The 576,716-nt window shown below is 39.0% G+C and overlaps 5 protein-coding genes, 1 long non-coding RNA gene, 1 other non-coding gene and 2 pseudogenes across 21 annotated transcripts; 5 read left to right on the top strand and 4 right to left on the bottom strand.

Annotated features, from left to right (window-relative positions):
* Positions 1–3,725: 3,725 nt before the first annotated feature.
* SPTLC3 (serine palmitoyltransferase long chain base subunit 3) lies at positions 3,726–132,741 on the top strand. Its single transcript, XM_045528394.1, is given in 13 exon segments — positions 3,726–4,249; positions 37,338–37,523; positions 53,483–53,637; positions 54,701–54,849; positions 63,056–63,180; positions 65,180–65,273; positions 80,931–81,036; positions 88,375–88,594; positions 96,080–96,206; positions 119,566–119,591; positions 119,593–119,702; positions 124,628–124,757; positions 129,173–132,741. Coding segments are annotated over 13 exon segments (1,659 nt in total). The 5' UTR covers positions 3,726–4,132; the 3' UTR covers positions 129,287–132,741.
* Positions 132,742–168,194: 35,453 nt separating this feature from the next.
* Positions 168,195–230,532, top strand: ISM1 (isthmin 1). The gene is made up of 6 exons (XM_045529287.1): positions 168,195–168,832; positions 205,706–205,942; positions 214,686–214,950; positions 222,741–222,884; positions 225,944–226,033; positions 228,826–230,532. Exons 1-6 carry the CDS (start codon positions 168,695–168,697, stop codon positions 229,341–229,343), a joined length of 1,392 nt encoding a protein of 463 aa, XP_045385243.1. The 5' UTR covers positions 168,195–168,694; the 3' UTR covers positions 229,344–230,532.
* Positions 172,263–179,929, bottom strand: LOC123622739. Its single transcript, XR_006729627.1, has 3 exons — positions 179,856–179,929; positions 177,875–177,998; positions 172,263–173,243 (listed from the first exon to the last, which is right to left on the bottom strand). It is a non-coding gene; the product is annotated as an uncharacterized LOC123622739 (long non-coding RNA).
* Positions 179,922–458,813, bottom strand: TASP1 (taspase 1). Of its 8 annotated transcripts, XM_045529289.1 has the most exons (15): positions 458,767–458,804; positions 449,638–449,856; positions 447,301–447,368; positions 445,549–445,617; positions 424,598–424,718; positions 421,488–421,572; positions 415,039–415,118; positions 401,464–401,570; positions 383,129–383,248; positions 377,616–377,694; positions 345,073–345,183; positions 319,862–319,972; positions 304,339–304,412; positions 209,035–209,164; positions 179,922–179,964 (listed from the first exon to the last, which is right to left on the bottom strand). In XM_045529289.1, the coding sequence occupies exons 2-14, from the start codon at positions 449,780–449,782 to the stop codon at positions 209,075–209,077; spliced, it is 1,260 nt and encodes a 419-aa protein (XP_045385245.1). In that variant the 5' UTR covers positions 449,783–449,856; positions 458,767–458,804; the 3' UTR covers positions 179,922–179,964; positions 209,035–209,074. The 8 variants fall into 8 exon arrangements, 7 of the variants coding, with proteins under 7 accessions (XP_045385245.1, XP_045385246.1, XP_045385244.1 ...); XM_045529290.1 differs by lacking the exons at positions 179,922–179,964; positions 209,035–209,164 and adding an exon at positions 211,798–211,907; XM_045529288.1 differs by lacking the exons at positions 179,922–179,964; positions 209,035–209,164 and adding an exon at positions 285,166–286,208 and having other exon boundaries at positions 458,767–458,813.
* Positions 425,581–425,687, top strand: LOC123622995. The gene has a single exon (XR_006729724.1). It is a non-coding gene; the product is annotated as a U6 spliceosomal RNA (small nuclear RNA).
* On the top strand, positions 435,457–436,925 carry LOC123622736 (annotated as a pseudogene).
* Positions 458,814–461,586: 2,773 nt separating the features above from the next.
* LOC123622260 lies at positions 461,587–462,195 on the bottom strand (annotated as a pseudogene).
* Positions 462,196–489,809: 27,614 nt separating this feature from the next.
* On the bottom strand, positions 489,810–534,706 carry ESF1 (ESF1 nucleolar pre-rRNA processing protein homolog). 3 transcript variants are annotated; one of them, XM_045529441.1, is made up of 14 exons: positions 534,219–534,706; positions 532,324–533,005; positions 529,331–529,713; positions 528,748–528,861; positions 525,950–526,050; positions 524,845–524,997; positions 522,633–522,747; positions 521,426–521,573; positions 515,719–515,880; positions 499,254–499,375; positions 496,138–496,225; positions 493,942–494,018; positions 492,280–492,426; positions 489,810–490,663 (listed from the first exon to the last, which is right to left on the bottom strand). In XM_045529441.1, the coding sequence occupies exons 2-14, from the start codon at positions 532,961–532,963 to the stop codon at positions 490,370–490,372; spliced, it is 2,544 nt and encodes an 847-aa protein (XP_045385397.1). In that variant the 5' UTR covers positions 532,964–533,005; positions 534,219–534,706; the 3' UTR covers positions 489,810–490,369. The 3 variants fall into 3 exon arrangements, with proteins under 3 accessions (XP_045385397.1, XP_045385398.1, XP_045385399.1); XM_045529442.1 differs by lacking the exon at positions 534,219–534,706 and adding an exon at positions 534,153–534,218; XM_045529443.1 differs by lacking the exon at positions 534,219–534,706 and adding an exon at positions 534,124–534,209.
* Positions 534,375–557,210, top strand: NDUFAF5 (NADH:ubiquinone oxidoreductase complex assembly factor 5). 6 transcript variants are annotated; one of them, XM_045529445.1, is made up of 11 exons: positions 534,376–534,642; positions 536,942–536,982; positions 539,430–539,493; positions 541,480–541,527; positions 543,073–543,176; positions 545,987–546,026; positions 546,983–547,180; positions 549,392–549,452; positions 556,104–556,187; positions 556,543–556,625; positions 557,099–557,210. In XM_045529445.1, the coding sequence occupies exons 1-11, from the start codon at positions 534,421–534,423 to the stop codon at positions 557,189–557,191; spliced, it is 1,038 nt and encodes a 345-aa protein (XP_045385401.1). In that variant the 5' UTR covers positions 534,376–534,420; the 3' UTR covers positions 557,192–557,210. The 6 variants fall into 6 exon arrangements, 5 of the variants coding, with proteins under 5 accessions (XP_045385401.1, XP_045385402.1, XP_045385404.1 ...); XR_006729639.1 differs by lacking the exons at positions 556,543–556,625; positions 557,099–557,210 and adding an exon at positions 553,959–554,056 and having other exon boundaries at positions 534,375–534,642; positions 556,104–556,188; XM_045529446.1 differs by lacking the exons at positions 539,430–539,493; positions 543,073–543,176.
* The last annotated feature ends 19,506 nt before the right edge of the window (positions 557,211–576,716 follow it).

The raw sequence follows: 576,716 nt of genomic DNA on the forward strand, positions 1-576,716 counted from the left end.
AGACTGATCATTCAAAAGACCCAATTAGATCTCTGACTAACAGTCTGATGGACTAACGGGGACTTAGTTGTCCTAGTTTAGGTTGCTGCAAACAGACTCTAAGACAAGGATTTGGGTGCAAGTAGTTTATTATGAAGTGTTTTTAGGAAGAGTGGATACGTAAAATGAGAAAGAGAGAAAAGCTAATAATAGGTGTCTTCATAAGAGGTTACTGCTGAGGGCAACAGAGCCACGATTCCATTGGGAACTCTTGAGAGATTAGACCTCAGAAATGTACCATAAATAAGAAAAGACAAGGGGAGTGTTTATCCAACAGCTTCTGTTGAGGGATGCTCTCAGGGACGTAAACTCCCCAGCACACCTGGCCCACACTGCACACAGGACACCTCATGGTCAGAAGCAGCTAACACATCAGGGAACTCGGAGACCTCCCAGCTAAGCCAAGAACGTATGGATGTACTTAGTCTGCTACAGTGGGTACCATCTATTTCAGGGTAAAGGTATGTGATGTCAAATACGTACTATATATGACTTTTCCAATCACAGTAGTGCACAAAACCCAAAGGTATGAAAACTAAAATTAATTTGATCTTGATTAAAGTGATAATTTCCACATGATATCAGACAATTGACATGGTCACTTTCTGGGTTTTCTCAGACAATTTCAATGGCTTCTTGGTCAACTCAGATTTAATAGTTGGTCGCATGTAGCTAGCCTTCTTGTGTCATTGTGTTTATAACCTACCGGTGAGAAAAATCTTTGGAGCTGAATTGTCTCTACTAGGAGAATTTTTCCAGACTGAATTCTTCAGGAAATTTAAGTACTTCCATGTAGACCTGTCAGTAGATATTGAGATGTCTTGAGGTTCTTTTTAATTGTACCCATTTAATAGATTGCACAATTTTAATAGATCAGAAAGGCAAAATAAAATATTTGTATTGATTACTTGGCCAATTCAATGGAATCTCACAAAGCATAGCAGTTCCTATTATTTCTTGTCTTAGTGGTTGATGGTTCTCAGGTCAACAGCTGAAGGAGAGGCATTATGGTGTTAGGGAAAGGGGACTCATGCTAGACCCAGAGATTCTTGAGTTCCTGACCTACTTCTGCCACATATTATTCTTGTGGCTTTGGAAAAGTCACTTAACCTGTTGTAACTTTAGTTTTGACATTGGCATCACCCTCTATTACATAGGTAAAAATTGGGACACTGAAAATGAATTTCTATACACTGTACAATTCTGACCATTCATTTTGCTCATATTTTCCCTTTCCTGCCAACTTTCTATCTCCAAGTGTTCCAAGAGCTTTTTCAGAATACATCATCAAGCCCCTGAGCATCCCTGTCTTGCCTGCTCCTACCCTGCTATCTCCCTTTGTGTCTGCTCCATCAAAAAAGGAGCTGGGAATTGGAGCTGGAATCTGGGGAAAAACATCAGTTCAGAGAACACCCAGGGCCACTGCTAAGTCATTTTATCTTTTCTTTTAATGTATTAATGGACAGATGTATTTTTACCTTCAAAAATGAGATATCTTGAGCAGAAGATATGCAGGTCCTGCTCTTAGTTCTAGGAGGGTGGAGACTATATTTTCTTCATTCTTATGATCAAAGCTTTAGAAACTAAATTAACACACAGTAGTTATTCAAACATTTGTTGAGTTTACCAGTTAATCTGAAATGTATTTAGTTATTCAGAGACACCAAATCTTGCTCAATATTTAGTCTGTGTTCTAGTATTGATCCAATCCTTAAACTTAAAGCTACCACTCGCTCAAACAGAACTCCACACTTATTTTTACTGGAGATGATATAAAGCAATGAGACATTGCTGACTATACACACCAGCAGTGCCTATGCTGAATGGTTGGTGCATTATGATGATTTTGAGCACAAAACAGCAATGCACATATCCCAATATGCCAAATAAGGTAGAAAAGCTTCAAGAGTGAGAGCATGCAGTAGATATTTCCTGAAGGTCTATGAGTGATTATCTAACCTCAGCAATGGGGATTAGGGAGAAAAAAAAGAAGTGAAGCAGAGTTCAACTGTGTTTTGAGATGTTTTCTCTATACACGGCTTTTGCTCCCTTTTAAAAAGAAAATACACAAGAAGAAAAAGAGGAGAAGGAGTAAGGGTAAGAGGAAATAGAAAAGGAGAAATGTGAAAAGAGTAAATGGAAGAAGAAGGAAGAAGAAAAGAAAAGGAGACATAGATGAAATATCTAATGTTCAGAATTTACTTAGTTTTATCTCAAAATCCTTATTCCAAAAATGGCTTTGTATGGGGCAATAGAGCTCAAACAAAATAATATGGTGTCTTCAACTTGTTTTTCTAAGCAACGTGAGGCATTCAGGCCAATAGTAATCCTCGCTCTCTCCTGCCTCTTCCTCTCTCCATTCCATAAGTCTTAGAAGGAAATAAATCTACACAGGTTTACCTCCCAACTCCCAGTGTAATAGCCATGGACGAGAAAGACCAGTGAAAAGCTTTTAAATTGTTCCGTTTTGCTGACAACTGACAACGGTTAGGAGAAATGCAATAAAAATTCTGAGCTTGAGACACAAATGGGGCTGGACGCACTTGGTATTAAGGCCATCTCTTTACTTAGTCCAAGGACCGTGTCTTATTCCTCCAGCACTCCCTGGGAGGGAAAAAATGGGGATCCTCATGTATGCAGATCATGGTTATCTGAAGCATCTTGTCCTCCTCTGAAAGCCACATCATTCTGGAGTGCAACCAAACCCTGCCCAAGGGAGCTGGGAACCAGGAAACGAGGCTCTGGAAATAGAGACCATTTCTGACTTTTTGCTCTTGTTTGTTTCTTTGTTTTTGTCTATTGCTCCAATAAATGGGCTTCTTTTCTGTGTGTCTGATGTTAAAGAAGTCTTGATTTAGGAAAAACAGGAGGATAGGCTTGGGAAGACTCAAGAGACTGCAAATGATTGACACTCTCCAATAAACCGTGTCACCACAGTGCCATTTGATGGTAATAGGAAGAAACAGACCTCTGATGATTGGTGCATTGAGAGAGTAAGAGTTAATGAGTAACCCAGCCACGGTGGTTCAGGACTGGGACCCTGCAGTCATCATCTGCATAAAAACACACACGTCAGTAACAAAGCCAAGCCACAGCATGACTTTCCTACCACCCCAGGAAACATTAGTCCACCAAAATGATTTGTCTCACTTTATAGGTGGAAAAACTGAGGCATAAAGAGGGTAAATGGCTCCCCCAAAGTCACTTGATAAAGATAATGCAATCATGATGAGAAACCAAATCCGCTGTCTTACTAGAATTCTGGATGGGTTACTACCCCTCATTACATCACAGGTTATAACGTTAGGTGGGTTTTGAATGTTGTTTGTTTGTTATTTTCTTTAACCATTTTTAAATCATGGAATCATTTTTAAATATCCAGTGCAGTAGCATTAAGTACACTCACATTGTTGTGCAATGATCCATCACAGTAACTTTTTCATCTGCCCCAGTTGAAACTCTGTACCCATTAAACAATAACTTCCCTTTCCCCCCACTCCTCTAGCCCTCGGATGTTATTTTACAGCAAAATGAAATCTGGCCTTCTGAGCTTGGTTTGCAATCAAAAACCGTAATTATGTGCAGGAGAGAGGGAGCAGGGGAAGAGGTCAATCAGAACTGGCTGTACTTAGAGAACTCCGTGTGTGTGTGTGTGTGTGTGTGTGTGTGTGTATGTGTGTGTGTGTATGTGTGTGTGTGTGTGTATGTGTGTGTGTGTGTCTTTAAAAGACTCTCTATCTCCCAGCCCGCCTCCTCAACACTTTGCCACTGGGTGGTTCACTCCCCAGTTTCCTGAGTCCTCCGGAGGAGCCAGCAGGAGCGATCTCCTTCGCAGTTTTAGAAGCAGGTTTGTTGCCATGGAATTCACATGCTGAGTGGCGTTGAGGACTGTAAAGGTTAACAGTTTGTTTTTGGTTTCAAAGATCTGGCAAATAGATAGGCCGCTGCTCTTCTTCTGGAAAAACCTGATTGGTAAGATTCCTTTAAGGGCTCGGCCCCAAAGCGTTTCATCCCATCCCCTCATACTCCTGGAAACTAAAGCCTGCGGAGACCTCTGAAGGAAAACCTGCCGGGTTTCTATCACTGCACGCCAATGGCTAATCCTGGAGGTGGTCCAGTCTACAACGGGAACCTTCACAAAAACCAGAAGCAGAGCAATGGCTCTGGAAGCGGAGACTGCACCGGGAATGGAATAGTGAAAGAAGCCCAGGTAAGAGACACTCCCCCCGTCACCCTGCTCTGCATGGCCAGAATGTTTCAATATTTCTTTGTTAAGCTGTTTCAGGCTGTCCTAACTTAATGTTCCTCTTAGGGGTGTTTTTATGTGTTTTGATTCTTCACTTCAGCATGTATCAAATGCTTGGTTACCAAAAAGTTTAGATGTGGATTAAGGAGAAATTTTTTTTTAAAATTTCTCCTTAATGTACAAGAGAGGATGCACACAGCATTAGACCTCCTAAAAGACAAACATACCTACAAGAGTTTTGTTTACTCTCGAGCATTTTGCGGGGGCAGGATTGTGAAGGCTCCAACTCTTCGGCTACATTTCAGTCCATCGGGAGAACTGCCACCCTCGTAATGCTTCAGAGGGAAAAGAGGAAGTCAAAATGCATTTCGCTGAGATGATGTGGTGGAGTGGTGGAGATGGCATTCTTCCCAGGGACACGAGAAATGCCTCTCTGGTTGAAAGGCGAGTTGTTTTTGGTGTTCAGTGGAGCATTGTCATAGCTCACAATTTGACTTGAGGCCAGAGTCCTTTGGAATTTGACATCACAGACATTCCTTTCCAAAACTCTTCAGAAAACATGGCTTATTGTGACACACTGCACAGAGAAACCAAAACATATTTTAAACAGACTTTTAAGTGTTTTCCCACTTGACACTTTTTTTTTTTTTTGCTCCTGCTGTGTCGGAATGTTTGAGGGATGTGCTGAGGAGGAGGAGGAAGAACTCAAGAAATGTTGTCAGCTTATTCCAAGAGGGAGCCTGGGTCTGAGAGGCCCTCCTATGAAGGCAGTTCCCCACTTCCCACAGGATGCCCTGCTGCTCTGCTTTGAGCAGCAGGGTAAGCTCACCTGCCTCATAAGCAAACTTGAGCAGGCAAACAGGTAGCCTCCCTGTTGGGAAATGGCAAGCCACCCAGGGAAGCCCATGCAATCCTCCATCATTTGATCATCCTGGAGAGCCGGCACCTGCCCAGGGGTAAGGCGAGTTGTTCTCACGTCACAGGACGGGTGGGGCTGGCCAAGGCGAGTCCCACACACAGTCACTTCAATGAATGGGCCCAATAGGGAGAAGCTGGAGGTGCTCTGGAGCCTGGGCTGTGTGTAAAAAGGCGATGGCCCCCAAATTGTATTCCTCTCTTAGCAAAAGGCATTGCTGTAGCCTGGGAAGTGTCAACCAGATATCTTGGTCCTGGCTTCTCCCAGCTAATGAACTGAAACCTGGAACAATGTGAAGAGAAAGTGTTCAACTCCTGTCCTTTGCATGAGGGAAATTGCAATAATGTCCACCACGTATTCGTCATCACTAAATGTCAATTCAGACCACTGCCCAAGATGTTCCTTGCCCCCGAAATGCCTGTAACTCATTGGCTACTCGCCTACTCACCCTTGGGATCATTCTGTCCCTGAGGGCTCTCATTTGGGCAGAGATGCCATCATAACTTTTCTTTCCTTTCTATATTTGATCCTGGTTTTATGATCACATTCTAGTGTTTGAGGTTAGAAACATAGATACAACCACTCCCAAGTAAAGATGGAACCCAAAATCATAAAGGTTCATTACTAAGGGCACCGACAAGCCTGTTAATATCCTTGGACATTGAGACTTCCCTAAAAGCAGCTGAAAATATCAAGACTGCTGTTGCTTTTTCTGACAGCTCTTTCTGAAGGGCCATCCAGAGCCTATTGGCTTGGACATATTTAGGTGTTACTAAGTTGAAATTGGCTTCCACTGAGAGCATCAATTATGGCTTTAAAAATACTTTCCAAAAAGAATAAACCCCGCTGAGATCATAGTGGAATAGGGAAGACAAGGGCTTATTTTCCCCCTCCGTGTTGTGATGAAGTTGTCTTTATTCTCATGCTAAAAACACTCAGCCACTAGTTTTACTCCATTTTATATTGGGCCCTTTAACAAACTAAGTCTTGACCAAAAAACAAAAAACAAAAAAACTTTGCCTGTTGATAAAAGCAATCTGTCAAGGCTTACAGACACCCTAGGCTGGTGGTCTTCCAAACATGTTCTGCGTGGCCTAAGGTCCCACGGTGCAGCCTCTGAAATCCTACCAGCTCCTACAAAGGTCCCCTCACTCTTCCTGCTTACTTGCAACCACACAGCAACACAGTTATTTCTTTTGTATATCGGGGTGCCGCCTAAGATTCTGTTGACAAAGGTTTCCCCTGCATAACAAACAATGTGAAAATCACTGCTAGGCAGTTGCTGGGGAATCCTCCTTCCCTTTCCTTGCAGGGAAGGCTGGTGTCAATACTCTGTCTGGAGCTGACATGCAGGTTTGCTTTTCCCATCTCAATTCTGGCAAGGGGCCAGGACTTTCTAGAAATCATCTAGAGTTCCTTTCTGGAGGTTTTTGGAGCTTGACCATATCGCCTGGTTTTTTTTTTTTTTTTTCTCCTTTAAACCCCATATGCCCTGAAGATGTACTGAAACTGGTTTTCATCACAGATTAAGCCCATTTCTCTGTTTACTTCTAATGTGTCATCCTACCTTTTACTTCTAACAGAATATACTCTTGTACTAGAGGATTCATTCTCCCTCCTCATGAGCATATTCACATTACAGAGCCCTTAATATCTTAATCCATAAGTTTGATAGTTCTTATAATTGTCTATGGAATTGGTAATTTTCCTATTGAATAGGAACTTTCTATTGCTTAATTCCATACAATTAGTTTGTAATGACTATCCACATAATTGCTTTTTAATTCCCAGTGATTATTTTTTACCTGGCCACAAATTTTTATTAGAAAAACCTGAACCTAGAGGGCAGACCTTCTCTCTTCATTGCTTATAATGCTGGGAGTAGTTTTGTTAAGAGAATGGGATCTGCATTTTATTCTATTAAACTGAAACTGCAGGATAAAGAAACATTTGTAAGGTTTTCCCTAATTCTTCTTTTGCTGGAAAACAAAAAATGTTCTGGAGTTAGAGTTACTCTAATTAAAGTTTATTGAGTTCTTGGCCTTAGTTATGTAACATTACCAGGTAGAGGGTAGTGAGCCCTAAGAGGGTTTTTTTTTTTTTCCATCATTCCTTCACTCTTTCACCGACATTTATTAAGAGTTTGTTATTCTTGGAACACGTAAAGATAAATAAAAAGTTGACGATTCAGCTATTAAGAGAAAGCCTGTGTCAAAATTAAAACAACAAAGTTAAATGCTAGTGCAAGAACAAGAGCTGTCAAAAACAGATATGATTTGAGGACAAATGAGTGGTATAGATATTATGTACCAGAAATTAGAGAGGAGGAAAAAATAACATATATCATTGTTCTGCTGTGTACCAGGATGGGCTAAGCACTTTATGTAAATGTCTCCTGTGTCTTCACAACAGCCCCATGAAGTGGTAGCATCATGCCCATTATACAGATGAGGAAAATCAATCATTAAGGAACTTGTGCAGAATGATAATCAGCATGGCCAGGATTTGAATGCAAATCCATGTTGCTCCAAAGCCATTCCTTTTCCACCAATTTCTAGGAAACCACAGGTTGAGGTGGTCATTGACAGCCTCACAGAGCAGGGGAAACTGAAATTGAGTTTTGAGACACTGGCAATGGCAGAGAACATGGGGAGCTTATTTCTGAGGACTGAATGAAGCAACAAAGTGAAGGGAGCACTAGAGAGAAATGTAGGAGTTGCTAGATAAAGAGCATAAGAAATGTCATCAAGCATTGTAGGAAGGAGCAACAAAAAATGCAAAAATAGTGAGGCACAACAGATTATAGGACTTTCAAGAAACTTTTCTCAATTTAGTGAGGCTCCATCATAGGGAGAGGAAGAGAGAGTGCTGTGGCCGAGGTGGTGCTCAGCAGATGCTGGATGAAGAGAAAGAACTAAACCAGATGATTATGGCAATCCTTTCTAGTTCTAGAACCATTTAAGCTGAACTTCTGCTTCCCCACCTTTCCATATCCTCTTGAGGTCAGCAATGTCCTGATACAACTACTCCTCTGTTACGGTATAAACTTCTTCTACAGAGTGAGACCCATGATTGATAGTTTAATTGCACAGAGTGGTAGCTGCCTAACAGGCCATTGTAAATACCAGGGTTTGTGGGGCTCACTTAGGCTGTGCAACTGATTAAAATAGAGATCAATTTTCTTACCAATTATTGGGAGAATTCATAAACTAAAAGAGGTTTGGAGATCCCTTTCAATTGCTCTGAATTTCCTATTGTCTTCCTCAACCATCCTCTGACACCTTTTATTTCTTGGCTCCTGTTTCCCTAAAACAATTCCTAATATGATAAGGCTTCTCTGTGATCTCCGTGAGGAGTCCCTGTTTTTTACAGGCTCATCATTGTAAAGCATTCCTGTGTGTCAGGTGCTGCAGTCATAAAGATGAAATTATTCTCTCTCCATTTGTAAATAGTTCTCAGTCTAAATGGTAAAGACAGACAAGTAAACAAGCAATTTTAGCATTTAGTGGTAAGTACTTTAATAAATGTTGCCCAAAACTCAATGGCTTAAAAGAACTACTGCATTGTTCGTGATTGCTTTGAGCCAGGAATTCAGGCAGGGTGTGGTGGGGATGGCTCTTCTCTGCTCCACATGGTATTTCCCTGAGGATCCAAGATGGCCGTGCTCACCTGTCTTGGATCTTGGTGCTGGCTGTTGCCCAGGCCACTTCATGTCTTCTTTGCAAGGCCATCCTCTGCATGTGGTCTCTCATTTCTCTGCAGAGTAGCCCAAGCTTCTTTACAGGATAGCTGTCTTTTAAGAGACGGAAAATGGAATCTGCAAGGCTTCTTATGTCCTAGGCACACTTCTGCTACCTTCGGCAGTCAAAGCCAGTCACAGTCCAGCCCAGATGCAAGACGAGTGGAAACAGACTCTGCTTCTTAATGAGAGGAGCTGCAAAGTCACATTGCAAAAGGTTGTGAGGGATTGGAGGGACTACTGTTACCATCTTTGGAAATGGTCCATCACAGTAGAGATCTATAGGCCTTGCATGGGAACACAGAGGAATGGGCATTTGACCTACGCTGGGAAGGCAAAGAAGTCACTCCAGAGAGAATGACGTTTGACCTAAGTCTTAAAAGCAGAGTAGCCAGGCATATAATCATGGAAAGGCCTTCTAGCAGAGGGAAAGACTATTAAAAAGATACAAAATATCAGAGCATTACATGTTTGGGCAGTGAAAGATGGGTTAATGGTACTAAGTTTAAGATGTTTAATGGAGAGACGCAGGTGGAAAAAGACTGTAAAATGCCTTTGTCTTAGCTTATATTCCCCAAGAAACAGACCCAGAAATGAGGAGATGAGTGCAAGAAATTTCCAGGATGCACAGTGGAAAAATGACACATTGAGGCACAGAAGGGAAAGAAGTTGACAAACAGGCTTACCACCTGTTAACCATGAATAGGTTACCACCATCAGCAACTGGGGCTCAGACTTGTTAGGGACATCTGGGCGATGGTGCAGAACATGTCTCAAAGTTGTCCCAGTGAAAGCACAAGAAAAAACTTGGGTGTATATAACCAACTCCTGTCCATCCTCGGTTGAGGAACACTCTCAGGGACATTAATCACATAGCACTTGTAGTCTTTCCACAAGTGGGGCTGAGCACACTCTTGAGAGAAAGCCCCCATCTGAGCTACAGGTGCTTGCAGGAAAAATTTTTCAGAATGTGAAAGAGAGTCATGATGCACCACCAAGAGTGTCTGCTATAGCCAAATATATTTGTGAGTGATGGAAGTTTGAGAAGAGAATTGACATGACCAGATGTGGCTTTCTCAGACTACATGAGTTTTATTTCTGGTGACTTTTAGAGCATGGTTTATGGATTAGCCCTGATTTGCTGGGATAATCATCATAGAAGATTATGCTATTAAGCAACATAAACAAAGCTTACCCACTGTGCTTGCCAAAGAAGAAAAGGGATATATCAAGGCTGAATATTATTGCCATAATTTGCTCCCTTTGCATTCAAGCAAGATGAAAAAGCAGAAACCACGAAATATTTAGTGAATTTTAACTATATAAAGAATCTAAAACTTTCTATGGAAAAAGACACCATAGAGGGTAATGAATAAAAATCAATTGCCAAATGTAATTGAAATGAAAAGCCCTTTACAATAGCACCAGAAACATTAAGGACCTGGACATAGATTTAAGCGAAGTAAAAATCAATTTGAAGAGAGCACTACAATGATACTGAGGTACATGAAAGAAAACTGGAATAAGTGAAAGGACATACAATACTCATGGATAGAAAGACTCAAGATGAAAAATATGTTAATTCTGCCTAAGTTAATGTGAGCCCAGTAAGTAAAATAACACATTTTTGAGTCATGCAAATGACTATAAAGTTTCTATGTAAAATTAATATGCAAGAATAAATGAAAGAATTTTGAAAAACAATAATGAGGGGAGATTAGTACTACCAACTAGTAAATCATGTTACACAACAAAAGAATTAGAATGGTTTTATGTTAGCACATGAATGTACAGATAAATGTTATATGTAATTATTAAAATTAATCCATAAAAGTATTAAAAGTATAGATTTTTAAATAATATTTACATGGAAAATTTTTCATAACTATGATATAACACCCTGGAACCACAAAAGGAGAGATCAAGAATTTGAATACATAAAAATCAAACATTTCTTTCTGAATGGCTAAAACAGAACAAAAATAACACGATGAAATAATCAACAGGCAAATTACAGACCAGGAAAATGTTTGCAGTTCATATCATAAGATGCAAATTTCTTACTATATAAAGAACTTTTAGAGACCAATACAGGAAAAATCCAAAAACCAAAGGAAAAATAATGGGCAAAAGAAATGAAGGAAGTACAAATGAAAATACAGAAGGTAAAGAAAGGAAAGAGAAAGAAGGGAAGAGAAGTTAGGAAAGGCATATACTAGGATCAGTTTCCAAAAGAAGGGAAAGAAAAGTCCATTCTTTCAGTTTGTGTCTATAAAGTACAAAATCAAGTTGAAGATTGGTTTGAATAATCTAAATATTCTGGTCCATTCAATAATAGTGGTAATGCTAATAAATACCATTGTCGGTAGCTGCTACATGCCAGGTCTCTTTTATATAATTTGCCTCATTTAATTCTCATAATAATATTGCCAAATGGATATTAGCCATGTTTGTAAAGATGAGGAAACTGAGGCTCTGAGAACACAAGTAACTTCCCCAAGGTCAAACAGCTAGAAGAAAATTATTAATAGGTCACAAACTCTAGACCATCTACTTTAAGCCAACTTCCTTTTACACCAACAACTGTCCAAGATCCCATGGGATTATCTACTTTCCATTAAAATTGGTCTAGAGACTCTTATTTTAACAACTGAACATAATACCAGTTGTTTAAGATATCAATAACATTTAAGGAAAAAAGGGGGTTTATGCTTTCATTGTGACTGCAAATATTCAAGAACTTTGTACTACCTTTCCTAAAACATGTTAGCCTGTAGGAAAAAAAATTGGGAGATAATCAAGAAAATAATAATTATAATAATCCTAACATATATTGAGTTTTTTCAAAGTGCCAGGCATTGTGAGTGCTTTACATTCATCCTTTCACAATATTGCTATGATGTATTATTATCAGACCCATTTTAAAGGTAAAGAAACAGAAAGCTGTAGTAACTTAATCAAGGTCACCAGATTAGAAGTATCAAAACCAGGTTTGGCCAGGCGCGGTGGCTCATGCCTGTAATCCTAGCACTCTGGGAGGCCGAGGGGGGTGGATCGCTCAAGGTCAGGAGTTCGAGACCAGCCTGAACAAGAGCAAGACCCCGTCTCTACTAAAAATAGAAAGAAATTAGCTGGCCAACTAAAATATATATAGAAAAAAAAATTAGCTGGGCATGGTGGCACATGCCTGTAGTCCCAGCTACTCGGGAGGTTGAGGCAGTAGGATTGCTTGAGCCCAGGAGTCTGAGGTTGCTGTGAGCTAGGCTGACACCACGGCACTCACTCTAGCCCGGGCAACAAAGTGACACTCTGTCTCAAAAAAAAAAAAAAAAACCAGGTCAACTAGAACCTAAATTCTTATCCCTTAGGCTACACTACCTCTTTAAATACAAGCTGTTCTTAAGAGTAAGATTTATAACTCTCTCCACAGAGAAGGGGCCAACTGAACTTAGCCTTAAAAGGCATTGTGAGTGAAAAGCATTTTGGATTTGTTTTGCTTGATTGCTTTTTTGTTTTTAATGAAAATTTGAGTTTATCTTCACATGTGACACCAAACTGTGACATGTCAGAGCTTTCACTATGCAACATTGTCCATTCACAAACACACAGCATCAGTGAGCTCACCACACCCATGCTTCCCGTTAAACAATACTGAGTTAAAGAAAATCAACCCCATGTGACCCTGAGTCATGTAGAGTCAACCTTAGCCCTAGCCGGAGCTCTAGGAATAATCTGGCTTTCAGAAGCTTTCTTCAAGGCTACATGGCCTCCCTGAATAGAAATTTCACTTAGTACAATATTTTCTGGTAATACTGGTATCGTAGATATATGGTGTGGCACATGAAAGGTATTTGTAAATTCTTTGGGACATTTCCCATTGAGAGGTAGAATCTAATTCTAATCCCCTCAAATCTGGCCTGGACCTAATGACTTACTTGGCCAATAATGTGACAAAAGGAACCATCTGAAACTTCTGAGACCCCATTATAAGAAGCCTTGCAGTTTGAACCCAGTCCTTTTAGAGCACCTACTCTTGCAACCCAGCTGCCGTTCTTAGAGGAAGCCACACTAGCTCAAGAAGCAGCACAAGTGGAGAGAAACCAGATACCCTTGCTCTGTTCCTAGCTGAAATGCAGCACCTACTTGCAAACTATGTGAGTGAGCTGTCTTGGAAGTGAATCCTCCAGCTCCAGAGTCTATCTGCTCCAACTGATACTGCACAAAGCATAGACAAACTGTCCCTTTTAGGCTCTGCCCAAATTCCAGATCCCTGAGCAAACAAATGATTGCTGTTTTAAGTTTGGCAGTGGTTCATCAAACAGCAATAAAAAAATGATCATGTGGATATTATATTTCCTTAAAATGCCTAGAAAAGTCATTCTGAATCTCTCTTCAAAACCATTTTCAATGCTTGCATTTACATTTTGAAAAAAGAGTTTGGGCCATTTATTTGCCTTCTATCTTTGGCGAAGATGCCTTTCGCTAAGCTATAAACTTCTGTTTTGTTTTGTTTTGTTTTGTTTGGCATAAGGACTGTATGCTTAAAATCTTAATCAGGGATGGGTGTCTGGCAGGAAAAGCCAAAGACAATGAATCCAAATATCACCAAAGCAAAAACACACCCATTTGAACATTGCCAAATCTGGAGTGTAATTATTCATCCTGAAGAGGCCTGGAATTTATTGCATTGTCTATGAAGAATAATGAGCTGGCCCAAGAAAGTGTGTATGTTCAGGTGTTTTATTAATTAAAACAACACGTGTTTTTAAGTATAGTTAATATTTGCCAATTATAAAGTAATTTTATCTATTTGTTAAAGTGTCCTAGAAAAAATTTCTCTTTGGAAACACTCTTAGAAGCAGATTGAGGTTAACCTAATTATGTGCAAGAAATCAGCTACATTGATTTTGAAATATACTTATTTTGATCTTTTTACTAAATGTAGCTACCTTTGTCTCAGTTGGCCTGAACTAATGGAGTTTCACGAGAATTCGAAAGTATACCAATCTATAAATTCATGTAAGAAAGATCTATTGCCACCATATTAGAAATAAAAACATTTGCCACATAATTTGCAATTTAGATTAAATATTTGGAAAGAACATGAAGGAGCTCAGGAAATTTCACCCCAAAATATGACTTATTGGCATTTTGCATTAAGACCTTTAGAGATCAAAAAGCACTGGAAAGGGCTTTCCCTCTATCTGCATAAACCGGACTGACCCAAATCCTCTCCTGACCAAGAATGCAACCAGACCTGGCCCAAGTTATTTTAAACACAGTACCTATCTCTCAGGTTAATTTACAAGTCAATCTGTTCCCCCAACCACTTGTCCTTTCTAATACCATTTGTCAACCCTGAAGAGAATTACTGGTACTCCTCATTCCCCCTCCCCTCCAAAAAGACCGGTCTAAAAATATCTGAACTTCATTGGAATAGTGGGTCATCACCCTGTGATTCTCCCCATGTGCATGGTAAATAAACCTTTATGTTCCTAATCCTCCTTAATTGTGAGGTGATCTTTCAGCAAACTTTGAGGGGAAAGGGCAAGTTTCACCTCAGAGAAGTATTCAAAATTATTGTCTACAATCTACTGTGTCCATCATAGGGCCATCTGAATCCTGCCGTCCTCAAAAGTTTTGTCACATTGAAGATTGTTTGATTACAGCATAGGTTGAGATTTCATAGCTCAGAGGGGCTTGCGGGACCTTAAGTGGGACAATGGGAAGTGTTGAGAAAGGGTTTAACTGAACAAAGCCCAGTGTTGCCATGAGAGAAAACAGGCCCCATCTTCACAGATTTTCTGATTTTTTTTTTTTTTTAAAAAGCTGAAAATCTAAATCAGGGGTGGGGAAGAATGTCCTGACTTTTAAGTGTTGGCATCTAATTATAAAGAAATTCAAATCATGTGGATTAAAAAAAAAACTGCTACTAGCCACCGATTTGCAACCTCTCAACTATAGGCAAACAGAATGAGGGAAGCAGACTAAGAGGTTGTAAATAGAGGGCTTTTCTCATAAATATTTAGGAAAAATGGCTCGGGGAATTTGGCTTTCCTTACTTTAGATTTACTTTGTATTTTTAAAATGCAATAGATGAGTCTTCCATCTCCACTTTCCTGACTTGCTGTATTAAAACTTGATCCTGGAATGTGTACGTTTGAGAAATTCTTGTAACTATAGGGATGAGGGGAAACTTGCGCTTTCCCCAAAAAGTTCACAGAAAGATCAACTCACAATTAAGTCAGATTAATAAGAGAAAGGTTTATTTACCACGTGCATGGGGAGAATCACAGAGTGATTACCAAGTATCCCAATGGGATCCAGATGTTTTTATACACACCTTTTAGAGGGGAGGGGGGGAAAATGAAGAGTATAGATAATTCTATTTAGGGGCAATAAAGGAGGCTAGGGAGGACAAATAGATACTTGGGAGAATGAATAGATGGGGGAAAACAGATTGACCTGTAAATTAATCTGAGAGACAGGTATTATGTTTTAAATGATTTGGGCCAGGTCTGGTTGCATTCTGCAATATATTGAGATAACGGGGGAGGAAGGGAAGTCTGTTGTTCTTTTTGATCTTTTGATCAGTCGGTCCTATTTAAGCAGACAGAGGGAAAGCCCCTTCCAATGCCTTTTTATCTGGAAGGGCCTTTAATTCAAAATATTCTTTATACCAAGGAGTCATATATTGGGGTGAAATTTTATGAGCTCCTTCATGACTAACTACATACTCTAGATTTCCTTGACTAAACTTAATTTCAAATATTAAGTCCCAAAGTGCTCGTGGAAATGTCATAGTTGTGGCAATATTTATTGGCCAAACCCCACGCTCACACCTCATAGGAAGTAGCACACAAATTTTTTGTTAGATGATGTATTTAATGATGATGGTTGGTTACCATCATTGTTCTCTAGATTTGGTCTAACTTGGCCTTCAAAAGTTGCCCAAGAAAAAAGCTACGTGCAAATCTTGCTTGTCTCTTAACTATGAGTTATCCATGGCTGTTCTTCCTCTGCTTTGTGCTTGTTAGTCTTTTGGAGGTCAAATATACCTTTGAGAAGCTGATAGATACTTTGCATTGAAAAATGAATATTTCCATAATCACAGTTTTCCACGTAGAAAGTATGTATTCCCTACTTCCTTATGAAGTTCACCTCTGAAACATCTTTATTAATTAGGCTATGTCTGCACTTACAGCCCAACTAGAAAAAACAGCAAATCAATTGTTCCTGAGAAGAAACGTTGAAAGATTCACAAGCTGATCCACCAAAGAGAGAAAACCACACATAACCCAAAGCAATTCAGGCAACAAGCCCCACGTGAATTGGACATTTATTTAAAAATTGGGTTGGAATTTTGCATTCTACTCTATTATACATTCATATTTATTTTACTATAAAACTAAATATCCTGTCATAAAACTTTGAGTAAAACTCTACTTCACAGAAAGATATTTATGTGGTAGCTTTTCATACCCCTGTACCCCTTAGGAATTCCCAGGGAAATGTAAACCCCTTAAGGAGGAATGATAGTAGGAAGACCACTGGCTTTAACATCAGATAGAAGTAGGTTTGGGGCCCAAAGTTACCAAAAGTTCAGTACTTGCCCCACAGCTGAACAAAGAACGAGGACAAGCAGTTTGAGGAAAAGGAAAAGGAAGTTTATTAATTTGCCGGCAAATGAGAAGAATGGAGACTCTAATCTAAAAATACCGTCATCTTGCCTTTAAGCAAAAATACAGAGCTTGTAAAGGGAGTTTTCAATTTGGGGCTATTGCTGTTTAACTATAGCATCTCTGGTGAAGATAATCTCATGACCTCTGCCTGGAAATTCTATTGAGTCATCTCCTGTGGTACAAAGAACACTCTTCTGCCCCTCTGATTACTAGCCTTGGGCAGGAATGCAGGTTTTAATTCCCAAAAAGAGGAGGGCAGTGGTTAAAGAGACAACTTGTAATATATTTGGCCCTTTTTTTAGGTCCTTACTTCTGTTACATATTCTACTCCCCATTGTCAATTTTACCCTTATATATCTAAGGGAGGAGGGGTGACATGGTCATCGAGTAAGTTTCTGTTGGATTGGGGTGATGGCTTAGATAGAAGGTTTGTAATTATTTGTGTCATTGTAAAGCTTTGGCAGATTTATAAAAAATAAAGAATGTAACAGATTATCAGGTGAAAAGGGGCATAAGCAACAACTATAACCATGAGGACTGACAAGGTGGAATGGGGGAGGATATCTGATAAGAGAGATTTTACCCCGCTTGGTATTTAAGACACTAGTAGGACTGTGGGTCCTCACGGTTGCCCGGCACACAATGCCTTATACAGGGCTGGGTAAGAAAGAAACACGGGGCCTCTGAGTATGGAGCTATTGGTCATGCTCTGTAGGTGATCTGAGAGACTGGCTTTTACGAATTTAGAAATTATATACAGGAATGATTGTACTAGACTAGGTTTAGGATGACAAACCAGCAATGAATCTGATCAGTAGAAGAGGCGATAGCCAGGGAAATCTTTAATAAGGAGTTGTCTCTCTGTCCTGTAGACAGAACAAATAACCAAAGGAAGGTTAGCAAAAATATCAACATTTTTCTTTTTTTTAAACAGATACTTTAGATCACCTAAAGTCCGGTCCATCCACTGGGGACTTGGGTCCTCTTTTATGGGACACCTTTTTACTCTGGTGTGATGGACCTGAGGTTTTACTCTTGACAATTTTAACAAGGTATGAGTTGTTGGGGGCACTTTATAGGATTTCTTCCATTTTTCTGTTTCCAACCGGGGCAGGGACCTGGAAGAGGCAAACTCATGTATAGTGGTTAGTATCTGATATATTGTTTTATTCTGTTTTTTTTTTTTTTTTTTTTTTTTACTTATGATGTATTATCATATTTATCCTGGGGTACGAAGAAAGGTCTCCCATAGACTATTTTGTAGGGTCTTAATTTAAGCCTGATTTTAGGGGCTACCTTGATCTGGAGGAGGGTAAGTGGCAATACCGTATCTCACTTTGGATGGGTTTTTTAGATTAATTTTGTTTACTTGTTGAGTTACTTCCAATATAAAGGAGGGTCTATTATCACTCTATATGGAGGAAGGGAGCCCATACCTCAGGATGAATTCCTTTAGGTGGATTCTGATAACTTTAGACATTCTCTCTGACTACATAGGATAAGTCCCTACCCAGCCTGAAATAGTATCTATTAATACAAGTTTCTACTTTTTTTAGGCATCTGACCAAAATCAACTTGTCAGTCATTGACAGCAGGTCTCTTTTTTGTCTTTGGATTGTTTTTAAGCACATTCTCTTTAGCTGGTAACAGGGTGGCAGTATTGAGAGCAGACATAGTCTCTAATAACAAGTCACAGGTAGTTGCTACTGCCCGGAGGTAAGGACGCCACACTCTCACAGTATCGTCCAGTTGCTTTGACAAGTATGTCACTGGCTGGGGGATGTCTTCCAGCTCTGTACTAAGACTCTAAGGTACATTCCTTGTTTTTCATGAATATATAATTTAAATTTTTCTTGCAAGTCAGGCCACCCCAAAGTGGGGGCAGTCATTAGACTCTGTTTTAGGTTTTCAAAGGCATTTTCACAGTCCAGGGTCCAGATCAGCGGCTGCATATCTGTCTCTTTAAGGGCCTCATACAAGGACTTTGGTGTTAGTCCAAAGTTTGGGATCCAGATGTGACAGAACCCTGTCATTGCTAGGAACCCACACAGTGGTCTTATTTTTGGGAAAAGAATCCATTGGTCCTATTGCAGGTTCCACAAGTCCCTCGCTAGGCTCTCAGTAAACAGGGTAGGAGAATTTTTAACCCCCTGAGGCAACATAGTCCAGTAGTGTTGTCAGGTCATCCTAATCTCAGAACCCTGTAATTCAAATGTGACCGAGTACCATTCATGCTCGCTTGTATAATAGCATTCATTAATGGCACGTAGATCCGACACAAATCTATACTCATTGGTATGGGGAATTTAAATTCTTTTTGCAAGTCCAGGGGTCCTGTCAGCCCATACAGCCTTACTCACTTTTTGGTAGCTTCTTCTTGCAAATGCTGCAAAGAGGAGTAAGTCTGTTGAGGCCCAAACTTCAAACTCAAACTCCTCAGTGGCAGCCTCCTGTATGCTTCACCAAGCCCTGGTATTCAAAGGTGTCCAGCAGGAGCTTGGCGGCACCCTCGGAGGTGAGATTCTGCCATTTCTGGAAAAGCTCCTGGTGCTCCTGCTGCCCAGGTCCAGTGTGGCCACCAAAAATGCCCGAGTTGGTGGAGGCAGAGGTGGCAGCAGAGGCCATGGCGGGTGCAGCACTACTCTGGCACTGGCTCCCTGGGACCCGTGTCCTGAGCCCACAACAACAATATGGCTGCCTCACTGCTGCCTGGTCCCCTCCCAGCTCTGCCATTTGCTGTTTAGACATATTGGACAGGCAACTTGCTGTCTTCAATTCATTGCAAGGCTATGGTAAAGATCAAATGGGATTGCATACAGTAGGTACTCAGTAAATAAATGATTATTATCTATTGAAGTTCACCTGCCGTCATCTTTCTCCTCTACCACTATTAGAAGACTGATCAGTACAGTGCTTGGTATATAACAGAGGCTCTGTAAATGATAGTCATAAACCTGTGAATTCCATCATCAAGTGATGACTTCTTAACTCTCATTTTACTTGGCCTGTCAGCAGCATTAAAGCCCTTTCTTTTCTTGGCTTCCCGGATATGATGCTCCATTTTCCTCCTTTGTCACTAGCTGTTCCTTTGTGGTTTCTATTCCTGGCTCTTCCTCCTCTCATTGACCTTTAAACATTGGAGTGACCCAAGGCTCAGGCTATATACATCTCACCAATTTAATGGTGAACATACGTGGTGTTTGTTTTTCCATTCTTGTGATACTTCACTTAGTAGAATGGGCTCCAGCTCTATCCAGGATAATATAAGAAGAGGTGCTAGTTCACCATTATTTTTTGTATGCCTAGTTCTTTAAAAGACTAAAAAAGTCCTGCTTATATGATCCACAGCCTTCTTTGTAAACTTCCAAGTACACACCTCTTAATAATCAATTTACAGGTTTCCCAGCATTTGTTGGGGAACATGGCTACTATTCTCTACCATCTTTTTAAAAATTACTAAATCACTAGATTATTTTGTGTGAGCAGGTAGCTACATGCTTCTATATTGACATTCAGATATTACATATAATATACTCTAAGCTTGGCAGTAGGGAGCATGCTTTAAGCAAGTGGAACTTTTTGAAGAAAATGAAATTAGAAATTAAATATTGTTAATTCATCCAGATGATTCCTGCTGCCTCTTATCAGGAGATGAAATATGCCCAGATTAGAGGGAAAATGACTAATCCTTCGGGGTTTGTAGGCCTGTCATCGGCTACTAATAAAACTCTGCATTTTCAGATTTGAATGTCTAAGAAAATCCAATAAGATCTGATTTCCCACCAACAACCCTATGTATGAGATGACTTTTTAAAATTTTATTTAACACTTTTACATTGTACTCCATGCTAAGAACTTTACACATACTAACTCAGTTCATCCTCAAAACAACCACATGCAGTTGATACTGTTACTATCCTCATTTTTTATATGAACAAATTCAGTCATACAGAAATTAAGCAGACTTGCATAAGATTGAACATCTAATTAGCAATGCAGGCAGGTCCCAGGACTTACATTTTTATCACTAGGCAAAGTGCCTTTTCCTCCAACAGTTTATTGTGAACATTTGCAAACTTACAGAAAAATTTAAAGAATTCCACAGTAAACACTTATATACCTACCACCTAGATTCTACAAACAACATTTTTGCTATATCTTTATCACAGGTCTACCTATTCTTCCAGGGAAGTTGCATTTTTTTGAAACCTCAACCTGCTAAAGACAAGACCAGGGACTAAAGTAGTTTGATGACCCGTAAAGTGGTATCTGCTATTACAAATTTCTTTAGTCTCCATTTCAAAATTAATATTGCAAAATTATATATGTCTCATGTCAGAAGTCAAGGCACTCCTTTCCTACTATTTGTTTATCCTTTTTGAAATATGGTCAATCATTATAATAGGCTTTCAGATTTCATATATAAGGAACGAAGGTTTGAAGAAATCAGATAATCACCTATACAGCTGGCAGTTAGTGGAACCAGGATCTTCTGACTCCTACTATCATGTAACCTGTTGCTTTATTCCGCAGCCCTGACACCCTGGTAACCTGCATACAACATAGCGGTTGTGAGCAGGGCTTCCCCTTCACACTTCCTGGACTTGAATCCCAGGTTCACACTGATAGCTCTGTGACCATGGGCAAGCAGCTTAACATCTCTGTGCCTCAGTTTTCTCATCTGGAAAATGAGAATACTAGTAGTGTCTACCCCATAGGGGTTTTGTGAGAAATCAGTAAGGTAATGAATGCATGCAAAGCTTTAGAATAGTGCCAGGCACCAGAGGAAATCCTCCAGAAAGGTGCACTATTATTAATATTTATGTTGGCCCTTGCAGGAATCTGCCTTATTTCTCTCCCTACCCTTTCTTTGATGAAATAAATAGTGCCAGAATATGACAGGAGGGTTGGCCTGCAGAAGCCTTTAACACATGGTGACGGAAATATATGTGAATGAAAAACAGCAAGTCTTAAAATGAAAACAAATTGAATATTAGAGAATAATAATATAAAGAGATAAATGTTAGGTCTAAAGAATGTGTAATGATGAAATTAAGATCCTGTTGGTGCCATGTTCTGTTGGTGCCATGTCCACTTCTGCTCTTGGCTTCTTAACAATTTCTATGTGCATGGCCTCATTTCCAAGGAACTCCATGCCCTTTGTCTGAGGACTTTCTCTGGCTCCCTGGAGCCTATTTTACCCTGTGGGCAGTAGGCCAGAAGCTCTGTAAAATCAACAACCAGCCCTCAACCGACCTCCCCGACCCTCACCCAACCAGCCCTCAACCATTGACTGATGGGAGCTGGAGGGCTCCCTTTCCCTCAGGAAAGGTAACTCTTAGGTGTGTTCTACACTGTCTTTTGCAGTCCCCAGTAGAACGGAGCTCCACCTGTCCACACTGGTAACTTCCTTAAGAGCACACCATTCACTGGTTTCCTTTCCTTCCCTGCCTCATTCTCCCCTACCCCTACTAGTGCTTCCTGGGATCACCTTCCAAATAAACAAGTTGCATTTGAATCCTTTACACAGGGTCTGCTTCTGGGGAATCCAAAATGAAGACAATGATTTTTTTTAACACATAACCAGTTTTTAACCCCAAAGCCACAAGGATGTTGGCGACAGGGCTAGGTAACAATCCTAGACATGCTGACTCTGTTCAGGAATGTCTCAAAGGACTGGCTGCAGTAGACATTTATCAAGTCCTTATTCAGTACATGCAACTCCACCAACTGCTCCTTGTAAGAACGGGCAGGAAGTGAAAAAATCAGAGCCTCTGTCCTTCAGTAGTTTAATTCAGCATGCACGCACACACACACATGCACAAAATGTCATTTTTGTTATTATACTTGCTCAAAGAACAGTTTTGGGAGTCAGTCTTAGTAAAATTTTTTTTAAAAAAAATCCATACAATTCTAAAAGTCTTTGAAGAATAATGTTAGTTTCTACCTTAGATTTCTATAGCTAGGCAGCAAAGTAATTTCACGGGGCACATCAGATAGCGAAACTTCCTACAAATCTCTTTTAAAAATCATTTACCTCTGTCTTCACATCTTTATGTCATACAGGATATATATTCCTTGAAATTACCTTCCTCCGAGTCTATGACCAGCCTCAACTCCATTTTCGAAAACCTGGCATAATGAATGCTTGCATCTAAATCCAGCAAGGTTCCTTTGCTGAACTTGCTCAACTCAATGACATTGATGACATGGTTGGAACTTATGGGTTCTTGCAACATGACATGTTTTTCAGCCACCTACTTTGATAATTAATCCTAAAGAAACTTGGCTCTAGATCTTCTCAAACATTAGAATAATAATGGCAGAATGGATCTCAGATCTCAGAGAACTGTATTATCTGATTTTTTTTAGGTCTTAGCAACATATTTCTCAATAGGACCAGAAGTTTCTGTTCACAAAGTGTGAAAGCTCAGAGAGCTGATACCTGGTTATTCAGCTCAGTGGAATCCAGACTAGGATTTCATAGACCTATACGATAGAAAAAAAAGTAAATCCCAGTATACCAAATTTCTTATTCTGCCATGATTCAAAATATCATAATAACCCCTTATCTAATAACACCATCATCCATAAATTCACCCCAAAACATAATGAGGACATAATGTCTGATTAAGGAACAGTCCCTAAGAAAGATGTCTATATATGTGTATATATGTATGTCTGTGTATATGTGTATGTATAATGTATGTATATATACACATACATATATATCATTTTTAAATTATACTATGAATCAGTGAAAATTTCAGCCACTGTCTTCATAGAGCTATACAGCAGCATTTGGGAATGGTTAGACTAATGAAAAAATGAATTCAAAGATAAAAGTGGATTGTTCCCCACTGGTTTTGCATTTTGTCAAAATCAAAATCAAAGTCTTCAACAGTTACTGGCTCTTATTCCTTTAAAACTAAATCCTTTATGCTTTGTTCCCTCACAAAAGTCTGAAATTTAGACCTGGGACACCGCTTGGAGACACTCATATTCTTTTACTGCCGACGAGGCTATGTAGGTATTATTTTTAAAAGTGATGCAACTGAGACTCACACAGGTGCAGCACCTGCCCAAGATCTCAGTGGGGCCAACCCAGGGCAAGACATGTCTCTGCCCATTGCTGGTTTCTAGCACCTCTACACAATACACCCTTAAATGTCACAGAACCAAAAACAAACTTCATAGAAGCCCTGGGCATGAACAGTTTTTGCCAACCCATGCAAATGATTTGGGGCACCTGGGAAAATCCCACAACTGAGGTACAACAGGAGTTTGTTAGCTTATGACAGGAGGGGCTGGCCTTTCCTCTAAGGGCCGTGCTTCCCATGGGTTCATTCCTAGCAAGACAACTGAATCAGGCACCTGCAAACCAAACACAGTACTCAGAATTAAAAGCACTCTGCATGGTGACCTGAGAAAATGATTTAATGGCTGAAACAAATAAATCATGAACATCAGTTTTCTTTTGTTAAGTGCAATATCAATCTTTATACCCCAATCAGATGACACATGCCTTGTACCCATCCATGTCTTTGGGCTCAGAAGCTATGATGGCTAAAAAACGCCTGGATCTACTAAGCTGGTTGATTCAGGAGTACAGGTAAAAACCAGTTAGGATTAGCCTTGCTCTTGAAGAGGTCACTTTTTTTCCTACATTATATGTACATGATAAAAAAAATTAATCAGCTAATTATAGCTATAACCATGGATATCATCAGATTATTTTAGAGGCAAAGAAATAAATTGTTGTGGAATCATATTCTCAGTGAATTAGTTGTTTGGAGATAATATATTTATTTTTCACAGAGGCAAAAGGTTTTCGTGGAAACTAAAATAACACGTGCTGCCTTCAGTACATACAAAAGATTTCTGCCAGGGTGTCTGTGTACATTTAACAAAGCATTATCTTGGTGAGGACACATTCTGTCTTCAAAGGCAAGCACCAGATGAACCAGGTTATATGGGGTGACAGGCAGAGGAGCAAGAGAAATAAGTATGTGCAACCACAAGCCAATTCCTAATAAACACACAGAGAAGGGAACAGCAACTGAATCTTTGGCACGTTTCTCCCTTTCTGGGTTGGAAGGCTTTCTGCTTCTGCATGTGGCTGAATAACAGGCCCTGTGTGGTCTAGCATCAGGGGACAGGAAGTTTTGGGTGGGACCTAGGTACAGCAGCTCAGCAACATCAAGGTGCAAGAAGAAATTGGTTCGTTTTGGTTCAGAGAGAAAAATCGCTGTTTGTGATCTAAGTTCAGTACCCTGAGCTCAGCCAAGTGACTCCCAGAACCACATTGCATGTGACTCCAGGAGCCCCACCCTCATAATGACTCATCTGTAAGTCACTGGCTGCCGGCACCATGAAGAAATGCCACAGTGCACACCACACCATGAAGTCAAAACATGTCTCTGTTGCTGGTTTATTCCTGTGAAGTTTAGGAGACTCTATCCTTTTAAATTTCGGGCAGAGGGCCAAAATTCCAGAATCAACGGAGCAAGTTGGCTTCATTAAATTTTCTTTCACAATGGATATAGAAGAGATTTTAAAATGACCAACCACAAATTGCTGTGCATCGTTGAATGTGGGGACTCCCTGAAGATCCATTCTCCACACCACCTTCCACGGTCACTTGTGAAACCTATATCTGATGAGGCTACCATTTGTTTAAACTCATCAGTGGCTTCCCTTGCACCCCTAAAGATTGCAAGGGTGTAACCTTTAACCCGATTTACCAGCCCCGCATAACCTCCCCAGGCCATTCGTTCATAGATTTGTTCATTCATTCATCAAAATTTATTGGACACCTGCTCCATGTCAGACGTTATTCTAGGCTCTGGGATACCACTAGCAATGGACAAAGTCAGTGGAGCCCCTCCCTCCTCCTGAAACTGACATTCAGCCTTGCCCGTCCCTCACTGTCTGTGCCAGCTCCTTCCACTCCCACCCGCTTCTCGCAGTTCCTCAGAAGAGGAAGAAGGCTCTTTATTCTGCTGGAAATACTTTTTGTTCCTGGTAAGCTGCTGCTGATTCTTCAGAACTCGTTTTAAACACCATCTTCTTGGGGAAGGGCTTTCCCTTTCCCTGACCTAGATCAGATCCAAATCCTTTCCACTCCACAGGACACTTACTTTCTCATCATTTCCCTTTTTGTAAGTATTGTTCTGCATCTGCATTTCCATCTAGATCAGGGGTGGGCAACCTTTTCCTGTAAAGGGCCGGAGAGTATTTTCAGCCAGATGATATTCCAGCATTCAGTCTCTGCCACTGTAGCACAAACGCAGCCATAGACAATACGTGAACAAATGGATGTAGCTATGTTCCGATAAAACTTATTTAAAAAATCAGGCCATGGGCCAAAGCTGGCCTGTGGGCCACCACTGGCCAACCTCTGAACAACAAAACTTCCTATGATGATGGAAACGCTCTATATATGTCCTGTGCAGTATGGTAGCCACCAACCTCAAGTGGTTAGTAAGCACTTACGATGTGACTAGTACAATCAAGGATATACAAATCTCTAAATTGATTTCATTTTAACTCTTTTAATTTAAATGTAACTAGACCCATGTGGCCAGTGACAACTGTATTGGACAGCACAGGTCTAGACCATGAAGTCAGGGGCTGCATCCCTCTTGCTCACACAGTGTCACCTGGACCCAGTACAGCAGCTGTCACAGAGTAGGTGCTCATTATATATTTTTGAATGAATGAATGAATGAACAGGTACATGAATATGAAATTAATTGTCAAATCTCTTATTTCGTTTTTACCACTACTATGGCTCTTGATTAGATGTTGTTACTGGCTACTTCTTGCTCTCCTAGCCTTGAAGCGTTATATTTTTGTGTGCACATTTTATCTTCTCACTCACTCATGAGTTCCCTGGGGGTGTGAGCTATGAGGGAGGCCACCTGAGTGATCTTTCCTATGCCTAACACAGGTGCATGCGTATGACAGTCAACCTCCCTACAGAGTGTTTGCAGGTACTAGTATCCACCTGGGAATGAGCAAGACTTGGTGCTATGGCTACTTATTTGTGAAATATGTTCTAATCTGTCATGTCTCAAAGGTCTACCTTTATGCTTCTTTCTGGTTTTGATCCTGGTGTTGTGGAGTTGAAAGATTCCTGCCTTTTCCTGCTTTATAATCTTGGTCAAGTTGCTTCATACCCTTGTGTCTCTCTTATTCAGTGAAGGTAATTCTAATTCTATTACAGCTATCCACCGTCTGTCTCTTAGGAGGATCATGTAAATAAATGGGATCACATCCATACAATCTTTTGAGCCCCTTAGTGATAAGCATTGTTCTCACATGGCATATTATAATTATAATTAAACATGGTGGTAGTTATTCTCAGATATATCAAACCACTGGTTTTATTGTTTTCTCTGGTTTATCAAGCTAACTTAATAAAAGTTCTGTGTTCCTCAAGTGAGCCAGCCGGTTGTAAACAAGATCAAAAGACTGCGACCATTGCAGTGAGGTAAAGGACAGCCATTTAGTTGCAAAGCTGAATTATGTCCAATTGACTTACAGCCCCCACCCTAGCTGCCATCCCAGGTGGGGTCCAGTTTACAAATCTTTCTGCCCTGCATTTCTTCTGTAGTTCTCATAAGGGGGCATTCCAATGAAGGCACACCTTTCTTTCACCACTACCTGGAAAAGAAAGTCTGGTTTCGCCCACCATATAAAGCTTTCCATTACTCAATTCCAGTGGCCTCTATACATCTCATCACCAAGTATGTACCATGCAAGGTCCAGCCAGAGATCTACTCAAGGCCCTATTACCTTAATCCTCCTATCCTGGAAGGTCCTCACCTCTTCTCCCAACTCCCTCCGCCATCCATTCCTTCAGCAGATATTCACTGGACACTCTGCTAGAAACTCTGCTTAGAGCCCGTTCTGCAATCACGTCTTTTCTGTGAATCCTTCATCCACCACTCCAGTTGTACCCAAGTGAAGCCTGTGGCTCTTCTCATGGGCTGCCCTGGCTTGTGGGCTAACTTCTTAGGTTGGGAAGGGGAACGCCAAATCATGGGAAATCAACATAACCTCTCAAGAACTGAACTGGTTCACCAATAGAAAGAAAGAGTTGGAACAGCTAATACAGAAAGAACTTGGCCTCTCAAAAGTTCCATGTTTGTAACTTATCTCTCTCTCTGACTTCTGGAGTCACTGAAGCCTAACACTTGCAGTATACTTTTTTTTTCCATCAGATAACACCTAACCCAAAGACACACTAGATAAATCAAGAATTAAGAATTAAATCTTTGACAGAGTTAATTTTCTGGCTTAAACTTTCCCACATTTAAATTTGAATGTTGGTCAGTCCAGGTGGGTTCTGATACAGAAGTTTCCTTGAGGAAGTAACTGAGTTCTCAGATTTCTTCCAAACCATTTTAAGCGAGGGTTAGAAATGAAAGAATTTTTATAATATTCTTATAGTATGTATTAAGGTAACACTAGGTGTCATAATACATAAGCCACCAAATCTCAATGGCATAACCCAATGCAAATTTATTTCTAACTCATATTAAGTATAATTGGCAATGATAAAAAGTTGAAGGAGTGGGGGTGGTAAGAACTGTTCAACACAGTTGTTCAAAGAACCAGGCTAACAAAGCCCCTGGAATATTTAATATGTAGCTTCCAAGGTGACTTTGGCTATCAACATTCAGTTGGCAACACAGAAAAGAGGCTTTCTGAGCCAGGCATGGAAGTGATATACTTCACTTCTACCCACTTCACACTGGTCAGAACTCCGTCACATGGCCACATCTGTCTGCAAGGGATGTGCAAAATGTAGCCTAAATGTGAGGAAGAAAAAAGGGAAATGGGTTTGGTGAATAGCAAGTCTTTGCCACACCGGACAATAGTGTTAAAATATTTAAAAGATAAGAAATAATGAAAGCTATTATTTTTGCAAGTGATCTTTTATTTTCTGTTCTTTCACTAATGAACAGAAAATATTTATGAAGTTACTTTCACTTTTAAATATTTGAAAAATATTATTGTAATATAATATGGTGAGTATAATGATGGTGTTATGCAGTGAGAACATCTAGCCTGGATCATTGTAGGAAGTGAAGCCAGAACTGGGTGTTAAGGCACACAAAGGGTATCTGTACGTGGTGGGAGAGTTGGAAGGAGAAGACAGTTAGGAAAAAGAGTAGAAAGTGAAGAAATTATTGAAAGGTGACAGCATGAGAAAAGGTTAGGAAGGAATAAAAAGGAAGGTGTGAAGGGAAAGTAGTTTGATGTTCTATAAACAACAAATGGAAGATGGGAAATCAGAGATCAGACAGGTCATTGTCTTCTATACTAAGCTACTTGGGTTTATGCTTAAAACTAACACTTCCCAAAGAGGGTTTTTGTTATGACATAGGTAGATTTATATGAAAGGTGAAAAATATATTTGATATATGTGCTAGGTTTCCCAAAGTTAAATGGGTTTCTCACTTCAGTATTGTTCATAGCACTTAATAAATTGATTCAATCAGCAAATAATATATGAGGCCATGTGTAGACACTGGGGATACAGTGATGAACAAGAAAGATGTCTCCCCTGGCTCTTACAACCTAGCTTTTGGACGATGAAAATCCCCAGGAGAGGGCAGAGGTACATAGATTTTCCAAAACCCTTCTTGCTGCTGGCCGTCTCTAGGGAGCACTTTGAACATGCTGTTATAAATGATGATTACAATTGTGAATTATGCTGCTATGAACATTGAGTGCAGGTGTCTTTTTTATAGAATGTCTTTTTTTTTCCTTTGGGTAAATACCCAGTAGTAGGATTGCTGGATCAAATGGTAGTCCAACTTGTAGTTCTTTAAGGTATCTCCATACTACTTTCCATAGCAGTTGTGCTAGTTTGCAGTCCCACCAGCAGTACATGAGTGTTCCTGTCTCTCCACATCCACGCCAACATTTGTTGTTTGGGGACTTTGTAATATAAGCCATTCTCACTAGCGTTAAGTGATATCTCATTGTATTTTTGATTTGCATTTCCCTGATGATTAGAGATGTTGAGCATTTTTGCAAAGATGTGGAAACCACCCAAGTGCCCATCAATACATGAGTGGATGCCACACCAATTAGGTGTGAATTTACCTGTCTCCTCCTCTCCCCTCCCACCTGCTTGATTTCCAATGAATGTTATTTCCATACGTGCACATAAGTGTTGATCGATTAATTCCAATTTAATGGTGAGTACATATGGTGTTTGTTTTTCCATTCTCGTGAGGGTCACCTTACTTACCAATCAGGACAGGGAACTCACTAACCAATCAGAATGGATTTGGGGCATAAGCAACTTGGATGAATATATACCTGTGTAGTAGATGGCCATCAGTCCCACCTTCTCCCCTGAGGCCCATGAGTCAGCCTTATATTTAGTCTATAATTTTTATCAAATTTGGGGAGTATTTAGCCAATATTTCTTGAAAATTCTTTCTGTTCCTTTCTCCCTGACATCGCCTTCTAGCACTCCTATTATGTGTAAGTTGTCATACTCAATGGTATCCCACATTTTTCAGAGGCCTTGTTCATTTTTCTTTTCATCTTCCCCCCCTCTGGATTCTTTGTGTTTTGGATTGTATAAACTCCATTTATTTATCTGTGCTAAAGTTTTCTGACTTTTTTTTCTTCTACCTTAAATCTACTGTTGAGCTCTTCTAGTAAGTTTTTTGTTTCTGTTATTATACTTTTCAATTCCAGAATTTTCATTTAGTTCTTTTTAATAATTCCTATCTTTTCATTAGTATTTTCTATATGATGAGACATTGTCATCATACCTTCTTTTACTTCTTTCAACATGGTTTCCTTTAGTTCTTTGAACATACATATAATGGCTGCCTTGATGTCTGTACTAAGTCCATGATCCAGGTCCCTCTCATAGGCAGTCTCTATTGCCTGCTTTTCTCTCCCTTTATAGAGGTCACATTTTCCTGTTTCTTTGTATGTCTCCTATTTTTTATTTAAAACTAAACATTTTCAATAATATTGTAGCAACTCTGGTTACTAATCACCCTCCCCAGAGGATTATTGTCATTGCATTTGCTTATTTTTTAGTGATTTGGATGAGCTATTTTCATAAAGTCTATTTACCTCGAATTGTAAAACTTGTAATGTTGCTCATTAGAGGGTGTATCCTTCAGCATGTGTGTTGAAATGACTGGTTTTAGAGAGGCTCTTCATAACTGTCTCTTTCCCTCATCTCTCTGTAAAGCTATCTGCCTTGATTTGGTATCATTCCCAACTGTTAGTCTTCACTTGATTGTTCTCTTGTTTTTGACAATGCCTGGGGCATAAATTGCTTCACAATCTGATCCAATTAAACTAATGATCCTTAGCATGGATAGTTTTTGAGGCCAGTCTTTGAGATTTGTTCTGACCCCAAAATGGCTCTTTTCAGCTCTTTCTCTGGTTCGCTCTGGCTAAACTAACTGTCTACACTTTACCTTGTTGTTTTCGTGGAGATGCTAGTCTCCTCTAAATGGCTTGCCACCAAAGTCTCCATTGTTTTCAAGAGTACCCTCTAGCCTTGAACTTCCATGCCCTCTGTCCCAAATAAAATCGGTTCTCTTAGGGAATGTCTTAGAGCTCTCTGTTCTTAGGGTCTACTCCCCTGGGCAAAGCCACTGAGCCACTGCTTCACAGTTGGCAGCAGGACAGTGGCCTGCCTCTCTAGATATGACATGCTTACTTTATGATCGGGCCTCTGGATGCAGCAGTAGACTCTAGTCTTCTTGGCTTTCCTCTCCCACCATGGAACGTCTATGCTGCTAGTGAGCTGGGGTAAAGATAATTGGGTCCTCACTATTTCCAGCATGCCATGTCTAGTATAGAGTCTTCACCCTAAGAGTGGGTGTTCATTGGAGGAAGTGAACCCTCAACCTCTCAGCCACACTTGCATGGAATTTAGCCTCTGCAAAACAGAGCTGGGGGGCAATGAGAAATTCTGGCAGTTTGCCCCTCTAAAGAAAATATTATATCCTTGGCCTGGAGCAGGGGAGAGGGAGCCCCATCTTCTTGGTCATACCTGCTCAGAGTAGAACTTTGTACATGCTGAGCTAGTTGGTGGAGGGGTGGAAGGAAAGAGTAGGTTATGGCTCAATGCCACAGACTCTCACTGTTCTTTTTTGATATTTAGTAGATTTTATTTGAATAAATGTTTCTTCATTTGCTAAATCCCCTTAAGACAATATCCAAATACTTTAAGAAGTTCTATTTTTATAGTTTTTCCCAGTTACGATTTTTTTTTACTGTGAAGAGGGCTTATGGAGCTCTTCATGCCACCATTAGGAAAATGATCTCCCCTTCCATAGATTTTTAACCAGCTCCCATATTTGAATACAGTATAATATTTAGAATAAGTCTCTTATTCCATATGATTCACAGTGGTTCTGTGTCCCTGCTCAAAACCTAACTGCTACAATGTAGGCAGAGACTCATTCCCAAAATGCCAGTATCCTTGGAGGTTTGTGTTCTCTCTCAGAGGAGAATCTCTGAGCAGAGTACCTCAGAGGAGGAGCATCTATGCCAGCTCATGATCATAAAGTGGAAAACTCTGCATATGCTCCACTTCAGAAAGGAACACAACTCTCGCTTTAGCTCCATTGCTCTAGGTTTCCTTTGGCATTTCATCATCCCAGATCCAATCTTATCCCCCAACTTCCTGTCGTTGTAGAGAGACCAAAGCCTGAAAGCCTTCTCTTCCCACTCATTCTCATCTTGACTTTCCATTCCAAAGACTGACCCAGCAGCGTAATGAAATGTGCCATGTTACATGGGCCGCCTCCGTCTGAAAACAAAAGTGTGCTTGTGAATGGGTGGTGAATCTGCAGCATTAACTCGGTTTTAAATGTGCTCATCCTTTTTTATCATACCCCAAGGAACTAGAGCAGAAAACTTGGAGCACAAGTTTTTCAAAGTGCTACTGAGATAGTCTGTGTCCTTATGGTCAGGATAGTCACGTGTGCTCTTCATCTCGTCTTTCTCAAGGAGCTTTGCTCCAGGAATTATATCTCTTACCTTTCCCTACAATTATCCTTAATCTGTTGGGTATGTTTCTCAGCTCCTATATAAACTCAATATTTTTTTATTGCAAAATAAGTATCTCCTCTATTAGTAACCAAGGCTGCCACCTTCCTCGTCCCCTTCTCTACCACAATTCTTTAATAAGGCACAGCTGCCTGCCACATTGCCTCCACTGTCCCTCTCTCCTTAAATCCCTGCAGTCTGATAAAACTGCAGGGACAACAGGCTGATAAAATCACTTGCTCAAATTTTCTTATAAGAGTCCCCGTATACAATAGTCTTGTTGAACTTCAGTATCTCAATCTCCCACTGCTCTTCCCCCTTGAGCCGCCCACCTCTTCCTCCCCTTTCCCATTTGCTTTCACCCTGTGCGTAGGTATTGACCAAGGCTACCTATCTATCCATGTTCTCTCTCTCTCTCTCTCTCTGTATACATACAGGGAACATACATATGTGTGTGTGTATATACACATATATGTTCTTTCTTTTCTTTCTCAAATAGTCCTCTAAAAACAGCAGCATCCACTCTAACAGTTTGGTCTATCCTTCTGTTTAGAAGATTTAATTAAAATCCTAACACTTAATGAGGTTCTGTGTTGTGGCAGGTACTTTGCATATGTTATCTCATTTAATTTTCAAAACAGACTTCCCAGCCCCATTTTATGTTGGAGACATTTGAAGCCCAGAGAAGTTAAGTGACTTGTACAAGGTCACACAGTCAGCAAAGGAAAGTGCCTGGATTTGAACCCAGGCAGTCTGATTCCTAAGCAAGCCCTCTCCACTGTTATGCTCTACTTCTCGTCAAGGCCAGGTCCAACTGAACCTCCTTCAGGAAGCTACTCCTGACCACTTAATGGGATATGGTTCCTCCATTTGTGGCATCCTTCTGACATTCACATTTTGCTCTATGTTGTGGTCATTTGTGCCCACAACGCGCGCACACACACGCACACACACACACACACACACACTCACACACATGCAACCTTATTGCACTATCAGTTCTGGGACAAAAAAACTGTACTTATTGATTTCACGTAGCCCAGGACAGTGCATAGCAGGCAGACAGTAAAAGAGCTGCCAAATTCAATAGAAGAGTAATGGTCTGGAAAGGTGGGTCCTCCCAGCACGATCCAGCACCCTGTTTGTTTCCAGATATGACAGGAAGTGAAGTAAACAAACCCAAGAGTGTCACCGTGTACCAAATCACTAGGTACACTGGACAAGGTGGCTCAGGGTCTATTTATTTTCAAGGCTGTGAAAGAAAAGGCAGAACAAGCCAAAGGACATGACAGATCACAATGCTGTGTCTGCAGCAATAAGAAGTGCTTAATACATGCAAAGTTATTAAGCAAGATTTTATGCTTCACTTACTTTGATAAGACAAAACCTCATATTTCAAAATAACTACCCAGCACCAGATTGAGAAATCTTCCCTGACAAGTGCCACTGACTTCAATTTTAAGTAAAGGAATATAGTGAGTGAGTTACTATCCATCTGTTAAGGAAGACCTGTGCATTTCCAGATAAATTTTTTTCTCCATGGAGATATCTCATTTTCCCTCTGCCAAATAAATTTAATTAAATGACATTATATTAAATTAAAAATTTACCAATTTATGTGAAAGAGAGGAAAGTAGACATGGGTTTGGGCTGATGGACATTGTTGAAAATTTCTCCTTGGTGTTATAACTTTCTTCCAGAACAAATCACAGGGGCAAATAAATTGTTACACAGGCCCAGCCTGTGAAACCAACTGAGGATTTTGTTTGCATCTAGGTAGACCATCTGGGGTGTCCACTGCAGGCTTGCCTCAGAGCCAATTCAAGCAGAAACTGCCCAGGGATTTTAAGAGAAATGCTCTCTTGATTTGGCCACATATGGGGCTCAGAAATGGATATGGTGCCAGGAGAGGAGAACAGGAAAACCTGCTGTTTATTATGGGCGGGACTTGAATGTCCTTGAAGTTTCACCCATTACATACACCCATACAACTTAGCCATCCTCTGAGTCAGCAAAGGGATTTTCCTGTGAGCAGGTTAAATCGCAGTTCTGTGGTCACCCACCCTGGATTCCTTTTACTCACTTTTTCTGGGATACCAGAAAAGCCCTGTGTCTCAAAATTCTGTCCCAAGTCTACTGTTCTTCCTTCTTTATCATTTGTCGCTCATCATATTCACCTTCAACCACAACTTAAACCACGGTTCATGGTAGTTGGCTCCCGGATTCTCTACTCTACTCAGGGCCTTCCTCTGTTCTTGCATCCCTAACTGTTGGGAACAATCCCATTTCTGCCAGCGATCACCACTCCAACGTGGCATGTCCCCTACAGACTCGCTGCCTTCCCTCCAATAAGAAACCCTCCTTTGACTTCCCTCCTTCTTCTTATCAACAATACCATAAGGCTCCTTGCAGATATTTTTCATTTTCCTCTTCCTTGGTCTCATATCTAAACAGTCATAAAGTTTCATCATGTCCTTTTTCATGAGGATGTCAGTCCCTTTTGCTAGAGTCTGGACAAATCCAGCAAGGAAGTCAATGTTGTGTCCCCAGGCTGTGGAAGGATGCAGGAGGTGGATCTTAACTGAGTGAGGAAGTCACCTGGAATGCTGGAGACCAATCTAGTCCAAAGGTCAAGTGCAGAGCAGAGCAGAGAAGTAAGCCAAAAGTTGGCACTAGGATAGGAAGATCAGGCATCTGTCAGACTACATGACTTGCGTAAAGGCATTAGAGGGAGGAGGAGAAGGAGCTGGGTCTGTCTTGATCATCTTTGAATTCCCAGAGCCTAGCACGTTGTGTGCTCGTGGCAGGCACGCAGTAAATGCCCTATATACAAGGCAAAATTATAACCTCTCATTTACCTTTTACCTTGTACGCAGCAGTGCTCTCTCATTTTCATTATGTAGCTATCAGATGGTGTTTGGGAAAGACACATTAGATAGGAACAACATCCATCAGTGTTAGTTTTGGGTTATTTCTCCATTGTGTCAGGTTAGTTAGAGGTAACCTGACACAATGGATAAATACGGAGGCAGGGAATTTAAATATTTAATAATATTTTGTGTTGTTTTGACTTAAGAATTCAAATGTTAGATGTCATTATAAAAAGGCTTTTAAAAATTGCTTTAAAAACAAATAATGTAGAGATCGAAAATATCCATCTACCAGGTTGATTTTTTTTTCATCTATTTTGTGGGTTGGGATAAAATTTCTAGTGACTAAATCACACAGAGTTTCTCAAACTGCTGCATCTCAAACAATGCAGAGGAAATTATATACTCTGGAAAACCGTGTTGATTGAGGTGATGGCAAAGGCTATGAGAATAGCAAAAATGGTATTTCTAATTAACATGATATAATAAATCATTCCAAATATATATAATAAACTAAATTAATACATTAAGTATTAGCAGACATTTGACAATTTCTTGCAAATCACTAGCAGTTATATATTCCATGTGGTCAAAACACTTTTTATGGATCGTCTCATTAAGAAATGGGGAATCTGCAAATTGACTTATATTTATTAAATGAAATGATGAATGAATGTATAAATATTTATTGACTAAACTTTAAATATTAGCATTAGATATAATTTATTTAATAACCCATTGAGTAAATATTGATGGAGCTACTATGGGCACATCAATTAAACGGTAACCAAATGGTTTTACGCTAAAAATCTACTTTCCACTGGAATGTAAAAATTTTTAAATTTTTTGTATTAAAAATATTCAACAGTTGTTAGCATTTTCCCAAAGTTGCTTTATATATATGGGCAATTTTGACAATGTTACACATATATGCAATTTGAAAGAATATTTATATGCAATTTGAAAGAAAATTACAGCTGTCATAACACTTCACCACTTCACCATGCATTAACGACGATTGAAACATTCTCTTACATAATTATAATATTAATATCATTTCTAACAAAAATAATAATTCTTTAATAAGGTTATTTATAGTCCACACTTGGATTCCCACAGTTGTTCAAAATATGTCTTTCACCTGGTTTTTGCTGTGCATTTTCTTGTTTCTCTTAAGACCTCTCTACACCTTTTCTTTTATGAGAAATGGGACTTTTTGAAAAGGCCAAGGCAGTTGTCATATAGAAAATCGGACATTTTAGATTATCTAGTTGTTTTCTAATAAATCACTTGCCATGTTCCTCTATCCCAATATTTTTTGTAAAATGGAAGTTATATATAATAGTTTGACTAAGTTCAGGTTAAATGTTTCATAGGTGATGCTGTGTATTGAAAATTTTAGTATGATAAGAGTGGCTGGTTGCTCCAACATTGTTGATGTAATTTGATCACTTGGTTAGGGTAATGGCCCCAAGTTTTTGATTAGGAAGTAAGCTATGAGGTCATACTTTAGCATCTAGCAAACACTCTATTCCTCATTAACTTTTCACCTAATGGTTTGAACATCTGTTGAAAATTTTTGCTTGAATCAATTATTTCATTAGGAACTGTAAAACAAAATTTACATTTCTAATTACCCCCTCCAATGATCAGTATCCAATTTTTCCAAGCACCCATTACAATCTTAAATATGTTACTTAAGATTTCAAAGGCTGAAAGTCCAAAATGTTAAGTATCATAGTATATTTGTAATGGGAGAGTGCTAACCTTGGATTTTCTTTTGTGTTTTCAGCAAAATGGGAAGACACATATTTATGAAAAGCGCATTGTTGAATCCTTCGAGGAAGCACCTCTTCATGTTATGGTATTCACTTACATGGGATATGGAATTGGAACCCTGTTTGGCTATCTCAGAGACTTTATGAGAAACTGGGGAATAGAAAAGTGCAATGCAGCCATAGAACGAGAAGAACAAAAAGTACGTATGTGCACCTTCCTGAATCTTTGCCAATGCCTGTCCCTGTTTAAAGTGTCCTCAGAAGTAGTGATGCAGGTACTGACACTAGAAAGAATGAGGTGCTCAGGAAGAATTGAGGGTAAATTCTATTTACCTCCACTCCCTAAACCCTATTCTCTGTGTGTTCATGGACCGCATTCTACAAATATTTATCGAGCAACCACTATTTGCCAGATACTGAATTAAGGGTTTTCCCACACACATAATACTTAATTTTTATAACAACCCCATCAGATAGATATTAAAACACCATTTTAAAGAGGAAAACATCAAAATATAAGAGCAAAGATACCTAGGCAGGACTGTACTCACCTGGCCTTCTAGTTACAAGTTGAGAAGTATTGACACTCTATCCCGAAATAGAAAAGTGCCTCTGAGTGAAGTGGGACATTTTTATTTCATCTAGGTCAGGGTTTCTCAACTTGGACACTAATGATAATTTGGACTGAGTAATTCTTTGGTGTGGGAGGCTGCCCTGTGCATCATCCCTGGCCTCTACACATTAGGCCAGTCATTAGCACCTACAGACACACGCATACACACATACACACACACACACACACACACACACACCTGCGACAACCAAAAATGTCTCCAGACATTGTCAAATGTCTCCTGGGGTGCAGAATCACCCATGGTTTAGAACCACTCATCTAGGTACTTTTGATAGTTAACCTATAAAAGTCTACATCATGTCTTTTTTTGCACAGAGCTGGAGGGCAACCTGGAAAATATTTAGAGATCTGCAAAGATCTTGCATTGTATTAACAAATTTTCCAAGTTGGTTCAAAGGATTTATGATGTGCTGAATCTCTTTTTTCCAAAAATTACTTTGGAATACTATGAATATGAACATGAGTCATCCCATATGATGGAGCCTTGAACACATGTAAACAAATAACATAGATGAGACATAAACTTCAATGTAATAAGACAACCTCAAATCCTGTAACTTAGTGACCAGTACCCATGACAAGATAAACACTTATTAAAGTGACACACCCATGAAAAAAATTGTGCAGAATACTTATTTTGGAATTGCTTTAGGTCAAGAGTCACCTTCAGAAAAAAAATCATACCCAGCTTTATTATTATAATCCCTCTAAACTTTAGCAAGTATTTGAGCATATGCTCTATCCCAAGTAATGGGTACTAATATTTATAGAAGAAAAGACAGGTCCTGCCATCAGAGATTTTGAAGTCTGGTGTACAAACAGACTCATGAACAAATCATGCCCTAATCATCGATGATGGGAAGGAAGGTGATGTAGGTCACAGGGCTCTGTGTCCTGTGACTCCCTTAGGGAGTCAAGGAGCCATGATGCTGGGGCTCAAATGGTGAGCAGGAGTTTGCCAAGTAAGCAAGGTTACAAAAGAGGACATGCTCAAAAGAGAGCACTGCTTGTACCAAGGCATATGTTAATTCACTAATCAAGTGAAATTTTTTTTAAGCATGTAAGTTGTGCCAAGCACTGTGCTATCATCTGGGAATACAAGATTAGCCAAGGTGGACACAGTTCCTGCCCTCAAAGAGCTAACCATAATAAAGCAACAGAATTTGATAAGGCACAGTAGAGATAAGTAGATGGCACTATGAAAGCAAAGAGAAATGTCTAATGTGGACTTGGTGTTCAATGAAAGCTTCTGGAAGAAAGAGAAGTTAAATTGAAATATGAAAGCTGAAGAGTAAGTAGTAAGGCAACGGTTGAGTCAAGATCTGGGGAAGGAGTCTTTAGGAAGAGGGAACTTGGTACAAGATGGTCTAGAGGTAAGAGAAAGCATTGTGCATTCAAGGAACCAAGGAATTCCAATGACCAGAGTGTCATGAATGAGAGTGGGAGTACGTGGGAAGAAAGACTGCTTGACTGTAATGGGTTTTTATAAGCCATAGACATTTATTATAAGAACAATGGGAAAGCATTGAAGAATTTCATGTGAAGCAATGCAGATTTGCAGATTAGAAAGATTATTCTCTCTGTCCTATGAGAAATGGATTGCAGAAAGACAACATAGAGACCAAAAAACAAATCAAAAGGCTAATGCAGATATGCAGGTTAAAAAAAAATCTAGATGAGATAGCCTGGCTGGGACCAGAGTGGTGACAATAGGGGTGGTGATAAGAGATAAGGCCAAGAGATGTTTAAGAGGTGGAGTTAGAGATGGAATTAGGAAGATGGACAAATCAAAGGCCACACCTGGCTTTGTCACTTGGGTGGCTGGGTAGTAGAAGGTGGTGTCATTCATTGGGGTGGGGAATAGAAGGGAAAGATCCTGTTGGAGGGAGAAAATCGTCAATTCATTGTTTGACAAATTGAGTTTGAAGAACTGCCAGCTAAACTTAAAGGTCTGGACTTTCAGAGTAAAGTCTTAGAGGGATATTGTGGCATCTTCAGTATATCGTTAGCATATCAATATGAATCAAAGCCATAGAATAGACAAGATCTCCCAGGGAAAAAAAGAGATGGGGGGAGAGGGAGAAGAGAATGAAGAACAACAAAGAATTTAATAGATGGCAGAGATGGAATCCCAATTCAAGACTAGAAGCAAAGTGACAAGAAAGAAAGTTTGCAATAGTATAGGAAAGAGATTATGTGTGTTTGAACTAGGGAACATGTGAATGGAATGAAAGGGGAAATAATTATGGAGATATTTAGGAGGTATCAATAAATCTTGGTGGCTGAGTGTATAGAAGATAAGATAGAAGAAGGAAAACAGGGCAGTCTCAAATTTCCAGTTTGGGCAGATGCGTGGATGGCAATGTCACACTCATCACAATGGAATGGTCCTGTATTAGCAAAAAGATGGCCACAGATACAGCTTTGAGGACATAAAGGTTCTTGAATGATAAAGAATATAGAAACAGTAGAATCAAGCAGGGGAAAATCCAGCGTGCTCCCAGAGATGCAGGATTCCCCAGTCCTAGCAGAGCTGGTGGTGAAACTGGAAAGCTGAGATTAGAAAAGGATTCCTCCTGGCTATTTTCACAATGATCTCACCAGCTGGACTGTTCTAGAGGCTGTTATCACCAATCTGCCAGCTCACCAGGTACAAATAACTAGCACACAGTAAATCAGCCCATTTCAGAGTATTGGGACAAAGGGTGAATCAAATGTCAACTTCTCAAGCGTGGAATTTCTTGTCAGGCTTAGGTTTTAGATCTGCAATCCATCTGCTAACCTGAGTTTCAATACGTTTGCTCTTTTAAACTAGCAGTTCTAGTCTTCTTGGTTTTTCTAAAGCAATTTCTATATTTCATCCAGAAAAAAAAAAAGTACACATGACAAGTTGTTTCCCAGGAAGCCTACTCCAAGATGGTGGCTTTGAATGCAAGGCTATTGGGGTGTGCTCCTGGGATCCATGCCTGTGAGGCAGAGAAGGAAGCAACATGGGGTGGGAAAGAAGAGGGGAACAGAAAGGGGATGGAGTGAGTTGAGATGATGCAGACCCAGCAAAGCCCTCAGCTAACCACACAGGGAGCTCTGGAGATGGGAGTGCCTTCAGAATCGCTCTGAACTGAGCGAGGTGGGCTGGACCTTTCAAATTCTGCAGAGGGGATCTTGGTTGAGAAAGATCCCTTCAGGCCCAGGCAATCCTCAGAGAGTTGTTACCCTCCAGTGCTCCCGGCAGTGAGGGGAATGGGAGCTTCAGTCCAAAATGATGGGCTAAGGACAACCTATATTTATATTTTGCCCCTCTTGCTACAAGAACTGCTTGAATCACCCCACGGGAGGAAGGCATTGCATTAAAGAAATCACTAATTTATATCTCTTTACAAAATAAATGCTTTCCACCCTGTCTGATCTCCAGGAGGCAGAGAACATCAGTCACTCACTCACCTTGGAAGGCGTGCCCTTCTATGGCATCCCTTTTACTTGAGCCCCTTTAGAGATTTAGACCTTTTCAGCTTAACAGGTTCTAATTAACTGCAGTCACTTTATTCTTTTTGATGGGACTTGGTCATTCCCCACCCTGTCTATGGACTGACAGTTTATCCTTTTAATACCACTCCCTGCCCCATACTTCTGACAGTATCCTTGCTTTGTGTAAATAAGCTGAGGCACATCTTGAAGTCTCTTGCCCAAAACATAGAACATACTACTTTCCCTGACCCCCTGGTTCTTTTTAGCATAAATGAGCATTATTCAATTCTAAAAGCTGGTCACTGGGAGTGCAGAACACACTGTCCCACAAGACAAACCAGCCACGGGCAAAATGACACCAGAAAAGACAGCACTTTCATGAAGTGGTGGTGGAGAAGAATAATTATGTTTTTCATAAAGATCACAAATGGATGCTCTTATTTCCATTTTTACTCTTTTACTCTACCTTCTTTCTTTTTCTTAATCAAATATAAGAATTTATTAATTCAGTTTCCCCAGTTTTTTCTTTCACCATGATGACTTCTCTCATACCAAACCATCCATTCAAACTAAAGTGTTGCCTCCACTTTATAATTCTCTATTTGATTTTTCCTATCTTTGATTTCTAGTCCCAATACCCTGAAATTGACTCCAAAACATAAAGGCCCTGAGAATCCTTTCTCAATGATGTAATAGTCCAACTTCACAAAATCCAGAAGAATATATCAGCAAATGTAATCGATTAATGTCAAGTATCATCAGAGACTTAAATAACTTTAAACACAGCCCATTCTACAAGTTCATATTTCTCAGGTTCATATGGTCCCAATATCGAACAGATTGTGCAAATCCCAATAGAACATGGCACCAATCTGGTATAAAACATTTCAGTTGCAATTCTGTGTTCACATTAAACCCAGATAGTCCCTAGTATCTCTACAAGTAAATCCCACATATTTGTGGCCCATCCCCAGAGACTTTTACTCCCACCTGAAACAAAGAGGGTTCAGCAAGTTGTAGCTGTAGGAAATTTTAAGACAAATATCTAAATGTTTGCATAAATTCAAACTTGTTCTTTTGCATTCACATTTTGCATCCTGGGGCAACAATAGCAGGATTAGCCCAGAGGAACTTTCTTCTAAGGATGGGGTCCATTAAGGTCGCTGGGTGTGAAGTACGGTCTTGTCCAAGGCAAACAGACAGCCCAGGCATTGGTCTTCCTGTTTGGACCTGCTTGGATCCAAACTCAGAGAGTTTCATTGGGGTATCCCTAGGAACTTAATATATTAGCAGCAGCTTGTGGGATAGAAATATTAAACCATTTTTTCATAACGTTGGCTACCTTCTGGAATCACTGAGAACCTTTAAAATACCTGGGCTTTACCCATAGATATCCTGATTTAATTGCTTTGTGGTACACCCTGGGTGGTGGTTGGAGGCAGAAGGGGGAAGGTCATACAAACTTTCCAGGAGGTTCTAATTTGCATATAAAGTTGCAAACCAATGTTTTAGAGCAATGCTTCTGAAACTTTACTGTGCACACAAATTATCAGGGGGGTCATATTAAAATGCAGATTCTGCTTCAATAGCTTTGGGTGGGGCCAAGATTCCGCAGCTATAAACAAGCTTCCCGGTGAAGCCAATGTTGCTGGTCCAGGGAGTATATGTTGATTCTTCTCACCAGTATCACCTGAGAGTTTGTTAGCACTCTCAGACCTACCCAGTCCGACACTTCTGAAGCGGCATCTTTATTTTATCATGATCCTCAGATGATACGGACACACATTAAAGTTTGAGAGACACTACTATTCTGGAGGTTCTCAATTTGAAGTCCAATTAGCACCTGTGTTCAAGGGGCAGCAGCACCATCCCTTGATGCCTGCGGGGTGTTCATTTCCTTTCCTATGCATGGGTATCCTACCGTCAGTTCCATGAAATGCAGTCCCAGCCCACCTGTACTTTATAATGGTAGCCCTTGGAAGTTAAGTACTATAGAATAGCAGCTGATAACACCAGATCAGTGCTTCTCGACCTTGGCTATACATCAGAATCAGCTGGTCTGCCCCAGGCAGGTGTCATTATGAGCTTTCTCCCTCCAGTACTGCCTAACATCTCCCTTACCCAACCCCATCCCTGGAGCCTGTAATCCCTTGATTTTAAACTCTTTCCATTCTCCTGTGCTCTCCTTTGTTCTCTTTTCCTTCCTTCTATCCAGAGGAAAGTTCATGAGCTTTGATACTTCCTCAATTTGACCCCCCCCCCACCCCGCCCCATGCTGACTGGTCTCCTTTCAAATTCAAGATCAGGAGCCTCAACATGGCCCTCGGAGCTGCCTGCCAATCACACTACATTACCTTAGTACATTGAGTCACAGGCTCCACTAGATGACGACTTCCTGCTTTCTCCTTTACCTTCACACCTCCAACACTTCTTGGCCCTCCTGACTTCCAGTTAATAATATTGCTTCTGTCTGCTAAAGAAAAAAACAAATCAAGCTTTTAAAGAATTAAAGTTAGTTTTATTTAGATGTCATACTGAAAACTGTAAGACCAAGGCCTACAGCCCAGGAGCAGTCCTTTCGGGAGGTTTTATCAGACTGCTCCAATTCAGCATTTCAGTTCACAGCTAATATACAGGCGGTAAAGATTTGGTACTTGCAAAACCACTTCTAAGTTTGGGTAAAAGAGTCCATTGGGTTATAGTTTACAGAAACATAATCACTAAGCCCGTCAGACATCATCTTATATGTAAGGTTAGGATCATTTACTTTTTAAGGAAAACAGCGACTCAGGCAAGAGACATGGGGAGCTGTGTGCTCTATGGCTGCAGCCCCAAACCCTGGGCCTCAGAGCTCTGCTGCCCTCCTGCGGGGAGTGTAGCTAACTCCCCGTGAACTAATTCTTAGGCTCAACACCCTCCTCCCCTTCAGTGTCTTCCATGAAACTTAGGAAAGGAGAGGCACACAGCAGGAGGGTGAGCAGAGGGCGAGCGAGCAAAGCTTCCTCTGTATTTACAGCTGCTCCCCATCTCTTGCACCACTGCCTGAGCTCTCTGCCCCCGCCTCCCATCTGTGGAAAACTTGTCTTCCATGAAACCAGTCCCTGGTGCCAAAAAGGTTGGGGACCACTGCTCTATGGTGTTTTGTCTTCAAAGCATGTTCAGAGTCAGGGGCTTTGTGAAATCATCCTGGCAAGCAGAAATGAGCAAACTTCGCTACTTTGTCTCCCACATGCCAATTTCACTGAGAAAATACAAAAAAGTCAGAACTTCCACCCACTGACTCCACCACCCACTTCCCTGCATCTGACAACACCTACTTGGCCTTCCACCTGTTACCGTGGAGGAAGTGACTGGGCTCCTATCTAGGCCAAGACTTCCACTTGTGCACTAGGTTCCATTCATCAGTAATCACTCAGCCTTGACACGCCCAAAACTGTGTGTTTGAGTTTCCCCTCCAAACCCATGCCTTTCACAATCTCCAGATTATTAAATGGAAATACCACCAGCACAGGTGCTCTAGACAAAACCTCAGAGTTACCCTGACTCGGCTCTTTCTCTTGCACCCAAAGTCAATCTTCCAGAAAATCTTGTATTTTTTATCATACCACTTCTTACCACTCCTGCTGCCTCCAGCTTTGTCCACACCACCGTCTTCTCTGACCTGGACGTACCCTGCTTCCACCCTCACACCCCGCAGCCTCTTCTCAATTAACTAATGTGATTCTTTTAAATCCTAAGTTAAGTCACAGCACATGTCTGGCCAGACTCTTTAATGCCTTCCCATCTCCCTTCAAGTAAGAGCCAGAGCTGGCTGAGGCTCTGCAGAACACAGCTCCCCCTTCTGTCTCTACCTTCATCCATTCTACTCCTGTTCGCTCTCTCACACTGCTTCAAATACTGGGACCTCCCTGCTCTTCCTTGAGCACCACCTGCACATGCCTACTCCAGGAATTCTACACTTGCATATCCCTCTGCCTGGAATGGTCCTCCCTGAGGTATCTGCATGGCTCACTTTTTGACTCAAGTATCACCCAGAAACCAATAACTTTAAATGCAGCAGAAATCACCAGCCAGTGAAATTGCCAATCTCTGCCACCAGGCTTGGACCCAAATATCTTCTGGCTACAAAACTAATCCACTGGCACAGGGGTGAAGATTTTCCACAATTGCTTCTGGCAGAGCATGTGCCACAGTCTGGGAAGACGACTCCAAAATATCATAGTTCTAGATAATCAGTAAAATCAGATCACAACCTCTCGCAGTGAATACTTAGAGGCCAAACTCACAGGCTAATCTATGATAGTAGGAAGGGTTGGTTGATTTTGTTGAGTGGAGCTGTGCTAATGTGTATTAACTAGTACAAAACCAACCTGTGAAATGGATGGGTTATGACAAGCCCTAACGAAGAGCCACTTCTTAAACTCATGTGTATTTTTCTCTTTCTTTTTTATTATGGAAATAATGCACAAAAGCACATCTTTGTGCATCCGTCCTGTCCCTTTCATGTACTTGACCACACTTACTTATGTTCATTTGTACTTACCCTGTCCTTTACAGAATCATATCGTACATCTTGTGACTTACTTTTTTATTTACCTAATTACATATCTGAAGGTCTTTACATGCCAATATGGGAATTTTTTTATTTCAGCATATTACGGGGTACAAATGGTTAGGCTACATATATTGCGTTTCCCCCATCTGAGTCAGAGCTGCAAGCATGTCTGTCCCCCAGTCAGTGTGCACTGCACCCATTAGGTGTGAATATATCCATCCCCTCCTCCCCTCTCCCACCTATCCAACACCCCGATGAATGTTACTACTATGTGTGCACATAATTGTTGATAAATTAATACCAATTTGATGGTGAGTACATGTAGTGCTTGTTTTTCCATTCTTGTGATAATTCACTTAGTAGAATGGGTTCCAGCTCTATCCAGGATAATACAACAGGTAGTTCACCATTTCCTTCATGGCTGTGTGTACCACATTTTATTAATCCATTCATGTACTGATGGGCATTTGGGTTGTTTCCACATCTTTGCAATTGTGTATTATGCTGTTATAAACATTCTAGTACAGATGTCTTTTTTACAGAATTTTTTTTTCCTTTGGATAGATGCCCAGTAATGGGATTGCTGGATCAAATGTTCAACATCTCTAATCATCAGGGAAATGCAAATCAAAACTACAATGAGATATCACTTAACTACAGTGAGAATGGATTTTATCAAAAAGTCCCAAAACAATAAATGTTGGCGTGGATGCGGAGAGATAGAAACACTCCTACACTGCTGGTGGGACTGCAAACTAGTGCAACCCCTGTGGAAAGTAATATGGAGATACCTCAAAGAGCTAGAAGTAGAAGTACCATTTGATCCAGCAATATGGGATTACTTCATTTCTTTTAATAGATACATGATATTCTGTAACATGGGTATATCATAATATATTTACATTCTCTTTTTTATTATTATATTAATAAATAATTTGTCAATGAGCAGTATATGCAGTATTCTAGGATAATTCCTAGAAGTGGCTTTCTAGGTCTAAAGAATATACATTTTAACTTCTGAGAAATACTGCCAAATTGCCTAGAAATGCTTGCCTACACAATCTCCAGTGAAGAGTATCTGAGAGTGCGTGCTCCCTTGCCAACACTTGATGTGTTGATATTATCAACACTGTTAATGCTTTTGCAATCTGATGTGTGAACATTATTTATTCTTATCTGAATTAGCATTTCCTTATTAACAGTGAGACTGAACTTCTTTTCATATAATTTTTAGTCACTTATACCTACTCTTCTCAAATAGCCAATTAACATCCTTTGCCCATAATTTTATTAAACTGTTTTTTTCTTTTTTTTTTTTTGAGACAGAGTCTCTGTCTGTTGCCCGGGCTAGAGTGAGTCCCGTGGCGTCAGCCCAGCTCACAGCAACCTCAAACTCCTGGGCTTAAGCGATCCTACTGCCTCAGCCTCCCGAGTAGCTGGGACTACAGGCATGCACCACCCATGCCCGGCTAAATTTTTCTATATATATTTTTAGTTGGCTAGGTAATTTCTTTCTATTTTTAGTAGAGACAGGGTCTCACTCTTGCTCAGGCTGGTCTCAAACTCCTGAACTCAAATGATCCACTCACCTCGGCCTCCCAGAGTGCTAGGATTACAGGCATGAGCCACCGCGCCTGGCCCTAACTGTTTTTTCTTATTGATTTACAAGAACTCTTTCTATATACCCTTATATCAATAATTTATCCATTAAATGTGTTTTAAATATTTCTTCAGTTCAATTTCTTGCCTCTTAACTTTTTCTACATTAAATTTATCCACACATAAATTTTTAAGTCATATATATCAAACATTTCTTTTATGTTTTCATTGTTGTTATTAATTTTGTTGTTATTTTTTTTCTCTTTGAGGGGGTGTTAGTCATGTTTAGGAGGCATTTTTCATCTTAAAGTTATAATAAATTTTCTTATGGTTTCTTTCAGAACTTTTGTGATTTGGGGTATTTATTTTATATATTTAGCCCACAAATCCATCTCGAATTTATTTCTATGTGCTGTGTGAGGTAGAAGGACTGTTTTTTTAAAAGATATTTTTAATTGCCCTGGTATCATTAATTAGTTCATTGTTTTACCTACTAATATAAAATGTCGATTTGTTTGTCTATTTTTTAGGTAACTCTATAAGTTTTTAGATAATTCTTAAAGATTTTCTCTCCTTATATGCCTTAGAATTAGCTTGGCAGGTATAGAATTTTGAAAAAAAGAAATTTACCATTTTAATTGGGAATAAGTTAAATCTGTAGGTTAGTTTTGAAAAATTTGATGTCTTCATGATATTTAGTCTTCCTATTTAGAAGCATGATATGTCTCTCCATTTCTTAATGTATTTCCTGTGTTCTTTAATAACATTTTATAATTTACTTTATAAAATTCTTACCACTTTGTCTTATTTAGGTACAATTTTTCTATCATGATTTTATTTGAATGCTATCTTTTTTCCTCATACCATCTTCTAATTAGTTATTGATAGCATATAAGAAGCCATTGATATTTTCATATGTTGATCTCAAATCCTTCCACTTTAATAAATTCTCTCCTTCACAGTTTCTCAGATAGTTGTATTGGAAATTCTTAGAATTTTTCATATGTGCAATGAAAAACTGTACATGTATGGTCCGTTAGGTTTGTCATGACAACAGCTTATATGTTCTTTAACTCCTCTAGACTTACTTATTTTTTCTCCACTCAAAATTTTTTTTAAATAAATCTGTGTTAATGTCTTCTATTGTGATTATAGATTTGTTAGGTTTTTTTCCCTTATATATTTCAGTGTAATTGTCAGTGTAAACTGTCAGATGTATTTCAGTATTAAACTTACAGCTCTGATAGTTCTTGGTGGAATTTTCCTTTCGTCATGCAGAAAGCAATATGGTGATACCTCAAAGAGACACAAGTAGAACTACCATTAGATCCAGCAATCCCATTACTGGGCATCAACCCAAAAGAACAAAAGACATTCTATAAAAAAGACATCTGCACTAGAATGTTTATAGCAGCACAATTCACAATTGCAAAGATGTGGAAACAACCCAGTGCCCATCAATACATGAGTGGATTAATAAAATGTGGTATATGTATACCATGGAGTTCTACTCAGCCACAAAAAAACAATGGTGATATAGCACCTCTTGTATTATCCTGGATAGAGCTGGAACCCATTCTACTAAGTATCACAAGAATGGAAAAACAAGCACCACATGTACTTACTATCAAATTGGTATTAACTGATCAACACTTAAGTGCACATATAGTAATAACATTCATCAGGTGTCAGGCAGATGGGAGCGGGGGAAGAGGGGATGGGTATATACACACCTAATGGTTGCAGTGCGCACTGTCTGGGTAATGGACATGCTTGAAGCTCTGACTCGGGTGGGGCAAAGGCAATAAACATAACCTAAACATCTGTATGCCTGTGATATGCTGAAATAAAAAAGTAAACAACAAGCCCTGCAGCACAGTTTATTGGAAAGAGTTCCAATGAGTTCTGGAACTAGATACAGTTCTCAGTTTCTTCAATCAAGCTTTCTGGCTCTCCATCAACTTATCTATAAAAGTTGGATAGAAATATCCATACCACTTGGAAAATTATAAATTACCATATAAATTTATCTTTTGTGAGATGAGGTCTTGTTATGTTGCCCAGGCTGGGCTTGAACTCCTGGGTTCAAGCAAGCCTCCTGCCTCAGCCTCCCGAGTAGCTGGGATTATAGACAAGTGCCACCACACCCAACACCATACAAATTGAAGGGTGGAAAAAGGAAGGTCATCATATTGTAGAGGAAACAAAGCCATGTCTGTGACCCTTACTAGGCTTAACTCCCCCTTTCCCTATCCCCCCAAATTATTGTGTCCTTATGGCCTGAGATTCTCTATCACATCTAGCCATTTGTGACAGAAAGAAAAATAAAGGCAGTAAGCCAAATGACAAAGGTACAAATAAAGGTATGCCCTGTTGCAATGCTTCTGTTTTTGAAATATCAAGTCCAGCTTCATTTTCTGGTGTAGTTAAAATGCTGTGGCAAGCTTGCCTGAGACTAGAGGACATTGACCTTTGGCAGGTGTTGACTGCTCCTGAAGAAAGCTCACTGCTGCCCAGAGGAGTGGAGTGGAGTAGAGATACACCCACGCAGAGGCAGAATGCCTCCTAGGTGGGAAGAGAGGACCATGCCCAAAAGTAAGTCAGTTCATTCTCGGATCAGATCTTGAATTCTAAATAGGTTTCCAAGCTTAGTTGTCCCTCTCAGGAACACGTAGGCTGCTGACCTTGTGTATCATATCTCGGTTAGTGTTTATGTCATACACAAAGAAATAACTCTGAGTAGTTAAAAAAAAATGATTCTTCCTTTTTGCAGGGGAGTTGCAAGTACCTAATTTATAAAATATCTATTGAATGTAAAAATCATTCCCTAGCAAGAAGTCTTCCCTGACCCCAGGAAAGTAAGTTAGAATCCCTGTATCTTGCCCTCAAAGCATTTATCTTAATAAAGAGCTAGCTTCGCATTTCCACATAAGTGCAAATTCTGGATCTCTGAGTGAAAAGGCTGCAAGTTTAGGCAGGAGGAAGTATTTCCCCACCTTTCCTTAGATGTCCATGGCAATACATGTTCATGAGGCAAGAGATGGGGAAGCCTCAGGTTGTTTTCCCCAGCCAAAGCCAAGTTCCTTATGACTAGTGGACACTCCTCCTACCGTCTGGCACTCTGTTGGCCTTAATTTTCCATATTGTGGGCAAGATTTTTTGTCATCACTGATGTTTTAGAGGGAAGATCAGTAAGCCTAATGTCATCTGGAAATCACTACCTAGGAGAGTGGGTGAAACCAGAGGCTGACCAGGGTTCAAGTCACTTACCTATCTGGGTCTGATTTCCATATGGGCCAAATGAGTATTTGATCTCTATAATCTCTGGTACCCCTGGTACCCTGTGCATTTTGTGGTTTTAAGTCCGAAATTAATTCTGTTTGAATTTTATAGACAGAATGTTTTGGTTCTTTTCTCCTCTCTAAAACCAACTGTTACTTTATTTGGGGTAAGATATAAAACCTAAAACTATAATTCCATTAAGAGTCCAGAAATGTGACTTACAGACCTAGTTCTCTCTTTTCTCTTGATAGGATAAGTTTATGTATTATCATTTGAAATAAGGCCTTAAAAATTATAAATGGAGGGACACAAATAACACCTGGGGATACAGAATAATTTGCGAAGCAGTAAACAGTCTGAAAAAAATTATCAAATCAAAGAAGAAATAGTTTGGAAATGAGTTTTGTAGAATTATACAATCCCATTGCCTCAAAAACACATCCTTTTCCCTGTGAGAACATGAAAGAGTGTAATTGATTATAATAAACATGTAGCTTTAAATCATAACAAAACCTACATCACAATTATTTAGATAAAATGCATTTGATATGAGATTTTCAAATGTAACCAGTAGTTTCCCAAGCATCCTCCAAATTCATATACAATAGATAATCTCCAGCACGTGCTTATGAACATTCTTGCCTACAGAAAATTGTAATTTCCCCCAAGAAATGATGCCATTGACACAGAGGACCGAAGACTGAAGTGACAGAAAGATCTATGGCTTGGATGCCATCAAAGCCTGCATATACTTTATATTCTCCTCTGGAATGAACAGGGTCAGGGAATGAGTGGACAAACCAGTAGCATAAGATCGTCCCCAAAGGCTTTCACCATGATCCTTCTTGTTCTGTGAGGAAATCAGCTCCATTTTGTAAGGGAAAGGAGAGGAAAGAGCTCAAAGAGGATGAGAGGGAGAATGAGAGGGCTCACTCCCCATTATTCAGGGATGGAAAAACAAATACCCCATGTACCCTCTCATCATTTGGAACTAATCAATGGGCACACTGGGGCACAGAGAAAAGTAAAAGTCCATGGCTCCCTATTACCTGTAGAATAAATATGAGCTCCTCCTGCAGATGCTTCAGGCTGCCACTGTCTGCGCCCAGCTAATGTTGCAGCCTCATCCACACCGCAGGGAGTCCTTAGGAGATAGGATAAGAGAGGTAACCGAAAGCCAAATGAGTCAGGACCTTGAATCGGGACTGAAGTGGGAGCCATTATAGGTCCTGAGCAGAGTGACAGGATATAACTTACTTTTTGTTTGTTTGTTCGTTCTTGGGATTTTTTTTTTTTTGATAGCTAATTTCTTTAGGTAGGTTTTTACCCCTCCTCTCCACCCCCCTCTACCCTTCCTGTGACTTTTACTTCTCTCTGTGCCCGTGTGCCCATTGATTGATTAGTTCCAAATTATTAGAGAGTACATGTGGTGTTTGTTTTTCCATTCCTGAGACACTTCACTTAGGATAATGGTCTCCAGTTCCATCCAGATTGCTGCAAAGGACGTTAATTGATTTCTTTTTACGGCTGAGTAATACTTCATAGTATGTATACACCGTTCATTTTGTTAAGCCACTCATGAATTGATGGGCACTTAAATTGATTCCACATCTTTGCGACTGTGAATTGTGCTGCAATAAACATTCGAGTGCAGGTGTCTTTTTGATAAAATGACTCCTTTCCTTTGGGTAGATACACAGTAGTGGGATTGCTATTATTCGTTCTTCTCAAATGCACCGCATATATCAGCATACAGACCCACTCACTCCGAGAACCTGCCCCCAAGCATCCCTCCCATAACAATCTCATTTTGCCTTGGTACCCATCTCCAAGGCCCCTCCTACATAAATCTTCCCTGGAGCCTCCAGGAAGATGTGACTCTTCCTCCTGCTCCAATCCTATGAACGTCCAACGTACTTGGCTTAGACTGTAGTTACAGCTTTTGCCTTTTCTGCCTCATATTAACTATTCCAAGCCAGATGACAAAATTAGACATGTCTTGCTTTGAGCCTCAGGTGGATCACAGATCTGTTTAATCATGGATTACATTTCATACAGCAACTCAATGCGGTTACCTCAGCTGTGAGAGAGGCCTGGGGCCTCCACAATTCCTCTGAGTAGCTGCCGGGCCCTCCACCACATGACAGCCAACCAATAGCAGTTTTGCCAACAGATCCAACAGTTCAAGTTCATCCACAATTCCAAAGACAAAATGAGTGGGGATATTCATGTTTGAAAAAAATTAAGAACATATGATTGATCATCTGAGCCATTTTTTTCCCCCAACTAAACTGCTTTGGACATAAACACCTGTCATTACCCTTAGGAAAGTTGCAGGGATCAGTGACTCCACCACTTCTGGAACTTGTATGGCATTGTCATCCTGGCTACCTTTGTTTCTCACATTTATTCCTTCCTCCATTAAAGGCACATTCTTTGGGGATGGGAGTCTCACAGATTTATTTGTGGACCCCATCTCTTTCCTTAATTACTGACACTTGCTCAAAATACATCTGCAGATGGGTTCTTTGCATGGGTCTTCCAAGTTTTCTCCCAGCCTTCAATTGCAAATGAAATCCAAAAAGTGAGGGATCAAAGCTAACCTTCTACCTCTGTTATAACAGGATTTTGTGCCGCTGTATCAAGACTTTGAGAATTTTTATAAGCGAAACCTTTACATGCGAATCAGAGACAACTGGAACCGGCCCATCTGCAGTGCCCCAGGGCCTTGGTTTGACGTGGTGGAAAGGGTGTCGGATGACTACAACTGGACGTTTAGGTGAGCAATCACCCGGAGGTGCTCCTCGGAAAGAAAATCCTTTTAAGGAAATCCTAGTGTGAGCAACAGATTACAGATCTGAAAAAAAACAAGGCATGGAGGCTGCTGGTCTTGCCTCACTCAGCCCTTTGCAAGCCCTCATAATGCCAGTAGAGGAAGTCACAGTCATTAAGTTGCCAAGGTAGTTTGTTTACATTGTAATTAACATGAGACCTGGCTGGCTCTGCATGTTGTACACCTGCTTTATTGAAAAATTGTACCCTCCTACTTCTGGTTGAAGGAGACAGTGGTGCCCATGGCTCTTGTCCCTTTGGCAGGCTCTTGCTGGAATTTCAACCAGAGCGTAGGTGCCATGGAAGTAAGCACTCAAGCTAAATCAGGGCTAAGTAACACTGCATGGCTCAGGATACTTTTCTCCAATGCTCTGCCTAACTTCATTACGAGGTTACTCTCCTCTAAGGGCAAACCATTTCGTTTTGTGGTAACAGCTGTTTTTTGATGCATATTAGATATGTATAGTTTGGGGATACATGTGATAATTTAATACATTCATATAATTTGTAAAGATCAAATCAGTGTACTTGGGATACCCATTACCTTAAATATTTATCTTTTCTTTAAGCTAGAACCATTTGAATTCTTCTCTTCTAGCTATTTTGAAATACATTATAGATTATTATAAACTATAGTCACTCTACTGATCAATCAGGTCTTATTTCTTCTATCAAACTCTATATTTGTACTCATTAATTAACTTCTCTTTATCTCTCCCCCTTACCCTTCTAGGACTCTGGTAACCATCAATCTACTTTCTATCTTCATGAGAACCTGAAGTATTTGCCTTTCTGTGCTCAGTTTATTTCACTTAACATAGTGACCTACAGTTCTATCCATGTTGCTGCAAATGACCGAGTTTCATTTTTTTCTTTTTTTATTATTACAATGGTATAATTTAATAAGAAAGAAGAAAACATATGATTTGGGCCAGACCCAAGGTCTCTCGGGCACTAGGATGGTATTAAATGAGATAGTCCACCATGCTCACTTACATGTCTCCCTGCAGGTTTACTGGAAGAATCATCAAGGATGTCATCAACATGGGCTCCTATAACTACCTGGGCCTTGCAGCCAGGTACGATGAGTCTATGAGGACAGTAAAGGATGTTTTGAAGGCATATGGCCTAGGTGTGGCCAGCACCATGCGTGAAATGGGTACGTATAGTCACTGTTTTGAAATTCTGTCCATCTAGATTTGACAGGAAACCTTAAGGGAAAATATCCAACAAAAGGAAACATTTAAACTTCTGTATATAGAAAACAAGGTTAACATAGGTAAAAGTCAAAGAACAAAATTGGGAAAAGTTATTCCCAATGTACATGATAAAATCTTAATATTCTTAACACTTAAAGATTCTCACAAAATCAATAAGAAATAGGGTAACACCCCAATTCAAGAAGTGGGCCAAGTTTTTCCATAAAGGTCAAAATAGGCAAAACTGCACAGCCAGGATAATGCAACATCTCTCTACCTTTTTCTCCTTGCCACCCCACCACCATGAAATGTTAATGCCATAGTTATGCTATATATCTGTGTATAGAGTCCATGGATAGCTGTACTTGGTACATACATAGAATAAGATAGCCCCTCTCCCCCAAGAACCGGTTGTTGCCCCTTGGGGGAACATCATCTCTGTTGGGAACGTATAGGATAGTGGTCACCTCTGGAGGGAAGTGGGTGGGAATCAGAAGGGACACAAGGAGAATTCCTGGGGCTGTTCAAATTCAGTTTTTCTATCTTAATGCAGTTATCTAAGTGTGTTCACTTTATGAAACTTTATAGAGCTCTATATTTAGGACTTGTTTCCTTTTCTGTATGTATATTATAGTTCAATGAAAATTTTACATTAAAAAGTAGATCCTGTACACAAACGGGCAATTAAGAAAAAATATATATAAGTGGACAATGAACCTATGGAAAACACTCTGTCCCAGTAATAATCAAAGAATAATTAAGACATGGAGATCCATTTTCTACCTAATTCACAAAAGCTAAAAAATAATAATTTCCAGTAGTTTCAAAGGAGTGAAGAAAAGACACCCTTATATACTGTTGATAAAGTTAATTGGAGGGCAATTTGAAAAGGTGTCACTAGCAAGCCACGTAACTCAGAAATTCTGTTTTGAGAATTTTTATCTTAAAAAAAACTTGAATAAGTAGGCCGGGCACAGTGGCTCACGCCTGTAATCCTAGCACTCTGGGAGGCCGAGGCGGGTGGATCCCTCGAGGTCAGGAGTTCGAGACCAGCCTGAGCAAGAGCGAGACCCCATCTCTACTAAAAATAGAAAGAAATTATCTGGCCAACTAAAAATATACATAGAAAAAATTAGCCAGGCATGGTGGCACATACCTGTAGTCTCAGCTACTTGGGAGGCTGAGGCAGGAGGATTGCTTGAGCCCAGGAGTTTGAGGTTGCTGTGAGCTAGGCTGATGCCACGGCACTTACTCTAGCCTGGGCAACAGAGTGAGACTCTGTCTCAAAAAAAAAAAAAAAAACTTGAATAAGTATTTAAAGATGTATGTTCAAGAATAATCATTGCAGTATGATTGAAAATGGTAAAAATTAGGGAAACAAGTGAGTTTCCAACATGAAGAAACTGATTAAATATATTTGGTGGATCTGCTCAACATAACATTATTTAGCTATTTGAAATCATAATGTCATTGCACAGCACCACGGTTAAGCGCAAAGGCTCTAGGATTAGGTTGCTTGGATTCAAATCCTAGTTCCTCTTGTCAAACTAAAGAAAGAAACTGAGGCAAAATTAATATAGGAGGTTTATTTGGGCCAAGATTAAGGCCAGTTGCCTGGGACACACTTCCAGGTTGCCTTGGGCAGAGCTCCTTTTGGCCTTTGTTACAAGAAGGTTTTTAAAGGCAACAGGAGACAAGGAGGGGGCTGATACAACGTTGTTTGACAGGAATTCTCACTGGTTTCCAGAAATAACACTGGTTAGTGATAGGCTATACGCTGTTGAAATAGGGTATGAGTTACGGTGTCCAGCCGATGGCATTTTATGGCTACTGGGCATCAGTTAGTCTAGAGTCCACGTAGCAAATGGCTTCAGGAGGTAATTATTTTGCCCAATAGGGAGTGAGACTTGACTGCTGTTGCATTTCAATGCCTCTCTGAGACTGAAAATTAAAGGGGGTTTGCATTCCTCAGATAAAAAGTTTCTTTTCTTTCTTACTCCTTTCCCTAGCTAGGGCCTGTGCCTTCCCTAGTCCTCAGTGTTCTCCTCTACAGAAGGGAAAATACATTGTTAAGAAAATAAAACAAGTTATAGAACAGTGTGGATACGATGAGTTCCATTTAAAAATGTATTATACATAAGGTGTTCAGGCACAGTCTATTGAAAAGAGTTCTGCCACTTCCAAAATGTTGCCACTAAAGCAGAGAGACCAGATTTCCCAGCCTACTGGAAGGGGCTTGCCACAGGCTATGTGAACTTTTTAGGTTAAACCCGTGGCTCTCAAATTTTAGCTTGCATCAGAATCACCTGCGGGACTTGCAAAAACATGGGTTGCTGGCTCCACTTATAGTTTCTAATTCAGTAGGGTCTGGAATAGGGCCCAAGACTGCATTTCTAGGGAGTTCTCAAAGTGATGTTCACCTGGCTTCTCTGGGGAATCACACTTTGTGAACCAATAGAAACTACGTAGCATGGCTGACTATCTTGACAAAATTAGTCAAAAGTTTCCAAAATGCAGTGGCCTTTCACCTTGTAGGGTTAACACCACACATGCCTGGGACATGGAGTCTGTAAATGAAATGACAACTTTGTAATAGACATCCCAGAAAATCAGTGAAGGAAGTTGGCTTTGATTGCTAAACGTATCCAGATATATATTGCTGGTCCAGATTTCCAAATCCAGGAAAGGTTAAGCTCAAGCAAACCACAGATGAGCTTTTTTTTTCATTTCTTCCCCCTTTTCCACTTTTACTCTACAAGAGTGTATAGTTTCTTGGTCTTTCTTTCCCTGGGAACCCTATGGTTAAGAATAGATATGTAGAGATAGTATAACAATTTGCAATTTGCATACATATCTATAAGCCCTTTGTGCTGCCATAGTTTCACCCAGAAATTCTTAGTAATAAGTTCACTTGTAAGAAAATAAACTCATGGAATACCAGAAGACGAATTCTTGTGCCAGTGAAAGCTCATATCTACTTGGAGAGTTTTCTACCGTTGAAAAGGAACACTTCCTGCTAGTGTGCATATGTAAAGACAGCCTAGCTGAGAACATTTCAAATTATATTGCAATTTTGAGAACTAGCCTCCAATATTTTTATTTTAAAAACATCTAAAGGGATACATTGACTTAAAAATCCATGCAACTAAATGTAATAGGAAATTCTGTTCCATTCTGAAGTTTCAGGTGTGATTTTCATTTTAATAGTAATGTGCAAATTTGCTGAAATTTGTTTGTCAGTTTAAGAACACTGGCCTTAATCACTAGATCGTTTGTAAACACCCCCCCCCATTTATCTTCCTGAAAAAGTCTCTGCTATCATTTAATTCAAATGATCAAAGCTCTTCCTATGTTTCTTGAAAATTTTTAGCAAGGTCTAGGCAGAAAATGTACAGTCTCGCTAACCTGAGCTTTTGAAGGAGAGGCCAGCTTAAATATTCAAAATGTCTAAATTAAAATATATTTTAAATATACTTTATATTTTAAATATACAGCTTATGGCCTTACAAGTTCCTCTGGGAATGTGCAGTTGCTAAGAAATTGCTATCTTGCTTTCTTTAAAAAAGAAATTTTAATTAACATGTTCTTATGTAAATCCATGCTACAAACATGTTTTAAAGCAGTGGACTCAGTTAAATGAGCAATAAACATCCCCACTCCAATTAGTTAATTTACACAGTAAAATCCTTCTTCATAAATGGTGCTGTTGCTGCACAACCAGGTCCGTTTGCCCCCTGCCCAAGAAGCCAATAGGCTGAGTCAGCAGTTTTACGGCAGAGAAAGAGTCTATTCTACATAGTGCTAAGCTGGGAGACCAGAGAAATTTCCGCCTCACCAAGAATCTGGAAGCCAGGGGTTTTAAGAATAGTTTGACTGGCAAAGGATTAGGCAATTCAGTTTGTTAATTTGGGGCAAAATTATAGGGATGTAGAAATCATCTCCTTGTGTTGCTCCAGTCCCTGGGGTCACAATTGCAGTTGAGTCAGTTTCCTGGTATGGGCAGCTGGTCTAGGTGGGCCAGTTGATCCACTGGAATGCAGGCCCTGGAAGATATCTTAAAAACTACCTTTAGGTTTTGAAAAGGTGATGCTATCTACGGAGAAAATGAAGAATTTTTATGGATGCCAGCTATGGCAGGTAAGAATCTTTATGACCACCAGCTGTGGTGGCTCTGGAGTGGCAATTACAGGGGGACAGTAATTAATTGTTATCATTCTTTTTAGTTAGGCCTGTGCATTATTTTTTGCTAGGCCCTTACCACAGTTCTCGCCTTGCACCCCGTTATTGAAGGGCGGTTTCAGTGCCCGTTCCTCTCAGACCAAATTATTATAGATTCTGATTAATGAGATTTTATTTCATTTCCCTCAAGCCTCTTTATTTTCCTTTAAGAGTATTTGTAAGGAGAAGGGAACTCTCAGAGGGGTGGTTTGGGAGTAAGAAAATGAAAATGTGTCCTGGTTTCTGAAAGCCTTTGGACAATTTCCTGAGGCCTAGTAGAGTTCTGAGAAGGTAATTGCCCTTCTCATGACAGTGATAGAAATTACAGGACAAATTTCAACTAGCAGGGATATTTCTGCAAGTGTAGAACGTGGCCCTGTAGGTTCAACAAAGCCAAAACCAAGCATGATTCAATAAGGTGTGGCAGTAATTTTACGTAAGTATAATACCTGCCAGAAAGGTGATACCTGGGATGATCAAAGAATGTTGAAGTTCTTAGAATTTCAGAATTTGTAGATCATCTACCACCTTCCCTCCCCACGACATGCAAGTACCATACGGTGAGAAACATGAAGCCCAGAGATTTTTAATGACTTGCCAATCAATGTTCCTACAGTCTGTAGGTTGGGAAGTCGAGACTAGACATCAGTTCTCTGGAGTCCCACTGAAGAGCTGTTTGTGCTACCCCATACCGCTCATAGCTAAGACCAGAAGCCACCTACATCAGAGGTCACTAAACCACTCCACCTGCTGCCTGTTTTTGTATTGCCTGCATGCTAAAGGGTTGTTTTTACACTTATTTTAAATGATTGGAAAGGTAAAGATAAGAATAATATTTTGTGACACAAGAATATTACATGAAATTCAAATTTCAGTGTCCATAAATGATATTTCATTGGAACACAGCCACACCTGTTCTCTTGTGTATTGTCTGTAACTGCTTTCCTTTTACAATGGCAGAATTGAATAGTTGCAACAGGAACCATATGGCCTGCAAAGCCCAGACTATTTGTACTCTGGACCTCTATAAAAAGTTTGCTGATCTAGACAAGTACTTGCCATCATAGTGATTTGGAGAGAAGAATCCTCTGGATTTAATAGCAATGGACCAGATTTCCAAATCCAGTGCCCATCCGCATACAACAAGCTTTAGTCTCCTTCATTTAGACTAAAAATCCTATTGCATCCAAATATATTAAGAATACAGTTTAATTTTCATTGAGGCTGATACCTGTGTATATCTTTTAAGGCCACTGATATCAAATTGAGGGAGACCAAAGACATCATCAATATCTACCCCTAACTTGTCCCATTCAGATGATTATCTGTGGAAAAGGAGCACTGAGGGTGGCAAAACTAACGACTCAGCAGAAATGTGTGTGGTGCTGTGGTTGCCAAGACAAACATCTATGATACTATCAACATCGTGATACTATTATTAGTATCTGTGGAAATCATGGGATCTCACACTCAATCTCTGTACCTCAAGGGCTCTTTCCATAATAGAGAAGATCGTTCCAGGAACATCCTCAGTTCAACTGAAGTGTTGTAATCACCCTGTGGTAGTTATTTGGTCTCAGAAGACAAAATGACCAGTTTTTCCTGGGGAAGCTGAGAAAGGCATCAGAGAAAAGAGGACACATTAGATGGATTTCAAAGAGTGAGTGGAGCGAGCTCCCACTAGGGCAAAAGATCTATGTAGAGGAAAGAGCACATACGTCAGGGAAGCTTAAAACAGTATTTCTTGCAACCCCTCTGGAAATTTCCAGAAGTAACCAGAGGCCACTGGAGCTAGAACCAAGTTGCCTCATGCCCAAGTCGGTGGCCTTTTCACTACCTGCTATCAGGACCATGCCCTTTGGGATGCAGTCTCTTTAGGTAAAAGCAAATTTGGCAAATGATTATGTGCCCCTGTTTTATCCTTAAATTTCAGTTTTTCTTTCTGCTCCATAATATATCTTTGATAATACAAAGTTTGAAATGACAACGTAAACTTTTAACTTTTCCCTCAAATCTTGAGTAAGATTGACTCTGCTAAAGTACGCGTTTTACTGTGCCTTCTGACAACTTTGGGAAGAAAGACATTCTGGTTTGAGAAGAAAGACCACCTGGAAAATGTGACCTCCGATGAAGGGCAAAGATTGGCCATCAAATGTCTTCTTCAACATTAAATGCAGAAAAAAAATCTTTGAACTGACAATTTAATACCTTCTAAAGTTTAAAACCTCACTGTTTTAGCACAGTAAGGAAGCTACTATATCAACTTAAATAAAATTGTGATATCACACTCTGTATAGTAAAATATGTTGACCCTTATGGTAAAATATGTTGACCCTTAGGTTGAAGGAAGCATGTTTATAATGGCCCTAAATATGCTAAAAATACTCCTCTAACTTAAATCTGAGCAACTGCTCCTACCTTCTTTGGATGCAAATTACATCTCTCCACTTGTATAATTTTCTGTTCTGTCAAATGTACCATCTAGACAGCACTGCCCAATAAAAATACAATGCAAGACACATACAATGTTAAATTTTCCAATAGCCACATTTAAAAAGTGAAAAAAAAAGTAAAATTAATTTAATAATACATTTTATTCAACCTATTATATCTAAATTATTAAACATGTAATCAGTACAAAAAATATCAATGTACTATTTTACATTCTTTTTGTTGTTGTACTAAGCCTTCAAAATATGATACCTATTTTACACTTACAGCACACCTACATTCAGACACTAAATTTTCCATGGTTAATGTAAAATGTAATCCTATCAAAATAATAAATTTGTGTCTAGTGGAAAATATTTTAGAGTGCTATAGTTTTAGAAGTTAAATTAATTAAAATTAAATAGAATTAAAAATTCAGTTCCTCCAGTGTACTAACCATTTGTAGCTAATGGCTACCATATTGGACTATGCTGATCTAGAAGTTCAAGTGATATCAAACAAAACATGGGAAGCATCAACATTTGCTGCCAGCAAAGCATGAGGGGATTATGTTTAAGGAAGGGTCAGAGCTCAAGCATGTAAAAGGTGATAGAGAGGTAAAACATAAACCTTGGATTTAAAGTAGATTATTTCTTTTGTTTTTTATCTGTGACCTCTCTAAGTTTCAATTTTCTCATCTGTAAAGTAATAATCTGCATTGTTGGGCTTCTAAGATTCAATGAGATAACCTAAATAGCAGGCTTAGCACAATATCTAGTACATTCCAAAGATTCAATAAATTATGACTAGTTTTATTTGTATCTGTGGAAGTCATAGGATCTGTTGGCATTTAGGTATGAGGAACCTCTGAGCAGGTTATAATTTAATTAATGACTTGTGGGATGTAGAGTAGGAAGAGAGAAGATTTGTGGTATTTTTTGGAAATTTCATTGCATTATAAATACAGATAGAAAAGTGCACCACTCATAAGTATACAGCTCAATGGATTTTCACAAAGCAAACATACCTGTGTAGCGAGCACCCAGATTCAGAAACAGAACAGTCAAGAGAATCTCAAAACCTTTCTCATGCTCCTAACAAAAGTAACCACTATCTTGGCTTCTAACACTATAGATTCATTTCATCTGTTTGCAGACTTTATATAAATGGACTCACACAGCCTGTGCTCTTTCAAATGTCTGACTTCTTTCACTCACCAACATGTTTGTGAGGTTTATCCACGTTGTTGTGTGGAACGGTGGTTTGTTCTTTCTCCGTGCTGGTATAAATACCACACATTTTATTCATCCATTCTACAGTAGATGAATATTTGGCTTGTCTCTAGATTGAGGGAATGATAAATATTCCTGCTATGCACAGGCTTGTGCGGGTCTTTTGGTAATGTGTATGTACTGGAATTTGAGTTTTCATTTTGGTGATGTGTATGTACTGGAATCTGGGTTTTCAATGTTGAGCTTGTTGAAAAGAGAAGGCTCACTCCTATAATTTCATGTGCAGGTACCTTGGATAAGCACCAGGAGTTGGAGGACCTTGTGGCTAAGTTCCTGAATGTAGAAGCAGCTATGGTCTTTGGGATGGGATTTGCCACTAACTCAATGAATATCCCTGCACTAGTTGGAAAGGTGAGAATTTGTTAACGTAATTGTCTTCTATTGTATCATTCCTAAGAATTATAACTCTGAGTGGGTCCTTGTTAGAAGTATGGCTGAGAAGGTCCTTTTTGTAGGAGAAACAAATTGGATATCTGGATTTTTCAATAAATGTGCCAGCGTAGTCCAGCAAATCTCTTCATCATGATATTACTGATTCTATAAGTGCAGCCCCTAGATCATCTAGATGTGGGTCAAAATTCATCTTTGATGATATTTTAATAAAATAAATCAAATTTTTTGGCTCCTGAATCCCCATAAGCAATGTAGCAAATATTTATTAAACATTTATTTAAAAAAAAAAACACATTTTTCCTATGTTATTCATTATCTAATAAACCAGTTATTGAGAATCTACAATGTCCTAATATGAGGCAAGATACAGGACATACAAAGATGAACAAGACCTGTGCCTTGTAGATTTATGTAGTTTACAGTGTAATAGGGGAAATAATACACTAAACAGGACGAATACCACAACAAAGGCATGCACCGAGATGAGGAAGGACAAAAGAGTTGCCCCAACCTGTTCCTGAGAAGGTCTGCAAAATCTGGGCAAAAAAATAGTGACATGAGAACAGAATTTTAACAGGTAAGAAAGTTACTTCCTTAAGACAAAGAAATGGGAATAGCATGTGTAAAGTACATAGGTTTAGAGGAACTAGAACATAAGATAGTGTTTGAAGGAGAGACCAGAGATGAAGGCAGGTGACAAATTGCAAAGAGCCTTACAATATAAATTATGCCAGAGTTTCTGAAATTGTTTCTGAGAAGAATAGGAATTTTGGTTGGTTCATTGTAAGTGAGCAAGTACAATAATTAAATTTATATTTTTTAAAAAATATGACTCATGACAACTACATGAAATGTATGATATTAGATTGAGTTCTGCATTGAAAACTATAGAAGGAAAGATAACTTTGTTAAAAGACAGTAAGACATTATTAGGACAATTGGGGAAATCTGAGGTTGAACTACACATTAGATGGAAAGTATCGTATAAATATTGAACTTGGATATGATCATTGCCTTGTGATTTTTGTAGGTGAATGTCTTGTTCTTAGGAGATACATGATAAAGAATGTATAGATGAGGTATGAGGTTTACAAATAACCCTCAAATGTTTTGACAGAAAAATTATAAATATGCACACACATTTCTACAGTATGAAGATATGGGAAGTTGTTCTTGCTCTTGCCTCAAAAACTTAAACACATCATGTGTTAAATTACCAAAATATAAGGGAAAAAAAGATTCTGTGTGGCCACAGAAGAAAAATGTCCACAATAATTTGTCTCCACATTTTTGGTAAAATTAAACTGTTTTACAATTTAGAAATTTTTATATTAAAAATGAAAAATAACTTCAAACAGTTATTTTATGCAGTAAGTTAGACTGTCTGTATCCACTTACCTCAGACTGAATTGCCATCCATGTGTTCCCAAATTCAAAGTGCTTAACTGCAAAGCAGTGATGCTTCTGTCTATGTGGGATGTTAATACAGCAGAGAAAGAAACAGAAAGCAAGAGCTTGAAATGTCCTGCACAAAAGACTCTCCCTTTGAGTAGGAATAACCAAATCCATCCCAAATATTAAATAATCCAGCATGGGATTGAAGACTCCCAGCAAGACCGTAACTCACCCTGAAATATATCAGTTTTCGTCTCAAAGATCAATCCTTTAGACTCTACTTCGTACTTAACCAAGATCTTAGATGAACTTCTCTGCTGAAATCCATACATAAATGTTGCAGTAAAGATATAAACTCTTAGTATGATTCCCATCTCCATCAGCTAATTGCTATATAGGATTATATCCATATAGACATCAGATTAAACTCTCGGCCTTTTAAAATTAAAGAGGGTTTCAGGAGCCTGTGTTATAGGTTTTAGAGTGTCTTCCTGTTCCCACAAGTTGTTTTTCCTTCATTTTCTTTATTGGTTTGTGTTTCGTGTGCTTGTTTTCTGCACAGGGATGCCTCATTTTAAGTGATGAGTTAAACCACACATCTCTTGTACTTGGGGCCCGACTCTCAGGTGCAACCATAAGGATCTTCAAACACAACAGTGAGTATCAGTGTTTTTATTCAACGTGTACCAACTTGCTCCTAGAAGCAAGTGAAGATTATTGATGGGACTTTGTTCTTGCTCTTCAAAACTGGCAACGTAGCCTCATGAAACACAATTGTGTTTATGTTCACTATTGGCTTGTTAACCTCTGGTGACCTGGAACAAATGGTTGAAGTGCATTAAACATCCAGATTGTTAAGTGTAACCCAAACACATTAATGTCACCGTTAGTGGTCTTGCAATGTGGCCTCTGAAGACATGATTGATCTCTTAGGGCTGCCATTTAATTATCGGAAGTGTTATAACTCTTTCTTTTCTATAACTCTGTCTTGGAAAGTTTGAAGACGTAAGCTTTGTGTTATATTTAGGTATAAAGTGAGCTTGTCCCTTAGCATAATGCCTCCTTTCACTATGCCCACCCACAGAATGCTCAGATACCCACCCGCCAAAACTGGATTGAAAGGTCCTTTCAGGCTCCGGGTCGTGTGGTTGGGTGGTGAGGAGGAGACAGAAGGGTATTTCTTGTTTAGGGACTTGACAAGGCAGCATGGAAAGTATCAGGAAACATTTTGAAGGAGGTAGGGGGTAGGTGGACACCTGACTTCCCTTGTCCAGCTCGGCCCCTGACCGTTGTGTCACTTTGTGTAAATCCTATAGTCTTTCTGGCACTCAATTCCCTTATCTGTAAAATGCGGGTGTCAAACTATACAATGTGTGAGGAACCCCCCAGTTCAAAAGTTCTGATTCTAATTCATTATTGTGAGGGAGGAGGCAAGATGGCAGACGAGAAGCACCTCCAGCGAGAGCGTCTCTGCGAGGAGAAATTTTAGATGAAAGAGAAAAAAACAAACAGACAAACATAAATCAGATGAGGGTCAGAAGGAAGTGCACCTGAACCTACAGGAGATTCCACAGGAAGAGGTTGTGGAGTAGAACTGGAAGGAGAAAGGCATCGGGCAGGGATTAAGCTCTATGAGAGAGGCTTGGAGGCCAGCGAGAAGGGTAGGTGGAGTGGTTAAAATTCCCCTCCCTTGCCCCTCAGATTGCTGGTGGGCTCCCGAGATGCTGCAGAGACCTGCAGACACCAGCCCAGAGACAGCTGCCGCCAGTGAGCGGAGAGCCTCTTGCTCCCAGCTCCCTCAGGGCACCTCTAGCCCCATAGCCAGACAGCCAGCCGGCAGGCACCATATTGCCTTCGTCCTCCCTGGGGGGCCTCAACTCCTCAGGACTCGTCTTGCGAGACAATGTAACCACTGCTCGGAGACATCCACAGGGAATGGGGCTCGGATCTTTCCTTTTGGGGCCCTGCAGTGGACTGAGGGGTGCTCGGAATGCGAGCTCCCCACCCACCAGCCCTTCCTGGTGCTGCTTGCCCCATGACTCCAGGGGAGCAGGGCAAATCCCGAGGCAGAGGGACATTGATCCAGCGTGGGCACCCTGTGGGTGACTTGGGACCAGCATTCTTCTGCCTGGCATGGTCAGGGATTGATGTCCAGGGCCTGCAGGCCAGATCCCTTACACCCAGGTCTTGATCACATTGCCCGGGGGCACAGAGGGGATATTTGTGAATTAGTCTACTGAGGTGTGTGTGCCTTTGGGGGCAGATCAGAGTGGGGCCTAGCTGTGTTGTGCTCGAGGGGCAACCCTCCCATGGGAAGGCCACACTCCCAGCTCAGGCTGGGACCCTGGGCAGGAAACCTCCACCTGCATCCCAGTCATAGGAGCTCAGCTGACTTGAGGTCCTGCCTACTGGCAAGCAGAGGCCCTAGGAAAAACTGCAGAATAGGGGAGGGTGGAAAGGAGTGAGGCCTGCTCCAGACTGCTAGACTATGGGTCTCAGACAGCCCCGCCTCTCTGGTTGAGTGGGGCCACTTCAGCCCCTCCCTGACAGTTTTGGCCAGAGGCAGGGAACAGACCTTTGACCCCTGCTAAAAGCATCTGTGGAGCTTGAGGGCAGGCTCACCCAACCCAGCCCCACCCAGCCTAACTCCCCCACTGGCCCCTGCTAAGGTGGAGAATAAGGACACACTTGGAAGTTGCACACCACCTGAGGCACCAGAGTGCCTCTCCAAGGGAAGGAGAGCTGGTTACAGGACCCAAAAACAACACTGCAGCTTGTTCCTCCTGGCAAGTGCAGCCTACTGACAGGGAGGTCCTGCCACTGCATTTACTGACTCATCATACAGGGTGTGTTGTCCGCCCACCAGCACCATCTACTGGCTCAGAGATTAAACTGGGTGTGTCATTATCTAAACAAAAGTCCAAAGGAAGAAGTAACAGCTGCTCCAGATGGGAAGGAATCAGTGAAAGAACTCTGGAAGTATGAAGAATCAATCTGAAAGGACACCCCCCCAAAGGGGAACACCAGCTCTCTAGCAATGGATACCAGCCAAAAGCAGAACACTAATTCGTTATTGTTACTGAAATCTCCCTTCTTTCTGTGTGTGGGCACACGTGTTTTCTCTTTTTTCCTTCCTGCCATGTTTCTCTCCTGCCTTGCCTTCCCCTTCGCTTTTCGCTGTTCCCCTTCCTTGCCTCTCCCCTCCATCCTCCAAGAAGATAACAAAGATTGAAGTGAGGAGGAGACAGATGGAGAACTGAGGAAGAATTATTTCTGTTCTGTTCTACCCACCTCCCAGCAATCTCAAACCAAAGAACAATTGTCTTCTGGGGAGGAAACAAAATACGTGGGAGTGTTCTAAAGTGAATCCCCTCATCTAACTTGCAGAGTTGTTCGAATGAAGAATCCACTGCTCTCACCAAGTAGGGTGAGGTCTGGCTATGCCTTACTGAACCTCTTTCAGCATCTGCGTGAAGAGGACAGCTCTGGAGTGAAGTTCAGGGGCAGGCCCTCTGGAAGAACAAGACTATGGGCACCTCAGACTTATAGCTCAACTACGACATCTAGCTCAATGTCAATTCAAAATACATTGGCCTCATTTATTAATTTTGCATCAACACTGAATCTTGGCTTTAGTCTTTGATCAGCCAAGTGAAAGTTCTCCAATTCTATTGGATTTATTATTGATTGTCACATCTAGACTCAGATTATTTTGGCAGTGTTGGGAATTCATGTTTGGAGTCCACATTATTTACAGCTTCGAGAAATAAGTTTATTAAGAGACCACAAAAAATGCCTTTGGTATTAGCACAAGTGTGCTGTGCCATTTTGATTCTTTACCATGACAGATGATTAGTAAACAAAGGCTCTGACTACTTGGGAAAGGACAAAGGGGATAGTTGACAAGTGTTCAACTGTAGTTCTATCCACATATATAGTTAAACGTAATAATCTCACTTCTGGAGGGAGACATAGTCAGATTGTTATCTATTTGGAACAAATGAATGGGATTATTGTCAAGGTTAACCTCTCATTTCTTCACTTCATTCTACTGTGGGCAGTGGACTATGATGCTAGTTGCACAATAGAGGCATCTAGGGAACATCTGTAAAAGATTGATGACTGTGTCCACCTCCAGGCCAACTGGATCCAAATATCTGAGTTGGAGCTAAGGCATCTGCATTTTTTTAGAGCTCCCCAGAATATTATGATGTATAATGAGAGACATAAGCCTAGAATCTTATTTTCTAACCTCCTTTAATCTAAGCTATCCCTGAATCTTGCCAGTGTGCCCTGAGATATATCCCGAGACACAATGCCATATTAACTATCCTCGCTCTTCCCCTCACTGCTCTTTTATACTCTTTATCTAAAGTTTGCAAATGGAGTAAAAAAATGCAAAGAAATTGTTCTAAGCCAAAATTTACTGAGCATTCATTGAACGCCTATTCTGATTCAGGCACTATGTTAGGTCTTTGGAGAACTATAAAAATTATAATGTAATATCTTAGCTATATGAGAGCATACAGTCTAGCAGGAGAGGCAGATATGTATGCCAGTAACTGTATAAAGTAAAAAGGGCCTTGGTGATCAAGCAGTGGTTCTGAATGCAGACTCTGGCCACTGTACCTTTTCACACCCACAAAAATAGCTGAAATCAAAACGATGACAACACCAAATGTTAGCAAGGATAGGCAAGCACTAGAACTCTCGCTCATGGCAGAGGAATATAAAATGGTACAACTTCTTTGGGAACTCTTTGGCAAAGTCTCACAAAACTACACATACCGCTGTACCATGACCCAGAAACTCCACATCTAGATATTTACCCAAGAGAAATGAAAGTATATGTCTGCAAAAAGGCCTGTACCAGGATGTTCATAGCAGCTTTATTCATAGTAGCCAAAAGCTGGAAATAACCCAAATGTCTATCAACAGAAAAGTGGAAAATAATTGTTACTTACTCATGCAATAGGATACTACTTTACAATAGAAAAGGAACAAGCTACTGCTATACATAACATGGTTGACTCTCAAAAAAATATTTTAATTATTTTGAGTGAAATAAACCAGGCACAAAAGAGTATATGTACTGTGTGAGTTCATTTTAGTAAATTTGAAAACAAAACTATTAATAATCTATGGTGATAGAAACCAGAGCAATGCTTGCCTCTGGTTTGGGAAGAGGGGATTGGTGAGAAACATAAAAGAATTTTCTGGGGTGATATCTTGGTTGGAGTGATAGCTACATTCTTATTAAAATTCATTGAATTGCACCCTTAAGATCTGTACGTTTCCCCATAAATAAATTTTATCTAAAAATATAATTGTCATAATACAGGATATGTAAAATTAAAACCGTTGATTCAATATTTAAAAATGAAGTACAGCCTTTGACCCAAGCAGTTGTGTCTCATTCCATGGGTTATTAGCCTGTGGCCCTAGACAAATTGCTTAACCTTCTGGATATCAATTTCCTTGCCCCAAAAATGAGGATAATTATGGTACCTAATTCATACTATTATTGGAGGAGTCATACAAAGTGCTTAGCACAATGCCTGACAACAAAAACCATTGTATTATTTATAGCTGCCATGTTACTATTATCATTGTCCTCATAATTGTCATCAACAATGTCAGTAGGGACAGTAGAAAACATGATATCCCAGAAGAGCGAAGAGGTCATTTCATCCTTGGGATTGCATAAAATGGATAATATTTGCAGTAGAAGGATTAAGAAAATTCTAATTAGGAAAGAGGAACAGGACATTTCAAATAGAATAATCTGGAGTGTGCAGAGAGCAGCAAGACTTCCAGCGTGGCCTGAGTGTGGGGCTGAGCAACTGGAGAAGAGGCTGAAAAATAAGGCCTTGGTCAGTTAATGTAGTGCCAACAGTATGTGTACACAATCTAAGAAGGTATGTACTTCAAGAAGAAACAAAATGTGCCTGGGAGTTCTGCTGCATGCCCTGCTGTTCCCCGGATGACCTGGTTCTTCTCAAAACATTTACTTGCCTTCCCATATGCCCAGTGGAGATGGAAACAGGGATACAAGCTTTGAGTTAGTTTAATCAGCATTTGATAGAAAAACAATACTTAAGGATTGTAAAGGTTGTCTATCCCCAAAGCAGTGTCTCTTACAGTTTCTCTATCCTGCATTTGTTATGTTTGGAATTCAGCCTAAATTCTACCATTCACTAATCTTCCCTTGGAGGTTCTATTGAGATGATTGATAGATGGTTTAGATTAAAGGATACTAAAAAGCTGTGACAGTTAAGTGCAATGCCTGGTCCTAAGACTAGATTCTGAAAGGGATGGGAAGACGCTATAAAGGAAATTACTGGACCAATTCACAAGATTGGAAGATGGGCTGTAGATTAGATAATGTTAGATAAGAGTAGTGTATCGGTGTTAAATATACGGAAGTGGATAACTGTACTCTAGTCCAGGTATAGACAATGTATGGCCTGTATGCTAAGAATACTTTTTACATTTTTAAAGGACCATATAAAGAACAAAGAAGAATATGCAAGTAAGACCATATGTGACGCACAAAGCCTAAAATATTACTTTTTGCCTCTTTATAGGAAAAGTTTGCTGACTCTAGCTGTAGTCAAATCAGAGAATAAATACCCTTATTCTTAGGGAAGACACACTGAATTATTTAGGGGTAAAGGTTATGATATATGCAACTTAGTCTCAATTCAGAAAAAAACTGTTACACACACATACACATAGACAGACACACACAGCTATAGATATATAGGGATAAGATGATAAAGCAAATGGGAGAAAGTGTTAATAGAGGAATCTGGATACAAGTATGTGGGTGTTCTTTACAGTATTCTTATTCTTACAATTTTCTTGTTAAGTTTGAAATTATTTGCAAATAAAATTTTATTTCAACTTCTTAATTCTTTGCTGAAATTATAATTCAAGAGTTAAATTTTATCTTCCAATTTTTACAAAGCTCTTAAAGATTCAGGGATTTATTTCTCATGCCTTCCCTTTGTACTCTTATAAAACGGACAATCGTTATTATCTATACCTTAATAATAAGAGTTAGCTGTACTTGTTTTATACCCGCAGCTAGCACTTACTGAGAATTCACGTGCCAGATGCTGAGCTAATAGCCTTCTCCTATTTACTTATTTAGCCCTGAGGGAAATCCCATGAGGTAGGAAATAGTTTACAAATGAGGAGATTCAGGCTTAAAGGTATTAAGCAACTTGTCCAAGACCATACAACTGCTCAATGGTAAAGCTTGGAATCATCTGTATAAATGCTGCCCTTCCCAACTAATTGAGAATTGTGGGCAGCGAGGGTCAGGGTCTACTGTCTAATTCATGGGATTCTATTACATATGAGCTGCTGTTGCTCTTTAGTTTTCTATGTTAGGCAGAATAATAGCACCCCTTCCACCAAAGATGTTCATGCCTTAATGCCCACAATCTGTGAACGTCATATTATCTTGCAAAAGAAGTTCAGGTTGCAGATGGAATTCAGGTTGCTAAATAGCTAACCTTAAAAAGATTATCTACATGGATCCAGTGCAATCATAAGGCTTCTTAAATGTGGAAAAGAGAAGCAAAATGCAAGAATAATGCAATATGAGAAAGATTTAAATGGCCATTGCTGGCTTTGAAGATGGAAGAAGGCCATGAGCTAAAGAATGCCAGAAGTCCACAGAAGCTGGAAAAAGCATGTAAGAATACAAGGAAATGTATTCTCCCCCTGGAGCTTCCAGAAAGAAACACAGTCCTGCCAACACCTTGATTTTAGCCCACTCAGACCCATTTTAGACTTCTGACCTCCAGAACTGTAAGATAATCAGTTTGTGTTATTTCAAAGTCACTAAGTTTACGCTAATTTCTTATAGCAGCAATAGGAAACTAAAACCTTTCATTCTAGGTACACAAAGCCCTTGTTCCCACTCACCTACCTGTTTAATGCAACTTTGAAACATGAGCACACTCTCCCTGCTATTGTATTTACATCACAATAGCAGCCTCCTTGGGAGGAGGGTTATTTCCAGGGTCCTCTGAGTGACTTCTTTCTTGAGAGGTGAGAGCAGTAAGAATGTGGATGGAGAAGGAAAGAATTAAATGGCGTTATAACATGTAGAGCATCAGTTGCTGCTGGCTCTCCTCCCAGCTCTGCCATTCCCGGATAATAACAATGCTTCAGTACGCAATGATGCCTTAATCCTTGATAGACATCTGCACAGATTGGATTGATAATATGGAGATTGTTTAGGATCTGCAGATGTCAACTTGCCTTCGTGTGTGTGCATGACACGTACAACCAGTCCAGATAGAAGCTGATAACTTGTGATACAGGTTCTTAAGAATGGCCACCTCCACTGGAATGTTCTTAAACATCAGGATTATGGGACTTCTTGTAACTCTAAACTTATTCTTCTCTCCTGGACTGTCCTCTGTCTCATGTTCTCTCCTTAGATCTTAATGATACTCCTCTGTCTGTTGGAGGAGAAGAGATACTATTTTTATGTAGTACCAGTGGATATCCTTTGTTATTTAGGGCAAGTATAAATTAACAGAATTCTCCCTTGAATTTTTGAATTCTGTATAGGAAAAATATACCTAAGGTAGATTTACCTATTCAGAACATCATAATAAACACCAAAAGACTACTTCCTAAAAAAAACTGTAAAGGATTCAGAAGTGCATTGATAGTGATGCTACATTCAAAACTGGGTACCAGAATCTTTTATCACCATAGATGAGTTCTCCCTGGGTAGTAAATGTGAACAATGACCGAGTCATAACTACAAGGTCCCCTATTCAGCATTCACTAGTGTTGAGCCTTTAATATAATTAGTTCCAATAGTTTTACCAACAACCCAGATACATAGTTCTCCTCATTATCTTCACTTTATTACAGAGACAACTAATCTCAAAATGATTAAATGATCTGCTCAAAGTCATGTAGATGGTAAATAGCACATGTCAAAAACCAAAGCCAAGTCTGTCGCTTTTGTCTTGGTTTGTTTCTGCCAGGAGCAGACCCGAGACAAGAATTTAAGTACAAGTCACTTACGTAGGAAGGAATCCCAAGAAGCACCAGCAAGTGAGCAGGGAGCAGGGACAGAGAAGGGGAAGCAGCCTATAGAGGGTACGTTGTCCAGGACGTTACCACAGTGGACAACTGGATCTCAATTCTACTAGGAAACTCTGGTGCCAGTGAAGATACTGCAGTGCTATCCCCACCTGTGGGGTTTGGGAGCTGCAAGTATTTATCTACCAGTTCCCATTTGTGATTGATTCGGAGCTGCTCCCTACTCAGGCCAAATATGCTCCCACAGCCAGAAAAAGAGCTCTTGGACAAAGAGTGGCCTGTGTTTGACATAAGGAGCTGGGCTGAGGGCTACGGGCAGGATATGCACAACATTTGTTAACTCTATTAACCACGAGCTGAGTCCAGCTACCGCTGGGCCATATGGAGGACCCAGAAAGGCGTGGCGCTTTATGTAAAAATCAATTCACTGCGCTGGCTAATGGAGCCCTGTCTTGTTAGTAGCTTGAATTTCAAGTCAGAATGCTGAAGTTTGGCCCCTGCATTCTTGCTGGCTATGTATTAAGAACTCCTTGCAGTTTCTACTGTAGGCAGCTTCAGTGATATAGCCAACCCTGAGTTAGCCTTTGTGGCTCACTGGGTGACAGAAAACAGGTTCTCCAGCCATTTCACAGCCTCAGCTACTGAGTCAGCTCCAACCAGGGACCAACAAGTTTGTTCTCCACTGTGATTCGGGTGCATTTTGAGGAAATGAGCAAGAGCCCCTGTGGGTTGCTTGTATCCTTTGATAAACACAATCTCTGAGCTGAGTGTGTTAACACCTTGAGTATTCCAAGACCTCAAACCCTGGGTAAATTTTAACTCTCTAGAAAGGTCTTCATCTTCTTTCAGATGGGGGAAATAGGGACTAAGCTAACTTTTCCCTGAATCTGCTCTCATTGCTGGTAGTGGCATGTGATCTAGATTTCAGAACAATAGTTCTCAAGCTTTAATGTATACATGAGGTACCTGGGGGTCTTGTTAAAATGAAGATGCTGATTCAGCAGGTCTGGGGAGGGGCCTGAGATTCTGCATCCTGACCAGCTCCAGGGTGCTGCTGCTGCTGCTATGCAAGGCCACACTTGGAGCAGCCGGGCTGTAGGCTGTAGCCGGGCTCAGGCCTCCAGTGAGTCACAAAGAGTTTCTTAGGCCAGTTTGGAGAGAAGCAGTCTCTGCAGCTAGGAGAGTTCCAATGAGGTCAGAGGTCCAGGCAGGCCAAGAATTTGGAGTGGTTTAAAAAAAAAAAGTGGAAAGGAAGAGCCAAAGTTGTACCTAGCAGCAATTAAGCGCCAAAAGGAGGAAGAACAAAGAATCCAGTGTTTTCTGAAAACAGTGTTTGAGGGCTGCCTCATCTGCAGAACAAGGGCTCCTGAGGCCGTTTGGATGGAAGGTCAATGAGCATCACCTAGACCAGCAGCCCCCTACCTTTTTTGCACCATGGACCAGTTGCAGGGAAGACAGTTTTTCCATGGGAGGGGGATGGTTTAGGATGATTCACGCACATTTCATTTATTGTGCAGTCAAACCTCTCTGCTAATGATAATCTGTATTTGCAGCCACTCCCCAGTGCTAGCATCACCTCCTCAGCTCCACCCCAGATCATCAGGCATTAGATTCTCATGAGGGACGTGCAACCTAGATCCCTCACATGCACATGTGCAGTTTACAGTAGGGTTTGAGCTCCTATTGAGAGGCTAATGCTGCTGCTGATCTGGCAGGAGGCGGAGCTTATGCGCTGACGCGAGCAATGAGAGGTGCTGTAAATACAGATGAAGCATGGCTTGCCTACTGCTCACCTCCTGCTGTACAGATTGGGGATTGGGGGCCACAGGCTTAGACTACTTTGTAAGCCACCACCCTTTTGATTTCAAGGTCCAACTTGAGCTCCTAAACCAGGTTGTTTAATAATACAGTGATTGCCTCCCTATCTTTTAACCATAGTTGACAATATTGAGCCCTTACTGTAATGAGCCTTTTGTATACACTAACTCATTTTAGCCTCACAACTATACAAGGAAGCACCTGCTACTATTATCCCCTTTTTACAGATGAAAAACCAGAGGCATGAAGTGAAGTGACTTCCTTAGAGACATAAAGCTAGTAAGAGTCAGAGATGGAATTATTTAAACCTAGGAAGTTTGACTCCAGAGTCCCCGTTTTTAAGCATGATGTACTTTTACCTCCTTTCCTAGCCTTTTCCACACTCTGCTTCCCCCGGGTGGTACAGTGATGCGTGCAATACTTAGCAGCCTGCGTCTCCCATACATCTGCATGGTTTTGGTTAGGTGGATCAGCCAGCACCCACCTTGCTGAAACTCTACCCACTGGGCTCCCACAGGGTTCCCTGACTCATGTGTCACCTTCCTGCACTGACCCCACTCGCTCAGGGATCCCATCTCAGTACTTTGTCTTGTTCCACATGCTCCTCCCTGAGGATCAGAGTCCCACATGCTGCCTCTGGCCCAGAGCCTGAGTGCATGGGACACCCTGTCCCCATGTTCTAGGCTCTGCCTGTCCTGTATCTCATGTCTCCAAGATCAGAAGTTGTTGCTATGACCCCCCCTACACGCCCACAAGGTAGGCAGGCCCTGCCCTAGCACCTACCTTACCCTCAAGCTCCTCTCCTCCCAGCTGTGCTTTGCACTCTTCCAAGAAGATCACCTTGTTGCTTTGACTTGCCAGAGGCCATGTTGACCTGGCAAAGGCCATGCAGCACCTGCCCACGTATTTATAGAGCCATCAAGAAAATCTGAACCCGAGCTTTTGCCAAATCTGCTATATTAAACTTAAAGGCACCAAATTTTCAGTGCACCAAAAATGCCCTCAGTCATCTTGTAGGGGAAGATACCCCTTAAGTGTGACTTTCAGAAAAATAATTGTTTTTCTTGCCAAAGTTGGCCATTATGATTTTGTTTTCCCCTAAATGCTAAACAAAGGGGCAGTCCTCCCCACCACCATCTTAAAAGAATAATTTCTTCATCATCATTCACAGTTATTTAAGTACCTTCTGCTTACTATTTCACATTTGGGCTGAATCTTGAAGGAAGAAACTGGGTATTCGAAGGAACAAGAGATAAAGACGGAGAGGAAGGAATGAGAAACAGTAAACAGCAGCATTCATTCATCATCCTTGCGTCTTTTCATTTATAAAATATCTGCGTCCCTACCGTAGACAGATACAAAAATATTTTTGGTGAGCAGCCCATGGAGTACGGAACCACAGGAGGTCTCTAAATGCAGCTGGAGGTGGGTTTTGTGAAGCCTTGAATGACAACGGAAGCACATGGAAAGTGGAGGTGGCCAGTCCAGCCCCGATCTCCTCCTCCCGTCCCTGGAAGCAGAGGACAGGGAGGGCCCTGAGAAATGAGTGGTGAGGGAAGATCTCACATTAAATCTAGGCATTTAGCAAAAGGATGGTTGCACACGAGAAGAGGAAGGAGGAAAATGTGGCAGAAGAAACACTGCTGTGGCTCTACAGTAAAATGAGAGCAAAGCTACATGTCTGCTACTTATCTTCAGGAAAACGTACTTTGAACTACACTCAGCCCACCTTCTGGGAGGATTCTGGCTCCCTTGTGTCCTTGTGTCTTCTTTTCACAAGACTGTTTCTGTAGCTTTCCTGGATCCAGGAAGTTTGCTGATATTATTAGGACTTGCAAATTAAGGACAGGCACAGATTCAGACTCACCAAGAGTATTTGTCACCTAAGCCTGATTATAGGTTTTCACATATAGTTGGATTATTCCGGGTATTTAGCAATTCAGTAATCTAGTTTACCATGTCTGTGAAAGACTAGGACTACTTTGAACCAGCCAGCAGAACGTGGCATCCATGCTTTCATTTCAGACAGCTTAAATATCCATAACCACGAAACCAGTTTGATTCTCTCAGGCGCCCAGAGAGCAAAAGAAACCTCCTCAGTGAGTCAGACTTTGTGGTGAATAATGTCTAAGCCATCGTCGATGTTCAGATTGTGGTAATTATGAGTCCGTGGTATGTCATTACGATCTTACAACCACTTTGTACAATAGTGCTGTGTATGGGTGCCTAGATGGCATCAAATTTATTCTTTTATTTTAATTTCCATATTTTCAGAATTTTCATACAAAACCAATAAGAACGGGTTTAGCCGGGGGAGGGAGGGCTTTTATTTTGGGGGCTTTTCTTTTTCTACAAAGCCTCTGGCATCTGGAAAAAACAAAAACCTAATAGTTCTCCCTTACTTCTCGGAGTTGTCGTGGGGATTAATATAATGCAAGTGTAAGTGCTTTAATAAGCGTCATTATTAAAAAATCCCTTGCAGATGTTAGCATGCAGCTTGCTGAAACAGTAGACTCCCATAAGGCCTACGGAAACATAAATCACAATCCCTTGACTCCTACAGGTTTGTAACCCACATGCTGTAACCTTGGAGAGCAAGACCCAGAGAACCAGAAAGGAAAGTACCAGAGACTAACATGCATCCAGAATCCACGCTAAGTGAAGTCATCCCTTTCCCTGTCTAGTTTCTAGGTTTCTAAGAAGTCAGTGAATTCTTCCTTTGCAGGGGAAAAAGGGCTAATTGATTTCCCCTCTGCTCAAGGATTGCAGTGTATGGACCTTAGGGTTGTGAACTCCACCCAAAGCCTCTCCCCACGGAACTCTCCATTCAGGTCAAACACGCTGAGGTCCCTGCCTTCGAAGAGACTGGGATTCCTCTTGCTTCCATGTGCAAAATGCATAAAATACACAAAACACATCGTGGCCACCTAAAGGCTTGATTTCATGTCCTGCTTGTTATTAAAAGAATGGAGAGAAACTTTTCTTTAGGACTAGTGGTGTTCATTTGAAAACTAATCCTGGACGAACCCTGTAGCATGCGTGTGATCTTTTCTGAAGCAAAAAGAAGACATAGCCTCTGGATTTACAGATTTTTCCAAATTTTAGAATATTCATTTTATAATAACTGCTAGTTCACTTTGGTTTGTTTTTATTCCTACGGCATTGGAGCCACACTCATCATGTGTCATTTCCATGCAAAAATTTATAAATTCCAATTCCCAGAAGGGAAAGCATTCTTTAAACAAGAATACTTTTGTTCATCATTGCTTTATTCCATTCAGAGGCTAACAGGACTGTGATTAGAGAAAAGAAAGACTGGTTCCCCCAATCACAAGCAAGTCAAATGTTGCTTCAACATTTGGGGAACTCAACCCAAAGCAAAAGTGAAAACAAGATATCCCTAAATATAAGTGAAAGTTTCTTATCCCTGAAAATTTCAAAACGAGAAAGCTGTTTTCTGTTTCCTTGGCTGCCATCTAGTGGTTAATGATGTGGTGTCCTTACTTGCCTTTAAAACAAAAACAAGACAGTTAATTTTAAAAATATGATTTTTTAATTTACTCTCCTGATTGCAGACATGAGGCAGTTATCCTCTCTAATCATTCTTATTTAGATATAAAAGTGGCATTTCCTGTCCTGTCTCTTGGTCTATGACATTCTTTCTCCATGAAAAGAAAGTTGATTCAAACACCCAATATTGATTTAGCGCTAAGGCTGTGCACTAGAACTAGGGCTAGAAGGATGAAGAAGATGAGCTCTCTGCCTTCAGTGGAGGAGACACAGGGAGGCAAATAATGAGTAACATGATGAGTCTTGAGGGACACCAAGGAGGAAGGCTTGAACTCTGGTCTGTATTATTGACCAGAAGGGTTTGAGTTGAGACTGGTGTGATGAGTGGGAGATCTCTAGTCAGACAAGAGGAAAAATTGTGTAGGAGAGTTGGAAGCTGTGTGTTGGAAACTGTGTCAGAAAGATAGGCAGAAGCTAGATCAAGAAGGGCCGTTTGAGGTTGTGTTAGGTAACTATTGTAAGAACAAGCAACCTCAAAACCTCAGTAGCATGCAACAATCAGCACTTATTGCTCACTCAGGACTGCAGGTGGGCTGGGGTAACTGTGCCCTACGTGCCTTTCATCCTCTCCTGGGGCCATCCTGGGACCAGCGGGTAGCCTGGGCATGTTCTTTTCCTGTCACTGGCAGAAGCACAAGAGAAAGAGTAGAGATATGTAAGGCCTCTTCAGACCTAGGTTTGGAGCTGGGAAACCATCTCTTCTCTGCATCCTATTAGCCAAGCTTGTCACTTGGCTGAACTCAAGTCAAGAGCCAGGAAAATGTCCTCCACTTCTTTAGTGGGACAAACTGCAAAGTCACATGGCAAAGGACTCGAATGGGAAGGGAGGAGGTGGAAAATGAGGCTAATAATGTAATCTGCCCCAAGTTCCATCTTGGAAATGTTGTATTTGAGGGACTCGTGGATTTGTCTAAAAAGTGGCTGGAAAAACATTGTGTAGCTCAAAATAGAGATCTGGTTTTGAGTTATGGATTTTGGGGTTCAAAGATCCCAAACATGCAAACTCCTGGGCCCCATCCCACACCAACTGATTCAGAATCTGATTAGAAAGATCAGGAATCTGCCTTTGAACTATTGTCCCAGATGTGATTCCTATTCACACTGAAGGTTGAGGATCACTGGTAAGCAAATGGCAAACCCCTCTGCGCCTTGGTTTCCTGAGCCATAAAACGGAGATAACACTAGTCCCTCCTCCAGAGGGTTCTTGTGAGTATTAAGTGAGCTATGTCAAAGAACAGGCTAAGAAGGGTGCGGGGCACACAGATAGGGCTCAATAATTATGAGCGATTATTCATGTATCCATAGGTTTCCAAATATTTTGCAAAAGAGCACTACTAACTGTCCAGTGCCTAAAAGTTTTGAAATGTCTGAGGTCGGAGGATGTCAAAAACCAAGTCCCAAAGCGTAGGAAGTGAGAGCCGTGCAAACTCAGCTAAATTCTCACACACTCACATCTAAACAATTGGCAAGTGGTAGTTAATTGTATCTCTCAGCGTTCATTTTAACCTGGCAACAAAGCTTAACCCAAGTGATGCATTTACTGTAGAATTTCAATCTAAGGCAGGAAAGGAGAGGTTTGTAACACCCTAGGCAACCGTGCACCTCAGGTGTGGGTTTGCTGTGCCTCGTTGCACAAACCTGACTGACTATTCATCTTGTCATAGTTAAGTTTTACTGAAAAATAGACCTCTGCCTTTCTCCCCGTAGGTGTTCTCTGATTCTGACTTTGCTGTCTGGACGTTTAGGTCTGCAAACCTACAAAATCTGATGTCTCCTTGAGAAAGAAAATGGGGGAGGAAAAGAAAAACCCTCTCATGACTCAATTTCTTTTTTGATATTATTTAAAGATGCACAAAGCCTAGAGAAACTCCTGAGAGATGCTGTCATCTATGGCCAGCCTCGAACCCGCAGAGCTTGGAAAAAAATTCTCATCCTAGTGGAGGGTATCTACAGGTATGTAAGTAACGGAAGGCATTTTAACACTGTGAGGCCCGCAGCAGGCTGACTAGTGGGGGAAGGCTGATCTTTCCTAGTTAAATGGAGAAATGAGTTAGATATGGATATTACAGAGAGACCTGAGACACAGCCACCAGTCGAGGCTGTCAGACCTTGGGTCACCTGTACTTTCAAGGACTCCATGCATTCAGTGGAGCACCTTGGAAGCTGGCATGCTTGTGAAGGCTTCCTCAGAAATGTCCTTACACGGCATTGCTAACTTGCATTGATTCTTCCACTACTCTTGGCTGCCTCACAGTTTCAAAGGCCTTTTGCAGCTGGGTTATTCAACATTAGAATGCCCCTTGCCTTTATGACTGTAATAGATGCTGCTGATGGGCAGCCCGGATGCCCCTCCCCAGACAGTGCACCCAAACCCAGCTATTGCTGAACCCAGCCATTGATTGGCATGAGAATGCAGAAGGCCTGCCTATTTTCTTCAAGTTAGGACTAACCCAGAGTGCAATTCTTGCTCCAGAGCTGGGCCCTGGGGGTGGAATGATCTTAGCATCTGAAGATGTGCTCAGGCCTGAGTTTTCCTCTAAGCTGAGCAGAGGAAACACCCACTAAGCCATTCAGAGCTGCACTTTTATATTGAAGGTTGTAATTGAATATGCTGCATTCTCTGTCTTCATTTATTATGATTGCTGAAATGGAAATTGTGTCCAAGTATTTATTCTGTTGGACGCCTTCATCCATAAGCCGAAGAAACATCTCAGAGCGCCCACTCCTAAATCATTTCTCAGACAAGCCTGATGTTAGGGGAATGGAGGTAGAGATTTGCTGTGAGATCATGCTAGAAAAGTGAAAAACATTAAAAGGAAGTAAGTAAGGGTTGTTTAAATTCCCAAGAAGGAGGAGTGTGGCTGCAAAGAGACTTGAAGAGAGATGTTGAATTTCTTTCGGCCCATTAATTTGATCCATTGCTGAGTACACACCATTTCTGCTACATGAATGAATAAATAACAAGCAGTAGCAGGAGTGTGCTTCTATCACTTTTGGAAAAAAGAAGTGAATTCTCCTAAATTTAAAATAATGAGCTTGGTATCATTTTATATATATTTTTTTTAACTACAATACTTACTGCCCAGCAACCAGTGGTCTGGGTGTTCCCAGTGCTACTGCAGGGTTGCAAAGTTGGCATTTCCAGTTTCTTGTAGCCCACTTACTGCATCACCTGTCAGTACGTCCTATAGTCAGCCCGCAGAGTAGGTCCTGTTTATGACGTCTTTGAGGTCTCTCTAGACCAGTGGTTCTCTTGCTCCTGCCCCTAATCCAGGCACACTTGCCAATTTCCAGTTGCCACAGCTGCAGTAGGGTATGACTGACCTCTAGTGGGCAGAGGCCAGGGATGTTGATGCACAGGACAGCCCTCCCACAACAAAGAATTATCTAGCTTAAAATGTCAACAGTGCCAAGGTTGAGAAACCCTGTATCTAGAATGTCACTAGCTCTAAACTTGCTACTTCTAAGAAACAAGCTCATATTGACTGTGGATTGTGGTAACATCAAGCATGGATCTTTCTCCTTCTGTGATTTGTGCCAGCTGCCAGCCTGGGAGGGAAGCAAACAGTCCTTATCTAAACACCTGTCATTCAGGCCTGGACTAGTGGGAGGACAGATCAGCCGAGGGAGAGCAGACTGGGCATCTCCTTTAACCAGAGTAAACAAAACCCAACTGCAAATAAACAGAACTTGGCTCCGGCAAAGGAAACTTAGGATTTAAACTCTTTGATCATGGCTGAAATGTAAGTGGACCACCAGCGTTTTACTGGCAAATATTCCCATCACCTACACAGAGAAACCACTGCAGCAGCAGGACTTGTTAATGCTATGCCAGGCCCGCATCCCACCATAACAGAAGGACAAGGGAGCCAGGTGTGGTCTCTGGGCTCCAAGCCAGTATGACTCCAAACCACAGGTTAGGTTGCACTAGCATTAGTGACTGCTCTGTTATCTACTGCCATGTAACAAACCACCTCAAAGCATAGTAGTGTACACGGCAACAATTTATTATTTCCTGTGCTACTGTGGGTTGTCTGGACCAACTGGGAAGTTCTGATCCACATGGTGTTGAGTGGAGGTCATTGATGGGACTCATTCAGCCGAGAGTTTGGCTGGGGTGGGAACATCCAAGGTAACCTAAATCACACATCTGGCTCTTAGTACTGGCTCTCGCCTGAGAGGCCTTGCTCTCTTCCACTTGGCCTTCTCTATGTATAGTCTCTTCTCATTTGACAGTCTAGTCAGAACTTCCTTACAACATGGTGTTGGCTTCCAACAGAGCAAAAGTGGAAGCTCCTAGTGTTTTAAGGGCTAGGCCTAGAACTGGTACAGCATCACTTTTGCCCCTCCCTATTGGCCAAAGCACATCACGAGGCCTCCCAGATTCAGAAGAATGTTACACAGACACTGTCTCTTGATGGGAGGATCAGCATGTGTACACGAGGGTGGGAAGGACTTGCAGGGAGCCATCTTTGGAGGCAATCTACTACAGCAGCTTAACCAACCTGGCATCGATACAGAGCCACGTCTCCGCTTTCCATGAATTTGACTTGACAAAGGGTTCTTTTTATCTCACTCACACAGGAATCTTATCTTTAAATGAGACTATGACCTAAAAGGCCTTGTTCACAAATACGAGACGGGGCACCTCTTCAACAGGTGTCAGTAGCTCTTGGGGCCTTAATTTCCTCATCTGTAAAATAAGGCTAGCCTGGAGGGGAGTTCTAGAGCCCTAAAATCTCAAGGTAAAAGCCTTCATATCAGTGTTATAATTTGCAACAATCACTGGAAGATGGGATTATTTCCCACAAGTTTTTCCAAAGGGCCAGGGTTAGGAAAGTGAAATTAGTACTGAATAAATGTACTTCTACTTTTTAGAGGTGTGTGTTAAGGAAACGTACCTTGTTGATACTTTGTTGATAGCCTCCTTTAAATTTTAACTCCCAGACTTCTTTTCCCTTACTTGTGATCTGCCACCATGGGAAAAGTACTTCCACCATAGAGCCCACAGACATCAATTTTCTCATAACTCCAAAAGAGTCAACCAGATCAGAAAGTCAACCAAATCAGCAAGTATCAAGATAGAAAAGGCTAAATACCAAGATTGAGAAGTCAGTAAACTCCACAAAAGTAATAATAATAATGTCACCATCCATAGGGATTATTATTTATATGGAGAATGTAGAGAAGTCAGGATTTGAAGGCAGGCCTGGGACCTGGGTTCAAATCCTGATATCACCACCTACAGCTGTGTGCCCTCCATAGATATCTTTGTAAGTATTAAATGGGATCGTATAAGCTAGTGTTTGGCAGACGCCTGGCCCATAGAAAGCCCACAGCTAAGGGCAACTATCTTCATCATTGCATTTATTTTATTTATTTATATTCTGAGACAGAGTCTTGCTCTGCCAATCTGGCTAGAGTGGAGTGTCATCAGCCTAGATCACTGCAACTCCAAACTCCTGGGTCAAGCAATCCTCCTGCCTCAGCCTTCCAAGTAGCTAGGACTACAGGTGCGCACCACCATGCCTGGCTAATTTTTTTCTATTTTTAGTAGAGATGGGGTCTTGCTCTTGCTCAGGCTAGTCTGAAACTCCTGAGCTCAAGTGATCCTCCCACCTTGGCCTCCAGAGTGCTAGGATTATAGGTGTGAGCCACTACGTCCAGCCTACATTTATTTTCAGTTAAAGAAATTGCAACTTGGAAAATGATAAGCTGTCTATGCAGTAAGGCTGTTTGCTCTTCATCCATTCAGAAGGCAGGTGTTAGAGAAAGAAACTCACATTGACCATGTGTCTACTCCTTGCTAAACATTTCACATGTGCAATCTTGAGTAAGCATGCAAGTACTCCTAAGATTATTGTGAAAGTAAATAAACTGAGGCTCAGAGGGCTAGAAAACTTGCCCTAGAACAGATAACTGAGATGAAGCAGAGCTGGGATTAAAACCAGATGGCCCTAGGGTACAAAGGCTCAGTGTAAATAGAAGAGTCAGCCCATGTGTCCACTATCCAATGAAGTAAACATGGAAAATTCCAGGTCACCCATTTGACCTTCACCATTAATCTAACTAGGCTTCAGTTTCCTCATCTGTAAAATAGGGGGATTGAAACTTGAAATCTAAATTTCCATGAATTCATGATTTTTGGTTTAAAAGTACAATAGTATTATTTTAATATGTTCTGATCTGTATTTTTCTCTAAGTATTGTTTTAAAGTCACATTTTTCTAGTTTCATGTCTCTGAGAAGTATTGATTTCCTGTCAACTCATAGTGGTTGAGAAATCTCAAAATTATTCAAAATATACTAGGGGTGGGGTGTCCCAAATAAGCTGGGACATCAACTAGCCTACCGGAGCCCAAACTTGCAAAATAAAATGAATCAAGAAATAATATTCAGCCCTTCCAAAACAGATACATGTATAAATATATGCTGAAGTCTCAGAATGGCATTTACTATAAGAATGTAATCTGTCCTCTTCCCCCAAAATAATTTAGTTTAAAGATCGAGAACTTCAGTGGTAAACTATATCCTATATCTCTATGGTTTAAACTTATAAGAATAAGAAAACAGTACTTTATTTTTAATTAATCTTAACTCCATTTTTCTCTCTTTCCACCTTCCTTTCTTGTCTTGGGTTGTACTTGGGGCCCACCAAGGAGATTTTTCCACCATGCAAGTTGGCTAGCCAGTGGTTTAATTCTCAGTCCTTCCAATGGATAATATGGTTTATATGTAGAGGGAAAGGTGGTGAGAGGGAGATTTCAAAAAGAGGACTTGTCACTTAGCTAATACATTATGTAATAGAAAAAATATAAAGAAATTATTCACTGGCTTGCTGGTTTAAGAATAATTCAAGTTTCTGCGCAGAGCTTCAAATTAACTGGTAGAATTATCTTTCACAGTTGTATTTTTAGTTGTTTTTCTTCTATTGAAGTCAAAAGAAAAACACAACCTTCCATTCAGGAAAAGAACATAAAATGCTGTTTTTGTTTTCTTTATCATTTTTGGCACTGTCTTTTGACAGCAATTCATGGGAGTAGCATAGATAGCCTTTTTATGTTTGCACCAGACTCAACATCCCACCATAGGAAAAGGTTTAACTCAAATTTGATCACATTGAGAAAATGAAACCTTAGTGTGGGTGAATATAATTCTTTTCTCCCTAGGATTCTATGTGTGCCCTGCATTAACCCCAGAAATCAGCAGTATTGTAGAGTCATTAATCTTAGAGGAAGAAATATAAACCAGGTGGGCAGGCTCCTAACATCAGCTAGACCAGCCCCATCGAAGGATGGTTAATTAGTTGCCCGTAGTGTCTACAAACACTGTTCAACATTAACTTTGGCTCCTGCCAAATTCAGTTCCAGAACAAAGAATGGCTGTTTGTGGCATGTCATATTTTTAGCATATTTGTGTTACCAACTCATAACATTTTAAAGATTAGAAGAAAATTCTAGAATTCTGAGGACCTGAGGCCATTTGTCATATATGACACAGTGACACCCACATGCCTCATTCCTAAAAGAGTCAATGCAGAGCATTGTCAAGGGCTCCCAATTTCTCAGGTTAGGTCTCATTGCAACCATTTCCTCCTAAGCTCCTCCTCCCATGAGCAATAACAATTCACTGAGTGCTCATTAGGGGTCAGGCACTTTACAAGCATGATTTCTAGTTGTCGTTATAAAGACCTTGCAAGGAAGGGCCCAGCATCATGCTTATTTTACATATGAGGAAACTGAGGCAGAGGACATCATATAAATTGCCCAAGTTCACAGTAAGAGGTATGACCAAGATCTAAGCTTAGGCAGACAGGTGGCCAGACTGCCTCCCCATCGATGGAAACAACTTTAACAAGCAATTAATTTAAGAAAATGTTGGAATTAACTCAGAAACTTACATAAGTAAAGACAACTCTATTTGGTCTTTCTTTCATTAAAATCCGAGCTCAGCCACACAAAATGACCTTGCGAAGCACACAAATGCTACAGGCAGTGATCACCACACTCTCTGCAAGCCACAGTCTAGGGAATTGTGCACACAACCAGCTGAACTGTTTTGATGAAATCGGCCTAACATTTCAGTTTATTTTTTTTAATACATTAAATTTAATCTAATAAATAAACTAAGAAAAAGGGAGAAGCTCAACTCTCTGTTTGGTTCAATTGATTATTTCTTGAACTAAACTGAAGGGTTGCTTGAATTGTTTGACAAGTTCCTTTGTGTGGTGAGTGTGTGAGTCTGTGTGTTTTCCTAGAACTTGCCTGTCAGTCCAGTCAAAACTGTGTGCAGGGTAGACACAGCTTACAAAGTGTTCTGAGAACTGATGAGAGTCAGTGTTTTTAAATCCATTGAGTCTCAGAGGTGCTGTGTAAATATAAATTGTAATTTTACTTCTTTATTGACTTTATATTTTTTCCCTTTCCCAGGGGTCTTGAAGTGCTTTTGCAATTTACAATACCATGAAAAATAAAACACTTAGGGCTAAAACAAAAGAGTCCATCTATAGCAGGGGTCCTCAAAGCATGATCCCCAACCATCAGTGTCAGCACCTCCTGGAAGCTTGTTAGAAATGAACATTCCTAGTGAATCAGAAACTGAGTGGATCTGAAGTAGGTTCAACAATCTGTGTTTTAACAAACCCTTCAAAGGATTCTGATGCTCTCTCAACTATCTGTTCCATTCCCCTAAAGAAACAGAAAGAAAGGACATACCAAGTGCCTCAAATAAATCTTAGACTTGCAGTGAGTACTGAAGAGGAGGTCCTAAGGAGTTTCTGTTGTGATTTAATGAATACGATGATGTCGTGAAGTTCTTTTATGTGTTTTTAACTCCCTCTTTTAATCTTTGGCAATTCAAGCACTGAGTTTCCGTCAGACAGATCTGACCAAATAGGCAATGGCGGGTGGATAAAAGTGGCTCACCAAAGAGCAATATAATTAAATCTAGCAGAATACCTAGAATCCAGAGTGGTCATTCTAGTTACGCTAGAATGTAACTTTACAAATAAATGGGATCAACAATGCAGTGAGATAACTGTTTACTTGGGAATTAGCTATAACAACCCAAAGCACTGAAATCCATTGAATGCAAGTTATTTTATTCAAGTAGCACAGAAATGCCCAAGCAGCTTTACAAGACTGAGAGGGTTGTTGCAGCCAAGTAAAACACACCTTCAGAAGAACGGAAAGGCATATCTCTGTCATGCTGTCTAGCATGTAGTGATGGGGAGACTCACAGAGCTTCCCAGGAGCGTATTTGTTAGTTATGAGCATTTCTCCTTCTACCCTAGCATGGAAGGTTCCATCGTGCATCTGCCCCAGATCATAGCTCTAAAGAAGAAATACAAGGCTTACCTCTACATGGATGAAGCTCACAGTGTCGGGGCCTTGGGCGCAACTGGCCGGGGTGTCACAGAATTCTTTGGAATAGACCCTGGAGAAGTTGATGTGCTCATGGGTACATTCACCAAGAGCTTTGGAGCCTCAGGAGGTTACCTAGCTGGAAGGAAGGTAAGAGAGGAACTGCTTTTGTCTGTTTAAAATCTGAACACCCTGAGGACACAGTGTGCAGGGTTTCTCTGAATTCTGCGAAAGCTTCAGTTTAGTTCGCCACACCTTGACTGACCACGGTGGCCTAGCTACGGTGGGTTCACAGCCAGGTAAGGCCCAGAGTGTCAAGGAGCTCACCCTCTAACAGTGAGGAGGAGAGTGTGAAGAATGACCACATCATAAAATGGCAATGCTCGTGGCATAATAAAATGACAATGCTGGTGTATGCAAGGTACAAAGTACAAAGGAGAGGAATAATTAACTCTGCAGGGTAGAATCTGGGACATCTTTTAGAATGGCTGGCAGTCTTGTAGACAAATGATGGGGAGTTATATTTCACAAACAGGGAATAATGTATTCCCAGCCACAGAAGCGACAAGGAGATGTTACAAGAACTATGAGTAGTCTGGTTTTGGTGGTATGAAGAACACAAAGCAGGTAATAGCAACTGTGGGCAAAGGTTAGATATTAAGGAGGCTGACCCTATGCTTCAAGTTGTGGATTTCAAGGGTTTTAATCAAAACGGTGATAGGATGATGAATGTACTTTTAACATATTTTCTCTGCAAAAATAACTTTTTTCCCACAATGTTGGAAAGACCAGAGGTCAAATCTTGTCATCCTCTAATATCTTCTGTATATGTCTTAAAAATTCTGATTTGATGGGATTAGACTGTTAAGTGAGTTTTAGCCCCCAGTATCACCAAGGGGTTTGTGAATATAAAACAATAAATGTATGAGAGAAATTTAAAAAGAAGAGGGAAAGGAAGGAAAAAAAGAAAATCAAATATTTAAGCTTGGGTTTTAGGTATAAAGGAGCCAGTTGCCTGCTCAGTTAGAGGACAGTCTTACTAAATCCTGCAGCTATCTCAGTCAAACCCACGGCTGTCCCAAAGAGCCTGCGTGACGGTGATTTTGGCTCTGCCACGGATGGCACAGCAGGCCCCACACCAGTGCGTGCAGGTGGCATCAACAAAAATCCCCGATTCCTTATCCATTGTGGTAAACGCGAACAAGAGACTTCTGGTAAACCAGTTAGACAATGCAGGGAGTGCAGCGGCAAACAGGGCTGTCATTGAAAGCCTGTGATTTAAAACAACAGATTTAATTTCGGCCACTCGCCCTGCCGTGAGACGTACAGATGCTTAAAATGTTCAGTTTTAAGTGGTCTTTACCCTTCAATAAGCACTTTTCTTCCGGGCTCAAAGCATTGTTTTTCATCCTCCTTCCACGGGCCTGTGGGAATTAGCTGGGTAATGCTAAAAACATAGGGAATGCCCGGGATCTTACAAAATTCAGCTAAATCTGGTGAAAGGTTAAATGTTCCCTTCCTAGACTGTCGAAGCAGTGGGGATCAGAGGGTCTCAAATTTAGGAGCTCCTTTATCCCAACTACATTGCTTTGTGACCTTATGGTTTGGTGATTACTTTAGCAGCAGTTCTGAGCTACAAAATTCCTAACCAAGCGTAACTCTGTTTCCTGAACTAAAGGCACCTGAATAAACTGAAGCAAGCAGGTCCTTGAAATGTTGTCAAATTTGGTGGATGTCACATTTCTCTCCTTAGAGGTCTTTCATTTGATACCCTCTTTAAACAAAGGCTCGTGACCAGCTGAAATAAGGACCAGCTCACTGTGGTTCTCTCTCGGACTCTCTGTCCTGAAGTCAGTTGGAGTATTTTGAAAGTGTAGGTGCTCCTGTCTGCATAACTTCTGTGCATCTGGGCTGGATACTGAGCAATTGTGAAAATTAATACTATTTACATTAATCAGGATGCAGAAAACATATGTACATCTGTTCATTTTCTTACCCTTTAAAATGCTGATTCTGTGCATATTTGGATTCAGAGGGCTCCATCGTTCATTCCTCCTCGTCTTCTTCCCCTCTCCCCTCTCGCTCCACGCTATAGTGCAGTGTTTGAATCTATCACTAGATGGCAGCAAGAATTAGCTAGTATAGTATTTATAGTGTTTGGCAGATGCCCCTTAGCCTATACTGAGATACACCTGTGCTATATACATTAGCCTATACTGACATACGCCTGTGCTATATATACCATTAGCCTATACTGAGATACACCTGTGCTATATATACCATTAGTCTATACTGAGATATGCCTGTGCTGTATATACCATTAGTCTATACTGAGATACACCTGTGCTAAATACCATTAGCCTATACTGACATACGCCTGTGCTATATATACCATTAGTCTATACTGAGATATGCCTGTGCTATATATACCATTAGTCTATACTGAGATATGCCTGTGCTGTATATACCATTAGTCTATACTGAGATATGCCTGTGCTAAATACCATTAGCCTATACTGACATACGCCTGTGCTATATATACCATTAGTCTATACTGAGATATGCCTGTGCTGTATATACCATTAGCCTATACTGAGATATGCCTGTGCTATATATACCATTAGTCTATACTGAGATACGCCTGTGCTATATATACCATTAGCCTATACTGACATACGCCTGTGCTATATATACCATTAGCCTATACTGAGATATGCCTGTGCTGTATATACCATTAGCCTATACTGAGATACGCCTGTGCTATATATACCATTAGCCTATACTGACATACGCCTGTGCTATATATACCATTAGTCTATACTGAGATATGCCTGTGCTGTATATACCATTAGCCTATACTGACATACACCTGTGCTATATATACCATTAGCCTATACTGACATACGCCTGTGCTATATATACCATTAGCCTATACTGAGATACGCCGCCCTAAAACAGCAAGATGCAAAACCTTGAAAACACAGGGCAGTTTCCAAGACCTGGTGGGTGAACAGGAGATAAGAGGGCACTTGAGAAAGTGCACGTATGTGTCATTCCCTAATGGTTTAAAAATCAGCCAGATGCACTTCTATCTGCAATGGCTTGATTGAGACCATGGTAAACCCAGATAAATTGTTTTCCCTCCGGCCTAATGAGCCCATGATTCAATGGGACTGCTCCTCTGTAGCTTTAATTTTAAAAATTATGTTAATTTTAAATTATGTGTAGCTTCCATTTAAATCATGTATTTTATTCCCCTGAACTTTGGATGATTTTGTGAAGAATTTTCACTTTGAGTCTGTTTAAACTATGCTTTTTAACTGAAAGTCATAGGATTGGGCAAGCACTAAAGATTTTTGTTTTAAAAAATCTTTCTACTTATCTGTTTAAATAATTAGGGTACAATTTTCAGAGTTTCAGAGTTTCATTTTATATACACATGTATATACATGTGTGTATATCTATGTATATTAATATATATCCTGGATATTTTGTAGTACATGCATCTCAATTTGGGGGGGCGGTACTGCAAAATAGCCAGGATTCTAAACCAATGGATGCAAAAGCAACAAAATTAACCATAAAAAATGTTAAAGTGCACACACTCAGACTTGATGTTTTTCTGAAACTCTAATTTCAATTTCACTATGCCCGTGGGGTTCTTAATAAATCTTGAGATTTGAAAATAATCACTTGGGTCCAAAAATATAGCAAAAGATTTAAAAAAATCTGGCTCTTAACTCTCTTTTTAAATGATGATGTTAATATTGGTGTAGAGGGACAATAATCCCAATAATAGTATCAAGGAGGTTCTAGAAATTTTTGTGGAGTGGGACAAGGTCAACCAGATGATTCATATAGAAGAAAAATATTTGGAAACAAACAAGAAGGAAAAATGGGTTTGGTGTGAAGGTACTACCATGGAGAAAAGAGGTTTTATTCCGGCCTTATCTTTCCCCTCACGAAAGGTCTTACAAATTCACCTCTGCTAACTGGAGCTTACTGCTGGGCTGTGGCCTCCTCCTCCCACCTCATGGAAACTGCTAACACGATCTCTCAAGAGCCAGCAAGATTTTGCTATTTTGCTTACTTTGAGTTTGGAGCTGCTAGAGATGCACTGGGAACAGCCCGACTCACAGGAATTTTTTTGTTCAAGACCTTCCCAATGAAATGTCAGATAATTACTTCTTGCCACCTATCAGAGCTCCAGGCTATACATGGCTTCTTTGAAGAAAGCCTGAGCTTATGGGGCTAGGTTTCTTATTTTTATATTTAAAAATTTTTATTTATCCAATTGCTGGGAAACTGTGGTCAACACTACAGATCCCTAATTTTTCTCCAGGCATGGATCTTGAGTCCTCTTGCACGCCTGATGCTAACCACTGGTTTCCACAGCCCCCAGAGGCTGAGCAGAGACTTGCAGATGAATAAAGCAAAGGTAGCCCTCTTGATGGATTGCTTGCAGAGCTGGAATTCTGGAAGGGGGAAGAGGGACGGGGCAGCCGAGTTTGGGGTGAGTGTTAGCCCCAGCAGGCTGCATGCCAGGCAAAGGCAGACCCCTCAAAAAAGCCAGCTCTGCCCTGACGCCAGACCCTGGCTATATTTAACAGCTCTTTGAAGTAAATAGGGGTCAGAGAATGAGCACCAAGATGTTTATTCTAAGAGCCTCTTGTCTGATTTCCTCTCAAAAAGCCACCCTTGCCCTTGAACTCCAGGCCTATGAGTAGAGAAAATAATCAGGGTTTTGAACTTACAAATGGACTTGGAAACCTCGGTATGAGGAGACCTCTAACCCACCCTGAAGGAAGACACAACCCAGACTCGCCTTGTGAAAGACCAAAGCCAACTCTGAATTCATGGCTCATGGTGCCCAATCGGGGAACCAAAGCAGGGAACCAGTAGCTGCGAATTAAGGCTTTCCTTGACACTCTCCAGAAGTTGCTCAAAGAGCCCCACTTTTTGAGCCACACTAGCAAATTAACTCCCATTTGCAAACTCAGGCTCTGAGAGAAAGTGGACTCAGTCCAAAAAAAATAAGATCGTGGGCAAGACAGTCTTAACATTCAAAGGGAGTGATGCTGCACTGATGAGGTATTTATGCAAACTAAGAATGCTCATGACCTTGACTTGATAAAATTTCTCAACATGTGAAGAAAAATCAGGGGTTGGGAACATTGGGAAGCGCCCTTTGAGGAATCAAAGGGAGCTTTATTTTGGCTCCTTGTCTGACCTTTGTCAGCACTGCCCCTCAAGCTAAGAGAATATTGCTACGCTTGTTCCTAAGAATGCAGCCTCGCACCTCCTGTGTCTTTCCAGGACCCTCACCATCCTTCCTCGGTTTCTGAAACCCCTTTGCTCTCCACTGGACCGTCAGCATTCACCAGGCACCTGCTAAGTACCCACTGCTGTGGATCTTTAAAGATGTGTATAACTCCATCCCTGCTCTGAAGGAGGTTTCAGTCCCTTCTGGAGAAACGAGAGAGAGACATGAAACATCTTGAGACTGATGCAATTCAATATGTGGTTTCGTACTACTTTACAGACTTGAGTATATTAGTAATTCTCCCTCCAACCCCCGCAAAAAGGGGATGATCTCTGTGGATTAAGGAAAGCACCACAAGGTTGAAAGCACAGGTTGGTCTCTGTGCTCTCCTGGGCCCCCACCCCGTGCATGCCAAGCTTGCTCTTCTGGAGAGAAACCTGGAGAAGTAATAGGGTGTGGGGCTAAGGGCAAGGACTTTAGGGTCAAATTCTTTAGGTCCAAATCCTTGTTCTACCACCTTTGGTGAATAATTTTCTAAACCTCTCTGTGATTTGGTGATTCCATCTCTAAAATGGGGATAAAAATAATACCTACTTCATAGAGTTATTACGAAGCTTAAATGAGTTAATACGTGCAAAGTTCTTAAAATGGAGCCTTAAGTAGCCAATGAATATCAGCTATCGTGTCAGCTTCTATCCCCGTTATCTCTTCAGAGTCATTCGATCTGTCATCAAGTCTCAGCACTCACTTCTTCAAAATGTCTCTCTTTTCCTTTTTGTCACTCCTACTGCCACAGGCCCCCTATAAGAATGGAGGAAGAGCTGGGCTGAAAATCTTTGGTTTGATGTCTGGGTGGATGAATGTGTAGTTCCATAACCTTAGAACATTACCTTCTGTGGAATGAGGGAGCTGGAATAAAGACACTCCAAAGAGTTTTTATATTTTGGTCCCTTCCCCCCACCCCATGCTCCCAGTTCTGAGAACCTTAGAACTGGCCATTCATTAACAATAGTCACCGACAGCATCAGGTGTTCACTCTGTACCAGACACTTTTCTAAGCACATATGTGTATTAACTCATTTCACTCTCCTAATGACTCTGAGGTAGGTATTACTATCTTCTCACTTTTCAGAGAAGCAAACTAGGGCAGAGAGATTTAGTTACTTTCCCATGGTCACATAGCAGTAAGTGGCAAAGCCAGGACTTGAACCCAAGCAACTGGGTTCCAGAGCCTGTAACTCCTGGGTTATACCTCCTTGCAAGGAACAAGCCCTCATCACCATGTTTCAGAAGTACTAGCTTCTTCCTCTACCTCCCAATTGACTCTACCATTCTTTGCCCATAAGATACCATCCCTGTTCCTAATTTTAGCACATGTCCATGCCTTTCTACTCCTCTGCATCTGTCCACATCTACCCAGCCTTGATGGCCAGATCACACCCTTGAAACACTCCCTTCCTGCACAAGTTCACATGAGCCTCCATCATCCAGTTCTTGTAACTCACCTACTCTCCCTCTCTTGGCTCCCCCAGCATCCTGTGGGGTGGTATTTGCTCTCAACAGAGAAAGAAAATCCCTGCTGCTGCCCACTAGGAGTACTGGATAGAGCTGTGAGGGACAGGCTGGCTGTAGCTACTCTGGACAATGACTGCTGCTCTCTTTGAGGTGTCCCACATCCTCCAAAGTGAGCTTCCTGGATGCCTTGTGGCTGAAGCCTTAAGTCAGGCCAGCATCACACCCATACTCTTCAAATATGGGGAAAACACACCCAGATGTTTTTATGAGATTCACCAAATAAAAGAATAGGCAGAAGATTAATTTTAATTACATGAATGGATAATGGATGTCAGGGACTCCCACACACATCTAGGACACAGCCCAGGGAAAGTCCTTGGAATATGCTTGCTGGAAGGGAAGATGGAAGGAGGAAAGGAGAGAGGAAAACAGGAAGGAAGGAGGAGAGGAAGGAAGGAAATACCGTGCTTAGTAAATGAAAGAGAAGAAAAAGATTTAAATGGAGACCTTGAAATGAAAAGAGGGAGAGAGGGAACCAGAGTAGAAGGAAGGAAACTAGAGGAAAGGAAGAAACAAAGAATCAAAAGGAAATAGCAGTTCAAAGTGGAGGAGAAGAGGGAGAAAGGAAGTCAGTGAAGAAAGAAGAGTGGGAGAGGAGATTTAGAATGAAAGACATTGAAGGAGGCAGGAAAAATAAATAGTCTGGTGATGCCCACTGAAAGTCAGACCATATTCGTCTCTTGAGCTGTGAGTGCAAAAGTCTTTTGCTGTGATGGATGGGTGTGGGACTAGATGTGATTCTCACCAACACTGAGATTTATTTGCCTTCTTTTTTGGGTTTCTTCCCTTTATTTAAGGACCTTGTGGATTATTTACGGGTTCACTCGCATAGTGCTGTTTACGGTACATCCATGAGCCCCCCGATAGCAGAGCAAATCATCAGATCCATGAAATTGCTCATGGGACTGGATGGAACCACACAAGGTAAGAGGGTCTGCAAAGAGCACAGCTCCCAGGAACTCCTCTACCCGACCTCTCTGTCTTCCTTCTGCCCAATCTTCCCCCTTCTCAACTACACACCTTTGTCTTATTTGTAAATCAAGCCATGTGATAAATGGTACTAAAACTGCCATTAGCGCACACACATAAATCCTTTATTAAAGCAAAGAAAACTTTCTAATTAACCTCACTGTGTTCAAATTTGGATAATTTTATGTGATCAATTATGTTAAAATGAAACAAACTGTGTGTGTGTGTGTGTGTGTGTGTGTGTGTGTGTGTGTGTGTGTGTGTGTGTTTGCCTGTCCTTGCTTGGGGCTGTCACTTGTGTTTCCCCTGAGACCAAAGTAGTCAATTTAATATTCAATTTTTTAAATCCTTTTATTTTTTATAACCAGGGATTGGGCAGGGGATAGCCACCACTGACCATTTGAAGATACGTGGGAAAACACACACATAATAGCTTTCCAGCCATTTCTCTGCCAGTGCGTCATCACAGCTAAATGGTGCTACTTTGCTCGACCCAAATGAACTTAATCTTCCTTTTGAAAAATTCATTAAAGCCTCTTCAAACTCTCCTAGTGTCTCTCAGAGATAGTTTATAGAGCTTCTACTATGTGTCACATACTGGTGGGGACACAGTGATCAACAAGGCAGTTCTTGCTGCCAGGCAAGCTAGTGAGCACATTTATGGAAGTAGCAATTTGTAGTAGCCCCATAACTGGGGCTATACAATCCCGTGCCCCACCCCACCTCCCAGCTGACGTGAAGCCCTCCATTGTTCAGTGCAACCTTCCAAGTCTGCTATTTCAGTAGAAGGATGGAGAAATCTGTGGGTCTTCAGTATTATTAAAGCAGCAGAATACTTCATTTACATACAAATTTTATAGAAGCCGCCTATATAAAACAGATATGAACAAGGCTGATACGGTTGAAGTAGTATCTTTTTCTTTTTTTTTATTTTGTTTTTTTCTGGTTGAAGTAGTATCTTCACTTACCTCCATGCTGATAGCCCCTGAGGACCTTCTCCTGAGCCCCAGTCCTCCACAGGACACTTGTTTGAAAGATAAAACTTTCTTTTTTGCTAAAGCAAGAAAATGGCCTGCAGGAGGACTTTTTTCCCCTCCATATTAAATGCAGTGATTGGTTGATCTCTAGGGTCTCTTCCAGGCTTGACTTTCGGGTTTATGACTCTGCATCTTGTTGAATGGTCTTTGTGAGAGGAAATGGCCATCCAGCCTAGGGAGGCCTCATGGTACAAGAGGGCTCCAAAGGGAGGGTCACCCTGGAGGTGACACTTACTACCTTGCTTACAGCCCATTGGCCAAAACTAGTCACATGGCCACACCCCAAAAAGTGGGGGATAAATTAAAGGATACAGATATTGGATAAGCAGGTATCTTTCAACCTTTTAAAACTGAAGCTATAGGAGTGGCATTCATGGCTACTTGAGCTTCCAGGTTGTGTGAAAAAAACAGTCTGGAACCACTGGCTTTCTACAAAGTGATATTAATTATCTTCTTGTACTGCAAGTATTTCTTAATGGAAAATCAATTACTTGAGATTTAAGAAAAAATGCAAGTTAAGTAAATTGTCTCATAATGACCAGAATTATCCTTTGGTCTTGTTTTAAAGATGAGTAATTAGGAAAGCATTATTCTGTAAAGTAGCCTATGGCTCAACAAGGATTTTCACTAATTTCTTACACCCTTTAGTGTAGACATTATTAAAATCAGTTGACTTACATGTACGGAACTTTACAATCATTTCCTTCCCTATTCTGCATTGGTTTACTGCTTCATCACAGACAGAACTCACTGTTTATCTGATCACAGTTGAAGATCTGCAGAAAGATCATATTTAAAGCTATGATAATTTGTCCTTCAATAATCATCTGTCATCAATTTTTCTCCCCCTGAGGTGGGCGATATTTCCCTTGCTTCTCTCTTAGCCTTATAATTAAAGAATTATTTGGGTTTTTTTTAACCTCACAGTTAAAGCTTCTTATTTACTTCTCTTGCCATTTTAAGGGAAACAAACAAAACACAGAGAATACTATGTATATGGTCTTTTTTCTTAGAGCCAAGATAGGAGAACAAGAGAGAAAGATAGGACAGTTCCTTTTCAAAGAAATGAACAAAGAAAAGTCGTAGAAAAGAAAATTGACAGAATCATCAGCCAAGTTTCAGGTGGTTCTGCCTGACACATCTTTTGAAGAATTCAAAGGGACTCAGTGGATGATCACATTGGCCTCATTTACTACGACCATGTCTGGTTTAAATAAATTGAGCAGGACAGGTTGGGAATATTGCATTAGCTCACCCCTTTCTGCAGAGATAGACTGACTCTCAGGGCAGAGTTGTCCAAAGCTCAAAGGGATGCACTGCGTCCTGCGGAAGCTGCTTTACAGGATCTGAGAAAGAGGAGCCCGGCTTCAAGCCTTCATCTTCAGCCCACTCCACTGCAACCGCGATTGGAGCCTTTCAAGGCTTTGTTTCGGGTCGAGTTTGGGGAGCGGTTGGCCAGATCTGTTCCTTGATGAATGTCTTCACTTTAATCTGCAATGCAAAGCCATATGCTTCAAAGAAAGGCAAGCTACAGGAATAAGGTCAGTGTTCCTTTGATGCCAAGGTTCAAAGATGAAATAGCAGTCCCAGTGAAATGACAATGTTTATGCACAAACAGCCACCTTCACTCTGCAGCCAGGCTGCTTGTGGAGTTAATGCGCACAGGCTGAGGGGCTGCAGGCCGGGAGTGCGTTCCATATGCACCAAGGCCGTTTTAATCTCCTGGCCTGTCACTCTGTGCAGTGCAATGAGCCCAAAGTGGAAATTTGATTTCTCTATCCTAATGGATGTTGGGTGGTCCTCTAGCCAAGCCAATGCTGTAAGCCCCTTAAGGGCAAGAAATGTGTCTTGAATTAATTTGGTGTTCCTCTGAGTGTCAAACTCAGTGCTCAGCTTAATAAATATGTCATGACTCAACTTCCATTTTGCCAGCCTGCTCGATTTCAGGTCAGTGTTTATGCTAAATAAGATCGTGGGGATGTTTATCTCACGGGACTGGGAGCCGGAATCAGTTCCACACCAGTTGTGGCCGCTGACGGGATGGCTCAGTGATTGAGATTACTTTTGGAGAGGTCCAGAAAGATTGCAGCTCGGTCATTTTCTTTACCTCGACGTGGTGCAAGCAGCCACAGGAGGGTGAGCCACAAGTCACAACTCCCCTAAAGAAAGCATTGTTGATAGTTGTCTTATTAGTGTTTAAATCTTTGATGTACATTTTTTTTTTCAGTTAATCAGCCAACATTCTTTCTGAGCTCCCCATCTCACTCTAGCCCCTTCCCCCAACTCTGGGTAACCTTTCACTTCTCAGAGAAGATAGAGGTTGGATTGTGTGGATGATGGACGGGGTGTGCTCTGCAGCCAGACTGCATGGGGCCCGGCGCCTGGCTGGCCACTTGTTCCATCACAGTCAAGTTGCTCGCCCCCATTCCTTCATCGTATGCTGAGGTCGTCAGAAGGATTAAATGACATACTATGGATAAGGAACGTAGCATGATGCTTGACATGTAGTAATCACTCCATAAAGGCACAATTATTTTTAACTCATCTGCTTTCTTCCCTTCCTTCTCCAAATTTTCTCATAGCTTTACCCATCCTGGAATTCTCCCCTTTCTCTCAGACCTTACAGCTACCTGACACAGTTATCAGCAAATCCTGCAGCCCTTCCTCACTTCTGTCCTGGCCTCTTTATGGCTTGTTTCCAGACAGAAGCCAAAATCGTCTTTTAAAAAAGAAACAAAAAAAAGAAGAAGACATAACTGAGACCATGTCATCCCCCACTCAGAACTCTCCAACAGCTTCCGAGCTTCCTCAGTGTAGAGTCCAGACTGTGGGCTTCGGGCTTCTCAGGATATGGTTCCCCATGTTTCCCACCACCAGTCCCCTGGCTCAGCCGACCACAGGCAGCTGGTATCCTTGCTTTTCCTAGACCGCAGGGAGCAGCTCCTGCAGAAGGGCCGTGGCACTTGCTGCTCCCTCTAGAACTGCGCTGCTAACCAACATCTTCATGGCTCACCCCTCCCTCCCCTCATCTCTCTCCCCTACCTTATTAGGTAAACAGCTCTAGTCGAAACATCATACCCTCCTGTCCAGCTAATTCTCCCCACCTTGCTTTAATCTTTATGCATTTTTGAGGATCTGACAAACTATACTTGTATCTGCTAATTGTCTGTTTTCTTGCACTAGACTATGAACTCCAGGAGAACAAGCATTTTGCCTATTTTATTTATTACCCTGAGAGCAGTGCCTGGCAAGCACAGGTTCTCAACAGATATTTATTAAAACAGTGGCCCCCAACATTTTTGGCACCAGGGACTGGTTTCAGGGAAGACAGTTTTTCCACGGACCAGGGCTGGGGATGGTTTCAGAATGACTCAAGTGCATTATACTTACTGTGCAATCAAACCTCTCTGCTAATGATAGTCTGTGTTTGCAGCCGCTCCCCAGCGATAGCGTTGCCGCCTCAGCTCCACCTCAGATCATCGGGCACTAGATTCTCATAAGGGGCGCACAACCTAGATCCCTCGCATGTGCAGCTTACAGTAGGGCTTGAGTTTCTATGAGAGGCTAATGCTGCTGCTGATCTGACAGGAGGCGGAGCTTATGCAGCAATGCAAGTGATGAGGAGCGGCTGTAAATACAGATGAAGCTTCGCTGGCTCGGCCACTGCTCACCTCCTGCTGTGCAGCTGGTTCTTAATAGGCCATGGACCAGTACTGGTCTACAGCCTGGGAGTTGGAGACTGCAATATTAAAAGGCAGAATTCTTCTCTTTCTTTTGTATCTCAGCAAATAAACAACTCTGATCTCCTTTGCATCTCTGAGCTTGACTCTTTTTCTTTCCACCTTCTAAAGGCACCGGCCCCTTTTCTCAGCCATGAACTTGTTGGTTTCCCTCGTCTTCACCCTTCTTCCTGATCAAATAGCCACAGAGCCTCATCCCTTCCATTGCAGCAAACCATCTCAAAAGAGTGACCTATCGGTGCCTGTTTCCTGGCCTCCCTCCCCACGCACTTTCCAGCTCCTGTGGCCTGTCCCCTGCCCCTTTGCTCTGTGGACAAAGGTCACTGTCCTTTGTATATCTACCCTCCTTCTCCTGTCAGAGGAGACTTGATCTCTCCACATCATTGTCTCTCTTTGAAAACAGTCTTCTCTTAGTTGTAGAGATGCTCTTCTCTTCTGGTTTTTCCTCTTATTTTTCTGTTTTTTCTTCCTCCCCTTGCCTGTTAGGCCTCTTCCCCTGTGCATATTTGTGAGAATCCTATCCTTGGTTCTCTTTATCTTTCCCTCTGCATGAGTACCCTCACCTGTTGCCTTTCTTTTATATAGAACCATGCTTCTTAAGCTTGAGCCTGTATCAGAATCACCTGATACAGGTGAGGAGGGGTTAAAACAGCTTGCTGGCCCCACCCCACCCCCAGAGATTCCTGCATGAAATGCTTGTTGAGGTTCTAACCAGCCCCAGGTGATGCTGAAGCTGCTGGTACAGGGCCAGCCTTTGAGAACCACTGCTGTACAATGACCTTGGAGTCATTCTATCCCTCCCATCAGACACAAATGGGATTGTGGATTTGTTATAACTAGAAACCATTGTATCTCCATATCATCTTTATATCACTGGTGATCAGCACAGTGCCTGACACGTAATAGGCCTTCAATACATATAATTTCTCAAGTTGGATTGATAAGAAATATGTTAAGTCTCAATTGTGCCATAATGTAGATGCTAATAAAATATCTGTCCAGGGCCATCTTTTCATCAAAAGACTTGAGCAGAATCTGAATACTTACTATCATCCGTCTGAATAACTGAACTTGCTCACCAAGGTCAGCCTCTTCCTTGTAATTCTTGCCTGTGTGCATGTCTAGTTATGCTCATTACATTGATATGCCATTGATGTGGGGGAAAGTTGTCCACGTGTCCCCAATCGTCATTTCACATTTCATGAAGATGGGAGGGAGAGGGTGACTATAAGGTCATTATACAAGGTGGTTCTCAAAGGGTGGTCCCTGGAGCAGCAGCTGCAGCATCACCTGGGCTTGTTATCATAGAACTGCAACAAAGTATCTCCGAATCAGAAGCTCTGGGAGATGAGATCAGCAATCTGTTTTAACCATCCCTCCAGTTGATTCTGGAGCAGGCTCAAGTTTGATAACCATGTTTCTGTGTAAAGGAAAGGAAACAGGTGAGAGTATTTGTACAGAGGAAAACTACACAGAACAAAGGATAGAATTCTGGCCAATGCAGACTAAGGTAAAGGACCTAGCAAAAAAAGAAGAGAAAGAATAGACAGAAGAATAAGAGAAACCCCCAAAAAGGAAAGCATGAAACATGTTTTGATTCGCAGCTTTAAACCTCTGCTTAAGTCAAAACTTCAACCCTGTTCACTAAGTTACTACAAGCATCTCACCTGTGCTTCCTAATACCTGTGACCACTTTGGCAATAGGAATAGCAATGTGCTCATGAAGTGCACGTGCTTTTATGTAACTTTTGAAGTATGGAAAGTCACTAAGAGTTATGGTCACAACATTGATTATATTATTTGATTTGATAGTAGGCATCTGACAGAGATACTGCCATTTCTTTAATAACTTGGATAGATAAGGTAGTATTTATTATAATTACTTAAATTCTTTTTCTCTTTAATGCATCTTCAGTTGATAGAATGAATTTGGTGAGAAAGGAAATCCCCAGTGGACAACATTGCTAAGTGTTGATTTATTATAGGAATAACTTATTGCAAAATATTTCATATTCATAACTTGGAAAGAATGGCTTTTCCTATAATTATGTGGGATCTGGGTGGTTTTGCACTATAATTATCACCCTCCTTTTGAGTACTCATCTTCCTGCCATGATTGTTACAATTTTGATGACATGGTATTGAAATGACATTGGCACTTTTTTGAGTAAATATTATCTGCTCAACCTGATATGTCTATTGAATATCAGATACTAAGTTTCTCGTTATACTTTAAATTTCATATCAGGATGAAATAGCAACTACTTATATATCTCATCAAACACTTGCTTTGCCTTCTTGCTAATGTGCAGTTTTTAGATCTGCAGATCCATTTATCTGAAGATCTAAATTCTTGGATATTTTAGAATTTCTGTGTAACATCAGTCTTTTGAAATATAAAACTTAATGAGAGACAGGAATAGTTGGAGTGATTCTAGCTATGACTAACAGGCCAGTACTTAAATTTGGATTACTCTATTTGTTAGCTCATTCCTTATTTCATCAAAATGGCTATAGGAAAAAAATCATAATATCTCTGATTTAATCAAGTCTCTCCTAGCTGTTACTTCAGTGCTGGGCTGGTGGGATAATCATCAACTTTCTGAATCAAAAAACCACTTTTTTCAGTTAGATACATGCAAACGTTTGATTCATTTATAATCAAGTAGCCAGTAATGTCTGTAGAAAGGAAAACAGGAATGGAAAGTGACTTAAAAGAGAAAATAAATACAGAATTCCAATTCCTAATGTGTAATATCTGGTTTTAGTAGAATACACCTGCATCATTGCTAGTAAAATCTCTGATGCTTAAATGATAAATTTAGGAAAAATGCAATTCTCTGTCTTTCTTCAACATCATACTTGTCCCTCTCTGTCCCTAAACTAAAAGTTTCTGGATGGCAGGGCACAGTGGGTGTGGGGGAGAAGTGTGTCTGCATATTTTGTAGGTTGGGAAAAAGTAAAGATAAAAATAAGATAGAATAATGAATTGTGTTCTTCCTGGAAATAAAACAATTATCTATAAAAGATCCTTAAACATATAAGAATTTGACAGGACAGAATGGCAAGAGGATGTTTTCTCTTTTTAATTTCATGCTTTCTTGATGTAATATTCACAGATTATTGCTACAAAAGGAGGACATAAATAGTACCATATTACCATTATCTTCCTTCTATCATCTTAGATATTATCAACTAAACTTAGATATTATGGAATATGTATTTACTTCCTGGGTTATTGTCTGTCTCCCCCAGGAGAATACAGGTGCGATGAGGACAGAGACACTGTCCCCAACCTCAAGTTGTACATGTTGGCTGAATGAATGATCCTTTAGCATAAGCTTTGGCTGCATCTCATCAACTCTTCCCTGGGCATCCTACCTCCCTGTGAGTGCTCATGCTTTTTCTTCTAGCTAGAAGGCTCTCATCTCTCCCCACAATTCATGACCCCCATTTTTATATCCCAAGCCCCCGTTCATCCTTCTAAGCCCTATCTTGATGGCCCCAGTCATAAAATAACCCTTCCCTCCTCCAGTCTCCTGCAGTTTTTTGCTCCTATCATGTTAGTCATACACATCCCTAACCTAGCCCTCCAAATAGGTACAGTCAGTAGTTAAATTGTGCCTTAAGTGTCACATATGTGAATGTATGGGTATGAAATACTGGACTTGGGACTAAGCAGATTTTCTGGACAAGCATTGGAATCTAATCAGCATTTATAAACAATTACAAATTTATTTCTTTAGAGGTTGCTTATAGAATTATTTTGGTTCAAATCCTACATGGGTGAGTGCCTGCATGAGCCAACATCTGGAGTCCCTTCTCTATTCTTCTGATAAATGCATGATTTTATATTATATATACTAAGCATTTATCTGGACACTATCAAATATAGAGGTGAGGTGAGTAAACTAGATAATTCAAGCCAATGCTACCCAAATAGCAGAAACAAAAATGAAATTTTTCTTTACTTCTCCAAGCAGTTAGCTAAATCTTTCACTTAAGGTTTTCTATTGAAACACCACCTAAAACTCAACTGTGCATTTGACTTCTTTATATGTAACAATCAGCAGGGACTGAGCAACAGCTAATCCTCTCTGTCCAAGTTGAAGCACAGTTCTAAAATAGAGGAGGGTTGGTTGATTCTTCAGCATCCAAAAGGGCATTTTTCATCCTCCCTCCTTCTCCTCTCCCATCTTAATGATGATCTACAATTAGGACGTTTTTCAGTCAAGAAACTCCGTGTTTCCATGCCATTACTTGGCGACTAGTAATGAGAGGTTGAGAAACTAAAACTCCCACAGAAAAATTTGGGTTTCCTTTTACACCATAAAGACAATGAAATGTAAAAGGGCATTAGGATGTTAAATCCTTGAAAGTTTTTCATAGCATCTTTCTTTGTAAGGTCAGTATTTGTTAAGATACATTACTTGTTATAACAGACACACAACAATATATCAATGGCTTAACACAATGGAAAACTCCTTTTTCCTTTATTTTTTTCCCTCGTCTGACTATATTTTCAAATAGCCTGTCTTCAAGCCCACTGATCTTTCTTGTGCTTGGTCAATTCTGCTAGTGAGAGACTCTGATACATTTCTCAGTTTGTCAATTGAATTCTTAAGCTCTAAAACTAATGCTTGATTTTTTTTTTTTGTTATTTCAATCTCTTTGTTAAATTTCTCTGAGAGGCTTCTGAATTCCTTCTCTGTGTTGTCTTGAAGTTCATTGAGCTTCTTCAGGACAGCTATTTTGAATTCTTTGTCTGAAAGGTCACCTGTCTCCATCACTCCAGGATTGGCGACTGGTACCTTATTTGGTTCATTTGATGAGGTCATGTTTTCCTAGATATTCTTGATGCTCGTGGGTATTCTTCATTGGGCATTAAAGAGTTCGGTATTTAGTTTAATCTTCACAGTCTGGGCTTGTTTGAACCCATCCTTCTTAGGAAGGCTTTCCAGATACTCAAAGGGAATTGAGTGATGTGGTCTAAGTCTCTGGTCACTGTAGCTATATCAGTGGTGCTCCAAGCCCAATAATGCTGTCACTCTCTCAGACATGAGAGCATGAGCAAAATACTGGAGAATTCCCTGGCTTACCAGGCAGAGCCTCTCACTCACTTCCCTCGCTCTCTGTGCTGGGCTGCTGGAGTTGGGTGAGGAGTGGCGTGGGCACTCCCTTGTGGCCACTAGCACCAGGTCACACCTGAAGCCAGCCCAATCTCACCCAGAGCCTGTGTTGCTTGTTACCTGGCTACCTCTGACATTTATTCAAAGCCCAAGGGCTCTTTAGTCAGCAGGTGGTGAATCATGCCAGAACTGGGTCCTTCCCTTCAAAGTAGCATGTTCCTTCTGTCCCAGGATGAGTCCGGAAATGCCATCCAGAAACTAAGGCCTGGGCTCAGGGGCTTTACGAGTCTGCTTAGTACTTTATTTTACTGTGGCTGAGCTGATACTCAAGTTGCAAAACAAAGTCCTCTTAGCTCTTCTCTTTGTTTTCCTCAAGCAAAAGACTCTCCTTGAGCTGCACTGCATGTAGTTGGAGAAACAGTGACACAGGCACTGGCTTGGCTTCAGCTGCTGGTGTCTCACTGAGTCACGTGCAACCTGAGTGCACTGGCTTCAAGCCAGCGCAGCCACAGGAATTGTCCAAGGACTGCAGCCCTTGCAGCCGGACTGCCTTATGAATTTAGTCCAGGCTCCAGGCTGCTCTTCGTCTCCTGGTGGTGGGGCTAGCTGGAACTCGGGCTTGGGGACAGAGGACTTCCCTCTGGCTGGCTGGTCAAAAAGCTCTCTCCGTGGGCACCAGCAGAATTCTGCCCTGTGCTGTGTTCCCCTGTGCCAGAGCTGCCCTGAGTTTCAATGCAAAGTCCCACAATCACTTCACTCTCCCTCCCCAGCACAGAGATGCTCTCTCCATTTGGCCCACTCGCTGGCCCAGCGCTGCAGGGGATGAGGGAGGGGTGACATAGGCAAAGCAGGACTGTCTTTTCTGCCCCTTCTGTGCCTCTTGTCTTGATATAATGTTAAAACTAGGTAGTATGATCGCTCACCTGATGTTTCATTGTTCCGAAGGTGCTTGCTTGCATGGATAGTTGTTGAATTAGATGTTCACAGAATGATGGCTGAAGGTTTCTACTTGGCTGTCTTACTACTCCACCCCTTCTCTACTTTCTCCTTACACAGTAAAGTCCAAAATTGGTGTTCCTGTTGGGCAGGTAGTCCTCTTCAAGGAACTCAGCCTTCTTCCATTTTGTGGCTCCTCCAGCTTCAATATATGGTTTCCAAGGTTGCTGGCAATGGGGTAAGGAGCATGGAGGACTGTGTGTGTGTGTTTTCATGGACTGTGACTGGAAAGACACATTATATTTCTGCCCACATCCCATTGGCTGTAACTCAGTCACATGACTTTGCCTAACCACAAAGGAGCCTGGGAAATGAAGTTAACCATGTGCCCAGCAGAGGAAATGAGTTTGGCAAATAGATAATCAGTCTTTGCCACAGTACTTAACCTCAGTCCATGATATTCTTTCCTCAGACTTTCTGATGGATGTATACTGTAGGAAGACAGTGTATATTTTAGACAGTTTCCCGATCTTTTCCTATTGACTCAGTAAATAAACTCTTGACCTGAAATAGTATAAAAGTAGCTAAGAATGAAAGAAAAATAAAGTCCAAGGGACTAAAGATGGATACCTTTTTCCTTGTATAGAGATTCTCAGGGCTATAGTCTGGCTTTTTACTACAACAATTTCTGGCTTCTTTTTCACAGAACTCAGTCCCAGCACACAACAGGTATTGATATCATTATCATTATGTTGCTATTAATAAATTCTCCAATGCTGTGTACTTTCTGGAGGCAGAAAATGGACTCTGAGGATAATGCTTCCCCAGAAGAAATTAAAATGACATAAAATTGGAAAAGCTCTGGAAATCAGGCCAGAAGAGGGGAGAATATATATTTTGGGAATAGTAATATACAGGCATTAAGGACTTTTTTTTCTTTTGGAAGAGAGGATATGACAAGACAGAAAATGGCTTCATTATCAGAAAATTGTAAATTGTGATTTAAATTGCAATTGGAAATTGCAAGATTGACTTAATATGAAAATATGATTCTAATCGACATCACTTAAAGCATTTCATCTACTTTTAGAAGCACTAAATCTGTTTGCTTCCATTGTTATGTCTAGCTGGGCAAGTTCACTCCAGATAATTCATTCTGTACCATATCTGGGATTTAAAAAAAAAAAAAAATTTCAAACACTTAAATTCCTAGATTTTATTCAATTATTAGGAGTTGAATAAAATGTCAAGGTCTTTCAAGCAACTTCATTAATTTTTGAACCTCAATGATTTTTCTTTACCTTCTACAGAGAAACAATAAAGGGGGGCAAATGATGTTTAAAATATAATGTATTTGCACTGAAAAATATAGCCATGCCTCCCTTTGAAATCATTTTGTATGGATTATCTCATTCATTCTGATCATTTGTGAAACTTCGTCATGAGATTGGCAGGTGAGATGTCGACCCTGCTCCCACCCCAACCAGACTGGGAGAAAGTGGCACCAGCCCCTTCCAGCTGTGACCTACAACCTTTGCTCTGCTCCCTGCAACAGGGCACACATATTTTTACACTTGAGTTTGATAGGTTTAAAAAAAAAAAAACGGGAGTAACTAAGTGGGAAGATTTAGAGCGTTGAGCAGGGGAAGAAAGGAGAACACTAGGTGACAGCAATTAGCTCTCCAGAGAGAAATCTTCTTACTCTCCTACCGTTTATTTTTGACATGAGATCCACTCACAAACTTCTCACATAAGATGTTGCTTTTCTCCAGTGCAAGCTACTTGAGGCTGCAGGTACATTTATCCATCTACATCAAGCTTATCTTGCAGCTATTATGGCAGAAGTCTACTGTTGGCTGGGAATTCTGTCTCTTCTCCAAGGAAGAGACAGTGAAAAGTAAGAAAGGACTGTGATCGGGGTGATAAAACCGTGATAATTCAACACTCAGTTCTAAAAGGCCTTCTCACGTTTCTCAGTGTCGGTGAATACAAAACTGGCCTCCTACAATTTTTTTTTCCCTCCGCTTCAAACTCAGCCAGGACAGGTTGCTAGCTCTGTCCCTCTGAGGTCCCTCAATGAATGCAAGCGAGCATACAGAGAATTTCACCCAAAATGCACCGTCTGAGTTCCTGGCATCAAAGGCCCTTGGCATTGTTGAAGGAGAAATTAGCTGCTGCTTCCTAAATATATTTGCCACTTGGTTGCCAGCTGGAGACATTGAAAGGCCGAGGGCACGGAGAGCTGCGTTTTCTAAATGGTTTCAGGCCACTGGCATTTCAGCAATAGCTAATACAAAACAGATGCTGGTGCTACGCTCCACTGGCTTTCAACTGGGGGCCTGCCTCTGTCCATGATTAATCACCTGTGCTGGGGGGTAAAAAAGTTCTACCTGGTCTTTTTGTGTGTGTGGACCTAAGGTTGGGGTTAGCAGTCAAGGTGACAAGCATTGCCTCTCTGCCCTATTGCTGCTTACCTATACGTATGGCAACTTAGGTTCGTCCAATAAACGCAAGAGTAGCCAGCAAGCTGAACTCTAGCTGGGAGGGGACGTTTGCCTGATTGTGCAGAAATGGCCAGCAAACTGTTCTGGAACCTTCTGCCCCTCGTTTACTTCACCCGAAGAGTTTGCCAGGGGTAGAATTTTAGGGCAGCTCAGTAAATGCTGCAGTTGATTTGAGTCCTTAAAAATTTCCCTAGCAGGAGTGTAAAGAGAATCTGTTTGTCTTTTAGATGGCACTGGGGCAAAAGGAGTGTGTGGCCACTTCCTTCCAGCTGTCCTACAAACAAGATATCCTTTGACACCAAGAATCCTACCCAAGCATCCTTTCCACATTTGCTTCCTCCGTGTGGATGGACTCTGAGGTGGGGGAACTGTGGTGTAACAGCTGGAATTCCATGATGCTCCCGTGCACCTGGAGAAGGAAAGGACATGAGTCCATCTGTAGCATCTCCCGGGCGGAGGGGCGCTGGTGTGCCACACTGGCTTTGTTTTTCCCAGCACACAGCCCGTCCCACAGCTGGGGAGGATTAAGCAGGTGGATTTGTGCCTGAGGAAGCCCAGCATGCATGTGTTTGGACTAGAGAGAATGTATTAGTGTTCTTTCTGCATAACGAATTACCACAAACTTAGTGGTTTAAAATAATGCCTGTCGATTTTCTCAGTTTCCGAGGGTCAGGAGTCTGGGCACAGCGTGTTCCCTGCTCAAGTTCTCATAGGGCTGAAGTCCAGGTGTCAGCATCTGCTGTCTCATCTGGACCTCAGGCCCTCCCTTCCATGCTCACGTGACAGAATCCAGTTCTTTGGGGTTGTAGGACTGAGGTCCTGTTCCCTCACCTGTCTCAGCTCCTGTAGGTCTCTTCCATCCTCAAGCCAGCAATGGAGAGTCTCCCTCACATCAAATACCTCTCTCTCTTTGAATCTCTTTCTTCAGGGAGCACCCAGTCCCTCCTAAGAGCTCACGTGATTAGGTCTTAAATACTGGCTAACGTTTCTAAAGTTTGGGGCCCTTGGTAAGATAGGAAGACTTTATGTAGTTAGATTCTCTGTGATCAGCTGCTTCAACTTGAGCCCTGAAAGTGAAAGTTATTTTGATCAATACTTAATTCTGGGAAATAGGAATATATCAGAGGACACATCCCAGGCACCAAAAAGACCGAGGAGGGCACAGGGACAGCCAGACAGGCTGTAGGTGCCACAGGCCAGTTACATTGACCCCAGAGGCCCAGCTACGGAGAGCAGATCCAAGTCAGCCCATCCAGTGTCTGCTTCAAATTAATGGTTTTCAATATTTGTGAACCGCAGAATATTTTCAGATGAAATGTACATGAAAGTCCATTATATAAAACATATATATTTTATTCATTTCACAACCCTAAATTTATTGTGAGCCAGACACTCTACAAGTGCTTCATAGTTAATCCTCATAACATTATGAAATGGCCATTATTATTATCATTGTCATTATTCCCATTTGACAGGTGAAAAACCCAAGTGACAGAAAGAGAAAGCACCTTGCCCAAGATGGTAGAGTGGATTTTGAATGCAGGAAATTGGGTTCTCACTCCTTGAGCACTTGGTCATGATGCAGTTGTGGTCATAGGGGCAACACCAAGGGAGGGGGCCTCTCCATCAATTTTCCCCCACACTCCCTTCCCGAGGCTCCTTCAGAGCATCCCTTGCTAGCAGAGGTTTTAATTACATCGGTGGCTGCTTTGCATGGGGCTTTCTAGTGGCCATCCTCATTTACATGGTTTCTCAGAGACCTTTCAAGGGACCTCATTAGCCTGTTTACTCAGCCCGGTGCTTGCCACAAATAGGAACAGATGTTGACACACACATTCTCACCCACTTTGGACATTCACTGCCACTCTGGCCTCCTAACTTGTCCTGCCACCTCCAGATTTTCCCTCCTCCTATTCCATGCGCTTACCAGCTTTGTCTCTTTAACTCCCCTCAACTCATGTCATTTTCTGCTTACAATCCTGCAAGGGCTTCCCACTGCCCACCAAACCTTCTAATTCTAAGGGTGGCATCTGCATCTCCCAACGGTCTGACCCCACTGATCCTTCCCATGACAGTAATCCAAACATTCTAGCCAAGTGAGTTGCCCGCTCCTCCCCTAACCGTCACCAAACTTACGTGCACAAAATGTTAACTTGCCCCCTCTAGGTCTTTGCTTCAAACTCCCAGAGCACTTTCTTCCTGGGGCACTTGATTGTCTACCTTCTGTTATAATTATATTATTTTTTTAGTTTATAAGCCTCTTGAAAATAATGGATACACTCATCTTTTAATCCTCTGGTGAAAACAACAGCCACCTGTACATAATAGGTATGAAGGAAGCAGATGCTGAATTAATCATCCTCCCAGAAGCCCTGGGGAAAAGGTGGAGCAGCCATTACTAGCGTCCGCTTTGAACAGATCAGCAAGTTGAAGCTCAGAAATGATAAGTCACTTACTCCTCTGCATAGAAAAAGGGGCACATGGAAACTGACACAGAGCCATTGACTGAGCACAAAAATTCTTTAAATTGTTCTCTGGCATCTTGAGTTAGGATCATTCATTATTTTTAGAGTAACAACAAACAATGTAATCTATTACTTTTAGTAGTGGTTCTTAACTCGGAATTCACACCACAGTTACCCAGTGAGTGTTTCTGAAAGGTCCAACCCAGTCCTTCTGGAACAGAATCTCTGCAGAGGGAAGCTTGCTATGGGTATTCTAAAAAAAAAAAAAAAAAAAAAAAAAGGAGGAGAGGAGAGGGGAGGGGAGGGGAGGAGAGGAGGAGAAAAAAAAAGATTTCCAGAAGACTCTGGTGCGTTTCCCTGCTTGAATATCACTGATTTGCGAGGGTTCCCAGAAAACCCTGAGCTTCTCAAATGGCCACATTTTATGTGTAAAATCCCACGATTAGTGACTTGCTATGATATTGCTTTCCACATGTATGCAAGTTAACATCAAATCTTGTCATTCATTCATTAAGTATTCGTGAAGCAGTGCTATGTGAATATATATATCTATTTTACGGCACTTACTTATGATTGTATGTCATTTGATATCTGCCGTGTCTCCTGTTAGATCATTTCTTTCCAAACAGTCTCAGAATTTTTTCGTCTTCTAGCCCCACCTTAGCAGCTGGCCTGACGCCTGTGCGTGGTGAGTGCTTTTTATTTGTGAAATGCATGACTCCCTGAATAGTGGAATTCGTGCCTCATCATGAGTGAGTTTATCAGATTCTCCAAAGAGCAGACTTTGATAGTGTCCTAAGTGCATCCTATTTCTGGGTCAGCTGAGTATCTCATTCATAACCTCCAAGCCTCAGCTTCCCCATCTGTGAAGGAGGCTCAAAAAACCAGTTCCTGGCCCATAGCAGGTATGTAAGAGATGTCCGTTATCACCCCTCCTTGGGGATTAAATCCCTAGAGGTGTATCTGAGCAGCTGGTGGGGAGGTGGAGACAGGGTGTCTTCCAGGGCTGTTGCAGATGGCCACCCAGCCCTCATGTCCAGCCTGTCCCTGCACACATTCCTCAGGGGTTCAACTGAGCGGCCCGGAGAGCCCTCGGAACATGTGTATGTGACTATAAAACATGCCGTAACCTTGGAATCCGGACATCAAAAGGGAGAGCTTCAGTGCCTGATAAAAAATGTGCGTTAGTCTTAGCAAACCACTCCAAACGCTGCTCTCTGCACCCCACTGGGAAGCTTGTCAGTGCTAATGTGATTCTTATGACTCTTGCCGCTCTGTAGCCTCTTGATCTTTCCTGAGATCTCTCTGCCCCTGAGTGTGCTGGAAACAAAATGTCCTGTGTGGTGTCCAGTGCTTAAAATAACAGACGCTGGGTTCCTGCTGCCACATTGAAACTTTACTCCAAAGTCTCTCTCTCCAATGCCCTCGCCCCCTCACCAAGCCAGCCGGCGAAGCCCAGGGTAAGTGGGCAGACAGAGAAGTGAGGAGAGGCCAGGGGAATTCAGCATTCTCAGACCACTGCAGGCATTCTTTAATATCAATTTTCCCTGGGTTAATTTTTCAGAAATATCAACTTCTTACATTGTAAGAACTGTTTTATGGAAAGAGACTTCCCATCTCTAAAGACAAGGACAATATTTTCTAAGCAGTGCTGCCTAGGAACATGTTTGTACTCATCTAGTCTGTATTCTGGACAAAGTGGTAGTGTACTAAATAATTTAAGCAGTGAGAAGTGTATATTTCTGTATGTATATTTTCAAGCCTGAGAAGTAAAATAAGTCTTCCCATGGCATCTGGGCACATCTGTGTTTCCTCTGTAAGAAGGCAAGCTTACAAAGTCTGCAGAAAATGGACAATGGTGCTGGTTTTGGCCCACGAGCTCATCAAATTCATCTCTTTTGCTTAGTCTTATAGGGGGAAATACCTTTCTCATTTTTTTGCATGCTGATGGTTCAATAGAGAAAAAATTTTCATCCTTTAAGACAGGTCATTCTGGTAGTTTCCACTGTCCATAATTCCTTCTGGCCCTCTGGGAGACTGAGTTGTCCCAAACGTATTTTTGGAAACACCACAGACCATTGTTTTTATTAGGGGACTGCAAAGCTTTGTAGTAAGAGGCTTTGTGTTTTATTTGTTTTCCTTCCCCTGCCCCAGCTGGTTTTGTTTTAACAGCATCGGAGGGAAGGTTAAAGTATTCGTGGCCTCCGTTAACCTAGCCATCTCTCAAGCCAGCAGAGCTAGAAACCTGAATGGATGAAACGGCAACATACAGGTCCTCTGCTGGGATAGATTCGCCCTGGATCTTATTCACCCTCATGAGGGGGGTGAGGTTGGCGGTGGGGTTCAAGATGAGTAAACACCGTGGAGCAGGTAGATATGAGGGGAGCAGGTCACCCCCACAAAAGATACTCTCCGAGAGCCTGAGCACACAGGAACTGCTGGGAGGTATTCATGCCAAACAAGAGGCTGCCATACATGCCCATCTTTCATCTTCCATATCCAACCAAGGAGCATAGCCCAGCCAGGATACAATCAGGCATCTAACACAGTAGAGTGGACATGGTGGCTGTTTCTGAGACATCCACATCTGTTTGGCTACACCTTATGAAAACCAAAACTCCTGACAGGCCCTGTCCCCAGAGATCCTGGTTTAATTGGTATGGGGTACAGCCTGAACATGAGATTTTACCAAGCCTTCCAGATGATTCTGAAGTGCCACTGAGGCTGAGAACTACTGCCCTGTGGAGAAAGGTAATTAACCTTTCAAGGACCCATTGGATGCCAGATCCAATACAAGCCCTTTTCCTGCATTAACCTTTTTATTTCTCCCAGTTTCTCTATGAGATAAGCTTATCTCCCTTTTACAGATAAAACTGGGGTTTTAAGGTTATAAGCTGTCCAGGTGGAGTTTGATTCCTTGTCCATGTAACTCCAAAGCCTATTCCTCTTCCACTCAATGGCCTTCTCCGAGAACCCAGAATATGATAAAATAAATACTTATGCAAACTCTCCAGAAGCCAACATAAGAGATTGTCTCATTCATTTATTTATCTGAGCAGGAACCTTCCCTGTCTTCTAGGTAGTATGTGGAAGATGGATCAGAAACTATTTAATCAGAGACTTTGAGTGTTTCAAGGGGAATGTGGCTACAGTGCCCAATCTCCAAAGGGCCCCAGTGCCATCCCAGCATGGCTGTTCCTGCACAAAAAGACACGTGCCAAATATTCCTTCTGCTTCAAGCAAGGATCTCCAAGCACAACATAATTAATAAAATCACTCACATCCTGTTTAGATGAGTAGTGTTTTATACGTACAAATTCCCCTCTGCCCCCAGGCCCTCCAAGGGTATAAGAATGTTTCCAATTTTAAAGAGTGAGCAATAGAGTAATTGAAAGGAGCTGTATCTTGGCAAACTCACAAGACCTCAAAGACATTTACAGTGATCTATATGAGAAAACATGGTGACCACAAAGTGTGTCATAATGGCTTGTCAGCCATGCTGCATTAAAGGGTTCAAAGATAGGAAAGACAGGGCAAGAATAAAACATTCAGTTCTTAGGAGTCATGTATCCCTGGAATTGATAGTATAATCTGTTTGGTCAAGCCTCCGAAGGATCTAGAAGCAGTGAAGTGGTGACATTAGCTAATGATCCAGTTTCTTGGGTTAATCAAGGCAGTAGGGACAGACGGAGCCAATTAAGTAGCTGGGAAGCCCAATGATAGATGAGTCATTATTATAGGCAAGTGCAAAGATAATGCCATTGGGAAAAGCAATTTAAGTCCTTCATGCACTTCTGGGCCAGGAAATCCTTCTAGACTTCGAGGGGAAACATGTAGGAATCATGAGGCTCAGCCTGATGAAGTCATCTGTTCATTGTGCAGCTAACGATCAACAAGGGGGCCAAAAGCATAGGGGGACAGGCCATATGGAACACATTTTGGTGGCTGGGATGTATCTCTGTGCTTTCATTTCAATCACCTTTCAAAATAAGCCTTATCACTGCCCTCTTTTCTTTTCCTTCTCTACATAATCTCCCCCTACTCGTTCTGTTGTTATCTCTCTAAACACACAATTTCAGTGTATGGATGAATTTTTTTTTTTTGAACGTATAGCAAATATTCTCCTTCCTAATTTCTAGTTCTGCATTTCCAATAGACTGCTTTCTGTACACATACAAGTTTCCAAGGGACACCTACAAACAAACATGTTAAAAAAAAAAAAGGTCTTTTTTTTAAAGCACCAAGAAAGCTGTGTCTATGCAAAAAAAATTATACAGATGTTTCTATACCTCTCTGGATCTCTTACTTGTATTCATGTTGCAAATCTAGAAGTGAGGGGGCTCTTTTTTTTTTTGGAAAGAGTTAAGTGGGGAAAGGGTATATGAATTAAAGAAAACCATACTTGGAACTACCTGTTTCTTTAGAAACAAATTCCCAGCCAAGGGCCCCAAATAAAGGTTATCAGTGACTTTCATGTTGATAAATCCAAAGAACACTAGTCCATCTCCTGTTTTATCTTCTCCCTGTCTAGTTGGTCCTATTTTGTCTCCTTTTTAGGTTCATCCTCCTCTTCCCAACCCTAAATATTAGATTCTTCAATCTCTGTAGTCGTGCCCTCCCCACCCCTTTTTTGACAATCTACCCATCTTTCCAGCCTCATTTTGTTCCACACTCAACCACATCTTGCCTGGTTCACAACTACTCTGTTCTACAAACCACAGGACCATTGCACCTATTTTCTAAGCCTGGAATATTGTCCTCTAGCTTTGAGCCTGATTAATACTTTCTCATCCTTCAGATCTTTGTTTACTCATCACTTATTGACTTTCTCAGATTTGGGAGATTGGTCCAATCTCCCTATATGTGAGCTTTCATAACACCACATAACATTTCTATGCAGTGCCCATCACAGTTGCAATTTTACACCCATTTCTGTGATGATTTGATTAATGTCTGTATCCCCCACTAGAATATGAGCTCTTCTGTGTGTTAATATCTTATGCTTTCTATTGCTACTAACTAACCTTGCAGTTTCCATCTCTCTTCTTCCTAGGTTGCCATAGTTTCTAAAGACCAATGGCTAACTCTCTTTCATAGATTCTGTTAAATAAGCTTTTCTATGTCTTTCAATTTCTCCTCTAAATTTTTCACAAATTCTCTCTAAATTTTTCACATCCACACTGCTATAGCAAGAATATCTGATTGTTTTAGTTCATATTTATCATCTTTTTGTCAAAGTTCCTATGATAGACCAATTCATGGCTCTTTGGCCAACACCCAGATGGACTGCCCTTGGGTCAAGGGCATCCTCCGTTCATAGGCTGTGGCCAGGAGAGTGGGGTTGAGAGGTCAATTTCCCTGAGAAAGAACGACAAAGCAGATTCTTTCCCCATCACCACCTGCTTGCTGAGAGCTGCCAGAGTTAAAGAGGGGTCTTCCTTGAGAACTTGAGTTGGGTGAAGGACAGTAAGAGAAAACAAGCATGGATAGTTGGGACATTTAATGTCCTGTTCCTTGGTTGGCATTCCACTTGACTAAATCTCCATCCTTCCACATATATGTATTAAGATGTCACAGAGGTTAAGTCCGTTTGGGCCTGATGAGCAAAGGAAAACTCTTGAAGATGTAAAGTATTTTGGGAGTGATAGAGCCTAGTGGGAAAATATCAGATGACTCAGTAAAGAAAGTGCCCTTTGGGGGCCTCTCTAATTCTGGTTCACCCTTACTCCTTGGGTGCAGCCTCCACCCAAAGTGAAGGGGGCCCTGGGCTCCAACCCCTCACAACATGAGACTGTCAAAAGCTTGCCCAGCCTTGAACTTCTCAACTGCCTCTACTAGAAAATAAATTGGTAGAGTTATGATCCAAACAGCTGGCAGAGATGAGAGTTTTATTGATCTCGAGGAGAAGAGATGGCCACCATCCATTACCTGGGCAGAGCACTGTAGTATAGGGGTACATAGTGCAGATTCTACACCCAACTTCCTGGGTCAAATTCTGGCTCAGCTACCTACCAACTATGTGGACTTGAGTAAAGTTAAGTGGTTTCTCCTTGTATGCAACATAGGATTATGGTACCTAAATCAAAGTCTTGAACGCTTATAACAGTGGTGACATTACATATGTGTGAGCTACAATTATTGTTGCTGATATTATTATTGCTCTTTAGAGGCCACCTGATCCGATTAATGGCCACCTGGATTACTCAGGAAACATTGGATTGTAGGTGGCAGAAAAGGAAATATATCATTTCACATGGTAGAAAAGCCCAAAAAATGGCCTAACTTAGGCATGGCTAGACTCAGGGGTTCAAATGATGCCATCAGGACTTTTACCATCTTGTGGCTTAGCTTTTATCTGAGTCAACGTCATTTTCAAGCAGGCGTCCTCCATGTGGTGGCAAAGATGAAGCTTAAGGATTATCTCATCTTCACACTTCATCAGTGGATCTGAAGAAAGCCTAATAGGGCCAGGTTGTGTACCACCATCAAACTGATAACCAGGGATGGAGCATCCCAATTGATCAAGCTTGGGTCTCATGCTACCCTTGCAGTAAAGAGGAAAGGCAGGGCCCACCCTACCCAAATATCATGGTCCCCTGGAGGAAAGATGCTGAGCAGATTCCCACTGCTCAAGCCTTTGTAAAGGCACAGTCTGGGGCCATTTCCCTGAGAAGGTACCAGATGACCATGACTGACATGTTTACTGATAGTTGTACCCTTTTTCCATTTGGAGAATGACAAACATCCATGAGCAATGATTAAAATATTGAGTAACCTCTAGAGCAGGATCTCTGACCAGTTTGAATGAACATTCGACCAGTCAGAATGGAGGTCAGGTAAAGAGGACCAGAAAGACTGCAGCAACACATTCCTGCTGGATAGTGATCCTGCAAACTTTGGGCTGATTTCCAGGGGACTTAAGTGTTCAATCCTATTCATTCTTATTGAGCAAACACTATCTAGTTTTGGCTGGTTTCCTTACCTACCTACTTAGAGGCAGGACTGGAGTAGACAGGCGTCTTCAGGACAGATGAAGGTTGGATGAAGGATCCTTTGATTAAAGACTTAGATGAGAAGCGATTTAATGGGCCAGCTCAACTTGGCTAAAAAGCATCTACCGATGACTGGTGTGTAGTGTGTGTGTGTATTACTTCTTGTCACACTCCCTTCTCCTGAGTTAACATTTTTTAAAGCACAGAGCCCATACACCCTAGGTACCTACCCTGCCTCCCACCAGCCCTGCAGTCTAGCCCAGCTTTAGTTGCTTGCAGCACCTAGTAACACCATCCTCCTCCAACTCCTGCCTTCCAGGCTCAAGGCAGAGTCCTGGGCATCAGTGCCCACACCTGCTCCCCAGGAGATATTTCCCCACCCTACTTTGGCCCCCTCCCAGCAAATGATGCAGGCCTGCAGAAAGGCTTAGAAATGCTTGCCAAGTTGACCTGACCTTTGCTTCCCTCTTCCTAATGGGAATTGATAGATTCCATGCCTGTCTCTTTTCAGGGTTGCAGAGAGTACGGCAACTTGCAAAAAAACACAAGATACTTCAGACAGAGACTGCAGAAAATGGGATTCATTATCTATGGCAACGAGAGTTCTCCCGTCATCCCTGTGCTCCTTTACATGCCTAGCAAAGTAGCGTAAGTATGCAAGGACTCTCAGTATCACACCTAAAGCCCCGAAGGGACCTAAGATGGTGACACTATGAGACTTGTTGGCACAGGCATCAGATTATGCACTTGGAATGGAGTGATCAACTTCAGAATTCACTTGTGTAGCTTCTCAGAAGCCACCTGCCAGCTCATCAGCCTTTCCATGGGTCTTATAGGAAGGGAAACAGGTGCCAAGACCTGCCTCTCTCCCTGAATTGAAGCTCTGTGAATTCAGGGAAATCACTTATCTCCCTCAACCTCAACTGCAAATTAAGGATGATCCTGAGCTTCCTTCTGGCCCAAGATCTTTCTCAGGGAGAACTTCTGAAGACCCTCTCTCTCAATATTACCATAAAAACAACGTTATCAATCCCTGTGCTTTCTCCCCTTGAACTCTGGCCATCCTCAGAAGAGGGCAGCCTCATTTACAGTGTGGGAAAGCTGAGGCTGAGAGCAGCTAAACAACTTGCCAAAAGTTGTACAAAGTCAAATAGCCGTAAAGCTAAGACATAAGAAACCCAAGCCTAGGCCCGCTTGAAAGCTCATGTTCAATTTTTATGCCTCTGCTATGAGTTGCAATCAATGGGTTGTTTTCCATTGATTGCAACTCTGAAATTGAACATTAGCAACCAGTGCATTAAGAGGAAAAAAATCAGTTTTTCTCAGTATGGCATGGACAATTTTATACATGAGCCATTCTCCAACCTGCAAGAGACCAATGACCTCTGTTATTACAAGGAAACTAACTATTATAAAATCCTTCCTAAAGGTAAAATGTTTATTTGTGTCACTGACCAAGCACATGAAGGAAATTAATATTCTACATAAGATTTATCAGATTCTAGAAGTCCCAACTGCCCTCCAACATAACCCAGCACTGGAACTTTCTGTTTGACTCTCTAACAGTCTGCATAGATTGGCAGAGTATTTGAAGTATAGAAAAATAACAATAAAAGAGGTTTGGGGCCTAGTACTTGAAAATCATAGGGGGTAAGACTGAGTTATAAATTCCAAAAAGACAGATGCTCTTGTGTCATTTCATCACAGAAAAATAACAACCAGTTAAAACATACACATGAGGTTTTTGATTGTTTGGTTTTTTTTTAGCATGCCACACCATTACCACCAGTTGGCCCTTTGTTCACAGCTCTGGGTCAGGTAAATAGTGCACGGGGTGTTCAAGGAGATAGTGTGCTACAGAAATGCTACACCCACACCACTCTGTGCTAATGGCAGGAAAGGGAGACAGTGGTGATTCAAAGTAGCAGATAATCCAAAACCTTTTACCATCTGAGTTTGGAAGGCAGACACACATTCACACACAAAACCCCACATTTATTCAAAATGGTTGGGGAAATGATGTGTTCCAGAAGAAAAATTCCAAACTTAGCTCATGTCTGTCTAATATTTCATCATTCACTCAGAAGAAGGCACCAAAAATAAACTTGTCCAGGGTGTCACGTGCACAATGCTGAAATGTCCCAGTCGCAGTAGGGAGTGTGCTGGATACTTCTGATTTTAATGGTGGAAGCTGGAATTAGAATCTCAACAGGTCAGAAAAACGAAACAACCCAATAAGAAGAGTCAATGCATAGTAAAAATAAATGCATTTAAATTCAAGAATTCAATTGTACAATATGCTTCATGTGCAAGTTATGCTGTACGGTGGAGTGAGAAAGTTTGGAATCAAAAAGAATTTTGACTCTGCCTCTTCCTAGCTGGGGTATCTTAGACAAGTTACCCAACCTCCTGAAGTCCCAGTTTTCTCATTTATAAAATGGGATATAACAGCATCTACTTCATAAAGTCATTGTGAAGATTAAACAAGATAAGACCCATACAGCATTTGGCATGTTGCCTCTTATACAGGAGCTATTCAGTGTTAGCTATTATTATTAATCATATTCATAACGTGTAGAAAGCACTTAAAGTAGTGCTTGGAATACCATCAGCATTCAATCAGTGGTAGCTATTAGTATTACTGCCACTCTGCTGCAATGATGATTATTATTAGTTTCAAGTGAGTGCAAGGTTCTGTCACCATGGTTGCATGGCTCCTTAAGATAGTTATAACAATCTTTGGTTACATTAATAAAAATAGGACTTCCAGAAAAATAGTAGGTAAAATCCTACTATACTCTCCATCAATACTGCTATATTGAATACTGGAAAATAAATCAAGCTGTCTTGTTCCTTTAAACTTCAGAGTGTTTTTTAGGAGGAGCCAACATCGCAAAATGCTGATTATATGCTAAGTAAGGCTATTAGACCTCAGTGACTACCCATGGAGAGTGGGATGCCTACCTCTAGTTTATAAATTAGGATGCTGAGAGTCACAAAGATCAAACTGTTTTCTAAGACTCATAGGTTGTAGGCAGCAGAGCCCAGAACTGAAAGCCAGTTCCATCCGCCTCCTGAACCAGAGCTCTTTTGTACACGGCCTCCCAAGCTTTAGTCCATAGGAAGAAAAAAAATACACAACTCATTAAAGCAATACAGAGTATAAATTTAACTTTCTTTAATGTCATCTTTGGTGATTCAAAAAGCATCAATCACTACGATAGAAAAAATCTCATTGTTTGGGTTGTCTAAGGAAACTGAGAACAGGTTAGTTACAAAAGGTAATATCATCTATTGCTGGCAGGAGTTGCTGGCAAGAGCTTGCCCTGCTGCCTGGCTTTGTTTCCTTGTATGATATTTCTTCCATGGAAAGTTCATATGTAGAGAAGCTTTTGAAACAGGGAGTTAATTGTATAAGCCAGTGTGGAAGCACTTCTTTCATTTGTTCCTTTAAAAACTTTGATCTTATTAAAGAACTATGATTTCTCCACGTTTCCAGCTATGCAGAATAAAAATATAATCTCCAGCCAGTTATCCTTTTGAACAAAGTCCTGCTACAACTCTACCACTGGACTTCTCTATAGAGTTCAGTATAATGTGATTTCACCTGCAAAATATGCACTTAAATAATCAAGAATATGTTGTATTTAGTACTTGATACAGGGTTTGCATTTTCCTTCCACTGTCCTCCTCATACACACTTGGAAGATGGTGGGACACAAGATGTAGTGATGCTGCATGTAATACTAATTATTTTATGATTCTTATTAATGATTATTTCACATCATTTAGTTTCTTTCAGCCTATGCCAGCTCGAATTTGCTTTGGAGAGTGCAAACACAGAGGCTCATTATATAAAAATGTTCAGTGCAACCAAATCCATTAACTTAAGGACATTAGCTTTAGTAATGTAAGTTTTAAACTCGAAAGTGCTCCAGGGAGGCCCCAGATTAGCCTAATGAATCAACAGAGTCATATATTTTGCTCTACATTCTTTGGCAAAACTTGCTTCCTTTGGTACAAAGAGAAACATGCAGACAGTGAAAACGGTCTTCTGGGAATCCCGAAAACTGGCCTGAGATCATGGGTCAGGTGGTTTGTACTCTAGCAATAAAAGCACTTGACTTGTTTCTCAGACAATTATGAGCTCTCATTCTGTGCAGTTCCGTGGGCAGCCTTCCATAGGGTGATCAAGAAAGAGAAAGAACAGCCTCTGTTTTCAAGCTTTCTCAGCTAGAAAGCTTCATCTCCTGACAACCTTCGCAGTGGAAATCAAAGGGCAAATCTTGCCTTGCCCAAGCCAGGGGGCCAGACAGGCTGTGTGTTCTGCAGGTCTTGCAGTCTCCGTTGCTTTATTTGATAACCTACATTCTGCCTGAAGCAACCAAAAGGCAGACTGCTAGACTGCAAAACGGATGAATGGACAGGCAGGCTCACTCTCTGCATCTGGTTCAAGAATTCTTCCTGAGTTATGACAGGAAGGTTTCTCTGGTACTGTCAGCTTCCAGCCTAAGACAATACCCCAGCAACCTCTTAATGCTAAGAACAGATATGAGGCTTTTACCTCACTTATAGGTAGAGCCACCCGGTAATTAAGGTTTCCTGCAAAGAGTAACAGAGCCCAAAGGGAAAAGAGTCACTTGGGAATGTGTACTTTTTTATCTGTCCTTGGCTCTCAGCACAAGAAATTTACAGACTTTGAGCTTCATATTCTAGAATCATTACTGAGATTAGCTCTGGAAAAGAAAGAAGCTAGAAGGATGAAGGAAAGGGAACATAGCTTACAAAGGTTTTGCCTGCATCAAAGAGCTTTATGGTTCTCTGAGTTCCATCCTATAGGCTGCATCTACCCACCAGGTTCTTGGTGCTTGCACACTTCTTTCCTATCTCCCCACTGCTCCATTCCCTCTTAACCCAGTCAATGGGTTTATTATCCCTGGCCATACCCGGGTATGTTCATTCACACATTAAAAAAAAAAAATGAGGAGACTCTTGCTATTTCTTATCTATGATTTGATGGAAAATATAATCTTGGGCCCTGGAGTGGGAATATTGGCTTGGAGTTGGATACTGTGAGCACTCTGATGCTGGTCTTCACATTGTGGTCCCTAAAAATAGGCTTATTGAAATTTCCACATATGATTGGTATTAAGTTCTTAAGATATACAGGTTTACTCTTAATATATATTCCTTCTTTCTGTAATTGCATTGTATTAGCTGTTTGGTTTTTAGACCTTGGAACCCTGCAGATGAAAGATTTTACATCAGTGCAGACTTATTAAACCAGAGACACGTACATCAGCATTTTCCGCTCAATATAAGACTCAGTACTCACAATTACCTAATAAGTGTGTCAGGCCCATAATGCCACACACTCAGTTATAAGCAGCGTCAAGTGACTGACTTCCCATTTCTTTGTCAATTGCATTTGATAAAAGTTTAATAACTTCAATTGAATAGCTTCTACTTACTATCATAAAAAATTTTAAAAAGTCAATTAACCATATTCCTTTTGTTGGCAGGATAATTTTGTCTTTTCTCAGTTAACCACCTTTTCTTTGCTTTTCCCTAAGGGCTTTTGCAAGGCATATGTTAGAGAAAAAAATTGGGGTGGTGGTCGTTGGATTTCCAGCCACCCCCCTCGCAGAAGCCCGGGCTCGGTTTTGTATTTCCGCAGCACATACCCGGGAGATGTTAGACACGGTGAGTATACGATAGGCCACCAGGATCCAGTACGGGTACTTTGGATGCTGAGAAAGTTCTTTTACTGAGACAGCTTGGGGTTCTCTGGGTTTCTCTTGGGTGGTTTAGGAAAACAACACTAATGGAACTTACTGCTGAAAAACAAATGTGCATCAGCAATGCCCAACAATGTGATCCACTCAGTAGACAGAAAAGAAAATCAGTTAAGCTAAGACTTCAGGCAGCATTTGGTTTCATAGAAAAGACTGAGTAGCTAAATGTTGTGCTGTGTACTTGTTCTTAAATGCAAAAGCTAATCTAAAATGCTATTTTAGCTTTAACCACCTGTGTCCTGACATTTTTCATAGCCACCAAATCTGCCATAATAAATTAGGACCCAACTAAGCAATGTGTTAGAAAATCAACAACAAAGACAGATCTATATATTATATCAGCCAGGCCTAAGTGACACAGAAATTATTTTAAAATTATATTTTATTGTCCCTTGACTTTAATTTTTATGTGAATGAGTAATGTCAGAGAACTAGGCCATCTCAATCAGTCAGGGGTTAACGGAAGAGTCTAATAATATCAACACGGTTTTGCAAACACAACTGAGTGTCTACTACTAGCAAACTGTGGGGCAAAAATTCTAGGAGAAGCCATTAATAAACAATTAATGATAATACCAGACAGAATAAATTAATCTTGGGGAAAAAAATAGAAAACTATGGGACCATGAAGGTGGGAATGAATTATTATAATGGAGAATATGTACACAGGAGATGAGTTTTGAACTAGGCCTTTTTTGAAGAAGGTTGTGGAGCATCATTCAAGGTTTCTGACGAGTACAGCAACATAATCACATCACTATGAAATAAATGTGATATACGGATTGAAGAAGAAAAGGGCAAGAGGAAGGGACCCCAAAAGGGAGCTATTTAAACAAAACAAGAGATGACAAGGCCACTGGCAGTGGAAACAAAAGAAATAAATCTAGGGACAGACATTACAAATGTGTGGTGGAGTTGCCAAGGCATGGCAAACGACTGAGTGCAGAGCATGTGTGGGAAGAGATAATCTGAGGTGTTTAGCCCTTGTGAATAGGATGGCAAAGCTTTCAAATGAGGTGAGGTATCCAGTAAGGAACAGCAAATCTTCAATTGGAATGGGGGAGTAAAATGAGCCCAGGTCTAGACATGTTGAGGTTACGTGTCCACGGACCATCTATGGAAGAGAACATCAGATTCCAGAGCTTAGGAGAATACGCAAGGCAAGAGCTGCTGTAGTTGAGGGAACTCAGACAGCATTAGAGCCAATGGTAGAGGATGTGATTGTCCAGATACAAGTGAGAGTGAACAGGCCCAAGGCAGACTCCCGGAGAGTGCCTAGGTCCCAGGGTGGATGTTGGAATCACAGATAGGGACCTGGACCCAACTGGGGCTAGAGCTCTCAGAAAAGAGGCAGTTTAGTGTAGTGTTAAACACAGTCAAGACGAGAACGTTTCAAGTAGGAGAAGGAAGAGAACCAAAATGCCCCTCCTCAAACTGCAGAAAATTCAAATGCAGTGAGAGATAAGAAGAAACTATTGGATTAGCAATTAGTAGGGGTTTGATGTTCCTCAGAATGGGCAGTATTAAAGGAATGCAGGGAACAGAAATAAGAATACAAAGAATAAAAGAGTGAAGAGGATAATTTGAGTTCGAATCATACACATGCAGGGAGCGGCTGTGTCCTTCTTCTTTGCCATTTTAGCCTCAGAACTTAAACCAGTGTACAGTACACGGAAGTACACAGTAGAAATGTACTGAGTAACACATTAACAACTGAGCTAACTAGGTTTGGAGATGACGAGTGAAATGAGTGGTTGTTCTTTACACCTTTCTATATTTCCCAGGTTCTCTGAGTATCTATAACATTTCCAGTACAGGAATTTTAACAAATTGTTTCTTTTAAATGAAATGAGTTGATGGTAAGAAAGAGTAGGCAACTCTTTTGAGAAGTTTGGCTGTAAAAAGCAGATGTAGGAAAAGCCCTTGAAAATGGGGAAGACTTGAGCACGTTCACACATGAAGGAAAGAGGACAGTGAGGAGGAAGCGCCGCAGGGCAGTGACAGGAAGGACGTAGCCAGGGAGAGAGCTCCTGGCAGTGGCAGGAGACACAGACGCAGCAGGGAGGAATCTGGATTTTTTGTGGTCTGAGCAGCATTGAAGTACTCACATGTACCCAGTTCTGTAGACGTCAGACCTTGTGATTCTCTTTGTAAGTTCTTAGTTGGTATAGAATACCTGGTTTCATGCCGCTGAAATTTTGAGATCATGCACCCATCTTAACAGAAAATTTTGGGCTCTTCCTTAACATACACACAAGAGAAAGCAAAAAATGGCCCTGTTAAACACCCAGGGAATTAAGGTAACAAGTGAACATAAAGGCTCCCAGAATATTAAAAATAATATTAGACACATGTACTTGTTTGGAGCAAGACAGAGATGAGGCCACTCTGCAAACACAAAATGGGCTGGGCGCAGTGGCTCACACCTGTAATCCTAGCACTCTGGGAGGCCGAGGTGGGTGGATCATTTGAGCTCAGGAGTTCGAGAACAGCCTGAGCAATAGTGAGATCCCATCTCTACTAAAAATAGAAAGAAATTAGCTGGACAACTAAAATATATACAAAAAATTAGCCGGGCATGGTGGCGCATGCCTGTAGTCCCAGCTACTAGGGAGGCTGAGGCAGAAGAATCGCTTGAGCCCAGGAGTTTGAGGTTGCTGTGAGCTAGGCTGACGCCACAGCACTCTAGCCTGGGCAACAGAGTAAGACTCTGTCTCAAAAAAAAAAAAAAAAAAAGAAAAAAAGAAAAAAAAATTAAATACAAACACAAAATGGCTTAACGTCTCCCTCTTATGACTAACGTGTGTGACAGCTGCTCCTTTACCAATGACAACTCTAGCCTTGCTTTCATCTTCGGCCTTCCAGATGAAAAATTATAAATGTATCGTCAGCCAATGAATCATTCCTGCTTCTTGACAGCATCCAACCCAGAACTGGTCCCTGCTTCCTTGGAGTCAGCTCAGGCACAAGCCCTAACTCGATGAGAAGCCCCTCCCGACTTCCTGGCACTGAGATGTCCACGGTTCTTCTGATATGTGCTGTGCCACCCCCTGACCCACGCTGCAGCAAGCTAATGAAGCCCAACACTGAGTACACGTGTATTCTGGGTGGTCTTTGATTATAGGGCTTTAACATAAACTATTTATAAATGATATGTGCATTACCAATATACTATGTACATTATATAACATATGCACAAATAGAAGATAAAAAGGGTGAGATAAAAATGAATAGAAATCCTAATGGTTTCCTCCCACATCCCATATGAACCATCTTATATATGCGCCAAGTGTGCAGGTACTCTACTTTGGAAACTGTTGAGCTATTCCATCCTCCACCTGAAGCAAAGATTGATAGAAACTATCGCAGATAGATGTCATTTCAAAGATAATTTTTGTTACTTTTTCTTAGTACTTAGATTTGATGTAGGAAATTTAGAAAAATAGGGAAGCACATTTTAACAACCATAATCCTACTGCTAAGAAATAAATTACTCTTACCATGTTGGTGGATATATTAACCGATGTCAGTTTGAAAGACTTCCCAAAAAGGAAAGTCCAGAAGCCCCGTTAGTCACTCATTCTAATGTCAAAAGTCCCCACTTTACCTTTTCAAAGAATTAGACCCTAACATTGTCTTCCACCTTATTTGACAGGTGGGAAAAAAACAGGCTCAGAAAGGTTAAAAAGGCATGCCTGATACCATAGGATTAGTGATAGACTAGAAGTGAAAGTGACATTTTTACTCTCTGTATCTCAGTGGTTTCTTTTGTAAAATTAGGGATACATCTGCCTACTTACAGTAAGAGAATTGGAACAGGTGAGTTCTTGGTCCCTTGTGAGTTTTAAGGACATAGAGATGCGTATAGTGTGGGAGGACAGAAGATGATGCTACTCAGCTCCCACAAGCTTCCCCTTTGTTCTTGGCCAGGTTGGTCTGCGGTGTCATGAAGACAACCTCAAATGCATTCTGCAACTTTATCTTTTTCTTCCATGAGGCTATATATAAGTCATTACGTTTTAAAACAAAACCTAAGGGTAAACATAGGTCAGATGTTTTTATCCCTCTCCACACACTCCCAAAATAAAATAAACATTCCTAATGTGAGTTAGACCATTAAATAAAATGAATTAGCATCTAACATTCCTCTAGGACTTATAAACCACAACCTAATGATATGGATCTTGACCCTTTTCTTTAAAATCAAAGAAGCTGGCAAAATAAGACAGTAGGTCTTTGTGAGACTTGCTATTATCCCAGGCTCTACAAAACAGTGCCACTTAGGAATTTCAAGATAGCTGACGGAAGCCAATCTCGTTGCAGGTTTTGGAAGCCATTGATGAGATGGGTGATCTCCTGCATCTGAAATATTCCCGGCACATGCAATCAGCACGCCCTGAGCTCTATGATGAGACGAGCTTTGAACTTGAAGATTAAATTTCCTGGTCCTGAAGGAAACAGAAAGATTTTGCCAGCAAGACCTCCCTCCTTGCCTCAGAAGGAATATAAATGGATTTTTCTCCTTTCCTAAGGACAATTTGGTTTCCAGATCAGTTTAATTGAACTGAGGGAAATTACTGTCCTGTTTTTCATGTCACCAGCTCGGGACTGCAGAGATGAAAATATGATTCCAGATTTAAGTTTCTGCTTTCTCAAATATTCTGCTAGAAAGACACACACACACACACTTCTTAGAATATTTTTAATGGCAATGAGCCTATGTTTTAGCTGCTACTGTGCAGCCCCTTTGGTCCAGACCCTTTCAGGGGTTCCAACCAAATAAGAGAATTTTGATTCAGTAATCAATGTATGTGTTTATTTATTTCATCTGCAGATGTGGGTAAAAGTGGTAGACAATACTTGCCCTCCTTGTTCCACCCGTAAAAGTATCAGCTAGGACTTGTCTGTATTATGGGAAGTTCTAGGCAGGAGCATAAAGAAATTGTTGCTTCTACCATTTGCCACATTTGGACATTTTCTATGGACAAGTGTCAAAAGACATAGTTAATGTTTTGAAGGAGAAAGCAGAACTGTCCAGCAGCAACTAGAGATGTCCTCAAAGGAAACTTTCCTCTTCCTCTTGCTGGTCTCCTACGGTTTTATAGCTGAGCTTTTAAGGTTTGGAAAATTCAAGACTTTTGTTTCATGAGAGGGTAGAACACAAGCACAAGCCAATCTTAGGCCTAGACTAAAACTGTAAAGTTATAACAACTTGAATATTGTTGGTGCTGTGCAGAGTGAATGTTTAGTATTGCATAGCCTTTATTACTTTAAGGAATGAATTGTCCTTTTCATATTGGATTTTGAATAAATGGTGAGACTCTATTTCCTTTAAAACTGACCCCCAAGACCACACTTGAAGAATGTATTGACTCAAGAACATTTAAAAGCAAATTCTACCTAACTTTTTTAAGACTGACACCCCTGTTGAAGCTTAATAAATAGTATTGTCACTTGGCACATGCACTCTGAATTGGGTCAAAGTGGGCTCGCACACTTTTGAGCAACTAACTATAACTTACTTGCATTTTCTGTCTTTCTGTCTGTCTCTCTCTGAATGTGAATACAAACTTCTCTGGAAAAGTAGCCCTTTGCTAATTGGATCTAGTTGGTGTGGAAAAAGCCCATGGAAAACCTTATCTTTAACAAACTCCCAGATGGTGCCCAGATTTGGAAACTCTAAAGAGCAGTGGTGACCTTTTAGCAATGCTTCTGTAACAGTTCGAATGAGTTCCAGAACATTCCACTCCATCAAATGACACTGTAAACAAATCACTTCAAGAGAGGTTTGGCTTTGTGTGACACAGATGGACCCAAGCTTTCATGCTGTGCACTGAGATAGAAACTTGACCCACAGCGCCAGTGTTGGATGGAGCAGTGCGCCCTGGTGCTCAAAGTCTGTTACAGGAAAAAGGTGATCAGTGTGGAAAGCTTTTTATGGGGAAATTATAACGCCAAGTGGGTACATCAGTTTAAAAGTGAGCCGCAATCACAGAGTTCCTTATGACTGTCTAAGAGTTGTAAGGAGCACTGTTAGTGACAGGAGCAATGACGTGGGTTCTGAAAATGCAGTTGCCCCATCCAATGATTGATTTTGAAAACTAAATTCCAACTCTTCTCAATGAAACTGGTGCGGCATCACTTGTGCAAAGAAAATGTATGTCATACATGTGCAAAGAAAGGAAGACATATGGGTCTTATCTCCTGAATATGAATATGTGAATTTAAATGAAATTGTTCCTAGTTAATTGTCCAAAATGCATGAATGCCTTGAGTTTTATAAAGGAAAGAGGAGGTAAAGACAATGAGACATGTCAGCCTTCTGCAAAGTATGGCATGCAATAAACATCCTCCTTCCTTTCTGGGACTGCATCTTCACACACACCTTCACACCTAACTTTTGAGCTTTAAGTCCCTAGACAGATGTCTTCAGGAGCAGGAATGTCCACCATTATTGCTTTCATGGAAGAGCCTGAGTCTAATTCATCATGGGAGAGTAATTACTTACCCACCCAGCACAGGGTGGGCAGGGAGGATGTTACCCTCTTTTCATCAAGATCCAAGAGTCCTGGAGCAATTTATTACATTCCAATGTGCAAGAAAAAGGACTTATTTCTGTCAGAGTCTGTGTTGAACATACACTTACGGGAACAACTATAATCCAAGTGGAATGCTTCCCAAGTGCATCAGGAGGGATCCGGATTCCACGGGGCTGATATGAGTATATGTCATATGGAAAAGGGTAGAAGGATGGTTGCAAATAATGAGATTTTTTTAGTTTTTATAAGAAAAAGCTGTTTATGCTAGGTTAATAAGACCATGATTTTAATTCAATGGGGATCATTGAATCTTAATAACTATTTAAGAGCCAAAAATGTCTCTTTGGTTGGATCTGTTGGGAAAGAGAATTTTCTACGAGAACTATAACGTTACGCACCTTCAACCCTTCTATTTGCATGCACACACACATTTTTTCCTTTACAGAGGAAGCAAGAGTATAAAAGTCTAGAAAAGAGAATCTGGTTGGTCGATAGATAAATGGAAGATGTTGTTCTAGAAAATGGCCTTCAGGGAAGCAGAGGAGAAAGGTTCCACAAGATATTTGTAAGGAGGTTATACTTGCATAACAAGAAAATGGCATAGACTTATTCCTAGTCTTAACATGAAACCATGGTGTCAGGGATATTTAGCCACATTGCCTTTCAACATGTTTTGATTGCCAAAATATGAGAACCACTATTGGACCTTTCGGTTTGATATACTAGTTGGCTCCAATAACATAACATGAACCTTATTTTGATTCTCTGTTGATAGTTAAGTGTGTTTGTACTGGTAAAGTAAATTTATTCCATGGCCAACATTTTCTCCTCAATGGGACATTTTGTTCTCTCTTTCCAAGTAACTTTTCTTTCTACAAAAATGGACCCCATATTGAAGAATAATCTGCCATTCATTTGGGCAAAATTATTCCTTCTCCAGTTCTCTCCTGTATCACTCCCTATAAGATGTCCTTTTGCCTTTTCATCACCTTGTTCCTGAATGTGGTGTGTTTTTTCTCTTTTCTCTTCCTACTCTTTAAAAAACCCTCAAGCTCTAATTATTTATTTATTCCAACAGCTCTTTTTTTCCAGAGATAGCAAATATTATAAATGGCTTACTCTGATTTAAAAATCCAAGTTCTTATGATGAAAACTTGACTCTCTTAAATATATACTTTGATTTATAGCAATAATAACAATTGTAATACTAGCAATAAGAACAGCATCTGGTGAATTCTTGCAATTTGTCCTGGTCTCAACACAGTAAGAACAACATATTTGAAGTCTGCTCTCTCAGAACACCCTACCCAGCTGTGTAATATTTGGACAATTAAAAGGAGTCTGTATTTTAAATGTTTCTAGGCAATTATTGTGGCACGTGTCATAATGTATGTGTGTGTGTGTGTGTGTGTGTGATGTGTATGTTTCACTGAAACATTTGAGATGACCAATTTCACTTCATTATGCCTGTGAATGTTAGTTTCTTTAATAAACACATCTCCAAAATTGACAGTATAAAAAAATAATTGGTGGTTTTGTGTTGATTTAGTTCAGGTTGTCCTGAAAAAGACTGAGATGGAGATTTGCATTTAGGAATTTCACAGGGGAAAAGTGGTAGGGGTGGCTGGAGCTGGCTTGCACTGTGATGAGAGCCAGTGGTTCACATCTCTTCATTCAGTGACATCACATTGGTAGCTTGAAGTTGATGACAGTGGGAGTATTTAAACTATGGAAATTGACAAACACTACAAATCAGGTATCTGGAGAGCTGGCTGTCAAACATTTACCAGCATACTACTGAGACCACATATAATTAAGGGAACAGAATTGGAAAGAGGGAGTTGTTGAACTATGATGTTATAGCAAAGACCTTAGTCAATTCCATGGGGAACTGTGCAACTGAGATGATCCTATAGGGCTCTCTCAAGATGACACAGGAAGGCAGGCCATGTCCTCCCCACACCAACCAGTTATTGGATACAAGATGCTAGGGTAGAAGTGTGGGGCAGGAAATTATCTTGGGCAAGACAACTCTATTTAGCTAAAGACAACTCACAGGGAGGGACCTAGCTGTGATTTATTATTTAAAAATTTATTTCTAATCCACCCACTTAGAAAAAAAGTTTTACATTATAAAATTTTAAACATACAGTTATTTTGAGAGAATAATGTAATGAGCCCACATGTACCTTGTTACCTAGCTTCAAACATTATCAATTCATGGCCAGTGTTTTCATCTGTCCCCCCCTCCCACTACATTCTCCCTCCCACTGGATTACTTTGAAGCAAACCCCAGAAATCATATCATTTCATCAGTAAATATTTCATTGACTGTCTCTAACAGGTAAGGTGTCTTAATCTGCTACTCCTTTCACCTTCATTAAAAGATAAATCTTCAGCATAACAAAGCCACCAAAATGAATCAAATGTTAATCTTTTCTTTCTCTATTTCATAGCCTGCAATGTGAACTCCCTGGATGCAAAACTAGGAATTATTTCTAAAGTTAGTAGGTGGTGTCTTGAAAGATAATAAAATAATCATTTTTTTAGACACTTACTATGAGCAACACTGTACTAAGCACTCCAACACATACTATCTTCTGAGTACTCTTGTAGAGATTAATGATGGATTCATCTTGGAAGGCAACAGTATTTCAAGTTGTAAGGAGATTGATTAGCAGTGCATGAAGAGGACTTCCAAGACTCTGGTGGTACATTGTTTTTTCCTGGAATGCTCATCCTCTTCCTTATCAAATCAATGTTCCTCAAAGGTTATTTTAGCTAAACTGTACGTTAGCAGGGGTAATGCAATCCTGAATAAGAGAACAAGTGAAACTAGCTTAATAATTTGGAAAAGGTTGACATCTATGCCAGCCTGGGCTTAAGGTAGGACTTGTTATTCTAATGCTCATTGCATCCCTTGGTCCAAATGAGAGGCTGAAATCTCACATTGCAAGTCAACTTTTTAAAGAAGTTACCACAGATACGAATCAATCAAATATTCACCAACAGCAGGTCAGAATAGGAGTAAAAGGATATATATATATATATATAGCCATAGCATGAAACAGTGCTCCTTTTATTCAAGCAAGATGCCAATTTTTAGATCAAAAATATTGATTGAAGGGGCTAGTGATTTTGGCTCTCACCCAAGTGTATTCAGGATCTGTCTTAATTAGGTTTGGGTCGGCTACAGTGCCCATGGCCAGGGGTAGGTCTGGCTCCAATCCCCACATCATGTGCTCTTCTTCATCATGGGCCAAGGACTAAGGCAAGGAAATTGCTGCTGCTTTGTTTCTCCAGCCTGTAAGTACATTTTTCCCAGCTTTGAAGCATGCATGGAGTAAATGTGTAAAGAAGACCAAAAGAAATGTAATGGCTTTGCTGTGATGAGATCAATCTACCCTACAACTTGACTGTGATCCCCAGCATGAATAAGGCTCTGTGTCTGAAAAATGAATGCGTAGAAATGTGAAGTCATGGAAAAAGATCTTGGCATCTCTTGAATGAAAACTTTTCAACAGGCTAATGCAACCAATCAGTCTATGAGTATTTTTAAAGCGTAAAATAATCTCCTTGCCAACAATACATGATTTCCCCATAATGTGTCTATTTTGTAAATAATAGCAAATGTCATGCAACTATTCTACAGTGTCCAATATAGTACCGATTTTATATAATTTATACCAGTCTTCCATCACACACATGAATCTTCAATAAATCGTAGTCGTAAAATATAGACACCTATGATATATAAAGGAAAATGGGTTTTCCTTTATATATAAAATAATGTGTTGATATTAAAAAATATAATCAGTTCCCCTAGAACATTTTCAACAAAATAGCTATGAAGAGTTTTTAACTCTTAAAAAATTCTTAAAACTTCAAAGTATAAATTTGTAAGAGATTTTATTGATGAGATAACTCTAAGTGGAATCAATCAAATGTTAAAGATTTCCCACATAGATGGGGCTATAAGTCCTATATACAGTAAATGTTACAGGTACATTACATAGAAAAATTAAAATATTTTATTAAAGTGAGTCCATCTCAAGTAAGATAGAAATAACTCTTTTAATAATTACCTTGGGTAGGTGCAGTGGTGCACACCTGTAGTCTCGCTACTCAGGAGGCTGAATTGAAAGAATCTCTTAGGCCCAGGAGTTCAAGGCCAGCCTGGGCAACATAGCAAAACCTTGTCTCTTAAAAAAAAAAATTAGATAAATAATAGAAGAACTATTTCTCTGAGGCTAAAACAAAGCAGATGATGAAAGTGAGCTAGTAAGTGCTAAGCTGAAAAATATAAAGTAATTTTCATCTAAACAAATCTTCACGAAATTTTTACAAGGATAAAGAGAAGAACTTAAAAGTTTCCAGCTAGACAAAAACAAAACAATCTCATCTAAAAAGTAAAAGTAACTGATTTTGACCACTGAAAATTACAAAACATGTTCTCCAGAAAGCTCATACCAATTTTCAGACCCATTAACAGGAAATACCCCTTAACAGGAAACACTTATTTCCCCAATCTGCACCAATGCTAAGTATCATCATTTTTATAATGTTTGTCAACATGAAAGGGGGAAAAAATGGGTTCTCTTTAATGTCTGATACCCAATTACTAGTGATATATTTTTTATATGTATATTTGCTGCTTGTATTTGTTTTTTACACATTTCTTGTTGGTATGACCTACCACTTTTTCTATTGTAAATGTCTCATTAGCAATACTAGATGGTAGAAGACAATGCAGCAATGCTTTCAGAATTCAGAGAGAAAATAACTTTGAATCTAAAATTCTATATCCAGAAAAATCTATCTAGTCAAGAGCAAAATAGGAAGTTTTTTAACATGAATTATTCTGAAAGTTTACTTCTTCAGTACTCTTTCTTTAAAAAAAATCACTTGATGAATACTCCAACAAACACTTCCAAGCAAAAAAAAGACATGATATCCAGAACAGAGTAGAATTAATCCAAGACTATAATGAAAAGAAATCCTGGAATGATAATTTACAGTTAAAGTATATTAAATTGTTTTCACAAAAGGTCACGGGTTATGTTTTGCTCCTACAGAAGTCCCCTTGAGTGTCTGGTTGGCAAGCATTCTCCTCCACACGGTGTTTCAGGGACCTAGGCTATTTTCTAGCCTGTGGCTCCACCAACCCCAGGACTCTGCCATTATATATGTGCTTGAAGCTTCAGGTTTCAGACCATGAAAAAGAAAAATAGAGCATAGAAGAGGCCTCCTCTTAGCCCTGTCTGATGATTGACATAACTCTGGCTCTTTAGACACATTTTGCAAAGGCTGGCAAGCCCTGATTCCATGATCCAAAGGGAGTATCCAAAGATATTCAAGAAGCAGAATTATTGCAGATAATGCCTAATATCTTGGTTCCTAGAAATCTAGCCCTCCTTTCCCAACACTGCTCCAACACTAACTTTATTACTTGCATCAGACAGATGAAATCTTACAAGCTCCATTTATACTCCAGTCACAGAAGCCAGAGTCATGACCCCACAGCCAGACAGTCAGCAGATTAGACCAGTTACTTCTTGCCCTATCTCTCATTCTCATCACCTGTGGATGCATTCAGTCTCGTTCCTCAGAAATGATATGCTTATTTCTGCTCACAGTGTGCAAGGTGACTGTCAGATGTGAATACTCTCAGCTAAGGCACCTTTGAAATAGCTGGCCTGGGCTGGAGGAGAGGGCATTGCAGTGGTGGATATCCATCTGCTGTCCTGGCCACGAGATCTGAGATCCATGGGCATGCTAGGTCTGGCCCATATGTTTCTCAGGGTATGAAAAGAGAGGTGATAGGTTTCTCACTTCTGTGATCTTCACTCTGCCTCTCAAATTGTCACACCTCACTTCAAGACCCTCCTGGGTTTCAACAGCAATGAGGAAAGTGAGCCAACTGGGGATTGGTGTAGGTTTGTTTGGGATTGGCGCTTTTACAATTTCACTTTCACAGGGTAATAGCCTGGAGTCAGCTCTTCAGGGAAATGCTGGAAAAGAGAAAATATGGTACACTTTATGGCTTGTTTATCTATCTGCATCTTCCCTGGTGCACGTTCCTGGATTCTCTCCCCTCCTGGGTTATGACCTTTCAGGGTTTTGCAGCTTGTTCAAAGCAACTCTTCAGTGACAGTTTAAGGACTAGAAGAGGTAGCCACTAAAAATAACAGCATGCACAGTAATATATTCCTGCCTCATCCCCATGTAGTTCCTTTCTCCATTTTCACTGTCCAGCTGTCAACGTGAATATATTTGAGTGATGTGAAAGGAGAATTTATATACGGTAGGTCCTCACCTTGTAGAAGTGGGAATTTAGGGGTATGTAACATATTAAGCACATTACCAGGCATAGCATAAGTACTTGATAATGTCAGGCATCAGAATTCAGAGACTGCAAACACAAAAGCCTACAGGTAGGTAAGGGTGAAAGAGAAACCAACTGAGTGCTACATTAGGGAGTGGTGGGAACTTTGGGAAGAGGAGAGTTCAAGCTCTCTATCTAAAAGCATTCAAGCTCAATTGTTTCAAGTTCATGTTTCTTCTTCCTGAAATATCCTTTCTTTCCTTCATTACCCCTCAAACTTCTATTTATCGTATAAAGTTCCACTGCCATGTAATCTGATCTATGGGATTCCTTTCCATTTTTCTCTACAAGATTAATTTCTTATTCTCTAGGCTCCCATGTGGTCTACAGTAATTAATTCACTGTATTTCATTATCTGCTCTCATGTGGGTCTCCCAAGGGCTGATACAGTGTTGGATGCACAGATGCACCTGACCTGATATTTCTATTGGGGGTAAATAGCCACTGTTCTGTATCTTCTGTCTTGACCCCTCTGCCACCTCAGGCCCTTTCCTGGAACACCCTCAACCTCTTCATGATCCAGAAGCCTCAGGTCCCTCCTCTTGCTCCAAGGCTGGTGTATATTATGATTGGTCAGATCTAATGTCAATCCATCGTTAAATATTTAAAATTATCCCCAGATCTTCCATAAGCTCGTTAAGGGCAAAGACATTGTCCTATTCACCCTTGTATCCACAGCACCAAGGACGGTGCCTAGCCTATAGGAGAAATTAATAAATGAATGTGTGAATGAATAAAAAATTCAAATGAGGAACCAATTCTCTTAGACATTTAGCACTCAGTGTTTCACATCAGTGATTTGCATGAGAATAAAGTGAACATGGATTAAAGACAGTCCATTTAAGGAATATGATTTTTCTTTTAAAATATTTAATCTGGGAAACATAGCCAGATGACCAAACACCCCCTTATCCCTGTATCCAAGTCCATTTGGATTATAAATTTGCAACTCTCCCTATCAAGATGTGGAGTTTATTTCTCCAGCCTTTGAATCTGAGCATGGACATGTCCCTTGCTTTGGTCGATTGGACAATAGCAAACATGATACAATCTGAGGCTTAAAAAATGTTCACACAGCAGGGCTTACCTTCTTGCTGCTAGAAACCCTGAGAGGACCATGTGAAGCCCTCCAGGCTAGAAGGCTGGATGATGAGAGACCACATGAAGCAGCAATGAACTGCCTTACCAATCAGCCTGCCAACCACCTGCCAGAAACGTGAATGAAGCTCATCCTACACCATTCAGTTTCAACTGAGCCACCCAGACCAGAGGATCTGCCCAGCCAACTCACGGACTTGTAAGAAAGAATAAATGTTTGCTATTTTAATCTATCAATTTTTGAGGTGATTTACTAACTAGCAAAATCTAAATTATACAAATATGGTTTATTAAGTCCCTGATCAAAAATTCCATTTATAAAGCAACACACACACACACAAAATGTCTTGGCAATTAAAGAGAAACATGGATTATCTAAATAAAGAAATAAATTTTAAATGTTAAGAATTGTTTTACAAAACTAATAAATTAAGTGAAATATTCTTAGATAGTACATGAGATTGTTACAATTAAGCCAGTTCTCTCCAAATTATAAACCTAATAGAAACAAAATTATTTTAAAAAATAACAATTCACTATGGCAGATATTTGAATGTGTTCTCAAGCAACAGCACAAGCAACTTTCATTTTTAAGAAAGTAAAATGGTGTGGCACTGTATAACTTTGTATTTGACATTTATTCAACAAGTATTTATGAAGCATCCATTGGGTGCCAAGCATCGTTGTAGCTATTGGGATGTAGTAATAAATAAGGCAGAGCAAGTGAAAGTAGCCTCGTGAAGGTTACAAATCAAACAATAGATTACAGAACAAAATAGAAAGAGTAAAATTAAGCCCAGGTAGCTATACAAACTGTCGTGATAAATAAACTATCTAAAACAAGGAAGATGTGAAAATGATTTAATAATATCATCATATTATATACATATTTTAAGAAATTTAAATTTTAATATTGCTTAACAGGACTGTAATATATTCAGACTTTAATTGTCCATAAGATATAACCAATACAATTCAGATTAAACGACTTAAGATGTTAAACTTCAGGTTTTTACAAGATCTGATTAAAACCTTTAATCTTTTCACAATCGCAGGCACACGTGGTAAACATGATTGTTAGCCTTCATTATTCCTGCCACTGTGGTATTATTATGCACCTACTGTATTGTCACGCACTCATGGTGAGCAGGGTATTCCTGCCCATGCTTTGACTTTACCGTGCAAGGGTATGTAACACACTTAGGCCAATAGCAGGTTACCAGACATAAGGTAAGCAAAGGTTTAAATTGTGCTTGTGTGATTGGCCACGTCCTCCCATACTTCTGCCTTTTGCCATGAGAACATACGTTAAAAGCTATTGGTCTAAGAAGGATGCGAGACATATGGAGCAAACCTGGGCCTAATCCACATCTTGGAACGAAGCCCAGCTCAGCCCAGTCTAGATCAGCTGAATCTCAGCTAAGCCACAGACACATGAGTGAGAAACAAATGCATGACATTATAAGCAACTGAGTTATCACATCAACAGATAGGAAGATCTATACGTTTTAAATAACTGAGTGGTAAAAACTAAAAAGAAAAATAAAAGATGGGAGAAGACTTTTTCCTCAAATATGAAAGATAATATATATGTATAGTGAGTTTATTTAAAAAGCAATACTGTCACAAAGGACCAATAAATAAATAAATGGGCAAAAGACATGAGACAATAGTGCCACATAAATAAATACATAAAGAAATATATTGAATTTTAACAGCAATAAAAAGGAATGCAAAATAAATCCACAATAAGGCACCATTTATGGTTGGGCATGGTGGCTCGTGCCTGTAATCTTAACATTCTGGGAGGCTGAGGCAGTAGGATTGCTTGAGCACAGGAGTTCCAGACCAGCCTGAGCAAGAGCAAGGCCCTGTCTCCTCTAAAAATAGAAAAAATTAGTCTGGCTTTATAGTGTACACCTGTAGTCCCAGCTAATCGGGCGGCTAAGGCAGGAGTTAGAGGTTGCAGTGAGCTAAGATGATGCCACTGCACTCTACCTGGGGCCATAGTGAGACTCTATCTCAAAAAAAAAAAAAAAAAAAAGTACCATTTCCAATTTTTTACCTATTAAAAAATATGAATTACAGTGGAGAGGAGCAAGATGGCAGACCAGAGCCACCACCAGCCAGAGCATCTCTGTAAGAAGGAGAAGTTTTAAATGAAAGAGAAAAAACAGACAGACAAACATAGATTGGACACGGGTTGGAAGGACGGGTGCCTGAATCTACAAGACACTCCACAGGAAGAGGTTGCAGAGCAGAACTGGAAGGAGAAAGGCATTGGCAGGGATTAAACCCTCAGAGGTTTGGAGACCAGCGAGAAGGGTAGATGGGGTGGTTAACATCCCCTCCCTCACATCTCGGACTGTTGGGGGGCTCCTGAGCTGCTAGGGAGACCTACTGACAGGAGCCCAGAGACTGCTGCCGCCAGTGAGCGGAGAGCTTCTTGTGGACAGGGCACCATGCTCCCAGCCCCACCAGGGCACCTCCTGCCCCACAGACCTGAGCTGGACAGCAGGCACCATATTGCTTCTCTACCCACTGGGCACCTTTGTCTTCCCCAGGTGGCCACATCCCCTCAGTTTCCATCTTGCTCATCCCCACACAGACATTTCCCAACTCCGGCCCAGACTGCAGGAGGCACAGGGCTCCAGTGGGTCCCAGGTGATCTGTGTGACTCCAGAGCCCAGTCATCTTGATGCCTCCCAGAGAGAGGGTCGGAGATGACCGGTGCGTGGACTTTCCCCCATCCAGACTCTTTTTCTCCTCTTCCCCTCTCCCCTACACAGTTGCCAAGAGAGACAATTGAGCCACCACGTGGAGGCTTCCATAGAGAACGGGGCTCAGACCTTTCCTTTTGGGGTCATCAGTGAGCTTAGAGATAAGTCAACAGAAACTTCCCAAACTGAAATGCACAGAGAAAAATAAATGAAAAAAAAAATGCAGAGAACATCCAAGAACTGTAGGCAAATTTCAAAAGAGGTAACATGAGTATTGGAATATCAGAAGGAAAAATAGATGATAAAGCAAAAGAAATGTTTTAAGTAATGATGTCTAAGAACATTCCAAAACTAATGACACTAAACCACAGGTCTAGAATACCCAGAGAACACTAAAAGGATAAATGCCAAAAACCAAAACAAACAAACAAACAAAACAAAAACCTACCACCTCCAACAACGAAAAGCCCTAGGCATATCATATTCAAACTGCAGAAAAAGGCAAAGAGAAAATCTTGAAGGAAGGCAGAGGAAAAAAACATCTTACCTTTAGAAGAACAGGAATCAGGACTGTAGTGGACTTCTCATCAGAAACAATGCAAGTGAAAAGAGAGTGAAGTTGCTGTGGTTTGAATGTGTTCCTTCCAAAATTCAGGTGTTGCCAATGTGATTGTATTAAGAGGCGGGGCCTTAAAGAGGCGATGAGGTCATGGGGGCTGCTCCTTCATTAATAGGATTAAGGCCTTTTTAAAGAACCTTCACACAAGTTCAACTAGCTTGTTCTTCTGCCTTCTGCCACGTGTAAAAAGGCAGAAAGCAATCATTTTGAATGAGGAAAAGCTGAAAGTCTCTCCTCTAAGATCACGGCAGGAATGCCCAGTTTCACCACTTTTATTCAATACAGTATTGAAGTCCTAGCCAGAGCAATTAGGCAAAAGAAAGAAATAAAGGGCATCCAAATTGGAAAGGAGGAAGTCCAACTGTCCCTGCTTACAGAAAATATGATCTTCTATATAAAAAAACCTAAAGATTCCACCAAAAAACACTTAGAACAAATAAACTAATTCAATAAAGTTGCAGGATACAAAATCAACATACAAAAGTCAAGAGCATTTCTATATGCCAGTAGTGAACAATCGGAGAAAGAAATCAAAAAAGCAATTCCATTTATAATAGCTACAAAATAATAGAATGCCCAGGAATAAACTTAATCAAGGAGGTGAAAGATCTCTACAATGAAAACTATAAAACATTGATAAAAGAAATTGAAGAGGATAAAAACAAATGGAAAGATATGCCATGTTCATGGATTGGAAGAATTATTGTTAAAATATCCATATTACACAAAGCAATCTACAGATTCAATGCAATCCATATCAAAATACCAATGAAATTCTTCATGGAAATTTTTAAAAATCCTAAAATTAGTATGGAACCACAAAAGACCCCAAATGCCAAAGCAATCCTGATCAAAAAGAACAAAGCTGCAGGAATCATACTACCTGACTTCAAAATATACTACAAAGCTTTAGTAATCAAAACAGCATGGTACTGGCATAAAAACAGACACACCTAGGCCAGTGGAACAGAATAGAGCATCCAGAAATAAATCCATGCATTTACAGCCAACTTATTTTTGACTAGGTGCCAAAAATATACACTGGTGAAAAAACAGTCTTTCAATAAATGGTGCTTTAAGAGGTGATTAGGCCATGGGGCTGTTCCACCATTAATGGGATTAAAGCCCGTTTAAAAGAGGCTTCACAAAAGCTGAATACCTGTATGAAGGAGAAGAAAACTAGAACCCTATCTTTCACCATATACAAAAATCAATTCAAAATGAATTAAAAATTTAAACGTAAGACATGAAAATATGAAATTATTAACAGAAAACTTAGGGAAAATGTTTCAGGACATTGATCTGGACAGAGATTTTTGGTGTTAGACCTCAAAAGTACAGTCAACAAAAGCAAAAATAGACAAATGGGATAACGTCAAACTAAAAAGCTTTTGCACAGCAAAGGAAGCAACTAACAGAGTGCAGAGACAACTTACAGAATGGGAGAAAATATTTGCAAACTATCCATCTGATAAGGAATTGATATGCAGAATATATAAGAAATGCAGACAACTCAACAGTATAAAAACAAATAATCTGATTTTAAAATGGGCAAAGGATCTGAATAGACATTTCTGAAAAGAAGACATACAGATGATCAACAGGTATATGAAAAAGTGCTCAACATCATTAGTTATTAAGGAAACGCAAATCAAAATCACACTGATATATCATCTCACCCCAGTTAAAATAGCTATTATGAAAAAGACAAAAAATAATAAATGCTGGTGAGGATGCAGAGAAATGGAAAATCTTATATACTGTTGGTGGGAAAAATAATTAGTACAGCCATTATAGAAAACAGTATGGAGAGTCCTCAAAAATCTAAAAATAGAAATACCATATGATCCAGCAATCCTACTACTGAATATATAGCCACAAGAAACAAAGTCAGTATGCTGAGTATGTTCACTTCCATGTTTATTGCAGCATTAATCACAATAGCCAAGATATGGAATCAACGTAAGTATTCACCAGTGGATGAATGGATAAAGAAAATGTGGTATACAGTGGAATAATATTCAGCTATAAAAAAATAAAATCCTGTCATTTGTGGCAATATGGATGAGCCTGGAGAATATTATGTTCAGTGAAATAAGCCAGGCACAGAAAGACAAATACTGCACATTCACTCATATATGGGAGCTAAAAAAATTGATCTCATAGGAGCAGAGAGTAAAATAGTAATTACTAGAGACTAGGAAGGGGAGGAACAAGAGGGGATTAGAAAGAAGTTAGTTAATGGGTACAAAATTACAGTTAGATAGGAGGAATAAGTTCTAGTGTTCTATAGCACAATAAAGTGACTATAGTTAACAAAAATGTATCATATATTTCAAAATAACTAGAACAGAGGAAATTGAATATTCCCAACCCCAAATGATAAATGTTTGAGGTGATGGCTACCCCAATTATTCTGATTTGATCACTACACATTATATACATGTATCAAAATATCACATGTACCTCATAAATGTGTACAAGTATGTATCAATTAAAAATTTAAAAAATAAAATTCTATATACACATACATACACACACATATACATAACAAAAAGAACGCCCTCATCATACCAAATGTTGGTGCCTTGATCTTGGACTTCTCGGCCTCCAGAACTGTGAGAAATAAATTTCTGATTTTTAGAAATGACCCACTCTATGGTATTCTATCATAGCAGCACAAATGGACTAAGACAGAAGTAAAATATTTGAAGTGTTGAAAGAAAAAATTACCAAACTAGAATTCTATATCCTGTGAGATTATCCTTCATTAGTTAAAGAGACATGAATACTTTCTCTGGCAAACAAAAACTGAGGGAATTCACTGCCAGCAGACCTGCCCTACAAGAACTGTTAAAAGAAGTTTTTCAGGCAGAAGGAAAATGATATACAGGTGTCCCAAAAGTTGTCATACATAGGAAAGAAAAAGGGAAATTGCAGCTTTACTTACAAAATATTCATCACAAAATTTTTCCTTCGTATGGAGACTTTTGCGACACCCTGTAGATCAGAAACATGGAGCTACATAAGGAACAGAAAAATGGCCAGGCATGGTGGCTCACACCTATAATCCTAGCACTCTGGGAAGCCAAGGCGGGAAAGATCACTTGAGCATGTAGTTGGAGAGAGGGAGTGGACTGGGGTGCTTGGGAGGCAACCACAATTTCCGCTAAATCTAATTCCTGCATTGCTTCTTTACCATCTGTGAACATGTGTCCCCATGAACTTTGAATTCCTCCTCCATAATATATGAATAGAAAAACCTGCTCAACCCACCCCGCAGGGTCCTTAGAAGGATTAAATAAGAGAACATGAATGGAGGCACTTTGTAAACTGTAAAATTGTCAGCAATGTAAGTCAAGTTCTGGATGCATTTCTGTTACACACATTGAGCAGCTGCAGGTAGTGACCTGTCCAGATTCACTTGTCCTTTTCATTCCTGTTTGCACGTAAAACTATGTCCCCTTGGGCACCTATGTCCCTTTGCCTGAGGGTTTTCTCTGGGCACTGGCCCTCCCTGCCCATGTGGGAGTGAGGTCCCAAATGCCCTTGCCAGCCAGTGAGTGACAGAATTAGAGAATAATTCCTTGTTCCTGGGATGGGATCATTCTGGGGCATGTTCTTCACAGATCCCAGAGTGGTGCAGCATAATTGCACTCCAGGTGCCCAAGTAAGTGGCTTGCTAACACATCTTGGGTTGGCTTCCCTCCCTCCTGGTCTTATTCCCATCCCTGCTTTCTGAGATCACTCCTCAAATAAACCTTTTGCACTCAAATCCTAGCTCAGGGTCAGCTTCCGGAGTAACCCAAATAAAGACACCCATCAAACTAACATCATATGAATATGAGAATGTTTATTTGGCATGAAAAGTATACTCCAGATATTTAATTTTACAATACATTCAATGATTCTTTTTAAGTTATTTCTGTGTGAGTTTTCATTTTCTATGTATAGCATACCTTTGTTTCTAATTAATTCATTATGCTGCTGGGCTAACTGAAGGGTCAAACATGGCCTGCCTCCAGAGAAAGATAAAACACAAGCAATGGTACCCAGATGTATTTTTCACAAAGTCCTGTCCTGAAGATAGATAATGCTATTAGAACATAGAATCCACAATTAGTATATTTATCATGAAAATACACACTAGATTATGATAAATTTGCATGTTTGAAGGCAAAAGAAAAAAGTCTGTTCAAGATACTTAAGCACTTTTTCGTAAATTCACTTCTATTGTTACCAAGCTATTAAACTGAGCCAAACTGCTCATTTTATTTAGGCCCATAAGAAATGATGACCTGTTGTGTTGTTTTAAACCATAATTTAGTTTTAAACCATCTAGCAGAGCTGCAAACAAGTATTATAAAATGACCGTCAAGCTACCTTTGTTTTCTTATTTTACAATTGAAGACAAATTTGGTTAAAAACTTAATCCTGGCTCAAGGCCTTTGCACTTACTTGCTGGTCCCTCTGTCTGGAAGTGCATATCACTGTATGGCTCTTTCTCATTACGTGGGTAGCAGAAAGACCTTCTTCATCCACTATCCAAAAATATGCTATTCAATATGGTAGCCACTAGCCACATGTGGAACATTTCAGATGTGCCATATATATAAAGTATAGACTGGATTTTGAAGACTTGCTACAAAAATATGTTAAATATTTCATTAGTCATTTTCATATTGATTACATGTTGAAATGATATTTTGGATACATTGAGTTAAAATATTATTAAACCCACTTTTACATTTTTTTTTTACTTTTCTTGATGTGACTACTAGAAAATTTAAAAATACATAATGTGGCTCATATTTGTAGCCCACGTTATATTTCCCCCTGTTCAGTGCAGACCTAAAGTAATCTCCAAGCCAACCTCATAGTACTTTTTGTCATCAAAGCACTTTTTCACTCTCTGGAACTATATAAGTAAATTATCAATTGTTTACTTGTATACTGTAAGTTCCAACCAGTGTCTGGCAGATAATAAAGTTGAAAACATACCTTATGAAATAAGCAGATGAAGAAATAATGGAGTAAGGGAACTACAAGCTCTGTTTTTCTGACAGCTCCCCTGCCTGTAGCGACTCCACCTCACTTAGGTGTTCACTAGGTTAACCAACTAGACTTCATCCCCCTGGAGGGAGAGGAGGGTAAGACACACAAAGAAACAGACCTCACTCACTGGCCATTACTGAATTATATGTTGTAGTTTTCTTTATGATACCACAATCAGAAATGTAAGATTATTTGTTTCATCTGGTAAGAGTGACCAACCCACCTGACACAGATCTAGATCCAGCTCACCGGAGGATTTGCTGGGTTTTAGGGAACTAATGACTCAGAAACTAAGGTGATCGACTAGGATCCAAAAGACTCTTGAACTGACCTTCTGCTTAGCCAACAACCACTACAACAATCAAGAACCCAGGGGTAGTGTACTGGGCTAGGAGTCACTGCTAATTGCTGGCCTCTGAGTACCGTAACTGCAATGAAATAGCTAACAATGTTATATAAGTGATATAATTAAGCTTCATAGCTGACAACTTCATTAAGATGAATGGAAAAGTTCACTCTCCACTCACTGCTATTATTTTTAGATTTGTCTGTCTGAAGACTCACAGACCTTGTCCAGACTGAATCAAAACCTGTTTGCCCTGAACGGGCTTTGTCTGCTACAGAAAGCCAACAACTTGGGGTTTGGTAACCACAGTGTTCCACAAGTTAAGTGATAAATTGTGCTTTTTCCCCTTATTACCCTAGATTTTCCATATTCAAAGAACAGACAAGGTATGGAGTTTTGAACTCACATCCAGATTGTCTCGTGTCTAAATTCTATTCTGGCTGATGATTTACAAAAAAGGCTTTAAATAATTTTTTAACCCAACCCCTTTCTGTTTCTCTTTTCCAATTTTGGAGATTTCCACTGCAAAATTCTTTGGTTACAATGAAGAAAAAGAAAAAAATGAGTTTGGTTTTTATGAACATACTATTATAATTATGCCTTTCCTAAGACACAAATTACTTCAAAAGAATAGATTTAAAACTTAGCATCTATCATGAATAGAAGTAGGAAAACATCTCTGTGGTTTTCCACCAGTCTTTGTCAAAAGCCTGGAAAATTTCAGCCTAATATTTTGATATTATTCTTTATATATAAAAATATATTTGGGAACAACAAAGTTATTTGGGAATGTCAGATGCATTTATTTTATTGTAGTAAGAAAATTGTCTTAGTTTAGCGTATAACAAAGCACGATAGACTGGGTGGCTTATAAATAACAGGAATTTATTTCTCACATTCTGGAGGCTGGAATTCTCAGATCAGGATGCCAGCATGGTCAGGTTCTTGGGAGGGCCCCCTTCTGGGTGCCAGACTGCTGACCTCTCGTTGTATCCTATCATGGTGGGAAAAAACAGTAAGGGAGTTCTCTGGGGTCCCTTTTATAAGGGCACTAATCTCATTCTTGAGGGCTCCATCCTCATCCTCATGACCTAACCACCTCCAAAGGCCCCACCTCCCAATACCATCACATTGGGGGTTAGATGTCAACATATGAATTTTAGGGGGACGCAAATATTCAGTCCATTGTAAACATCTAACATGTGATCTACCCTTGTAATATATCTGTAAGTGAATTATACAGTATCGTTAACTATAGACAAGAGAATGTCTAGATTATTAACTACATTTTTCAATTTTTAAGTAGATTCTTCTTATTATGTGGACATGAGCTGATAAACAGCAACTCTATTTTTCTACCTTATATCTAAATGGTTGTAATTAGCCCCATTGATCTGTTCATCTCTTTTCTTTTGTTCTTCTTCTTTTTTTCCCCATTAACTTCTACCTCATTCCACAAACCTATATATTCATTGTCATCCTTATTCTTGTTATTTGTCCTTCCCTCCACATATTTCAAAAAATATGTCCTGTACTTCTACTATATATTAAGACCCAACAGTGAGTAAAACAGACCTGGCTCCTGCCCTCATAAAGCTCCTCTAGTGGAAGAGACAAACATAAACTTGTTTATCTTGTCTCTATATTTAACTCACAAGCCACTTTAAGGCAAGGACCACTTTTCATCCAAACAAGGGAAATTCTCAGGAATGTCTCTTAACGTGACCAATGCCCTGTAAATGAAGTTGATATTTATGTTCAAAACTGACTATGTATATTTACTCTAGGACCGTGATGGAGATTTTCAGTGAGTAGTTGAACCTAAACCCTTCTGGGAGGATGTGAAAGTCCTAAAACCTTCTGGGGATATGAAGGAAAGGAAGAGGGTAGAGCCTGTCCTCAAGTACTTGCAGGATGGTGCCCAAGTCTAGGGATTTACACGCCAAGTCATTGTTTGCACTTTAGTTTCAGTGATTCTGTCTCTTCTGAGGACGGCCTGTGCTATAGATTAACTTCTTCAACCAACTGCGTTGGCCTCACACTTTCTGCATCAGTGCCAAGGCCTAGTTCAATAACTATTGCACTAACATTGCTTTATCTAGCAGCAATGGAACGCAGTTAACAAACCTGAATTTTGCCTTGAAAGATCATTTCAAATTCAAGTTTCTCTCTTCAAAATTATTCCAAGTAGGTAAAGTAGTTAGTTTCTCCTAATACACATAAATGTGAGTTGATTTTCCAAAACAAATATATATATATATATATATATATATATATATAAAATTTTAAAATAAATTCACAAAAGGCACTGGGCTACTTCATTGGCTTTCTACATCTGATTCCTGCATCATCTCCAAAAGCAGGTTAACAATGACAATCCAAGACACAACTTATAGAAAATGGATAAGGAATAAATTAAAATTGTCACTGCAGAATGCCAGTTGTACCATTGTCTGTGTGAAATAGATGGTCCTCCCCTTGAATACTGTCAGTTGACGAGTGCTCACCAATTGGAGAAGCACCTGTCATTTTAAATTATAATTATGCTAGAGCAAAGAACCTATGGAGAGCGTCTTCTAGATTGCAGCTGGCTCTGACTGCGCCCCTGGAAGCTGGTCAACCCCAAGACTAAATAACAAACCTCAATATCACGAGAAGCATCACTATAAACCTCTAAGTCACCTCCTAGTGAACGCTTCTCTCTCTGAGGCTGTTTAGACCTACCTTTGCGACAAAGGAAACAATGGGAGAGCAATATCTGCGGCTGGAAAAAGCACAGCATTTGAAATGGATTTTGGTTATTTTATCACAAACCCACTTGACTTAATTCATCTACATCCAGTTTGCAGTTTAAGAAATGAAATGAAATACGATAAAATGAAATAAAACAAAACTGAAAACAGCGACAGTGGCCAAAGAAGGACACTGAGGGGGGAGGTAGATTTACATCTAATCTGGATTATGTTACCCAAGGCAGCTCCCGCCCCCACCCCCCAGTGAGGGGGAGGAGTTAAGAGCAAGCTACATTAGCCATAATGATAATTACATGCATTTTCAAAGAGGCTTTTATCCCCAAGGCTTGAAGTGCTCTATAAACATTAATTAATTTAAGCTCTGGGTAGCCCAGTACCATTATGTCTTTTGTAAAGAAGGGTAAACAGAAGCCCACAGAAGTTAAGTGGTTTCACCGGGCTCCTTTAGCCAGCCAGCAGCACAGCTGAGAACAAACTGAGTTCCAATGACAGCCTCCAGCGCCAGGCACGGGCGCAGGCTCGGGAGGCTGCAAGAGACATGGAGACTGCAAGAGACATCGGGAAGGGTAGATGCTGCAAAGCAGGGAACAGTGAGGAAATGGCTAAATTTTAACCAGAATAACAGGTAAACACTGCAACACCGCCGTTAAGATGGACCTCAGCATGAAGAAGATAACTACACTTATTGTCACCATTTTTTTTTAAGGCATGGCTTCTCAAACTTTAATGTGCATCCAAATCATGTGAGGAATCTTGTTCAGCTGCAGATCCTGATTTCAGGGCCCGTGGTGAGGGCTGAGAATCTGCATAGCTAAGCAAGCTCCCAGGTGGTGCTGATGCTACTGGTCTTGGACAATCTCATGAGAGAATTTCCTGCGTTCCTTTCTTTATTGCTCATTTGATTTCTTTATCCAACGCTGTTCTGCTTGACTTTTTTTTCAGTGCTCATGTGTTACCTTTTCATTGTATTTCTCCCCCTTTTATAGGGAGAAGCACGCAGGCCTTAAGATCTCCTTTCAATAAGTTTTAAACTTTTTTGGAATTTGGAGGCGGAGTTGCAAACATCAGGCTGGAGTCTAGCTCACCTGCCCTTTGGTCCCTGCACAGAGAGATTCCAGCCCTTAAGCAGGCCTCACCTGGTTCTTCCTACAATATGCACAAAGGAAATTTCATTTTGTCACATTTATTATTCAATATTAGTATTTTTAGTTTTCCTCAGCCTTTCCTTTAAGAGAAAGCACTAAATTTAAAACATAAATAAACTTTTTTTAAAGAGGAAACACTAGACAGACGAATTTGCACTGCTTGAACAAGAGAAAGAATATGGTTAAGAAACAAACCATGAGATTATGTTTAAACAATTCGAAACTACAGAAATGAAAAGGAAGACATTTAATCAGTCATTGGAGTTTTATTTTTTTTCCTACATGAAGATAAACATCTGGACATTTGGAAACATTTGGCTAATGAGCCCATTTTTCCAGTTTTCCATCACAAACAAATTAATTTAGCAACTTTTACTGAGGACAAGGTTATCCATAAAGCATGCTGCTAGGTTTCCTGAGGAGGTAGAGTTGTATGGGCTCTGGAAAAGTTTATCGTCAAGTTTACAACCACATTCAGCAACGTAAGCACCTTTAGGAAGGTTTGAGAGAGGAGAAGCAAGGTTCTCTAAAGGGCAGGTCCATTCAGAAAGACCTGGAGAAGCTCATGGAGGGATGGGCCTTTGAGATGGGACATCCAGAGGACAGGTGGTAGTGGGGCAGCAGGTATGGCAGGCAAAAGGAAACAGACAAGGAAAGGAATACAAGTGGGAAGAAATGCATAAGAATAGTGGGAAACAAAATCTTATTATGGCATCAGAAGAAGAAAAGCAAAGGGAGTATTATTTTCATTTGAAACTGCAGTTATAGCAAAATGTAACTCTGGGTTTATAGACATCCTCATGCATGGTCACACTCTGTCCTTCGGTAAATATTACTAAGTGGCCACTGTTTCTCCAGCACTGTGCTAGGCTCTGGGCATAGTCTGATGAAACAAGACAAATATGACCCCTGAGCTCATGGAGCTTGCAGTCTAGTTGGCAGATCAGACAAACGACAGTTGCATAAATAAGATATACATTTACAGATGATGAAAAATATAGTAAGCAAAAGAGATACAGACCTATCATCAAGACAAATATAAGAGGAGGGGCTTATTTTATACAGGATAACCAGAGAAGACCTCCTTGATAGGATGGCATTTCACCTAATATCTGAAGGACAAAAGGCACCTAGACTTTTGGGATGCAGACAGCAGAACTGCTTATGCAAAGGCCCCGAGGCAGAAAAGAATGGATGAACCTGGAGTTTAGGAAGCCACGGGGAGAATGGCCCAAGATGAGGTGGGGCAAATAGGCAAAGACGGACCCTTGTAGAGCCTCATGGGCCATAGTGGGAAATATGCATTTTATTCTAAGCAAAATGCACAACCCAGGATGGGTTTCAAGCTGGGAGTGATGTGACCTGATTGGCTTGTTCAAAGGACCATCGCCAGGGCTGTGGGGAGAAAGGGATTGGAGAAGGGCTCCAGTGGAAATGAGTGGTCAGGAGTGTTGCAGGAGCCCTGGAGAGAGACGACAGAGCCTTGGCTGAGAGGGCCTGCACTGGGGAAGAGACCTGGTGAATTCCAGGTGTGTCAGGGAGGTAGAGAATCAGCAGGGCCGGCCACCGCTGTTGGATAGGCTGTGCAGGGTGTGGGAAGGAGAAATTTGAGTAACTGGGTGGGTGATGGTACTGAATTCGTTGTCATTTTGGATTATCCATGCCACAGCTATGGGTATTAGCACAAATCTTTAAACACTGTCAATCAATTTAAAAAGAAAGAAAAATTATATCTAATTATCACAAGAATTCCTAAAATGCTACTCATAATGCTATTGAATGTTAAATATTTAAATGTTTATGTGCAAAGAAAGGCAATGGAGAAAGGAAATTCAACCAGATTTTCATGCTGGGTGATCAGAAATAGCACAAATATGGGTTTAGCTTTCCCTATTATAATGACCTGCAAAAACTTGAAGAAAAATTTGGGATGAAGCAGTAAAAACACTGTGGTCTCTTAGATGGTAAACTTTTTGGAGATATCCACCCCACCCCTACCCAGCCCCCTCCTCCAGGCCTTGCATAGTCAGTGACGACGTGCTGAGAAATATTTAGCCACTAGCTCTGCGGAGGAGAGGGGATTAGATTGCTGATTTCGATGATGTAAATATTTCCTGCATTTCAAGCTACTAACATGACGTCAGTCAGCACAGAGTTGGGAAGAGATATGCATAAGCACACCATTATATAGTATTCCCACCACATAGATAGAACACACATGGTTAAATGCAAGAGCAGAGGTCATTGTAAAATGTATTGAGGAAATGATAAATTTTTGAGTATTCCCTTTGCTTTTAATATAATTTATTCAATTGTACATTTATGGAGTTTCTGAATAATGGCCATATTCATAGGCAGCTCGCAAAATTTCTGGAAATTTAACATTCAGCTCTCACAAGTCGCTGCGTCCATCTCTCTAGCACACCACTGATGGTTCACTGTTGTGCATGATGAATATCAACCGTTATAAGAAAAACTTTAGACAAATTAAATTTAACAAGAGTTTAACTGAGCAAAGAACAATTCAAGAACTGGGCAGCGTCCCCCGACCCAACCAGAAAAGGTTCAGAGTGACTCCCTCCAGTGCTGCTGAGTGGTCAGACAGCCTTCATGGACAGAAAAAGGAAAGTGACGTATGGAAAATGAAAGTGAGGTACAGCAACAGCCAGATTGGTTACAGCTCTGCCTTTGCCTCATTTGAACGGGGTTTGAACAGTTGCTGGTCTTTAAGAGGCTGCAATATGGCTGCTGTGATGGGCTGAGACTGGGCTACTTGTTCCAAAAGAAGGTTACAGTCTGTTTACACATGCAGTTAGGTGGCAGTTCACTATGTATGGAGAAACCTTTAGGCTGAACTTAAAATATGTAAGAAGGCAGCTTTAGGCTAAACTTAATTTAACACAGTCAATGGTTTAATCCAGTGGATGAGCTTCACTGGACTCCCTGGGCTAATGAAAATATCTGTTTTATCATTTGAATTCTAGAAAAGGTCTCCTTATCAGAATATTCATTAATAAGCATTAACCACATGCACAGTAATGGGTGCTAGGGGTTGGGGAAAATAAGTAACACATACTAAATATTACTGTGTGCCAGTTACTGTTCTAGATCCTTCATTAACTGAATGAACCCATGCTGCAACCATACAAGTAACTAACATTATGATCCCCATGTTATGAGGGAAATTGGAACATAGAGAGGATTGTAAGTGGATAATGCCACAATCTGAATTCTCTCTCTGCAAAGTTAGGATAAATAAATCAAAATGAAGTAAAATCTCTGCTTTTAGCAATCTCATAAGATACCTGTACATATGTATCTATTTCATATACAAACACCCATCTAAATGTTCAAGGATCAAACTTTAGGATCTTGTTCAAATCCTAAACTACTAGAAGTTTTTGCATTTTAAACTGCCTTAGTGCACTTGACATTATGATCTATTTTAATAAAATGTGACTTTATGGATAAAAAAGAGAAATAAATGATAATATAAAAAAGCAATTATTTGATTCCATTAACATGATCAATAGCTGCATTTTCATTAGCAGTTATTAGCATACTTTTTATAGACACTGTATATTTCTCTTTATGCCGCAACTTGTAGAGAATTAAGTTATACAACTAACTAGTTTATATGCCTATAAAAACCACAAGCTCTGCTAAATGGCAAACAAAGAAGGTAATTTGTACTGTCAAACCATCTTTTTAAACTTCAGAAAACGGATGGGGGCTGGGCGGTTCAGAGTAAGAAATTTTAAGGATAAGCTCACCTTTTGAAACAATTTCTGACAAAACTCTTTAAATCCAGTTTGAAACTACAATAAATGCGTGTCTCTGAGGGGAAAAAAACGTTTGTCCAAGCGCTTATCACATTGGCTCACACCAAAAAGAGCTTCGCAAAATCATTTTGCATAGAACTTAATAACATCATAAGACTTCTCAGAATCCTCATGAATATACGAATTCAAATGATATTACTCAAGCATCTATACGTTAAAAGACAGACTTAATCAGTCTTTTGAGTACTGATTGGTTTTGGATTTCCATACTTTTATTACTTTGAGATGTGTTAGTTCCAAGGCTGAAACAACCTAATTGCTTTCGCAACAGAATTCCCTACCTTGGAAAAGAAGCTGGTGACAGAGACTCCTCAGAGGGCTGAGCTGTTCTGCCTGTCTGGGCCACTTTTGTTCAATTATTTTACGTCGAGAGCTCACAATTCTCCTCTGCCACTTCCAGGATCCCTTGTTGGAGTTTTCAAGGGCCCATTTTGTCCACCTTTGTAATACAATTCTTCCCTTGGGCATGGAAATATTACTGAGGCCTCCGTTAATAATTTTAACAGGGTGTTGTGCAAAAAAGATATTTATTTCATGTGGGAAAAGTGTGGGGAAAATGCCTTTTTAATCGTGCACTCCTATTTTCTTCCCAGTTGAATTAAATCCACTTTGGATTTAGTATGAGGTAGCTGTCAGTTTAAGGTGTTTTAAGACAGAATTGGGCCCAAGATATCTGTTTTGAAAGCAGTGAGGGTGACTTCACCCATCGAGGGCCACCTCCATCAGCCCCTTCTGACTGGAAGGCTGTGCTGACAATGGACCTCAGAGGACTAGGGCTGTCACAGTGCACAGGGGCACTGCAACCATTTGGATGAAATGCTGAGGATGCTTGCAATTAAGCAGGCGAGACTGGTCAACAGAGACAGGCCAATCCTCTTGCAAGACAATGCTCCACCACGGGTCACACAAACAACGCTGCTCAAACTACAGCAACTGGACTTGGAAACTCTCTGTCATCCACCGTATTCACCAAACCTTGCAGCAACCGACTACCACTTCTTCCAGGCTTTGGACCACTTCTTGAAAGGAAAAATATTCAATTCTCTAACAAGCTGTGCAAAACGCCTTTCGTGATTTCATCCCCACTCGCACTCCGGGCTTCTTCACTCCTGGCATAAAGAAGCTACCATTTTCAAAGGTGTATCACAGAGTATTTTTATTCTTATTTCTGTTTATAGAGGTATAACTTACATGTAGTAAAGTGCACAAATAGGAAGTGTGCAGCTCAATTAATGTTTACATATGTATGCACCAGCATTGAGATCAAGACATAGAACACTTGCAGTACTCTGAAGGTTTCCTGGTACAAATTCCAGGCTACACTCCCCCTGCAGGCGCTATTCTGATCTCTCATCACCTTAGATTAGTTGTGCCTGTTCTTGAATTTCATAGAAATGAAATGATAGAAACTATATTCATTTGTATCTGGTTTTTTTCATTAAACATTATGTCTGTGAGAATCATTCATATATATAGCAGACAGCCATTAATTCTTTTCCATTAATGATTACAATTTCATTGTCATATATACAGAAATTTATCAATTCTAAAATAGATACACATTTGGATTGTTTCCAGCTGTGGACTTTCAGAAATAAAGCTGCTATGAATATTTGGATATGTCTTTTTGTTGATATAAGCACTCACATTGTTGGCTATATATCTCAACAGTATTTTAATGAAGGAAATTTTTGTATAATACAAGTGTCCAAAAATAGAGGTTAGACTAAGTAAATTGTAATATATTCATATAAGAGAATGTGCTGCAGCCATTAAAAGCTTTTTTTCAGAAGGTTTTTGATGACCATATGCAACGTGGTTTCAGTTATATCTCCAAACTATGTAAAAATGTCTAAATATGTATGCAGTCTATGTTTGTATGTTCAGAAAAATGTGTTGGTTTGTATTTACATGTGCACACACATATCTGTGTATGTGTGTAAACAGAAAAGAGCTATACCAGAAGGTCAAAAGCAATTATCTTTAGGTGATAGAAATATGTATAGTTTCAATTTTCTTTGTTTATAATTTCCGTTTTGTTTTTTTTTTTTTTTTTTTGAGACAGAGTCTCACTCTGTTGCCTGGGCTAGAGTGCCATGGCATCAGCCTAGCTCACAGCAACCTCAAACTCCCGGGCTCAAGCAATCCTCCTGCCTCAGCCTCTGGAGTAGCTGGGACTACAGGCATGCACCACCACACCTGTCTAATTTTTTTTTTTCTATTTTAGTTGTCTGGCTAATTTCTTTCTATTTTTAGTAGTGACGGGTCTTGCTTTTGCTGAGGATGGTCTCGAACTCCTGACCTCAAGTGATCCTCCCACCTCAGTCTCCCAGAGTGCTAGGATGACAGGTGTGAGCCACCACGCCCGGCCTTTCCCATATTTTCAAGAGGGAAAATACATTACTTTTATAGTCACAAAAGTATTTAATAAAAAAATTTAAAGTAACAAATCTATTCATTAGTAAAATCTTATATTGCAAACCACATTTTTGCAATGGTTTCTTTGATTTACTATTTTATTTAACCTGAACAAAATGTAGCATCCTATCCCTCACCGCACAGCCAATAAGTCAAGACTGATACGACCAGTCCAAGCAGACATCCTCCTATGTGGCTCTGCCTGAACTAGTTTCTCCTTAATATTATTTATTATCCCTAGAGGTCTGTGTACTAATTCACAGTCCTGCCAACAGTGTATAAGTGTTCCTTTCTCTCTGCATCCATGCCAGCATCTATTGTTTTTTGACATTTTAATAATGGCCATTCTAACAGGGATAAGACCATATCTCATTGTGGTTTTAATTTACATTTCCCTGATGATTAGTAATGTTGAATATTTCTTCATATGTTTATTGGCTATTTGTCTATTTTCTTTTGAAAAACTTCTGTTCATGTCTTTTGTCCACTTTTTAACAAGGTTGTTTGTTTTTTTCTTGCTAATTTGTTTGAGTTCTTCATAGATTGTAGATATTAGCCCTTTATTGGATGTAACATTTGCAAATACTTTCTCCCATTCTGTAGGTTGTCTGTTGATTATTTCCTTTGCTGTGCAGAAGCTTTTTAATTTAATCAAGTCCCATTTATTTATTTTTGTTGTTTTATTTGCCTTTGGGGTCTTAGTCATAAATTCTTTGCCTAGGCCTGTATCTGTGGAAAACAGTATGGATATTCCTTAAACAAATAAATGTGGACTTACCATTTGACCCAGCAATCCCACTACTGGTTATCTACCCAAAGGAAAAGAAGTCGTTTTATCAAAAAGACACCTGCACTTGAATGTTTATTGCAGCACAATTCACAATCACAAAGATGTGGAATCAACCTAAATGCCCATCAATTCATGAGTGCATTAACAAAATATGGTATATATGTACCATGGAGTACTACTCAGCCATAAGAAGGAATGAAATAATGTCTTTTGCAGCAACTTGGATAGAACTGGAGACCATTATCCTAAGTGAAGTGTCTGAGGAATGGAAAAACAAATATCACATGTACTCTCTAATAATTGGGAGCTAATCGGTGGGCACACATGGGCACAAAGGGACGTAAATGTCATTGGCAATCAAGAAGGGGGGGAGGAGGGGAGGAGTAAAAACCTACCCATAGGGTACAATGAACACTATTGAGGTGTGGGGCACACTAAAAGCCCCAACTTAAGCATTATAAAAGGTATCCATGTAACAAAAACATTTGTACCCCCTTAATATTTTAAAATTTGTAAAAAATGGGAAAAAATATTATTATCCAATTGTATAATATCCAGGAAAAGTAAACTTTCTAAAACAAGGAGAGAAAGGGAAGCAAGGAGAGAGGCAACATCTGAGTGCTTAATTGAGATAACAGAAATACCAAATGAATCTCAATAATTAGAGTCTTTAGAAATGAATTGCTTAGAAAATATTAAATAGCATATTATAACTGTGGATTATGTTGCGAGAATGAATCCTGTTAGAATGACATATAGGTTTGTCACATTTTGAAACATAAACTATTTTTTCCTGTTTATTGTTCAGTTTATAGTAAATGTTTTTATTTTCAATGCTATTGCCTGAGAATGTAGCTGTTGTCTTATTCTGCATAATCTTTGTAACCTCAATTAAATCTATATTCTCATATAATTTGCTACAAATGGTCATCTGAAAGTCTCAACCAAAATCAGCATCTGCTTAGGAAGGAACCTGAGATACAGAAAACCCTGCAGCACCAAACATTTCCATTTAGAATTTCTCTAGTCCAAGGGTCAGCAAACTATGGTCCACAGACCAAATCCCACCCACTGTTTCTTTTTGTATGGACCATGAGCTAAGAATGGTTTTTTACATTTTTAAATGGTCATATTTTAAATGGTTATATAAGTACATAAGTAACGTCTTTGATTTTTCTTCTTGCAGCACAAAGCTGAAAATGGTTACTATCTAGCACTTTATAGAAAAAATCTGCTGACCCTTACTTTAGTTCATACATGACACTATAAGCTTTGTTCACATACTGGTGAAATTGAGCGGTGTTTTGGCAGAGAGATTTCTGCATGGAAACAGTATTGTGAGTTCAACACATCCATTTTCTTTTCCTCCTAAACATACAGGAATTCTATGTTTTTCAGCTGTTCTTGTAGTTGGGTGGGGTGAGTGTAACTGAGTCTGGCCCATGGCATGTGATCTGGCCCATAAAGCATTCTGAGCAATCCTCCATATACTATCTCTCTCTTTCCTTGTCTGCTAGATGAATGTTCTAGAAAATGTATAGCCACTAAATAGAAGGAGCCTGGGTCCCTTAAAAAAGGAAGGCTGCCCTTTTAGTAACAAAGTATTAAAAGTACTGGGACATAAACAAAAAGTAAACTTGTATTGTAGTAAGCCATTAAGCTTTTAGGGATTGTTTGTTACAGCAACCAATGTTACTTTCCCTGACTATTACAAGTACAAAATTTTTTTCAATATTGCTATGCCTGGTATCACCATTACATGTTGTTTACTCATAGACATAAACACACAAAAGTGTGAGAACAGTTTTCAATCTTCTACTTTGTTTTCAACTCCAATCTTTGTGAGTTACTAAAATGTCCCTTTATAGTACTAATTATTTGGCTTTTATAGCTTTAACAAATAAAATCTTTATTTTAAAACACTGCTCTTTTTGTTTGTTTGTCACTTATTGTGGATAAAAGCTGAGTTATTTACTGAACTACAATTTCAAATCAAATTAGACACCAGGTAAATAAAGGAAAATCCCGACCTTTATAAAATAACAACCACCCCAAATTTGAACTCCAAAAATGTGTAAACAGCTCTTTCATGCTTATTCTTCCACAAGGCTATTTCTCTTCTAACTTTCATCATCCTGTTCAGAGTTTACAAGTGAGAATCTTCAGATTTCAGTTTAGACACATCTGGCTCACAAATGAGGCACTACACCCTCAATCATTGTGAAATCCTTGCCACAAGCATTGATGGTAAGATCTTGTGTTTATTAGTAAAGATGTTAGAACCAGCCAGTCGCAAAGCTATTTTGAGTGGTGACATCTCTGATGTGGCATCTTAAAGGTGTCAGTTTGATCTTTCTCTGCTGAGGCGTTGCTGAATTAAATTCACTCCTAAATGAAAATTAGCCAGTTCTAGCTTTCTTTCAGATATAATCTCACCTGAGCTGATGAAAAGATTATTTCAATGAGTCTTTAGTTGTTAAAAACAAAGAGTTAAAATTTCCAGCCTGTTGGGTTTTTTTCTTTTATTTCACTGGGCTCTGTTAACTTCCCTAAAGTATATTTAAATTCCTTGTGTTTAAAAATAATGCATCATAAAGCTAAAGTATTTAAATCACTAAAGAAAATTTTGATTAGTAACAAATTTATGTCTTCTTTGTCTTACACCAAGTCTGATTTGCTCCCCCTGCAAAAAAACAAAGAAAAAAAAGAATTCGAGGCTAAACTATTAAGAGTGAATTGATAATGACTTTTGATTGCAGCAAATAAAATAACTGATTCAGAGAGTTCACCCTGAGGATAGTCAACCTCCAATATGTTCACAGCCCAGTGCCCTGAGGCAGCCGGACAATGTTGACAAACAATTTGGAACAAAGTGGAGTAGATTCCCAGGAAATTAGATGAACTTATGTTTTCTCTCTTTCCACACATAAGAAAAATATATCCAACACACCAACATGTTCTCAATCAAGAACTTTTCCCATTTAACTTCACAAAAATGACTCAGGATCTCTGTATCTGAAAACAGACTCCCCAGCAACTGGGAAAATCATTCTCATGGACCCCATGCTGTGGTGCACTGAGAACACAACACTATCTAGGTAGACTCCTGCCCAGAATGCACAATTTGAAATTAATCCTGAAGAAACAACCACACAAGTATAAACGGAAAGTCATTCTGCAAGATCAGCTAGCTGGCCTAGACTGTTTAAAAATGTTAATGACACAAAAGACCAAAAGAAAAAGCAGGGAAGACTGAAGGTGACAAAGACATATGACAATGACAATTCCATGCAGAGTGATTCTTACCTGAATCCTGGATAGAAGAAAGTAGTTATGAAGGACATTGTAGGAACAACTTGAAAAACTTGAAGGTGGTTTATAAATCAGACAGTATTGCTGTATGGATGTTAAATGTTCCCAGTATGATAATTGCATTGTGATGATGTAGGAGAATCTCCGTATTCTTAAAAGATACATAGTGAAGTATTTGGGGTGAAGGGTTGTACTGAGCAGCTTTTTCTATGTGATGAACTGCCCCATACCTAACAAGCACCATCTATTTAGCTCATTATTTTCACCTAGGCTGAGCTCACCTGGGTGCTTCCTCGTCTCTCAGCTGGGTTCTCTTTCTTGTCTGTGATGAAGTTCAGGGCACCTGGGTGACTCTGCTTCTGGGGACACACTGGTGTCACTGGGGCAGCAGTGGTGACTAGGCTCACTCCAGCAGGCTAGTCCTGGATTATTCCCCTGGCAGCGGCAGAGTTGCAGTACAGAGACCCACAGAGAGATGAAAGAAAGAGACAGGAAGAGACGGAGAGAAGGCAGTAAGGCTTCTTTAGGCCTGACCGCAGAACTATACAACATCCCTCCTGCCTGCACTTTGTCAGTCAAAGTAAATCACAAGGCCTCCACTTTTTGATGGGAGAAGCTTTTCTCCTCCAGCTATAACATGTGCCTGAGATTTTATTTTGCCTTCCAGAACTTGCACAGAAATAATTATAAGAAATAATAAGCCCTAAAAGGGGTCTCTTTTGAATACAGATGAGAACTATAAGGGCTAGCTATTTGCAGAAGAGGTCACTGGAGGAGCAGGACATTGTAATTTAATATTTCACCAGAAATGCAGTAAAGGGACCTGCCACAGCAGGAAGAATCTTCAGAATCCCTTTCAAGAAGCCAGTCACATTTTGCCACCACTCCAGCCTCGTTCTGGGGAAGGACAGTGCTCCCTCTGGAATACCATTTTTTGACCTCCTTAGAAAGCCATGTGCTCAGTGGTCTCTGGGGTTCTTTGTACACTTAGGGGCTTTTAGTGTGAAGTGGAGAAATCCACAGGTGTCCCTCCCCAGTCTTCACAGGTTTTATGTGCTGGAGCATCGGGAGGCAGAACACTGCTATTGTCCAAGTGTCCCACAAGCCTGGCAGCTGCTTTTTGGGGTGGAGACCCTGGGAGCACCTCCAACGGTGGTGATTTTCTCACTTCTGAGCGCTGTGACCCCTTCGTAGTTCAAAGGAGAGACTCTAATGGAACAACACTTGGGGCTTTTTGTTTGTGTTTCCTTGAGTGCTTAGAGTTTACCTCTAAGGCTCATTTGAGCTACCATTTTCAGTCGTTTTCTAAAAGCTGCATTCATTGAATAGATATTTATGAAGCGTCTACGATGTGAATTCAGAAGGGAGCGAGGCAGAGAAGCTCCCTGCCCTCCTGGACAGAATACGGAATCCTTCGTTTTCAGACATAAAGATTGGAACTACTTGCGTTGTCCTACATGCAGGGGTGATAGTTGAACTTCACAGCAGCCCTAGAGTAGAAATTCTTAGCCCTAACTTACAGATGGGGAAACTGAGACTCAGGGAGATCATATAACTTGCCCCAAAGGCTACAGGGCTAGTAAGTAGAGTCCAACTAACTCCACTTTGCTATAAGTCCTTCATATATAGCACCTAAGACAAGGTGATGAGGTATGTCTGTCCCTTAGAACAGGGGTTGGCAAACTAAGTCACGTGGTCCAGCTGCCTAGTTGTACAAACGAAATTTTATTAAAACACAGATACACCCATTCGTTCATTCATTTTCTCTGACTGCTTTCCCATGGCAACAGCAGAGTTGAGTAGCTGCAAAGGGGACCTGAGTAGCTGCAAAAGCGACCCTGATAGCCTACAAAGACCAAAAACGTTTCCTATCTGGCTCGCTAAAAAACAAAGTTTGCCACTCCTCCCTCTCAGAATATCGTCCCCTATATTAGTTAGGGCAATGCAAGCTCCTGTAACAAACCCCAAAATTTTAATAGCTTAACACATTTTTTAAAAAAACTTTATTTCACAGTTGTACAATAGCCCAGCCAGGGTATTCTCAGGTAGAGGTGGAGGTTGGGTAGGGGCTCTCTCTGCTCCAGGGACCCAGGCTGATCATTGCTCTAAGGTCACCCAGGGCAGAAAAACACCCAGCCAGCAGACAAGGGAAAAAGAGAGAGTATCATGCACAGGAAATGTTTATGGGCTAGATCTGGAAGGGGCCCACGTTATTCCACTCACATTCTATTAGCCAGAACTCACTCACACAGCTGCACCTAAATGCATAGGATACTGAAAAAAGTAGTCTACTGGTAAGTCCAGGAACAAGAGGAAACAGGTTTTGGTGAACACAGTACAGCCTCCAACACAACGATCTCTAAATGCTTATCATTTTTACACCCAGAAAAAAGTCTCTAGTTTTGACTTCTCAATTCTATTTTACAACTCACATTCAGTGTGCATGTGTTAAAAAAATAGTCCTTAATCGAGCTCTTTTTTGAGATATATACTGAAATATATACAAGTTTTCTAAATGATATGTCATGAATTTGCTCCAAATAATCTGAGAGGGAGGAACATAATGAGATTATAGATGAGACGAGATCGGCCATGACTCTTATTGAAGCTGGTTTATGAGTATGTGAGCATTCATTATATTATTCTCTTTACTTTGGTATTTATTTAAAACTTTCTATACTAAAAAAGTTTTCTAAAGATGATTTCTCTACACAGTACTCCTGCAAAAAATAATAAAGATTACATTGTAACTACTCTTTGCTGTCTTGCCCTAGTCTTTAGTAAAAAATTAAAATAAAAACAATAAAATCCTGACCACAATAGATCACAAAGTTCTCTTCAATGATGTTAACTATAGGTGTCCTGGTTTGTTGTTTATTTCTCATACTTTCTCCAAATGTTTCAGTCAAATAAGCTTGCCTGTAATATAAAGGGGACCCACAATAAAAGATAAAATCTATGAGAGAATATATTTGTATGTCAGACACCTATAGTGCAAGCACTCTAAGAAGAGTTAATTTAATAATTAGGGTCTGAACAGACACCAGATTTGTTATATTCATTTTAAAAACATCGATTGAGCAACTACGGTATGCCAGGCATTGTACTCAGCTCTAGAAATATAATGATGATAAAGCAGTTGTCCCTGTCCCAAAGATTGTACTTGTCAGGATGGATAACACCAGCTGCTGAGCAAACATCCCCAAATCAGTGTCTTTGAACAACAGTTTGACCTCACTTGCACAAGGTTAAATGCAGATATTCCTGGCTCAATAGCTCTCTTTTGAGCAGTTACTCAGTTTGCACTCCTTCCATGTTGAAAAGAGAGAGCCTATGTAGAAAATCACTCAGGATGCTTTATGGTCAAACGTGGAAGGAACAGAGCTCTTCACTGTCCCACCTAGATCCAAGTGTGCCTGGAAAACATCTGCTAGCTATGAACCCAGGAAGAAAATTGGATACTAGGGGGCAGGGGAGGAATGCTCTGGAATATTCTACCACAAAGGTGATCCTGAGCCAGGTCTGGTGGGAAGACAGACATGCGAATAGACACATTCTACTTGGATATAGTAAGGTCAATAATAAAGATATGAATGGGTGCTGTGGGAACTCAGCAGAAGGAGGCAGAGTTTTCCTTTAGCTATTGGTACAATTTCAAAAATGTGCTTGAAACTTAATTGGTGGCTACTAAATTTGTAATTCTTTTTCCACAAGAATTGTAAGCCAGTTGTTCCTTAACTCCTCAAAAGCAGAGCACTGCTGGCAGTCTTGACCGGCGACTTCAGTCCCAGAGCATGGGTGTTTATCAATACTGGTCATATGTGCTTCCTGGACATAAACTCACCTGGAATTTGGATCTCTCAGCATGAAGAGATTTTAATGGGATTCTTTCATACATTCGTGCAACATTTTACAAAGACATCTGCCCCCAAAATTCAATTTACAATTTTTACAACATTTTAGAAAGACTTTGATCTCCAAATCTCCATTTACAATTTTACAAGAATGTACATTTGTGGCAAGGGTTTCTTTCCAGAGTTTTTTAAAAGTCATTTTTTTTTTTCCTTAGGTCGGAAACTGTGACTTTTAGATGAGAGGAAAGGCGGTGGAGGCTGACATGTGGGGACTGTGTGTGATGAAAAGGCAGCACACAGAAGCCCCTGGCTTCTAATTTAGACCAGTCCGCCTCCGGCAATAGGAAAGTCATTTGTCCCTGTGCGCCCACATCACAATCTGGCCCAACTGGGGGTGAGAGCCATCCTTAAACTCTCTTTGGCTACAGGAATCTAGTTTACCATCTTAATTTATATGTCCCATCTCTGAGCGGATTCTCCCGCCCTAACCCTTTAAAGTGATCCTAATTAGAAAACACACAGGAGGATCCTTGTGGGATTTAAAAGCTGCCGGGATCCCCTCTTTGATCTCCCATCTGAACTATTGACGGTTATTGTTTCAAATTCCCACCCCCCCTCGCGCGCCCCCAGCGCTCCAGTTGACAATTATTGGCATTTTAGAGCCCTGGAGATCAAAATAAGATGTGTGGCTGGACCCATTGCCTAAAGATCCAAAGCAAGTACCTGCTCCAAACACCTCTCCTTTCTTCCTCCCACCCCACATCCCTAAATAACTACTGAAAAGGAAAAGATATCACGGGCCCTATAAACAGCTGCCAGTTTATTAATAAGATGCTGGAGCTAGTTAGAATTTTAAAGATGCTTCAGGCATCTTTAAGGAGTCAGTTAGCCCTTCCTTTCCCCGACACAAATGAGCCCAATCAGCAAGCACACCATCCCTTAACCACCGCTATTTAAATTCTGCAAAGTGCCGGTGATCTAAGGAACTTCCCTAACGGGGCAAGTATTTGCCTTCATTTGGTAGGACTTGGCTGAGGTGCCTCGCGTAGAAAATGTAAACTCGAAAGATAGTTAAATTAAGAATTTTACATCAGTTTCTAGGACGCTGAGGGCAGAAAATTGGGGGCGTGGGGGTTGGTGGCGGACGTGCTGGCAAGAAAGTTTTGTTTGTTGAATTTCATTCACCAAGGGAGAATCCGGAGGCTCCATCCCTGGGCACTGTGATCCGGGATGCGAGACAGCCTTGGACATTCGCGAAATGAATGTGTGCGAACCCTAGACTGGGGCTCGGCTCGCTGGGAGGGAAGGGCTGGGCCGGCGGCGCGGGGGAGGAGGGAGGAGGAAACAAGGGGTGGGAGGCGGAGGAAACACAGTATAAAAGGCCCCGGCCACGCTGAGCGTCCACCGCTCAGAGCCACTTCGGTAAGGCGGGAGCCAGAGCAAGATCAAGAGGGAGGGAAACGCGCGATGCTACGACGTTGACCTGAGCCCATCGCGGGCCCCCGTTCCCTCTGGCATCCGAGGCGAGGACCCCACGCCCTCAGCTCGATCCCCGAGTCCTTCCGTTCGCCGACTGCCCCCTGCGAGGCATGAACAGCGCTCGGGAGCCAGGGGCTGCAGCGCGGTCATGAGGCGGTGGCCCTGGGGCCACGGCTGCGCGACGCCAGCCCCCAAATCCCCTCCTGGAGCGGCACCCCCGGGATGAGCCCCCCCAGATCCAAGACGGCCAGAGTTGAAATTCACCCCCCAGTGCCCCACGTACGTCCTGAGCTCCTGAGCCGCGGACACCGCGCGCCTGCAGCTTCCCGCCGCGACACCTGCGCGCTCGGCTAGACCCGCGCCCCGCGGAGCCGACTCCCCTCCTGCCCTGGCTCTACCCGGGCCCGCGGACCCGCGAGCAGCAGCGCCGGCTGTCGGGAGGTCCAGGGTCCAGGAGCAAGTGTCAAGACCCTTCCGGAAAGACACTTTGTCACTCCCCCCCTTGCCTCGCCTGCTTCAGGCAGGGGTGCACAGTCGCAGACAGACACCTGGCTTGTCCGGCGCCCCCTCGGTTCTCCATCGCCACAACTCCAGCTCCGCTTTGCCAATAAAGCTTTCTAAACTCGCCCCGGCAGCCCCTGCCCACCGCAGCCCCGAGCCTCAGTGCGCACGGGGCTCTGCCCTCGCCCGCCACAGCGACCTCGGCGGCGCGCACTTGGTACAGCCCGGTGGCCGGACGCAGACGCCAGAGGGGTGCCCCGGCCACCTCCAAACAGTAACAACCTCCGCGTGCCCGGGGCCCCCGTCTGGAGCCTGCCCACCCGGGGACCCCGCGTGCGGGCCGGCGCGGCCGGCGGCCCCGAGGCGCGGAGAGGAGTGGAGGTGGCTTGCCGGGTGAGTGGCTCGGGGCGGCGAGGGCGGGGGAGCCAAGCGTGGAGGTAACTCCGGGCCGCAGCTGAAGCCCTCCTCCTCCTCCTCCTCCTCCTCCTCCTCCCCCTCCTCCCCGCGCTCCTCTGGCGGCCGCTCCCGCTCCAGCTGCGGCGCCGCGGCCACATCTGGGGCGCCCATGTGCGCTTGGGGGCCCGGCTGCGCCCGCCCCGCCGCCGACCACGCAGCCCCCTGCCCGCAGGGTGGCCCCCGGCCCGGCCCGGGTCCCGGGCGGCCCCCGGTCCCGGTCCCCGTCCCCGCTGCCGCCGCCGGGCAGCGCCGGGGCTTGCTCCGCGGCCGGCTCGGACACCCCCGGCCCCGCGGTGGCTCCGCCGTGGTGCGGTGGCGGCGGCGGCGGCGGCGGCGGCGGCTCCCGCTCCCCCGGCCCGGCGCGCCCCGCCGCGCCCAGCGCCAGCCCCGCGGGCCCGGGGAGCGGGGCCCCGGCGGGGGCCGAGGCGGGAGCCGCGCCGCCGGGCTCCCGGGCTCCTACTCCTCCTCCCCCGGCGCCACCGCCGCCGCCGCCGCCCGCCGCGCCGGGTCCTAAAGCCGCGCGCCTCAAGAGGATGGTGCGTCTGGCGGCGGAGCTGCTGCTGCTGCTGGCGCTGCTGCTGCTCACGCTGCACATCACCGTGCTGCGCGGCTCGGGCGCCGCCGACGGGGCCGACGGGGCCGCGGGCAACGCCAGCCGAGCCCGGCCGCAGGTGAGTGCGCCGCTGGGCGGGGGCGTGTGCGGCGGCGGGGGCCGGGTGGCGGGGTGCTGCGCGGGCGCCTGACGGCTGCGAGCAGGCGGGTCCCCAGCCCCACCAAAGGGCAACCGTTCTGGCAGCAGCTTGGCCCGGGCGACTTGACTTCGGTAGAGGTGGGGCGGGGGGCGGGTGTGCCTGGAGGCCGGACCAGGCTCGGAGGTCTGCGGGACGCACCCTCCAGATCCGTCCGTCGCAGGCCGGTTACCTGGGGGCTGCGGGAGGCGAGGCTGGGGAGGAGCAGAGAAGTGTGGGGAGTGTGTTTGCTTTGCGGTGCTGCCAGTCTTGGGTTGCCCTTTAGAGGCTGGATAATGCTACTAGAGGCGGGGCAGGGGGACGCAAGGAGACCTTATAGGACAACATCCCTAAAGTATGTTTGGAAGAAAGAACCCTGGTGAGCCTGCCCTTTCAGAAAGCAATGCCAAAGATCAGGACATAATTTCCCAAGGAGAACAGCAGACACCCACTCCTCGCCCACGCTGTTCCTGGGGTCAGGAGGGCCCAGAGGTTAATCACCTGTGGGGATTTGGGCCGGGGTTACTTGTGCTTTTAAACTTGCAAAGCCTTCCCAGGTATCTTCCTCTTTCAAGGTCGCTTTAGGAATGGGTTTCTGTTGATCTATTTCAGCTCCAAGGCAGTGGAGGGGTCGCTACTGGGGAGGGCATAGGGGGCAGTCGGATGCAACGTGAGTTCTGGTTTGTGAATAAAGGGTTGCCCAGGTAGGGATTTCCTGCTGCTCCCTTGGAAAGCGGTTTTCCTTGGGTCTAGGGGTGTGACAACTGTAAACTTGAGACTCCGGTCGAAGTGAGCAGGGATTTTCCCAGGAGGCAGTGGGGATTCTCTGGCTCCTAAAATCTCCTCCTGGAAGCAGCCCCTCTAAAACTCTTTACTCTGCAATGTGGAAATAAGCATTGTTCCCAAAGGACTTCATGGTCCTTTGCCTCTACTAATTCAGTTTTTACATCTTCATGCAATTTGTTTTGAAAAACATACTGTTAAAGAGAGAAGTCACTTAAACACTTCCATAGTTCTTACTATGTGCTACTGTTTTAAGTGCTTGACAGAATTTAACTCATTTAATTTAATCATAACCCTATGAGACACCATGCATTTAATATCCCCCCTTTGCAGATTCGAAAACTGAGGTACAGAGGTTAAGAAACTTGCCAGTGTTCATACATTCCAAACTCTTGATTAATTATACCAAGTTTTGTCTCTGCCAGGGTGTTATAAACTAAAGCAAGGTGATCCCTGAACACAAATAGAAAACCAGAAATGGAAAAGAATACACCCCAAAGCTTAAAGTTCTTTTAAATTGGGGGCATTTTAAAAAATGTCTTAACTCTGTGGGCATCTCTCATCTTCCTTTGTGGGTATAAAGGTACAGTGACACAATGATGGAATTCCTGTGGGGAAATTGAACATGTCGCCATCCTATAGACTGGTACACCCACCGATCTAACACTGTAGGGATAATTCTTAATATCTTCAAGATTTCTGGAGATCATATTTTATACATGATGCTTTCTTTCCTCATGGACTCATGAAAAGTCATAAAAATGATGTTCTGTGGAAAAGTAAATTTGGCAGGTTTCTTTATGAGGTGTTTGCTATCATTAGAATAACCTGGGGTTGGCCTTTTCTGCTTGAACAGTAAGGTAATGAGAGAAGCAGCTTGTGGAAATGGCAACTCTAAAAGGGAAGTGGATTGAATTCTCAAAAGGGGCATTAGCTGAAGAACTGCCCCAAGGGGGCAGAAGAAATGGGGGATTTAGAAAGAGTTATGCTCCTAGAAATGTCCTGCATCCCAGGTAGCTGCTAATCCACCAGCTTCAGCTTATCTTGTAATAGTGCTCAGTTATACTGTCCACGAAACGCACACACTTATTCAAGCAGAATGATGAGTTTAACAGTGTAGTTCATAATTTTACTCTCTTTTGTAATTTGTTATTATAAAAGTTTTATATTCTTCCTGACCCAAGTTATTTCTTTGGCCCTCGGATTCTCCAAAGGCATTACCATTCAAATGAAGAGAGTATGTTCTGCCAAGTGAGGAGGTCTGCAAAACACATTTATTAGTGTGCAGGCCCCAGAAAGTGAATTTGCTAGTAACAGGTGCATTTGAAGACAAAACTTTCGACACTGTGTTCTTTCTTTTTACCAGACATTTTAAACCCAAGTCTTAAACTGCATCTAAAATTGTTGGCCCTGTGATATCCTTAGCTGCTAAAATCCTTCTTCGTAACCAGAAAATTAATCAGTCCTTATACATTATTTTTGTTGCTATCTCACCTTAAAACATTCTAAAATATAAGGTTGGCTTAGTCAGAAATACACAATGGTGAGTTTACTAACCAAAATTATAGTATATTTGGGATCATTTAAAAAGAGACACAGTCTTAAGATTTGGTGGGTTGGACAAATCAAAGGCACCCAATAAAGCAGTAGTAAGAATAACAACAATAATAGCTAAGATTTATTAAGTGCCTTTTATGTGGCAAGTACTATTCTTAGCACTTTACATATATTAACTTTCTTAATCCTCACAAAAATCTCATGAATTAGGCACTATTATTATCCCTGTTCCAAATGGAGAAACTGAGGTTAGGTAACTTGCCCAAAGTTGCACAGCTAGAAGCTTCTTAATTTCTTTTTGTTATTTAATAGTGTAAAAATATTTGAAGCATTCTTTTATTGCAAGTTCTTGGTAAAATCATGCTGGCTACGAAATAGGGAAAGCTTTTTAACAGTTTCACATTTCCAAATTCATCTTAACAGTCTCACTGTGTCAAATATGAACATATATATGCACATACATACATTTTTATATACATACATATACATCTACATAAACATTATATCTAACTTTTTTTGGTTATTTCAGCATACTAGGGTATACGTTTTTGACTCTGTAAATGACTGCCCCTATACTATAGGTATGGCATTACAAGGTGGCAGTAAAATGCTTTGAGCACCCTATCTCTACTGGTTAACTAGCTTACAAAAATAATGATATTAGTCTTTGTACTGTTTTCAATATTTTAAAAACATCTAATAAAAAAGTGTACAGTTGTGTGCAATAGTTGCAAAAAATGCAGGTAAACATGAACTTGCTTTTTGCTTTTACATGAAATCTTATCTTCTCATGGAAATGTTTATCTTATGTTGCTCAGATTAGTTCTTCCATATGTCTTTAATTAATAATAATGAGAAAACAATTGTATATAATTAAAGACATCTAGAAGACAGAATATCCCAAAATATAGAATCCACAGGCAATAATAATAACTGGATCTTCTTTGTTTGAAATTCAAATGATTGACTTTCTACTAAATCGCAGTTAGATTCAGAATCATGAATTTCTACATATTTTAGTAGTAAAGCTAGAACTATTAAGGCAGTGAAATTTAAGCAAGTATCATATAAAACACCAAATTTATTATTTTTACAATAACATTAAAGCAAAACAAAGTCTGAAATGTAATGAAATGTCTTTGTTCTCTATCTCCTAACTGCCATCTTTATGAGCACCTTCCCTCTTTTATTCCTCTACTGCCTTCTATAAAACAGTTAGCTTCTTGTATTCACTGCTTTGGATTCAAGAGTTCATCAGAGCCACTTACAGTAGTAGAAGCAAAAGCATAATTTATTTGTAGTTAATACAAGTAAAGTTACAATGAGCCTGTGAGACAGAAAGCATTTATATACCTATTTCATAGATGAGGAAATTGAGGACTGTAGAGATTTAGGTACTTATCCAAGGCCACATAGTTGTGGTGGCAGGGAACCAGGAATCCACTCAGACTGACTGTAGAGTCCAAGTCCTAGTTCCAATCCATCAACAAGCCTCCTCCATCTTTGAATCAAGTCAACAGACATTGTGTTTCTTGCTTTGTGACTTGCTTGTCCATTTTGTAGTCAGGCTGCTTACTTTTATCAGTAGAATTCTTTATAAATGATAGATAATGATCTCACTTAGCTATTTCTGCAGAACAACCCACCCAAAAATTGATTGGCTTAACATAACCACCATTTTATTTGTTCATGAGTTTGTATATCAGCACTTTGCTCTGGGCTCAGCTGGGTGGTTCTTCTGGTGATTTTAAGATGAAATTATTCATGTAGCTACAACCATCTGTTGGCTTGGCATGGGCCAGGTGGTCCAAGATGACCTCCCTCATGTCCGATGGTTGGTGCTTACTGTCACCTAGATTCCATCTCCATATAATCTCTCATTCTCAAGAAGGCTATCTCACACATCTTTACATGATGGACACACATCTTTACATGGTGGACTCAGAGCAGCAACAGAGTACAAGCAGAAGTTGCAAGGCCTTTTGATGAGCTTGTATATCACTTCAGTTGCATTCTATTAGGCAAACAAATTTAGGTCAGCTTAGATTCTAGGGGAATTTGTTTAGGTGTCTTTTTCCAACCTTCATTTTCAAAATTTCTTTGCTATTTTTATTTAAATATCTCTCTTATTAATAACCTCTAGCTAAATTTTTCCATGCTAGACATCAATGAATTTAACTCATTTATATGTATTGTGATTACTGATAAATTTGAAGATACTTTTTCAATTTATTTCCTATTGTCAAATTTTCAATTTTTTCTATTTTGCGTCCCTCCCACCCCCAACTTATCTCTGTGACCTTTGGCAAGAGAGTTAGCCTCTCCATGTATAGATTTCTTCATCTGTAAAATGAATATATAATAACTATTTCCGAGTGTTATTGTAAGGACTAAAAGATTGAATGCATGCTAAGTGCTTTATCAGAACTTAGTACTTAAACATTTAATAAATATTTAAATATGATTTGTTTTGCTCATTTTTACTTAGGTTTTGAAAGTTATATTTCCATGACTTTTAACATTTTAACAAACATCTGTGAACTCATACTTTCTATCAATGCTAAAGATTAATCAGTATCTATAAACTAACCCCCCCAAAACAAGACATGCTTTTTCTCCATATTGTCTATCTGCTACCTCTAATAGTTTAATCATATTTTCTGAAATGTTAGTGCTAGAATTTTCCTTTTTCTTTGTTTTTTCTTCTTTTTTTTCCTTTTTATTATAAATATCTTAGGAATCAATTCTTAACAGTTTTATTATGCTCCCAATTGTTATTTAGATTTAACTATAAGATTTAGTTATTTCTTTATTTGTGCTGCTTCTTGAATATCATATATTCATCTTTTATTTTTCTGAACTATATTTTCAAAAATTCTTTAAGAAATATTACTTTGAAAACAAATTTTTATCTCCAGTGTTGTGTTTTTAAATGGAATTCACAATAGCATTCACAATAAGGTCAGATGTTTCTCCTTCAATAGAATACTCTTCTGAAATCTAAACTTTGATTCCATGATTCTGATGGAAAAAAATTAAACAGTTATTTGAACTTTTTTTTAACAAAATAGAAAGAGTTTACCCTCTGAGAACCTATATTTTTAAACATATCTTTATTTGGTTCTCATAATTAAATGCTAATTTGGCAGTTAGCTGTGTTCTGTTTCCCCCTGAGAATTTTGAAGATATAATCCAATTTTATTACATCATCTCATGTTTCAGATGAAAAGTCTGATGCCATTTCTTTGTAGGTGATTTTTTTTAACTTGAAGTTTTTAGAGTTTTTCTCTTTACTCTTAATGTTCACAAATTTTATCAGGTTGTGCTATCAGGGCTTTAGTTGTTAGTCATGTTTAGCACATGGTGGACCCTTTCAATCTGAAGCCCCAAGTTTATCTTCACCTTGAGAAAATTTCTTTAGTTATTTTTTTGCTTATTTCTGATATCCCTGTACTCTCCTTCTGGAACTCTTATTAGAGCTTGAAACTAATATTGAGATTCTTAGGTCTATCTTCTTTGTCTCTTAATTTTTCCTCTCATACTTTTATCTGTGTGTTTTTCAAGTGTATTTTAATGTTTTGGCTCAATCTTCCAGCTTTTTCAACCCCAGTGCCTTGTCTAAAGAGTATCTCATAACTGAGCCCTCATAGCAAATGTCAGATTCAGACGCTCTAAAACCCAGGACTGAATATATACCTCTTCTACTCTTTAGTCAGTTTCCTGCCCCCAGTCTTCTCTCCCAACTTCTGTAGCCTCTTCTCTTCTTTTTCCCCTTCCTTTGCCTTCTCCCCTCTCTCCTTTCTCTCTGTCTCTGTACATTGTTAAAAGTTTTTTTAAACAATATATAGTTTACATACAGTAAAATGGATAAATCTTAAGGGTTTTGTTCCATCTTTGACAATTTTATTTGCTTATATAGCCTCCATCAAAATTAGGATATAGAATATGTCCCATCACTCCAGAAAGTCTTCTAGTGCAAATTTATAGGCAATTCATTCCTCCCAGAGATAACCAATGCCCGACTCCCATCACCATAGATTAGTTTTGCCTATTCCAGATCTTCACATAAATGGAATCACACTGTCTGCCATTTTCTGCGTGCCTGGCTTTTCTCACTCAACATAATGTTTTTGAGATTCATTATGTTGAATAGATTTCTCTTTTTTATTGCTGAGTGATATTCCATTATATGACTATTCCACAATTTGTTTATCCATTACCCCTTCAATGGATGTTTGGTTTGTTTCCAGGGCTTTGTATAGTATGAATAAGACCATATTAGTACTCTTGTACCAGCCTTTCTATAGACATTTTTTCATTTCTTGTGAGTAAATATCTAGTAGGAAAGCTGATACAGTCACTGTTCTTGATACTATTGTGAGAATTTTTCTAGGGAAACTCAATTTTTTAGAGATACCTGTTTCATTTTCTCAGCTTAGTGGCGTTTCACTTTCAATTAGTTGGTATTTGTTTCATATCTACCATTTATCTCTCCCTCCTCTATAGGTGGCTCTTCTCTCAGTTTTCCCCTTCCATTGTGAATTGATTTTCCTAGTTCTTCTAGCTTCTCAGTAGAATTTAGAAAGAGAAAAACGGTGAACACAAATGCTTGGCTAGCCACTTTGAACTGAAACACTACAATTTTATTTCTTAATTTTATTTCCCTTTACATAAACCAAAAGGAAGTTCTATTATTTGTGCTGCTCCTTCATTCATTCTCTTCTTCCCATGATCTAAAAGACATTGATCTTTTACGTTGGGGGACATCCTCAGATGTCATGAGAACTATTCATTCAGTTAAGAAGAAATCTCTTTTGGTTTTAAAGCCTCCAAAGGAAATAATCTCAATAGCATCTTCTATATGTCATACAAGTATTTTTTAACAACTCTTAATATCAGAACATCCTTTATGCTACATCTTAATTTAATGTGCACTTTTATTTTTCTTCCCAGTGTTCATGAGTAGGTGGCTGCTCTCTTTTCAAGAAACTTCTCTTGCAGGACTTGAGATTAATATATAATAGCTCCTCTGTCATCTCCAAATTCGATTAATGCTTTCTGTGGTTCTATTATTTCTCATCTTATGAGAACATCTTTTTTTTGCAACTGTTGGCTCAGGATTTTATGATTTGTAAAGAAAAGAATGGCAATGAAGCCCCTTTCTTCGATGACAACTAAGGGTGTCCCTCTGTTTCTATTCATTCCTTGAAAGACAGGAGATAATTTAGGGGATGGGATGGAGGCAACATTGTAATGCCCTGATTATATGCAGTGATTCCAAAGAAACAGGAAGGGAGTATGTTTTTAAAAAAAGAAAATGAAAAAAAAGAAAGATCTCATTTTGCATCTTATTTAAACCTTCTATAATCTCCTTCCGCAAGAACTTCATGAGAAACTGTGAACATAAAATATATAACACTTAATTTGTTTCCTTTTGTGGCTTACAAGTCAAGAGGGTAGTTCAAGTACATTGCTGATAAAAACCATATGCCAGTGCCCAGTGTTCCTCCTGGGACTAAGCACTCGCTGCCCACTGTGGTCACTGACTGGACAATGCACCCTTATAGCTCTTTCTCTTTCCTGCCTTTCTTCCTCTTCCCCCACCAGAGATTTCTGGACTCATCCCTCAAATATTAATAAATTGCTTATTCTTTTTCTCAGGGTCTGCTTCTGGGAAAGCTCAAACTAAATGAAGCAGTACCCAAGCTAGTCTCGGGAATAATGAATACTTCTCTAGGTAGCAACAATATGGGAAGTCTCTGGAAAGGTACAGAGTGACCATGAGGCACCTGCTGCTTATTCTCATTAACAGTGATGAATTCTGTTAGCCTCAGAGAGAAATGTGCTACAGGCAGTGGCAGAATCAGGCCACCCGGTGCCCTCCCAGAGCAATCAGGAAGAGGGGGAATTCCAGAATTTGCAGGGATGGGAAAGGTCAGGCCTAGGAAAAGCCTATAAATTCCTGAGCTTAGAGCTATAACTGGTCCCTTCTCTCCTGGGAAACTGATCCCATGGTCATTTACTATTTTAGGTGGGAGGACGAGTGACAATGGGGAGTCCTCGGAGGTGTGTGGGATTGTCATTTAATGCCTGAAATAGGCAGAGGCCTAGGTGCCTTGATAAATATAGTTTAGCATCAACTCCCCAAGCACAGATCAGCATGTGTCACTGCAAAGTTATTTTTGTAAACCGAGTAGAAGTAAAAACAGTAGGTTAACTACCCCTTCTTCCTGTTGGCCTGACCCAGGCACATTTTAGTAAACCGAGTCATGTTGCACAGAGTGTTCTCTGTGGCTGATATACCTCTGCTAGAGAGCAACCCCCAGCTGTCCTTGGAAGATATGGTACTGTAGTCACATGGAATAGAAGTTTGGGTCCCTGAGCTGCCCGTCTTGTAGTTTTGGGCACCTCAATCCTCAGATATTCAATAGTAGTGACCTGGAAAAAGTCAGGTTGACTTTGAATGTGCCCGGCCAGGCCATGTCCTGCTGGACAACACATATTTTCAAATATAACAATGAATCTGGATGAAGGATGCAGAAAAGCTGGAAATGATGTCGTAGCCCACCCAGGTATTGACTTCCTCCCACAAGCATCCAGAGAGAATATTCGTGCCAATGACCAAGAAACAAATAAAAACCATACCTCGATGCACAGGTATCCCTTGAGGATAGTGATGAGGAGAGGAGAGGAAAAGCATCGGTCATTCTGTTTTAAATTTTTTAAATACCGCTTGATTGAGATGGGATTGACAAACGATAAGCTGTACCTATGGAAAGTGAACAGTTTGACAATATTGACACTTGTGAAGCCAACAGCACAATCAAGATGATGAAATTTCCTTGTGTCCCTCTGTGATCTCCAGCAATTTCCAGGCAACCACTGATCTGCCTTCTCTTACTATAGATTAGTTTTGGATTTCCTGGACTTTTATAGAAGTGGAATCATAAACAACACACAGCATGCTATGGCTTCTTTGCTCATCTCATGGTGATTCATCCTGTTGCTTTGTGCACAGAAAACTTGTTCCTCTTTACTGCCGATGAATATTCTATTGCATGGATATACCACAATATGCTTATCCCCTGGCCCACTGAAGGACATTTAGGTTGTTTCTTATTTAGGAACTATTAAAATAAATATGCCATAATCATTCAGGTGTAAGTCTGTGTGCAAACATATGCTTTCATTTCTCTTGGGTGAATACTTCAGAGTAGAACAATTGGGTCCTATAGCAGTTGCGTGTTTAGCTTATTAAGAAATCGTGGGAATATTTTGAATGCACTCACATAACATGTTCAGGATCTACACTCAGGGACACTCTTGACAAACTTTACAGAATTTGGAAGTTGAATCCAAGGGTGATATTTTCCTGCAGTTACAACATAGGTGTGTGATCTACAGTATAGTATGAGAAACTGAAGGAAGGAGAGAAGATACTTCTCCTTGGAAAGACTTCTCTTTCTTTTCAGAGTTCTCAAAGTGCAAAAGTCTCGTGGGGCTTAATTCCCCAGGTGAAGGCGGTGACAGGGATGGTGGTGTTCACAGTGGGGGATGGGGAATGAACATTAGGTGCTGGGCAAGAGAACAGGTGAGAAAAGTGTCCCAGCAGAAAACTCAGCTTCCTCCGTGCTGCTGCTATCCAATGTCCCTTCATCTTCTTGTCCCCATTCCCTGCCTGACCTCAAATTAAGAAAACCAGAAATAGATTTTGTATCTCCTGCCTTGGGCCTCATTACATTGTGACTTAGAAATCCGGTATGGGTTTTGAGCCCAGAATGAATGGAAGCCAGGTTTATTGCTGGAAACTTTCAGATTCCAGGAAGTAGAAAGAACAGAAATAAAAAAGGGGAGATCCCTTTTAGGGATCACCTTTTAGGTGTTTCTAATTCTTAGCCCAGGAAATGAGTTGACTTCTCTGTGACGAGCAGGCTACCTGCCACACATTTCTCTCATGATAAAAAAAAAAAAAGTACAGAAAGGCAAAGGTGGGCCCAAATGTACAAGGACACTTCAGCCCTTTGCTTGGGTCACACCTGTTAATGTCCCATCAGCCAAAACAAGTCACAATGTTTAACGGTGTCCCCAAAGAGTGGCCCTGAGCTTTGGAGTTTTGACTCCAGTTCTGCTTCTCACCTGTGTGCCCCTGGGCAAAATTCTTACACTTTTCCATGCTTCTGTGTCCCATTCAGTAAATGAGATAATAATAGCTATGTCCCTGGGCATTTATAATGTTGTAAGGCCTGTGTGTGGCACACAGTAATGGTTTAAGTCATGGGTGTTGGAATTAGAGAACTGTGTGACCTTGGGCAAGTCACTTCAACTTTCTGGATTTCATTTTCCTTCGCTAAATCCTAGGGGGTGAGTTCTATTAATTTTTGAACTTCATCTTCCAAACTGGTGGTAGTGGTGGTGGTGATCCCAAAGCTAACATTGAGCACTTATTCTGTGCCAGGCACTGCTGTAAGGACTTTATATGTGTTTACTCCTTTAATTCCCATAATAGTCCAATAAGGATTGTCCCCATTTTGCATCTGAAGAAACCGTGGGAGAGCAATATCAGGAAATTCAGGTTTAACGTCTGATTGTTCTGAGCACCTCGTGTGGAGGGAAACATGTCACAGACCTGACACGGTCCAGGCTGGCTCCACGCAGCTGCCTGCCACTGGGAAGCACATCCTCTGCCTCACGCCAATCAGTGATGCTTCCAAAAAGGCTCTTCTTAGCTTCTTGTCCTAAGTAGGAGAAGGCAAGGAAAGAGCAGGGGCAGCTCAAGAGAGAGACTGGGGAAGCAGCTGGACACCTGGTTGAACAGAATCCCCTCTTCCAACATCCAAGGAGGCAGATGCCTGAGGGATTTCATTTCCAGGGGGACCCAACCATCTAGTAGGGCTGTGTCGTGAAGCTGCTCAGCCCGGCTCTGGGGCCAGAGTCGGGCCAAGGGGAAGGGTGAGGCCCAAAGAGCTCTGCCCCTGAGAAATTAGAGCTGGAAAAGACGTCCGGGTGTCACCCTGAGGGTTGCTCTGCCCACACAAGATTCTGCCCCACCAAATGTTGTTTCTGAGTCAAGACACTCATGTCCATCTCTTTCCACCCTGCTTCTGCGTGGTCGCCCTTTCACTGCTTACAAATCGTGTGCTACATGGTAGGAATGGAACCGTGCCCACAAATATGTTATTCATCACTCGTGGGGCTTTAACAACTTAAGCCTGCAACCACTTTCCCTGATGAATGGGCACCCTTTCCTACCTCCCTTTCCCAGACATAACAAGAGAAACAGGACATGCCTGGGGACAGGAGTTCCACAAGCTCTGTGAGTTGTATATTCTACTTTTTAATTACTGTTGCTGGCCACAAGAATTTCTTCCTTGTGACTAATCAGATTTCCTTTTCCTCAATGTGTCACAAAGTCTATTTCCTCATAGTCTTCTGGGAAACAAGCGGTCAGGGTTTTAAAATGTTTCTTCTACTCAAGAGCAGTATCATATTTTCTTTCTTGGCTATGGCATTACTCTGCTAATATCCAATCAGCTTGTGGGCCACTCTGGTTCCAGATCTTTTTTCCGTTATACTTTCCATGTCCCTGACTGCCCTGTATCCCCAGTGGAGTTTGTCATTTGTTTTGTTACTAAATAGATTGTGTCTCTGATTTGTTGACCACAACCTCTTTAACCCCATCACACTTCAGGTATGTTCTACAATATTCTCCCTCTTCTCCCTTTGCACCCCAAATGTTGATTTGGGACCAGTCTCATTCCAGCTGTTTTAATAGTTTACTCATTTTACAGTGGTTACAGGATTGAGCACTGACTGGGTAGATAGCTAAAATAGAAGGGAAAAATAACTTTTAAAAAAATGTATACCACCAGAATAGCAAAATGAAAAAAACAAAAAACTTGAAGATGAGAATGTAGAGCAACCTAGCAGGAGGGTGAATTGATATAAACATTTTGGAAAACTGTCTTTTCCAAGGTAACCACTGAAATGGAATATATATGTACCACCAACCCAGCAATTCCACCCTGGGTATATACTCAATGGAAATGTATTCATTTATGCACTCAAAGACCTGAAAAAGAATGTTCATAGCGGCACTATTTAAAATAGTCCCAACCTGGAAACGACTCAAATGCCCATCAACAGTAGAAGGGATAATAAGGCAGTAAGTGCACATGCTGGCTACGAACAAGTGACAACTACACACCCCACATACAATTTCATAAATGCAAGGTTGAGTGAAAGAAGCCAGGCACGAAACAGCACTTGCCAGATAATTCTGTTTATATGACGTTCAACCCCAGGAAAAAGGAATCTGTGCTGTTGGAAGAGAGGACACTGGCTACCCTCAGCACAGAGGTAACTAGAAGCGGGAACAAGGGTGCATCCGGGGTGCTGACAATGTGCTGTCTCTGGGTCTGGGTGTTGGTTACACGGGTGTCTTCAGTTTATGAAATCTCAATGGGCTGCAGAATTATCTACGTGCATATTTCTGTATGAATATCATGCTTCAGTTAAAAACACAGTAAAGAATGCAGCAGGCAGGGTAAATAGTGAGAAAGAGACGGCTATTTTTCACTAGGAAAGGTAACCTGCAGCCCTGGGCTCCCTGGTGTGTGCTATCCTGCAGACCGTTGTCCAAATCTTAATGAATGCCGGACTAGTTTTGGTGTTCTGGGGGTGCTCCTCTGCCTCCGGGGCCCAGTGCTATTGTCATGACATCAAAGACCAACTGCTGGCTAAGATACAGTCCATATGAAAAGAGTGACCAGCAAATTTACTGCTTGACTTCATTCTCTTTAAATGGAACTGACCCCGTGGTCCTCTTTCAAAGCTCAATTGTAGACATATATCTTCTTTATAGGACATCGTGTACAATAAAGAGAAGCAATAACTTAAATAAAATTTCAAAAAAGAAAAAAAGAATACCTTTGAGAGTGCTGTGAGGTGGGCATTCCATTTGATAAACATCGCTGTGGTTACATTTGCCCAAACACTCCCAGAAGTCCAGCCATTGGCCTGAGAACCTTCTACTCGACATGGTGACATTTGTGGACTAATCGAGTTATGTTTGTGTGCTCCAACCTTTTCCCTGAGCTCTGTAAGGTCTTGAGAATGTCACTGATGAGAGGCAATCTACTTCAAACCAGAGGACCACCTCACAGAAATCAGGCAAAACAGCAGAGTTCATATCCCGTCACTCATTAACTTATTTGGAGCTGCCCGTCAGTGGAGTAAACACTTATTAAGGTTTGAGGCCAAACTAAACTCCTAGATTACTTATATACAGTTCCCCAGTACCCATGCAGATATTAGTCCACATAATCCCAGCTTGAAAATCTCATGGAGTTTAGCATAGAAAAGAACAGAGTTGTTTTTATGCCTACCACAAAATTTAGAGTTATTAACTTTTCAAGAGGGAAAAAACAGTAAAGTGAAATTATCTATACCATGAAGGATGTCTTTGGCTTAACATGGAGTCTTCCCCAAGTGTTGGAGCAGGAAGCATCTATAATCAAAATGACCAGCCTGCTCAAAATTGAACAATCCTGAAAATCCTTTCCATATATATAATCACTTATTACAGCAGTTCATCTGCCTACAAGGGATAAGAGGTTTCAAAGAGTGGCCAAGTCATCCACTTCCGTTTAATCTATGACTTCTGAAAAGGTTCGGCTCTCCACACTTGGCTGGAAACAGGCTAATTACTGTGTAGATCCTTTCCTTTCTGTTTCCCTCACTGATATGTTCAGGAAGACACAAAATGTGAGACAGCGGAGAGCTCCATGCTGAGATTGGGAGGGAGGCACAACACTCAATTCAGAAGACACTTATGAGCTAAATCTGGGGAAAACTGGAAATATTTGAAGAGGCCTTGGAATCAAAAGGAGAGTGACGCTAAACCTTGAACAGCAGGTGGAAGTCACGAGAGGCAGGCTCTTAGGGGGCATCTGCAGCAGACACAGCTTTTCTGTTCCAGGTTCTCCGGGGGCCTCACTGCCCTGAAGCGCACTCTGGTGTGGTTCCCATGCCCTGCAGTGGTTCTTTCACTGCTTGTTCTCCATAACCCCCAAATGCACGTGAATGTCCTTGGCCTTCAATTTGCTCATCAGTGGGAAAGAGGGAAGAAAAGAAGGGAAGTAGGCTGGTCCAGACTCAGCTAACTCAATACAGAATAATATGGCCCCAAATAAGAGAAGAATTGTGTGCCATGGGGCCAAGAAGAGCAGCATTCCCACCTTCCTCATATGAACAGAGAGGGAAACAAAAAGATGGAATCACAGCTCCAAAGAACTACCCACTAATTACAAGAGGTGGCATTTTTTCTCTGGACCCCTAAATGGTTGCTCCAAGATTGCTCAAACCATTAACTCAATTTACTTTACTTAAAGGCCATCTGTATGTGTCTGTTATTCCTTTGGGTTGGAGTTTTTCATGCCGCTTAGGATGAAGTGTAAATAGAAATGTCATGGAAACCTGTGGTTAGATGGAGCCTGCCAGGTTCAGAGGACCTGTCTGTGGGCTACACAGACTCCCTTTAAAAGAAAAACTCAGCATTCATGAAACCCCTAGTGTTCAGCCTGGGGTGACATCACCGGGCCATCTGTGGGCTCCTCCTTGAGATCTGAGGAAGATTTTACTTGGTTATTTCATCTTAAGGTGGATGCTGGCAGGAGAATTGCTATGGCTGTGCCCACAGAATGTTCTGTCTTAGTCCTAACAATCTAAGGGAAGTGTCTTTTGTGTCACCAGGACACAGGCACATGACAGGTTTCATGTACACAGCGGTCGCTGCAGGTGGCTGCAGGTGCACTCACTGCTCTGCCCACTGGGTTGAAGCGGGGCTTCATCTGTGCTCCAACCTACCACCACCACAATGAGCCGCTCTGCTTAGAAGCAAGTTGCAGACACTCACCAAATCCTAGAATGTTTCTGGCAAGAAAATAAAGCCCCAATGTCTCATATCGTTGATGAAGAATCCAAAACCTGGAGAAATGAGGGGATTTGGCCAAGATCATACCTCTCATTCATTATGGAGCCAGTACCAGAATCCAGGCTGACTGAATCCCAGGCAAGTTTCCTCTCATGAAGCCTCATAACCCACCCCCCAATTCCTGAACATCTTTAAGAGTTTTTATGGCCCTACTTAGCTAAAGAGAATTGGAGCAAATGTACATCTAAAGTACCTGGATTCTGTGGTACTACGGTTGCTGTTAGGTTGTTACAGGAGCTGAAAGGTAATTAAATGAGAATTATGTCTCTTTTATTTACAGACAACGAGATTACAGTCAGGTAAATGAAAGAATGCCATGGAAGTATAGAGCATTGCCCAACCACAGAGTTGGCATTGCATGATTCCATTCATTCATTCAGCACTTACATATCGAGTGGCTATTATGAGCAGACATTGCGGTAGACATTGGAGATTTAGTTGAGCACAAACTTATGTTCTAGAAGGGGAGACAGTGAATTCATAAAAAATAAATTATTATCGATTGTGATAGGTTCTTAGCAGGACATAAACAGGGAGGAAAGATAGGGAATAACTGGGGGTACCTAATAAAAGAGGGTGGCCAAGGAGGGACTTGCTGGAAAAGTAACACTCGAGTCCTGAGCTGGGGGACAGAAGGACCAGTCTGCAAAGAACTAGGGGAGAGCAGGTCAGGCAGGTGGAATCATAAGCACTGAAGCGAAAGGGCTTTGGGTTGAGTAAGGGATAGAAAGCAGTATGTAAAAGAGAAAGTGGTGCTTGAACTTGTAGAAAAATGTAGTGACCTTGTAGTACGACTGTACTGGGATTGGTGAGGAAGGAGCCATTGAAGACATTTTGAATGATGGCTCTCTCTGATTTGTGGAGAATGGGAGGTAAGGACACAGATATTTGAGAAAGTTTCATAATCATCCAGGCAGGTGATGATGGGATGCAGACCAGGGTGGGGAGGAGCGTATGGGTGCAAGACACAGATCGGAGACAGAGCCAACAGAATGTGCTGATGGATCAGATTTCAGAGTGAAGAAGTGAGAAGTCAAAGATGGGTTCCAGTTTTATGAGGGTCGGGTACATGTCAGTGGATTTGTATTGGACATGTGGAATATGAGATGCCTACTAGACATCTAAGTGAAGACAATGAGCAGAGAAGTGGCCAAATGGACAAGGAGCTGAGACTGAGGTGTCGTGACCAACCAAAGTGGTAGGAGGAGAACCGAGAGTGGTAGTGTCAGAGAAACCGAGGGAGAAGAGTGCCTTAAGGGGAGAGGACCTCTATGGAATGCTGCTGTGAGAGCAAAGAAGATGACAGAGAAGTGCCCGTTCAAGTGGGCAATGCAGTGGTGGCTGGTGGCCTTAACGAGAGCAGTTACAGAGGCATTGTAGGAACGGATGCCAGTGTAGGAACAGATTCCCCTTCACTGGTGCCAAAACCCAAGGAGGAAATGAAGCATGCCCAGATTTCAAGTTATAGTCAACACATTTAAGCATCTATTTGCACTGTGAATATTTATCCATTTACTAATAAGCAAAACAGTTTGGGTAGGAGCTGTTGCAACCCATTTGATGTGGAATACAGGACTTAAAGGTTTACAGTATTTCTGCAGTTATATTGGCAGGTACTGTTTCCCTGAAATAGTTAGATATTTGAAAGGAAGATGGTGGACTAATTCCTCAATTATCCAGATAATACATTTGCTTTACTGGAATGGGAATGGGCCTCAATGCTCATGGTATTTGCAGAAGGGAGTGCTCGTCCATTAACACAGGTGCAAGCCAGGCATCGCTGATTCATCTGCAAGTCAGAGAGAGAGCAGCCCACTCGCCAGTTTAGAAAACCAGTGCTTAGGAACAAACCCAAACTTGCTATCTTCTCTTTCGCTCACAGACAGGCAACGTAAACCCAGGCAGAGAGAAAATTTGCCTCAATCTTGGATTAAATGCAGAGGTCTGCTTGGACTTTCAAAGGTTGAATTAAAAGTCTACAAGAGCAGGAGACTTTCAGAACAGCTCATCTCTGGCTGGTTTGTATGTGGGTGGGGGCAAGGGGCAGGGGGAAATCTCTCACCACTAAGATGACCACGGTTTGCACAGAGGTGTCAGCTGAAATACAGAGGATCTACTTACCATCACTGTGGAAGATGTATGAAAAAACCCAGCCTAAGCTACTGAAAATAGACTGTGGGTACTTATTTGGACATTACATGTCCTAATGTCCTACAAGTTATTTTGTCATTTGTTTTTTTGCACAGCAAGATGACTGGCAAAAATAATTTAATTGCAAGCAATCACATTGCATACAAAAACATATTAAAAAGGTTTAGCATGAAGGCTTATTCCACAGTTTACAGGCATGGTATTAGCTTTGCCATATACCTTCCTAATTCAAACACAAATGAAGAGATTATAGGGTTTCTTTAAAACCCTTGGCCAAGTTTTTTGTTAACCATCATTCAGGTATTTGGGTGTCATTAATGCATTTGTGGGATGACCTGTTTTCTATCAAAAAGATATTTCTTCTATTTCATTCCCCTATAAAACAAACTACCAATGCAAAATGAAAAGCTAGCAAGATGTGTAAACAGGAAAGGTGTATTTCACCTAAGTGTCAGATTCAGAAGCATCTGCCTGGCCTGGTGTACGTGGCATTAATTTCCTGCTGGTTTTCTATTGGAATGCACCCCTGAGTCATTTGAAATTGGACATTGAGTCATGTTTCTTTAATCAACTCTAGAAAACAGTGAAAGAAAGGAGTGGTAGCGAGGTTTACTTTTATGAAAAGTTTCTAAAATCAACAAAGCCTTGGAAAAAAATTATGTACAACATGGGGCCATGAATCTGGGATTTTAATCTCAAAAAAAAAAAAAGCATGTGTTCCCTGCCATCCCATGTCAGTATAATGTCTTCCTCCCTGTATTAGTTATCTCTTGCTGTGTAAATTACCCCATACTTTAGCAGGTTAAAAGAATACACATGTATTGTCTCAGAATCTCTATGGGTCAGGAATTCAGACACAACTTACCTGGGTGCCTCTGGCCCATGGTCTCTCACAGGCTACAGTTAAGATATCAAACAGGGCCTCAGTCATCTCCAGGAGTGGCTGGAGGAGGGCCGGCTTCCACCCTCACGCACTTGGTTACTGACAGGACTCAGTTTCTCATGGGCTTTGGCCAGAGGGAGCCCTCTGTTCCTTGCCATGTGGGCCTCTCCAGAGAGCAGCTCACAGGATGACAACCAGGTTTATCAGAGGAAGGAAGTGAATAGAGCCAAAAAGAGGGAGTGTGAGCAAGAAAATCCAGTCTTTTGTGATCTGATCTTGGTGACATCCCATCACTGTTGCCATCTTTCATTTGTTAGAAGCAAGTGGCTTGCTCTATCCCACACTCAAAGGGAGGGGACTGCGCAGGCTGCATGTTCCAGGAGACTGTATCATTGGGGACCATTTCGGAAGCTGCCTGCCTTACTCCCCTCCACGCACACCTACCTGCCCTGTCCTGTCTGCCCCGATAGTGACTGCTCCTCTGCACCCTCTGGTGTGTTTCCCTGGGCCATTACTTCTCCAGATTTCCTAAATTTCTCTTCTAGTTTCTCTCCTCTCACGTCAATTCAAAATAATACTTCGTTTCGTCTTCTAAATTGTGACGCTCTCCTGCTCAGGTGGTTCCAATGGTTTCCCATTCCTGGCCTCAAAACAAGTACTGAGGAACGCCGGGATTCGTCAGCCTTTCCTGCCCTTTGCTTTATGGGCTGCATTTGCAGCCAGACTGGACTCTCACTATTCCTGTACCCCACACTCGGGTTCCTTTGCCTCTCCGTTAGTGCCTGCCGTGCCCTTAGCTAACAATGCCTTCCTCCCTCTCTCCAGCTGCAAAAATTCTGGAAAAACCACAAAAGCTTCTCTGTGAACTGCCAAGGTAGAAATGGGCTCATTTCTGAACGCTCATAGCATTGTGCATCCATTGAGTGATTACTGCCTTCTTCCTCCTCTGTAACCATCCGTGGGTCTGAAACATCCCGACTCCCCACCCTGCCCGCCGGAACGGAGGAAGGGTCTGAGAGCAGGGATGGTGGCTTTCTCCTCTTTTACGGCCCAGGGCAGGTAGGGGAGCCCCTTACCTGGGGCAAGCGTTCAGTAAGGTCTGGAAGGTCCGGGAGTGTTGTGCTTCCCCAAATTCCTCCACCACATTTAGGAAGACAGGGCAGATGCTGTTATTTTCATTTTATAGATGAGACAGCCGAGGCCCAGAAAGCTTACCCACTTGCCTGAGACGGATGGTGGCAAAGCCATGGTTAAATTCCCAAGTCATGAGATCTCGCCCAATCCCCCGACACTCTGCCTATGAGACGGAAGTGACTGATTTGGGGTTCTGCATATGTTTTTTTCCTTTCAAATGTAAAACCACCTAAATTGACCTGATTTTTAATAGAACAATTTAGAGTTACTTGACAACCCCTGCCTTGTAATAAGCGTCCTTCTCTTTGATGTCTTTTTAAAAAACTATTCCAGGGGAGAGGGAGTGGGACAGGGATTTTTTTTTAAAAAAAGAAGAGCTTCAGAGGCAGGAAGAGGACCTGGGTCTGCAATTTCTTGTTCTTCTGTGAATTAACCTTTTCAACTTATCAAAAACACAGCATCAGGAAGCATCGTGTTTTTAAGTATCGGCATGTCCCTTCCTGTCCCCTGATTCACTTCTGATTGTGTGATGAAGTGATCGTGCAGCTTGTAGCCTGTACGGGTCAAAAGGGTTCTAATGACCCAGGACTTCTTTGCCAAAGCTGCGGCTGCAACCACAGCATTCCTGTCGGCAAAGTGGTGTGGGCATGTGCATGTGCGTGTGTATTCGTGTGTGTGTGTGTGTGTGTGTGTGTGTGTGTGTGTGTGTGTGTTTAGGTAGGAGTAGCCACTTAAAAGGGAGACTCAGGTGCAAGGGATAATTATTTCTCAAAACCCACCATCCAGACCTCTGTAGACAATATTCTGAATTCAGAATTGCTTTCAGCCAAGTCGTGTTTGCACCTGGGAACTGTGAGAAGTATTGAAAGCTTCATAAAGGGGCTGAAACCTGACCACGTCAGGAAGTGACTTACAGCCCCGGAGGCTCAGATGTATTGACATAAGGTAGTGAAATAGGAAAGAATTATGGTTTTCAAAAAGAAGTCGGATCTTGGTTTCTCTTTTATCTCAGTATGATGTGTGTGTCCTAGAACAAAATCCTCTAACCACAGTGCAAAAGTGACATTCATGCACCAGGAGTGTCTGAATCCCTTGCTTTTGTGGGTTTGTTACAGAGGAAAGTCAGAATTTCCTGTATGACTTGTTCATCGCGTGTCAGTATTGTGGTTTCCAAATGCTGCGTGATCCTGACTTTCCAAGTTCCAGGTGGGCTACGTGGGTGATGGCGGCAGGCATAAGCACAGAAGGAACTAGCTAGAGCCAGTGCGTTACTTGGAGACTAGGGCTGTGACTGCCCGATTCATATTACTACGTTTCTTTGTGCACAAATTTTCAGAAATCATTATTCTCCAGTATTTCGTCACTTGGTTCTCCTTTATGAACATTTCTTGTTCCTCCACTTGAATTAGGGATCTGATGTCCAATAGTACGTGATTATCCAAAAAGCTGACCATGAGCTGCATTGCTGGCAGGGGAACTGTCCTGGAGGAGCCATGATCACTGGGAAACTTGATATAATTTTGAAAAGTTGGTGGACCATTCACCTTAGCAGCCCCACTCCATATGAAAAGTATTTTCTGAATGCAATGTTTTGCCGGACATACCGCTTCAGCGTCAATCTCAGGAGGATCTTGGGTTTAGCAAAAGCAACCTTCATCATTTCCCCGCAGGTGACTTCACAATAAATGAGACTATTGAACCTCACCTTTTGAGCCAGGTCCCACAACACTCATTTCTCTCATTGTTCTTCTCATGTGCCCCTGGGTGAACCAGGCCAATTTTTTTTTCCCCTCTCAGTTAACTTCTTTCCCTTTCCTTCACCCCAAACCAGTGTTAGAGTGATAGCTTGAAATATCCTGAACGGGTGGCATATGATGACTTTAGATGCCAGTCCCTTGATCCCACCAGATGTTTTCCTGTTCTGCTTGACTGGCTGTGGAGGGGTGAAAAGCCAGTGGAATAAATGTCTGCAAAACCTAGCACTTGCCTTGAATTAACATGAAGATGCAAATGGAAAACAAGGTAAAAGTATATGACGTAAGAGAGTTGATGAACATGAAAATACTAGTAGAAAGAGCTGTTATTTCTTAAGCTACTTTTAAAGAAGGAAAAACACTGTTTTGTGTTTGGGTAGGATTAGCTAAACATCATTGGCCAACTTCTGGCCCCAAGTACGTGTGGTCAGCCCAGGAGCCTTGAAAAGAATCTGCCTTTGCCTTTATCCAAATATTAGTCATTGCTGGGTGGAATTTTTTAGGATGATTCTTCAAAAGATAAATAAAATAAGGTCAAAAAGACCTGGAAGAAATGCCAAATCTCACAAGGATCAGGGTCCCTAATGAGCTACTCTTTTACCACGGAGAGGTACCGAAAACAGGAGCCAGTGAGGGTCAGCCACCAGCCCGCCCACTTCACAGATGGACCAGCCCAGGCCCAGCACCTCCTGCCTCCCGCCCCTGGTCTGTGCAGTGGACTGCTGCTGCCAGACATGAAGCCAGGCTGGGCCAGCCTGAACCTCTCCATGTCCCGGGTGGACGGACGCAACGGGACCACACGGAGTCCATTCTTCTCCAGCAAAGTAGTGATGTGTTCCAGGCAAAAACCCAATCAGGGATGTTTTGGCCCAAAGGAAACATTTACAACCAAATTATACACCTCAGAAAATAAATGAGCTTTCGTTTTGGAAGGAAACCCTGCCAGGCTCTTTATTATTTGCACCACAATCATAAAGTTGGTTTTAATCTCTGTAGTGGAATGCCGCTGAGTTGGCCAACTGGCAGGCTCTGGTGGTTGGAGTGGGGACCACTTCACCCTTCAGAATACACAATGGGAAGCAAAGGGAAGTACTTCTCCTGAATCATTTCTCAGGATCCATCAGGGTTTTCTTTGTTTTTCATGGTTTTTTTTTTCCTGGCATGTTCATTGCAACTTCAAAGCAAACTCCTTTTTTCATTCTCTTTTCCTTTATTCTCATTTTCAAAAATTCCTGGGGCCTTCCAGAAAAAGGCTTAATGTAATATTTCCTTTCAAAATTGATGAAAATCCAGGAGTAGGCCCAAGAAAATCTATAATGGATTTTCATTGATTGCTTGAAGGGGAATTGGATGTAAAGGTTCCCAGAGAACAGAGGGGAAGGGCTCTCAAGCACATTCTATTTTTCTCCCTTAACAAAGAAACCTGGAGGTTTAAACCTGCTGGGATTCATGCCTTGTAGATAGGGCAGCCAGGAGGCTTAGGGTTTCCGGGGTGGCCTGGGTTTCAAATATTTCATACCATGATCAGATTAGGTGTTGGGTACTGTGTCTAGTTATAGGGTTTGGAGTAGAGAGGTCCCTTCCAGCTTTCAAGGATGTGACGAGGTATTTCCAGTTAGGAAACCTACTCGATAGGGCTCAGAATAGCTTAAGCTTGCAGAGAATTTCACGTGTGCTGGAGATGTGAGGATGAAACCCTTGTGGGCATGTGGAGTTTTAGAAAGCAGATCAGGAAAGGGGTGAGCAATGGACAAGGCTTCGGTGTTCACTGATTGGGTAAATCATGGCAACACAGTGAAGAACCCTAAGTGGTTTCCAAGCCTTGCTGCACATTGGAGGCCCCTGGGGATCTTTTAAAAGTACTGGTGCCTGGATCCCACCCCAAACACCCTGCCTGATTTAAACAGTTTGGGGTATGACCAAGGCCTCAGGGTGGACAGCAAAGTTTGGGAACCCCTGCAGTGGGCAGTACGTTCCACTAGGGTAAGGACTGTGTCCATCTTTCTCCCCACTGTATTGTCAGCCTTTGGGACAGAGTCATTTGGCTGTCAGATATTATATATTCAATGAGTAAATGTCTTGCAGTTCATCTGCCTACAAACCATCAAGACGAATCCCAGCTAATTTGGTGATTTCAACCTTTAAATATTTCTGGTGGTATAGGATGGAGTGTGGCTTAAGTTCTAGGTCTTCCTTGCCCTCATCTATTTTACCCTTTGTTCCCCCTACTTAATCATCCTGAGAATGATTCTATAACCTCTTCAGAGACCACCTTTAGTATTTTTTTTTTTTTTTTTTTTGAGACAGAGTCTCACTCTGTTGCCCGGGCTAGAGTGAGTGCTGTGGCGTCAGCCTAGCTCACAGCAACCTCAAACTCCTGGGCTTAAGTGATCCTCCTGCCTCAGCCTCCCGAGTAGCTGGGACTACAGGCATGCGCCACCATGCCCAGCTAATTTTTTCTATATATATTTTTTAGTTGTCCAGATAGTTTTTATCTCTATTCTTAGTAGAGACGGGGTCTTGCTCAGGCTGGTCTCGAACTCCTGACCTCGAGCGATCCACCCGCCTCGGCCTCCCAGAGGACTAGGATTACAGGCGTGAGCCACCGAGCCCGGCCTGGAGACCACCTTTAGTATTCATGACCTGGCAATTTTATATCTTATGACCACCGATTGGTTTGTTTTTTCCTTCAATCAGGAATTTGTACCTGCTCCTTGGGTTTCCTTGTCTGTCCCTATAATACTTTAATTATCCAGATGTCAACCCAGTAATTTTTTTTCCCAGCAAAACCCCGGGGGTGCCTTTCACCCAGTAGTTGAGTGGGAAGCACTTGTCCTCTCATTCTGACGTCGGAGGTTTCCACGTCCCTGCCTCCAGCCCATCTCACCCGCCTCCCGCAGACACCGAATCCTGGCAGTGGATAAGTCAGCTTTTATTGTAATAATGTTTATGGAGACTGTCAGTTCTTAACCTTCAAGCTGAACCATGCTGTTTGTATTTTTCCAAGTGATGGAGAGTGTGAAGGACTAATGAAAATGGAGCGTGAAGAGATCAAACACGCGTCGTGGAATCTTTGTTCAAGACCTGGAACGGGAGAAATTCCACTTTGGTGGGGGGTGGGGGGCAGAATTCCAGAGAAAAGGATCCTCTGTTTGTCGGGCTCAAGGCCTGAGATCATGACCTGGCATGAGAGAGAGGGAGGCTCACGCAGTGAGGAGTCTGGCGTGGGATGCAGGAGGCAGGGATCATAAGACTTTCTCTTTTGAAAAGCTAGAAACATATTTCCTTTGGTCAGAGAGCAAGCCAATCCACTTGCAACAAACTCTATCTTCTGACCTTCTCAAGCCTGCTTTCAAAAGTCAGGATTTTGAAAGAAGCCATTCATAAGTTTGTATTACATGCCACGTTGGAGAACATTTTGCTTACTGTGTGACTTTTCTGTATATCACTGGGGCAGGGTGAGCCCTTAGAGCTTGGAGTCGGGCTCTGAGTAACTAAATACCCAGGACTTTGGTTAAAAATGGGTTTGGCTGTATCTAAAAGGACAATCTTTATATCTGCAGACTTGGGGAGTAAGTGGGAGAGTCCAAGCTAAAGCGAGCGATTGGTATTTTCACAGGGTGAGATTTAAATTTGCTGGAGGAAAGTGAAGCTCTTTGCTCCATGAGCCTTTCCAGTTGGGGGATGTGTGATTTGTCTGAAAAGAGCATTTTCTTGGGTTGGATTCTTGGCAGCAGTTGGCCCGTCTATGGCGTCTTCCTTCAGACAGATGGGTATGAATGGATCTATTAGGCTTCTGTTTTCTGGAAGATATCCTTGGAAGAATGACGAGCAAGTGCACAAAGGAGTTGGTGAATGAATGCTGCTCGAGGATTTATTTTTTCCCTCTGGAGTAGGGAACATTTGGCTTTGATGGTGGCTGCTGTGTATATGCTAGGAACAAATAAATTTCCCTTCTTCAATTTCGTACGTGAATCATTGCTTTAATCTCCTGGAAAACTACAAGTTAGATGTTGAATAGTCTGAGATTCATCGTTGCTGATGGGTTTGTCAAGGGGAAGGTCTGGGGGCATCAGGCAGCTTTTAGGTTTAAACAGGAGCCATCTTCAAACCATGGAGATAGCAACTTGGCATTTGGGAGACCTGCAGGAAACCATTTTTCTCCAACTCTGTCCTCTGTCTCCCACCTTCTTTCTTCCCACTTCTCTCATATACTGATGGATAATTTCTCGTCTCTCTTAGGCCTACCTGGGGCCCCTCTCAGGTCTTGCTTAATCTTCTGCCAGACCTCTGAGCTAGAAAAGTTTATCTGATCCCATAGCCAAGCTGTACCCAAGCTTGTCTTTCCCCAGGGACCTGTGTGGCTTAATTAGAGACAGAGACACAGTGAGGGAGAAATCAGTTAGAGGCCTTTTGCTGCCCCATTTGGGGTACTTGCTATCCAAGCAAACATGGCAAGGCTAGAATATATTAACACGGGCAGGAGGAGGTGGAGCAGACAGCAAGCCAAGTCTTGCAGTTTACCCTCCATCTCTGGGGGGTTTTGTTGATCTCTAATGTCGTTTGACCCAGCAGGCAGCCTCCTTCGCCCAGGAACCCAGGGGTAGAGGAGCTCTGTTCTTCCCCTCACGGGATTCTTCTCATAGGGGCATCCCGAGGAGGGGGTGATTGCTCAGAGGGTCTTCCCAGGCTGGACTGGATGCCTTACAGCTCATTTGCTGTGTATCTGATTACGTGTCCCCAGTGCAGAAGTACACAGACTCTGTGAGAGCCCTTCATCTCCTGACATTTCTCTTTGACCCTGGGAATGATGGCTCCTTAACTTCTACTCGGCCACCTGTTCCTCATCTCCTCCTGGCTGGAGCAGAGGTTCTCAGGTGTGAGCCTGCGGCAGAACCACCAGGAGAGCTTGTTCAAACACCGGCTGCTGGGCCCCACCCCAGAGACTCCGATGCCACAGGGTGGGGGCTCGAGAATCAGCATTTCTAACACATTTCCAGACAATGCTGATGCTGCCAGTCTGGGGACCAGACTGTTTTCACAGTGGAGAACAACCGTTTTAAAGTGATGAGTCAGCATGATTATCAGCTTTTCTGTGAACTTGTTATAGGAAACAATGGGGTGTTCAGATATCTTATTAATAAAATTTAAAATTATGGCAAAAAGTAAAATAAAATACACACATCCATATTTTTATTAATATATAAATATATGTGTATACTTACAGGACATGTAAAGACATACTTATATATTTGTATATGTTAATGCATATTTATATGCATATATGTATTTGCATGTATACATACACATAGTGTACATATAAAATCTTTGAATTCATATCTGACTTTGAAGAAAAGCAAGCAGATTCAGAATATGTTCAGAAACACGATTGAATTCAAGAGAGCAAAATATTTGTGCGCCTGTGCCTCATGTCCTTCTGAGTCTTCTTTCTGTCCCTGCTTTGTAAGTCCCTGGCCTGTCCTTCATAGCTCTGTGCAAGTTAGCTCTGGCCTCAAATTCTAAAACTCAGGATTAAGTTAAGGGCAGACAAAGCCCTGCCCTTAACTTAATCCCAAGGCAGGCTTGCGTCACACCCAAGCAAGAAATTTATCCAAGTGTTCCTCCTAGACAAGGCCACCATTTCCCCCTTACAAGGGTTCTGGAAAATACAGTTTCTCCATCTCTACTATTCTGCCAGGGCTGCTCTTTGGTGCACTTGCTGGGAATTCAACAGTGACTCAGTCACAGGCAGGTGACAACAGCCATTGGCACCTCCAGCGTGGTCTCTACATTCTCTCTCTGGGCAAAGGGAAGAGCCAGGCACTGCTCATGACATCCCTTGGAGGCAGATGACTGTGCCGAGTCGTGCCAGGACTCGGGGTCACCACACCAAGTGGGGGGGCCAATGCAGGAACTGAGCCAGGGAGACCTTTTTCCGCCTCTGTCAGAGCTTCTCCTCATCCTCCCACAGCTGGGACCCAAACATAGTTCCAGAGATGTAGGGTGAGTCAGCTGTGCCACATCTATCTGGCACTGAAATCTTGTCATTCATTCATTCATCCATCTATTCCTTGGTCCATCCATTCATTCACAGGGGATTTGGTGAGGTCCTACTAAGTGTCGGGCTCTAGGCCAAGTGCTGAAATAGGGAAGTGACAGAACAGACATAGTCCCTGCTTCTGGGAGCCGACATCCTGGTAGGGGCCACGACAAGGAAGAAAGCCCATAACAGGACAGTTCCAGCTTGTGATAAATACTACAAAGGAAATAAGCAGAGTAACAGAGGGGAACGGCTGAGGGGCGGGAGGGACTCTATTTATACAAGATGGTCAGGGAAGTCCTCCGTCTCTGGAGGTGACATTTAAGCTGAGACTTGAAAAATAGAAGAGAGAGTGATGATGGTGGCCTGGACTAGGATGGTAGCAGAGGAATTTAAGAAATGGATAAAGCGCCCTTTTTGTTGTTAGGGGATACGAAAGGCCCTGAAGATGTTACCGTGGCTAGTATAATTTACTCCATTGTGCAGTCGAGTTCACAGTTCAATCACTATTTATATGTCATTTTAGCCAGAAACTGAACAAAAATTAATAAAAGTCGAATAGTGTATATAAAAACAAAAGAAGTATGTGTAAGGTAAAGAAATAATGCAGAGCAGGGAGGGATCAATTCCACTGAAGATCAGGAAAATCTTCACAGAGAAGGCAATTATCTAAATAGGGTTTTAAAGGATGCATAGGAGTTTTCTACATGGGTAAGGGAAGGAAAGTCTTTGCAGGTAGAGAAGACAGCCCTGTGTACAATAGCGTGAGCCCTTTTCCAGGATTCCAAGGGTAAGGTCCAGTTCCTTTTATAATCTGTTTTAGAGATACTTGGAGCAGAGAGATTTGCAGTAGGTTTCAATGAGGGGTCTTTGCTTTGTTGTGAAGAATCCATCTCATCACTTAGAATAACAGCTGGGCAAAGGGGCCCAGGCCACCCCCACCCCAGGCCTCAGCCTCTGAACTCTGCCGTCCCATGCTCTTTGGCTTGCCCGCCAGGTTTTCCCTCCCATCAGCAGGACCCCAGCCGTGGCCTGGGCCTTGGCTCCCCCTCATTCCACGTGGGGAGACACACAATCGCTGAAGCTGATGTTCACCTCTTGGGCCTCCTTGTTCTGTTCAACACCCTCCCCTTCTGGTCAAGGGAGGACTTGGATAGTCAGGCCAATTAGGCTCACTAATGATTTGGGGCCTCTTCAAATTGGGTCCTGGAAAACAGGTCCTAGACAGTTACCACTGTTTTCTTTTCCAGCAATGGAGAAAGCACAACTTAAAAAATCACCAATAATCTATATTTATTAAATATTTGCTCAAAGTTTGACTTAAAGGGGAGGCTCAGCTCTAATGTGGCCAAAGAGTAGGGACTGAAGCCCCCTGGTGGCCACCCCTGGCCTGTCCTTCATAGCTCTGTGCAAGTTAGCTCTGGCCTCAAATTCTAAAACTCAGGATTAAGTTAAGGGCAGACAAGGCCCTGCCGTTAACTTAATCCCGAGGCAGGCTTGCCTCACACCCAAGCAAGAAATTTATCCAAGTGTTCCTCCTAGACAAGGCCACCATTTCCCCCTTACAAGGGTTCTGGAAAATACAGTTTCTCCATCTCTTTACATTTGCAGAGATGTTTTAGATGCTAGGTGAAGTGTCTTTTTGGCCAAATTGGCTTTCCACTCTTGTACTCTACTTCTCGCACGTGTTCTTAGACTGGAAAGAATAATTCCTGCTTCATTTCAGTTCGTTCTTTAGCCTCAGAGGACATCAGGGATATGGGTCCTGGAAAGTTACCACTCTGTTTTCTTTGCTAGCGGGGGAGAAAGCACAACTTGAAAAACCACCAATAATCCAGGCATTTTCAAGATGAAAGCAGTCTACAGAATTGTTCGAGACAAACCAGTGAAGTGTTGACTTCCATTTTGTCAGCTGCCCCCGGAGCCTTCAGTTGGGACAGACATACGGGGCTGGGTGGCCCCTGCCTCTGCAGCACCAGCTCCCTGCCCCAGCGCAGTGCGTTGGCCGTTCTGCATTTCTTCTAAAGCCTGTGATCATAAGCAGGGTCACTCCCAAGCCCTAAAGTAAACATCCTTATGATACATTCTGCCACCATAACTAGGGATTCCTCAGCTATTAGTCAGACTTTCAACAGCAGGCTCCGTTCCCAAGTGGGACTGTGACACTCCTGCATTCTTGAAACATGATGAGCCTGTGGCACCAGCTCCCAGGTCTGTCTTCAGGGTCCCCCAGCAAAGACTGAAGCACATGTCTGGCCATTTCCCCTCTGCCAGGAATGGTTCCAAAAGAGATGCTGCATTTTCGGGCTTACTATAAAATAGGGCCATTGACAATGAAGAGGAATGATCACCATCCCATACGGGCAGAGCAAGAGCCATCCTTGGGTGTCCGTCCACATCCTCACAGGGCACGGTTTCTCCCCAGTAGATCCTGGCCACCTCTTCCCGACACTTCACAGAACAAGCCTCCACCACCCCGTGTTTCCACTCCGGCGCTGATGTTCTCCACCCGTCTCCCTGAGCACCAGGAACGAGTGTGCCCCCTTGAGAAAGCTGATTTTATGGTCCACAACTCATTTTATTCCTTCTCCTGCTTTCCTCTTCCCAGGAGCATGGGCTTCTCAATCATGTGTAAAGATAATCAGTGTGTCCTTTTATTCTTTTATCTCCCCAAACGGGAAAACTTTTGCTCTTCCCTTTGAAATACTACCAGTGGCATTCTTGAGCTTATTTTTAGACGTGTGGAAGTGTTCCAGACAAAATCGATGCCCGGCGCAGATAAAGCCCCAAATGTGTTTGTCGTGGGTAGAGGAAAACGGAGTGTTTTCATGTGGAGGGGCACAGCCGTGTGCCTGGGTGCAGTATGGCTTCCTCTCATCTGGAAGGAGGAAACCAGCATTGTCGATAATAATATGCAGATGTCCGGCCCCAAATGAGGACATATTGCTAATTAGCTATATTGTTAGTGTGTTTTAAGGAGAGAGGCTGCAGTGACGTTAATTATAATCTCTGTTGTTTGCTGTTCAAAGTCTATGAGACCAAACGCATTGCTAATAATATCTTCTTTAATATCTTCAATAGAAGATTCCTGGATTTTTTTTTTCCTTAGAATCCCACATAAAAGCTACATTAGGGGTAATAAAGCCTGTAGCCTGAGCCTAATTAAGACAAAATCTAACTAGGCCCTAGTTAGCCAGTGATAACTATAGCCATCATTATCATCAACTAGTACTTACTGGGTGCCCCCTGAGCTTGTGGAATTGGGGGGGGGTGGGGGCTGGAGATTTGCAGTTACGGCCTATTCTTGGCCCTCCAGAAATGTGCCATCCAGTCTGCCTCGAAGAAGTCTGCCTGGCTGTGTTAATCTGGGAACAGTTACCAGTTTTTGCCTTAAAAAGAAAAAGTAGTAAAACTGTCCTAGACAGACACAATTTGTTACTAGTTTGTGCCTCTTCTGGAGGTTCTGGAAGTGGTCAGATCAGTCCTGGTTTTCACATGCCAGCCTCTGGTTGGTATTTGTGGAATAGAGCAGGTGGCACTTTGCAAGCTAGGACAATGATGCTTAGCATATTTTTTCGAAAAGTGGATCCATCGCCCATTTCCACAGCTTGATCATCCCCCTCGAGGTGATCATCCTAATTTGCCCTGTGGCTTGACTGTCCAAAGAACCGCATTCCCTCTGCTTTGTGTTCATCTGCCTGTGCCAAGTGTCCAGCTGAGGTCTCTGGCCTTTCTGACCACTCTGGCCCTCGGGGTGGCTATGGCAACCTGCCTTGGTCATGAGGACAGCCAAAATGAGCAGGTCCAGCTATGGAGTGGCTGGAGGCAGTGGTTGGACACTTGGTCTTGGACCAGCGATATCCTCAGTATAAAGGACACAAATAATTAAAGCGTCTGGGTTTGTCATCTTCGAAACTGCACCCAGCCCTCAGATGACAGATTTTCTTTGCATAATTCATCTCAGCAGAGCTTTCCCAGGGGCATTCGGGGCCAGCTGATGAAAGTGAGAGAGGAAGGAGGAGACCCCAACACGGTACAGCTTCGGCAAAACTCCAAATGTCCCAGAGCATGCCACCAGGGAGGTGGCAGCCTAGTGGAAAAGTCACAACGCAGTGTGATAGAAGGCTCTCAGGCCAAAGGCTGGTGGGCCAAGGCCTCTGGGTACTGGGCCTGAGGTGTAGAGTATGTAACTCAGTTATCTCATACTGAGACAGCACGGCAGCCCTGGTCTAAGCCCCCCCACTGCAACTCTGAAATCTTTGGATCTGTAAACCTCAGGGAGTCCTTTCCCAGGGCTGCAGTCCTGGTTCGCCTCCCCAGCGCCCCTGCTCTCTTTCCCTGCTTCACCTGCTTAACTCTACTTGCCTTTGCAATCTCAGCTCAGACAGTACTTCCTCAGGAAAACCTTTCTCTCTTTGCAATACCAATTTTCAAACTGAGGAGTTTTCTAATACCTACCTCAAGTGTTAACTGTAGTTTTTCTGGCTTTCTGTTTTTTGTGAGTATCATCAGAGGCTCATGGATTTCACAGATCAACATGCATCAGTCAAGTACAATCTTTTTTTTTTTTGACCCCCAAATAGTGTAATCTTTGAGCAGTGGGGACCCGTGAAGCTGGCTCCTGTGCTCTCTCGGGCGGACCGTGTTAACCATTGAAAGCTTCCTTGCTTCACGGCACAGCAAAGCATCCCAAACTCATCTGTCCCTTCCCTGCCTGGGATCTGGACTCAGCCATTTGTCCAAGAAACTCTGGTTCCTTTTAGTGAGGACAAACTAAAATTCCCCGATAGAGGTCATTTTAAATTTTAAATCTCAAAATTTAGTGATTGTATTTTGGGTCAGTTTAAAGGAAATATTACAATACACAGCAAGCAGATTTGAGAAATGTTATGTGTAGATGCTGAGACAAAGGAAAGGTTCTTTTAATGTCTGCAAAGGGGGTAGAGGGTAGATTTGGGAGAGGATATTAGGCAGGCACGTTGGCAGCAGAGCACAGCATTTGTATCCTGGCTGCCACTGGGAAGTTCACCACAATGTCTCATTAACTGTCCTGTCAGTACCTCTGCAACTGGGGGTTGTGTTCAATTGCAAAGGACAGAAAACCCAACATAGAATTGTTTAGCTAAACAGGGCTTTTCACTTTTTTATTGGTTGTCACAGCTCTAAAATTAGACTGATAAGAGGGAACATTGCTACTGGTGGGGCAATATTGTCAATGCTAACGTTAATATTGGTGATAACAGCATCACTAGCACTATCACCGTTCCAGGGCTGCCATGTTCGCTCCACAGTGCTGTCAGGGCCCTGGGCCCACCATCTTGCAGGCAGCTACGCTCAGAGGACAGCCTTCATCTGCACATCTGCCAGCTTTCTCATGTCACCTCAGGCCCTGTCTCCTCATTTCAGGCAGGAGAAAGTAGAAGAGAAGAAAGGCAAAAAGCAAAACTGAATCTGCCTCCCTTTTATCTGTTCTATCACCTTCCACTGACCCCTCATTGGGCAGACTGTGTCACATGGTTATGTCCAGCTGCAATGGATGCTGGGAAATGTAGTTTTAGCCAGGCACATGGCCACCTGAACTAAGCACTGCATAAGAAAAGGAGGGGGAGGGACATTGGTTGACAATTGCCATGTCTGCCATAGGACTGCCATCTAGGGCAAAATCACAGGCTGCGAGAGCATGGTGTTTTTATTACCATTCCTGTTTTAGATAAGAATAGGTTCTAAAATAACGGGGAGATAGGAGCTACGTACAAAGATGGGCGGCACAAAGCAGTAGCTAGATAACTTGACGAAAATGGTTCACCTGATTCAGCAGTTGAACTGTATACATGAGCGTAAGCTGTATAGTAACTGTAGTCCTTCTGTTTTCCTTTTCATTGGTAGTCACAGCTCTAAAATTACAATCACAGGAGGGGACATTGCTACTGATGCTGCAGCGCTATCAGTGTTAACTCACAGATTGAAGATCAACTCAAAGACACATTGTGGGTAAAGAAATATTTTCCTAAACTGAGCAGGCCCCGTGTGTCACTCTGATTCAGGCAAAATGAATCCTACAGCAGCTTGGAAACAATGATGTTTCTTTTCTAAATTCCTGGACTTTCCTAAGCTGTTGTCTTCAGAGAAGAGTAATCGCTTATCTGGGTAAAAAAATAAACCATTTAAATCTTCATTGGAAGATCCACCCCTCCTGAGAAGCTTCACTCTGCTAGAATAATGTAAGTGGACTACTCAGTGAGTGACGTGGATGGTAGCTGGAGTGACGTCCTCAACAAAGACCTCCAAGGGGAACTCTGCAAGGAAGATATGCAGTGTGTCCCTTTTGAGAAAACATGATTGCCTACACTGTTAGCAGATCCTGTCTGTCATCTCCTGCCCTGGATTTAAAAATCTATATTACCAAAATAATGGGCTACTCCCAAATTTTGTTACTGATTGAATAAAATGGAGTTTCATTTATGCGGACTGTTCTTCGACACGCTTCCACTATCCTAGGCCTTCCAGTTTCTGAACAGATTGGGGGCATGCCATTGCGGGGAGCCAAGGTTTCTAGTTAAATATGTTTTGGAAGAGGTGCAAGAGTCATAGATATTCAGAGATTGCGATTAGCGTTTCTTTATTACTTCCCATCTTCCAAACACTTTACAAAACTTAGCCTTTGTCTGGGGGGCAGGGTGGCTGGAGAGAGATGGGGAAATACCACAATTGTGTGCATAACTGAAGCCAAAACATACTTTAGCCCTAGTAGTCTGACTATTCCCGGCAGAGGCACTTGTGGCCTGACTTGCCCAGCCAATGGCCCTAACTCTACGTTCTCTTCTCATGTGTAGATACAACCCAACCCAGGTAATCTCAGCCATCCTGCTGGGAGGGTACAGGTCTCTCCTTATTATCTGCCTGGCTTTACATGGGGGGTCATTGAGCCACAGAGGGTCTGAGGGGTTTGCTTGGTCTGAGGGTGAGCCAGTATCACTCTGTGGTGGTGAATCTCCTACCAGGAAAAAATCAAGAGTCAGAGAAATCAATCAGATTCAGTCCCTGTTTTTTCAGGCAGCTAAGCAAAATGTTAAATAGCAGCAAAAACACGTTTCCTAGTTCTTCTTCTAAAATATAAGTTTTAGTAGTAGTAGAAAGAGTACTTTATCATGGGGAAAGGAAAGAGAACTCCATTTTTAACCCGATTAAGCAGTATGTCTCAGTTGTTGCAGTGCAGTTAGGGCTTGATTTAAAGGAATTCCCTGAAGCAATTGGGAAGCAAATTCTGGGCCCCTTCAGGGACTTATAGCCCTAAGTCCTGTGCAAGAAATTCTCCATGAGCATCCAACTGTCCACTCTAACAACGTTGGAAAAGTTTTAGGGTTAGTGATCCAGGGAGAAAAGCAAGGGAAAAATTGCATTCAGTTATCTCCCCTTTGGGGTGTCGTAGAGAAGTCTTATGTTGAGGAAAGACTTAGCATGCTCTTTTCTCTCTCCCTCTCTCCCTCTCTCTCTCTCTCTCTCTCTCTCTCTCTCTCTCTCTCTCCCCCCCCCCCTCCCCCATGTGCACTGGACTCAACCAAAGAATAATACATTTGGCTTCTGTTGCATTGAGTAATGCTTCGAAATGTCAGGGCAACTCCCTCTACTAGGATGTGCCAGGAGACAAAAACCATGGCAGAGAGGTGGCTGGAAAGGTGAACAAAGACACTGCCCCCGGCCATATCTCCTGAGCCAAAAGGAAGGGCAAGCAAAAACATGCCGCAGAGCAGCCAGCTTTGCCCTCTGCCACTGCGGGTTGTAAAGAGGAGGCAGACAGGGTCTCTATCTCCGCCCTCCTCTTGGCCTCTTTGAACATTCACAAAGGTGGTCTGTGCACCGGTGAGTTTATTCCTCAGCCCCATTCCTGTTGAAAGAGGCATAGAATAATAAAAATCCATTCCCTTAGGTTAGCTCTCTAAGAAGACATGTATCTGCTGTGGGTGTTTTTTCCCTGGGCCATTTCTGACCTTGGGTACTCAGAGCCATGAGTGTTTCGATACCAGCTGTAACCCTTTGGCTGGGTCACAGGCATTGCGGTAGGGGGTGGGGTGTGTGTGTGGAGACAGTGTGCTGGAATATACACCCTCAAACCCCAAAACATGCCCAAGAATAACAAGAGCATTAACCGCTGACCCAAACACTGGTGAAATTCTATCTCCACTTCTCCCTCCACGAGTAAACATGAACAAGCCATCCCTGAAGGCTGGAGGAGGCCTCCAATGAGAGGTCCATGGAGCAGGAGAAGGGGGGAAGAAGGGACAGTTTGGGCAATGAGCCCAGAAACTTGCACACTCTTCAGTCTTAGAATAATTTCCCCCAGTGACAACTAAATAGAGACATTTTTGACTAGCTGGGGAAAAACAATGGACTTGCACTTTTCAGAATAAAGGGATTAGATGTCAAATGCCTTGTTGTCATTTTTCCTTTGGCTATCCCACTCTCTTCATCTTCTTCTCATGCAGTTCTTGGCTCCTTCAAGCTACACCAGCTTCACTGGCCATTCTGTAGCCAAGTTCATTCCCACCCTAGGACTTGGGTGTTCCCTTTGCTCTTCTCTTTGCTAGAATGTCCCTCCCCCAGATCATAGCAGAGTGCCTCCTTCTCTTGTCCAGATCTTGCCTCCAGTGTTATCTTCTCAGAAAGGTTCTTCCTGGCCACCCATCTAATGTTTTCCTCAGTCACTCTCTGTCATCTTCCTTATTTTCTTCTCAGCTGTTACCACGCTCTGATCTGATCTAATTTATCTATGTATTTACAGTTTATTCCTACTAACTCAATGTACAGTCCAAAATAATAGCTTCTACGTCTGTCTTGTTTATTGCTGTATTTCCTGTGCCTAGCATGTGGTTGGCATTTGTTGATGGATGGATGGATGGATGGATGGATGGATGGGTGGGTGGACAGAAGGATGGAGAGATGGATGAATGGATGTTTGATAGATGGATGGATGAATCGATAGAGGAATATATGGGTGGATGTATGGATGAACTGATGAACATATGGACAGACAAATGGGTAGATGGATATAATCAATAATTTGCCTCAAGTATTTTATCCAGCTTGGTCAGATCTTTTGCTCCATGGCACACACCAAAGAAACCAACTCTGGACACTAGAGGTGTAATTAATGTCAGCATGATTAATCAGTTGAAGTTGTGAGAAGGAAAACATAATTGTGTTCCAGGTTTAAATGAGCACCTATTCATCTTCAAAATAGCATTTTAGTTTTGATGTGCTTTGATGCTTAATAAATAGCCCATACCTCACTAACCCTCAGAAAATTCCCAGGTAGCACGCTGAAGGAAGTTTTCTGATGATCTGGCTTTTAGAAGATGGGGAAACTAAACCATGGGGTAGCAAAATGAGTTGGGAATATCATGATGGCTTAATTCCAGCCACTGAAATTGTCCTTGCTCCTGAATTTAATGAACTGTTAAGGGGGGCATTTTTTTCATCATGTGTCTCCTTATCATTTGTTTGTTTACTTGTTTGTTCATTTTAGAATAACCTCAACGTGGAAAGTGACTCCACTTCAGAAACCAGCTTTTCTCTCTCCAAAGAAGCACCAGGGGAGCACCCAGACCACCAGACTGCACACCAGCCCCTCCCCAGACAGCGATTCCAAGAGACTGGGCACCCTTCATTGCAAAGAGATGGCCCCAGATCCTTTCTCTTTGATCTACCAAACTTTCCAGATCTTTCCAAAGCAGATATCAATGGGCAGAATCCAAATATCCAGGTAATTCTTGGCAGCTGGAAGGTGGAAGAAAACGAAACAGTCCATCTTTTGTTTCCTGATCTGATTCCAGTGGAAACTGCAGCCTTATCTTACTTTCCCTCTTAACCCCTTAACCATTCCTGCTTATGACTGTGTGACCTCCACAAGAGCAGGGTTACGTTTCATCTGTGTCACACCCCTGATTGTGAGATGCACCATTATTGTGTGAACCATTCAAAAGGGGAAATCACTGATCATTAAAGTACGACACACCCAGAATTCTAAGATACATCCCAATTTCAGAGATGTTGAAATATAAAAACAAAGCAAAATAAGATAATATGCCCTGATGTTGATGAAATATAAGTAGCTGTAGGAAAGGGCCAATGTTACATGTGAATAGATTAGGCAGACCCGAGTATGATTCCAAAGCACTTTCTCTCAATGCCTCTCTCTAGCTTGCCTTGGACACCAGAAATTCCTTCAGCAGGTGACAAGCTTCAGTTGCTCTAAAGTGTAAATGACTAATAAAAAAAAATTTGTAAGAGGAAAGAATGTGAGAATAGAAGTTCCTAGGGGAGAGACGAATACCTTCCTCTAAGTTGGGATTGGATGAAGCAGAGGAAAATGGGAGGTTAGATACCTGAAAATAATAATTGTGATCTACAGTGAAATAATAATAGCTCAGTGTACTTTACAAAGCAAATATCGATCTCATTTGACCCTCCCAGCATTCTCATGAAGGAGACAAACACATGTCATTTTTTCAACACCATCCATAATGCAACAGGTACTCAGGAAGTTACTATTTGGTTTACCCAAGGACACATGCCTGGTGAATAGTAGTTGTAGGGCTCAAATCCAGTCTCTCAGATGCCCAAAAATACTTCCCCCACCAGTCTGTGTTTTAGAGACAAACTTCTAGTTTTGAATATTGCTTCTACCTCCTTCCGTTTCTTCCCGAAGATGTCTGAGAGAGGCTCGCCCCCTTGGGCAATCCAACCCCTACCCAGCTCCTGTCCTCATATGCCTGCTTCCATATTTTTAAGCTTTGTTCCCAATTATTTTCACTTGTGAAGAGGCAGCTTTTCCTTAGTCTTTCTCTCTGCACCAAATGCCAATTAGCTTGCATAGCAGGAAGTTCCAGAACCTGGCCTCAGAGCACTTGATCTTTAATTACATTCTCTCTCTCTCTCCCTCTCCCTCTCTCTCTCTCTCTCTCTCTCTCCTCTCTCTCTCTCTCTCTCTCTCTCTCTCTCTCTCTCTCTCTCTCCAGACTCTGCATCATACAGTTTTAGATCAGGTTTCCTTGACCAGAGCTGTTTTGCTCACAACACCAGTGTCGTGGTGGCTGACAAGAACCACTGAGAACACAACTTACTTAGAAGACATCAGCCAGCCCCTGGCATGTAGAAAATGCTGCATTAGGTTATGAGATAGTAAGAAATGTCAGGCCCGGTCCCTCCAGGAAGTGACATGGGCGGGAAGATCCCAGCCACCACATGTAAGACAGTGCTGGAGGGATCACAAAGACAAGAGGAAGGAAAGCACTGTGTCCCAAGGTGGGCAGATGTCAACAGATGGGGAGAAGTAAGGAAGGGCTCTGTGGATGGCGCAGAAGTGAAAAATGTTGTGGAGGCCACTTTTTGGCAACCCATGCACAGAAATCACTGCCTGACCCCATTGATATTTCTGGTCCATCTTGTATTTTTCTAGCTGATTAATTAGAAAAACAGGCCTTTTGTTCCAATGCCCCACTCCAGGAACTGGACACATGGCTCTCTGATAAAGAGCAATGGCTCCACTTGGGAGAGGTATAGATTGGCCAGAACAAAAAGACATGGGCATCTCTATACCACTGCTTAACATTGCTACGCATCAGGGCTTTGTTTACAGGTTTAGAGAGTTTACAGTTCCAGAACAGACAGCCCTCATCCCAAGGGTGCTTAGGCCATGCCCAGAACACTCTTAAGCTTGCTGTGGCAGCGTTTCTTCCCAGGGGCGGGAAGTGTCACTTGTGCAGCATGATGCTGAGGACCAAGCTATTGGGGTAATAGATTGAAGAATTACTAACGTGAAGTTGCAGGAAAATGCCTGGCTGCCCAGGAAGTGTTCCCTTGTCGAAGTTACTGGGTGCCTCATGCTCGACCTCAGAACCCAGTTTCGGGCACAACTTCTCAGGATCCCCTTTCTCTCTCCCAGATGAGTGCACCAGTCTGGCAATGCCCATCCCCGACCCAGACCCCGCTTGGGTGTTTTAAAAATATTACTTAAATGTTAGGGAAGAACAACGGCATAAAGGCAGGTGGGAGCCACAGAGCTGGGAACCCCAGATTACTTTCCCCCTAAAAAAAGGGGGGGGGAACTACCGAGCGCTGAGCCCTCTACAGCCCATGTGACAGATTGTCACGGGCTCAGTGGAGCAGCCAAGATGACAACTCAGTTTTCATCGTAACACACTGTGTTGTTGGCCGGATAGGAAGTGCAGAACGCTTTGGAGCATTTCCGCCCAGCTTTCCGAGGAGAGAGGGAGCTGTCGGAGTTGCAGCGTGTGGTAAGAACTAGAGTGAGATGTGGAATAAATGCAGGGTGAGTTGTGGGAGAGCCACACGGGGCTGCGGATGTTTGTGGCATGAGGGTCTCTCTGGCAACACCTCTTGGACCTTTATAAAATGCAACTTCCCCATGGGCGGTCACCAAAGTATGGTTTCAGAGATAGTCTGAGTGGAGATGGTTGGCTCTCATTTCCTCCAAGCCCCCAAGCCACCTGCTCGTGTCGGCATGTAACAGATGAAGAGTCACAACTAATGCTTTGTTGTCACTTTGTGTCAACCCTGCCCCAGCACAGGAACACAAAGTTTCCCTCCAGGTGGTGCTTCTGGAAAAGATGCTTTGGAAGGCAGGGTGGGAAGAGGAAAAGTGTCACTTCTATGAGGTCCCTGTATTTTTCTTGGGTTGCCCTTTGGACCGCCAAGATCGCCATAACTCCCAACAATGAAAGGTTCCCCACAGCTCCAAATATCGGGGTTACTGGCAGAAGGATTCGAAACCGATGCAGCTCCAACCTAGATACCTTTAAAGTCAAAAACCCAAAAAGGCTAGGCCAATGTTACCTTTTTGCCCACTGCCTGGGCAGGTTATTCCGTCTCTGCTTTATCCAATCCCCATGTCTGCTAACTTTCCAAGAGCAGTACAGAGCAGTGGGGGCAGCCAACGTTTTATTGCTCTGATGACTTGTTGGTCCTAAAGAAAAGAAAATTGAGCTGCATTTCTGGCCTTCTGTTTCTAGAAGACCACAAAAGGTTTGTTAGTGTTGGTCACTCAGAAAGATGTTCAAAGAAAGAAGGAAGCGGCTGCTACCCCAGGGAGCCCCTGCCGTGTGTCTGCATGTGTGTGTGCATGCCCGTGCGCACACAGACACACACACACACAGACACACACACACACACACACACACACAGAGCACTACCCACTGCAGCACCATGCACCACTGCACTTGAGTAAACCAGTTCCCTGGTGGTCCTTTAACATACGAGGTGCTTTTTAAAAGGGGATGATGGTTTCCGTGTTGGCAGCCCTCACCCCTTCCTTAGACCACTGCTCTTTTGTTGAAATCCACTGGTTTGACACAGGGCCGATTCAGCCAAGCAGACAGCCCCGCTGGTCACCGTGGGCCCCGTCAAAGCATTCCCTCTCCCCGGGTAGCGGAGTAGACGCAGGTGAAGGGCCCATCAGTCGGTCGGCTTCTGCTGCCAGGGCCTCTGGCCTCATCTGCCCCTTCCCCTGGCAACCTGCCCTTGCCCCCACCTAGTTATCCCGAGCTGGAGCTGGGGAGCTGAACAGGAATTCAACACCCCTCGCCCTGAACCCCCCACCCCTGCAGGCCCTGGTGGCATTTCCCACAGCCCAGGGCTGCAGCCGCTGTCTCTCCTACAGACACAGCCGCACCTTTCCAAAGTGACACTGCTGAGCCCGTGCAAGGGGCCACGTCCCTCTGGGGCCTCTTGACTTTGGGGTGGGAAATTCTTATAAAAGCCCCAACATCTGCTTCTGTAGAGCATTTTTAACCCCCAGAAGTCAGGCAGTGTCTGTCCCAAGAGAATCAGAATCTCTATTTTAAGACTGGCTTCAGGCTGTGGAAGTGAGTGGGAAAAAAAACCCAACAACGTGCAACATAGAAAGAAATGGCCTCAAAGTCCCGAACTGAATCTCCATGTGAAATTTAAAACAATACAAGAAGTTGAGTTTTATTAGGGGGAAAAAAATCATTCAGGAAAGAAAGTAAATCCCCCAGGACAGGTTAGACTTAAACTTTAGTATCCTTGGCTGGGTTTTTGGTCTGCAGCTGATGGTCAGATAGCAGAGGAAAAAAAAAACTCTCTAAAATGAATTCATTATCAGGCTTACTGCATCAGTCCATTACTACGGTAGCTATTCACAACCAAATGGTTCTCTTTTCTGGATCAATCTGAGATTAGTGCTCATTTCAACCAATATACTTATTTCTTTTTTTCCATTGAGAGGGACTTAAAAACAGCCTTGTAAAGGCTTTTTCTTCCTTGCACAGACTTATTTATATGGCCACAGGCCTCTTGGATGCCACAAGATACAATCAGATGAGTTGGCCAGGGCTACAAATGTCATATGTGCTTCTACTTTTGATGTCTTTTCCTCCTTTTTCTCTAAAATACTTTTGGAATGGCAGGTCTGTGTCTTGGGCACAGACCTCCAGGGACAAGCCTGTATGGCTCCGATTATCACGGGGTGCTGCTGTCCCAAGTCAGACTGACTTGTGTTTGGGATCAGGTGCCACCATTTAGTCAGCCAGGCTGTGGGTCACGAGTCCTCTCTGGGCCTCAGCTTCCTTATCAGGTCAGAAGGATACTACTACCCCTCAGCACCTACGTTGCATAATACTACATATAAGTATGGTTATCTGCAAGGATTAAATGAGAGCATCAATATGAAGTGCTCAGCACAGGGTAAGCTTCCCAGAACTGGTAGATGCTGGTTGGTGATGATCTTGGGGATGAAGGTGACAGAGGAAATGGGTATAAAAATAACTGAGAATCAGAAGCTCTAGTTTTGAGACCGACTCTCCTCCCTTTCCTGCTATTACCTTGGGAACTTGAATTCTCCCAGCCTGAAAATTGGGTCTCAGTTGTGTAGAACAGACAGTAATGTTTGGGCAAGCATGCCGCAAGTGGCCAAGCATTAACCACAGTTAGCTGGGGTTGCCACAACTGTTTTTAGAGCGTCAGTGCATCTAAGAGGAGGGGATTACGTATCTTCCCAGTGCATTTTGTGTTCTTTCTGTGGCAGTTGTCAAGGAAGGGGGGTGTGTAGCGTGGTCTGGATCCAAAACCTTTGCAGGAGACATGTCCCTGGGTGCTCTATGCTCCTGAGGAAATCGTCTTCCTCTCTGGGAAATGCCCACCCACACCCACCTGGTCCCCACAGCGCTCAAGGCTCAGAGGACCAACGAGCAAGAAGACCCTCGTGGGTTTGCAGGACACGGCCTCTGCACTCACCGGCTTTGCTTTATTAGCAGTTAGGCTGGGAATGGTGTTAGTTTCCCTACGGAAAATGCATTTCAGAGCAAGAGTATAGAGTTTGTTTCTAATAAAAGTATTAACTATCAAGAGAAGGAAAGCTGATCAAGGTGCATTGAGTCTTACTCTCCTTTTCCTGATTTTGGACAGAATTCTCCAAATTGGCACTTATTTTGGACTCTCTTTCTTGGAGCTGGGGCCATTCTGTCAGAAGTTGGACTTGAGGCTTTTGAAAGAGTTCCCTTTCTGTTAGCATCTTGATTCATGGTGTGGAAAAGCCCAGAAGAAACAAATATATGGAGACATTTCAATGATGTGTATTAAGGATGAGAAAGCGTGGTAAGGTCTTGGAACTCTGCTGTGCTCACTCCCACATCTATGGTTTATCGTATTGATGATTGTTCAAGACATCTTTCTCAAAGGATTCTTTGACGCTAAAAAACATGTAAATAGAATGAGAGCAACAGGAAACATAAAACTAATCCCCACCATTTGAAAAGTCATTGACCATGCTCATTAAGGCTTTTTAAGTGGATGCCGATGAAACTTCAGGTTGAGGACTAGATTTCTTCTTTTGATATCAATATGAGGTTTCCACTCTGTTAACTGTAGGGAAGGGTGGGTCCTGAGATTTGTTTGTTTTTTTGTTTTGTTTTGTTTTTTAAATCCAGTTGGAGCAGTGGCTAGCAATTAAAGGGAAAAAAGAAACCTCTAAGTGTGGAGATTTAGTCATTGATATAGTTTTTGAAGTAAATTTGTATTTTGCTACTCATTGCCTGGCCAGGCAACAACTCTATTTTGTTTGGAGCTGAGCAGCAATTTGGGGGGAAAAAAATCGTATTGACGGTAATAGCTTGAAACATGAAATTGTTTTTATTCCCAGCTTGGAGAAATTGCAGGGCACGTTTTGTTTGAGCAATCCCTTTGACTCCAGTCTGAATACAAATGGAATACCAAAACTGTGGGGTACATTTCCCCTTATCTCCTACCCAGAGACTGATTTCATTACCATAATTGCAGGCTTGCCTGGCTCTTGGCAGCCTCTCCCCTCCAAGACCCTTAATAGCCTTGCAGATGATTGTTACAGCTCAGTTGTTCTGTCTGCAGGCAGAGGGAGACGGGCTGCGGAGGAGAAAGGCTATATCTCCAAAGGCTCAGCTCTGCCCTGCCACTGCCCAGCTTGGTTCTGCACCAGCCCAGCTGTCCATTCCTCCACCGCTCATCTTTCCAAGGCTCTGCACGGATCCCACTTCCCATTACTCCCCAGCAACCATCCTTTCCAGTAAACAGCAATGACACCGAATGTATGGTGCACTGATTTTCTTTTCTTCCCTTTTTTCTTTTTTTTGGAGGAGGATTACTAAAAAGCTCCATAATTACTTATAAATATGCAAGGATGCCTACAAGATTGGGGTAATGGTGGCATAAAGCTAGTGGTGCTCTTCTAGGCATTGCACGACAGCGGAGAAAGATGCACTTGGCCTGCCTGAGTAGACTCTGGAATTGAAGGTCACCCTCTTGACCACGTGTCTGGACTGCACAAAACCACAGCCCAGGCCACCATAGGCAGGGCAACTTCCTTCGCATGTCAAAGTGAGCAGGATTCAAACCTCCCCGTTGCTCACACAAAAGGAAGCGGCTATCTGTCTCTGGGATGGGCACACCCCAGTGCAGTCTGGCAGAGCATCTCGGCAGCTCTCTCAGATGTCAGGTTAGGGCAAAACTGGGAATGCATCTGCCCAGTACATCTTGCACTGATTACTTGGAGCGCGTGTTTCTGATTCATTTGCGCATAACTCATCCAGGGGGTGTTGCAAGAGCTATGTGATGGCCAAAGGAAACCAATGAGTCTTTTATTCTACTTTTTAAACAAGTTTCTCTACATTGATTGTCTCTCAGGGCCAAGAAGCTGCATTCTTCTAGCCCCGTGACAGACTTCAAAACTAGGCTCCGTAAATCCGAGAGCAAGTTCTAACCTTGGTTCCAGGACTATGTGCTCTGCCCCTGAGGGTTGGCTGAGGAGTGTGCAGGCTGGGGCTGGACTATGGGATAAGCGACCATCAGAGCGGAGAAAGCCTGGTCTCGAGGACCTTGTGCTCACATCTTGGTGCACCCCGTGGCAAGCAGACCCCACCAGCACCTGTGACCTTTGCTCCCTCGGTCTCAGGAGGGGACAGTCCCTCTATCACTTCCTTTTCAAGAGACAGTGTCACCAAGTTGGTTAAAGCATGGGTTCTGGAACCAGATTCCCCTCGTCTAGCTCCGTGACCTTTGGCAAGTTGTTAACGTCTCTGTGTGCCGGTTCTGTCTGTAAAACGCTTTCTGTTGCTATGTAGCAACCACTCCAAAACTGAGTAGCCTGAAGCAGTGACCACTGGGCGGCTGTGGGTCGGGAATTCGAGCAGGGCTCTGCCAGCAGAGTTTGCCTCACCTCCACGTGGCGGCAGCGGGGGTGGCCCACCTGGGGCTGGAGGATCCAGGAGGGCCCCACTCATGTGGCCAGGGCCTTGGGGCAGGACACCGGCCGAGGTGCCTTGGGGCTCCTCCACACGGCCTCTCCCTTTACGTGGTCGCTATGCATGCAGCGGTCTAGGCTGTGCTAGATTACCTAATGCTTGGAACATTCTAAGACAATGAAAACGGAAGCTACAAGACCTTTTAAGACCTGTCACCATTCTGTTCCTGCCCCTTCCACTGGACAGAGTGAGCCACATGTCAGCCCAGATTTCCAGGAAGGAGAAATAGACTCCACCTCTTAGTGGGAGGTGCAGCACACACAGGCAGGGATGGGAGGTTGTTGAGGGTTAAATTAATTAATAGCAACAGAGCTTTTAGAGCAGAATCTGGGAAAGATTTTGTATTCAGTGAGTGTTATGTTTCACTCTGATTATTCTAGTGTCACCTCAAGAACACATATAGTACATGTTTACTCCTTGAATGAAAGGCTTCTTGCCAATTTGGTCATCGGTAACTCGGGGACCCTACTGATGAACTGTCTTCTCCCAGCCCGAGGCCATGTTCCATCTAGTGATGGAATTCACCTGGACCATCCCTGGCTGTTTTCCATTCTGTGTCACCACGTGACCCCAGCGTTCCTTCACGAGGGATGTGCCCATCGTTTCCCTCTGCCGTCTCAGACTTTCTTCCAAGGGTCACATAGGTCGGAGGCTGGTTGACTCCACATTGACCCCGGCCTGTTCTGAATTCTTCAGGTCACCATAGAGGTGGTCGACGGTCCTGACTCAGAAGCAGATAAAGATCAGCATCCGGAGAATAAGCCCAGCTGGGCAGTGCCGGCCCCCGACTGGCGGGCCTGGTGGCAGAGGTCCTTGTCCTTGGCGAGGGCAAACAGCGGGGACCAGGACTACAAGTACGACAGTACCTCAGACGACAGCAACTTCCTCAACCCCCCCAGGGGGTGGGACCGTCCGGCCCCAGGCCACCGGACTTTTGAAACCAAAGAGCAGCCAGAATATGGTGAGTTTACCACCCAGTAATATGAAATTGGCGGGGAGAATAAATGAGGGTGATGAGGCCTAGAGGACCTTGAGCCAAGCCAAACCCGGTTTACAGTGTGTGGCTTTTGGTCCCCTGCGAGGCATACCTCATGGAGGCTCTGTGCCACCAAAGCCCCACGGAGGCACCAGAAGCCACAGTTTTCTGGAAAGACTATAATTTTAAAATCATACCAATTATCTAGGAGAGAATTTTTTTAGGGTCTTTGGGGTTCTTTCTGCCTTCCCCCCATTTTAGAAATCCTCAAATTAACTTTCTTGTATTTTTTACTGTAAAAATTCGCATTGAAAATGAATTTAGTAAAAGAGATGTGCACAGCTGCTTCCGTTGACTGGGCAACTATGTCATGTCTGACACTGGCAGTGGAGTGGCCCTCGGGGACCCACACAAATGTGTGTGTCACAGGTCATCAAAATATATGCCCCCCCCAAAAAAAAATTTCAAAACTCCAAGTTGGGACTTACAGTCTCCTGTGTTTTTAGAGTAGGGTGGGTGAGGTGACAACTTCCAAATTCAGTGATTTAACATAATAAAAGCTCATTTCTCACAAGCTGGGATGGGAGACAGGTTGGGGGTACTCAGCTCCACTCAGCCATTCGGGGTCCAGCCTCTTCCCCTCTTGGAACTCCACCAACAGTTAGGGCCCGAGCGTTGTCCCCTGGAGGCTCTGCATCCAGCTGGTAGCCAAGGAAAGAGGGAGTCTAGAGAAGCCACCACACCCTTAACTCCCTCAGCCTGGGAGTGACACACATCAGATCTACTCAAATTCTACTGGTAAGACCTGGTCATGTGGTCCCACCTAGACGCAAGGGAGCCTGAGAAATGCATTCTGTGTGTCCAAGAAAAAAAAGGAAACAAATTTGGCAAGCATCTGGCCAACTTTAGTGGAGAATCAGGCAGTGAGTTATAAGAATATTTGGTGTCTTACAATTGCACCCATCATCACGATGTTCCTGTGGCTTTGTCATCGGTGGACTTAGAAGTGACTAGTACACGAAGAGGATGACTTGCCTTGTACCATTTCTGCTCTAATCTTTACCCCCACTCTTCAACAGAAAGACAGGTTGTATAATAGAGAATCGTTTCTGCTCATTAATAGATGATTCTAGGCAACTTCCGAAACAGCAAGACAATTTTTTTTCTAACCACATATTCAGTTGTTCAGCCAACATTTATCAAGAGCATGTCTTTTGTCTAGCACTATGCTAGGTACTGGGAATCCAAAAATGAGCCAGATATAGAGGATCTCACCCATCTGTGGACAAAGGGAGAAAATTAACTAATAGAGCAAAATAGTGCCACGGTAGAGACGTACATCAAATGCTGAGACAGCAGAAAGGGAATACCATACCCCTTCCAGCCAGGAGGCTAGGGAAACCATCACTTTTCCCAGAGGAAGTCCAATTTATCTATTTTCCAAGAGGAATTACTGGGGATAGTAGCCAACATACATATAGTACTAACCATGCACTTCCCTCTTCATGGCATTTCACATATATTAATATTATCTCATTGAATCAGCTCTCTGAGGCAGATACCCCATTTTACAGATGGGAAAACTAAAGCCCTGAGAAGTTAAGCAACTTGACTTAAAAAGGTCTGTTTGGCTCACAATTCTGATGTCTGGAAAAGTTCAAGATTAGGCATGTGCATCTGGTGAAGGCCTCAGGCTGCTTCCCTTCATGGTAGAAGGTGAAGGGGAGCTGGTGTGTGCAGAGATCACATGGTGAGAGAGGAAGCAAGGCAGCAAGGTGCCAGCCTCTTTTTAACGACCAGCTTTGGCAGGAACTAACAGAGTGAGAACTCACTCATTTCCATTTCCATGAGAACAGCACTGAGCCATTGATGAGGAATCTGCCTCCATGGCCCCCGACACCTCCCATTTGGCCCTACCTCCAACATTGGGGATCAAATTTCAACATAAGGTTTGGGGAGACAAACACCCAAACTATAGCAGACAGTAGAGTATATCTAGAAATGAATGCTTGGGTTGGAAGATAGGAATGGGAGGAAAAGACCAGTCCTGTTGAATGAGAGAAACACGGAGGATCCCTGGATGCCAGCCTGAGACTGCATAGCCCACACAGAACACTGTTTCTAAGAGTGGGGCTCAGACACTTGACATCAGAATTCCTCAGTTGCATGTCAAAAAATGCCAATCCTGGGCCCCAACTCCTTCCCTATGTACCAACAGTCCTCAAAGTGTGGCCTCCAAACCATCAGCACCAGCAGCACTTGGGAATGTGATGGAAATGCAGGCTTCTAGGCCTCACTCCAGACCTACTCAATCAGACACTCTGGGGTAGGAGAAATCTGTTTGAACCAGCGCTCTTGGGGACCCTGATGCATTGAGCCCCAGTGTTTGAGATCAATGGTTCTCAACCTTGGTGCTCATTATAGTCACCTGGGGAATTAAAAAAAATCCTATTGCCTACACCTCTCTCCAGATCAATCAAATTGGGATCTCTAGGGGTGAGTCCCGAACATTAGTATCTTTTAAAGCTCCAAGGGTGACTCCACTGGGCAGCCCAGGTTGAAGGCCACCACTCTCCATCTTCTGAATGAGAAGGTCTAGAAGTGAGACCTGGAATCTGTTGTTTGCTTTTTTGTTTCTTTCTTTGATCAATCAGTGTCACCAGGTGATTCTCATGCTCATTGAAGTTTGAAGACCACCGCTAGAAATAACTTTTTCATCTAAAGCTTTCACGGAGTACACTTTGCTGAATTCATGAACACTCACTAAGAACATCCCCTCTATTTCAATCTTGAGGATGGAATTTCCTTGTACTGCGGTGGCTACTGTGGTTTCCCCAGCCACCCTCCCACCCCCATTCCTAGACCTAGAGTACCTGCGGATCTCCCTGTGTCAGGATCTTCCAGCATGCCTGGACCGTGGGGAGGCTCCCATCTTCTACAGTTTTGAAGTACCTCTTAATATCTTCCCCATGATTAGTCTAGATCCCAGGATTGCTACTTTATAAAGAAAATCTTAGCCCTTACAGTACCTCTAAAGCAGTGCCTCTCAGACTTTAATATACGTATGAATAACCTGGGTCTTGTCAAAATGCACCTTGTGATGCAGTAGGTGGAGGGAAATGGCCGGGGCCCAGGTGAAGCTGACTCTGCCAGCCCTGCAGCTACTTTGAGTAGCAAGACTCTAAGCCCATCGTAGGTGCTCAGTAGCATTTGCAGAATGAATGAATGATCATTGCTTCTCAGAATAGCTCACAAGGGACATGGGATTTCCCGAATTCCAGGCAGCATCAGGTAAGCTGAGAATTCCCTCTTTTATTTCAGTCAATAAGAGACCATTTAGCATTTTCTAAATATTTATCCCTATGTTGGGTGTGACTGTAGAGGACACAGGGAGAGAACATACCGCCCAGGAAGGTGAGGGTCATGCAACAGCATAGCAGTGCTTTGTATCTCTGTATCGAGGTACTTGCTGCCCTGTCTAAGACAGCCTAAAAATGCCACAGGAGCTGGCCTTTGTGCAGGAGATAGATCTCAGAGTTTTGAAGGTAGGATTTTTACTAAGAATTTAAATGGTTGCAGGCAAAAAGTATTTCAAAAAATCCTAAGTGCAATACATAAGATTCAATGTCATCTGTTGAATGAATTATAAAATATGCAACTGAAGACAGACCTAATTTGTGATGATAGAAAAACATAATGTGATGATGCCAGGACTCAGCTCAACTGTACAAAGTATGTGTTTGAGATGCTGCATTTTAAATACCCTCTGTTTAGATACTTCAGGTACCCGGGGCAAAGAGAGAGTCCAGATAAACTTCTCTGCCTAACAGTAGTATACCATTCCCCAAATTATTTAGCATAGTCTATGTAATGCAATTAGGTGAGCACTGCTTATTGTTACCTGGGTTAGGGCTTAGTTCTTTGAAATTCTCTAATTGGTCATGGTTCAGTTCCAATAGAAAATTTCACAGTGATTTTTTTTTTTTTTCAGGAGCTTTTCTTTGTATTGTTGAGTTTTGGCCACATAGTGGGTATCTTAAGGAAGGGAGGCCAACTTGGGTCAGAATCACAGCTACTAGAGTACCAGGCTTTAGAACAGGATATGGTGAGAACAGACAGACTTCAGATCTAATCCCAGCTCTGCGGTTGCCTGTGAGCTGTGTGACCTCAGGCAAGTACCTTAACCTCTCTGAGCCTTAATTTCCTTGTCCATAAAAGGAGGCTGTTTCCATCTACCTTGCAGGGTTATTGTAGGAGTTTAGTCAGTGTGGATAGACAGAGCAGCTGGTTAAAGCAGGCCCTCAAAAATTGGTAGCCACTATCATCTAGGATTAGTGCTCAGGTTTGCTGGTGGCCAAGTCAAAACCCAAGTCACTTCAGTTTCTCCAATGCTATGACTGACCCACAGAACTCTAGTGCCCTGAAGCGATAAAGGTCTACTTTAACACTTCAAATGGCATCTTTGAAACCCAGCTCTCAGCCCACTGCACCGTGGATTGTTTCTTCCCTCCTTGAACTCTTTGATCTCACAGCTAGGGCTGTCACAGCACCGTATAAATGTTCCCAGGAACTGTTTTTTCCTGTCATTGTTGTTATCTTTGCAATTATTGCCGCTCACATTCATTTTCTGCTTTGAGAAATACTCCCTGGTAGGTGAGCAAATGAGAACAGGCTTGTTTTATTACAGCAGAAAGGAATATTGTCCTCAAAGATCTGTCCCAGTCAGAAACTCCCTTTCTGTCCTTTGAACACATTAAACAAATACGAGTCCCCAAGAGGAGGGTCTTTGCTGGGATGTTGCTCTGGGCCAGTGTGCTGTGAAGGCTCCGGGCAGTGAGCTCACGTACAAGCGTTTTCCTAGGAGGTTGTTGCATTTCATCGCTAACTTCCACAGAAATGATTACCTGTAAGTGTTCTGTGCCTAACTTTGGGGAACCCATATCAAAAAAATGTTCGGAAATGAAATGGCTCTGTGAGCATGTAAAATAAAGACATGGAGAAAGTCACTTAACTGTGATAATAAATCTTTGATTGTTCCAGGGTCTGGCAGCTGTCTAGAGAGCATATTTTAGGGAGGATTTTATGGTTTATTTGTAACAGTTAGCTTTTGCTGCTTAAGAAATCACCCCCAAAATTTAGTAGCTTAAAAGAACAAAAGAGTTCTCTCTCGTGAGTCTGTGAGTTGTCTGGAGGTGGAAGAGTTGCCCATGGCTGGAAGGGACAAGCCCTGACGCATGCGCACTTTCCAAGCCTCTGCAGGCATCATATTTACTATTATCCCATTGGCCAAAACAAGTCACATGGCCCATCCTGGGATCAGCTTCAGAGGAAGTAACCAAGGGGGTGGATTTGGGGAGAGGAATTACATGAAACATCATTTTTCACATAATCTGATGCAGTGTTAACTTTTAATAATTTAGGTCCAAGAAACCAAAACAAGAAATTATGTCATGCAGAGATTCCAATATAAATCTCATCATGAGCTTAATGCTAAAATTTCAAAGTTCAGAGATGATATTCCCCCAGATTTGCTCTCTCTGTACTGTAATGGAGAGGCAAGGCTGCAAGAGATTTCTAGGAGGTTGAGGATGCTATGTTTTTGCAAAGCCAAGGACACCATTTGGCATCATTTAGTTGTGTCTCATGCTGGTCCCCACCCCACAGGTGATGTGAACTCTGCCTACCTGATTTCGTAAGCTTTTTATGAGTATAAAAACATTATAATCTGCACTTGTGACTGTTTTTATTTTAGTTCCTTTAACAAAATCTGGCCTCAACGGTATGTGCAGGATGTGACTGAGTGTGTGCACGTGTGTGTATAACCTGCAGCACCTGGATGCTCCCAGTGACAAGTGTGCGATTGTATGACTGTTGCAGGGACACCTCTGGTGTTCTCAGAGAGATTGCCAAGAGACACCAGACCGCGGAGGTCTCTGAGGAAATGGCAGCTGCCCTACCTGAGTGTTTTCTCCTTGTCCTGCTGTGTTGCTGCCTAACAAGGGATGGTAGCCCAGGGAAGGCAGCTCAGTTCCCTAACACAAAGCAGTAGTTTCCAACATCTGCTTGGCTGTGTGGTTGGAAAACCATTTAGAAGAAAATCAAAGTTCGGAAAAATTTTTTTGGGAGGAGGGGAGAGTCATGGATGGGGCCCCAGGGGCGGGTGAGGTGTGAGCAAACCTCGGCTCAGAATTCAGGAAGAGGACTCCGCCATGCAGTCCCCCAGCTCCTCTGACCTTGCTGAGTGGGCTGAGGAGGCTTAGAGGCCCTGTGTTTGCCTGAGGAGCATTCGGAGTGAACGCCGCGTAAACAACAGCCGGGGAGGCTGGCACAGGCCCGCAGTTCAGGTAGAAACATGTGTGGACGACATTCTTGTGGGGCCTACGTAGTAACGATCGCTGCGACCGGTTATGAACACAGGGTACTCCCCCGCTGCAAGGCACATGCCTGTAGCTCCACACTTGGCACCAGCAGAGGCCCCAAGGCCACAGGAAGGTCTGGGTAAACCAGGAGAGATTATCACAGAGGATGGTGCTGCAGAAAGAGTCATGTTTGAGAGAGCAAGGGCTTGGCGCGAGGGCCCAGGCTCTCCTTCCTATTAACCTGAGAACCTTGGACAAGTCACCCAACCACTCCAGGACTTTATTTTTGATAAGAAGAAAAAGTCAGTCTTGCTAAAGAACCCACCTCTCCCACACCGCTCATTCCCAGGCCCCTCTAGCTTGTTCAAGTTTTCCTTTTTGCACACCATTCATCAACTTTTAACATACTAAACAATTTACTCACTTGTGTTTATTGATGGTTGCTTCTCTTGCTCACTAAAATATTAGTCCCACTAGGGCAGGGATCTTGGAAAGGTTTACTTAATGGTGTATCCCACATACCTAGAATTGTGCCTGACATATAATAAATAAATAAATATTATGAATGTTCACTGGATGGATGTCAAGTAATGAGCTCAGGGGATCATCTCTAGCTTCACCATTAATGCACCAGTTATCTCTTGTTGTGGAACAAACCATCCCAAACTTGTTGGCTTAAAACAATAGCAGTTTGTTATGTCTTGTGATTCTGTGGCCCAGGAGTTCAGGCAGGGCCACTGGGCCATTCCTTGAGTCCTGGTGGCACCACCTGCATTCAGCTGTCCACTGGGAAGAGCTGGAAGGTTCGAGAAGGATTTGCTCATATGCCTGGTGCCTTAGTGGTCCTGTATGTGTCTCTTCTCCTTCCATGTGACATTTCATAGTTTACAGGTTTAGCCTGAGCTTTTTTTCATAGTCACTGGATTCCCCAGAGCAAAAGCCGGAAGCTACCTGGCCAGCCCAGATTCTAGAGAAAGGGAAATAAATTCTCTGTCTTTCTCTCTGCTTCTCTCTGTCTCTTTCTCTGTTTCTCTCTCTCTCTCTCTCTCTCTCTCTCTCTGTTTCTCTCTCTCTCTCTCTCTGGGTGGATGTATGCACAGGGAGGGAAGGAAGTGGTGGCGGTCACCTTTAGAAGCGGTTCCATGGTTCCATGCTCTGCAAATGTGCGCCTTCTCAATAAGCATTTCTTGGGCACCTTCTAGGGATGCACTGAGCACCACAGTGCCCCAGACCTCCCTGCCTTCACAAAGCGCATCCCTGGAATGAGCCCTGGAGCCGTAAGTCTTTTAGCTTCAGGTGCCATCTTGCCCCCTCCAACAGTGAGAAGGATGGAAGTGAATAGTCGGTGGGCTGCTTGATAGGTGATTTGGGGACTGTGTGGGGAGGTTGATGACCATCTCCCTGGCTCCCTTCCAGATTCCACAGACGGTGAGGGTGACTGGAGTCTCTGGTCTGTCTGCAGCGTCACCTGCGGGAATGGCAACCAGAAACGGACCCGGTCTTGTGGCTATGCATGCACCGCGACAGAATCGAGGACCTGTGACCGTCCAAACTGCCCAGGTGAGCTTACCCAGGGGTATGGCTCCAAGTTCAAGGGGAAGCTTTTAAATTTATATTTAAAAACTTATAGAAATTGTCTTTTTAAAAAGACAACCATTTTCCTAATAAGACTTCTGACCAGAGTGAGACAAGAGATAACTAATGAGCTTAATGGATGAAAACCTGGATTTTCTACATCTAATGCACAATTGCAGTGGCTATGACCTAAAGGACAATGCCACGTTGTACTTATTTAATTTAAAGGAGAGACTCTGGTTAGTTTGGGCCTTTAATGTGGGATTTGTTTTGTGTCTTGAAGAGACATATGAAGACAGACATTCATGGTCTGACAAGGAAGACAGGACACGAGGCTTGACAGCCATCCACAGAAAAACCACACAGTTAGCCCTGCCGGTACCACCTGACAGTTGCCAAAGGCCCCCAGCGGAGCAAACTGGGCAATGTGGCAGTTAATTATACCTTTATACTACATTGTCAGTGCTTTAAAAACTAAACTAATTGCAAACTTGGTGAGAGGTCATACTGAGAGGGAACAATAATCGTGACCGACTATAGCAGTTGTTGGCAAACTATGGCCAACAGGCCAAGTCCAACCCGTGACCTGTTTGTGTATGGCCCATACATTTTTAAAGGGTTGTGAAGAGGAGGAGGAAGAGGATAAAGAGGAGGAGGAGGAAGAGGAAGCAGCAGCAACCAAGACCATATGTGCCACAAAACCTAAAATATTTACTCTCTGACCCTTTACAAAAAAAGCTTACCAACTCCTGGCCTATAATTTTACTACGCGTTCCCCACTGCCAGGTAGAATACCAGCCTAAAATAATATCTTAGGCCCTTTCAAGAAACCACACAGTCCTGATGGCTTCATCTGAAAGCAACTTCAGAGCCAAAAAATCTGATCCCTGCACCCCAGACTTCCTATTTCTACCCCTAGATACTCTGTTCTCAAACTGGAGATATTTGGGGTGAAAGTTCAAAGGTGTTTCTGAGGGGAGAGAGGAAGGTCCAGATTGGAATGAATGTGTTTGTGAGCGGAAGGGCCGGTGTCGAAAATGGGGCTGAAATGCAAGACGTGGCAGTTCTGGCTCCCCATCAGCTGCACAGACGGATTTCAACAAAGCGGGGCGGCCATCAAGATGCTTTTCCTGATCTTGCCCTGGGCATCATGATGAGCTGAGTTGGGAGTCTGGTGGGTGGGATGTGGATGACCCAATAAATAACAACACTATGAGGAGGAGGAAGAGGAGGACAGGAAGAAAATGAAGAAGGAAGAGAAGGAAAATATGAAGAGAAAGATAAAGAAGAAGATGATGATGAAGGTGAGAAGGCAAGGCAAAAGAAAATGAAGATAAAGATGAAGGAGATGAAGGAGAAAAAAGTAAAAAAGATGGTAATGAAAAAGAGCACTTGAGTACTTATGTATCAAGCAAATTTCTAAAATTATATGTGTTATTTCATTTAATCCTCACAGTCGCCTCATGAAATAGGAATGTATCACTGTGCTCATGTGACAGCTGTGGAAACTGAGGCATAGCGGGTTAACCTGCCTAGAGTCCCACAGGCAGCAAGTGATCCATCTGGAATTTGAATCCAGGCAGTCTGAACACAAAGTGATCATTAAACCCTCCCACCTGCACCAGGAAGAAGGGTCTTGGGCTCAGCCACACATGGACACACACAGAGCACTGAATGTCAGGGTTTGGGGGTTTGCCTGCTGTTTACTTTTCTGGAGCTGGCGTCCAGACCAAGGTGGCAGGTTTAGGTATCTTGTCAGGGGGAGGCTTCCTCTGCTGCCATCTTGGATGCTTCCTTCTAGTTTTCTGTCACCGCTGAGAGCAGTGTGGCTGGCAGCCCTCTTCATACATTTTCTTCTCTTCTGTCCTTGTCCTTCCTTCTTTCCTGCCCCTGTGTTCCTGGCTATTACAGCTTTTCAGGACTCCCTTGGGACTTGAGGGGTTTCCTTTTTCAGGATCTTTTCCTTTATTTGGCTCATTGATTCTAAGCTTTACTAGAAAGACTCATGGGGCAGACAAGGTCTCCCTGGCCTGGCAGTGATTACACTGTAAAAGTTTGTCCCCTAGGTCAACTCTACAGATAAGTTTGAGGGGCCTCATGTAAAATCAGAGAGAGTCCCGCAAAGGAAATCGAGTCATCCCCAGCAGGGAAACCAATGCTCGTCAACAGGTGTTCCACAGCCCCCACTCCCTCCTCTTCTTATTGCTTCAGCTTGCATGTGATTCCTCTTGGTAAAGGAAGACTGGTTGCAGGTGGTAGTTTGGGGAGTGATGGAGGGAGTTTGGGGAATTTGGGCAAATCAGGAAGTTTGAGGAAAGCTGGGTTCCATTCCTCAGAACATGTAATGGCAAGCCCAGCTTACTCTTTCTGAAGCATCATCGACAATGCTAAAAGTCCTAGAATATGAGATATCTGGTCTTTGGCTATGGACCGCTGCATCCTCAATGAGCTAGACAAATATTCAAGGGAAAAACATCAGTGAACACTTACTACTTCCTGCCCTAAATACCTTCTTTACACATAATGTATTTAATTATTTCAACCCTACAGGGTGGAGGGCATTTAGTTCTCCCCATTTTATAGATGTGAAAACTGAGCCACACGAAACTTTGAAACTTAAATGGTTTGTCCAAGGTCACATGGCTAGCAGTGATTTGAACCCAGGCAGTCAGTTATTAAAAACAAGGTATTAACCACTACCCTCTACTACTTCTGGTTTAGTCTTTCACCCTGACACCACCAGACAACCATCCAAACATGTGTCCCCTACTCCCCAAAACCCCATCCCCAGGCCCAGCAGCTGAATTCCTTAGGACTCATTCAGACACATTTGGATCTGATTTCATGCTGCAAATGGTATCTGGGGTTTTAATATATTTTATGCGCTACTACCTGCTTTTTACTGTTTCCTCTGTTGGCAAGTTTCTGCCTGTGAGTAGTAATGAATACAAAAAAGGCTTTGTTCAGGTGTATTTGTTTTTTTATTTGGGGGGGGTAACTTTTTCCATATAACTAGGGAAAAATGAGCTCTTGTCTATGTTTAGGAATTGAAGACACTTTCAGGACAGCTGCCACCGAAGTGAGTCTGCTTGCGGGAAGTGAGGAGTTTAATGCCACCAAACTGTTTGAAGTTGGTAAGAAGATTTTTTTTTTCCTTTTTTATCCAAATATTGACTTAGTGCTTTGGAGATTCCTTTTGCCTTTGCAATGCCATCCTTGGATCCATGTAAATGTTTCATTTTCCTCTTCTGGGGTCCAATTCTCCTAGCATATTTCTTGCTTATTGAATATACTCTGAGCAATAGAGAGCAATGTATGCCTCCTACACCAGAATAAGCCATACAGGCCTTCTGTGTGCACCCTAATCAGCCCACAGTAGGGGCTCAAGCCACATGGAATCTGGTTTCCTCGGCCTTCGCTAAGTGTCTGCAATAAAATCAAGAAATGGAGCCCTCAGTTCTCCAGCAGAGGGAGGGAGGGAGAGAAAGAGGGAATTTTCTCAATATTGTACACCCCCATCCCTTGCAGGAATATTTTATAAGCCTTTGGTACGCTCTGCTGCTTGTCCGCTAGAAAGTGCTAGAGCACATCCAATAAACATGGACCACACAAAATTAAAAGTGACTATTGAGGTGCAAGGTGCAAGCTTGCTTCTTAAAAATAGCTTCATGTGGCTCTGCATATAATTGTAATATTGTAGAAGGATAAAATTCCTTCTCCCCATCTCTTTTTGCCACCCAACAATTCTTACTTAACTTCATCACTTCTGCCCTGCCTCTTCAGCCACAATTTAGTAGTCCTGAGTCCCTTTTTTTTTTCCATAGCCCAGATATTCAGGAGCTAATTTGGTAAACAAATATGTTTCTCAAATGCCTGTAACGGTCAGATAAGGGTCTCATTAGAACAAGTCTGGAATAAAAGGAAAGACACATAAGAAAGTACACAGGAAAATGGTGCCGGCACTATGACGAAAAGAAACTGAAACAGCTTCAGCGGCAGGGGGCAGTAGAGAGCAGCAGGGGCGACGGCAGAATGAGGCGCTTCATCCAAAGGGGTTAGCTGTGACTTAGCCACCAAGGAATGAATACCGATCCATGGTTGCCAGATGTTCTAATTTTCCAAGAGAGGCCTCAAATCTGGAATATATTTTAATTGTTTAAATGCTTGATAGTATTAATAATTTATTATAAAAACAAACCCAATCAAACATGTCTATGAGCCAGACTGGAGGCAGTGTGGAAACCCTGTGTTACTAGCGCCTGTACCTCACCTCCAATCCCTTCACGTAGCTAAAGTCAAAGTGCATTCATCAGGTGCCTTCTGCGAACAGGGTGCACTTGATTTTAAAAAATGACTTTAAAGATGAGAATTTTACATGAAATGGTACAGCCTCTCTCTGGGGCAGAGAGCTTCTAAGACCTCCTCATGTCATAACCCACAGGCAAGCAGCATCTAGTTTGCTTAAGACCCATTTTGATTGATCAGTGAGGATAAACAGTTCAGCTAATCATTTTTGAGGCAAAGAAAGGGAATTTGGAGGGTCTGTGTCTGGCTTTGTCACAGGTAAACAAGGAGGCACCCATGAATCTCATCAACGTCCTATGGATAAAGGGGGTTCTTGGCAGTAAGAATGCAAAGGGTTGGGGGACAGGATTCTTAACCTTCACTGTTTTCCAGGATCCCAGGGCTTGGATAAAGTTTGACACTGTCACTGGATGAGAAAACACAGAGGCGTGTTCTCTGCACAGTTTCCCAGGTGCCATCAGGATTAACCAGTTCCTGTATTGGCTTCCCTCCCTTCTCTGTCTTGCTTTCCCACCCCCTTCTGGTGTTTCCTGGATTCACCCCCAAAGAACCATTTTCACTGGAATCATTTTGGCTCAGGGTCTGAGAGAACCCAAACTAAGATACTCATTCAACCTGAGGTCCCAGGCTCAGATGACTAAGGGACCAAGAGGTCACCTGTGAGTGAAGGAATCAAACAGGGGCTGTGCTTAACTGGGGACCTCCTGCCCTTGCCACGTAGGGGTCATCGTTCACCTGTTCATGGGGCCAGTTGTTTCCATGAGGAAATACAAGACCAGCAGAGATCCATCTCTTGATTATTCAAATGAGGCCAGGAATCCACACTTACAATTGAAATCACCTATTTCTTCAATATTGGCAACTATCAATATTTTTTTAATGCTGAAAGAACCAAACACAATACCTCTGGGAGTGGGTTCTGACCTAGGCCTACAGGTTTCTGGCCTCTGGCCCAAATGTCAAGTTCCCTAAAAGCAGGTACCTGGAGCCCCTTCCTTTTTGAGGTATCTTACCCTGTGAATTTGTAGACAGTGATTGTTACTGCCTGAGGTTAAGAGGTTGAGAGACTAGCCCTGTTTTAAACCAGTCAGCGAGTGGCAGAAACAAAACTTAGTCCTATAAATGTTTGTTTGAAGCCTTTTCCATCACATCAGTTATTTAGAGAGGAAATTCAAAACAACCCTCTGAATTATTGTTAATTTTGTTAGGAGTGATAATAGGGTTATGGTTATCTAGGAAAATATCCTCTCTCTTTTTTTTTTTTTTTTGGTCGATGCCTACTAAAATTTAGGGGTAGTAATATATATTTCCAGAAAATTTTTAAAAGGTGGAGCAAATATAGTTAAATCTAGGTGACGGAATATGAATAATCATCATATCAGTATTTTCTCTTTACTTTTCTGTGGGTCTGAAAATATGTCCTAATACAAAGTGGGGAGTTGAGAGGAAGTCTTGTGAACAAAGAATTTCCCAAGTTCAAGGGAGGTGAGCCTGGCCACCCATGCCTGGTCGTTCTAGGCGGCTTCAGGGGTCTTTGGGTCTGGGAGGGGAGTTGACTTCAGTGTCACCCTGTGGACCGCTGGTGCATGTGGTGAGAGGGTGTGTGTGTGGCCTTTTTCAGACATGGACAGCTGTGAGCGGTGGATGAGCTGCAAAAGCGAGTTCTTGAAGAAGTACATGCACAAGGTGATCAATGACCTGCCCAGCTGCCCCTGCTCTTACCCCACCGAGGTGGCCTACAGCACGGCCGACATCTTCGACCGCATCAAGCGCAAGGACTTCCGCTGGAAGGACGCCAGCGGGCCCAAGGAGAAGCTGGAGATCTACAAGCCCACGGCCCGCTACTGCATCCGCTCCATGCTGTCCCTGGAGAGCACCACGCTGGCCGCCCAGCACTGTTGCTATGGCGACAACATGCAGCTCATCACCAGGGGCAAAGGTGCGGGGACGCCCAACCTCATCAGCACCGAGTTCTCGGCCGAGCTGCACTACAAGGTGGACGTCCTGCCCTGGATCATCTGCAAGGGCGACTGGAGCAGGTACAATGAGGCCCGGCCCCCCAACAACGGACAGAAGTGCGCCGAGAGCCCTTCGGACGAGGACTACATCAAGCAGTTCCAAGAGGCCAGGGAGTACTAAAGAGACCGGGCCAGGTGGAAACGCCACTTCTGGTTTTGCGACACAAACGCACCGCACTGATCTGCCGACGGGCACGCAGTCCTCCTCCTCCGTGTATGTGTATATTTGTATATACCACATATTTTCATACGTTACACTAGGGGTGTTCGCCAGGCCCGGGAGACTGCCGTGTGACGCCGCCTGGCCATCTGCAGTGCCTACTGAGCTCCTTAGAAGTCCTCCTGGGGTGACGTGGGCAGGAGGATGGGGACAACAAACAAGCCAGAAGAACCTGGAAGCCATAGTGGGTGTGATTCAATTCACCCCGGATCCAGAGTTTCCAAGAGAGGCAAAGGGGGAAAGAGACTGAGGTTGTAAACGTTATAAGCAGTTTTTATATATAACTTATTTAATACAAATGTGACTTATGGGTAACCTTTTCTCTGGAGTTGTCATCGTGAAACTAATCGCTTCTGTGAGAATTCAGAAAGAAAGGGGCTTAGGGATATGGAAGAGAAAGGGAATTTTGCAATGATTTCTTTAAAACTAAATAATGCAATGGAAATGTATCAAAACAAGAAAACACCCACCTTAAACCAAATGTTATTTAGTCATAAGGCACCTTGCTGGAGTCTCAGATTCCGAACTTCTCTTGCCTAAGACTGGGTAGGGGGTGGGGTATTTTAGGGGCAAATGTGAGGCCTGGTTTTAAATGGGCTTTAAAATAATAGACTAATATTAGCATAATGCTATGATTCTACATAGCCCCAAACAGTAGAATTTCTGCTCATGTCTTTGTAGGTTCAGAAGACTGCAGGAAGTTCACACATAAAAACAGGGAGTAGCACTTTTCCAAAGAAAAAAAACAAAACAAATGGGAAAAAATATGGACCGCGTTTTATCTATTTTATTTTAATACCATTTTAATGAATTTTTTCCAACAATATATTCCCAGTAAATAAATATAAAAAGGGGAGGGGGGCTCAAGTCTAAGAAATCCTAATTTTTTTATGTTTTAAGAAAGGAAAAAAACTGCATTATTTTTGTAAAGTATTTATTGAGTCACTGGGTATTATGCATCAAGCAATTGTAATATGACCTGGTTCTGTAGGGTGGAACTTATGAGAAATAAAGAGTTGGTTCTTATGCAATCTTTTACTTGCAAAACTCCAGGAAAAGAGAATATATAATAAAATCATAATAAAATGTGTTACCTGCATCCTTGATTTATAATACAAATACCATTAATAGCCCTAGTGAAGCAAGGCTTCAAGGCAGGGAAGGGGAAAGTTCAACCCACGTGGGAATAAAAGGTTCATTGACTGACATGATTGTGGGTGGTGTAAGTCATAGCACCTTTGCAACCAAGAGGGTCTACCCAGCCCCCAGGAGGCTGAGGCCCATCGACACACGTGCAACTTTTTGCACTCCCAGAAGCCAGACCAAAGGCTTAAGACAGCTTGGGTGACCGGGGCCACTTCCAGACAAAATTCTGTGATTATAGTAATAAGTAAAATTACTCATCATACAAAATATTCCTTTTCCAGATGAGAAAAACCAAAGCTCAGAAAACATAAATCACCTTGGACCCATCTTTCATTTTCTAGCTCAATGTTCTTTCTACTATATCACATTTTGGCGTCCTTATATTCCTGGTCTTTAGAATTCCTGACCCCACCCTTAAGTTCTCCTGGTAAAATCCTATTCATATGGAAAAGCTTTTATCAGTCATTTACACTTTAGAATGAACTATTTACACTTTAGAATGAATTATTTACACTTTATGTCTAATTACGAAATGAGAAGCCTTATTTACATCTAAAGGAATTTTATTGTAACTGAACTAGCAGGAAGAAAATCAATGGATTCATATATCAGGTAAGCAGATTTCTAATAATGGGACAAATTTTTTGCAAAGAATTGCCTGGCAATGGAATGTATTGCCTTTGAGGTGATGAGTTCCCTGTCAGGACAGGTATTCAAGTAGAGGCTGGAGATTATGCACATGAGAAGCTCAATCAAGTGATGAGGAGAGACAAAAGTGTATAAAACAAGACCTCTGATAAGTGTTCTATTAAGGGTAAGTGCAAAGTACATTGGGAAAATAGAGGCAGGAATTAGGGAAGTATGTACTGGTTCTATTGAAGGAGTGGGATTTTATAATGCAGAAAAGGGGGAGATGTGGGTGTGTTTGTAGTAAGAAAACAGTATAGTATGGACAAAGGCAAGGAACTAGGAAAGTGCTTGGTGTGTTCTGATAACCAGGATATTTAGAAGGATGAGCAGCAGGTCGAGAGTGGTGAGTGCCGGAGCCCTATCTCAGGTGTTTTTGTTAAGGATTTAGCATGGACTCTCAAAGAGAATACAGAGCTTTCATACCACAGTGAGAATGACTGATGACAGCAATGTTTTACCTGGGCTCTTTGCCTTTAAAATCAGACCTTGCTGACCAAATGAATTGATAGTTAAAAGGTGGGGAGAACTGGGAGCAGGGGAGGGCTCTGGGCTTTTTGCCTACCAAGAACACCCTGGTCTGGTCTCCCATACACCATCAGGATGGTTCCACACAGCTGGAAATTTGCTGAACTATAATCTGCCTCTATCAGGATGAGCTAATGTTCAGTCCCAAAGTTCTAGGGGGCCAATGAGTGACTCTCAGAAAACAAGACCTCAGACTTCACTGCCCAGGTTATCCAATAAGACAAGGAGACTCTTATCTCATTCAATCCAAGCTGGCTCTACAGTAACCCAGGTAATTCCCTCAGTGGGCAGTGGATCATTGGCTCAAGGGCCAACATTGCCTACAGCAGAGTAAGATGTCTGTGGCCCCACCTGCAGCACCTGTAAATATGACCCCTCTGTAGCCACTTAGATATCTACCTTCGAGTGCACTGCTCTTTTTGCCTTTGCCTGGAAAGAGAGCCCTAGTAATCCTCTGGGCCTCTTGGGTCCCACATCTGAATAAGTCAAGAGTGGCAGAGATGCCCAGGGCCCTCTAGTGGCTGCACATAGGAAGGGTAAAGGAGGGATGGGGGAGTGCATAGCTTCCTCTCAGCCCCAGTTCAAGGGTCCACCATGATATAGTCTCCCAAGGATTGTAGTCTTTATGTCTCAGTGGCCAAGAAGGTAGATAGAATTCCTCGTTCTAACACCAAGGATCTAAGAATAGGTACTATACCAGCTGCCATTTTCTGAGCACATGCTTGGTGCCTCTGTGCTAATCATTTTACCACAGGAGCCAGGCACTATTACATCCACTTTACAGACGAGGAAAAGAAGCCCAACAAGGTTAGCTAAGTTGCCCAAGGTCATACCGCTTGGTAAATGACATAGCTAGTAGAAGCTAGCTCTGTCTGACCACCAGAGCCCATGCTCTTAAACCCAACACCTGTGCTCCACTCTCTTCCTCACTCTTCCTAAGATCCACTGGATCAGTTCTTTTCTGGAACTTACTGCCTTTGCTTAAATTGTTCAAAGAGAATCTGGCTTTATCTCCATGTATTTGGCTCAGTTCTCTCATAGTCCGTAAGAGGATTTTCTAGTTCTGTAGCTGAGCCCTTGTTTGGGTTGGGTGGCAGCATCCAGTATTTGACTTTTCTAGAAGATAGCTCACACCATGGACAAGAACAGAGACTGGTCTGCTTTTCCCACTGCAGTAAGCCCTGTGCTAACTCTTAGCTATTGGGTAGACCTCTCATGCCTTCCTATACTCCCAGCTTCTAGCACTACAGCTGGTATACACAGTTGGGCAATGTGCACAGTGCTTAAGAGTTTGAGGGTTCAGTCAGACTCCTTGGATTCCAATCCTGACTCCCTCAGTTGCCTGCTGGGTACCATTGGATAAGTTAATCAGCCTCTCCAAGTTTCAGTTTACTCATATGGCTGTTGTGAGAATGAAATGAGATAGGTTCATAAGTTCTTAGCACAGGGCCTGTCACAAACCATGTGCAAAGAAGGTTGGGCATTGGCATTAGTCACTTGACAAGTATTTACTGAGCATCTTTATATGCCAAGATGCCAGAGATATAGCAGTGCACAAATCAAAGTCCCTCCTCATAGAGGATAGACAGCTGAAAATAAATAAGTGCATAATCAGAGATTATGGTAAGTGATATAAAGACAAATTTTTTGATCACACATTTAAAGTGATGCTAGTTGCTTAACTAGTGTAATGATAATCCCCCAAATTACAGTGGCTTAACACAATAAAAGCCTAAAGTGTATGTTTCTAACCAAGTGGCCCTTCTCCAAGTGATAACCCAGGGATCCAGGCTCCTTCCATCCTATGGCTCTGCCATCACCAAGGCATGACTCTCTAGGATGCCCTGGGGGTCATCTCTATTCCAGCCTGCTCAACAGGTAGAGAGCAGGGAGGCTACGTGTAAAGGTTTTAGTAAGTCAGGCAGCAAAGTGCTGTACGTCACTTCTACTTACTCTCCACGGCTCTGTCACGTGCCACATCCTTCTGCAAGAGAGACTGGGAAATGGAGTTCAGTTGGGGGCTCAGAAAGCAGAGATGGGCTGTGTGAGCACTCAGCCAGTCTCTGCCACGGGGGCAGGCCACCAACTCCCCAAGTATACAAGGCAGGAAAGAAAGGCAGCAGAAGGGGCTCTGGGTGAACCCAAAGTAGGTGACCAAAGGAGAGACCCCTTTCACTCCCCCACTAACTTCCACATTGTATTACAGTGCTAAGCTGGACCTCAGTGTCCTCATCTGTAAATTGGGATAAGGCCACTGTCCCACTGACATGCTGTCAGGTACTTTTGCTGTCCCAAACATCCCCCTGGCACTTTCCACATCTGTTTAGGCCAGCCCAACTTTCAGGGGGCAACGCCTGCAAAGCTTTGCCTGATGGTTTTCTCCAGCCCCTGGAGCCCGCTCAGCTTGCACAGCAACAGACTGAAGTGCCTCGGAGTTAGCCCTGCCCCCCCTCCCCAGAATGCTGGATGGTTGACTGACAGGCGCTCAGTCAGTGAACACCCCAGCTCCCTCACCCCTCACGTGGGGCAATCATGAAGCCTATCTTATACCATTCCAGGAGCTCCTAGTGGCACTGAGCTCCAGTTACCCACCCATGGTGGTAAACTGCTTGGTGACACGTGCTTTATTGGCTTCCTTTCCTTCACTGTCTCTCTGCCCCATTTCCTACAAGTACTTGCTGGAATCATCCACCAAATAAGCTACTTCCCTCAGGTGTGCTTCTGGGGGATCCCAAACCAAGACATCACTTCACACTTTAATACTCATTAAGTGCTATTCAGATATGAGCTTATTATTGTCATCATGCACCTCTGAGAGTGAGGTTTTGCTGTAGGTGATAGTTCTACCAAAAAAGAAAAATCCCAATCTCATTCTGGCCAGAGATAGGAGCTCTAATAGATTTCAACACCATTGAGTTTTTACAAAATAAAATACACTCGTAGTTTTTATGATTAGATTCAACAGACAGAAGATTACTCTCACAAATACCTCTAAAAGTTTTTAAACACTTTTTTCTTAATTCTAGAATTAATTTCCTTGCTGACTGCAGACTGGTACAGCTCCAAAGACCACACTTCGAGTAGCACTGTCCAAATCAACTGAGCGACAGTGATCTAAACTCCCATGAGCATCAATTGTGTCCTGATGTACAAAGAGTTATGAAAAAGCTTCCCAGGAAGTGTGCGTGGGGAGGGGATTGGGATGGAGTTCTCTCTCTGTCGTCCACGTACAATTTCCAATGGAAAAATGCATGGGTCGTCACCATTGTGCCTGCACAATTTCAGACAAATTAAAGGCTTGTCTCAGCAATTACTTGGTGGGTATATACAAGAACATACACCCATGTGTACAGCTCCTGTGTACAGAGTAGTGTAAATTAAGGCAGAAGTTTTGCAGCCAGTTGCTTTTCTGAGGTTTAGTATTGGTTTACTGTACAAAACTAGAAGGACATTTGCCAGGATCAGAAGGTAAGATTTTAAGACACAAAAACAAAGCTTAGACACAGATTTTTTTTTTTTTAAAGATCTCTGTGTAGAAATTTGGAAAGCCAACATGCAAAGACCAGTGCCTTGCCTGTAATGGCAAAAACAACATCATCCTTAACCATTTAAGCAGTAAGGGAGTGGGCAGGGGACTGGGTTGAGACACAGCTGCAATAGCAAAGCTGGGTAAGAATTTTATGACTTTGCTAATTTTCTATCTGTTCTGGGAGTAATAAATGTGCCCTTACAGATATTCACGATTGCCCTCAAAATGAAAAAACCTTTTAAATGGCACAGAAAAGCCTTTCATTCTGGAGGCATGTAATTCATGGATGATTTTCAAAATGTCATGTTTGAATTGGGAAAGTAACATTTCTTGAATTAATCAGCCAATTGCTGCAAGAATATGACTCAAAGGATATAAAAATTTCAAGCCTCACTTATAAAAAAGAAAAAGGATTTTTTTTATGCAGTTAAGTTCATTTTTCACAAAGGTCATGGCTAAATCTTAGGTTTATTTGCCATGGAACAGAACAGTCTAAATGAAGTACGCCTTCAATTCCTTAGTGAAAGGGAATGTTAGCAGATTTTTACAAGCACCACTTTAAATTTTTATACCACTACACATGCGTTTTCACTTTGTCTAGTTGTACCCTCCTTTACTCGCCTCTATACCCAGCTTTGCCAGTGTGTTTTGTTTGTTTGGTTGGTTGGTTGGTTTTACCTTTGGAGAGCTCAGCAAATGAAGAAAGGCAAAAACAAATGAAAAAAAAAAAAAAAAGCAGCGACTTTCTGGATGAAATTCTCTTTGGGGCCTCTCAAGTGACTCACTACCAGTGTTGTCAACATAAGCAAAGTGAGGTCTCGGCAAAGGGAAGACAAAAGAGACTCACATCACTGACTCAGCTTTCCCCAAAGAGCCTTCCAGTCCCCACTCAAGGGCTGGTCAGGTCCTGCCCAGCAAAGACCAGAAAGGGATTTCCAAAGGTCTGAAGTCTTAGAGCCAAGTGACCCGGGTTCCTCTGGTTAAAAGAGAGTGAGGTGTTCTGTGCTGGTGGCTGCAGAGGACAGAACTTCCTGTCAAGAACATGTTAGGGTGCTCTCCTGGAGATCCCAGTGAATGGAAGCCAAGGCCACCTGCTCCATGTTTCAGGGAAAAGCTCATCTCTGAGCCCCTCTTGAGCACTTCTTCCTGCGATTACAGGATATTGTAAAGAAGCGAAGAAGGAAAGCAGGGATTCAGTCCTGGGAAGATAAAGGCTGGTTCATGTCACTCATCAGCACAAATGTAGAAAGCTGGAGCTTGACGTGAAGCTGGTAGACTCCCCCTCTGTTCCACTCTTCTCCACTGTTTCTACACGCACCATTCCGATCACCTTCCCTGCCGCTCTCCTCCCACTCCCTCCGCCACACGGTTGGCTATCTTGCAGCTGACTGGCCATCCTTTGGGCCAATCTTTTTCAAAAGTACCTTGGAACATTTTATTGAAGTATAACATACATTCAGAAAAGCATATGTATATCGTAAGTTCAAGGCTCAATGCCTTTCATAAAGTGAACACACTCAGATAACCAACATCCATGACCAACATGGAGGCTCATGAAGGAGCTCTCTGGGGTGATAGAAATGCTCTATGTATTGTGTAGCTTGATTGTCAAAACTCACTGAAGTGCACACTCTTTAAAAAAGTAAAGTTCTTCATGTGTATATTTTACCTCAATACAAGCTGCCCAAGCTCCAGCCATCACATTCATATTCCAGCCAGCATAAAAGAAGGAGTGGGAAAGGACTTCCTAGAAGTTAAGGCACCATTTCTCTTTGCATCCCATTGAACAGAACTTAGTAATATAGCCATAACTAGTTGTAAGAGATGATGGGAAAAAATCATCTTTATCTGAGCTAGCCATGTGCCCCAGGTAAAAAAAATAAGGATTTTTATGACAATAAAGAAGATTCTGGAAACAAAACTAGCAATTTCTTCCATAGGGGCCTAAATCACACGAATCCTGACTGGCAACTGTAGTCAAAATTTCTATGTCAAGTGAGATCAGACCAAAAGCCCACCACAGCCTGCTGCCCCGAGAAGGGCTTTTTCTTTCTAGGTAAGTGGCAATTGCAGCTTGCATCCAAGGGGAGAAATGCTCTGGGAGGTTCCAGAATTCTGTCCCCACAAGCGTCTAAAACCCTCTTAGCCCAGGTCTGTTGCCTGGAACCCTCAGCCCGAGCACAGAGCCTTGGTGTGTTGTCTTTAACTTGATCCCGAGCTCCTAGCCCAGAGCCTGGCAGGCACAGTGGGCTGTCAAAGAAATGTTTGTGAAGCTGATGAATGAGCTGCTACATTCAATGGCCTCTCACATAAATGCATAACTATTTTTCATGTGTATATAAATATTAAATATATTATTGAATTCACATCTTTTCTTTCCATGTGTATTTTCTTGGTGAATTTCTAAGTATGTGTAGAGCAGGAAGAAGCAGCAGAGTCAGTTTTTTGGGCTAGTTTGAATCTGCCTGGTTTGAATCTCTCGTTGGCCATGTGCTAGCTGTGTGACCTTGAGCAAGGTACTTAACTTCTCTGTGCCTTAGTTTCCTCCTTTGTAAAATATGGTTCGTAATGGTACTATTGCTCATGGGGTTGTGATGAAGAATTAATGATTTCACATTTATATTATGTAAATTGTGGTGTATCACTTAGAATAGTGATTGGCACAGAGTGTTAAATAAAATAAATAAATTTTTTTTTAAGGCAAGTGTAAAATAAAGTTTATTGAGAAGGGACAAGATAGGTTTACAGAGCAAGGGCAAGATATAGGTTCACAGAGCCAGAGCAAGGCACATTTGCCACAGACAACAAACAGACACCCCTGACCTAAGAAGAGGGCCCTGAAATAAAATATTAAAAGTATAAGTACCTTCTTGCAAAGTCATTTTATAATGTCATAAAGAGATTCTCCTCCTTAACAGAGCTGAAAAGCTGCAGCCTAGCCTAGATGATTTCCAATTTGGCAGCTCTTTAGGTTCAAGCATTTCTTAAAATTGCTCCACTCCCAAGAGTGAGTCAGTTCACCATCATCAAAGACAGTTTGTGATGCATCTCCTGGGTGTCCAGACCTAGCTTAAAGAGTTACACGTTGCTCTCAAAGAAGAGGCAACCCCGCACCCCACCCTCGGCCGTTTTCTTGGCTGATGGACCCTGTGCAGGCTCGGACTGTATTTCTCTCTCCAAATCCTCCACCTGCCAACTCACTTGCCTCACAGCATCTCAGCAGCTGACCATGTTGCAAACAGAGATCAATCCCCTTTGATGCCCAGCACCAGACGAGGTCCATATGAGGCTCTCAAACAAAGCTTGTGCTTTGTTTCTAAACAACTGAAGAATTACAAAGAGGAAGAAGTACCCTATTTTCTCAGGCTCCCTTTTCCTGCTCAGATGGAAGGAAAGCCCAAGACCCAGGGAGGGACCCAATGAGACAGAGATAGACTTTGAGGAGGAGACAGGAACGCAGGACAAGGAATAACTGCAAAGCTTAGATTACTTCCTAAAGGATGGGGGGGGCAGGGATACATGATCTTTATCTAATCAGACAGTCTACCCAGGAAGTCCCTGAGATCAAAGCAAGGGGCTTTTTATTTAGCACTGTGTCAACTTAAAAACAGTCCTGGCAAAGCCACAGATCTGGACAAGCTCACACCTCTCCCCACCCCCACCGCCCTGACCCGTCTCTCAGCATCTGAACCCTCTTAACATTCCATTTGGAATAAAACCCTGGGATGAAAAGAGTCCCTCAGATTACTATAGGAAGAGACACATTGACAAAGCAAGGCAGAAAATGCCACAGTCCTTCCTGGCTTTCCAGAGAACTCTTGGGGAAGGCACGACCATTTCACTTTTGTGCATAGATTCCCCACCATTCACTATTCCCCTGGGAGCAAAGGAGTCTCGAGGGGGAACAGTACAGAGCCACTTGTCACAGATGTTTTACCAAACCTGCCAGGCATTGTGGCATGACATCTGGGAGGAAAAGCAGGCACTAAGGGAGAGCAGTTGGACAGTGATGTGGAACAGAGGAAGGCAAGAGAGCAGAGCTATAGTCCCCAAATATTCCTTGGTCCAGAGGATGAGACGGTGGGTAGGGTTTTGTGGGGTACGTTCGTGTAAAGCAGGAGAGACATACTGAAGACATAGGTTGGAGAAAAGACAGGGGCTGAGGAGACTATAGACTGTCCCAAAGGGAGGGAGGTCACTTCTCAGAAATACTCAAGGGCAACAAGGCGTGAAAGTTGGAATCACACTACAAAGGTAGAAAGAGCTCATCTTCCCAGATAAAAGACTACTGAACCAGGATTCACCCCACCCAGAGCTCAACACTCTTTCTTTCTCAGTGCAGCTTATATTCTGCCAAAACCAGTACCTACCAAAACACGGACACATGCCTCAATATGGTACTATTCATAAGAAGCTAAGTCTTCTTGGTCAATTACTTTGTTAGGTAATATATATTATCTCATCAATCTTTACAACAACCTTGTGATTATAATTCTTATTTGATAAACTGTGTTCATCCATTTGGACCTGATTTTTCTTATACATGCCATGGACTACTACCAGAGTTGATTATTTAAAGAAATTTTTGAAAGGAGAGTACTTTGCATTCACCTTGAAAAAAAATCTTGTTATTCAACCCTAGCAATCTGAAATGGGAGAATTAATCTTTTTCTGTCCTCTCCTCTAAACAAAAAAATTTTTTTAATAGCCAAACCGACAAGAAATACATTATTTCTTGTGAGCCTTTCTGTGTTTCTGTTTGGTCAGTTAGGTACTTTAAGAATGTGTGTTTCTCAAGAAATGTTAGCTGTCTTCCTTCTACTAAGAACTTGCACTGGAAAGGAATTAGTATAATCCAAGAAACATGTAAAGTAATTGTTTGATGTCCTATAGGAAAACATTGTGACTTTCAGGTTCTAAGTCTAGGACCTATCTGTGAAATCAACTTTAATAACCTTGTTAATGCTTGTGTGGCTGTTTACAAAGTGTGTCCTCATGGGTCGTCTCTGGCTTTCATAGCCCCAACTCACAGGTAAGGAAATGGAAGATGACAGCAAGGAATCAACTTGCTAAAAAATATACAGGGGGTTGTAGGGATTGATCGCCTTGTCTTGCTTCAAGACATAACTAAATGTGAGGTATATTTTTTAAATACAGCTTCTGGCTCCAGGACTTGTGAAGCTTTAAAATGATCGGCAGAACCCAAAGGTGCAGAAAAAAGGATCTTGTCCACATTTTTGGCAGGGGCATAGGATTTAAATTTACATCCTTACTTCTCACTGAAAACTAGCAGGTCTTAATCATGACTGGATGAGAGCCTTTTGGAAGAAGTTAATTATGCCCTAATCATGTTCATCTATTTCAAATACTAAGGAAGCTTGCACTGGCACGGGGAGAAATGGCTTGAAGATAGGAAGCAAAGTGATGGCTACAAGGTTATCTTCACATTGTTCTTTAATTTCTCACATACAATCTCTTTTTATGGTTACTGTCATGCCAGGTGGCAAAAATGGCACCCAACATCACCGCAGAAAGCACCTACTAAAAATATTATTAAACAGTAGATGAGTTTAAAGCTGGAAGCTCTCTTAGAAATAACACGATTTAAGTTCCTTATTTTGCAGATGAGAAAATTAAAGCACAGGGAGGCAAAGAGATTTGGTCATATAGCTGAAGAAAAATACAAGGATTCCTAGCTCCGATGACATTTTATCACCTTTTGATCAGAAAGTATTTTGTTTCTTTTCTGCTCCTTCTCCTCTTAGTGCAGCTATTTCTTTATTGCTGTTCCAAAGAAACAAATCAGAATGTTTCTGTTTGTTTTGTATGTAGAGTTCCAGCAGGGAACTCCTGGATGCAAGGAACAAAGAGAGCCGCTCAACCTAACTAACCACCAGGGGGTGCTCACAGGACAGTCTGACAAATGGCGGGTGGCCCTGGAAAGTCTCCCTTCTCTGGAGAAACACACGTGCCACCACAACTGAGACTATTATCTTTTGTTCTTAAGCAAGGTCTTAAGGACCTGAGGTCTCAGATCCCTTCTGAAAAGTTTGCACATTTGTATTCGGCAAGAAAAGTTGCAACACATGTCAACCTTGTGCTTAAGATGTTTAGATGTTTAGAGTTCTTGCATGCTTGCTCTTCCGACATACGTCTTCACAAATAAAATGGGGAGCAAATGTCTCTGATACCCAAGCAAGGCAGAAGAGAGTTGTGATTAGACGTCATGAGAGGGAACACAATTTCTAGGCCCTAGGTAATCAGGAAGATTATAATATTCAGCCCTTCCCAACCTGTTTCCTGGGAGAGGTACCTGGTTGTCCCCAGAGACCTGACTATGGGTTTGTGCAAAACCCTTCTGCTCCCTTCACAAGACAAAACTCCTTTCAGAGGAAAGCCGGATTCTGAATGATCAGATCTTCAATGAATCCCACCTGTACCAAAACTGTGACATGTGGGTAATATCCATTCATTCATAGTTCCCATTTGATAAACTAAGTTCATCAGTTTGAACCTGATTTTTCTTATACATGTCATTAACTACTCCATGTCATTAACTACTCTGATTCTTAACAGAAAGTTCAAAAGGAAAGTATTTAACATTCACCTTGAAAGAAAAAATATCGTTCTTTAATTCCAGCATTTCAAAATGGAGGCTTCCTTATGGGTAAAGAACAGTTTCATCAATCATCAAAAAAGAAGTGCTTACAAAGAGGTCCCTACAAAGAGGTCGTCCTATCTTACTACCTCTTTGTAATCACATCCTCCATCCCCACCCTCCTGATTCCTGGTACCTACCGATCTATTTTCCACCGCTACAATTTTGTCTTTTTGAAATGTCATGTAACTAGAAACATACAATGTGTTACCTTTTCTGACTGGTTTCTTTCACTCAACATAATGCCTTTGAGATTCACCCAAATTGTTGTATGTGTCAGTAGTTCATTCTTTTTTATTGCTTAGTAGTATTCCATTGGATGTTCCAGTTTGTTTATCCATTTACCCACTAAAGGACATTTAAGTTGTTTGTACATTTTGGAAAATTATGGAAAGACCTGCTATCAACATTTACATACAGGTTTTGTGTGCATATAAGATTTGATTTCTGTAGAGAAGGATAGCTGGGTCATATGTTAAGTATATGTTTTACTGTTTAAGAAACTACCAAATGATTTTTCAGAGTGGCTGTACCATACATACTCAGCAATGTATGAGTATTCCAGTTGCTACACATCCTCACCAACACCTGGCATACCAGTATTTTTTATTTTAGCCATTCTAGTAGGTATATAGTGGTATCCCATCATGTTGTTAGTGTGAATTTCTATAATGGTTAATGACATTGAGCATCTTTTCGTGTATTTATCTGCCTTCTGTATATCCTTTTTGAAGAAATGTCTGTTTGAGTCTTTTGCCCAGTTTTTAAATTGAGTTGTTTTCTTACTGATGACTTTTAAGAGTTCTTTATATACTCTGGATGCAGGTTGTCAGAAATGTAATTTTCAAATATTTTCTGTCAGAATGTACCTTTTATTTTCATTTTCTTAAAAGTGTCTTTCTCAAAGCAAAATCTTATCAATTTTGATGAATTCTAATTTATCAATATTTTTCTTTTATCTATTGTGATTTTGGTATCATATCTAAAATCTCTTTGTCAAACCCCAGGGCAGGAAGATTTTTCTCCTTTGTTTTCATTTAAAAGTTTTATATTTTTACATTTTATATTTAGATCCATGACTCATCTTGAATTAACTTTTGTGCAAAGTGTGAGGTTTAGGTCGAATCTCAATTTTTTGCCTACCAGGTCCAATGACTCCAACACCATTTGTCAAAAAAAACCACTCTTTCTCCTTTCAATGTTCTTTGACCCTTTGTCAAAAATCAGTTCACCATATTTGTGTGGGTCTATTTCTGGATGCTCTGTTCTGGGTTGTTGTTGTTTTTTGTTTTCTCTACAAGTCTAGCTTTTTCCCAATTGTCTTGATTACTGTAGCTTCAGGGTAAGTCATTAAATCAGGGTGAATTCACCACATTTATTATTGTTCAGAATTGTTTGGCTATTCTAGTCCTTTTAATTTTCCACATGAATTTTAGAATCAGTTTGTCCTTATCCATAAAAAATTCTAATGGCATTTGGATTAAAATTGCATTAAATTTATAAGTCAATTTGGGTAAAAGGCACATTTTACTACACTGAATTTTAGAATCCATGAACATGGTATGTCTCCTCATTTATTTAAGATTTCTTTGATTTCTTTCATCAATATTTGTAGCCTTCAGCATAAGGATCTGGCATATGTTTTATTAGATTTGTAACTTAAGTATTCATTTTGGGACCTATTGTTAATAATTGTCATAGGCTGAATTTTGCCCCCCACCACGGCAAAATTTATATGTTTAAGTCGTATTATCCAGTACCTCAGAATGTGACTATATTTGGAGATAGGGCCTATAAGGAGGTAATTAAGGTAAAATGAAGCCATTAGGGTGGGCCCTAATCCAATACAACCGCTGTCCTTATGAGAAGAGGAGATTAGTACACAAACACACACACACACAGAGAAGAACATGCGAAGACACAGGGAGAAGACAGCCATCTACAAGCCAAGGAGAGGGCCCTCAGAAGAAGTAAACCCTGCCAAAACCTTGATCTCAGACTTTTGGACTCCACAACTGTGAGAAAATAAATTTCTGTTGTTTAAGCCATCCAGTATGTGGTAGTTTGTTATGATAGCCCTAGCAAACTAATGCAATAATTATTCTTTTTTTTTTTTTTAATTTCAGTTTCAATTGCTCATTGCTTGTATATAGAAAAACAACTGGTTTTAAATGTGTTTACCTTGTATTCTGTAACCTTGTTAAACTCACTTATTAGTCCTAGGAGCTTTTTCTTAAAGATTCCTTGGGATTTTCTACATAGACAATCCTGTCATCTGCAAGTAGAGAGAGTTTTATTTTTTTCCTTTCTAGTTGACATGCCTTTTATTTCTTATTCTTGCAGTTGCAATGGCTAGGACTTCCAGTATAATGGAGAATAGAAACAATAAAGGTAGACATCCTTGCTTTCCTCTCAATCTTAAAAAGGAAGCATTAAGTCTTAAACCAGTAAGTATGATGTTAGCTGTATGGATTTTTGTGAAATATCATTCTCAAGTTGAGGATGTTCATTTTATTCCTTGTTTGTTAAAAGTTTCTTATCATGAATAGATGTTAAATTTTGGCAAATGCCTTTTCTGTATCTATCATGTGGTTTTTATTCTTTGAAGTATTAATATGCTGAATTATATTGATTGATTTTTGAATAGTGAATCAGCCTTGTATTTTCTGGATAAGCCTCAGTTGGTTTTATACATTGCTATCTTTGACTTTCTGATATTATGTTGTGGATTTTTGCATCTCCATTCATGAGGGATATTAATCTGTAGTTTTCATTTCTTGTAGTGTCTTTAATTTTGGTCTCAGGATAACACTGGCCTCATAAAGTGAATTAGAGAGGCTTGGCTCTAACTTTATTTTCTGGAGGAGATCATGTAGAACTAGAACTAGTATTATAAATGTTTAGTAGAATATGCCAGTGAAACTATCTGAGCATGAGATTTCCTTTTGTGGAAGCTTCTAACCTAGAGATTCCATTTCTTTAATAGTTATAGGACTATTCAGGCATTCATTTTATCTTTGGGTGAGTTTGGGTAGTTCGTGGTTTTTGAGGAATGCCTTTATTTCATCTAGGTTGTAGAACTTATATGCATTGAATTGTCCATAGTATTCTTTTATTACCTTTCTAATGTTTGTGGGCTTTGTATCTTTTATTCCTGACATTGGTAATTTTTGTCTTCTCTCTCTTGTTTCTTTGTCATTCTTGCTAGAATTTATAAATTTTATTGATCTTTTAAAAAAATCAGCTTTTGGTTTAATGGATTTGCTCTATTATTTTTGTTTTCAATGTTATCAATTTTTGATCATATCTATAGGATTTCCTTACTTGTGGTTACTTTAAGTTTGTTTTGCTTTCCTTTTTTGCTAGTTTCTTAAGGTTGAAGCTTAAGTTGGTTTGAGATCTTTCTTGTTTATGAATATAAGCATTTAATGCTTTAGATTTCCCTCTAAGCACTGCTTTATCTGTATTCTACAATTTTGATATATTGTATTTTCATTTTTGTTCAATTTAGAATATTTTCTAATTCCTTATGTTGGTTCCCTCTGTTTAATCATTCCACCATTTCTTCGATCCTCTATTCCTACTTTCCATTGTTTGGGTTATTGAACAGCTTTAGTATTCCAAGACATCTTACCCAAGTCTCAGGTAGACATTCCCAAAAAACTAGAGATGATGTCCTCCGGATTTAAAACACAGCTCACATTAACAAGAAAATTCAGGAGTTTCCTGCTTTAAGAAAAGTTATTACACCAACAATTTAAAGTACATATTCCAATAGAACAGAGGTGATTCTTCACATCATCCAAAGATTTATTAAACATTTCTGTAGTGAGGCACCCAGGCCCCTTTTCTGGTAAAAGGGCTTCCATTTTCTTTTGGAGACCCACCTCTGCTCCACTCACAGTGCATGTGATTTGGGTTAAATGAACATATATTTCATTTTTGCTTAAGCCAGGTTATGGGTTTTTCTGTTTGGTTTTGTTTTTTTGTCACTTTCATTGAAAGAGTCCTGGTGACTAATACAAATTCCCATAACAGGAAACCCCAGAGTGCTTTTACGCTGTTCTGTTCTGTTTTGTTTTGTTTTTACTTTACTCCCTTCTTTGTTACATTCCATGACCCTGATCTGTGAATTCCACAAAGACAAGTACCGGGACTATCTTGATCGCCACGCAATAGTCTGTGACAGTACATATTTGTGAATGAATGGAAAGGTCTTTGGTCTTCAGCTGGGGTTGGTTTGGGTCAGGGTGCAAATGGGTTGGCTGACTCATTGAATATGATGAAGCTGCAACATGTGTCAATGTTCTGGTCCCACTGGAGAAATGACCATAAATCGTCTGATCCTCAAATAATTCCTGATGTAACTTCTTCCTTTAGGCTGTGGCCATCATAGGGTATGCACTGCCTGTGTCCCTGGAGACCACAGAAAGTTTCATCCCGTCATGGAAATGTATGGCAAAGCTCTTTGTAGTTTTGGAAATAGAGATTAGTTACCTCACACTTGCACTACCATGTGATTTTTTGTCTATTAAAGTCCATACTTGTAAGCAGGGCCAACTATGTAATTTATGGGGCCCAGTGCAAAATGAAAATGTGGGGCTCTTGTTCAAAAAGCAGAGAAAAAAATGCCATTAAAGGTACTGAAATATAAAACTTTTCCTCTCTTCCGTGATCCCCCTCTTGACTTGTCATGGTGTTTTTTTAATTTGCTGTTTAATGTTCTAAGTAAAGAAAAATTAAGTACAATTTTAAGTTATTAGCATCAATTTTATCATTATATTGCGCAATGCCAGTTTTAAATGCAAATATAAGAGCTTTTAACTTGTGTGAGGAATCACCAAAATTACACGGTTTGTATTTATAGCTCAGGCGTGCATAAATGTTTCATTCTTAACAGAATGAAATGGGAAGATGGGAATGCTGCACAAAACTAAGTTGACTGTTTTTAGTTTACTTCTTCACACACTCACATTCTACCAACATTCTCTCCTTTGGGATTAGTAATGAATAAGAGGAAAAAGAACTATAGATTGTCCTGTCTTTCCTTCTATGTCATTTTCAGCATACATGGCTGGCTGATACAGGATATGGGAAGGTTTCTTAATCATTCATGTTTCATTCAGTGCCATTTTCTTCTTTTTGCATTCCCAGAAAGTTTTGGTTGGAATAGAAAGTGTGGCCTTCCAGGGCTACTGCTTACTTTGTTATGTTGTAGACATAACATGCTTTGAGTCTTGCTGAACTCCTACATGTCGCCAGAATTCTCTGCTCATGGCCCATCATGAACACTATATGTAAATGTGCAACAAAGAACAGCAGACACACAAATTCATATATTGCACACAACCCCTCTGCTCATGTACATGCCCCATTTCCCCATCAGACTTCACTAACACAAGTCAAAAGATAAATATTCAGAATGTTAAGACAGCAACAGCAGAGCTTGCCACCAGGCATGGGGCCCCTCTGTGCACAGGCCCTGTGCCACTGCCCACGGGTCACGTGCCCAAGCAGGTGGCCTGGCGTGTATGTGTAGACATTACCAATAAGGTGAGCCTGAATTTTTAAATTTGTTTTGTTGTTCTACCCACACTTAACTCTCTGGGAAATCTACAGAATCAAGCGTGACATTTTGAGATCATTAACTACTTGACAGGGGAGGAGACAGAAATTTAAAGCAAATGTGTCAGAAGTCACACCCGATTAAAGATCAATCCAGAGTAAAGATAAAAGCACCTTGGAAATTGCAACATGAGTCAATAGCAAGATAGGATTTGAGTCCAAACATTTTGGAACCAAGTCAGTTATGTCAAGGAACACAGAGCCACTCTCTCCAAAATACACTGAAATAAAAATATTCACATTTTTTTCCACCTGTCTCTTTAAACTGCCTGCTTTTAAAAAGACATAGTTGATGTTTCATACCTAAGCTATGAAGTTCAAACTTAAACAGCTTGGTGGTGTAATAGAATTGCTGTTCGTGTGAAAAATAATGCCCCATTGTTCTATCAACAAAAAATATATTTTATGATAAGTTAAACATATTATGCCTTTTATACATTATAAAAATTTATTTCTTGTTTCATTTTTACTATTTTTATTTTATTATTTTTATTCTTCCTCAACAGATTGTACAGATTCCAATTTAACCTTTCCTTGAGGACTAAGGATTGTCAAGTTAAACATCAATTTTATTTTCAATAGGATTCAACATGCATTTATTTAGGTGCATTCATAGGCAAGGCATTATGCCAAGAGGAATGGCACTTGCTAGTCAGTGTTTACGATCCAATTGGAGAGGAAAGGCAGATTCATAATTTTAGAATTCCTGGCCAAAAAACAAGTTCTATTATACAAATCTAAACAAGTACCGTTATATAAATCTAAACAAGAACACAACGAGAGAGGGGAGGCAGAGCACATCGTAGGATTCCAGTGGTTCTTGAGGCATGACTTGTGATGGTAAGAAATGGTGCGCCATGCTAAGGAGTTCACAGGTCTGAAACAGAAATTCACGGGTGTGAAATAGAGCAGGCTGTTTCATTGGAACCACAGGTCATGTTTGGCAATAGAACAGTGAGAGAGCGTGGAACTAATATCCACAAACAACGGAGAGCCACAGATTTTGTAATGGGGGATGGCGTCTGACTTACAGTTTAATGCAGCAATGTATTTTGAAGTGTGTAGGACTGTTTGTACTGACAGAAACTGTTGTGCTATTATGTGTTCTTTGAACTAGTTGTAAGTTTTCTATCACCTTTCTCTTCCTCATGAGATCAAGATATGTGACTCTAGCTACATCTACAACTTTCTACTAAAGTTTTGCTTTTAGTCCACTAAAACCTTGAAACTAAACAACCAAGATTATTAGATTTGTATTTAAATAAGCATAAATAGGCTATGAAAAATAGAGTGAAATTTATTATTTTTCTAGATTGCTTACTATTTCAATTAGTAAAAAGCAAGGATTCACCTAAGAGTAAAGTACATGGGCCTAAAATCCAATAACGATTTAAAATTTCTAAAGGAAACTTATTGACCATGACCATTTTTACTTCCTACTCAAATCTTATTAAAATGACAGTCAAAGAATTTTTAAAAACAAATTGATAGACAAGACCAAAGAGAATGAGAGGCACTTTGCCATAAATGTTCTCAACAAATTTTTGGAAGGTGAGAAATGGATGGAAGAATGGTAATGACCTTGGCAGAATGAAGAAAAGGGAAAGCCAAGTGCTTGTGGACAAGTAGCAACAGAGCTGCTCGCTCACCCTGCAGAAACTCTGAGTTGTTCAGTGCCATAAGCAATGAGTATTCCAAGAGGAAGGTGAGAGCGAGGCTCACTGTGGAAAGGGGCATTTGTGGAAAGTCTGCCCACAGCATGGTTGAACCCATCAAGTCTCCTCTCTCATTGTGTGCATCCACACAATGTCCCTTTCCCTGTTTCCTGGCAGGAAGTTGGGGGGTTATTCTTTGGAGTCACCATATCTGGGGAGCAGGACAAGAGAAAAGCAGAGATGAAGCAAGGGGTGGACAGAAGTCTACTGTGGACTCTCCAGTGCCCCTTCCCCTTTCTCTTTCCAGAATTCCCCTTACCTATGCACTCTCCTTACCTATACACATATTGGCAAGAGATTCAGATTTCCCTTTGAATAGAAAAGATCTGTAGATAATGACATTTGGGAGTTGTTCAATGACTCAGTGATTCACTTCCCGATCACCCTAGGGTGAAGTTTAGAGAAAAGTCCCATCCACGATCTCAGAGGACCCAATCATAGCACCTCACTTTTGAATATAAACATATCACCAGCTACTTGAGAAGAGTCTCTGACATGAATGAATGAAATCAAAAGAGAAAAAAAGAAACAGAGTTAATACAGGAATTAAAAGTCTTAAAAATATTATTAGTGTTCTCAAATAGATAAGATATTCCATCCAAGCAAGAAAAGGCTGTTGTGAAAAATGAACAAAGAGATGGGGAAAAAAAAGCTCTGGAAAATAAAAAAAATATGATTGCTAATTTTTTTTGAAAAGTTTAATAGAAAGTTGATGAAGTTGAGGAAAATTCAAGGCAAAGAGCAAAACAGAAACAAGTAAACAAAGGAAAGGAAAGCAAAGCAAATTAGAGGATTAATCCAACATCTACCAATAGGAATTGCAGAGAGAGAGAACAGGGAAAAAGAGAGAGAGAGGAGAGAGAAAGTTGTCAAAGAAATTATACAAAAAAATTTCCCAGAACTGGAAGAATGAATTTCCAGAGTGAAAGGGTTCTATGAGAATCTAAGACAATAAATGATGAAAAATTTACAGGTGCACAATTGAGAAATTTCAGAATAGAAGGGTTAAAGAGAGAAGAAAAAAAAAAAGATTACATGGAAAAGATTAGGAATTAAAGTCATCAGCCTTCTCAATAACACTACGATTCCAGATGGCCACTGAGTTATGCTTTCACAATGCTGAAGGAGAATGGGTTTCAACCAGGGCTGCTTCCTGGACGTGCTACCAGTGAAGTCACCCAGGTTCCCACACTCAAAAGGGGACCTTGCTTGCACTTGGGTTTAATGCTGTAGTCACCATTTTGAAATTCTTAATAATTTTATATTTGAATTTGTGTTTTGAAAGTGAAGTCCAAAAGGACCATCGTGCTTCCACTGGCAGCCTTGGCTCATGCATGTCTGCCCTCAACACTTCCTGCATTACTGGTGTGGGTTCTTGGCCACCTGCTCCCATCACCCCACCCAGAGACCGCTGCTGCCCTCTGCCCACTGTGGGAGGATTAGGGTTGGGCAGGCACGTCTCACACAGTGGCAAGCTGGGATTCTGGTGCTTAGGAAATGCTGTATTTGCCCCTCAAGTAACCCAGTATAACTTTAAACAGCAAATTTAAAACACCATGAAAGCAGGAGTGGAAAAACAAACACCACATGCACTCTCTCATAACTGGGAGCTAATGGATGGGCACACATGAGCACAAGAGATGTAAAGGCATTGATAATTGGAAATCAAAAAGGGGAGGAGTAAAGCCCTACCTATTAGGTACAATGAACACTATTCCAGTGATAAGCACACTAAAAGCCTTGACTTACGCATTGTAAGAGGTATCCATGTAACAAAAACATTTGGATCCCCTTAATTTTTTGAAATTATAAAAACCAAAACCAACCAAACAAAAAACACCATGAAAGGTTGAGAGACACTATGACAGAAAGGAAAAAAAAAGCTTTTTTCCTGCTTTTTGTAAAAAAGACCTGACATTTTTATTTTGCACTGGGCTCCACAAATTATGTAGCCAACCCTGATTTCAATGTAACGACTGCTTAAAAAGCAAGAATTTTTTTTATTGTACCTCAAAAGCTCAACTGTGAATATCGCCGAGATAAAAAGAGCGACTATTCCTAACGCCGGTTGATTGTATGACTGTGTCAGGGTGGTTACACGGTGGACCCTGATGCCCTGGCTGGAAATTCCTGGTTACGGTGCATCTTTTCTGGGCCCCACCCAGACTACTGGGTTAGAATGCTGGCTGGCACCAGGCATTGGATCCACATTGAGCCAGCCACAATTTCTGACCAAATAAAACAGTTTCAGATATACCTAGATGCTCCTAAGGGGCTCCATGAGCAGATTTGGGGCTTAGTGGAGTTTTTGCAGTACGAATAGAGGCACCTGAATTCAGGAAGAAGACCTGGGGTCTTCTCAGCTCAAGTTAAAGCAAAACCATCTCAAGGAGGGTATGAGACCCTGAAAATGGCTCCCAAGAATGAGGCGGATTTCCTTCTCTGGGGAATTTTAAGTGGAAAAGAGATTCGGGCTCGTCTGGAATGGCACAGTTTTGGCCAGAGACAAACAGGTTGGGGGCTGGGGGGTTCAGACAGACTCCCTAAGCCCCTCCCATCTCGCAAGTCTCTGATTTTCATTTCTTTAGACACCAAGGTCATTGCCAGCTGTGAGAATAGCCAAACCTAGACCTTGCTCTTTGAAGTAAGTGCTGCTACTTGCTGCACATGGGTCCCCATTCCCAGAGCATTTTATCCCCCCTCCATCTTCCCTCACTGCCACCCCCAGAATCTCAGACCCCACTGGATTTGGTGACCTGACAACTGCCCTTTATATAGGGATTTGTATGGTAAATTGCCACTAACAGGCCCCTGATCCACACCTTCCTCCCCAATTTATGCTGTCGTGGTTTTCAGACAGAAACTGGTATGTTCGCATGTGGCAGGCTTGGCGGCTCATCACACAGGTTCTATTAACTCGGTCGCCAGGTGGTAACCATATTATTTCATGCTTCTCAGTAACTTTTGTGCAACACAATTACCTTTGACAGTTCTTGAGTGGGACAGCAATTTTCAGCAAATGTTTTCAGTAACCAGAGGCCAGAAGGGAAAGGAAATGTGAGTGCTTCAGTTAAGCTTTAAGAGTGGCTCTGACAGCTCTTCAGCACCTCTGTCATGTTATAAAGAGGAATTCAGTGAAAATCTGGTACACACGGACCTTACAGAAGGGAGCTGAGCAAGGTCGACGGCTTCCACTGTAGCTAAGAAAGAATTTGTCCTTACGCACGTTCTTCTGAGCTTCAAAATACAATAGGTTGCAAGAATTTTCCTTCAGTGGGGTTTTATGCTAAAAGTGTTTTTTCTTCCTTCACACTCATTGTTTCTTGCAAAGAATGTGACACTCACTTCTCAGAATTGCTGGAATTTCTAGCGCCCTCAGCATTCCTGGAAGCTATCCAAGGGAGATGTCCTCCACCTTCCTAGTATTGGTTTGTAGGCTCAAGGAAAAGATAATCAGTCAGCACAGCTGTGCTGTCCAAAATCTGGTCTTACCCAGTGAGAATGTGAAAGTCAACTGTTTCTCCACACTCTCCACCATCACCACCACACACACACACACACACACACACACACACGCACACATGTAATAGCCTTTTTTACTTTATTATTAATACATAGTAGATGTACATATTTTGGGGGTAAATATAATAATTGAATACATTCATATATTGTGTAAAGATTAAATCAGGGTAATTGTCAAACCCACCACCTTCAATTTAGGCACTTTCTAAGAAAGCGCAAAACAAAGTACCTGAAGTCGCTAGTAATACATCACAGGAAAGGAAAAGAGCCATTTGGTCACCAACTCATCAGGTATTAAGGGACTGATTACACACAATTGATAAATCTGCAGAGTTCCGGACTAGTAGGGTTGAACATGAGATCATGTGGCTACAGCTACATCCCGGAGAATGTACTATCACTCACGTCCCATTGGCCTGCTGCACAGCAAAACTTCCCTTTGACACACCCAAGAGAAGGGTCTAGCCTTTGCTCCCATTTTACTAGCAATGTTTTATAGGCAAGCTTTCTTTTGATCTTCAGTAACACTAGACACATGACATCATCAGCTCTAAATCAAGCCACATTTTTGCCCTCTCCCTAAGACTGGTCTCATCGGTGAGGACAACATAAGCTAATCTGTAACATGCTGCCGAGAGCAATATCTCCTGGTACCTTCATTTTTCACCTTCTTTATTTGCTTAGCAGCCACTTTGTCAATAACAGCTAGTGATTTTTCTCCCAGACTCAGCGAACAGAAATTCTGATTATAAACTTTTCCTGCATACCTCATCCCTACCAAAGTTTGACATTTAGCCATTACTGATTTTGAACTGATTTCCTATGTGTCTCAAGGCTTTGTTCTTTTCTTATATGTGACTTTTTTGTAGAGACGGACAATCCAAAAACTGATCTGCGTAGGATATAATACAGAATAACTTAAGCAGACATGATCTTTGTTCCCCCAAACATCACAGGTGTCAGTGTGTCAACATTTCATAAGTGTTGGACATTAATCTTCTCCTCGGTTTAGGAGATGAAAGGAGAAGAGGCAATAGCCAGACAACATGTGTATAATCAAGCAGTCCCCGGGTCATGCTCAATATGCAAACAGTAAGTTGAAGTCCTTTGTTTGATTCCTTTAAAAACAGTCCTTAATAAGTTTCTTCCTTATTATTAAACCACAAAATAAGCCTGTTACAAAAATGTCAGGAAATGAAAGCAAGCAAAAAGTAAAACAAACGAAAACAAAATGAATGCTTAAATACTCAAATTTCCCCTAATGGGATCACTGGTAGTGAGTTAGGTCAACGCATTCCCAAGTATTTTCTCATCTGGCTCTCTCTACTCTAGAGCCTGAAAAAAGTAAACACTAGCCAGCCTCCCTTGCAGCTTAGGTGCTCATATGACACATTTCTAGCCAACGAGACCTAAACAGGAAAAAAAAAAAAATCTCTGGGAAAATTTCAGATTCTCCCATATTACTTCCTACATAGTAGCTACAGCTGCTACCTTGGGACCATGAGACAGCATGAGGAGGACAGCCCACATGTTAAGGATGACAGCGTAGGCACCCAGGCATCATTGCACAACTGAACCAATGCCAGCAATCACCTCCCACCTCCAGACTTTTTATGAAATGAGATAATAACTGTCTATTTCAACCACTGGTAATTGAGTTTTCTGTTATATGCAGTATTCCCAACTGGTACACCCAATCACCTAGCAAGAACTCCATCATATCAGTATACACTATTCTGAGAGTGTTTGGGTTTTGTTTTTTGTTTTTTTTTGCTTAGATTTATCTTCTATTTATTTTTTAAATTTTTAATATTTATGGATACATAACAGTTGCACATATTTATGGGTACATGTGACATTTTGACACAAGCATACAATGTGTAATGATCAAATCAGGATCTATCACCTTAAATATTTATCATTTTGTTGTGTTAGAAACATTCCAATTCCACCACCCTTTTAGTGATTTTGAAGTATACAATAAATAATTGCAAGAGCTTTTGCTTTAGAAGGAGGTCAAATATATGCCTTTTTGTTTAACCCCAAACATTTCAAATCTGCCATTGAAATAAACGCTGGTAATGCTTTTACTCTTATAATAATAGTAATATTTCCATGGTGCCTCAGCTTTCATTATCTCATTATTCTAATCGCTATTTTGAAAGTAAGAAAACTGACGCACAGAGATATTGAATTTGCCCAGGAAGTAATTGCAGCTTAAATTCAAGTATTGTAACTGCAAATACTTCCCTCTTTCAGGCATATTACATGCTGAGTCTTCTTCAGTGAGTTCTAGCAAATATGCAAACCTACAGCTTGGAGAATGAGTAAACAGAAGCTCTCGATTCTAAAAGTCAGCTGAGCTATCTATCAGCTATGTTCAGAGCAAGGTTCATTTCCCAAGCAGGTCACCCAGACTGAGCCTGGTGGCCCCAGGGCTCGTAATTGTGCTACAGGTAGGACTCGTATCATGTCATCAAATGTCATCATGTGCCAGAGCATAAGCATGATAACTTTAGTCCTCTGGAAATGAGATACTTTTGTCTTTCCTTTTCCAATCCCTTTCACTCATTTGGGTGAACATGCCTCAAATGTAGTTTTTAAATATATGAACCAATGTTTTTATCCCAGTAGTTAAGAACATGGCCTTTAGAATTACACAGAGCTGAATTCAAATCTAGCTCCACACATACCCGGTGCAAACAACCCTTGGCAAGTTAACTTCTAGGATTCAGTCCTCTCTTCTGTAACATGAGGGTAACATACTCACAATATTTCAAGGAAGTTTTGAGGACAAAATGAGATAATGTGAGTTTGAGAAAGTATGAGAGAAGCATATTTTTGATGCTTTCTGTGGTCTCTTCCAATCCTGTAAGTCTCTAATAGGATTCAACTAACTTTTCATGTGGACTTACGGTGTAGCTTTATCTTATATGATCCTCAGAGTAACCCTGGGGAGTAGGATATGATCCTCAAACCATCCCAAAACTCAGCAGCTTAAGACAACAACTATTTATCATTCTTTAAAATTCTATGAATGGGTTGGATGGTTCTTCTCATGTGAGCTGGCTGGCTAGGCTCTCTCATGTGTCTGTGATCAAATTGTGGGTCAGCTGGTGGCTGGCTATTCTAGGATGGCCACGATCACATGTCTGAGGCTGGAGGACTCTTGGCAGGATGACTAGTACACGTTCCTCTTCTCCCCACATGCTAGCTTGGGCTTGTTCATGTGGTGGTCACAGAGAGTGAGAGAAAGTGTGCACCACCACCTGAGTCTCAAGCTCAGAACTGGCATACACTCATTTCTGCCACATTCTGTTAGTCAAAGCAAGTCACAGGCCAGCCCAGATTCAGAGGGTGAGGAAATCGACTCCACCCCTTGAGGAGAGGAGCTGCAGTCACATGCAAGGCTAGGAAGACTGTGTGGCCATTTTAGCAATCAATTATAATTCTCAGCCAGTTTTCCTGCGCCACACATGTGAACTGGCCTTCCCAAGTCTTCTCTGCCCAAAAACTCAGACAGAGTTTGTTTTTCCAGCAGGGCACATACTGCATGTCTGGATGGGCTGTTTGTTTTTGTGTTTGTTTTGACTTTCAGCTATTTCCAGGATGTTTTCTTTCAGAGAGGAGAATGGCTCAGTTCTGTCTGCCGTGCGTATTGAGATGGGCTGAGAGGGAGTATTGCTTTGTGGTCAGAGGCCCTGGAACCTCGTGGGGACAGTCAGCAGAGCTTGTGACAGGCCCTTGGGACATAAAATAAGAAGACTGTCTTCCGTCTTAGGTGCTCAGAGCTCCTGGACAGCCATAGTTGCACAAGTCAGAGGCATGACCTGTCAGGTTGCCCAGCCTGGTGACAAGGCAAGTTCACCTCACCAGCTAATGAGAGACAATCCCAGCCTGAGGAGTTTGTAGAACTCTCAGTCCTTGGATGACAACATCTGGCTCAGGTTTTCTCTGCTTTCAAGTTTGGAGATTTCACATGAGATACAAAAGGTTGCAAAGGGCCTTGGACTGTCTCGTTCAGTGAATCACATCCTCCCCTCTGGATGAGGATGAAGAGGAGTCACATACTCCCAGCAGAGTGCACATAGGGGATGGAGACCCAGCCAGCTCCAGTCACTTCTTGCCACTTCCAAAAACTCATCTCAGGCTGGGACAAGGAGAAACTAGAGGGCGTGACTGGCAGAGATACAGAACAGAATGTCTCAAAAAGAGCAAAAAGTTGCTCTCTTTGCTGGCTGAGCCTCTGGGAACAGAGCCTTCTCCTGAAGAAATATTGCAACACGGTCAGATACATAAGGGTCAGGAAAGGATCTGGCCAGTGAGGGCAAATGTCCGGTCACTGGCCTCTCTGACCCCAGGCAGAGCCCCGCTTGGTGGCATTCCTGTGTGAGTGGGGAAAAATGAGAAATTCCTCCTACAATTCTCTCCACCCACATGCAGGTATTAAACGAGGTCCGGCAGCAGGCCAGTATCAGATACGCCTGGAGGCCAGAAACTCTGGCCAGCCTCACCCACCACTCTTGGGAGAGCAGAGACTCCCCAGTGCCTGAGGGAGGCACAGTTTAGCTCTTGGAAAATGGCCCTTTTGGGCCTCATTCCCCAGGTACTTGTTTTTTGGCCCTGGAGACAATGCTGAGCTCAGTTCTCACCCATGTGAAAGTTTCCACATCCAAAAGCCAAGGAGACTCTGCAAGCCATACCTGCACCAAGGGACAGACAAATTAAATCCATCTACTTCCTTTCTAGGCGGTTCTCCTTGTTGGCTCCAGTTCCATTGCTCAGGGGCAGCCAGGTCTGGGCCAAGCACTGTGGTTCCTGCTTTCCTTAGTTAGTAGGACAGTCCTCCTGGCCTAAAGATGGCCCATGCCTGTCCTAAAATGCAGAGCTCTCCTCAACTCGGGCAAGTGCACTTCCACTTCCTTGCAGTTTCACACCCCTTTCTGTCACCTGGGACTCCCATACGCTGAGCATCTGCTGAAGGTCTCCCAGCAGACAACTGTAGGAAGAAAGACATAAGGGACCCTAACAAATAGAGCCCGTTCCTGCAGAATCCAGGACCTGCAAGGACTCCCAAGCCTAACTGGGCACCATTTCCAAGGGCCACCTCTAGGGCCAGGCAAGCCCCCTGTTGGTCCTCCCAGCCCACCTGGCTTCTGCACACTTCCGTATCATTACCCACTGAGGAATGCTCTCCCTTGCAGCCCTTCTGCTTGCAAATGTCCTACCTCTTCCCTTTTCTCAACTACTCTACCCCAGGCAGTTTCCATCTTTCTTTGTTTTTTTAAAGAGTATTCTCTTTTCTGGCATTCAACTGACTTTTTGGTTGTGTGACACCAGCAGGAATCTCATCCACGGAGGGGGAGAAGCATGACCTAAAAAAGGCCAGGAAGAACCCTTGGTTTTGACATCCAGGCTGCAGGGGACAGGTCTTGGGGATGACCTCAAGCTTACAGAGTGTCTGTATTCACACACACACATGTTCACACACACCTGCCCAGACTGGATTCCCAAGCCCAAGGTTTCCTTCAACACAGCAATTAGAATTAGACTTTTCAGACCCTGTTAAAAAGGGTGCAATTGACTTAAGTAAGTAGAGGCAGGGGAGAGTCTCTATATGAGGGATGGGAAGTTGGGAGGGAAGAGATAGGGGAGAGAGTCTCTACCTTCATGGGAGAGAGAGACCTAAAATCAGAGATTTTAGGTCAGAGATATCTGTACCCCAGGGAGGATTTCTAGAATGATCCCTTTATCCTCTCAAAGATGTCCTGGCTACACATGGTAACATCCAATCTCCTGGGCGAGGAAAATATGAGGTTAGCCCACACGGTCGATACCTGGTGTAAGGGGGAAGTCTCTGGTGTGAGGCCAAGTCCTACAGCGTGTTTTGTCTTTGCCCTGTCCCCCTAGGACCTGGTATTCCCCAATCTTGCCTCATCCCTGGCCTACTGTGCTCACGCCTCTCCATGCGTGCGGGCCGTGTGCTGGCTCCACGACAGGCTCACTCAGTGGCCGACGTGATTAACAGCTGCAGTAGGCCCAGAAATCAGCCCCAGTGGCCTCCAAGGTTTCTTTGGCTTGAGGCATAGCAAAAGCCCTAAGTCTTCCAGGATGCTGCTGAGCTGGAATCCATGTAAGGAGATCAGCCTCACAGAGGTAAGTGAGTCCAGTTAGATAGCTGCCACTCACTCTCAACGCCCCACGTCCCCAGGCTCAGATGCGCCGACACACATTCACCAGGCTAGATGTCTGGGAACATTAACCTGCCCTGACTCTACCTTTTAAAACTGGTGAAAATTTCAGAGCTGGTTCTTCTCTGCTTTTTAAAAGTGTAATTTTATTTTTAATTACAAATTTTAGAATTGTTTATTTTCCAATTTTTAAAAAATTATAACCACATTATAGAAAATAAAGAAATCAGAGTTTAAAATAATCATTCCCAGTCCATCCACCTTTACCCAATTATTTTTGCTTCTTATTTAGTCCTTATTTGTATGAATACTAATTCTGCTTTTTTTCTTTTTAGAGACACAGTCTTGCTCTGTCACCCAAGCTAGAGTGCAGTGGCATGATCATAGCTTACTACAACCTGAAATTTATGGGCTCGAGCAATGCTCCTGCCTCAGCCTCCCAAGAAGCTGGGACTACAGGTGCATACCACCATGCCTAGTTAATTAAAAAAAAAAAATTTATAAAGATAGGGTCTCCCTATGTTGTCCAGGCTGGTCTAGAAATGGCCTCAAGTGATCATCCCACTTCAGCCTCCCAAAGTGCTGGGACTACAGGTATGTACCACCAGGCCCAGCTAATGTTTTTTTTTTTTTTTTTTGGTAGAGATGGGTCTCACTATATTGTCCAGGCTGGTCTTGCACTCCTGGCTTCAAGCAATCCTCCCACCTCAGCCTCCCAAAGTCCTGAGATTATAGGCATGAGCAACCATGCCCAATCTGATTATTTTCTAAATAGCAGTAATCAGAAAGTAGAGAATTTTGTTGGCTGACTTTTTTCTCCACATAAGCTGTGCTTTTTCTGACCTATAAGGCCTTTGGGCGCTGGAGACCACCAATGGATGGGCAGGACCACATCCACAGCCCCACGGAATTGGCTCATGAGACAATGCTGAGGGACTTACACTGCAGCTCCTCCATCCCTCCCTGAGGGAGTCTAAGCATCCTTGACCTCCGCAGGGTGCCAGGAGAAAAGTATGTTGCCTCCTTAAGTTGAACACCCTCGCATGTATCCAATGCCACAACTCCAGACCTGCTCCTGGCAGGTCTATGCATTGCAAGAAGGAGGGAAGTCTAGCACATAATTTCCTCCAGTTGACTGACACAAGGCTAGCAAAACAGAGCTATCAGTGTCTCTGAAGTATGGGCCCTGGCACTGGATTCAGAGCGAGTGGAACACTGGATGCTTGTTAGCTGAGCCAACCCCATCGTGCCACTGTTTCCCCAAACCCAGTGGGTTTTCCTAACTTGGCCTGAGGTTGGAGGGGGCAGCTGGGGATGTTGAGCAGGACCCAGGGGACTGACTCCCACCACTGTTACAGCCTCCGTGTGCCCGGAGTCTCTTCCCATGACAACATTCAGCTCCCTCCCAACCCGTAAAAAAAACGAATGAAGAACAGCACTGTTTGGCCAACACACTGGCTAAGAGAAACCTTGGAGGCAGCTTGAGGGCTCCTGCCCATTTGACAGGGGCTGTGCTTCCAAACACAAATATTAACCTTGGCATTCTGTCTGTCTCCTGCTTCACGACTTAAGACGGCGCTTTTTGGGGTCATGTTTAATTTGGGAAGCTTAGAGAGAGGAAGAAAAAAGATATAATGTCTCCTGGAACAAAGTGAGCTTTTGATTTCTAGATAGTATTTAATTGGTACTGGTGTTTAAAATCCACCCTGGTTAAAGGCTACTTTTCTATCAACTTCTGGGGCAGAAGGGATTATGTAGGTAAATCTCAGTAGTTCTTCCGCATGGGGTACCCAGGCTGGAAATACAAATATAAAAATGTCAACACCTAGATTCTTGGTAAAGATAGTAAAAGCACTCAAGTGACAAGTAATCCTCACAACTCAAAACTGGAATTCTTCGGAATTAGCTTCCCAAAGCCTGATGATTTTTTCTGCACCAGTCTTCTCTAGTGGAGCCCACAGCCAATGAACATGCACCTGACCTCTCTTTAAGGCCAACGCCAGAAGTTGGCAGAGCTTCTGTCCACAGCACTGTGCCAGTGGCAACTTACGTATGGTGTGGCAGGAGTTAGTGCACCCAGGGATGGAAGAGGAGAGTCTTCCCAGGGACTTCAAGATTGCAAAACTCACATCGAAGGTAGAGCCTTTCAAACTGGGGGCCCCAGACTTCAGCAGTCATCGGGGCTTCAGAGAAGCCAGAAAAATATATGGTGCATCTGTTAGGTCACTGTGTCATGATTTACGCCACATTTATCTTAGTTCCTCGAGCTACGTTTGATTTGGGGGCCCTTTCTGGGAGGGCATTTCAATATACAGTTGAACCAAAGATTCTGCTTCTAATAAGTGGTCTTTGGGCAATAATCAGGGCTGCCCGTGCAGTCTTCACTACTTAGCAGTTCAAGTGTGCTCATAAAAGTGAAAGGGAATTGGCTAAATACATCATGTAAAAACAAGCAACATGCAGTCCTTTAAAAATTATGTCTTAAATAATTTAATGTGAAAAGTGTTGATATGGTAACAGAAAAAGGACTGTGAAACAGTATGTACAATGTGATTCTGAAGAGGCTACAAAACACTGTGTACAGTATGATACTGTTTTTGTTTAAAATACCTATGTGTGTTTACATATTCACAGAAAAGAACTAAGTGTAGGAAGCCTTTCTTTGCCTGCCTCCCATATTCCTGCCTTGACTGATAAAACAGAAGCTTCCCCCAACTACTTGGCTCTCTCGGAGGTACTGAGGAGAAGTACCCACCCTCCAACCTAGAGAGAGGGACCTATGATAAGCCACGTTAGCACACAAGTAGACGGGAGTCGTTCTGTCCCAAAACCTAAAACAGACCATCCACCTTGCTGGGCTCTTCAGCCTGCTCCCAAGGCCACAGGCTCTTCTCCTGCCTCCAGCAGGCCCAAGCGCATCTCCCTTTCTGGTTCTAGATTCTCAGATTGCCTTAGGTAAGTGCAAACAGTCACGCTCACCCTGTGCCCCAGTTGCCTCAATTTGAACAATCAACAAGGCTGATTAACTTTTACTCATTTGCCTCAATTCCTTATATGTGTCATCTAGACTCCTGGAGGAGAAAAGGAGTGAGTGGTAGAATTCGGTCAACAAATCCTACCTGAAACCAAAAGGGCACAAGGCAGTGCTTCTGAGAGCTGTTTGCCCCGAGACATTTGGCAATATCTAGAGTCACTTTTGATTGTACCAACAGGAGGGGGGATGAGGAAAGAGTCATTATTGGCATCTAGTGTGTAGGGGCCAGAGATGCTGCTAAACACCCTACGACGCATCCTCCAGCCCAAAATGTTGGGGTAATGCTGATGTGGACAAATCCTAGTCTTAAAGATTTATACCAACGTGTGTGCGTAGCAATTTGTCTTCTATTTTCTGTATTTCTAATTTTTCTACAGTAATTTGTATATTGCTTTATTAATAAGAAAACAATAAAAGTCACTTTGCATTTTAAGATAAAGTAGCTGTAGCGTGTCAAAAGTTCAGATGTGGCTGAATGTTCGTGAATATTTATTGATGAAGAAAATAATAAACCTGGTTCCTATCAACAACTCCCGGAACCCTTTAGAACCGCCCTCCCGCCCCCTGGAATAGAAATAGTGACTGGGAGGCAGAGAGATGGGGTTTGATAGAATCCACTCACAGATATGCATTACTAATAAAGAAACTTAGCAAGGCAGCCAGTCCCTAGGGACCTAACAGTGGATTTCACAGTGGCTGATATTTTTTTTTTCTGTTCACTCAAATGGTGTGAATTTTTAGTTCCCGACACCACTGTATGGGTGGTGTAGTGCACGCCAGGGAGCATGGAGTTCTGGCTCCATAGGTTTATTATGGCTGGTCAGTCCTAATTAAAAGACTCCCTTCGTCTTGTCTTCAGGACTTCCGGACATGGCACCTGGCCTTTATTTTTGGCTCTGAGCATCTATGTTTCTTCCTGTTTTGTTGCCAGATTAGTGACACACAGCATATGAGCTATGGAAGGCCTAAAGGAATATTTCCCTCCCCTTTATTCGTATTTGCTAGGACAATTCTGGACCCACAGTAGATCAAGTGCATCATACAAGAGCCAGCAACTCTGACGTGCAAAACATCCATGTCCCGCCACCTCCCGCATGTTGGTATTTTTGACAGTCCCTAATTAGAGCAGTACGGTTAACTTCAGCCTGTCATTTGTGTGGGCTAGGCTGTTTGAAAAACCCTTGAGGGATTATCCAGTGGTGGGAGGACCATTTTCCTATAAACAAATGATGGAACCTCGATGTCTGGAAGACACTAGCTGTGGTTTGGTTCCTGGGGCCTTGTGAGGTAGCAGGAATATCAGCCCCTTTCCTCCTTGGCTCCAGAGGCTGTCTCACTGCTGGGACTGATGTTCTCTACTCCATTATCAGAAGGCCCCGAGGAGCCTCTGGACCACAAAGATGTCTGGTTCCAGTTTTATTCTTTTTTTGTTTTTGAGATGGGGTCTTGCTATGTTGCCCAGGCCAGTCTTGAACTCCCGGGCTCAAGCAATCCTCCAGCCTCAGCCTCTGGAGTAGCTGGGACTACAGGAGCAAGCCGCCACACCCAGCTCTCCGGTTTCATTTTATTATTACTAGTGCTAAACGTGCAACATTTACCCCCAAGTAACTATATGGAATAATTTATTCAAGGGGGTTGCTGGACATAAAGTTATAAATCCTTGAGAGTATCTAGCAAAGTTGATTTCAATTTTAGAATAGTTATTATTTCACAAGAACTAAGTCACCAAAACCACTCTTGCTATAAGTCCATTTCACTGGGAGGATAGTTACACCAAAAGTCTTTATGATTGGGGGCATGAGAGGGAAGGCATACAGATAATCTAAAAGGAGTTCAAATCAGGAAGAGAGAAATGATAAAACAAGGGTACCAGATTATCCAGCTTTGTTTTACATGACTTGAAATGTTTATCTGATCTCTCAGTATATTGTTACCAAAATCCTGATATTATTATAGAAAGAAGGTTCTGCCCATTCACATACAACATGATAGCCTATGAAGAAATTCACAAGAAATCTACAAAAAAACTCCTATAACTAATAAATGAGTTTATCAAGGTCATGGGATACAAGGTAAACACAAAAAAACCTAAACATGTTTCTATACACTAGCAATCAACACTTAGAAATCAAAATTTAAAAAACAGTTAAAAAGTGACATAATTATGTACAAATCTAAAAAGTATATGCAGAATCTGCATAATAAAAATTACAAAACACCACTGAAACAAATCAAGGAAGATCTAAATAAATGGAGAGACATGCTGCATCAACCAACTGGAAGACTCAACAATATTAAGGCATCAATTTTCCCACAAAATGATTTAAGGATTTAACTAACATCCAGTCTCAATCCCAGTAAATTTTCTTTTGTAGATATAGTAACACTGGCTCTAAAATTTATGTGGAAAAGTGAAGAAACTAAAAGAACTAAAACAATTTTGAAAAAGAATAAAGTTGTATAAATCACATTATACCATTTTAAGACTTATGATAGAGCAACAGCAATCAGAACCATTAAGATTTAAAATTTTGCTCTATGAAAAAGAATGAAAAGCAAGCTACAGATGGAGAAATATTTGCAAATCACATATCTCACAAAACCTATAATCAGAGCATATAAAGAACTCAAAAATTCAACCGTAAGTAAACAAAACACCTAATTTTAAAATGGGCAAAAGATTTGGACAGGTACCTCTCTTATTCTTATTCTTTTCTTAATACTCATAAATAATTCAAAGGTAAATCATGGCATGTTGGCCTTGGCTTGGGTCAGTCACAACAAGCAACCATACTCTCTCACAGATGTTATAGAACCATTGAACCAGTTTTCAAAAATAATACTCAAGGAGATACAGGACTCTTTATAATCCATCCCTGACCACCTCTCACGACTCCGTATCTACAGAGGAACTGCAATGTCCCCACCATGCATCTCTGTCACTTTGTTTTGGCTAGCAATTCCACATGGAGTCCCTTTTCTACTCTCTCTTATTGTAATAAAAGATGTCTTCCCTTTCTTTGTTATGATGTTTCCCAAATATCAGTCATTTGGGTATCTTCTTCATGATTTTTTGCCTTGTCTATATCCCTCCTGTACTCTTACCTTAATACCTTTAATTTGGCTCACCCTCATTTGCTTAGTTTATCTCAAGCAATACTATCCATGACATCAGGGGTTTAATGTGCTAGTTACATTTTTGCTAACACATACTAAAGTAAATCAATGTATGTACAAGGAAAGATGTTCAGCCATTCGTACTCTAAAATCAACTTAGGTACCTCTGTGGCACATATTCAGCTGCTTGGGTAACATGACTTTTATAGTCAGCTCAAGTATCTACAACTCCAGAAAGTGGGTGATGCACCCCCTATTGCTCCAGCAGTTAAGCATAAGTCCCTGTGAGGGGGATTGGAAGACTCTTCTTTGGGAAAACTGACCACCAAGTTCTGACGTCTGGAAGTCCTCCCACAGAGAAGCTGGCCCACTGCCTGGTGCTACTGGGAAGCCTCCCCTGCACACAAAGCTTTCCATCCTATTTTAAGTGCTTTACCATAAATAGGAAGAGACAGCCAACCTGAAGATCACCAGACATTTGAGGAGTGCCTTCTACATAAAAGACAGAGATCAAAATAAAGAAATAAAAAGAAAAGTAACACGAAGAACACAGAGATAATGTGGAGGTCTTTTAAAGAAATCTCCAAAAATCCCAACAAAATTAATATTCTTAGAGTTAAATAAGAAGATGTTGCGCCCATGAGATAAGAACAGAGTACTGTGAAAATAATGAATCATATAAGAAAAAAAACTCTTGTAAATTTTAAAGAAGATGACTAAATTTTTTTTAAAAAAATCAATAGAAGGCTTGGAAAATAAAGTAGATGGAACCTCTCAGAAAGTAGAACAAATAGACAATGATTTTTTTAAAAGGGTGATAAGGTGACAGTCTTAAAGAAATAGTCTAAATGATTCAAAATCCAAATAATAGTTACTCCAGAGACTTAGAGAAAAGATAGGAAAGGAAATTATCAAAGAAATAATAAAAGAAAAATTCCATAATTGGAGAAAATGTCTTGAGATCAAAACGGTCCACGGAGTGACCAGCACTCTGAGGTTTACTGAAATAAAGAAAATATCCTAGGCCGGGCGCGGTGGCTCACGCCTGTAATCCTAGCACTCTGGGAGGCCGAGGCGGGTGGATTGCTTGAGGTCAGGAGTTCAAGACTAGCCTGAGCAAAAGTGAGACCCCATCTCTACTAAAAATAGAAAGAAATTATCTGGCCAACTAAAATATATATAGAAAAAATTAGCCGGGCATGGTGGCGCATGCCTATAGTCCCAGCTACTCGGGAGGCTCAGGCAGGAGGATCGCTTAAGCCCAGGAGTTTGAGGTTGCTGTGAGCTAGGCAGACGCCATGGCACTCACTCTAGCCCAGGCAAAAAAGCGAGACTTTGTCTCAAAAAAATAAAGAAAGAAAATATCCTAAAATAACAATCCCAAAGAGAGAGAGAAATGTCACAGAGGATTGGAAATAAGATTTGTATAGGATGGTCACAGCAACATGTGTGCTAGAAAGGCAGTGAAATAACTGGGTTTCAACTAGAAATCTACATATGGGCAAATTAAAAATAATTGTGAGGGGAAGAAAAAAGACATTTTTAGACACATTCCTAAACTAAAAAATAATTGCCTTCCATGTGCTCTTTCTTAGGAATCCACTAGAGAACAGAATCCTACAAAAGGAGGGAGGAAGCCAAGAAAGTGGAAGACATGGGAATCCAGAAAGGGAGGTCACAGGGTGATGGTGAAGAAATATTTCGGGACGACAACTGCACAGTAGCCCTAAAGACTGCATCTAAAGAGGAAGATGGAGGGGTCCAGCAGGGAGGTCTTCAGAGAAAAAAATAGACAAATAAATTATCTGATATGTTTGAGCTTTTCGAAAAGCTATCAGTGGGCACTGGCAGATCTGATGGAAAAAGTTAATGTAAGACCCAGAAACTTCTGCAAGTGAAAAACAACAAAATAAAACATTGTACAGGAAAGATCACAGATCACTACTTGGTTTTGGGGTAAACCATGTTTAACAATCATAATAATATGAATAATAAAAATTAATTTAGCTGAAAATTGTGGTATAATTATGTCAGAAGAATAGGGAAAAGGAAAAGGGGAGGGGGTGTGTAATGGTATGTTCCAATTTAACACAGCAGGAAGGCAGCACACAGGGTCTAAAATGGATAAATCCAGAAAGAGTATAAGCAAACAGTTATAAATACAGAAGAAAAAGTTAAGAGATGAAAGTGGGTCTTGAGCAGTAGGACTTGAGGGTAGGAAGAATTATGTCCATATATTTTACCAAAAAGAAAAAAACCCTTTTAAAATGGAAGAGAGAAATTATGGTTGCTGGGCTATAGATCAGAGAACAAAGATTTAGTTGCTGAGGGGAACCATAAATTGTGGCACAACCATCTTTCTGAAGGCTCCCTTCTACACACACTACCTCCAGATGATATGACGATATTACGCAAGGGAAGAGAAGGAAAGCCATGCCCAAGCTCCACCCTCCCTTTGGGGAAATTCTTGGCTAAGCTCACAATACTGAGTCTTTGTTCCAAGATGTTTCAAGACTGTACCCTTTTGAAGGTGAGATGTTTATTCTCCATGACTAGAAAGTTTCCTACATCCCTACCCACCATACACGTGGCTGAGGAATTGCACAAGCCTCAAGCCTCGGCATGCTTCCCCCAACACTGGGGCATCAAGCCTTGGCTGCAAATTATGTGTAAGGTGATCGCAATAGTGGCTTTGGAGTGCTTTATGGACTGGCTCTGTCTTCCATTTCAGCCAGGTGAATGGTTCACCACATAGCTAGAGATTTGATTGGTGGGAAAATGGCAACTTAATTTAGCTGCACTTAATTGCCTCTGTGTTTAACTCTTTCTGCTCTTCCAAGCCCCCAGTCCCATTTATTTTGGTCAAGGAGATCCCCCATCCCCAAAGAGTCCCATGGAGATCTCTTAGGACTCCAAACATTCTCACATTGGCAGAAAAATAGCCGCGTTGATACCATGTGAAACCTTGCTTGTAACTCAATCACTACTATTCTCCATATGCTCAGCGCTCATTAGAGTCATCTGTTACTAAACTAACATGCTGTTGGGATTTCCTCCCACTCTTCATTCCCACTGGATTTTTGACAGGAGAGCTAAGGTTTTGTCTAGTAAAGCAATCCTAATAAAAAATAAAGTCAGAGAGAGGACAAAAAGAAAGAAGCACCGTAATTCCATATGTTGGTTCCAGGATGTGCCGTTGGGATGTTAATATCTTATATAAAAAGAGGTCTATGGCTTAAACTCAAGAGCTGGGAATGCAGCAGTTGGTATCCTAGTCATGCCTCCAGTTGTCCGAGATTTAACAAGCAACAATAGGAGCAATTGTTGTAATGCACAGTCTCTTCATTCAGCACGTAAAGGTCAGAGAAGTAATCTGCCTTCCTATATTCAGTTATAGAGAACTGGGTGTTGAGACTCAGGAGCTGCCTGCAGCCTCATCACTTAAGTATTAGAACTAAGCCTACATCAACATGACTTTATTGTTTGTTCCACAACATTCTTGCCCAGTAAATAGCTTTAATGTTTGCTCCAGGATCTTCCTGAAAATCTATTTTTTTCAAACAAAGAACTATTCAACCAGCACCCTTTCTCAGGTCAACAGGTTGCTCCATGAAGCAGACCTCCATGCTTATCAAAGCAAGACTTGCTCTAAAACTCTTACCTTTCTGTGTCCTTCAGTCCCAAGCAATAAATCATGAACTCTGCCCAGCTGGAACCACCACATTGAAAGGTTTGCCTTAAACCACTCAAAACCAGACCTGAAACCCTGTATATGTCTGCCCCTGACCTCTTCCTTCTAAGATACCATAAGAGTCGGTCCAGGTGTTGTTCTCTCTTATGGCAATAAGTAACACACTCAGCTTAGATTGATCAACGGAGGACTGCTGTGGTCTTGGGGAGCTGGCAGTTGACAAACATATGCAGATTTTCAATCCTATTTGTAGAGTCACACTCTTGGCTTGGCAGTCTTGTTCTACTAATCCCTTTTCCAGTTCTTATTTATTTACTCATTCATTCAAATGTTTTTTGAGCTCTACTGTGAGCCAGGTGATATAAAAGAGGCTTGATTCCTCATTCCATGGAGTAAGGGAGAAAGACACTAATTAACTAAACACACAAAAATAAGTGACTATAAACTGTGCTAATGCTATAAAGGAAGGGTTCTAGTGGTTTTAAAAAAAGCCACATTTAATAGGCATATTGTGAGAAATGTGCAAAACAAAAATCTGCAAAGGATTAGGCCATTGAGGCTGAGATAAGAAGAATGAGTAATCTCCAGGGAAGTGTCCGATAAGGAGAAAGGAAGACCTATTCCAAGGTGAAGGAACAATTCACTCTGTTGGGCTATGGATTCATTAGCATGTTTTTCAGTTCCTTTATCTTCAGGATCAGATAACTATATTGTTTCTTTTTGCTATTTGTCTTTCACCAAAATGAAAAAAAAAGATAAGTGTGTTTCAAATAAGAAGAGAACCAAAGAGAAATGACAACAAATCCATGTTTCTCACTGTAAAACAACCTTTTTCCTGAGGTTCTTTAAACCCCTGGTAAGATGTAGTCATGATAGAAATGGAAGATCAACCACTCAGGAAAAGTCTGGCAGTTTCTTATATTCTTATATAAATGTAAAATACCATATAGCCCAGAATTTTTCATTCCTAGGTGTTTACCCAAGAGAAATGAAAACATATACCCAAAGACATACGTGAATATCCACAGGCCCGCTCTTCTTAATAGCCTCAAACTAAAAACAACCTAGAGCTCATTAACAGTAGAACAGATAAATAAATTGTGGTATATTCACTCAATGGAATACTATACATCAGAGAAAATTGGTGATCTATTGTTACATGCAACAACATGGATGCATCTCACAAACACAATTTAAAAAATCAGACACAAATAAATACGTACTGCATGATTCTGCTTATATGGAATTCTAGAAAAGGCAAAATTGATCTATAGTGACAGAAAAAAATGATCAATGGTTGCCTAGAGCCAGAAGTTGAGGAGGACTGATTGCACAGGGTGTAAAATAATAAGAAATATTGGTCTCTGCCCCTGGTTCCTGGCACAGAGCTCCTAATACCTTTATAAACAGGGGTGCTGTACGAGAATCTTTTGTTCTAATATTTGGTTTTTTGACTCCAGTTCCTGACATACAGCTACTGAGAACTTTGTAATTGCCTGAGTTATCGGGGCATCTCACACAGAGCTCCTAAATCCCTTGGAATTTCCTGGGTGATAGGAGCATCTTTTGTTCGAATGAGGTGACTCTTGGTGGGCTCCTGAACGAGACAGATTTGGCCTTTAACTTCATGAAGCTTATACTCTAATGTAAGAGACATAATATGAGCAGACAAATAAAAATAACAATTTCTGGGCTGGGCATGGTGGCTCATGCCTGTACTCCCAACACTTTGGAAGCCCAAGGCAGGAGGATTGTTTGAGGCCCAGAGTTTGAGACCTTGTCTGTATAGAAATAAATAAAGAAATAATTTCAGAGAGTTGTAAGTGCTATATTAAAAAATAAAACAGGGCAATGAAACACAGAGTAACTGGAATGTGCATGTACTATATTTTAGCTTGGTGTGTTATCAAAGGCCTCTGTGAGGTGGTGATAGTTGAGCATAGGCCTGGCTGGTTGAAAGGAGTCCACTCTAAGGTTGTCAAAGTAGCCAATGTCTCTCTTTTGGCCCTATACAAAGGCAAGGAGGAAAGACCAAGATCATAAATTTTGATGGTGAAAATACAGTAGTAATAACTTTCCATATGCCAAAAAAAAAAAAAAAAGCATCAGTCTAGGCAGAGGGACTGACAAGTGCAAAAACCCCAAAGCAGGAACAGGCTCCGTGTGCAGAAGGAGAACAGAAAAGGCTGCTGTGGCCAGGGCAGAGTCAAAGAGAGAGAGTGGGAATAAATGAGTCCGAAGAGGTGTGGGGCGCCAGGCCATGGGAGACCTTGTAGGTCACAGTACGAAGTTTTGATTTTATTTTGATTGAATGGGAATCCATTTGAAGGTGTTAAGTAAGGGAGAGATGTGATGATTTATGGGTCTTACAGAGCTCTCTCTGGCTGTGGTGAGCAGGGAAAGGAGGACAGGGAGGCTGGGCAGGGGGCAGCAGTCTAGGCAACACACGATGGCACTTGAGCTAGAATGGCAGTGGAGAAGATGGTGACAAATACTGGGGTTCAGGAGACATTTGCAGAGGTGAGGAAAAGAGAGGACTCAAAGACAACTTCTAGATTTCTTACCTGAGCAACTGGGTAAATAAGAATTGAAATGGTGAACTGTGGAGGGCAGGGGAGAGGGGAAGAGCAGGCTGTAGTTAGAGGATAGGAAGACAGAAACTAAGGGTTCTGTTTGGACATGTGAATTTGAAAATGCTCTACTTAGTGTCACAGGAGAGACATCAAGTAGATAATCTGGAGCTTGGATGCAGTTCAGGCTGGGAGTTTAGGGAGGCATGATACTTAAAGCCATCAGATTATCTACGGAGAAAAAAGGGCTGAGAACCAAGCTCTGAGACCACCAGTGTGCAGAGGTCAGGAAGAGAAGAGAAACCATCAAAGGATACTGAGAAGGAGAAACCAGGGAGGTATGAGGAAAACCAGGAGCATGCGGTGTGTAAGAATCCAACTGAAGAAAGTCTATAATTCTAAGTCTTCTATTGCTTCCTACTTACTTCTAACTTCTACTCCTTATCTGTAAATAATCCTTTAAGTAATGTCTGCACTATTTCAGCCCAACAAATACCACTCTCAGACCTACTGAAAAGATATTTACTATGATTAAGTCTTTGGACCATAGCCCAGCATCCTCCCAGCCACCTATGTGGTTGATTTTCCCTGCTCCAAGAAAAGTCAACCAAAACCAAGTCCCCTGCATAAGGGATTTATTTTCTGGCCTTTACAATGTGAAATGGGTCTTCCCCATTGAACTCAGCATTGACTTCCCTGTACTAAAAACAGTGTGCATTCAATAGACCTGCTCTCCCAGACAAAAGATAGGCTCCAAAGAGCCTTCTTCTAGGTGTATAGCAAAAAGCATTTTTCCTTTCCTTTCAGACTCTGCATTGCTCTTGGTACTAGGAGAGGATTCCCTTACTTGGACACACACACACAAACCTAACTCAGGTCAGGAATTAAAAATTTTGAGCAGCTCAGGAATTGGTTTTAGGAGCAGAAGTCCCAAATGTTACCACCACCCAGCTCTTGCTAAGCCTTGGGGGTTGTAGCTAATCGGTTAGTAACATTGAAAGACTCCTTTTATGGAGGCTTCCCCATCATCAATGAACTCATTTTATATAAATATTTAGCCAGGCAATAAACTGGACAGCCTATATTACTCAACATCAGCCTCAAAAGACCCTCCCGATTTATATACACAGCATCTTGGTAGAGCAATACATTTTATATGCATGACACGGTCAGCGATAAATATACCAGGGTAGGTCAAACCCTATTTGGTTCTCTGCTTTTAACTGTCTTGGGCTTTGTGTGTTTCTTTCATCAGTTGGATGATTTGGATAAACAACATGTATTAGTCTTTGTAAGTATAACATGCCTTGAACTTTTTCCAGATATTCATTCCCATTCATCATCATAATAGTTGCTCCCCCTTGGCCATCATTAAGATTAGAAACGTCCTTGAACCATTTAATGATATTCCACAAGACTGGACAGACTTTTCATGCCTTGATGAATTGCGATCACTCAGCTTAGACCAATGAAATTGGATATCCTTTAATGTGCCTGATGACTTTAAGGAGTTTAGGGAAAGCAGTGCCCCAGCATCAAAATGGCTTCACAGAAGAACCATCCACTTGGGGGAAGATGCATGAGTCATGTAAAAATTGATTAATGTGTTAGTATCATATCTAACAGCTAACTGCAATGGATATTATTTCTTTATTCATCTTGCTAAATATGGTTTTATCTATAAGTATCTATTTATTAAAGAACTCATTAGAATCCTTTAAGGAGGTAAGAATTGACTTCTTTGAAGCCCAGGTTAGAATGTTAAAGGAAGATTTCTTTAAGCAAATTGACTTTTAGATGTTCACATCACTGATGATGAGAAGAAAAACATAAAAACAAGGGCTAGGATGTGTTCCAACTACCCTGGAGCTAAGAAAAATTAGTTGTCTCTATTTTATGGGGTCCTGCATCTCCAAATGGCCACTGCGGGAATGAAGTCACCCCAAATGTCCGTGTGACATAAACAAGCAGACTTGGCAATTTGTGCCATAAATATCTTTAACATTTTCACAAGTATGTTGATTCCATAGACTCTAAAACCATTGACATTGCTGCAGTTTAGACCTGGCTAATGAGATTGGCATATTTAAACAATCTCCCTAAGTTTCTGAACAAACCATGATCTGAGACCCCAGAAACCTAGGTGTACAGTAGAGGGAGCACTGTGCGAGGAGGGCAAAAGGCCAGCATTCAAGTCCTGGCTCCATCACCGGCAGTTTAATCAGATGACTTACAGGATCATCAGTTTCCTCTTCTATTTATCAGTCATTTATTGAGCATCTATAATGTGCCAGGTGGTATTCTTGGGATACATGAGAGAACAAAACAGAATATAGGGATTACATTCCATTGTAGGTCTTGTTTGATATAACTAACTTACTTCCTTCCTTCCTTCCTTCCTTCCTTCCTTCCTTCCTTCCTTCCTTCCTTCCTTCCTTCCTTCCTCCCTCCCTCCCTCCTTCCTTCCTTCCTTCCTTCCTTCCTTCCTTCCTTCCTTCCTTCCTTCCAGAATTGTTGTACGGGTCCAATGAGATATCCAAAGTAAAAGCACTTTATAAAGAGCCTTTGGGGTATTTATACATTAACTTCTGGGAGTCATGAGTTGAGGGCTGTTCCAGGGAATGTCACTCTGGCCTGCCACAGATGGTGCCCGTCTGTCCCCTTCCCTAGCCCATGTGCCCGGATATTCACCAGCCTCCTGCGGGCTAGCTCGCAGCACATTAGTAACTCTTCCCATTAATCAGCTGCATCTGGAAATAGTCTAGCCCTGAGCTTCTCAAAACGGAGTTTGTGGGCTCCCGTAGGTCTACAGATGTAGCCTCCAGAACCCACAAATTCAATGACAATTTAAAATATTTTCATTATGATGATGAAATAAAATAAATTAATACAAATATATTCAGGGTCACTTTGTCACTAACTCATGCTAGGCAATTTCATTTTCTGCATTTGTATTTGAGGTTGTAGTAACAGTGATGACAAATGAAGATTTCAGGTAACTGAAAAAGAGAAAGTGGGAAAATGGAATCATGATCAGTAATTAGGTATGTTGAACTTAAAAAAAAAATAGCCCGTGTGGATTTATCTGTATGTTAAGTAAGAGTCTGAGCAGAGGTGTTGTGTGGGTATCACAATTTCCCTGGGTATCTACTAAGTGGATTGGATAAAAAAAGAATAACGAATAGGCAGTTAAAAACAAATTTATCAACCAAAGGAAGTGTAATGCCAATCATAATGTTGATAACTTAGACGATGGCTATCAAGTTCAAAACAAAAAGGATCAAGTCAACTCTTGAAATATCCAGTTTCAAAATAAATGCTTCCATAATAAAATCAGGACTTCTGCTTCTGGAAAGATGAAGTATGGGTACTTTTTCTCTATTCCCTCCACCAAGTACAGCCAAAGACACTGGGCATTAAAAACATAGGAAGAGTTGGAAAGGTGGAGAAAAGAAGGGAGACCAGTTAGGGATCTTGGGACCCGAGGAACAACATGGTGGTGAGTTCCCTGCATTTTCATTTTGTCTCGTGGCCCATCAGATCCCACTCATACTGAGAACCAGGAAGATTGCACTTTGAATAGCAAAACATAATCAACAGATGCCAACACCAAAATGTTAGAATTATGTGACAAGGATTTTAAAGCAGCCATCATAAAATTTCTTCAACAAGCAAGCATGAACGTTACGTATACCAATGAAAATAGAACATCTCAGCAAAGAAATGTAAGATACAAAGAAAAACCACATATAAATTTTATAACTGGAAAACACAATAACCAAAATTAAAGCAATAATAATTTAAGGTAAAACAATAACAACAAAAAGTAATGTAACATACTCATTACATTATTCTTAACATGAACTTTATTGGTTTGGGGTTTTGTTGTATTCACTTGGAAATCTACTTGGACTTATGATTGTACAAGACTAACACATAAAAAGCTTAACCTTTTAATGTTTGCACATTTTTAAGTGATACTATTTTCAAATAACTTATATTAACACTAAGGAAACTGAAAATTTTTTCCTTTACAAGTGGTCTTCATTCAAACATTTTTAAAATTACATTTATATTGTATTATGACTTAAATTGTCCCTCCCCCCAAAAATTCATATGCTGACATCCTAAACACCCAGTGCCTCAAAATGTGACTTTATATGGCGATAGGGCTTTTAAAAAAGCAATTAAGGTAAAATGAGGTTATACGGGTGGACTCTAATCCAATGACTGGTGTCTTTATAAGAAGAGATCAGGACACAGGCACATACAGAGGAAAGACCTTATGAAGACAGAGGGAGAACATTGCCATCTACAAGCCAAGGAGAAAGACCTCATAAGAAATCAACCCTGTCAACACCTTATCTTAGACTCCTAATCTCCAGAATTTTGAGAAAATAAATGTCTATTGTTTAAGCCACCCAGTCAGTGGTACTTTGTTGAACAAACCATGACCTGAAACCACAAGGTTGGAAACAGAAACCTAGGTATAAAGTACAGAAAGCACTGTGCTTGGAGTCAAAATGTAAAAACTGATTAATGAGTTAGTATCTAATCTAATAGCTAACTGCAATGGATATTATTTCTTTGTTCATCTTGCTAAATATGGTTTTATCTACAAATGTCTATTTATAAAGAACTCATTAGAATCCTTAAAGGATTCAATATGTAATGCAACTGGAAATTTGAACATGACTGGACTTTTAGTGATATGAAAGAATTACTGTTAACAGTTTTAGATGTAATAATGTGGCTAGGTTATTGTAGTCAAGTTAAAAAAGAGACACCTTAATTTTTAGCAATATATGTGAAGAATGTTTGAAACAACTGGGAATGATCAACCAGGACAAGTGAAGAACTTGATGGGACATAATATTCTCTTCCAATGTTTATTCCTAAATTATTGTCTATTTTTAACAACTTTATTGACAACTTTATTTTTAACAACTTTATTGACAACTTTATTCACATATATAATTCACCCATTTACAATGTACAATTCAACTGCCTTTACTATATTCACAAGTTGTGCATCTAGCATCACAATCGATTTTAGTACATTTCACTACCCCAAAAAGAAACCCTCCACCCCTCAGTCATCACCCTCCTACTCCCCCCAAACACACCCATTCTTCTCAGCCATAGGCAACCACTAATCTACAATCTCTCTCTATAGACTTGCATATATTGGCTATTTCAAATCAATGGAATCATGTAAGATGTGGTTCTTTGAGACTGACTTCTTTCACTAGCATACTGTTTTCAAGGTTCATCCATGCTTTAACATCTATCAGTATTTTATTACTTTTTATTGCCAAATAATATTCCATTATATGGATATACCACATTGTGCTTATCTTTTCATCAGTTGATGGACATTATGGTTATTTCCATGTTTTGGCTATCATGAATAATACTGCTATAAACATTGATGTACAAGTTTTTGTGTAAACACGTTTTCATTTCTCCTGGGTATATACCTAGGAGGAAAAAATTTGATGTTTAACTGCTTGGAGGAACTGCCTGTTTTCCAAAGTCGCTGCACCTTATGGAATAAGTTGGAAAGTGTTCCCTCCTCTTCTATTTTCTGGAAAAGTTGTGAAGATTTGGTATTAATTCTTCTTTAAATGTTTGGCACATTCTAAAGTGATGGGTTCTGAAAAAGGTCTTTGGTAGAATTCACCAGTGTAGCCATCTATTACTGGGCTTTCAGAGAACATCATTACTCTCTTTTCTTATAGACTGTCTGTCCGCAGGCAAACTCTCCAAGCCACTACACTGCGTACTGGGCAGAGTGGTAACTGCTGGAAACTGCTGGCCTTAATTTGAGAAGTAGCATCTTTATAACTTTGAATTTTCTCTTCTATGAACATGGTATATCCTTCATTTGTTTAGATCTTCTTCAATTTCTCTCAATTATTCTTTGTAATTTTCTTTGTAGAGCTCTTCAAAATCTTTCATTAGATTTATTCCTAAGTATCTGATGATTTTTGATGCTTTGTAAATTAACTGATTGTCATGTATAAGATGGTCCAGAGTAGAAATGGTAAATAGATTTCCTCTTTGGTGCCCATACTGATTTGTATTGGCTGTCTAAAGTATTGGATTGAAATATCATGAAACCACTCCTGACTCTGCAGGAAACCTCCATGTCTGATTATTAAAGTCTGTCCTATACTCAAGAGAAGCGGTGATGGTACAAGTGCTTGCCATTCTGGAAGAAGGCAGTCTATGTAGCTCCAAAATGGAAAACCAATGAATGGAAGTTACACGGAGGTAATTTTTAAATAAATATCAGCAAGAATTTGTTACCCTGAATTATTTTTAAAAGTAGAATGGGCTGCCTTATAATGCAGAGGATTGTCTATCTTCAGAATTGATCAAGCAGAAACTGGATGACAATTTTCCAGTAACCTTGCAGTTGGGATTACTGCATTAAATGCATGGCTGAATTGGGAAAACTTATTATTATGAGGTCTATGAACCTATATTTTATGGGCAGGGAGGGGAAGCATCACATGAACTTTTATATGAGAAATACCTGATAGAAAGTTTATATCATCATCAAGTGCTAGAGATGGTGTGTGGTTTGGGGCACATCACATCCTCTCTTTGAAAATTTTTTTAAATATAAAATCCTGGTATTGATTAAATGATTTTTGTTGTCCTCTCTAGGTGTGCAGTTTTAAGACTGTACAAATTCATACATCAACAGCCTTACAAAAAGGGTATAAAAGGGAAGAAGGGATTGAAGACACATGGCCCATGAGCTCCAGTGAAGACATATGCTTAGACACTCATATTCACATCTCATGCTGCTTCATGTGCAGTCTTTACCCTTTCTTCTCATGTCCCCTGCTCTACATATGAGCCTCTCTCTTTCTTTTGCTGCAGAGATCTTATAAGCCATGTGTGAAAGATGGAAAGAGCCTGAGTTCCTAAATCACTGTTCAGAGGACAGCTACCATTTGGACTTTTTGTGTGTGAGAAAGTTTTATCATACTAAGACTTTGAGATTTAAGGGTTTATCTATGGAGTCAACCATCTGCCTCTATCTCCTTAATTGTAAACATGAATCCAATGGAATGTTAATGTAAAACATGAAAAATATGACCCAGGCATTAAGGCAGTGGAAGAGATCTTGGTCAGTAACTCTGAATCCACTCTTTGCCCCTGTAAGGATTCTGGTTTCTCCCGGGCATCTGCTTTGGACCTGTTCAGGGGCAATCCTGGGCAGGGGAACAGGATAAGGTCTGATCACAAATTTTAATTCTCATTCAAATGCCTGACACTGGCCAACTTTAAGGCTGGAAGAATAGATACAAGAATAAGATGCCTTCCTAAAACTACAGCAGTTGGTGATCAGTTACATTGATCAGTTTGAGGCCATCCCACCTCTTTTCCACTTCATTTGGCATCTTTGAGAATTATTACCTATATAGATATCAACTTTTTAAAATGTCTTCTTCCAGAATTACCTTATGCAATACAAGAAATTACAAATGCATAATCCGTGTCCTAATTCTTTTTTTTTTTTTCTTGAGATAGAGTCTTGCTTTGTCACCCAGGCTGGGGTGCAGTGGCATGATCATAGCTCAGTGCAGCCTCAAACTCCTGAGCTCAAACCTCAAACTCCCACCTCAGCCTCCCAAGTAGCTAGGACTACAGGCACACATCATTGCACCTGGCCTTTTAAAAGTATTTTTTAGAGATGGAGATCTCATTACATCGCTGAGACTGGTCTTGAACTGCTGATCCTCCCATCTGAGCTTCCTGAGTAGCAGGGATTACAGCACAACCTACCATACCTGGCCAATGTTTGTCCTAACTCTTAACCTAAAGAAAGTATATTATATACACTAATCGTTACTTTGTTTTCTTCACTTAATGTATTCTGAAGATCTTTTCAGGGCTGCGCGACAAGAAACTCAACCTCCTTTTTGAAAGCTGCATACTATTCCATGGTATGGATAAACCACAGTTCATCTAACATCTCCTATAATAAGTATGGGTTATTCTCAATAATCTACTATGATAAACATGCTGCAACAAATATCCTTGTACATACATCATGTTTGTATGTGTAGGTATATCCGTAAAAGTACGTTGCCAAGTTAGTGGGTAAATGTACATGTAATTTTGATAGATATTGCCAAATTGTCCCCATAGGTACTATATTATCTACTTTCACCAGCAATATTTGGGAGTGCCTCTTTAATACAGTATCAAATTTCAGACACTTGCTTAACAACAACAAAAACATGGTATCTCAGAGTAGGTCACATAAAGGTATGAAGGAGGCCAATGGAATTGGGCATTTACTCTGGCAAACTGAAACTCTGGGTCCTTGTGGGCCCACCATTACCAGATCTGATATTTTCTAAGGAAGCCTAGGCTCTAGGATTCTCTGCTCTAATCCAATACCCTTAACTGGCACATGTGGAAACTGCAACCCCAAGAATGTCTGGGACTTGTTTAAGGACACATGGGAGCTCAGTGGCAGAACAAGGGCCAGCCTCACATCCTGCCTTCAGTTCACTGAACTACCACTGCTACCGGTCGGTAAAACAACAGCCCTCAAAGACATCCACACCCTAATCCATAGAACGTTGGTTACGCGCAAAAGGGACTTTGCAGGTGTGATTCGGGTTATAAACTTTAAGACAGGAAAGAGTAGCTTGGCTTGTCCAGGTGGGCCAATATGATCACATGGGCCCTTTAAAGTGGAGAACCTTTCCCAGTGGTAGTCAGAAGAGATGCTGGGAAAAACGAGGCTGAAGGACCTGAGTTAGACTGAAGTGTGAGAAGGACTCTACTCAGTTGTTGCTGGTTTTGATGATGGCAGGAGGGGGCCAGAAGCAGAGAATTTAAATGAAAACTGAAAACAACCCCTAGCCAAGAGCCATCAAGGAAATGGGAATCTCAGTTCTACAACTTCATGGAACTGAATTCTGCCAACAATGTGCATGAGTGAAACCAATTCTCCCCTAGTACTTCCTGAAGGAATACAGACCTGGTGGCACCTTGATTGTGGCCTTGTGGGAACTGAGGCAGAGAAACCAGCCAAGCCTACTGGACTTCAGACTTATAGAATTATGAGATAATAAATTAGTATTGTTCTGAGCTGCTAAGTTTGTGGTAATTTGCTATGGCAGCAACAGGAAACTAATACACATCTCCATACTATCTCTTCCATGTCACCATGAGGAACCTTCATCTATGCATTCAACAAACATGTACTGAGGACCTACTATGTGCCAGGCACGTAGGAGACCTAGATGCTGGAGATACAGCATGAATGGCACAAAAATCCTTTTTTTCAGGGAACTTACTCTCAAATGGAGGCACATAAACCAAAGAAATATGTCAGTTATATGGTAGATTAGGAGGTAACAAGTGTCAGAGAAAAAATAAAGCAGAAAGCGGATGAAGAGTACTGAGAGGAGTGTGGTGAGGAAGGCGCTCAGGGATGACCTCGCTAAGAAGGTAACATTCCAGCAAAGAGTTGAAGGAGATGGGGAAAGAGCAAACCACATGGAGCCACATGGAAAGTGCTTTCCAAGGGGGTACAAGCACAGGCAATTGTTCTGAGATGAGTGGGTGTCTGGGCTGCTTGAGGAAATGCAAGAAGGCCAATGGAATCACAGCAAGTGTCAGAGAACAATCCCAGGGTTCTGTAAGGACTCTGGAGAAAGAAGTGTTAGAAGGTTTTGAGCAGAGGAGTGCCATGATCTTACTCCTTCTGGCTGCCAGTGGACAAGTGACTGTTGGGGCAAAAGTAGAAGCAGGTAGACCAGTGCGGAGCCTATTGAAACAACTCAGATAAAAGACAATCTGGATTTTAGCAGTGGAGGTGGTGAGGGGTGGTTGGATTCAGGCTACAGTTTAAAAGAGAGCCAATAGGATTTGTTGATGGATTGCTTGTGGAATAGGAAAGTGAAGATTCAAGGATGTCAGGCTGATGGCCCCCAGTAAACCTTGCCTGCCGCTGGGATTAATGCCCTTAGGCTGTTCTCTGTTCTTGAAGCTGGGCTGAACCAGGTGACTTAATTTAAGCGATAAGTGTGGCAAAAGTGATGCTGAGCCATTCCTGACGAAACCTTAACAAGGCCTGGCAATTTCTGCTTTTGTATTCCTGGGAAGCTTGAGCCGACATGTCTTGCAGGAGGTGGCGTGCAAAGACCATACAGAGAGGCCCTGAGCCTACATGCAGAAAGAAGGAAGCTCAGCCATCCCCATGTCCCAACTGAGCCCACTCCCAACTCACCCTCCAGCTAAAAGCAGGACACCAGTCACTACGAGCAAGAGCAGCAGGAAAAACACTGAATGAAGCCAAGCCCAGTTTACAGAATTGTGGGCAAATAAAATATTTGTTGTTTTAAGTCACTCAAGTTTGGGGTGACTTGTTATTCAGCCATAGATACATGAAACAGATAGATCCCAAGAGTTTTGGCCTGAGCACTCAGAAGGATGGAGTTACCACTAACCAGATGGGGAAGACTGCTAGTTAGGTTTGGGGGAAGAACTTGGGTGGAAAGATTAAAATCTTACTACTTCTGCAAGGAAAAGAGTACATGTTTTTCTTAATATATTAGAAGTCCTCTAACTCTTAAGCATTGCTGGATTTTCCGAAGCCAGGAAAGACCATTTTAGGAGTAACTCTCTAGATCTCCAACACAATAGTGATAACAGATGTTAAAGGAATTGTTTTGATTTTACTCTTTCAAGCTTCTGAAGCTCTGCTGACAATCAGAGAAATCCCCATGGCAGTTCGAGGCAGAGAAACCCTCACCCACAAAGTTTTTCTGGCTCTGCCCACTGCGGTTTCAGGGCCTCAATGACTGTACCACGTACAGGAGAAACCACTGCGCTCACTTTCCCTGCCGGCTTTCCACAGCTGGTCATGACGAACCACCTTGGGCTTGGCTGATGGTCTTCTGGAAGCTGAGTGTGCCGTCTGGGAAGGAAGCCCTTGCCAGTTTTAGATTTAATCCTTCCTGTGGCCATATGCTTTAGAGACAGCAGCGTGTAAGGGGAAAAAAAAACCCTGTCTGGTCAATTTGGTCAGCCTGTGGGTCTCTGATCATAGACATCTAGGCTAATACCTAATACCTTGCGCCCAAATTAAGTGTTGAGGAAAAGAGGTATATTCCTTCAGAATTCTTAATGTCTCAGAACAAATATTAATGTAAAAGGACTAACTTTATGTTGCCAGCCTCCCATTCACTCCCACCTATAGCCCACTACATTCACCCACCCCTTCCTCCTTTCCCCGGTTAATCAGCTTCTGGGGAGAGTTTAGAATAAAACTAAAGTAAAACAAATTAATCATGCACACAGGTGTTCATTTCTTCTGCACTCAGCCTTTTCTTGGGCCAGTGTTCCTGGGAGGGAGAAGCGGATTTCCACAAAAATTTTAGGATAAAAGTGTATGTATGGAGCAGCATTTGGCTGAACCAGCATTGTATGGAAAGGAAGTCAGTTATTGTATAAACAAACCTACAGGTCTGGCCATCTTTTTGTGACATTATTAAATGAAAACTGCAGATTATATAACTCCACTTTGGGGTTTGATAGAGCCCCATTTTTGTGTCAAAAACACAATTTATGCATAAAAAGTGTCTATAAGGTGTTATTAACTGGTGTCTCTAGGGAAGTAGGGCTATGAGTTAATTTTTTTCTTGATTTTTCTTATCTATTTTCTGATTTTTCATAATAAGTATACTTCAGACTTCTTTTGTAATAAAAATGACCAGGTCAGAAAAAAAAAAAAAAGATTCCACAATTATCAAATATGCTCTCAAGATTCAAGAACAATTCAACACTTTTCTAAATTGTCCCTTCTTCACTCCCTTTCTTCCTCCTCCCCTGCCTCCATCCAGTGTCAAAACAGTAACCTTGCTTTCGTGCAGGTGAGTGATATGGAACATTACCACTCCCAAACATGGGGGAAAACTAGGAATTATACAAAAAAGACTTTCGAGTAGCCTCAAGAGATATCTTCATATCCATAAACCAAAATTCATTCACTTTGCTCATAGACAAGTTCCTCAGACCTGCATTTAGGACTTGTTTATACATACTTTGTACAAAGTTCTAACAGGTGATATCTAAGTTCAAGTTCAAGTTCACAATTAAAAGAGGAGAAAAAGCCTGCAGAGAGAGGTGGCAGAGCTGACAAGAGGAGAACAAAGCCTCAACCAGAAGATGCGCTCACTCAGCAAAAGTACTCTGGGTGCTTTTAGTGAGACTAACCCCCAGCCCCCACAAAGCCCTGAAGACACTATTTCCAAGCCCAGAACAAAGTCACAGTGATGGCCTTGAGGAATCCAGATAAGGCTTAATTATACTCAAGAGAACCAAACATCCAATGTTCATAACCTATAAAGAAATCAAATATGGGCGCACAGTTAAAATCATCCACATTAAAAGTGGCCATCCTACACTACAACTTCAGGATCTTGGTGATACAAGTCAGACTAGAGAATGAAGCAAAATAACTTCATAACTAAAATGGGAAAATACCTATCTGTTCTACCTTTTCTACTTTCATGTGAAATAAAGTTGATTTTATATCTGTCACTATCCTCTGGTTCCAGTAGCTGATCTTTAACATGTGATCTTATAATGAAGGAACTTATACTACCCATCATATGTTTGCCTCTATGATTTTGAATGTGACTTTTTTCCCTCATGGCTTCACAATATTCCTTAAATTTAAAAAAAAATTAGAAAATTGGAGAATAAAGTCTCGACAAACTGCTCTTGGAGGGGCTGTGCTCTTTTATACTGACCAGTTTTTAAACTCTTCATACTAGGGGTCATTAACAAGCTCAAACTTTTAAATATGAATGGAATAAACTCAAAAGGAGATGAAAGAAATGGCATTCCTGGTGAAACAGGTCAGATGATTTTCAGACTCCGAAGTGTCCTGATAGTTTTATGTGATCCAATCCAGTTTCTGAAAAAAACCCTGCCAACAGGTAACAGGTCTTTGAAAGCTTTTGAAGCCAAAGGCTCCCCACCAGCCAGCCCATCTCTTACTAAGTTCTCAGCCTCATTAAGAATGAGAAACAGATACTACGGCACCAACCTGTCTACGATAACACAGCAAGACAAATGTAATTGCCTGTACGAGGAACATAAATCAGCAACTCTCAAATTATTCATATTTACACCCACTCCATTTTGGTTGTCTTTCCTTTATAATTTGGCCATACATCGATGTCAAGTGTATAATTTCATCTGGGGCTTTATCAGTTACCGCCCAGAGCCATGATTATATGGTGCAGGGAACTTCCTCCCTCTGAACGAGTCTATCTTTAGTATCTTCTTGATAACTACTTCTTACATAAAAAATCAAAAGGATAAGTCTTGGTTTTCTTATGTGGCTCCAGAATCCCTAAATATAACATTTAGAAGCAATTTATCAACTGAAACCATTGAGCTTTTTAGCTGCCACTACAATTTTTCAGAGCAAAGTTGTTCTTATTCCTTGCCTTTGTTATTTTTATCAAATTACACTGGAAATTTTAGGGATTTCCATATTTACCATTCGATCATGTACTAAGTTCAGCTTTCATCTTGCTAGTGTCTGCCGTGACTGCCCTGGACTGGATTTTCAACGATCAGCAGCAAGATGGATAATGGTATGATTTCTGGAAGAAGTAACTTTTTACGAACAAAATAAAAAACAGGTCTCCAATCTACGATTCAAAAGAAAATCTATTAGTCTGTGAAGAGGAGCCACACACTATACCCAGTAATATGCTTCTTTTATTTTTGTGCCTTTATCTTAAAAATATATTTAAACAAGAAACAAAGATAATATTGAATTTTCCCATAAATTTTGCTTTCTTATTTACAGTTATATTGTAAATAACATTCCATTATACACAAATTAAGGACTGTGCATTACTGTATGTTCTCTTTACATATTCATTCATTATATAGTACATACAGCTCGAAGCTATGCAATATTTAGGCTTAGAAAAGCTTGTGGAAAGAAGTACAAACTTTATCAGACTATTATTTAAAAAGGTTCTGACCTTAATTCTCTGCTAGATTGTTTCACTGAAACCATTCTTTGTTAAAGAAAAATGCCCCATATGAGGGATGAGAACAACAGTTTAAGTTACCACAGGATCCACTTAAACTGGTTAAGAAATAAAAACACTGTATTATTTATTACTATTATTAAATGGAGCACTACCACTGTCAAATCATTTAAACAAGTAGATTTACTCTTCAGTTCTGACACATTATATCACCGACAGTTGGTACCTCTTTAGGAAATAAAAAATGTTTCCTGCAACTTTAGGTTTTACTTGTAAACAGTTAAAGCACACATTTTGTAAAGACGATTTAATCATTCCTGGTCTTAGGTTACACAAGGAGGAATTTCTATTTCATGAAAGGAGAAGCAAGCACACACGCACACACGCACGCGCACACACATGCACACACAATCCCACTCACCCGCCAAAGGCCCGCTTGTCACTAAGCGCTAACTACAGCAGCACTTGTGTGTCGAGCGGTGCACGAGGTTGCAATAGGAATTATAAAACAAGGAAGATAAAACATCCGACTTCAGTTAAAAAAACCCCAAAAAGCTCAGGTTCTGAAATGCATCTCAGAGGCCTCACGCTCAGCCTGAAGGGTCAGTTCACTGGGCTCTCCAGGCGGCAAACCCCACCTTCGATTGCGACGGACTGTCCTGCCACCGCACCAGGAGGGAGTCTTGAAATGTGAGTCTGCAGAGAGGGAGACAGGAGAACGTCAGAGGTGCCAGTGCTGTCCCCAGGTCTGATAAGGGTGGAGGAAACACCACAGTGCCAAGTCTGCACTTTGCTTCTGATGTAATGATGGCAACCTTTTGGTACCAAAAATCCTGTTTGTTCAAATCACTCAGGGCATATTTACTGAGCACTAGCAACTACATATACAGAGACGACCGAGATAGCCAAGACCCTGACAGTGTACACACATAGTCACAGACACAACAGTAATGACTTTAATGCCAACTATATTGAGCATATTCCAGTTATCTGAAAACTAATAATTTATATATGTCATCCTCAAAACACTCAGAGCAACTGAGAATACTTAATTCATTTATGTACTTCAAATTTATTTCTTAAAAGATGTAAGTAGCTTATAAACATTCTGATAATTCAATAACGTAAAGAAAGTGATAACATGAGGGGAAAAAAGAAAAGTAAGAGCTTAGAAAATAAGGTGAAGACAGGAGTGAGGTTAACCCAGAAAATCTAGGCTAAGGAGTTTGGTACTGATGCGGGAGACAGGTTGCCTCTCAGTCTCCTAGCAGCCAAAATCAGGTAGGTGGTTCGTGTGGTATACAGGACCACAGCAAACCCATTGCTCAGATGAGAACAACTATTCCTGGCAGTGAGGCCAGGGAGCCATTTCTCCTGTAGGTTTTTATCCACTGCATATATAGCGGATCAGTGAAGACATCAGCTATACAGCAGGGAGTTCTGTAGGTCTAAATGTTACTTCCCTCAAAGGAGGCTGGGGCTGAAGGCTTGAGTGGAAGACAGTAAGCACTTCACTCAATTCCACAAGGGGTTAGGATGATGTCAGCCAGGAATTCCTTTTTTCAGTGATCTGGCCTAATCCAGAGACATAAATGTCAAGAGTTTGTAAGAAGAACAGAGGGGCAGCACAAACTTCAGGCAATCCTCTCTAATTCTGTTTCTCTAAAGAAGCTTTTCCTAAGAACTGAACCATAGTGAGTTCAAGTCCCCAGAGTGAGGCTGTTAGATGCAGCTGGTGGGTGGGTCAGCCAAACCTAGAGTAGGACTGATATCCTTTTATGTAAGCAAAAATGAAGCAAGCATATGTTTCAGATGGAATAACAGGTAGGCTATTTGTACTTTGAGTGTGGACACAATTCTTTAACTGCACAAGTCCAATTAGAGTTGCTGGCATAAGTCAAATAATTTGGGACATTCTAGAGAATAGGAAATGTTCTCTGGGTACTTAGTTTTTCTGCTGCAAGTCAGGAAGGAACTTGTAATGTACAGGGGGAGGTCAGTTGACTTTGGAGTATAAAGCTGAGCAAGCAATGTAGGTCTCTGTGATATCTCCTGGGATCCGAGTATCCCAGGGTTTACCCACCAGACTTATGTCTTTGGGAATCTGGCCTCATTACTGCATCTGATGGCCAAACTGGGCCTTACCATATGGATATATCATACCTAAGAAGTCCACAGAAAGACAAACTCATGGATATTTGTTTCTTGTGATGCCTCATTAACCTGCCAGGAAGAGTCAGAAGAGGAAGTATGTGCTTATTTCTGCTACCCAGCAGCCCTTGTCACATCAGGCACAAAAAGCTTAAATCCTACAATTCCCAGGGCTCAGTGTTGATGAAGCCACTTTCATTCTTTTAGTAATTCACTAACAGTTGGGGTAAGAGGATCACTGGAATGATGTTGGCATTGAGGAGAATTAACTGGTTAACCATCCAAATGTCAATACTTCACCAGTTTCAACCATCAACATGATCTCATCAAAAAATAAGTGACTTTGGTTTGAAAAAGCTTGAGCCAAGATATATTTGAAGCTTTCTTTGGAGATTTCAATGGGGCATCAGATCATTTGAAGGGCAGGGATTGCTTAAGAAAATGTTTTATGAGTATTTATCTACAAAATTCTTTGAGAGAAGTGGGTTTGATTTCTCCTGAGCCTAAAATAGACCACTTTCTACAATAAACTTGAATGTCTGCATTTAAAAATGCAATAAAGTATTTTATATTGGGTATCTAAGGACTGTGTAGTCTCTAGGGTATACTACAAGCAGAAGAACTTAACAAGGCACCTTTACAGGGCACTGTTACTGGAATTTGGAGCTCATGAGAAATAACACATGAAAATGATACATGAAAAAGCAGCAGACATACATTTTGGGTCATCCACTCCTTGCCACACGCCCGGGCTCACACATGTCTCTGTGATTGCGTGTCTCTAATGTCCTTTTCTGGCTCTTTCTCAAGGAAAGACTTCCTTGCCAGGTCCCCAGCTTAACCTAGAAGCTCTCCTAGCTTCTATAGCACCCATCTGAGCATTTCTCATCTGGTGATAAATCTGCCTTGGTTTTGGTTTGAGTTTTTAGGTCTCTGTAATTGAAAGTCAGTTTGAGGCTGGAGCTTGTATTCTTGAGGTTAACACTGCTTGAAGAACTAGCAACTTGTAAATTAAACTGACTATTCAAAGTCAATACTCTTTGGGCTATATCTCTTTACAAAACCAAATACATGCATTAACGTTTATTAATAGTTCAAGGATTTCAAAATGAGAAAAAGTACAGAAAGTATATTATTATTTGATAGCCTATTCACAATCTAAGTAGTTGTTGAGATTTCCCATTATGCCTATTCACATTTTAAAAATCTTTTGCGACCACCTTAGCAACTGCTCTTGTGTGGTTTCTAGGAAAACACACAATTTTAAAAGTCACAAAGCCTTAATTTCATGGTTATATTTTAATCCTCTGCCTCTCTACTCAACACATAACCACCTTTCCACTTTTATGAGATTTGATGAAGATCTTCCATGAGAGTCAAGGAAAGACTGTCTTAAGCAAGTCATACTCCTTCTTTGGTAGCAACAGGAAAACAAAATCTAGACTGACACAATCCAAAAAAAGCTCTTGGAAATATCTGGTTCACTGGTTTCACAATTCTGAGGGTTTGGTTTTCTTTTTTAAAAAATAGAGCTTGAAGCAAGACACTACAGTCAAAGCAATGCAGGTGTTTACAAATAGAACAAATGACAGTGGAAAACCACTTGGAAATGGAGAGACTTAAAGAAATAGCATTTTAAAACAGAGTGGAGGTGTTCTCATCAACTAGTGGCTGAACAAGTGCATGAAGCATACAATATATTATAACCAATTCTAAAGTTAATCCACAGAGACGTCATAATGGCTATGAGCCTGGGTTGTAGAATCAGAATGTCTGGGGTTCTGGGCCATCTCCTCTTCCTCCTAGACACATGGCTAGACCACATTTCCCAGCATCCTTTGAAGTTAGGTGTGGCTAGGTGACCAAAACCAGGCCAGTGGACTAAGGTGATATGTATCACAGGCCTGGCAGAAGATCTTCCTGTGCCCCATTCTCCATGCTCTTTCTCTGATGTTCTAGAGGCCTGTGAGAAGGAAGGAGCCTGGGGCCCTGTATCACCACTTGGAGGAGAGACTTCTGCCAATCAGAAAACCCAATTTCAGATATTATGTGAACGAGCAACACACTTCTGTTGTGTTTGAGCAATTATGCATTTGGGGATTTGCTTGTTACAGTAGCTGCTGTTATAACTAATTCAATTTAGGCCTCTGTACTTACTAGCTGCATGACCTCTGCTGTTTACTTGGCCCCCATCTCTAAAGTGGGTATAACAGTACCATTTATCACAAGGTTAATAAGGACTAGATGAGATATTACATGTAAAGAAAGCATGCCTCAATAAATGTTAGATATTATTGTTCAAACACATAGCCACATCACAAAATACTGTGCAGCACAATCTCTTTTATAGATCATTGGATATCCCATAATTGGGAAATTGTATTTGAAAATTTGATGGTCTGTAAAAATAGAATAAAATATTTTAATGAAAACCAGCTGTATGCCAAAAGGTAAGTTTGAAGACAATGTTCATTTTTAGGCCAGTATGTTTGATGCTGCTGCTTTGCTGCTACTGATAAAATAACAATTGCTAAGTATTTATAATTGCTAAGGGCTTTGTATACACCAGTTTGCTATATCACTAATCTTCAAAGGCTCAAAAAAAATCAGCTCAACATGCATGGGTGCTACAGAAAAAACCAAAGTGGTAGAATACTGGCAAACTGCCTTCTAATAACATGTAATGTTGCTGCGAAGACAAATACAGCCATATGAAATGATTAGAAAACCATTAACAAAATCACAAATACAAGTTTTGGGGGACACAATTCAGTCCATAACAGATAGAGATCTGAAAGTGATACAAAGACAATACCCCATAAGTTCTGGTTTCCATTAGTGCTGAGCTAAAAGATCTCCTATTCTCCCCTTTGCTCGTTCCTCTCTCCTGCTCCACCTGCCTCCTTGCCACTTCTCAACCACACAGCACACTCCTGCCTCAAGGACATTCACATGCTGTTCTTGCTACAGAAAGATCTTCCTTCCAACATTGGAGTGGCTCACTTCTGCCAGATCTTTACTCAAAAGCTACCTTCTCAGGAAGGTATACAATGGCCACCCACCTGAATTGCACTACCACCACTTGCTCTGCTTCAACATTTCATATATCCTCACCACCATCTAACTATGGATCTACTTTGCTTATTTATCTTATTCATTGTGTATCTCTCCCACTGGCACGTAAACCCAATGAAGGCAGGGAGTTTTGTCTGCTTGTTCATCGCTTTCTACTCAGCTCCTAAAGATAGCCTACATATGGTAGGACCTTGGTATATTTGTTAAGTGAATGAAGAATTTTAAAAACCAGGGTGGAAGGACTGAAAGAGAAAATTGCAAATTAGACACTTTATAATTCTTAATTTGTATATTAAATATTTTATAGCTTTTGAGTATAGTCTGTAAGTTTGCTATAAATTTTTGAAGAGGTTGAGTAAATTAAATAATCAAGATGATAATGAAGTTGTGAACCTTAAATCTCTCTCTAAAAATAAAGCCTACATATTTCCCAAGACTGATACAAAATGTAGAAACAGTATGATGTGACATTATCTGTTCACTGATCACATGCACCCCTCTTCCAGAAAGTGATCAGAGGGGTCAGCAACCTAAACAGTGGTCAGGTTGGGGCTGGGTGCCCTGTATATCTATTATTCTACATTAACAAAATTCTAATGAATTCAACACTAGGAAGAACATGGAAAACACTAGGGCCAACTTGTCAGCGTGGGCATTTGCCCTTCTGCAAAGCAGAAATCCAGCCTACTGAGACATGAGTGTATTAAGCTCAGTTTTACATTATAATGTGCTTTTGAAGAGACAGATATCTTTTTTCGCTATCTTTTTGCCTTCTTTTGTTAATTCTTCCTTATTTTTTAAATTATTGAGTCCTAGAAAACTTCTATTTTTTTCCTGTACTGACAGTATCACATGAACTTTCTTAATATAATCTGGAATGATATGCTTATTTTATAGAATAAAAACCCATTTAACTACAGGTTAAGCTTCTCTTCTGTATTTACCACTATGCTACCTGGGCAATGTAAATTTGGCACCATGAGATCATACTATGAGCTGAGCACATCTTATATTCTTGCACTGTGAATTCAATTCTTACCTGACGTGATAATAGTCACTCTCTGCTTTCTTTTACTGGCACAAACATGATAGACCTTAAATGACCAATTCCAGAAAGAAAGGCTGGGGAAGCGTGTCTGGTGGTTTTTATTGCCTTGTTTCTATTGTGGGCCTTTTTTTTTTTTTAACCTCTCTCTCTTAATGAGTTGAATCAGGAGACACTGCCACCTCCCATCCTTTTCCCAGAAGTTCCCTGCCCATAGCCTTTAAGAGCTGTCTTTTAAGGAGACACAACTTGTGAATAAGTATATTCTAAGAATTCTTTGTGTGTGGTATTAAACCTTGGAATGTAGTTAACTGCTGTAAAAATAGAGTTTGGTCTTCAGACATCATCCTGAAAGCAGATGTCAACTAGCTGACGGTTTCACATGAACATTCTTAATATAGTCCAGAATGTGTATATTTTACAGAATAAAAACCCATTACGACAGGTCAGAAGATCTGGGTGCTCACTTCCTAAGCCTGTGTGATACCAGGTAATGCAAAATGAGGACTCCGGATTAGACGATCTTCAGAGCATCCTCTCAGAGCTTTAACATTCTCTGACACTGACTTCATTTAGTTTGTGTATACATTGCTAACGAATCCAAATACAAGCATTTGCTTCTATTCTTTCACTGTCTTAAATTAAAAGTCATAAACAGACCAGAGCGATTTAAAGATATAATTCCCAAGGTCAACCTAACAAATAAGAAATATCAGTGGAATGAGGAATTAACACATGGAATGCCACCTGTTAGTCATTCTACTATATGTTGCCCCCATCCCATTGTCCACATTTAAAACAAGGATGCCATAAAAGATCCACTGGCAAACATGGACAAAACACAAAGACGGCATTAGGGTACATTTCATTGTTAGCACTGAGACAGGTCTATATAAAGGGCAAAAAGTTCTATTGTTCTCACATATAAATATCATGTCCAAAGAGCCTTAAAATAATATTAAAATGCTGTCTGATGAGAACAGCATGTTGTTCCAGTCTCATGGCCACTTTGGTTCCTTCTTTTACCATGCCTACTGACACCACACTTCAGTCAGAGGCAACATCAGACGAGAGTTCCCTCCTATTTTTAGCTTAAAAGCCCCATGAAAACTCCCACATAAAACTGCAAGCCCTGCAGTACCTATTATCCCAGTTCTCCCATGAGAATTGTCATGAATATTTCCTTTTGCTACAGGTGATAAAAATTCTTCATGAGTTAACAAATATTTACTCTGGACTTATTATGGGGAGACAGAAGAACGAAACACACATGGATCTTGCTCTGAATGCAATTATGTCTTTGTAGGATGCAGAAACTACTGGGCTCCTTGTGAAATCTTAATAAGTTCCTATATTTGCATAATGCTTTACTTTCCATAGTGCTTTTGCATTGATGAGATCTCCGCAAAGTACCCCATTGTGTAGAAGATGTATGCTATAACTATTTTCGGGGGGTGAAAAAAAAGCAAGACTTAGAATGGTTAAGTGGCTTGCTTATGGTCAGAGAGGAAGTGGAAAAACTGAGAAGTGAACAAGAGCCTCTGGACTCCAAATTTAGGGCTCTCTTTACTCCCACAAAGCCTTACCATGAAGGAGGATTCTAAATCTAGCTCTTTTAGGAGACATACCTTTCACAGCAGGAGGTTTACTGATGAAGCAGTCTTTCAGGTGAAATAGGGCTTGCTCAGAAAAGCTACTGACACAAATCTTAGCAACAAATTTCAGGATGATTCTGCAGCTCAGAGATCTGGGTTTGAGCCTCAACTCTGCTGTTGATGGATTAGATATTCACCGGACCAGGAAGAGGAAGTCACTAGCTTTCTCGGTTTCAGCATCCATGTAGGTAAAAATGAAAAGTTCAACTCAATTATATTTGGGGTTCTTTCTGATTCTGACAGTTTTACTCCTGAGGATTTTACTGCTGAGAGTTGCCATTTGGGTCTGTAAGGGAAGGCTCTGGGCCACCATTTCTTGGTAAAGACAGCCCGATTTCCTCTTCATAGAGAACTTGGTAGGGAGGTTTCAATACCCCAATGATTTGTACTGGATGAAAATCCAAAATGTCAGTTATAGTCCTCTGGTTGGTTGGTAAGCTGCCAGATAACATGAACTTTACTGTAGCCTGAAAAGAGCATCTTGTATTTGAAAAGAAATGAAAGGCTAATGTTTCAACTATCATAAAAAGTGAAACTACTGCATTTGTGTAATGGACTATTTCCTGAGAATCTCAGTTGATCTGTCAGTGAGGAATTGGGAAGGGTAAAAATAAAAACCACCAAGAAACTCTTTGAAGAAAGTTCTCCTTGTCAAAATCATATGCTTCCTGACTTCTTATAGATTGGACCTATGCAACACAAAAAAACTGTTAAGGCACTGAGACCTAGATAGCAGCATTGCCCAAGCTGACTTCTGCAAAGTCTTGGGTGGTGCTCTTTTTTTTTTTTTTTAAGGGAAAAAAAAAAAGGAGCATGGGCAAATGCCAGGAAAACCCAGCAAACTTACTGTTCCACCTTATTCCTCACTTCTTAGAGGTAGGCAAGCATGTGAGCACAGAAAGGTTCAGATATCCTGCAATCAGGAAACCTGGGTTACTCTGTTTATGCCAGTTCATCCCAAATGTCAAGGAATGCCTTCCTTCAATACCAGCTGCTCCCAAAACTACTACAAAGAATGCGCTGAAAATTTCTTTTTACTCTATTCCAAACCTTTGCTGGTTCTTCCCGACCTCCCCAATCACTAAATGTTAAAGTATCCCAGGACTCAAGAGTTAGACCACTTTTCTTCTACTCAAAATGCCTGTGAAATGTTTTAGACTTAAAATGAAGCATCTGGTTGCACTGGAAATCGAGGTAAGAAGAGTAACTCTCTAGACCCACCTCCTCCTCCAGTTACCACTCCATTTCTTTACTTCCATTTTCTCCTGAAACCCTCTACAATTAGGTTTTTGTCTTGACCACTCCACCAAAACCCCTCTTGTCAAGGTAAGCAACGACTGCCAATGCTATATCCAATGGCCTGTCCTTGGACCTAATTTCAAGAGGCCCAGCAACAGCATCTCATGAAGTAGATCCCACGCTTCTCCTTGATACATTCCATTTCCCCTTGGTTTTTGGGACACCGCACACTCACTTGGTTCTCCTCTGACCTCTATGATCATAATTTCTCCGTTTCCTTGGCTGGTTCCCCAACTTATAACTGTGGGAGTTCCTCGTGGATCTTTTCTCCTGTATGTGTTCACTCCCTTGGTGACCATATCCCATCTTACAGCTTTAAAAAAGCATTTATATGCTGAGATTACCAAATATATATCTCCAGTTTAGTCCTCTTTCCTGAACTCTAGACACATATATCCAACTACCTACTAGACATCCCCATTCAATGTCTAACAGGTATCTCAGAATTAATATGTCCAAAACTGAGCTCCTGCTACTTCTTCTCAAGTCTTCTTCCTCCCCTTTCACTTTTTTCCTCACTCCAGTAAATTGTCAACTCCATTCTTCTGTTTAGGCCAGAATCTTCGGACTCACCATTGCCTTTTCTATTTCCCTCATATCTCTATCCAATCTATCAGCAAATCCTGCTGGTTCTATCTTAAAACACACATAGAAGCCAACAGCTTCTTACCACCTGTGTGGCTAGTGCTCTAATCCAAGTCATTATAATAACTCACCTCTGTGGCAACAACCTTCCACCCTGCCTCCCTTTCATCTGCTGGAGTCACTTCTTAACATGTAAGTCAGATCATGTCACTCCTCTGCTCATTACCCTCCACAGGCTCCCATTTCAGAGGAAAAGCCAAAATGCTGACAATGGCCTATAAGAAAGTACATGATCCATGATCTATCTGGCCCTCCATCACTTACTCTGACCCACTAGGACTGGTTTTCTCACTGGTCCTCCGACACACCAGGCACACTCCTACTTGAGAGCCCTTAAACTTGCTGTACCCTATGCCTGGAATGTTCTTGCCTTGCTCCCGTGAACTTCTAAGACTTTACTGGAATAACTCTTTCTCAGTGAGGCCTACCTAACATTGGAGCCCCTATACTTCCCAACCCCCTCTCCAGGTTCAAGTCTCTTTTCAGCACTTATCACAAACATAGTATATTCCTTGCTTATCCTGTTTATTTCTCCGGCTACTATGTAAGCCCACAAGTACAGGGATTCTTGTCTGCTTTGTTCACTATTATGTCCTCAGAAAAATACCTGAATATAGAAGGATCCACCAGTATTTGTTTAGTGAAGAATTTGTGTAAAAATGAGATATTGTGTTTTATCAAATTTCTACTCCTAAGTAAACTGAAATTTTTAATAGCTAAAATCCAAAAGCCGAGTAATTAAGGCTTCCTTCCTAGTCAGTCATTACTAGTCACTGTAATATATTCTTGATCAACTCTAATACTGGTTAACTGATGTTAAGAAAAAATGCATTTTTGTCATCTTTGATGGTGAAAATACTATATTTTCCCCAAATATGGCCTGCTGAAAAAAAACATAAATTGCTAGATTTAGGAACTTGTCATAACTCAGAGTTCATCATTTTAAAGACCAGGCCTTTCTGTCTGACCATGGAGCTTGGAAGTTTGTAGGAATTTGGGATTTGCTATTCAGAGGCTAGTGGGTCTTATAACTAACTGCCTATAAAGAAGTTGTTTTGCTAAGAGCTTTCATTTTTGTTCTAAAAATACATATCATAAACATTATTAATGGAGCAATGCAGTTAGTAGGTTCTAGATGTCCAAAATTTTACTGTAATATCCACAAAAGTCATCAATGGAACAAATTAGGGAGTTACTGGGCGTCTCATCTGTTACTTTTAAAATAACATTAATTTTCTATTTTCCAGTGAAGAAAAAGTTATTTCTTAGTACTCTGAACATCTCCTAATAGCACAGTGTTAATACAACCATCATCCTAAATTAAGTTTCTTTTTACCCTCTTATCAGTGCAGCACATGGTACAGCCCAAGCATGTACAGCACAGTGATGACAGCTCAAGAGCATAAAAGTAAATTGTCAGTACCTACCACTTATTGCATCCAGAAGTATTTGAAAGGAATCTAAATAGAGAGAGTAGCTCAGCCATAGCCAAATGTCTCAATTAGTTAACACTAAAATGTTAAGTTTTTGCCAATTAACAGTATTGCTTTACTTACAGAACATAAAAGTTATACATTGTAACTATCATAAAAGAATTTTAATCCTTAGGATTAAACAGAATGAACACTCTAGGAGGAAGACTTTTAAAAAGACAGAAACTATATTATTTGAATGAATGGCACTGAAATGAAAATGTATTCTAGCAGATAGACTTGGCTTAGGGTTTAAAACCTATAACGCAGGTCAGTCTCAAATGCCTATGAAACAGGCCAGGTATAGGGCTGTCAAAGTGGAGTGCCCATGCCTCACCAAACAGGATGGCTACAATTTGGTTCCAACCATCCACTGCCATATAGAAAGTGGGACCCAGTGTTGTCAAATCTTCTGCTCTTATAGGAGAAAAGAAATCAGGATAAAAAAATAGTTTTATATAAAATTTAAAATGTTTAAATCTTGTGTAAAATTTTTATGTAAAGTTTATATTTTATGTAAATTTCATTTTTTTTTAAAGCTGATTTGAGGAATCCAGCTTTTGATCTCAAACTGGTGGTTACTGGGAAGGAAGGCTAGTGGGAACAAAATGTCATGTCCAAACAACCATCCTGACTCAAAGTTCTACCCTAAACCTCAACATGCACTCACTCATTAAAGAGGCATCTATGAAATGCCTACTATTCACTCGGCCCTGTGTTGCCATTAGTATCTCCACATATAATATGCCTAGTAGACTCCATTCCTGTCACTCACCTATTTAATAAAATAATGTAATAAAAGTTGTTATAACATAAAATCAACAGGGGATCCTCAATATTTACAATCACAGAAACGAATACCTTGTTTCAAGTTAGGAAGTTAGCAAAAACTAAGAATGACATGACCAAGATCATAGCCTTTTTTGTCTTGAGATTAAAAAAAACAAGAGAAGATTCCTTTCTTCATTTGTCTATTGCTTTCCAACCAAAAGAAAGAAAACACTATATGTAATCATTACTCACTCACTGTGGGTAATAAGGTCAATCATTTTTAAGTACATTTCTCTCATTTACATGTCATAGTTATATGTCCTATCAAACAGCAGGCAGGAGTCTGCCTGAGAAGACATATACTGTACTAAAATGTTGGGTACTAGAAAGTAACAAGGTAACACTTTAAAGTTCACATCTGTGACTGATAACTATGCAACAATGCAGACATAGAGAAATTATTGTTTTTATTACTTTTCAAATTGCTATAACCAAAAAAGAAAAAAAGTTTATTCACTTCATTTCAACTAACAGAGGGTATACAAGTCCATGTAATAGACATTTATCTTTGCAAGGATCTAACACTACACTGTGATTAAAATCAGAATTATTTGAATAAATATGGCTCATACCTCTGAGAAGATTTAAACTCTTGCCAACACAGTAAATTCCCTCTTTGTGGTTATTCTATTTATTGCTTTGGAGCAATGCCGAATGAATCATTTGTAAGAAATTAATGGTGTAAGACTAATTAGGCAAAAATAAAAATACCAACTACTCTTCAAAATTAAATTGAGGTTGAGGAAACTTCTGTCTTAAAGTTTGTTTTTCACATATTCCATCTTCTTCAATCTTCTGTTTGTCTAAAGAACTTTCTAGATAGACCCAATGGGATCATCTTGGCAGCCCTAAGAGCATGGAAAAGAAACACAATTTTCTACATTTGAAATTCTGGGCAAACTTAAAAGGTACAAGTTAAATCACTGATTAGCCACTTTTCCTGTGGTTCATAAGTGTGCTTGCCAAATTTAGCTGCCTGGGATATTTTCTTAGTACATAGCTTATTAGTGGTGCCTAAACTACCATCCTGAGGTGTTTGGCTTCCTGCCAGAGATCAGACACTTTCAGTTGTTGGACAATAATGAGAATTAGATTATCAAGAGCAGTTAAAATTTGGTTTAGACTAAGGTTGTCTTGTATCTAGTCTAGGAGGCTCTTGATAAATCTATACTATGGTTCAATAAATCCATGTAGTTGAATACATCCATTCAGTGACTGTCACTGGCCACTGTCACAGAACTGAAGTCTCTTTTAAGGAATTCATGGTCAACACACCCATAGGCACTCCACTGTCCAGTGCTCAGTGGAATACAAGAAGACTGCCTATGTTCAAAGCTTACACAAGAGAAAATTTTTAAAATTTTTTATTGTTAATTATTATGAGTGCATAATAGGTATATATATTTATGGGGAACATATAATGTTTTGATACAAGCATACAATGTGTAATGATCAAATCAGGATAATTGGAGTATCCATCACCTCAAACATTTATCATTTCATTGTGCTAGGAACATTCCAATTCTACTCTTTTAGATATTTTAAAATATTACATATTATAAATTGTTGACTATACTCACTCTGCTGTGCTATCAAATACTAGATCTTATTCATTCTAACTATATTTTTGTACCCATTAGCCATCCCCACTTTATCTCCTCCAATCAGACAGCTTTGTGAAAGAGCTCCCTGATTACCACCATATTGGCTTGAATTGCAGGGTTGGGGGAGGAGCATCTATTTTTGTAGGTTCAATTTCTTTTCCCTATTCTGGAATCTCTAAATTCACTTGTCAATTGGTTTATATTTACAAGTTAGAGTTATTTCTTGCCAAAATGTAATAATCACTACCATCTCCACCAGGGAAGCAGGGTGAAAATTTAGGTGGTATCACTCTTGGCAATAGTCAATGTAAATGGCACCTCTGGGAGCGTAACTGCTGTGTATGTGGGTCCTATGGAGCTGGGTAGTGTGATGGCCCTGAGAGATTCTCTACAACTTTCACCATCACCCCCTCCTCTACCACTACTACTGTCACTACCATCACCTATCACAACTAATGTAGCATCTATTATATGCACTTCACATAGTATTCAATTAATTTTCAGAATGCTATCAAAGCATCAGTAGCACTCCCATTTTAAAGATGAAGAAACCAAGTGTCCAAGTTGCAACGTGCCCAGCTTATAAAGCAGGGCTTCAGGATGGAAATCCAAGTCTGACTAACTCCAAAATCCATTCAGTCCATCATCACATGACACTGCCTGCTTAAAAAGAGTCTTGCTAATACCTTTTTTCCTTTTTTAGAATTTCAAAAAGCAGAGGTATGATTTACATACAAGAAAGTACAGTGATGTTAAGTAAAGGATTTGATGATTTTTAACAATTCGTATACCCATGAAACCAAATCCTAAATGGCAAAGGAAGGATTTCTTATTCTCATGTTACAGATGAGCCCTCTGGGATTCAGAGAAGCAGAGTGACCATGTCTCACAGTGTGCAAGAAGTGGGGGATAACTCAAGCTCCAACCTCCTGGTGCTGCAACTATACCAATACTTATGTATTTCAACTGCAAGTCCCAAAGAACTAATCAGATATGCCAAGGATAGAAATCTTGCCAGGACCTCAAGAAATTTCCTATTCAGAAGACTTTACTGCATAAAAAAAGAAAATGTTCACAACAAAATGTAAACATCACTAAGGTACCATCAAGTGCCCTATGATTTCCCTAGATTAGGGAAATAATTGCATGGGCAATATCTGTCCTGTTTCACTACCATGTGTCAGAGTAAGGCACAATGCTTGATACACAGGGCAAAGGAACATCACAAATAATATTTGCTGAGTAAATGAAAAAATAAAAACTAAAAGCTGGGCAATATTCTATAAGACATCCTAATGTGACAGCACGTTGATAATAAAAAAGTTTAACCTTTCTTAGATCCAGCTAGAAAACAACAGACTTATTACCATAGAAAGATTTTATAAAATATTTTTAAGAAATGTATTATTATCTTAATATTTGTTGGTCAATCCAGTAAGGAACTCAAAATGAGAACATGGCAATAGTTTTGGGGAATGTTATCATTCATGCAATGCATACCTAGTTATAAACCAAGTGTGGGTATTTTTTGAACTGCATTTTAAGTGCAAGGCCCAAAGAACTAACCAAATGTGCCATAATATCCAAGAGTTATATTTTTTAAAATTTTTTATTTGAAAATAATTTAAAAATTACAGAATAGTTCAAGGAACATCTATACATCCTTTACTAAGGTTCACCTATTGTTAACAATTTGCTCCATTTGCTTTGTAATTTGTTATCTATCCATCAATCCATTCATCCATCTACATATTCTTTTCTTAACCACTGAGAAGATATTGTATATATTATGGCCCTTTACCCCTACATACGTCAGTGTGTACTTTTTAAAAATAAAGATGTTTCCCTACACACCACAATACAGTTATCAACTTCAGTGAATTTAACAATGATACAACACTTTTTGTTATCCATATTTTAATTTTGTAAATTGACCTAATAATGCATTTATAGCATTTTTCCCATATAATGTCCAGTCTAGGACCAGTTACTGCATTTAGTTGTCAAATCCCTTTAGTATTTTTTAATTTGGAATATTTCCATACCCTTTGTCTTTTATAACATTGACATTTTTGAAGAACATAGTCCCTTTTTTCTTTCTTCCTGAATGCTTCTCATTTTAAATCTGTCTGATGTTTTCCCAAGATCAGGTTCAGGTTATACACTTCCAGATGGAATACTACACAAGTGATGTTGTGTCCAGAGGCACATACTGTCCATTTGCCACTCACTGGTGGAGTTAATTTTGATCACCAGGTCGAGGTGTTGCCTGGTTTCTCCATTAGACAGTTACCATTTTTCCTTGCAACTAATAAGAAATCTATGGAGAGACATTTTAAGCCTATAAAACAGCCTGTTCCTTTTCAAGGATGAATTTTTATAACAATATTTTCACTATTGTTATAAAAAGTAACCTCTATATAGTAAAAGAAACCTAATTTCACTTATTATACTTGAATAAGTTCTGCCATTGTTTTAACATCTGTCCCTATTACAGTAGTCGATGCACTGGTATTTATTAAAAACTATTCACTGACTATCTGCTATCTGGGTAGGATATGGGCAGTCTGGTTTTAAAATCCAACTAGTATCAGTGCCCTATAATTTTGGTTCCATAAAAAGAAATCTCTTTATCTTATAGTACAAAAGGAGTTTATGAATTAAATTAAATTATATAATTACAAGAACATTCTTTTAAAAAAGAAAAGACAATTGTAAAAGAACTAGCTCAACTTATTCAAATTATATATGGATTCTTGTTAAAATGATATTTATTATTATCCAGCCTTTTCTAAGCAGTATAATTTTGAGGTGAATTTTAATTCAAATCTTTAACTTGGATTAAACACAGCTATCTTGTATAAAATGTTCAGAGGGCCAGGTGGCTTTAGTTTCTGAGTTGGGTAACAAGCAGAAAGAAGGCAATTTTTGAAAAGCAGGGTAAATTCTTTTTTTACCTTTTAAAAATAGATTTTAAATGTAAAAAATTTAAGTTTTTAAAGATGCCTCCTTACTCATTTTGTAACCGTGGCTTTCAACGTTATGGGAGAGCATGCTTCACAAACCAGTCATCATGCTGAACAGGTATGCCACGGATTGAACAATTCTTTCACAGAAGGTAGGACACCATGTGGGGCAGGCCCAAGCTTAAAAAGAATACAACCTTTGCTATAGTTGTCTTTCTCTTGTGAGCTCAGCTTCTCATCTATAACTTTTCCTACTTGCAATACAATAAAATTCCAGATTCTATAACCAAAGAGATGATTTTTGTGATCAATAGAATTCAGTAGCCAAAGCATTAGTGTTTTTATTTTTGGTATTTTTTGTGTTTGTTTGTTTATTTTTCTGGAAAGCATTTGTAGTCACAGGCTCAAAGAAGAAAGAAAGGGAGAGGGATTAACTTTCTGCAAGGAAGGTCAAAAATATAATTTACATGTGAGGCAAGAGGAGCAGCTGTATCTGCTGGCTCAATCAAGACTACCGGCTGGAGAATTTAACAACAATATGAAAACCATGTCTACCAGATGTCAAGCAATACAACTGGAGGCCAAACATCTTTGGGCTCAATGTAGGACTCTCCATTCTCTTTACTACTCATATTTCATGTTAAATAGTAAGGTGTCTTCCCCGGGCCACCAGCAGGGATAACAAGAACAACTCCATACAAGGGACTTAATAACATGACTGTACCCCACCATTCTGGCTTCAGTGCTGAAGGCCACCTCAGACATGGTCTTTTGTTAAACAGAATGTTAGTTCAGAATTAACATGTAAGAGGTGACGGAAACTTAAAAGGTTGCAAGCCATTCTTATGCAAGGATTCTTGGAGCTTATCAGACTTGGTTTATATTGAGGAACTGTTTTGTCATTGAGAAGAAAAGAACATTTTGAAAATACTTATCTGAATAATCTTTTCCCATTCATTCTTTAAACTTGTGCTGTTCAATATGGTAGCCACTAGCTACATGTGGCTATTTACATTTAAGGGTAAGATAAAAGGGGATCTCAGCAATGTTTTCACAAATATATGCCAATCCTTGTTTGATGAAATGCTCTTATACACTGTTCTCACAGAAGCCCCGTGAAGCTACTGGTTTGCCATATAATATGCAGAAGTAGGTCGGTCTGTATGAGTATTACATGACAAATGAGTAATAAAGTATTCTTTATTGTACTTATCCTATATTTATGACTCAATCTGTATCAGACAATTTACATCAGAAGCTTCCTTACTTTCTATTTCCAAATGTGCAAAATAACTCATTTTCTTTAAAAAAGAGGCTGCCCAATGTCACAGCTTTGCAATTGAGGTACTTTAATGCCAAGTAAACATCATCTATTACAACTGTTTCTAAAAATTTTATGAACAAGAAGAACATGTGGCCAACATAACATAAAATCTACAAATTGTATTTCTTACTCCCCTACTCAACCAGAGTCCAGGGAAGCCAAGCAGCTCAAGAGATAGCGTACAGATGCCTGTGTGATTATTGTGACTCACTGAACAATATGTGCCACAGGAACGTGGCATGCAGAGGCAAAGATCTTAGACTCTGACAATGAAGATAATATGCTGGGACATGCCAGAACACTGGAATGTGATCCAGGTCACACTTGCAAGCAAGTCAGTCACCTCTTCCACCAAACATGCAAGGATGCTTTCCAGGGACTCAACCCACCCTGCCCCAGTTTCCTTTATCTATTCCAATATTTCTTGCAGAATCGTCGATCTATGTCAACTCATCACCTTTATATTTCCATTTTCTCTTCCCAAACCCCAGTTTCCTCTTTTCCATTTATTCACAATGGGCAAAGAGGAGAAAGACGGGAAAAAAAAGTTTTAAGCCCCCTTGTTCTGTCACCAAAAGCAAAAGAGATATGCTGTCTTTCTTTGGGATTGTTAACTATTCTTAATCAGATTTTTATAAAGATTATAGAGCTACTGCCCAAGAGAGGCTGAAAAACTTCATCCATATCAACTTAGCTGGTTAGAGGTTTATGCAATGGCTACAAGGTTTTCAGGTTACGACCCAGTTTTCCCCAGCTTACCTTGGCTTTCCCATCCTGGGCTGACATATATCCAACACACATGCTCTCCGTCGTGTGGCTCCACAGAAATTCCACTACCGTGAAAGAGAACACAAATAGGCACATTCAGATCACAGATGGAAAATAAATCTTTGCTTTTTAATAGAACAGTTAAAGATAGCTTTATATTTAACACACTCAGTTCCCCACTTTCCATTTGCTCCTTCATAAATGTCAAGATGATTTACTACTCAAAACTGTGTAATGCCATTTACTGTGAAATGAAAAATGTATTTCTTTCTTGTCAAAACTTATGATTATTACATGCAAAATAAATGCTCTTCTGTTTGAAACTTGTAACATTAAACACACACACTCATATATACCGTACACAATGATTTAGTAAATGTGATATTCCAAAGTATAGCTTTATTGAAACACACATGTGCACACACGCATGCTCGCACACACAGACCAGGTCTTAATGTCTTATTACTAAATATCATTCTCTGCGAAAAGGAACTAGGATTCCTTGGAGAAATGTCAATTCCAGAGCTGAGACAGAGAAAATATAAAATGTACCTGGAACACATCTTGTTGTGCCAGAAAGTAAGAATGAAGGGGAATTATCAAAAGGACCCAAGGGTCAGTTTGAAGGGCTCTCACCGGCAAAACCAGTGTCTATCAAAATTAATAATGAGTAATAAATTGTAACTACTGAACAAAATAAGAACCAATGAGCCCATACTTATCTGAACAAATAAATGAATAAATGGAAGAGAATACAAAGCTCTTAGCTCTTCCTTGCAGCAGAATGCCAACCAATAATTATAGAAGTGACAAGAGTTAGAAAATCATCATGGTTGCCAAAACTAGTAGGTGAGAATTTGAAGAGGGACAGGCTATTTACATAGTTTCAAAGTATCTCTCAAAAAAATTCTTATTAAATATAAAGGGAGAAACTGTAAGTTCACTGTGGAAACACTTGATGGACTCCAACTTAACCAAATAAGCAAAGCTAACATCACCAAATAAGGCACAAATCAATACCATGTGCCTGTTGATAAAATACCTTAGGACACAACCCTTCTGTGGTGTTCCTGACAAAAATGCATAACCAGAATTGAATGAGGAAATGCCACACAAACCTGATATAGCAACACTCTACTAAATATATAACCCTTTTGAACTCTGCAAAAATGTCAAAGTCAAAAAACACAAAAAACTCCTTTAAAACTTCCTATTTAAAGGAGAAATGACAACGAAATACAATGTGTTACCTTGGATTATATCCTAGACCTCAGGGGTGAGGGAAAATGTTACAAGGGGCATTATTGAGACAATTGATAAAGTTTGAAAAGGGACTATGGGTTAAACAGTAGTATTGTATCAATATTAAATGTTATGATTTTGATAACTGTATGGTGATTATTTAGAAGAATGGCCTTGTCCTTAAGAAATATACACCAAAGCATTAGGAGTAAAGGAGCATGATGTCTCCGCCTTGCTCTCAAATAGTTCAGTGGGAAAAATGCACATGTTTAAGTGTGTGTGTGGTGGGGGAGGAAAGATGTAAAAACAAATGGAAGAAAATGAAAATAGTAGGTGAATCTGGGAAAAGGAATCACAGTATCCCTTGTACTATTCTTGCAACTTTTTCTGTAAGCGTGAAATTATATCTATAAAAATTTACAAAAAGAAAAATTCAAACATTTAGGGAGCCACACAAAACTCTGACACATTCAAGTACATACCTTCAAAATTCCGAAATTTTTAAGACATTTAAAAAATTTTGATATACTTCAACAAAAATTTCAAAATTCTCTGATAATAAAACTACACTGCTCAATGCTAAACTCTCTCTCCCAGGCTATCCATCTGCTTATATCACTGAGCTAATGAAGCCTAAAGACAAGGCTAAAGACAATGAAGCCTAAAGACAAGTGTTTGAGTTGAGATACAACTGTGGGATCGGTGATCTAGACTCTGAAGGCTCTGCCAGACATGTGGGGAAGAAAGAAGAGTAAGGGGCAAAATGGAGTTCCTCAGATACACGGCTCATTCCCTCATCATTAACTAATTATCAAACCTGCCAACCTGCTCAACAGATGCTCCACTAAAGAGTGCAGGAAAACAGCATCACACAATGAAGCAAGTTCTCTTCACCAGATGTTTTTTCTTCCACACACATCTGCTTTGAACTTCAAAAATCTTGAAGTCCAGAGCAAGGGCTGGTGTATTCTAAATTGCCTAATAGAGCAAAGGCACCCAAGTCTTACTGAAATTCTTAGAGTAGTGACAGTGAATTGTATTCAAACACAAAAGCAAGGCATTTCTAAAGTTGTACCTTTTCCTCATGCCCCAAATATTAAGGGACAGCTGCTAAGGAATGAGCCAAGAAAAATACACGGAAATAGAAGCACTATAATCATGAGAGTGAAGGATAAAAACAACTTATTTTTTAAAAGACCATTTTAATGAGTTATTGAGCCTTATTGAGCCTTAAATGCATTATTCTCCCTATAAATGTAGCCTTTCAGAAAATGTAATATACATAAAAATTTAGGCTTATAAAAGAAGACAAATTTGACTTTATTACATAATTATTTTTATATTGAAGCATTTCAATAAGGTTTCTAAGTACAGAATTTAGGAGTTCTTAAAGAAAGTAACTCAATGTCTAGAAAATCATTCTTTACTGTTTTCAAAAATACTCATTCCATCCTCCCAAAAAGGTAATGCATTGTACTGACACATTATTTTTTAGTACCAAAAATTAAAATCAGTATATAGTGATCAGTTATTAGTTCAGGCTAGCTTGAGAAAGAAGAAACCGTCTATGATTTAAATTATAGAATGGTTTTGAAAAGAAACTATTTTATTACTTTTAGTGCATACACAATGCAAGTTAATTTAACAAATTATTTCTTGGTAGAGGACTTCAGGGAAGCATTAGGAGAAGGAACTAACATGGAGAATCTATCATGTGCCAGCTATTGTCTTTTGTAGTGGAACTCAGCAAAGACTAAGCAGGGAACCTAAAGCTCAGAGAAGGGAAGTAGCATGGTTTAGGTCAGCCTCATATACAGCTCAGTGAGTTTCCTCTTCCTTTTTCTGTAAGTTCCATATTGTTGATTAACAATGAATTCATAGCCAACAGCACTACAATTCATGCTTGAATGAAGCTTAGCCAACACACACATTTTCTCTGTAAGACACCACCATTTTCTTGCACTTTGGAACACTAAACACTAAACAGCACTTTAGCACTATGCTTGGGGGTGATTTTAAATAGAGAAATCATGGATGAAAAGCACAAAAAGATGGAAAACATGGCACTAAATAGACTGTGAAAAGGACACATTTATGATACAAGAGCTAAAACAGGAAAGCAGAGCATCATCTGTTTATCTCAGCTGGGAATGTGCACATCAGGACTCATATTTACAAATGACTATGAAAGTACCAAAAATTCTGGTTTGGCGATTACAAATAAATTTTAGCTAGTAGGCAAATTAACAAATAGAGAATACAGGAACAATGAGGATTGTTATATACCGTTTGACCTAGCAATTCTATATCTAGGCATTTATTCTATAGACATGCCCTTATATGCATAAAATAACATATTTACAATGATCTTCACTGAAGCAGTTTTAATTAGCACTGGAAACAGATTAATTGCCTATTGGTGGGCATATGTATGAATAACTATGGTACTCTATATAATGGAATACCATGCAATAATTAAAAACAAATGAGGAAGCTCTCCATGGGTGATATGGAACCATTAACACTAAGAGTTTTTCAAACTTGTCCATGAACCACAGTAAAATCCAAAACCAAACCAAAACAAAAACACAAACCAAAAAATCCCCCAAAACCCACACATTGTTACTTAGTATGCACATTTATTTATAACTACAATTTCACAAAATAATATTTGCCCTTTACTTGCTATCTATCAATCTATTCTATTGGGTTCTTTATAGTCTACTCATTGCATGTAAAAGATTCTGCTTGTGACTCACTAAATTGACTTTAGAACTCATCAGTGTGACATGCTGCAGTTTGAAAAATACTAATCTACCAGATAAATAGTTTAGCTAGAAAAAGGTAAGGTGGAGAATGACATACAGAGATGGTACTGCCGTTTCTGTGAAAGAAAATGAAAGAATAAATGAAGAATAAAAGAAAATAAATGAACATGTTTGTAAATACACGGGCTCTCTCCAGAAGAATATTTTAGGAACTGGCAACAGTGGTTGCTACTATAGAGGGAACTGTTTGACTAACGTATTTGAGTAGAGGGCAACCTATTTTTTACCACATACCCCTTCTGAATTTTATGCTGTTTTCATATAGTAAATAGTTCCCATTTTTAAAAAATTCTCCTAGGAATCTCAATTACCAATCTATGATTTTCTATAATCTATATTATTTATCTAAATTAATTTTTGTTTAAACTAAAACATTCTAAACTACTGAAATTTGATGTCATCATATATTTTTAATTATCCTTCATGAGAATGCTTTATCCAGATGTGAAATCAATCTGATGCTTTCAAATTGTTTCTTATCTCATGACTACCTAAAACATAACCATATCTTAGGAAGAGAAATGAATAAGCCCCTACTTAAATTTACACTGGGCATATATATTTAAGGCAAAATCTGCTGTGTTCAACAAGCAGTCAAAGCAAACAAAACAAAACACTATACCTGACAACTTCCCCAAACTGTTTTTCCATTAGAAATAAAAAATGCCAAAGTCATTATAAGTTTTTAAAAAAAAGTAACAAACATTTATTTGTCTCCAGGGTAAGGTTTATCTCACAAATAACTTTCAAAACGGTTTAGCTATTAGTTTAAGTCCTGATTTATAATTAAAACCTAGCTAAGAGTATTACAAAGTTTACTCAAATACAGTTACATAGAGAAAAATTAGTATTTCAGTAAAAGAGTAGCAATTTTTACCATCAGTGATATCTAGAATTCTATAATGTGTTTTCTGATTTTGAGGACTTACTCTGAAATTGTTCCATATACTAAAAATTGAAATCTATAGTAACACTATTAAAAAATGATTCTAATAATACAGCAAACCTGGGAAATGCTACTCCATAGTACTGAGATTTTTCCATGTGTAATTTTTACACATAGGGGACCATGAACACAGGCAACATGCAAAGTAAATGAATGGCCTGGAGTGACACTGCTGACTGCTGGCTATAACAGTCTTTGGTGTGGTCGAACACAAACTTATTTTCACTTAGAGAAGCTCCTAACCTTTCAGTAATGATCGTTTTCCTTTGGTAGCAGCCATTAACTGTTTACAGCTTCAACTATTGATTCAAAAAGGCTTATGTTTTTTAGAAGGCCAAAGCTCAGAGGTTCTGTGAGACTATTAGAAATTCTTAGACCATGAAAAGATCCCCATCAGAAAACATTAAGAACACACTACAATAAGCTCCTGAGTAGGTTTAACATGTGAAAAATGGACACAGGGATTTGGCAGGATTCTTTTCCACCTAGTGACTTCTCAACACATCACGTCATACAAGCATCATGTGATGAAAGGTCCACACGACTGATTCTGTTCCAGAGCCAGAGAATAGGTTAGGTGAAGAGGAGTTACATACGTGCTCCTCAATAATGATGGGTTAATGGCATTACAGAGATACTCAGGATGCACTTGTACACAATCTTAGAGGCCAGCCTTTCCAGACAGTTGTATTTAATGCTTTGGAACAAGTGAATTCACCCCTGGGTATAATGCCCAAGAGCGGTTCTGCTTCACTATCCATAGCACTCCACTATAGGAGGCAGCCCTTAGCCCTAGTGCAAGACTTTGCCCCCTAGTGGCATTTAAATCACCACCTCCACCAGTTAATATTAGAGATACAAGCTACCCCTTACATGATGCTTCCCCAGTACACTTTCTTCTCTCTCAAAAATCATCCACATGTCATCCTGTTTAAATTAAGTCAAAACAAAGTTTCCTTACCAGGTTGCAAGTAAGTTTTTTTTATCCAAATGGATTATTTTTTTCTGACCAGAAAGAAGCCCTCGGTTACCCCCACCCCCTTAAAAAATATATTGTCCTCCAATTGTTGTTAACAACCCCCAGCTGCACTGGCTCCTGCACTCATTTAAAACCTCTCTGCTTGGCTTCATATCCCAGACTTTCTTGCAAGGAAAACAGAACTCTAAAATCAGAACCGTCTTGGACTGGGCAGTTGCCAAGTTAGCTGCCACTCCTTAGCCTTAAGTTAAATGGCATACCCGAGGACATTTTGCACAGTGTTTAAGTTACTCCTTATTGAATAAGAAGAAATTCAATTTAAAAATGGGAAGAATGAGGAACTATAAATAGAATAGCCTCCTCTTATCTCTGTAGGTACCCCTCCCAGGTTCTTAAGCTCTTTATAACCCAGTAGGGGGTTCATTTTTACAAAAAAAAAAACAAAACAAAAAATACACACACACACACACACACACACACACACACACACACGGATGCTTTACTGTCCTGACATGGAATCCTTAAGATTCATATAATGCTTGTCCCATTATGGCCATGAAATAACTTTGAGTTGGCATGCTGCCCTGAAAAACTTTCAGCACTGAACTGTCTTGGGAGCAATGCGGATAGAGTTCCATAGAATCCCAGTTATGCTAAGCCAAGAACATAATCATTCCCTCTTTCCAAGACTCACTCAGATTTGTTCAAGACTAAAGAAGGATGCTGACTGAAAAGAGAAGGATGTGGGTCAAATAGTAATACAAGCCCTGAAGGACATTTCAATTCTCTTCCTGTTTTATTCTTTTATTGTATTAGAAACTGCCAGAAATAGGGGGCTACTGGCTGGGACTTAGAAGTTCTCTGGTGAACAGAAAACCATTCAGTAAAACAAGTTTTACTGAAACATGATTTTATTCATTCAACAATTTTTTTATGATTTATTTCATGCTAGAGTGATCTCTACTACCCTTTGATCAGAAGAAAATTGACTATAAAATTTGTCAAAGTGTTTTCCCAAGTGTTAGAAGAACTACAGTAATAATAATTACATAATCATTAGAATTCTATTCATAAATCTTTGCATTCTATATCTCAGATGGAAAACTTGCGGCCAAAAAAATAATTCTTAATTATACATACTTATGTTGGAGAAAAAAATTACAAATAAAAATCTATTTCCAATTTTTAAAGAGTATATTATTGATATTTAAAGGAATAAAAGTTCTGTTATAAAAAAGATTATAATCAACATCCTTGTGTTGTAAAAATGAAAACTAATTCTGAAAATATTAATCTCAGAGCACTACTTCGACAGATGAATGCTACTCTCAGTCACAGAAAAGTTTAAATATCATGTCTGCCTTATTTACTTTGCATCTAAGGTACCTAATTTTCTTCTTTCCATCTGATCCTTAAATAAGAACTAAAATGCCAGCCTATCTCTTGAGACTACAGTGAGGATGTAACAATCCCAAATCATTGCTTAGGCACTAAAGAAACGAGCTTCTGACCATGACAATGGACCATCGTGTAGAAAAAAGTTTTAATTCCATTTTTAAGATAAAGTTATTAACATCAAACAAATATCCATAAGTACCTCTTTTCCCACTACCAGCCTTAAAGCTAATTTGGGTTCCCTTTGACGGTTATTTTTATGATCATGTGGACCCAGCAGAAATGCTTAGTCATAAGTGCTCACAGTTGCGTGTGCCATGTAATGGAAATAAGTGATACTGCTGGTGCCTAAGAATGAAGCTCCTTTGAAGTGCCTGTGTTTATATGTGCTTGCCAAATTTTTAATGCCAGTAAAACCCAAAGGCAGTTTGGAATTTTGACTTACAGTAAAATGACCTTTTATCTTTTTAATATTCCAGGAAGCATCAATTCAATCTAACATTTTCTTGTTTTTAAACCACAGCATGTTTTGGTGACAGGGACAAAAAAAGTATTTGATAAAGAACTTTGCCTGTTCTGAAAAGAGAGGGGAAAACACCACATTTAAGTCCTAACTGGCAACTGTAGAACGGTTTGATTTGATAGAGCTAAAATGATAAAGGAGCTCATTATCCTTTTGGGTAATTATGTAAGAAAATGCCAAAATCCCCATAGAATAAATCATATGATATACAACTTATATAAAGTTCAATCAAGTAAAACTAAACAATATATCATTTACGGATACATAAAAATGTGCAAAAGCTTTAATGAAGAGCAAGTGGTTAACACAAAGTAAAAGATGAGGAGAAAACAAAGTAGTAAGATCAGAGAGGCCCACATGGGGGCTTCAAAGATATGGGTAATGGGCAATTTCTTAGGCTGGGTGGCAGGTCCACAGGTGTTCATTTTATTATTATCCTTTATAACTTACAAATTTACTACATCCTTCTTTTAAAAATATATGAAACATTTCATAGTAAAAGATGAAAAAAAAACATGGATAAAGGGATAGCTGGACAAATGGAAGCAGTATCATGTACACAAGTTAATTATCAGCACCATGAGCACATTCCTGAATAGGAAAGAATCTGAAGCTCTGAGTAAGGTGGGGTTAACTTAATGGCAAGGTAACAATTACCATGTTTGCTCATCAGATAATCAGGGTAGGGATGAACTGGAAAGTATGTTTGGGATGAAGGACTCCAACACAAGCTTGGCACAAATGCCACTGGCTAAACACACAGTCTTTTTTACCCCTGAGAGCCCATATTTCTCCTATCCTGGATTGCTTAAAATTTTCCTTAAATATATGGAGTCTGTTTCTCATTGATCCCCATACTCACTGCTTCCTACTGACCACTTCAAGGCAGGAACTCTGAACTTCACAGTATCTACCAGACTCTCATCAGCATGTGGGACGCAAGGTACAAAAAAAGAAATGCATCCATATATTGAGATTGGCTGTTTATGTAATATATTTGCATATATTCTAATTACCTATATCTAATCAGAAGTTTAACATGGTAAAGGACTCTTTTTCTTCCATTGGAAGACTTGATGTGCCTTTGTTTACACATTTATTAAACATACTACACACAGCAGCCTCAATAAAGCACTTATGTAGAGGCCTGGAAAGCACATGTAATTGTACTTTAGCAGGTAAAAATATATTGGCTTTTTTTCCCTCTACAAGTAGAGAGAAATTAATTCTTTTCAGCTGTTTCATTCCAGGGACAAGCATTTGCTTTGCGTTAAATCAGGGATTTGTAGGCCGGGCTTTGTCAGCATCTCATGATCTGGGGGTGGGAGGTGGCAGGATGGGTGTTATAAACATGTTCACATCCAAATTGTCCTTTTACAAGGCTCTTTGCAGAGGCTGTCTTCTGCGATCCATTTAAACTGTCTCCAAATATTCTTGTTCCTGGACACTCATCATTATAGAACATTTCCAACCCATATTATTTGTTTTTTAAGAGCATATGAGGATATTTTATGTGACATTTCATTTTTCTGGAAGAGTGGTCAACTTCTTTTAAAATTTCTGCTAGTTAATCAATAAGGAAACTCCATCTGACACTTAGTTCATTCATCCAATTATTGGGCGCCTATGAAGGTGAAAGCAGATACAACACAGTCCCTGCCCTCAAATAGCTCACAATCTGGTGGTATGATTCTTAGAAGCAGTGGAATTTTCTAATGCCTGGAAAGATATTTTAAACCCCTGAACCTACTGTGTGTGTCACTAGGGGTCAAAGACCTATGATTTAGTCCTCTCAAATAACTGGGTTCAGAAAAAACATTAAGAAATGGTGGCCTAGGAGAAGGGTTAGACACTTTATCACCTGAGTAGGCTGTATCATAGCAAGGAATGTCAACTGCATGGTGCTAACAGAGCACAAGGAAGGAACAAATCATCTGGGGGAATGGGCTTCCAGAGGATTCTAAGAAGATTCACATTTGTTTCAGGTTTTAACACACTGACTGCCACACTAGAAAAAATTTTTTTCCCTTGGGGCCCCAGTGTTTTATTATGAAAATATAATAAAAACTTCAAAAACAAAGTGATCCTTTCTAATTTAATGAAAAACTTATTTTTTTATTGTTTTCTGTGCATGAGTTATATGCAACTTGAAAAACAGTTCTCATGGCTCCCAAGGTGAAGAGATGTGTGAGTTATATATGCTTCCCAAGGCCATAGGCTCAACACTAGCATGAGTTAAATACAACTCACATGGCAGTAAATGTGTTAAAGAAAGACTGTTATTGGCCCAGGGCATTCCCAGCATACGCAACAGCATGTACAAGCTATTGGGGAAAAACACATGTCTCTGGAAGACCAGGCAATTTGGAGTGGCCAGGACTTGGGATGTTGGTATTGAAAGAAGGAAAGGAAGGATTAGTCAGGCTCCATGAATATGTACTATTATTATTTGTCAATTAAAAAAATAAAATAAAACTATAAAAAAGGGACTAGTTGGAAACAACATTGAAAGGTCAGATCAGCGAAGGGCGTTTACTCGTCAAATTAGGTAGGTCCCACCTATTCTATAGAAAATTAACCAACAGAGGTCAGGGGGTGTGTGTGTGTGTGTGTCCTCATTGAAAAATTAAAAGTGGAGAGCATGAGAGTAATAGTAAGAGATAAATGTTTTGTTTTTATTTTAGCATACATAGAAAGTTATTCCATATTTAGCTTAGACATATAGTAAACTAATTATGTATACTTATGTCACTCTTTCATTGACCACTGATCCTGGAATTAGTGTGGTTCTCATTCTTGCCCTTCTGCTTCACAGCAGTCTTCTTTCCTGACTGCCTGGTTTGGGGCCCATAGTTATATTATCTGGGCCAGCTGCAGATGTGTTATATACAGAGAACACACATTAGTGGCAGTATGAGGTGACAGCAGGGGTACAAATAGAGGAGGAGAGCCTGGAGGTGTGAGGCTAAGGAGAAATTCTAAAAAAGAGTAATCAGGGACTACAATGTAGGAAGACATTGATCAGACCTGTCCTAAAAGGTCCCACAAAGAGAACTAGGATCCACTGATGAAAACTGAAATCTGACAGAGCTGCCTAAAGATGCAACAAAGCACCTTGATTTGTCATTGTAATTCTTTAGACAAACTAGATAGCCATTTGGCAGTGAGAAATTTAAAAGGTTTATTAGTTATCTATTGCTACATAATAAACTATCCCAAAATGTGGTGGTTTAATACAACAAACATTTACTATCTTGCAGCTTCTGTGCGTCAGGAATTCATGAGTGGCTTCGCTGGCTGGTTCTTTCAAAGCATCTCTCATGAGATTTCAGTCAAGCTGTTGCTTAGGACCACTGTCAACTGAAGGTTCACTCAGCTCTCTGAGGCTGGTGATAGGAATCCCCAGTTCCTCAGGAGCTGGCTGTTGAAAAGAGGGAGCAGTTTTTTGCCTCTCCGTAGCGGGCCTGTGTAGTGCTGCTTGACTGCCTCACAGCATGGCAGTTGGTCTTGCCCAGAGTGAGTGATCAACACAGAGAGTAAGGAGGAAGCCAGAATGCCTTTTTTTTACCTAGTCTCAGAAGTCATATACTGTCACATCTGCCATATTCTTACCTGTTGGAAGCAAGTCTCTAATGTTTTACCCACAGTCAAGAGAAGGGGGATTAAGCTCCCTTCTTGAAGGGAGGAGTATCAAACAATTTATGAACAAAGCACCTGTAACAAGGTCACATGAGGGGACGCAGGAAGTTCCTTCATACCTGAGATTCTCCAACTCTAGTCATGAATCAGTAAACAAAGGACAAACCTCAAAAGTGTTCTGTACTTGACTCATACTATCCTGGAAGCAGCCCACTGGGGCTCTGGTAATTGATATATTTGTCAAGAGGAGAGGCTCAGTAATGGCTTCCTGGAAACACCATCAAGTGGCAATGGGATTTAACTGAAACTGCCTTTGTGGTATAATGGGAACATTATTTATAATTTTGAGAAAAGAAAGTAGACACAGAAAAAGCTACAGTAGGAGACTGTCTTGATTATACTATTCTTGGGACAAAAAAGTGATTGAACAATATACAGCAGTTTCTTTTTAATTTTGGAAATGGTTTTGTTTTATTTGGATGTGTAGGAAAGGAAGATTTCTGAGCTTTCCTGGTTGCTAGATATTACTGAGCATTAAAGGGCCATGAGTTTATGAAGTTATACTTTCATGATGTATAAAAAAATAACAAATGGGAAGTTATGGTCCAAACATGAAGCAAATTAAGTTGTGGCCTGACTTGGAGCAACTGGTAGAGTACAGCACAGGAGAATCCACTTGATGTCAATGTTTGAAACAGTCTCCTTCTACAGGCAGAGGTTTATGACAAACACTTCTCTTTTTTATGAGTGGGATCTTCCACTACTGGATATGTAGTTAGTAATATTTATATTACCATCTTGATACTTTCAATGCTGGTTATTGTCATTATTTGGAACTAACCTCTAATCAAAGCATAGAGACAAGCATAGCTATAGGACAGAATGCAAATGCTAATAGCCATAATAACAATAATGGTATGGTTGATAGGGGTTGAGGTGAGGTATGGGAATAAGGAAAGAAGAGAAAAGAAGAAAAGTGAATGCTATGAGGCTTGAATGTTTGTCCCTTCCAAAACTCATGCTGAAACTTAATTTTCAATGTGGCAGTATTGTAAGGTGGGGCCTTAAGAAGTGACTGGGTCAATTAATATAAGCATGGATTAATGTTAATGTATTAGTGGATGATCATGGAAGTGGAGCTATGGTTTTATAAGAAGAGGAAGAGAGGCCTGAGCTAGCACACTCAGCCCCCTCACCATGTAATGCTCTGTGCACCCCCTTGGGACTTTGCAGAGAGTCCCCACCAGCAAAAAGGCCCCCCCCAGATGTGCCCCTCAGCCTTGGACTTCTCAGCCTCCACCACTGTGAGAAATAAATTCCTTTTCTTTATAATACCCAGTTACAGGTATCCTGTTATAAGCAACTTAAAACAGACTAAGACAGTTCATGATATTTCCTCAATTTACACAGTTGAATGGGTGAGGGATGGCTGATAGAGATTATATAAAGTTGATGAATCAAGAAACAGTGTGTTAAAATTGCAGTAAAATTAAAAATATTATTTCAAGTTAGAGTAGAACTCTAGCAAAAATCAGGAGGGAAGAAGAGTAGGATGTGGTGTGAGCTACATTTTTTTATTTTTTCACAGCAAGGAGTCACAAGTTACTGACTAATCAAGAAACAGATGCATGAGCACATTCTACAGAGTGAGGGTGTTTCCCAAGAATAATCAGAACCAGAGACCAGTGGCTCTGGGAATGGAATATAAAAGGTAACTTTCACGTTTTGTTTCCTATCCTTCTGTAACATTTGAATTTGTCATCTCACTGTATATTTAACATCCATAACTTTTCAAAAGCAAGAAATAAAAAATCCATGTAGTTAGTAGCATCTATAAGCTGATACTAGCTTATGTTTACCAGGTTTTAGTAGATGAATTTCAAGAACATCAATCCCTCAAATTAACTTTAACAAATAGCACGATTTCACTAATTTCATAAATTGGCACTTTACACTTAATGCTTCTTCTTGAGATAAAGAGTAGGAATCAGTTTAAAATCACTAGCTTGGTAATAAAAACTATTTAATATGAGCTAAAATTCTATGGTTTATCCTTAAATATGCATTTTTCTACTGCCAAAAATAAAAGGACAACCAAAAACATCTTATAGTTTTCATGATTAACTCAAATGGGCAAGAGTCAAGGCTCAGTAAAATACTGTGACACTCCATGAAGCAGTTTTAATAACTCCCTCCACCCGCACCCAAATACTAAGGATTATTCCACTGAGTTTTTATGGAAGGCCAGGTACAGCCTTTGCATATGTTTAAAACCAACTCCCTGCTATCTAACTGTGAAAGAATATTCAAAGGATTCAGCAATGAATAAGATACCAAAGAAGCAAACTACTACTTGTCTTGGTTTAACAAAAGATGGCTATTGAAAAAAAAAAATCTCCTTGGGGCAACACAGGTACCAGGAACAGTGGGTAGAAAGAGACTATGGCAAGAAAAATAACAAGGTTGATATTTAGAGTCCAGGTGTTGAAAAGGCCTTTTATATAAAGGTGCACTTTTTTCCTTGAGGAATAAACAAAGAAAATGTTTTGGGCTTATATTAAAAAAAGCATTTTTTATATGTACAAGAAACACTCCTATTTTATAGACTCATAGAAAGAACTTCAGGGTATGAAGGGACTTATATCACAGCAATTGACAACAATCATACAATATAGATCAGGCACCATCCACACTTTCTGAAAGGAGTTTATAGGAAGGGTTGAACCATTACATATTACAGTCTCTGTGGATGACCTATAGTGCTTGTATAAAAAAAATATATAGAAGAATGGATTAATACACTGTACTATATCCATACAATAGAATACAATACAGCAATGAAAACACACAAACTCCTGCTACATGTAACAGGGATGAATTTAACAGGCTTAATGTTGGCTGAAGACCTGACAAAAATAGTACATATTCTAGGATTCTATTTATATAATACGTAAAACCAGGCAAAATTAACCATGGTGTTAGAAGTCAGCATACTGGTTAACTTTGGAGTGGGTAGAGACTGGGAGGGGTCACAAGGGGTTCTGGGGGTTGTGGTAAAAAGTTCTACTTTTTTTATCTGGGTCTACATGGAGTGGGTTCACTTTGTGATAATTCATCAAGCAACTGCAGTTACAATGTGCGCGCTTTTCTGAATGTACATATACTTCAGTTAAAAAGTTGATTTCGAAAAATAACATATAGGGTCCCTGCTAACATATGTGTCACCTTTATGCAGATTTTTAAGAAGTGTCCCCTCTGGATGGATGAAAAAGGTAACCCCATGAGCAGAGGTACCTCACAAGTCTGTGCCTTTACAAATGAAGGGTGGGCTGGGTTTCATCCCCACTGCTTGGCTAGAAACAAAACCACACATCTGGATGGACATCTGCAAATCTGCAAAAACACTCATTTGACCCTCCCTCACCACAGCTTTATGAGGAGAGCAGGGATGACGTCCCTCTTTTAGAGATGAGGAAGTGGCACAGAACAGTAAGAGCGATGAACGAAGGCATCACAGCTAATAAGCCATGGAGCCAGGACTGACTTCTAGACCAGTAGCTTTTCACATGGTTCTGATTCCTTTTTGGGAAGGGAAACAGGAAGAAGTTTCTTTCTGTGTTACCATATGTATTGTACACAGTATATATATGTCACATCAAATGCTTTGTGGAATAAGGCAGGAGATGAACACACAGTCCAATGTTCTTAACGTTGAACTTAAATAAAGGTCCGAGGTTCTAAGCTCAATTGAAAAACATTCTCTAAGCATGTACTTCAAAATGAACATCCATCTTTTACATGTTTACCTATGGAAAAAGATCAGTAGAGTAGAGATGTTCAGATATCAGTACAGCACCATGGCCCTCCCTCAGCTTAAGGTTATGGACTTGCCAGATATAAATCTTTTCACTTTTTCCTGAAAAAAAATGAAGAGAAAGACATAATGTATATGTTCAACTTACCTAGAAGTGTCTGCTTATTTTGGGAGGAGTCAGGCTCTGTAGAACATCTGCATGATCGGAGAACAATCACTCCACCAAGCACGCCATCTTCACTGGCGAGGAAAGGTGAACCTAGGCAGAAGAGACTAGAATTCAGTAAATTCTACTTTCTCAATTTTCAATTTTCATTTGAGTACTAGAACAAAAACGTGGTATGAATAAGATCTTTAAAGATGCCCATTTTCTGACAGTCACCATGGTTCGTACCTCATATAGACTTCACGGCAAAGGCAGGCTTATGCCTGAACAGAGGCCATTTGGCAAAGACAGTGACAGAAGCTGCCAAGAAGACATGAGTGGGGCATGGAGTGTGCCTTGCTGTATTCACAATGGAATTGGAAACACTACCAGATTAAAGGACCAAAACACAAATACAGGAAAAAATGCTCAATGACTCCCTTTGATCAGCTCTTAGGGATCACTTACCAGGCTCTCCCTGCCGTCAGGGGCACGCCACCAAAAGCTTTGATTTACTACCTTAAATTCAATTTTAAACAATAAGCCACAAACTTTATTACAAACATTTAAAAATGCTCCTGATGGTTTACACAAATAAGGGTGAAACTGTATTTCTATTATGAGAGTCTCATGGTTAGAAAGAATCGGGCCTCCTTGAGATCTCACACACTGAGCCATTGTGAGCATTTCAAGAACACTACAATTTAAAACCCCTCATTTTTCTTCCCCAAGGATATCTTCTTTGAACATCTGGCATAGCAAGTGAGCACGTGGAGAACAAATGCAAAATTAACCCAAGAACTATCAAAGAAAGCAGTAAAAAATAAGAACCAACTAAATTGGATTGGGGGGGAGGGAGCTTCTGGTTAAATTTAGTAGATTAAATACATGCACTTATCTCCACTGTCTCCCCAAATCCCAGTAAACTGATGGGAAAGGAAAAAAAAAGCCATGACCCAATAAGGGCAGACAAGAAGGCAGACTAGAAAAAAAACTGACCTTTTGGAAAATAGTAAAAAGATGTACAAGTAGTTGCTTAGCTAGCAGACTCATGAAAGCTGAAACCTAAGTTTGCATGGGGTGGGAGGACCTCAGAGTTGGGGGCACCTACAAGAAACCAACCCAGTTTTGCCATAAAATCCCAAAAAAGATCAGAAATTGGAGGCTTTGAGTTCCTCTGAAGAAGAGGTACAGGGGAGAAATGAAATGACAGTTGGCCGAGAGTGTCCAAAAGAATCCTTTAGACCACGGGCTGTCAAACTATGACCTATTAAGAATTTTGGGCTCTTTTATTTGGTTTTTTTTTTTAGTTTACATTGTAAAGGGTCACAAAAAAGAGGGAGAGGAGGAGGACAAAAAGGAGAATATACCAAAGTGACCATAATGCAGCCTGCAAAGCCCCTTTATTCTCTGGCCATTTTAAAGAAAAATTTTACCAACCCTTGATCTAGAGGCCCAGATTCCTGCCATGCCTGCCTAGAGAGAAACTTACCCCTCCCTAACCTTGAAGAAGCCAAGATATTTATTCTCTAGAGAATCTGAACCAGAAAGAATCGAGACTTGGGGGCATCAGTCACAGCCCAGGAAGAGGCTACACGCTGGAAACAAGGAGCTGAGGTGAAAGTCTTCATGCTAAACAGTGAAATAATGAGTTTCCAGAATGCAAGAAATCAGGCTGATATCCTCCAAGCAAGAGACTAGATAATTCCTTCCCAGCAACCCAACGAACTCAAGACTAAAGACTTACTTAAGAGACCCTAAAAAATAACCTGTCCTTGCCTTATGGTAAGGGCTTCCAGATGACAAGTGTGGCTTATACACAAAAGGTTTTCAGTTGAGCTTCTGGGTATTTAACTGCTAAAGAGTACAAACAAGCTAAGATCACTAGTTGTTTCAGTCAGTCCTCTATTTTAGGAAGGTCAGAAACCAAAATAAACAAAAAAGTAATACAGGAAAAACTTAGGCAAAGGCATTGAACATTAAGTTAAAAAAAGAGTAAAAACAGAAAATAAGAAAATAAATGAAAAAAATTAAAAATCGTAAGACTAGGCCAGAAGGTCCAATATCTGAATAACGGAAGTTTCAGAAAGGCAGACTAGAAGAAATGAAAGAGACAAAATTTCAAAGAAATATGGTGATAAACGATGAATGAAAAAATGATTTTAAAAATTCAATGAAATAATTTTAAAATATCTCCAAGAATTGAAGGATGAGTGCTCAAAGAGAAAAGGTACATCAACCACCCAGCACAAAACATCAAAAAAGAGCCCCTTGAAGATATATCACTGTGAAATATCAAGACACTAAGGAAAGAGGGAAAGGTCTAAAAACTTCCATGTGGGAAAAAAAGATCACATGGAAAGCAAGGGGATCATAATGGCAGAAGGAGGGGCTGGTATTCAGCTGATTGTTAATAATTGGTATCAGCAATGGTTGTTAACTCTCTTGACTATCCCCTGACAAAAAGTATTAATACATTTTCAATTAATTACTGCACTTCTAAAAAGTGTACTACGAAAACCACACCTGGTTTTAAATACTCAAAAAAATTTAAAAAGCCAAAATGACATACAATGATAGTATTAATATCTGTTACTCCAGGCCTATTCCATGGAGGTGAGTACCATGAAAAGCTCCTTGTATATCCATTTCGAAACTATCCATAATTATATACACATCCTTTTTCAACTTTTCACTCAATGGGACCATCTTACATAAACTATTCTGCATCTGACTTTTAAACTTCAACACACCAAGATCAATCGTTTCCTGTGAAATTTCTTCCCTGGTCTGAGGCTCTGAATTCCTTCCCCTTGTCAGTCCATCAGAGCCTTGTTTATCTCTGAATTCCCCTCCCCCACCATCCTAATTCAGCAGAGCGGGATCTATTTTTTACTAAATAAAGCCCTGAACTTCTTTTTCACCTTTTTTGTAGAATTTTAGCTGCCCTACTCGATTTAATTGCATATTTTCACATTCTACACATGCCTAGGAGCCTTGGGCTGTGAAGAACCTTTTACTACACCTAATAAATAAAATGAAAAGAAGGAACTGCAGGATTAAACCATAAATGTCTTCCAAAAAAAAAAACAACTGACAGGGAAAAGTGATAGCTATGAATTTTTAAATTTTTAAAAACATTTTTGAAGAATGAAATCTTATCATTGACGGAACAGCTAGAAAGATAGCAAAGGTAACTGAAAATTAACTCATTTCCCTCATTTTTATTGGTAAAAGTATCTCTACTGATAAATAAGGAAAACCCCCATCAGCCACCTGAGACTCCCACCCCTCAGAGACTCCCACCCCTCACGGAAGACCTGCATCAGCATAATACTAACCTATTACCTGACACATCAACTAACCTATTACCTTAGCCACTTGAGACCACACCCCTCAGACCACTACAACTTAATAAAAGTGGGAAAAATAGGGTAGACAGGGCTCAGAATTTGGTGGCGAATAAACCTTGATTCTCTGACTCTCCATGTGCTGCTAAGTTTGTCCTTGGGACCACCCGCTGTAACACTTGCTGTAACACTACTACAATTAATATGACATCAATGGCATTAAAAGATCAAATTGACTTGTAAGTCACCTTTGTTTTAATATACATAATAGAAGGATAAGCAGATGACAGCCATACTCAACCAACTCTAAGGAAAAATAATAAAATAAAGAGACTTGTAATGAGAGAAGGACCAGACACAAAAGCACATACCTACTAGGGAAAAAAAATATGGTTAAAATAACCCACAACCAAGATATATTTTTGTCTATAATGTATAGGAGGGTTAAAAATTAAAAATGAGATCCTGTGAATTATATACATTATGAAAAACCCAGTCATTCAGGTAAATAAAATTTAAAAAGCAGAATGATGTATATACAATAGCATGGCTTCAGGAAATGATAAAACATTAAGTTAGGCATTATTTCAAAAACAACTTTTATAGAATTTTTGTAAGAAAAAATAAAACTACAAAATCTTATTGTAGAACTACTTAAAGGGTTTAAATTAAACTAAATTCACACAAAGAAAAATATTTCACAATTTTTTTGGTATGTACACATATAAATATATAAAGCTTTTATAACATCACATACAGTCACTAATCATCTGGGATAATGCTGAAATGTCACTCTTAAGAATTCTGGGAACTCCACCTACAGATTAGCAAGTTTATCTGGATATACAGACACACAGGTATTCACAATTTCATAAAGAGAGTTTTTACGTTAATAAGCTGGGATGAAGATTGAAATATCAATCTAAGAATTTTGGTAATTTCATATAAGCAGGGTCTGTTTTGGACCTATACCCCAAAAAGGGCTAATTACTAAAGGACAAAAAAGACCCTACAGCCACAGAATTGTCTGACATCACAGAAATCAACAGAAGCATCACTGTGAGACATGTTTTAAAAACTCTAAATTTAAAGAGGGATGTTTTCATATGTAAATTTCCAATTATTGCACTGCCACCAAGAGAGACAACTAACTATAGCCCAGTTAATAGTGGTGCACAAAACCTTAATCTGGTATGTAAACAGTTTAACATTAGAAATAATGGTCAATTCAAAACATTTCAAAACAGCACACATATTTTAGAGCCATTTTTAACAAGAGCAAGATCTACACACACATTTGAATGAACAGTGTTGTTTTGATGGTGAACACCCTAAAGGAAGAAGAGGAGTGCCAGTAATTCAATTTTTTATTTCCATAGTTAAGCTGATGCATCAATTTCTGGGCTAAAGAAAAGAATAATCACTCACTTTCTTTACCCATCCGGCTGGGCTCTGTCCCAGGACTCCTGAGCCCTGTGGGTGTTTCATATTCATGTCAGTTAATGCCAAAGCTCAGCAAAAAACAGAGTTGGGGACCTGTAGGTCAACTTGTCAACCAACATACAACGTGAGTACCTGTGTATTCAGAGCACTCAACATTTTTCTTTCATATTTTAATTGTGACAAATAGTTGGCAATTCTACACTTCAAGGTTTGAAATTTATGCAAATATAAATAAGTTTTATGGAAACAATACCGTATTCATGTTGCATCTGAAGAGGAGTAGTGTCTTCCTTCTCTGGGCTGCTCAAACCACCAGATTGGAATTTCATGTCATGAGACACGTCTGTGTGACAGTTGTGACAGTTCATCTACTGACCCCCAGAGGGCACTCCCTGTCACTCTTCAAAGATTTATGTCCCTTGCTCATTGTCCCTCTGATACCCATCCTGCCATAATTCCTGGTGATTTCATGGTGCATGGAGATTATCCATCTAACTCCCTGGTCTCTCAATTCCTTGATTTCTTCTGTCCCAAGAATCTTGCCCTCTACTTTGTTAGCCACTCACTCCCCTTACACTCTAGTCTTTGTGATTTACCAATAACTTCACCTCTTCCATAATCTCACTAGCAAGCATCTCACTAACCACCCCTAACTTTCCAGTGCACACCCTTTGGTACCTGGCCTCCAACAATTCTTCAACCTGTCCCTCACTCCCCTCAAGTCCTTACTTTGGTCCTTAAGTGGGCTAAAGCCCATGGTCCATCATAATAATGAATCCCCTGCAGAAATCATCAGCTAAATTGGCTTGTTTGCTTCATCATACTCACCTGGCAAAACTGCAACCATAATTAAATCCTACTCCATGCTTGCACCCGTATAAGCCAAACTTGGCTGGAGAAAAGTGCACTATCAAGCTAAGCATCTCTTTAAATTCATGGTCACTAACCTCAGTTTGATCCTTAATGCTGCCTGGCAATCATCATACATTTCCCAAATACTGACCTATATTTTCTTGTTTTTCCTCAAATTTCCAACATCCCCTCCTCTGTTCTAACTCTCTGCACCTGTTTTTCCCTGAGAAAAACAGAAGCAATCAGAGGGAACTTCCCTAAGCTCTCACCATATATTGATTCATGCACATGGGCCCTGTCTTCCCTCGTGTTGCTACGGATGAATTGTTCATGTTCCTCCAAGATCAGTGGCTCCACCTGTCCACTAGGTCCACTCCTTCTTACTTAGTCAAGGACCTTTACCTCTGCCCCCAAAACATACATCATTAATTTGTTTCTATCCTGGGTCGTTCTCCTAGATCATTTGTGGTAATTTCTCCTATACAGAAAAACATATACTGTTTGTCTCTTATATAGACAACAGAAACACTTCCCCCTCCAGCTATCACCCCATTCTCTTCTTCCTTTTAAGAAAACCAAGATTGCTTGAAAGATGTGTCTGTACTCAATTGTCACCTATTTCTCTCCTCTCATTCTCTTCCCTTACCCACTCAAATGAGGATTGTTATCCCCACCACTCCATGCAAACTCTCCTTGCAAAGTCACTCATAACCTCCATAGGGTACTAAAGTCAATGTTCAGTCCCCCAGGCCTCATCTTACCACCTGTCAGCAGTGTTTGGCCTGCTGATCACACTTTGCTACTTTGAAGCACTTACTTTACTGGACTTTCAGAACTTCACAAACTTCTGGATTTTCTCCAAGAGGAGCACCAGCTATTCCTCCTCGATCTCACTGCTGGTTCCTCTTCATCTCCTTGACCTTAACTTTCCAGGGTTCTTCAATGTCTTTCTTCTCTCTTTTACCCACATTTTCCCCTGATCTCATACAGTCCATTGCTTTAAAACATCATCTGCACATGGTTGATTCTCACATTTGTTTTAGCCTAGGCCTTGTCCCTGAACTAGGCACTTGTATTTGCAATTGCCTAATTAACACTTCCACTTGTTCATTTAATAAACATCTCCTGGAACTCCTGATCTTTCTCCCCAAAACTTACTCTTCCTGGAGGATTCCCTACATCAATAAGCAGAAATTCCATTCCTTAAGTTGCTAGGGCCAAAAACCTTAAAGTCATATTTGACCCCTCTCTTCATCTTTTATCCAATATTAATTGATTAGCAAATCACATTAGCTTTACCTTATAAACTATCCAGAATCAAGGTGGGAGGATTGCTTGAGCTCAGGAGTTCAACACCCACTATTAACTCTTGACTGAATTAGCCTAATAGCTACTGATCTGGTCTCTCGGGTTCTACTCTGCAACTGCAGAGTCTATTGTCAGCACCTAAGCCAGAACGACCTTGTTAAAATATGTCAGGCCATGTGATTCCTCTTCTCAAAACTCTCCAAGGCTCCCATCTTACAATGGCTTGCAAAGCCTTACATGATGACCCTTACTACCTCTTTGAGCTCAGCCCTAACCATTCTTCCCCTTGCTCACTCTGCTCCAGCCACACTGGCCTCCCTGCAATTCCTCAACTTCTCTAGACACACTGCCACCTCCCTTGCACAGGCTGTTCCCTCTGTGTAGTATGTTCTTCCCTCCACTGACCACATGGCTCCCCCCAATCTTTGAACTTTTGCTCAAATGTCACCTTCTAAGAGAGGCCTTCCCGGACCATGCTCAAAAACTGCAACCTCCTCTCCTGCACTTCCTATCCACTTTTCCTACTTCATTTTTCTCTATAGCTCTTATTACCACATGATAAACTATTAGGTCATTAAATATGAAATGTCTGATTTTGAATCAAAAGTGTAGTTTATTGTATCTCAAACAAGAAGCAGTAAAATTAAACAAAATATGCACCCAAATTGTGGACATAGTTTTGCCATCTTAATGGTAGCTTGTTTATGCCAGCAGTGAAGAAGCCTGGAGAGTGAGTGGTGATGAAATCACAAAAGGCATTTTCCACAGCTTGTTGAGAATTGAATATTTTTCCTTGCGAGAAGTGGTCCAAAGCCTGGAAAAAGTGGTAGTCAGTTGCTGCAAGGTCTGGTGAATATGGTGGATGACAGAGAGTTTCCAAGATCAGCTGCTATAGTTTGAACAGCACTGTTGGTACAAAATGTCCTCCAGCATTGTCTTGAAAGAGGATTGGCCTGTCTCTGTTGACCAATCTTGGCTGCATAATCGCAAGCATCCTCATCATTTCGTCCAGCTGGTAGCAGTAGACACCCACTGTAATCAATTGAACAGGTTTCATGAAGCTGTAGTGGATAATACCAGCGCTAGACCACCAAACAGACACCATTAGCTTTTTTTGCTGAATATTTGATTTTTGACTGTGTTTCAGCACTTTACCTTTATCTAACCATTGTACCGAACACTTGCAATTATCAAAAAGAATCCATTTTTCATCACACGTAACAACACGATGTAGTTGTTGTAGTTGTTCTGTTGTGACAGCAAAGAAAGGCAAGCTTAGAGACAATTTCTCTTCTGATGCTCATTTAATTCATGCAGAACCCATCTATCCAGCTTCTTTACCTTGCTCATTTGTTTCATCCAATATTACTGGCATAGTAACATCAAACCTTGCTGCTAATTCATGCATAGGTTGAGATAGATTCGCTTCCACTGCAGCTTTATTATCTCATCATTTTCAGCTTTCAGCTTTATCAGCTCATCATTATCCTCCTTGGTCTCAGGTCGCTCATGTGGCTCATTCTTAAGATTAAAATCATCAGAACAGAACTTCTCAAACCTGGAGGTACTGTGCGATCGTTAGCCGTATCCTTCCCAAACACTTAATTGATATTTCAAGCTGTCTGTGCAGCACTGGTTCCAAGACAGAACTCATATTCGAAAACAACACGATTTTTTCACTTACCCATGGTTGCACAAAAATTGCTCTGAAAAACTTTGAAAGATAATCACAAGCACTTTATCATGCATTTAAAAGAATGAGGATGTACTTTCACAACAAAAATAAAACAAGAAGTGTCAAAGTGAAATGTCAGCGATACCAACAAACTTAGTACTTAAGAAATAGGACATTTCATACTTAATAACCTAATATAAGTTTTACCTATTTATTTATTGTTTGCCTGACTTAATGTAAGTTCTATGAGAATATGGACTTTGTGTTCTTATTCACTGTTGTACTCCCACTGCCTGATCAGATGCCTAAAATATAGTGTGTGCCCAAATCCTTACTAAATCAATGAATAAATGTGTTTTGGAGTCACCATGATGGAAGGCCTCTCCAGGATCACCTAGGCCAGAGAATAATTGGCAAGCTTTTTCTATAAAGAGCCAGATGGTAAAATTTCCAGCTTCGCAGGCCATATGGTCTGTGTCACAACTACTCAACTCTGCCACTGTAGCATGAAAGCAGTTATGGACACTATGTAAACAAATGAGTGTGGCTGTGTTTTAATAAAATTTTGTTTATAAAATCAGTTGGCAGATAGAATTTGACCTATAAGCCATAGTTTGTCAACCCCTGATGTAGGTTATTCCACTGCACTGAACATTAAAGCCTTAATCACCAATTCTCCCAGAGTTTATTAAACAGAGTTCATAACTTCTAGAGCTAGAAAGAGCCATCTAAACCAAGGACCATCTAGTCTAACCCCTGTCGCAGATAGTATTCAGTATCTATTCTCTCCTTCTAACTAAAAGAAGCCTAATTTTGTTGAGGCAACAGTGATGTGCCCTGCTAAGTAATTATTTCTCAGTCACTCTGTAGCTTGAGGTGACCGTGGGAAACAGTTCCAGCCAATAAAACACAAGGAGAAATCACTTGGAAGGGTGTTTAGGAAAGGTTCTTTAAAGGGGGTTGAAACAGGATACTTACCCATTTTGCCCTTTCCCCTTTCCCCTCTTTCTTTCTGAAATGCAGATGAGAGGCCCAGGGAGTGGTGAGAGCCACACCCTAAGGCTAGCAGAGAAGGAGAGGGGGAGGATGCAGGACTATCAAAGACATTCTAGAACTGGTACACAAGACCTCTAGGGTCTTATTATGAGAGAAAAATAAATCTCTGATTAAGCCATGATAAGTGACTCTTAAAGAGAGGTTTTTAAAGATAGAAAATTAATCTTTGGTTAAGCCACTACAGGTAGCTTTTTTAAAACAGCCAGCAAGTGGGAGAATGGAGACTTGAACTGATCTTGTGACTTCTTCCACTGGAGTAGTTTTTCTCTCATGCCACTCCTCTGTCAAAGACAGAACTTAATCTCCTAAAATAAATAACAGTCACTGACTTTAATTAAACTTTGTTACATTTACATAGATTATTTGAACAGTCAGAAATGAATAGAAAGATTCAATTCAGGGTTCAGAATAAAAGACACAACATGCTAGTCCATGCAAAGCAGATAGCATGTGAATTAAGACAGGCATTGTTCCTATGCAAAAAAAGATCATTTCCCAGGCTCACATAACTAGGAATTCTGAGGATTTCATCTAGCTTCAGATACGGTTGGACTCACACTGCTGACAGGCCCTAAGTCAATTCTAACACTGACAACACAAGAAGATCCTCAAGCAGACTCCCCACTTATGTCTTATTGGCCTGACTCATACTGTACGGCCATTCCTAGCTATAAGACAGGCTTAAAACATGAATATTTAGTTCTTACAGTCTATGAAATAGAGGCATGCAATGGCAAGTGAGAAGTTGAGAGTGACTACTAAATAAGCCAGCCCGCAGTGGTTACCACAAACACTCTTATAAGATGCACAGAATGGCATTTAGAAGTGATGAAGTATGATCCCTGACAGTTTATATTTTTATTGTGTGTTTTAAGAATATTTTCCAATTTGATAATGTGATGAATTTTAGATTAGAGGCCTGAGCTGAGAGCTTTTCATAAATTCAAAAATAAAAACAAATGCACAAGCCATATATAATTCTCCTACCAAAAAAACGTCTATCTGAAAGTTATACGTTTATTTTCTGTACACTGGCCCTTAATTATAAGTATTCATTTGTTTAATGACTTATGTTATAATCTTAATTAATTTTTCAGGGTCTACAGAACAGTTCTGTTCCCTCAGTTTTGTTAGATAGTAAACAGTTTTGTTATAACTTAGACTGAAGTCCCAAAGATTTGCTACTTTTATCATGTGGTATATGTATACCATGGAGTACTACTCAGCTCTAAGAACAATGGTGATAAAGCACCTCTTGTATTTTCCTGGACAGAGCTGGAACCCATTCTACTAAGTGAAGTATCCCAAGAATGGAAAAATAAGCACCACATGTACTCACCATCAAATTGGTTTGACTGATCATCACCTAAGAGCACATTTAGGAATAACATTAATTGGGTGTCGGGCAGATGTGGGGGGGAAGGGGATGGACACGCTTGAAGCTCTGATGGGGGGGCAAGAACAATATATGTAACCTAAACTTTTATACCCCCATAATATGCTGAAATAAAAAAAAAAGTTGGTGCTATAATAAAAAAAAGAAAAAGAAAAAACATTAGAAATATGCACTGAATATTCTTTAGGTTAATATAAGAAAAGGATGAATAAAAAAGCTAATAAAAATTTACGTTAAAAACTCATAAAAACTTTTAAAATCTTATTGTGAGCAGTTATAAAACAAGAAAGACCTCTGCACCTTTATTTTGGCATTGATGACACCAAAGATGCAAAGAATCAATAAACTCCATTTTTGATCATTCTACAGAAATCAGGTTATGTTAGTTTTCTTAAAAAAAAAAAAAAAAGCTAGTCATCATCCCTATTCATCATCAAAAACTGAAATTAAGACATTATACTACTATAATGTGGACATGACTATCTCATGAAGAATAATATTGACAGCTCACATGTGTATAAAATTTTCTCAACTTTGATACACCTAATCTCATTTTATCAACAGTAACCATGAGGTTAAGCAAAGTAGACTCATCTATGCTCTTTTAAGTCACATGAATGATTGCAGAGAAAAAAAAAAAACTAAAAAATGTTCAAAAATCATTAATAGTGCTTTTTCAAGTCAGTTTTCCCTTGATTTTTTAAACTTTCAAATTATCAGAAAAGCTGAGATAGTAATACAATGAAGATTTACAAACTTTTCTCCTAGATTTTCAAATTAATATTTTGTTACATTTGTATTTTCTCATAGATACGGAGATAGAAATTCACACACATGCACACACATTCACAAATAAGTCACTTGATATTAATTTTTAAACATTAAAAAACACTTCAGCCTAAATGATCAAGAAGACATCTCCTAAGAACAAAGGCATTTTCCTACCTAAACCACAATAATAGTATCATGCCAAAGACTATTAATAGTAATTCAAATTGTCATCTATTATAATGTCATCAGGTATCTTTAAAATGTCTTTTTTTAAAAGAATCAAACACTAATTGCTCCCAAATGGCTTTGTTAGAGTGCTACTGTTTCATAATCATTTGACCAAAGTAAGCTAATTTTTTCCTATACCATTCTTACTGGTTGTTGGTCAACTGGTATTTGGGTTGGATTCTTTAAATACAGGTTTCTATATTCATATAACAGTAGTCACTTGTTTTACATCTTTGTATTTAAACATTACAGAATACAACAAGAAGCTCTTTTAAACATTTAAATACTTTATAGGAAGAAAGGAAAAGAAGGGAAGGAAGACAGGCAGGATTATTTTTGACCTTAAAAAAGGGTACCCTAAACACACACACACAAACTTACAGCAAACACATTCAAAACCTTCCCAAAAAATACAATCACAGAATTCCTAACCACAAAATCAAATAATGAACCCTGGTACTTGTTTTAAATGCTTTAAGTAAATAAAAATCTTGCTACTTAAAACAAATAAAGATACTCTTGAGTTTACCCAATTTGAAACTCCAGAAGTAAGGTAAAATACCAGAAAATCATCAATAACATTAAGCCTCAGATGGACTATGAGTAAGAAGCACTCAACCTAAGTTGCCCGCTACTAATGCTAATGAATGGACTGGGTTTTACCACATTCAGAGAAGGTTAAGCATAATGTTGTATATATGTATCTCTTCTTCCCTCATGAATGCGTGGTTTTCTCAGGCTCAACAATCACAGTTATTCTCAAATATCTGATGGCTTTAAAAAATTAGATTATTATAAAGGGATGCAACTTCACAACCATAAAAATAATTCTAAATTCTATTATTAGATTATAAATTATGGATTTATTTATTCACCCAATCTTCCAAGTGCAGCTTAGGCCCTATTCAAACTAATCAGTCAATATACTATACAACTCAGCCTTGAGTTTCATATGATTTAATTTTCCTTTGCGTTTTCCAACATTATAATTATATGCTTTGAGTTTACTGTAACTAATATTAGTGGTTTTCTCCACATGCTCACAAACTAAAGGAACAGACAAAAAAGCTTTTTGATCACCTAATCAGTACCCTTAGGAGAAAAAAAAATTTGCTAATATGGAAACAAAGATCTTTTTTTTTTTTTCCTGCATGGGATGAAACAAATTCTTTGTGTGGTTTTAATTATATCCTAATACTTCATAAACATCTTTTAACATAAAACTCATAATAAAGTACCTATTGTGAAGAGTTCAGCAGTTCCCAATTGTGTGATGGCACAATCTTTATAATTAAGTCCACGGTCTCCAAAACTGGCCACTTTTTAAAATCAAACAGACCAGCAACAAAACCATGGTTCTTTGTAAAGTAACATGAGACTATTTGCAGAGTTTGAGAGTTTTGTTTTTTATTTTGTCTTTCTTAGTACTGTGCTTATTATTGCTTTCCAACCAAATAATATTACCAAATTATTTCCAGTTATCAAAATTTAGTAGCTTTTTAAAATGGCTTTTTGGTTTGGTTCTCCAAAGGCCTAAATGAGGGAGAATACATCTGCTGTTGATACAATCATCCCCTGCTACTTAAAAGGCTCCAAGTGTTCAAAATATATGGGTTTCTAGGTTCTGGAAGGCTAAAGCTCCCATGTAAACAGGAAACCACAGCCACAGGGCGAAAACCAAACTTTGTTTTGAGAGCACACAATCCTATGAGTTATTCTCCTGTTGTTGTCTACCCATTTCTACTGACTCCAATATGTCCATCTTGTTAGTCTGCCGCTGATCAATTCTACTAGAAATTAAATACAATAAAACACAGATTTTTCTTATTACTTATAAAAGGAGAAGAATAAGATAAAAATGATCAAACTGCCCAGAAAGGCTGAGCCAGTTTTATTCCAAGATAAAAATGTATCAGCCATGTCAAAACTGGTAACTTCTAGGTTCCTTGGAAATTGTGATGATTCTGTTTCTTATATTCAACATGCACTGAAAAATCAAATTTAGGTTTTACTGAATTAAACAAGCAGATGAACCATTTATTTTCAAATGGCAGTTGTTCAGATCAATAAGTGTGATTTTCTAATCATCTATTCTAGTCAAAGGGAAAAAAGAAGTCTCAATTTTTTACTACTTTCAACAATTCCGCTGATAGATTAGAATTATCTACCTAATCACTCTTCCTATTCTTCAACCTCCTGATGCTCCCACATGAGCCTTCTGCATCTTGTTTTAAATAAGATATTTCTTAAGCCTCTACTTTAAAAAGGGGAAAGGGACACTTCAAGAGATATTTCAGAGCTCTCCACAAAAACTCTCTAGTAAGTGGCAAGCAAAAGCCATTCAATTCTGTGCTGAGCTTTCTAACAGACATTCTTAAAGGTCCTTAGAAAAGCACATCCATTTCTAAAATGACTTATCCTTGCAGAAACTTGCCATCTTTTCTTTTTCATTTTGTCTCCATTCCACCTACTCACTTAAATGCATTCTGATTTATAAAACTTCTATACACTTAAAAATGTTCTGGAATTCTACATATGTATCTTACATCATGAGGGAAGAAAAATACAAGTTATTTTGCAACTCTCTGACCCTCTGTAAGATGTACTCCAGTTAAAGAAAAAAGGTGAAAAGCAAAGTATTATTCTTCAATAAGTTTGTGTAATATTCATACACAGTTTAGAAGCAAAGTTGTAGATATCAGTCATCTACTGAACTCTAAATCATCTAACTTGTCACAGAAGACTTTTGCTCAAACGATTTTATTCATCATTTCTGATCTTCTCTCTCAATTGCTCAGTGGAGTTCTTATTAATATTTTTCTTATCTTGCTGGTGCACAAAATTGAAAATTGATTCATACCCTCCTAATACCTAAGCCAAAAAGCTTGCTTTCCCTGTTCATTTACATCTCTAAACACACGAGAATCACCTGAAAGAGGTTTCAAGCCTCAAGTCCCTCCTTTCCAGGGAGGAGGGCACCAGAAAGTGAGCTTGCTGTGCTTTGAAAATCTCTACCATGTGGGGTCCCTAAATTGGCTGGCTCTGAATAAAAATAGGAGAACCAGTGACAGATAATATTCACAGTATTCTGGATGGAGATCAGATAATAATCATTTAAAGAAATGTCACTCTATCTTTTGTTCTCTAGGTAACATGCGCAAAGGAAAATAAATTATGTGTACTTAAGCCATTTACATGAGAATTAAAATGTTAAGAAAAAAATTTAAAAAATAAACACATGGCAATCTGGCAATCCTTCACTTATGTCAAAAAAATCCCTTCTATCTCTGGCTTGGAAATCACAGTGTCCTTTTCTCTTCCCCCCATTCTCCCTGTCTTTTCTATCCCCTTCATGGTATACTTTTTTTTCTAGCAATGGGGGGAAATAACATTCAAAACCTCTGCTCTCCTAGAGTTTATGCCCTGCTGAAGGGAGATAAAGAACAATGAATAAGTAAATATAGAATAAATCAAGAAGGGGTAAGAGGAAACATAAACAGAGTAGGAGAGTATGAAGAGTAGAATCAGGTAGGGTGGTCGGGAAAGACCTCTTTGAGAAAATGACATGTGAGCATATGTGGCCTCTCAGCTGGATCACGCATTCTGTGGAAGATATGATAAATTATGAGGCCAACCCAAACTCAACTTCCCTCTCCAACTCTAGCCCCACATATGAAATTGACTCTTGTGTCTACAGATATCTCTACAGCAACATGGTCAAAACCAACCCCATTCTCTCTATATGTCCAATGTCTCATACACAACATTCTTATAATTTCTCATTGGCTTGTGATTCCATATCCTTCAGAATCAAAACTCCAGCTATTTTGATGCCTTTTTCCCCACACCTTCACATTTAATCAGGCATCAAGCCTCAGAGATTCTCTCCTGGAGAGTCTTTAGTACATGACCCTCCTTTCTATCCAATCTAGTTCTGCTTCTCTGAGTGCCATGACCTATAAATTAGTATCTCACCTTCAAGGTCTCCTTCCTCCAATCCATCCCACACCCTAGCATACAACTCTACTGCCAAAAGTCTTATGTGGCTGTACACTATGTTAAATTCAATTGTTATGGGTTTTTTTCCCACTCTCTTTTTTACCACTTTCTTGACTACACTCTGCTCATCTGTTAAATTAGATCACTTGCCAGTCATAAAACAAATTCCAAGATTTTCCATCCCAAAGACACCTCATTCATAAGGCTTTTCTTGATCCACCAGACATGACACCTTCCTCTGCCTCTGTTGAACTTCTCCGTCTTTCCTATTTTATCATACCATGTTTAACCATGACGTTTTTCATAAAACATAAATATATGTAACATATAATTCATTAAGCATATTAACAGAACATCCATTAATCCACTAAACAACTTGAAAAATTCAATACTACCAATACTATTGAGACTTCCTAGGTCCTCCTTTCCAGAGGAAACCACTACCCCAAATTACTTCTTTTTTCTTTTTTTTTGAGACAGAGTGTCACTTTGTTGCCCTGGCTAGAGTGAGTGCCATGGCGTCAGCCTAGCTCACAGCAACCTCAAACTCCTGGGCTTAAGCGATCCTACTGCCTCAGCCTCCCGAGTAGCTGGGACTACAGGCATGCGCCACCATGCCCAGCTAATTTTTTCCATATATATTTTAGTTGGCCAGCTAATTTGTTTCTATTTTTAGTAGAGACGAGGTCTCGCTCTTGCTCAGGCTGGTCTCGAACTCCTGACCTCGAGTGATCCACCCGCCGCGGCCTCCCAGAGTGCTAGGATTACAGGCGTGAGCCACCGCGCCCGGCCTCCAAATTACTTCTTAATAACTTCTTGCTCTCCATTACAGTTTTATTATATGTGTATAATTAAATAATGTTTGATTTTCAAAGTTATTTTAACGGTGACATAACTGACGGCAGTCTTTCACAAACTGCATTAGTGTTATGATTTTAAGGTTCATTCATGCCAATAATGTGTAGCTATAATGCATTCATTTTCACTGCTAGATATCATTCTCCTGTTCATGAAAATTATAGCTGTTTCCATCATTTGCACACTGTGCTGTAAATGTTCATGTGCATGTCTGGTACATATATACGTATCCAGGAGACTAGAATTTCTGGGTTGTGAGGTAGGCACATGTTCCACTCTTCATGATAATGACAAATATTTTTCCAAAATGATTATACCTATTTAAAAATATCAATGTCAAAAACATAGTTATTTTATATTTTCTATCTGGTAACTCTAATATCTAAAGTCTAATATCTAAAGTTTTTGTTGACATACATGTTCTCTCTCATGGTAACTCTCCTTTATATGTGTTTTAATTTTATTTTTATTTATTTATTTATTTTTTGGATTCATATAAGAAGACTTCTTTGAGATCTGAGTTGAAAGTGTGTTCCTTCAGAAAGGATTTTCATTTACTTCTGCCAGTTCCCCAGGAGCTTCATACATCTAGAACTATTTCAAATGAAAATTTTTATTCATTCATTTGCAAGTATGATTTTTGCCTTTAATATTTGGTCTAGCATTTTTAGATTATTTATAGTCAGAAGATTCCAGGATTTTTATTTCACAAAATTTCCCAGGAGTGGAAGTCCTGTATTCCCTAAACTTCAGTACAGTACTTATCGTACCTTGTACCTTATTTACTGTGCATTTGCCTTTTCTCTTCTCCTGCAATGCAAGTTCCTTAAAAGTAAGGCTGTTTTGTTTCATTTATTTGTGAATCTCTGCCAATAGCCAGCAAAGTACCCTATACATTCATGGCTTTCAATGAATATTTGTCAAATAAAAAGACAAATAAAATTCTGAAAATATAAAACCTAGGTCCCAAGAATTAGTGACAAATTCCTGGACATGTACATACAACAGGCTAAATATCACAATGTTTATAATAATAAAGGAGAAATATCTTTGATTTTCTAATAAACAAGAATAAGTTCTCTTAGGAGTCCCTCAAGCTCCAGATAGCTGCAAAGGAAAAAGATTTCAGTGTTTGAAAAAGAGAAATGTGTGTATAGTATATGGGGAAAGTGACATAAAAACCCAAAAATATACTGGAGAAGAGAATATTATATTTTTTAAGTTTCCTAAATTAGAAAGAAATTCATGAAACATTTTTGATCTTAGATAAGAAGCTAAAATATGTAATGACAATATACTTTTGTTCTGTCTATTGAGAGCAAATGCTCAGAAATTATTGGGGCTTTAGCTAAGAATCTGGTCATTAAAAGAAAATATTTATTAAACATAACTTCTCTACTGAGCAGCAAATCACAAGAGGAGACTCCTTTCATCTCAATTATTGATAGCATCCTGCATTTAACAGTTAACCTCTGATGTCAATGACAGTGTAAGGATATTTCCCAAAAAGAATAAAGTGAAATATACAGCAAAAATCACTTATTTTTTAAAATCATAGTACTATAAATCACATGAAATTTTTCAACAATAGTCACAAAGACTATAGGTTGATAATACTATTAATAACAACTTAGTTCAGATACTCAAAGGAAAAGAGGGGGACAACGTGATTTTCACAGATAACATTTTATCAACCATTATATTTTGTAGTAATTAGAAACCAACCAAAAGAGGTACTATGATGTTAGTTGCTGAGTACTGAGCAGGAAGCTATAATGCCACCCTGAAGTTCAGATACCACATGTGCAGCCACAGTTTGCATAAAAAAGAATAATTCGTGAAACCGAGTTTGTTCAAAAATAACCATGAATACAAAAAGTCACATTTGAGTCACTAGAAGAGCTTTTATATATGTTTGTGTGTGTAATCATTTAAAAAGAACTAAAAAGGAAATCTATTTATTTCTTTCCCTACTTAACTAAGCAATCAGTCTATAATCAGCTGGTTAGAATGATTATTAAAGCACTATTTTTACAGTACCCATTTTTATAAGTTTTGTATGTTACATGAAGAGTGGTTTTTTAAAAAATGCACGGATTGGTTATTCTCTTTAATGCTTCCTATATTAAGTCAAACCAAAGCTCTGATCTTGGCATAATGGTAACAAAAGTGGAAACAAAAACATTTCAATCTCTGAAATGTCTTTCAGTTTCACTGTATTAACTCTATCACATTAAAGTCTTGTTTATCAAACTAGGTTTTAACAAACCCCACATTTAAGATGATTTCAGAGTTTGTTTCAAATTGCAAAAAGATAGAAATAAAAGATCTTTATTTTACTAAGTCACTGACTACTTTGGGAAAAATCCACAAAAACAAATTATTTGAACCATAAATATAAAATTAGTTTTTTAAAAAAATCCCTTATTATTGTGGGAGTATCAAAGATACCAAACACACCACCATTCTAATAAAGACATTTAGGGTAATTTTTCATTCTACACAGATGGTTATTGCTAGGTTTTTTCAGCATCTTTCATTTAAGGTAAATTTATCTTTAATAAAAGCTAAATGCTAATTAAAAGAAAGTCAGCAAACAGTACAACATAAAAATGGACAAAAACTGTAAGCAAATAATTCACAGGTATATGTGAAAGTTTCTAAAATTCACTTATAGCCAGGAAAAGACAAATTAAAACTAGAAACTACTTTTTTCATCTATGAGTTTAAATAATTTTTTAAAATTTGAAAAAAAATTGATAATAACTATTGGAAAAGAGTATAGAGAGGACTTTCAATTTCCACTCTGGCATGTAAGGAGCTTAGAAGTCATCATTCTGTCCTGAAAACAAGTAAAAACCTGAACAAACTAAAAAAATCTACAGTTCTTCTTAGATCTGCCAGAGACATGAGATCACAAAACTGATGCCTGAAAAACTACAAAGAATCAAAATACATGAGAGCAGAAACCCAGGAGCAGAAACTTCCTTGGGAACCAGTACCCATCTAGGAAAATCTGAACTATAATCGACAAATTGTTGGAGGCTCAGTGTGGACAAGTCTGAGAGTTTAAAAACCCCAGGGGAAACCAGTCATAGGAAGACCCCCCACACTTTGATGAGTTTTACCTACAGGAGTTGGACCAGGTTCTCGTGATGAAGACTGGAGAAAAACTCTCTCCTGTTTTCTGCAGGGGGAGGTGAAAAGAAACTATTTCGAAATACTGGAGCATGATGTTCTTTTTTCTTTTTCTTTTGTTTCAAAATATTAAGGGGGTACAAATGTTTTAGGTTACGTGGATTGCTTTTGTAATGCTTGAGCCCAGGCTATAGGCATGCCCATCACCCAAATAGTGTTCATTGCACCCATTAGGTAGGTTTTTTTGCCCCTCTCCTCCTCTCTCCTCTCCATTCCCCCCTGATTGATTGTCACTAAGTTATACACTCCTCTGTGCACATATGTGCTCATTGGTTAGTTCCAATTTAATAGTGAGTACACATGGTGTTTGTTTCTCCATTCTTGAGATACCTCACTTAGGAGAATAATCTCCAGTTCCACCCAGATTGTTGCAAAAGGTATTAATTTATCTTTTTTATGGCTGAGTAGTACTCCATGGTATACATATACCACATTTTATTATCCACTCATGAATTGATGGGCACTTGGATTGCTTCCACATCTTTGCAACTGTGAATTGGATTGCAATAAATATTCGAGTGCAGGTGTTTTTTTGATGAAAAGTCTTCTTTTCCTTTGGGTAGATACCCAATAGTGGGAGGGCAGGCTCACTAAAAGATTGAGACCTAATCTCAGGGGCTGTAGAAAAATTTCCCACACCCCTCACACCTTACCACCATACCACTAAAGGCCTATTTACAGGAGCTCCTTTCACGTAGTGTATCATGTCTCGCATTCCACAAAAAATTTACAAGGCATACTAAAAAGTAAAACACACAGTTTGAAGAGATACAGTAAGCATTAGAACTAGAATCAGAGATGATAGGGATGTTGGAATGATTAGATCATAAATTTTAAAACAAACTATGATTAATATGCTAAGGGCACTAATGGAAAAAGTAGACAATATACAAGAATAGATGGATAATGTAAGCAAAGAGATGGAAATTGGAAATTCTAAGATAATCAAAAAGAAATGCTAAAGATCAAAAACACTACAGCAGAAATCAAGGCCAGGTGCAGTGGCTCACGCCTGTAATCCTAGCACTCTGGGAGGCCGAGGTGGGAGGACTGCTTGAGGTCAGGAGCTTGAAACCAGCCTGAGCAAGACTGTCTCTACTAAAAATAGAAAGAAATTAGCCGGACAACTAAAAATATATAGAAAATATTAGCCAGGCATGGTGGCACACGACCGTAGTCCCAGCTACTTGGGAGGCTGAGGCAGGAGGATCACGAGAGCCCAGGAGTTTGAGGTTGCTGTGAGCTAGGCTGACTCCACGGCACTCACTCTAGCCTAGGCAACAAAGTGGGACTCTTTCTCAAAAAAAAAAGAAAAGAAAAGAAAAAGAAATCAAGAATGCCTTTCTTTGATTGGCTAGTCAGTAGACTGGATATAGCTGAAGAAAGAATCTCCACCCTTAACAATATCTCAATACGGGTAAAGTCACAACTAATGGGTGCAGAGTGCACTGTATGAGGGGGAGGCTCACTTCGTAGCTCTGGCTTGGGTGATGCAAAGGCATTATATGTAACCAAAATGTTTGTGCCCCCATAATATTCTGAAATTTAAAAAATAAAAGAAATAAATAAATAAATTGGAGGAAAAAAAACAGAAAGAAAAGTTTCTCCCTACCTCACCCCTGCCCCCCATGTCCAGCCTTTCTGTTTTTAACATGATGCTAAAAGTCTAGGCCATTTTGTGACAAGGAGGATGAAGCCCAAGAAATCACAGAAAAGCCAACTTAGAGCCTTCTAGACTTTTGTTGCATGATAAAAATAAACTATTTTTAAATGCCAAAAGAAAAGAAACATCCAAAATTGAAGCGCAAAAAGAAAAACAACTATAAAAAATGGAACTGAACATTGAAGAACTGTTTCAATTACAAAAGGTGAATATATGCATAATGGGAATTCCAGAAAGAGAAAAAAAGAGACAAAGAAACTGAAGAAATATTTAAAGCAATAATGGTTGAGAATTTCCTCAAATTAGTGTCAGACAACAAACTATAGATCTAGGAAGCTCAAAGAACACCAGGTAGGATAAATTCTAAAAACTACATCTAGGCAAATTATACTCAAACTGTAGAAAATCAAAGATGGAGTCTTGAAAGAAGTCAGAGGGAAAAAATACCTTATCTATAGAGGAGCAAAGAAAAGAATTACATCTGACTTCTTAGAAACCATGCAAGCAAGAAGAAAGTAGAGTGAAGTATATTTAAAGTGTTGAGAAAAAAAAAATCAACTTAGAATTCTATTCCCTCAAACTTATCCTTCAAAAGTAAAGGAGAAATAAAGACTTTCTCAGACAAACAAAAATTGAGGGAATTTATTACCAGTAGACCTGCCTTGCAAGAGAGGTTACAAGTTCTTCAGAGAAGTTTCTATAGGAAATTTATACAGGCCAGAAACTCACATCTACATAAAAAAAGGAAAAGAACTGGAGAAGGAATAAGTGAAGGTTAATAAAAACTTTTATTTTTCTTACTCTTAATTAAAAATAGTTATTATTGAAAATAATTACAATGTATGCAGCTTTATATACACACACACACACACACACACTTATGTGTAAGTAAAATGAATGCCAGCAATGATTTAAAGAATGGGAGGGAGAAATTTGGAATATTTTTTTACTATAAGCTACTTGCACTATTTGTAGAGTGGTACAGTGTTATTTAAAAGTGGACTTAGATTAGTTGTAAATGTACATTCCCAACTCTAGAGCAACCACTATCAAAAGTACAACAGTAAGTATAACTGATATGCTAAGAAAGAAGAAAAAAACAGAATCATATAAAATGCTTAATTAAGAATAGAGAGAGATAAGCATTTATACATGGTAAAATGATACAGACCAAAATTACAGACAACTGTAATCTTTTTCAGTAGGGAAATGAATAAATTATGGAACCATGAAATATACTCAGCTATAAATCTATATATACTGACAAATCAAGAGCATCAAGGTATGTTAAGTGAAAAGTATGTTGCAAAACAATATAATAAAGGAGAAGAGAAGGGAAAGGAGGGGAGAGGAAGGGAAAGAAGGGGAAAGGAGAGAGCAGAGGGGGAGGGGAGGGGAGGAAGATACACAAACCAAACTGTTAGTACTGGTTCTTTCTGGCAAGAGAAACGAGACTCAGAATGAATGGAAAGGTGTTATTTGACTTGAATATTATATAAACTCTTTCTATGTATATATTACATTGCAATGAGAATCTCTGGAAATATTATTTCTACAAATCTTTTTTAAAAGAAAAAACAAAGGAAGCAAAAGAGAAGAATATCATGGTTTCCACAAAACCAAGAAAGTGGTTGCTAGCTTACTTCAATCATTGCCTGAAAGAATTTCAACCAAATCACTTCAAATAGGTATTTGAAACCTATCATTAATAGTTTTAATTTATAATTTCAATTAATGAGTAATTTGATTTAAAACTGTACTTTATACAGCAGTTTAGATGGGTTTGTAAACTAAACCAAGGATCAAATAGGATTTTGGAACTGAAAGGAATTTTAGGGACTGTCCAGATCTGGCCTCATTTTACACATGAGGAAATTGAGAAAAAAGAAACTTGTCCTAAAACAGATAACCAATTACACTAACAGTGCTTTAAAAGATGAAAGAACCCAATCTCCTCATTCCAGTCCAGTCCTCTGGTCAATCCAATTTATTTCATTCCAACTACTTTGTAAATATCATCTGTGCTTCCCAAGTAGTTCTTGAAAAATTTTCATTTTCTAATTCTATTTCCAAATCATCTGATTAAAAAGAATTTCACATTTATGGGCTGAATCCAGTAGAGAATTCATAGAAATTAACACAGTGAAGGAATTCAGAAACTGTCTCTTATCTAATGTTCTCACTTTTTTTTTTCCTTAATAAAATAAAACCACATAAGTAAATGCTACATCCAATGAGTCAGACACAAAGTTGAGAGTGAAACCCAGCTGTCTTGATTCCCAGGACATTGTCCTTCTGTATTTCACACTCATTTTACCTTTTTTTTTTTTCCAAGTAAAAGGCAGTGTATTCTTACAAAACAAATAACTACTGGCTAACCAGACGACTTTGGGTAAGGCACTGAACTCTTGAAAACTAAGTTTCTTCAACTATTAAATGAATAGGATCAATTAAGTGAGCTCTGACATTTTTGCTTCTTTCAGTAAATCCGGAATTTTTAAGATGGGGTTCAATATGCACGACATAGTAAATCCCAGTGGTAAAATGAAATATGGCAGTCCAACTCTATGAGAAATTTTAAAGAGCCACACAAAAGGAGAGTATATCAAAACAACAGAAGACAAAAGAGTAGAGTTCAGAAACTCCACAGCATGGACCCAAACCTGGAGAAGTACAACTAGTTAGTGCATCTGTGGTTTTAAACTCAGTAAAGCATTTTGGGTCATTCTCAATAAGCATAAAATTATCATATGCCATAATTATATACCCATCACTGGGTTTCTAGGAAGTTAACTTTTCGTAAGTGTCTAGTTTTCAATTCCTATTAGTCCTTCTCATTAATGTCCTAAGAATAAATCTAGTATATATGTACAAATAATAACAAATTATACAAAATACATAATGCTATGAAGACAGAGAATTTGGTTTCCCTTAAAAACAGCATTCAACAATGCTAATTGTTATAACAAAAGAAGAATAAGACCTAACTAAGTCCAATTCTGATATATCTGAAGACATAGTAACATGAATGTAATCAACCTTTTTCTGAAAAATCACCAGAGGTAGACCTCAAAGTCCTGTTCATAACTCATTCTTTTGCTTACATTTTGCCATCAGGCAGTTCCTATTAATATATACACAGCATATTAATAATATACTATATAATATATATCACTCTAATCCTAGATACTGTCTCACAGCTTGGGCATTATATTAGTTATACGACAGATTTCATGCTGTACTAGCTATTGCGGTAGAATTTCTTTTCGCAACCAATACTAACTGAAGGTCTTAACTCTATGCTAGGCCCCAGAGCTAGGTCTAGAGATACAAATGGGGTACTCAAATCATGGCGCTTACAGCTCAATGAAACAATCCATATGTAGAAGAATGTAATTTTCTTCATGTTATACTTACTGATAAACTTGTTTTGCATAGTCTCCAAAAGAGCTTGGTGAGCATCCTCAGCTTGTAAAGCATGTGAACATTCTCTAGCCAGTATGGTGCGCACAAGATGTTCTCCACATCCTGGAAATCCAAGGAAACAAGGATGATTGAGGAAAAGCAGTACTGAACATCCTACATATCTCAGTAGCATTAAAACACCCTTACGCATCACTTAAGAAGTAGGTAAGTTGGAGAATAATTCAGTGAGGGATGAAATGACTTCCATGAGCAACCTGGTAATTTTAGTAATGAGATTCAGCAGAAACTGAAGAAACACATGAGTGTCTGATTTCAAAAGGAAATGAAAAATAAAAAGAAAACTTTTTCAAAGAAATAATTTATATAATATAGGAATTCAGATTCCTGAATTTCCTAGATTCTGTCTCATTCTCACTGTTGCATGACTATAAAAGATCCTGTTTTATAACTTTATTTGTTCCCATTCACTTGGGCTCAGTTACTCAGTAAGTAGATGACTACCTGTGGCCAACAGCCATTTTCCCTTTGGCACCCACACACCTGGGTGTAGGAGAGGGATCTAGGCAGCCAGGGGCAGCCTGAATTACCCCTCACCAGACGTTTCATTGCAATGCCATCACATATCAACAGCTGTAAAACAGACTTAATAAAATAGCACCTTTCCTGCCTTCCTACAAGTAATGTACATAGCTTTCAGGGGAAAATATTCTCTGTAGCTCTGAAGAAAAAGTACATTTAAACACTGAAGTGAACTTGAGTCATTCAGACACACTAAGTAAGAGTAGGCATGGTGGCAGGGTGGGGATGATGGAATGCTGCTTAGAATTCCATTACAGTTTCTACCTGTTAAAAGTAAAAACTACCTGCAAAAGAGGAAACAAAGGAAATGTAATGTGTAGGTTGAGTTCTAATAAAAGATTTCTTAAAAAAAAAAAAAAGAGCCTGCCTTTAAATAAAAAATTTAAAAAGGCTACTTTGATAAACATTGTAGGAGCAAGAGTTTAAAAAAAAAAAAATACTGGCCAGGCGTGGTGGCTCACGTCAGTAACCCTAGCACTCTGGGAGGCCGAGGCAGGAGGATCATTTGAGCTCAGGAGTTCGAGACCAGCCTGAGCAAGAGTGAGATCCCGTCTCTACTAAAAATAGAAAGAAATTGCATGGACAACTAAAAGTATATACAAAAAAAATTAGCCAGGCATGGTGGCACATGCCTGTAGTCCCAGCTACTCGGGAGGCTGAGGCAGGAGGATCACCTGAGCCCAGGAGTTTGGGGTTGCTGTGAGCTAGGCTGACGCCATGGCACTCTAGCCCAGGCAACAGAGTGAGACTCCGTCTCAACAACAACAACAACAAAAATACTAAATGCCACTTGAAAGGCTTCTTATATATAAAATAAATTTCACTAATTAAAATGTCAGTTTTTCCTTAAACAAGAACAGTAGACACACAAGATCTTTACGAGGTTTCTTTCATTGAAAACATTTTTCCATTAAAAAGGATTCCTGCCAAAAGTATTCTTAGTTTATTAGAAAATAAAGTCATCTATTAATTCACATAACAGGTAAAGGGTACCAAATGATCTTAGTGTCCAAAGAGACTAAAAGAGAAGTATGTCAAAAAGATCACAGCAAAACAAAGAGCATCTCCAGGATCTGTTCAGATTCCCCAACAGGACAAGGGACAAAGTAACATTTTCCCAAGTCGTTAATCTGCATGCACACGCCCCACCCCCACACACAAATGTAAATGAGGAAGGGAGGTTCTTAGCAATGGAAAAGAAATGTTGACTAAGATTGTTAAATGAAACAATCTCTTTTAGATAATGGCTACAAATTCTTAAATTCATGAAACCAAAACTAATACAAACTGATATGATACATAGTTCCCTATTTAGCTAATATGTATTGACATGACTTAAGCACTAATAGAAAATCTGCCTAAGATACATTGTCTCTAATTGTTAAACTACATTCATGCCTTCCATTTCAGAAATTTTCTCTTCATATGTACACATCTCCCTTTTCTTTCCCTCTCTCCCTATATATACATGCACACACACACATGCATATTATGTATACACATACAATAGACACTCATTGCCAAAAATACAAACAGTCCATAAAAGTGTGAAAGTTTCTTAAAAATCACCTGATATTTTCCAGAAATAATTTCACTGTACCTTTTGGTAAAGTGTACATGTAAACATTCTTCAAGATCTAAATATCTCTTTGTGAATGAATACCTATGCTTAGAAGATCTAGATACCTAATTTAATATATAACTTTGTGGACAGAATTATGGCAATCCCTATTATTAATATAATCCCCCAAAATGACAATAAAGCTAATAGAAAGAAAACGTGTTTGACATTTACTATATGGAGACACTGTGCTAAGCTTATGAAACTCCACAAATTTTAATTCCCTTTTTGTACATATTTTATGTTGAACAGTGAAATGTTATACCTTAGGACAATTATAATTATTAGGAAATTGACATATCATAAGCTAAATGAATGTTCAGAAGGTTATATAAACATGTCTCAAGTCAAACAGCTAAACCATATGAAGTTAACATTACATCAAAAACACACAATGTGTGTCGGGGAGACTTTTTCCTCTGATGTTATACAAGAATATACAGGGTTTTCCAATAATTGATTTTTATCAAGAAACTTTTAAAATTATGACATATTCTCTGACATTTATCACCTTTAACATAAGAACCATGACACCAAAAATTAATTCTCTTGCAGGTTCCAGCCAAAGGAAGTTTGGCTTCTGTGGCTTTACCCACAAAATTCCAAGGTTTTTTAGAATAATTTGCTGTATAGCTGAACTGTGATTAAAAGGCAAACAGTTCCATTCTTTATTCACAGATATTAGAAATAAGCCTTACATCCTCTTTTTTCCCTTACTTATGCAAATAAGAGTAAGTTTATGTTCTAAGACCTTAGCAGAAAACATGGATTGTACATAAAATGAAAATCTGACCCCCTCCCAAAAAAAAAAACCTAGAGGAAAAGTGATAAATACCAAGTTCTAAAAGAACTTAGAAAAGTGTACACTTAATTAACATCATTAAGTATGACAAATGAATGGACTGAAATAGATAGTAAATGCATAACTTATGTTTCTAAAAGTACTGGTCATCTTTGGAGGATGCTAGGAAACCAATTCACTATTCTGAAAACCGATAAATGAAAGAAAACAATCAAGCATTTTTCTGTCCTTCCTACAGGAACTGTATAGCAAGGTAACCAAACAGTTTATGAAGGAAAATTTTCTCTGTAGAAGTATTCCAGGTAATAAATAAAAAAGAAATTAGGAAAATTATAATATAATCATTTATAACCTATAATAATTTACATAGGTAACAACCAACGAGGCTGCTAATACCACAAAAAGATACAACCAGATATTATGTTTCTTGATAAAATTATACATATACAGACTTGCCCACCACCAAAAATACTATACTTGAATCTGACCAAGCCTCTAAATTTAATTATTAATTTCCAGAAATAAACAGCATCTGCAAAAAACCTACAGGTAACATCATACTTAATGATGAAATACTGAATTGCTTCTCCCTAAGATCATGAACAAGGCAATGATGTCTGCTTTCATCACTTTGCTTCAACAATATACTAGAGAGTCAAGCCATTGCAATGAAGCAAGAAAAAGAAATAAAAGACAAAAAGAAAAGAAGTAAAACTGTCCCTATTTGCCAATGATATAACTGTTTATGTAAAAAATCCCGAGGGATCTACAAACCAACTACTACATTCCAATCTCTCCACATTCTTCCTATCTGGTTCGCAGTTGAGGACTACTAACTAGATTAGCAGCAGACACTTGCTGGGTACTTACTAGTCCCCAAAACGTGGACCTGACTTTCATTTCTTCCCTCGTCCATTCACTTCCTAGTCTGTTATTGAGTTCCTACTCTGTACTAGGCCCAGAGTACACAGCAGTTGGCAGAGGTGCTACTTCATGTTGTCAGACCTCCTCAAAAGTGTCAGACCCCTGTTTGGCTACTGAGAATTCACTCAAGTGTCATTTTGTCTAGTCCAGATGCCAGTGCCCTGATTGTGTATTCTACAGACCAACCTCAGGGATTCAGATAAAAACAACGGATACAGCAGGAGCCCTGGATATTAATCACATCCCTCTGAGTGCCAGTCTCTGTGGTCAGCTCATCTCCTCTTAATCCCAACCCTAATCCCAGCCTCTGCTCACTCTTTCCCAGTGTGTTTCTTATTGCTGAGACTTCAGTATGTCCCACACTCATGTCCTCTCTTTGGGGATCCTTAACCTTTTACAACCTGCATGAAAAAGAACTCTCAGTAAAAAATTACAAACCCCACACCCCTAACACACACATCCAATCATAAGAAAGAATGAGCAGGCCAGGTGCGATGGCTCATGCCTGTAATCCTAGCACTCTGGGAGGCCGAGGAGGGAGGATTGCTTGAGCTCAGCAGTTCATTCTTAACTCACGGGCCATACAGAAACAGGCCATGGACCAGATTTCGCTCACAGGTCACAGTTTGCCTATTCCCATAATAGAACAATCTGTAGTACAAAGATAAAGAGGAAGGAAGCTCACACTTTTAAAAAGCAGCACAATCTGGGAGCAGGGAAAGGAAGGGAAGGGGGTGTGTGCAGATTTTTCAAGGAACCAGATAAAACATTTCAAATAAAAAAATACTGTTTAAAACTCAATGTATGTGTTAAGCAACAGATTAAATGCTACTCAAGAAAGAGAACTAGAACCTATATCTGTGTGCATTAAAAAAAGCAACCCAGAATGATAAAGAGAAGGAAAATAAGGAGTTAAGAGGTGTAGAGTGTAAAACGAAAATGTCCAACACATTAATAAGTATTTTGAAAAAGAGAAAAGAAAGAATGGGGAAGGCAGCACTAATATTTGAATTATGAATAAGAATTTTCCAGAATTTAAGTTATAAGTCCTGAATCTGAAGACCCATACAGAGTTCCAAAGAAGAGGAATAAAAAAAAAATCTATCTTTAGGTGTATCATAGTGAAGCTCTGGACCAAAGACAATATTAACAACTAACCATAAAGAAAAGGAAAATCATCCATAAAAAATTTCAAAAATTTAAAAATTAAACTGATAGCCAAAAATCTCCAAACAACAAAAGAGGCCAAAAGACTAATCTGCTTGACTTTTGCCATTTTAAAGACCTAATGGCAAAAACCAAACAAAGAAAAAACCTGCCAGCCTAGAAACAGTTAAACAACCAAAAGTAAGGGTGAATATAGACAGTTTCAGACAAAAAAATGACAAGGTCATTTCTTAGAGATTTTAGCTCTCAGCTCACTTATACTGTGACCAATACTACTACTCCTTGTCATAATTCTTGCTGATTTTAATATTTATCTAGATAATTCTCCCAAGATCTTGGCTTCTAGGTTCTCTGATATCCTCTCCAGTTTCCCTCACTACCTCATAAACTCACTCCCTTGGCTATGTCAGAAGCAACATTAACTTGTCAGTAATTTCAAATGTACTCATCTCATTCCTATCTTTCCAGCTCACCCACTTCAGCACTTCAACTCCAACCTTCCTTCCACCTCATCAGAAACTGCCATCCATTAATTCTGCTGCTTTTTAACTATTCCTTGCCACCTCTGTCCTTATCCAGCTAACATTCCATGCTTCGTCAACTTATATACATTCCCTTACTCCTAAAAGCCTCCATGTTTCCCTCACTTCATCAAATTTGTCTGGCAAAAGCCCAGCCTGGATTATCAATCAGAACAGCTAAACCGGATTACAAAAGGAAACAATCCCCAAATTGCAGTGAGGTAACAAAAATATAATTCTCATTAATGTTATACGTCATACCTGGGTTACCTGGAGATCTGCTCCACACACTCACTCAAGAACAAACCTAGGCAGACAGCGGCTCCATCACCTGTAAATGCACTACTTGTATCATATAGTTCCCCTCCAAGAGAACAAGAGGGCCACCCTGCTATTCAAAAGGGCTATTTTACCACCTTAGCCTGGAAGTGAAATATAACATTTCCACTCCAGTCCTTTGGCCAGAAAGAGCTGCATGTTCTCAGGAAACTGCAAGGAGGATGTGAAATATGGGAGAGTAAATGGATATTTAGGGAACATTAAATAGAACGTCTCTGCCATACCAAACTAAATCTAACTTTCCATACCTGCACTTACTTGCACAGCTAAGCATGAGGCACAGCAGATATCCTGTGACTGACAGGTGACATGCATGAGCACAAAGGCCCACTGAGAAAGGTAGGAGAAAAAGGACAGACCTGTGTACCAGACAGTATTGCTGAGTAGCCTGACTAGTCCTAGTCTCCTCCTAGGTGTTTTTTGTTACATGAGACTTTTTTTTTTAATTTTAAATTTAAATTTTAAAAGCCTAGCTGTTTAGCCACACTGCAATTGTTTCTCTTTTTAAAGGCCATACACATTCTTATTATACATAATATAAAAGGGCCACTTAACCATATTTTTAAAGTGTACAGCTCAGTGGCATTAAGTACATTCCACTGTCGTACAACCATCCCCACCATCAATCTCCAGAACTTTAATTCCTCATTTCTCCCTCCCTGCAACGCTGGCAACCACCATTCTACTTTCTGTCTCTAAGAATTTGACTACTCTGGGTATCTCATATAAGAAGAATAATACAGTATTTGTCCTTTTGTGACTGGCTTACCTCACTTAACATCTTCAAGTCTCATCTCTGTTGTAGCATGTATTTGAATTTCCTTCCTTTTATGCCACATGTTCTTTAGCCTTGTCAAAATGAATATTTGGGGGCCAAATGATTCTTAATCTATATAGATGGTTCCTTGCTGGTGATGGAAAATGGCTCAGAAAACTTTACACTGAGAGAAGATGACTTCTAGCTACTTCTGCCAACTCAAACATGTAAATTTGTGTGGAGTCTAATATAATTGCTGACAAGTTCATGTAAATATGTTTATCAGACACCATTAGCAACAATGCATAAAAACAAAATCATTTATTTTAGCTGAGTTTTTTGAGGAAGAAACACAGGATATATTTAATTGCTTCTAACAACTGAATTTTTTTTTAATTTGTTTGAATAAAAAAAAGTAATTTGGTTAAAATAAATACTTTATGGTACCTGAAAAATGGAGTCTTACATATTTAAGAGTGCCTGTTATCCATTTAAAGAATGACCACTTCCCACAGCCATGTGATACCATTTCAGTGAGGCCATCTTTGGAACACCTATTTGTAGGTTTGTATGGAATCCAGAAAAAGTTGGCAAAACCCCAAGGAAACTAGAAGAGTACCTCGCTATTATTTCTCTAGTGAATACACTGGTTTGCATTACAAGAAGTTTCTATACCTTTGCTGAAGGAGAAATCTGAGATCTCTTAGGGTTAAGCAGCAGGGTCTTGTTTAGAAGAAGACAGCTTGTGCATTTTTACTCCATCCATCCATTCACTCATATTCTCTCCCCCCCACTAACCCCCCCCACCACCCCACCTCCTTCCCCCTCCCTTATCTCTCTCTCTCTGTTTCTCACACACACCCTTAAGGCCTGTAGGATAGTAGGGGTTAATGTTATCTATTCTGCAGTCAGGCTCATATTTGAATCTAACTGGGTAACTTTGGGATTCTTTATTTACATCTCAGTTTTCTCAGCTGTAAAATGGGGAATGGGTTACCAACTACCTCATAGGATTGTTGTGAATACAAAAAAATAATATATAATATATACCCTTGTCATCACAGGACTAGGTAAACGTATGTCAATGACAAACAATTATTTTAACAAAATGAGAGAAAATAAAGCTAGACATTTTAAAAGACAAAAAAAGACAATGAACATAAAGCATTTAGCATAGGGTTGAGCACATAGTAAGCACTTAATAAATACTACAAGGATAAAGACCACCCTAACAAAAATCATTTTCTGTTATTTTCCTGTCTCTACTCATCTTACTCCCTATATTTTCCATCTATTAGGACAAGGTGATTCCCAGGTAGCCTGACAACCACCCCTGAGGACTTAGAATAGAATTAAAAGGCAATTTATCCTTTGATCTGTAATTCTGAAGGCTACTGGTTCAAATAAAGCTAAGCCTTCACAGGGGGTGAAAATGACCACCTGGGTAAACCTCTCATTGTCAAAACAAAACAAATAATATGATAAAGATTTCTCTTAGTCTGGCAGGAAACATTTTAACTGTGGTTATGTAGAGAGTATGGATTACACATGATTTTTGCTTGTTTTTTATTCCTTTTATTTTCCCCAATTCCTATAATAAAAACACGTTTTTTCTACAACAGGTTTATTGCCTGAATTCAATATTACACTCCTATATTCACAATACTTTCTCTAAAGGCAAGGTCTCCCATAATGGGATTTGGTCCCATTCCCTTCACTTCCCTCTGTCTTGAGTACACGAGTTAGTGACAGTGAATGTGAATAGATGTCACAGGTGTTTTATTTCCTCTGCTTTTTATCATATTTAGGTTTTTTTTTGTTTTTACTTCAGCTGTAGTGACAGATGCATCCTTCAAATAAAGATAATAAAATATAAGTAATGTAAGAGTCCAATCAAATCATACTGACAAATCATGTTTTAGTTCCAAAAGGTAAAAGTAACAAACTGAAAGGCTTTTTCAACAAGAATAGAGAAACACGAAAATGTATTAATACCAACTTTTGGCTGACATTTAAGAAATATCTTCATTGCACTTCTAGATCATTTTCAATCTTTTCTAATCTTTATCTCATGTAGTGGTAGCAGCAGTGGTGGTATGAGCCAAATTATTACAAAATGAAAATTAAAAGGCCCTTATGTTGTCCAGTTTTTAATGTAGTGTTCAAATGGTTGAGGACTACGGTATACTTGTTCCACAGGACCTCAAAATGAGATTAGGATTTTAAAGTATAACTCATAATTTCACAGATCTTTCTTCCCATTGGCAGACTATTTCTCCTAAACCACTCCCACCTCAATTCTAATACAAAGAGCCCCCAGAAGGGGAAAAAGTGATGTTATATTCACAGGAAAGACATAACTCACATTCCTAGGAAGCCTATATACAAAGCACAGGACCAGAAGCAAGAAAAGCTCACACTCAGTACCACTGGCACACCACACATCTCTAAGGATTAGTGATGATTTTGAAGTATTTATGTCATCTTATAAATGCTGCCATTCACTCTCACTGTGGCTAGTGGGCAACTGAAAAATATTTCAACACATCCCCTGTTAGAAGTCCACAGGGACAGATAAGTAATGAGGAAAGGCCTTTCCAAATTTAAAAGGAAACATTTGGTACTTCAGTTTCCAGTATTGCAACATCTCTTTTTCAACAAAAGAATTTATTACACAGTACGTCACCTTTTCCCTGTCAGAAGATTTACTGCCAATTTTGGAGTTGAGTTACTTCTGGTTTTCAAGCCTGTCTTGTGAAATTAAAGAGAGTGCTGCCTTAAAAGTGATAGGATACACATGATTTCAATCTTCACAGTGGCCCCACGGTTATCAAACCTGGAATCTATTATATATAAGAGGAAAACATAAAGAGATGGAACAAGTGGTGAAGATGTCTAATCCACTCAAGTCTAAACATTGTGGCTCACCAACACACATTTAGTGTTTTGCCAAATATTCAGTTCTCTCCAATCCATAACCTATCTCACACTTTGGACATTTATAGTAATCTATCAAAAATAACTCAGGCTTTTTCATGTTTTCTTTGATAAATGATAACCAAAAGAGATAATTTTATAATTATCTCTTAGAGATATTATCTCTTACAAAGTAGGATGTGGTTGATACATGCGTTAGCATTTCATAATTATTTATAATGCAGAAAAATGTTAGAACAGTTATAATTAAACACACAGCAATATCTCATCTAGAGCACAGGGCTAGCCATACAGTACACACACTAAGTGCTTGATATTTATTAGTTTTTATCACCATTGTCAATTTTATTGAGAGGATATAACCAAATTACAAAAGATTCAAATGTCTAAATAAGTAGTTACATAAAGGGGAAAAGTTCCAGTTTTGTGAATGCAAATACTTTCACAGATTAGAGCCCATTTGGAAAAAAAAAACTACAACATACAAATAAACAACAACAAAAAAACCTTCAATAAATATGAATAGTGAAAACCATTCATTTAATCTGTCAAGTCAGAGGGAGTCTCTGGTTCACAGGACAGAGGTGCTTCCTTTCCCAAAGATTGAGTTACTCCTGCTTTCCCTTGTTTCTCTTTGTCAAAGCCACATGTCAATGTGAAAATTTATCCAATATTCATTTTGAATGTAAATTCAGATGATGAAACAGGACCTTGCTTTCTGCTCTAAATTATCTAAATTTAGTTATCTAAATTACAACACCCTAATTAGAGCATCAGGAACAAATGGAGCCAGGGAGGGGTAAAAAATCACAGGCAACACCCCCAGTAGAAGTGGTGTTCTTGTCTATGACAGCACCCCTAAAATTCTATTACTATATTACATTTACCTGGAAAATGTACTATACGTATAAGCATTAGACTTATCCACATCTGAGATCTTCATTAGGGTAGTAGCCATAAAAGAAGCAACACTATTTGTATTAATAATCTTCAATTGATATTCTTGTCAATCTTCTATCTGGATTCCCGTTCCATTAGAGAGAAGAACCACAGATAAGGAAAACAGGTTCTAGCTGTAGAACCTAAAATGAGTCACTGAAGATTTCCATGCCTTAGTTTTCAATTTAAAAAACTATATGGTTTAATTTTAATAGTTTTAAATTCCTCACAAAATACAATATTTATACCTGGAAGTATTTTCAGAACCTCAATAACTTTCTGGCCAAAATTTAGTTAAGAGGCTATATTGGGTGGACCATTTATGAGAAAACTCTTTTTAAAAGCTGTTAATTAATAAAACAATATATTTCAATTAAATTCAACTATAGAGAACTTAAATTTTTAAGGGAAGGAGAAAAGGTCCTTAATTCACTGATCCTCTAACTAACTGATCAACTACTATATATCTGGAGCTTCCACAAATATTTCTTTAAAGCTTTACAAGTAACTTGTGAGGAAGGTACTACCATCTCCATTTTGAAAAAGAAGAAAAGTGAATTGAAAGAACTAAAATTCTAAGATCCAAGTCTTGTGACTAAGTAACATGCTTGTCCATAATGGTCAGTCGCTGCAGAAATTAGGCTAATGTCATATGAATGAAGGAGATTCAAGCAAAGAAAACTCAAAGCTTCAAAAATCTGAGTTCATGGACAAGATGAAAATAATTATTTGCATATATGTAGCATAACAGGTTCTGTTACTAACACTTTAAACTGTATATAGCCCCCAACTTTAACAAGAAAGTCCTAGAAATAGTAAGTTACCAAGCACATCCCAAAGGAATAATGTTAAAATTGGAGATTTCATTTTGCATCATAGACATGATGTGCATGGTGTACATCTCATGAGCTAAAAAAAAAAAGCCAACATACAAATATGTAGATGTGATGTAAAATAAATATTTCACTACATATATTGATTATATATGTGGTATAAAGCCCACAAACAGAAAGAACATAAGCAAGATCGTTATTCTATACCATAAATTTCACCTACAACTACCAAGCCAGCCATATGTATATTAAACAATTAATAATTTTCTTAATGACTTAAAATGTATAAGTGATTTATAGAGGTGATTTGAATGGCCAAGTCCTCTGTAAAAACTGAAAAAGGAAGCTAAAGCTGATGTTATTTCCCAATAAATTCCTCTATACAAAGGAGAGGCAATATAAATCATTTCATCAGTTTTAAAGCTGACTCAAAGTTTAAAAACAACATTCAGTATTTAGAGGCCACATAAAATATGATGGAAACAAGTCTTAAATCTGCTCACCAGTCACTGCTTATCCTTTTCTCTATTCAACAAGTATCAAGGGTAGTTTTGAGGGTGGGGAAAGACACAAATGTTCTGAAAGAGCAAGGGAAAAATGGCAATCACATTCTATTCTCTAGATCAGAATAGAATTTAAGGATAACAATATAGAAATTGTCCAGAAGCTGTCTTACCACCAACCAGCAGAATTATCACATAAGCAGATAACAGAACAAAAAGGCAAAAAACAAGCCATCTCAAACGAGTTAAGTAGCAAAGGCAAATAGACAATATAAAATTTAGCACTCCTCAAAGTTTTCATTTGATACTAATTCTAAGAAATAATACTAGCAAAAGAAGGAAATACTCTTACTTGTATTACTTTTAACATTTATTTTAGTCAAGAAATTTATTTACAATTGTATTCAAAATTACCCAAGATTGTGCTTCCTAATGTCTCAGGTCACGATAAGAAGATACATCTTGGCTAAAATTTTCCATACAACCTTAGGAAATTCACAGAATGCTACATAAAAACCCATGCATAGACTCCATAGGGTCCACAAACCCCAAATTAAGAACTCACAGAGCTTTAATTTTATTTAAAAATCGACAAGCATATGGTTTTAAACCAGTAGGCTAAGCTTCCATTTTGACTTCAATAAAAATACTGCTGTTAGGACCATGAACTCCACGTGACAAAGGCAACAGTGACACTATCATCATGTAGAGGCTAACACAAAAACTGCAGTGAAAATGCTGAAATTAGATTATTATGTTAGAATTATACCATTTCCTATTTTAAAAAAGAGGAGGAAGAGAAGGGGGAGAAGGAGAAGAAGAAGGAGAGGAGAGGGAGAAGGAAAAGGGTGGAAGGCAGAGAGTGAAGAGTGGAGGACGGGGATCCTTAGAGAAATAACTGGTTCTGGGTCTGGCTAAAGTGTCCAAGAGGAGTCTGAGACTTCTTGTTCTTCCTGAAAACAAGGAAACTACCAAAGACCATCATGTCTAAGACCACAGAAGCCAACAAAAAGGAGCTTCATTGCCAAAAGATGGAAAAATTTTACCAGCCAAAAGAATAATGGTTCCAAACCCTTTAATATGTCTTGCAAGCCTCCAAAACTGATCCCTTGGATTTCACTTTTTTTTTTTTTTTTTTTTTTGAGACAGAGTCTTGCTCTGTAGCCCCTGCTAGAGTGAAGTAGCATCATCTTAGCCCATTGCAACCTCAAACTCCTGCGCTCAAGCCTCCTGAGTAGCTGGGACTACACGCATATACCACCATACCCGGCTAATTTTTTTTCTATTTTTAGTAGAGATGGGGTCTTGCTCTTTCTCAGGCTGGTCTCAAACTCCAGACCTCAAGTGATCCTCCTGCCTTGGACTCCCAGAGTGCTAGAATTAGGCATGAGCCACCACTCCCAGCCAGATTTCTACTTCTAGTTAGGATGAAGAAACTTGCAAGAGTCCATCATTCCCACCCTAACAATGACAGCAAGCCAAATAAACTACAAAACCACGTTAAAAAAAAAAAAAAAAACTCTGAGAGCTGAAGATGCAAAAATATCTCAATGAATATAATTCCAAAAGACAGAGGACTTTTCTATGACAGAAAAAAATCCATGGCCCCTTTTATTGCTAAGGAATCAGTGGAAAGAGAATAAATGCCTTAGATGAGAGTAAGAAGAAACTAGTTGAATTTAATAAATTTTAAATGACCACATGTGAGCTTACATGATGAATTAGAATCAAGAAATGCCCCATTCACTAAGCAAGTCTGAATCCATTCACCAACTCTTTCCTACAAGTCTTCAAAGAGCTCAAAAACCGTGGGGCAAGAGAAGAGCTGAAAGACATCCACATCCTCAGACACACAGGTCCTTCCCCAAGTGAAAAGCAGTGGCATGCTGAAAGCTGGAAATAAAACAGGAGCTGAAAGAGAGCCTCTCCAGCCAACCTGGATACATAGAGCCATTACCTACTGCAAGGCAGCAGCCACCAAACAATGGGAAAAGAATGCTGACTGGATCTTCCTTAAGTATACTGCAACAGTCTTCCAAAGTGTGAGGACAGAGTGGCCAGACATAGGAAGATACCACAGGTCGGTGAAAGCTAAAATCTCCCTAGTGACCAATATGCTGAAAGCCAGGCTGTAAAGGACGGAGAGGGAGAGAAAAGTTCCCCCATGTCTCCAAAAGCTAATAGCTGGGCTATAAATAGATAAAAAAACATCTCTGAAGTTTTGCTGGTGCTCAGATCCCAAGCGCTGTTGAATATAAGTCTTGACACTACCATCAAAATATCTGAAGTTGGAAGTGAAATGTATCTACTGCTGCAAGAACACCTAGCCTCAACTCAAATACAGATGAGATTGACTCAATTTGTCATACCAGATACACGTAATAAGGAGTGTATCCTTTTCCAGTAGCAAATATACTTTTCAGTCTCTTCTGTTTTTCAAATACAATGTTTAGCATACAATCAATAATTATAAGACATATGAAATGGTAAGAAATAATGTGACCAGGAAAAAAGAGAAGGAACAAGCAAGAGAGATAGACTACTAATACTCTAGATGTTGAAATTATCAAATAAGACTTTTAAAATAAATGTAACAGTTTATATAATTACCCAGTGGAAAATATTCATGGAAAGATGGGAAATTTCAGCATAAAAAGATCTATAAAAATAAACCAAATGGAAATACTCAAAATAAAAAAGCACCAAAAATAAAAATGTATTCAATGGGCTCAAAAGCAAATGAAAAGATCAGTGAACTTGATATAGCCATGAGAAATTATCCAAACTAAAGCACAAAGAGGAAAATAATTAACAAATAGGAACAGAGTACCTCATATCTGTTGAACAATATCAAATGAATATAACAGCAGTCCCAGAAGCAAAAGAGAGAAGGCAGAAGAAATATCTGATAATATAATGGCTGAGAATTTCCCACATTTGATAACCCAATAACCTAAGAAGCTCAGCAAACCCAAAAGGATAAATACAAAGACTATCATTCTTAGGACATCATAGTCAACTTCTGAAAAACAAAGATAAAATACTAAAAACAGGGAAAAAAAAGACCCATTACACACAAAGGGGCAACTATAAAAACTACTTAGCAGAAACGAAGTATGCAAAAACACAATAGGATAATATTTTTAAATACCTGAAAGAAAAAACTCAGCATAGAATTCTCTATGCAGAGAAACTATCCTTCTAAAGGAAAAGGGAAATAAAGATATTTCAGACAGATTAAGCTGAGAAGACTCATCAGCAGGAAACCTGCACTATAAAAATATTAAAAGGTATTCATTAGGCTAAGAGAAACAATACCAGAGAGAAGCCTGAGCTCTTTCATTAGGAAGAAAGCACCAGAAGGAGGAACTTTTTAGGTAAATTTTTTTTCTTTTTAAATTAGAGAGAGATAGACACAGAGTGTGTGCGTGTGTGTACATGTGTGAGTGTGCAAGAATAAATTTTTTTTAAAGGCAACTGGCTGCCAAAACAATAATAATATATTGTAAAGTTTATAGCATAATATGGACATCGAATATATTCTGAAATAGTGGGAAGGAAATAATGGATTTATACTGCTAAAAGATTCTTGCATTGTTCATGAAGTAATATTACCCTAAAGTAGGCCATGGTTAATTAATGACATATATTACAATCCCCAGAGCATCCAAAGGCTCAATGTACTCTGTGAGTTCTATCCTTTCTTCTGCATTTATTAGCTGTAATTCTTCTAAAAAGAAGACCTTTTACTTATCATCCATTTGGCTACCCAGAGGCACAGTTCATACAGGAGAGGCAGGAAAGATGTTCAAATCTTTTTATTTATATATTAATTTTCAAAATAATGAGATGATACATAATCTCCAAAGATGCCCATTATAGTTTTTATTTTATGTATTTTTAAAAATTTACTATTTATTTGGTAATTAATAAAATTGTCAATTTATGGATTTTTACATATTCGATATGTTTTAATCCATTACATCGATTATTATTTTTCCCCAGTATTTAGGTGCTCTCTTAAACTATGATTCTCATAAACAGATAACAATTGGGCCCCTCATTTAAAAAAATTAATCCAGATTGATAACCCTCTGCCTTTTACATGGAGTGTTAATTCACTTATATTTAACTTAAGTATTGCTATGATTGGCCCAAATAAAGCATCTTGCTTTTTGTTTTCTATTTGTTCCTTGGGCTTAACTATTTTCTTTAGTATTCTTTTTTCTTCCTCTGTAAATATTTTGCTATTATTGTATCTAATAAGGGGTTATCCAAAATATAGAAAAACTCACACAACTCAATAGCAAAAAATCAAATAACCTAATCAAAAATGGACAAAGGATATGAATAGGACTTTCTCCTGCTCCCAAAACAATACGCAGTTGGCCAATAGGTAAGGTATATGAAAAGGTGTTCAATATCACTAATTATCAGGAAAATGCAAATCAAAACCACAATGCGGTATCACCTCACACCTGTTAAGGACAGGGACTATCAAAAAATCAAAAGATAACAAGTGTTGGCAAGGATGTGGAGAAAAGGTGACCCTTATGTACTGTTGATAAGATTGTAAATTGGTACAACCATTATAGAAAACAGTGTGGAGGTTCCTCAACTAATTAAAAATAAAACTACCATATGATCCAGCAATCCTAGTTTTGGGTATATATCCAAAGGAAATAAAATCACTATCTCAAAGAGATTTCTTCACTCCCATGTTTATTACAGCATTATTCATAATAGCCAAGATATGGAAACAACCTAAGTGTCTATCAATGGATGAATGGCTGAAGAAAATGTGGTATATATATTATTCAGCTTTTAAAAACAAGTAAATCTTGTTATTTGCAACAATATGGATGAACCTGTAGGATATTATGCTAAGTGAAATAAGCCAGACACAAAAAGACAAATACTGCATGATCTCACTTATATGTGGAATCTAAAAAAGTCAAGTATAAACATCAGAAGGGTGGTTACCAAGGAAGAGAGTGGTATGGGGAAATATTGGTCAAAGGGTACAAACTTGTAGTGATAAGACGAATTCTGGAGACCTAATGTACAACATGGTGAATACAGTTAACAATAATGTATGGTAGACTTGAAATTTTGCTAAGACAGTAGTAGATCTTTATTCTCATCACAGAAAAAGAAAAGTGGCTATGTGAATTAAATATATGCTAATTATTAATAGCTTGATTGTGGTAATCATCTAACAATGTATATGTATATCATAACACATAATATACCTAATATATATACAATGTTTATTTGTCAATTATACTTTACTATAGCTGGAAACAATAATATTATGAATGTTCATGTTAAGTTGGAGGTAAGTTCAAGGGGTTTGATTATATTTTCATGTTTCATAACTTACATACGTAATATAGATTTTTTATGTTTACACAATACAATTTAAAAATATTTAGTTCTTAGTAAGAAAAAAACAGTACCTACCCCAAAGACAAAAAATTGGATCTTTATCTTATACCATATACAAAAAAATCAACTCAAAATTGACTAAAGATTTAAACATAGGACCTAAAATTGTAAAACTCCTAGAAGAAAACATATAGTCAATATCTACCAAAATCCTTAAAAATGTCCATTCCTTTGAGACAGGAAGTACATTTCCAGAAACTTATGGTAAAGAAATAGATACATATACAAAAGCTATATACAAGAAAATCACTGCTATTAGAACAGCAATAAAATAAAAACTGAAAAACAAAAACCAGAAAACAGTCCAATGGTCATTCTAAGGAGAAACAACAACCATACAATAGAATTTTATGTAGCTGTTTTAAAACAATAAAGTTATTATTTAGATCACTAACTTAAGAGTTAATAAAATTTTAAATTTTCTGAGTTTGACCAGCAGTACTTAAGCTGACAATCCAGGACTAAGAATCCCACAAAATCTTAAAATCATGTATGCATTTTTGCAAGTAATTACATTCACATGCATGTTTCTAGGGAAAGAATCCACAGATGTTAGATTCTCAAAGAGATCATGGTTATTCCAAAAAAATAATCACCATGGCAGCTAGTCTCCAAATATGGCCCCCAGTGAACAATGCTGCCAGTATTCACACCCTCCTACCCTGAATCTGGATTAGTCCTGTGAGTAACTCTAACAAATACAATGTTAGTCCCAGGCTTACATTCTAAGGAAACCAGACAGCTTTCACTTTTGCATTTTTGAGAGTCTTGAACTGTAAGAAATCCAGCCACCTTGCTGGAGAGGCCACATTAGACAGGGAGAACCCCCAGAACTGCACGGGAGGAGAGTAAGGACAAAACATCCAGCATACCAGCTGATCTCGACCTTCTAGTTGTCCCAACAAAGCCACCAGCCCCACAGGAGTGAAGCCATCATGGACATGTAGTCAAGCTACCATCTCACTGCAGTCACATGAGAATCCCCAAGCATAACCAGAAAAGAACTGTACACATGAGACCAGTTAACACATACAATCATGAGAAATAATAGTTGTGTTAAGCCACAAAATTTGAAGGTGGTAATACATAACCAGTTACAGACTGCTCTTTCAGACTGAGTAACTTCACCTAATTAAAAACCTTAATTTTGCAATATAATGCAATAAGGCCTTTTGTAATATAACGTATAACAAAATATATCTTACAAAATAATGGCTGAAATAATAATCAGAAGCTATCCATTCAGGGCATATAACATCACTCCTCAGTCCCCTGCATAATCCCTGTCCATGCATGCATGTGTGTGCACACACATACAATGATACCATTTATATAATAGTTTCATTCAGCAAAAACTTTAGTCATTTTGATTTTTGTAGTTAATTTACATAGGCCCTTTTACTACACAGAAATGAAACATAGATCAAGCATATAACTTTGCCCTGTATTAAAAGAGATGAAAAGGAGTAAGACCCTCAAATGAACCTTCATTTTAAATATTGCAGAGGTTACTTATGCAAAGTGCCTTCTTTCCCTATAGACTAAGAAAAAATCCAAAGTAGACTGAGGCTAATAGAGCACATGTTTGAAAGGTATTTTATAATGCTAATGAAACAGCATTATAGTATGTCACATTAGGACAATGCTTACTAAACAGAAATACTTTCTCTTTATTAGTTTCCACACTAATCTTGCAAATGATACTTAAGAGGAAAACAAATTCAAACAGACCTAGAAATCCTGCCCCAAAACCAAGAAGCAAAGCAGAACATAAACAATGTGAAAAAGGCCAGATCCCATTTCATCTATTCAATTTAAGTGAAATGAAGATATAAACAAACTTTGTGGTGGCATTTTTTAAATCTACTGTATTTGATTTTTCAAAACAAAAACATCCTTTTTCTATGGCCAGCTCTCTGCTAGCCAAAAATAATGGCAAGAGGCATGGCTTTGGTAGGACAAATTTAAATGACAACTGTATGTTTTTTAACTCTCTAAAAACCTAACCTACAAAATTTCTAGTTAAAAAAAAATAACTGATTAAATATAAATTTAGCTTTTCTTCTTCCTCTTTCTCACATTTCTCCACCATGGTCAAGTGAAGATTCATTATATTCCTCAGGCACTGTTTGACCTTTCTGAACTTCAGAGTTCTCATTTGAAATTGAGAATCATTATGTAAAAAGTATTCAGCACAGTGCCTGACTATAGCAAATGCTCAAAAAATGTTAGCAGTTGTTATCATCCTTCTTATTGTCACAAAATGATACTACGTGTCAGGTTTAGTAGGATACCCGTGGTAACCAACATCTATTCCCTTTTCCTTTCCTAACAGAATCCTGATTTTGTTCTGCTTTCTGTTTCCCCCCATCCTGCCACAGTCATATACATAATGGTATGTTCTATGTTCATCACTGGTTCACAGGTAACCCCCTTTCTCTTTGGCAGTGATTGATTCAGGAATAGGCATGTAACATTAGCCAATCAACAAAACGTGAGAAGTCTGCCGGAAAACTTCTGAGGAAAGTGTTCCTCAGTCCTAGAAAAGAGCTACAAAAAGAGATTTCTGTGTGTGTGTGTGTGTGTGTGTGTGTGTGTGTGTGTGTGTGTGTGTGTGTGTGTGTGTGTGTGTGTGTGTGTGTGAGATGAGTTTTCTAGCAATGCAGTAGCTATTTTGCTATCAGCTCAAGAAAGAGAGCAACAATGATAACAATACAGCAAGCAAAGGAAGTGGAAAACTGTGTCCCTGATTTCATCAGTGGAGCCCCTGAACCAACCAACCAACCAACCAACCAACCCTGGAGCCCATCTACCTCTGAACTTTCTCTTACATGAAATCATGTAATTCCTTATTATTGAATTTGAGTTGTGATTTCTGTTACCTCCAACTCAACGTACTCTAATTACTACAGTAATGGAAAAGTATGAGAAGCATAATAGGTTTTATCAAAACTAATCCAAACTAAACTTAAACCACCCTTGTCTCCAATAAAACAGAGCCTCTAGCATGAATATCTGAAGCTCTTAACAAACAGCTCTGGTTTGCCAACATGGAACAAGTCAGTCCCTTTGCCAATCTGAATCAGTTTGACAGTGCTTCAAAACAGGCAAAGGATTCCTGAATTCAATTCAACAGATATTTATTGAATGCCTATTATATCTTTAAACCACCAGCCTCTTCCTCAAGATGCTCCCAGGCTTTGTGGAGAACAACCATACAAGTGGTATAAGTGCCACATCATGGCACCACTGACTTCAGAGGGAGTAAATCTTTGAAGCTGGGCACGAGAAGAAAAAAGGGAGGGAAGGAGGACACAGATGAGGAAAGAGAAACAAAAAGGGAGAGAAGGAAGGATAAAGGATACAGCAAAGACAAGACATTTGAACTAAATCTTGAAGGATAAACCAGGCTTCATCAGATGGATAAGGAAGTAAGGGATTCTACATAAGAGCAGAAAGAGAAACATGCATTCCTCTTCAACAAATTGTGCTAAGTTGTTTATTTTGCAATGATTGCAATAAATAAATAAAGTGAATGATTTAAGACTTTCTAATAAGAGTTTCCCAGACTTACAGATTAAAATAAAAGTTACCTGTGCAATTCACATAGTGAGTTGCTGAAAACTGTCTATGAACTTGACGGCATGAGCAAGGTTTAGCCTGCAAAGGTTGTTTTGAGGAAATCCCAGGACTGTATTGCCTATGCTTACTCTAGATCCAGATTATAAATCTGATATGAAAAGCTACAAAGAAGGATCTGTTACTCAGAATGAAATCAAAGCAAATAAGACAAATCATACAAAGGAAGATATATAAAACAAATACATGAAAAATCTTTAACTTGAGAATATTATATTTCTGTATCCCAAATAAATTTCTATTATATTTCTATACCCCACTTTTGCATGAGAAAGAAAGCACAACAGGTAAAGCAGAGGCAAATCGAAAATTTAAGGGTAAGAAATAACTCAGATGAAACAACTGCTCGGTAAATCTTCAAATCCTTATTATCTTCTGATATAAATTTTACTAGCTACCTTAACTGTATGGGGCAAATATTCTTTTATATTTCTGGGAACACAACACTATATCATCAAAGCAGAATCCAATCAGAAGTTTATTGCTTTATTATCAATATTAGTAAACAGTGATGATTATGATAGATCATAACATACATAATTTAATCAGGAAATTATGAAGAGCCAGTAAAACATTCTTAGGGCTAGAACAGAGAGAGAAATGGAGAAAACTTCTCAGTATTATCAAACATAGCCATACACAGAGTCCCAACTAACAGGAGATGCAATGATGCAAAGTGAGAACATCAGTGATAATTACTATACCTGTATTCTCTCCTCCATAAGGAAAGATGTCCCAATCCTGGGACAAGTGGACACAATCCTTCCAATCTGCTCCATTAGGATTCAAACCTAAGTGTGATTCCAAAGCCCATCGCTATCTCTCACCCCAGTGTGCCTCCTAAGTGTACCTGCTCTTCCATTCAATGTGGGTACATGTAGATCTAACATACCACTGTGGAAATGTAGCTAAAGTCTCTATTTCTTCAATAGCCAACTCAGATTTTTAAAAAATTACTTGTTTCAATGATTTTTCATTAAAGCCAAAAGAAAAATACAATGTAAAAATAAATGTACTTTTTTAGGATATGAACAAAACATTCTGAAAATAAAAAAGTGAGGTATCCTTTGGTCATGGCATGTTATACTGTGGGCTGGATCATGCTGCAATTCACTGGTGAGAACTATGACATGTAGTCAGTAAAAAGATAATAAAAATGCAAACTGCCTATTTCTACATTTTACATTTATATGTCCCCACGATTCACAAATAAATCTTTTTACCCAAATTAAACAGCCATCATGAACAGAGCTGGTTAAAATAAAATACTTTTGATTCAGCATTATGCCTTTCTAAGCCCTCTATCAGTACCTTTTAGAGTTAGCAGTTCATTTTAACCACTTCTCTTTGCAACAAGAACCTTGGATAATGTACAGGACTAGGTGTATCTCATCAGAGTCTGGAAACATAAATATCACATCTTCCAGCACAATAATCCTGTCTCAGTAGTCCCTATCCATGCTGGTCTAAATGGTCACTTGTTAAACTATTCACTAATGCTCGCAGGGATACCCTAGATTCAAGAATACACACCAGATCTTAGCCTTAAATATACCAAAATACGCTGAGAAAAGCAACTGGTAAATTGTATGTGACGGGTGTTGCAGGTGAGGCACAGCTGTCGGGGAGCACCACATTGCCCATCAAAACATTGCTTGCTGCCTGAAGTACTATCTGTGAACCAGCAGCACTGGCATCACCCAGGAGCTCGTGAAAATGCAGAATCCCAGGATGCATTCCAGACACACTGGATCATAGTCTGCATTTTAACAAGATCACCAGGTGATTCATATACACGAAAGTTTGAGAAGAGTTATTGTTATAAATAAATAACCTGAGAAACTGTTTCTGAGGACATACCATTAAGATTATTATCCCAAAGCAACTTTTAGAAATAGGAAGCCCAAAACCAAAGTTTATGTTTAAAGAATCATGTATCTTATGCCAAAAATGTCCAGGGAAACCTTAAGAGGAACTGCAAGATCCATAGTCCAAGTATCTGAAAGCTAAAGTTCCAAATTCCCTGGGCATCCATTTTTTTCATAACAACTTGCCAACATCAGACATACTACGTGCCTTCATAGCAACAAATTATCAATTTACAAAACTCAAAGTCAACATATTGTGCCTCACAGTCATTTAAGCTGGCAAGACTTAAAGAACATACAAAACTGAAGTAACACATTGGAAATATTTGATTTATGTTAAACAGCACTATGGAATTTAAACATTCATATGCTCAACCAAACCCTATTCCTGGCCAATCAGCTCACTGATCAGCTTACATATACCCTTCTAACATATTCTGCCTAGCTAAATTTAATATTTAAAAATTTTAAAGACCTTTCTGTGTATTTTTTTTTTTTTTTCAGACAGAGTCTCACTCTGTTGCCTGGGCTAGAGTGCCATGGCGTCCCCTAGCTCACAGCAATCTCAAACTCCTGGCAATCAGGCAATCCTCCTCCCTCAGCCTCCCAGGTAGCTGGGACTTACAGGCATGCACCACCATGCCCAGCTAATTTTTCTATATATATTTTTAGCTGTCCATATAATTTCTTTCTATTTTTAGTAGAGACAGGGTCTCGCTTTTGCTCAGGCTGGTCTCGAACTCCTGAGCTCAAACTATCCACCCGCCTCGGCCTCCCAGAGTGCTAGGATTACAGGCGTGAGCCACCACGCCCGGCCTGTGTATTTTTTTTAAATAAATCTTATTTCAAGTAAATTTCCTGAGCTGAAAAGAACCAACACCACCACAACAAAATAATACCAAAAACAGCCTGGTGCTATAAAAGGCACTGGTTGTACTGAGTGAATTCTGCCTCTAACAAGACTCTTCTACAGAGGGAACCAAGACGGCAAAGCCACGAAGGCCTTCAGTCCAGTAAGGGACATGAAGCAGCGTGTCAGAAAGAAATTGTTTTTCTGCTCCTTTTGATGGGTTATGCTTTCAAGTCAGGAAATTAGAAACAGGTGTGCCAGAGGGCACACACATCCTCGCTCCACACTGAAAAACACGCGTTTTCAATTTTCAGACATGAAAGAGACTCCTGTTGAATGAAAGAAGAAATGAAAATCCAGCCCTGTTTCTGCGAACCATATGAAGGGAGCTTAGAAAGTCTTTGACAAGTTGCCCGACTTACTCTCTCTCCAACTGACAGCAGGTAGTACTCCACAATAGGAAGGAAAAGCCATTCTTTCAAGTGAGAACAATCAAAGCGAGAACTACATTAAGGATCACAGGATTGGCATTTTAACCCATCACTTGATCTTATGCCTCTGTTTTTACTATTTCTTCACCTCGTGTTTTAAAATTAGAAGTCTACTCTCTTCACAAAACAACAACAAAGCAATGCAAAATAAGTATCTAGCAAAAAAAATCTGATAAATTACAAACATCAAAAGAACATCTTGGGGATCACTTGATCCACTACAACACAGGTCTACAATCTCCTTCAGAGAAAGACTTACTTTCGTTTCATGATGTCCCAAGCTCTCCTGGAGGTCAGGGTGCTGGAGACATTTTGGTGAGTATAGGAGTGTGATGGGTGGTTCTAAGCTTTAAGACAACCGGTGCGAGTGGGATTTGGGGGTAGGAAGGTAGCAGGAAGGGAGATGTACTAATGGCTGCAACAACAGTCAAGCCACCAGGTGCACCAAGGTGCCTGCGAGTGACCCTTTGGGAGGCATTGTAGTGCACATTCTCTAGATGAATGGATACAGCACAGCCCTATTAAGGGCTAGCCATCCTTTTGATATAGCCAATATTTTGATGTATTTCTATATTGGCAAGAAACTTTCCTATATTACCAAGGCCACAGCTTTCATTTCCTTTGAGGACAAGGACCATGTCTTTACTTCTCTTTTATCTTACCCAGACTAGAGCACAATATAAGAGCCTCTAAAACAGCTGTTGCTTTATTACATGAGGGCAATTACAAGTCATCTTGCTGAGGAGCAAAATACCTAAACTCATGATTCATGAAAAGACATCTTTCATATCCTTTAAAAATTTGTTTAGAGGACTATTTAATGATAATAAAAATGTTTATTATAAAATATTAAATGAACAAAGCATAATACAAGCTAAACAGTGTTCTCACTTTTGTTTCATGGCAAAGATCCACCAAAAATATTAACAGTGACTATCACAGGATAGCAAAATCATCATTTTCCAAATTCTCTTCAATGAGCATGTATTATTTCACTATCAAGAAAAAAATCTACTCATTTAAAACCTCTAAGATATACAATGACAAAAGCTGTCACATTGAACTGGTTTCTTAGAAATGCTCTGGCATAATTCAGAATTCCATTTTACTTTGAACTATCAGTGACTCTACTTATATAAAAAGCAGGAAACAATATCTTAATAGTTCATCAGATATAAAGTGACCTAATTACACTATGCAATAATCTCAGAAGAGAATTCCCATCCCAGATAACTATTTAGTACTTTGAAATGTGCTAGTAGTTTATATACTGTTATCTGCAATGAATAGTATTTTTCCCCACCCCTAACAACCAACAATCCAGAGTCAAGTGCTTTTAAGATGATGATGTTTACAAATGTTAGGGTTTTATCTAGGCTCAAATCTAAAAGTCATACTTCACAACAAGATCTCTCATGGAATTGTTCCCAATTTTACATACTATGTTTCAAATTATTTCAGCTTAAGTGGCTGTTCCTTACCCTTAGCACTCTAAGAACCTTGTTAAGTGTGACAAGATTATGAAAGTTTATTTCATTAGAATAAGAAGCTTCTGAGAAGTCAATGTGTCAGCTTGCCTAATAAGACAGATTAAGGAACCAGAGTGAGCTAAAGAATCTAGATGCCACCAGTAGGACTAACAAAAATGCACATAACTCCTTGACTAGTTTTGCCTGTCATTGTCTGAAACATTACTTCTCATTCCAGAGCAGCCTCAGAGATGAAAGACCTATCTTCATGTATCTTCCAAAAGTACAAGCATCCCTCTACTCATCTCCACATCATATAAAAGAAAACTTACTTATTCAAAGCCATCTAGAGACCACCCAAGACCCCATATTAAGCTCCGGACACCTCAGACTCACCAATCTTCTTCAGGCATCCTCTGCTCTTGTCAGAATACACCACTCTCAGCCCCTCACTTACCTTCCTCTCGGTCCTGACTCATCTGAGCTTGACCTGGCTCACTCCAATGTATTTGTCTTTCATATGCATACATTCAACAAACAGCCACAGTTCTATGTGAGGAGCACCATTCACACATCAGTGAACAAAGCTGATGAAAATGCTAACCCTCATGGAGTTTAGAGAGAGGTAGAAAATAAAGACAAAATAGTTAAAAGTTTTAGATGATGATACATGCTGCGGGAAAAAAATAAAGCATGTAAGGGGGATAAGAAATATTGGCTGAGGGAAGAGTTACATGTTTAAATAGGACAGGTGGAAAAGATCTCAGTGAGGTGAATCATTTGAATGAAGACCTGAGGTGGGGCCTGGGGGTTTGAGACACTGAGGGTTGAGGGCTAAAGGAGAAGATGCAAGTCAGGCAAAGGTCCTAAGGCAGAAATGTGCATGGCATATTTGAAGTACAGCAAAGCGGGCCAGTATAGCTAAAACTGAGTGAGCAAAGCAAGAAAAAAAGGGCTGAAGTCTGAGGGGAAACCGGGAAATGCCTCGTATAAGGCCTTATGGGCCCTTCATGTGGACTTTGGCTTTTTCTTTTAGTAAGATGGGAAGCAATTGGACAGTTCAAATAGAGGTGGGGCATGATCTGAGTTAGGTCTGAACACCAGCTCCAATATTAAAAACAAAATAAAGGGGGAAAAGGGCAAAAAGCAAAAGACCAGCTAGGATGCTGACACAATAATCCAGATTAGAGATGATGGCACCTTGAATCTGTTGGTAGCAATGCAGGTGCTGAGAAGTGGTCACATTTTAAATATATTTAGAGAGTAGACAGGATTTGTTGTTGGATTGTATGTGGGAGAGATAGAAAAGAGGGTCAATGATGACTTCAAGATTTTGACCTGAGATTGAGCCACTAGGAAAACAGAGTTGCCACTGGCTGTGCGGAAAAGATTTCAAGAGAACAGGTTTGAGAGATCGGCAATATCAAAAGCTCATATTTGGACCAGGCATGGTGACTCACACCTGTAATCCTAATACTGTAGGAGGATCACTTAAGCACAGGAGTTCAAGGTTACAGTGAGCAACGATGATGTCACTGCACATAAGCCTGGGCAACAGAGCAAACCCTGTCTCCAAAAAAACAAAAAAGTCTATGAGACATATGCGTGAAGACTTTTAACAAGCAGTTGAATTACAGCTGAGTTTTGGGGAGAGGCCTAGGTTAGAGATAAAATAAAAAAATATATGGGAGTCATCGGCATACAGATGGTGCTTAGCCATTAGATTGGATGAGACACGAAGGAAGCAGGAATACAAAGGGAGAAACAGGTTCAAGGGCTAAACCTTCGGGCACTCCAATATTGAGAGGTCAAGGAGATGAGAAACATTAACAAAGGAGACTGAGCAGGAGCAGCCAGTGAGGCAGCAGGAAGACCAAAAGAATGTGGTCCTCTGGAAGTCTATCAAGGACATAGACTTGCTTCCAGCAGGAGCAAGTCATCTGAGCAACTGTTTCAGACGCTGCTAATAGGACTAAAAGATAATCACTGGACTTTGGAGATTATTGTTAATCTTGACGAGAGAGCAGATTGATGGAGTGGTAGAGGAGAAGGCCTAAAGTAGATTCAAGAATAAATGAGAGGAGAGAACTAAAAAAAAAAAATAACAAACCTCAAATACAGACAATGCCTTAAGGTTTCATCTTGAAGGGTTGCTAGGAAATAAGGAGAGGCCTAGAAGAAAGACTGAACCCCTAGGTGATTTGCACACAGAGTCCTAAGTAGAATAGGGCTTTTATTCACCAACAGTGCTTGTGACACAGAGAGTACAAAAGAGAAAGAATGACTACTGCTAAATAGAAGTTAAAGCATGAGTTCCTGCATGCCTTCTCCCCAACCCCTAAACACCAATGACCACCTGGCATTTGTAAACGTCACATCAATGGCCTCCTACTGGCTCTTGCTGTCCTGTAACTCCCTGCTCACAGGGAAGTGCCCTCCTGACAAAAGTCCCGGGGCAGGAGTTTTTGAGCACAGTCCCATCAGACAATCCCCCACAAAAGGACAGAGAAAGACCTCTGGCTGCTCATTAGGGTGAGAAACCATGAAGGAGTGGCATAGTCTCCCAGCCTTTGAGGAAGAGACTCTAATCACTAGCTTGTAAGTATTAAGGCATAAGGCTAGTTCAATTTTTGTATTTTTTTAAACCCATCCACCTTTTATGTTATTCCTGGTAAGTCACAGCAGCAGCCTACACAGCCCTCCAGTTTCTAGGACTGCTCAGAGCCAAGACCTGGAAAAGCAAAACTAAGAAAAATCAGAAATCATTGGACCCCGTACCAGAAAAAGGTAGCAGATTTTTCTTCATGCCAGAACATTCTAAGGAAGAGGGACTGAAGCCTACATCTTCTGATCTCCAGTCAGTTGCCATCAGTACACCGGACTCACTGTTTCTCTTCAGGAAAAAAACAGAACTGTATAGACAAGTAACAGAAGACCAATGTTAAGGTCAACCAGAGCATAAACTTAATCTCTTGCTTTTTTTTCTCCTTCTATCTTCTAATCTTCAATCTGCTCTTCCTTTCCACAGCCAGAGACAGACCACAGATGTATCTTACATTATACATCTGACGTGTTACTGAAAAATTATGTGTGAATTCACATTTGGCAAAATGAATCATATTTTTAAATGCTGTTTAAAAGAAATTCCATGGTGAATAATCTTTTTGAAAAAGTAAGCATCCTTCTAGAAAACATAGGAACCACAGATGCATTTCTTAATTTTTATTTGTATATTGGGCACTTACCATGTGCAAGGTTCTGTGCCAGGCACTCAGGAGATACAAATATACCCAAAGCCCTCATTTCTGCAAGAGTTTATCTTATGGCTTCAAGAGGGCCTAAAAAAAATTATTTGTTTTCATGAAAAAGCTGAGAATAAGAAAAGCTTTTGCTATAGTTCATCAATTCTAAAATATACTTTATTTTCACATTTTAAAGTTTTTGAATCAGGAGGCATCTTCCTATGCTGTTCTCCAGGCTACAGTGGTGACAGAGCAGCCACTGCCTCTAGATGAAAGCTGTTCTCTCCCATTTCTCGACCCTCCAGTTACATCCCACGTTGGAACTACATGTGTTGACTTTAACTACCATTTAACGTGTGTTCAAAAGGAGTACAGTACCATACAGAATTCAAATTTTAAATGACTACATACACAGAAAAGTACAGAAACAGCAATGGGGATGACTGTCATCAATGAAGCAAGTACTTCTCATTGGAGGAAAATCCCCAATTCTGTATTTTCCTATAAAGCAAGAATCATGCATTAAGTGATGAGAAAGCAGTGTGTCATACTTTAATTGGCAGTCTTTTTGTTTCCTTAATGGTATAAAAATAATGGTGCATCTTATAAAAGATGGTGACTTAGATTCAATAAAATACGGTAAGTATTGAGCCCCCCTACTCTGGGCCCAGGAGTACGCTAAGTGCCTTCCATATGTCAACTCATTGAATCCTCACAGCAATGGTATAATAGATATTATTCCTATTTTATTATACCCATAACCCCTTGCCCAGGTTCCACAGCTAATGAGTCTGAAAGAGTCTGGACAGGAACCCAGGTGTCTGCTCTGCTCCATCCATAGCTAGGCAAATTCCCATGGTACCAGAATATTAGTCAGAGTTTGTAAGGTCGGCTGTTGCCACTCCACCCCACCCCTTCCCTAGTCCCTACTCATTCCTCCCCACCCAGTGATGAGAACAAGATGCTGGAGTTTATCCCTCAGGCTAATGACCAAATTGCCTGTCTGGCCTTGGGAAAGCCCTATCCTGACCATAACTAACTATCTTCGCTCTGCCTTTCAATTATCGCCTTCCAAGATACATAAACCTAAAATGCAGGGCAAGTCTCTGGATTTTCTGCAACAGCCTAAGGCATAAGTCTTCTTTATTTTGGCCAAACAATTACAAAATTTCGTGCTCCACCTTTCTTCTGACTCGGTCACCTAACTCTGCCATGTGTTTCCATTGTCAACTTAATAGCCACAGCCCCAGAAGAAACAAGAGTGCAGCAATCACACAAAGTCCCACAGATAGGAGGGACAGGAGGCCTACTCTGTCATCCTCAGGTTCTGTGGGCTGATGGTGGTTAGTCCTTTAACCTGGGAAGAAAGTACCATGACCAGCTGGGTATGCAAGTTAAAAGGCTACACTGAATGTCATGAACTGGAAACCTAAAGGTATCTTTAGTCATATAAAACTAACTTCAACTGACGCAGGATGGGCAAAGGAGGAAATATCCTTTCCCCCTTTGGAAGGGGAAAGACCTCAATTTTACAATTTTAGCTTTAGCCACTTCTTCACTGCATTCTATTTAATAGAATCAAATCCATGAAGTATATTCTCATCCAAATTCCATATGCCCAATTTTTAAAAGTGGGGGTAGGGGCAGGTAATGGTGGACAATCCCCTTGGGATTGGGAATCTCTTTTCCAAAATGACACATTCAGGCAGGCTCTCAGGATTTCAGTTTAAAATAAAATCCAGTTCTCCTAACATCTAGATATGAGTAACATATAAACAACAAACTAACTCACCAAATAACATATTGACCAAAAAGAAAATCGACACAACATGTGATTCCAACTGAGATTTCTTTGGCAAAATAAAAATGAAACAATGAATTATCTATTTTGGACTTTGGTTTGTTCAAATACCACAATTTTCCATATTCGTAGGGCCACAATTATGTGCACAGGCTAATTTGTGAATGTGTCAAGATTTATAAGTGCTGTCAATATTAAACTAAAAAGTAACTCATATTATTACATTATGCTCCTCTTTTCAAAAATGAATGAAAAATAATTTTTTGTCAATTATATAAGCATGGTTTAGATTCAACACGTATTCATATTCACACTTCACCTGATAGGCCAGTGGCTCACAATCATATTCTTCCCTTAAAATAAGAAATGGAGCTGGGCCAGGAAGCTGCTACAACAGGCAGGCAGGGGAATATGAGTCCGAAATAATAAGGTCAGGTCAGGAGAAATGGAAGGAAGCAACAAACAGGAGAATGGTGCCAAGATTTCAAGTCTGAGAAAAGGATGGGATGGTGAAGGCAACAAAAGAGACAGAGAACACAGGAGAAAGGTGGCACAGGGTGGAGATGAATCTGCTGAGTCTGATGTGCATACAACATCCACAGGGACATGTCCAACACGAAGTCAGAAACCTCAAAAGAAAAATCCTGAGTAGATACAGATGTGGAAGCCAATACCCTGAGAGAGAACAGCTGAAATCATGAGAACAACAATAATAATGGCAAATCACCAACGGAATGTGTATTGGGAAGATGAAGAGAAGGCAGCAGAGGCCCAAACCTGGAGTTGTTAGCAGTGGGAGGACAGAGGAATAGGGGTCTATGAAGAAAGCCAAGATGGAGCAGGTCGCAGAGGCAGAACAAACAAAGAATCTAGTATCTACGCTACAGGTAAAAAAGAAAAGAGTCACCTACATCAGAGATAATAGAAAGAGTAGGCAGTAAGCAGGCGAAGAGGGCTATTGGACTGGATAGTTTGTTAGTATAGTGGGACAGAAACCAATGTGGCAAGAAATTGAAGAGAGAAAGAAAGGGAAGATAGCCAAATCTGTGTACCCTCCTGATAAAGCCTGATGACACTGGGGAGAAAGGGACAGGACTGTAACTTGAGGGGTAACATGGCAAAGGAATGAACCAATATTACTTTGTCAATCAGTGGTATCACTACATAAAGAGAAAAGGCTTCAAGTACATCTGGCATAGCATTATGAAAATCTGGAAAGAGACAACCAGCACTCTGCCCATTAAAACTCCCCATGCCCTACACACACACACACACACACATACACACATTAAATGATAGTGACTTTTCTAATATAGATACAAAAAGAAGACCTGTATTTTATTAAAAGTATAGTTCAAGGAGTGGATACCATAAACTATACATTCTGAAATGTGTAAGTTTTATGTCAACATTTTACTCAAGAGATTATCCATTAAATTTTGAAATGCCCTTCTACTTTTATATCTTTTGTGATCTAAATTTGGTAACATCATGGGTCATTAGAAAAAAAAATATATATATACACACACACACACATATATATTTATAATTAGCCTACAGTTAACTCCAGAGTTGTATTGAAAATTTTTTTTTAATTATTTTATTTTTTTAAATGTTAGCAAAGCATTGTGATACTAAACAATCATTAAAACCTCCCAAATGCTAAATATCTTTCCCGCATCAATGCTCTTGTCTATACAGTACCTTAGCACATGCTTTACGTTTACCTAAAAATATTGCTTTTAATCATTAAATGGCTGACAAAGTTGAAGTTATGAAAAATGGTCATGAAAGCAGCAAATACCTGAGGTACTCACAGCTGTGGAGTAGGGATTATGAGCTCCAGTATTTTCAGCCCAGCAGCCACATCCATAAAGAGCAGCCTGGGGATAAAAATGAAATAGACAGATATAATATTTCAGAAATATTACATGTAATTATCAGCTTTCAATAGAAACCATACCCATCTAATAAAACCTGGCTTAATGATACAAAACAACTGTGTGATAATATCAGAAGTTGTATAAGACCTACCCAAACAATGGTTTTAATACTATCAAAACTGTATTTTCCACTATTCTACTAATCTAAAAATTTTTAGAAAATAGCAAAAGAAAGTTTCTTAGTCTCATCAACAGTAATTTTTCCTTCCCTGAGAAACCTTCTCCGTTTTGTAGTTTGTCAGCCAGTTGTTCTTCTAACGTCTTAAAACCAATGTAGTTGCTTTAAAATAGTAGTTCCCAAACTACTGTGTGTTGAATTATGTGGGGAAGCTTGCCAATAAGAACCTTGGTTCCTACAGATTCTGATTTAGTGTCTGGTGGAGATCCAAGAATCAGCATTTATTACCTAAGGCCTTGGTGTACTGGGATGCAGCTGGTCCCCCTGGCTGATTTCCTGATCAAGGAAACCCTGCTTCTAGAGGGCATCTTCCATCCCTCCCTTGAAGTGGCACAATAGGAACTGCAAATAGCTCTGTACCAAATGGCCCAATATATGCTCATCGCTGTGCTATATTTAGGCAGATGAAAAGAAAGGAGGCAAAAGGCCAGTTCAAGCTAATCACTTGGTTAGGTGGTAAACCAGACTTATATATCCAAAACCACCAGGAGCATAATAAGCCACCACGGTTTTATAAAAGATTATGACAATATTCCTATTTTGTTTCCAATAATGCTACTCAAAATGTCTTGATTCATCTCCCTGATATCCACAATGACTTTTCTGACTTTGGGAGGGGAATCACAGCTATTAGCTTTTCTACTCCTTAGTTGGACACAAGTTAAAAACAAACAAACAAAAACTCTTAGCTAGCTATTACAGAGAAATATATGGAGGTGTGCTCAAGAGTTCATTACCATGTGGTTGATAAGAACGGGAAAGTGGAAGCAACCTAAATGTCAATCAGTAGAGAAATGGCTAAATAAACTTTGGCATAGCCATACATGGAAATCATTGAGAAGGTTAAAAATAAAAGACTTAATTTAAAAAAAAAAAAAAGCCTTAGGAACAAATATAGAAAAGATCTCCAAAACGCATTGCTTTTGTAAAAAAGCAATTTACAACAATACATTCAGTATTCACTATCACTGATGGAGGAAAAAGATAATTCCCATAAAATAGCACTGTTATTTTCTAGGAGCTCACTTCTGAGCACTGGGGAATAGGCTAAGACTGGGAATGGTGACTAGACTTCAGCTTTCTATGATATTCTATTATTTCTTATGAGGACTTTAAAAATCATTTGCTTTAATATTCTACCCAGAACAGGAAGCTCCATGAAACATACCAAGCACTCTGATACTAAGAACCTTACTATCTCATATGGGAATACTTCCCATTTTGGACACTTCCTATTGGAAGAAAGTTCTCCTTAGATTCAACAAATACCTGCTTTATCATAATTTCCACCCACTAGTCCTGGTATTGCTCTCTGCAAGTACTTTAACCTCCCCATACAGTCCTCCAAATTTTTTTAAAACAGCTGTTCTAGTCCTCTTTTATCACTCAAAGAATCCCAGATTTGTGAACTGTTCCCTAAGACTTTCAGATGCACACACCCACATCTATCCGCTAATCACTCTCTTTGAGAAATAAGCCAGAGTCCAGGATAATGACAGATAAAGTCTCCCATGTTCATGTAGCCAACAGTTGCCCCATCTCCAGTTGCCAGTGAGAATAACCCTCTTAAAAGTAAAACTAAGAACTGAATGGGACATTCCCAAAATAGCAAAAATTGGGAAATCTGTTACTGCTTTTGAAAATACCATGCTTATAAAATAAATGCCTTAGTTTCTTAACACTGCTGGATCAGTATGGCCATTGACCTCCTTCAGAAGTGATTCGGCACACAGATTTCAGAATAAAACTGGCAGACTTGTGGGATAACTCAGTGGAAGGGCCCATTCCTTCTTCATTTAAAACTCTGGACATTTGCTCATCATCCTTTCCATTTCCCCACAATTACCTTGACCAGGAGCCTGCACTCAAGAAATAATAAATAAGGCCCAAGGGACACCTCTTAGAAAGCCAGTGGAGGTCATCTTTCTGGAAAAGTAAGAATGTTTATGTTTACCCTTTGTTTCTTCCCTCCAAGAAAATTCCTTTTATGATACCTTTCCTTAATTTCATGACCTAAAGTCATCTTCCTTTTTACCCTTCTGAAATTGATTGGGCTGAGACAGTGATAGGTAAAATAAAGCATGGTTGCGCACACCCGCAGTCCCAGCTACTCAGGAGGCTAAGGCAGGAGGATCACTTGAGCCCAGAAGTTTGAGGCTATAGTGTGCCATGATCAGGCCTACGAATAGCCACTGCACTCCAGCCTGGGAGACATAGTGAGACACCACTTCTAAGAAAAGAAAGAATCAGAAATTGTCCCTTTCTTATCCACTTCTTTGGGTAAAATACAGCAACCTTAAGCCGGCCTTTAAAAACAAATTTTAAAAAGCTTCCTTCTTTTTCATAGTAAAATTTATTGAAGATATTATGTAGTAAAAGCAGGTCATACAAATGATGACATCATTATTATCATTAATCTTCTCTGGGCCATAGTTTCCTCTTCTACAAAACGATAATAAAAATACCCACCTTACAATGTTGATGTACAATCATGTGAATTAACACACTTCTTGCACACAGCAAATGCTCAATAAACAGTGGCTATAGCTGTTATTACTAGGGATTATGATATATAATTTAAATGCATTATATCATTTAATCTTCTAGCACTTTGTATGGTAGCTAGTTATCCTCATTTTATAGATGTGGAAAATAGAGCTTAAAGATGTTGAAAGTAATTTATTCAAAGTAAGGAGAATGGTAAGTGGGGAGGTGGGATCAAAATAAAGGTTTGCCTGAATCCAAAGTCCACACCTGTAACCACTAAACTCAACTCCTAATTTGGATGTGGGTGGGGTGAGGGTTGGGGGGGAGTAAAATATTATATAATAATTCCTTTCTCACGTCCAAGTTGTAAATTCTAATTATTACAGTAAGATAAAGAAGCAAATAAGTTCTAATTCAAATTTCCACTTCACCATCTACACTGCTACACATATCTAAAGGAGTGTAATATGCTAAAATTTTTAAATAGTCAATTTGTTCATTTAAAATACATTTGAAAATACCTAGTTTCAGCACATTTAAAAAAAATTGTCCTTTGATACAACTTGCTTTTGTATTTTGTTTCGTTCAGTCTTGTGTGTCAAAAACAACTGTTCTTTAACTCCCATCTGATGCTTTCATTGTTCCAGGCTTATTACATCTTCTCTATCCAAGCAATATAACCCAATTAAGCAACTGCATTTCCCTGTGAGCACCAATCCTTTCCTTCACACCCTTTCCTGATTTTTCAGCTCCCACAAAATAAGTATTCATAAACTAGCCAAGTGGGGCAAATCAATACGTAAATTTTACATAAGTATTTTTCCAGGATAGTCCCATGTGCAGTGGCAGAATGGCCTCAAGACTGTTAGATGTGGCTGGGTGCAATGGCTCCTGCCTGTAATCTCAGTAATTTGGGGGGCCATGGCAGGAGGACTGCTCAAGGGCAGGAGTTTGAGACCAGCCTGGGCAACATATTGAAACCCTATCTCTGCAAAAAATTTTAAAAAATTAGCCAGGTGTGGTGGCATGTGCCTATAGTCCTAGATACTAGGGAGGCTGAGGCAGGAGGACTGCTCAAAGGCAGGAGTTTGAGACCAGCCAGGGTAACATACTGAAACCCTATCTCTACAAAAAATTTTAAAAAATTAGCCAGGTGTGGTGGCATGTGCCTATAGCCCTAGATACTAGGGAGGCTGAGGCAGGAGGATGGCTTTAGCCCAGGAGTTGAAGGTTGCAGTGAATTGTGATGGTGCCACTGCACTCCAGCCTGGACAACAGAGTGAGACCAGGTCTCTAAAAATAAATACATAAAGAATAAAATTTAAAATAAGACCGTTAGATGTAGTATCCTGCTAACGTAGTCCAGAACTATCTTTGGTTCTGTTGTTGCTATTTTGCTAATCTAAACAAACAGGAAACAGTGAGAAACCCATGGGAACTATAACGCAATGAAGGCAACTCTGCTGGCTTTTCTCTTTCCTTCTTCACCAGGGCATCCCAATCTGACATGCCAAGCTTGATTTTTCTTATTCCAAACATGGCAAATACACAGAGTTTTACAATATGGAAAAATACCATGACCAGACAAAGGCTTCTATAATAAGTTCAAAGCACTGTACACATGTTGACTAATAATTCCCCATAAATTCCCTTGTAAAATAGGCAGAGTAGCACAAAATTAATTATTCTTCCCTTCCCCTTTTCCCTAATATAGGACCGTAAGTGTCTTATCTAGGAATATCACTTGGGGCTTTGCAAGATATCCTCCATGAATTCGATCACTGTGCTCCAAGCATTCACTAACCATCATGACCAAAGTAACTGTGACATCAACCCTTCCTCAAATGTAAGAGACAAAGCACACAAAGCCTACCAAGCCATGTTCCATATGTGATAAGATCCAAATATCAAAATTTAAATGCACCCCTTGCAACTACTTTAACAGATTTCCATGAGAATGTCCAACTCATCTGTTTACTCAACAAATATTAAGCCCATAAATAATGTGCCAAATTCATTTATACTCAGAAAACTTACTAGATCAAATGAATTGTTAAACTTCATTCTCAGTATAAAACTAAAGATTTGAGATGGGGGGATGGGGTGAAGAATATGTGCAAGTGAACTGGGGATATGCAAATTTCACATATATTAGAGCCTCCTTGTTTCTAGATTTCTTCAGTGGTATCATGCGTTGGTGACCTGAAATACTGGTTATTCTATAAAATCACTGAAATCCTTAATCAGAGGAGGGATTTAGAAGGTCAAAATGTTACTGTTCCTTAAGTAGAAGAAATAAAAAAAGTAACTTTACAATCATTTTTCCAATGAAAATGCAAGCAGCAATGTAATCTTATTTAGAGCTTGTTCCTCAAGAGAGTAACATTTACAAAGAGAGAAAAATGGAAATCAGCACACTTTATTAAATGTCTACTAAATACCTTGACCAGTGTCTCACCTGTTGAGAGTAGTGAAACTAGGATTAACGACTGTAAAGATCAGAAAGAAACATTATTACTATGAGATAGGTTTTGTAAGAAAGAATCCTGAAAAGGTATTTGGTTGATTATTTATACCACATAAATGTGAAGAACAATGATATTTATTTTTGCTAAAGAAAAAAATGTTCCTACTGCTTTAAAAATTGTGAGCTAAAAAATTCCATGTTTTACTTTGAAAAGCTAGTTTTAAAAGCCCATAATTACTTACCTGCCCAACTCTCCCTGGGTGTTTCAAGGCCAAGCCTCCACTGGAGACAGCAGCAGCAACATTCCCTTCGTGGTCCACAACCACAGCGCCCACCGTGTCCAAAGTGCCTGAGTCATTTTCCTGTAGAGCAGAAGTGGCATGATTATTCACTAGGCATGGTAGGGGACACTCTGATACGACTACATAGCACTTCTCAGTACAATCATGACTGAAAATCTAAACTAATCCTTAAGTGGAACATTGAGCAATCTCCTAAAATTATCTATTATCAAGTTGCCATTTAGATCCAGTTTAAGTCAAAATGTACTTTCCACTGAAAAAAAACTGAAAAAAAGGTTCTCATTGCTTTTCTCTAATAATAAAACTATCATGCCTTTTTAATGGAGAAAAAACCAATTTAATATAAATTATAGCATACAGCAATGCCTCCTTATTCTCAACAATTAACTTCATGATTGACAATTTCTAGAGGAAAAGATCTAAGGTATAAGTAAACCAACAAATGTCCTTGCTGTTATTTAAAGTATTATATATAACACAAACATCTAAAAGTAATATATTCAGCACAATAAATGAAGAGAATGGCATTTACAATCTTGAGGTACATTACACTACCATTTCCTCTTATAATCCCTTTCTTGTGAGAAACCTTATAGGAAGCTCCCTTCGCTCCTATAGCAATAATATGCTTGCCAATTGTATGGCAGAAAACGGTGTTCCTGAAGTCATTTTTGTGTTTCAGTGTCTTGTCCCAGGTCCCACATGTTTAGGGCACTGTGTGACATTTAGTGACTACAAGCAGCTGTCTCCTACTTGCAAAGTTTCTGGGTCACCTGTGCACAACAGATAAATATTATACTACTGGATAAAAATTATAATTAAGGGAGGCAAGAAAAATGGTTTATGAAAAAAAATCTCTTTCTTATATATTAAAAAGAAAGGGGGGTTAGTGTAGATCTTTAGGATTACAGCAGTCATGGTAATGTTCTTAGGCTAGGGCATTGGTTTTCAAGTCTTACCCCAGAAGCCCAGACCCCACCCTTATCCCAGCCCCCGTATGCATACAAGAGCCAGGAACAATTCCATGTTCAACAAGAGCAGCTTCCTCTCCTATGTGGTTTACTGCTCACAGTAGCAAGCAAGACTTCGTTGCTACTGAAAGATCCCTGGCTAAGAAGTAAAATGACACACTAAGGCAATTGCTAGAAAAGTCAATGAGCTCCTGGGGCCATCTCAGAACTTTAGCAACACTGAAGGGAGTCTTCAAATATTAGAAGCAGAATACAAAGAAAAGATGTCCCTTAAAGCCAATTGGAGATTCAGAGGTAGAGTGTGCCACAACAAATTTTACATTAAGTCTGCTAGTGAAAGGTACTTATAGATAGACATTTACATTTCTTGCTCTAAATTCTAACTTCCCTTAAATATACTAATACACTATAATAGTACTTACTTGGAAAACATTTACCTAGCTGAAATGAGTGCTAATCCCTCTTTTAACCACAGCTAAGCCTAGCCAATGGATCCACATGGCCATATCCTAAAATACCACAGTTCTGCTTGTGACACCTGCCTAACTTTCAAGGATAGTTCCTAGCCTGACCATAAACTCCCCAAGGAAAGGTCTGGTCCACTCTATATCACTTTGCATGCAGCAGACATTCAGGACATAGTTATTCTTTAATTAGAATGCAGGATGTCTGCATTCCTGGTATTTAAAAACAAGCACAATAGGTGATTATACATGCAATTCCATTCCAATGTCAGAGCCAGTCTTCCACCTCCATTTCTCAAGATCTGATTTCATACAAACCCAGAGGCTGCCACTATCTTAGGGAAGACTTAACAGTAACCAGGTTTGTTCACTGAGGTTAGAAAAAGCAAAGTTTATCTTCTATGATAGATAAGATTAAGAACCAAAGTACAGAAATGCATTAAAAACATTTTATTCCAGAAAAGATGGATAATCCTAAAGAGAAATGTACTTTTAAGGTGACTATTTGTTTCATTATTCTAATAAATAATTTCTAAATCTTTATATCCTTGCAATCTCAAGTACAGAAGTATTGTTTCTTGTCCAAATGTCAAGTCTTATGTCTTGTGTAGGAGGACTTCTCAAATTTTAATGTACATACAAATCATCAGGAGAATTTGTTTAAATGCAGATCCTGATGGAGTGATCTGGGAACTGTTCAGAACTGGAGATCTAACAGCCTTCCACATAACGCTGATGCTGGTCCACAGATCCTACTTTGAGAACCAAGATTTGACAGCATCCCATCCCACAGGATCATTATCAACCAAATGCCTGCTCCATTTAGTCTGAGACAAATTATACCACAGGCACAAATCTTCTGAAGGAGAAATTTAAACCACCTAAGACGAGCATTATTCCAGTATAAAAGATTTAATTTCTATCTTGTTCAACTATCAACTGACAGCGGATCACTGCTATTATACCACCTGGATGTACTACAAAGTATTTTCAAGTATTGATCTTAAACTGGTTTTTTTGTTTTAAGAAATATACAACTCTCATACAAATAAACAGAAAATGTAAAATAACTTTCCTAAGCAGTAACAACAAAAAAGTAAAGAACAGGTGTTCTTTTTCTGTTAAGGTTACTTTTGGAAATATTACGTTTTTATTGAGAGATATATGCCAACATTTTGTACCTTTTTCTTTATTATAAAATTCTAGAAATTGTTACATACTTTTTTCCCTAGCCCAGGTAAGGCAGAAAGTAAACTAACTGTCTTCATTTGTCCTACCAGATGAGAATTATTGTTTCTGGTGAATAATCGAATTACAGCTTTCATCCCATTTCACCCTCTGACCTTTAGAGGAAGGTCATTCCCCTTTTTTTGTTTTTGGATTTTTTTAATTAATAAAAATTGCATATATTTATGGTATATGACATGATATTTTTATACAGGTAAACGTTGTACATGGGGAAATCAAGCTACCTCACATACTTTTTCTTTTTAATTTTTTTATTTTATTTTCTTTTTTTTTTGTGTGGGGAGAAATCTACTTAAATCCCTTAAAATCTACTCTATTAAGTGTATTTTATTAGATTTTTTTAATAAACTGCAACTGTTGACCCTACCCAAACATCCTATAAAATAGAATTTTAGAGGAGATATATAAAATATACACAATGATACTTATTATCTGTAAAGCAATTTTCCTAGCATTTCAATCAGAATATTGTGAACCATGAGAACTTTTATGCCTAACAAAACTGTAGAAAGATACAAAAACTGAGGTCAGTATAACTGGATTATACATAGATAGATTTACTGTAACTTGGTTTTCAAAAATGAAAAATCATGTAAAAAATAGAGAATCCTGTTCCAAATTAAGCTAAATATTCCTATGGGCCTATAACACCTGCAAAAATCACAATTACTTCATAAATATTCAAGAATTAGTTCATAGACTTCACATACTGCAAAGCAAATTTAAGGATGATGAAGTAATATTTGAGCATTTTTATGAAGTGCAGATAAATTGGGCAAAAGACAAACATTGGTATTTTGGCCATAATAATTTCACAGAGCTCGTTTGTACAGGAATGAAATCTTAGAAAGGTTAAAAACACACAATGACTGTTACTATATAGAGCTACTATTACACTCTTACACTCCATAAATACTTAAAAATACATGCCCCACACAGATATACGTGTACCTATTGTCCCTGACTAAAACACCCTATTTGTATTACTTTTTTGATAAAATTATAACTAAAAGGCAACTATACAAACTATGGTTCCTTTCAGAATAAACACATGTATATAAAGTCAGAATAGAGATTGCATGTGTTATAGAAAACGTTGAAATATATCCCTTAAAACAAAGTTAAGGTACTTCCCACCAGAAAATGAAGCCTCTAATCTGCACTCTAACTCTGAAATCTGCCAAGAAAATTCATCCATCAGTCACTCATTGCATTAACTTGTCCTTCCATCTGTACAGAATTACTCAAATATCAAATAGTTTAAATACAAGAATAAATCTTAAGTGTGTAAGTGTATTCAGAAATTAGTATGTCATGGGATTATCCTAATATAATAATAATGACTGAAATACACTTTTTGAAAATATACCAAACCCACCTAATATACTTTTTTTAGGTTTGAAAGCAGTATTATAACTGGCATGAGTCTCCACTTGAGAAAAGCAGATAACTCATGCCCTACATGACAATACAGCAATGCCACTGTAAAACTTTAACATCTTTGAGTATCCTAAACATAAGAAGATGGCTATGGCTGCAGGAGATCTGAATCTGGTTCTGTATCTCCCACAAATCAGACCCCCAACAGTAGGGCCATGATGAGCTACAGTACATCAAGTGTGTGTAAATGAAGTATGATTTAGCTAGAATTATCTACTCTCACGTATCTGCATTGAATGAAACCAGGAAAATCTTAACATAAGAATACTCAACGACATTTCTCTTCCTTGTTTAGAAAATCACCTTCTGATGCCCAATACCATAAACAATGTTTCTTCTAAACTACACTCAAGATGTCTGTACTTAAGTAATCTTTTATTTTCTTTAATAGGTATGTAACAAATGTCTTTGCAGTACTATACAAATTTGTGCCACATATATTTAAAACAGAGAACAAAATTTTATACTATATAAAAATCTTGTCCGGCGCAGTGGCTCACACCTGTAATCCTAGCACTCTGGGAGCCGAGGTGGGAGGACTGCTTGAACTCAGCAGTTTGAAACCAGCCTGAGTAAGAGTGAAACCCCATCTCTACTAAAAATAGAAAAATTAGCCAGGTGTGATGGTGTGCACCTATAGTCCCAGCTATTCGGAAGGCTGAAGCAGGAGGATCACTTGAGCCCAGGAGTTTGAGGTTGCAGTGAGCTATGATGATGCCACTGCACTCTACTCATGGTGACAGAGCAAGACTCTGCCTCAAAAATAAGTTTAAAAAAATCAAAATAAAAATAAAAATCTTTGTATTATTTATTTCCTAAATCACTCAACAAAAATTAACAGAAACTTTTTCAGCTTCAAATAAAAACAAAGGCCAGGTGTGGCAGCTCATGCCTATAATCCCGGCACTTTGGGATGCCAAGGAGGAAGGATCACTTGAGACCAGGAGTTCAAGACCAGCCTGGGCAACATAGAGAGACCCTGTCTCTAAAATCATTCATTCATTCATTCATTCATTCATTCATTAAGAGTGTGAACCATGCTTTTAAGTAGAAGTGGTATACCTGAGTTACAGGGTTAATTATAAATTCACACCACAACAAAGATTAACTAAAAATTCCAAACCCTCAAAGACAGCAAAGGACATGTTTTCCAACTGGTAGAATTCCCACACAATGTTCTGGGTTTGCAACATTAAAGGTGGAAAAGGCAATGATTTTAATCTTGGTTTTTAAGATAATCTTTCAAATAATGAGTTTTGAGTTTTTCTCTTTCAAACAAGACAGTTTGAGAGCCTCGGTGTGCATGTCAAATGAACTTGTGTAAATGATGGTAGAGACGAGATGAACATACTCGTGCCTCAGACTATTATACAGCTGAATATAAAAAAACCACCACAAAAGTAGTTTTATGCAGCTTTAAATCATTTGTATTCTCACTGATATGCAGTTTAATTAACATGATTTAATTTACACCCATAGTGAACCACTGGTTAAAGATAGTAAACCTAAGATATACTGGAGTTGAAATAAAAATTAAGGAATTTAAGAATAATGATAATTCTGACAAGCTCCTTAAAATGACATTATCTAGATCATTGCATGCATCCCATCAAAATACTTACAGAACATATTTTAAGGACTACAAAAATTAGTTTAAAATCTTAATGATAAATATATCTAATGTAGCTTGTTTGGAATAAATATTAATCACCATTTTACCATTCTAAATAAAAATTTTAAAATTCTATATTAACTATAAACCTGGCCTGAGCAAGAGCGAGACCCCATCTCTACAAAAAATTTAGAAATTAGCTGGACATGGCAGTGTGCACCTGTAGTCCCAGCTGCTCTGGAGACTGAGGCAAGAGGATTGCTTGAGCCCAGGAGTTTGAGATATAGTGAGCTATGATGACACCACTGCACTCTAGCACAGGCGACAGAGTGAGACTCTATCTCAAAAAACAAACACACAAACAAAATAATATATAAACCTAGCTATGACCCAGCAACTAAATCCCTAAATATTTATCTAAGAGAAACCAAAATATATCTAACAAAAATACTTGTAAAGCATGCTTACAGCACCTTTATTTGCAACAGCCAAAACCTGGAAACAACCCAAATGCCTATTAACAGAGGAATGGGTAAAAAAATTTATAATATTGTCAATAGTGGAGGACTGCCCATCAATAAAAGGAACTAGTGATGTGTACAACAATATAGATAATCTTTCAGACATATGCTAAGTAAAACAAGCTGGACACAAAATAGTACATAATATAAGACTGTATTTATACCAACAGCTAAAACTACTCCAGTGAAAAAGAATCAGAAAAGTGCTGTCGTGGTGTGGGAACGCATTAACTACAAAGGGGCATGAGGAAACTTTCTGGAGTAATGGAAATATTCTACATTTTGATAGGTGTATGGGTTATATTGTTATACACACATGTCAAAATTCATCAAATTGTACACTTAAGATGTATGCATTTCGTTGTATGTAAATTTTGCCTTTAAAAAAATCAATATATAATGCACTATCTTAAAAAATACAACCAAAAATTCAAAACATCAGATCATGAACATATTTTCCAACTTTTTCCTATGGGTGTAAGACGTGTTTAACACACATTTAATTGTAACTGTAAGGAAAGGGGAATGAGGTGATGAAAAATATGAATGAGATGGAACAAGATATGGATGATAGAAAGTCTGATATATATCCAACTAAAGAGAATAGACAGAATAAAGAAGAGCAAATATTTAAAGAGAAAATGGCTCAAATTTTCCAGAACTGACTGAAAACAAGAGTTCAAGAAGCCAGAGAGAAAGGAAAGAAGCCAGAGAGAAGAGAGAGGTCAGCAATGACAGCCAAATTCCCAGAAACCCAGTGGACCAGAAGACAGTGTGGTTGGCTGGCATAACATCTTCAAACAAAAATAACTATAAACCTAGAAATAGGTACCCAGCAAAATTTCCTCTTAGGAACAAAAGTAAAATAAAATAAAATAAAGACATTTATAAATATATAAATAAATAAAATGAGTTTACCACCAAGAGACCGCCACTTAATGAAGTCCTGACAGGCCACTCTAACACTGCAACCTGACCTTCTTCTGCATCCTCTCTACCATCTACTCACAAGCGCATTAATTTCCCTTTCTTTGCTCTACTTTATCTTTTCTCCATAACATCTCATCCTCATCTAAAATATACAATTAATTTGCATATTAAATTGCCTATCTCCCTGACAAGATTATGAACTTCATGAAGGTGGGAACCTTTGAATGTTTTATTCACTAACATATCTCAAGCACCCAGAAAAGCACTTGACATCTCTTAGGTACTCAATAAATACTTGCTGAATGGGTGAATGAATAAATAAATAAAATAATATACTTCAAGAAGAAGGAAAATAACTCAAGGGCATGCAAAAAGGAATGAGTAAGCAAATAAAATAGTAAACCTGAATATAAATCAAAACTAATATTGTCTTTAAATATAATAATGTCTTATTAGAATGTCAGATTCAGTTTAAGAATCTGGCTATATGTTATTTATGAGAAATACACCTAAAGCATAAGGATATGTGAACACTGAATGCAAAACGACAGGGAGAAGAAAAAGATGTATCTCGCAGATATCAATCTGAATAATGTAGCTACTTTATATTACTATCAAGCAAATTAAGTTTTAAGACAAAAAGCATTAATAGAGATACAGGATCTCTACATGATAAATGCTGAGCACGTAGATTCACCAAGGAGACATAACAATTCTAAATTTGTATATACTTATTTTAAAAAGCCTCAAATTTATATAAAGCAAAAATAGAAAAATCAACAAACCATATTCTAGAATGAAATATTTCAACATATTTCTCTCAATAATGTCTAGCTCAAGCAAGCAAAAAAAATCAGTAAGAAATAGATATGAACAGCACATTAAAAAGCTTGACTTGATAGCCTTCATAGAACCTTGTATCCAAGAATTAGAGGGGAAACATTCTTTTCAAACACACATGAATATTTTCAATAACTTATCATATATTAAACCATAAACTAAATCATAACAAATTTAAAGAAACAATATCAAACAGAACACACTCTCTGAATATAATACAGTTAACTTAGGAATCAATAAATGTAAATAGAATTTGAAAATAAAAAAAGAAAAACACTTCTAAATAACTTATGGATCAAATAATTCAAAATGGAAATGAAAATACTTAATAATGAATCATAAAAATATATTAACATTTCAAAACTCATGGGATACAGTAAAAGTAGTACTTAGAAACTGATACCAAAAATATTGATATTAAAAAAGAACAAAAAAGTAATAATCTAAATGCCCAACTAAAGAAGTTCGAGAACAAGATAAACATAGAGAGAAAGGAGAAAACAGAGATAAAACAAAAAATCACAGCAGGAGAAATAAATATTAAATAAAAAGATCAAAAAAGGCAAAGTTGGTTCTACGAAAAAACTACCTGTTGAATAAATGTGCTCAATGAATACAATCTGATTGTCAACCCCAAACCTCACTCCTTCCCCTCCCCCACCACACACACATTATAATACTGCACATCTTCAAGTCCTGCAACTTCAAGTAACTCCAGAAAAGGTTTCCTGAATTGCTTCCCAACCATATAGCAGATTGTTGTGCCTTTAAACTCCTAAAACATGTGTTTCTTCCCACTAGTTGAAGAATATAAGCTGGCTTATTCAAGGATCTTTGACAGCGTATCTTGTCCCTCACGTACTGTAAGCAACAAATAATAAAGTATTTATAAAAGTAATATTCTTTAATTGAACCTCATCAGTAACTCAAACTTCATCCCCTCTGGAACTGCATCTTGCTCAATGTAGATGCATGATCCAAACTCAGAATATCTAAAGCAGTTTTCCTATTATCTCACACATTTCTGATTATTTCATATTTTTAAATTGTTTCCTATTATTTCATATTTAGATGTAATACTTTTTGCACATCACTCCTAAAGGAGATCTTTCCCAAAAGCACATCCTTAAACAACTGCTGTAAAATCTTTGGCTGTCCCCATAATAACCAAACTGAAGTTGCAGGCTCATTTCTGGCAATACAAGCATAAATCCTTATTTCAGGAAGTTTTGTATGCCCTTTGGTTACTGTTCAAAACAAACGTCTAAGGCTGTATGTAACCAACAAACAATAAGCCTCTTACTTTATCTATAAAGAAATCATATGTCTTAATACTGGCCACATATTCCTACAATCAATGTTTTCTTTTGGTAACAATTCTTTACTGGTCATTTGGCACTGGATCACATCTTTCTCAGTTTTGACTAATTCAGTTTTCTTTAACTCCAAATTTTCATGATTTCTTAGAAGCTCTAATAACTAACACTCAAACTATGCTGTGGCTTTAACTCCCCCCCCCCACTGGAGAGCTGGTAATCCTTCACTATAGTCAGTCCTAATGGAAATATATTCAAGAGAGAAGGTGAGAATCAAGATTATTTGACAATTTCACTTCACAGAGTCATGTGTATCATAGCACTTCAATGAGACAGCACAACATACTACCAACATATTCACTAATATGATATGAATTCATTACCAGGGTAGATTAAAAGACACAAAAATAAAACTTGCCAATTAAATAGCAAGAAAATCTGTTTATAAGAGTGGGTAACCTTTTTCAATTTAGTTGTCCAATTTGGTTCTTTCCAGGAACACCTGGCAATGGTCTGGACCTCTGGTCTTTCTTTCATTTTAGGGCATACATTTACCTTCTCTGGATAAAATTACACTTTTTCTTTTAAATACCAGAGCTCCACTGGCCTTTAAACTAAGTCTTAAAGCAGTGGGGAATAACAGATAAAAAAAAAAAAAAACAAAAAAAACTAGAAGGTAACATTGACAATCTGGATTCTATTTCTGCCAGTGAAACACCATGATAGTTGGGATGGCTCACTTAACCTGGATTTAAATTCTACTCTCTCCAGACTGAAGAACAATATTTGACTTTGACTTAATAACACAATAATAAGTTACTTTATCTGATACGAGATTTTTCAAGTACAGCATATCTATTTGGCCATATACCACAAAAATAGAAATGGTTATTCAAAATCATAAATACATAAATAAGTATATTTAAAAGCAAAACAGAAACAAAAGATGCCCATATACTCTTTCTTCCTTTGTTCCTCAATAGATTATGATAATACTATATCCTAGAAAATCTAATGCCATTCAAACTAACTTCAATGATGTTCCCAAGAGACTCTCTCAACACTCAAAAGCCTATGTTTAAAGCAAACAGCCACCAGAATGGGTCCTCTGCATATATATATATATATTTCAAAATATTCTCACTTGTCCGAATTATGGGTAGTACAAATAAAAGTAACAAAACGTTGAGAGGGGACTCTGGCTGTGGACTTAATTTCTCTATGGCCTATTTTACTATGCTAAATCCTGTAGCCAGTTTACCTTTATCAACTGACATTTCCCCATTGGGGATTACACACTGCCAAAACCAGAGTTTGGTTTGACCAGAAGAGTATAGTCTGGTGTCACACGTTTTATTTTTTGAATACCTTAAAATGGAACACATATGGCCAATCAGCCCTATTCTCTTCTACATGTCCACCTCTTTATATTTGTCTCACACATTTAGGCTGACTGTCTGCCCGGCCCCCAGAAATATTTGAGTTTGAAACCACTGTCTTGCAGAAACCCTGAGGTGCAACCAAACAACTATTTGCAGGCCTCTGAACCTAAGACTTTTATCTTTCTCTATATCAAGCCTACCCTTTATCCAAGCCCCAGCTTAAATTCCTCCATTTAAGCTTGCCATGAGAAACTTAGCATGGCTTAGCATGATTTCTCTACCCAGTTAATTCCTATAGCTCTCCTTGATGATTTCATTCTTCTAGGTCATACCAAATGATATGGTTTCTTCTCACTGCCTGGACCAAATACATAAAGGGCAGGTCCTACATGCCATGTTCTATTTATTTTCCTTAAGATCTATTTAAAAGCCTACACATAAAGAGCATTCAACAAATGTTTGCTAGTGATAATGTTGAGGCCAAAGGTAAAGAATGTGCTGGATAAGAAAAACTAAAGATTGCATGAGGCCACGACTTCACCAAAGCCTGTGCACTTCTCAAGGTGACTTGCTGGTGAGTCGCTCAAAACCTCAGGCTACATGGATTAATGCAGCAATGAAAAAAGAGCACTGCCTATCTCTTGGGCTAATAATCCAAAAAGGATATCTTTCAAACCTTAATACTCCTTCACAGAAAAGATAACAATGCTTGCAAAATGCAAATGATTTCAACACACCAAAAAAAGGCAAGATCACAAGCTTCATAAACTGGTCTGCGCTTGCAAGGTAATTCATATTTCCATTTTGTAAGACCCCTATCCCTCCTTGGAAAAATCACACATCTAAAATAAATATGGGCAAGAAAATGGGTAGGAATTCTTGTTGTGATGAGGGTCCGTTCTTTTTCCTAGAAAAACAGCCATGGTCTAGAAGTACATTTCTAAAATGCATTTTTACCTGCCTTAACAGGAAAGGCACTTGGTCAAGTTTCTCTAGATGAGCACTCCCCCTTGTGGGCACTTTCTGACTCACCTCTTTGGAAAGGTTGGTCAAGATTGCGGGCTGTTTATAAGATAATTTCCCAACATTAATTTCCCTCACTTACTTATATATTATCTTAAATCTTTACAATATTGACAAAGCACAATAATATTATTTAGTAATATTTCAGATAACCTGTCCTTATTCTTTCACTATTTCCTCAGATACAAGCTTATTATTAAAACTTAAGTATAATTTTTGGACAAATGTATGTATGAAGCACTTAAATAATAGATTTCAAACTTATCTTGAAAGACCATAGGACATACTAGTAAAGAAAATAATATGTTTTTCTCCTTAAAAATCAATATTAGAATCATCAATTATAGATGTTTAAATTAGTAATGTTAACTGAGTTAAAGTACTATTTCTAGGGACCATGATAAGGCTAATATAACAAAATACTTATGCTTCCATGAGCCCACATAAAAATGATAAAATAACCACAAACACCAATTTCAAAATGGAAAATGTGCAAAGTAGATAACTCAATAAGCACTTATTAAGTAACTATCATATGTGCTAAGTAGAATAAAGAAATCTGTTCTGATCTGGGTGGCACTTGAGCTGGCCCTTAAAGGAAGACTTAGATTAGAATTTCAGGAGGCAGAAATAATTAATAATAGAATATCAGTAGCTGGTATTCTATTATTATTATTTATTCCATGAAGGGAAAGAGACATGAACAAAAACATAGAATTTAGAACTTTCAGTAAATTCATGAAAAACTGAATACAGAAGTATATTTGGTGAAGAAAAAAATATTATTCCAGAAGGCAAATAATGGAAAAGTAGGTTGGGGCCAGGTTTCAAGACTGTTTTTAAAGTCAGGCTAAAATGTTTGTGTTTTATTCTACAGACAGTAAAGATTCTATTAAAATTTCTCCCAGGAGAATAACAAAACCAATCTAGGTATTTTTAGGGAAATGTACCTTGGCATAGTACACAGAATTAAAGAGGAATAGAGCAAGACTAAAAGCAGAGAAACCAATTGTGAAGATACTGCAATAGTACAGTCATCAAGGGCAAAAAGATAAGGACACAATGGTAGTAAATCTCCCAAAGAGAAGAAAAAAATGAGCAGTGCACATTATTCAGTTAACAAATATTTATTGAGCACTTATATGCCAAGCTGAGAAACTTTGGTGAATAAAACAAATATAATCCCTGTCCTCCCAGAACCTGTACTCTACTGGAAGAGAAAGACATCAAATGACCACACTAATATTGACATAGAGACAATTGGAGCAGCACAATAGCCTAATGTGAGACAGGAAGGAGGGAGAGGCAACATTCCTTGGATCTGGAATCACAGGCACAAAAGTCTTGACACAGGATGATCCTGACAAATAATCTGACCCAGAGTGAGAATGAGAGGGCAAAAGATTAGGAAGAAAGACAGGCACAACTGCTCCTATAGGTCCTATGGGCTCCATTAAGGAACCTATACTTTACTCTTAAGTGCAATTGGAAGTGATCAAAGAGTTTAGGCTGAACCATGACAAAATCAAACTGTACTTTTAAATGACCCCATGAATGCTGGGTGGAGAACTGTCTGGAAGGAGCAGAAGTGGTTGTGGGCAGATGGCTTAGAATGCTATTGCAGTCATCCAAGAGAGAGTGTTGGACTGTGATTTTAGACTTGCTGATTTAGGGGATGATGGGTCAAACAAGTGAAAAAGTGTGTAATAAGCTGGGGAATATAGGCAACTACAACAAGTTGAGACATAAAAAAGAGAGTGGAAATATAAATTTAGATTCACCCATTCAAACAAAGTTTCATTGAATGGTTGCTAATGTGTCAGGTGTTCTGCTAGGCAGGGGGAGCACAAAGAGCAAGTGGCCTGACTTGAGAAGATTGGCTGCCTGGTGAAGACTTGACCTGTGAATAATGAAAATGACCTAGAGACAAATCCTGGAGCAAGGAGAAAGAGCTGCAACTCCAAGAATGGAGTCCTACTCTACTCAGAGGATAGCTGAATAAGTGATACTGGACATAAAGTTATTAATTAAATTCAATCATATAATTCCCAGTTCTTCAATGGTTACTAAGTGGGTGCTTGTCTAATATGTCATTGTTACATATCAGGAAGAAAAAAGCAATAATCTCAAATGCTGGCCCAATAGCTGACCCATCCCCACAGATTTTGCTTTGGTATGTTTAGAGCAGAGCCTAAGAATCTGTAGTTTACAAAGTCCCCAGATGAACCTAATGGTCAGCCAGCTTTAGGATCCATTAGAATAAAGAATCTCTTAATGCTGCAGTCCCCAACCCCCAGGCCACAGACTGGTATCGGTCATTGGCCTGTTAGGAACCAGGCCACACAGCAGGAGGTAAAGCAGCAGTCCAGCAAGTGAAGCTTCATCTGTATTTACAGCCACTCCCCATCGCTTACATCACCCCATAAGCTCCACCTCCTGTCAGATCAGCAGTGGCATTAGATTCTCATAAGAGCACGAACCCTACTGTAAACTGGGCATGCGAGAGATCTAGGTTGTGTACTCCTTATGAGAATCTAGTGCCTGATGATCTGAGGTGGAGCTGAGGCAGTGATGCTAATGCTGGGGAGTGGCTCCAAATACAGATTATCATTAGCAAAGAGGTTTGACTGCACAATAAATGTAATGCATCTGAGTCATCCTGAGACTATCCCCTCACCCCCAGTTGGTGGAAAAATTGTCTTCCATGAAACCAGTCCCTGGTGCCAAAAAAGTTGGGGACCACTGCCCTAATGAGAGAACCCAGACAGTTTAGACAAATACATTGCCAATGAAAATGTTATGTGAGAATCATCAAGCTGAAGAGGACCACTGTAATTATATGGTTCATCACACTGACGTTACTGCTGACTTTACTGCTGAGTAAACTAAAGTCCAAAGAGGTTCCATGTTTGCCGAAAGTCTCCAGGCTAGTCAATGGCAGATCTAGATAGAATTCTTGGTCCACCATACACCATTTCTCACCCTACCCTACTGTCTCCACTCAAGTAATTCCAGCCTCGGGTCTTGAATTTTAACTAGCTCCTGTCATCGGACTATTTAACAAAATCCTTCTAGGCTGATTAGAGAACAGGTGGCCCAATCAAGCCTTTACAAACTTAAAGATAGTTTTCCTTCAATCTAATTAAGCACTAGGTCCTTCTGATATTAAAATATCCTTTTAATTGATGAGTGTGTATGTGTGTGTACACATAGATCTGTCTTTTTATGTATTGGTTTATATTGCAGGCCTTATTAACTACACATGTATCAGCATCACCATGTCTGTGATAGGTCAACTCAGATCATTAGTGCATAGTGGTATCATATGATACATATGAAGACATATTTAACAATTCTGACTTAGAATGTGGTGTTCTTAATACTACAGTCTGGGCCAATTCCCAGATAGAAAGGCTTCTATCTGCAGTCCCAGTGAGATTCCATTAACTGGAGTTATTTCCTGTTAGGAAAGCTACAATATGGTGATTTCTACATTATATGCAAGATCAGTTGGAACTATTCTAATGATAATGAAGGAATGTCAGGTTTTTTACTTCCATTGATTCTGTTAAGTACTAAAAATTAAAAGAAATTCTATATAGCTGTTAAATAATCAAAACTGAGGGAGGATTTATAAGACTGATAATATCTGATGTCAACTTAGAAAAAAATATCTTAGACACCACAGACTACTTCCATTACAAAAACAGCAGTTAAGATTGGTTATCCTCAATTTTATCTTACTTATAACTTTAAGACTCTGTGTAGATTTAAAGTATGCGTGGTATGTATGAACTTAAGGAAGACTTGGGAAGAAATTCAACTACTAGGTACTGAAATTTTTAATATGAGAACTTAGAAGCTTTTCCTGAAACAGGAAAAAAACTGCAACTGTACAGCCATCAATAGTTCAAAGTTCTAGATTCCGATAATGACGAACTGATAAAAAGTATTGCAAACCGCAGACATTTAAAGAATCCCCATCAAGTTATACTGAAAAGAAATGCTGATCATCAGACTCCATAACCTACACAAATGCATGAGCTGGTGGTGATCTAATGATACATTTAATTACATTATTAACCTATCTATTGATTTACATATACAATCTACAGGCTCACCCAGTAATCAAGACAGTCTTAGATGAGGCAAATGTAATTTTTAATATATAATTAATAGCTACAATTCAAAGAAATAATTTCAAACAGAAAATAATCACTTTAGAGGGTGAATTTTTAGTTTTACGAAAAAACTTAAATATGTAAAGTATACTTCTTTATATTAAAGAGAAGTTAAAGAAGTTATGTAAGACAGAAGTCAAACTTCTGTTTATTCAAATATCCACGTACTAACCATCTTATTGAGAAATACAACAAAATTCCAGACCAAGCAAAGTGAATTTCTAGAGAAGACTAATTATTTCTTTCCTGTATACATAATGCACAGACATGTACACAAATACAAATGGAACAATCTGAGGAAAACATGTTGTTTTTGTGCATTTATTTCTTTGATCTTAGCCCACCTCTCACCCAAAAAATACAGTGATTTAGTATGATACAGTTAAGCGTTTACATAATAATTTCAAGATGGTGGATAAAAGGGAAAAATGTTACCCACAATATACTTCAAAAGAATAGAATATATTTATATGTAGCACACAAAGCAAGGCCCAACATTTCCTTTCTGAAACATGTGGCCAATTTGATGTCCCTATGTGGTGGCTAACGAACACAAAATTAAAAGTTGTAGCATCTCTTTAGAGTGGTTTTGAACACACAACATTAAATAAGAGCACCAAAAGCATTGCAAAGTTTTCTAAACTTGTTTATTGGAAATTGAAGAATGAAAGATATTCACACAATAGAAAATGCCTGATTAACTTTCATTTCACTATCCTATACAAGTACTACTTTACCTAAAAACCAGTGAAACTAATTGAAAACTTAAATTACTTCATAAAAGTGGTAGGAGGAGGTAAAGAATTACTGTGTACATTCAACTGTAAAATCTGTTATTAAAGAAAAGGAGATGGAAACTATTTCAACAATATGCTTGTGAAAAATGAAGAGAAAAAAAAGGCTTGAAACATCAAAAATGTTGAGATCAAACAATACCCCCAAACTCTTTTAATACCCTAAGAGTCCCTTCCAGTCACATCCAAGGCTGGCTGTTTGAAACTGATATTTATAAAAATTAGATTATGGTGTGCATTGAGTCTGTTTGTTTTCCCAATGTGAGGGTCCCCTCTTTTAGCAAGCAACTCTCAGTCATGTAGCAACTGAGTCAGTCCTGTGGCATAAGCCAAATACAGCAATTGGCCAATGAATTAACCACTTCATTCCAAAAGAAAGGTTTCCTCTTCCAAATATGATAAAGATTAGTACCAATACAATTGCCTTTTTCTTTTTATATCAACACAAAGCAAAAAATAAATTTAATATAGGTAATCACTTCATCACATATACCACAAGAACTTATTGATAAGTATTCTGATGAAAGGTCATGGCTGTTTTATCAGGGGAGATTCAGATGCCAATTTGCAGAAATTACAGATGACAGAGGAATGTGCTGAACTGCACCATGACATAAGAAAGGATGTAAGAGAACTTAAAGAAATGAAAGAGTCATTTAGGGAATTTCAGAATCACCAGTATGAAAAAGTCAAAAAACAACAGATGCTGGCATGGATGCAGAAAGAGAGGAATGCTTATACACTGTTAGTGGGACTGCAAACTAGTATAACCTCTATGGAAAATAGTATCGAAATTCCTCAAAGAGCTAAAAGTAGATCTACCATTCAATCTGGCAATCCCACTACTGGATATCTATCCAATGGAAAAGAAATCATTTTATCAAAAAGACACCTGTATAAAAATGTTTACCGCAGCACAATTCACAATTGCAAAGATGTGGAATCAACCTAAGTGCCCATCAATTCTTGAGTGGATAAAGAAAATGTGGTATATATATACCATGAAGTACTACTCATCCCTAAAAAGGAATGAAATAATGTCCTTTGCAGCAACTTGGATGGAACTGGAGACCATTATCCTAAGGGAAGTATCTCAGGAATGGAAAAACAAACAACACATGTGGGAGCTAAACTCACTAGTAAGTGGGAGCTAAACAATGGCTACAAACAGGCACAGAAAGAAGGACATTGGAAACTAAGAAGTGGGGAGGATGAGAGGGGAATCGGGAATTGTACCCTACTAGATACAATGAACACTATCCTGGTGGTGGACACACTGACAGCCCTGACTTTAGCATTTTACAGTGCATCCATGTAATAAAAACATTTTTACCCCAATAATATTTTTAAATAATAATTTTAAAAATAAATTAAATTTAACTTGTTTCTTCTTACTTTTTTTAAAATATAGTGACTGAAAAACTTTAAAGTAGATATGTGGCATGCATTAGATTTCTATTGGATCATACTGTTCTAAAGCTTATATATATAAATGCAGGTTAGAGATATCATTATGATACATTAATTATTTAATATTTCAAACATCTCCTGACCTTTTCACTTGATTGTCTTCTTTTCTTTAGTTGAATGAAATCTGTTTCCACCCTTTCTGCCAGTTCTAGTTTCCTCTTGTTTCTTTTAAATGCAGCTAAACTGAATCCTATAAAAGAAACATTTAAAATAATATTTGAGAAATATTATGATAACATAGCAAATGAGATATCCTGAAGAGCCTTCCCAGAACAAAATCTTTAAGAATGTTAAATTAAGGGTTTAAAAAGTCTTTTCAATGTACACTGAGGTAGTAGGAGAACAAGAGCAATACCTAAGGTATAAAAATTAAAAAAAAGATCAAACTCAGAGAAAGAAATGAGTCCTGAAGGTGGACACTACCTAGGGACATCTGTTGATGCGTGCCACCTCCCAATGTGATTTTGAAAGTCTCTGTGCACAAGAGACAAGAGATGAAACGTGGGGACAATTCAGCATGAGAAAACATATTGGAGATTATACACAAAAAAAGGAGGGAACCTCAAAGGTTGATAAACCCAGTGAAAGGAAAAAAGAAAAAGCCAACATTCACAAAGAAACAGAAAACTTGCAAGTCTCAGCCTTAGCTCCAGATATAAAAGAGGAAAAAGCCTCCCTAGCAAATTCATGATTAAGGAAGGTATTTGGACAGGCTGAGAGGAGAATTTGTATTACCTGTGAGACCTAGGGAGAAAAAAGTGATTACACTGTGGCAGTGCCTCTAAAGGCCTCCAAACTTACATGCAAATACTCCTAGAAAAACACACACACGTTAACTTACCCAGACCTCACAGAATTTCCATGTTTCAATTAACATGTGTCCATAGTTTAAAAAAAATTTCACAAAATATTACCAAGAATATATAAAAGAATAGAATTCAGCCAAATACCAGAAAGCATAGTCTGACCTCCAAAAAGACCTCAATACTAGAATAATCAGATACAGAATATAAGACATATTCATGCTCAAAGCAACAAAATAAAGTTATAAAAATATGACTAAGGAGCAAAGGATCATAAAATGACTAGACAGACCTGAAAAACAAATAGAGCTCCAATCAATTAATCAATAAATAAGATAATAAAAAAATTTTAACTTGATATACAGTTTTTAATAGCCAATCAAACTTGCTAATAAGAGAAATTTTGACAAGGAATACAATACTGAAGAACTTCCTGAAGTATTCTGATAATAGCAGACTAACTTATTCAGAGTAATTCTCCCACTGAATATTACTAAAAATGTTGGATGAAACATTAAAAATACCACCTTAAAAGCACAAAAATCTTACAAGGAGTACCAAGCTAAATTCTGGGGGTAAACTGAGGACTAAAGGGATTGTTGCACTAGGAGCATTTGCCAACACTAGCATACATGTGTTTGGTTTAATGGCATCAAGGAGAGACATAAGTAAAGCCCAGAGTCCATTAAAGGTGGAGAGTGTTATAGCAGATGCTCCCCACAACAAGCTGAGAATTTAAAGGGCTAATACCCTGACAGTCAGGCTGATTCAGAACTAAAACCATTCCTCCCTCTGTATCAATAGCAAGTACATGCAGGCAATGTGCCTTAGATCACTGCAGAATATGAGAGGATTAGGAGGAGGAGGAAGAAGAAACGATTGGAAAGAGAAAAAATATCTCTCTCTGAGAAGTTTTTGGTCTCACTGGGGCCTTGCATATATTTGCAAACATATACACTGTAGAGTCCCAGAAGGAAAATAAAGAGAGAAGGGGAAGAGAGCTAATTTGAAGAAATAATGGCTGAAAACTTCTCAAATCTGATGAAAGACATGAAATATAAACATTCAACAAGTTCAACATACTCCAAGTTGGAAACCTCAAAGACCTATACCAATGTACATTATAATCAAACTGTCAGAGGCCAAAGACAAAAGGAGAATCTTGAAAGCAGATCATTACACACTAAGGATCCCCAATAAGATTATAAGCAGATTTCTCATCAGAAACTGAAGAGGCCAGTGGCAATGGGTTGATACAATCAAAGCTTTGAAAGAAAAAAGCTGCCAACAGAGAATCCTAGACCTGGCCAAACTCCGCTTCAAAAATGGGAAAATTAACATACTTACAGGTAAACAAAAACTAAGTTTAGTTCTACTAAACCTACCATGTAAGAAATGCTAAAGGAAATCCTTCAGATTAAAAGGAAAGGTCACTAGACAGAACTCAAAGTTGTATAAATAAAGACCTCTGATAAAGGTAAATTCATGGACAAATATAAAAGCTAGTATTACTGTAATTTTGGTTTCTAACTCTACTTTTTGTTTTCTACATGATTTTAGAGACCAAAGCATTAAAAAATTTTTAATCTATTTTTGGGCAGACAATGGGTAAAGATGTAATTTTGTAACATCAATAACTAAAAGGAAATGGAGAAAGAGCTATATAAGAACTTATTTTCGCATGTTACTGAAGTTCAGCTGGTATAAATTCAAATTAGAGTGTTATAATTTTAGAATGTTAAATGTAATCCCCATGCTAACCACAAAAAAATAGCAAGACAATATATGCAAAAGAAAATGAAAAGAAAACATTTCACTACCTCCCCCTCCCAAAAACACTAAATACCAAAGAATACAGAAATACAAAAAATAAGAAACAAAAAGTTATAAAACACATAGAAAAAAGCATGAGCCAACATATTGTGTCTAGAAGAGACTTACTTTATATCAAAAGACATAAACAGGTTGAAACAAAGGATGGGAAAAGATATTCCATGCAAATATTAAGTTACAAAAAGAGTTACAAAAGTTACAAAAAGAGAATGGGATAGCTACATGAATATCAGACAATTACACTTTCAGTCAAAAAAGTCTACAAGAAACAAGTGACGAGTTTTTTATATTAATAGTAATAAAAGATCTAATACAAAATTTAACACTTATAAGCATTTATGTACCTAATCACAGATTCAAAAATATATGAAGCAAAAATTGACAGAATTGAAGGGAAAAATAGAAAATTCTACAATAATATTTGGAGACTCCAATGCTCCACTGTCAATAATGGATAAAACAACCAGATAAAAGATAAGTAAGGAAATAGAGGACCTAAACAACACAATAAGCCAAGTAGACATAACAAACATATATAGAATACTCTACTCAAACAATAAAGTCCACATTCCAAAGTAGTGGAAAATGTCCCAAGTGTGAGTACAAATTAAATCTCAATAGATTTTAAAAGACAGATATCATACAAAGTACCTTCTCCGACCACAAAAGGATAGAGTCGGAAATCAATCACAGAAGGAAAACTGGTAATTTCACAAATTTGTGAAAATTAAACAAAACACAGAAAGAAATAACAAAGGAAATTAGGAAATATTTAGACATGAGAACGAATATACAACATATGAAAACTTATGAAGTGCAGCAAAAGCAAGGGAAGGGGAAATTTTATAGCTATAAAGACTTACATTAAAAAAGAAGAGGCTGGGTGCAGTGGCTCACGCCTGTAATCCCAGCACTTTGGGAAGCCATGGCAGGAGGATCGCTTGAGGCCAGGAGTTCAAGACCAGCCTGGGCAACACAGCGAGACCCCATGTCTACAAAAAAAAATTTGAAAAAAGGAGAAAAAAGATCTCAAATCAACAGCTAAACTTTATAACCTAAGGATTTAGAAAAAGAGAACAAACTAAACCCAAAGCTAGCATAACAAAGGAAATAAAGATCAAAATGAGTTAAATAGGAAATACAAAAACAATAGAGAAAAACCAATGAAACAAAAATTTAGTTCAGAAATTAGAGTGGGAACAATAATACTGATTCTTCAGAAATAAAAAAAAGTATTACAAGAGAGTATCTAATTTCTGTACACCAAGAAATTGGATAACCTGAATAAAATTAACAACATATTAAAAACACAAAACCTATGAAGATTGCATCATGAAGAAACAGAAAACCTAAATTGATTTTCTGAGAAGGAAACTGAATCAGTAATCAAAAATCTCCTGACAAAAAAAGAATCCCTGGGCTTTATAGCTACACTGAAGAATTTTCTACCAAACATTTAAAGAACTAACACCAAAAATTAAAGAGGAGGAAATACTTCCTAAGTCATTCTATGAGGCCAGTAACACCCTGATACAAATCCACACAAACACCATGAATAGAAAGCTATCAACCAATATCCTTTATGAAGATTGATGTAAAATTCCTCAACAAAATATTAGCAAACTGAATTGAGCAGCATGTTAAAAGGAGCATTATACTATGACTAAATGGGATGTATTTCTGGAAAGCAAGGATGGTTCGACGTATGAAAATCAATGTAATGCATTATCATTAACAGAATAAGGAAGAAAAAACAGATGATCATCAATTAATACAGAAAAATCATTTTACAAAATTCAAAACCCTTTCATGATAAAAGCACTGAACAAAACTCGGAATAGATAGCAACTATTAATACTTCAACATAAAAAGCCCATATATGAAAAGCCCACGGCTAACATCATACTCAATGGTAAAAGATTGAAACTTTTCCTCTAGTATCGGAACATGACACTCATGACTTCTAGTCAACATAGTACTGGAAGTCTTAGCCAGAGCAATTATGCAAGAAAAAGAAATAAAAGGTATTCAAATTAGATAGGAAGAAGTAAAAGTATCTCTGTTCACAGATAACTCGATCTAATACTTGGAAAATTCTAAAAATTCCACATACACACACAAATTCAGCAAAGTTGTAGGATACAAAATCAACACTCAACAATCAGTTGCATTTCTATAAACAATAAACAATCCAAAAAGGAAATTACGTAAGCATTCCCATTTACAATAGCATCAAAACATATAAAATGCTTATGAATGAACTAAAATCAAGGAGGCAAAAGACTTACACACAGAAAAGTACAAAATATTGCTGAAAGAAATTAAAGATAACACCAATAAATGAAAAGATATCCCATGTTCATTGATTGAAAGATTTAATATTGTTAAGATATCAATAGTACTCAAAGCCATCTACAGATTAAACATAACCCCTAACAAAATCCCAATAGTGTTTTTTTAAAGAAATAGAAAAATCAGCCCTAAAATTCACACGAAATCTTAAAGGATCCTAAATAGTCAAAATAATCTTGGAAGGAAAAAAAAAAACAAAGTTATACGTCTCACATTTTCTGATTTCAAAACTTACTACAAAGCTATAGGAATCAAAACAGTATGGTACTGGCATGAAGACAGTCATACAGATAAATGGAATAGATTAGAGAGTTCAGAAACAAGCCCTCACATATATAGTCAAATGATTTTCAATAGGGTACCATACACACAAATGGAGAAAGGCCAGTCTTTTCAATAAATTGTGTTTTGAAAACTAGATAGCCACATGGAAAAGAATGTAGTTAGACCTTTACCTTATGCTCTACACAAAAATAAAATCAAAATGGATCAAAGACCTAAATGTAAGAGCTCAAATTATAAAACTCTTAGAAAAAAGCAGGGAAGAAGGTTGGATGTTACAACCAAAACACAGACAATAAGAGAAAAAATACATAAATTATACTACCTCAAAACTGAAAACTTCTGTACATCAAAGGACACAATTAACAGAGTAAAAAGGGAACCCATGGAACAAAATAAACTATTTGCAAAATAAACTATGACAAGTGTTAATATCCAGAACATATGAAGAACTCCTGTAACCCAATGACAAAAACATACAACATGATTAAAAAATAAGCAAAGCACTTGAATAGACATTTCTCTAAGAAAGATAAAAAAATGGCAAATAAGCACATTAAAAAAATGTTCACAATCGTTATGAAAATAAGATACCATCTCACACCCACTGGGGTGGCTACTATAAAAAAAGAAAAGAAAAGAACAATCATTGATGAGGATATAGAGAAATTAGAACCCTGGTGCACTGCTGGTGGGAATGTAAAATGATGCAACTACTATGAAAAATAGTATGGACATTCCCCAAAACATTAAAAATAGGATTACAATATGATCCAGCAATTCTACGTCTGGGTACTGAAAAAAATTGAAAGCAGGGACTCAACCATATACTTGTACACCCATGTTCACAGCAGCATTATGCACAATAGCCAAAAGGTGGAAGCAACCAAGGTACTTAATCAATGGATAACTGGATAAACAAACTGTGGTATATACATACAATGGAATATTACTCAGCTTTAAACAGAAATTCTGACACATGCTACAACATGGATGAGCATGAGATAGCATGATCTCAATTTGCAGACATCATGCTAAGTGACAAGTACTGTACAATTCCATTTATATGAAGTGCCTAGAGTAGTCAAATTCATAGGGACAGGAAGCAGAATTCATAGAGACAGAAATGGACTAGCCCAGGGGCTAGTTGGAGGAGACATGGGGAGTTACTATTTAAATGGGTAAAGTTACTATTTAAATGGGTACAAGATGAAAAGGGTTCTGTAGATGACGGTAGTGATGGTTCTATAATAATGTGAATACACTTAAAGCCACTAAACCATACCATTAGAAACGTTTAAGATGGCAAATTTTATGTTATATGTATTTTACCATAATTTTTAAAAAACTGCAAAAAGTGTACAGGAATGTTTATAGCGGCTTCATTCATAATAGCCAAAAACTGGGAACAATCTAGATGCCTTTCAATGGGTATATGGCTAAACAAACAGTGGTAGAATCATACTATGGAACACTCAGGAATAGAAAGAAACAAGATATCAATAAACACAACCTGGATGAATCTCCAGAGAATTATACTGAGTAAAATAAAGAACTTATCCCAAAAGGTTACACACTGTATGATACCATTTATACAACATTCTTGAAATGACAAAATTATATAAATGAAGAATATATTAGGGGTTACCAGCGGTTAAAGTGTGAGGGAAGTGGGTGTGGTCACAAAAGGGCAGCATGAGAGACCTTTGCAGGGATGGAAGTATTCTGTATCTTGACTGTATCATTATCAATATCCCAGTTGTGATACTGTACTATAATGTTGTTACCACTGGGGGAAACTGGGCAAAGGGTACATGGGATTTCTCTATTATTTCCTACAACTGTATGTAAATTTATAATTTTCTCAAAATAAAATACTTACAACAGCATAGCTGGACATATGACAATGTGATAATAAGAGCTGCTATACTACATACAGACTGTAATAAAACTCTACAATTACAACAAATGTATTTTATAACAATCTTATTGCCTTTCAAAGTATCCTACTCAGGGCCAGACGTGGTGGCTCCTGCCTGTAATCCTAGCACTCTGGGAGGTCGAGGCGGGAGGATCACTCAAGGTCAGGAGTTCGAGACCAGCCTGAGCAAGTGCGAGACCCCCGTCTCTACTAAAAATAGAAAGAAATTAGCTGGACAACTAAAAATACATAGAAAAAAATTAGCGGGGCATGGTGGCGCATGCCTGTAGTCCCAGCTACTCGGGAGGCTGAGGCAGAAGGATCGCTTGAGCCCAGGAGTTTGAGGTTGCTGTGAGCTAGGTTGATGCCATGGCACTCTAGCCCAGGCAACAGAGTGAGACTCTGTCTCAGGAAAAAAACAAAGTATCCCACTCAGAGGCAGAAAAAATTCATATATATCAAGGGGGTTAAAAACCTACAGATTATATCCCCCAAAAGGGTAATCTGGAATAAAGCATATCATTTACTAACACTAATACAAAAACTAATTTTTATTGAAGATTAGACAAGTAGCCTAATATAGGATGGTATCTGGGTTTTTTTAAATCTATACAGTAGTTGTGATTTCTCCTTTTAAATTCACCATAGGTCAATACCATTCTTTTTTGTAGGCATTAGATTCATACATCATTATATTTTCAAATACCTTATTTATTCAGAGAACATTTCCTGCTAGTTGATTATATAAGTCATAAGAAACCTATGGTATATGATGTTTCTCTTGTTCTGAACACAAAATACTAGTGTATAGTCAAAAATATTTTTATCATCTCGCAAAATCTAGTAAAAGCCATTTTATAACACCCTTTAATGTAAATGATCTGAAGTGAAACTGGCAAACTAAACATATAAGTTTACCTTCACACCCTACTGAAACTCTACCAAAAAGAAATTTGAGGGGGAAAAAAGGTTTAAATAAAGGGAATGCAAAGTAGGGATGACAATGGTAAGGGAAATATCAATCCGATTCCAGAAAATTGAAAGCAAGTAGACTAATTAAGCAGAGGACAATAAACCCTAAACTCCGGTAGACAAGACATCACAAAGCAAACGAGTCTTTGGAAAAGTAAATTAATTCCTGCCAAAGAAACATCAGAAGAGCCTGGAAGAGAAGGCATCTGGTATCTCGGAAAGCCAGGTTGAGACTAAAACCAAGAGAACTTGGAAGAAAGTGTCAATAAGAAACATCTAAACACACAAATTCCCTCCTCATGCTTGCAGAAAATATGAGGTTTACTCTTTGGAGAGACTGAACTAGATAGGCCCCAAATTAGTGGACATCAGGCACAGCTGGGGGCAAGTATCACGCTCTCTACTGAAAACAGAGATTTACATAACAGTCTGAAATAGAAAAGGCGAGTCCTCCAGCCCCATTCCTTGTTCTGTAATAAGAATACTGGCTATTGCCCTGACACAAGTGGGAAGATTTCTCTCTGGAGAATCCAAAAGAAAAACACGCAGACTAGGTTTTCTTGGAGTAACACCTGGGAGATGCCCCAACAAAAACACCTGATCAGGCCGGGCGAGGTGGCTCACGCCTAGAATCCTAGCATTTTGGGAGGCCGAGGCAAGAGGATCACTTGAGGCCAGGAGTTCAATACCAGCCTGAGCAAGAGCAAGACTCCCTCCCACCCCCTCACCAGCCCCCATCTCTACAAAAAATAGAAAATTCAGCCAGGCATGGTGGCACATGCCTGTAGTCTCACCTACTCAGAAAGCTGAGGCAGGAGGATCACTTGAGCTCAGGAATTTGAAGTTGCAGTGAGCTATGATGATGTGACTGCACTACAGCCAGGAAGACAGAGCAAGACCCTGTCTCAAAAAAGCAAGCCTGATCGTGCAACCCACCTTGAGATCAAAATATGCCCTCACACACAAACTTTGAAAATGGCCTTTAAAATGACTTCATTTCCTGTAACAAAAAACACTTGTACCCCTTGAATCTATTGAATTAAAAAAAAAAGAAAAGAAAATGGCTTTTGGCTTTTAAGTGCCTCATTCATGAATATGAAAATAGCAGAAGGTCACTAGATGGTTGAGAAAATTAGTCAAGATGTATCAGGGTCCAAAACAAACAAGCAAACAAAAGTAAGACACAAGAAGCAGAAATAGCAGATAAGAACAAATCACAAACCATAATATGCAAGAAAGACAAGCAAAAATACTACATTCTTGAAAGAAGAACAGGACACTGTTTTTTCAAAAAGGCATTAATCAGAGGTGGATCCCTTGAAATTAAAAATATCAAAACCAAAGTATAAATTCATCAGAAGAAGGTTTAGATGGTAAAATTAAAGAAATTCCCTAGAAGGACAAAAGATAGAGATTTTTAAAAAGAAGAAAAAACAATTTTTTGAAAAAGATACAGGAGATTGGAGCACAATACTCAGCATCTAAGTAATAGAAATTAGAAAAATAAAACAGAGAAAATATGGGAGAATAAATTACTCTACAAATTTTTTTTAATTTCCCCAAAACTGAAGCACTTGAACTTGCAGACCGTGAAAGTACAAAATAAGTACTCAACATAGAGTGAAAAAAAAACCTGCCCCAAAATGCTTCATTTAAAGATAATCCAAACATGGGAATTAAGAGCTTTCTTCCAAAATAAAAAATACACCACAAGAACAGGGAGTCTTGCATAATAGCAAGACTGAAAACCAGATGATAAGAGAATAATGTCTTAAAAAACCCAAGGGAAAATGATTTCCAGTCTCACACGTACCAAATAGGGAGTAAAACAAGAAAGAAAAACACATGAGATCCAGGAAACAAAGAATCTGATACCGAAGAGAGGCAAAGAAAATCCCAAGGTGAAGTGAAGTCAAGTCCAGGATGACAGCTACACAGCAGATCTAGTAAGACTAAATTGGAAAGTGCCAGGTGGCATGTCTCCAAGAGAAAAAAATGGAACTGGCAGATGAACTGATCTATTTGCCTGATAATAACTCTAAAACAAGTTCCATTGGAAAGACTGTAAGGCAGAATTATGCGGATGAAGAGAATTTAGAACTCTCATACTCCTGCTTCACTGCCACACACCCATTTCTCTTCCTTCCAGCCTCCCTATACTACAACTTTCAGCTACATGAATACTCATTTAGGATATAATATTATTAAGAGCTGAGCTTTATATACTCTATATAAAATATAATCATGTCCTTTTTATACAACTTGGTTTCCTTAATTAATGATTCTTCAGTTTTTCATTTGATTATTTAAATTATATTCACACATTATACTGGTAAAAATAAACATTTGACTTAATTAGTATGTTTTTAATATTTCTTTCTCATTTTATGCAAATATGTAGCTACAATTTCTTTTTTAAAACAGACATATAATACACACACACATATACATATTTATAACTTCATTTTTCACTTTTTTTCAGTCATTACATTTAATCATTATCAGACATTGAGTCTTCACAACAATTTCTAGTTAATTCATAACGTTTCATTATAAGAAAATATGATCATTTATTTACTCACATTCCTCTGTGTTGGGCATTAAGACTTTTTCAAAATTTTTTATATTCTTTCTTTTTTTTAATAGGAAAGCAAAAGGAAACTTTTTTTTTTTTTTTTTTTTGAAATTTACGTGTTTTTTATTTTTTTACAGAGGTTTATTTATTTATTTATTTTAATTTTTTTTTATTTCAGGAAATTATGGGGGTACAAACATTTTGGTTACATGTTATTACTTTGCCACATCCCAACCATGATTTGAGACGTGCCCTTTCCCCCCCTAGAACGCTCACTGCTTCCATTAGTTGTGAGCTTACCCACCCCCAATCCCCTACCCCCTACCCCCAAAAAATATTACTACTGTGTGAGCACCTAAGTGTTGATCAGTCAGTGCCAATTTGATGGGGAGTACATGTGGTACCTATTCTTCCATTCTTGTGATACCTCACTTCGGAGGATGGCTCAAGTTCTGTCCAGGAGCATATAAGAGGTACTAGATCATCATTGTTTCTTAGAGCTGAGTAGTACTCCATGGTATACATATACCACATTTTATTAATCCACTCATGGATTGATAGGCACTTGGGTTGTTTCCACATCTTTGCAATTGTGAATTGTGCTGCTATAAACATTCGAGTGCAGATGTCTTTTTTATAGAATGTCTTTTGTTCTTTTGGGTAGATGCCCAATAATGGGATTGCTGGATCAAATGGTAGGTCTACTTGTATCTGTTTAAGGTATCTCCATATTGCTTTCCATAGAGGTTGCACTAGTTTGCAGTCCCACCAGCAGTGTATGAGTGTTCCTGTTCGTTTGATTTTTTCTTGTTGATTTTTTTGAGTTCTAGATAGATTCTTGTTATCAGCCCTTTATCAGATGTATAGAGAGCAAATATTTTCTCCCATTCTGTAGGTTGTCTATTTGCTCTCATGATAGTTTCCTTGGCTGTACAAAAGCTTTTTAATTTCGTGAAGTCCCATTTATTTATTTTTGTAACTGATGTGATTGCTTTGGGGGTCTTCTTCATAAATTCTTTGCCTAGGCCAATGTCTGAAAGAGTCTTCCCCACATTTTTTTCTAGGATTCTTAAGGTTTCATGCCTTAGGTTTAAGTCTGTTTTCCATCTAGAATTGATTTTTGTAAGAGGTCAGAGGTGGGGATCCAGTTTCAATCTTCTGCAGGTATCCAGTTTTCCCAGCACCATTTATTGAAAAGAAATTCTTTTCCCCAGTGTATATTTTTGTCTGCTTTGTCAAAGATTGGATGACAATATGCAGATGGTTTCACCTCTGGATTCTCCATCCTGTTCCAAAGGTCTATGTCTCTCTATTCTTTTGCCAGTACCATGCTGTTTTCATTACTATAGCCTTGTAGTACAGCTTCAAGTTTGGTAGACTGATACCTCCCAGTTTGTTCTTTTTGCTTAAGATTGCTTTGGCTATACGAGGTCTTCTCTGGTTCCATACAAAGTGTAGAATTATTTTTTCTAAATCTGCAAAGAATGATGCTAGCACTTTGAAAGGGATTGCATTAATTCTGTAAATCACATTAGGTATTATGGACATTTTAACAATGTTGATTCAACCAATCCATGAGCAAGGCAGATTTTTCCATCTGTTTACATCTTCTACAATTTCTTTTCTTAGTGTTTCATAGTTCTCCTTGTATATGTCTCTCACATCTTTCATTAAATATATTCCTAGATATTTAATTTTCTTTGAGGCTATTGTAAAAGGTACTGCGTTTTTGATTTGAGTTTCGGCTTTACTGTTATTGGCGTATAAGAATGCCTCTGATTTGTGTCTATTAATTTTGTATCCTGAGACTTTACTGAATTCATTGATCAATTCCAGGAGTCCCTTGATTGAATCCTTGCGGTTTTCTAGATATAATAGCATATCATCAGCAAAGGGTGAGAATTTGATCTCTTCTGGCCCCATTTGGACACCCTTAATTCCCCTCTCTTATCCTATTGCTCTAGCAAGGACTTCCAGCACCATGTTGAATAGAAGTAGGGATAGTAGGCATCCTTGTTTGGTTCCAGATCTAAATGGGAATGGTTTCAATTTTTCCCCATTCAGAATGATATTGGCTATGGGTTTATCATATATGGCACTGAGCACCCTTCTACATAAATCTTTATCTATATCTCCAGTGACCAGATCCTAGAAGTAGAACAAGTTTAAAGCTTTTTATCTATACTACTTAGCTATCCTCCAAAATCTCTGCCAATTTACATTTTCACCTACAATGTATTATGTTCACTTCACCAAACACTTACCAGGAGTACTATTTTTTAACTCTCTCAAAAATTAATAGGGAACAAATTTAACATGCACTCATTTTAATTTGAATTTCCCTATTAGTTATATTATTTACTTAAGACTTTTCACCATTTTTCTATTGGGCTATTATTTGTATTTGTGTTTTTAATTAAGCTGAATTAAAGTAAACTTCTTCATAAATTAAAGATATATATCCCCTTGTCATATTTGTGACAGGTGTTTTTCAGTTTTAACTCTCATGAAGTCACACCTTTGTTTTTCCTTCCCTTGCACTTGTACCTGTAAAGTTTCCTCCCCTCAGCTCAAGAACAGTTAAATGTTGGCCTGTATTTTCTTCTTTCTTTCTCTCTCTCTCTCTCTCTCTCTCTCTCTTTGGAGGATGATATTATCATTTTATTAGGAGTAATTACTTTAAGTAATCTAAAGGTAATCTTTTAGCAATACTTCTATAAAAGCATGAGAAAGCAACGAAAAGACCTTAGGAATATAAAGGTCGCTTAAAATCAAATAACTTTCAACGTATCTTTTAACTATTTCAATATATAAGCTTTCTTCCTTAAATATCTGTACTACATGGGTCATAAGAGAAGAAATGTTACACTTTTAGGTATATGTACTCATATAGCTTAATTTTTGAAAAGTTTTTACTCACTTGTGGTCATGATGTTAGAAGGACAAGAGGGTATTCCATGATCTACTGCCCATCTGTAGGCTCCTTCACCAACTAAAAAGCTAACAACAGAAAAATTATTATTTTAAAAATTCACAGTGTCATCTCCTATTTATTCAATAAAGTTAATATAAGTGATACGGTAAGGAATTTGAAAAAAAAGGTTTGCATATAGACATAATTCCAGATTTACCTCAAAATAATAAGATGGCTATATGCTCCAAAATTCTTTTAAATTTTTCAACAAATCAAAAATTTGACAATTGGAAATGTTATGATATCATTTGCAATAACTAACAAGTAAAATAGGCAAAACTCAATAAGAAGTAAAAATAGTTGACTTCCTGTGGAAAATATTAAGATTTGTCTTGGATTAACATGGTTCTCAGTTTATGTCACAAGATCTATTTAATCAGATTAAGAGAGTTTAAGATTAAGTGAATGTCTTCAGATTTGGTATTCTTGCCTAACAGAATACCTGGATCTGCCCAAAATTAATGGGTATATCTAGAGATGCCCAAACATGTATGGTTACATGTATCTAAACCTTGATATAACAGAAATAGATACATACCCTCAGAATCATTTTCACTATGGCAAGTAAAGTACTGTGCTATGTCCCAAAAGAAAATTTTAAAGCCCTACACAGCAGGTTTTAACATAACAATGTTAATAAAAGGATACTGCTAGCTAACTATAAAAGACTTATTTTGAAAGATTTCAAATAACATGTAGGATAATTAACTACCCATGCCCTAAGTAATCTGACTAAGCAAACAGTAATGGCAAGCAGTTACCACAATAATCAATCACTTCATCTTCTTCTATAGCCAACTTTTTAAAGATTTCAGCCAGCTAGTAATAGATTCCTTGAACTGGTGCCTACTTGTTAGTTTCCCATTCCCTATTTTTTATTTCTGTTCTTCTAACCATTCTAATACTAAAAACTCAAAGTAATACATATTGAAGTGTTAAGATTTTATTGTTAATAAGACCAGTGACAGACTGCAAAATAAAATCCAAGTATATCATTGGAAACACATCCAAATGGTTTCAGTGGGAAATTAAACGGTTAAACTAAACTGTTTTCCAATACACACAAAGGCGGGAATGGAAGGAGCACTGAAAAAAGAGAGGAGAAAAGGTCAACAAGAATAAACAACTTTATCTCTTTAAAATTCTATTTTTAAAAAATTCTAAAGGATTCTAAGAATGGAAAATAGTTTTTCCTATTTTTGTACCAAATGAAAGCTGTGGCAAAGAAAAGCTGTCACATAAAGTTCAAATGCTAGAATAACTGAAATAGGAACTTGGATGCGGATTTGAGCTGTCCTGGTGTCATTTTTGGCATTTCCTTCTTCTGGAAAAAGAATTTGATAAAAGAAATAACTTCTTCATGTGAAAACATAAAAAAGAAGTTGAAGTAGGTAACTAAATGATCAAGACAGAAGTTTGGAGGTGAATCTAGTATTCTCAGCACTCCCATTGGTCATTTTGGGTTCAATTCCAGCATCTGGAATCAGTGGCATTTTACAAAATATTCTTAGCTTTACTTTTCATTTTTTAAACATTCATAGCTTTGATTCTAAATAAAATCAATTTGCTGTTGTTGGCTATGCAAGTTTTGAAGCACTTCACGCATTTTAAAATATTTATAGGAAGGTGAGTATTTGGATGTCATTTTGTAGATAAGCACACTAGATATCTGCCCTTTCCTTGATATCAAAAATTACTGTCTAGTAGGTCACACAAAACATCATATAACTGCTTTTGAAATTATTTTAGCACAAGTTTTTGCTAAAGACTATACTGACATGACTAAAAAATCACTTTCCAAAACATTAAATGCAGTACCAATTCAAATTTCTCTCAAGCATTCTTCTGACTCTCCAAGCAAAAAGGTTAGAAAACATTCACCTGAATCCATTTGAAAGTCCCACTGACAGTACTTTGATAATATATCTGGAATTTGACCACTTCTCACCACCTCCACTGCTACCACCCCTTGGTCTGAGTCACCATCATCTGATACCTAGATTGTTGCAATGTCCTCACTGCTTCTGTGCTTGCCGTTCTCTGCGCCCCACCCCCTTATTTCAGTCAGTTCTCAACATACCAGCCAATAAAATCCTTGTAAAACACAAGTCAGATAATGGCATTCCTCTTCTCTTGCGAGGACTAGTGTAAAAACTGGCGTCTTTAAAAGAATCCACTAGGTTCCACATGATCTGATCCTCCTCACCTCTTACCCCTTCTGTGCTTTACTCGAGCTTCTTGTGAAACCACTAAGATGCCAAGGAGGTTCCTGCCTTGGGGACTTTACGCTGACTGTTCTGTCTGGATCTTCCTCTATTTTCCAAATAGCAATTCCTTCATCTGCTCAAATATCCTTCCTATTTAAAAATGCATCCCAGCACACTGCATTCCCCTACCCAGTATTCCCAATCCTACCCACCCTGCTCTTTTTATCTTTTTCATCTATTTTCTACCTTCCAAAATACTATATAATTTATAACTTACATATTGTATCTTTTGTTTTATTTCTGTCTTCCCCTTATAAACTGTGAGCTTCATAAGGATGGGGACATTTGTTTTTTCATCAATGTATCTCAAACATTTAAAACAGTGCCTGAAACACACTAAACATTAGATAAACATTGGCAAAATATTAAACAAAATAATAGTGTCAAATGTCCCTATATTAAAGGACAGCATTTTCATTGTGTTATACCCACCTTAATTTACAGTAAAGCATGTCTAAAGAGTTATAAAACAAAAAGCATCAGCCTGAGCAAGATCCTGTCTCTACAAAAAAATAGAAAAATTAGCAGGGCACGGTGGCACACCTGTAGACACAGCTACTTGGGAGGCTGTGGCAGGAGGATCGCTGGATTGAGGAGTTTGAGGTTACAGTGAGCTACGACGACACCACTGCACTCTAGCCCCAGCAATAGAGCTCAAAACAAAAAGAAACAACACTCTACTGAGACTTGCACTAAGATGGGGTAATTAAAAGTTTTAATAAGCTAAGCTGCAAATGCTGCTGCAAGTGCTTGCAGAGAAAAACACCCTGAAATGAGCAATCTGGGCAAATACAGTAATGGTCAAAAATCAACCAATCGCTATACTAACTAAGAATAATTCTAAGATCATCTCAATAGACGCAGAAAAGCACTTGCCAAAATATAACACCTATTCCTCTTAAAAAATATCAGCACACCAGGAAAAGAAGGAAACTTTCTCAACAAATAAAGAACATCTGTGATAAACCTATAGCAACCATCGTAGTCAATCGTGAAAAACCAAATGCTTCCTCCCTAAGACCACAAAGCAAGGATGTTCACTCTCACATTTCTGTTCTACATTGCATTGGAGGTTCTAGCCAGTGCAATAATGTAAGAAAAAGAAACTAATTAAAGGAATCCAGATTAGAAAGTAAGAAGTAAAACTATCCTTATTCCCAGGAGACAGGGCATTCATGTAGAAAATCTTACAAATCTATAAAAATTATACTAGAAAAGGCCAGGCATGATGAGTCACACCTGTAATCCCAGCATTTTGGGATGCCAAGGCAGGAGGATCACTTGAAGCCAGGAGTTCAAGCTAGCCTGGGCAACACAGGGAGACCCCGTTTCTACACAAAATAAAACCATTAGGCATGGTGGCATGTGCCTGTAGTCCTAACTACTCAGGAGAGTGAGGCAGGAGGATCACTTAAGCCCAGGAGTTCAGGTTATAGTGAGCTATGATCATGCCAGTGCACCCCAGGTCTGGTTGATGATTGAGACCTGTCTCTAAAGAATATAATAAAAATTTTTAAATACTTATACTAGAACAAACAATTTTACCAAATTCCCAGGATAGAATATCAATACAATAAAATCAATCATATTTCTATATACTGGCAATGAAAAATTGGAAATTAACATTTTTAAATACCATTTACCATAACATCAAAAAGAATGAAATATTATACCTAGATATAAATATGATCCCCCAAACCGTGCAAGATCTATACACTGGAAACTATAAAACACTCTTCAGAGAGGTTAAAGAACCTTAATAAATGGGCATATTAGAATTCTAATCAAAACTCCAGCAGGCTACTTATGGAAATAGACAAGCTAATTCTAAAATTTATATGACTGGGCTCAGTGGCTCATGCTTGTAATCCCAGCACTTTGGGGGGCCAAGCCAGGAGAATCACTTGAGGCCAACAGTTCATGACCAGCTTGGGCAACACAGCGAGACCACATCTCTACAAATAATTTAAAAATTGGCCAGACATGGTGGCGTGTGCTTGTAGTTCCAACTACTTGAGATGCTGAGGTAGGAGAATCACTTGAACCCAGGAGTTCAAGGTAACAGTGAGCTATGACTGGGCCACTTCACTCCAGCTTGGGTGACACAATGAGACTCTGTCAATCAATCAATCAATAAAAATATCAAGACAATTTGAAAACAAAGAAGAAAGTTGAAGAACTATGTATGTGAGAAAATCAGCTAGTTCCAGACAGGTGTTACTTTACTATATGTCATTTTAATGAAGAGGTAGCCATCACTTTTTCCCATGTTCTCTCCTAACACAACATTAAAACATTGTATATTTCCCCTTTGACAATTGGTCCCTCCTTCCTCCTCCCCCGAGATAATCACAGTGAGTCTGGTAATCTTCTTTACAAATCTTTTTTGTACATCTATGCATATATTTATCCAGCCTTAGAAAACTAGAGTATTGTCTATGTTGTAACAGTATGAAGGAATATGTGGGAATAAGAAAGTTTAAACTCAGGACAACTGTCACCTAGGGTTGGGGCAGAGATGTGGTCAGCAGGAGGATGTGGGACAACAGAAAAACAAGGATTCCATTAGAAAGGGTTCAGTCTAGGCAGCTTCAAATCTTTTGGTGATGTTTTATTTCCTAACTGGGGTGGTTGGAAACAGGTATGCATCATATTATTTTGTAATTTTCTAAGAAAACACAAGTTAAATTGAACATATCATTAGCAACTGGATTTTTTTACTCTACAATGCAGAGATCTATTGCTACACACTGAATTTTGTCCACCCAAACATTCAAATGTTGAAGCCCTAGCTCCCAATGTGATGATATTTGGAGATGGGGGGCCTTTGGGAGGTAATCAGGGTTAGATGAGGTCGCCACGGCACTCTAGCCCGGGCAACAGAGTAAGACTCTGTCTCAAAAAAAAAAAAATGATTAAAAGGAAACCTTGAATATATCTCGGTAAAGGTTTTAAGATTTTTTTTAACTATATTAATTTATTTTCTATGACTTCAAAATATAATAGAGTCATCCAGGTGTGGTGGTTCACATGTATAATCCCAGCACTTTGGGAGGCCAAGGCAGGAGGATTGCTTGAGGTCAAGAGTTCAAGACCAGTCTGAGCAACATAGAGAGACTGCATCTCTACAAAAAATTTAAAAATGAGCTGGGTGTGGTGGCATGCACCTGCAGTCCTAGCTACTGGGGAGGCTGAGGCAAGAGGATCTCTTGAGCCTAGGAGTTTGAGGCTGCAGTGAGCTATGATTGCACCATTGCACTCCAGCCTGGGCAACAGAGCAAGACTCTGTCTTTAAAAAAAAAAAAAAACATATATACACACACACATACACACACATATATATATAAAGTTTTTAATTATATATATGAAGTTATATATATAAAGTTTTTATATATATAATTTTATATATATATATGAATAGAGTCAAACAAAATGATTCCTATAGTGTTGTCATCACAATTTTGAACCAAAAACGTTAAAGTAACCTTCACAGTCAGAGTAAGAGCACAGAGTATGAGATGATATCAAAGCCTATGTCTTAATACTGTTAGGCATGCTAACAGTAAGGTAGCTATGTTTTGCAAACATAGAAATATTTACAAAACAATTTAAGGGTAAAATATGTTGAGGATTTGCTTTAACATACTATAGGAAAAAATCAAGATGCATGAGATAGATGAAAAACAAATTATTAGTTATTGGAGCTGGATGACAAGTTCATATGGGCTATTTACAATGTTCTATGTACTTTTATTCTAAGAAGTTCTCAAAATTAAAAATTACTTTAAACTCGATTCCAATGTGTACGTTTATCGTTTCATAATAAAATGACCCCAATTAAACACTTAGCAACAGCAAAAAACATCTCTGTAATCAACTATAAAACCAAAAATTAACTCTGATCTCCTTTCTGCTTTAATCCATGATATTCTATTCTGTCTGGAGCTTTATCAGGTGTACAAAACGTTCCAAGATCACAGAACAAAGTGTGTCTTCCCCTGAAAGGCATGCTACTGCTGGACTGTAACCAATAGAATCAGCTTTCTGTAGATAAAAAAACAGCCTTCAAACACTGCATGCACTAAAGACCAAAGGCCCAAGGAAAGTCAGGAAGAACAAAGTGGTTACCAGGGAGGAATTCTGCCAGCTGAGAGCTTGCCCTTCTGCCCTTCACACAAGAGTCTGTTTGCAACTGAGACTGGGTTCTTGATTCCTATAAAATAAAATTGGCAGAAAAAGAAGTCAGAAATATCTTCAAGTTTCCCATTCGGTTTTGTGGTTGTTTCCATAAAACAACTTTAGTATATGTTGGAAATTCTTCTTTTTTAAGGTATCAAATAATACTAATATAATCACGAATAAGAGTCAAATCAAAAAATGTATGAATACCTAGTAAATGCAAGACAAGAACAAATAAAAAATGTATATTCTCATGTTTTACCATGTGCTACAGCAGCAAAGACTGAATTTGAAACACTGCACATTTAAATTAGGTTTCTTTTTAATAAATTTCAGAATAGAGTAGAAAAAACGAACTGAAAATATGGTACTCTCCTACTCTCAAAACTAAATATGTGCTCCAGGCATTTATTGACCACACAACCATGAATTTCCTTTGAACAATAAACATGATTATAAACCACTTTAAATTGACCTTGGAGAGAATAATTAATGGGGAAAGATAAGCCAAAAATTTTAAATGTGACCCAAAATAGAGACAGAATAGAGAAAAAGTCCTTCAAATTGACTAAGGAGGGAGAAGAAGCCAAGTATATACAAGATTATAACCTAAAATGTGCTTCAGACCATTTCCAGGAGGCTAACCAGTATGTAAAAATTAGATGACAGTGCTTCTCTGGCAGAAATGACAGGACAGTGTTAGTGTGATTGTCAGGATGACAATGGCAATGGCAAATATGATGATGATGATGATGGTAGCAGACAATGAAAGTAGTTAGTACCTACTATGCACCAGGCCCAGTGCCAAATGTATCAGATGATTTAACTGATCCCTCAACTCTTATCACATAGTGCCACTTATGAATTCTATATGATTAATGAGGAAATTTTACACAGAGGGTTAAGTTGCCTGTCCAAGATCACAGAGCTGAGATTTTAACACAGAGGCAGCTAATGCCAGAGACCATGTCCTTAACCACTAATCTATGGATGCCTCTCAGGACACTATTAATACAAAAAAAAATTCAGCAGTGGGATATAAAGAGACTATAAAAACTTAAATTAAGGCCACCAGAGTGACTCAGAGCAAAACTAATTGTAGAAATTTAGCTAATTTGCCAAAAACCTCTGACACAAGAAGTATGAAATAAATAAAGGAAAAGCCCAGATCAGATCCATACACTAGTTCTTAACACATGATATATTTCTGAATATGATGATTCAATATTATAAGTAATTTCCAAATAACTTCTAAATTCAAATATATAAATTGTCCATCAAAACTTGGAAAGGATTTCTATGATGTATGAGAAGTTGACTCTTAATCAAGTAAAGAAAATTTTGAAAAAGAAAAATGAAGAGGTATTCACCCCGCAAGATACCGTTTCTTATTCAAAGATATTCTAGTTAAAAGAGTGTGGTTTGAATACAAAACTGGCACATATATCAATGGAATACAATAAAGCTAAAGTTCAGAAACAGACACATGTGTATTTGGGTATTTAATATATAATACACATAGTATTTCAAATCAGTGGGAAAAGGATAACCTATATACAAGAGGTAGAAAAAACATAAAGTGAAATGCACGGCAGTCAAACTGCTTTATAACTGTCCCTGTTATCAGCTCATTGCTTCTCAGCTACAAATTCACCATTACACATACAGTCACTTAATTTACCAACACAATTCTGCGAGGAAAGGATCGCCTTTTAATAAAGGGCAATGACCCATTTGGATACTCACATGAGAAAAAAAATAAATGTTGACCCCCATTCTCATATACACAAAAATTAGTATGAGCTTGATAAGAAAGCTAAAGTGAAGGGTAAAAACAATAAAATTACTAAAAGAAAACAATGGAGACTACCTTCGTAACTTTGGATAGGCAAAAACTTCTTAAAACACAAAATGAATTAACCATAAAAGACTGATAACTTAAACATCATCAAAATTAAAAAGCAACAGCAACACAAAATGGCAGCCACCATGGGCTCAGACAATTTGTGAAAACCTGGACCTAAATACCCAGAAGCACTCCCCTTTGTAAGATTTGTAACAAAAATTAATATGAATGGAGTTAATAGTTCTAATGGAGTAGTGGATCTAAGAGGCATATTAGTACTAGCAAAACGGCAGAATTCATACAGCATCAAAGTTGTCCTGCAAGAGCCTCGGCACCTAATGATGTCTAAAGAAAACATGAAACTCCCTCAGCCACCTGAAGGACAGTGCTACAGCAATTAATCAAAAAGAAAAACCACAGGCCCTTCCCCTTGCCCTCATTCAATTTAAGGAGTCTTCATTTTCCACAGTAGTAAAATTTTCTAGATACAACTTATAGACCTCAAAGTAATGGAAAGGAAGCTCCCATTCAAAGGGAATTTATCTTAAGATACTGTAAATGATACTTCAATAAATAAATAAATATTTAAAACTTCTATTCATCAAAAGACAACATCAATATTTTATATTAACATTAACATTTATATTTTAATTTGGAAAAAAATCTCTAAGACATCCTATTTAAAGAAAAAAGTTTCATAATAATAAATACATTTATTTTTTAAGAAACAACTATATACAAAAAATAAAACTATGTATCTATTACATACAAATAAAGATAAAGGCACTGGATTTTCACTAGTTAAACCTCAGGAGGAGAAGACGACAAGAAGGAAAGATTTAGAGGATCAAAGGTAAATTTTATTTATTTCATCTGAAATTTCTTACAATGAAAATATATTTTAATTAGTTTAAATAAATTATAAAATATAATATTCTAAGTCAAGTTTTAAATGTCTGTAATTTCTTGAAGGGATGAAGGAGAATGATCAAATTCTAACCCAAAACTAGGAGACAGGCTGCTTTGTTGTTGTCTTTAAAACTATTCATAGCTAAGAGTTCATGTTTTTAATTTAGTAAAAGAAGAAAAACATTTGTTTTCAACACCAAGCAATAATGGTGTAAAAGACTGGACTAATTCTTTAGAAGGCATGAAATGGTAATATGCATAGTTTTTCAAAGAATAGAGATAGTATGTCATAATGCCCACATACCACTCAATGCTCCAACTGCTCCAAAATTTAAGGATTTTCCATCCATTATGCTGGCATCACACTCAATTTCACCTAAGAGATTTAGATTAGATCCCATTCCAGCATTTGTAAAAGGAGAATCCTAAAAGACAAAACAAAAATCAAAATACCATTAGTTTTAAAGAATTAATGCCAATCCTTCATAAACTCTTCCAAAAACTAGGTAAAAGAACACTTCCCAACTTATTGTATGATGCCAGTACTACCCTGATATCAAAACACAACAAAGACATCATGAGAAAAACAAATTACAGATCAATATATCTTGTAAATATTGACAAAAAAATCATCAAAGAAATACCAGCAAATGAAATTCAGCAAAATAGTAAAAGGATTATACATTGCAAACAAGAGAAAAGCAAGGCTGGTTTACCATCTAAAAATCAATCAACGTAATACCCTATATTAATAAAATAAAGGATAAAAAACAAGATCTTATCAATAAACACAAAAAACAGCATCTGACAAAATCTAACACCCTTTCATAAGAAAAATATTCAATAAACTAGATACATTCATAGAAAAAAATTTCCTTAACATTAATGATAAAGGGTATCTATTAAAAGTCCAGAGCTAGCATCGTAATGAATAATGAAAGACTGGATGCTTTCCCCTAAAATCAGGAACAAAATAGAGATATCCATTCTCAATAATTCTATTCAACAATATACTGTACAACTAACCAGACAATTAAGGGGAAAAAAGGAAATAAAGAAAGAGCATCTAGATTGGAAAGGAAGAAGTAAAATTCTATTTCAAGATAACATGATCTTATAAATAGAAAATACTGAGGACTCCACTAAAAAACTATCAGAACTAATAAATAAGTTTAACAAGGTTGCAGGATACAAGATCAATATGCAAAAATCAGTAGGATTTCTATATATTAGCAATGAATAATCTGAATATAAAATTAAGAAAATAATCCCATTTACAATAACGTCATGCTCACTCTGGCAGCACATATACTAAAATTGGAACAATACAAAGAAGATTAGCATGGCCCCTGCACAAGAATGACAAGCAAATTCAACAAGCACGCCATATTTTTGAACTCAAACAACAGCAAGAGAAAAACAAACAAACCCATTAAAAAGAGAAAAAGAAAAAGTCTAAGTAAATGTGAAGATATAAAGAACTTTTCTTTCATTTTCTAAACGCTTTAAAAGATAATTGTTTAAAGCAAAAATAACAGTGTATTGTGGGGTTTATGACAAATACAGGTACAAACTGTAAGGCAAAGGTAAAACAAAGATTAGGAGGGATAAATGGAAGTATATTGTTATAAGGCTCTTACATTATACAGGAAGGCCTATAGTATGATTTGCAAGTAGACTGTGATGATCCAAAGATAGGTTTTGCAAACAGTATAGCAACTAAAAAATAAAATGAAGAAGTGTAGAATAGTGGACATAAAATGGAATAATTTATTAAATCCTCAAAAATAGAAAAATAAATGAGAACAAAGTAGAGATGAAACCAATAGAAAGCAAATAGTAAGATGACAGCTTTAAACATAACCATATGAATGATTATATGAAATTCAAATTGTCTAAACACTTCTAGTAGAAGGCAGCGTCAAGTCATAAAACTTGACTATAAGAAACCCTCCTTAAATATAAAAGCCCAGAGAGATAAATGTAAAAGCATATTAGAATATATCACAAAAGAGATGTGAAAGCATCCCTTTTTTCATTGCTAATACTGGTAATGTGTGACTCCTCTTTTATAGTCCTAATGCATCTGGCTTGATGTTTATAAATTTTATTGATCTTTTCAAAGAACTAACTATTGGTTTTGCTGGCTTTCTGTTTTCTATTTCATTGATTTCTACTGTTTATGAATGTTTTTCCTTTTGCTTACTTTGGATACAATATGATTCTCTTTTTCTAGTTTCTTAGAGTGTTAAACCACTGGTTTGAGATGTTCCTTCTTTTCTAATAATCAATGAATACTATAAATTTCTTCAAAACAAGGAATGTTATCCCTTTTGAATACACATGTAAAAATCCTCAACAAAATATTAACAAATTTAATCCAATAGTATATAAAAAGGACAATACATTACAACCAAATAAGGTACATACCAGGAATGCAAGACTGGTCCAACATTTGAAAATCAATCAATTAACTTTTCCCTCTGACCAAGAATGCCCTTCCCCAACATCTTCTAGAGCCCTCCCCCATTTCATTTATGTCTGCTCAAATGACATCAGAGAGGCCTCCCCTCATTGACTTATCTAGAATAGCATTTCCCCAGCCATCCCCATTCTCCTCTCTCTTACTATTTTTAAGGGACTTTCCACTACCTGACATTATATATAATGTTCATCTAGCTCTTCTCATGGAATGTAAGACCCATAAGTACAAGAATTTGCCTTTTTAGGTATTGTATCCCAATGTCTAAAGCAATGCTTAGCACATGGTAGTCAATAAATATTTGTAGAATGAATGAACAGCAGTTAATTATACCTAGATATAAACAGAATAATCATTGGGAACTATAACACCTTAAGCAAACTGATACTTATTAATTTTTACAGGTTACTCCTATACAGAAATGCCACTGAAATGTAATAGAGTGTTAAGAATCAAATCTTTTCATGATTAAAATAAGAAAAATGAAATAAACTCAGGCAATAGTATTTTCAGTTTCTAAAAGATGGAATATTTTTCCCACCCAGCGCCATCCTGTCCCCCTCCTAAAAGATGGAATTTTAAAAGCAAAATATATTTTAAGCTTACTTACAATTTTTAAAGAAGACAGTCTTTAAAAGTAAGATCCCTTTGACTAACCCAGCAAAGAGAGGGCAGGAAGACCAAGAGGTGAGTCAGGAATTACTCTCCCACCACAACATGCAGACCCTTTCCTGTTAATGAAATGTGGGAACACCAAGCCAAGACAAAGACCCCCAAAGTGTCACTCTTTTACTAGGGACCACAACCTGTATTACCCATATAATGCCCTTTGCTGAAAGCATAAAATAAGAACTGTTTGCAAGGCTACAGGGCATACCATACCTCTGGGGATCTATCATGACACCTCTATTAATATCTCTTACAGATGTAAACAATTTAGTTTTCAAATGTTGTACAAAAACTATACTAGCACATTATAAAATCATTTTTATATAAAATGATTTATGTTTGTCCAATTTCCAATCTTCCTTTAAGGAGAAGTCAGACATTAAGAGGAAATTACCAATATGTTAGTATTCATACTCTGTCGTTCAAGTACAAAATCAACAAACATCATTAGATGAATAAAATATAGAACATGTGATAATATAATTTCTTATTCAAAACTAAATACACTATCAAAATTATTTTAATTATTGCCTTTATTGATAAGCAGGTAGCTTTACTGATCTAAAGCTATGAGAAAAGGGGGCATACAGACTTTGAAACAAACTTTCTTCAATTTTTTAAAAGAGTAATAAAAACAGGATATGTTCTCCATGTTGTCATGGTTTTTTCCACACTAACACTAGTAAAATTTGTATAATATGCCTATATTACCTAACACCATCCTAAGAATTACTAATTCCCTACTATCTCATCACCAATATTTATTGCTGACAGGATGAATAGAGGCCATTGAAATTGTACTTCTGACTGAAAAAAATCATTTGGAGATTTTTTTGTTTAGCAGCCAAAACAAAAAAATTTTTGACAAGCTCAAATTTTCAAGAACTGAGTGGTTGAAGGATTTCCAGTTTAGATTCCTCTGTGGTGGTACAGGTTAAGAAATATTCATTCTACAAAAACTTACTGGGCACCAATGTGCCAGGCAAATCTTTTCTATAAAGGGCCATATCTATTAAACAGTTCAGGCTTTGTGAGCCACACAGACAACACTACAACTACTCAACTTTGCCACTGTAGCCCAAAAGCAGCCAGAGAAAATAAACAAATAAGCATGGCTGTGTTCCAATAAAACTTCATTTATGGACACTGAAATTTGAATTTCATATAATTTTCTGGTATCATGAAAGATTATTCCTCTTTTGATTTTATTTCAACTATTTTAAAAAAGTGAAAACATTCTTAGTTTGTGAGCTATTCAAAAACCAAGCAGTAGGCCAGATTTGGCTTTCCAGCCACAGTTGGCCAATCCTTGATCTAAACCATGGGGATAAACAGTGAACAAAATAGAAAAACATCCTTTCCCACATGGGGCCTCCATTCTAGCTAAGGGAGAAAGACAGTAAGAAATTAAATACATTAGATGGCAGTAAATATGATAGTAAAAAATAAAATAGGACAGGAAATAGGGAGCACTGAGCATGATCAAAAGACTATAAAAGGGAGATAAGAAGACCACAAGAATATCCTTCTAAGTGTTTCTTTTGAAAAGTATCCGGAATTTATAAAGAACTCCAACTTTCAACAACCAAAGAAAAATCCAATTAAAGAATGGGCAAAGGACTTGAATAGACATTTCTCCAAAGAAGATATATAAATGGCCAACAGGCACATGAAAATATGCTCAGCATCATTGTCATTAGGGAAATGAAAATCAAAAACACAATGAGGTACCACTTCACACCACAAGGATGGTTATGATGACAAGTGCTGGCAAGGATGGAGAAAAATTATAACCCTCATAAATTGCTGCTGGAAATGTAAAACACTTCATTCAGTTACTGTGGAAAACAGTTTGGTAGACCCACAAAAAATTAAGCATAGAATTACCAGAACACCCAGCAATTCCATTTCTAGGTATTTACCCAAAACAATTGAAAGCAGGTACTCAAATACTTGTACAGGAACATTCACAGCAATACTATTCACAATAGCCAAAAGGTAGAAATAACCCAAATGTCTATTAATGGATGAATGGATAAACAAATTGTGATATATACATGAATAATGTTGAATACTCCTCTGAAAAAAAGGAATGAAGTGCTGATACACGCTACAACATATAAACCTCAAAAATACACTAAGTGGAAAAAGCTAGACACAAAAAGTCACACGAAAGGCATGATTCCGTTTATATGAAATATCTGGAATAGGTAAATCCATAGAGACAGAAAGCAGATTGGTGGTTGCCAGTGGGCAGAGGCATGAGTAATAGACAGTATCTGCTTAATGAGCACAGGGTTTCCTTTGGGGAGATAAAAATGTTTGGAACAAGATACAAGTGGTGGTTACACAACACTGTATAAACATTTTCATGTCAATGAATTATTCATTTTAAAATGGTTAATTTTATGTTATATGAATTTCATCTCAATTAACAAACAAAAAAGGCAGACACAAAAGAATATATATTGTATGATTCCATTTATGTTAAGTTCTAGAACAGGAAAGACTAATATATGGCAATGAAGGTCTGAACAGGTGTTACCCTAGGGAGACTGGAAAGGGGCCCAAGGGGCCTTCTGGGGAAGGTTGGAAATGTTCCATTTCCTGATCTGGGTATTGGTGACACAGGGCTATCTTCACTCTGAAAAATTCATGAAACTGTCCCCTCAGAATAAATGTACATAGTTTTCTATGTTTATACAATACTTAAAATTTTTAAAACTATAACATAAAATCTTAAAATTAAAAAATAGTAAATTTTTTAAAACTATTACCATTGTGAATTAAAGGGTCCAAAGGATCTCTATTATTTAAGACTGCATATATCTATATTTAACTCAAATTTAAAGTTTCTTAAAAAGAATCAAAAATCAAAAATTTCCAGGCTCCCATCCCAAAAGATTCTGATTTAGAGCAATGTAAGTTGAAACGAGGAAATCTTCATTTATTTTAATAAGCTACCTCAAATAATTCTGATCCAGCTGGACCATAGCCCTCACCTTGAGAAACTCCAATTTAAATGAACTCCATAAGCTGCTTAACTTCACTTGCTCCACAAGCCACATCTTGAGGGGGCTTGTAAAGACATCTATCAGCAACAGCACAGGAGAGATGGGGAGTGAAAAAGGTACAAATGAGTCATGAGAGGCTATAAAAGCTAACCACTATGAAGGCCAGGATTCAACTTTGAAGAAAAATTAGATGGGCTGGAAAAAAATTAATGAAATGAGAGACAGTCCCTGGTAAATGGACATAGAAAACTTTCTGGGCAACCATCACAGATACAGCCACAAATATGGTGTGCAAACCAATGGTTTTTCTTAGTATGTTTTCCATTAAAAAGTAATGGAATCAAGATAAGATAAATGATGTTGGAAGCTAAATATCCTTTAGGAACACTTTGGTTCAAGCTTATTTGGGTCACAGAGTATTTGATCTGCTTTAGCTTCAGCTCTAAACTCTTTGGAGTGATACACTTTGGTAATAGTTGAAATTCCTTCAATGAGAAATTTTTTTGAAAAGTTTTTAGTTTGATTTGAAGTTCATTTTCAAAATAATAAGTTAATATCTAAGTCCAATTCCAACTTTAAAAAGTTAGATCAAACCTCATTCCAGTTTTACTCCTACTTTTGGTAGAAATCTGTTACAATAATTTGTAACCTCTAGAGTATTAAACTAACGTCAATTAAACCATCAATTCATTTCCTTGGCCCTTGCGACAAGACAAAAGTTAGCATCTCTGTCCAAGACTTATTTTCAGTTGTACCTTAAAATGAAATACAGTGTTAGTCACACAAAAGCTCCTATACTCAAAAGGGGCAGCTGTCACTCAGCCCTGGAAAACTGCAGCCCTGAGAGAATGCCAATGTTTAAAAATTAATCCATGGGCCAACAGACACGCATCTGTGAAATGTCTCTTTTGCAATCGCCAGTCTCCATCACTTTGTAAAGGTTAAGAAGGTCCCAAGCTTCTCCAGATGCAAAGTCTGAGCTTTGATAAGGCTTGAGTTTTCCATACAGATTTCAGGCAAAGTAGCTCTTTGACACCAATGCCAGTCCTAACAACAAATCTATTTAACCATCATGCTTACTTAAATATTTAAAATACTGAATATTCTTACCTAATGCTTCTTAAAGAAGAAATAAGATAATAAGTACCGAAGTAAGCCATTTAACCTATGTTGTCTATCTACAACATGTCAACCCACCTTTACTAAGAAGAGCCAGGTTAGTGGTCAAAAAAGCCACATATCTTCTGATTATAACAAACAAAACTTGTAATACTGTTTTGCTTCTCCAAAATAAGTCAGATGAGCTTTCTACCCAGAATCCACAGGAGACTGATGAAATATCACGGTTATTTTTCTCAAATACTATTAGTATAGATGACTTCATTTATAACTTTACCCAATAGTGAACTACCTTCATCAAGATGATAAGAGAAAATATGATATTCCTATTGGAACTAGTACTTTGTAGCAAAAAAACAAAAACACAAAACACACACAGGAGGAGGGGACATCAATGTTCACGTAACATGCAAAAAATGGCAAAAAAATAATCAGGTAAAATAATTATAGCATAATGGGGATCTATCTATAATTTAGATAACCAGCCCCCACATAGGCAAAAGTTGGTTCTTACGTTCTCAGTGTGAACTTTATTGACTTCAAGATCAAAGCAGTAGGCACATGAAATAAAATAAGTATTAAATTTTGAAGAAAGTACAGCATTCAGATGAATAAGATTTACAGGAAGAAAAATTCTCTGGCAAACACAGAAACAGTAACAAGGTCACCAACTCAAATATCTGCTCAAGGAGGCTGCCCATGAACATCACAATTAGTGGATGCACACTTGCCCCTCCATCTTCTCTCCCAACTTGCCCATTCACCATTTCTCTGTACTTCTTTTAGGATATAGGGGACGGGCTTGAAGGATGTAAATCTATCAACTATACTGCCTTTGCTCAGTACTGAAAAAGTCTTCAATGAAAAGAAGGTGAAACTATGGCAAAACTTTTTTTCTTCTTCTTTTTTTCACCAAGTATCTATAGGAGCAAAACTTTTATTAGTGAGAAATTTTATTGAACTGTGTTAACCTTCCTTTCCATTACTAAATAATTGAAGAATATGAATAATAAGAGATCTGCAACATGGAAGTCATAAAAGAATTGTGGATTCCTCCACAGTTTTGATACAAGACTGAACTAAAAAGAATTTTCACAACTAAATTGGAGATCATAGTATCTGTTATCATGGGGCTACAGAAAGCAAGGTCAGAAAGAAGCTAGATGGATCATCCAATTTAATATCCAGTTTGCAAGTAGTTGCTAATTATACTTTAAAATATTTCCAAGGAAGTTGTATTCATGTGATGTGAACTTGTTATGTCCAAAAATACACAAACCATGCAGTTCCCATACAGCAGAGGGAGATTTACCATTATAAATATTCTTAAATTAATGTTTATATATCAAACTAGTAGATATTCACAAATTCATTTTCAGGTCACTGAAAATAAAAACCAGAAAATCTATTTTCACCCATGTGTTGAAAAAAAAAAGCATATGAGATTATTTATGCTCTTAGTTATTCTCAAAAATAGTCATGTAAGAACATTTTCACCCAAATATTGGCCAATTACAAACAATCCATGCTTTACTGAAGTACATACTATTAATAATGTTGGAGTTTTAGCCAATTAATATTTTTTATAGGGAGTAGAAAGTTCAAGAATTAATGGACTTTAACCAATAAGTTTCAGCACAGTTAGCCAGAAAACATTATTAGGCCTTTCATTCATTAATACAGAACCACAGGGCATACTTAGAAATCAGAGGCTCAATTATCTAAAAAGCGTTCCTAAGGAAACAAAAAACTTTCCATTTTCATTCTGTAACTGCTCCTTAATGACAAAGTACTCTTTTTTGGCATTCTCTCTTTTCTCTCTACCTCAGGACATACTTACAGATGCACTGGCTGCTTTACAGACATGCTAAAAGTTCTTGCTGTGGTTGATCAAAGTTGGAATGCTTGAGGAAATTACTCAACTTAGACAGCCTGGAATTATATCTAGCCAAATAGCTGCAGTGCTCTACTTTTAACATGTGTTAAAGTAATATTTCAGCTATCCTGGATGTAAGTTGAGAGAACATTTGTTTGCATCACACTCTGTGAACACTTGAGTCAAATATAGTATGCTGAATACCAAGTTTTAGTATCTGTGACAGTTCATTTTTTTAACTGTTCAACACAAAAGATAACATATTTTATTTAAAAATAAAAACCTCAAATAACAGCATATGTACTAGGAACTAAGCTTTTTCATAATCTTCTTAAAGTACCTAAGCTTTTCTGGAAATGTCAGAAAAATTGGAACAAATGTTGATATTTGTTCATTAGAGCATTTGTTGATGGAATCATTTTTCTTTATTATTTTAAATATTTTAATAAAAAAGCACTACACATCTACACTCACCTCCTTTGTATTATTAATCTGCCTAATTTATAAATAAACATATAATTAAGCAGAAAAATACCATCACAACAGTTTATTTTCATGTGTTTTTAATTGAAAGCCACAGAACTGCAGTACAAAGAATTACTTGTCAAATATAACACAAATCTCTAAAATAAAACATTGGCTTCAATAGACTAGCACATCTGAAATAGTTTTAAACTTTGTTTTAGTTGGATTCTTTATGATGTCCAGGAAAAGGTTAGCACACACAGTACCTAAAATTGTCCTTTCCACGTGATCTACAATAGAAAAGACAAACGTGGCTATTTCTCCAGTACTGCCAAATTTGGCAGCCACTTATATTTCCCTTCAACCTAAATAATTATACCTTTTAACCATGTTGACAATAATATGGAAATATCACTCAAAAAGAACCTAACAGACCATGGAATTTTAATAACTTAAACCATCCTTCTATCAAACAACATGGTCAGAATTGGGGGAGGGTGTGGGGAGAGGTATTACTAACTTTCAAGTCCTCTACTAACTGTGCTTCTTTTTATTAAAAAGATTTCCAACCCACTAGAAAATGTTAACATGTGCACATACTTCGGGAGACGGAAACATAAATAAGTCCCCCACTTTGAATGTGTTATAGTGCTGATGCCCTGTGTTACAGTACATGCATGTCAAGAACTGTCAGGAAATGTGGATACCATGCAGGAGGCTGGACCTTGAGTGAAAATGACTGCTAGTAAAAACCCCCTGGCAATGGGAAAAGCCAAAGAACTTCTGTCAACTGGGATGTCTAGGATTCAATTTTAAGCTGTTTTCCATGGTGAGATACAATCCTTCATTAATCTAACACTTAAAGTCTGCTACACACATAAGGGACGCAGGGAGGAAAAGCAAAAAAAGACAGACACAAACAATGGGGACAATTTTAAGCAAAGTTTTGTTCTACTTTGGAGCAAGATTTTCTGGTCGGCCTACCAGAGCGCTATGATTACAGGAGTGAGCCACCACGCTCGGCCTAGAGCAAGATTTAGAATACAATTTTGATGGGATTCTTAAAAATCACATAATTTAAGTTTCTTCCTCATTTTTTTCCAGATTCTGAATAAAGGCCTGGATTTGAGATGCAAAAAAACTTAAGACAGTCTCTTACGGTACTGCGCATGGGCTGAGCGTGTAGCCGGGGTTTGAGGTTACCGGCAAGGGGTGAAGCTATAACCAGCTTACCGGGAGCTTTTCGGCAGATCTCGGGAACCCTGGTTCTCCGCCCGCCAGGAGGTGTTGTCAATACTTGCTTTTCTTAAGTCCCAGAATCTTGGCTTCGGCGTTTGGGGTAACCTCGGTCCTCATCGTCATTCTCCAATCAGCCTTCCCTGAGCTCTCGCGAGATCGGCCGGCGGACCCAAGAGCAGCCCGGAAGCCGGTATCTCCTAGGAGTTCGCCCCGGCCCGCCGCGCCTTCGCTGCGTGGGGTCGCGGCCTGACCCGGAGCCAACCTAACGCCGGCAGAGCCCGCCTGGGATCCTGGCAGCGATGGATGAGGACCTGGTTTGGGCACTGCGGCTTCAGGAGTGGAACTTGCAGCACAACGAGCGCGATCCGGCCCAGGAGCCCCTGTCGCTGGTGGACGCGTCCTAGGAGTTGGTGGACCCCACCCCGGATTTGCAGGCCCTGTTTGTGCTGTTTAACGACCGGTTCTTCTGGGGCCAGCTGGAGGCCACCGAGGTGAAGTGGAGCATGCGAATGACCCTGTGTGCTGGGATATGCAGCTAGGAAGGGAGAGGTGGAATGTGTTCCATCCGTCTCAGTGAATCCCTTTTAAAGTTGAGACCAAGAAAGGATCCTGTAGAGATCCTCTTGCATGAAATGATACATGCCTATTTATTTGTCACTAATAATGATAAAGACCGGGAAGGGCATGGTCCAGAGTTTTGTAAACATATGCATTGCATCAACTGCCTGCCTGGAGCCAATATTATGGTATACCATACTTTTCAGGACGAGGTGGATGAGTGTCAGCGACACTGGTGGCGCTGCAATGGGCCGTGTCAGTACAAACAACCGCATTATGGCTACGTCAAATGTGCTACTAACAGGGCACCCTCTGCTAATGACTACTGGTAGGCTGAGCACCAGAAAACCTGTGGAGGCACTTATATAAAAATCAAGGAAACGGAGAACTACTCGAAAAAAGGCAAAGGAAAGACAAAACCAGGAAAGCCTCCAGTGTCAGCAGTAGAGAATAAAGATAAACCCAATAGAGGTGAGGCACATCTGTTAATCCCTTTTAGTGGGAAAGGATACATTCTAGGAGAAACAAGCAATTTACCGTCATCTGGGAAATTGATCAGCTCACAGGCCATTAATAAAACCCAAGATCTTTTAAGTCAAGACCATTCAGCAAACGCTTTAAGACCTAATTCTAAAACTGAGGTGAAATTTGAACAGAATGGTTCAAGTAAAAAAACCTCTCATCTAATTTCCCCTGTTCTTAATACCAGTCACCAAAATGTTTTAAGCAACTATTTTCCTAGAGTATCAGCTGCCAACCAAAAGGCTTTCAGAAGTGTGAATGGATCTTCTCCAAAGACAAGATTAACAGTTTGTGACATCACTAAAAATTCAGTTTTTTCCAGTTCTCAAAGAAGGGTCACATCTTCTAAGATATCCCTAAGAAATTCTTTAAAATCAATGGAATCAACACTGTGCCTGCATCCCAGGAGGTGAGTGGGTCTGAAGATAAATTCCCAAATAAACGACCCAGGCTAGAAGACAAGACTGTTTTTGACAATTTTTTTATCAAGAAAGAGCAAATACAAAGTTACGGTAATGATCCAAAGTGTAGTTCACGGCCTATAACCACAACTCAGAATTTCAGTAGTTCATGCAGTCAGAGCAAAATGGTTAATCGCCCAGTTTGTCACAATGAAGTTTTGGAATCTCAAATTAATGAGCACTTGGACTCGTGCCTTGAAAGTGATAGCATTGAAGTCAAAAGCTGAAAACAGCTTTGAAAAATGAATGAGTCTCACATGCTACCTGTGTTACCTCACTAATGGGCTATCTCAGCCATTCAGGAAGTTTTGGGTTAATGCTAAGATTTCTATGTTATAATCTAGTTCACACAACCAATACAAAATGTTTTATTTTATATATACATATATAAGATTGTAATTAACAGTATTTTATGTCTCAAGGTGCAACATTCACTCTTGCCTTACTTAAACTGCAACCCAGAGTTTGTTCTGCCTGTATATATGTATAATTTTTAGGTACTTTTGTTCTTTCTTGTTCTTTAAGATTTTTAAATCTGTTAATCTTTTTATTTGTATACTTTCCTAAAAATATTCATGAGGAATCCTGTTAGGTATTTAGTTAAATTGAACATTTCTTTATTTCTTAACAATATTAAAACTCATTCCCTGAACTGAATCTTCATAGTGTCAGACATACTAGCCAAAAACACTACAGTACAAAGTATATGAGTTGTTTTAGGGTACCCTAACTTTTTGTTTTTCTGGATTTTTGTTTTTGTTTGTTTGCAAAATCTTAACAGAAAATACATTTTCTGTATTTTAAAGAATTTTATTTCTCTGTTCTACCTTTACTAAACAGTGACAACAGATTTTAGGTTAGATAAGGAATGTAGTAAAATAAGTACATTTCTTTTGGAATATTACTAGCAACAAATAGCCACTGTAATTCCACGGGCCAGATTTTATATTGAGTTTAGCTGTTTTCTCAAAATTTAGCAAAATGAGTGGTTAAAACTCATTGCTAAGTAACTGATATCTATAACATCATAACAAAGTTGCCTACTTACATAACAGTGGAAAATTATCTAGAAACAGTATTATGAACCTTAAGCCAAAGGTGAAACCATTATAATAAAAAAAATACCCTTCTTGCATTTAAGAAAGCGTTATTTCTTTTTTAAAGTGTTCTCCTCCATGTTACAGGGAAGGGACAAAGGTACTTTTATCAGGTTACTTTTTGTCTCATGGCTGTACTTCCAATATCTTGGCCATAGTCCCAAGACCTTAGTTGTTCACAAGTTTTTTTTCTTTATTGCAATATAGGTACACAGATTTTTAAGTATACGGCTGGACAAACTTTTACATAGTGTTCACCTGTGTACTGCCCAGATCAAGTTACAGAACATTTCCATTGCCACAGAAGGCCTTTTACAGGTGCCTGTTCCCAGTCAGTACCCACCACCCTTAATACCCCCAAAGGCTGCCACTATTCTCACCTCTATCACCACAGATTAGTTTAGCCTGTTTTGAACTACTTAAAGTAGTATCTTTGTTGCTCTGTGTAGCAGAAATTCATTTTCATTGCTCTATAGTATTTGCATAAATATACCAGAATTTTTTCATCCATTCTATTATTAATGGACATTTGAATTATTTCCAAATTGGGGCTATTAAGAATAATGCTGCTAAGAAAGAACATTCTACTCATTTCTGTTGGGTATATACCCAGGAGTGCAGTTGCTGGGTCACAGGGTATGTTTAGCTTTAGTAAATACTGCCAGTTTACACTCCTGCCAGCAAGGTAAGAGCATTGCAGTTGTTCACCATCCTTAACACTGTTACCAATCTTTTTCATTTTAGCCTGGTTGGATGTTCACAAGTTTTGATATTTCTTAAAGCATGAAGTTAAAAAATTGTATTTAATAAATATTTATAGATAAACAGCTATTAAAAACAAAAAAGGCAGTCTTTTACATTGAACATTATCATATCAGCCTGTGATTCTGCTAAAAACAGAAAAACTCTTCTTGGCCTAGCTCCTTCATTACCAATAGCAAAAACAAAAAGAGATGTTGGATTATAAAACTGATGCCTCAAATGATACAGATCCAAACACATATAAATATATACACACAGGGAATGAGTCAAAAAATCACAACACTATAAATCCTAAGACCAATGAATCTAATTAAATACCTTTTAATAACCCTATTAATATAGGACTAGAAGACATGTTACACTCAAAAGTCCAAAAGTCTAAATTGCTTCCACATAGTCAAAACACAGGATTACCACCAGCTCTACCATATTGCCATATGTAGCTTTAAGTAGCTCAAAACTTAATTCCAAAATGTAGTATATTCTTGATAGTAACAACTCCCAGAGAAAAATAAGGGCTCACACATAAAGCTATCCTCCCCTTAGGAACTGCTAAGTCTGACCTTGGACCGTATCTCCTACCAGATTCAGCCAAGATGAATATATCTGATAAGGTCCACACAGCTCATCAAGAAATGGCCAGAAAAAAAGAAAAAGAAAAACTGAGAACCACAAAAAAAAAAAAAAGAAAGAAAGAAAGAAAGACATGGCCAGAAAAGGTGAAATAATTCTTCATGCTCCCATCAGTACAAAATAAAACATGACAAGCTCTATATGTAAGTGTTTTAACTTGTTCAAAGCTAATACAGGGTTCTGATGTAATGTAGTCTAGAATGTAATAATTGATTCCATTTTCTTTTTATTCTAAAAAAAAAAAAGAAAAAAAAAAATCACTGCTTTTCCAGTAAGCAACTACCTTGTGCTAAAGAGTGTATTTTATTTCTAGGGTCTTAGATGTACCTAGTGTGTGAACACAAACAGTAAGTTACAGGTTGCCCCTTAGTACAAAAGGCAAGAATCAGCATCAGTACTCAAAAAAGTGTTTTAAAAAGAGTGTAACTTACTTTTACTGTCCCAGGCTAATTGGGTTCTGTCTGGTGCTTCTTTGTCGGCACATGGCCACCCACAGCCTGTCTTCTAATTAAATCATTGCTCTAGCAGCAGAACAAGCAAACAAGTTGCCTCCCATCTGTGTACAGCTCTTCAGGACACATTTCCCTTGTTCAGAAGGTAGAAATTCTTGGGAGAGGTGATTTTCTCTGCCTCTTCACAAGAAGAACATGGATACTTGGCTGGATGCAACTCCATGAAGTGTAACTGTGTGTGTACACCTCAAAAAATAAAACAAAAAATGCAGAGAAACATAAAGACTCCATAAACAGCTGGAATACACAGAAATACTGAAGCACCACTGGAAATACTGCTAAACACACAGGCAAAATAGGGGCTTTGAAATAATCAATGATACCGAGTTAAAAAAAAGAAAAAGAGCGTCTAAATTCAAAACTCAAATTTCATGCAATGAAAACATGTAAGTACTAGTACAAAGGAAAAAAGGTAAATCTTCTATTTCACATACATAAAAACATACCCTCCCACTACAGCAAATAAAAGATATTATCAATGGAAGAGAAAAATGAGACTTTCAAGGGTGGCAGGTCTAAAATTAGACTCACCAGCGACATTATAGTTAATGAGCACTTAAGTATGCATGAGCTAAATGCATCAAGCTGTCTTTCCAATGTGGTCAGCCCTATGGGGGAGGGGAGGGGAGGCGAGGGGAAGAAGGAACAAGGGACCACTTTGTTTATGAAAAAATTTCTGCAAAACAAAAAGTTTGCAGGAGAATGGAGATCTTCATTTATTTAAATAATTTTTAACCTCCTAAATAAACACAAATGACCTTAAAGCAGATGCCCCTTCCTTTTTTCCAATAAAAACCAAATGACTGAAATAGGGTAGGGAACAGGGTGTGGTTAAGCATCTGATCACAGAGAAATCTCACAAACAAACTTGCTATAAATTTGGTGAGACAAAGGGGAAATACATCAGCCCTTCCCGATATGCCAGCAGCAAGCCACACCATCTCCATGACCACTAAGCATTTCAAAGACTGGCAGGCCTTAGGTGTTTTCTCTATTACCCTGAGGCACACAGACAATTCCAGCTAGAAATATAAAGCCCAGGGAAGGGAATATTGCCTAATCCGGCAGTCCAGAAGCCTGGGCTAGGGTCCACCTACAACATACTATTCAACAGTGATCAACATTCTGGAGATCCCTGCTTTAAAGAAATACATGCAGAGCTGCCTCTGGGTATAAGAGGATGTAGAAATACAGACAAATGTATAACAATATTATATATAATAATGCAAATACCTACTTTCTTTCTCTTATACCCCAAAATATCAGCCATCTGGATAAGAAGTTACTCCTTAAAGGACCTAGAGTTTATAAGCAAGCAATATTTGGATTATACAGAGATCCAAAAACAATGGATTGTTTCTGACAAAATGATACAAAAACTTGTCCCCAATATAATCTGTTCCATAAACACTAAAGCATTTGGACAATAAATCAGCTGAAAACCAAAAATTAGCATCTCCCCTGACCACAGCAAACCTGAAAAGATGAATCAAGTGAACAAAAGAACTGCATAGTCCACATAGGATAACATAAGTTCAGCAAAACATTTTTAACAAAGAAGTCTGTGTAATTTGCCTTTCACTATATGAAATTTAAAAGCTATCCCTATCACTATTCATATGCACAGTACTCTACCTACCAAAATGACCAGTTTTAGAAATGAATTGACCAAAATTTCTCAAAGGTTACAACAAGATCTTCAAACTCTCTACTACATTCATTAGTTTTCTCACAGAAAACTACAAATAACCTCCCCAAAGTCTTTCATTCATATTTCATCTATTATTCCTCATTAGGCCTTTTTAAACCAAGTCTTGGTACTTTTTTAGAAAAATACCAACGTGCAAAGAGAGCTTCAGTAAGTATTTTATGAATAGTTCATTTCTGACCAGGATCCATGAAATACTTTCTACTTTAAGACCAATCCTAAGAAAATGGCGGCATGATGACTCACCCAGATCTATACCTAATTTCCTCAAAGAATAAATTCATGTCAGAAGCTATACCATGTGAAATTTACAAAATTACAATCTAGAATTTTGAACCCACTATCACTACCTGAACCAAAACTATTTCAAAACCAGTCAGGAAAGCAACTGTCTTCCAAATGTATAGTCCCAGATATAAAGACCAAATTGTTTTACAATATTAATCTACTCTGCTGTGAGTAAAACCAGACTTGTACGACCAGATGAATATAATTCACTTTCTCATCAAAGGATAATTTCAAAAAAGTTGTATGAAACAATGGGGCCAAAGTAATTTAACGATAAACCATTAAAATATGATCTATAAACTGACCTTTCCATTTCTTTCCCCACATTTTGAAGATAAACAAAATGCTCCTTGGAGTCATATCGTTTTCATTTCCACACTGCAGAACACCTCTCATACAGGAGCAGCCACCTTCCCTCCCAAACCCTAAAGGGAGAAGCTGGTCAGTTTAATAGGAAGGAACTTTTGCACCCGACCCCCTTTATTTAAATGACGAAAACACCCCCTCTGGTGTCCAGAAGTGGTAGTCTTACGACAACTCCACTTGTCTGTAGTGTTGGACAGGAAAAATGAAACCACACAAGATCATCGGTTTCTAAGAAAAACTCAAAAATGATTATGTCTAGGTGGCCTGCATACGTCCTTTTAGTGTGTTTGTGACAGACAGACATATGAAAACTTCCTTTTCTTCACCTTGCCTCTTCCCACTCCACTGCATTGAGTTGAGATCGGTGTACTTCTCACTATTTTGCAAAGTACAAATTATCACATTTTTTTTTAAGTACAAAACCAGATGCCCCTTAGAGCCAATAAAGACTTAAACCATTTCAGTCATTTCAATTCACAGTTAGTATTCAAGGAATTCACACTAATTTTAGCATCTGCCTAAGTAAAAACATAACAGGCAACTCTGAAAAACAGCTTTCTTAATCAAAAAGTATACCCCAAAGTCAAAAGGGAAAGATATGACTGTCCATACTTATTCAATAATTAGGACAAGATTTAACTCAACTGAACAGATTGACCAAAATTAAAGGTAAGTGGTTACTCTCAAACATAACACAGTATAAATCAGGCTCTCAGTAGGTTTTCTCAGCACTTTCAGTAGACTGAAAAGACTCAATATTGTTATTTATATTTTATTAAGTATAGAAAATATTAGAATCCAATTTTCTCCTATCTTTCCATCGACCCAAACTATCATTAATAAAATACTGCTTCAACTGAACTCTTCATTTGAAAATCTATTCTGTCTTAAAGTGATGAATCATAATTATGCAAGTGACAGAAACTGCAGGGGGCAGTATAAGCATAATTTCCAACAAAATTCTTAAGATTCAGAAAAATTCTTCCAGTTAGTGTAGCCTTAGCCTTTAAACTACTGACGTATATTTCAATCAAAGACTGGATATAAAAATGAATTTTTAAAGATAAGTAACTGAAATCCTTCCCCAAATTTAATAATTAAAGGTTGGGGAGTATGAGATTCACTAAAGTCACTTGGGGCAATATCCTATGCTACCATTATCCATGTGACTTAGTCCAATCAAACATAATAGGCCAGGCATGGTGGTTCAGGCCCATAATCCCGGGAGGCCAAGGCAGGAGAATCACTTGAAGCCGTAAGTTCAAGACCAGCCCAGGCAACATAGCAAGATCCTCATCTCTACAAAAAATATAAAAATTAGCCTAGCACAGTGGTGCACGCCTGTAGTCCCAGCTATTCAAGAGGCTGAGACAGGATGATCACTTGAGCCCTGGAGTTCGAGGCTGCAGTGAGCCATAATAACACCACTGCATGGCAGCCTGCAAGACAGAGCAAAATGCTGTTTCTAAGAAAATAAATAAAATAAAAAATAAAATAGAGAAAGTATTTTTTAATTTATATCCACTCTCTCAAAAAACACTATCATTCAAAACTATAAACCTCACTTATTCATGAGTAACTCATTATTTCAAAATGTATTTTCAGTCATTTTTAAACATAAATAAGTAAATCCTTTAAAAGTAAGATTCTACACTGGGGAAAAGTGGAATGAAATATTCAATACAATATAAATGTGACTTAACAAAATTACAGTTATTCTAAGATGAAAAGAAAACATTTTACTCAACTTTGTATTCATAGTTGCCATTTTAGTATATTCCCCAGCTACTCATTATCCTTCTGTCCCCAGACCCACACTGACTCCATGCACCAATAATCTCGGGATATCACCTTCTGCATAAAGGACAGTAATTTTCAACCAACTATTGAATTAAGTAAAATAAGGCCATCTTTGTGTGTGTTGTGAGTAAAGGTAAGATTTGGTGGTAAGTACACCAGTCTTCATTCTTGTGTCATTTCTCTCCCTTTATCCATAACATATAAATAACCTGTCTTTGACACTGTAACACTTGTCATTAATAGTTACCATAAATATTCATCTCATACATATTATTTCCAAGGCACCTTATAACAGTAATAATTGCTAACAGTTGTGGGGTTCTTACTATGTGCCACACACTGTTCTAAGTGATTGTCACATATTATTATTTACTCAGTTAATATTCACAACTCTATGAAATAGGACTTATTATCCTCATATTATAAATGGGGAACTGAGTCAGGCTGTGACATACCCAGGGACACATGACTGACTGGTAGAGCTGGTATAAAATGTATCAGTCACAATGGGAAAACATTACACAGCCCCATGTCAGGTGCCTCAGGGGACCAAACTATAATAGATATGGATACTGAACATATATGTTCACCTTCCTTGACTACATGAGGACCAAGCTAAATGCATTATCAAAAGAGATTAAAATCTACAAAGCATGATCAAAAGCTCAGCTCCACAATTAAGCAAGAGACCATACAGAAAACATGGCTAGGACTTTTGGTAAACTCCTGGGCAATTTTCACAGGGAAAGGCATGACAAGGTAGGTGCCCTGGAAATGAGAGCCTAAACACAAGGGACACAATCCAGTCAACTTGCAAATGTCAACTTTAACTATTATCTTCTTCCTCAAACTCATCACTGTTTTATCTTCATGTCTTACTTGATTCCTTTGCAGTCTTCTCAACCAGAAAAATATTTGTTCACAGTAATCCTCTCAACTGGCTGACATAAATCTATCTTCTCAAAGTTTGACCAGCAAGTAAGTCTTCTGAAGGCCTCAATATCTCCTGTACAAACTCCTCAAGGATCCAGATTAAAAAGAACTGAGAGACCTTCACTCTGAAGTACAAAAAGTTATAGCAAACTTTAGAGTTTCCTCACTACATTCCTCAATGACCACAGTAAACTGGGGAAAACCTAACATCACATTGGAACAAGGCACATGCCACAATACATACCTATGTGGTACGCATCTAACTGTTAAGTTCGTGAGGAAACTTCCCCTTCCACTTTAGACACTTCTAAAAAAAAGTTGGACTTTTTTTGTTTCTTAAACAGTATATATATATATATATATAACTTTTTGGAGTTAACTTCAAGAATTTTCCTGAAAATTCTGGTTCAAGTTGGTGTTTACAAAAACAAAAAAAGAATATTCCTGAAAATATTGTGACCATTTGAAAATACTGAGGAAATTTAAGTATCCAGTCACCATTAACTTTTGTATTTGTGAATCTCACAAAATCCAGGAAAGAAAGGAATTTAACCAACTTGGATATTACTCAGAAAAGTTTCCAATGAAAACAACCTAACAATATCACAGGCTTCTTCATAACTTTGTTAGTAGTGTTGGAAAACACAGGTGATATGATTTATGGATGACTAAATAAAAAGTCCCATGTCATTTAAAAGCATTAAGTATAAACTCACAAATATTTTAAATAAAACATAGAGCAAAGAAATACCTCAAGTTCCACCAGTGCTGCAGTCACTGCATCTGTGGCAAGAGAACCAGCCTGTAGCTTTTCAATTGCCTATGAAACCAAGGGGAGAGATTATTCATTGTAAAGCCACAACTTCTCAAACATACCCATTTTCCAAAGCTTTAAAGAAGGGTAGGAGACATTCAGGTTAATAAAAATTGATCACCAGTTCCATTCCATAATTTAAGACACAAACTACTTAGATTTAAAACAAATTTTTATATTCAGGCTATTTTTTACATAGCTCACTTAATATTATTGAAATTAAGACAATGGATAAAATCTAGCCATTAAACAAACACAAAGTGCAAGAAATTGACTAAGCTTTATTCATCACGGGGCAATTCAAAATAGTCACAGAAATTATATGAATACAGCTTGATTCAAATATCCTAACAATTCATACTTTAAATAGATAATTGAATCTCAAACTAAGCTAATAATTTCTCCTCCCACACTACACTCTACATCCATACCTAAAAAACAACAGTGGCTCTCAGTCACAGAGGCATGTCAGTCAGAATCCTCAGATGGAAGCATATATTTCACAAAAGCATTTTTGAGACTATAATGTATTTGATATCAAGACAAAGTATATTCTTTTGCAATATCAACTACAGAGAGTAAAAGTTCATCTTGCCTTGTTGGGAATAAATTAAGAGAGGAAAGAAAGAAAGAGAAACTGGTTTCTAGTGGGATGAACTATTAAAGTTCTAATTTAGTCAGCAAAGAGAAAGCTCAAAAATTAAGAACTATATTTCTTATTAAACTTTAAAGAAGCTCATTCATTGTATAAATTAAGGAGGCTAATTATACAGTCCAAATGTATTAGATTTGTTATATATAAAACTTCTTTTCAGACAATGAAAAAATTTCAAACTTTGAAAAATAAGAAAAACTAACAAATAGTTTAGGAAACTTTAAGTTTTATTATTATGAATCTCAAAACAACAACAAAATCCCTATAACAAAATATTCTTATTTATTTATGGGATTTCATTCACAAGAAAAAGCTTGGATCTCTGATAAAGTATAATCTTTCTTTTAAATGATATGTAAATATAAAAAGAGCCAAGAGAGACCAATATTTACTTGATACAAAATATCCGATTAACATTCTATTTGCGTTAAAATTAATGGAAGGTTTGCCCACAAGCATATATAGTCAGGATCAAAATAAAAACAAACACTATTTCTTCTGAGTCCATTCCTGCCCCCACATTAAATATTCAACAATTTAGCAAAACCTCAAAAACCAACAGGAAAAAAAACACAACTGAGTATAAGGGCAAAGCTAAACTCAGGAACGACAACGAATTTGCTACGATACAAAGTACGTGATGAAAAACAGAAGAAAAAGTACAGGATAATCTAAGAATAGCACCCATTTTAATTTTTTATTTTTTTTCTTCCCTTCATGGAAAGACACACTAGATGCCTTTAAGCGGTTTTCCCTACCCCTTCTGTAGAGTTCAATGCCTTTGCAAAGATTAAAAGAGATATCATTATGTGCCCACAATTCCAAAAATACAGACTTTCATCTAGGGAAGGAGAGGAAAGAGCAAAGCATCATTTGGAGAATTAAAAAACAAGAACCTAGAAAAATGAGCAAAATAATTTTGTGATCCAAACCGAAGACTGTCTATAAAGGAAACCTTACAATTTTGAATTTCAAGGTAAAGCTGCCTTATATTCAAAACTGAAATGCTTAGATCATACACATTGTGTTCATACCTTCTGACAAGCTCGTTTGCATACATGTTTATATTCCTTGGCTTTGGATTCAGAATGATAACCTGCACCTAAAGTACAAACATAAAAACCAATTGTTAGTAAAATATCAGAGAATTTACTTATATTACATAAATAATCCACATAAACTGATGCTGTCCTAGTGAAAATAAAACTATTGCCCTAACTGCATGAGTTTTAAAAATCTAATAGCTTCTTTCTCCACCAGAAGCCTTTTTAATACCATGCCTTATCTCCTTTTCAAAAAGTTCTTTTCCTGCCAAAGGCCCTACAAATAGCTCATGTCCCCAAAGAGGCTTCACCATGGTCACCTCTCTTCCTCCTTTTAAAAACCTCACGCCAAAGTCAGTTCTTTTGTCTGGTGTTGATAACCCAGGAGGTGTCAGGGACAAGGTCCCTTCAAGTTCCTCTCTGTTGACCTTTCGAAAGCTCCAGCCATTTGGGAAATTACTGGTCAAAATTCAGAATTTTTAAAAATAATTTCAGAAAGCTCCGTAGCTTCTGAATAACACTTTAAGTTGAGGGGTCTTACAACCCAAGACTCCCACCCATACATGTCACAACTTCTGACCCCCTGGAATGTAGCTCAGCATGTCTCTGAAACCTCAGTGATAGCATATTCATGACTATCTATGAGAATTCCTGGTGATCCCTGTCTTTTAATCAAATACCCAGGAACTTCCTCAAGAAAATGGCTCTGAATAAATTTGTTTCCCTAAGAGGATTCGTACTTGCTTAGTTAGGGACTTGAGAATAATCTAAACAAGAAGGAAACACAGAAAAGAACCTTTAAACTCTCTTGATAATTAGGCCTCTCATCAAAATTCTTTAACAGAGTACGGAACCACCTATTCCAACCCTCACAAAGCACCACAGGAGTCCAATGTAAGGAAGGTTAAGAATTACATTTTGAGGCCTCAGGACTCCTCCTGTGGGTCTGCAGACTCTGACACAAACCTAATCCACCTTTCCTCAAGGACTGGTTCACAAAACTATGGTACAAGGACCCAGGATAGCAGAGATGTCTATGAAATCAGAATCTATAATATACCCAAATCCTAATTCTGTTTCTCAAGAGAACTCCGAATGTACATAAAGCCTGTGCCAATATTTCTCTTCAGGGTTCCTGAAGAATAGATGATCCCAGGTCTGTTGTCTTAGATCTCAGAGGCCCCAATCTTTCAAAGAATATTCCTGAAAATATTGTGACCATTTGAAAATACTGAGGAAATTTAAGTATCCAGTCACCATTAACTTGTGTATTTGTGAATCTCACAAAATCCAGGAAAGAAAGGAATTTAACCAACTTGGATATTACTCAGGAAAGTTTCCAGTGAAAACAACCTAACAATATCACAGGCTTCTTCATAACTTTGTTAGTAGTGTTGGGAAACACAGGTGATATGATTTATGGATTTTAGCACCAACTAGCAACGTGACTGAAGTCACTTAAGTCATTTAATCTCTCTGGTCTTAAGGTTCTTTGTTAGTAGTGTTGGGAAACACAGGTGATATGATTTATGGATTTTAGCACCAACTAGCAACATGACTGAAGTCACTTAAGTCATTTAATCTCTCTGGTCTTAAGGTTCCTCATTTATAATATTAAGAAGGCAAACCAGCACTGAGATTGTATAATTATGCTCTAAGATGCTCACAGTCTAATATGGGGGTCAATAAAATTTGTTGGCAGCATTATTTACAAAACCCAGACTTTAATACATCGACTGCCACACTAGAAAAAAAAAATTTTTTTCCTTGAGGCCACAGTGTTTTATTACAAAAATAGAATAAAAACTTTGAAAACAAAATGATCCTTTCTAATTTAATGAAAAATTTGTTATTTTTTGTTGATTTCTGTGTGTGATTTACATGCAATTAAATTGTCAATATTAATTGTAACAATAAGAATGTCAACAAGTACGATTTTCATAAACCAACTGCAGTTACATATGTTTCATAAGGCCCCGAGCTCAAAACTAGCATGAGTTAAATACAACTCACATGGCAGTTAATGTGTTTAAAACTACTTTATTTCATTTTTCACACTAACCTAAATGTATCTATTATATGGGGTAAATGTAAATAATAGGGTAGAGGAGTGAAGAAGACATAGGAAGAACTACCATTATGAGATCTTCCAACTGGGGAATAAAGAAGGTCCTCACTCTATTGAAGTCAAACAATCTCTTTGGTTCTGACTCCTTTCCAGCAGTTTGCCTCCTCCAGATATGAAATGCAATTCTCAGTGTACTTCAAGGCAGGAAAAAAAAAAATCAACATTATTGTCATCTTCCAACTCACCCAGGAAGGGCTTACCTGCATGCACCAGCACAAAGCCCCCTCGTTTCTCTTTATGGGACTGCTTTGTTTCCAAATCTTTGGCTGTTATTTTAACAGCCGAAACCTGAGATGATCTGGAAGGCAGCCCTTCTCCAGAACACATCCCCTTCTCCATGGTCATTCTCCAAGATTACCATCTTCTATTGGGGAAAGGGCATACTTCCATCCAAAAGTAACTGTAGGAGAGGAATTACCCTAGAGGAAAACAGGCAAAAATGATATATATTTCTTTCCACCAACACACACATTATGTAACAAATTCATGCAAAGATAACTTTCGAAAATCCTATTCTTAAAAGTTATTTAATTGTGTAATACAAAGAAGGTTTTAAAGTTATTGTTAAAGTAACTAAAGTTTTAAAGTTATTTAACTGGGTAATATAAAAAAATTAGAATTTAAATCTCTGTCCACTGATAGTACTGGCTTGAAGTCATATAAACAAAAGAACTGTTGTAAAAAGATCTCATATTGAGTACAAAGATATTTAACTTTCTTCTATCTACGTTAAAGTAATCCACAATACAACTTAAATATCACCTTCTACTCCCTCCAAACCAAATACTAATAATCAGTTTAGTGCTCCACAGCCCAACTGTAAAACACAAATGTCAACAAATTTTCTCACTATTTATTACCAATTCACAAGCTTCTAGCAATCTTGGCTTGATCACAATAACAATAGCAGAACATATTTCAGACAAGGGAAAAATGGATCATTTAAAAATCAGCACAGAGATTTAAAGAAAATCCAACAGTGAAGTGGTTAAAACTACTTAAATGCCCAGATCCACACCGTTAGGCAAAAATCTGCACCTTGTACTAAACTGAGAAAGGGAGAGGAAGGGGAGCAAGTCTTCCTGTTCCAATACAAAACATAAATAGAAAAATGAAGAAGTGATCTATCTGCTAAATCCAAAACAGCAGTGCTACTTAAAGCATGGTCTATATTCCAGTGTTTACTACCAGTCCCCAAGAGATTATTATTTTATTAATATATTAGTTGTTTTATATGCATATTTTTACTAATATTGGTTGGCAATGGATTGAAAATTTTTAATAGTCCTTTACACCAGGGCTATTCCTAAGAAGCATTGATATATGGTATTTTTAACTTCCTTTAATTCTTGGATAGAAATAGTTCATTTAATTTTTATTATATTACACTTCATTTATCAGACAAATACTTTAAAATCAATAATATATATGTATCTATACACAGTGTTGTGTTAAAATATTTACATAGATTCATGAATATGGGGGAAAATTTTTATTACAAAAGAGCTGATTTTTATTAAACAACAGTAAATTTAAATGACTAGCTTTGTTTTTGTTGTGTGGTATTGAAAAAACCATGTTTTTCTTCCAATGACTTCACAAGAATTGGCTTCAATTACCTTAATTTTATTTTGGTTATTTCTCACACTATCTCTTTTAGGGTATGATTTAGTCATATATCAGTTGACAAAGTGACACTGAGTGATGCATCTGCCAGCCTACACATGCCATTATGTCTGTATCATGCCATCATATTCTGTCCCGGCCATGAAATGATCCTGGGCCCACTAGTCTAAGAGCACAAATACAGACTGAGTAAAAACTCAGGTTCTGGAAAAATGAAGACCTTTGTTAATACAAAAACACATCTAAGCAGTGTAGATTATTAAACTTCAAGGTACTCTGATTTACTATCATCTGATGTCTTTTATCATAAATAAATTATAACATTCATATTTTATAATGATTAAGAAAATAAATTATAACCAATATTTTATAAGATTTGATAATAGTAAGTATTTTAATATGAAAGATTTGAAAACATTTCTTCTCGAAGTTGTTTAAAAAGAAAGAAAATGTGGAAGATGAATTAATATTCTATTTCTTGAGCAATCTATCTTCACTCAGAGACTGTCTGAAATATACTTATTTAGCAAACCATATAATCTCAACAAACCCTTCCAAAAATGCTGGCCCCAAAGTTTTGTTGGACTGAAGCAGATGGACTGACTATCCAATATACAACTCTGGTCTCCAACTCCCAATGGTTACTGAAATTATTGTAATTTAATTAGAAAAGCAGCAACTTCTACTCCAACATTAGTTTTTGTTTAACTCAGTACTCATTAAACTCATGACCTATCTAAAAAATAAAGAATTCCAACAAATGACAAAGACAAAACAAAAAAGGGCAAATGGACAAATCTCAGTTTAGAGAAAAATTATATAATGGTTTAAACATATAAAAAATGCTAAACCTCACTAAAAAGAAAAATAGAAAATAAAACTACACTCAAATACCATTTTTTTTAACTTAGATTAGCAAATATCAAAAAGATAACATGTTTTAAGAGTAAGAGAGGGCCGGGCGCGGTGGCTCACGCCTGTAATCCCAGCACTCTGGGAGGCCAAGGAAGCGGATTGTTTGAGCTCAGGAGTTCAAGACCAGCCTGAGCAAGAGCGAGACTCCATCTCTACTAAAAATGGAAAGAAAGTAGCTGGACAACTAAAAATATATAGAAAAAAATTAGCCGGGCATGGTGGCGCATGCCTGTAGTCCCAGCTACTCAGGAGGCTGAGGCAGAAGGATTGCTTGAGCCCAGGAGTTTGAGGTTGCTGTGAGCTAGGCTGATGCCACGGCACTCTAGCCTGGGCAACAGAGTAAGACTCTGTCTCAAAAAAGAAAAAAAAAAGAGTAAGAGAAACAGGAGCTCCTAGTGGCAGCCTAAATAAGCACAACTCAACAAGGACAATTCGGCAAAATCAATCAAAATTAAAATACAGACCAAGAATAGTCTTAACAGAAGTGGTTAAAAATAAAAGCAGCCATTGGAAAGAATGAGGAAATTTGATATACAAATATGGAATAGTCTCAAAGATATCTGGTAAATAAAAAAGGCATGGAAATAATTAAAATTAAAATTTTTTAAAAAGGCATGGGACAGAAGTATATGCAGTATTATATTTAGGGGAGGGGGAAGAATAGAGGTTTTTTTTTTTATATATATTTGTGTGTGCAAACTATAAGTCTGGAAGGACGAACCAAAAAATAGTATAATAGTGGTTACCAGAGGAGATCTGGATGACTAACAACAAACGTGGGATGGAAATGTCACTGTTCACTGTTTTATACCTTTTGAATTTGAACCATCTGAATGAACTACTCACAAAAATTTTTTTGTGTGCATTTATTTATTTATGGGAACACTAGGTAATGAGCTAAGCCCAAGATCCAAAATAGGGCCAGCCTATGAGATCCCACATAAAAACTGCAGTAAGAGGAAAGAAAATGCCATACTCTGAAGCTTCTAAACATTCATTCTCCCTAAGGAAGAAATACACAAAAATCAACAATATTGACCCAAGGGGTCTTTTTTTGTTTTTCTGGATCGTGAACTTCTGGGATGCACAAAATATTTTTTTGGAGGGTGGGGGGGGGGGCGGGGGGAGAAATCACAGTATTTGATCTTTAAAGTTAAGACTAGGGAGAAAAATAAGTTATGACCATAGACTAGCATTAAATATCTCTGCGGTGTGTTTATCACATTTGTAATCATTATTACAAATCAGTATTTGAAATTAATGAAGTATACTTACGCCAATACACTGATCCACAAGAAAAATGTCTAATACTTCAGCTAAGCTTTGAGGTAACACTCAATACAAAAGGTTTCCAAGGAAAGGAGATGCATAGGCATGTAACAGCTTTACACAACAAAAAACAATTCTATAGATCATTTATATGATGTCTTATTTCTGAATAAGACATTTGAATTATAGACATTTTGTAATTTCGTAGTAGTAAGGATATTGAAATTATTAGGATGGACACTGGTAAGTTGTCCATCCTCTGAAATAATTGTTCATAAAGTTAAATACTGTTATATGACCTAGCAATTCCACTGCCAGGTATATACCAGAAACTAAAAAGGTATGTACACACAAAAACGTGCACACAGATGTTCATGGCAACGTTATTCATAATAGCCAAAAACAACCAAATGTTCATCAACTGATGATAGATAAACAAAATGTGGTATATTTGTACAGTGGCATCATTTAGCCATAAAAAGAGATAAAGTACTATTACATACTAGGGCATGAAAGAACACTCGAAACAATGAAAAAAGCCAGATACAAAAGGCCACATATTTTATGATTCCATTTATACAAAATGTCCAGACCAGGCAAGTCTACAGAGACAGACAGTAGATTAGTGGTTGCTTAGGGCTGGAGAGACAGGGGTTGAGGAAGTGGGAGAGGAATGGGGAGTACTGCTAACAAGGGCAGAGTTTTTTTTGTGGTAATAGAAATGTTCTAAAATTGATTGTGGTGATGGCTGCTAAACTCTGAACATAATAAATACCACTGAATTAAACACTTAAAATGGGTAAATTGTCTGATACATGAATTATATTTTAATAAAGCTGTTTTTGATAAAACTTCTTGCTTCCCATAACCTGTATCTTTTCCAAGTTACTAAACCCAATGGCCTTTTCTTTTCTTTTCTTTTTTTTTTTTTTTGAGACAGAGTCTCACTTTGTTGCCCGAGCTAGAGTGAGTGCCATGACATCAGCCTCGCTCACAGCAACCTCAAACTCCTGGGCTTAAGTGATCCTACTGCCTCAGCCTCCCAAGTAGCTGGGACTACAGGCATGCGCCACCATGCCCGCCTAATTTTTTCTATATATATTTTTAGTTGTCCAGATAATTTTTATCTCTATTCTTAGTAGAGACAGTGTCTCCCTCAGGCTGGTCTCGAACTCCTGATCTCAAGCGATCCACCCGCCTCGGCCTCCCAGAGGGCTAGGATTACAGGAGTGAGCCACCGCACCTGGCCACAATGGCCTTTTCTTAATCTGCTTGCAACCTTTTGATTCTCTAGATCAGCGGTCCTTAACTTACCTTTTTGGCCCCAGGGACCAGTTTCATGGAAAACAATCTTTCCACGGATGGGGGATGCGGAGGGGATGGTTTCGGGATGACTCAAGGGCATTACATTTATTGTGCAGTCAACCTCTTTGCTAATGATAATCTGTATTTGCAGCTGTTCCCCAGTCCTAGCATCACTGCCTTAGCTCCACCTCAGATCATCAGGCATTAGATTTTCATAAGGAGGGCTCAACCTAGATCCCTCAGACATGCGTGTGCAGTTTACAGTATGGTTCATGCTCCTATGAGAACCTAATGTCCCGCTGATGTGACAGGAGGCGGAGCTTATTTGGTGATGCAAGCAATGGAGAGGGGCTGTAAATAACAGATAACGCCACTGCTCACCTCCTGCTGTGCCGCCAGTTCCTAACAGACCAAGGACCAGTACCAGTCTGCAGCCTGGGCATTGGGGACCGTAGCTCAATCACTTGCTCTCCTTGGCAAACATGCCAATCTACTCTCCAGTCCCTTCATGGCCCCTTAACTCCATTTTCAGATGTCTTCTTTGGCAACTTCATCTACTGCTAACTTCTCTAAACTATTCTCTCAGCAAATTAGATGATTCCTAACTCTGTATCTTTTGTCTTGAGCTCTAGCCACAAGTTTTTTGGACAGCTCAATCTGGATCCTCCTTGCTCTTAGTCTACCTAAAACAAGCTTATCTTTCCCCCAAAATCTAGTTCTTTCCACATTACTCCTTTTTCTTAATAATGCTACCCTTTTCTAACTCACCTTGAAGTCATTTTGAACAGCCTCCAAGTTTCCAAATCCCATAGATTTCTCCCTCAAGCATTTAACTTCCTTTTCCTCAACCCTTGTTCTGCCCATAATCTCTCTCTTAGCATGCTACAAAAAGCATTTTAACTTTTCTCACCAAATCCAAGCTATCATAAAACAACCATCTAAAAAAGGCTGCCAAAATAAAGCTCACAAAGGGCAACTCCAACTAAAACAAACACCATGCCAAAAGACATGAGCAGGCAATACATATAAAAAAGGAAATATAAACTAGATGTCCAATATTAAGGAAAAAATATTCAGAGAAATACAAACAAAAGTGAACGTTTTCTAACTAGCACTGTACTAGCACTATAAACTGATATAATCATTTTGAAAAGGAATTTGTCAGTATCAAGAGCCTTAAAGTGTATAATGTTGTATATACATACTATCTTTCCAGAGATACTCTATGCATGAACTAGTCCATATAGACACAAGTTAACAGTACCATGGATTCCTCTAAGGAGAACAGGGAGATTGAGGGGCAAAGATGGAAGGGAAACTTGATTTTCTAATAACCTTTTGTATTTGATTTTTTTACTTGGCACTATCTACTAAAAAGAAATGATTTAAGTTCATCACTTTTAGACCAAAATGAATGTAAATTAATTTGATTAGCAAGGCCAGAAGAGAGGCTCAGAATATTGTTTTTACTGCAGGGACTTTCAGGGCACTAATTTAAGGTCTAAATTTTGACATCATCTCTCTCACAGACCGCTTTATTTTCCTACTGTATGTGATGACACTATTTTTTTTTTCTTTAAACCATTTAGAAAACTACATTTCCTGTTCGTGTGGTGTTGATTTTTTCATTCTAGGTTTACTCAGTCTTTTAGAAGCAGTGGAAGGAGGAAGTCATGGGAGTCATTCATGTTACAGCAAAAGGCGTTGACAGAAATCCAGGCCTTGAGCTATTGCAACTCATGAATAAAGAACTCTGTTGTTGCTTTTAAAATCAGGACAGTGAAGGTTTAATGCCTCATTAAATGAGCTCCAAAACATACTTAAATTCATCTTTGACCCAGTAATTCCACTTCTGAGAACACTGTCTACAAAAATAACATCACACAGAAAAAGTTTTATGCTGTGTTTAACACAGGATAATTCAGAATAACAAAAATCTGCAAGTGACTGAAATGTTCAACACAGAGAAATGGTTAAGAAAACAATGACCTATACATCTATGGACAATTGACTTTCAACAAGGATGCCAATACCATTCAATGGGAAAAGGACTGTCTTTTCAACAAATAGTGCTACAAAACTGGATATCCACATGCAAAAGAATGATGTTGGACTGCTATCTCACACCATACACAAAAACTAAGTAGATCAAAGACTTAAATGTAAGAACTAAAACTATAAAACTCTTAGAAGGAAACATAAGATTTTGTAACCTTGGCTTTGCCAATGGTTTCTTAGATATGACACCAAAGCACAAGCATAGAAAAAAAGATAAATTGGACTTCATCAGAGTTTTAAATTTTTATTCCTCAAAGGACACCATTCAAGAAGGTAAAAAGACAACCAATAAAATGAGAGAAAATGGAATACTACAAATCATATATCTAAGAGACATTCATATCTAGAATATAGAAACTCATCCTTTATATAAGACAACTCAATTTAAAAATGGGCAAAGGAATTGAAGAGATATTTCGCCAAAGATACACAAACGTCTAATAAGCACATGAAAAGATGCTCAACATTATTAGCCATCAGGGAAATGCAAATCAAAACAACTCTGAGCTACCATTTTGTGGGCACTAAGATGGCTTTAATTGAAAAGACAGGTAAGTGTTACAAGGATATGGAGAAATCAGAACCCTCATAACCTGCTGGTGGGAATGTAAAATGGTACAGACAATTTGGAAAACATCTGGCACTTCTTCAAAAAGTTACTGTATGATCCAGCAATTACACTTTTAGGTATATACCCAAAAGAATTAAAAACATACGTCCACACAAAAACTTTCACACAAATGTTTATAGAATTATTCAAAATACTCAAAAAGTGGAAACGCAAATGTCCACCAACTCATGATAAACAAAATGTTGTATATTCACACGATGGAACATTATTCATCCATGAAAAAGAAATACTGATACACAGACTTTGAAAACATCATGCTAACTAAAAGAGGCCAGACACAAAAGGCCATATATTATAATGATCAATCCCCTTTACGTGAAATGTCCAGAACAAGAAAATCCATAGGCACAGGAAGTAGATGAGTAATGGCAAGGCCTGTATGGGCAAGAAGGGATAATCTAATGAAGAGTGACTGTAATGGGTACAAGATTTCTTAGGGGAGGAGGTAAGCATGGGGTGATGAAAATGTTCTGGAATTAGATAGTGGTGATAGGTGCACAACTTTGTAAATATACGAAAAACCAGAGATTTACAATGTAAAAAGATGTTATGGTTTGTGAATCTCAATAAGGAAAAAACAACAATCTGTCCATGTAATGGATTAAACGTACACAAAATGTGCTTTTTAGTTATAACCATATTTTACATACACACTATGACTATAAATAGGTTAAAATGCATAAAAGACTAGAAAGATCAAAATGCTGGGTTGGAAGAAGTATAGGTGACCTCTTTTTAAATATTTCTGCATTTTTCCGATATTCTTTAATAAGCACTGCTTTTTGTAAGTGGTGGGAAAAGGCTTTATTCATAACAAACGAAAAGATAGATTAAACTCCCAAGTATATTAGTAAAAATTCCTAAGCTTATTATTCAACCATCTGTCACACAGTCCCCAAAATACCTTCCCTTCCCCTTCCCTGCAGAAACACATCAAGTTGAACTCCCTCCTTCCGGAAACACGATGCCCTCTATTTCCAGGGCACCTCCAGCTCCTGCTTTCCACCCTCCTCTCCAGCTGTTCCATCTTCACTGTCCCTTCCTCCTCTGGCGCCGCCGCCTGAGTAGTGAATACTAACGTCCCATGGGACCCCAACCAGGCCTCTATCACACTACAGGGCTGCCCTGACCCTAAGCAGCCACCCAGCACTAGGACGCACACTCTCGGGTCTGCGCGGAACTCCGAGACACCTCCAGCGCGCGACTGCAAGGTGGGTGCAGGACTGCGAGAACAGCCCCCACACGGACAGTCCTCAACCCTGTCCCCGGAGAAGCCATGAGGCCGCAAAGCCGGAGATTAGGCTGGGAAAGGGGCTGGCACGGCCCCCACGCGCGACCAAGACCAGCATATGAGGAACATCCCAGGCCCCCTCCTTTAGCCCCGCCGTGGGCAGGGGGCGTCCTGCGCGTCGCCCCCTCTCGGCCCCGGAGAGGACGTCCCAGGGAGCGTTTGGGGCCCACAGAGAGGCGGCGGCGCGGCAGCGGCGGCGGCGGCGCCGACAGCGTGAGAAAGAGGGACACTCACCCGCGTCAGCCCCGAGCCCTCACTGCACCGGAAGTAGTCACCCGCCCGTTGCCAGGGTGAGGAAGCGAGGTTGACTTTAGTCTTCCCATTGGTCGGCCGCGGTACCACGTGCCCGGAAGCAGGCGCCCACGCAGTGCTCTGACTCCGCCCTCTGCTCCTAAGCAGCTCGTTTGGCCTCAGAGGTGCCGCGCGGACTCCACCTGAGGCTCCTTCTGAGCTGCGCAGGCGCCCTTACCTATCTCATCATCCCGCGCTCAGTAAGCCAAAGATAACACTCTTCTTACCACATATTTTTGCTTTTGCTTTTGAAAAATGTTATTTATTCTTCATTAAAATGTGTTATTTATGTTAGCATGCAATGATTTATTATTGCTATTTTTTCAAGTTTAAGTTTTAATGTAGTAAATATTAACAGATATAACCCACATAAACAAAAGCTTTGGAGGGCTCTCTAGAATTTTTAGGATTATAACAGTGTCCTGAGACCAAAAAGATAGAAAACTACTGATACAGTTATTACAAATGTAGCCTGTGTGGTTGTATTAGGTAACTTGGGGCTTTTTTGTTTTTCTTTGTTATTTTTCTACCACTGACACTTCTGAAGGAGGATGGAGGAGGGGAAGGTTATTACATAGTAATAGTAACAATTTATCACATAGCAATAGTATCTGGAACAGCTTTTGTTACCTGGAAGTGGGATGAATGTTGTAACAAAACATAACATAATAAAAGTAAAACGTGGCATTGGCTTTTAGGACTAGGTGAAGAAGTCTAAACAGCTTTGAGGATGCTGCCAATGTGGGCTTAAAGAGAGCTAAGGAAGATGTTATTGGAAGCAGGAGAAAAGGGGAGCCCTGTTATGTGGTGCCAGAAAGTTTGACTCAGGCATTGGGGAACAGGCACAAACCATCCCCACTGTTCCCTTTCTCAATTCCTCACCTTCAGAATCCATGAGCATGATAAAATGGTTGTTCTTTTATGCCATTAAATTTGGAGTGGTTCCTTACACAGCAACATTGACTGAAACAGGCAAGAATAAAAGAAAAGATGTTAAGGTTTCCAAAATACACAGACATGCTCCCCTCCATTTCTTGGACAATGTTAACTACTATGTTCCCAGAATGTAGCCACATTATAATAATAATCACCTTCCAGTGCTACTCTGCAAACCTTTATCTTGGATACCCCACCCAGACACACTTGCCATCCTCTAGTGGCTTAATGCTGTTGAAGTAAAAGTAACAAAGTTCTATCTAACCTGCCTTCAGACCCCATTTTTCAAATTTCTAAGCTGCATGGGGTGCAATAGCTCTAAGGTCCTTTGAAATATAAAGAATGAACAGTTTTCTATCTAATCAATTCACTCAACATGTTAAATATGAAAGGTCTCTACTAATCTCCTTCAGGAAAAATCTGGTTGCCTTTCTCTTCCTATTCCCACCTCTCCCAAATCCCAAACAGCAACCAGCTGAGGAACTGCTTCCCTTATCTCAAATAATAATGGCTGCTGCTTGGTGATTGTTGTGCCCTAAACCCCCTCTGTTGTGGTTCCCTGGGAGCCTCCCTCTGTTTGCTATTCCTGGAAAATGCTATTACTTTAACACATTTGTCAGAAACATTGCATAATAATAGTGAAGTATATTATTAATAGTTTTCATTTGTTGTGTAATAAGTGATAACAAACTTACCTACTTAAAATAACACAAATTTAATATCTCACAGTTTCTGTCCTGGTTTCTGCTCAGGTCTCAGAAAGCTGCAATCAAGGTGTCAGCCAGGCTTGCCATCTCATCAGATGCTCAGAGTCATTGTTCAAGCTCATTTAAAGCTTGATTGGCAGAATTCAAGTACTTGAAGCTATAGAACTCCTGGCAGCTTTCATATTCTTCAAGGTCAGTATGAGCAGTCCTCTCTGACTTTTCTATCTTCTACAGCTGCAGTCCCCAACCTTCAAGCCACAGCCTGTACTGGTCCGTGGGCTGTTAGGAACTGAGCCCCAGAGCTCTGCCCCCCCAATCTCCACTTCCCCCATCCCCCATTCTTAGAAAAATTGTCTTCCATGGAACTTAAGAACTGGGACACGCAGCAGGAGGTGAGCAGCAGGTGAAAGAGCTTCATCTGTATTTACAGCCTCTCCCCACCTCATCACCGCCTGAGCTCCACCTCCCCCACCCCTCCTTGCTGCCCCTACCATGGAAAAATTGTCTTCCTTGAAACTGGTCCCTGGTGCCCAAAAGGTTGGGGACTGCTGGTCTAAAGGACTCACCTGATTAAGTCAGGCACCCCAGGATAATCTCCGCTTTGATGAACACAAAGTCATTGATTATTAGCTAAGTTTCAGGGGTGACAACCATCATATTCAGTTTCCAAGGATTATGCAAGGTAGGTACACCAGGGGTGGAAATCCTGAGGACCATCTCAGAATTTTTCCTACCACTTGGACAAAAGAAAATTTCAGTGATAGATGGACTGCAACAACCCTTCAAGCAAACCCATTGTAGACAGCTGTTGTTTTGCCTGTCCAGCATGAATTTCATCTTATTCTGGTAATAGTACCCCACTTCACTCTGGCAACTGCCCCTCACCCCTTGCATAGAGTGTTAGTGGAACTGTCAGTCGGGATGCTCCACTTTGGCCTGGTCAAGAGGTGGGCAAGTGACCCATGCTAAGCCAAAGGTGCTCCATGCCTGGAATTTGATCCTTGACAAGAATAACGCAAAAGGTAAAAGCAGTTAGTATTCATCCAGCCAAGGCTACCAGTTTCCCTATTGCTGTTTCAGTGCTTGCCTTTTACCAGAGCCTGCTTCTTTAGTTTTTCTTTCAATTATACAAGCTACTCCCTATCCTTCCATCAGACATTTGGCAGGCTAAATCAGAGGTGAATGTCAATCCAGAGGAACAAAGGACGTTGCCAATGATCACTAAGTTAAGTAGCTGCTTCCCTCCTTGTAGCTTCTCCAGTTCTGCTTTCACATCTGTTTGCTGCCTCAGCTTGCCAGAATGTTTCGCTGGTATTAGTGCTGAACTCTCCTCTTCTACTGTTTGAATGGGGTGGGGTGAAAGTGCGGATTTAGAAATGGTCTCGAGAACGTCAGAAGAAGCAATGCTTCTTCACTAGGTGGCCATTTTTGAGGTGTGTGGAAACTACAACCATTTTCTTCAGAAGTTACTCAGGGTGCTTCTTTCCAGATACAGTCATTTTAGCAACTTTTGGCACAATTTCAGATTCACTTCAAGATGACTGGGAACCTATTATTTTCCTTTTTCTATCTTTCCTATAAATATTGTACCCTTACTCTTGTCCTTCAAATTCTGCGTGTTATCTTGTCCCAGAACCACTGACAAAGCCTTCTGCACATCAAACTTGTTCTTCAGAACTGCTTCAATCAATATTTCATTGGGCACAGCATCTCCAAGCCCCTCTCTCATATGAGTGAGGCATGAATAAAGATGAACTTGATCAATTCCACTTAGCTGATGGTTCCAAAAAGAATTGGAAGATTCTTTCAGATTGTCATAATCATAATCATAATCTTCTACAGAGTCAGCTACTGAAGGTTTGTTATATCGTGAGTAAATAAACTGAGTGGCTGTTAATGGCCAAATAGAATAATCATCCTCTATAGACTGGCCATAGAGATTATCATCTTCAAAATCTTCATCGTAGATTGGATTTTCCAATGCCATGTCATGGCAGTGGGGAGCCATCTATTTGCCACAGCCTCTTCCAGAACACCCCGATTAGATACTGGTAAGGTATCCACTGGGGCTGAAGAACACCCGGGTTCCATCTTGGCTTCCAGCAGGCCTCTGTGCTGAATAGAGGGAAATGAATGAGCTGTTCTTTCTGGTAGTTTTTACTACAGAATTAAAGCATGCTTTAGGAGCTGAACGTAAATAACTTCACCCACCCAATCTGATTTCTGAGCTTGACGTCTAATCTCCTACTGGAGCCATCTAACCCATGGATGTGTTAGCAGGTGAACTGGCTGTCAGCACCTTGAGACCCGGGAACACACTGCGTCCCCTGGGGAAGCTGCACCCAGTGCTGAAGACAGCACTATCATAGCCTAGTGTCTCTAATGGGAAACAGATGCTCCCAGCTGTCACCTGCCTTCAGTCTGCTCACCGAATGTTTTCAGCCCTGGCTCCTTCTGGACAGATCCAGCTGTATAAACACACTTTTATCAGCAAGCCTGACGGTGGGGGCAGCCATAGATTTGTCTTCTTTTCTAGTAGGAGAGCCTGACTGTGCTGAATCCAGAGTTTAACTCATTAGAATAACAATTAAAGGTGGATTTTTTTTTCCCTTCTTTTCTTTTTCTTTGTAATTTTTAGCTTCTGTTTTCTTCTATCACCATGCTTGGGGTAGTATTAGCTGACAGTTAATCTATTGAGAGTTGGGGGCAAAAGAAATCTGTTTGAAATAAGAATGTTTTACAGAGAGATGGAGAGGCAGTGTGGGAGATCAGGATGACTGAGTTGTAGAAGTAACCATATGTTCTTGGGAATATCATTTAACCTCCTTGGGCTTCATTTTCCATTTATATATACATATAAAAGAGTTAGCTGATTTCAAAAGAACTTTCTTGTTACTCACATTTAATCATTTTATGGCTTATATACATAGTATTTCATTCAACAAATATTTTCTGAGCATCTATTATATACATGGAAGTCTGATCAGCACTTATAAAATACTAGTACTGAAAGATTCCGTAGAGAGCCCAGGCTGTGATAGACATCTGTTTCCTCATCTCTCTCTAACATCTCTTCCTTTTTCTTTCCTGGTAGCAATAGTCTCTTGGACCTTGGGGACAGACCCTCACCCCCATATTATGTGGCTTTGCTGGGTCATCTAGTTATAGTGCCCAGGCAGCCCAGGTATGAGCATACCATCCAGGCCTAGCTAATCACATACTATACCTGGGCTGTAAGTCTGGGCTCATGACTCATGCCAGGCCAATCCAAATTATTCCCTGAAATATTATACAAGGATTTATGGAAAGAGGATTTTTATTTCTATATGTGGGGCCACTAAATTGTAAAGAGTTAATATCTATGGCTATTCTCTTTGCCTGTTGCATGAAGAAAGTCCATCTGAAGTTGGAAAAAACCAAGGCCAACACACGAAGAGAAGTAGAGCCAAGAGATGGGGAGAAATTTCAAATGGCCTGATTTGAAGCCCTCTCCCTCCTAGCTATGCATGCCCATCAATATTTCTCTCTCTCTCTCTCTCTCTCTCTCTCTCGCCTAGTTTGAGATGGGTTTCTATCCTGACTAATACATAGTCAAACTATTTTTAGTATAAGGAAACTGATTCTCACAGCATTTGGGATCTGCACAAGGTTACATGGTTAGTGAGTAGCAGAGTTGAGATCCAATCATAGATCCTGACTTCCAAACCAGTTCTATCATTTTTGTGTTTCTTTTGACTTTGTGTGATGAAAATTTTCAAACATACAGAAAACTTGAGAAAAAAAAAAAACACCCATATACCTACTACCTAGATTCTGCCATCTACATTTAACTGTACTTGCTTTATCACACATCTACCCACTTTGCCATTCCTCTATCCAGCCATAAACATATCTGTTTTCTAAAATGAATTTCAAAGCAAATTGCAACCAGCTCTCTTTTTCCTGTGCCATGCCTCAGCCTTCTTAGGTATGATGGTGTGCTGGGTGCAGATTTGGTAGGCAAGCTGGCTGTCCCCAGGCATGTATGAGGACCCTTCATGGTGGAGGATGCAGTCACGGATGGGGAAGGAAATGTGTTGGACTGTGAGTCAGAGGCCTCCCTAAATAATGGAGTGAGCCTGGAGGAGACCCACAGTAAATGAGTAAAAACATAAGTGGGCAAGGTACTTTTTGTTAATGATGAATGTTGTAAGGAAAATAATGCAGAGTAATGTCACAGACCATATCTGTGTGTTAGGGAAACACTATTAAATCAGACCAGGGAAGGCCTTGTAGAAAACGTAACATTTGCATTATATCTCAATGAGAAAAAGAACCAGCCCTGTCAGGATCTGAAGGAATAAGATTCTGGCAGAAAAAAAGAGTATGTAAAAAGATCCCAGGGTGTCCTAACAATAGTAAGAAGCTTTGCAAATTCTCTTCCATCTTCTCTTCATCATCATGATCATCACCATCAACATCAATATCCTCGTGATAATTGGAAAAACCTGTGGGACATTTAATAATTAGACATTGCAATTTCTAGGTGAGTGGAATCCTTACATCTTGTTTGTGCCTCTGTTGGCCAAGTTGTATCTCAGTATTCAAAGCTGTTAGACAAAGACTAAGAGCTCTAACAATAGTTCTGACACACAAAAGACCAATAAGCCTACAGAAACAAGCTGGTCCTAAACAGGAACATGTTGGTCATTCACAAATTTTGCTAGTCCAAAGAACAGGCTCAAATTACATCCCACACAACTCATGGTTTCCCTGGCTGCTCTTTTAACATCATAATGGGAAGCCTGTTGGCCAAGTAATTGTTAGTTTATCTTGTATAAATGGCTTAAATATGTGTTTCAGCATTAAAATGATCTATGGAAAAATTTATTTCCTGGGAGTAAAGCCATATTCATTAAAGACAAATTTATCTCAAGTACAGGAGGTGTCTCTTTCAGAATTGTCAAAATGTGAATTTTTGCATATGCAAATGCTGATACATTGTCACTTTACAGCAATATTTCTATAATTGTAGAGCTGGAAGAAACTATGGTGAACACTGTTGGGGCTCCATCTACATACCCTTGGCTCCCTTTGACATTTCTGTGCCTCTCTTTGGCTTCTGTGTTTTTACAGCCAGCACCTGTGCACCTGGGACTCCCTTTGGAGGCCATCCTTTGGGCTGCTGAAACCACTGTGCCCACTTTGCTGAGAGCTGGAAGTCCCTGAGAGTTCACATCCCCCTAGGATGGCCATTGGCCAACAAGTGACTAGTACTGAAACTTAAATGCCCAGCTCCCTCCCCTTAAGAAGGTACAAACTCTGAGGTATAATTTAGATCTAGAGCATCCCTATGGGATCAATCAGCGGCTGGGGCTCTACCTGAAATTGCTCTCTTGCTTGGCTTCTTCCTCTTTCTTGTTGTCTTCCCACTCCCTTATCTGTTTCTCCCAGAAGTCCTTCTTTAACATATTACTTGCACACAAATACTCATCTCACGGCCTGCTTCCAAAGAACCCCATACAAGACCTGAGATGAAGTTTATCTGCTCCAATCCATTCATTTCATAAATGTTTAACCCAATCTATCAGTCAACAGTATTTGTTGAAAGCCTACTTTGTGCTGGGCATGGGTTAGCTATGGAGAAGTGCTGATCTCTAGAAAAAGTGGAAATGACAGAGTCTTCTGACCCAGGACCCATGTTGTCTTATGTCAGAGCCAGTTCAAGAGTCCAGGAGAAGGTATTTACCCATTACAAATGCATGAATTCTCTCATGCATTTCGGTGTTCATTCAGACATTATTAACCAACAGTCATGAAAGCCAGGAAAGAGAAAAACCTAATAAAGATTGATTTGAAAGTTATGTAAATCATCTATACCAACCAAAAGTAGGCCTGTAGAAAAATATCCATAGATTTACCTAAGTCAATAACATTCCTTGAGAAACTATTAAACATCATTATTTGATTATTAATATCATTTTCTTCTAGTTTCTATTACTTATCTCTAAGGCTTACAAATATAAAACATAATGACAAATAGGAAAATTGTTGGTAGGAAGTGGTTAGATTTGCCCCCAGGAGATTCTAAACATTCATATGGGAAGCTTCCAGTAAAAGCACCACTATTCCCACTCTACTTTTTGATTGTTTAATCAATAATACCGATTGTCAGTAATGGACATTGCCCAGTTCCAATCAGTTAGGTTATGTTTTTTGCACAGCCTCTGGGTGCTCAGCACTTTGAATTGCCAGTGAGAAACAGATAAAGGGAGGCTGTCCAGGCTGGTCCTCTTTTTGCTATAACCTATTCTTAAAAAACAAACAAAAAAAAAAACCTGTTATGATTCAGATATTATAATTATATCTGAATTATAATATCAGAATAGTAGTCCCCCGAAGATACCTGTGTTCTAATCCACGGAACCTGTGAATATGTTATTTTACGTTTTAATTGCAGATGGAATTAAGGTTGCTAATCAGATGATCTTAAAATAGATTATCCTAGATCACCCAAATGGGCACATGTAATCGAAGCACCCTTAAATGTGGAGGAGAGAATCAGAAGTAATGGGATGTGAGAAAGGCTTGAATGGCCACTGCTGACTTTGAGGATGGAAAAGGCAAGAAAACAGATTCTCCCCTAGAGCCTTCAGAAAGGGGCACAGCCCCACCAACACCTTGATTTTAGCCCAGTGAGACTCATTTTATACTACAGATTTGTAAAATAATAAATTTATGTTGTTTTAAGCCACTAAATTTGTGGTAATTTGTTCCAGCAACAACAGGAAACTGATATGCCATCTGCTTTGCAGGCTCATTGCTGCTGCATCTGACAAAACCACAAAAACTTTTCATGTGTCACGGGCATAATTCATTTGTTAACCCCTCAGTTTTAACTCCCCTACCTGTATTTGAAATGTCCTGCCATTCTTTTTGGCCATCACCAGTGTCTCCTACATTTGAGCGCCGCTATAATCATGTTTCAAGTGCCATTGCTTTCTTCTGGCCTTAGTACAAAACTAACACCAACAGTAGTGAATATTTTCAAGCTTAGAAGTGTTAGTTCCTCTTACAGTTTACACTTCAGGGTGTCCAGCTTCCTTTTCTGCTTCCCCTTCCATTTTTATATCCTGTTTAATTTGATACTTTGGAGATACGATGTTCAGTGATGATAGCAATAAAAAATGAAACACAGATGGGTTTATGACAACTAGAGGAAATTTACCAGCTCCTCTAGACAAGATGTACTAAGATCAAAGACATAGAGTGATGACATCAGTATCACCAAGGCGGCAAATAATTCCATATGCATTTACTCACACCCTAATTTATTCATTTATTCATTCAATTGAACATTAACGAATATTTATTGAGTGCCGCCAACCGTGTGCCAGGAACTGCTCTAGTTGCTGGAGATTCATCCGTAACAAAGATCTCTGCCCTTGTGAAATTTATATTCTGGCTCAGGGAGGTGGGCAATAAACTAGACATGTAAACAATATAGTAGGTTGAAGATGGTAAGGGCAAAGAGAAAGAAAGAGCAGGATATGCAAGATGAAGTAGAGGTGCTGCAACTTACATCAGATGGACAAGGTAAGCCTTATTTTAAGAAGAGACATTTGAGAAAAGACTTGAAGAAGTTGACAGACCCAGTCGTTTCAGACAGAGAAAGCAACCAGTTCAATGGCATCAGTCAAGAGCAAGCCTGGAGGTTTCCGGGAGTAGCAAGATCAGTGTAGCTGAAACAGGAGCAAGGGGCAGTGGATCAGGAGATGAAACAGGCAGTTAAGGGGGAGGACTTTGACTTTAACTCTGAATGAAATAGGGAGACATTACATGTGACATAACTTTATCATGTTTAAATGGATTGTCTTACTTGCTGAGAAGCGATTGTAGAGGATCAACAGAGAGTGCAGAGCACCATGCATGAGGCAATTTAGTCATCTAGGTGAGAGATGATGGCAGCTGAAGCCAGGGTGGTGGTAGTGGTAAGAAGTGATCAGATTCTTGTTAAATTTTGAAAGTAGAGCCAACAGGATTTCCTGTTAGACTGGACATGTATTATGTTATAAAGCAAAGGATAAAAGATGACTCCAAGCTTTTCAGCCTTAGCAACTGCAAGGATGGCATTTCAGTCATTGAATTGTAGAAGACTATGGATAGAAGGTTCTTTGTGGGGCAGGCAAAGATCAGAAGGTCAAGTTGGGACATGTTAACTTTGATACATTGAATAGATATCCAAGTGGAATAACAACTAGGCAGTGGGATATATGAGTCTAGAGTTCAGGAGACATTTCTGGGTTGGAAATACATATTTGAGAGTCATAAACATATAGTTCATATTTAAAATCATGAGAATAAAAATGAGATCACGTAAGGGAGAGGGTGCAGATATAAAAGAGAAGTGGTCAAAACTCAGTTCTGTGGCATTCAGCACTAAGAGGCCAAGGAGATGAGAACAACCCACAAGGAAGACTGAGAAAGAGAAGTTAGTGGAGTAGGAGGAAAACCAGTACAGTGTAGAGCCCTGAAACCCAAGTGAGGAAGTTTTGCCAGGAAGAGAAAGTGATCAAGTTAAAGACCGAGGATTGCCCATTAGATTTGACAGCATGAAGGTCATTGGTTAACCTTGACTGGAGCAGTTTATTGGAGTTCAGGTGGCAAAGCCTAATTTGAGTAAGTTTAAAGGAGACTGGGAGGAAAACAGATCTTTTGAGGAGTTTTGTTTATCCATATTAAAGAAAAGCAAAGAATGAAGCTATAGCAAGAGAAATGAAGAGAGTGTTTGTTTTATAATGGGAAAAATAACAGCATGAATAAATGTGCTGATAGGAATGATCAAATGGAGAAGGGGAGATTGATGATGCTGGAGCAAAGGGAAGAATTGCTGGAGCAATGCTCTTGAATAGGCCAAAGCAGATGGTATAGGGCAGTGGTTCCTGAGCTTTGGTGTGACTCAGAATCTCCTAGAAGGCCTGTAAAAACATAGATTTCTCGGCCCCCACCCCCAGAGTTTCTGATTCAGTGGGCCTGGCATGGAACCTGAGACTCTGCATTTCTAATACGTTCCCAGGAAATGCTGATGCTGCTGGTTTGAGGACCACACTTTGGGAACCACTGGCATATAGGGAAGGGGATTGTTGGCTTTAAATAAGAGTCTGTCTGTCCAACTGTAATGACAGACTCATTCATTTGTTACATAAGAGGATTTGTTTTGGAAAGATGCAGTCGAGAAGACAAAACCAGTAAACACAGCCAGTTTCTGTCTTAGAAGAGCCTGGCAGTGCTTCTGATGAGAAGGCACTCAGGATAAGTCGAAGTTTGCAGGCACACTACCTTCACCTCCTACTAGCTGGGCCGTTTTTCTGATGTCCAGCCAAGCAGAAACACTTGGTTCACGCAACTACTCCCTTTACATGACTAGAGCGCCTCAGTGGCCTCTCCTGGCTGAGCCTCGCTACATTCTTGGGAGTCCCAGGTGCATCACACCCCAGGACCGCTCTTTCCGATACATGTTCCATAACATCGCAAAAGAGCCTAACTAAATGTGATTGTGTTGTTTTGCTGGCCAACATTTGGAGTTGTGATTAGCTGAGGGTCGAGCCAAAAACCCCAGGAAGCCCAAGCCTTGTATTTTTTTTTTGGTTCTTATTGCAATGTTCATCTCTTGCCAGAAACAGCCACTAGCAATCAATCTTTCCATGAAGTTTTCCTATTTTCTCCTCACTGAAGAGATAGGTACAGCCATGTATATTCAGAATGTAATAACAACTTCCCTCTGTGTTCAGGGTTTAAAACCTTTTCACATCCAATTTATTATGTCTACTTTTTACATGAGGAAACAGACACTCAGAGAGGGTAAGCTCCTTGACTTATGATCCCTCACCTGGTGGAACCGGGACTAAAATCCATAGTTTACTTAGCACTCCTTCTTTATTGTATAATTCTGTGGGTTTTGACAAATGTATAATATGCTTCCATCATTACAGTATTATAGATAGTATTTTCATTGACCTAAAAATCCTTTGTGCTGCACCTATTTATTTCTCCCTCCCTCACATTGTTATCTATTCAGATTATGATTTACTAAAGTAATATTAGTTAAACAAAATGGCAAAACTCTCACTGAAGGAATGCACACGTATGATTTAAATAACACTATTTCTGGGAACTTATTTTATTTTATTTTTTAAATTATTGGCCAGGCACGGTGGCTCACGCCTGTAATCCTAGCACTCTGGGAGGCCAAGGCAGGTGGATCGTTTGAGCTCAGGAGTTCAAGACCAGCCTGAGCAAGAGCGAGACCCCCATCTCTACTAAAAATAGAAAGAAATTATATGGACAACTAAAAATACATATAGAAAAAGTTAGCTGGTGGTGCATGCCTGTAGTCCCAGCTACTCTGGAGGCTGAGGCAGGAGGATTGCTTGAGCCCAGGAGTTTGAGGTTGCTGTGAGCTAGGCTGATGCCACAGCACTCTAGCCTGGACAACAGAGTGAGACTCTGTCTCAAAATAAATAAATAAATAAAATAAAAATAAATAAAATATCCCAGTCTGGGCCAGGTATAGTGGCTCACACCTGTAATTCTAGCACTTTGGGAGGCTGAGGTAAGAGGATCACTTGAGCCTGGGAGTTTGAGGCTGCAATGACCTATGATGACGCCACTGCATTCTAGCCAGGGCAACAGAGCAAGAACCTGTCTCAAAAAAACCCAACCAACCAAAAAAACTAACAAACAAAACCCAGTCCGATAATTCCAACATTCCTGCTATATCAGACTGTGGTTCTGATGTTGTTCAGTCTCTTCAAACTGGTTTGTTTGTTTGTTTTTTCACTTGTAGTATCCCTTGTAATTTTTTGTTGAAATGTGAATATGATGCACTGGTTATGAGGAACTATGACAAATAGACCTTTATTTGTGTGTGGGAATGTAGTGGTGATTTGCTGATGGAGGGACTCATACTGTAGTCCTGTGACTGGAACTCAGCCTCGTGAGCCTGTGCCCCTGGATGGTGATCTTTGCAAGTGCTTCTCAGCACCCGCCTTAGGTGGGAAAGGATGGCTAGAGCTAGCTGGACCTGGGTATTTCTCTTCCCTCAGGTAGATTAGGCTCTGATAAAACCCAAAGGTTAGGATCTGGTGAAATAATATCTCTGGAGACCGGGCCTTTTTAGGAAGAACAGAATGCTCTGTTATATTTAAAAATGGTTTCTTTCCCCGCCCCTGCCCTGCTGGAAGTTCAAGGGGATTTTTCTCCAGTATTCACAGTGAGGACCTGGTAGAGCTCCGGGAGATTAAACTCACAAAAAGCGTGGGTTTCCTTTCCATGACAGGGTCCCCCCGAAGTTTAGCTTTCAGAGTGATCTACACGGAGACTTCAGCAGTTCATCAATTGCAGTTCAGGTTTTCCAACCGTAGTGCTGGTGCCAGTGAAGGTTTCTGTTCCAGAAAGTTGTAATTCTCTGTATTCGCCTATCACTCTGGTTTTGGGGGCAGCAGTTTGCCCTGTGACCTCACTTTTCTGACAGATCTAAGAAAAGTTGTTGATTTTCAGTTTGTTCAGTTTTTTACTTTTTGTTAGGACAGAGTGGTGACTTCCAAGCTCCTTATGTACCAGACCAGAAACCAGAAGTTCCTGTCTATTTTGCTGAGAGGTAACAGAAAGCCACTTGGCAAAGAGCATCGATATATAAATCGTGTTATAGGCACTGAAGGATCGGGAACAATAATCCGATCAACCCCAGACCCTCTGGGGTATAAAAGAAGGATCGAGGAAGTTGGTAGGTGGGGCTTCGACTTAATCGGAAGGTGGGACCAGGATGGAAATAGCATTGACCCCCCACAATGGAATGATCAAATGATAATGATTTTTTATGTCTCCACCAAACCCTGAATGGGACCTGAAGTTGGAGTTGGAAGGCCCAGAAAGCTTCAAGGGAAGGAAGATTTTTAATGCTTATTGCCTGTCATGGTTTTTTGCTTTTTCCAACATCTTATTCCCCAGAATCATGCAAAATGAAACTCTGCAGGTGAGGGCAAAGAAGCCTGCGATTATGGACCTGAGAAGTAAAGGGTCAAAAGAAGCAGCCAAAAAAAGTAAAAGAAAAAAGAAAGAAAGAAAGGGAAGAACAAAAGAAATAGAAGAGGAGATTTTAGGGAATTTGCTATCAGAAGGTAGAAAAAAGTAATCAGAAACGATCCTATTTAACAAAGTACGCCTCACTTCTGATGTAGCAATCCAAGGCTTCATGCACAGAACTTTGACACTTTCCTCCCTGAATGCCCCAAGAATGACATCCCCTCCATCCCAGGCAATGCCTCATTCAGGGACGGGAAACCTCCAAATAAGTTTCCGAATGAAGACTTTTGATTGAGCCCGCTTCCCAGAATTCGGTCCTGGTCTCTTTTTCCAATTGTAGAATATGAATCAAAATTATAGTTAATGATTCTGAAAAATAAAACTTAAGATACTTCTTTGTACTTGGAGAAAGACATAAATGTATTTTGCAGTGCTTCTCTGATGCGTTTCAGAATAATCTTCATGTTAACTTGCTGGAAAGTATTAATAATTAGATTTTCTCTGAAAGAGAATAATCTTGCACATCGGAAAAAACAAAACAAAACAAAAAAAAAAAACCCCAAGATCAATGGATTCCAGGGCCAGGAGCTACTACAAATGTTCCCATTTTTGAAAAGAATTTGTTCTGACTTCACTTCCAAGGGACTCAGCATGTGTGTTTTGAGCTTATTTTCCATTTGCTAATTAAAAGTTCCTTGTCAGCAGTATTTATCACTGTTATTATTGGTGAGTGAATCATCCTCTTTTCCCACCAAATCTACTTTCCAGACTCACCCATTCCAAATGCTGGCTTGCAACTCACCCGTGAGTGCCAGAACAACCCCCTCAGATGAGTCTCCTTGGCATTTCTCTGTCAAATCCTTTTGCTCCACAATCGGAGACTGAAAGTCTTAGTTGAACAATTGCCTGCTTTTAAAACTTTCTGGATTGACATCTGTCTTACTCCCAAACCAAAACATTTTTTGCATTCTTCCAAGACCAAGTCAGACATCCTTAATAAGGCATCATAAAAGAAATAGATTTGCCTTTAGCCTGGCATCTTCCAGGGCAGAACTGCAAATTCTGAGTTTTGCTAATGAATGAGTTGCTAAGGAAGCTTTGTAGACCCATGTGCTCTCTGTATTGATAAAATATCATGACAGTGGAAATTCTAATTCATGCTTTAAACAAAGGGCCACTCTAAACCTGTACTTTATTGTTCAATTTGAAAAAGTGTTTTTAGCTTTTCATTTTGAAATAATTTCTGGCTTTCAAAAACATCACAAAAATAGTACCAAGATGTTCATTCTTACATCCTTCACCCAGCTCCTTGATCCACTTGAACCTGAAGAACTATTCCAGGCTTTACGATTGCATAAGCTAATAAGCTCTCATTTTTTATTGTGCAAGTTTTGAGTTGTGTTTCCAGGAAGAACTTGCAACTGGAAGAACCCAGATATACTATGTAACTAAATGTCTTTAAACTTCTTTTCCAAGAAACAGTAAAACTATTACTGTTTAGTAATAGTAAAACTATTACTATCTGACTTCCTAGCTCAATGGGCCTGTTAACATTGGCGAGACTCAAATGAGTTACTATATATGGAAGCACACTGCTGATTTCAACTTAATTCTGCAAATGTGTGAGCTATCGTTACTGGCAATTATGTCAATAATAGAATCTTAGCATTAAAAGGAAAGTTAGACTCTGAAGCTGAAATCATTCAAACTATCAGAAAAATCATTCCAGCTGCCCAAGTTTTCACTCAGGGATAGGAAACAAACCAACTCCACTGCGTAAACTTAAAGGGATGATGGAGAACTGGAACGTAAATGCTTTACAACTTTAAAAAAAGAAGAAGGTAGTGGTGGAGTGTGTTTTCTGGGGGCGGATAAGGTAGGGAGACTTAAAGACTACCATGCCCAGACCTCTTCCTTTTATAGAAGAGGCCAAGAAACCGTCAGTTTTTTTGTTCAAGGTCATACAGCTACTTTTAGTGGCAGAGTTGGGACCAGAAGCCCAAGTTTCTTGGCTTCCAATCCCATGCTCTTTCCAACACCACAAATGTACAATTTCACTCTTCAGATGTTTTTGTTTTTCCTTCCTCTAAATTTTTGGATATCAATTGTAGATTTGGAGATCAAATTTAAAATCTCCTCCATTTCAATATTTGACCTATGGAACAGTTTGTAGGCAGGGAGAGAGAGAGAGAGGAAGAAAGTCTTATTCCAGTATTCCAAAGTTTTCCTGCCCAAGAAAATCTCAATAGTTCAAGCCATTGGCTGCCATCTATCCTTCGAAGGCCTGAAACGCTTTCTTCCAAAGTCTTTTGGCTCTGAGATCTTTAAATTACGTTGGTCTTCCATTAATTCCCAAAAGCCTTTTCATAAACACTGAGCTATGTAATAAAAGAAGAGGAAAATCAACTCTCAAGTCAAAAGGAAAAAATATCCGCACAATTGCATGAAATGTGAGGAATACATTAAATGAAGGGGGGGCTGGTTGAGTGGAACAGAGGCAGTCACAGGAACATTTAAAGATCTGGGGTCCATTTTTCATGGAGCCATTTCCAGGATAAGGGTCTTCCCTTGGTAAAATTGCAAAAGGGGTGACACAAGCTTTGGTACTCCAGCCTCTGACTTCTATGACCTTTCTACAGCCACCATGATCATTTTGCTCTCTCCGTTCCTCCTAATCTCTTCATCCCTTTTGAAATTGCAAAAAGATGTCAAGTTGGCAGTTGTATGTATACAGATCTGTATGTGTCTCCTGGAATCTCATTGCAAATAGGCTACTGGCACTCAGACTCCTGTTTCAGAGTCTACTTCTAGGGGAGCTAAAATTAAGAAAGTTACACCTTTTCAATGCCTGGTAAACACAAACCTTTCTGTGTGATTTGCCTGTGATTGGGACATTGCTGAGTTTTGATTGGCTGCGATGGTTTAAACTCAAGTCATTGATACACATTTTCATGCATAAAAGTTGTAATAACTAATCTCATGATGAAGTAACATTGTCAAGCTCTTCATTTTATTCCATATACAATTGCGTTTATTTTTAAAATAGCTCTCTGAAAATGACCTTTTCAATGGATTCTGTAGATAAAAAGATAAAACACCTCTAGAGTCTTGCTTTAAAAATAGCTGAAAATATGTGCACATTTATAGAATAAATTGCATAAACAGCATTAGTGTGAATGAAGCTAGAATATATTTCCACACAATTGAGAGTCCCACAGAACATGTTGTGGTAGAGAAGTATTTACTGTGTCTTAGAGAGGCTCTTGCACATGGGAGGATGAGAAATGAGATGAATGTTAATGAGCCATCCTCCAACTCTAAAAACCAAATGCACTGAACACTAGACTTTGAGTGGCAACCACAGCCCCCAAACAAAGAGGAAACACCATATGTTCCCAGTGTGGGAAGAAGTCTGGGCCCCAGTGGTCTTACCAGTGGCACCTGTACTCCCAGCTGGGGCGCATTACTGGTAGTGTCATCTTCAAAAGCAGAAGACAGCAAACACAGTACAAAGAAGAACCAGAAATGTGGGCAGATGGGGTTGGTGCCTTGATGAGCAGCCCTCATACTTAAAGAGCTGGACTAGAGCCATTATGTCCTCTGTTTCTTGTGCAGGTGGCCCCAGCACTCATCTGGGCAGCAACCATCACTTACAAAATTGTTTGAGAACTTCCTCCCTTGCCACAACCTTCTCACCCCTCCACCATGCTGCTACTCTGCCTCATAAACCACACATTTAGAGTTCACTTAAGATAAGGCAAGGTCTTGTTATAATTTATTAGTCCATTTGTGCAGCAATAATAAAATACCTGGGATTGGATAATTTATAAAGAACAGAAATTTATTTCTCACAGTTCTGGAGGCTGGGGAAGTCCAAGATCAAGGTATCGACATTTGGTGTGGTTAGGGTCTTCCTGTTGTGTCCTTACGTGTTAGAAGGTAGAAAGGCAACCTAGCCCAGCACCGTGGGAAGCCTCTTTCATAAGGGGCTTAATCCCATTCATCAGGGATTGATCACCGTGGCCCAGTCACCTCTTAAAGGCCCCAACTTTAATACTAGCACATTGGCAACATCTGAATTTTGGAGGGGACATATTCAAACCATAGCATAATTTATATTTTGCTTGCTCCTCTGCCTCAGTTTCCACAATTATTCAAAGAATTATAGAATATTGGAGTTGCAGACCTCCTTAAAAATTAAAGAATAATATGAATATGTATTAACATTTACACATAGTAGATATGTGTATATATATATTTATATATGTATACACATACACATAGGGAGAGAGAGAGAGAGAGAGTGACAGAAATAGAAAAAGAAAGGAAAGAAAGAAAGAAAAATCAAGTAAATGTGGTAAAATTTTAACAATTGGGGAATAGGGGTGAAGGCCATATGGAAGTTTTTTATATTCTTGCAACCTTACTGAGAGTAATTTTATTTCAAAATTTAAAAAAAGAGGTGAACTAATTATAAGAACACTACCATAATTATGTATAATTATGACCACAGTTTATAGTATAGGTTTTTTTAAGTTTTAAAATCTGTTTTTTTTTTATAGAATGGGCAGTGGCATCAGCCTAGCTCACAGCAACCTCAAATTCCTGGGCTCAGGTAATCCTCCTGCCTCAGACTCCTGAGTAGCCAGGACTACAGGCTTGTGCCACCATGGCTGGCTAATTTTTCCATTTTTTTGTAGAGACAGGGTCTTGCTATTTTGCTCAGGCCGGTCTGGAACTCCTGACCTCAAGTGATCCTCCCGCCTTGGCCTCCCAGAGTGCTAGTATTACAGGTGTGAGCACTGCACCTGGCCACAAATGTATTTGTTTTTAAGGGAAGAACAACTAAAATCTTTTTAAAAAGATTTTCTTTTCCTTTTCTTTTCATATTTGTTGAGGAGGGATTCACATAACAAAATTAGCCATTATAAAGTGAATAATTCAGTGTCATTTAGTACTTTCACAATGTTGTCCAACCACCATTTCTAATTCCAAAACATTTTCATTACCTCAAAAGGAAATCCAATACCTATTAACCAGTTATTCCCCACAGCCTAGAAATCTGTACTCTGTTTCTATGACTTTACCTATTCTGGATATTTCATATAAGTAGAATCATTCAATATTTGTCTTTTTGTATCTGGCTTATTCACTTAGCATGTTTTTGAGGTTCATCCATGTTGTAGCACGTATCAGTACTTCATTTCTTCTTATGGCCAAATAATATTCCATTTTATGGATATACTGCAATTGGTTCATCCATTTGTCTGTTGATGTATCTACAGCTGTTTCCACCTTTTGGCTATTGTGCATGGTGCTACTATAAACGTGGGTGTACATGTTTAGAACACATGAAATTTTGATGTTTGCTAGTGTGTAGTGATAACTTAAAATATAGATTCATGCCTGAAGCATACCCACGCTTAGACTTCTCAGATATGTGAGTAAATTCCCTTTTGTGCTAAAGCTAGTTTTGATTAGGTTTCTGTCAATTTGAAAGAATCCTGACTACTCCAAAATTTTAAAATATCTTCCCAAATGCAGTCTTTTGGTTCTATGGAAAAAAATCTGCTCATTAATTCCTTCTTGAAACAAGACCAACTAAAATCTTCTAAAGTTCAAAGCTCTCTTGTCCCCAAGGAGACCTGAAATAAATAAGAATCTGAAACATTTCTGAACTAGAAGAATGAGCTCAGCTAAGCACAGAACATTCCTGAACCGTGTCTGCCACCACAACGGGACAATCATAACGCTGAGTCTTGAACCAGAAGCTTTTTTGTGTGTGCCAAGCTTAAAGAAATTCACAGCAGTTTAATTGTGAAAGAATTACAATTTTACAAACCAGAGTTTTCCTAAATCAACAGGTAATTATTTTTAGCAACCCATCTGAACAGAAGTCTCCAAGCACAAATGCTACTCTTTGCTTCTTCTTTCACCATATGCTTCCTGCCATCCATCTTTCATCTCTTGTGGTCACAGGAATTTTAGTATTTTCTTTTCAAAAGGCTTCTAGGAATTGCCTTTGGTTTATTTGGTGAAATCTTGCACCGCATACACTTCTCCAAAAGGACATTGTTTCTTTTCATGTCTGTTAAAGAAAAGTCAAGTAATGAGAGAATTTATCTGCTGACAACCTAAAAAGATTTCATCACCTTCAGTTTATTTTGTTCTTGGGGTCCTTGACTCACCCAGTTAATCAGGATACAAATTTGATCTGGGATCTATCCAGCTTCCCTCTGTGTAACTGACGTGGTAGATCAGCAGTGGAGCTTGTGTCCCCTTCTGCCTCTCCAATCTCTTCAGTCTTCCCTCTGGGCTAGTGTGGGTGGGACCAGTGAAATTCCTGCTTCTAGAAATGTAATCATAGACATTTCTAATTCAACGTGGGCTGTTCACTTAAAGTGAGGTGGTTTTATGAACCATTTTTGGGAACCATGTTTGGCTACATGGTCAGTGAACCTGTTCTTAAGAGTAAAAGGAGAGGAGAGGACAAAGAAGAGAGGGAGGAGGAGGAATCAAAAGAGAAGGGAAAGGGGAGGAGATGAAGGGAGAGAGAGAGAGAAAAAAGGAGAAGAGAGAGTGTGTGTGTTTCTTGGCTTGCATGACTAAAAAGACAGGAATGTCATTTCAAGCAAGGCTTGATCAAGTGGATCAAAGATATCTCTCGAAGGACCTGACGTTTTGCATCTGTCTACTGTGCCAAGGTCAACATGGCTGCCGCAAGCCCTCAGAGCTATATGCTGACTTTTCTATCATCCAGAAGGAAAGAGATCCAGAATTCCCTCTAAAGTCCCATGAGTCATCCTGATTGGACTGACATAAGTCACATGCCTGTCTCTGCATCAACCACTGTGGTGGGAGGTGGGGGTGGGGGTGGAATGGGTGGATTGTGTTGATTGGATGAGTCTAGGTCACATGTTTCATCTCTAGAGCTAGAGCTGGAGTCAGTACCCCCAGATCCACACAGATTCCCAAGGAGAAACCTGGAGTTATTGGTAAGGGAATGCTAGGAAGAGAATGAATGAATGTTCATGTTTATCTTCCAGTTTGGCCAGATGCCTTCATGTCTTCATAATTCCTTCTTCTTGTCTACATTGCCTTGAGTTGGCTTCTTGTACTTACAGGCAAAGAGTATTAACTAAGACATCTCACTAGAATGTGAAAATAGGAACAACAACAGTGGCCTAAGTTTTGGGGAGAGGTTGAACACAGCAGGGCTGCACCACATGGGCACTGAGCAAGAGGACAGTAACAGTGTAAATTGCTTGGGGGGCTCTGCCCACCATTCTGCTCTCCATCAGGGATGGCAGGTGTGAGTGGTTCTTCCCTTTGCCAGTCTTGGTTCTGTCTTCCTTCCCATGATGTGAGCATCTTGCCAACTATAATATGATTCTACTATACATTTCATAAAAGATAGTCCAAGATCAGCCCCTGCTTTAACTAGTACTCAAACAAAAACAAAAAAGGAACAGAAATTGTTGGAGGAAGAACTGGCCAAGCAGCACTTACTGAGTACGTCATTCTCCAATGTGGCATGTTTCTGGAGTTATCTAAAGATAACTTTTTTAAAGGACTTTTGAGGAACATTTTTTTCTAAAAGATTTTTGAAGAAAGTGCTGCTGATTTATAAGATAGGACTCCACCATACCTAGAAAGATAACTATCACTCACTGAAGCCAAGATCAGTGGAAGAAATGGAATATCACTGTGTCCATGAACATGACAAGTTTGATGGTTTTACTCATATCAACCGATTATTAAAATGGGTCTTTGCATATGGTTAAAACTTAATAAATATCGTAAAATGAGTATGGTTGATTTGGACCAAATGGCCAAGCTTGGTGAGATCATCTGGACCCAGTATGCTGGAATGCTGTTTTGGAGCATTTCAGAGTGGTTTGGTGGACAGAGAAAGGTGGTGTAACTTTTAATACCACTTACACTATGAACTATTTGTATGATCTGGGGAAAATTGCATAATTTCTCCAAGATCAAGTTTCCCCACTGGTGAAATGGGAAGAAAAATGCTTACCCTACTTGTTTTTCAGAGTTATTAAAATTGGTGGCCTATGTTCTCTTACACAGCTGCTTTGATGTCTTCCGGGCAGACTGGAAAAATATTTAGATAGAAAAAAATGTCAGTGCCTCCAGAGATATTTAGTGAACAGTTTATCCTGCCTAATGCACACTTGGTTGTTAAAATAGAATCAAGCGCAAAAAAACAACCCAACAAGAAGCATAGTTTCTTCCTAATCCCATGGTAATCCTAATGGAGATAGTGTTACCACTATGTGTTGCCAACTCCCAGTTTATGATCTTTGACCCAAAATCTCAGGAGAGGTACAAATTATGAAAAATAGTTTCTGCTTTCCAGAGCAAAGCCTAATACTAACAATGAAAGAAACGCTGGGGGCCAGTCACCCAGATCTAAACTTTCCAAGCAGAGAAAGTAAATTTAGTGAGACCTGCCTATAGTGAATCCGGATGTTGTGATATACAGTGAAATTAATAGAATGTGGCTTAGCTTTTTCTATACAGAGCTCAGTTCTGGGATTACAGAACGTCTTTTCCTGGTCAATTTGCTTTACAAATTAAAAATTAAAAAGGGGGCTGGGCGTGGTGTCTCATGCCTGTAATCCCAGCACTCTGGGAGGCTGAAGCGAGAGGATCGCTTGAGGTCAGGAGTTCAAGACCAGCCTGAGCAAAAGTGAGACCCCATCTGTACTAAAAATAGAAAAATTAGCTGGGTGTGGTGGCGTGCACCTGTAGTCCCAGCTACTCAGAAGGCTGAGGGAGGAGGATCGCTTGAGCCCAGGAGGTGGAGGTTGCTGTGAGCTAGGCTGATACCACGGCACTCTAGGCCAGGCAACAAAGCAAGACTCTGTCTCAAAAAAAAAAAAAAAAATATTAAAAAAGAAATCAGTCTAAATTCTGTCTTTGGGTAACCACGTGTGTCTCTCAAGAATCCAACAACGCTTGTGAAGCTAACAGCCTGTCCTTTGTATTCAAAAAGGATTGCTTCCCTCATTCTCCATCATCTCAAGGGATGTAGCTGATATATGATCTCTAGTGACCCAGCACATCTTCTCTTGGTATGTAGCCAGCAGAAATGGTTGTTTATGCCCACCATAGGTACATCAAGAATGTTTATAGCAGTACTATAAAACTATAGGAAATTAGATTAGTTGTACAGAACCCACAGAAGTTAACTGAAAATTCAGTTAAATGAAAAGCTTTTATCTGTTCCTAAAATGACTTACACAATTTTCTTGTGCAAATACAGTGTTTTTAATAAACCCACATCCCATATCATGGGTAAAATTATCAGCAGAGTTGTTAAAAACTGACACCATTTGACTGTCTCAGAAAACACTGAGCAGGAAGGAACAGAAGAAATTTCTCTAAGCTAATTCAAGAAAAGGTGAATTTGTATAAGGATACCAGGGAACCTCACAGAACTTGATTGCAGGAAATGCAACCTAACAACCACTTTCTCTCTGTCTCTGGAGTTGCATGATGGCTCATCTCTGCATCTTTCTGCTTGGTCTGTTACATCCCTCATTTCTCTTTGATGTCAGATTGTCCGATTGCTCATTAGCCAGCAGGTCGCCAATCAGCCCCAAATGATGACTGAGTCTTTGTGACCCTCCAGCTTAGCTGAATGACTTTATTGCTCTCTCCCAGGAGATACTTTGTAGACACTCAATAAATATTAATTTACTTGGTAGACACTCAATAAAAATAAATTCCCACAAATCACTTGCTAGACACTCAATAAATATTAATTTTTTCCCCTTCAGAGAATGAACACCACTTGAGTAGAAAAGAATCTTTGTTTGACAGTAGGCTAGTGAAGCAATATTGTTTTCTCTGCCCTCCACCTATATAAGGTAGAGAAAATACTTCCAGTTGGGTGAGGCACACTTCCAGAAGACTTGAGAAATTCTCAAACCAATTTGGCAAATCTGCAAGATTGAACCAGGTCACCACTGTTTCTTAAATCAACATACTCCTGTGCCCATGAAAAGGTTTTCATTTTCATATCCCAAAGGTTGCAATTTATGATTTTATTATGTGGTAAAAGAAGAATAAAAACCATTCAACCTTCAACCTCAAGGTGAGGGCTTTGGTTGCCCCCTTGTGTTAACTCTTTAGAAATAAAAGTCTAAGTCTTTGGGAGTGAATGGAAGTGCACAGAACCTATAACCTATAACCTAAATGCTGAACTGTCTTATAATGAGAGGTGGGTTACTATGGAAACATGAAATAGGATGAGGTCAGTGACCTTTAGCGCAGTTCCAGAGATGACATATATGACAATTTGCATAGACCCATGGACCAGCTCTAAGGATAGATAGGTATAAGGTCATTCTGTGTTTGTCCACATGCCCCCATTCCCCTACCTTCCACTTCCATCCATTCTCCACCTTCCCTTCCCTGCTTTCTGCCTGTGAGGCTGATCTTTGCTGACCAGAGCTCCTCCTAACTGCTTCTTGTTTGGTTTTGCCAGTGGGAGCCCCTGGTAGTATTGCCCCTACGCCCAGGCAATAGGGGCTCCCTGGGCCTGATACTTAGAGAGCATCCTCTATAATAGACACATGCAAAAAATAAACGTATTAAAGGATACATGGATACCTCTGTCACTTGGGGGAGAGAGCTACCATCTGTGTAGACATGTTTAGAATTTGAGGGGATTTGATGGTAGAGCCCTTACCTGGGAGAAAAGACACTTGTTAAATCTTTCTTCACATCAGGAATGCAATAGGTTTTGGCATAATGCAGTACTGTTTTCTAGTAGTGCCTGGTATCCATTTCCTTGCTTCTTTTTGTGTTCTAATTCATGCTCCGGAAGTACTTATTATTTAGTGTGGTATTTTCACATAGTGACTGAGGAATATTACATGCCATTTATATGCAGTCTAGATGTCACTTGAGTGAAGCATGATACTAATTATTTTTGTTGTTAGAGACAGGGTCTCAGTGTTGCTCAGCCGGAGTGCAGTGGCACAGTCACAGCTCACTGCAACCTTGAACTCCTGGGTTCAAGCGATCCTCCACCTCAGCCTCTCCGAGTAGCTGGGACTACTGGCACACGCCGCCATACCCAGATAATTTTTAAAATTTTTTTGTAGAGATGGTGTCTCACTATGTTTCACAGGCTGGTCTGGTACTCCTGGCCTCAAGTGATCCTCCCACCTTAGCCTCCCCAAAGCACTGGGATTACAGGTGTGAGCCACTGCACCCAACCTACCAATTATTTGGTAAATACTTCCAAGACACATCCCAAAGGAACACCAGTATAGTCCATTGTTTTGTTCTTTGGCCACCCTGGTTATTTAAATGTGTGGCAATGTTGCTTAATGAGGTTATTTTTGGAACCCCCAAATATATAAAAAGGAGACAAAAGTCAACTGTCACAATTTATTGGAAACAATACATTTAATCTGAGAAGTCAAGAGTAATAGAAATCATATGGGGCTGTTCAACTCTGCTTATCTCATCTCTTTCCATTGTTTTACAGATCTGAAGCTCTTGGGGTTTCAACTTGCAATCTTCTATCCCTGCATGTCTGACTTATACATTCAATAATCACTCTTGATAATGGGGCTGGGCTTAGAGTGTGGGCTACTGCAGGCCCTGGCACACCAGCATTGACCCGCCTCAACTGCCACACAATAGTTCTTGAATTTGGTATTTTTTTCAAGTCTCTGCTTTCCCAAGTACCTCTGATTACACTGATTCCCTGGTGAATGAAAATCCCATCCAATGATTACAGATGATGTTTTATCATATTCTCTGCCCTACATAAGAAGTAACCTTGACAGTGGAACATTTTGGAGTACAACAAAAATGGGAAAGCCACAAATTAATTCTGATATATCCTACCAGTTAATCTTCAGGCCCCATTTAAGTTCCACCACAGTCCCAGTAGTGTCCTTTATAGTAAAAGGGTCCAGTTCACAATCATTCATTACATATCTCTTTATTAGAGTTGGGCTATTTAAAGAATTTTGAAAGTAAGTGATACACAGTAAAAACAAAGCCATATAAGCAGGTATCTAGGAAAAAGTAAGTCTCCCCTCCCCTCTGACCCCAGAGGCAATCGTGTTAGCAGTGTCTCATGCAAACTTCCAGACCTTCTACCATACACAAGCAAATATTGTGTACATTGTTGAAGAGGGATGTCCAAGTCCCTGTGAGCTTAGGAAAAATAAGATCCGATGTAAGAGTTCCTCCTTTATCCTGAACATTTGTTTTTAAGAACTTTATTGCTTGCCATTAAGACAAAGGTTAAAAAGATTTTCCAAGTGAATACATTTTCCTAGATTATTAACAGGAAAGTCACCGTTCACTTGGAGAAAAAAAAATTCTTCTATTGTCAATGGATTTAACATTTTACTTCTCTCTTTACAGACATTAAGGATCCTTTGTCATTTCGTTGTTTCAAATGCTTGAAACATCTTTCAGATTATTACCTAAGTCCTAAAATAATAGTGTGAAAATCGTTTCAGAAATTATATTAGTTGGGATATAATATTCACAAGTAAATTTACTAAGCTGTTCTTGATGTTGCATTGTATACAATCATGTAAATTTATTTACACAATATGTTTTCATCTTAATGACGTCAAGGTGGAAAATTCAAAATTTATTCCTGAATCTTAAATATAAGGCAAAAACTCTTTTTTTAATAATGTAAAAAATGGACCTATAACTTAAAATATGAAAACTCTGATGTGGTAATCTTATTCCACTTGCCCAGTGAGCTAAGGAGAGAGGCCTGCTGGTAGTAATATGAGTGAAACAAGATCAACAGAGGAAAACACAAATGAATAAGGGAGAGTTTCTGAGAATATTCTAGTTTCCCCTCCCAGTCCCTTCCTGGACACTGACTGTTTTCTTGTCTTTAGTTTCTGTGCTGTGAGACCCCATGGGATCCTTATAATAAATATCCACTCTCATGTCATTTAGTTTTTGCTTAAGCTAGTTTGAGTTGGCTTCTGTTATGTACAACATGCCTATGAAAATGAATAGGGAAGCTGAAGTTTCTGATACTGCTTAGACTCTCCAGAAGAACCCTAAATTTGTCATAGAACTACAAGTCTAGATAATAGATCCAAATGGAGGAAGATATGTAAATCAAATATTTTCGGAATTTTTGTTTAAATAATGAGCTGCTGTCAGAGTAAACCTGTTCCATCTTTTAGAGTTGTTCTACTTCTAGCTAAAATGTTTTCCCTAATTCTTAGTTTAGTTAAATAATTTTTCCAAAATATTTTTGAAAATTTAGTGCACTTTGTTGACCATTCCCTGCCTTGTTCACCAGGCGAACTTTCTGAAGTATGAGAGGGTACATTATTTCTTACTGGTCCAAGAGAAAAGACACTGCTAATTAGTTTCAGATTTTAGTAAAAAGAGGTTCAAAAAATCAACACTACTACATTGTGGATCAAATTTCAACATGAGTTTTGGTGAGGACAGACCAAACCATAGCACTACTCAAGACAAAAAGCATGGGTAGTGATGAATAATGACTCAATTTTAATTTAAAAAAATTCATGAAAAGTTCATAACCCCAAGGCAGGCACTTCTCACAACGTCCCCTAACACAATATAATTTGTTAGTCTATTTGCTTTGGCATTGTCACACAGCATGGAGTTTTCATCCCATATTTTGGCAAAATTTGGGTAATGTAGAACCCACACTTAAGGCTGGGCATAGACTCTCACGCACACTTTTTCATTTTCCCCTGTGCATGATTCTGGCTTGCTCTTGGCAACTGCTCCCTCATAAACTCTTAGAGGAAAGTGATAATGTGAACCCAGAAATGCTGAAAATAGTTTGTAACTCTAACGCCAGCAGTCCTTGTAGAACAAAGGGTCCCAGTTGCCTTTTAAGGGGGTTCATCTCACTTCTCTTGAATCATGTCCATGTCCAGAAATCTGGGAATGTTACAGTACAGGGCATCCTATGCCAGCAATTTCAGATTGCAAGCACTCTGACCACAATGTAATATAAAGAGTTTCTTTAAGAAAAGGGAGAAATGAAACTCAATGGAAATCGTGCAGGTAGGAGGGGGGACGAGGGGATGGGTGGAATCATACCTAACGGGTACAGTGTGCACTATCTGGGTGATGGCACACTTACAACTCTGACTCACGCAGTACAAAAGCAATCCATGTAACCAAAACATTTGTACCCCCATAATATTCTGAAATTAAAAAAATAAATAAAATAGAATAAAAATCCTTTTTCACTTTATATCAGGGCTGCCTACTCCAAATGTATAAATTCTCAAAATAAAATGTTTTGTTTCACTTCAAAAAAAAAAAAAAAGAGTAGGGAGTAATGATCTGCAATAAGCTCAAAATAGGGCAAGACAGTCCACAAAGACTATAGCCCATGCCCGCTATATCTGTGTTTGTATTAATTAGGATATAGATAGAACAGTAAGGAACAGAGACCTGAGAAAATAGGGGCTTAAACAAAAAAGGATTTAATGTATCTATCACATAGAAGTTTCAAAAAAGTGCATGGGTGAAATAGTGAGTATACTCTACCAAGTCCTCAATGATCCTGGCTCCTTCCAACTTCCATTATCCCTAGATAGTAAGAGTGTGGATCCAAGATGGCTACTAAAGCTCTCACTATTATATTTGCATTCCAGGCAGTAGCATGAAGGAGGGAAGAAAGCAATCGGCTAAATTAACTAGTCTGCTGACTCCAAAGAAAGATCCCTAGAAGCTGCCATTTGCTTCCACATCAGCCTGTAAAGGAGAATTGGGTAAAATAATATTTGCTATGGAAAACCCTATGCTTTGCTAAAGGGTTCTATTACTATGGAAGACAGAACAAATACTGGGGAACAACCGTTTTCCTCACTTATTGTCACTGGAAGTTCCTTAGGGCAGGGGTCCCCAACCTATGGTGAGTTGTATAATTATTTCATTATATATTACAATGTAATAATAATAGAAATAAAGTGCACAATAAATGTAATTGTGCTTGTATCATCCCAAAACCATCCTCTCTCCTCCCTAGTCCATGGAAAAAATGTCTTCCATGAAAACGGTCCCTCGTGTCAAAAATGTTGGGGAAAGCTGCCTTAGGGAGCACACATAGCCTTCCTCCTGGTCTGACCTGCTCAATGATCCCATGACTGTAGCCCAACTGCAGGTAGAGAGTTTCCTCTGATGATTTCGTGTTATGTTTGCAAAGAATACTCACTCAGGTCATCCCAAATAATGGAACATTTATTGTAATATAACACATTTTTAAAAGGTGGAGGGTAGATTTTCATCAAATGGTCAGTGTAGCAAATCTCATTTTTTTTTAAATGGCTACAACAATATTTCCAGACACTCAGACTCTTTCCACATAATTTGCCACTTCCCCCATTATAGGGTGGACTTTATATCCCCTCACCTGGGACGAACTTTTTGACTGCCTCAACTAATAGAATGTGGATGGCAGAAATGACATTCTGTGACTCCTGAGGCTAGGAAGTGATACAGTTTCCATTGCCTTTGGAACTCAGCCACTATGCTCCCAGCAGACAGCCTGCACTAACCTGCAGCCCATGTGGAGGAGCCATCTTGGAAGCACATCCTCCAGCCTTCTTAAAGCTCTTCAATCCAGATGCAAAAAAAAAATAATAATAATAATAATAATGATGTCTGGATCCTACTGCTACAGATATGATTTAATAAGTGGGGGTACAGCCTAGCTACTGGGATTTCTAAGACACATCAAGTGATTCTAATGAACAGAAAAGGCAAAGATGGTACCTAATATTGGCCTACTTTGTAATGAGTATGGAATGAGTGCAATCTTTACTGTTCTGCTCCTGTCTCTAATGTGTCTCCTTCAGAGTAAGCAGCAATAGTGTGTATCATGCTGATCCTCAAGACTTTTGATGAGACTAAGAAATCAGAGCTTCATTGGTACTGAGAGTCACTTACAACTCTTTCCAGATGCTACAGTGTTGACCTACTCTCCATGGTCCCAACAATAAAAAATCCAAATAAATGTGACCTTAAAAGTCACAAAACTACCCTCATTTTTTTTTGCTGAAATTTGATGGTGGCCATTTTTTATCCTGAATCTCACTACCAGCAATAATCTGAGAACCCTAGAATTCTTAGTGTAGAGTATTTATTTAACACTATGTAGTACCCAATAATGCTGTTTTTTTTCTACCTAAAAAACATCAACGCTGAGAAAAGCAGCCATAACTTCTGTATTCAACTTTTTTTATGTGCTTGGCTAGTAACATTAGATTTATAATTAAACACAGTAACTTAAAAACAAACAAACAAAAAAACCCAAATGGCCTAGGTTCACAGGAACCTTAAAATCAAACTCTGAGTAATCCCCACACCTATGATTAAACAGTTTAAAGAGAACAAAACTTTTTCCTTGCATACAATGAAATAGGAAACATAATAGAACTGTTTATAAACTCTACTCATAGTAAGAAAAATATTAAGATTTATGACCTTTCAGTTCACAGATGTACTGATAAGAACACTGTTTTATTTGGCCAAATAACCCAACAGAGTCAGTGTTTTATGATAAAAACCACAATTCCCTGTTCAGATACTCTGCATTTTTCTCACTGTTATAATGAGCAAAATAAATACCCTCTTTTTCTCTTCCCCTTTCAGAGATGGTTTATACTCCTTTATTATTTTGATATCACTTTGAGTTTTACATCCTTTTAGTCTTTAATAAAAAAGATGCTACACCGGTAAGTTTGAATTTTTAAAGCCAAAATTTCAAGTTTACTATTAACCACAAACCTGGCTTAACTCCTACTGCCTTTCAGAAGGTACCATATTTATAATTTGTTCCAAGTGATCATTTTTGGTTTTATTTCCATTTACTTATATAGCACATCTAATTGTCCTGTCCAGGTGGTCAGTTAACAGTTTATAATATCTAGACCAGATGAGATTCAAGTGTGAAGGCCTTGAAGATGTGTTTTAATTTTAAAAAGAATTAAGATTTCCATAAACTCTACAGCAGCATATCCACTCTTCTAGAGCATTCTAAAAATCTGAAGGACGGACAGAAGAATTTTCTGTTGCTACAAATATTAAAGAAAAACCACTGAAGAGCTTTTGAACATTTTAAATGCAATTATGTAAGCAATGCAAACCTAGAACTGCCTTTTCATGAAACTGTCATCTGAAAGACTTACAAGTCAGTTTTTCAGATATTTTTCCAGAGAGTGGTTTGAGATACATAAAATGAAATAAATCAGTGCTATACAAAATAAAAAAAATATTTTGCACCTTTATTTACAAGTTAACTCATAAACCATATTAAACATGACCAGACTACAAAGAAAGTCCTTGGCTTCCATCCTTTGTGGCTAGAAAAATAAATTATTTTAATAGCTATCTAAATCTGCCTCCTGCTTCCAGAGAAATTAATGTATTCCATACACATATTTTCAAATTGTCCCTAACCTTTACACAGACTTCAGAGCAGATACCGCTCTATTTTAACACAGAATTGTAAACAGTCTTTTAAAAAGCTAGAGTAACTTTCTACTAGTTGGAACTGAACTTCATAAAATATAAAAATTTTATAAATCCTATAATCCAGGAAATTTGATTTAATTACAATTAATCTGTGGGAATATACAGTACAAATCTGTCAGTCATCCACAATTAGGCACAACAATTATTTCTGGAGAAAAATTTTACTATGGTCAGAATAAGATTTTATTCATATTCTTGAAAGCTAACTTTGTTCCCAATAACTATTCCTTCTACTATTTCTGTACACTTTAGGAGAACATATTCTCAGTCCAAAAAGAAACAATATCAAGTTATTTGACTTTTTGTTTTTTTCTTGCTTGAAACTGCTCTGTTTTGTTTTTTACAGATTTAATTAGCATTGACAAGGCTGGATCAATGGATTTCTTTTGTGATTCCTTTTGAACCTCACTTTCTTTTTCCTTTATTGCTTGAGTAAGTTCTTGTTCTTTTTGTTCTCGTTGTCGGGCTTTCTCCTCAAGGATTTTTTCCATAGCTTTTGTTTTCTTGAAATTAGGATCTGAGGGATCCAAGTTGAACAAGTGGGAAGTATACATTGCCTGAAACCGTGCATCACTAACATTTACCTGCAAATCCGAAAGGATTAATAATCAGTAATTTAATTAAATAAAATTAGTAAGCCAAAAGGCCCAGAAATGGGGCCAAATATACAAAGTTGGTGAGTTGTTGATTATATAAAATACAAACCTCAGTATTTGGATTGATTGAGTACAAAACTGTGTTTGCACAGATCTTCAGTAGAGTTTTAAGGCTCAGCTGTGGACCACAATGTGCAGGACACACTGAGACAATCTATTTGAAAGGAACTACAGTGGTCCATATATAACATGGCCTGTAACTACAATGACCACTCAGACTGACTGACTGTACGAGTCATTCCCACAGTACGGCTTCCCCGTACTAACAGCATGAAATAAATTTGTGGCCACCATAAACAAGCCAATCTGGACATCTCCTGCTGGAGTTTTATGCAAAGTCTCTGCATTCTGAGTATGTTTTAAGAAATTTTAACGTTGGTGGCAAAACTAAGTAGCTACTGAGGATGACTCACAGATCAAGAGATTTAAAGACCACTATGGGAATGTATGCATCCCTGACCAAGGTCTGGTCAGACACAAGCCCTAAATTCATCTTCTATCTTTCTATAAAAATGTTGTGGCTCCACATTTAAGAGTGTACCCTTAACTCCAGCCAGCCTTTCTGAGCGTTGCCAGGCACAGGGATGACCAGCAAGAAGGGGAAACATGGCAAGCATGAGCCCACCTGAAGATGGATTGTAGCTTTACTTAGTTACAGTGAGGCCAACAGAGGCGACACCAAGAACAACAACAAAAAAATCCCCAAAAAACTTATGAAAAGTATTTCTACATAGGATTATTAATGCATGAAGGCAGATCTTATAATAGAAGATAATGACTACAAATCATCCTTTGCTTTTCATAAGGAAACCAGCTCACCAAAACTTCAGTGGAACAGAAGCATATGTGAAACTGATTTATACAAACTAGAGCTACAGAGTGGCCTCAAAATCCCTCTACATGCTACTTAGAAGTTATCTGTACACTATCTTTGAACAGATTCCAAATTTCCCCCATAGTCTTTGGGGTTTGTTCTTCCATGTTTATGGCTGACAGTCATTAAGTAGTTCCTAATAACTGTAGGTCTGTAGAGGGCTCAAACTCATGCATAGGGACTCTGCAGCCATTAAGAATATATACTATGTACTCAAAAAAAAGAGGAAAAAGAAGGAGTGATGGGAATAAGAAACATAGCAATTAAAAAGCATGGTCTACTGTGCTGGCCACTGTAAGCAGTGAGGGTGTGACCCAATGTCACATGAACCTGCTATTCATCAGTAGAGCTTAATTAGGCATACCTTTCCCAGTGTGAGGATCATACTACATGTAATTCTAACATTAAAAACTACAGATTTTTGGTGTAACATGGCTACCAAAATACAAGTCAACTACTTCACCTGCTGCTCAACAAAAGAAACAGTGATTTAATCCACCCTGGGATGAACTCGTTCCACTGGACTAAAAGACGGTAGCTTTGGTTCCACCACGGGCCCTTCCTAAGACACTTTCAAGGATAACTTTGACCATGCTCAATTCCTATCTGCAGAGCTTGACTTTAGGTCAAACTCAGCTTTAAAAGGCTAATGACTTGTGTCTCTGGTTACCTCAAAGTCATCCTCTAATAATTCCTTCTTTTTCATGAGCTGTTTTTTCTTCTTTTTGCTCAGATTCTGGTGCTCAACAATCTTGTTGTAATTGAAGTGTTTCTTGCTGTCCTCCTCCTCATCCATCACCAGCAAAGCCATTTCAGCCTGTGGAGAGAAAAAACAAGTGTGAATGTACAACAGTGTTTTCTTCCTCCCAAAGAGGAGTGTGGGGCACAGATATCCCCTACAGGAAAGGAGAACTCAATCACTAATGCTCCAGGAGATAATATCTCTCATGTATAAACTGACTACGGATTATCAAAAACTCAAAGAAACCTAGAGATCTCTTTATAGCAATAAGGTAGAATCTCTGGAAGCAACATTACTAAGAGCAGGAGAGAGGTGAAAGCCTGTATTTAAAAACCAGACCACATCTCACTTAGTGTAACTGCTAGTAGACTGCAAGTAGACTGCAAGAACAAGAGTCCTCAAAAGTCCCTTCAAATAAAAATTTCTCATTCTCACTTGGCTCTTTCTAAGCAATGACACTAAATCTAGTGAACACTTACTTTGTGACACAAATTATACTTTTCAAATGTGTACTTTTTTTCCTTAGGTAGAATTTTCTAGTGTTATGAATGTGTACTTCTAACAACAAGGAGATTTTCTTTTTTCCTTTTGCTTTCTTTTGCCTTTACTTTTTCAATACTGACACATTTCTATGAAGGTAGTAGGATCTTAATATTTGCTTCTGAAATCTAGTATAATGTCTGTTTCCATTAAATAGGTATTTTCTATAGACCATGGGATTAAATGGGAACCCTCAAGAATTAAGTAAACACCCATGTATACTAGTGAAAATAGAAAGTATGCTCCCAGACCTTTGTGAATCTTCCTATGTTACCACTTTAGACTGCCTTCATTTCTTTTTACTTCTGTCACTGGCACTTGCACTGGCTTTCTTTTTAGAGCTAATTTCCATGAAAAAAGATTTTCTTTCTTGCTCTTTAAATAACTTTAGGAGCATTACTGTATATCCAATGAAAGGAGAGCAGAGATTGCATTAAGATGCAGAGTTTGGCTGTCCCCGCAGGCTCACTCCTGGACAGCGATGTGAACATCAGCCGTAGGGGTGTTGCTGCCTCCAGTTCCTGCCTCAGCAAAAATACATACGACTCTGAACCTATGGGGTGACTGAAGCATAAGGTTTACTGTATTTCCAAGAAAGACTGTAATTTTGTATATTAAATTTATGTTATTCACAATAAAAAGGGAAATGAAATTAGCATTTGACAAGCCATAATAGCAAAGTCTGTATGATAGGACAGATTCAGACAGAACTAAAACTTATGGCAATATTACTTTGAAATTTTAATAGCATTTTCTACTCATTTGTAGTACGTGTTTTTAATAATGTGATATTTTCCTCTTAACCATAAAGGAAATACTGCTGGGTTTGAGATAAATTTTAATTTTGTTATTAATTGGAGAAATGTTTCTTAAATGAGTAATATTTAAAAATCATGCTGCTAAAATATTTAATTATGTCTCTTATAATTTATTTATAAATTCCATTGCTAAAAAAAGTTTTCTTTTTTTAAAATTAGAAATACCTGTGGACTTCATTTAAATTGTACATCTCAATTATCCACTTAGCATGTAACAATGATCATGTTTTACCTTTTGTCTTTCTATCTCACTTTCTTCTTCTGGAGATATGCCATCTTTTGCAGATTTTATTGATTTTTTCTTTGTACCTGGTGCACCAAACCAACATCAGAGGGTTAATATTGCCAGTAAGGTAAAATTTAAATTTGTTGCTGAGACAACAAAGCCCTGCAGGGGCAGTTCCTCCTGTGTTTCTAGCCCGTCCTCATACCAACTCCCTCTATGACCATGCTCCAGCCACACTGGTGTCTTTCAATTCTTCCAACATGACACAACAAGTTCTTTCTCACCTCAGGGTCTTCCTACCCACTATTCCCTCACCTGCAGTGCTCTTCCCCCAGCTCTTTATGCCTGATTCCTTCTCATTCTATGGGTCTCAGCTCAATGTCTCCATCTCAGAGAAGCCTTTTTTGCCTATCCTATGTAAATTGAATTCCCTATTCCCTGCTTCCTCCTAGTTATATCCTCTCTATTGCACCTTATTTTGTTCCTTTGAAATATTTACCATACTTTCATAATACTCTCATTTGTTTATCTGTCTAGCATGTCTTCCTAAAACTAGACTCTTTGCAGGCTGCAATGCTGCTTGTATTATTACTGCTGTAACTCTAGCCTAGGAGAATGTCCAGCAGGCAATCAAAATATTTATTGATAGAATGAATAAGCAAGCATGGGAAGACATCATTATTCTGGTCCTAAATTTTATGTAATAAATTCTCAGCCTTTTTCTTTTTCCTTAAACAAACAAACACCTTAAGCCTAGATAGAAACAATTACTCCTAGGGAGCATTCTGAAATAAAAAGTAAATTCAAAGCAAGCAAATTTTATCTAAAACTTTTTCCTTGGAACTTCTGATACTAACTTTAGAGAAAGCTTACTCACAATTTAAATGTGCTGATTCCAAGAAACTGGCTATCCCAAGCCATCAAACCATTTAAGTTATTCTTTGAATCCTACCCTAAGTTCTGCAATCCGACCTGACTTCACATGCCAAATGAAGCACTTTGGATAGAGAACAAGGAAACTATAATGCTCTCCGTTATAAATTTGGTTTCCTGAAACCAGAGGATAAGGCTAAAATCCATCATCTTCTAGAAATGACCGCTCAGGTATGATAAAAAGCAGAATATGCTAAGTTTCCATTTCTCTGTCCAATTCCCAAGAATCTCACATCCTATAATAGACTTTATTAATCTTGATCTCCTTTTCATCAATAAAATGTCAGCGCTAAAAAGCTATAACAACCAGGAAATAATTTTGAGCAATTTTGACTTTCCTGTTGAGAACTATTCTGGCCCACTGGTCACAAGGGATAAAAAACAGGGAAACTTCATAAAATCCTGCTCTATACAATGCCAGCTTGGAGTTGCTCCAGGAGCAAGTCTTTTGGGGTTCACGTGTGTGGTATAAAGATTAGGGAAAGGCAAAATGCATGAGAACAAATGTAAAGTGCTTCCAGTGGGCTCTGTACTAACTTAGCAAGTATGGCCTGAGCCTTACCAAACACACTCACACATACCAAAAAGGTAAGAATGAAAGCATTCAGGAAAGAATGAATGGTGCATACAAAATGGAAACAAGGCTCCCTGGTTATAGGAAGATGATTTAGGGCTTCAAGGAAAAAGATGAGCAAGAGAAGCTGGCTTTTAGCTATAATTAAGCAGAATAAATGCAAAAGGGATAAAATGAAATATAGATGTGTTTTGTATATTTGAGCAGAAAAAGCTTTTATATAACTTCATGTACAGATTTTTAAAAATTATACATGTATCAACACAAACATATAAACAAATTCACTTCATACTTTTAATTCTTCATAGCCTTTTCAGAGAGAGACCTAGAGTAGATGTGTTGTAAAAAAAAAAAGCAGCGAAAGCACCTAATAAAGTGATTATTCCTCTTTCTATTTCCACTTATCCTTTTATAGAGTCAATCTGACTGGCTCTAAGGATACTTCCCAGAAAGGAATCCTCAGGAAACCTAAATTGACCACATTACCAGAAGACTCCTATAATACAACAGGGGGCGTGCTGACCCTTCCCAATCTGATCAGTGACTATACCCCACAAGAAAGACTTGCTTATAAGCCACTAAGGGAGCTACACAAATACTAGTAATTTTAAAAGAATAATTAGTGTAGATTGTTTCCACTCATCTCACCTTTTTCTTCAGATTCCATTGAAAACTACCAAAATGGGTTAGCTTACCTATTTTTTTAATTTCTTCTGCAAAGTATGGGTCATTCAAATCAACATCAGAGGGAAGTTCATCTTCACTGGCCTCTTCAGCAAGGGCCTTAAAGTTGAATGTAAAAATACATACAGTTTCATTATTCTAACAATGTATGTATGTAAAGAAAAATCATGTGTATTTCTTTTAAATCAAGTAGTTCAGTCTAAAATTAAACTAGTTTTTTAAATGGATCAGTTTATAAAATAACTCCCACCAAACTCAATATTTTGTTGGTTAAATAATTATGGAATATGTAATAAATGCAGGAAACTATGTAGGGCTTTTAGGAGAAATCAAGTTACACATGGTTTCTGCCCCCCAAAATTTTATAATCTATTAAAAGAAATTGGACACATAAACATATACATAAGTAACAGTAATTCAAAATGGAAAGTGTTAGAAAAGACATAAAGCGATGCAGACATACAAAGGAAAATACTTTTAGATGGGTGATCAGTGAAGAGAGATGGCCTTATTTCTCATAAAATTGAGAAATGACAGTGACTATCAATAGCTTGACGTAGTACACTGTGTGTTACCTCTTAAATTATTACTTAGAGCAATTTATTTGCTGGTTAATTAAAGAAAATTTTATAATGAAATTTTAAAACATATACCAAAAAAATGATAATGTAATGAAACCCCTGTTCTCATAAGCCAATTTAAAAAATTATCTTGTTTTATCTATAATCCACCCTGGAAAACTGCTGAGCTATTTTTAAGTAAATCTATTGGTTAAATTTTTCCTAATCAAATTTGAATAGACTGTCTACTAAATTAGTACATTCAAATTAAGAAATCAAGCCGATAAAATAAATAGAACATATATGAACTAAGATCAGACTAACCAGATTGAGTTTATCTCCAGGAATCTAAAACATTTCTAAGTCATTTTAATAAAAATGTTTAGAATGCATTATTGCTAAACATTAACATCCTTTTAAGAACAAGTGCTTCTAAGAATTTTTTCAACAAACTATTATATAGATTCAGCAGTCACATAATATTTTTAATGCAGATTATTAACTACTTATCTGCTCACACATTTCTTTAACTGCTTTATAGATCTAAACAATAGTTAGGTTAAGATACTAAATACCAGGCCGGGCGTGGTGGCGCACGCCTGTAATCCTAGCACTCTGGGAGGCTGAGGCAGGAGGATCACTTGAGGTCAGGAGTTCAAGACCAGCCTGAGCAAGAGTGAGACTCCCGTCTCTACTAAAAATAGAAAGAAATTAGCTGGACAACTAAAAATATATATAGAAAAGATTAGCCAGGCATGGTGGTGCATGCCTGTAGTCCCAGCTACTTGGGAGGCTGAGGCAGTAGGATTGCTTGAGTCCAGGAGTTTGAGGTTGCTGTGAGCTAGGCTGATGCCGCGGCACTCTAGCCAGGGCAACAGAGTGAGACTCTGTCTCAAAAAAAAAAAAAAAAAAAAAGATACCAAATACCATGGCCCATAAACATGTGTTCATTTTTTCAGTAATAATTTTTCAGTATTAAAATTGAAGTCACTGAATAAAAAGGGGGCAAAAATATTTTTAACTTTTAGAAAATTCTTGAAACTCTTCTATATAAAAAGAACCTATGGAGTTGGAGTCATCAAGTCCAGTACAAAGCACTGAGTCTAGAACACAATGGACACTCAACAATTGTATTTTGAATATTGTTGATGAGACTTAGACCAACGAAGGGAAAAAGTAAAAGCCCAAGATAACCTCAAACTTCTAGCAAATGAAAATCAAACAATATAACTGCTACAAGTCTCAGAGTGACTACTTACTTTACTGACTCCATACAGACACACTTGAAAATTTTCCAATAAACTGACAGCTTAACCACTTGTGGAGTTATTCCATTTAAAAGATATTTTACTGCCTACTTAGTTTGAAAGGAACCTCTACGGAAGATGAAAGGTAGCACATCAATGGGGGTAGGGATCTTACCCCATTTCTCCATTTTACTATCCATTTCCACGTACAATGATTACAGTAGCAGTACAAAAACTACTCCTTTGCATCATTCAACTTTGCAGCCCTCTACCATTACTGCACTGAAAGTAATAGCTGTACCAAAAGCACATAAGCTCACATAGTATAAACAGTACAGTACAGTAGAAAGAACACTGAACTGAGAGAGCATGGATTCAGGTCTCAGCTTGGCCAATGGCATGCTGCGTAACCTCAGACAAATCACCTAATTTTCTACAACTATAAAACAACATAGTTGGACTAGCATTAATCATTTGAGATTCCCCAAGTTGTAAAATTTTGTGATTATCAGTAATAACACTGTAAGGCAATGACACCACTGCCAGAATGCTGCATTTTTCAGTGACCAGATAAGAGTATTTTTTTAGTAGGAAAAACCATAAGTGGTCTCTGCTATTACTAAGGACTCTAACTCTGCAAAAGATGTTATCCCCTGAACAGTGGGAATCAAATCATATTTTCCAATATTAACATATAAGAAATAACTCTTGATAAAGGATTTGATGACAATAGCCGTTAAAAGAGTCATATGATAAAATACAGGTTGAGAGGTAGAAATGTATAGCATAATTTCACTCATGTTAAAAACTTCTATATGCCTATATCAAGTAAAAAAGTCTCTTCCTCAAAAACACAGAACAGAATCATACTGCTTTATATCTAGACATCAACTAAACTATATATTTCATTTATGTAGCACATAGATGTAAAATGTTAGGGTGCAGCAGGTAAAGTGGCTCTGGACTCCTACCAGGCTTTGTACACACCACTATGTGGTCTTGCTGAAACGACTTAACCTATTAAATTCTTTCTTAAAACTGGGATGATAACAAGGTCTACTCCAGTGAATGGTTACATTCTGTAATAATGACGCCAAGCACCAGTACCTTCTTTTTTTTGAGACAAGGTCTCTCTTGCTGGAGTGTAGTGGTATCATCATAGATCACCGCAACCGCAAACTCCTGGGCTTAAGTAATCCTCCTGCCTGAGCCTCCCAAAGTGCTAGGATTACAGGCATGAGCCACTGTGCCCGGCCCCCTGGTACCTTCTGATACATGGTTGGTATTCAATAAATGTTTGGTCCTAATTAACACTGATACCTTCTGTTTCTTTTTCAGTCTTTTTTTCTCTTTCTTCTTCTCTAAAAATTGTTCCCAAGGGGTCAGTTTATCCTTTCCTTCCAATTTGTTTTTGACCATCTCTTCTGCACTTTCTTTAAGACCTGAGGGAAAAAATCCAAATAGTTTAGTTTAAAATGTCCTTCAATCACTTAAAAGTCTAATTTATAAAAAACAAAAGTAATTTACACATATGTACAGAGTAACAAGATAAGTGCAATAGTGAATGTTTGTAACACCCCAATATCATAGAGCGACATGGGATCGTTAAAGCTATTTCCTAACAACAAATGATAATAAACCTAGCCAAATAAAATAAAAAAAAACCAACAAACAAACCCAGCAACTTGATTAACAGTCAAGCCACTAAGGAAAAATACTTTATTTAAGCTCATCCTTTGTTTCTCTATACTTGTTTTCACCCTCTAAGAAAAATTCTGGTATAAAATCTTCTCAGGATATGACTACTAATTAATTTTTTTTTTGGTAGCAAAAAACAAGTGGTTTCTCTTGTCTTTAACATAATTATCTCTACTGCTTCTGTCATCCAAGTGAAAGCCTGGAAACTATAGGTTTTTAACAAAAACTGTTTAATAAGGCAATCCAAGTTGAAATACCCCATGAGAAAAGAATTCTTAATCTCTCCTTAAGCACTCTGTGAGGCTACACAGTTAAGATCAAAAGGACCACCAAGTTGAGATTCTCCTTTTTATGGTTTAGTTCTTCCAATGCTGCTATTTGCTCTTATATTTCATCTCTAAAGGTCTTTGTTGCTATAGTGTGCTGGTGTTGATCCATGTTTCTAGGTGTCTTATGGGATAACTGAAGAGGGGTAAGAAGGTGGGAATAAAAGCCCCAATGCTGATCTGTCAGTCTATGAAGACCCTCACTACTGCCAAAGTGAAAGAAATGTAAATAGTGTGCCATATTATTTGATAATAAAGATGTTAATTTTATTTTACAGTATTTTTGGAGGACATGGTTGGGTGGGGCATCAAATATTTAGATGACATAGTAAAATCCATTTAAAAATAATAAATAGAATGATTTGAGATGCTCTTTTAAAGAGAGACATGGCTAATCCAGATCATCTTCCCAGATACGTTATAAATTCTAAGGAAGTGGAAACAATCCTAAAAATATTATAATTCTTTTTGTTGATGAGTATACAGTGACTGAGAACATTTAGCAACTTGTCTAAGAACATGCAGGTAGAAAGCTGCAGAGCTAGAATTTGAACTCCTGATCACCGTCTATACTATTACCAAATACATCTAAAATGCTGGTTTGACCTAAACAATGAAGAAATGTACAGCCCAAAATAAAATCTAAAGGTTTGGGCCTCAGGTTCCTTATCTGTAAAATGAATGGTCTAGATTAGAACTATGCAACCTTTCCCTCCCACATGTACCCTTTTCCCCTCTCAAACAAAATATCTAGTATTATAGAAGTGCAAATATATAACCTAAAAGTAGTGCTTTTGGGCCTTGAGCCCCCCCAAAAAACAGTTTGAAACAGCTGGAATATATGATCTGTAAGGTACCTTCCTTGGTTTTTAACCTAAGACTTAATCTCCAAATTTCTACAACTTAGAAAAGTATTAAATTACACTCAAGGTTATATAACATTTGTTTTTATGACATACTGCTGTTAGAGTTTCTGATCTATTAAATGCCAAATCAGAAACACAACTTTCCATTCAAAAATGTTTTTTTGTGAGGAAAACATAATTATTTTTACTAAACAGCTTTTAGGAAAAATGTGGATTATATAAAACCATGTCTAGATCTCTGAATGCTTCAACAGATAAACAGCACCTAAGAAATGTAAACTGGGATCTTCATTTGGGAAAAAGCAGCAAATTCTAATAAAGCAAATTGATTTCTAATGACAAAATAAAATAATTTATATATTATGCCTACAGGTCAGTATATAATCAGTTGTCTCAAATTTTAAAAGTACAGTATTATATTATTAGATGTTTAAATAATAATCTTTAAAGTAGTCTACACAAAGATTTTATTACTTCAAAATATTAAATTAGTATCAATATTTTTAACCAAAAAACCATTTTCTGATTAATTTTGATCCTTGAAACTTAAATTCTACTTCTAGTTCAGCATACGTTAAGGAAGGTTCTGTGTTATTTCTTTTAAGTGACTAGAGCACTGGTTCTGTTTTATTTTTTTTCTGGAGTGCAGTGGCACCATCATAGCAACCTTGAGGGCTCAAGCAATCCTCCCGCCTCAGGCTCCAAGTAGCTGTAGGCATAGCTAAACTTTTTATTTTATTTTTGTAGCAATGGGATCTTGCTATGTTGTCCAGGCTGGTCTCGAACTCCTGGCCTCAAGTAATCCTCCTGCCTTGGCCTCCCAAAGTGCTGGGATTCAGCCATGAGACACTATGCTTGGTTTAATGTTTCTGAACTTTTCCTGGAGACATGGATACCTTGAGAATTTAATAAAAGCTATGGACTCTTTCCCTGGAATACTGTACTGTATAAACTTGCCTACAATGTTCAGGGAGTTTATGAATACCAATGATCAACTCTGTATAAGGATGTAAGGGCCTCAAGGAAACAACAGTGGCTGAAGAGGTCTAGGGGAAGAAAAGAGTTCAGCTCCCACAACTTCAAAATTTACCAGCACTGACATTTGTAGGTTCCACATCAGGGTTCTCAATTTCAGCACTCTTGTCATTTTGGACCAGATAATTCTTTGCTGTGAAGGGTTATCCTATGCATTGTAAGATATTTAGCAATATTTCTGGTCTATCCACTAGATGCCAGTAGCCCTAGTCGAGACAATCAAAAATGTCTCTAGACATTGCCAAATGTTCTCTTGAAGGGTAAAATCATCTCTAGTTCAGAACCACTGGTCTAGATAATGATTAGAAGTCATTTCTGAAAAGAAGGGCTATGTCACTGTTTGTACCACGTAAGTGGTATTATTTTATTTACATGTCTTCCAACTTTATAAGTTTCATCTAAGTATGCTTTTTCTCCCAACTAGATCAAAAGCAGCTTAAAGTCACCTTCTTTCATATTCCCTAATATTTAGCATAGTGCCAGGCACATAGTGAGTACTTAATAAACACTTAATCTGTCTTTAGGGAGGGGATTCTTACTTTAAGCCAACTGTTTGATCTTTCATGTTTGGAACATATTCTCTCTAACAGAAAATGAATCAAAACTTTAAGATTTAAATAAATGGTCTTTATCCCTAAGTGGTTCAAGTGGTTAAAAAAAGGAAGAAAAAAAAAAAAAAAAAAAAAGAACCTATAGCTCCAGAATAATTCATTAAATACTTATTCTCAGGAAATTTTTTTGGTTCTTAGCTGGTTTACAACAATAAAGAAATAGTATCTTCAATTAAATACAGTCTTAGCTCTCACTTAATACACGAAAATAGCAGAATAACAAACACACTGCAATGAATTAACACACCATCATGATAACTTAAAAAATGCTTTGTTCTCATTGTCATCATGAGGTCATTTAAATCTCTTGCCACAGATCACAGTTGTTTATGTTCTAAGTTCTTAAAAATATGCCCATCTCAGAAGCCTCTTGGCATACACACAAGAACATTCTTCAGAGACAGTTTTAGCCTCATTTGAGAGCAGCCACTATGTGACTGAAAAACAACTTCATTAAAACTTTTTTAGTTTGGCACATATTTGTTTTAAAAAATTTTAAGTGTATAGCTAAGGATTGCCGAATTAGTTAAAAATAACATCAATAATCCTACAAATAAATAAGGGGCAAAAACCCCTTTCAAAGTCAACTATGAACACAGATGACTCAATTATGACAATAATAACTGAAGCACAATCCATTCAGAATTATTTTGGCAGTCTGCATACATATTAAAATACTTTTAAATATCCTTACAAAGTCCTTATAAAATAAGGGTATATATTCCTCCTGACCTTATTCATTTGAAATATTTGAAAAGTCTTCAAAGGGCAGGACACGAATAGCTAACTCCACTAGGTACTACAATTAGCTTTGTTCATAAAAACACAATGCATGTTTAAGATGTCTGATATAGGCTGAAACTAGCACTCTATTTAAATGAGGACTTAGGATCCATCTAGAATATTCATGAACACTTATGGCTCAATCTTTTTTTTATGGTTGTATGTTATAAATCAGACTGTGTAACACTCAATTCCAAAAGTAGCTTTTAAATTCAAACTAGCTACCACCAGTGTCACCATAACTCCAAATTTGGAATTCACTCTGGGTACAAGGCTAATTTATAGAGGAAAACCACCAGCCATGCCCCAAGGAACACTGTCACCAAAGACACTCCTTCAAAGTGGCCCAAGGAACACTGTCACCAAAGATACCCCTTCAAACTGGCGTGTTATCCCGAAGGATCTGGGGAGAAGGACACATCTACTTATGTAACAGTGGTCACGGGAATCCTGAGTCCAGATGAGTAAAGGGGATCTTTGCCAGTGCCATTTTTTCCTGTATGGTAGGGTATACTTAAAACATACTGGATAAGCCAAATTATCAACTTCGTAATGAGAAAGATGAAGACTTGAATCATGCCTAGCATATAGCACACTCCTTATAAATGTCTGCTGAATAAAAGAGCAAATGAAAAGAAAAATGAGTCAAATTTTTCCCCAACCTATGGACAAGGAGCAACAATGCATAAAATTAAAAAGTAAAATAACTACTAGCCTTGCAAACAATAGTAAACAGCAAAAATTACCAATCAGCCTGAGCCAACAGATGCTGTTTGGCTGCACTTAATACTGTTATATCTACCTTATGGAAACAACACATATAGCTAATAAAGATAATAAGGAGAAGAGGGCATAGGCAAGCTGCTAGATTGGGAATTGTTTCTCATACAACTGTTAATTCTGTATCTCCCAAAACATTCAATGAAGTATCCACAGAAGATATGCCCAAAGTGTGCAACGAATGAGCAAAGATTAATACTTTTTGCTGTTAACTGTCTAAAACCTATTTCACTGGGTAGGAACTGTTTTACATTTGTCTTGAATTTGAGCTTATCATACTCTCACCTCTTCCAAATCTCCTTTTACTCTATCTTGAAATAATGCCTTCCATTTGCAAGTATATTCAGTTTACTGTAAATCAAGCTGCTCCTGCTTCTTAGAATCAAATATTCTTAAAAAGCTGACTTCAAATATAAGACATTTGGACCTCATTAGGGAGCTATTGTTTCCTGTATTTGCCTGTACTTTATTTGTATGCTTTCTTTGCCTTTCAAGTAGTTTGTAATCACAATGTACATAATATCAAGCTGTCCTAGTACTAACAGACTAAATTCTGGCTAAGTCTGGTGAAGCCATTTAGCTAATTAGTTTATGGCAAAGAGTACTGAAGAACTACTTGTTCTATTGTTATTTTTACACATGTTTACAGGCAAGGTAGAAAATAAATGAAAACTTTTACATGAATGGCCAAGATATAAGGAAACAAAGGGAATTTCTTGGACTTAATTACAACAAGAAAGCTCAAACAGAAATAGTAAAATAGCTTAGAAGCGTTTTCCTTGGGGACATTTCACTAATCTTCTATGGTCTAGTATGGATCTTAGGTTTTAACGGGCTGCTGGCCAAGGAGGCAGGAGACAGAGTATGAAGCCTGATCATGGTGGGAGGTCCCATCAGAAACTACTATGCTTAAGGGTGCTCTCAGTGGGTGATGTCCCTACCCCCTCAATTCAGAGGGAACACATGCCTCTTTGGGCTTTGGCTATGGGCAGAACAAGGGAAGTAAAAATATATTTTTCCCCCAGAGAATTTAAAACCACAAGCCCACAAATCCATGGGTTTGTGGCTGGAATTCACACTACTTGTGTGGCCCCAAATACTCCAATCCAAAAATTTAGTTTCAATTGGTCTTAGATTGGAAGTGCTGTTAGGCACCTGGCAAATACTCTCTAAAAGGAAAACTTTTGACCCAGGCTTCTAAGGATTCCCATAAGTAAACAAAGATCCAAGAACAATGAGTCGCAATCAAAATTAACTATAAAACAGAGTGTGCAGAAACAAAAAACTACAAGTAAGAACCGTAAAGACTATGATTTTTAGAATTATCAGATACAGAATACAAAATCAGCACATTTAAAAACAGAAGAGGAAATTAAAAGATCAAACTATCAAAATGAGATGAACTTGGAAAAAAATACACAGCACACTAGACAGAGGTGAAGAAAGAATTAATGAACTGAAAGAAAAAAATGAAAAAATTACCCAGCATACTACATAAATTCAAAGGTACAGAAAATATGAGTTATCAGATACAGAGTGAGAAAGCACCACACATACCAAATAGGATTTTCAGAAGGAAAATAAAGGGAACATAAGGAAAATAAGGCTGGGCAACAGATCAAGACCCTATCTTTAAAAAAATAAATAAATAAAGTTGAACATTCATATATCCTATAACCCAGCAATTATAAATAGTCCTAGGTAAATACCCAGAAAAATTTAAACAAGTACTAGGAGACACACACACATATACATATAAAAAACAGCATGATTCACCACAGTAAACACGTAAGAACCGAAATGTGTATCAAACAGAAGAATGAATACATATAACTACAGTACAGAAATCAAATGAATGAACTACAGTTACACAAAATAAAGATACATCTTAGCAATATAATGTTAGTTAAAAAAAAAATCAGGTCCAAAAGATTTTAAAAATCCCAAACACAACCACACTCTCCCCACCATAGTTAACAACTTTTACATAGTTCATATATCATATGATTCACCCACTTAAAGTATATGATTCAATGGCTTTTAATATATTCACAGATTATGTGCAAAATCACCACAATTTTAAAACATTTTCATCTCCTCAAAAAGAAACCCTATTGTCTCTCTCTTCCCCTAGCAATCACTAATCTACTTCCTGTCTCCATAGATTACCCTGTTCTGGATATTTTGTATGAAATATGTGGTCTTTTGTGACTGGCTTCTTTCACTTAGCAAAGTATTTTCAAGGCTCATCCATGTTGTAGCATGTATCAGCACTTCATTCCTTTTATGCACCCGTACTTCTTAGGAATATTCACTAATGAGAGAAAACTATATACAGTATTCCAAAGAAGACAAACAAATGGCCAAAAGGTGTCAGCATCACTAATCGTTAGAGAAATACAAATCAAAACCACAATGAGATAACACCGCACACTTGCTAGGATGGCTACTATGAAAAAGAAGAGATAATAAGTCTTGGTGAGGGCCTAGAGAAAAGAGAATTTTGTACACTAGTGTGGGACTGTAAATTGGTATAGTCATTATGGAAAACAGTAAGTAGTTTGCTCAAAAAAAATAAAAATTGAACTATCATATGATCCAGCAATTCCACTTTTGGGGATATATCCAAAGGAAATAAAATCAGTATCTTGAAGAGATATCTGCAATCCCATATTCACTGCAGCATTATTCACAATAACTGAGATATGGAAACAACCTAAGTGTCCATCTACAGATGAATGAAGAAATTGTGGTACATATACACAATGAAATATTATTCAGCCACAAAAAATAAAATTCTGCCATTTGTAACAACATGGATGATTCCTGGAGGACATTATGTCCAATGAAATAAGCCAGACACAGAAAGACAAATACTATGAGAACTCACAGATACGTAGAATCTAGAAAAGTCTAACTCAGAAGCAGAGAGTAAAACGGTGGTTGCCAGGAGTTGGGGGCTGGGGAAAATGGGTAGATGCTGGTCAACGGACACAAATGTTCAATTATAAAATGAATAAGTTCCAGGATCCAGAATGGGTGGTGATAAATGTGTTAATTAATTTGGTTGTGGTAATCATTACATGATGTATATGTCTATGAAATCATCACACTGTATACCTTGAATATATTCAATCTTTGTCAATTAAATGTCTTTTAAAAACTATATATACAATGGAAAGCAAAGGAATGAGCACTGAAATCTAGATAGTTTCCTCAGGTATGGAAGGGCAGGGAAGATCAAACAGGTAAATGTAAATTACTGTAACTTTTGTAGTAGGTGCCAGGCTCATTTATTCATTCATTCATAAATAAATAAAGGCCCATGCTGGACCAATGAGGTGAGTGCCTTAATCCAATGGGTCCTGCTGTCAGAGAGATCAAGGTTTGAATTACAGTTCTTCTTTTTCTTAGCTTTGTGACCTTAAGCAAGTCCGTGCCTCAGTTTTCTCTTTTGCAGAATGGGGCACTAACCACTTTGAAGATTTTAAAGTAATGTTGTTTGTAAAGCACCTAGAACAGTTTCTGATATTCACAGACATCCAATAATTGCAAGTTTCCCCTCCCTCCTCCAAAGGATATTTTTAAATGCAATTCTTCTGGATCAAAATTATGCGTGTAAATAAATTACTTTAAAATATTTTAATGTGGTTGGGCATGATGACGGTGGCTCACACCTGTAATCACAGCACTTTGGGAGGCCGAGGCGAGAGGATTGCTTGAGGCCAGGTGTGTAAGACCAGCCTGGGAACCATAGTGAGACCCCTGTCTCTACAAAAGGTTGAGGTGGGAGGATCATTTGAGCCCAGGAGTTTGAGGTTGCAATGAGCTATAATGACACTACTGCACTCCTGCCTGGGCAACAGAGCAAACCCCTGTTGCAAAAAAAAAAAAAAAAATTGTTTTTAATCTCCGAATGTTTCTCTAAAGAACGAGCAATGTGATCCTAAAATGAAATATATTTTGTGACAAACTAAGCTGACGATTCTTAGGAAAAGTTTAAGTCCTACACAGACTTCTCATTTGATGGGAGCTATCCCACCCACTCTGAATGACAATTAAAGTGAGGGAGAAAAATACCCTCACACTCCCTTCCCCTAGCCGATTACATGGGGCAAATGCTGTCAATATGTAAGGACTAACACAGGGCTCCTCCCATATAAAACCACCAAATGCAGCTTGCCTTGCTACCAGTTCAAGCTTCACCTTGGACCTCAAGGCTAAAAAGTACCATTGTATAATAATATAGTCAGTGAACAGTTGTCTGCAATGGTCTAACTGAAAAGACACTGAGAAAGGCTGGCAAACCTTTCAGAGCACAGGAAATACGGTATGTGGTCCCAGAGAGGGAGTAAACTTTGTATCAAACCAAAGACCTACACAAAAGTGCTTATGCCCTATCCTTTATGTGGCTTCAAAAGCCCAAACCTATCGTAAAAACTAGATTTTATTTCGTGTATAATTTTATCAGCATTTCTGAGCCTTTAAAAGTTAAAAAAATAAATAAAAAGTTCCCCAGTCAGTACCACAAGTTAATAAAACCCTTTCAAAACAACCAAAAAACAAAAACTTTGACACGAGACATGAAGATTTTCTACTCTCGGGAATTTAAGAAAATTCAATAAAAGGTCATTACTTTATCCATAATAGCAAGACTTTATAAAGAACCTAAAGTATAGCATCAGGGGAGTGATTCATAAGTTATAAATCAGAAACACAATGGACTGTGATGCAGGCATTATGACAATAAAGGTTATTTAGGAATACATAAAAACAAGTATGATAAATGAAACAAAGCAGAATGCAAAATGGGAGTGTAACAGAATCAACTATGTATACTTGTAGAAGATAATATGTAAAAATGAATGTGTTAAGGTAGTAAACTTGTAAGTTATATGACTTTTCAATTTCAGATTAAAAAGGACAGCAGTAATGAAACTGTTGAAACCAAGTAGTCTGAGTGAATTCTGTCACAATCACATATGGAACATATGGCTACTTTGCTAGCCAGGCAGTTAGTATATAGATAGAATGATGATGTGGGACAACCACAAATAGAATAGGGAAAAGTTTTGCTTTACAGACCAAAGAATTCGCAACTTCAAACAAATCAGCACAGCTGTGGACTATGGGAAAACAATACATGCAAGAAGCTCTGTCTTCTTGGGCTGACTTCCAGCAGATTGCAAGTCGAAGGCAAAGTGAAGGAAAAAAAAAGAAAAGAAAACAAAAGAAAAAGTACTATGGTCTGGAAATAGTGGCTACAGATGCAAACAATACAACTGGTAAAAAGTGATACATGTGCAGAGAGGGAAGGACCACACTAACAGAATCAACCAAGATGCTTACAACCAGAGGCCCTTACTGATTTACACATTTAACTAGGATCCTATGGGAGTAAAAACTCAGATCAATTGACCTGAAACTTCTTAAGATATGGGAATTTTAGCACTTTCTAAAACTAGTATAAAAATATTGTTAGCTTTTGCTTTAAATCTTTGTTAAAAGCCCCCTAGAAAATCTTTTTTTAAAAATTAAATCTTTATATTATTAAGAGAGAAAATAATCTTTCAAATATTCAGGAAACACTGAGCAATTTACTAGCAACTATATGGAGAAAATGTGCTAGCAACATTTTTAGATAACCCTAGCTGCTTCTCATTTTTATTATACATTCCACACGACTCAGATGTTTTTTGCACAGTATGAAGTGTCAGCTTATTACCTTACGAAGCCTTTACAGTCAACCTGTTAAACGGATGGTTCAAGAAAGGGGCATACACTTAAGTTTTAAAATTCTAGCCACTTACTAGCTATATGAGTTTGTACACGCTACAACAGTACACTGTGACCTGGTTTCCTCCCCATCACCAAAATATGAGGCAAACTGCAAATTCTTTTAGCTTATTTTTAAGTTCAGGTTTTCCATTTAATGTCCTCCCCTACACTCAACTCAAAATTTTAAACATCTGGTTATTTTAAAAGTTCTGACTGAAAAACCATTTCTGTGAATACATTTCAAATAATGAGTATATTGGCAAAAAATGGAAATGGAGATATAGCCAAAAGTAAATAGTGAACAGGTTTTGAGATGTCTAAAAATTAAAATGTTTGAAATGGGGCTGCCTAACAAAATGAATGCCCAACTGATTCAAAAACATTTTACTTCTGAATAAGGAACAATACAATGGCCATATATGCATGTCACCGATGTCTCTGTGTTTAAGCTTCCCAATGGAACACTGAACAGAGGAATAAAAATGAAATAAAGGTGAAGAAAAGAAGGACAAAGGATAAAGAGCAGATAGCACAATGAAAATGGAATTACAAATGTAAAGAGCGGAGGAAAGAGAGACTATGTCCAATTCCTCTCCTCCCATTTGCACTTGAACCCATACTTGTAACTTTCACCCACCGCCATCCCAACAAAACCATTCAACATTACTGATGATCTCCACATTGCTAAATCCAATGGTCATTCTCTGTCTTAGTATTTTATTGGCCAATATTCTCACTGAAATGCTTTTTTCACTTGGCTGGTTGAATATCCCACAATTCCAAATTTCCTCTTCGCTTCTCTGGTAGCTTCTCCCCAGCTGCTTTGGGTGGTCCCTCCTCATTCTTCTACCTCTAAATGCAGGAGTGCGCCAATGATCAGTTTTTGAATCTCCTTTCTTTTCTACCTATATTTACTACCTTGTTCTTATTCACTTTCACTTTTTATCTCCCGTCCTGACCTCTTTCCTGAACTCTTAACTGTATATCTAACTGATTCCTTGGCATGTCTATTTAGGTAACTAATAGGCATCTTAAACATGTGAAATTAGAGAACTTACATGTGAAATTACATGTAATTTACATGTGAAAATTAGAGAACTCTTGATGCTCCTTTCCAAATATGTTCCACTCATGATCTTCATTATCTCAGGATTAGTGCAACAGTCTCTTCACTGACCTCCCTAATTTTGTCCTTGCCTCCCACCTTAATCTATTCATCTACAGCAGCAAGAGTGAGCCTATTAAACATAAAAGTCAGATTTTATCACTCTTAAACTCAAAATCCTCCAATGGCTTCTAATCTCAGTCACGGAAGTTGTTCATGTCCTTATAATGACCTACAAGACCTTCATCTCCGGCCCCAAGCTACCTCTCTAACCTCAGTTATTAGTCTCTCCTCCACTCACTCCACTCTAGTCACCCTGCCCTCCTTGCTATTCTTCAAACACAACAGATAAGCTACAGTTTCAAGCCCACTCCTTTGCTATTTTCTCTGCTTGTACAGTCTTCCTGTGCCTGGCCTACTCTCTGACCTCTATTGCCTTTAGCTTCTGCTCAAACATTTTTCTTACTTGTTTGTCATCTATCTCCCCCTCACCAGAATATAAGATCTATGAAGTCAGGGATTTGTGTGTTTTGTTTACACAGTGTCTAGAATAATTCCTGGCATAGAATAGGTGTTCAATAAATATTTGATGGGTTAATAAAGGAAAGTTAGGGTACTGAAGGATACTGAGCAGAAAATAGACCATACATCCATTTCACTATTATCTATTAAACCAGAAAGCTAAGGAGAAGAGGACTTTTATATATTTAATCTCTTTTAAGATTATAAACAAAAGAATATGCCATTTTATGTTTACACTCTGAATGGAATTTCATGGATATTATTTATATTCAACTTGCATTATCTGCAACAAAAAAGTATTTTTACATAAATTATACTTTATTAAAGCATAATATAGGGGAGGTTATGTAAGAGATAAAACTGATTACACCACATTTATATGTATATTTCAAATTCCCTTATGAAACATGTTCCTTGATGACGGCCCAACATGCTAATCGTATGCATCATCTTACCTACTCATCAGGGTGAGTCAGGTAGGATACCTTTAGCCATACATTGAGATAGGTAATATTACTTTACATACATCAAAATAATGAAGTATAACTTTCTTTAAAAATCTTACAATTCAATATTTTTACTTATGTATAATCCTAATAAGGTTATATTATTACATTTCCATAGGAATTAAAGTATCAATATAAAGAATACTTCATTCCATTTGTTATACTCATGAACCTGTTATCTGTCTGCCTTAATGTCTTACCCTTAAGGAATTAAACTCCTCACTTTACTATATTGTATAACCCAATGTAAAAAGCTGGGAAGTTTAAACAGTCTAAATTAGAACTCCTTTTTAAAAATCAAACCAAACTATACCCTAACAATTGTTAATGATTAAAGAGTACTTACTTTTCTAAGAGCTTAATATTTTAGAGATCTAAGCCACAGAAGAACCAATGCATGATATAGTTATAGTATAATCTCATACTGACCCTCTGTGGTTTATTTAAGTATAACATCACAAAAGTCTTGAGGTTCAGGGAAATTATTATTGAAAACCCACATTTCTTAAGACACAAACCCACCAAAATATACACAAGACAAATAGTACTTTGTACTTTATAAGGTACCTTTAAAAATATCTCAAATTAAGCAATACAGGCATTATTGTTCTCAATTTCCAAATGAGTAAACTGAGTTTCATAAAGATTAGCTCAATTATCTCATATAAGATGTTTTTCATGTAAAAGACTTTACATTTGTACACTCGCATGTGTGTGTATGCACATATACAATAAGAATTCATAGGTAACAATACCCCATTGAGGGCCTCCAAAAATACTAGAGTTTTAAAAGCACCTTTAAAAGTACATTACACATTAGAATATCAATTTTCCCACATTCAATTAAAAGTAAAAAACATATACCCAATGTTGATAAGTCCATGAAACTGACACTCTTACTGATTGTTGAAAATATTATATGCTGGTACAACACTTTTGGAAAGCAATTTGGCAATAACTTCAAGACACAAAAAGTATTCATGCTCTTTCCTAATAATTCTATTTCTGGGAAACTATCCTATGAAAATAAGTCAAAATATGGAAAAAGCTATAGCTTATTTTTAACATCCTCGATACTTGGCATCTAAGATTTAATATTTGAGGTTTTGACACTAGTAGTTTTATAGCTTGTGAGAGAACCACAGGTTGATCTATAGCATATGTAAAGTTGCTGTTTGAGGGAGGAAGTCATGTAACTAACTACTGAGTGAGCCTGACTGTTAGCATCAGCTTCTTCTTGTGGCTTGGTTGTTCTCTACTAGTTCTCACATGCATAGAAACATTGTAAGGAATGAAAACTACAAACCAATATTCCTCTTTAACACAGGTGGAAATATCTTTTTTTCTTCTTTCTTTGAGATAGGGTCTCACTCTGGAGTGCAATGGCACAATCATAGTTCACTGCAGCCTCCAACTCCTAGGCTCATGTGACCCACCCACCTCAGCCTTCCAAGTAGCTGGGACTATAGGCACATGCCACTATGCCTAGCTAATTTTTTAAATTTTTCATAGAGACGGGCTCTCGCTATGCCCAGGCTGGTCTCAAACTCCTGGCCTCAAGCAATCCTCCTGCCTTGGCCTCCCAAAGTGCTTGGATTACAGGCATGAGCCACTGCATTCATCTGGTGCAAATATCTTTGATAAAATATTACTAGATCAAGTCAGGAGTATATAAAAAGATAATATATTATTACCAAGTGGGGCTTACCCCAGGAAACACGTACTGCTTAAATCTTCCAGTTACAGATACAGATGTAAATATCATTTGTGAGTATTTGCCCTACATAACTGTATTAATAAAGACAAAGGCATGTGGTCCATTTAGTATAGGAACCTATATCATATATCTGTACCATATATCTGGTGTATTATATATTTCTGAAATATTTGCTATAAAACTTCAAGTTTATTTTAAATCTGCTTTATCAAATAGACAACCAAACACTTCAATTAAAAATGTTCACATGAAAGTATCTTCATTAAGTTAATTCTAAGATTACACTTAAACTACAACATATTTCACTTAAAAGATAGAATTCGACAGTTCTTGGAATCATAAAAGCAAGGGCCTCAAGTAAAATATTTCTTCACAAACATCCCTGAGTGGCATCATGGTTATGAAGCCTTTTTGTGGAGACTTACTGACATAGGGAGCTCAACCCCTTAAAGCAGCCTTCATGCTGTCTTGCTGGAGAATTCTAACAATACAGAGAATTTCTCTTATAGTACATTGAAATCTACCTGCCTTCAACTTTTATCCACTGGCCGTAGTGCTCACTTGTGAGGTAATAAAAGATATTAAGTCTTCATTTACATATCCTATACTTGAAAATAATTGTTAAAGTCACTTTTTAGACTTTTCCTCTCCAGGCTAAATCAATTGAGTCCTCCTAATCATTCATCATATGGTACACTAATAAACTTCATTTTTTTTTTATAACTTTCTGCAAGAGTCAAACATTTGAACCAAATGGGTCATAACATAGCACTATATTACTATAGGAATATACATGAGACATACGTTCACCCTAGTATATATTTACTACAATAGTCAATCAATTCTCAAATATTAATATCAAAATATGCTAGCCTTTTTTTCCCCAAATAAAAACTATGCAAACAAATGTTTTGTTCTCAGTGCAAAAGCATGCTACTTGTAAAAAAAATAGAAATAATTGATGATAGAACACTTTTATGTTTTAGACAATGATATTCCTGCAAGTGGTTAGTATTCTTTCTTCTGGAGATTAATTGGGGCTAAAAGACTAAATCCTTATCAAAACATATACATGGCTTTAAAATATATACATATATATAAACAGCAATAATCTGCAAAAACAGTATTGGTGCAAAAGTACATGCTGATTTGCCCAGCAAAGTTGAAAAACTGTGTACAGCAGTCCCCCATTAACTGCAAGGGATACATTCCAAGACCCCCAGTAGATGCCTGAAAACATAGATAGTACCAAACCCTATATATGTTATATTTTTTTCCTATACAACATAGCTATGATAAAGTTTAACTTAGTAACAGATTAAAAACAATAATAAAGTAGAACAATTATGCTATAATAGAAGTTATATGAATATAGAGTCTCTTTGTCTTTCAAAGTGTCTTACTGCACTAAACTGTACTCACCTATTTTTGGACCACGGTTGACCATAGGTAACTGTAACTGGAAAGTGAAACCATGGCTAAGGGGGGTACCACTACATACTAGAGAACAATCCCTATTTATCACAGTATTATCTTTGTTTAGCTTTGACATTGTTGTAATTAGTATTATACTACTCTACTATCCTATATTGACTATTCAAAGCAAAATTGAGATGAGAAACTATGTAATATACATTTTGCCTTAGTGAAACCTCACAAATTAAGGACTAGTACAGGTTATGGAAGAAAAGGTCACTTAAGAATCCTGTATCTTAAAAAGAAGTATAGTAACTATAGAACACATGATTCCTGAATTCAAGTTTCTATATCCTGAGAATAATAGAATTAACCTAGGTCTATTCTCATAAATGGATAGAAATAATTTATAGTTAGTAAATCAAAGAAACTAATCAAGAAAAGTTGGTAAGAATCTAAAAATCTAGTCCCTAAGTGAGTTAAATGGTGTATGCAAATACTACGTTAAGGTCCTCACCAAAACATTTCTAGAAAATAAGATTTTTTAAGTTTGTTTCTAAAGAGGAATTAAGCTTCTAAACTGCACTCAACATCCTGAAATGAAGAAAAAGAGAAAACATTTAGTTAGTATCTAATTCTTACCTGGAACCCACTTAATTTCCATCTCCATATCATTTTCTTTGCCTTTCTTTTCTTTTTCTTGAATAACCTGCAAGAGCTGCCTATACTTAGCAATTTGTTCTTCATCATCCTTCTGACTTTTCTTTGTTTTCCCATCTTCTTCTACATTGACTCCATCACCACCTAACAAAACCAACCAACAAACAAAAATTTCATTTAATACCTAGAAACAATTCATTTCTAGATATCATGGTAACTCCAGCACCCTTCTAAAGGATGTTGCCAGATATACCGCAACCATAAAATATCAAAATTAGTCTTCAACTTCTGAATATTAAATGAACTGAATGAAAGATAGTCTTGTATATAATAAAAATCAGCTGCAAAATAAATTAGCACTGTCATAATAGTATACTTGAGAATCCCTTTTTATTAAAATTTACATTTCCAAATAATTCTGCAGCCACATAACATCCTGGCACTTCTCTTCCCTACAAGCTGCAAGACAGCAAGGATGGCATTTGATCCCTCTTTATGACCTCCACCATCCAGCACAGCAGCTTTAAAATGTTATGTTCAATAAAAGAAGGCTGAATATTGTTGGGATGAATTTGGTACATGGATTTAGCTATTTGGGCTAAAGAGAAGAGATAAAGGAAGTTGTTTATAATCCAACCTAAGAGTACTAAACCCTTTCCAGTTGACTGTGAGTAAGCATGCTTACCCCAAAGATCTCATTAACAAATTAAGAACAAAAATGAATAAATTAGGAGTTAATTCAATTAATTTCACTGTGTGGAAAAGATATTCACATTTCCATTTCCTAGTTTTATAAAAATAATTAGAATACAAAGGAATAGTATAAAACTCATGGGCAAAAAATACTCAAGAAAACTAATACACAAAAAGTTTGTTTGCTCTACATTTCTCTGGAATTCTCCAAATCAAGAAAATAAATTAGGATACCTGGGTTTTAATGCAAAACATACTTATTGAATTGACTAAATGTCCCAAGCAAAGGAAAATTTAGAAGCAGCATAATAAAGTCTCTCTCTTCTATAACCTATGGTTAACTGATCACCAAAAACGTCTGACATTATTAAGCATTTGGCTGAGAAACATCACCGTTAACAGATTGCCATTGTATCTTTAAACAGGTGATATGTATATGTATATATATAAATATATAAAAAACTTGGCTAGGTAAATATTTTTATACTTTTTCTTTCCCTAAATGAATAAAACACAGTTTAGGACATTCTTTCCATCCTATCACACTTTTATATTTTTACCCAAACAGCTGAAATTCATTTTTTTCCTGTTTGTGCTTTGTGCTACAATAATAATGTTGGATGGAATTCTGTCATGTATCCCATAACTCAATGGATAAAACATCAGGAATACATTAACAAATGGCAATGTATTTCTTTCTATTAAAAGCTTACTTCTGAAAACATAATTAGAAGCAAGCTAAGCTCCTTCCAGGTTGAAATTTTAGCGGTAAGTCTCTGATGGCTTACTTTAAATTGATTTTTTCCAGTACTAAAATTTTACTTTCTGAAGCTCCAAAATGTAAGATAACTCATGCAGGTCTGTTTTTTCCCCAATTTAAGGACACTACTTTGTGAAAGCCTTAACACTATATAAGGAGTGAAAAAATAATAATTCTAACAACAAGCCACTCTTGCTATGCTCTTGTATAAACAATAACTAGAAATATTTAGTAGTTCTAAGGCATTAGACTATACCACTGCATCTATCACAGGTACCAAATTATAGATTACAGTAAATTTGTACTCAATTAAAATAGTGAAGAAAAATAGATGCTTTAAAAAAGTTAATGGGTAGAATATTTCAAACAAAAAGCTATTAATCACCAAAGCTTTAAGAAATAAAAATATGCAATACAAGGTAGTATGTTAAGCACTTTATGTATATCATCTCAATCTTTCTAATAATGAGCCTGGTACTATTATGATCTTCATTTCTCAGTTATGAAAAGAAAGACAAAGAGGTTTTAGGAAATTTAACCTACATAAGGTGAAGTCAGGGTTTGAAACCAGCAGAGCCCAAGATCTTAACAAGAATGTAGTGACAATTTAATGCTTATTTATTCACAATTAGTTGCCCTAATGTCAAAAATATCATTTTAAAATTCAGTTCACTTCTCTTAAACCAAAGAAAACTATTTGAAAAACTTGTATCCAATCTTCACAAATGCACATAAAATGCTATCTTTTTTCCTTTATCTTAGGGCTGATAGTGAAGAAAAACTATCCAGAATTTTTAGAAAAGTTCTAACTACCTATATGAGCATACAAATAAAAAGGAAATGTAAATAAATAAATATGTCTTTCTCCACATGTCTGTAGGAGAAAGACATAAAGGCTATTTGAAAAAAGGATTTGGCTGCTCTGTGTACACTAAGAAATAAAATGGTCACCCAATTCTTTGGAATGCCAAAAAAAATTAATAAGCAACAGCCACAGAGGCCTTAAAAAAATGTGAACACTTTTATGCTCAACTTAACTATCATTGCAAATCATACATTTTCAAAGACTATTAAATACTTAAGCAATTATGTGGTTTTACTACTATGAGATGTCTGAACAAAGAAACTAGAATGATTAAACATAATTTTCCATTCCATGTATGGAATACCACTCAAGAGTGGTAGTTTATGAAAAGCTTAGAAAAATGAAGCACTATCTTCAGTAGTCTAAGAAAACCTGATAGACCAATCACTGGATCTAAAAAAGCCAAGGTTTAACAGCCTTATGGTAATAGTAAAGAAGTATTTTAGGATTATTTAATATGCCGTGTAGGCTACACAAACACGTATGCAAAAGGAAAACCAAAAAGACAGCTACGAGAAATGTTCCTCTATAAATTAAAGAATATTCACTCTTACTAATCCAAAATACTTACATCTATATTTAACACTAATGGTTCTTCACTTTCTGTTAGCACTAAACCTCTTATTCATAGTTTTTCATGATTGGGATTTCTTCTATTAGGTAAGAAGAATGAAGATGTAGGCAGAGAGTAAAAACCAAAAACTGACATGAAATCACAACAAAGCAAACAAATTTCCAAACAGAGACAGATCTAGTATAAGGAAAAAAAAAGTTTGGGGGGCTTTATTTTTACAAAATGAGTTATTTTAAGCAAAGAGCACATACAATTTAACAGTACAGTTGACCCTTGAACGAGGGGGTGAGAGGGACCAATTCCCTGAGTGGTTGAAAATCCCCATATAACTTTTTGACTCCCCCAAACCTAACTACTAATAGACTACTATTGACTAAAAGCCTTACTGGTAACATAGTTGATCCACATATTTTGTATATGTATTTTATATTGAATTCTTACAATGAAGTAAGCTAGAGAAATGGAAATGTTAAGAAAAACATAAAGAAGAGAAAATATATGTACTAAGTGGAAGCAGATCATCATAAAGGTCTTCATCTTCACATTGAGTAGGCTGAGGAGGAGCAAGAAGAGGAGGGGTTGGTCTTGTTGCTTCGGGGTGGCAAAGGTGGAGGAATCTCCACATATAAGTGGACCCGGACAGTTCAAACCCATGTTGTTCAAGTCCAATTGTACACTATTAATCATTTCAATCATCAAAAAAAGAAAAAATCTTAAATAAAGAAAAGGACAATCTGAGAACTGCTTGCATTAATGGCAAGCTAGGTCCTTCAGACCAACCCTTTCACTGAGGATAAAATTGGATGAAGTATTTTAAAGATATTTTTAAAAGCTTCACAGAAATTAAAAAAGAAAGAAAAGTTTCAAAGAACTGGCAAGGTAGTGAAGAATTACCATGTCAAAATCAGGAAGAAGGTAGTATCAGAGGATGACCCCAGTGTTAAATACCTGTTTTGCCCTGAGATCATATATTTCCTAATCCACAGAAGAAACAGCTGTGAAACTCAATGGCAGTTTTAGCAGCATTTCAGGGGCAAGAGGACAAAAGTTAAAGGCCCACAGAAGGAGGGAATTTCAACTAGTATCCCTTACATTAAGCAGGGATCCAGTGGGATATAATCCCAGGGAAATGATCAATCTGAAGTAAACCAGCCCTTACATAGACTTATATCACTGGCAGAAGCCAGGGAACATGAAGCCTAAATATTTGGAGTGATGTGGTTCTAGAATGACCAAAGTAAATGAAAGTTTGCCCTGACCAAAAAAGATACCTTCATCACACAAAGTTAACAAGGTATACAAGTAAATGAGAGATAAGTATCTTGTAAAATAATAAAACAAACTGAAAATATATGAAACACTGAAACTCTTAGAGGATATTAAAAAAACATGCTTACTCTGTTTATAGAAATAAAAGAATATGTTGAAACTATCTGCAATGAGTAGAAAACTATAAAAAGTGATATTGCTGAGTTGAAAAATAGTCAAATCAAACTTCTAGAATGAAAAATACAATAACCAAGATTAAGAACTCAATAGCTAGGTCTATCAGCAGACTCAACACTGCTGAAAAGACAATTAGTGAACTGGGAAATAGGTTAGCCAGAATGCAGTACAAAGAGACAACAGCTAAAAAATATAAGAGTAGAGACAGGTAAGATACAGTGAAAAGATCTAATATATATTTAATTGGAGTCCCAAAAGGATAGGAGACAAACAGTATCTGAAATCATAATGGCTTTCATCAGTTTTCATATTCCAAAACCGATGGAAGATACCACTCACAGTTCATGAAACCCAACAACAAACTCCAAGCTCAATAAATAAAAGGAAATCTACTCTTAGACATATTGTAGTAAAATTACAGAAAGACAAGAAGAGAAAACTTTAAAAGCAGTCAAAAAAATCCAGACAAACCTCAAAAAACTGAAAAAAGTTAGTCTGACAACTGACTTTTCAAAAACAACAATGAAACCAGTAGAATATTATCATCAATGTGGGGGTAGACAGGACTGCCAACCTAGAATTCTTTACCAGTGAAAATATCCTTTTCAAGTAAAGACATTTTCAGACAAATTAAACCTCAAGAAAGTTTGACACTAGCAGACATTCACTAAAGGAAATTCTCAAGGGTGTACTTAGGGCAGAAGAAAAATGATTCCAGAGGTATGAGATTTAGAAAGAGTGAAGGGAGTGGCAGAAATGTGGGAAAATTCAAATGAGAGCAGTATGAAACAGCAACATTACATCCTGTAGGATTTAAAAAATTAGTTAGGATTACAACACAATGATAGCACGAAAGCTGTTTAAAGATTCCTAAATTGTCCAGGAGAGTAAAATAGTAATTATCATTAGACTTTACTTAATAAGGGCACCAGTCATAATTTCTAGAATAATCACAGAAACTGAGTCTACTTTACAAACTACTTGTCGAGAAAAATGGATGAAAAGTATTTAATCAATATAAAACAAGCTCTTAATTCAAAAAAGTAGGAAGTGTTAATAGAGCATTTGTCTAGTTTACTAAGAGACTGCATAACTATACGCATCAGAACAAGTCTAAAAGACTAGGCCTTTTTTGTTCTTGTTAGGGCAGGGTTTTAAACAAAATGTTTATGGTTAAAGAAATTCAGGCTAAGAAAATACTTTAAAAAAATTCAATCACTATCTACAGGTGTATACAACACTGTGCATGTCAGTATGCTTTGAAGACAGTTTGAGAATTTGTTTGATTCTCCCCTTTAAGCTACTTAGAGACATATTTCCATTAATAAGTCACTAAAGGATTAACAAGTACCTTGTAGCTCCTCTTCTACCTCCTCTTCATCTTCGCTAGAAGAAGCTAAGTAGGCTTGAAAATCCATATCCAAAAGCTCTTCCTTTTTAAACTTCCTGTTGAGTGTTATAATTCTTTCATGATCAGTCTCATCCCAAGTGATCTCCACCTTTCATCAACAAATAAGAAAAAACAACCCAAATTTGTTAAAGATTATATTGTTAACTTGGCTGTTTAATAGTACATTAAAAAAAGTTAAGACACACTAAAATAAATACATGAATGACATAATGGAGTATCCTATTTGTAAAAAGGGAACCATTTCTATTTGCTCGCACCTTCGTCTTCCTAATTCTCCGCTATATAAAGGGTATGCCATTATTGGGAGTCAAAATTAATCAGTGTGGGGGTTAATTGTGGTAAAAAAAAATAAGAAAATGTATTGGTGAAAAAGTTGCCATTATTATGAATCAGTAAACATGTCTTTCACCTGGAATTCTAGTATTTCAGGAAGGTGAAAACACATTAAACTCCCATGATATATGAATTCATCTATAACACGATTGGTCTGATGATTGATTGTGCCACATAGTGCCCACCACAATACAACAAGTGACAGATATAGCAACTCTCTCTGCCACCAGCCCCTCCTCAGAGGAACATAGTGGTTTGTCACACAGGAAAGCCAGAGAGAAGCCATTGTGGCTGTAGAGTACAGCTGTGGGTAGAAGATTTACAGGGAAAAAGAAAAGAGAGAAGGCAGTCAGCTGCTTTGGCTGTTTGTTTTTAAGCATTAATGTGACTTCTATTAGTCCTGAATTATTCTACATCATTTGTTTTTATAATTTTGGATTATATCTACAGAAAAATGTGCTCCTATTTTAAATTTTCACAAGCTTTAACTGTGACTTGAGATATTTGGTAGGATATTAATAACTGACATTACTTATTAAAGAACCTAGTTGAATAAATGTGTGTGAAAGATAGAAGAGAAAAAAAGAAACATTAGAAGGTGAGTGTCAGACTTAAAGGCATAAAAGGAATCTGAAAATAGGTTCAAGTAGATGTGGTAGATAAAAATGCAAACACAGCTGCATCTCATTTCTATTTGTACTTATGCATTTAAATTTTGCATATTTTCCATTTCTAAAGATGCTATAAGAAAATAATACACGAAATCTCTTTTTAAAGCAATAGAGGGCACACATTTTTAAAAGTTAAGAAATACCGTTGACGTTCCCATTGCAGCAGATGTGAAATATTTTGGTTTATATGCTGTCAGATCCACTTCTGAGGCTATATCCTTGGGCTCGTCATCAAACGTAATATCATCTGGTATAAACCTAAGACACAAAGAAAAAATAAATTTATTTAAACATATGCTACAGTGATAAATAGTTATAGTTTATATATACATACCATATAAAAGTTTGTATAGAACACACAAATAGAAGAGGTAAACAATGTTAGAAATAACCTTGGTATAAAATTTTTGAAATTCATAAGCTATAAATCTGTAATTCCATTAAATTTGAGCGAATGCTGTATAGATAGAAAACTTGCATTGGGAGTCAGTTAATATGAGTCAGGGGCAAGCACATGTGGGTCCCTCATGTTTCAAAAAGACTCCTGATGGCACAGTCAGTGGCTATATGGTATTTTGAAGATCAAACAAAATTATCAACAGGTAAGCATTCTGAATACAAATTACCATATACACGAGGTGTCACTGAAAATAAGGAAAAGCTTAAGGTTGATTCTTCAAGACTAAAAAATCTTAACCATATTATCTTACAATTTCCATTTCACAAATAACTAGCTGTTAAATGTAAATTAGCCACTGTAACTATTTGATAACTTTTAGACATCAGGCTAGGGAATGGAAAAAAGAGTTGAGTTAAATAATCTAGGTTTTATAATTTATGTAGATTTCTGTTTAAATACACATACAAAAAGCATATGCTACATATTTTATCAAAAATACTTTTGGGGGAAAATGGATAATTAAAGTTCATTAGGTTAAATAAAAGTCTTCTCCAGATACACTTATATATAGACTTAGAAGAAAATATTGGCCTGAAATCAATATTTTTAAACACTATCCAACATGCTTGCTTTAGTATATATTTGGGATAGAGGGAAAAAGGTTTCCTTAGATAACTGGATGGCAGCAAGAAACTCAATTTTCTTTTCTGATGTTACGTATGACAAAATAAAACAGGGAATGTAAATTTTTTTCATGGTCATTGACCTTATTTTCTAGGCACTGTCAGAGCTTATTCTAACACCGCAAGAAAATGTCCCAAAAAGGAAACAAAGAACAAAATGATCATGAAAAGAACAAGTTAATGTGAATTCATAAAATCCAAAGAGCTTGACATTCTAACAAATGTTTGGTAACTACTAAACATTCAAAACAAGACCATCCTATTGAAATTGTTAAAAGGGAAGGAAATACCTTGCCTGTTGTGATCATCCCATTTCTGCTATATACTATGGCATGCTAAAATCTTACCCCAAATTAACAATTCAAAAAATTTCTTTGTATTTTTCTACCAGTCTGAGTATCTTTGAAGCATGAAAGCCATAGAGACTATGAAATTATGCATCTTTTTCTGAAATATTTCATTTTGAGAACAAAGCCTCTAAAAAACTTGGATCCAAAGAAGTGACTTCTATTGAAAATGTCACAGTAGAATGGTTTACTGGCTTCAAAAAGACTAGGCCAATGATAAAATGGTAGAGTAGTTCAGCTTCCTCTTTCCTTAGAACTGACATTCACAACCACCTAAGGTTTTCAGCTCTGGGTCAGGAAAGCCTGAGCACACGGTGAAAATAATGCTGAAGTCTGAAGACAATCCCAGCAATACCATTCATCTTTTGAAACAGCAGTTAGAGCAGCGCTGTTCAATAAAACTCTCCGTGATGAGGGCAATGTTCTGTATGTGCTGTCCAAAATGTGGCCATTAATTACTCGAAATGTGTCTAATGTTAACTATGCAACTGAATTTTTAATTTTATTTAACATTAAATACATTAACGAGATGTGACTAGAGGCTACTGTATAGGGTAGCATGGATCCAGTACAGTGGAGATACCCAATCTATTAGCAAATTCCTCTGTCCCCACCTCATGCCTTTTTAAAGGTTACTTCATCTGGTTCCTAGTGCTAAAGAGAGTTGTAAGGAAATATCACTGCATATGACACAACATCTTAAGAACACAGCCGACATGTATGAAAGCACAAAAACCTGGGGATAATTCATACATCTTCTTATTCGTTTTGTTTCTTAGGAATGATGTTCCCCAGGACAGAGTTCATCGAAAAGCAAAAAATACCTTTAGAATATAAAACAGAGAGCACTACCAGTTCAAATATTTTACGTCTTACAATCATGTTGTGCTATACGATTAAATTGGTAAGATATACATTGGATTACCTTAGATCTATGAAGGAACAACTACTTTCAAATTCCAGGCCATCACAATCCTCATAAATTTTAATGGCTGTTTCAGGAGAATCACAGTCTACTACCGCATAATAGTATTTCAGTCGTTTGAACTGATAATCTCTCAATTTTTCTCTAGAGGCCCTAAAGTGGGAAAAACTCATTAAGCTTACTTATATAGAAACACAAAAATAAACTGTTTCAAGAAAAATACATTACAAGCTGTCCTCCATTCTAAGCCATCTTTCCTTCATGACTTAGCCTCTATGAACATTGAATATTTAAGTTCAGTTTATTGTTCTGACAAGGTACAGGTATTTGGGTTAGAGTTCAATATCTGGAAAAGGAAAGTGTGAGAATTATATGATGTGCTTATCTATAATTTTACTTCTTAGAATCTGTTATTTTGTTTGTTTTGCCACCACATATAGCCTTCTCCAGTAAAACCACTGGAGAGGATCACTGTATTATAAAATATGCTGGGAAAGCATTAGTTATAATTACAAAGACATTGCAAAATGTTTGCTCCAGATTCACGTGCTGTCAAGTCTAAAATGTTTAAGTTTAACTTCACTTAATTACAACACATTTTTTAAAGGCCTTCCTCAGCTACCAATTTGACCATTTTTATTAAGTGCACAAATAGCTCCACCTAGTGGCTAAAACTAAACTATCTTATTTGCTATACTGCACCATGATGATAAAGAACATTTTATCATTATTTTTCTATTTAATTCTCAAATAAGAAAATTATATAATTTGAAGGTAAAGAATGCTTCAATGCCACTTAAATGGAAAGTGACATCTCATAAAAAAAGCAAAACTTATTAATCCACAGCAATGATGTCGAGAACTCTAAGTCAGTTTAATCACAAAATATTTTCCAAAAACTACAATATTTATCTTCATGAATACAGAAATATAAATACACACAAAAAATGTTGGAAGAATGTGCCACTTCTGACAGACTTTAATCTGTTTTGCCCATATTCGGCACAAGGGTAAACTTTAGTCTTAACTATCAACGTGACCAGAATTCCAAATCAGTGATGTGAATTTATGAGGTTTAGTTTTATATGCTATAGTGACTCAATACCAGTCCTTTTCAGGGGCATCTTCAGGAATACTTAATAACTCTACTGGTCCTTGAGCTTGTTCTTCCTTCATCCTCTCCTTTCCAAACTCCGAAGGATATATCTAAACACAAAAAATAAGATCAATGTAATTTATATATTCCTTTTCATAAATATTCTGACTTGTCAAGGTATATGTCCTCCACACACCACCTGGGACACGATGGTTCTGGTATCCAAAGGAAGAATTAAGAAAAGCAAAACAAGATTCTAAGCTCAAGGAATTCTAAATGTTAACATACATAACAAATGACTGGATTAGGCCGGGCGCAGTGGTTCACGCCTGTAATCCTAGCACTCTGGGAGGCCGAGGCAGGAGGATCACTCGAGGTTAGGAGTTCAAGACCAGCCTGAGCAAGAGCGAGACCCCATCTCTACTAAAAAATAGAAAGAAATGATCTGGACAGCTAAAAATATATAGAAAAAATTAGCCGGGCATGGTGGTGCATGCCTGTAGTCCCAGCTACTTGGGAGGCTGAGGCAGAAGGATTGCTTGAGCCCAGGAGTTTGAGGTTGCTGTGAGCTGGGCTGACGCCATGGCACTCTAGCCCGGGCAACAGAGTGAGACTCTGTCTCAAAAATAAATAAATAAATAAAATAAAATGACTGGATTAAATGGTTTACATGAAATACACAAAAATAAAGAAATACATAAAATACAAATAATGAAAATCAATTTTATGATAACCAACTTATCTCTAAGTCATACCATTTGTCTAATGCTTTCTGTTAAAGAAACAGAAAAGAACCAGTGACAATCTTATATACATTAGATACATTTTTTTTTTTTTTTTAAAGAGATGAGGCCTCACTATGTTTCCCAGGCTAGAGTAGAGTGGTTTGATCATAGCTCACTGTAGCCTCAAACTCCTGGGCTCAGGGGATCCCCTGACTCAGCCCCCTAAGTCATTGGGCCTATAGGCACTCATTACCACATCCAGCTAATTTTTAAAAATGTTTTAGGGACAGTGATCTTGCTATGTTGCCTAAGCTGGTCTGAAACTCCCGGCCTCAAATGATCCTCCTGTCTCAGCCTCTCAAATTTCAGGGATTACAGGTATGAAACACCACACTCAACTAGATACAGTCTTGGTATAACAAAAAGGATTCACTCTTACCAGGATTTGGTATTTTTTTGTCTTGGCTACTTTGAAAGTCAAGAAATATAACTGTATTAATTAATACTGTTTTGATACTGCCAGGCTAAATACACATTTGTTAGCTAATACATGCTTTTCTGAGTTGTCTGAAAAATGCAACTTATCAACAAAAGGATCCAAGATTTTCTTACTAATTTGAGTTGTGTATATATACACAATAGCTTTGATACAGAATTTTTAAATATATATGTAATCACATCTGTTGATTGTTTTTTCTCTTTTCTAAGTCTAGAAATTCTTACTACTGATTTCCTGAAACACAAAGATTAACAAAACACAAATCTTTTTGCTTCTATGGTTTGACTTTTAAGGTTTTTTTTCCCCTTTGCTTCACCTGGAGTTTCTTTTGGACAATTGTGAAATGAACATCTGAGCCAAGTTCTTTATTCAATGACTTGTCCATTTGTCCCAACACTCAAGCAGCTTATTTTGATCTAAATTATCACATGAACTCTTTGTCCCATTTCACCCGAACCTGTCTACTCTTGTAGCGCCATGAAACATTTAGGTATCTTAACTGGTAGGTTGAGTCCTTTTACATTGGAATGATTTCTCAAAAATTTATTAACCATTCTTACTTGTTTATTCTTTTAGAAGATTACTGGTATTCTCTTTCTTAACTTTCATTTAAACTGAGATTTTCAATGAAAACTGTAGAAGTGACATCTTTAAATATTTAAACAGAATAATATAAGTTGAACATCCCAAATCTGAAATCTGAAATGCTCCAAACCCCGAACTTTTTGAGTACTGACACAAGGCTTGAAGGAAACACTCATTGAAGCATTTAGGATTTGGGATGAACTGATAAGTACATATAATACAAATATTCCAAAATCTAAAAAAATCCAAAATATTTGTGGTCCCAAGCATTTCAGATAAAATATTTGTGGTCCCAAGCATTTCAGATACATTGTCATCTGTAATGACAATGGAGAGCTATTTCAGGCACTATACTAAACACTCAGTGTGAGCTGTGTTTCACTTAATCCTTCCAACTGCCAGCATTATTGTTGTATCCATTTGTCAACTGTATATTCGAGATGTAAACATATTTGAGAGATTAATAAATAAAATGTTTAAGATCACAAAGGACTTATGAGAATTATGATTTGAATACAGGTCTGTCACAATGCAAAGCCTGGATGCTGGCTTGAAATACAGTGTCTCAAAATTTTGTGTTTCAAATTTATCAAGTGTTATAGGTCATTTCATATAGGTCATATAGGTGTTTATTAAGGTAATTCCCAAGGACTTTATATGGTTTTGTTACTAGTGTAATTAGGATCTTTTTCTTAACTGGTTAACACTAGTAATGAGGAATAAAATTTTTAAAAATATTTATTTATCTTATACTCTGTCCCTTTACTGAGCTTACATTTCTTTGAGTTTTTAAAGTATACACAATCATACAGGCCATCCATAATAATAATTTCACATCTTCCTTTCTAACACTTATAACTGTTACATAAATTTCATGCCAAATTGTCCTGGATAATTTCCACATTATTTTCCTAAAAAGGAAAACCATGAATTTAAAAAAACCAGATTTAACTTAAAATGCCTAGAAATATTTACTTTAAAATGAAATCAATTCTCACCTTTACAGAAAATACAACACCTCCTTTAGGTTTAAATGAATTGAACAGAGCCAGCAAATCTTTTGCCTTTAGTCTATCCCAGTCCATGTTACAAACTGCTAATCGACGTGTAATCTGAGAATTAAGAATAGTTAAATATTATATAATCTGTATGATTCTCAATACTTGAAAAATAAAGTTTCTAAAAATGTAATGCCTTTTCCCCCCAAGCCCTGAAATTATCAGTATAGTAGCCATCTAAGTGGTTTCAATACGTGAAAGAAAACTTTAAATGAGTTCAAGTAGTAAAAATATAACAGATAAGTACTTTCTCTTACTTAGTTCTTAGTTCTACTACCTGAGCCAAGTATTTTCTAAAAATTTCATGTGACTTTTAATTATTTATATAGAACTTCTTATTTGCTGGGATAGGCATCTTCTAACTTACATAAACATATTCCATATCAGGAAGTTTTAAACAAAATCGTCAAGATTACTGCCAATAAGGTTTTTCCCACTTAATTTAATGACATCAATTTTACCACTCAAAAAAGCTACTTGGATTGCGTTCTTCACAAATAATCTTATTTATTCAAAAGGTTACCTCATCAGCACGAGGAGCATCTTTATCTAATTCTCTCCAAGCATGCTCAAAACCAGATTCTTCTGGAAACAAATCTGCCATATCGTCTTCATCTTCAGAACTAGTTTCTATATTTCCTTTACCCCTTGCAAGATCAGGGCCACTGTCACTTTCATCATCCTCTTCACTATCCTCATCTTCATCCTCCTCATCTTCATCATCTTCACTTCCATTATCATCAACTGACGCTTTACCAACACCTGGAATTTCACTTTCAGATTCCTCATCACTTCCTATTTCACTAACACTTTCTGAATCTTCCTCCAGAGCATCTTTGTCAAACATTTTACTGTCCATTGAGTTTTCATAACCATCACTGTCTCTTGCCATTGTGTGTGGAGCTACTGTAAAATGTTAAAGGGGGAGAAATTAAGAAAATGTACATACTGAATTATATTGAATCCAAATTCTTATGACATCAAAATCAGTGAAAATATAATTTCTATTAGACAGAGTAAAGGAAAATATAAATTCAGTAAAATTCATGCTTAACCAAGTTATTTAATGGAAATCCTAACATATACTCAGATTATGCAAGTAGATCCATACATTTATCCAATACTTAAGTGCCTGCTATGCACTAGGTGATCAATACACAATCATTGGCAGAAGAGAAGTAATCAATGCCTTCACTGAAACTTCCAGTTAAGTGAAGAGGACAGATGGACAGATACTTGAAGTCTGAGTAGAACCAGCATACATTACCGCAAGGAACGTGGTAGGGTAGAAAGATTCAGAAGACATGATTTGCAGTCCTAGGTCTGTGTGTCCTTATGTAAGGACACCTTGTTTCTTGATATATCATTTCTCAAGGTTATTGAGAAAATTAAATGAGAAAAAATATGTAAAAGGATTCTGTAGAATCAATCCAAAGGATTATATGCCTATGTTATATTAATCCAGTGCACTAAGGCAAGTGGAATTTAAAAGATGCTGGACTAACAAACTCAGCACCAAAACAACTTTGCTGTTGGTCCCAGTCCAATTTTATTCTCTCATTTCAGTAATCAGATTTCTTTCCCTTCTTCCTATACCACATGAGGTTTGCTGCCTCTTTCCACTACAAATGGAATGGGATCCTACCTCTGATGCCCCAGTCCCTGCTATCTAGAATCCTGTCCACTGTCTGATACTGCCTACCTTCCCAATGTGATCTCTGCCTTTTTCTGATGCCTACTTTCCTTGGATCCTGGATTCACAGGTCTGGCTCATCTGATCCACCAACAATTTTCAGTTACAACACCAACTATCAATCAGCAAGAACACCACTCAAACACTCAAAATTTCCTGCTGCCACATGTGACAGAAAATTTTAGTAAGTGTAGTAAACATGTAAACACAAACTAGAGCCAGACATTTCTTACCTAGTTCCAATCACTTCTAACTCTGTTACTCATTTCACACCTTCAAGACCTTACTATCTAATCAAATGGGACTACTGATCTCTTTTGAACATGCCCAATCACATCTTTGCTCAAAAAGTTTCCACGGAGAACACTCTTGGTTCTCAAACTTAATTTTCCCCAAGCCCCTATCAAAATAGTACATCCCCTATGACTTTTTCTCTGATTACCATATCTTGAGTGACCCCTTTCTCCCAATTTCCTTAGCCCTCTGCTAAATATCTTCTATGGCACTTACTATTATTCTATTTTGCATTATTGTTCTTTCTTCCACTTTAGATCTATGTTGTCCAATATAGCACCCAATAGACACATGGCAATTGAGCACTTGAGACCTTGAGACCTTAGTACAAAAACAGAATGTAAAATATACTACTTATTTTTATATTAAATAGTGAATATTAATTTTTTTTCTTTTTTTTTTTTTTGAGACAGAGTCTCGCTCTGTTGCCCGGGCTAGAGTGCCGTGGCGTCAGCCTAGCTCACAGCAACCTAAACTCCTGGGCTTAAGTGATCCTCCTGCCTCAGCCTCCCAAGTAGCTGGGACTACAGGCATGTGCCACCATGCCCGGCTAATTTTTTCTATATATATTTTTAGCTGTCCATATAATTGCTTTCTATTTGTAGTAGAGACGGGGACTCGCTCTTGCTCAGGCTGGTCTTGAACTCCTGACCTCGAGCGATCCACCTGCCTCAGCCTCCCAGAGTGCTAGGATTACAGGCGTGAGCCACCGCGCCCGGCCTTAAATTTTTTATATATTAGATTAAATAACATATATTATTAAAATTAATTTCACTTGCTTGTTTTTTTTAATGTTGCTCCTAGAAAATGCAAAATTATGTATTTCTGCTGGACAGTGTTGTTTTAGACCAGTACCATGGCATAGTTTAGTAGGCTGTTATCTGCACAAGCATACAAAGGGGTAAGAAGTGCTAAAATCAAGGCCAATCTCCACCCACCAAGCCACGCACCCTGCAGGGCAGCTGTGTCTGATCAAGGTCAAAGAATCTGTTGCTTCACTCATAGGCACTGTTCCCTCACCAAACTGTGAGCCCTGGGAGCTCTGTGTGTCCAGAGGGCATACCTTTTTCTAATATGCACAGAGGAATCATATAAACTAGCAATAGCCCTGAGATGGGGGCCATGCCTTACTCACATTCTATCTACCACATACTAGTTACTAAGTACCTGAATTAATTAATGAATGAAAACCCAACTCTACTTACCTTCTTCAGACACACCTATTCTTATGTGATAACATACAACACTTTATTTATCTGGTTAGAAACTATAGCTCTCATTAATACCTACCACAAATCAAAATGCTTATTTAACTGCAAGATTCAATTTCCACATCCATCTGCAAGCATCACATCAAAAATGAATAATCACTGCATAATATTTTTCTTTCATAACCTTACATTTCCAAAGAAGCATTTGATCATTTTCATTATACCATGAAACTACTTAATATATGTTTACTTTTTAAGAAGATTGGTATAAAAACAAATCATGCAACATCAAAGAATCTCTATTTCTTTCCAACCAACCTGATTGCATTTCTCTTCTTGTCTTAGAACACTTGATCTTGGGAGATTTCACAATTTCAGAGGTGCTGGAGTCTACTGTTCTCAGTTTTCCTTTGGGAAAAGAGTCCGTATTATGTTGAACAATGTTTTTTTTCTCTCTTGTGCTTTTTTGGGTAAATTCGCTATCGTCCCCCTTTTGACTTATATTTGAATCTATCTTAAATTTACATGAGTTCTTCATGTTCTGAATTCTTTCAGAATTACCTAAATCATTTTTATTTTCAGAATCCTTTTGGTTAATTTTCTTGGTTTCTTTCTTTTTCTCCTCAACCAGACTTTTTGAATCTGTTTCTTTTTTAATCTGGGGTTTTTTCTTCTTTATTTTCTTTTGATTAAATTCTTTGCTATCTTCATCGGAGAGGTCAGAATCAGAATCTGAAAGGTCATAAAAACGTTTCAAGTCCTCTGTAGTGCTATGGTTGATGGGGCGCCCTCTTTTATCCACAGCATAGTTCAACTTGAACTTTTTGTCATGAAACATGGCTCGAAATCTCTTGTCAATTTTGACTTTTCGATCCTTTTCTGGCATTTCCCAAAATCTCGGGTCCTTTGCAACCCGCCTAAACCGCTGGTCACTCATTATTTCTTGTTTGGAAGACATTTTGAAATGTCTTACTGAATAAATGCTCAAAGAGACCAAATACTAAAAAATAAAACAAATATTACAATAATGGTTAATAATATAATTAAATAAAATGTTTTAAAAACACATTAGTTCACAATATATTCTTAATTAAATGTACACACAATAAGGTAACTTAAGTCTAGTTTCATCTCCCCAACTTATTCTGGATCACATGTAGAAAAGCAAAAACATATCAAAATATCCTCTTTCCATTACAGATCACTTATAGAAATAAATTTAAGGCAAACCAAGCAGAATCCCAGGGCTTTATGGAGGAAACAAACATTTACTAGCTCATTGCACTCACTTAGAATTTCTGTATTTCTGTGTAACTGTATGTATTACAAGTTAAAAGCTAACATAATTAAAAAATTCTCAAGCTTCAGTCGGTCTCATTTGTTTCTTCACATTCTGGTCCCATTCTCTCTGTAAATCCTTACCCTCTGCTACTCTCAACAGGCTTTAGTTCTACAACGATAGTCTCCTCAGTAAAAAGACCAAAATGAATTCAGGTTTAGCTCACAAAGTTTCTTGTGTAAATCTGATCACCCTCCAAAGGTAAAGTCAAGACTCCCGGTAAAGTCTCACTCTGATTAATAAATATCACTTTCTATAATTTCTTATTCTAGGAGTGACTAAGGCTCAAATGAGCTGATCTACCCAACACATATTGGGATATACATATATGTGTGTATATAAATTAGCATTGCACCCTTGTACACAGTCCCTAATAGTTTAGCATCTTCGGATTTTAACTTTGCAAAGAGCCAAAAGTCACTGATTATTAAGAGCAAAAATGGACTGACTAATCAGAGCAGTATTCCTTTATTTGAAAAACAAGGCCTGACTATAAAGCTGTACTTTTCCTAAATCTGAAAACAACTTTTTATACACTAACCAGGAAAAAAATCAAAGGTTTCACTAACGCATTTATTTATACACTTAAGACGTACTTAACCATTTAACGCTCGCAACAGCCACACAAGGCAGGTATACCTCATTCAGTTAGCAGAGGTAACGCATGTGCACTGTAAATGTTTAGAACGAAAGCACTCGATAGAAGTCAGGGATTTATCCAGAGGAGAGAAGGCCACACGACTTCACCTCCGACACACGTTCTCATCCCCGTAACCCACCCTGTCCCACCCTCTAAGGTGGTGAATACCAGACGGGCCCCGGAACGAAGGTCCTCTTCCCCCGATCCACTTCTACTCGATCCGCCCCTACTCACCGTCCGGAAACCCTCTCCGAGGGATCCCTCCTTACGCGAGGAGGCCTACGCCCACAATCCTCCGCGAGGCGCTCCGCCGTAATGGCAAGCGAATTGGACCAAACTACTTGCGCTTTTCCCTCTGCGAAGATCTCCGCTTTAGCTGCCGAAACCGCGCAGGCGCACGACAAAAACGCGCCGGCTATTGGCACCGCCCGTGGAAATGCTGCGGCCCGCCGGGCTCTGGCGTCTGCTGTGGCGACCTTGGGCCCCGGGGGTCCCCGCGGAGAACCTTGGCCGTAGGAAGGTCGCCTCTGGTGTCTCCATCCCCGGCGGCACCTCGCCCAGAGCCCTGAATATCTTCGACCGGGATTTGAAGAGGAAACAGAAGAACTGGGCGGCCCGGCAGCCCGAGCCGGCGAAGTTTGACTACCTGAGGGAGGAGGTGAGACCGCGGGGACAGCGGGGAGGAGCAGCGCCGAGGCCTCGTCTTCGGGCCCGGGAGCGCCCGCCGGGCTCCGAGCGACGCCGCGTCGCTGTCTGACCTTGACCGGAGCCGCTGTCGTCACGGCCGGGCTGGGCTCAGAGATTTGTAACGTGCTGTCCATGCATGCCTGCGTTCACAAACGCAGCAAATACTGCTGGCGTTACAGCTCTGACCGGGGCAAAATGAGACTGCTAGCCTCATGGGCTTTCATTCTGGAGGGAAGGGGGGCGAGACAGACAGGAGACCAACAACGTAATTTCAGGTAAAGCAATAACATGAGAGAAATAACGTGGAGCGGTATCGTGACTGCCGCTGCGATGGGGAGGCCGCTCCGGCGGACAGTAAGGCATTAGCCGAGCTAAGATCTGGGGCGAAAAGCCTCGTCGGCAAAGAGAAGGACCAGCAAAGCCCCTGAGGCCGAAAGGACCTCGTGGAGGTCTCCAGTGACGCTCGACAGAGGGGGACAGGAGGTTAGCAGGGCCCAGGTCATTAGGGCCTTTCAGGGTAGGACTTTGGATTTTCTTCTCCATCTGCGCTGCCCATCCGGTCTGGTAGCTGCTGGCCGCATGGGGCTGTTGAGCACTTGAAATCCGACTAGTCCCACTGAGATGTGTTGTAAGTGTAAAAATACACATTGGATGTCAGTGACTTGGAATGTAAGAGGGAAGTAAAATATCTCAGTAATATAAAAAATTGATTGCTGGAGTGATGTTTTTGATATATTGGGTTAAAGAAAATATATTAAAATTAATTTCTCTTATTTCTGTTTATCTTTTTCTTATATGGCTACTAGAAGATTTTAAATTACACATGTGGGGCTCATTATTTTTGGACAGCACTGCTCTAGAAGAATGTGAGGCTCTTGTTTTTAGCAATAGAGTGATATGATCTGATTTATGTTTGAGGAAAATGAAATCAAGATCTCTGATTTGTCTATGCCTCTCTGACAGACCTCTTCCTCTCAGCCCAGGTAGACTAGGGACTGAGGGTTTCTGCTTTCAAGACGCACAGCACCGAGCTCAGGCCTCAGTACATGTTTTTTTCAGGAGTGGAGCAAAATTGGAGCCAAATATAACAAGCTCTTTCAAGCCAACGTAACAAACATATATTGAGCTCCTACTTTGAGCAGAGCTCTGTGCAAGCACTGGCCTGATCAGATGATTGACTGTGTTCTCAGGAAGCCATAGATGAGACAACTGCTCAGAGGCTGGTAATGTCTGTTATAGAAAGTAAACTATCAATAAATTTTCTGTATCCTATTTGTAAGCCATGGTGTACATGCTACACTGCTGGTTTCCTCATGAAGGGTTCGTGATGTCATGTACTTAGATGTGCATTCCTAGCCTCGGTTCCCCAAGAAAAGCACCTGGCTTACGACTTGACTGAGGCCTTGCCAATGTTCAGGACTAGAATAAATGAAATAAAGTGTGTGAGTTCTTTTTATAGTAAATAAAATTATTCATATTAGGAATGATGTACAAAGTGAACTCCTCTGGGGAAAGACATTTGTGCCTCCCTTACCCTCTTTCCCCCCAAAAGTAAGTATGTCTGTGTTTGCAACTTTCAAGTCCTGATAGCAATTCTGGGTTGTTCATGAGGGAATGCTTAGAATGCAGGGAGTATCAGACTCCCATGTCTTTATTCCTGCTAGTTGAAGCTGGCCTAGCAAAAAGTGGTCGTATCTACTTTATGACTTCTTTCTACTTTATGACTTGGAATTAAGGCAGGGGGAGGTATACTTTATTCAGTTTTGGCTATTTCTAACTTGGAAATGTTGCTCCAAAAAGTTATTTACTCATTTAGAAGTTCCACAAAATTTTTTAGTCATCAAATAATAGGTTTTATTAAGTGACCACTTATATATCGATCTGTAATAAACCTCAGCTAATTTTTTCACTTTCATATACCTCATGCTCATGTCTGTGGACAATAATGTACCTGCTGTATTCCTGTTGCTTTTCATCCTTGTTATATTATATCGTATGGAATGTAAAGGCCAAAGAGATTTGTGTGTATATATTTTTTAAGAATGTTTAGTCTTGATTTCATTAAATTGACTTCTGAAGTAATTTGCCTCATTTGTTTCCTGGGTATATTTTAATTTATGTTCCTATTCAGGATTTGAAAAGAAAGTTGCTGTGGTGAAATAGAAAAAGAGGTAAAGGGAAGTACTTATGTTGAAATATAAGCAACCTATGGATTGTTGAATATTCTGTTAACCTAATCTTAACTTGTATACCCTCTTATAATCCTTCAGGTTGGAAGTCGGATTGCGGACCGTGTATATGACATAACCAGGTAAGTGGTAATTACCATAATATAATACAACCAACTTTTGAGTGGAAACTCAAAAGGTTAAATGCTGAGAGCTTGATATCTATAATGTCAGAACCTGGAGGAATTTATTACCAGGATTGGTGATTTGAATTACTCTGTAGGTCTCTCCTTTTTTCTTGTCTGGGAGAGCAACTCACTCTCTCTCTCTCTCTCTCTCTCTCTCTCTCTCTCTCTCTCTCTCTCTTTTTTTTGCTTTAAAAAATAGTAATGGATGTGGAAGCACAAACTCATAGCTATCTCCATGCCTGAATGACTGACTTACTGTATTTGGCCAAAAGCCAGTAATGGAAAGATTGCTCCAAAAATGGAGATAAAGAATTGCCTACATGTGAATTTTTATGTGAATTTTTTTAAGATTTACTAAACGTAGGTTTAAAAATTTAAAATTAACAAACTGTTTTACAATTAAGGTGAAGGAGAGAAATCTACCTAGCTTTGTTCCCCAATCAGGTTATGTGAGACTTTGGCATTGTTAATGATAATAAGGGTTCTGTGATAATTATTAATATAATTACAGGCCAACTTGAGAAAGGAACACTGTCATCAAGAATTATTGAAACCTTGATGGATTCATTGCTCTATATATTAGGCATAATCAAAGCTTAATAAATGTGAGAACCACAGTCAAATAATGGTTTTGCAATAGAATTACCCTGTGATATTAGCAAATTACTCTTTATGTGCGCTTTTGTTTAAAAGATATCCATTAAATTAGACCAAGATGTGATTAATTTATTACATTTGTCTATAAAAAAGGGAATTTTGTAAAATCACAAACTCTTTTAATTGTATTTTAGATGTATCTTTGCTACTTAAAAGAGTCTGGGGATGAATGAATTTTGAAGTTGCAGATAGGCACCCACATTTCATTTGTTTCATTAATTCCATTATTTTAAAGATCTGAAAAATAGCTACTGTAATTATTCACGTGGATTATAGGTCGTTTATGATTTAATAAATGAAATACTGAATTTTGCAAATCAGTTTGGATTTTACCATCTTTTTATTATATGTCATAGTACTGAGCAAAACACAGTCAAGTCTATGGAGAGATCTATGATTATAGCTGAAAGCATATCTTAACATTAACTCTTTGGAATTAAATTACTAAAATAGTAGTCTAAATATCCTTGCATTAACATTCGAAAGTGTAGTTTATATTGTCAACACTGATCATTTGTTGATTTTTAAAAATGAATCCCACACATTATCAAGTGTCTTATTTGTGGGATCTAAGGCTCACTTACTACTGGTATTATGATCAGTGATAATAATAACTAGTAACTAACTTGTTGAACATTTACACTGTGCTAAATACTTTACATGTACTATTTCATGTAATTCTCTCACTGACCCTGAGGCAGGCATTTCCATTTTACAGATGGGGAAACTGAGATCCACCAAGATTAAGTCACTTGTCTATTATCACAGGGTCAGCAAATTGCAAGCCCAGAATTTTAACTTCCGTCTTTCTTATTCTAAAGTCTGTATACTCAACTATGTCGTATTGCTGTGTTCATCATCAAGATATAGGGCATTAGATAATAAATGGTTATCTGTCACCAAGGGTTTCTCCATCTATGTACTGGTATTCTATAATTTTGACATAGAATTTTAACAGAAATTGAAAAGAGACTCTTTGTTCCAATTTTTCAGGAAAAATGTTATTAGTACATAAAATTTTAAGTTTTCTTGTCTTAAATTTTTCTTAAAGCTGTGACCTACAGTTAGATGTCTATACTGATTTAGAATGACTTGATATATTTAGAGAAGTCAGCATAGCATAGAGGATAATAGTTCTGGTTCGGGATTCAAACTGACTAAATTCAAGTTTTGACTGCTGCTTATTAGTTGAAGTACTTGGGTTGACTGACTTAGCTTCGGACACTTAGTACAGTACTTTGAACCTGGTAAGTTTTCAGTAAAATGAGCTATGATTTAGTTTTTGTTGTTTTTTTTTTAAGTTTAACTTATTAGCACTTCATGGTGTTTCACACTGATTTCTAAGCATTCTGCTGCTTCAACAAATTCGAGAAATAAAAATAATTATTAAGTTCCTAATAAGTATGTCAATTATTTTCATGTTAATTTACATAAACTTTTTTTCAGTTTTATCTGGGTATATTACTAAATTAAAATACCCGTATTTAATCTGTTCTTTGCATATGCATCATGGAGCTACCTTATGAAAGCTAGTTCATTATGAGGTCCCGTGAATGGCTAGATCAGACAGACTTGCTCTATGTGGTGTGCTCTCTGGTAGACACAGCTTGTAAGGTGAGGCAGAAAAGGCAGATAATGTGACTGCTTAAAGTTTTTACTAAAGTGTTTTTACTTAAGAAAGATTAGTTCTTAATTTATGGACTGTATTATTCTAGACAGAGCATAATTTCTGTCTGTTTTTCTAGAGATTTCTCCCTTGCCTTGGATCTTGGTTGTGGAAGAGGTTACATAGCACAACATTTGAATAAGGTATATTTATTTGATTACTTTATTAACTCTGAAAAATAAAATTGGCTAATTTTAAAGAAAGACTTACCTAATTTAATTTGTATCATATTTAGATTTTAATTTTATCAGAATTGCTAATATTTTTTAAGTGGTAGAACCAATGGTGGTTTTCTCCCTTCTTAAGTATTTTTTTCTTAAAGTGATTTTTCATCTGAATCCATTTTATACAGTTTTTCTACTGATACATAATTTCTTTAAATCTATATGAGATATATTTTTCTTTGTTCCCACTTTGTTCAGATATTTTTGATAATTCACAATAAAAATCAGATTGAAATTCAGACAGAAAATGTGATTAAGCTAATTTTTTTTAGCTAGAAAAATATTAATTTCATCAGTTGGTTAGAAATCTTTGTGTGATTACATGGAAGTAGCCTTTATTAATGCTCATACCATTTTATTTTACACTTTCTGATTCAGACCCTAAAGACATTCATTTGTTCTTTTAGCTCCTATGTATAGAACACTGTGCTGGACATGGATTTTAAAGTGGGATTTCTATATAAAATCTGCTTAGATAAAAACATACATTTGGGCCAGGGTAGGGAAGGGGGTGAGGCTCTCAGAACCCTACTATTGATAAAACAGTAAATGCTACAGAAATGATAGAGTCATTTAGGTGCAACATGAGTTAAGGGAAAGGAAGAATCAGTAGGGGTTCATGTGCCAAAGCTTTCTCAGAGGGTCCAGAATCTGACCTGGGATTTTAAAGACTTTAGGTTGGTGGTTCATAGCAGTGAAAGTCAGGGCATGGCACGAGGAAAGGCACAGAGATAGAATGCTGTAAGGTGTGATATAGTGATGTAGCAGGAAGATTAATTTGGGGATAGTGTATAAGAATGATTGAAGAAGAGAGAGGATAGAGAAATAGACCAATTAGGAGGCTTGTGTTAAAGGTGGTGCAGGCATGAGAAATAAAGGCCTGCTACTTATGTGGAGACAGCAAATATAGATGATGGGATGTATGAGAGAGACCTAGTAGAATCAACAAAACTTTATGACTGATTGGATATGGTGGGCAGGGCATGTCCATTCTTTTTGTTGGGCAGGCCAAAAAACATATTTATTTATTCCTCTTGAGTCCCTCCTATATCGAATCCATCAGCAAATCTTACTTGGATTTCAAAATATATCCATAACTCTGCCACTTCTTACCACCTTCACCATTACCATATTGTCCAAGCTACTGTCACTTCTTGCCTAGATTATTGCAGTATTGGCCCCAACAGTCAGTTTTCAGGACGAAGTAATTCTTTTAAAACACAAATCAATTTGTCAGCTCTCTGCTCAGAATTGTTGGCTTCTCATCTAACTTACTGACAATGGTCTTAATCCATAAGGCCCTCAGTGATCTGGTTCGTCATCATGTCTCTGACTTTATCTCCTTCCTCTCACACCCTACTTTTCAGCAACCCTGGCCTCCTTACTGTGTCTCAGATAGGCCAGGACATTGCATTGCACTTGCTCTCTGAGCTCTTCCCCAAGGTATCTGTGTGGCTTGCTTCCTCACCTCTCTCAGGTCTTTGCTCAAATGACCACTCATCAAAGATCCCCTCCCTGACTACTTTAGAAAATAGTGCCACTACTCTTTGCTGGCTAGTTGCTTCATTTGTTTCCCTAAGGCTTATTAGCCCTCAATGTATGTTTATTTGACATCTATCTTCTCTTACTGGACTTGCTCACTTTTGTTCACTACTAAATCCTAGTACCTAGAAAATATAGTGAAGATTTATTAAATAACTGTTGCATGTATAACTTAATATATGTTATTAAAGGTGTTTATGTACCATTCTGGTGTTATGCAGAAAAATACCCTTGTAAAAGTGAAAATGAATCTATGTTAACACTTTCTTCTTTAGAAATTTCAACAATTATTGTATTTGTTACTGGGCTTATTTATTTGTTTCTTTTTGTGTCATCTGATCAGCTTTAATTATTCCATTTCAGGAAACTGTTGGAAAATTTTTCCAAACCGACATTGCAGAAAATGCTTTGGTAGGTAACTTTTTAACACTGTTGGTTTTTGATCTACTGATATGATTTTTACTTCTTTATTTCTTTATTTTTATTTCCTTCAAAATGAGAATAGCAGCCAGGTATGATGGCTCATGCCTATAATCCTAGCATTCTGGGATGCTGAGGCAGGAGGATCCCTTGAGGCCAGGAGTTCCAGACCAGCCTGTGTAACATAGTGAAACTCTGTCTCTATAAAAAAATAAAAAATTAAATTAAATTAAAAATTTAAAAACTGAAAATAGCTTTATTTTTTATTACAAATATGACACATGAAGAAGAATTATACAATATAGGAAATACAAAGGAGAAAGGAAAAATCACCCCTAGTCCCACCACTGAGGCAGCAACCAGTGGTGACATTTGGTCTCCACCTTTGCAGACATCTGTCTCCCCCTACACAATTTTATATGAACAGTATTATGCTAACATTCCATATTTCTTAGAGAACATCATTCTTTTATGTCAATGAATACTGTTTATGTGTGTACAATCTTTTTAGATGGTTACATGGTATTCTAATACATGAATATTCCATGGTTTATTTAGCCAACTTTCTATTGAAGAGCAGTTGTATTTCTAGTTTCTCAATAACGAACATCACAATGAACATACTTATGCAAAACAACTTTGTATGTTTGATTGATTTTTATCCCTGGGTATCAATTCCTGGCGGTGGAATCTATGGATTCATTGATGTTCATTTTAAGTTTTTTGATACACATCTTCAGACTGCCTTTAGAAAGATTGAACAAGGACATAGGAAAGTACTTTTTTCTCCTTGTCGTTGGCAACACTGGACCAGTCATTTTGTCTTTGTCAATCTGATGGGCAGAAAGTAGAATTTCATTGTTATTTTTACTTACATTTCTTTGCTTACTAGTACAGCGGAACAACTGTTGACACCTTTTAGCTGTTGGTATTTGGCTATTGGTATTTCTTAACTTGTGAATTTTTTAATAATTTTGTGATGTGCCTGTATTTTATACTTTATCTACTTACAGCCTTTGTGTATTCTTATTGTAGGTGATTTGTAAGAGCTTGTTTTTTAGGAATATTAATATTTCATCATATATGTTGTAAATAATTTCTCCAGTTGTTTACATTATTTATTGCTTTTCAAATGTTGTTTATTAGTTTATCATCAAATATATCAATCTTTTCCTTTACATTTTCTGGCTTTTCAGTCAGGTCTATTTAGGCTTTTTTGTCTAAGAATAGAAAAATGTTCACCGATATTTTCATCTAATTCTTCAGTTATTCCACTGAAACCTTCAGCCTTGTGAGATTTGTTTGGGTGTGAGATGGGTATCCTGTTTATGTTTTTCCAACTAGCTAGTCCGTTTTTCTGGCTGATCTTACGAGTCATTTAAGAAATGTTTTTTCAGTGCCTTCTTTGTGCCACCTCTTGGGGGAGGAGTAGAAACTGCCAAGTAAATGTAACATTAACTCCAATTCGACAATGACTGTGTTGGTAATTGAGATTCTGTATAAATGTGGTTTTGATCTTTTATTTTTTACCATTAGAAAAATTCCTTAGAAACAGAAATTCCCACTGTCAGTGTTTTAGCTGATGAAGAGTTCCTTCCCTTCCGAGAAAATACATTTGACCTGGTTGTTAGCAGTTTAAGGTTGGTAATCCATTTCTACTTTTAAAAAATACATATATTATAAATAGATAATTTATGCCATAAAGTTTTACTATTACATGATAAAGAAAATAGATAATGGAATAAATTCTTAATAACTTTTTTTAAAATCACACACCAGTCATCTTGGTTTATGAACTATAAGATTTCTATGGTGAAGAATTATTCTGTGCTCCCTGGTGTAGATAATATGATTTAGTACCTCATTTTTTCCCCCCAACTTTCCACAACTTGTTAAAATTCATCTGTGAGAGAAGAGTTTTCATCCCTCATGCAACTTGGTATTTTGGAATTGCTATTGATGGGGCAAGAGTTTAAAAGAGTATACTTGCTCCAGTATTCAAATGCTAGAGTACCCTTATCATAACTCATTCTAGCAAATATGAGAAAGCTAGTATTTCCTTCAACTTTCATTCTTGTTCTGCACAGAAATATAATCCTCAAGGTTACTTTTTTCCCTTTGTGTTTTTTACCATGTTCTTCTACATTTATTACACAAATATGTATTGTAAATATTTATTGAATAGGTTATAATATACAAGGCACTGAGCTAGATGCTTTGGGGGAATATAAGAATGAATTCAGACAGGGATCCTGTCCTCAAAGAACTCAGAGTCTAACAGAAAAAACATATTCTCTGTGGTATCTTATTTTTCCTATCTTCTTACAGTCAAATAGATTTTCTTTCAGAGATTGAACATGGACACTCTCCATGTCCAATCCAGTCCTTTTCACAGCTGCTTTTAGGGCAAACAATCATCATGGTTTTCGTAAGACTTTGCCACTTTGAGTACTAAAAATCCAATGTCCTGGGAAACCCCTCCATCCCAAGCAAACTGGGAGAACTGGTCACCCTTGATGTTTTCTTCAGTGAGTTTTGAACTTCTTTCCTGCTTTTTTAGATGTGCTGAACAAATTTAGAAAGTACTTACATTCTGTCATGAAATGAAAAACGTTCAGGGCCTTGGTCTAAGGGAAAGAGCCCTGGGTAGGGAGTAAGGACTGAAGTTTCAACATTAGCTTATCTGCTTGATATTTGCAGGTAACTAATTCCATTGCTTTCAGTTTTCCTATAAGTATAAGAGAACTTACCTCCTTAGTTTTTAAGGTGTCTAGTAATTGTTGGAAAGCATTAGGAAAGGTAAATGTGAGCTTATGGTTTGAAATGGGTACTCAGTTCTGTCCTGGAACTCAGCATAAGAGGGTGCCAACTCTACCAGGAAGTGTGATTGTACTCTGCAGAGACTGAGGATATGATTTTTGCTGTCACTCATAACTGTACTTTGGGAGAGAGTAAATAGAGTCAAAAGAAAATTAAAGAGGTTTATTAAGTACATAGAGCTCTGGTTTTGGGGGTTTTTTTGTCACCTTAGAAATATGGAGTATACTACACACCTGTTAGAATGGCCAAAATCCAGAGCACTGACAACCCCAAATGGTGGCAAGGATGTGGAGCAAGGAGAACTCTCTTTCGTTGCTGGTGAGAGTGCAAAATGGTACAGGCACTTTGGAAGACAGTTTGGCAGTTTCCTACAAAACCAAACATGCTTTTACCATGCTATCCAGCAATCATGCACCAGAAGGAGATGGAAACGTGTTCACACAAAAACCTGCACATGAATGTTTGTAGCAGCTTTATTCATAATTGCCAAAGCTTGGAAGCAACCAGGATGTCCTTCAGTAGGTGAATGGATAAACTATGGTGTTTCTGAACAATGGAATATTATTCAGTGCTAAAAGGAAATACGCTGTCAAGGCATGAAAAGATATGGAGGAAACTTAAATGTATACCAAATGAAAGAAACTAATATGAAAAGGCTACACATTGCATGATTTCAACTGTGTGACATTCTGGAAAAGGCAAAACTCTGGAGACAGTAAAGATCAGTGATTGCTGGGGTTGGGGGACGTACAGAGGATTTTTAGGGCAGTGAAGCTATTCTGTATGATACTACTATAATGATGGGTACATGGTATACATTTGTCCAAACCCATAGAATATACAGCACCAAGAGTGAACCACTATGTAATCTGTGGATTTTGGGTGATAATGATGTGTCAGTGTGGGTTCATCAGTTATACAAATGTCCACTCTGGTGAGGGATGTTGGTAATGGGAGAGGCTGTGCATGTGTGGGGATAGGGGTATGTGGGAAATCTCTGTACCTTCCTTTCAATTTTGCTGTGAGCCTAAAACTGCTCTAAAAAATAATAATAATACAGTTTTTTAAATGGTAAAAAGTAAGATGTTATTTATCAGAAAATTCACAGAATTAAGCTTTTGGTGAATAACACTATTTGCCTTGGGAAAATTTTGGGTCTGTGGATGAATTTTATTTTTTTGTAGGAAAGTATGACTAAGAATACTTTATTTCTCTAGCTTAATTGTTTGATTTAATTGAACATGTTATCAGGTGCTTATTTTTACTACTTTCTACAAATAAGGTGTCAGAATGGCACTGTTTAGATAAAATGCCTGAATAGAAATGACTTTTACATTTATTCAGTGATGAAGAATAATCACTGATAATAAAAAATAATAAAATACAGATAATTATATCAGATATTTTTGTTTAAGCAAAGTAATGTATTGACATGGGGAATTTTCTAGTGTGACAGAAAGGTTTTCCCCTTACAAATATTTATCATTTTAAAACTTTCATGAAAGCACTCAGTGAATTTTGATATGTGATTTCAAACTTCAAAATTAACACCTTTTTTGTGACTCATCATTATTGATAATAATACTAATTATACTAATTAAGCTAAAATAAATATGTTTTCATATTTTAGTTTGCACTGGGTAAATGACCTTCCTAGAGCACTTGAACAGGTAAGAAAACATATTAATTTGACTATCCTGTGGGCTTTTTTTTATTATTGGGAACTTAAAGATGTTTCTGTTTTTACAAACTATTTTCTTATGGGTATGACAATTGGAGAATGGAATCAAATTAAGTATTTATTATTTTCTGTGGGCCAGGTGTACCTGGTGCCATTTGGCATATTAAGAAGTACATTAAGTATATTCACTGACTCTTCTCAAGAATTTAAGATATCTTATTAAAGAGGTAAATTTTAAACATATTGAAAGCTTAGTAACTGTGCAAAATAATATTGATATCATAAGACATTTTCTGTGTAGATTTCTTCTTTCCTGTAATTGCCTATAAACTTTTTGTGGGTAGAAACCTGCTTATTTATATTTGTATCTTCTCTATGCCATATACTCAGAGGATGCTAGGTAAATTTTTGCTGATTGACATTTATCAGTGAACACATGAGCGGTAGATAAAAAGCATGTGTTCAAAGAAGAGAAAGACATCACTATGGCTTGGAGTGACCTAGAAAAGCTTCAAGAGGGAAGAAGTACTTGAACAGAGCCTTAGAGAGTAAGTAAGATTTGGATTAGGAAGGCAGAATCACAAGATAAGTGGGCAGGTAGAAGAGCCTCATTAGCTTGAAGGAGCAAAGAGAAAACCTGTTGGGAGGATTAGTATAGTGCTAGAAGATGAGGTATACTGTATTGGAAACAGATTTAGGAGGATTTGAGTGCTAGGTTAAGAAATTTGGAGTTAGTGAATATATAGTTCTATGTTTATAACTACATTATGCAGCAATGACTTTCTGACAGTTGCCTTAGATGTTATTTACTAAATTATCTGAGTATTAATTTGGCAAAATAAGAATATAGTCATAAAATGTTAATTTAGACACTATGTATTTATTCTTTTTAACATTTATATGTATACATTTTTGAATAGTTTTGTTGTCTTGTATTTATTACAGATTCATTATGTTTTAAAACCAGATGGAGTATTTATTGGTGCAATGTTTGGAGGCGACACACTCTATGAACTTCGGTGTTCCTTACAGTTAGCAGAAACAGAAAGGGAAGGAGGATTTTCTCCACACATTTCTCCTTTCACTGCCATCAATGACTTAGGACATCTGCTTGGGAGAGCTGGCTTTAATACTCTGACTGTGGTAACTATCAAGAGAATCAAGTAACCCATTAATAACACAGTTCAGAAACAACTTCTTTTCATTGTAAAGATAGAAAACTGTACATATTCATGGTTTTGTGGAAAGATTTTGGCACTTTCTGTCTTTTTTCTTTTTTAAGGGAAAAGCTATTATTTAACATGTTTAGTTTATATAAATGCATCTTAATTGACACAAGGTAGGAATGTAGAAATTTTTAGTATTGGTTACCTGAAAAAGTAGCTCAAAAAAATATACCATAGTTAACAAGGAGACAGTTTTCTAAACATACTACTCCATTCAAATCCTCCAATCCAGAGTTAGGTGTAATATGGGAGTTAGAATGTTTCAGATGATAGAATAAAAGGGGATACACAGGGGCATTTATAGTGTTACTACCACCACCAGCCCTCATTTGAAACAATGCCATATGAAGCAGAAATGAGAGAATGCGCATTCTCAAGGCCTAGGGTTAGATCAAGGTTAGAGAAGGTAGAACCAGGTGATCTACTCCATTAGGGCTTGAAAGAAGACCCATAGGCAGTCAGTGCAGAAGAACCATGAAGTCAGCATGGTACAGTGATGGGATAAGGCATTGGTGTCCAATGGGAGTAACTTGTGTCCTTACCCTACCCGTTTACTAGCTAGAGCAATTTGGGTAATTTACTTCACCTTTTTGAGCATTTATTTCTTTTGGAAATGAACATGTGTTACTTACCTCAGGTGAGTAGTAAATAAGATAAAGGGTTTGAAGTGCCTGTACCATGGTAGATGCTCAGGGTCTCTTTAAAAATACTGTAGCTTGTTAATGTAGAAAAGTATATAGATGAAATGGTCATGATCTCACTAGTCAGAGATAGTCTTATTAAAACGCTTACACATACCATGATCCATGCATGTGTTTAAAAAAAAAAGAGAAAGAAAGGATAAAGTGGAGTAAAATGTATATAGAGAAAGAATGAGATACAGAGCAAAATGTAAAGTGAAAAGTCTCCTCCTCCTGACTTCTGACATCCCGTTCCCCTCCCCAGAGATTTGTTAACTATCCTATATGTACATCCTTCCCAAACAAATTTTTTTCTCATAGACCAGAATACAGTTAAATTATTTAAACCCACACATGCAATAATATATACACTCTTGCTTTTTTCTATATGCCCTCCGTTGTTTTTTTTTTTTCAGTCAATAACGTATCTTGGAGATTTTCTACTGTAGACATACATCTACCTGATTCTTTTTTAACAGCTATATAGTATTTTCTTGAATAGATAATCTTTATTTAAGCAGTCCTCTATTAATGACATTTAGATTTATTTAGGGCTAGTTTCCAATACAAATTTCTACATTTAGTGTTTAACACAATACAATTTTATCACATCACAACCACATGCCAGTTGGACAACGCATCTCCATCTTGTAGCTCTGCTGTCTGGCCATGTGTCGTTTAAGGACATCACAGCCAAAGACGTCATGGAAAAGGCTCACTAGCTCTTTACTACCTTGCCCTTCTTTTTTCGGCCAGAAGAAATGTCTGAGATACGTCTGGATATTTGGAGAGCACCAGTGGTCTCTGCCACTGTACCAAAAATAACTCCTGCATCAAGGTTCAGAAAGCAGGGGCGGTCATTGCCCAGTAGTTCATTTGAGAAATAAACTCTGCATGGGCCAGTAGTGTGCTCATTTCCTAAACAAGCCAGTGCAGTATTGGCTGCATTACCAGAAGCAGAATGAAAATATCTTAGGAGATGGCCATATTTGGCTTGATTCTGGGTGCCACATTTTAAGAAAGATTGATATTAACTGTGTCCAGGGAAGTGTAGCCAGAACATGTAAGGATCTATAAATTTTGTCTAGAAGACTAGCTCCCCCCTCCAAAAAACTATGGTGTCCTGGAAGAGTTTTCAAAGAGTTGGAGAAGAGGTTAATGGCTTGTAGAGTACAGCATAGACTTATGCTGTGTTGTTTGCAAGGAGAGAACTAGAACCAGTTGATGGAGTTTTAGGAAGATCTCTCTCACAATGGAGAATATTTAATCAGCAATTTGAGATCTTCGTAAATCAAGCATAAACCAGATGACATCTGTGAAGAATATTGTAAGGAAGATTTCCTGTTTACCATGAGAGATTTGTTCTAGATAATCTTTTATGATACCTTTTCAAATCTGGTTTTTTTATGATGAATGTCAAGTGAATATTCCTTTTTCTTTTTAAATAGGACACCGATGAAATTCAAGTTAACTATCCTGGAATGTTTGAGTTGATGGAAGACTTACAAGGTAAGGCATTTTAAAGAATTTTTAGACTCCATTTGAGAGACATATTTTGAGAGCCAACTTTATGGCAGACAGTGGGGCTAAGCACAAAGAATCCATTGGTGAGGAGAAAACAGACTGTCTTCGTGGAGCTCATCATATAAAATGGAGGAGGCAGACACACCAGGCAGGTGTTACAAAGATAAGTGTTAAATCAGAACTGTGGTCAGTGCTACGAAGTAGAGGTATATAGTGCAATGACTGCTTATGAAAGGATGGCGGGACTTTCGTAAAGAGTGCACCTGAGGATGGTAGAACATATAGGTGACTTTCTCCAGCCACAGTTGGCAGCTGAGGTCCAGGCACAAGAAAACGGAGAGTTGGGTTAGTTTAGGAGTGGGCTTTTGTCAGGGGGCTAGGTCCTGCTCTGACAGACTTAAAGAAGTCTTGTCTGAGGAAGTGGCAATTGAGCTGTGCTCTAAAAAAATAAAGATGAGTTAATTATGTGGAAAGGGCAGGGAAGTGAGTCCCAGGCAAGGAGAACAGTATATGCAAAAGCCTATGGCAAGAACTGAAAGAAGGGCATTTTGGCTGGAGTACTGGGAGTAAGAAAGAAAGTTAAGTGATGACGTTGGTGGGTCAATGAGGGTCAGAGATCACACAGCAGGCCCTTACTGGCCTTGTTACAATTGTTTGTCCTTATCTTAAAATGGCCCTTGAGGATGTATGGACTAAGGCAAATGGAGATGAAGAGAAATGAATGCATTCCAGAGATATTTAGGAGGTAAATTTGACAGTTGTTACTGGTGAATTAGATGTCAGCAGATGAAGGAGAGAGACATTGCAAGCATTACTGCTGAGTTTCTAGCTCACATAACCAGATATATGATGTCCTTTATTGATAGAGGAAACAGTAGAAGACGACCAAGTTTGGACAGGGACAGTTCTTGAGGTCACATTTGGATACATTGGGTTTGAAGTGCTTTTGGAATATCTAAGAGGAGATGTGAAGTAGACATTTGGGTATAGGGAGATGTAGCTCAGAGGAGGCTACTGGCCTGGTTAAAAAGCTGTGAGTCATTTGTGAATAGGTGGTGTTTGAAACAGTTACCTATGGCAAGAGCATGGAGTGAGCAAAGAAAGTAGTTTGGTACTGAGCCTTTAGGAACCTACTGTATACTTACTGGTTAGAAGAAGGATGAGCCTGCAAGGAGACTGAGAATGAATAGCCAGCCAGGTGTTCAGAAGAAACATTAGAGAAGTGTAGAATTGCCTGAACCAAGGGAATGGTGTTTGAAAACAAAGGGAGCACCCAGAAGCATCAAAAGCAAAATACAAACTGAGCAGAAAGTCCATTAGATTTAGGAACAGAAAATTATTGGTGACCTTGGTAGAGTTCTTTTGTTGGAGTGAGGGAAGGAGAATACTGGGAGTAAGTTAAAGAGTAAGTAGCAGGTGAGACAGCAAATGTATGCTGTTCTCTCTAGAAGTTTGGCTGTGAAGAAGAGGTGAGAGATGGAGAGGTTACAGGTCTCAGAAGAGAGGAGGAGAATAAGAGATGGGATGAGGTTCCGTATTTTGTTTTGTCTTAAGACTTGAATTTATGTAACTGCTGACTGGGAGAATCCAAGTGCTTCCATAGAAGGGTGACTCTAGAAGAAAGAGAAGCAATAATTGATGATTCAGGTACCTGAGAAGGTAGAGGCCAGCAGAGGGGTTGACCTTGGACAAGAGGAGAAGCAGATTTATAGAAGGAAGGGAGGAGAGCAGTGCCAATGGACCCCAGATGTTTATGTTTGGTAGCAGGAAGTTCCCATCCCATGGGTCTGTTTTCTTTGTCAAACAGGAAGCAATTTCATATGCTGAGAATGATACGGTCAGAGGTTTGAGAATTGAGTGGAGATGATTTGAAGTAGTCATTTTAGAGAATGGGAAAGTGAATTGACCAGGGAAAAGTTAAAGAATTTGAATGGTGCATTTGAGTTGGTAAGACACATCAACAGTAGTTCACAGCTCAAAGCGAGGCACAAAAAAGCAGATAGTTGGGTTAGTTTGATTGGAGTTTGCTAGTTGAAAGTGACAAAAAGACAAAGGCAAAGAATAGTTCTAAGAGTGTAATTGGAAGAATCTATGCTGGAATAAGAGGGAAGTGGGGAAAAAAACAGTGAGCTGATGAAGTGGGAGAAAGTAGAGCAGCCAAGCACAGGCGATCCCAAGATGGTCAGAGAATAGTCATGGTTGAAGTACCTGAACATACTGGAAGGACAGGAGGATATGAGCAGAAAATGGGATGTTTGATGATTTTGGAAGTAAGGCAGTTACAAGTGATAACTTGGTCTGGAACTTGTCACAGAGGCAGAGATGGAGTGATGGAGAAGTTCATTAGAAGTGAAATTAAAAAATCTTAACTTGATGGTTACTAACATCAAAGTCACCCAGGGTGGTGGCAGAACTGGGGATGTAGGGTAAACCCGGCCAGGTGCCAAAGCCTTCAGTGAAGGAGAGGAGTGACTAGCCTGATGTCTGACAGCAAGCAGGAGTGGGGGAAGGTAACAGCCAAGTGGTCTGGGCCTCAGGGTGAGGGTGCTAGATAGGCTGGGAAGTAACGGCCTGTAGGAGGCTTTGAGGAGTACCAAGGACACAGATCCAGCTCCGAATGCAAAAGCGTCTGTTACTTGAAAGGGATACTGGAGAGGTGATTCTCAAAAGAGAGCTTCAGCTTGCCTCCTTTGTGAGAATTTGTGAGTTTCGTTTGTTTTTTTACACAGATGCCATAGTTTTGATGAGTGGGGGAAGCTGGAGGGGTTAAACGTATGTTCTGTGAAGCTAGGGGAGCCTTAATCTGGCTCGTGAAAAATTGTTAGATGATTTAAAATAAGAGGATTATAAAAGTTAGTGTCTGGTCTTTATTTACAGATTTATGAGGTTTTTCGCGAGCATTGCTGCACTTACTTTCCTGTATTACATGTGAGAAAGATTAGGCCCAAAGAGAACTACTTGCCTGTTTGTGGCAGAATTAGGTGCCCGACTCCTGCCTTGTTGACTCCTGCTCTGGTGCTCTCTTAATTGACCCTATTGCTTCTTGGAGTTGCCCATTTGTAACAAAGTTCGTCTTGCCCATTGTCCAGTGTCCTCTGAGAATGTATGAAACTTCTGTCAGCTTTACAGGGGAAAGATGTGTAGCTGAAATGTGTCGTTGTAGTCACTTTCCATTCATTATGATGTAATAGATTAGCAGCCTGTCGCATGCGTGCCCAAGATGACAGAGGATCAATAATACGACTCCCTTCCCAAGCACTGCCCCCAGCACCTGTATCAAAGGCCTGAGAGATAGTGGTGGGCTGATGAGTTCTCATTCAGGCTCTCATGATTACCTTTACGTTTGAGAAGCTTTGCCAGTGCTTTTCATTTTCACTTTAAAGTCATTTACAGAAATGCATTTTTGTCTTCAATATCTCTTATCATTAGGAGAATTAAGAGGAATTATTTAAAGATAACATGTCAAAGTAATATTTTAACAAAGTAGATATAAATATTAACTGGTTGATTTTTATATTCATCCACTATTTATTGAGCATCTACCAAGTGCCAACCACTGAGCCAGTGGTGTAAATACATAGTTCTGGTCTCAGGGAGCTTCTGTTCTAGTAGAGAGGAAGAGACACACAAAGATAGATATTTGCATTCAACTGCAGAATGAGATCATTGTTTTTTTAAAGTACATGGAGAAACACAAGAGAAAAAGTCCTTAAATCTGCTTAGGGAGTCAGAGATGCTTTTGCAGAAGAGACAGCACCTAAGCTAAAATGAGTTTGCCAGGAGAATGAAGGGGTGGGTTCAGGTTTATGGGGGTGGGCATTACATTCCACACTGAGGAAATGGCCAATGTAAAATCGTGGAGGTGTAAGTGGGATACGTACATCCTTCACTCTCCTGATGAGGGAAATTTACAGTAATTCAGTATTGCTTGAGTATGTAGAATGGGGAGATTATGGGAAATGACAGAATCAGAGGCCTCTGGGTTTTTTCAGGTGAGCTCTGTAGTGTCGTGGAAGAATTTTGCACAGAGGGGAGACAATCAGATCGATTGGTATGTTAGAAATCTCACCTTCCAGCATTGTTTATGAGGCATAGTTTATGAGGAAGGTAAGACTAGAGCTACCATGGCTAATTTGTCTTGTTATATAGAAGGGAACTGAGGCACAGAGCAAAGTTAAGTAACTTGTCCAAGATGATGTAGTTAATAAGTGGTAGAGCCAGTATTTAAATTTAGTCAAGCAGCCTGATTTGTGTCCTGAAATCTCCACCACTCTACCACGGGAAAAGTCAGAGGCGGGTGGGTTGGGAAGAAGGGTGATCATGGGATGAGCGGAGGAGGGAGAAGAACTTGGGAGACTTCCAGGTGTGCTGCTTTGCCAACTGGAAGACTGTTACTTTCAAATTCGTTTTTGGTATTTTACATTTGTAGTATACTTTTTCTTGATGGTTGTGGTGTGTCTCATTTAAAAAGCTGCTATTATTAATTCACAGGAAAAAAGTCCAGAATGTTGACCTAGTTTTACAAAACAAGTTGCATATCAGCTGACGAATGCATGAGAAATTTTCAAGGCTTTCACAGTGGTTTTAAGGTAAGTTCAGTTATTTTTTTTAGACAATACTCAGTATTGTTCCTAGTAAACTGTAATATTAATAAATTAGGAGTTTTTTTAATAAGTGGTTGAACTTAACCTTAAAAACACTGTGAGAGTCTTAAACAGTTACCTGCTGGCCAGATATTTTTGTTATCCCAAAGCCCAGAGCCGGTCAGAAGTCCTGAAGTCCCAGATTTTCTAGGTGGTCTTCAGTAAAGGTCTCCCGTAATGTATTAGGAAGTGTCATCATTCCGTTTTGAAGATGATAAAATTGGAGTTTAACAGAAGTTGAATGACTTTGCCCCAGGTCACGTAAGAGTTAAAACTGGGATTATGATCTCAGAGTCCAGACTGTTTCCCCCACGTCACACTGCTTCCTCAGGAGAAGGGAAGTTCTGTTTGGGGGGGCGGGGGCACTTCTCTGTGAGGGAAAGGTGGACTGTTGCCCAGTTACCTCCTGTGCATACGGTAGTGCTCTTACATTTCTGTATGGCTGACCTAGGTCAGCCCTTCCGAGAGTGTTATGCCTACTAATCTTAATTAATATATCCTAATATTGTTTGTTTAGCAGGCATTTTAGAATTTCTAGTACATCATATATTTATATTAAAAAATTAAATTTGTTTTCCACTGGTGTAGTCTGTGTCTAATGCATAAGTAAGCCATAGCAGCAGGCAGTTGAGCACAAATAAGAGCACCACACCTGTTATCAGCAACAAACTCTTCTAGTGTGAGTCCCAGTTTACCTCTGATCACTTGATGTGGTTGATACTTGCTATGTAGGAGAATGTTTTTAAATTAGGTTATGTAGTGGGTCTAAAACATTAGCACTAGAAACTTTACAGACCATCTTGTCTGGCTACTTTGGAGAGCCAGGGTGTTTGGTTTGACGTTGTCCAGCTGCTTCCTGACAGAAGAGTATGATCCACCTTTTTCTTGATGATTCATCTACTAGTTTGAGTCTATTCCTCATGAATTGGGGCTGTCATACTCACAGGATAGGGGACATTGATTTTAGTGTCACAGAGTCATTATTTTAGGGAATAATAGGAACCTTTGGGATTGAAGAGAAAAAATAGATTTTGTTATTGCTGCTAATTGGTTGTTTTTAATAAAGCCTTTGAAAATTTGGTAGATTATTATATTTAAACTGTTGAAGAGTACTGATATTGGAGAGTTGATATTTGTTTTTTAATTTGTGGAAGTAGAAAAACAAAACTAAGAAACTGACACTTGATCATGTAGTACACTTTAATACAGAGAATACATATAAAGAATTTTTATTTTTGAAATTCTTTTAATTTAACAGACTGGAATGTGCCTTTTCAATGTAATTTTAAGTATTTGCATAAAGAAACATCAAATATACATTAATTTTTATTGAACAGTAGAATAATATTTATCCTAACTTTTAACCATCAACTCGAAGGAAACAAGTCTAAAAATGAATTTTAAAACATTAAAAGAAGTGCCTCTGAAAATAATACACATAATTCTTTCCTAATCTGGGAGTAGTAAAACATTGTAAAATCTGAGAACACATAGTAGCTTTGGTACTGTCTAATGAGTCTCCAAGCCCTCTTCCAAGTTTCACAGTCACACTTAAATTTATGGCTTAGGAGGAGTGAGGCATTGTGACACTGGCCTGTCCTTCAAAGAACAGCTAAAGGGGCATAAAATGTGGCATCCTTAGAAAGGCACTTGCCAACTACTGACAACTCACCTGGGGGAGCCAGTCACCTTGATTTTGACCAGCTGGCTTACTTTAGACCATTGCTGGCAAGTAAAGCATTGTGGGCCTTGCATTCTGAAATTCGACTTCACCTGTCTTAGTATCCATGAAGCTTCAAGTTATTTTGCTTCAGAATTACTAAGAAGCCTAGCTATAATCTGAAAGTGAAGCAAGATTTCGGTTAGTTTACATGCCTATTAGAGAATGGGAACAGGTGAACTATTGGATGGGATGGGGTTAAATCTGTGATACTGAGCTGCTGAGGGTCGTTTGCTGTATTATCTCAAACTGCCTGTAGTGTTGTATTTTTAGGTATGGGTGAGAGTAACTGCTCTTGGAACAGAAAAGCCCTGCTGCACCGAGACACAATGCTGGCGGCTGCGGCAGTGTACAGAGGTAAGGGAGCTGTGACCCCTCCTTTCCACCAGAGCCTCACTGAGGAATCTGTGCTGTGTCATGTTGATTCCCTTAACATTCTCCTTAACGAGAGTCCTTTCCCATTAAGGCTCCATCAGACTTCATGTCTTTTCCTCTCAAAACACAGATCCTGTAGCTCTTTTTCCAGACAGCATTTCTTATGTCCTTCCTATTCAGCCTCTTGTTATTAAGAATTTTTCATGTAAAGGGTTGTCAGATTCCTGCAAGTATCCTCATACCTATTTCTCTTTGGAGGACATGAATTTTATTGAGCAGATTTTTTTTCCTACTTGCATTTTTTTCAGACTTTAACTATTATCGTTGGTCTTTATAGAAATGTACAGAAATGAAGATGGTTCAGTTCCTGCCACATACCAGATTTATTACATGATAGGATGGAAATATCATGATTCACAGGTAACATTATTAAGACAGATCATTTTTCTTAGTAGGTTCATGTTTCTGTGGAGTTTTTTTAATTATTGTTTATTAACTTAGGGTGAGGGTTTTTTTTAATTTTTAAATTTTTTTTAGAGATAGGCTGGAGTGGGTTGGTGTAATCAGAACTCACTGCAACTTTGAATGCCTGGGCTCAAGCAATCCTCCCACCTCAGCCTCCCAAGTAGCTCGGACTACAGGAGCAGCATCATGCCCAGACAATTTTTTTTTATTTTTTGTAGAGACAGGCTCTCGCTATGTGGCTCAGGCTGGTCTTGAACTATTAACCTCAAGCAATCTTCCCACCCTGACCTCTTAAAGTGCTAGGTTTACAGGCGTGAGCCACTGCACCTACCCAGTTTTTTTTTTAAAATATAAGACAACATTAAGGGGTTTAATCAGGGCTGTATCTATCTATTTCTAACATCTTTAATCTTTATCATTATTTTCAGGCAAGACCAGCTGAAAGAGGTTCTGCAACTGTGTCATTTGGAGAGCTAGGAAAAATAAACAATCTTATGTCACAGGGGAAAAAATCACAATAAATATTTTATTCAATGTTAATGTCCAGAATTTTCATCAGAAAATGGATAGCTTTCACATCTAAAATTATTGAATTTTGAGGCAAGAAACACTCTATAAGCTACTTACTCTAATAGACTTTGCAAATAATTGGAATAACCTAATACCACATCTATATTTAGTAATCATTTCAGTTTCACATTGTTTCTGTTTTCATAAGGATGCTGTTAGCTAGTGATTTGGGTGCTTGTTTACAGATTCAGCCTAAACGCAAAGAAAATATTTCCCTGAAAAATTCACAAATATGCTCACATATAAACATCTAACTTGATGAGAAAACATTATTCATGTTGATATTTTGTACCTTTTTCTCTTTCTAGTCCTTTGTTATTTCTGTGAGAAGACCATAGCTATGGAGATGAAGGGAAGAACAAGTTGGTAGGTTCTGTATAGTTCTGGCTCATTTAGAGTGAAAACATAGACTTTATATAATTACTACTATAAGTCACAAAAGTCAAATTTTATTTATCAAATGTACTTAAGCCAGAATTTTATTTGTCATGGTGTCATCTTTGCCTCAAAGAGGAACAGATGATTCGGTACTTTCTCTCCAGAGCTATTGTGTAGTTTTGGACTTTAGAAGACCATATATCTTTTTTTTTTTTTTTTTTTTTGAGACAGAGTCTCACTCTGTTGCCCGGTCTAGAGTGAGTGCCATGGCGTCAGCCTAGCTCACAGCAACCTCAAACTCCTGGGCTTAAGCGATCCTCCTGCCTCAGCCTCCCAAGTAGCTGGGACTACAGGCATGTGCCACCATGCTCGGCTAATTTTTTCTATATATATTTTTGGTTGTCCGTATAATTTCTATTTTTAGTAGAGACAGGAGTCTCACTCTTGCTCAGGTTGGTCTCAAACTCCTGACCTTGAGCGATCCACCTGCCTCGGCCTCCCAGAGTGCTAGGATTACAGGCGTGAGCCACCGCGCCCGGCCTAGAAGACCATATATCTTTATTGAATTCCTCCTCACCTCTTTTTTTAAATCACGTGAATTCCGATCTTATTTATTTTTTACCTCCATAGTCTGAGTGGAACCACCATGGTTTTTATGCCCCACCTTATACCTTAGGGAAGAAGAAAACATTTTAAAGAATTATAGAGGCAAAATCACATATAAAAGTTTCTGCACAGTGATCAAATGTGCAGTTAATTTTAGGCTTTCCTTTGTCATTTCAGGCCTTACGCACTATTATCCTAATCCAAATTCACTGTCCTATTGTCATCTGGTAAGGTTCAAAATTATTTGGAAATAATCAAGCTCAGACAGAATAGGTGTGAAGAATATAGATGGTGATAAGAAGGAAGTGGGGAGGAGGCTAAGAAGCAAACAGGAGTGAATGCCCAGACTGATTTTTCCAGTCTGTAGTGAGCTGTTTGCTGTCCTTTCCATGTAACCTGAGCATGGCTCCAGCCTCCTCTCCAGTAATTAATGATAGTCTTTGCTTCTCTCTCCTCTTAGCCTTTTTCTCCTCTACCTTCTTTCCCTCTCTCTACTCTGTGAGCACCAAGTTCCTCATGGGTACAGGCTTTGACTTACCCTGTACATAGCATCGTCCTTTACACATAGTAATAGATACTCAGTTACATTGTGAGTTGAAAAAAATCATGTAAAAAACATGCCCTTTAAAAGACTAAGTTAAAAGTTAAAAACCACAGGAGAAAATTACTATTCTTGCTCTCTTCTGTTGGGAAAATCTTTGCTATTTGAAATTAGGGTAGTCTTGGTAGCTTTTTTGTTTTGTTTTTAACACAGTGAAAGAAAGAATCTGTGAAACAGAATTTAGGGAATATTTTTTAGCTTAATTTTCAGAATTTGAAAAGACAGAACAAACGACGACAAAAATCCCTGTGCATTAAAGTGCAAACTGATGATGAACAGATAAATTCCGGGGTGTCTATGTTCCCAAAAAGACATGTGTTTATGTGCATTAATATTTATTTTTGAAGAGTGCACATGAAAGTGTAAGTGGCTATTGCTGAGGAAGGGGCCCAAGGAACTTGGTGAGTCTGTGTCATTTTGTTTGTCTGGGATGCAGAAACTAGGAGGGAAACTTTGCATTTTTTTTTTTAACGTTCTGTGAATGTTGTAAATTTTTCTACCAAAGATACTGCTTTTGTTTATTTAATGCCTACAGGGTATACGTGGGTGGTAGGGGTGGGGCTGGGGAGGAATCTACCCTGGGTTATCTCAAAAATAAGCTCTATTAGTTTATAAAAATAAAGAAAAATTAACACAACAAATTGAGGACTCTTTTGTTTAATCTGAGTGACAGTAGTGAAATTATTTTAGTGTGAATGACAGGAGTAAAATTTTTTTTTAGTTAATATCTGCTTGAAGTATGCTATCAAGCTTTAATTGTTCAGAACCCTCAGGAAATTTATATTTATGAATAGCGAAATTTTCCACATGATTAAGAGCTCATTGCTTTAAGCAACAAAACTTAAAAAAAAAGTCTTATCAAAAACTTTTTCAAAATATGTTACATTCTTAAATGGTGTATGGGAAATAACCATTTCTTGATAACCCCACAGGTATTATGATAAACTCAAGTTGTATTGTATCACTTGTTCCCAGACTGACTGGCCCCAAGAATGGTGTGGTTGGCTTTGTGTCTCTTTTCCAGCAATTTTCTTATTTGTTGTCAGTTGTCAGTCTTGACAGCTTGACCAAAATGAACTTTCCTGAGTCAGTTCTTGTTTCTTCTGATATGCTATAAGATTAGAATTCAGATTGGAAGATTTCTAGGACTAGTGTATAAAGTAGGAAGGAAGATCTAGGTATTGGGAGAAAGACTTTCCTTTGAAGTCAAATACGTGAGCTTTATTGGTTCCTTTAACAGATCTTCATTGAATTTCATGTGCCAGGCACCAACTGTTCTCTACCCTTTAAGTTGTCAGTCGGACAGAGCTTCAGGGTGTGAACATTGTGAGACCAATTGGCTGCTAGGAGACTGGATTGTTTCCTCGTTGTTAGCAGTATTCCAGGTTGTTGGCCTGAAGAATTCCAGAAGTGGCAGTAAATATGAGAATTTATATTTTATATTATTGTTTGCTTTATAGAAAGAATTTCTGTAGGATCTGTTGACAAGTATTATAAAAAGTTACAGAAGTGTGTAACTCATCAAGTATCTATGAAGGAAGTTTTGTTATTTTTCAAATCCTTTTAGTACCATTTTCATCCACTAGGTGGAAACAGTTACAGTATGGCCTATACTAAAGATGTGCAACTTTATGCCGATTACATATCCCTTAAGTAGGAATGGAATAAAAGTATTTTACTGTGGATTGGCTTCTATCTAGGAAAGAAATTAATATTAACAGATCTTTGGAAAAAAGAAAGATACTTGGCACAGTGATTTTTTTTTTTTTAAGACAGAATCTCACTCTGTTGTCTGGGCTAGAGTGCTGTGTTGTCAGCCTAGCTCAAAGCAACCTCAGGCTAGGCTAAAGTGATCCTGCTGCCTCAGCCTCCCGAGTAGCTGGGACTACAGGTGCCCGCCACCACACCTAGCCTGGCACAGTGATTATTATTCTATTCCTTCCTAAGTTACCATTATCCTCTCTTGCTTAAGAACAAATATTTTGAACTTTTTCTTTTTTTTGGAGGGATCACTTGTTAATAATGTGAAGTTAATCTTCATATTAACTTACAAATAGACCTACCTTTCCAGATATTGGTATATTTTAATTCTCTGCCTGGTTATTTGACAGATAATTTATCTTATTGGTTTAAAAAAACATTAATTTGAAGATAATAGAAAGTGCATTGAGCACTGGCAAGTTGTTAACAAATAAGGAAATAAAGCTTTGCCATCTGTGGTGTTTTTAAAACCTATCCACAAATTCTTTGATATGTTTCTCCTTGGAAAGCATTTCATTTCCCTCCCCTTAAGTATGGGCTGAATTTAGTGATTTCCTTTTCAGTGAATAGAATGTGGAAGTGATAATGTGTCACTTCTGAGAGTATGTTATAAAAGGCATTGCATCCTCCTTGCTCTCTTGTGAATCACTCACTCTGGGGAAAGCCAGCATCTGTATAGTGAGGCCACTCAAACAGCTCTGTGGAGAGGACCTAGAGGTGACGAAGAGGCCTCCTGCCAAAAGCCACATGAGGGAGCCATGTTGGAAGCAGATCCTCCAGGCCCAGTCAAACTTCAAGATGACTGCAGTCCCAGCCAAGATTTGACCAAAACCTCATGAGAGACCTTGAGCAAGAACTACCCCAGCTAAGCCACTCTCCAATTTCTTACCTACAGAAACTAAGATAATAAATGTTTATTGTTTAAGCAATTGTGTTTTAGAGTAATTTGTTACATAGCTGTAGATAACTAATACACTGACTGTCTTTGGGAAGTGTATTAGGGTAACAGGATATTCTGAGTTTTTACTTTAAAAAGAAAACATAGCCTGCTTATTTAAAATTAGGTAAAGTTAACATAAACTATCATAGCACGTTTGTTCTCAGAGAACACCAGGCCGAGATACTCTGGAGTCCTGGAGGTTTGATTCCGTGGTATCTTGAAATCCAACTAACCTCCCAAGGTAAGTTTAGTAGGCCTCAAATTTCATTTCCTAGAAATACTAGGATCAAGTTTTTGGAAGCCTAACTGGAGCTAATTCCAAAATGAAACCAGAGAATTTGGGAAGACTCTGACCTCGAGAATTCAGTGAGCTACACAACTACACACAGATTCCTCAGTCAGTTCCCTTCTGCCTTAGCTGTTGGGTTGCCAATGGCTCATTATCGGATGGACTATTGACACTGCATACTTGTTACCAGGCTCTCAAATGAGCACAATGATATGGAACTGGGATTTTTAAAAGCCTGACTTGATCCTGTGTTGATAGCCATTGCTACCACCAGGCAAAGGTAAACTCCCTGTACTTTCAAAGTGGCCGGTATAAACCAGCCAGTCTTCAGACCCCTCGGAAAGGAATCTTGTGTATGTGTCCAAGATGCCCATTGCTAGTTCTGTCAGAGCCAGCCCTGCAGAAGGATAATCAGGAGTAATGACCAGGTCTAAGTGTTAGGAGTCTTGGTACTTAGATTGTGTGTGGGAGATTGGGGATAGGAGAGTTCCAGAGGAAGACTTGCCAGCCTTTGCCACAAAAGACTATAGGAGTGGAAAGGGCAGGGACTGGGAGTCAGCTGGTCTGGGATAGTCCTGGCTCTGTTCCTGATGTTGGGGCAAACTCCATCTCTCTGACCTCAGGATCTTTGTAAAATTACAGGTTTGGTATCCGATGAGTCTCAAAGGAGGCTACAGGCCTACCTTCCAAGTTACTGAGGGGCTTTTTCAAAAAAAAACTTCCACCTTCCTCAGCTTGGTTAAGAATCATGGCCACAGGGAGCCCCTGTCACAGAGGTAGAAATTGGGAGACATTGGACAGGGTGACCTCAGAGGAGCTTTGAGCCTGACCCCAGGACCTGGGTCCCAAGACAAAGTGGACAAGATTGCCCTCCTATCTTTGCAATTTCTCATACCTTCTGTTGACCCTTGAGGACTTCTTTGCCCTCCAAAGTTAACTTTGATATCATCTGAGGGTAAGACTTAAGAAGGATGCACAGTGATTTGCCTCGGGTCTCCTAGTCTTAGAAGTGGGCCCAAAGGCATTTTTAAGTTTCTGGGCCACAAAGGAGGGCTCAGACCCTTATATATTCAGCATGAACAGCCTTCTATTAGTACGTTTTCCATGGGAGATTAACTTTTCTCATAGTCCCCAAGCATTTAGCATTTGGAAAATGTCCCTGAATTTTACAGAAAGTTCCCAGTTATTTGTCCAGTGACAAGGTCCTGGCTACAATCACACCAGAACAGGAAATGCTCGGGCTTCAGGTGGCAGCACTCTGGAGGACCAAATGAAGGAAGAGATAAGAAAGCACTGCAATCTCTAACCAAGTCAGGTTGTCTGCAATTTCTTGAGAAGCCAGCTAAACACTCATTGTTCTCAACAAGTGCAGCTTCATTTAACCTGACCAACCTGTGTCATGGGTTGGTGAAGCCCTCTTTTTAAAGCTCTGTGTAGCTTACCTTTGGAAAGTTACTCAGCTGCTGTGAAATGAAAGCCATTCTTAGAAGCATTGTATTATACGATGCTTAGCAGAAAATAAGCATCACACTTATTTCTTAGGCTTGGAAAGCCAAGCTCATTATGCGTTACATGTCTGGCACGGTAACTCGTACAGAACATTAATAGGTGTTTCAAAAGAAGGTGGGAGTGGAGCGGAGAGAGAGGGAGAGTTTCCAGAGGTAAATGTGGTTGAAAAAGCCAAGTTAAACAAAACTAAGTGGGTATCTTTCCTGTAAGACTTCTCAGAACCATTGATACAATTGTAAATCTCCCAAAGAAGGCTAGTTTTATGACATCTTCCATACTTAATAACCCTTTTATCAAGGAGCATCTTGCAAGACTTTGAACCTGTTTTGGGAAACATTAACCTAACACAATGCTCGGCATTGTAGAGACTTGTTAAATCATTTAAATAGTTCTGGAAAAATCTGCATTCAGTTATCAGAATCTACTCACCTGCCAAATTGTTTATGAACTTTCTCAAGGCAGTCAGTGTAGTGGTTAAGTCCTGGATCTGTGACCTTGGACGAGTTACTTGGCATCAGTTTCACCTTCTGTAAAAGAGGGATGATAATACAGCATTCTCCCAGGAAGGTGGTTGTGAAAATCAAATGAGTTAATAACATATTCAGTTAGAACAATGGCTGGCACATAATAAGCATGTTATGTTAGCTATTATTCCAGACAGAATGAATATTAGGGAAGCTTTCAAGAATAAATTATTGACTGCTGTTGTGATGCTAGCTTACCATTTGTCCTACGGTAAATTGCCTCTTGCTCACACGACATGATTGATTTGATTTATTAATAAACAGGTACTACCAGTCACTGTCCCTTTTAAAAAATAAATCACGTGACGGCTATTTTGCTTCTAGGGCAAAATCCAACTAGAACTCAAATATAAGAGATTTGAGTTCAGTCTTCACCTAATACAAACAGATTTGTATTAGGTGAAGATTGAACATTTTTTAGAGGTACTTTACCTAGAATTATTTTCTGATTAAGGAAATACAAGTTAGGATAACTCATTTCACACAAGCACACACCTCAAAACATAGAAAGTAAATGTTTCTGTTTCAAAGCATTCAAATGCTGGATGAAATTAATTAGATGACAAAAAAAAAAAGGGCTAAGAATTCAAATCTCATGGCCTGAAAAATAATTCTGTTGTTGCCACACGTGAGAAGATTTAAAAACAGGTTTCTGTCATAGACCTTAACTTCTCACCTGAGAGGCTAGATTGAACTATAAAACTTTTGAACTATAAGACGTTAGAGGAACGTTGTTTTGCAAATGAGGAAGCTTGAATCCCACAGAGAGGAACCAATTTGCACACAGCAGGGCTACGGGCCCAGCTGCTACCTGCCCCCACATACCTGCCCCCTCAGGAGGTAGAGGTGAGAAAGGGGTGACCGTTATCCAGGTCCATAGGGGAGTTCTCCATTCCAAGGGCCTCCAGCATTAGGTCCTTCACAAAATCTAGAGTCACCCCTCACACTGAATTTGTTTAGAGCAAATTTCTATGTTGCAGGTTACAATAGACCTCAACCTGGGCTGCATGTTGAGAAGTGAAAACAAGAGACTGCTGCCTGGCCCTCACTCCCAGACATTCTGGTTAAATTTGGCACCAGGAATATTAAAAGCTATAGATTCTGCTCCAGAGCAAGAGCTTTCTGAAGAGAGAAAACTTCCATGTGAATCACAGAACCCATTTTATCCTCCCTTCTGTTGTAGTCGGGAATTTTGAAGCACTGCTGCCGCTGCGTTGGTTATGAAAACACATATGTGTCATTGTGCACTTCGTGATGGGCTTATGTTGAAGCGTGAGTTAGACTGCGTTGGGAGTGAAGCAAAGTGGATGTGGACAAGTTTGTCATTTGGTATTTATTGAACACCTACTATATACGAGGCACCGGACACCTTGAGAAGGACCTAATTGCCACCTTCACAGAGCTCACAGCCGGCTGACTAGAGACCATGGGGAAGCTGACATTGTGCATTTTGTTGTCACCAAAAGTACTTTGATGGAAGTGTGGAAGGCACTGTGCAAAATAGTGCATGACGGTCTTCCGATACTAAGTCAGAGTCCCTACCTTCATTCCAGTGGTGGAAGGTAACATGACACTCAACTATAGTTCAAGACAGAATTGTGACCAGCCAAGCACCTGAGGAGTTCGGAGGAGAGAGATTGCATGCAGTCTGTGTGGTGGAGGGGTGGTAGCAGGGAAAGCTTCATCTATTTTTTCATCCATTCTACCCAATCCATACCATGCCAGGTGCCGGGGGGTAATGAAATAGGAAGCCCAGCCGTTAAGGGGCCTCCAGTCAAGTGGAGCAGAACAATAATAAATAACACAGCAATTCTTCAGTTATAAGTTGTATCCTGATTTTGGAGATGTTAAAATTTGGAAAAAGATGTATTTTAGAATTAGTGAAATAAAGTGGCAATAGACAACCCGGAGTGCTTACTATGGAGCCGGCCCTGTCCTAAGTGCTTACACACATCTGTTTTTGCTTATCTAATAAAAAGCAATTACATTCAGTGACAAGAGGCTTACACTGAGTGGGCTCTTGGGAAACGTGTGGTGAATAAATGAGCAAATGAATGAATAAATACTAGAAGGATATACCCTTTGTCCTCCACCTTTAGACCATCTGGAGAAGACAGTTCCTTGGGTAAGAACATAGATCCTTACAAATGGTAATTTCAAAACTTTAGTGTTGTCAAGGAAACCACTAAGAGATAGATATAGATAGCTCAGTAATGATCCTGTTTCTTATTTCTAACAAGTCCAAAGAAGCAGGGTTTAAAGGGGCAGCGGGTAAGGGAAAGAAGAGATACAAAGAACCAAAAAAGCTATTACCCTTTTACATTATTACCCAGATGCTAATTTCATTTGGAAGTGGGGTGGTATTGCAAATTGTGAGTGCCTTAGGAAAAAAGGATCCATTCATTGCATTTAGAGTTCGGCTATTGGGTCTGCAGATAATTGGATCTTTTGTGGTGGGACCCAGAAAACCTTTTTTAAAAAACAGCTCTCTGGGTGATTCTTATGTACACTAACTTTTGAGAATCACTTGCTTAGACCTGGTCTCTGAAAATAAAGAGGCATATTTGCTACACACACTAGTGAGGAGACCTAAATAGGATACCTAAATGGGGTTTGAGGGCCAGAAACAGACCCAAACTGCTTTAATAGTCTTTCTCCCTTCCCTCTCTCACTGTGCTCCCTAGTTAGGGTCACCTCTCACATAAATCATCTGCACCCAAGTTCTTGTCTCAGGGTCTGCTTTGCGGGGAACACAAACAAATACAGGGAGTTTGACCTTTATCCTGAAGGCAAGGTACAGTCTCTGAAGAGCTTTAATTAAAGGAGTGACATGTAATTTCTTTTTTAAAAAGGTCATTCTGGATACAGTGTGAAGAATGGCTTTTGCCATGTCCCATGGATTTGGTATGTTGGATTCCATTTTCATTTGTTTCAAGAAATTTTTTAATTTTCTCCTTAATTTCAGCATATTACGGGGGTACAAATGTTTAGGTTTTTTATTTAATTTCTTCATTGATCCCTTGGTTGTTCAGGAGCATGTGTTCAATTTCCATGTGTTTGTGTATTTTCCAAGGTTCTTGTTATTGATTTCTGGTTTTATTCCCCTGTGGTCAGAGAAGATACTTGATATGATTTCTATTCGTGTAATTTGTACAGACTTGTTTAATGGTCTCAGATATGGCCTATTCTGGAGAATGTTCCATGTGCTAAGGAAAGGAATGTGTATTCTGGAACAGTTGTGTGAAATGTTCTGTAAATGTCAGTTAGGCCTATTAGATCTAGTGTATAATTTAACTCTGCTATTTTTTTGTTGATTTTCTGTCTGGATGATCTGTCCATTACTGAGAGTGGGGTGTTAAAGTCCCCTGATATTATTGTATTGCAGTCTAGTTCTCCCTTTAGGTCTATTAATGTTTGCTTTATATATTTGGGAGCTCCAATGTTGGGTGTATAGATATTTATAATTGTTGTATCCACTTGCTGAATTGATCTCTTTATCATTAGATAGTGATCTCCCTCATTTTTTCTTATACTCTTTGATTTTTAGTCTATTTTATCTGATATTGAGTATATCTATTCCTGCTCTTTTTTGGTTTCTAGCTGTATGGAATATATTTTTCCACCCCTTAACTTTCAGTCTTTGTGTGTCCTTATAGGTGAAGTGAGTTTCTTGATGGCAGCATATATTAATAGTTGGGTCTTTCTTCTTTACCTATTCAGCTACTCTATGCCTTTTAATTGGAGAATTGATACTATTTACATTCAATATTATTATTGATAAGTATTGACTTACTACTGCTATTTTTTGCTTGTTTTATGACTCCTCTCTTCCTTTATTCTTTTCTTACTATCTTTTTTTGTAGTTAAGTGAATATGCTTTAATTTGATAGTATGTTTTACTACCAATTTTTTTGCCTTGTAATGGTAATATGTTTTACCACCAAATTTATTGTCTCTTATTTTTAGTGAATCTATTATAGATTTTTGTGCTGTGGTTACTATGAGGCTTACAAAAACCATTTTATAGACATAACAAGTTATTTTAAAGAGATGACAATTTATCTTAAAACACAAATAATAGAAACAAAGGCAAAAAAAAAAAACCTCACACGAAAAGAATTCTACACCTTAACCCTTCCCTCCCCAAGTTTTTACTCTTAGTTGTCTCAATTTACATATTTTTAAATTAGCTATCTCTTAATAGGTTGTAGTAGCTATTATTGTTTTTGGTAGATGTGTCTTTTGGGCTTCATACAAGAATTATGGTTGGATTGCACACCACCAACACAATAAGAGTATTCTGGGTTTATCTGTGTGCTTAATTTTACCAGTGGATTTTATATCTTGAAAAGTTTTCTTTTGCACACGAGTGGCTTTTTTCTCCTCCTTCAGATTGAAGTATTCCCTTTAGCATTTCTTGCAAGATGGGTGTGGTTGTGATGAATTCTCTCAGTTTTTGGTTTGTCTGTGAAAGACTTTATCTCTCCTTCAAATTTGAATGACAATTTTGCTAGATACAATATTCCAGGTTGCAGTTTTTTTCTTTGAACACTTTGCAAATGTTTCACTGTCTCCTGGACTATATAGGTTTCCTGTTGAGAAGTGTATTGTAAGAGAAATTAGAGCCTTTTAATATGTTATCTCTCACTGTTTTTAGGGTCTTCTCTTTGTCCTTGACTTTTGAGAGTTTGATTATTAAATGTTTGGTGTTCTAAGACCTTCCTGTACCTGAATATTTATATTTTTCTTAAGTTTTGGAAAGTTACTGTTATTATTTCCTTGAACAAGCTTTCTACCCCTTGCTCTTGCCCAACTCCCTCTTGAACACCAATAATTCCTGGATTTGCTCTTCTGAGGTAATATTCTATATCTCATAGGCAGTCTTCATTCCTTTTTGCTCCTTTTCCTTTTTTCTTCTCTGTGTATTTTCAAATAGCCTGTCTTTTGAGCTCAATGATTCTTTCTTCTGCTTGGTTCATTGTGGTGTTGGGAGCCTATAAAGAGTTCTTCAGTTCAGCAAATGTATTTCTCAGTTCCAAAATGTTGTTTGTTTTTTTGTTTGTTTGTTGTTTGTTTGAGCCAGGGTCTTGCTCTATTGCCCAGGCTAGAGTGCAGTAGCATCATCATAGCTCACTGAAACTTCAAACTCCTGGGCTCAAGTGATCCTCCCACCTCAGCCCCACCAAGTAGCTGGAACTACAGGTGGGAGCCACCACGCCCAGCAAATTTTTCTATTTTTCTGTAGAGACAGGGTCTCACTCAGTCTCTCAGGCTTATCTCAAAGTCTTGGCCTCAAGCAATCCTCCCACCTTGGCCTCCCAAGGTACTAGTATTATAGGCATGAGCCACCATGCCTAGCCTATGATTTTTGTTTGCCTTTTAAAAAAATTGTTTCAATCTCTTTATTAAATTTTCCTGATAAATTTCTGAATTGCTTTTCTATGTTGTCTTGGAGAGTGCTGAGTTTCCTTAAAACTGCTATTTTGAATTCTTGGTTTGAGAACTCAAGCCATCTCATTAGGGTTAGTCACAGGATTTTCACTTTGTCCTTTTGGGGAGGTCATGGTTCCTGTTCGCTGTTATTTTTTGTGGATACATATCTATGTCTTTGCATTGAAGGATTAGTCATTTATTCCAGTGTTCTCTGTCCAGCTTGTTTGGATTTTTATTGAATAATATGTATTTGTTAGCAAATCTTCACAGCTAGGTTACCGCCTCCTTTCCAGCTCTAGGTGGTGCCTTAAGCACAGGTTCGCCTCGGCTCTAGTAAATGGTCGGAGCGCTGCTTGTCCCAGATGTGGGAAGGCCCAAAGGATTACTCCAGCTGTGTGAGAAGGCTGGCCGAGAGTTCATGCCCAGGGGACCTGGGGAAAGTAACTCCTACAGCCACTCTTGTTTGGCGTCTCCTTTGGCTTAGCTGCAGAGCAGAGTTTCCAGGTTGGAGTTAGTAGTCCGTCCTCCACCACCTGTCTCCACCTCCTCCCCAGGGATATCTCCCTCTTGAGACAGTCACATGCCACCCAGGGGTTAAGGCAAGGACAGATTGCCTGCCAGGAAACCCCAGGAGGTGGGGGAGCCAGTTTACCACCTCAATTTCACTTTTTCCAGCGTAGATACCATGAGTTGAGAGGAGGTTTTCCACGTGATTGGTGCCTGGCAAGATGGGGAAGAGGAGCACCGCAGGTGTGGAAGTCGGTTCTCCTGTCATCTGCTCAGAGCCTTTCCACTTCTCTGTGGCCCTGGGAATTGTCTCATCCTTATACTTGAGCTCTATGTTATTGCTGGTGAAGATCTTGGCACTGCATATTTGGTTTTGTTTTTTTGTAGGGGAGAGAGAAGCTAATTTGCCTTTATGCCACCATTTTGGACTTGGAAGTCTCGCCAGAGAAGTCCTTCCTCTGCTGTGGACATTTTTTGGTCATTCTTTTAAAAAAGCGTGATTTTTAATGGCAACATAATATTTCATCATCTGAATGTACCATAAATTATTTGCAGATTTCTGTTTATAGGATTATGCTTTTTCCAACTTTTTTTTGATTATAGATAACTATATGATAAATAAAGTAAATTATTAGGAGTAGAATTACTGGATTAAAATGTATGAAAGTATTTCAGGCTTTTAATAATTACTGCCAAATTGTGCCGCAGAAGAATTGTGCCTTTGTACACCTCCTACCAGCTGAGTACAATAGGTCCAGTGTAGCAATGTCTGGGTCTGTAGTGTTCATAGTTAAATCCCCAACATCTAGAAAGTTCCTGGCTCCTGGAAGATATTCAATAACTACCAAATGTTCAAAAATTATAAATGAATGAAGAACAAGTGAATGAAGGTCTTACCATACCCTCACTATACTGATTATAATTATTTATTAGATCTTTAACGTTATATAATTATTGTTTTCCTTATCATGGCTTTGATTATTAAGTATGAGCTCTCATGTTTTCCTGTGGAAGGGTAATGGCTAACTTTGACATTTGATAAGAACCAAGTTCAAATACACTTACCTGCTGTGTGATTTTGAATAATGCGTCAGTAAGCTTCAGTTACCTCTTTTAAAAAGGGGTGTGATAATATTTAATAGTAACTTCCTTATAGAATCACTGTGAGGATGAATGGTACATGCACAGTACTAATCACAATGCCTGTAAATAGTGGCACATGTAAATATTGGTTACGTTTTAAATTGATTATTTATATTTCACCTCCTTTGCACATTTTTTCTATTTCATAGTTTATTTTAAATATGACAGACCTTAACTGTGTGACATATTTATTGCAGACATCTTCTCTCATTTCTGTCATTTTGTATATGGTGGCTTTCTTAATGTACCAAAATTTTATTTTGTTTCTACTTATATCTGTACAGCTTTCCTTTTGTGATGACTTTCATTACTTTGGTGCTTAAAAATTATTTCCCCATGCTGGGATCTTAAATATTAGTAGGTTGTTTTAATTTTTTTCTAGGCTATTTTTAAATGGTTCTATACAAAATGGTTTAATCTATCTGTCATTTATTTTTGTCAGTGGTGGGGTATATATTAGACTAACCTAGGTTAGGCAGCAGCTATAAATAAACTCTGAAATACAGTGGCGTTTAACACAACAAAAGTTATTTCTCATTTGGGCCTAATCTATGTCAATTGGGGAGGGGGCCACTATCTAGTGTCTAAGGGATCCGCATTCCCTCCACATTGTGCTACAGCCATCTCATTTTGTGATTTTGAAGGTCTTCTTAGCAGGAAAAAGAGGGATAGAGGAATCACACCAGCTTTTGATTGCTTTGGCTTTCTAGAAATGACAAATATCACTTTTACTCCCAGTTCATTGGCCAGAACTAGGCACCTGGACACAGCATAGTCACCAGGGAGGCTGGAAAATTTAGGGGAGCACGTGGAACAATGATTGATGAGCAACTACTGTCTATGCTAGAGGGTTAAGGACATAACCTATTTTTTTCCCTAACTTGTCACAACATCCCTTTTATTTTAATTTAGAGATTGTTAAAAGTTACAGTAAAGTTTAAAGAATAGGCCAGGCATGGTGGCTAACACTTGTAATCCCAGAGCTTTGGGAGGCCGAGGCAGGAGGATCACTTGAGGCCAGAGATACCAGCATGAGCAATGTAGCAAGACCTTGTCTCAACAAAAAATTTAAAAAATAGTTGGGCATGGTGATGCACAGCTGTAGTTCCAGCTACTCAAGAGGCCGAGGTGGGAGGATCGCCTGAGCCGAGGAGTTGGAGGCTGAAGTAAGCTATGATATCACCAGCCTAGGCAACAGAACCAGACTACAGCTCTAAAAAAAAAAATATCCCGCAATCCTAACTTAACAACTGTGAAGATAATGTCATATTTGTCTCCATTTATTTATTATTTTACAACAGCTTATATTGAGTTATAAGTCACGTACCATAAAATTTACCCTTTTAAAGTGAACAATGCAATGGTTTTTAGTATATTCACAGAGTTGTGAAACTATTACCAATATTTAATGATAGAACATTTTCATCACCTCCAAAAGAAACATCACGCCCATTAGTGATCACTCTTCACTCCCCACTGACTCCCAGGCTCTGGCAACAAATAATCTACTGTCTCTGTGAATTTGCCTATTCAAAATATTTCATATAAATGGAATCATACAATATGTGGCCATCTGTGACTGGCTCCTTTCTGACGGCATAATGTTTTTAAGGTTTACCCATGTTGTTACAAGTATCAGTACTTTGTTTCTTTTTATTGTTGAATAATATTCCATTGCATGGATATGCTACACTTAGTGTATCCATTCATCTGTTGATGGACATTTGGGTTGTTGCCACTTTTTGGTACTATGTATAATGCCATTGTGAACATTTGTGTACATATTTTTGTGTAAACACGTTTTCAATTCCCTTAGGTAATATACTAAGCAGTGAAATTGCTGGTTCATATGGTAACTCTGCTTAGATTTGTGAGAAACTGCCAGACTGTTTTCCATACAGTGTATTCTGCTTTTGTTGAGTGGAGTGTTCTGTAGATATCTTTTAGGTCTAGTTGGTTTGCAGTGGTGTTGAAGTCCTCTATTTCCTTATGATCTTCTGCCTAGTTTTTCTATCCACTATTAAAAGTGGGGTATGAACAACTATTATTGCTGAATTTTCTATTTCTCCCTTCAATTCTGTCAGTTTTTGCTTCATGGCTTTTGGTGTTGTGTTGTTATGTGCATACATTATATACTTATAATTGTTAATGTGTTACTGATAAATTGCCCCTTTTTAAATTATAAAATGTCCTTTTTTATCTCTAATAACAATTTTTATCTTAAAGTTTATTTTGTCTGATACTAGCATAGCCACTTCTGCTCTTTTGGTTACTGTTTGTCTGGCGTATCTTTTTCCAGCCTTTTACTTTAAGCCTATTTGGGTCTTTGAATCTAAAGTGTGTTTTTTATAGACAGCATATGGTTGGATCATATCTTTTTAAAAATCAATTCTGCCAGTCCCATCACAGAGATAATCACTGTGATGAAATATCCATTTTCATGTGTGTGTTTGCAGAATTTTCTAATGTGGTACATACATAGATACAACTCATTTTTTATAACTTGTGATCAAACTTTACAAACTGTTTTGAAATATGCTTTTTTTCACATCACAACAGAACATATTTCCGTGTCAGTAAATATTCATATATGGCATCATTTTAAATCACTCTAAATTGGCAGAATTGATTTTTCTTTGACTAGATGTATGACAGTTTATTTAACTAGTTCATTATTTAGGTGGTTTCCAATTTTTTGTCATTATAAGTAACACTGTGGAAACAGCATTCTTATAGCTAATTTTATGCATATATTTAGTTATTATTGAGTGTGAATGTCAAGAGGTGCAATTAATATAAATTCCCAAACCACCCACTCTAACCTTAGCAGTCCAGAGTGCTAGTTTTCCCACACATGGGTCTTTTTTATCAGATTGTTTTAAAATAACACAGAGGTACTAATAAGATGCAGCCTGGACTGGGGGAATGTTTGCCATGAGGGCTAGTACCTAGTAGCTCAATAACTTAGTCTCCTCCTTTCTTAGCCAAATTAATAAAGTTTCAATTTAATGGCATCCTGTTATGGACTAAAATCATGAACTGGCCAGTGCAGGGAGAAGCTAGAAGCAGAACTAGAAGGTTATAACTGCTCTTTTGATAATCTTCTGAAAGATCTCATATTAATAACTCTCCCAGAAAACATCAGCCCTGGACTAATTATCATGTTATAGGTCTAAGTGCAGACAATCTTTTGTTTTTGCTTCTTTCATTCTTTGAGGACTCAGCTTCCTAGCAAGTGCTGAAATTCTCAGCATGCGGCCCGTTTCCTCCGTGTGTCCTGAAACCCAGCATATCAGGAAGATGGCTTGGCCACAGGCTGCTCCTTCCTAAAACTACAAAATCTGTGCCTAGAGAAGTTATGAGTACTGTCCAACCATGTCAAAAAAAAAGGCATGACTATCCTAGATTGTAAAAGCAAATAAGCTAAAAGTCCACATTTCTTTTATACTTTGATAGTTTCATTTATTACATTTAAATCTTTGTCTGGGATTTATTTTAATATAACTTGTGAGGACCACACCTCCTTACCATATGCTTATAAAAACCCAACACAGCCCCCAGTTCAGGGAGACAGATTTGAGCGTTTTCTCCTGTCTCCTTGGCAGTCGATTTGCAATAAAGCTTTTCCTTTCTCAGATGCTGGAGCCATGATATTGGTTTTTATGTGCATCAGGAAGCAAGCCCATTGATTGCTCAGTAACCAAACCACACTCTGAGACAAGGATTTGAGTGTAGGTAGTTTATTTGGAGAGGAGCGGGAAGGTGAGGGAGTGGAAAAGAGGAAGGGAAGAAAGCCAGTCGCAATGTGTTAGTGAGCAGATTTCTGCAGTGGCCAACCGGGGCTCAGTCCTGCTGGACACCTTCGGAGAAACTCTACAGAACACATGCTGTGCAACAGGCCACCGAGGGGCAAAGAAACTGAAGAATTTTCCTTACAGAATTCTTGGTGGAGAGTAGCTCCTGGGAGCATTAACTCCTTGGCACTTCTGGTCTGCCTTCCTTGTGGCCAACAATGCTCCTGTAGCCAGAGAACCTCCTCGGGCAGTGGAATGCAGGTATTTGAGGTAGAAAGCTAAAGATGGCTCGGGTCTGCCCGTGGAAGATGTTGATGGTCTCAGAACTGGGCCGAGGGCACATGGATAAGGCACTGAAGTCTCTACTACAGCACCGTCCATCTGGAAAAGGGAGCTATCTTTGGAAAGCACATTTACACAGGGGCGGGAGGGGGAAGATAATGGGAGAGGAAATCAAAGTGTGTAAAGTTGGTGTAGCTCAGAAAACAAATCACAATAAAAATGATCAATAGTATTGATTGATCGCCATCGAGATTTCACATTCCATTCGGAGCTGTTAGTGAGTCACATGTCAAAATTAATAATGCTTTTTGGATTTTTGTGTGTTGGTCAGGTTTTCTCTAGGGTGCTTTGAATCATGGTTAAGAAAAGATTGTCCAGAAGAAAATTTTAATTTTTGTCCATTTCTACTATTTTTAATGGGAAAATTGAAAAATAATAGATACTATAGTAAAATCTATATTTGACAATAAGATAATAAGATAATGGGGAGAGGATGGAATGAAAGAAAGAACACTGGCTTTGGCGTTGGTCCTGGGTTTGAATCCTAAGCCTCTCCACTAACTGGCAGTGTGACCGTAGGCAAGTTGCTGATCGGCTCTATGAGCCAGGGTGTCCTTTTCTGGAAAATGTGTAACTGTGCTCTGCATCAGGTCACTTTAGTTCTGCTTTCCTCAGGAGCAGACCCTGGGAAGAGAAGCTGTTTGGGCTCAGGAGCTTGGAAAATTTAAATCTCCAGGTATATTGTGTCTCTGGAAATGCATATTCAGCATATGACTATTTTCCCTCAAGTTACCTCTAGAGAAACCACTATTTTAGTTTCATGATTTTTCTTGTTAATAACAAGCTACTGGTAGAATGGCACATTTATTTTTGCTATGGGTTGGCACCTTTTCTTATAAAAAGAATTTGTCTTAGAGGAGGCGAATCATTTTTCTATACTAATCATATACAAGCAAAATAGTCTGTGGGAGAAAGAATTCATTCTGGCAGAGTAAGGAATGAAGGGAAGACAGAAGTGGTGGGAAAACCTACAGCCCCACATGGAGCAGAATTTAATGTGAAATCCTAGGCATGTGTCTTCACCACCAACCCCCCACATCTTTCTTTCTTTCTTTCTTTTTTTTTTTTTTGGAAATGGTTACTTCTAATTTTTTTTTAAAAAATTAAGTTCCCTTTCTGATGCCTCAGGTGTTTTTTTTTTTTTTTGTGAATTTGGCATAGAGTGAGCAAACGCTATTTTTATAAACCCATTACAAACTATATTATAGGCCTCTAGCCAAGGCACAAATATCAGTTCTTGGCTTCGGGAAACTTTTCTCTCTCACCTACCTACCACAGGTCTTTTTTCTGCCTCAGAGACTTCCCCTTGGCCTCTGAGCAGCAGCCCAGAAGGCGTAAAGGGGGAGTTAATGCACCCCAGGAGCAATCACCAAATCATGGAGAAGGGGGCTGGCGGGTAAGTGACCCAGCTCCTGTCTTTTAGGCAGACAATTCTGGGAGGTATTCTGTAAACTTTCCAGATTCTGGTAGAATAGAACCCTCATTGCCTACAGCAGTGACCTCAATAACTACCCCTTTTTTCATGGCCTTTTATCCTTCCCACTCCCTCAATTGTGAGTCCTGGGATCACCTCTCAAATGAGCTACCTATACCCTAATCCTGTCTTAGGGTCTGCTTTGGGGAAATCCCAAACAAAGACAGAAGGATCC

The sequence above is a fragment of the Lemur catta genome, chromosome 17 (assembly GCF_020740605.2).
Source record: "Lemur catta isolate mLemCat1 chromosome 17, mLemCat1.pri, whole genome shotgun sequence".
Classification (NCBI taxonomy): Eukaryota; Metazoa; Chordata; class Mammalia; order Primates; family Lemuridae; genus Lemur; species Lemur catta.

Excerpts from the sequence above, each read along its gene's own strand:
- ISM1 (XM_045529287.1), top strand. The coding sequence starts at position 168,695 with ATGGTGCGTCTGGCGGCGGAGCTGCTGCTGCTGCTGGCGCTGCTGCTG. Across the intron at positions 205,943-214,685 it reads GGCAGAATCCAAATATCCAG|GTCACCATAGAGGTGGTCGA; the intron begins GTAATTCTTGGC and ends TGAATTCTTCAG. Across the intron at positions 226,034-228,825 it reads CACCAAACTGTTTGAAGTTG|ACATGGACAGCTGTGAGCGG; the intron begins GTAAGAAGATTT and ends GGCCTTTTTCAG.
- TASP1 (XM_045529288.1), bottom strand. The coding sequence starts at position 449,782 with ATGACCATGGAGAAGGGGATGTGTTCTGGAGAAGGGCTGCCTTCCAGA. Across the intron at positions 421,573-424,597 it reads AGCAGTTGGAGCATTGAGTG|GAATCAAGAACCCAGTCTCA; the intron begins GTATGTGGGCAT and ends TTTATTTTATAG. Across the intron at positions 401,571-415,038 it reads TTCTAACATCATGACCACAA|GATTCAGTTTAGCTGCATTT; the intron begins GTGAGTAAAAAC and ends TTTCTTTTATAG.
- ESF1 (XM_045529441.1), bottom strand. The coding sequence starts at position 532,963 with ATGTCTTCCAAACAAGAAATAATGAGTGACCAGCGGTTTAGGCGGGTT. Across the intron at positions 521,574-522,632 it reads CTGCAATGGGAACGTCAACG|GTGGAGATCACTTGGGATGA; the intron begins GTATTTCTTAAC and ends TGTTGATGAAAG. Across the intron at positions 515,881-521,425 it reads GGTAGAAGAGGAGCTACAAG|GTGGTGATGGAGTCAATGTA; the intron begins GTACTTGTTAAT and ends TGGTTTTGTTAG.
- NDUFAF5 (XM_045529445.1), top strand. The coding sequence starts at position 534,421 with ATGCTGCGGCCCGCCGGGCTCTGGCGTCTGCTGTGGCGACCTTGGGCC. Across the intron at positions 536,983-539,429 it reads CGTGTATATGACATAACCAG|AGATTTCTCCCTTGCCTTGG; the intron begins GTAAGTGGTAAT and ends CTGTTTTTCTAG. Across the intron at positions 556,188-556,542 it reads GGCTGCGGCAGTGTACAGAG|AAATGTACAGAAATGAAGAT; the intron begins GTAAGGGAGCTG and ends TGGTCTTTATAG.